The sequence below is a fragment of the Rhinichthys klamathensis genome, unplaced genomic scaffold (genome assembly GCF_029890125.1).
Source record: "Rhinichthys klamathensis goyatoka isolate OS25496 unplaced genomic scaffold, OSU_Roscu_1.1 h1tg000206l_1, whole genome shotgun sequence".
NCBI lineage: Eukaryota > Metazoa > Chordata > Actinopteri > Cypriniformes > Leuciscidae > Rhinichthys > Rhinichthys klamathensis.
This window is the reverse complement of record NW_026606731.1, coordinates 1482387-2053277: the sequence shown is the minus strand read 5'-3', so window position 1 is coordinate 2053277 and position 570891 is coordinate 1482387. Positions and strand designations below refer to the sequence as shown.

The 570891-nt window shown below is 38.7% G+C and overlaps 7 protein-coding genes across 8 annotated transcripts; 4 read left to right on the top strand and 3 right to left on the bottom strand.

Annotated features, from left to right (window-relative positions):
• Positions 1–683: 683 nt before the first annotated feature.
• On the top strand, positions 684–35258 carry kmt2a (lysine (K)-specific methyltransferase 2A). 2 transcript variants are annotated; one of them, XM_056263381.1, is made up of 35 exons: positions 684–978; positions 9719–9788; positions 10386–13741; positions 13843–14020; positions 14108–14333; positions 14428–14489; positions 14570–15037; positions 15309–15379; positions 16479–16715; positions 16805–16951; positions 19950–20045; positions 20134–20254; positions 20337–20450; positions 20837–21021; positions 21106–21279; positions 21453–21563; positions 21653–21726; positions 22461–22663; positions 22822–22922; positions 23032–23169; positions 23335–23493; positions 23586–23703; positions 23794–23872; positions 23973–24133; positions 24247–24366; positions 24473–28928; positions 29011–29079; positions 29162–29244; positions 29325–29492; positions 29621–29695; positions 29802–29976; positions 30135–30242; positions 30321–30404; positions 30500–30629; positions 30744–35258. In XM_056263381.1, exons 1-35 carry the CDS (start codon positions 733–735, stop codon positions 31017–31019), a joined length of 12639 nt encoding a protein of 4212 aa, XP_056119356.1. In that variant the 5' UTR covers positions 684–732; the 3' UTR covers positions 31020–35258. The 2 variants fall into 2 exon arrangements, with proteins under 2 accessions (XP_056119356.1, XP_056119355.1); XM_056263380.1 differs by having other exon boundaries at positions 24214–24366.
• Positions 35259–36510: 1252 nt separating this feature from the next.
• On the top strand, positions 36511–40499 carry c1qtnf5 (C1q and TNF related 5). The gene is made up of 3 exons (XM_056263379.1): positions 36511–36834; positions 38663–38896; positions 39583–40499. The coding sequence occupies exons 2-3, from the start codon at positions 38671–38673 to the stop codon at positions 40101–40103; spliced, it is 747 nt and encodes a 248-aa protein (XP_056119354.1). The 5' UTR covers positions 36511–36834; positions 38663–38670; the 3' UTR covers positions 40104–40499.
• A 5744-nt stretch (positions 40500–46243) lies between these two features.
• Positions 46244–48286, bottom strand: rnf26 (ring finger protein 26). Its single transcript, XM_056263378.1, has one exon. The coding sequence runs from the start codon at positions 47993–47995 to the stop codon at positions 46691–46693; it is 1305 nt and encodes a 434-aa protein (XP_056119353.1). The 5' UTR covers positions 47996–48286; the 3' UTR covers positions 46244–46690.
• Positions 48287–70688: 22402 nt separating this feature from the next.
• mcamb (melanoma cell adhesion molecule b) lies at positions 70689–102546 on the top strand. The gene is made up of 15 exons (XM_056263377.1): positions 70689–70877; positions 94166–94284; positions 94772–95021; positions 95140–95210; positions 95283–95370; positions 95500–95679; positions 95914–96047; positions 96606–96738; positions 96850–96962; positions 97788–97932; positions 98189–98304; positions 98504–98660; positions 99849–99890; positions 100932–101058; positions 101389–102546. Exons 1-15 carry the CDS (start codon positions 70820–70822, stop codon positions 101501–101503), a joined length of 1848 nt encoding a protein of 615 aa, XP_056119352.1. The 5' UTR covers positions 70689–70819; the 3' UTR covers positions 101504–102546.
• A 3881-nt stretch (positions 102547–106427) lies between these two features.
• Positions 106428–137210, bottom strand: cbl (Cbl proto-oncogene, E3 ubiquitin protein ligase). The gene is made up of 16 exons (XM_056263374.1): positions 136712–137210; positions 131267–131514; positions 118605–118751; positions 118321–118477; positions 113488–113609; positions 112355–112492; positions 112126–112213; positions 111906–112037; positions 111601–111825; positions 111135–111266; positions 110655–111023; positions 110470–110561; positions 109665–109817; positions 109437–109546; positions 109121–109345; positions 106428–107088 (listed from the first exon to the last, which is right to left on the bottom strand). Exons 1-16 carry the CDS (start codon positions 136856–136858, stop codon positions 106820–106822), a joined length of 2754 nt encoding a protein of 917 aa, XP_056119349.1. The 5' UTR covers positions 136859–137210; the 3' UTR covers positions 106428–106819.
• On the top strand, positions 135191–141601 carry ccdc153 (coiled-coil domain containing 153). Its single transcript, XM_056263375.1, has 7 exons — positions 135191–135309; positions 138797–138892; positions 138988–139053; positions 139175–139294; positions 140660–140752; positions 140842–140972; positions 141353–141601. The coding sequence occupies exons 2-7, from the start codon at positions 138823–138825 to the stop codon at positions 141479–141481; spliced, it is 609 nt and encodes a 202-aa protein (XP_056119350.1). The 5' UTR covers positions 135191–135309; positions 138797–138822; the 3' UTR covers positions 141482–141601.
• Positions 141602–144865: 3264 nt separating this feature from the next.
• On the bottom strand, positions 144866–569527 carry grik4 (glutamate receptor, ionotropic, kainate 4). Its single transcript, XM_056263373.1, has 21 exons — positions 568977–569527; positions 445061–445210; positions 345775–345909; positions 298821–298985; positions 292163–292260; positions 269007–269172; positions 260283–260461; positions 250085–250138; positions 223858–224019; positions 218036–218188; positions 217535–217639; positions 190131–190238; positions 180547–180750; positions 173429–173542; positions 162345–162454; positions 160327–160500; positions 152243–152408; positions 151300–151525; positions 149839–149967; positions 149641–149759; positions 144866–146588 (listed from the first exon to the last, which is right to left on the bottom strand). Exons 3-21 carry the CDS (start codon positions 345854–345856, stop codon positions 146205–146207), a joined length of 2898 nt encoding a protein of 965 aa, XP_056119348.1. The 5' UTR covers positions 345857–345909; positions 445061–445210; positions 568977–569527; the 3' UTR covers positions 144866–146204.
• Between the last annotated feature and the right edge of the window lie 1364 nt (positions 569528–570891).

Here is a 570891-nt window from a genome sequence, read left to right as displayed (position 1 = left end):
GTGATGTGTAAATTATTTTGAATCTTTTTAAAACGGTTTGTCAAAGGCTTTCAGAGATTTATTGTAATTTTGCGTTTGTGGTTTTTTAAAATTCACAATAATTACAAGACAATTTTTATCCAAAAGTGTAACATCTGTCTGTCTCATGGGTGCTATCAAAACATTGCTGTTTGAGCAGCCTGACACGGCTACATTACCTTAACAAATGTCGTGGGTTCAGGGCGGGGCTATTTGTTTCCCCGACCAATAGCAGATGGGGGCGTTCAGAGAAACCTGTAAGAAAACAGTTACTATTTTTGCAATTCCATTTGGTGACGGTAGGGGTGCCAAAATATATACCTAATAGAATATAATTTCTCCAAGCTAATAATATATTACAGTAAAAACAGCTAATGTTTAAAAGGTAACTATTTTCTGTAATATAATTAAGTTCTTAAGACTATATCTCAAACACAAAGGCCTATATAAAAAGTGTACGGTATTTTATTAAGCAGTGTTGCTGTGCCTGATGTAGAGTTTTTTCCTCCCTTGAGTATCGCCGGCGAACCTGCGTTAAAACATCACTGAGCGTAGTCTGCGCTGGGATCTTGTCGGGGTCCTCGGTACCACCACCCTGAAACATGGATAATCCATTCTGACCGCTAGACTAGTACGGCCGTGTGCTGAGATCGCTCGTTCGGGGCCACGCCCACACTGAGCTCCTGATCCTAGGGCAGGCAGGCAGAGTGTAAAATGGCGCACAGCTGTCGGTGGCGGTTCCCTGCTCGGCCCGGAGGGAGCAGCAGCTCGGGCACCGGGAAGAAAGCGGGCCGAATTCGAGTCAATGCTTCCCTCCTAAACAGCGCGGGGACTAATACGACCGCGAACGGGCTCGGGCCCGGTTTCGACGCTGCGTTGCAAGTGTCCGCTGCCATCAGCAGCAACCTGCAGAAATTTCGGGATGTTTTGGGGGAGTCGAGCGGCTCCAGCAGCGGGGAGGTAAGCAGGACCCAGGCTAAAGCGTTAGCCTCATTCACGATCAATGAGGAATTACAAATAACTCCGCGGCTGTGTAGCAGCTCTAAGTTGCTCAGAGAGGAGAGTGCGTGAGTGAGTGAGCTAGTTATTTTGCTGCGCAGCAGACACATGCCTCCATCCATGTGCTGTTTTTCTCACTATGGGACCACTGACAGGCTAAACTGCTAGCTAGCCCACATCAAAACACGCACCTATTCAAAACTAATGACGGATGTTGCTGTGCCTCTGTAGTCTATGTGTCTATGTTGAGGCGATCTGGCATCATATTTCGGGACCCTGAAGAGTTTACTGCCATTTTTGACAGGATGGAGATGCGAAGCCAGATAACTGCAGGCTGCTTTGGGTTTAACTTCAGTTTAACTCGGAGTCTCGTGTGTTTCATGTGACACCGCTTTTTGAATTTAAACCCTATGAAAGCACTTTTTAAGATATAAAGAACAGAAAACACCCAGATTAACGTCCAGCTTCTGCCATTAAATCAAGTCCAAGGCAGCTTAAAGACATATAAAGGATGAAGTTTACAGATATTTAGCACCTTTCAGTTACTCTGGTCATTTTAAACTCTTTTTTTTTTTCATCCCAAAAAGAGATTAAATGATACATTTGATGACTCTATATTGGACTTCCAAGTTAGCTCACTGTGTATCTCACCAAAAGACAGCTTAGATCAAAAGACTGGTGGATTATAACGGAATTTCCTCTTTTAAAGAAATAAACTGGTTTGGGTGTTTCAATAAGCATAAACGGGCAGATTTTTAGCAGAACTGAACACCTTGTGGCAGTTGGTTGTTGTTGTCTGAGCATTTAGCGATAGCACGCAGAGTGCATGTATCCCAGCTGTAACGTTAGTTAAACTTTATTTTAAAGTGTTGGCGTAGACGAAAGGGTAGATTGAGCACAGAATATGTTATGTTCTGTTGCTAAAACTACTGTGGCCGTGCATGTGTGCACTTCTGATATTATTTTGCCCAGCTATACATTGCCCTCTAGCTTGGGTTCAGAAATGGATGATGCTAGTAGCAGTAAACAGTGTTGCTATAAAAATATGCAGCCTCGTCTGTTTTTGTAGCGAAGGGTGGGCCATATATTCACACATCGTTTATTTAGTTGCAAAAGTTTGCAGGGTGTAATTTTAAACCTCTCCTGTTTGATCTCCTTCACCCTCGAGAGGAGGCTGGCTAACGCGTTAGCTTGTTAGCATCCACTGATGCACAGGAAAATGGGAGGTGGACATGTTTTTTTCCCTCTCAGATATTGCGTAGTAGCAGTACGCATTCGGAAAAAAATGTCATTTCTAACCGGAATCAAGCGATTCCTGTGCAAAACCTCGCCGAGGCTACAAGGACCATATGTTTAATCAAAGACACGGCAAGTGCAGTGTTTTGAGCGGTGCAAACGGCGGCTGCAATAAAATACAGTGTTTGACGGAGGTTGTTATGTGTGGGGGTGTGTACTGTGACAAACTACCATCTTCCTTTCTCAGTAGTAGAGCGCTGCGCATCGGAAACGCGGGGAGATCGAAACGAGAGCAAGCGCGAACCAGAAACATAGCGAGCTTGATTTTATGTTTCGCCTACTGGACATTTTGCGTTTGAAAACGTGGCGCAGATTTAAGAGCGTGGATTTATGGTTATTAGACATGATGTCTTAAGGCGTGTTTATAAATGCAGTCTACTCATCATATTTAATTAATTTAGTATAAAATTTAGATAAAATATTTAGGTCTTGTACTTATTGCTTTAGTCTGTTTTTTTTTGTACATAATGTTGTGGTTTGTTTGCCATGGTAAATCACTCGGATCCAATGTCAACCGTTATTTGTTTATAATTGTGTACATGTATGTAAATGTGCCTTAGTCACCATTAAATCAAAACAGACCTATTTTTCCATATAGCTATTCGGGTCTTATTGTTAAAATGTGTGTTATTGAAAACAATTGTTTTTATAGGCTTTACTAATGCTTTAAGGCTAATTATTGTAATAGCTTGCTCCACCTCTAAAACAACTTTTTTTGTCTCTTGATGTCACTTAGGCCATGCAGGCTATTGAATAATGTTAACCAGTAGCTAACATTGGCTATTTAAGTAACATTGTTCTGTTTTTTTTTTCCATTGAATATCCTGATTCATTCATAAATATGCCTCAGTTAGATGTAAACAAGTTTGTGAATGTCAATGTATGTTGACTTTAAGAAATGATCGTAAAAATAGCAACCAAACCATACATTTTCTTTCCTGTGCTTTTGTGTGCATTTGTTGCAGTTCAGTATGCTTTAATACACACCTGGAGCCTTTTTGAAGAGTGCTCAATTAAAACACGAATCCATTTGTGAAACGTATAAGTAGTGTATACAAGCCAGACAGACGGCTAAAATCCCAGCGGAGCTTGCAGCTCATGCGAGCTGCGGACACAGCATTGTAGTTTCATTCAGAGGGGATGTTGTGCCTGGGTAGGATTGTTCTGGTTCATCGCAGCCCGCTGAGCTCACAGAGCAGCCTTAGGCCAGTAGCGTGCTCAGTAAACAGAAGCACGCCGCCCCTCCTTCCCATCAGACCCAAATCCAACAGCACAGGCCCACAGGGCCCCCAATAGGATTTCACTTCTGATGGCTGCCTTTTAGACTACATCATTAACCCATTTGGACGGCTTAAAATGTTTACATAGAGGTAAATACGTCTGCATGATTTTCTTGCAGCTTCAGAAATCGCAGCTTGCTTTCCCTTTGATCTTCCAAACCATATTTTCGTCTAAATCTAAAGTGCAAATACAAGTCTGTGGCTGTTTGCTAGACAACTGTTACTTTCAGGAGGTGTCCTGTTTAAGTCTCCATTCATCGGTTTCTTTGTGAGGGACGCCATTTGGCTTGCCTTTTAATGTCCAGAGTAAAGCCCCGCTTACAGAAGCAGAATGAGGATCAATATCAAGGCCTCGTACAAAAGTGCATTTGAATGGATACAGCAAATGAATGCTTTGCTCCGCTGCTTTCTAATGAATGGCATGGCCTATACGGAGGGAAGAAGTCCAGCAGGTGTTTGGCCTATTTATCTGGAGAGGGCCCTGTCCCCTAGACAGCGTGTGGATCATAGCAGGAAGCTTTGTGTCTGCTTTTATTCCAGCCTTTATGGAGTGCAGGCAGCTGAAAGAGCACAGACGTGGATATCAAAGGGTGAAGAGCAAGCCCTCCTCCCCCTGGGACAGCGCTGGGAGGGAATTAGACACAGGCCGTCCCATCCATGGCTTTATTCTGCTTTTGTAGGCGGGCAGAGGGGGTTTCGTCCTCGCTTTTTGCTCTGGGGGAGCAGGAGCAGCCATTGAATGCATGGAGCAGTTCTCTCCAAATTTATGTCCCTCATTACACCTTGCAAGAGGCACATTTGTTTTTATCTTAAAGCCACGGCTCCTCATTAGCGTGGGTGTGAGGTGTTGGAACATGTTGTTTCAGAAACTCAGTTCTGGGTGCTTTGAATGTGGGTGCATGAGCAACATCAGAGCATTAAATCTGCATCTCATGAAGGGAAATTTCTCCTGATGTCTTTTGTGTTTTGAAAGTATTTCGAGAGGCTTGAATAATCGTCAGTGCGACTGCGAACTACCGGGGTTCCCCGTCAGTTTCGTTATGTTTTTGAAGGGGGTTTTGAAACAACCTAAACTATTTCTCATATGTGACCATGTAGAGGGCACTTTTTTTCTTTCTTTTTTTTCTCACATGTTTCTTTTGCTATGAGTTGTCCTGGGTTTGTCCATTTTGGCCGTAAGCTGGGAATGCCATCAGTCTGACCTCAATTTAATGTTTTGTGCATTGCATTTATCTTTTATACACGCATTTTTGAGGGAATCTGATGCCTCAGCAGTTCTCATAACTTCACATTGTTTAGAAAATGGTGATTCAGTGAATTTATGAAAGGCCTTACTATAACATATCCCCAGGCTTAGAGATGATAATCAGTTACATGTCTTGATGTGGATATGTTGGCTTACTGTGATTATAGGTGTGTGTGTGTGTGTGTGTTTGGTATCATTGGCCACACACACAGTAGTGCAATTATGTCCCGCTCTGGGGAGGGTGAGTTGCCAGGTTGCAGTGTGCTTGCCAGTTTATGCCCAGTTTCTTAAGCGAACTGTAGATGCCATGTTGAGCAACTTTCCTGGGTTTGTGACCATCTGCTCAGAACAGGATGTAATGAGTTTATGTAAACACATAGTCTTGTTTGCTTACCTTTTATTTACGGGAACTTCAAGTGGCACAAACAAGTGCTTTTATCTGCTCTTTTTAGAAGGGAGATTTGATCCTGTCCCTTTACTGTGCATATTCACATGTTTGGTGTTTTGATGATCACTCTTTTCACAACTAGACATCCTTAAAACCCAGTTGCTAAACCTAAAGCGTTTTTAAAATATAAAACCAAGCAGCATCAGCAAAAAAATGGTTGTAGGAACTTTTGAGACATTTTTGCAATTACTTTTAACCAGCTGGTTTCAAAGTGATTTAATCACTTGTTTAAAATTAAAATATAAATGTATTATTAAGTATTATTTTCTTTAGATAAATATAGCAGTTCTATATTATTATTATTATTGATAATTATTATATTTGTTGTATTTATTTTTTACTTAAAGCGCCTTTTCTTTAAAATAAAAAACAAATATGTTGTTCGAAATAAATATCTTTATTCTTTAAAGCTTATTTAATGTTTTTAAATATAGCACTTCTCTATTACTATTATTTGTATTTTTGCTTAGTAATATTTCTTTCAAATTTGTTCTTTATTCTATATTCTTAAGTCAGTTTATTTTATTGAAATGTAGCACTTTACTACTATTTATTATTATTGCTTGTTTTTCTTTAAAATAAATGCAACTTTGTGTGAATTTATGTAATGTAAATACATTAATTTTTTTTTAAACATGGCTTAAGTGTCTAAATTCTTATTGGTTTCCTCTTTTTTTATTTTTGGCCTATAGTTTTTTTTTTTTTTTTTTTACTGTTTGGGGAATAAAGAAGAGAATTTGTGTCACCCTCTCCGCCACCGCTATCTCTCCTCCCCCATCCTGCACTGGCAGCAGGTGCTCGGGCGCCTTGGCCGAGCCGAGTGTCACTTTCTCGAGCCCAGTATCACCGTTCCCCCCTCCGCCTCAGCCCTGGGTGTTAATTGAGCAGCTCCGTCAGAGCGGATAGTCAGAGAACTTGTAGTGTGTGGGTGGGTTGTTTAGATTAGCTTTTCATGTGCTTGTCGGCCACCGAACCTTTTCATCTTGCTGCATCTTCGCTCCATGCCTTTATGGTCAGAATGATGCTCTGTACCCTGTTTCTCCCACCCTCCGTCCCTCCTCCCTTTCCTCTTGTCTAGAGATGTTGTTTACATCTTGCAGTGTGCCTTGCGCACAAGGTGGAGGAGGGTGTGTGTGTGCGCGCCAGTGTGTGCGCGAGCATGCTTTTGAGTGCCCGAGGCAGAGTCGTGCTGTCATTGAGAGCTACTCATGGTGTCACACTGACTTTGAGCTCCATTGCTCGCAGCTCTCTAGTACTCTATCACCTTTGGCTCAACAGTAAAGCTGCAATGAAGTCATTGTAGCTCTGAGAGCCTGCATCCAAAAGATTGACTAATGAATTCACTATCAATAAATGTTCACTGTGAACATTATCTCTGGAGAGTTGTGCATTATTTCAGCCTTATCTGAATCAGGTTTTCATTTTGATTTTCACTGGTCTTTTTACCCATCGCTGATTGGATATAATAATAAAAAAAGCTCTAAGATGATCTGTTAACACTGATCATCTAATAACACACTCTCATTTAATTTCGGTCTGCTTCCCATAAGAAATTTGTCACCATATGTTGAAATTAAAGCTGAATGGGAATTTGTTAGTGAGATTAGACTTGTATGTGTGCAGTCTCCGGCGGCATCTGTTCTACAAACTGGACCGAAGGGAATTTAGCTGCAGCCCCACATGCTGCTATAAATAAAGAATATGAAATGAAATGCCCCCTAAGGCTTGAAAATCAACACAATAGGCTGTTTAAGAAACTTGCAGACATTAATCATCTTTTGAGAGGTTGGGCCTAGTACATAGTGAAATGATGTCAGTGCTTGTTCAATGGTATGAAGACCCATCATGTAATTGTAGTAGCAGTACTGTAACGTAGCAAACTATAAGCAAATGGTTGAACACAGGGCTGTTGCGGTAAAGGAATTTCCCTTGCGGTCATTTTGAGTGGCACAATATCTCGATATGCGATATCACAAATTCTTTTTTTCTGTATAAATAATTGTCACGATGTGGTCAGCAAGCACAAGGCGAATGAGTTTCAAAAACAAAACAGGCTTTATTAGCATAATCCAAAAACTCTGAATGAACACGCAGGAGAATAACACAAACCACAACAACATGCATAAAAGAGAACTGACCAAGAGACTGAGTCATTAAACCTTTCATTCATTATTTATTTTATTAATGCACTTTACAAGACTCAACCAACGACCAATACATCGCTGGGGTAATGCTTAAGCTGATGCTTCACTTCATAGAGATCAGTGGCATTGATGCATTGATTGTCCAGTGCTGAGCTGATGCCACCGCGGTTGTGCTTGTTGCCAGCTTGTCAGCATCGCCGTTTTACAATCACTTGCACACTCTACTCTGATGGTTGGTTGAAATCATATTTATTAAATAAATGTATTAATTTCCATATTAATTTAATTTTCTGTAGTTTTTTCTCTTTCTGTTGTGTGTAAATTCATCCCCTTCAGACCACCAGTGCTACAGCCATACACGCGCAGATAGGCGTGTTTTGGCCATTTCTATATGAGTGTTGAAACTAGCAGGTTTAAAATGTGTCTTGTAAACTGCTTTTTCCCATTTAATTCCTCTCCATCTAGCTGTTTTTTAATGCAAAAACTCATCTGATTTAAATTCCTTCCTTTCTCAAATACAGAGCTGCCTAAGTTAACGTCTTGATTACTTGATTTTCAAAACATATTTTTTCGTCTCTATTTTAGAAGTCATAGTAACGGGGAATTCCTTTTGATGTGCTCCCAGTTTCAGTTAGGCCCATAAAATCCTTTTAAATGGTCTGATCTGTAGAACTTTCCTCTACACATACAGACAATTAGAGTACATATGAGTTTTCTCTCAGTGTGTGTCCTTGTGAGTACAACTTAATTCACACCAAGGACACTTCAATGACTGAGACAGTTTTATCACAACGTAAAACACAGCGTGCCCAGCTGCAGAGCAGACAGTAATTACAGTAATCATCTGCACTGTAAGCCTGTTGAAAAATCTGATAAATGTTGGAAATGTAGCTGACTTAAAGGGATATATGGAGCGTTTAAGTTGACTCAAAAATGGAATTGGAATTATGGCTTACCTAAAATGTTGTGACAGAATTAGACCAGAAAGGCAAGAGCCCAAATGGACCATGTAATCAGCATTCCTCTCTGTATCCCTCATGTCAGGTGTGAGATAAGCACAGTGCTATCATAAAAGCCTGGAGCTTTATTAAATCCTATCATAGGACGTCTGCAAAGCTTAGCCTGTTTGATTGACAGAGGTGGAGCAGTTGTCAGGAGATACGGCCATTGCAACAGATGTCCTAACAGTGAGTGATGTCATGCAGCCCAGCGACAGTATCTCCTAAGGATACCTAAGTGGAATTGGCTGAACTAGTCATATCTCAGTAGGAGGTGCCATCACAGATGTGTTTGTTACTTTCTCAAGTTGTCGGAAAAACACAGAAGTTGGTTTGTCTACTTTTGATCGATTAATAGTCTGTTGTTTTGGGCAACCCGGCAAATGGATGCCAGGCTGAAAATTTGTTTAATTTAGGGTACAACCAAATCTCACAAAACAGTTAGCACCTGATTTCTGGATTCGGAGGAATTGTCTCTTAATTCATTAAGGTTATGGAGCTTGATCTATTGGTGATGATGACAGGTTAATTAAATGGATTATTGTATTTTTATTATAAGGTCATGTTAAAGGTTCTCTAAGCGATCCTGGGTGACATCACTTCTTGTTGACGTTCGAACTATTGTCAAACAAAACGGAGGCTAGCTAGACCCTCCCTCCTCCTCCTCTGCACACTAACCCCCCAAACCCTTCTTGTCGGTCATTGGCTGGAACAGTTTGTTATGTTTCGTGGAGCGGGTCGCTGCAGTTTGTTTTTGGTGCTGTTTGTGAAGCATGGGCTGTCTACAGAGATCGCGTTTCTTTACAGTGTGTTCAGGGGACAGGCAGCCAGCGGATAGTGAGGAGATGTTTGCTGTATGTGACAAAAAATGTTTTGGCCTAAAAAACGCGTGACATCGCTTAGAGCACCTTTAAGACTACACTAGATGTTGTTTTGAACGAATGGTGGTTAAACAAATGAATGAAATATGCACACCAAACTAGAGAGTTTACCAAATAATATAGATATTATATAATTTTTTATATATTTATAATTTAAAATTTCTATATTATTAGGCCCCAAGCCCTGAAAGCTCAAATTTTAATTGCAATGCTAACATAATGAGTGGTCTCTTGCCATTTTCTCAGTCATGAAAACTGAATGACTCTTCAGACAATAGCTACTTTGGTTTTGTGGACACAAATTTAGAAAAAACTAAATCTCTTCGGGTTAAATCTCATAAACTGACACCCTGAACCACGGAGGTCATTGAATATTTTTTGTTTTGTTTTCAATTTTCTTTTCTTTAGGAGGAATTTGGAGGCTTTACCACAGTCACTGACAACAGAAGAATACACAGCCCAGGAAGGACGTCAATAGGTAAACTATCTCTTACATCTCTTAATTGTGTGTATTTTTTAGGGGTGTAACGATACACCCCTATGTGCGCTGTAATCTTTTCATCATTTAAAGCCATTGTGCCTCTTTAGAAGACTTGGATTTGGATTAGACCACTCGATTGATTATTTTTACGATGGCTTTGACATTTTTTGGATCTTAAGTTTTAGAGGAATTGACTTTAAATGGAGGGATACAAATTTCTTGGGTTTCATAAAAAAAAGTTGAACGAAAATATTTCAGGTTTGAAACAGGGTGAGTATATGATGTCAGAATTAACATTTCTTTGGTGAATTATACCATAAAAAATAGTAAATAGAATAAACTGAGCCTTGGATAAAACTAGCGTTATATCGCAAATCATATTGTTTACATGAACAATACGTATTGTCGCATTTTTATATTGCAATATCTAAATATAACAAAATTTATCGTGTGCGTTGTAAAATAATTTTAATAAAAAAAAATTTATTGTAACCTCCTATGGTCTAACTTGCTATTTTGCTCAATTGTAGTTGAGATGCATTTAAGTGTAAAGAAATGTTGTGCTTGTTAATGGAGTGCTTTTCTTTCTGTCAGGTCCAGTTACACCGGAAAAGAAGCCCAGAGGACGTCCTCCTAGGTCTCTAGCTGCACAAAGGTTTGGCACTGGTATTGAGGCAGCTCCTTTGCCTGTCGCCACAGCTCCTACAGAGAAGGTAAAACGACCACCAGGGAGGCCTCCTGGCACTGGAGAGAAAAAAAGAGGCCGCCCTCCTGCTTCTGCCAGCCAGAGGAGCTGGCAACAGAGTGGCCATGCACTGCCTGAAGATGGTAATGACACCGCATTGGAGTGCAGCTCCAGTCCTGCACATCGCAAGGATGGTGTGGAGAACGAAGACAAGGAGAAAAGGCAAACTCCGCTTGGGTCTGGGCACCATCAGGGTTCTGAGGCTAAGCTTCTCAAAATAAGCCGAGAGTCCAAGATGTCCAAACCAAAAAGACTGCGGGATGTCAAACTGAGCCCTCTGAAGTCTAAGCTGAAGGCCATTGTGAAGAAGAGTGTCCCAGTTCCTGGTGTGCAAAGACGGAGACGGGGAAGGCCGCCTTCTGCTGAGCGCCTCAAAGCTGAGGCTGCTGCCGCTGCTGCTCAGGCTGCTAACGCCTCCTCGGTCCTAGAGATGTCTACCATAGCATCTGGGACTGCCAAACATAAGGCATTCAGGGTTCGTCGGGAACAAGATTTGGGTGCCTGCTCTCCACATGATCTTAAGCTAAGGGCTTCTCATCCTGCTGATGAACGCACTAGCCCAGATCCCCATGACTCCTCTACAACAGTCAACCCAATGACTCCAACTAAACTCGGGAGGCCGTTAGGGTTACGTCAAAGCCCTCGCCATATCAAACCTGTGCGGGTCGTCCCTCCCTCCAAACGCACTGATGCCACTATTGCAAAGCAGCTGCTGCAGCGGGCAAAGAAAGGGGCCCAGAAAAAGAAACTATTGGCAAAAGAAGCTATTGGCACCCAGGGAACTGCCAATCCTGAGGTTGGGAAGCACAGGAGGCGAACGCAGCTAACAAACATAAGGCAGTTTATCATGCCTGTTGTGAGCACAGTGTCCTTGCGCATCATCAAGACTCCAAAACGGTTTATCGAGGATGAAGGCAGTTTCAGTTCTCCACCAACACACATGAAAATTGCTCGATTGGACACAGCAGCATCTGCCCCAGCACCTCAACCCATAGCATCATCCTCCCCAGTTCTGGTTTCCACTGCTCCCGTCACAAGTGGAACCACTGCCACACCCGGGGCAGGCCCTGCTGTTGACTCTCTCCTTCCTCCACCACCTCCTGTCCCAACTGGCAGTGTCACTGCCATTGCAGCTAGTCTCCTTAGCAGCTGCAACAATAGCACTAGCAATGGGCGCTTCAGTAGCAGTGCTGCATCCTGTGGCTCCAGCGCTGTTTCGCAGCATTCCTCTCAGCTCTCTTCTGGTGAGTCGTCTCGCTCCAGCAGCCCTAGTCTTGATGACTCCTCCTGTGATTCCCAGGCCTCTGAGGGCACCCAGGCCCTTTCGGAAGAGGGCGATCATTCCCCTGCCTCTCAGGGAGAGACTGAGGCCAGCATGCACCACACCTCGCACCCACCCTCACCACCGTCAGAGCCGGAGCCAGACCATGTAGTGTTGATGGAGCACAGCAGACGGGGTCGTAAAGCTCAGAGTCATCGGAGGGGTGCTTTAGTGGCACGTGGTAGGGGCAGCCTGATTGGTGGAAGGAAACAGGTCATCATCAGCCCAGCCCCAGGGGTTTCACAAGCTGGATCTCAACAAGCCTCTTCCACTGCATCGTTGTCCTCTTCCCCACCACCGCCTCCTCTTCTCAGCCCTTCTCAGCCTCCCCAGGCAGCTTCATCCAATGCATCTGAGCATCACTCCCATTCTCCATGGATGATGTCACATTCCATTCCCCCTTTTCTGCCCACCCCTCCAATACTTTCCAGCTCTCATGACAAGCGTCGCTCCATACTACGAGAGCCCACTTTCCGCTGGACGTCTTTGTCATGTGCAGAAAATAAGTACTTCTCCTCTGCCAAGTATGCAAAGGAGGGCCTTATCCGCAAGCCCACTTTCGACAACTTTCGTCCTCCTCCACTGACTGCTGAAGATGTGGGACTCATGCCACCAGGGCCTGGTGGAGGTGGCGTTGCACCAGGAGGATTCCCAGCACCTGGTGGCGTTGCTGGGACAGGTACCAGACTTTTCTCCCCCCTGCATCATCATCCTCACCACAATCACCACCAGCATCCCTCATCACGGATTGAAACGCCACACCAAAAACGCAGCCCACTACTACGTCCCCCTTTCTTCACTCCGAGTCCGGCTCATTCCCGCATCTTTGAGTCTGTCACCCTCCCATCCTCCTCAGGGAGCAGCCCTGGCTCTCTGTCTCCCCTTCAGGTCTCACCAACGTCAAACAAAAAGAGAAAGGGGTCTAGATTCTCACGTGGACAACCCAGGTCACCTTCACACTCAATGACTACCAGGAGCAGTCAGTCAGGAGTTCAAACAGGGAAGGCCTCTGAACAATCCATGATTAGCAGTTCTGTTCCCATAAGCGTGACTGGAAATTCGAGCCCATTGCCTGGAGTCGCAGTTAGTGCACTTTCAGCCAGTGCCTTAACTCAAGCTTCTTTCAGCGGCTTCCCCTCAGGCTCTATTGGTCTTACGAGCCACGGAGTTTCCGATGGGCGGCGAGCAGCAGGAGGTCTCGGTGTGAGTGGGAGTTCTGCTTCATCTTCACAGCTCTTCCCTCTTTTTACCCCCAGTCCTCAAGGATCAGGTGGGGGTACTGGAAAAGCAGGAAGGGACCGGAGTGTTTCTGCTACTAGAGACACAGGTACAAAGGAGAAGGACAGGGAGATGGAGAAGAGTAGAGAGCGTGAAAAGGAAAACAAAAGAGATGTGAGGAAAGACTGGGATAAAAGAGGGAAAAGCCTTCCATCAGAGACTTCCCCCAATTCTACATCCAGCCTATTTGCGGTGGAGGCCAGGGACATTGAAGAATCTCTCACCCATAAAAGGACAGCGGGTCGAAAGAAGTCAGTCACAGTTGAGTCTGGTGCAGAGGCCTCCCCAAGCGACTCTGCAGCAGTTCAACCTGTTGGGGCCTTGTCATCCAAGGGTCGTCTGGCCAAAAAAGGCAGACCTTCAGAGAAGATTATTGAAGCGGAGGGAGTAGAGAGGGAGAAAGACAAGGAGAAATTGAGTGCTCTTACCCAAGCGGGACAGATGGGAAAACCCCCTGCAACCACATCTCTGGGCTCCGTGTTAGCTCGTGCTGAGAAACAGCCAGTCACAGACAGGCGCGTTGCAGGACTGCTGAAAAAAGCTAAAGCTCAGCTCAATAAGTTAGAGAAGAGAGATTTACAACCTGCAGATCAACCCAAATTACCGGTATGTCCTGTCTTTTGTTGTCCCCTTTTTTTTGGAAAATGTTCCTAGGTTGTTTTTCCTAAATGCACAAAAGGCCATTTCCATTTGTTTGTCCTGTTCAGGGTCAAGAGAGTGACTCCTCTGAGACGTCAGTCCGTGGTCCACGCATTAAGCATGTGTGTCGTCGTGCAGCTGTAGCTCTGGGTCGCAATCGTGCTGTGTTCCCAGATGATATGCCTACCCTTAGTGCCTTGCCATGGGAGGAGAGAGAAAAGATCTTGTCTTCCATGGGAAATGATGGTGAGAAAACATCTTAGAACTAGTTTGATTTTGTTGAAAAAAAGTGACAGTTTTTAAATCTTTAATGGTATACTTGAATATGAATAGACAAATCATCAGTGGCGGGATCAGAGGAGGCGGAGCCACCCACACCTCCTATTAAGCCAGTAACGAGGCAGAAAATGGTCCATGAGGCCCCACCCAGAAAGGGCCGGCGCTCTCGACGCTGCGGGCAGTGTCCAGGCTGCCAAGTCCCAAATGACTGTGGGGTCTGCACCAACTGCCTGGATAAGCCCAAATTTGGGGGGCGCAATATTAAAAAGCAGTGTTGCAAGTGAGTGTGAAATTTTGTTATAAATAGTCAATTGTGGGTTTCTGAACCTTTGCACCCTAAAATTGCCTGTAAACATTTGTGTTTGTCATCACAGAGTACGGAAGTGTCAGAACTTGCAGTGGATGCCGTCAAAGTTTCTTCAGAAGCAGGCAAAAGGTCCGTTTTCTCAGAATACCTTATTATAAGCCAGAGATGCTCTTATATTTCAATTAATTGTCTGTTTGCATTGACTTCAGGTAAAAAGGACAAGAGGAGGAATAAATTGACTGAAAAAAAGGAATCCCATCACAAATCCCAGTGTTCTGAATCAAGCCCCAAGCCAGGCCCCCCTCAAAAGGATGACCCTCCCCATAAGAAAAGTGAAACTCCACCACCTGCACAGGGAGAGGACAAACAAAAGCAGACGCAACCTTCATCACCATCTTCACCAGCTTCCTCCCCAAAGGACCTTCTGCTCTCTAGTGCTTCTGACGACCCCAAGCAATCTCAGACCCCTTTAAGCTCAGCCTTTAGAAAGGAACGGAAGCAGCAGCCCAGTTTTTCACCCACCTCCCTGCACGCTGCCCCATCTTCCCCACCAGCACAGTCCTTGCAGCAGCAAAGCCAAATGCCAGCAAAAAAGGAAGGTCTTGCAAAGTCCCAGCCCACTGAGCCCAAGAAGAAATCTCAGCAACAAAGTCAACCCAGCTCTGCAGCAGACACAGGTAAAGAGATGAGGATATTTACTGTTGCTAACTTAACACAGAGGGTGTCCATTCCTGCTCCTGGAGGGTCACCTTCCATCTGCGTTTAGCTCCAGAAATAATTAAACACACCTGCATCAGCTAATCAAGGTCTGGCTGGATCACCAGAAATTTCCAGGCTGGTCTGTTGTAGCTAAATTTTGCAGGAAGATGGCCTTCTATGAGCAGGATTGGACACCCCTGGCTTAACATGGCCTTAATGTTTTTGTTTTATGGTCATGTCATCTTTTAGCATCCGAAGCAAAGCTAAAGAAACAGATCTCTCGATGTGTTCAACCACTCAAGCCTAAACCAAAAGATAAGGTAAGCAGATCTTGCAGGCAGATTTGTATTCTTTTTTTATGTCATAAACTGTACATGTTAACTTTACGAAAACAGTTTTGTCTCTTACCTCTTCCCCCTATGAAGAGTGGTTAATTTTCTTTGTGATGTTGATAATCCTGAGATTCAGATTCATAGCACAAATGTGACCCGTGCTGGCAAAAGGAGTCAGAATGCGCACGGGATTATTTCGAGCTACAGGCAAAACTAGTGAAAAATGTTGATTTTGAGGTTTTCACAAATAGTAGTTCAATAATCCCTCGTGTAGCGATCCCAGTGCTCCAAATAGCATCTAAAAGTATCTTTATTTGTATGTTTTCTGAGAGGAGTACCTTTCCTTTGTCCATGAAAAACGATCTTACTCGCGCTGACTGACAGATCCGACGCGTGCGCACAAAGACGCCTCAGACAACGCGTGGTCCCGATATACACACATACACAATTACAGTATTTCAAAAAATCTGTCTTGATTCACACAAACATTATCTGTTATGTCTTATGTGAACGTTTGGTTAACTGTTGGGGAAAAACATCTGATGTGTAACATTATTTTAGATCCCTGCCATAAGAAGGTTTTAATATATAAGCTGTCTGTTTCTTTAATGTTAATAAAACAATTGTGGTTATCATGGGAAAAAATGTTGAATATATATATATATTTTTTCCTATAGATAAATATGTGGTTTTGACTTGGTGTGTGCCAAATTTGGTGTTATTACCAGGGATTTTAAGATATGGTTGCTAGGTGATTTTTGTCCTGGAACCTTCGGAAAACGTTGACTCGATTTTTCTCAAATGACTCTATCGACGTCAAACAGGTGAAGCTCAGTCATTTTTTGTCTGATTCCAACTAATCATACTTCATTTGAAGGTAGAGGGTGTGAAAATAACTTAACTCATTTTTAAAAATTTGCTTATTGTGACTCGTTTTGCCAGCACGGGTCACAAATGATGCCAAGGTCACAGGTTAAATTCCCAGGGGATGCACATACTGACAAAATGCACCTTGAATACACTAAGTCACTTTTGGTAAAAGCGTCTTGCATATGCCCCAATGTAATATAAATGGCATTGTTTACAGGAGAAACAGATACCCAAACTAGACAGCAGTACTTTAAACTCCCAGAGCACTCCTTCGCCTGGGGGCACCGCCAAGCAGAAAGCGCCCTGCGATGGAGTGCATCGAATCAGAGTTGATTTCAAGGAGGACTATGACATTGAGAATGTGTGGGAGATGGGTGGGCTCAGCATTCTCACCTCTGTGCCAATCACCCCGCCGGTGGTGTGCTTTCTTTGTGCCAGCAGCGGTAATGTAGAGGTGGGCTGTCTTTTGTTTGTAATTCCTGTCTTATGAATTGAAGGCAAAAAATAAATATGAGATGTGTTCTTATGGTTTGTTTTCTTCAGTTTGTTTTCTGCCAGGTGTGCTGTGAACCCTTCCACCTCTTTTGCTTGGGGGAGACAGAACGCCCCCATGAGGAACAGTGGGAGAACTGGTGTTGTCGTCGATGCCGCTTTTGCCATGTCTGTGGTCGGAAGTATCAGAAAACAAAAGTAAGACTTTCTATTCATTTACATTTGTCACGATATACAGTGAGGAAAATAAGTATTAGAACACCATGCTATTTTGCAAGTTCTCCCACTTAGAAATCATGGAGGGGTCTGAAATTGTCCTCGTAGGGTCTGAAATTGTCATCGTAGGTGCATGTCCACTGTGAGAGACATAATCTAAAAAAAAATCCAGAAATCACAATGTATGATTTTTTAACTATTTATTTGTATGATACAAATACTGCAAATAAGTATTTGAACACCTGAGAAAATTAATGATAATATTTGGTACAGTAGCCTTTGTTTGCAATTACAGAGGTCAAATGTTTCCTGTAGTTTTTCACCAGGTTTGCACACACTGCAGGAGGGATTTTGGCCCACTCCTCCACACAGATCTTCTCTAGATCAGTCAGGTTTCTGGGCTGTCAATGAGAAACACGGAGTTTGAGCTCCCCCCAAAGATTCTCTATTGGGTTTAGGTCTGGAGACTGGCTAGGCCACGCCAGAACCTTGATATGCTTCTTACAGAGCCACTCCTTGGTTATCCTGGCTGTGTGCTTCGGGTCATTGTCATGTTGGAAGACCCAGCCTCGACCCATCTTCAATGCTCTAACTGAGGGAAGGAGGTTGTTCCCCAAAATCTCGCAATACATGGCCCCAGTCATCCTCTCCTTAATACAGTGCAGTCGCCCTGTCCCATGTGCAGAAAAACACCCCCAAAGCATGATGCTACCACCCCCATGCTTCACAGTAGGGATGGTGTTTTTGGGATGGTACTCATCATTCTTCTTCCTCCAAACACGGCGAGTGGAATTATGACCAAAAAGTTATTTTTTGGTCTCATCTGACCACATGACTTTCTCCCATGACTCCTCTGGATCATCCAAATGGTCCTTGGCAAACTTAAGACGGGACTTGATATGTGCTGGTTTAAGCAGGGGAACCTTCCGTGCCATGCATGATTTCAAACCATAACGTCTTAGGCCCCGTCCACACTACTGCGTTTTCGTTTAAAAACGGAGACCTTTTGCTACGTTTGCACCTCCCGTCCACACTAAAACGGAAAAAACGGAGACCCAAAACGGAGAAGTTTAGAAACGCTGCCGACCCGTTTTTCGTTTTGATTCTCCGGAGGGCGTTTTAGTGTAGACGGGTCAAAACGGAGGACTTTAGAAACGATGACGTAGTAGAGGCTCACGCTCGGCTCTATGATTGGGTGTCATCAGTCATGGCGTAGCCTATATCTTTGCTAGCAGCTGTTGTACAAGTAAATTCTGCATTTTACAACGCTATAACTGCCTACATGCGCCGGAGTGAAGCTATTATTCGAGCGATCTGTGACAATTCCCCGTGTGCAGCGGCGGCGTTGACCGTACGGAGCGTCGGTTTGTGGTTAACCCAGAGCATGGTGGGATAATTTTATCAATGAAGTTGTGTTTACACCGGCACGCGCATGCCCAGTGTTGGTGAATGGTCACGTGATCCGCGTTTTCAGTCGTTTTAATGTGGACGGAGATCAATTCTAATACGCAGCTAAAACGCTGGTGTGGACGGAGATCGTATTCGTTTTAATTCTCCGTTTCTAAACTAAAACGCAGTAGTGTGGATGGGGCCTTAGTGTATTACCAACAGTAACCTTGGAAACGGTGGTCCCAGCTCTTTTCAGGTCATTGACCAGCTTCTGCCGTGTAGTTCTGGGCTGATTTCTCACCTTTCTTAGGATCATTGAGACCCCACGAGGTGAGATCTTGCATGGAGCCCCAGTCCGAGGGAGATTTGCAGTCATGTTTAGCTTCTTCCATTTTCTAATTATTGCTCCAACAGTGGACCTTTTTTCACCAAGCTGCTTGGCAATTTCCCCGTAGCCCTTTCCAGCCTTGTGGAGGTGTACAATTTTGTCTCTAGTGTCTTTAGACAGCTCTTTGGTCTTGGCCATGTTAGTAGTTGGATTCTTACTGATTGTATGGGGTGGACAGGTGTCTTTATGCAGCTAACGACCTCAAACAGGGCATCTAATTTAGGATAATAAATGGAGTGGAGGTGGACATTTTAAAGGCAGACTATCAATTCTTTGAGGGTCAGAATTCTAGCTGATAGACAGGTGTTCAAATACTTATTTGCAGCTGTATCATACAAATAAATACTTTAAAAAATCATATTGTGATTTCTGGATATTTTTTTTAGATTATGTCTCTCACAGTGGACATGCACCTACGATGACAATTTCAGACCCCTCCATGATTTCTAAGTGGGAGAACTTGCAAAATAGCAGGGTGTTCAAATACTTATTTTCCTCACTGTAGATCAGAGATGCTTTATAATCCAGAAATGTCTCCAGAAATGCATTACAAAAAAGGTCAAATTTAAATAAGGGAGACTAATAGAAGAATTACTTTGCAAGTAACTCAATGGCAGGTATTTGTGTTTCAAAGCTTTATCCTGAAGTACAAAATTTAGTATTTCAGTGTCTCTGATCATGGGAATAATAAAGTGCTTCCAATATCAATAGAAGGGATTTTTAAAAGAAGACACTTCTGGAACAGAGGGAGGAAAGTTTTAAAACCTCCAGATGTAATGGGAAAAAAAATAACACACTACTGTAACCAGTATGAGACCGATTGATATTATTCTTAGAGTTTATTTCACACAATGCTACGTTATGACCATCAGATCTAAAATGTTGTAACATTCTGATGTAATGGTTAAAGCTGAATAAAAAAAGTTGAATTCTCAAAGCATGAGTCTGCTCGTTTTAACGATGAATGTCCTCATTTGGTATTTTCTAATGGAAAAATACCTTCTTATGAAAAGTAAAAAATACATGTCATTTCACTGGAATTATCATTTCCTTTCGATAAATGTAATAACCGACTAAGCAACTTCCAAGTTTGAGTTATTTCTCTTTAAAAGCCCCTAGACACTCCCAAAACCTTTAGAAATGACTAACGCTTAATACCTAGATGGAATCAGAACTAAAAATTGTATCCTTTCCATCATCTAGCAGCTACTGGAGTGTGACAAGTGCCGAAACAGCTATCACCCTGAGTGCCTGGGACCCAACCACCCTACCAGACCCACCAAGAAGAAAAGAGTCTGGGTACTTACACACTCTCAATCCTAGATGTCTGTAACATCTGTTATATTTTTGCTACATTCTCCCATAATTATTTTTCCTTCTGCCACAGATTTGCACCAAGTGTGTGTGCTGCAAGAGTTGTGGAGCCACCAAACCAGGGAAGGCCTGGGATGCCCAGTGGTCACATGATTTCTCTTTGTGTCATGACTGTGCCAAACTCTTAGCTAAAGGTCAGTGCTATACATCCTGGATGTTTATTGTATGTTTCTAAACTATCACTTAACTATGTAATCAATGTTTTTCTTCTCCCAGGCAACTTCTGCCCACTCTGTAATAAGTGCTATGATGACGATGACTGTGATAGCAAAATGATGAAGTGCAGGAAGTGTGATTGCTGGGTCCATGCCAAATGTGAAAGTTTAACCGGTGAATTATCTGTTATTCTCAACATCTCTTATCTGTCTTGTGGCATTACACCATGACATTAAACTAATAAAAGTTGTTGATTCAGCTTTAACATCACAGGAATAAATTGCATGTTAAAATATAGGCCTGTTTAAATGGTTGAAAAGCTATTGAAAATTTCTCACAAGATTACTGTTTTTACTATAGTTTTGGTCAAATAAATGCAGCCTTAAGGAGACTTCTTTCAAAAACATTTAACAGTCTTAGTCTTATGGTAGTGTAAGTATTTAGTTAAGATCTGATCAGTTCTAACATGGCTATGGTTATTAAAGAAGGTAGCATTCTAGATTTTGTGGTATATCTGTAATACACCACTATATAGGTAATCTTTCCCTTTATATATTTAGATGATATGTATGAGCTCTTGTCTAACCTGCCTGAGAGTGTGGTCTACACCTGCACAAACTGCACTGAGCCCCATCCCGCTGAGTGGCGGGCCGTCTTAGAGAAAGAAATTCAGAAATCCATGCGGCAAGTTCTCACCTCCCTGCTCAACTCCCGTACATCCACACACTTGCTTCGCTACAGACAGGTGAATTGCCATCTCCAATCCTAGAAGTTCTCACCAGCTATATTTCACCACCAAACTTAGCACTATCTTCTTTCTTTGTCTCAGGCGGTTATGAAGCCACCTGAGTTGAACCCAGAGACAGAAGAGAGCCTTCCCTCACGCCGTTCCCCAGAGGGCCCTGACCCCCCTGTGCTGACGGAGGTCTCTCCACCAAATGATTCGCCTCTCGATTTGGAGTCTGTGGAGAAGAAAATGGATTCTGGATGCTATAAATCATTGGTAAGAGTTTAAAAAGATGTCCTTTTTGAAACACTTTAAAGCAAAAAGCTTTTATCTTTCTGTTCTTATTTGAAAGATTACCTGCTGCCTTTTGAGCCTCTAATGCAGCAGGGTTCATATACCGGTCAAATACATGTGAAGGCCAGGTGTCAATTTCTGCTCCTCTCTTTCAGCTGGAGTTCAGTGATGACATTGTGAAAATCATCCAGACAGCCTTCAATTCAGACGGAGGTCAGCTAGAGAGCAGGAAAGCCAACAGCATGCTCAAGTCTTTTTTTATCCTGGTGAGGAAAAGCTGGTGGACACAATTCTGACAATGGAACATCTTGCAGTCCTTCATTATTGTTTCTGATGTCACTGTTATTTGTTACAGCAAATGGACCGGATTTTTCCATGGTACAAGGTGAAGGAGTCCAAATTCTGGGAGACGTGCAAAGTCTCTTCTAAGTGAGTCTTTCCCATGCATCTAATGATTTGTTTCAATTTGTTTGATTCTACATTTTGACTTTGAATCATCATATTTAAATTCTTTGATCAGAAACAATTTTCAGAACTAAATTCAGGAAAACTATGTTTAGTTTGATGGTGAATAGTGGGACCAGTTAAGCAAGTATATGAGCATCGAAAACAACCTCACCTTCGAGTGTCTGTCTATTCTTTGCTCTCTTCTAGAGCAGAAATATCACCTTTCCATAGGGAATGCAGCCTGTATGGTCTAGTTCCATTGTTTGAGGTTGACAGGCAGTGTCACATTTCACATGGGTGCTTTGACAAGTCTTGTGGTTGGCATTTGGTTTGCATGTTTGTATAGTTCATTTGTGACCATTAATTATTAAGAGTGCAAAGTGTGTGTGTGTGTGTGCGCGCGCGTGCGCATGCCTGATTTTGAATAATGTCTTTAAAGAGAACAATGTTTATATTATTTCATTTCGCAATTATGCTATCCACCTTTAGTCTTTTTATTTATTTATTGTGATTTGGCCTTTGCCGCTTTTTTTTTTCTATTGCATACTTTCCTCCCCTCACTGCCGTTGAGCACCTAGGCAATTTAGCGTATAGTTATGACATTGAAACATTTTAAATGGTACTACTGTATAAACATATTTTGTTCATATGTTAGGTAATTAAACAATGTTGTGTAACAAAGACATGACTAACAAGACAGTGTTGTATCTTTGCAGTAGTGGACTGCTTCCCAATGCTGTTCTGCCCCCTTCTTTGGATCACAACTATGCCCAGTGGCAGGAGAGGGAGGAGATAGCTAGGGCTGAGCAGCCTGTGCTCATGAAAAAGATCATCCCAGCTCCCCATCCTAAAGCCCCAGGAGAACCCAACTCCCTGATGGCCCCCACACCACCTCCTCCTCCACCCATGCTTATCCATGGTGAGAAAGTTGCTTTAAAGCACAATAAAAACTAACATGTAAAGGAACTACTTGTACATACTATTAGGAGACAAATAACTTTATTCTGATTATTTTTCAGTTCAAACAAAGTTAAAGTGATTGTTGATAAGTAACATGAATATTTCTTTTGATTTCAGACCACAGCCCTGAAGACAGCCCTGTGATTCCCCCTCCTCCTGGTGTTGGTGACAATAGACAGTGTGCGCTTTGTCTGAATTATGGAGATGAGAACACAAACGTGAGTAATCACCAACCAAAAAGAATACATTAGCATGTATAGATATGGATTTTTAATTATACTGTATTTTAATTTTGATTTGTAAGACTTTGGGTAATCTGTTTTCTAGGACTGTGGGAGACTGCTTTATATTGGCCAGAATGAGTGGGCCCATGTGAACTGTGCACTGTGGTCAGCAGAGGTGTTTGAGGATGTTGACGGTGCTCTCAAAAATGTCCACATGGCAGTCAGCCGAGGCAAACAGCTGGTACACGATTAACAAACACGACACATGGCTTAGATTGAGTTACAGTGCCATAATACACATTTATGTAATTATTTTTGTTACCGAATAAGCCTACTAAAAAGGCTAAAGGCAAAAAATCTTTCCCCACCCAAAAACAGATTGCATTATGCTTCTTTTTTTTTTTAGCAATGTGAGAATTGTCACAAACCCGGAGCTACGGTGAGTTGTTGTCTGACCTCCTGTACCAACAACTACCATTTCATGTGTGCACGTCAGAAGCAGTGTGCCTTTTTAGAGGACAAGAAGGTTTACTGTCAGCATCACAGAGATCTTATAAAGGGCGAGGTAAGGAATCATGCATCAGTAAGCAAGTTATGTTTTTGTATATTTGTTGTGAATTTCTTGAATTTATTATAAATAATAAACCTTTTTTAAAGGCGGTGCCAGAGTCTGGCTTTGAAGTGACTCGGAGGGTCGTTGTGGACTTTGAGGGAATCAGTCTGAGAAAAAAATTTGTTAATGGGCTTGAACCAGATAATATCCACATGATGATAGGTATGTATGTCTTTGCACGGTGCTTGCTATTGATAACTAATAAACAAAGCACTCTACATCAAAATTAAATGTCACTTTTGTTTTGGTCAGGGTCTATGACCATTGACTGTCTGGGTATGCTAACTGAACTGTCAGATTGTGAGAGGAAGCTGTTTCCTGTGGGATACCAGTAAGTCTTTGAAATTACAGTGTTGTATTTCAGTAAACAGTGTTGTATTTCAGTAAACATAAGATATAAAATGAAATGACCATTTGATCTATTTACACAGATGCTCAAGGGTCTACTGGAGCACTCTAGATGCCCGTAAGCGATGCGTTTATAAATGTAGAATTTTAGTGTGCCGCCCCACTATGACCGAAACTATCAATAACAACACAGTAGCTCAAGAGGAGAACCACACAGTTGCTCATAGTCCTCCACCTGTTTCATGTAAGTAGATTTAGATTTATTATAGTCCTCTGAGTCATTTTGTTGGCGTTTTAAAAACTGATCATTATTAAACATTTCAGCTGAAGTAGATGCTGCTTTGCCTGGACCCACAGATTCCATAAAACCATCAAATGTGCCTTCCACACCAAAACAAAGGGTTTATCTTAGGAACAGACACCCCAGCTACCCACCATGTAATCGTTCTCCCTCAACCAGACCACTTCCCTCCCCAGGTACGAGTTACTATATACAGTATTTATATGGCTTTATCTCCTTTAAAAAAAAACAAAAAAAAAACTTTTTTAAATAATGTTGTTCAATGTATTTTCTCCCCTTTAGATGGTTTTAGTAGTTTAGCCCATGAGATTGTGACTGTGGGGGACCCTCTGCTGAACTCCAGTCTACAAAGGATCGGATCTCGTCGACACAGCACTTCCTCCATCTCCACTCAACAACCTAGGCAAAAGCTTTTCTCCCCGCCACAGGGAGGCACAGTATCCAGTCAGACAGGCAATTCATCTGCCCCTTCCCTGTCGTCAACCTCTAAGGTACCTTTACCCAGGGACACAGAGAAAGGAAGAGTACCATCTGGAGAGAAATCTCACAATCGAGAGGCAAATTCTGTAAACTGCGGAGCACAGCGTCGAATCGGTTTTGGTTTCATTGAAAGAATAGATGGTAGTAGAGAGGCATCCAAAAAGCAGTCTGATGTTGAGAGTTTGAAGTCATCGCAACCAGCTAGCGTAAATCAAGTGTCACCACCTCTCGGAACTGCAGTTTTGACAGGACATCAGAGAGGAAGTGGCAGTTTAAAAACCGAGAAAGGGAAACAAGCGGCAAAAGATACTGACCTACCAGCTGGAGCCACTTTTATGTCCAGTCATCCACTCGCCACTCTTCCAAAAGACAAAGCTAATCCAATCAAGGAAGGAAATGTGACATCAATGGCTGCATCAAAAGACTCAGGAAAGACTGGGTCTCTGCAATCGGTTTACAGCAAAAGTGGGAGTAGGAAGTCTCATGACTATGCGTCTGGCCCAGCTGCAGCAGCGGCAATGAAGCCTCTCTGGTCGTCTGGTACCAAGTTGGGAGAGGAAGAAATAAAGCGTGGCTTCCAGGCAAGAGCTGCCGTCACTGTTAGTCATGGAACCTCTAGCACCAAAGAAAAACACTCCAAAGTCAAAATGAATGTGAGCAGGGATGTTTCAAAAGAAAAAAAAGAGACTCCTCAGAACCGAAACCAAGTTCTCAACAGTAACTCTAAAAGCGGTAATGTCAAAACACAAGGTCAGTGTCCACCTCCTCACAACATTAGCAATAAAGACACCACACTGAGCAGCAACACGGGATCTGGTACAGTGGAAGTTAATAAATTGGATCAGAAGGAAGTGGAGAAACCATTAAAGTCCAAAGAGAGATTTAGCTTCGAGAAAAAGCATAGTTCAGCCGTGGATGCTATTCAGCCGAAAGCAGGAGGTGAGAAAGGTATTAGACCACAACAAGTACACCCTAAATCAAGCAAAGAGGTTACTCCAGTGGTGAAGAAACAAACTGAGAGGCTGCCTATATTGTCTCAGAAAATGGATCCTAATGGTACCAAAGCTGTCAGCATATCCCCTAACACAAACACTTACACTTCTGTTACCCCTACCAACCAGGGCCCCCAAAGAAGGTCCAGAGCAGTGGTTTTCTCCCCATCTGCAAGTTCTGAAAGCTCTGAATCAGACAGCCACATCCACCCGGATGATCCTGAGGAGCATCTGTTGGATCACCAGTGTGCTGATGATGGGGAGGACAATAATTTAGAGGACGAAGGCAGCATCGATAAGCACCACGAGGAGGATAGTGATGGTTCGGCAGGTTCAGCAAAACGCAGATACCCAAGGCGGAGTGCTCGTGCTCGATCGAACATGTTCTTTGGGCTAACCCCTTTCTACGGTGTCCGGTCGTATGGTGAAGAAGACATACCCTTCTACAGAAGTGGTGAAATCTCCATGAAGAAGCGGACTGGGAGCAGCAAGCGTTCAGCTGAAGGACAAGTCGATGGGGCAGATGATATGAGCACATCATCTTCAGCAGACAGTGGAGAAGACGAAGAAGGAGGAATTGGTTCAAATAAGGACACGTATTATTACAACTTCACACGCACCATAATAAACCCCAACTCTGGTCTTCCGTCTATTGCAGGTATTGATCAGTGTTTGGGAAGAGGGTCGCAGATCCACAGGTTCTTGAGGGACCAGGCAAAGGAGCATGAAGATGATAGTGATGAGGTATCAACAGCTACCAAGAATTTGGAGCTGCAACAAATTGGCCAGCTGGATGGTGTGGACGATGGTTCTGAGAGTGACGTTAGTATAAGCACTAGCAGCACAACCACAGCTACTACTTCGTCCACACACAAAAGCTCAACAAAAAGGAAGGGTAGAGAAAGCAGGACAGAAAAATCAAGCATTGACTCAGGGAAGGAGGCAGAAAATAACACAAGTGGTAACAGTCGTGAAGGTCGTAAAAATCAGAAGGATAACTGTCCTCCATTAGGGAGTGTGAAAACACAAGGACAAGACCCCCTTGAAACTCAGTTGTCACTCACCACGGATCTCCTCAAGTCTGACTCTGATAACAACAACAGTGATGACTGTGGTAACATCCTGCCTTCTGATATTATGGAGTTTGTGCTCAATACTCCTTCAATGCAGTCTTTGGGACAGCAGACAGAAGCTCCTTCTGCTGAACCATTCTCTTTAGATGAGAGTTATGGGGTGGATGTTAACCAAAGAAAGGACATGCTTTTTGAAGATTTCACTCAGCCACTGGCCAGTGCTGAACCTGGTGAGAGTGGGGTGAACACCTCCATTGCTGTAGAGGAGTCATATGCTCTTCCTCTTGAGCTGCCCTCAGACCTCTCTGTGTTAACAACCCGAAGTCCCACAGTAAATAATCAAAATCATGGCTCATTGATCTCAGAGACCTCCGACCGCACTATGTTGGCTCTGGCCACAGAGGAATCGGGAGTTGAGAAAAGTGGGAAGAAACAGAGAACAGGGTCCACTGTATCCAACAAAAGCCCACAGGACAGATGTACTGATTCCCAGGTTCCGGATGGTCACATGACCCCAGAACACTTCATTCCTGCTCGCATCGATGGTGACCATATCACAAGTCCTGGAGTAGAACCTGTGGGAGAGACTGGAAACCGAGATCTGACGAGAACTACTAGCACACCAGGTCTTTCCAGCTCACCCACCTTGCCTCTCCAAAGTCAGAAGTTCATCCCTGCTGCCACTGTTAGCTCAGGTCCCACTCCAATTGCAAGCTCTGCTGTTCAAGCTACCGCCTCTCAATTGAAGCCTGGCCCAGAGAAACTGATAGTGTTAAACCAGCATCTGCAGCCACTCTATGTATTGCAAACCCTTCCCAATGGTGTACCCCAAAAGATCCAGATTGCACCATCTGTTAGTGCAACAGGTGTCATGAACACTAGTGCCCCTGTGTTGACAGGCCTCAGTGGTAGCATCTCCACCTCTCAGTCCATTTTTCCTGCTGGCGGCAAAGGTTTAGTGCCTGTACCTCATCACCCACAAATCCATGCATTCACAGGCACCTCTCATACTGGTTTCCAGCCAGTCATTCCTAGCACCACATCAGGCCTCATCATAGGAGTCACCTCCCATGATCCCCATATTGGTGTGACAGAAGCAGGACATAGGCATGATCATGCCCCTAGTGTTGCTATGGTATCTAGTGCTTCCTCCATCACCCCAGCTCCGACTATGCTCCCCTCTGGACATGGCAAGAAACGCCTAATTTCTCGTCTTCAGAGTCATAAGAGCAAGAAACAGGCGCGTCCAAAGACTCAACCCACACTTGTTCCTTCTGATGTTGGGCCCAATATGATAATAAACTTGTCACCTTCACAAATTGCTGCAGGAATCCCTGCTCAGACAGGCCTGATGGAACTAGGGACTATAACTGCAACTGCCACACCTCATAGAAAAATTCCTAACATCATAAAACGCCCAAAGCAAGGGGTAATGTACTTGGAGCCTACTCTCCTTCCACAGCCCATGCCTATTTCAACCACAACTCAGCCTGGCATATTGGGACATGATTCCTCAACTCACCTGCTCCCATGTACTGTGTCAGGGCTCAACCCAAGTCAGTCCGTTTTAAATGTAGTGTCTGTGCCTTCCAGTGCACCTGGAAACTTTTTAGGAGCAAGCTCTGTATCGCTGAGCGCCCCAGGCCTCATTAGCTCAACTGAGATCACAGGACCTATAGGTAACCTCCTTATCAACCCTCACAACCTGAGCCTTCCAGAGCAACAGATGGTTCTTCATTCAGGAACCCCAATGATGTCTCATCTTACTAATCCTGCCCAGACGTCCATTGCAAGTAGCATCTGTGTTTTTCCCCCAAACCAAAGCATTAGTATGTCTGTCAACCAGCAGGTGGAGAAAGGAGTCTTGGCAGATCAAACCCTTGACCCAAATGTCAGTTCAGCTGGTCAAGTTGCTCTTGCCCCTAATCTAATCGCTCAAGAACTGAACAAAGGTCATGTCGTTGGCGTCCTCACTCAGAGCTCACGAACCTCTCCCATCTCTCGACCCCCACATCAGCAACAATCCTCAAAGTTATCTGCTGGAGCAGCCTCTACAACTGTTGGGAAAGGAAAGCAAAAGGCTAAAAGACCTCGACCAAGCCCAGAAAAGAGCAGTGGAAAGAAACGCAAAGGCCTTCAGTCAGATACACCAACTGTTGACGCATCTGCAATCCAATTATCGTGTTTTCCAGGGTAAGAGCCTGAAATTTTATAATGCATCTTGCTTATTGTTGGTAAAACAAAAAAAAGTTAAAAACTTTTTTTCTTTTTGTAGCGACCGGGAACTTTCATCTCCTGAGCCAATGGATACAGGGCAGTCAAATGAAACTGGTTCAAAAAAGAGGTAAACAATAATAAGGGTCAATCTTAAATTTTCAATTAAGTGTCTGACTTAATTAACCTCTTTTCCTTTTTTCCTTTCACAGTGACTCTGCCACTATGACAGCTGATTCCTCTGCTCTTAAACATAAAACCATGGACACACATAATGAGAAACCAAAGACTGCAGGTGTGTAAAAGGTCTTTCTGTCTATCTCTCTGTTAAATGTTGCAGTGGTTACAGATACATTTTTGTCACTTTTTTTGCAGGACTACCTAGTAAGGGTGATGGGAAAGGATCTAATGCGTTCTCTGTGGAAACACCTGATCAAAGGGACAGTGGGAGAGACTCCTCTCTGGACTACAAGCCCAAGAAAGGGCTCATATTTGAAATCTGCAGTGATGATGGATTTCAAATTCGCTGTGAAAGTATTGAGGGTAAGTAAGATCTAGATAATGTGTAATGCGAAGTTTAGACCTGATATGGATTTTAATGTTCATTTGTTTGATAATTACAATCAGTCTTCTGTGAAATTAATTTCCTGTTTCCAAATCCTTTGTTTCAGAGGCCTGGAAGTCCCTAACAGATAAAGTGCAAGAAGCCCGGTCCAATGCTAGACTCAAGGCACTTTCATTTGATGGTAAAAACATAATAGAGCATTTATTGTAAACATTATACATATTTTGTTTTTCTGATTGTTAATTTGGCAAGCGCATCTTGTATTTCAAATCACTTTTCTTTTTCAGGAGTGAATGGGTTAAAGATGCTGGGTGTTGTTCACGATGCTGTAGTGTTTTTACTGGAGCAGTTGTATGGAGCTAGGCATTGCCGAAACTACAGGTTCCGCTTCCATAAACCTGAGGAGCCAGAAGATCCTCCTGTCAACCCTCATGGATCTGCTCGTGCTGAGGTGTACCACAGGTATTTGTCACGGCCAGGGTGGTCTGTTTCCGATCCCCGAGAATTTTAAACCTTTACAGAATTACTTGTTACCCTTTTCTATTGTGCAAAGGACTGTTGTGAATGTTAAATCTTTTAAACACTAACTGACTTTCATCTGCTTGAATTCATAATTTTAGGCGATCAGTTCTGGACATGTTTAATTTCCTGGCTTCCAAACACCGTCAGCCTCCTGTGTACAACCCCCAGGAGGAAGATGAGGAGGAGATGCAGCAGAAGACTGCACGGTGAGTCACCTTACTGACCCTGTTCTAACCTTTTTTCAGTTATGGATTAAAGCATCAAAACACCTGGTGTTTTCACAGACGGGCCACCAGCATGAACTTGCCACTGCCTATGAGGTTCAGGCACTTGAAGAAAGCATCCAGGGAAGCTGTGGGTGTCTACAGGTATATACACTTTCTATTTAAACCAAAAATTGGTTGGATTGAAAACAAGCATGCATCTTTGTTGCATACTTATTCATCCTATGTATTATTTGCAGATCAGCCATACACGGCAGAGGTCTGTTCTGCAGGAAGAACATTGACACTGGAGAGATGGTCATTGAGTATTCTGGCAATGTCATTCGCTCTGTCCTCACTGACAACCGGGAGAAGTACTATGATGGCAAGGTAGAAGTCTAATACTTAGTCATCTATTAGTGCAATGTATTTAAAACAAACAACTGCACCCATGTTTCTCATTGATTTGTCTTTTTTTCTTCTGTTTTTCTTCATTTTTCACAGGGCATTGGCTGCTACATGTTTCGTATCGATGACTACGAGGTGGTGGATGCCACCATGCACGGCAGTGCAGCCCGTTTCATTAACCACTCCTGCGAGCCCAACTGCTACTCCCGCGTGGTCAATGTTGACGGTCAGAAGCACATTGTCATTTTTGCCATGCGCAAAATCTATAGAGGAGAGGAGCTCACATACGATTACAAGTTCCCCATTGAAGAACCAGGCAATAAGCTGCCTTGCAACTGCGGGGCAAAGACGTGTCGCAAATTCCTCAATTGAAAGCAGACTCACAAGCTAATACAGTCTGTGAAATGCTATCAAGGGTGTGTAATGCCAGGGAAGAGACATGTTTAAATGAATTTTTTTTTTTTTTTTATGAAGCTGGCTCAGGTTATCAGAAGGTTAATGGTATTGTGCCTCTTAAGTTGTTTAATTTTTAGAAAAGACAATTGAGCAGAGTCACAATGGTGAAGATTGCCCTTATGTCCCCTTTATTAATGCCCGATTTAAGAAATTAGTGCCCCCCTATTCTTAACTTTTGTATATGATCTTTTATTTTACCATTTTGTTTTTTTCTTCGAAGAAGGATATTGTAAACAGTTTTAAATTTGTAAGTCAAGTCTGGCCTGCCCTTACTTATTGAGTGCGACAAATTACTGAAAAAATGCCGCATCGGTCCATTCAACACCAAAGTGCAATTTTGGAAGGGAAAGATTTAATGTTTTTAGATTGACAATACATAATCCTTTTTTAGCCTGACCTGTTTAGACATCTCTCCCTTTTTGAATGTACATTGAAGCCTTCAGAGCATCCATGGTCATCCTTGCCCAACCTGGGCCTGATTCTCTGTATGAAAGACTGTAAATATTATCTCAGAGGAGAGATGGTGAGGGGAAACACTAGGGGGAGCAGTGGTCTCTGGAATAATGGTCCTTAGAAAGACAAGATTGTAAATGTTCTTTTAGTCAGTGGTTGAAAGAAACTTGTTTGATATATGAAGAGTAGGCCAGCAAGGAGCTTGGGATCTGTAGGGGCTTGTTGGGTTGAGATCCTGGTGGACTGACAGCCAATGGACCAGAGCTATTACTGAGGTCTGGGGGGAATGACATTCTTTTATTTACTATACATTTTTATAGTAATTCAGAGAGAAAGTAGCTTAATCATAATGTATTGCAAAAAAAAGTATAATTTGCATGATCAAAGGCTTCTTGTGAAACCTTGTAGATTTAATTGGTTTTAGCTCAGTCCAAATGCTATTACCATATCTATGTTTTATTTCTCTCCCTAGGCCCGTAGTTCTGTGTGAAATTGAGATTGTTTTTTTGTTGTTTTATGAGGCAATTTAAACTTGACTATTTTTGTTCTGTCCTGTCACTGACAGAAATATAATTCGTTGAATATGTGAATATGTATATTTTTCTATACAAATGACTAAAAAAAGCACTCATTGGTAAATGGCACTTAACAATGGTATTTATATTTTTAATAAAACATTATTTATTTTATCAACATTTTTGTAGGAAATAATAGATTTACAACACTAATGCTTTGTCCAGACATTTTTATAGTGCTGTCTTCTAAAATATTTTTTAGTTGGATTTTATTTTTTTGTAGCCCAATGTTTCTTTCTATTCCAAAGACTGAAGCAGTTACTTTTCCCACAGAGTGCGGTCCACCAGAGGCTCTCGTTGCGAACCCAAGTCAAGTACGGACATTCAAATATTATTTCAAATAAGAGTTTAGGTTTAGTGAGCTTTTCAAAGTGCAGATCGGTTTGATATGACTCTCCTTTCTTAATGCCAGCCTTAAAATTAAATGCAAGAACAGCCCTTCTTCCCCTAAAAGGCCCTCTTTGCATTTTCAAAACTTGGAAAAAATGTCAACAAAAAAAAAAAGCATGAAATCCTTCTCTAGCATTCTAGCTACTGACAAGTCCCAAAGTTTATTTCATATATTTTGTTATATCAAAATATTTTCTTAGAGATTGGTGTAAAGCAAGGAATTGCCACAGAGGCTATCCCATTTAAAACTACTTGTAAAGCACTATATGGAGGAGGAGAGGGCGGAGGGCTCTTGTTTCCTCACGGTCTTGTGCACTGAAGATCAGTCTTCTTCCCAGTCTTCTTCAACACATGTTGCCTTGGCACTGCATGGACGCTCCAGCCAGCCATTCAGTCAATGCACATTATTTGCTCGTATCATCTTTTTCTCTTTTAAATGTACACCACCAACACCTGTCCCAATATGTGCTCTTTTCAGGGCTCAAGTTTTGTTTGACCCCTATTTGAATAAGGCTGAGACAGATATGGCTTTATTATTTTTGTGGATGTTCTGTGGATTGTTCTTCCGTTTTTCAGATCAAGAGTTTGGTGCCTTCTCTGTAAATTTCTCTGGTGGTTTAATTTTTTCCATGTATTTTTGCGTTTGAACTTGATTGGACAGTCAGCTGAGGATCTCCAGACTATGGAGTAACGTTCAAAGCTATTTTAACTAGGGCACAAACAGATTCCACTTGACATTTGACTCTTATTATATATTTCATGTAAAGTTACGATGCTTTTCAAAGGGATGTTGTAGCACGAGTATGTGGGTATTGCAGAATGGCTTGGGATCTGTACATGCCTCTAGACGAAGCTGCTGTGTACAACCGTGGCTTCCTTAGAAAGCCACTTTCAAGGCCAGTTCTTTTGCCTCGTAAGTTTAACTCTAATAAAATTGTTGTTTTTTCCTCGGCCACTGCAGACCCCCCCTTACAGCCCTCACTGTACCTAGGCTGCAATAATTTTGACCTTTCCCAGAATTTCATTTTTGACTAAGGCACTGAAGATCAGAGTTCTGTACGTTGCCTCACATTGAGCATTTGTTGGCTGCTGCCTCATATTTGTATACGTGTTTGTATTGATCAGAATTTGTGTTTTAGCCATCTTTTTCAGGGATTCTTGGGGGTCTTGCCCAACTTTTCTTTTGCCCTGGCACCCCTGTGGAACAGGGACGTGCTGAACTCTGCAGTTAGGCCGTTTTTGAATGTATTCTAGAATTTTGTTTACTCTTTCTTTTTAATATTTTTATTTTCCAACATGAAAGACTGGGAAGATACGGGACAGCTTTTTATTTCATAAAATAGGTGGACTATACAGCAATGGCAATCTTTGCAGGGTTCTACAGAAACTATTGCTCAGTCTAACGAAATAAGATTTTTATTTTATTAATCTATTTTTTTTGTAATGCAGTTACTAATCCTAAGGGCTTTGTAATAGACTCCTGCACAGACATCAATACAACTTCAGATGCTCCATAAACCGGTGTAACAGTGATCGGTCAGTGTTTCAGAAGCAGACACGCTCTTGTCGTTTTCCTGGACTTTACTCTTCCACGCCACGCAAGTGGTACCACACCTTGTCCTGTAATTATAATCAACAGTACATATATATACACAATATACATGAATATATATATAAACTAAACGTGTATGAATAGTAACTTGTATTTCAATATCTACACAATATACGGAATGGACAGACAAACTTAGTTACAGTAGCAAACAGCAGCTTCATAATGGTTAATTGCAATGTTCAGTGTATAATCTGTAATGGTTTTGTGTTACAGATAAACTTTAGAGTAACTATTGTGCATCATTTTAATATCAAGATCAAGTACCAGTTTTCCTGTGCCTGTGTATGTTCCCTCAATGGAGCATTGCAGTTTTTTTTTTTTTACTTTTGTTTTTTTTGGAAAGGAGCGGTATTTATATTATGAAACAAGTTAATGTAAAATGTGGTTGTAAACTTTTTAAGCGTTGATATTTTGTTTGCTTTTGATGGTGTAGTTGGCTTTATTTTACTCTGTACATTTTCTAACAGTTTGTGGACATTAGGAAAAAAAATGTCCTTGCCTAAACCCAGCCATGTCACCTATACCTCTCTCCTATTGGATCTTAAGTTGTACTTTTTCTTATGTGATGTTCTGTAAATGAGTAATGGTGACCCATTCTATTTATTTATTTCTGCAAGCATCTCTAGATGTACACTGAGGTAAAGCTCCTTCTGAAAGCAGGTGACAGCGTGCCCTGTTTTTGGAATTTTAACTTGGTTCACTTTGTACAGAAATAAGTTGCAGACCATCTGAGGTACTTTAGAGAGTCAGAGAGGTCTTGAGAAGGAGAGATTTGAATTTGTTCCTCTTGGAAAACGCAAGTTTTCCATTGTCTTACCAATACTTCCTTTCCCCTGTAGCTTCGAGATATCATGTTGATGTTGATACTGACAGTTTTAAGGTTTTTATTTCTTATTTTTTTCTCTCCAAGTTGCCCCATCAGTGTTTTACCGTTTTTCAGAAAAATGAAGGAAAATTTGTTTATCTAAAATATTCAACCACAAACTACTTAAGGATGAATGTATAATGAGGAAAAAATTGTACATAACAACTGTAAAAAGGAAAGTTTCTAATCATGTTTATTTTCTATGCACTTTTTTTATTTAAGTGATAGTTTAAATAATAAACATGTCTTGTTTACTCAAACTGGATATCTTGTTGTTTAACCTTTGCATAATTGTTACTAGTTCCCTGGTCTTGCATCAAGACCCATATTTTATATTGGACATCAAGTGACGACAACATGGTACACTCTTAAAATAAAAGTTGCGGAGGGGGTTTTCGTAACAATGTCACAGAAGAACCTTTTTGGGTTCCCCTAAGAACCCATCAGAGAACCATTTTTCTTTCTTAGTGCAGAACAATTTAATAACCTGAAGAACCTTTTGTGCATTGGAAGGTTTCCATATATGTTAAAGTTTCTTCATGGAATTATAGATGCCAAGAAAGAACCTTTATTTTTAAAGGTGTGCCAAATGTCAGTAATGCATAATGCCAGAAGTAATGTGCTGTTGTAACTCCTGCAGCTCTACGTTTCCAGTTGAAGGATCCCATTGTTTGGGAAAGAGCTGCTGAAGTTTATTTTCAACACTTGATTCCTGATCATTTCAATCTGCTCTAAGCGGATTATTTAGCAAATTTTGTCAACCTTTCATAATATAATAAAAAGGGTTTTATTGAAGAAAGAAACTGTTAAAACACTTTTAGACGTTTGGAGAAAGTGTTTTTGAGAATGTGCTCTTTAGTTTTAAGGGTTAAAGAGACAATTATTATGATTTAAGACCAAAACTTTATTGAAACCATTCACACCAAGAGATCAAGAAAAAGGTGTGTAGTCCATCCAGCTGTTCATAATGTGAAGAACCTGGCCCTATGAAACCTTGCAGACAACAAGGAGCCACTAGCAGTCTCCCTGAAGTAGTTTGAGGCATTAGACCTATAATGAGAATTACAAGGCTGGATAAGTGTTCTAGACAGGCCTGGATACCCCTAATGGGGAAGCTTTGCCCTCTAAATAAAGCTACAAAAGTAACTAGAACCATGTGTCTGAACTGCCACCCACATCAGCATATCTCCCAGCCTTCATTCATGTCTGCAGATTTTCACTGCTCATTTAAACTGAGAAATAACCACACATTTTTTTCAAATGCAAAAGGTATGTTTTTTTTCCCCCCCTCTTGATGTGGCGACTATGAATCTAGAGCATTTGTTTACATAAAATGGTCGTCTCACATAATCATCTACATTGTCTTGAAAATATGCTTTGTGTTTTTAAAGCAAGAATAGTTAAATCTCCCACTTGACCACAGGGCTGTAATCCTTGAACGGTTTATTTCTCACAAATTCGCCACAATAAACTGGCATCCTTCCTTTGTAAACCACACACTAATTAAATACACAAGGGTCTCACCAGACTGTTCGCTGGCGCCCAAGACCCCATCTTTAAGGCTCTACTGTATCAGATAATGTTTATGCTTCTAAAGTTGGACAAGCTACAAACATTTAGTCTCCGTCCCTTGGATGATCCCTCTTTCTCCCTCCCCATCTCCCAGCCTCTCTCTTTCTAATTGGCTTCCAATAGCTTCCCATTTCCTCTAAAGGCTAGGAGTGCTCATTTTTTCCCAGATGCCTTGGACGGCAAAGAAAAGAGGAGTTCCACTGCTCGTTTCTCTTTTGCCTGCTCAAGACTGTCAATCCAGTGGAGCTTCAAAAAACATAAATGGTGAGTTTGATTCTTTTTTTTTTTTTTTACATAATTGTGAAATATGTTTAGTCATGATGGCTGAATAATGTGTTACGGCAAATGATTTTGGTTTTGATTTTATTGGCAAATAATTTTTTCCCTTGACGGTCTACACTTTAGACGCTTTGACGCAGATAAAACTATTATTATTTCACTTTGACTACCAATAATGTTCTTTACTATGAAATAACACTGCTGAGGCTTTAAATGGAAAAATGTTCCAGTCTCTTATGTAACTTTTGTTTTTGTCAAGATTATCTTTAAAACTCATTCCTGATCTCAGTTTGGTCATTTTTATCTAAGTAATGAGACTGACAAACATTAAAGTGCAATTCACATTTCTGTAGCCAAATATTTGAAAACGTCCTACTAATGATTTATGATTAATGCCAGTGTAGACCCATTTATAATGCACTGCAGTTTCAAGATAAGCACCTAAAGAGAGAACTGATTCATCCCATATTTCACCACAAAGTTTAATTTGTAATATAGTGTAATGTTGCACTGATGTTGTAGGAATGTACCTCAATGTTTGTGTCGATGCAAGGCTGCAATAATAAAAAATGTGATGCATATGAGAGCGAGTGATCCTTTGTTTGGAAATCAGACCATCCAGTTGACATTGGAATGATGGTATTTGTTCTGCGCTCTTTGGCAGTCATTTCTCTTATGTCCTAACATGGCTCACGGATTGAGCTGCGCAAAGCATTTAGAAGCAAAATACATAAACACGGTCCCGAGTGATAACTGTCCAGATGTCCTAGGACAGATGTTTCTCTTAAATTAAAGATCCCAGTGCTTTAACTGATTCTGCAGAATTTTTGAAGAATGCTTTGGTGGTCTGGTTGTGTTTCTCAGTGTGAATCATCAGCAGTTTCTCAAATTTCATAAGAAACAGCTGTTTGACAAGACAGTAGACTTGAATAGAAACCTGCTGATTTACGCAAAGACATAAAACCTTGGAAATGCTTCGTTCCAGACAGGATTACGAGAGCTGACAAGCCCATGAATACTTCCTGCTGTAGAGACTGAGTGTTGCAGCCTGATTATATTGACTGGCTTCAGCACCTCATCAATGAGAGACGGTAGACAGTAACATTTATTATAGTGATTAGCACATTCTGCATTTTTGTTATTCACCAGCTAACTACAAACACCAGGTTTAACCCCTCAGTACTGTAGATGGAAAAACAGCTGACAAAAGTGTAACTGGAGAGAGTTATTAAAGGGATAGCTCACCCAAAAATGAAAACTGTCATCATTTACTGACCTTCATGTTGTTCCAAACCCTTATGACTTCCTTTTTTCTGTAAGAAAATCCTGGCCACTCTTTTCAATATCAATGAAAGTGAAATCTGGACTGGGGCTGTCAGGCTACAAATGATTCAAAGAAAAAAACACTATGAAAGTATCATAATAGTGATCCAAATGACTTGTCAAAGTATAATGCACAGACCACATGATAACTTTTTTTTAATACTTTTTTATTATGCGTATGCACCGTCCATTTCCAGTCAATGTAGGCTATAAGATATGAATTCCTAGGCTATATTTCTAAGTCTTCTTTATCTCATTTTACACTTGTTGAGCTTGTGCTTTAGTAATTATTATGTTCTATAAACTTTCCCTTGGCATGCTCACCCTATTGACCAAGAGGTGAGATAATGCAACTCTCTGACTTGTGCTTCACTGCTTTTCACATTATGTGCAGACTTCATACCATTTTCAGTCTGAGTGATGCTGAAATCATCTTGAAACAAGATTATGAGACTAAGTTTTTTCTTCCATTTTGTTCTTTTCTCCACAGACTGAGCGATGACATCTCTGCAGACATGGCCTCTTTCATTGCTGCTTGTTATTGCAGTACATTGGTCTAACTCAGTTGAAGACAACAAGATCCCTAGTTTGTGCACAGGAAGCCCAGGTATCCCAGGATCCCCTGGGTTGCACGGCAGCCCCGGTCAGCCCGGCAGGGATGGACGAGACGGCCGTGACGCTCAACCAGGAGAGAAAGGAGAAAGAGGGGAGAGAGGAGAGCCAGGTACAAAAATACCAACCTCAATGGTGTTTTTCTCACCACCTCCACCCATGTGCTGCAGTTATGACATATTTTTGTAGGCCAAATTAAAGGGTAGCTTCGTCCTGGTTCCCTCTACAAAAACACACACGATTTTTGCAGAAGATTAGCTCTGTGACCTACAAATGTTTTGTCCACCATAATCTTCACAAATTAAAATTTTTATTTTATTTTTAATTACATTCGTCAGAAGTAAAACAATCTTGGTCGCATGAATTAAACTTAAAAAAAAAAAACATTTTATCTTTAAATTTTGATTTAGAATTGTTTGCAAGAGCATGATTATATACACAATGAGGCTGTTAAAGCGGACTAGTAAATAGATGAGTTTCCCGTGATGACGTCAATGTCCCCAGCAACCGCCTTTTTCAAGACACGTAAAAGCTATAAGAAAAACACAAGGGGGTATTACTGATGTATTTTATGTTGTAGAATAAAGCATGAAAATATCTTGAGCTTGTTTTAACTACAGACCTTATTTCAGGCATTTAACCAAAAGCCCATTTTAAAAAACCCCACAAACTTCAGGACGATAGATCCAGAAGTGCTTAAATGCAAACTCATTTCCTGGTTTTGGCCTACAAAAATACCTGCAGCACTCTATTGAATGTCAGTAGTAAAAGTTAAAAATCCCATGATGCTTATGGCAGGTCAGCCAGGCGCGAGGGGGCTCACGGGAGACCGAGGGGATCCAGGGGGAAAAGGCGAGCGAGGGACCCCGGGCGAGTGTGCGGTGGCCCCCAAATCAGCTTTTAGTGCCAAACTGTCTGAGGCCCGCACGACTCCATTGGTGGCAGGGGATGCGGTTCGCTTTGACAAAGTGATTCTGAACGAGCAGGGCGATTACAATCCCGAGACTGGAAGATTCACGTGCAGAGTGCCGGGCGTTTACTACTTCGCCGTTCACGCCACAGTCTACCGCTCCAGCTTGCAGTTTGACCTCATAAAGAACGGAAACACCGTGGCCTCCTACTTTCAGATCTTCGGGAACTGGTCCAAACCAGCCTCGCTGTCTGGAGGAACATTAGTGCACTTGATTCCAGGAGATCAGGTGTGGGTGCAGATGGCCCTGGGCGAGTACACTGGCTTTTACTCCAGCCCAAAGACAGACAGCACTTTCACTGGTTTCCTAGTGTACTCGGACTGGAAAAACTCTGCTGTTTTTGCATAGATTTAAAGCAAACTGCACCTAACTTTGTTTGTCACATGCCGGTTTCATAAAGTGGAAAAGCACTGTCACGGATAAGACAAAGGCCTTTGATTGGCCTTCATTTGTAATCATTTCAATATAATCAGATATGATCAGCACTGCACAGAATATTCAGTTATAAGCACATTTAGTCATACAGAATAAAACGACTGGTGGGTTGCCATGCAAAGTATGAAATTCATAAATGAACCATATTACTTCATTGGAAATATGGAATAAAAAAAATTAAAGAAGAAAACCTGCTGTTTTCTCACAAAATGTTTATTCTGGTGGCAGTCTATATTTTGTGAAAAAGCTCAATAAATACTTTCCAACACTTCTCTGGAATATGACTTCAATAAAATATGACACCCATAATTACCCAATTTGTCAGTAATGGTACAAGGAAAAGCAATTTCTACTGCCGGGAAACGGAGAGCTGTGGTTTCATGTTTCAGGTTGCATTTAAAGCAATAGAGCGCCTTTAATGGGAAATGCTGTAATTATTTATTCACTCATGTTGTTCTAAACCTGTATGACTGTTCCTTTCGTGAAACACAAATGGAGAATTTTTGAAGACTGTACAGGTCACTCTTTTTCATTATAATTACAATGAAATACTGGAGGGCTTAAAAAAAAAAAAAGGATGCAAAAGCATCATAAAATGTGCATCATATTCAAGAACAAATCATTTAAAATTTTTTTTTTTTTTTTTTACTAAATCACATGATTCATTGAAATTATCAGACACCAAGAATGATTTGTTGAAACTCCAGTCTCCATTCTTGTGAAATATCCTATTATCTTTTATGGAGTCATAAAATGTTATACCGTATCTCTAGTGTTTGAGTATATTACACTGTAGGTGAAGACACATTTACCTTTGTACCTTAACATTCCACAGGCGAAATGCAGTCATCACAATACGAATCTGTGCAATTTTCAAAACATTTTTTGATGAGGGGCCTCTGCCCCTGGATTTAAGTTTGTTAAACTTTGAACACTAATTCCCTGTTTTGACCACCTTAGGTTGGAATTGATTCTGAGTAAAGGTGCGATCACATTTACTGTTGTTTGGCAAATTTAGTAATTTCAATAGGAATCCACACGATTTGTAATTTTGTGCAAAAGAATTGCCCATGCAACAGGTTCAAGTTGATCATGCGGATTTGCCCAGTTGACCAAGAGAAAGCTGCTTGGTTTAAAAGTGACTTGTGTGAGGTGTAGGCCTACTCCATACATTTTGCTTGAAAAATTTCACCGAAATTTCCCTAATGTTACCGCACCGGTGCTTCATACATCACTACACTTATTGACATTTTTTGCCCACCCAAATTTTGCCTAATTAAGACCACCTGGAATTGATTGGATCGTAGGAAGTTTGTCCTAGGTAACCAAATGGAGGCAGATCTGAATGCCAGTTTGCTGTTAGTTGGAGGATATTTATTATATTTATATTATATATTTATAAGATGGGGATTTAGCCCCATCTTCCACCGAGATATGAGTCATAGAAAACGGATGCCGTTTCAAGAGAGAGGGGAGGTTAATGCTTTTGATTAAAGATTATGAGTCACCTGAATTTTAAAACAATGATGTGCATGGGTAAATATTTAACACTGCAACATTCTGTAAAAGAATAATAATAATAAAGAATTGCCCATTTTGATTTCATGGTGACTTTAAACAAACTGCAACAGCTGTATAATTGTAAAAGGCCAAAATCCATGATTTGTGTTTGGTTGCCTCTGTGCTGAGTCACAGACATTATGTAATCAAGCATCATCATTTAACAGACAAAGCTTTAACTTTGCATTTGCACAACACAGACAAGACCCTTGTCTAAACGTATAGCTTTCTCTCCTTTGTCTCTGTTTTTTCTTTCTCTGATTCTCTCTATCCCCTTCTCCTGGTTTTCTGAATGTTTTGTTCTAAGACAAGTACTAGTTCCAATTTTCCCCAGGCTGCTGGCAGAGTCTTACACAGAACGTTTGTGCAGTGGCATTGAGAAGAATGAGAGGTACATTTGTGTCCTCCCTTTGTGCAGTTCATTTCCATGAGGTCATGGCCTGCCCCTTCACTGCTGTTAGCAGAGCACTGCAACCAGACAGTAACAAGCTCAGAAGCCAGGGTGTCTGACTCAAACTCCCAAATACTTTTATCATTACCATTCACAACACTATATTATTTATGACTGGCATATCTTATATTTATATATATATATATATATATATATATATATATATATATATATATATATATATATATATATATATATATATATATATATATATATATATATATATATATATATATATATGCCATGTTATTTACTCAAACTACCATGGTACATGTCCAAAACACATAAAATAACAACTGTATTCAAGTTAAAGTTAACTTGCTGTAATTCTTTGTTTTTGGTTTTCAAACATCATAAAATCTCAATTTTTAAATAATCTGTACAGGTCTGTTGCTTTCATTACGTTTTTTTTTGTTGTTGTTGTTGTTGTTAATATCAGCAGGGGGCGTCGTTTCATTATACTTGCAGATACGCAGCATCGATCGCTCTAAAACTTTTTTTTTTTTTTTGCTGGTGTCGTCGCTGTTGGATAGTGATAGTCTTATTTTTCGTAATATTTGTTTTGTATTTTACTTAAGATGTCCCTTTTTGCTTCTCGGAGAACAGCGACACTGTCTGTTAAATTTCCATTCATTAATATTTTTGTTGTGTACTTTGCTCTAATAACAGCAGGGGGCGTCCATTCATCGTCATAGCCAGACTAATGTAGCTACTATTAGCATACAAAAACAAGAATTAGCAAAGAATGGTCTAGTACAAGTTTTCACAAGTTACTTTCCATTAATTCAATAGTTGCCCGTTTTAGACAAATCCTTGTGGAATTTCATGATGTATAATGAATGATAGACGTAATGGAAGTCCCCTGTGCAGTGGAAGTCTCTGTGTGGGTGTGAGGAACTGGTGTTTTTCCCAGTTTTAATCCTCAGAGACAGGAACGTTCCCATTGACCCAGAGGCAGGACTTCTTGCTTGTAAGATAAACTCAAGCATGTCCACATTTGTTCAGTGGACCCAGGGCCAGACACACTGAATTATACACTGTGAATTGGATGACCCACTGAACTGAGTCTATTCTAGCTGTCCTATACTTGGTTGATATACAAGAAGTGCTCTAATTAATTTGGCATTCAGGAAGTTGAGTCAGAGGGTAGACCTAACACATAACAGAGAGAAAATATAAACTTGTAGCTGGACTCAAATTGATAAATCAATCAACAAACTAGTAAATCCTCTTTTATCTCTGTTTAAAGAATAGGAAGTTTACACTGTGTTAAATTCATTATGGTGCCTCACTTCCTAAGCTTTTGGTTATTTTTAAAGCACTGTTCTCAAGTATGCAGTTACAGATAACAGACATGAAATGAGTATCCGAATGCAAGTACTCAGGGAATTGCTTGAATGCTGCTGTACAGTGAACAACAATGTGAGATTCACATTTCCTCTTGCTAAAAAAGCTGGAATGTGGAGCTGTCCAGTGCTGAATGTGTCTCCTTTTATACATATAGGCCGGTAATGCTTGCATTTCACACACCTTATATCAAATGAACCACTTAAAGCTGGAAAAAGTGGTTGACAAATGTAAAAAAAAAAAAAAAAAAAAAAAAGACATTCCAGAGCTGAGATGAGACTGATTGGGATTAGACATGTGCCGGTATTCGGTAATGCGATAAATCGCGGTAATGAATATGCACGATATTGTTATCGCGGGGACTTCGAAATACCGTGAAAAATAATAGATCCGAATTTAGATTTTTAGAACGCGCATCAGCTTATTTTCCATCAACCGCTTAAAAAACAATGCGTATGCTGCGCAAAACACGTGCGCACTTTTATGTAAACAATCCCCACATCACATGTATAAGCACTGTGTGCATGCAGTGCGCACTCTAGTCTAATGTAAACAATCCTCACATGGAGAAGAAGCACGGCGGAAGGAGGAACGCTGCCGACTATTTATCCCCCGCATGGCTGCCAACTCTCACGCATTCAGCTTGAGACTCACGCAATTTCACACGGTCTCGCGCCACACATCCATTTTCTCACGCAGAGAAAAATCGCGGAGCAAAGAGGACACTGACACCGACAGACTAGACAGAGCAGGTTACTTTTGATATGAAAAAAATATCAGCTCTCAGGTTTTATAACGAAATTCAGACAATAAATACTGTTTTGGTGCTTGTAAATGTGACGTGACAGATCGCGCGCCTCAGATCAAGTAAACCGATCATCTGTTACTTTTTATTAAAGATACAGTACAACCCACCGAAAGGTACGTACTTTCGCTTAATCAGTGTTTTTCAACCACGGAAAGAGGTCAATAACACTGCAGGAGAACAATTATGTCACAGAACGTTACATTTACCTCAGGAAAGCCATTTAATGTTAGTTGACTATAAGAAAATAGCTATAGAGAGGAGTATTTTGCTAAATATGTGCACTATATTACATATTTTAATATATGTACTTGTCATTATATAATTGTTATTATAATGAAAATTACAGCATATTACATTTTTATATTTATATTATAATTATATTTATATTGTATGCATTATATTTAATTTCTCTCTGTATGTTTACAGCATTATGTGACATATATTTTTTCTTGAGAAACATTTAAATGCAGGCTATCTACTGTAGCCTACCTAATATTTATCCAAATGAGTCAATATTGAATCAAGATTGAAATTAAATCCAAGAATTTAACTGAAATCATGAAAATTGTGTTAAGCAATAATACAAACAGTAGCCTCAGTAACCATGTAAACATTATAACATGTTGTCACTAAAAAATAAAATTAATGTTTTGACAATCACAATTACACATTGTGATGCAAGTTTTTTTTTAGATACCCCCAATCCGTCTGTTTCTCTTGTGCAATTAAAATATCGTGATAATACCGTATACCGTGATAAAAGCTCAATCAATTAATCGCAGCATGAAAATTTGATACCGGCACATGCCTAATTGGGATATAGATAACATTGGATCAGGTTTTGGAAAAGTCATGATTAACAACTGGAGGAAGTGGCCTCCACTTCATAAAGTCCCACAATGCTGATCTCAGTAAGCCATGTATCACAATCAAAGACATTGTTGTGAATTGCATTTTAGTCCAATGACGAAACTAAAACAAGTTGTGCTGAAGACAAAGACAATACGACCACAGTCAAATACTGTTTATTGTTCATCTGGATAGTTAATGATTGTGGTTTTGGTATTATCCAGGCCTCTGGAGAGACAGACATCTGCTTAACCCACAAGCTTCATCAATTGAGACCTTCATAGAAAACAAACGTCCGCGGTACAAGAATACAAAAGGCTTGGGGCTAAAAATGTGGAATGAATGGAATGTTTAAAAACCTTAAAATTACAATAAAAAAAACATGGGTTGGTGCTCATCACCTGCATTGAGCAGAATTGAGAGTGACAGAAATAATTTGGGACTATATGGAGTCATTATATTTTTCAAAAGGACAACACAGTTATGAATCTACTTGTATGGATCTTGCAAATGCTTTTTTTTTTTCTTTCAATGCACTTGATTGTCTTGCGCATTGTGCCATTCTGAATACAATTGTGGATTTCGGGGTTTGAAAAAAATCATATAAGACCAAAATAAACCAGTAAGGTCTGTACCTTGTGTCTCTAATGTACAAGATGTTATCCAAAATAGTGATTTCTAACAACACCCACTGGACAAAGCTGAGCTAAAAGCCTTTCTGCCACTTGGTTTTTACCGGTAACCGAATTAAATTACTATCTCTCAAAACAAAAAAACAAGCACACAATTTCGATTTGAAAATGCATTGATCAATACCATTTAAGCAGTGAGAGAGCCTTAATTCGGTTCAATAATAAATGACAAAAACAGCATGAACACATCATCCATAGAATGGCTGGTGAAAATATTGTAGTGACACTCGTTTACTCAAATAGTGCAAAATGGCTTTGGTGGAATGATTACAAAGTATGCAAAGCAAAACGAACATTTCTCCGACACTAAAAAACCCCCAAAAAATAATCAATACGGTGTTGAAGTTCACATGAAACCTTTGATCACCTTTACAGTCAGGCAAAAAATGTATTAGACAACAATTCATACAATAAGGCCCAACGTTAGTAGTATTGTAGCATAAATGTTCCCCTTAAACACTCCATTAAGCAAATCTTCCATCTTCACAATTAACACTGCTTTTAATGTTTGTTAATACAAAGCTTACATTCATTTGATATTGCTGTATGAGAAAAATAGTGTTGATTCCACAAGCTGATCAAAAAAACAGTGACAATGTATATAAAACCATTAGAAAACCCAGTCAGTCATCAGCTTTGCCATCGCAATTTATAAAAGTTTGTGATTCAAATCTATACAAGCAATAGTAGTGGAATGAACAGATGAAAAGGGAACATGTGGTTTCCCACAGTTCAAGAACAGTGCTGCTCAAATAACCTGAGGATGACAGAAACACATCCGTAAACGTTTCCCTCAGAGATACACGTCCATGGTCTGAAGGATCATGTGGCGGCACAGGGGGCAGTTGTGTTGGTAGATGGGCTGGCTCAGCAGAATGTTGGTGCAGTTTCTACACAAGCACAAGTGACGGCAAGGCAAAAGCACGACAGTCTTGGTGCTGTCCTGACAGATCACGCACTTCTTCCTCTCCTCTTGCTCCTGGAGAAGATTCAGCAGGTTGTCCGCCGGAGGGCCTTTACAACTGTCCTCAGACGGAAACTTCCGGAGCGGCCTGCGAGCGCTGGAGCTTGGAAGCGGCAGGTTTAGAGGATCGTCTGCTTGGTTGGTGTCCTCAGGAGCGTCTTCCACCACCGGATCTGCTGCGTTTAGGTCAATTTGAGGCTCAAGGTTGTGCTCAGGCTGTCTAACGTCCCTTTCCGCAGCTTCTCTCCTTGCAGGAATCACCAGGAGGCCTATCCGACTACGATGCCAGGCCAATCTCTGCCACACGTTCCTCTCGAGGACGTAGAGGCGGTGTAGAGCTCTTCTGAGTCGCTGCAGGACTGGCACAGTGTTGATGTAGTTGATTATGTGCAAAGATACCCGTCTTGGGAGCGCTGGATTCAGGTATATGGTGGTACTCGTGATGATGACAAACGTGAGCAGCAGCCCGTAAGAGTTTAGCAAGAACACGCTCATGAAGATCTGGCAGACAGATCCCAGGAACTCCATGGCTAGTCTGCATGGTGTCCACAGCAGGATGGAGGTGCCAACGAGACTGCTGTACAGGAAGGTCAGCACAGTCAGGGTCAGCTCAAGAGCTTTCTGCAAAGGGCAGGACACTGCCTCCACAGTGCTGGCCAACACAGAGTATAAATTTTGCGTACCAATGAGAAGTAAGTTAATGATCGTGTTGACGAAATAAAGCAACAGGCTGAACACGATGCCACAGCCTTCCCACGCCTGCCGTAGCAAACTGTGTCCCGACAGCAAACCGCGGTGAAGAAGCTCTTTGGTGCGCAGTAGCAGATGTGAAGACAGGTATCCGATCATCTTGAAGCTTTCCAGCATGCCTCCGAGCAGCTGCGTCCAGCCTCCGACCATGTTATGGGTCACGACGGTCACTCCGTCCCGCATGGTGATGATGCAAAGCAGAGTGAGATTCCAGCACTCAGACACTGAATTTGTGAGTAGCATGGGCAGACTACTGACAAAGGAGATCACTGCCACCAACAGCTGAATTAATGAGTTGACAATTACAAAATTTAAATCCAGAAGGAGGCAAATGACATCTATGCATTTTCCAACTGAACTAAAAATCAAGCTCAGTAGACCCATAATAAGGATATCTGCTTGTGAAATGTCACCTTAGTTCGCCGTAATGGACTATATATCATCTGTCATATTATTTGTGCTGTCAAACGACATAGTTCATTGTCTGTGCGTACACAAACAAACAGCTTTGGTAGCCAAGTTAGCTCGCGTGCTAACCCATTCGCGTCTTAACGTGTCGTCTTGGCAAACCGCTTAAGATTTAAATAAAAGCAATTCCAGTCGTATTAAAACTGAGCATTAGCTGGGAATGACGTGTCCTCTGGTTTGGAAAGATACACTCATCCTAAACATGGTTAGCATATCACCGTGAAGTAGCTGCTCACACATGGACGGAAACTGCTCGGCGGATGTTTACGTTTGAAAAATGAAACTGCTCATGTCGGCTGGTTGTACAGATCTGTATCCCAAGCTAATGTTGATTCTTAGAACATGTTGTAATCCAAGCGTCCGCACTATTTTATGAAGCTCCAAGACGACGACAAACCCAGACGCTTCTTTCTTTGGATTATTCTTGTGCTAGAATCGAAAGCGTTTCTCTCTGTTTTAGTCCGTTGTTTCCGCTTTACTACACGTAAAGTTATTTGAAGTGGATCAACTCTGCGCTCGGGCTGTGCAGAAACGCGGCTGCACTTATTATTAAATACCTACTTACCACCTTCATTTTCTTTACCTTTCTGGTTATTTCATGCATGATCTGATTATATTGCAGATAAAATAGTTTCTGGCGAAATTATAGACTTTAGAAAAGTACATAATTCGTGATGATAGATAGTTAAAACGAATAAATCATTATCTTTGCTCGTTACAAGCAGTTGTATTGTATTGACTGCTTGAGTAAATCACTGGTTTTATTACAGGCATTTGGCTTTTGTCCCTGGACATGTGCACTTTGCACTTTGTTGCCATTTTAAACGTTTTCATTGTTTTGATTTAAATTCTCAAGGTCTGTGTTTCCATATCAGTAATTTTGTGTGTTGTTTTAAACATCTAGATTAAAACTGTTCAAACTTGAATGTTTTTTCCAAATTCAAGTTTTACAGACTAAAATTTCACATTTCAAATTTCATCATATTGCCATAGAAAGTTGTCATGTGTGTTTTAAATGTTATAAATATTGATAAAACAGGCATATAGGTTAATATAGCCAAATAAATAAATGTTTGACTTTTTTTTTTGTGCTGATTCATGAATTGTTTTGTCTGTCAAGCTTGTTTTCCTGTTAGCTGATCCTAATCTGTTTGCTTACCGACCATACAGTGTGACAACGTGCCCCACTATCAGGATATTTTGTCACAAAATGAGTATTCAGTAAACTATCTTTATTCAAAAACATTCGATATACAGTATGTTTTGTTTATATATATATATATATATATATATACTGTAAATGTACAGTGTATATATATATATATATATATATACTGTTGTTAAATGTGTGACAACTAGTCCCAGTCTCCGCTGAGTTATTTTAAAGTGTTTCAAATAACACAAATTGTTACATATTTGGTTGTTAACACTCCAGCTCAATCATCACAATGTCTGTTCTGTCTTGAAGTGGACTTGATGAGAAAACGTTTATTTGAAATGTCCAGTGAAATAATGATGATCTCATCTGCTCATTTAAATTGGACAAATAAACAAAATTATGATTTCCATTTATGCTAATCAAGATTCAAACCAGAAGAAAATATATGACTGATAATGGCTTATAGAACAAAAGTTGTGGTTTTGCTTGTCAATAGAGAAAGAATAGCCAAATTAGCTAGTGAATTTATAAATGCATCCATTAATATTTAAAGGGGAAAAGACACACTCACACACACACAAATACACAAACACAAACAATTTGACATGTTGGACCCCACCCCATGCAGTTCTGCTGTTCTGCAGGTCAAACACTGTTTAACCTTTGTTAGACATTCTCTGCTGAGGGCCTCTTGGGAAAATAAACTAACGACACTGATATGAGGCCCCTTTTGGAAATAACAAAGCCCTGGAGAATAGATTTCCTTTGACAAATTTCCTTCTTCTAGTGCATAAAGCAAAACATAACTGCCGTATTTTCCATTCCTACAGGCAGGGCCGGTTCTAGACATTTGGAGGCCCTAGGCAATATTCATGTTGGAGGCCCCCCCATCCCCAATAAAAAACTCTTAAAACATATATGATTCCTAACCTTTTAATTTATACAACATTTAATTTTAAATGTTTTTACTTACACAGTACATACGTTTGGACACATTACTATTTTTAATGTTTTTGAAAGAAGTCTCTTGTGCTCATCAAGCCTGGATTTATTTGATCAAAAATACAGAAAAATAATATATAGTGAAATGTTATTAAAATTTAATATAATGGTTTTCCTATTTTACTATACTTTAAAATATATTTCTGTGATGCAAAGCTGAATTTAGTGTCATGTGATCCTTCAGAAAACTTTATAATATTCAGATTTATTATCAAATGTTAGAAATGGTGCTTAATATTTATTTTATAACCTGTGATTCTTTTTTTCAGGTTTTTTTTTTATTATTAAAAAGGTTTTTTTTTTTTTTTTTTTTTTTTTTTTTAGTCTTCACTATCACTTTTTATATATTTAACACATCCTTGCTGAATATTCCTGTTTTTTTTTTTTTTTTTTTTTTTTTTTGATCAAATAAATGCAGGCTTGTAGAGCATAATAAAAAACTTATTTCAAAAACATTAAAAATAGTAATGGGTCCAGACTTTTTACCAGTAGGCTACTGTATGTACATATTAATCAAACTTCATCTAAGGTAATCTCTTTTTTGTTTAATGAAGATTTTATTGTTATTGTTATTTTGCTGTTTTATTCAATTTATTCACAGTTCCAGAATACCACTTCAGTGATCAGGGCCGGTTCTAGACATTTGGAGGCCCTAGGCAATATTCATGTTGGAGGCCCCCCCATCCCCAATAAAAAACTCTTAAAACATATATGATTCCTAACCTTTTAATTTATACAACATTTAATTTTAAATGTTTTTACTTACACAGTACATACGTTTGGACACATTACTATTTTTAATGTTTTTGAAAGAAGTCTCTTGTGCTCATCAAGCCTGGATTTATTTGATCAAAAATACAGAAAAATAATATATAGTGAAATGTTATTAAAATTTAATATAATGGTTTTCCTATTTTACTATACTTTAAAATATATTTCTGTGATGCAAAGCTGAATTTAGTGTCATGTGATCCTTCAGAAAACTTTATAATATTCAGATTTATTATCAAATGTTAGAAATGGTGCTTAATATTTATTTTATAACCTGTGATTCTTTTTTTCAGGTTTTTTTTTTATTATTAAAAAGGTTTTTTTTTTTTTTTTTTTTTTTTTTTTTAGTCTTCACTATCACTTTTTATATATTTAACACATCCTTGCTGAATATTCCTGTTTTTTTTTTTTTTTTTTTTTTTTTTTGATCAAATAAATGCAGGCTTGTAGAGCATAATAAAAAACTTATTTCAAAAACATTAAAAATAGTAATGGGTCCAGACTTTTTACCAGTAGGCTACTGTATGTACATATTAATCAAACTTCATCTAAGGTAATCTCTTTTTTGTTTAATGAAGATTTTATTGTTATTGTTATTTTGCTGTTTTATTCAATTTATTCACAGTTCCAGAATACCACTTCAGTGATATATGCTTTTATAATTTTTTTCATAGCTGGTATGGCCAGGATTTTCCCCTCCCATTTAATCAATATTGACTGCAGATATTGTCATATTATTAATATAAGTAATATGATATTATGCATTGCATTGCTAGCTTAAATTGCTATACACAAATCAAGTGGAAGAGAAAGACACGGTCGCTACTGATTAGAAAAAGAAATTCTAAACTGATATTATTGGCGTAAGTAGGCTGATGTCAGACAGGGTAGCCCTATAATCTAATCATCAGCAGAATTTAGAAGATAGACCCGAGATCCTTTATTTGAAACATTTAAAAATGTTGTAGTGTGTTGGCTTTTTAACTTTGAATACAAACGTCTTGTCTTTTACTTTTGTAGCGTTTTTAGTCAGCTCCCGACGCGATGTTATTCATTGTACGCGCAAATTCAAAGCGTCGCGTCTGGGCACGTTAATGACGCTCGCGCTCTTTTAAACTCGTAATAAAGCGGTGAATGATTTTTCCAGAAATGACGCAGACAGTACAAGTTTATATTTAGAATACATTGCAATCACTCCAAAATAGATGACGACAACGCACACACCTGCATTACGAGCTGTGCTTCTTTGCGTGCTTATTTAGGCTTTTGCTTCGCAGCACGGGCTGGCGTTAATGTGACGTAATGTAACAGTCTATGGTTAAGATAAACATCGTCACTATTTTTAGTTAATTAATAAATATTGAAATAAATTGTAGATAGGACATTTGTAGGTACATTTTTTTTTTTTTTTTTTTTTTTTTTTTTTTGGTCCCTCTGTCTGGGCCCCATCCCGCCAATCGGGCCCTAGGCACGTGCCTAGTTTGCCTTTGCGTTAATCCGGCTCTGCCTACAGGTCACTTCCACACCATTAAACTCGATGACAGTCCTTAAGTGCTCCTGTCTGCTCCTTGCTACCTTGAGCATTAAAAGAAACCTTCTCTCATAAGGGAAACAAAATACTGGTGAATTGATTGCAACAATAGGTCATTTTGTTGATGGCTGTTCTATTGTTTCACTGACCCATGCCTTAAGAAAACATGTATTTCCTGTTATGTGACGACAGCTGTTGGATTCTGTTCAGACCAACAACATGGAAAAGTAGTTTTGAAAAGATGTGTGTTTCTTAGCACACATTTTGTTGTATTGAAGTTTTCCTTGTCCACAAAATATTCTTGAAAATTTGATGGGTAGGACAATTCATAAACACTTTGTCACAACTTAATTACATTACATGCAGTCGTTTTGGAAATGGAACTTAATTTAATCCCATTGTGTTAAGACTACTTTAATCATGTTTTTTGACAAGTGAAACTGAACAGTGGAATTAGCAGCATGATTTGCATGGGACTGGAGTGGGAGAGTAAATGTGTTATTTTGCATATGTTTTAGTAAAGGGAAATATTTGTTAGTGTTTTAGGTTCATTTATGTTGAAAATGAAGGAACATTTGTTATGTTGTAGTTTTTGTGGTTACCTTTGTGGAGAAGAGTGTAGCTTAGCTTGTGGGCTAATCAATATTGACTATAAAAAAAAAGCTTTAGCTGTACAGCTTTAGCAGTCCCTGTTAGCTTGCTACCATGTGCCATTGTTAGTTAGCAATTAACTGGAAGAGCTTCAACAGAGTTACTTTGGTTAAGTCTAATTTTAGAAATGTTTACTGAATTCAGTTAGCTTTTTGCTCTACAAAACTTTGTTTCGACAAGTTTGTTCAACAATAATTGTGTGTTTGAATGGACTTAAACAAGCTTTAATTAGCTAATTGTGTTTTCATAAATTCATTGAGCAAACTGCTTTTTGAGTACACATCATCAAGAAAGAGAGCTTGCTAATCTTTTGCTATTTACTTGCTTAATATAGGCCCTTTTTTGACCCATTGAGATTTTTAAGTTGACGGAAGAATACTAGTTAACTAGCTTAAAATGTTATGACTTTTTCTTATTTAGGGTCAAAAACATTCTTGCAAAGTGTTAACACTCTGATGTGTTGTAAAATGTGGGATTACATGAAGAAACAAAACAAAAACTAAGACAGACTAACTCCAGAAGAACTGCGGTAATGTCTCCAAGACACTTGAAGAAACCTACCTGCAAAGATGAAAAACTATAGGCATGTGTAGGACAAAAGCTGTTTTAATCACAAAGGGTTGTCACACCAAATATATATTCGATTTAGTTAAAAGAAGTTAATTGATTAATCAAATCTATCTATGACATTATTTTTGAAAGTATCCTCACTTTACAGCATTTTTTCACAAGTGCCTAAAAGTTTCCACAGGACTGAAGAATTGCAGGTAGGTTTTTTCAAGTATCTTGGAGACGTAGCTGCAGTTCCTCTGGATTTAGTCTGTATCAGTTTTTTCTGTTTCTTCATTAAATCCCAGATGGTGGGATTAAACTCGATGATGGTGATTTCAAGATCTCCGCGTTGTCGTCGCTGATCCCGTCTCTCCCACCTCTACTGCAGTATTCAGCAATTCCGTCAGTGTGGTTAAGCCTCAGTCTTCCGGTCACCAGCTTTGTCCAAGCAAGTGAAAAGTAGCGATTCTTTTTTTAAAAAGTAATGATTCTTTTTTTAAAAAGTATCGATTCACTTTTGAAAAAGTATCGATTCACTAGATAGTGCACTAGATAGGGAGTGCACTAGATAGGGAGTACACTAGATAGATAGTGCACTAGATAGGGAGTACACTAGATAGATATTGCACTAGATAGGGAGTACACTAGATAGATAGTGCACTAGATAGGGAGTACACTAGATAGATAGTGCACTAGATAGGGAGTGCACTCTAGATAGGAAGTGCACTAGATAGGAAGTGCACTAAATAGTAAGTGCACTAGATAGTAAGTACACTAGATAGGGAGTACACTAGATAGATAGTGCACTAGATAGGGAGTACACTAGATAGTAAGTACACTTTATAGTGTAAACTAGATAGTAAGTACACTAGATAGGGAGTACACTTTTTTCGCTACTTCACTACTTTTTTATACAAAAAAGTAGCGATTCTTTTTGAAAAAGTAGCGATTCTTTTTGAAAAAGTAGCGATTCTTTTCAAGGTTGTTATTATACATTTATTATAATGTAATTATACATTAATTACAGTGTTATTATACATTTTTTACAATGTAATTATACGTTTATTACAATGTAATTATATATTATAGTGTTATTATACGTTTATTACAATGTAGTTATACGTTTATTACAGTGTTATTATACATTTATCACAATGGAACTATATATTGATTACAATGTAATTATACATTTATTACAATGGAATTATATATAGTATTATTATACGTTTATTACAATGTAGTTATACGTTTATTACAATGTGATTATACATTAGTGTTATTATACGTTTATAACAATGTAATTATACATTTATTACAGTGTTATTATACATAATACATTTGTTTATTTATAATTTATTACAATGTAATTATACATTTATTACAATGTAATTATACATTTATTACAGTGTTATTATACATTTATTACAATGGAATTATAACAGTGTTATTATACATTTATTACAATGTAGTTATATGTTTAATATGAGGCGCCACGTAGGATTTAAATCAAACTTCGCTTATCAATACATGCATAACACACGTGCATATACTCCTATAAATTACTCGCATATACATGTATACTATTGGATGTTCAAAATACATATATGAAATACACGTGCACACTAATATGAAATTAATACCAATACATATTATGTTAGTAATGAATGCATATAAACTTGTGAATAACTTGCATATACATATAAACTTGACGCACGCATACACCTATAAATACTCGCATATACATATAAACTTTCATGCACATACACCTATAAACACTCGCACATACATATAAACTTCCATGCACATACACCTATAAACACTCGCACATACATATAAACTTCCATGCACATACACCTATAAACACTCGCACATACATATAAACCCGATGCGCGCATACACATCCATAAAACACTCGCGCATACATACAAAATAAAACGTGGATGCATGCTTTAGTTGTATATGAAGAGTTTGGTTCCAAAACGCGATAAACGCCATTTTTAAAAAAAATTAGTTACTGCAAAAATCAGTATTGTATCTGGTTGGTATTGAAAAGTCAATGTTTAATTTTAAGTAAAATGCGATATCCGCCGTGTTATTCTGTCATGTTTTCTCCCTTTCTTTCCAAACCGCGACAAACGCCAGTCTCCCTTCTCTGCAGAATGCGATATATCCGCTCTCAGCCAATCACAACGCACCATTCCACGCAATGTAAACAGTAACGGCAGCGCCTTAAATACACTCGGCTTCCTAGTTTTTCTTATCTATTTTGTACTTTTCGATCAACAAACAAACAAAAAAATGAATAATTTTGACGGCATTGATGAACCTGTGGTTGTTTCTGTGGTGGGTAAGAAACGTAAGGCATCGAAATCGAATCATTTACGTGAGGAGATTAAGAAGATGAGGCACTCGGGAGGAGGAAAAATGTTTTCAATCTTCTTTACAGTTCTTAATAAAAATATTATACTAATAAACTTACGTTGTTTTGTATTTTCAACAGTTTCAATATGAAAAAAAAAACTTTTATATTGATTCAATGGATTAATTGCATTTTGAATTTGAAAAAAAAAATGGATTTATTGCATTTTGGGGGAAAAAACGATCCGTTTTTATAATAAATCTTTGAAAATCAAAACCTGGATTTTAATTTTTTTTGTTATTGTGACCTACAAATGCTATGTGAAAGTTTGAAACAGAAAATAGTGCTTTTTATCTTTCCACTTTCTTGGTAAAGAAAACACATTTTTACTCAAATTAATCTAAATGGATTTATTGCGTTTTGGAACCAAACTCTTCATATATATATGTATATGCGAGTGATTTCATATGTGGATGTGCGTGAACTTTTCAGTGTAAAAGGAAGTCATTTCTTCTTCTTCTTTTGGAGTTTTATGGCGGTTGGCAAACCAGCTAAAAGGTGCATTTACCGCCACCAACTGGACAGGAGTGTGAAGCGTCAACACAGGGGGCGGAGAGATATCACGCAACACCTGAAATAAAGCTTGCCACAAAGAACCTTTCTTTTACTGTCTATGCAAAGAACCGGCGAAAGTAATGATTATGCATGAAACATTTGAATGGTTGATAAAGTTCATAAATCGACGCAGACTCGCCATCTTCGCTGTAGTGAACGCGCCTAGAGAGAGAAATGCACACTTCATATGAAGTGTGAACGCGTCGGCGCCTCTGTGTCCTGATTAGCCTATATTGTCCACTATATTTGCTTCTTATTTATTAATCCAGGCAAATTTGTTGATGAAACATTGATTAAAATGAAGATACAATTTATACAAAACGAAATTTTCAAGCACAGCTGATATTCGAAGATCGATGGGTATTATTTGATTATTATTTGAAAATCGCAGCCCTCCACCACACACACATGCATGTATAGGCTACTAACTAGGATACACAACAGAGCATGTGAGCAAAGCGGAGCGGTGTGACGCTTATAAGTTAAAAAACTTAAACATACGTTTCATATTTATGTTTAAATAATATGTTTTTTTTTATTTCATCTATGTTGATTATATGAAAAGGGAACTGCATGAGATGAGTAAGATAGGATCATACACTCTAACAACGCTTGGTTGTTTTAACCCAAATTTGGGTCAAATGTGGACAAAACCAAACGTTGGGTTAAAAATGTAATTTAAAATTTTAACCCAACTTCAACTTTCACTTTCAACTATAATTTCTTTTAATTACATTTTCAACCCACAATTTGGGTTTGTCCATATTTGACCCAAATTTGGGTTGAAACAACCCAGCATTTTTTAGAGTGTAAGATATAGGCTATCGGAAAACATTTGGAATGGGTCAGACATGATTTTGACCACTTACTTAAAGTTTTCTTTTGTAGACAGCCTTTCTTTAAAGTTTATTTCGTTTTATTATGTTCATTTTAATCAATGTTTCATCAACAAATTTGCCTGGATTAATAAATAAGAAGCAAATATAGTGGACAATATAGGCTAATCAGGACACAGAGGCGCCGACGCGTTCACACTTCATATGAAGTGTGTATTTCTCTCTAGGCGCGTTCACTACAGCGAAGATGACGAGTCTGCATCGTCAACTTTATCGATTTATGAACTTTATCAACCATTCAAATGTTTCATGCATAATCATTACTTTCGCCGGTTCTTTGCATAGACAGTAAAAGAAAGGTTCTTTGTGGCAAGCTTTATTTCAGGTGTTGCGTGATATCTCTCCGCCCCCTGTGTTGACGCTTCACACTCCTGTCCAGTTGGTGGCGGTAAATGCACCTTTTAGCTGGTTTGCCAACCGCCATAAAACTCCAAAAGAAGAAGAAGAAGAAATTACTTCATTTTACACTGAAAAGTTCACGCACATCCACATATGGAATCACTCGCATATACATATATACACAACTAAAGCATGCATCCACGTTTTATTTTGTATGTATGCGCGAGTGTTTTATGGATGTGTATGCGCGCATCGGGTTTATATGTATGTGCGAGTGTTTATAGGTGTGTCTGCATGGAAGTTTATATGTATATGCGAGTGTGTATAGGTGTATGCGTGCGTCAAGTTTATATGTATATGCTAGTTATTCAAAAGTTTATATGCATTCATTACTAACATAATATGTGTTGGTATGAATTTCATATTAGTGTGCACGTGAATTTCATATATGTATTTTGAACGTCCAATAGTATACATGTATATGCAAGTAATTTATAGGTGTATATGCACGTGTGTTATGCATGTATTGATAAGCGAAGTTTAATTTAAATCCTACGTGGCGCCTCATAGGTTAATACAATGTAATTATACATTTATTATATTGTTATTATACGTTTATTACAATGTAATTATACATTACAGTGTTATTATACGTTTATTACAATGTAATTATATGTTTATTACAGTGTTATTATACATTTATTACAATGTAAATATATATTATACAGCGTTTTCTCTGAGTTCACTGTGTACCCTGCTCCAGCCAAGGTCTGAACCTCCCCCGAATCGTTGCGCTTATTCATTTGTGGATGTTAACTGAATCTGTAAGTCAGCTACACTGTTTAATTCTGAATATTATATTTTATTCTGGTGCGTTTAACGTTATCGTTTTCTCACAGTTTAGGCTCCTGAGTGTAATAGTAGTCAGCTAAAAAGGAGAGGAAGGAGCTCCATGTGACATTCCTGGATTTGGCTAATGCATATGGTTCAGTGCCACATGAGCTTCTTTGGGCAGCATTTGATTTTTTCAGAGTACCAATGTCAATAACAAATTTAGTGAAAGCCTATTTTGGAGATTTGCAATTCAGTTTCTCAACTCCAAAATTCAGCACTGCATGGCAATGCCTAGAGGTTGGAATAATGGCAGGATGCACCATTTCTCCACTGGCTTTTACCATGGCGATGGAAGTAATCATGAGGGCATCAAGATGGGTAGTAGGAGGAGAGCGCTTGGCTTCTGGGATGCGACTACCACCAATCAGAGCATACATGGATGACATGACAACCATGACTACAACAGTAGCCTGCACTAATCGGTTATTGGGGAAGTTAACAGATAATATTGAATGGCCACGAATGAAATTTAAGCCCTCTAAATCAAGGAGCATCTCGATAGTTAAAGGAAAGGTAGTAGATAAAACATTCTTCATTAATGGTGAGGCAATACCAACAGTTTCTGAGAAGCCAGTGAAGAGTCTTGGGAGATGGTACGATGGGGATCTAAAGGACACAGTTCGGGTGGGAGAAGTTAGACGACAAGCAGTGGAAGGGTTGAAGAGCATAAACAGCTGTGCTCTACCTGGTAAACTTAAACTCTGGTGCTTTCAGTTTGGTCTACTGCCGAGGTTGCTGTGGCCACTTACCGTGTACGACGTTTCTTTGACAACAGTGGATAAGCTGGAAGCGTTGATAAGTTCATACATCAGGAAATGGTTGGGAGTTCCACGCTGCCTCAGCAGAGTAGGACTTTATAGTAAAGGAATATTGCAGCTGCCAGTCTCTGCTTTAACCGAGGAGTTCAAGTGTGCCAAGGTCAGACTGGAAATGACCTTAGTAGAGTCACGCGACAAATGTGTAAGGGAGGCAGCCCCTGTGTTAAAAACTGGTAGAAAGTGGTCAGCAAAGAAATCTGTAGTAGAGGCAAAGGCTGCCCTTCAAATTAGGGATATCGTGGGACAGGTACAGCATGGAAGAGGGGGTTTTGGGCTCAGTTTAGCTCCTCCTAAATGGCACAAGGCAGGCCCAGCTCAAAGGAGGAAGCTGGTAGTCAACGAGGTGCGACAGCAGGAGGAGAGGATGAGGTGTATAAAGGCCATTTCCCAGGCCAAGCAGGGAGAGTGGATGAGATGGGAGAGTGTGGAACAACGTAAGATGGGCTGGCAAGACCTTTGGTCAATGGAAGAGAGTAGGATCAGTTTCCTTATTAGGTCAACATATGATGTTCTCCCATCACCGCAGAACCTAAACCTCTGGGTAGGAGAGGATCCCTCTTGTCCTTTGTGTTCATCACCTGCCACATTAAGGCACATTTTGACAGGATGTAAGGTGGCTCTTAGCCAAGGTCGGTTTACTTGGCGCCATGACCAAGTACTGCGATGTTTGGCTTTAGCATTAGAAGGCAAGCGTAACATGACCAATAAGTTGCCACCTGTTCTAGCAAAACATTACACGCAGAAGACAATATTCCTCCGCCCAGGCGAGCAACCACCAAGAAAAGGTGTTAACACCAATTCTCGCCCAGGACAACTGGAAGCTGCTAGGGACTGGAAGATGCTGGCTGATCTTGACCAACGGCTTATTTTTCCACCTGAGATTGCCACCACTTACCTACGACCAGATATTGTTTTGTGGTCTGGATCAGCACGCATTGTTCAACTGATAGAGTTAACAGTGCCATGGGAGGATGCGGTAGATGAGGCATATGAGAGGAAGAAACTGCGGTATGCTCATCTGGCCACTGAAGCAGAACAGCGAGGATGGAGAGTCCAGGTTTATCCAGTGGAAGTGGGTTGTCGAGGTTTTGTGGCACACTCTACAACCCGGTTCCTCAGAGACATCGGATTCAGCGGCCAAGAGTTGAGTCGCACAGTAAAGAACTTATCTGAAGCAGCAGAAAGGAGCAGCAACTGGCTGTGGTTGAGACGGAAAGATTCTAGCTGGCTGTGTACAGGCCGCCACGCTACGGTTTCGTAGAATTCTTGAAAACTTGAAGAGTCTGTTGGTTTGTTTGTATACGTTCCTGTGGATATTGCGTGAATGACGGGTGGTTGGGCAGATATTGTGTTTTGCGGTAGGTGGTATGCCATACGGAACCGTTGTCCACTGAAACTGCATATTAACGCACCAGTGGGGCTCGACAGCCTTAGTCAAACGGGTTGGCGCGTATGGTCGGGTTGCGGAGAGATTGTGAGATTGTGGTTAGGTCTCAGCAGCAGGAGGGATGTAGAGGTCAGTAAGCTGGGCTGAGTTGAGTGGGGGACGGAGGGGGGTGACTCTGGGATGCCAGAGTCACTGTCGAGCCCTCTTGAGGTGTCGTGGGCTAGTCGACGAAACACTGAGGACGGAAGGTGTCCACTTGAAGACCCTAGAGATGTCCCCTACTCGGTTCAATCCAGACGGTTGTCGTGCTGGTCCTGTAGTTGCAGCCGTCGCGTGCGCTGACGCGCCGAGTACACTGCTGCCGTTAACGCCGGACAGAAGGGGAGTCACACCACCTTATGGAAAGAAGCGTAAATGGATGGAGAAGCATAGTTTACTGTAAAGCTACGTCTTAGTTTTGCTTATCTTGGCGAAAGCCGAGTACAAATCAGCATGAAGTTTTAACATCTACTCTCGTGTAATGGAAATCGTAGCATAGGCTATTCAGCAACTCACCAACTCAACATACCAAACCAACAATTACTAAAAACAGATTTTGCACGGGCATTGCACTAGTTGTTACAATTACACAGCAAAAGTTCAGTGACATAAAGCAAATACTGATACTGACATAATGACATACAATATGGAAAGTTGAACTACATATATTACTAACTAATGACAACTACTTCTGAATAACTACAATATTCAGAAGTAAACAGTGTAGCTGACTTAATGTTTAGCTGATGTTTAATGTTTAGGCCGTGTGTCCACCAAAGCGCCTGGCGTATGTTTTCGATTGTTTTCAATGGGAGCGCCCCGTTTTTTAAACGGCATGAGCCTAACGAGGTGCTGAGCGTTTTTTTCACGCTGAAGCGCTGAGCGCTCGGCGCTTTTTACTGGTCGCCGAGAGTTGAAAAATGTTCAACTTTGGGTAAAAAGCAGTGCTCATCACTGTCACTTTTTACCCAGCCGTCCAATCACAGTGGAGGAGGGGTGGGACAAATACCACATCGACCCACTGTCACAACATTCTTTCTGTACAACGACATCAACCAGCAGAGCTAACCGAACAAGATGGAGGAAAAATAATTTTTTAGTATGAAACAAATTATCTGCGAAATCAGTTACAAGTAAACTGTGCTGCGGATATTCTGTATATAGCAATGAAACGTCTCAAGGGAAAAAACGCTGCGCTGGCAAAACGCTCTCAAGCGCCCAAAGCTAGGCGTCTTCAGCAGAGTGTGTAGCGTTTTCAGCTGGCTAAAAACGCTTTGGTGGACACACGGCCTTAATGTTTATGTCAGAATGTTTATTTTAAACCACAATTTTTAAACCACAACCCTCTCTAATGTCAGAATGTTTATTTTTAAACCACAACTTCAATGTGTGCTTCTTTTACCGATATATTTACCGATATCTTTTGCATTTCTAATCCAAACAACGTCAAACTGCTCTTACTCGTGCCCGTAGCAAGACACCTGTCAAATTTAAAATCATTCGGACTAACGGTTCAAGAGATATGCGATTAACAGACAGACAGATAGACAGACAGACACACAGACAGACAGACGTAATTTACAGATAGACTAGTGCAATGCCTGTGCAAAATCTGTTTTTAGTAATTGTTGGTTTGGTATGTTTGAGTTGCTGAATAGCCCATGCTACTATTACACAGGAGCCTAAACTTTGAGAAAACGATAACGTTAAGTGCACCAGAATAAAATATAATATTCAGAATTAAACAGTGTAGCTGACTAACAGATTCAGTTAACATCCACAAATGAATAAGCGCGACGATTCAGGGAGCAGGCTACACAGTGAACTCAGAGAAAACGCTACGCTTGAGCAAACGATACCATACAAATGATGGCCGTGAATAAAACATAATATTCAGATATTTTTAAACCACAACCCTCTAATGTCAGAATGTTTATTTTAAGGAAGTGGCCACTCAGTGTGCAGTGTGAGCCAGAGTGCCCAGCGGCTAGAGCGGCAAAATCCAATGTGTGCTTCTTTTACCGATATATTTAACGATATCTTTTGCATTTCTAAGGAGCCCCTAAAGGGACGTGGTGGTGGAAATTTTTTTAGAATGGGGGATTTTTTTTTTTCCAATCTTTTGCGTTCCCCCGAGAAACTATTCGTTCCCTCGCAAAGATATTTGCGTTCCCACGCAAAATGTTTGCGTTCCCTCGCAAAGATATTTGCATTCCCACGCAAAACCTGTTGGCAGCTCGGACAGACACTTCCTGTTTAATGTCCCGCTGGCAGTGTTTCAGAGCTCCGTACGTTAATGGAGCGTTTCATAGTGTTTGAACTTGGACTCTAATATAAAGAAATGCGGTCAGTGCTTAACTCAATGTGTTCAGTGAAGTTGGCAATATATTCACATGCTATTCGAACTTCCCGGATCAATATTCTTGAGCTAAACGTTGTTAAAACACAAACGACACCTATTTACAATCACAGTAACCTAGACAACGAGCTACAACCCAATTCTCCTCAAAACGAGCTTTATAATATATAAATGGATCTCTATGAGCAGGCAGGTGGCTGAGTCCGAAGGGACCATCTGCAAAGTGCAATATAACCCCAAAAACGACTACAGCATCAACTTAGTCAAAAATATAAAAATAGTCATTAACTTCAATGTTACAAACCACCCAATTCAGTTTACACATCAATGGTAAACTCACTGGTCATACTGCACTGCTTCTGCACATTTTATATTATATAAAAAAAAATTAATAACTTCACTGTAACACACCAAATTTAGTTCACACATCACTGCTCTAATGTTGGTTATACAACACTTAGTTTGGGAAGTAATTGCACATAAAAAAATAAGTACGCCTATTCTTTACACAAATTATATTGGTACTGTACGCAGCTAACATAATAGTTACAACCACAGCTTTTGCATTATATTTGCTTACTGAATTTGATGGCATTACTGTTACGGGTGTGCACGGAGATGAACCCAAACGCAGACGTTGTACAATGAACTCAGGGTTTATTGGGACAAAGCAGGAAAACAAAATCCACGAGGGGGCAAAACTGACGAAACAAGGGATAAAAGACTGGCAAGACAAGACTAGATAATGACTGAACAAGAAACAAACAACACTTTGAATAATACTAACAATGACTACTAACTACGACTTTCAGAGACAAGACTTTCCACAGAATACTCACAGGTAACATTTGGCAATGAACCGACACAAGACAGCAAACACAAGGGGATGAAATAAGGAGACTAATCAAGACATAACAGGTGACACGGGAAAAGCAATAATGACTAAATCAGGATAACAAGGGGGCGGGTCTAAGAGACGAGACAACACAAGCACATGACCAAAACACAAGGCCATGTGCTTGCACACAGAACATGGGTCTGTCATGATCCTGCCGCAATACTAAGAGAATCACGGACATGATGGCAGAATCATGACAATTACACTGTAGCCTATAACAGTGTGAAGTTACTGAATATTTTTTCTAAAAAGGGTAAAGTTATTGGAACTGAATTTGGTGACAGTAGCCTACATTGTATCACAGTGAAGCTATTGAATATGTTAAATCATATAAAATGTGCAGAAGGGTTTTGGGATTTGCACTTTGCAGACGGTCCCTTAATCGGACTTGTCTCGCCGGTTAAAGACATTTATATTATAAAGCTCGTTTTGAGGAGAATTGGGTTGTAGCTCGTTGTCTAGGTTACTGTGATTGTAAATAGGTGTCGTCTGTGTTTTAACAACGTTTAGCTCAAGAATATTGATCCGGGAAGTTCGAATAGCATGTGCATATATTGCCAACTTCATTGAACACCTTGAGTTAAGCACTGACCGCATTTCTTTATATTTGAGTCCAAGTTCAAACACTATGAAACGCTCCATTAACGTACGGAGCTCTGAAACACTGCCAGCGGGACATTAAACAGGAAGTATCTGTCCGAGCTGCCAACAGGTTTTGCGTGGGAACGCAAATATCTTTGCGAGGGAACGCAAAACTTTTGCGTGGGAACGCAAATAACTTTGCGAGGGAACGCAAACATTTTGCGTGGGAACGCAAATATCTTTGCGAGGGAACGCAAAAGTTTTGCGAGGGAACGCAAAGTTTCTCGGGGAAACGCAAAAGTTTTGCGAGGGAACGCAAAGTTTCTCGGGGGAACACAAAAGTTTTGCGAGGGAACGCAAAAGATTGAAAAAAAATCTCCCATCCTAAAAAAAATTCCACCACCACGTCCCTTTAGGAGCTCCGTACATTTCTAATCAAACTCGGCACTGCACTTACTCGTGCCCGTAGCAATACACCCGCCAAGTTTGAAATCCATCGGACTAACGGTTCGAGAGATATTTGATTAAAGGCCAATTTATACTTCTGCGTCGAGTGTACGCCGTAGTGTACGGCGTACGCTACGCACGTAGGCGACGCCGTCATGAGCATTTATACTTCTGCGTTTAGGTCTGCGTTGCTCTGCAGTACAGCGCCGAAACGCTAGTTGGCGGCGGAGGGTTTTAATGTTCCACTGTGTTTAGATTCCTCGCGGCAAGAAGAAGAAGATTCCTCGCGGCTGTTTTGAGTTTAGGTTACTACAAGCAATGTCGACTGAAAGAGAGCAGATCATGTTGGAGTTGGAGCTTATCGAGGTGGAAAAGGTAATTTTTTTTAAATTTTTTTTAACAGTTTCGCTGTACTTAGAATTTAAAAATGGCGGGCGGTGCAGAAGAACACGCCGGAAATACATAGGAGGAAACGCGATGCTCCCAAGCCGACCAATCACAGATCTTGCGGTCCGCGTCGTCGCGACGTGTAGTTACATTTTTGAGGAGGTGCGCGTCAGGTTACGGCGAAGGGTACGGCGTATGGTACGCGTCTGTGCGTATGCTACGCCGTACCTACTGCGCGCACCCGACGCAGAAGTATAAATTGGCCTTAACAGACAGACGGACGCACAGACACACAGACAGACAGACAGACAGACCTTCCTGTAATTTATAGATAGATAGATAGATAGATAGATAGATAGATAGATAGATAGATAGATATTCACAGTTTATGAAAAAGATTCTCATGTTTATTTGTTTGTTATTTGTTAAAGGTTATTTATTTGTTATTTGTTAAAGGTTTGCTTTTAACTTTTTTTTGTGTGTGTTTTTTTTATGTATGTGATTTTTGGTGAATTTTACTGAATTCAATTAAGGTGAAATTTTAATGATTGTAACCAGATTTCGAACTTAATAAGACTGATAACTTGCATCTGGTGCTGTGTTGAGTCAGGAAGTTTATCAAAAGTAATATGAGGAGAACTATTAAAAGTCATTCAGTTAGAGACAGACTGTAATCCAGAAGCTTCTATGGGAAAACACAAACTCTCAACAGAAGAAACCACTGGTGTGCAGTCTGGTCACAACCTAGGCTATGACCTCACATACCACAGCAGCCCACAGGCTCCAGCCAAGTTCAACACTTGAGTGAGTTTAAAAAGAAGCATAGGAAGGGAGCATGAAAGGGGAAGAGAAAATATTTAAATGTTCAATTTTACAATCCCTTGGGTTTATATTCTTAGTCTGTGAAAATTTGCCTTCCCAGTAATGTAATTTTTACCAGTGCGTGATCCTTCACCATCAGATTCCTATCCCAAACAAAGGAAATGCTGCTTAGTGCTGCAAAAGTTTCTGAGATATGCATGCAAGCCCACAAAGACTAACATATTTATTTCAGGCCACCATGTTAGAGAGATAATATATATATATATATATATATATATATATATACTCATCTATATATATATATATATATATATATATATATATATATATATATATATATATATATATATACTCATCTATGTCTCTCTCTCTTTCTCTCTCTCTCTCTTTCTCTCTCTCTCTCTCTCTCTCTCTCTCTCTCTCTCTCTCTCTCTCTCTCTCTCTCTCTCTCTCTCTCTCTATATATATATATATATATATATATTTATACATACATATTACATTTATATTCTCTCTTTTAAACTAGCTTAAGTGTTGATTGGAAGATGTATATATATATTTATATATATATACACATACATATATATATATATATTATGGGGGGCCAAACTGGAAATAATTATATGTAAATTGTGAATACATAAATGTAAATCTGAATATAGACTCAAATTTGAATATATATTTATAAGCCTGAATATATAGTTATAACTCTGAAAATATAAATCTGAATATATAGTTACACATCTGAGTATATAAATGTAAATCTGAATATATATGTAAAGCCTGAATATATAGTTATAACTCTGAATAAGTAAATCTGAATATATTGTTGCAAATCTGAATATACATGTGTAAATCTGAATATATAGTTATAACTCTGAATATACATATGTAAATCTAAATATAGTTAAAAGTCAGAATATATAAATTCTTCCTATCACCACAGAAACAGCATTTTTGATGAAGACCACTGATGTCAGTTTTTTTTAAACAAACCCTGTTTTGTGAAGACTCTATTGCAGAGATAGGACCCTAAATGTCTTCTGATCCCTGCCCTTGAGCCCCTTCACTCTTCAGACGTTCACAGCCACCCCCCTTGTGTATAACAGACAATAGTCCCTCTCATGAAAGCAGATAACTCCAGAAAAACATCCCCCAGCATTCAGAATGGAAAGAATGACCTCTTTCCTTCTTCCTGTCGTTGAAGGAAAGGGTTCTTTCCACCACTTCAAGAAAGTAAGACAATGTATAGATGTTAATCATTGTGGTGCGTTGTCATCAGTCAAATCACAACCCATTTTCTATTGTAAGTTACAACAGGATTTGCACTCTTCATTCAGTCATGTGAATGGTTCTAATTGCAGAACACATTGTGTTAAGCAGAGCATGTCAAACATGATCCACCTTTAATGGACTGAGAAGAGAGACGTGCCCCATAAGCTTGTCTAAATTTTGTATTTATCTTGAGGCATGTTACAACATAATGATCATTCACACAACGATAGTCCTTAAAAAATGTATTTCATTTAGTGAATACCACAGTTATATATTTCTTGTTAAAACCAGTTGATATTACATTTGTAAAAGAAACCCAGAATGGTACTTTAGCCTCAAAATGCTTAAAATGCATGAATTTCTTTGCATGGATAATGCTTTTTTTTTTTTTTTTTTGGAACTATTGGTCTAGAAGGATGTACAAAAAAATAGGCAGCTGACTTGTTGCCTCGCAGCCTTTTCAGGCAATGACTTGGCAGCATTTGTGCACGAAGGTACCACAAAACTGATTTCGGACAGACTTCTGAGGCAGTGTAATGGTTTAAGGATTCACAGCAAATAGAGCAAGCTTTGGTGTTAACTAAGCAAATATTCAAATAGTAATTTCTCGCTAGAAGTGACATCAGAAGTGGAAAACGTTGGCCAAAAATGTACATTTACACACAAAAAAATCGATTGGATGAAGGTATCTCAGGAGACAGGAAGTGACGCTAACATTGGATTCAGACATGTCTTGATGCCTTCCTACCTTTGAATGCATCCTCTGAAGGCAGCATTTTTCAGCTTTCGGACGCAGCCATTGTTCTTTCTTGAAATAATGCAAGGTTTGATATTGTGTTATTTGGAGTTTCATTCATTTTAAGTGATTCTATTCTATTCTATTCTATTCTATTCTATTCTATTCTATTCTATTCTATTCTATTAGATTAGATTAGACTTAAAACAACCAAAGTAATTAGAATTTGACAACTTGTCACAGATCTTGTACAAAATTTTACTTTGATTTATGAAGTGATATAAAATGTGACCAACTGAAGATCTGCATCTCTTGTTTTTAGTCAACAGAGCACCGCCACACTCTCCTCCAGGTGTGCAAACAAACATTACCAGAGGTTGCCAGAACACAGCTGTCAACATCGTACTCACAAATTACAGCCAACAACTTGCCTATATTACTTTGACGAATGCTGCCTTCACTATATTCTTTCATACTGAGCTTTCAACCAACATTTTTTTTTTTATCTCAAAAGAGATTTGACTGGGTTGGTCATGTGAGGGGATAAACCATGTCAAATTGATTCTTGACTGTAGTCCCACAGGAAATCTTCAGCCTATTTTCAAATACATATTCCTTGGTTTGCCTTGTTAGTTATAGCAGTAGATCATTGGATGGATGATCAGATTACAGGCTCTCTGAATCTGTTTTTCATCCACTAATGGTAGACAGTTCAAATAAAGTCAATTTAGAAACTATTTAAAAAGCCAACTAAAAGGCTCATTATCAAGAAGAATAGCATTTATAATGACTGTTGATAAATATAGAAAGACTTCAGGCTCCATCGACTGAATAAATATCTGGTTTATTGCTAACGCATTTAGATTGCATGTCAACAAATATTGGGCAGAAACTTCAGGAGACATACAAAGCCCCACATCTCTCACCCAAACAGCAATGCATTATCTAAGAAAACCCATATTTTTGCATTAATATGACCTGCATTGTCATCAGATCTTTAACTAATTTAACTAAATAAAGAAAATCCAATTTCAAATTTTTTTTTTTTTTTTTTTTTTTTTTTTCACAAATTTATTGAACAAAATGATCCATGAGGGAATATCTTTGTTGGGATAAAAATCATGTGTGAGTTTAAGTCATGCCCTTCTGAATAAATATAAAACTTGCAAGAATGTAAAGGATGCAAAATGCAAGAATATTCCAGGAGATCTTTGCTTCTGCTTAGCCTTAGTGTTAAGCACTATAAGAGTCTTCAGACAGTTGATCAAAAATGGTATGCATGAATTAAAAAAAATACAATTACAGTTTTGGACTGATATAAACCATTGATCATTTCCATGTTATAGCCGATAAAAGTTAAATATTCATATAAAATTAATTATCATGAATATAATAAAATGGAATATATTCATATGAATATTAAATATATCAATATGAATATTCTATATTTAGTCTAAATAAATAAAAACTCTTTTTTATTATTTTATTTTTTATTGGTGTTTTTAAAGATCTAAATATAAGTGAAATAAGCCTGTACCTTAAATAAGCAAAATCCAAGTTCGGCCAATATGGATTAATAATAAAAAAAAACCTCTAATATTGCCATTTGGCATGTCAGTGACATACCAATATTGTTCAAGCTAAAGAGAAGCTGCATCACAAAGTCAAGGGTGTCAGTCTTGGAACTGTAGCACAACGAGTCAACATAAAACAACCCTGAAAACATAAATCTTGAATGGTAAAAGCAGAAGTTTTGGAATAGCAAAATTAAAGTCCCGACCTTAACCTAACAGAAATGTTGTGGAAGAACTTGAAGAAAGCAGTTTATGCAGGGAGACAGACAACATCACTGAATTGAAGCAGTGTTTGAAAATGAATGGGTCAAATTTCTTCAACCTGACGTGAAATGTATGCAGAAATATGGGAAATTCTGAAGGGTTCACAAAATGTATACATATAGTTTCCAGAACAATACATGTAAAAGCTGAAATGACAAGCATATATTAACGATTTAAATCGTGACTATTGCTAATGTCCGTGTTTCATGTGCGTTAGTGTTGCAGTGTGGCATGAAGGGCGCAGCCCACTAGGTTCCTCCCACTCATCTCTCCGCACTTCACGAGCTCTCTGTGCAAACATCTGCCCTCTCTGATGATCTACAGGACACTTCAGCTCTCCAGCGCGCACAATCTCCTTACATCAAACCTCGGATCAGCAAGACATGACCCTCCGTTATATCGCGCCCTTGGTCGTGGGACTGATCGTCCTCGCGTGCAAAAGTAAGTCAAAGTTTCAATTGTGCGGGAAAGTTTACAACATAAATGGTGAGATGCTTTCATCGTTCATGAGAATTGAATGAGAACATTGTAGTACATGTAATGCATTCACAATTCATGCTGCATCTGGGGTGATAAAATTATTAAACTATTAAAATTCTTATATGATTGTAATTTAAACTAATGGTTTTCAAAAGCAAATTAATTTATGCTTCAGATCATAAACAAGGTTACAGAATACTTCAGTGATTAATATTATTTTATATAAATGTAAAGTTTGCAAATACGTTGCAAGAAATGATTCAACAAAATGTTAACATCACCCCACATGCAGGTTTGAATGAAAAGAAAGTGAAATAATTTTGCTGATTGCAACTTAAGCAGTCTTTAGTGAGTATTGAGTATTTCACCTTGATGTTCTTTGGCCAAAAATGTGAAATGAACTTTAATGACCTTTAAAATCCTCTTTTATTTAATTTATTATATAATTTAATTTATAATAGAATGTATTATTTAATTGTTAAACTGTTTTTTGAAGGTTGCCATTTTTTTTTACATTGTAACACTCCTCATTTTTATGCATTTTAATTTAGTAGACAAAGACACAGTGTTGTGACTTATGGGTAAAACAATGTTATTGTAGCATTATGGATAAGCGAAGGAGCCTGATGTGAGGAGGAGATGTTCTTAAGTGGAGGAACTTCAGTCCGAGCAGTGAAAGGAGTTTTGTGGCAGACACAGTAGCAGGTCTATGTCATTGCCTTCACGCGGTCTGTTGTTAGATAACATTTCGTTATTTTAAGACTGTTTACCACGAGATTATCTCATTTGTATTAAGTGAATCACTGGATCATAGCTTGCAGATGTGTTTTGGAGCTGTGTTGAATATATGATGGAGTGGCCTACTACATTTTGTATAACTAGATGTGAGGATCGACAAGGAAAGGAAGGAACTGCATCCCCTGCACCAATGGCATTTTCTTTGTTCAGAAGCATCTGTTAACAGACGTTTAAGGTTTTAGTCATACATTGTTTCCCTCACCCTTTTATCTCCCCATCTGTGCTGAACTTCCTCAGTATTTCTTATTTTTTTCTTATTCTTTTGCGTAATTATCCTCTCTTCCGTTGACCACTATTCAAGCTTTTCCTTGTTGTGCTGACCTCCTGCTTTCCTCCTCCTCGACTTCCTTTCCTGCACACCTTTGGAGTTCTGACCTAATCTGTAGTGTAGCTCATCACATCCTTCAGCCTTTTAACTGCTGTTGCTGATTTAGAAACGGACACTGATAATAAAGTAAGTCACAAACTGATGTGGTCAAATCTGACTAGGTGCTTTAATGTACTAATTTCACTATTTCCCCCCAAAAGGTGTTTTTTCCTGTGATTTGTTTAAAAAAAAAAAAAATAATCCATCCATCCATCCAAAAATATTTATTTTTGACAGAGAAAAAATATTTTTTTAAGAAAATTGACTTAAAACACTCTTTCAGGACATTGCCTGCTTTACATTATCTGCTTTTTCAATTGAAACAAGGGCAAATATACAATAAGATCAGTAGTCTAAAATGAACGGATTAGGTCTGTTTTGGTGCATTTATTTGTGTAATATTATCCATAACTGTTCCCAGTGTTTGTAAATGTGCACCACTTATTGCTTCTGCAGAATTTTATCTCTTTAAATAATTAGATAATCAAAACTACTAACTATTGATTATCACTGTGTACAAGATCAGGTTCAGCATGCTTATTTTATTTACTCTATAAGCTATTCCACCCGAAAGCTTGTTACTATAAACTTGAACATGTTAGTTTATAAGACCGTGTGTAATATTATGTTTTTTTTAAAAGTATTTAATAAGCTACTCAATCAAAATAGTAAGCACAAGTACAAGCCAAGAATACTTAGAATACTTAATTATGCTTTTAAGTATATCTCGATCAACAAGTATAGGCCAAATACTTAGACTTTTCTGTCATAAGTCAAGTACACTTAAGTGCAATTTGAAGTATATTTCTGAGAAGTACATAAAAAGTAGACTGAAGGTATAAAATTTAAAAGAAGTATACTAATAGCACACTTGAATAAACTTCTTTTTCGTAAGGGTATACAGGATATCTAGTTTGGACCATTTTAGAGTTACTATTCCAAGTTGGTTGAATCCATCATTAGTACATTATTAAAGAGAATGCATGAGATAAAATAGGCTATATATTCAGAGATGTTTATTAGACAACAATAAATTAACCTGTTTTTTAGCAAGATCAAAAGAAATGATTGACTACTTTGTGTTAACATGTTCTCTTTTTTATGTGGTGCCGAAATTCCAATTGTGTTTGCTGGTGTTTTGCAGCTGTCTTGTTCTGTGTCAGATTCCGGGGGGGTTGAACATGGTTTTTATGAAGTGCATAGAGTGAACAAAGCTTTAGTGATGCTTTGAAGAGATGCCTCCCTCTCTGAGTCATTGAAAGACTAGAGCACTTGGATCTCAACATTTTAGCACATAAAGAAACAAATTGTCATTCTTGACACCATCCAATTAAGGGTTAAAGGCCATTTTCTATCTCAGGGCTATGTCAAAGATAATGTGCATTTACTCTTACAAAGACATGTAGTAAAACAGTCAAGGTCTTTGTATTTAATTGTATATATCGGATACAAGGAAGTAAGGATGTCTTAAGCATGAGCGGTGCTAAAATTGTCTTTAAAGTGTAAGCTCCAACACTCATTTATGTAAAACAGCCATGGCATTAGAGTCAGTTATATATAATATATTTATATTTAGTCAGAATATGTTTAAATTGTTGTCTTGAGATTAAAACTGATGCACTTATTCATGGGTGATGTTAGAAATAATACTAGTCAACATTAAATACTTGAAGAAACACAAGATTTTTCTTTCTAAAATGTCAAAAGGTAAAACATGATACTACTGTTCAAAAGTTTGGAGTCAGTGAGATTTTGTAAATGTTTTTGGAAGAAGTCTCTAATGCTCATTTACTTGATGAAAAATACAGTAAAAACAGTAATATTGTGAATAATATTACAATTTAAAATATATTTTAAAATGTAATTTATTCCTGTGATTTTTCAGCATCATTACGTCAGTGTCACATGATCCTTCAGAAAGCATTCTTTAAAATTCTAATATTAGAATTTAAAAGAGTGCTTTCTGAAGGATCATTCAGTTTGCTGATGAAGAAAGAAAACTTGTGCTGCTTAATATTTTTGTGGAAACCGTAACTAGGAAGTACGGTTATTGCTATTCGGTTCGGTTAATACATACGGTGGTTAATACATTATTCAATTCTTTAAAGAATAGAAATATCAAAAGAACAGTATTTATTTGAAATACAATTTTTGTATCAATGTAAATGTGTCATTTTGATAAATTTAAAGCATCCTTGCTAAAAGGTTTTTTTTTGTGGGTTTTTTTTACTACCGTAATCCTAAACCATTAAATAGCATGTATATTCTAAACAAAATGTAAAAAAGTAAAAGGCACATGTTTTTTCATTTTATGACATGGTGCTCCGAAATACTTGTTTGTTATTATCGAGTCCTCGTTGTCATGCATGGCAAAACTGAATATCATTCCACTCATCTGGATAAATGAAACTGCCGCTACTTTAATATCTCTCGTATCACTCTGCAGACTCACACTCCTTTGTTTTATACAAACTGGCGCCATCTTGCATCTCTGTTATTGGTGCAGAGATTTACAACTCCCAAGGACCTTTACATAGCTACGTCATAAAGCATAATATGTTTATTCCAAACAGAAGGTTGTTCAGGGAAGTTTTATTTCATTTATCTGTGAGTGAGGTTAAAAAAGTAAACTGTGCAATAGGAATGACCAGTTCAGATATGACCGTATCCTCTGTGTGAGCTTTTTGTGTTCATCACATGTCATTAGTGTAATTACTGCATGCCTTGCATTCAGTGTGTGCTACAGTATTTGTTGTTGATGAGAGGCATTCTGGGTCTGAGCCCTGGTTTATTTGAGTGATGGATAGCAGCTGACCATCCATTAGTGTTCAATCACTGTGCTCAACTGAGAGTCATTTCCCCTTTATACTGCTCTCTGTTTCTGCTCAGACCTATGGTCTCTGTGGCCTCTTGCCATTCGGTTTCCAGGAATAATCTGTATGCTTATTATGCATGAATATGCATTACTTTTCCGTTCTATCCATATGCTCTAAATATTGGTCCTTATAACAGAAGAAGAAACCTGCGTATGAAATTCTGTGTCTATCGGTGTTGTATAAATATGTGTCTGGGTAATGCAGTATTGTTGAGATTAAACTGACACAATCCAGATCGTTGCTAGCATAAAAATCCCTGCACTCTTGTTAAACTATTGCTATATAAACTGAAGTTTGAAGGCTTGGCTTGTTTTCAGGAAAAGTCATTATTGCATTTGACAAGCTTGTTTCCCATTTTTTGTAGTTTTATGAGGAGACGCATTTAATAAAATGAATGGGTTTTTTGTAATTTTTCAGTGTTTTTATGTTAGTTGAAATACTTAGAATTTTAACAAAACAAGCTCATTTTCTCCCAAAAATGTAAACACTGTGGCCTTATCCAAACATTATTCTGTTTGTTTGATCATCCCGACCAGCCCAACGTAGAAATGCTCAACCAATGACAGTATTTTTTGAGTGACATTATTGAAATAGAAATTAAAAAATATTTTTAATATTATATTTATTTGCTTTCATTTAAAAGCAATCAGCTATGTCTTTGGATTTTAAACATTTAAAAAAAAAAAGTTTCAAGCAAGGGTCCCTTGCTGCTGTTACCGTCAAGAGCATGTTTTATCATAACTGAGCAGACTTCATAAACTCTGCCACCTTTCCAATCGCAAAGTTTTTGTAAATTTATGGTGCTTATCAGCTTGCAAAAGTCTTGACCATTAACGTAACACTTCCATTTTCAGGAAGAGCATAAAACAGCTACAGAGCAAGTGAATGAGAGAGAGAGAGAGAGAGAGAGAGAGAGAGAGAGAGAGAGAGAGAGAGAGAGAGAGAGAGAGAGAGAGAGAGAGAGAGAGAGAGAGAGAGAGAGAGAGAGAGAGAGAGAGAGAGAGAGAGAGAGAGAGAGAGAGAAAACACATCGAGATAATTGTGACTTTAAACTCTTTCCTAAGGATGGTAGATGGTATTGAACTCTGTAAGTGAACAGTGAGATGAGAGGCTCCACAATTCCTTTGCAGCTAGATTTATTAATGTTTGATTCCTTGGAGCTTAGTCATTTCCAAAAAAGCGTATTTAATTTTTCTGCTCCATTAGATACTGCACAATTTATAATATTTCAAGCATTGCAAAAATAAATAAATTTTAAATTAGGGCTGTGTGTAAAATTGGTCTGTAAAAAATTATATCAAAACTGCAGTGCACTTTAACATTTTCAAGCAAATGTTAATGACATGGTGGTCAGGGGAATCATACAGTGTTGGAAAGTGTGGTATGTGTTGTTGGATATCATCATCATATAAGCTGTGTGTGGAGGGCTTTCCAGAATTAAATATTATCATTAGCAGTTATTCAGGATGTCAAATGAAAATCTCCTTTGGAATAAGAAGTCTTGTGCCGCAGATTTACCTACAGTTTTAAACACACAGATGGTCTGTTTGGAAAGAATTGTTAACTGTCTGGTTGAAATGTGCTCTTTTATTATGTTTAGTTCCCATTCACTGTTTAGGGTCAAATGTATAGTGGTATTTTTGTTTAACAAATCAGTATCATTTAAAATATAAACTTGACATTCACTCGAGAAGCACAGCATATAAACCTCTCGATGAATTATTAAAACAAGAAAAAAAAATCAAATAGGGTAAGAAAAAAATTACACTTTTACAATAAGGTTCCATTTGTTACCAGTTAACAACATAGTTAACATGACCTAACAATGAAAAATACTTGTAAAGCACTTATTAATCTTAGTTTATGTTAATTTCAACATTCACTAATACATTAAAAGTAGTATCTGTTAATATTATTTATTTAATAAACTTCAGCTAACATGAACTATATGAACAATTATATTGTTATTAACTAACGTTAACAAAGATTAATAAATATGTATTGCTCATGATCAATTTAGTTAATGCATTAACTAATGGCACCATATGTTGTTACCCAAAAAATAAACCTAAAAGAAGCCTTAATATCTATGCAGTTTTATCTTGCAAATTTGAACATAAGGATGTTTAGATATCTTGACTAAAAAACAAGACAAAAATACTGATTAAGAGATTTGTTTGCAGTGTAGCTAAAGCTGTTTAATGTCACCAGCACTGACTAGATCTGTGGACACATTCCCAAACTGCTCTCACTGTTCTGTATGTGGGTCCCAGCAAACAGCCGCTCACACCTGGCATTCAAACAATCACAGAACGTGCTCAAGTTCAGGTTTCAGAAAGCGAGTCCACCCCACCCCCACAACACCACCTCTCTCGCTGTGTTACAGCCATATGATTCACCCTGATTGCTCAAACACAGAGTCTGCATTACTTTCAGAATGATTTCCTTTTATGACCAGCACATACTCATGGCAAACTTATCTGATTGTTTGGGAATGTGGTTGATAATAACTATGAATGGTCAAGCTCATTATAGATTGTCATGCAGTGCATAAAGTCATATTCATATGGTCTGGTGGATCACCTAACTTCAGAGGTTAGTCCCATAATAGAGAATGTCAATCACTGTCTACTTAGATGAGACTCATAGACCATAGTTTTCATTTTGGATGATTAGAAAATAAAAAGCTCTCATTAGTGGACTATTATTTCTCACATCTTGAGAACAGCATTGTAATAAAACAAAGAAACCTAAGATTGTTGCGTTAGATGTAGAAATATAGCATTCATTTCTGACAAGTGGTAACTTTGTGGCAGCACTAAAATATTTCCTGATGGAACAGGCCACATGTGGGCTGGAAAAAGAGCCCTGCTGGCCAGTTTGTCTAAACCTCTGTTTGCATTTGAGATCTGTAGAACAATTTTTTCTATTTTAATATATTTCATTCAGTGATCCTTCATTAATCACTTATGCTGATTTGCTGAAGTAACATTTATTATGATTATCATTGTTGAAAAGAGTTGAAAGCGGTAGTGTATACAGTAGTTTATATAAATGCATTATTTTATGCTTTTCTTTTATAAATGATTTGTCAACCCTGTTCATAATTTGAATTCCAGTGCATGATGAACGAATAATGAATGTATAGACAATAAATTCTCTCAGTCTTTGTTCAACACACTCTAACTTTGCATTATTGATAACATGACTGAAGACAGATGGAAGAACTGTCACTTCCGTTTCTGAACCTGACCACGCTAACTGTCTACTTAAAAACAAAGAACAAATTTTGAGGGTTTTTTAAATCCTAGAAAAGTTTAAGTCAAGTTGAAAGATTCAAGGGTTTAAGAGACAACAGGTTCCATCTGCAAGTCTTTCTTAACGCGATAGTTCCTGCATATTTAAATTGAACTCATATGATTTACTTTCATCTGTGGAAAATGAGAAGTTTAGCAGAATGTCCGAGCTGCTCTCTTTCATTCGAGTGGATGGTGATTGCGGCCTGTTAAGCTCCAAAAAAAGTCAAAAAGCATCATACCATTATATATTGTACGATATTCCAAGTCTTCTGAAGCTATAAAATAGATTTGAGTGAGTAGTTATTCACTGAAAATAATCCTTGACATCCGTGATTACCATTCACTTTTTTTATTGTATGGAAAAGAGCAGACTGGACAATCGCAAGAAGACAGAAATTCATACGGGTTTTGAAAGACATGGGTCAGCAAATGATGAAAAAACTATTCCTGAGAGAATAACGTCACTTCCTGTCCGGATTTAGTCCAAAAATGATGCCCAGTTTAATTCATTCTCCAGAACATTTGCTGTACTTTGGGGACATGAGATGCATAATGGTTAGAGGAAACAGTATTGTGGTCTGAAGACAGAACTCTTCAATTTGCAAAAGTCGGTTGGGCCCACAGTCCTGCCCGCTGGGAACGCAGTAGGCCTGAATGCGGCTCTTGTTCTGGAGGTCTGGAGGCTGCGTCGAGGCCTCAGAGGAACTGCACTCTGCTCAGCTCTGGCCATGTGCCACAGTCTAACTGCTTCTAACATTCTGCATCTCCTGGCTACTTTAACTCAATAAGAACAAATCATGTTGGACTATATTTGTCTAGATTTATAAAAGAATCTGAATGCTTCTGTGATATGGGAAAAATGAGTTTACAGCTGTTCTGTTTGCTAGACTTGACAATGAATAGGTCACAGTTCATGTGTCTGCAGTGGTTTGTCATTTCAAATGGATCTAAGTTGTATAAATGGATCCCTTTACATTAATAATGTTTGCAGATGTGGGATGAAGTTAAAAATTTCATGCCATTTAGATCGGTGGTTTGACACTTTGGGTGGCGTAGAGGCTGCAGGGCATGATACGTCATTGTAGTTGTACATCAGTCTTGAGTTTGTTTGGAGTTCATTCAGAATATTTTGTTGGCAAGTAATATTTTAAAATGTATACTTAAGAAATCAAAATATTTTCATGGCACGGCCGAATGATTTTAAACAGAACCGCAGTGCAGTTTTGGAGAACATCAGTTTGTCAGCATGCAAATCCCGAGGCCAAACTATTTTTATGTTTGTAAATCATGTTCTGTTAAATTTGCTGTCTCATGTGCAACTGAGAATCACTGTGAGCTTAGAGACAGATTTTAACAGCCTTGGTTTAATGCTCAATATGAAGGCTGCATGGCGGCAGTTAAGTAAACTGGCATTGGGATTGGCCTCATTTTTGTGGTCTTCTGAAACTTTTGAGCAATTATGTGTTCTTAAAATAGAGCTCTGGATCATCTTGTGCTGGAGATCGGAATGGAAATTATGAGTTGTGGATGTGGATGGCCAGAGGGTGATTGTCCTCTGAATGGAGGTATTGTCTTTCAATAGCTCTTAAAATGTGAAACACACACAACTGTATATTTAATTACTAATAATCACATGGCAATGAATCTGTAATTAAAGCTCCCTTTCAACACCTAGAGAGCTGTCTTAAGAAACCTAATAAGTGAATAAACTGGAATGCTCTACTGTGCACCACACAACTAGCGCACCGCGTGACGTGAGAGACTATGCCTACTTGAAATGGATTTGCAATTGATTTATGAATGTTGCTAAGCTAACAGTAAAGCCCTATTCCTACAGGATTTGTTTTACAAGGGTACATGTAGTGATGTAATTTCAGCACAGGGCCTCTGTAATATTAAAGGCCAATTCGCACAGGATAAGAAATCTCAGTAAACCTAGCAGAAGTGGGAGGGGTAACTCGATTTACGCACCGCTGTCACCTCCCTGTCTCATGTGAGTATTACGTTGCTTCCTGATATCACGTGCGCAACAAACACAACAGTTCTGACTGTATTGACTTGAATAAAAAATAAATAAACAAATAAACAAACATATCTGTGTGTGCAGTTTGGTCCGATCGATCGATTTATTAATTAAATTCTGATTGGATTGTGTTGGTAATAGGCACTTAGCCTACCTAAAACCAAGTTTCGTGCCTCTGACAAGTGCTTTTTTTGCCACTGACTTGTCCCACCGTCTGAATGCTGTTTCAAGTGCCTCCATACTTGAAAAAAAAAAACGCAGAAAACTTCTTATAATCAGAAAATGACGGAATGTTTATGTACATATTTACAGCTCTGGTAATAATTAGCCCACCTCTCCATGTTAAACTAATCCAGTACAAATAGGGTTTAAGATTCTCTGTAACTAAGTAAAAATCTGTTACTAAGTAGGCCTTTAAGCAAATTTGGATTCATTGATACCTTAGCTTGTTGTTAGGCTATGAGGTTATATTTAGACAGACTAGTTTTGTTTCCTCTTTTAATTCTCAGACACACTAACTTTGGCCCAAGTGTCGGGGATTTTTAGTTTTCAAAGCATATAAATGTTAATCCTGCAAGGAAAATAAATGTTAGTTATGATTAATTAAAAAAAATCCTCCACACAATGTATTTTAGGATTGCCTTCTTCTCATCACAAAGGATATGGGCAACATGCTAAAATGTCATCTCTGAGGAGGCAGTATAAGAAACCTAGGTGGAACAGCCTTTGTGTCTGAAACTAATTCCTTCCTTCCTCCCCCCCCCCTTGTTATTTTTTCAGTTGAATTAACTTTTTGGGCTTTATTTTTATTCTTGCTGCCGATTCAATATGTGCATTTTTTTATGTATACATTTAGCATTTATTACATTTTGAATTTTTATATTTTATATTAGACAATATAACCCTACCCCTTTTTCCTGCCCATTTTAGGGCTGCAAATTAAGCAAGTAAAATGCAATAAATTCCATAACATGCAGTAAATAAAGAGTCTGATAATGCCATGCAACACATCTTTTTTCTGATCTATGTTAAAGGGGTCATATAATGCCATTTTTGTACAAGCTAATATGATTCTTTAGGGTCTAAATTAAAAGTTTGTAATATACTTTAATTAAAAATTCTCATTAGTATTGTAAGAAAACACTTATTTTACCTGGTCAAAAACAGCTCTGTTTTCAGCACGCCGTTTCAGTGCATATGCCTTTAAATGATCATGAGCTGCGCTCACTCCGCCCCTCTGTTCTGTGTACACCGTTTGTAACTCAATAACACAATAACCATAACGCGTTGTTCAGTATAAACGTGGAATTATGAATTATATTGAGAACGTCATACATAGAAAACATGCCGTAATGTACCCTGAGTGTAAACCTTACACGCATTCATTGTGAAGCGTGCAGCTAGCGATTTGCAAAGATTAATATATTAATATAAAGTTTAATAAAACGTTTCACTCACTTCCGTTCTTCTGGAGGTTCAGCAGGAACACGAATATCTGGTACCGATCCTTTTTAGCAAAGCTTCTTAGCAAATCCAGCTTTATACTGACCCTCGTTTATAAAGCAGTCTGGTGTGTGAAATGATTCGCGCAAAAGCATTGACGTTGCTCGTGTGGAATATTCCCTTCGAAAACAAAACTCAGCCACTGCGTCTTCAGCGGTTCGGATTCAGGAACATTAAAATGACTGTGTTCGTTATTACACCCAAGAACAGAACACCACAATCGCTTAGACGCCATTCTGCTCATAGACAGTGCTCCGGCACATCAACAATGACCGCGCCGGTCCGGTCCGCGCCGCGCAGACTATGATTGACAGCTACCTCATGTGCGAGGGCGGGTCTGTGTTGAAACGCTCCCGTCAATCAACAATCGTGGGAGGGGCGTCCGTTTTATTGACGTCACAAAAACGAACGGCTCGATTTGAGGCAGGGGAAAACATATAAGGAGATTAAAACAAAACCACTGGATGGATTTTTATCATTATATGATGTTTGTGTACAGGCACTGCCAACACACATTTCAGTACAATCAACTTGTAAAAGTGCATGTACCATTATATGACCCCTTTAAGGCCTGGAGAAAAGAGGTAAAGCATGCAGCAAGTTTTTCCTGTCACGTGATGTTTGACGTTTGGGGCCTTATATTAACGACCTAAGCGCATGGTCTAAAGCGCATGGCGCAAGTGCACTTAGGGCGTGTCCGAATCCACTTTTGCTAATTGAACGACTATAAAAATGGTCTAAAAGGGTTGTCCCTATTCTCTTAATGAGTAATGGGTGTGTTGTTGGCATAACGTGCAATAAACCAATCAGAGTCTCATCTCTCATTCCCTTTGAAAGCCAGTTGCACTCACACCATGGTGGATTGCTATTTACATGGCAGAATTTGCAAGCGGAAAGACCGAACGCTTCTCCAGAGAGCAAACGGATCTGCTCGTGCACAAGGTTAAAGCGTGCAAGCAGACCATCTACGGGACAAGCCAGATTCCAGTCATTCCACCATATCTTTATGTACACAATATTAATCTTTTACATTGTAATCTTTTTTATTTTCAAATATTTGGCATGTTTGTGTGCTGCTGCCTGCGCGTCCCTGTGTGTGTAATAAGCAAAGTGTACGCGCGTTGTGGACTAGCCTATATGCGCACATTACTAACGCGCTCTTTAAATAACCCAAAAAATATTGCACCATTGACTTTAGACCAGGTTTTTGTTGGTCAATGGCGCAGTCTTTTTCAGTTGCCTCAAAATCAGTTTCCTCAACGCGCCAACAAGGCTATTGCTATATAAACAACGTGGCGCAGGACGTGAAAATGAAAACTGCGTCGGGCTGAAACTAGCAAAAAACACGTGTCTCGACTGGTGCCGCATTGCGCCAAGTGTATGATAGGACCCTCTGTGTTTGAAACCCACATTTAAGTCATGATTATTATATTCACTGAAATAATACATGCCATGCCATGTCTGTGCCATTGTGTTCAAAGCAGTTTCTTAATCTAAGAACCAACACATATCATTGGTTGGGCCTTACGTTGACCGCTGTCAGATCGCTCAAACAAACAGAGCAATGGTTTAGAGCCACAGTGTATACACTTTTCTGGGAAATCAGACGATGAATGGCTTACTTATCTGTTTTTCACCTTAAACTGGGGTAGGAGAAAGTGTTTAACACATTTTAGCTTGAATGGCCAGAGCAGCTCTGAAATCACCTTAAGACAGAAATTCTTTTGAAATCAGTTTTTATTTGATTATACAGAAGTCTTTTAGATAAACACATTAGTGAGATGTGGAGTAGGACAGCTGAGGAGGATTTCAGGCTCAAACACCTTCATAATGCTGATATGAAAAGCTAAGTTAAAGAGCTCGGCCATGTGATCTGATTTTAGAAAACAGACCCCTGTCTTTCTTTGAAAGCAGGCAAAATATATGTCAAAAGTGTTGCTTGATATGCTGTGGTTTGCTGTTATGATGATCATATCAGTATATGGCGGAAAAACAGCAAGATTTTTCAGTCTGATATAGTCATCCAGAGTCACATCTGTCAATCTATAGCCATTAACCTACAAGTTGATTGAATTTAGTTTTTTTTTTGCTGATATGCATTTAAAATTGTGAGTCTTTCTCTTCCAGGAAAATGGACCAAAAATATGAATGACTCATCCTGTACTACATAGATTTTTGACAAAAGAAATGCTCTTTAGAATGATGTCCCTCCTCCCAATATCTGCCACTGACTAGCATTAACACATAGCAAATCATGTTAACCAAACAGCCTATTATCTTTTTCTAAGGGATGAACTCTTTTATATATCCTGAAATGTTCTGTTTCATTGTAAATACGTCAACACAGAGGATAGAAAACTGCATTCATCAAGTCATTTCATGGGCTTTTTACAGGCACAGTAGAGTAATTTATTAGGCTCCCAACCTTGTAACCTCTGTCATACAGACCCCTCCGTGTTCTCAGCTCAGGATTCATGACCTGAGAAATAGTTTTGTCATTGTGGATCCTGCATATATCCTGATTTGGTGCTGGCGTGCCTAATTTCTGTAGAATGGTGCCTCCTTTCCCACTTGCAAGTGAAACGGACACTTGTGGGGTTAGTGGCTGATGACAGAGCGTGAATTGTGGTGCGTCTGGCTTGCGGGACAGAGGGTGCTCCATAATAGTCATCTTATCCCAGCCATCATATGGCCAGAGATGCCAGACATTCCTCAGAAACTTCCCTCACCGTTTCACTGCTCCCCCTTATAAAGTCTTGTGTCCCTGGTCCTTCGTTCTGGACCTTTGCCATAAGTGAAAGTTTTCCCCAGCGATACATACCACCACAAATCCCTCTAGATGGTTCTTGACACAACATATAAAATCCTTATCCACTAGCACCTTCCCGCCTTTTTGCTGTAAACCAAAACCATTAACGTGTTTTCTGAAATTCACAGCTGGCTTAGGTCCTGCAACTTATTTCAATTCATTGTAACCTCTGCGAGTTTTATATACTGTTAAAAAGTTCTAAAATAAATTAATACTTTTATTCAGCAACGCAATATTACACGGCAGCCATCTTTCTGGCTGGGCAAATGCCACTCTGGCCATTGTGTGGTCTCACCCCTGCTCATGTTACCCCATTTGTTAGATCAAAGCAGATGAAATGTCTTAGTCTTTTTGTGGCAGTACTGTAAATTTGGTTTTATGGTGTCAGTAGCTTAAGGCCATTGTTTTAATTGATACTGTAGCTTTAAGAAAGATTTTCTTACCATCATAATATTAAATACGCTGCAAATGTTCTGTTCATACAATGTGCACTTTTTAAGATAAAAACGTCTTGATTTTCAGTTCAAAAACTACATATAAGTCTGTTTGTGATTGTGGACTTCCTTCCATCTTCTTGTAGCCCCTTTACAGTCTTGCAGGGGATCCATTTGCATCCATGAAGTGAAGCAGATTGTAAACAGCCACTGGCTGAGGCTTTGTAGGCCTTCAGCTATTAGCTAGTGAAAAGGGATAGATGTTCCTCAGGGAGCTGATGTTGACAAGGAAAAGCGGATTCTTCTCATCCTTCATTTATGCAACTTAATAATTTATGGTGTTTCCGGAAACACCAATCTCTGCTGATCACAAACATCTAAGAAGCCTTTTACCGCCTGCATGACTGTCTCCTCCTCAGGCAGACACAACAGCTCACAGTCTTGAGCCATCAGGAATGTGCTGTTTGAATCAATGAATCGCTTGGCATGAAGACTCAAATGTAAATGTGAAAAACTTGAAATGTAATCATTTCTGATGAGAGAATCTGATCCAGAGAATGATGTCATGATCACCTCCAATTTGAGAGCTTTGCAAAGGGACAAACTACCAATTTGGCATTATGCTTTTCTATTGAGAATGGCTTGGCAAGAGCTCATAGTTATTCTTATAATATTGCATTGCTGCATTACAGTAGGCCACCAATACTTGACTTTCCAGTCTCCAATAGTAAACTGAGGTTTCTGTGTTTAAACAAATGTGGGTCCAATAGATCACACTTGGGACATACAAAAATATTTTTGAAAGCATTTGGCCATTTCTTCAACTATGGGCACTTTTGGCCCTGTAAACTTTTAGAAAATAAACTTTCTTAAAACACTTTTCACACTCACTAGTTTATTTAATGTGTCCATTAGCAGGAAGTAATTTTTTTTCTAAAAGTAATAAAAAAGTCCCACCACATCTCAAATTATGTCAGCATTACGTGGTGGAAATGATGGCGACTGAAGCAATTTTTTGTACGATGTACGACATCATAGCATCTATTCTAAATACACCTAATTAATATTGTCACACATTTTTTTATTTTTTTTATAGTTTTGACAAAAAAATATGTAGAAGAGTACATTTGTTGTCTATTTCTGTTTCAAAGCACCAAACTAGGATCTAAGTTTTGTAAGTTTTCTCCCGGACAGTCCAGTCCTCTCTGAGCTCTACTGTTTAGATAATTCTGGCCTTCAAAATATGAGACTTCCACTTTTTCTGTCATCACAACATTCCATGGAGATTAAAAGATGTTTAATCTAACAAACATTTATTTTTTATCTATTTTATTTTCTATCCCGCATACTTGTGTTGTGTCACAAGGTAAATGCAGCTCTTTTGGCACGCTTGGAGGCTTGTGAAGCAGAACTCAACATCGTGCCAGTTTCCAATACACCAAAAAAGGAATGGGCCGCTCTCTAGTGCTCCATCACGTCGGGATACCGGCTATCTTTAGAGCTTAGATCTGCTCAACCAATGAGAGATCTCCATCGCATATCCCATTCTTCTCAGGGCAAGTCATCACAATCAATGCAGCATAAATAAAAAAGCATGTCCTGCTGCTTGTTCCCATACCCCAGAAATCAGCAGCTATTTTTGCTTTCCCCAAGCATGCAGTGAGCATGATTCGTCTGAGACGTGGGAAAAAAGGACGGAGGGGAAGTGGAGGTTCATGGGAGGATGCTTGGGGAAAAGTCCAGAGATCATTGCTAATACACTCCAGAGACGAAGTCCATTTGTTATGATTGTTGAGTTTTTGTGTGTTTGTGAGCTCAGACAGATGCTTTTTGTAAACCAATCAAGACTAACATTTTTAAGTGCACCCTTTATAATATCTTATATAAATCTTGAAGGTTGTTGCGGGGGACGACAGGCTGACGTTTCATGTTGTGGGTTGCTGGTGTGTGTGTGTGACACTCTGGGAGTGTGAGATGGAGTTTAACAGCTGCTTTTGTGTGTGTTATCTTCTCCACTTGAGAGTAATAATAAAACACTCAGACAACGGTTATAGTACGGTATGCTTTTCCAAGGTCACACCAGCTCAAGATTTTGGGCTTATAAATAGTGATTATGTTCTCATTACTTTAATCTCACCATAAAACTGCTTTAAAGATCTTGCGATAAGCTTTGTATCGCATTTGGCTCAGGCTGTTCTTCTTAAGGCTTTCCAACACTCTGTCCATGTCATTCAGCGGCCCAGGCTGAAGTAAAGGAACTTCACTCTAAACCCATTAAAGCCTTTTAAAAAGAAACTCTGAACCTCAGGTCAAGGCAATAATTAGCTGGGAAGCATAGAAGTGCCTGCCGTTTGTGCTTTAATAGGAAGTTCTCTTCTTCAGAGCACACCTGTCTCTTTACTCTGATGTTTGACTGACAGCATGCAGAGGTCTATATATACACCAACATTCATGCTCATTATAAAAGGTTGCTAGATTGCTTTTATGCCTTGTCCTAAAGAAAAGCTCACCTTTGCTAGGTTAGCCGAATGATGGAACCATATGAATTTACATTAACAATGACTGCGTCCCATTCAGAGAATTGGAATTTGTGCATCTCAAATGATTTAACATTGAAAATGGTATGCTAAAAGTGGGTGGGTTTTTTTTGGCTTATATTATCAGTTTTTTTTTAAAAACTTGCCACTGTGTTGTTGTTAATAGATCGAAAAGTTAAAGGAGCTGTATGTAAGACATTTATTTCAATTAATCATAAAATGGCCCTGATATATCACTAGACATTAAGAAATCATGTACATTTCAAATACTTATATCACTGACAACAGTAGTCTGGCCAGGATATTGTCATTTAAAAAGTGCAGTTGCAGCCCTCAACTGATGTTGATGTTGTCATGTTGTGTTTTGGTCTGATGCTCCACCCTCCACCCATCTACCAATCACAAAGTCAGTAGTGTTGCGGCATCCGGGTTGCCAGGTCTGCTGTAGTTACCACAGCTGCAGCTCGTCACGTTCCTGCTGGATCCTGCAGCCTATCTGGCAACCTTGAGTCAGGGGGGAGGGGGAGGGGATACACCTCTCTACAGTAATTTGACAGTGATTGCAGTACCAGTTTTGGCCACAATCTTACATACAGCTCCTTTAAGCAATAGTGCATTTAAGGTAATATATTTAACTAAATAATAATAATAACAACATTTTAATTAATAAAAAAATATGAAAGTAAAAATGTTGCACAGCTCTTCTTTGTTATTTTGTTATATTAAGCATTAATAATAATTTAAACAGAAAACAGAATTTGGCCCTACTTAAATGTGAAATGTTTATTAAATCATCAACATAAATACAGATTTTTTTAATTGTGGTTGCTAATCAGTGTAATATATCGCTATACTCAAAAAAAAAAAAATTGTAAGCCTTTTTTCAAGATTTACAAATTTCAATATATAGTAAAATTCCAACAAATTAAATTGAATAATCCTTACATATTTTGAATTAATTGTAAATGAGTAAAAGAAACTAGAGCTTAATAAAACATTTTGTACAAATCTTAATATATATATATATATATATTATTTTTATGAATACGTATCACATAAACTAAATGGTCCATTCCCTTGTTCCATTAAGATTTACACAAAATGTTTTTTAAGCTCTAGTTTTTTTTTACTCATTTAAAATTCTTAATTCATAATATGAATAATATGTAAGAATTATTCAATTTGATGAAATTTGACTATTATTTTAAATGCGTAAATATTGAAAAAAAAGGCTTTTTTTGTGTATAATCAGCCCGATCTCATGAAAGTGCGTACCTATACCACGAATGTTATTTCTCGTGCCATTTATACGCCAAAACTGTTTTTTGCGTGCATATGCTACGCAGTTTTCGCGTGCATATGATACGCACTTTATGGCCTGTAATACGCACGCATCTACCACCCCCCCACCCCCCTAATCCTACCCAAGGGTTTTCAGTGCATAGCATATGCACGCAAAAACCAGTTTCGGCGTATAAATGACACGAGAAATAACATTCGTGGTATAGATACGCACTTTCATGAGACTGTGTTGGTATAATTGCATCAGCCTACTTTAAAGTGTTGTAATTTTAGTAAAGAATGTCTGTCTTTGGTCCATTGCATGCGACCTCGCTGGCATGATAGGAGACCTTTTCATAGTGCCAAACACACCTGATATGGTACTGTTATAGTTAGATGTGATAGGACATGTCAACTAACCCTTGTATTTGCCTCATGAAGTGATGCACAAGGAAATATCCTCTATTAAGCAGGTTTGCTGTCGCCAAGCACAGTCATTCTCCTGTCTGTTGTCCCATAACACAAGTCATCTCCCTTGGCAGCAGGTTCTCAACTAGCACAAGATAATCTACAGGGCCAAATAAACAACCCTAATAAAACAACTTGTGTAGCATTAGGTATTAAACAAACATCTGCGTAATTTGTGAAGAAAACGAAATTCACCAGAGGAAGTGGTAGCTTATACTGCAGAGCTGCTGTAGGCCGTCGGTGTTTGTTTATGCTGTAAGTCTGTGGAACGTCCTATAAATAAAGCATGCGGTGATTGATATAGTGGCTCCAGCGCTTCGCTTCACCATGCAGCTGTAGGAGTTTTTGTATGCTCAAGAATAAAAGGAGCACAACATACATCTGAAATCCAGTTTAAAGACAATTTAAAAACAGGTGCTTTATCCATTAACAATGACTATTTATAGGATCCTACTGTATATGGCTGTACTGAAGCAGAGGGTTGCATTGATCATTCCTGAATCATGGAATCTGGAGAATGGAGTCAAACTCCCATCCATGGAGGATTTTCTGTGTTAATAATTAAATGTTTGGGATGAAATCACCCTGGCCTCAAAGGCTGTCTGGCGTTTCTTTAAGCTCATTATGAGCAGCTCAGAATAGAATATGGCATGATTCACTGTATATAGTGTGCTTCTCATACATGCTGGACTGTTGAATTGTCACAAAGGTTCAAAGATCCCAATTAGCACTGGAGTATCATGCACAAAGACATTCATATTGTATGGATTTTTTTCTGATATTCTTGTTACATGACCAGATACACAAATGAATTAAAGAAATCTTAAAGGTACACTATGTGAGTTTGGGCCCTATAGCGGTTAAAAAACAAAACTGCATGTATTTTGTGGTTTTGTTTGTGTTTTGGCTCTGCGACCGTGACTGTGCCGATGAATATGGTTATATCTACTGCTCATAAAACATTTACTACTAAGCTTTAGAATATCCGGTTTAGATGGAAAGGATATCAGGCTGACTAGCTGAAGAGGTTACTGTAGCTATACACTTTAATAGACATGGTACTTGAAAATAAATTTCAGCACAATACTACAACAAACATATGAAATGACCCTTCACAATAGATAATGCTTCACAATGAACTCTGTTAGAGAGCTACATATTGCGATGTATCTGTTAAAATAAAATACCTTGCTCACCTGATAAACAAAGTAATGAAGTCATCTCCATGTCGCTTTTACGACCATCAGTTTTCACCATTTCCAAAAAGCCAAGTCAGTGTTGATTCTTGTTTTATTACGAGCTCCTTTTGCCTTCTCTTTTTGAGGTATTTTGTTGAACAAATTGCCAACTGAGGGGGAACAAAGAGCTGAGAAAATCGTGTTTTTTTCCTACAACGTGCATAAGCAATGCTTTTATCGCCTCCTTTTTTGCCTTTTTCAGAAGATGCGTAATAGCGTAGTATGTACGATATTGAAATTTTACATTATTTCTGTGAACTTAGAAAGGGAATTTAGGCAAATTTGCTAAAGATTACTTTTATCGGTGTAATTAAATTATTAGGGTTTTTAATGATTTACCTTATGTGAGCATTAGATGATGGCAAAGGCTGAATGGACAATAAAAGAAATGTACACACAATTAAATATACAATATTGACTGATTTAAAAAAATAATAATATCAGTCAATAACTCGTATAGTACCAAGATATCCCTATTAAAAATAGAGACTTCCTTGTTGTGTATAGTGTATCTACATGTAAATGTACATGTATGTTATTATGCTGATTTTGTATCTGTGACTCCCTGTCGGTAGTTGTTCATTCAGGATTTCATGGGGTGATTTCCATTGTCTGAGGAAAAATTCATTCTTTACTCTGAGACTGCCTCTATTTCTCTTCCAACAGTCACAGGATGTGCTATTTTTGTTGTCAACTTGTGTAAAGGTAAAGAGGCAGAACAGCTGCTTAATATTGGGATCATCTGGGACTACATGTCTCACAGCTTTGCTGGGAAACCTTTAGTTGTGTCTTCCTGCTCAAAGTCTTTTGTTTGAAACTTCTGCTTCATTGTTCTTTTGTCATACTGTTTGCCCAGAACTGGTAGAGCACCAATACTGGGCAAACAGTATATGACAAAAGAACAAAGGAGAACTTATATTAATATTGACTCGACTGATGACACCAAACAACCCATCAGTAACGGTTATCTGCACTCCAGACTGTGGAGACACCAGGCTGTCAACAGTGGCTCACGGGCACATTATCATGTCTCTCTTCCTTTTTTGGTCATACTTTTTTGTCTGAGAGATTTTCTATGCCTAAAAAGAGTGGCATGTTTAATCAGTCAAACTGCTAAGTGTGTCTAAATCTCTTAACTATAATTGAAGCTTGTTATGTTCTGTTCTGCATGGTTGCTGCCGTGGCATCTTGGCAGACTCATTTGTCTGGAGATCGTTTTTAGCTGGGCAAGATATTGGAGTACACTATTATTCTTTCTTATGTTTCATTTTATATCTGTAATCTGTAAGGTTGTATCAAGGGAAATGCTAGTCATTATGACGCCCAATTCTGGGTGTTTATGCTTATAGATGATTATTACAGATTTACATTGTAATGATTCTTAGCAGATCTTGGATTTAAAAGAATTTGACTCTGAAAGAATGTTTTTGAAAGAAGTCTCTTATACTCACCAAGGCTACATTTTATTTGATGAAAAATACAGTTAAAACTAATATTGTGAAATATATATATACAAATTAGGTTCACAGTGTAACGTTCTCAAAATTCACGGTTCGGTTCAATATACAGTGGTGTCACGGTTCGGTACCTTTTCGATACAGCAAAAAGAAAGAAATGCCAGAGAAATTTCCTATTTATTAAAAGAAAAATTATTTTTAAATAAATGTGAGTTTTCCTACATCTTGAAACTTTTAGTTTTATAAATGGGGGTAATCTTTGAAGGATGAGCAATAATGTGTAATATTTGTAAAAACATAATATTTGACTTTTTAAGTGCTGGAAAAAGATGTGTGATATACTTGAAAGCATTTTTACTAATTTCTGCCAAACCTCCATGGTTACAGTTAGTGTTAATACATTAAATCCATGGTGAATGTTGCTGATCGGTGGACTTACGGCCTAGTTCATTCATGGAACAATGTTTCTCCTGGTTTCCACGTCAGCGCTGTTTGATCCGTTAATAACGGAGACATTTGAATGCTTCTCAGATCTCGCAGCTTTGTTATTACTTCAGTGGCGAATTCAAATGCTTTGTTTACTGGATCTCTCCGCGCTGTAGAAACAGTCAAGATCGGCTCGCGCTGCATCGGTCCAAACTGATAAACGGTCCGTGAAGCACAAAATAATGAGTTTCGTTCCGCTTTCATTACGTTTGCTATTTGATGTTGCGCAACGTTGTGGTGGTTTTTGGTCGGCAGGAAAAATTGTCCAACGAATCGTTCGGTTTGTAATGCGCATTGCGTACCGAACCGAAAGCCTTGTACAAACGAATACGTGTATTACACCCCTACAAATATACCTAAGACAGCAAAGCTGAATTTTCAACATTATTACTCCAGTCTTGTGTCACATGATCCTTCAGAAATAATTCTAATATGCTGATTTGCTGCTCAAGAAACATTTCATATTATTTATCAATGCTGAATACAATTTTGAAAACTGCTTCATATTTTTGTGAAATCTGTCTCTTTTCATGATGATGAATAGAACGTTCAAAAGAACAGCATTTATTTGAAATATATATTTTTTGTAACTTTATAAATGTCTACTGTCATACTTTATAAATCTTACTGACCTCAAACGTTTATGGTAATGCACATAATATTGCAATGTGCAAAACAGCATGCATGCTGGTGTGAGACACTCAAAAGACAGCACAACGTTAGCATGCTATCTAAACCACCAGCACCACCAATATAAATAGCAAAATATGAAGGATTTAATTCAGTTTGTTTGAAAAATGAGAGCATTTGTTTCATCATCACATTAGTCTTCAGAAACTTCAGAAACATGGCATTATAGATACCTTGGTCCTCCCTTTTGTACTCCATGAACAAGGTAAATGTTTGATATCCACAACAAAGATCGTTGGCCTTGTGCTAATGCACAGGAAATGCCTTTGTTGGGAGAAACTAATCAGATTTCTGTAATGTGAAAGCATCCGTCATACTCAATTATCCCCTTGTAGTGCCCACAGGTCCACATAGAGGCCAGAAAGGCCATTTACAATATATTTGAAAGGTTACCGAAGAACATTCGCAAAAATCAATTGGAAATGCAAGTCTAGATTATGCACCTTCACTGTGAAGTTAGTTTGCAAACCATTTTCCTCACAGAACAAACAAGCAGCAGGCCAGAATAGTAGATGTTTTTTTTTTTGTCTTGTAGTGATCATGTTTTTGAGGATGAATAGTTTCAGCCTCCTCATGATTCAGAAAGCTTTAAGATGCTTTAAGGGAGAGAACAGCTAATTTCTGGCAAACAGTAGGTCACTTATTCTCTAGATAAATCGAGTCTTTCTTCCTCCTGAGGCGTGACATGCGGGAATGCTACACATTAATCTGGACATGGGTGGGCTCAGTAAATTCCACTCATAATATCTTCTCCCTCAACTGCTTTGCTCCCACATTTGACATGGGAACATGGGTGGCGTGGTCCAATCAGAAGTGGTCTTCCCCATGCCCCATTTCCTGTTTAGGAGTCACATTCAAATGATATTCTGAAGGGGCTTAGGGAATAGGGATCACAAAATTATTTTGTGGATTCGACTTTTCTTTGACAGTACAAAGTTTAGGCCTATTGACAAATCTGTGTGTTTTGATGTTTTTTTTATTAGCATGGGGCGCAGTGGATGTGAGCACGGAAGACAGGGTGGATGTATATTTAAAAGACCAAGTCAAGATCCCCTGTGTGTACATTCTGAAGGAACCAGCAATGATGATAGTCTGGTTTACGGTGAGAAACAGGCATATTCACATTTTACAATAACTTTTGTTTTACAATTATCCCCCCAAAAATCTGAAAATAATACTGATCTTTGCTGAAGTATCTTATTCTTGTTACTGTAATGCAGTAACTCAGTACAATTACTCATGCAATGTACACTTATATTGTTGTTTACATTTTTTTTTATAAAAGTATGAAATATTTACAATAAAAAAATAAAAAATAATGAAGAATATTTCCAAAAATGTAAATTGAGAATGATCTTTTTCATTGAGAATGAGATATTATATTTCTGCGTATCTTTTGATTTTAGGGTGAAAATGTATATATTGTAAAAATTGCCTTTTTTTTTCTTTTCTTTTTTTTTTGCAATTTGTACAATATATAATTTTTCACCCAAGATTCACCCAAATAACCTCAATAGAATATACAAACAAATCCATAGACATACAATACATTTGGAAATCTGAACATCACTATTTTTGACTTTGTACAGAAATTGCCAGGCAAGGACCAAAGCAGGATAAGAATCTACTACTATGATAATCAGACTGAGATCATCGAAGAGGGCAGTGATTATGCCGGGAGGATCCAAGTCAGTCACTCTCATGACGCTCAGAATGCTGCCGGAAGCGCCGTTCTGACCATTGACACGGTGGAACTGAGTGACCAGAGGGAGTTCATCTGCATGGTGCACAATGTGTTGAAGGACAGTGGTGAAGGACACACTCGTCTCCAAGTATTCAGTAAGACAAAACAGGCTTGTCCCTTGTAGAAGAGCCTGGCCAGGCTGAGGGATCACCATCATAATGCTGCTTGACCTGTTTCACCTTTATCCTAACACTAAACCGCTCTCTCTTTTAGACTCGCCATCTCTGCCTGTGATTGAACTTACACACACAGGGATTTCTGTTACTGAAGAGGAGCCATCAAAGGTAGAGCTCAACACAACCACTTGCTTTTGAACATTTTCATTAACTTTACATAATTATGGTATTTTTACTCAGGTTGCAAAATGTAAAGTTGACAACGGGTATCCTAGACCCAACATCACATGGTACAAGGACAGATTCCCTCTCCAACCCTCAAATGGTGGTAAATACAGGGTCATTCAGTCAACATTCTACAATACAAAATGTGATTTTATATTGCAAATGACATGTTGACAAGCAAATGACAAGATGAATGTTTTGCAATGACAAAACCCATATGCATCCCCTTTAGAGATAGAGATCAAGGAGTCAGTGACAGTCAAAACCAGTGGCCTGGTCGCAGTTGAGAGTCAACTTTTCATGAAGGTGAAAAGGGAAGATGAAGATGCCATTTTTTACTGTGAGGTCCAATACTTTGTCCCTGGTGCATCAAAAATGGCAGAGTCCAAACCAATCGAAATCCAAGTTTTTTGTAAGTCAACATCTTTTCAGCCTATAATAACTTTAAAGAGCTAGTTCTCACAAAAAATGAAATAGTCATCATCATTTACTCATTCTCATGTCATTCCAAACCTGTATTACTTTCTTTCTCCTGTGGATTTACAGCAGAATTATCATTTATTTGTGGACAGTGCTCTGTGCTGCCATCTATTGAATCTACCAAGCACAATGCACAGTGTCTTACTATTTCACTTAATCATTTCAGACCCTACAACAGAGGTAACACTGTCCATAAATCCACCCGACAGGCTTATAAAAGAAGGCGACACCGTGGAGATCCATTGTGAGGGAAATGGAAAACCTCAGCCCATTTTAAGTTTCACTTTCAAACATGAAGAGGTAATATTTATTCAAGATGTAATCATACATGTTATGTCTGCCTAACATGACGTGTACGAACTTCAGCTAACATTCTAGCAAGGCTCTCTTAGGGTTATATTCTTCAAATGACTTTAATAGAATGATCGTTCAAAGTTATCTGGTCTTTAATAATGTTCTCAAAACGTTATTTATGCATTGTTTATTGGACTTGTTTCTAAAATGTTTTAGTTGGACGTTCGTCTAACGGTTTTAAATGTTACTACTTGTTCAAAAAAGGATTTTATAAGTGTTCAGACAGAGAACATTCAGAAATGTTTTCATAATTTAATGGGAACGTTAGCAAAACGTTCCCAGAACATATTTTTGTTAGCTGGACATATTTGATATGGACATAACTTTGACAATCTCGGGCTGATAACAGAATACCTGATTGAAATGTTGAAACATGCATTTTCTGTGAAAAGCGCCATACAAATGACCTTAAATGTCAACTGTTCTGAAATCTCTCAACCATGTGAAAATATACATTTCATCACCTGCAGTTCTGGAGTACATCGCTGTTTTAATTATTTTCAGATGTTGGGTGAAGAGAATGGAATACGGATTCTGGAAAACATCACGCGATCAGACAGCGGGACGTATGAGTGCTTGTCATTAGACCTTGACACAGGCAATGACGCTGAGGGCTCCATCAATATCACAGTACACTGTAAGAGCACGTTCCTCAGCAGTTCCTGGTATTGGCAGATTTTGGTGAGATTATGTCGGCTTTTCTCTCCATGGTGAGAACACACTTTTTTTTCTTCTTTTTTTTTTTTAGATCTGGATCATATTGTGGTGACACCAGAGGAGACAGTTCTGGACCAGATGCAAGATCTCACCTTAACCTGCAATGCCCTGTCTTCTTTACCCACATACACAACATGGATTAAGGTACAACAATAAGATGGACTAAAAAACAATCACATAAATGATCTCATTTATCTATTTTAGGATGCTGGAAATACACTACCGTTCAAACATTTGGAGTCAGTAAGATTTGTTTGATTTTGTTTTTGTTTAAATAACTCTCCAAGGCTACATTTATTTGATCAAAAATAGTAATATTGTGAAATACTATTACAATTTAAAAAAACGTTTTCTATTTTAATGTTTTTAAATGTCATTTACGGCAAAGACGTTTCTCCAGTCTTCGTATGTTAACATGATCCTTCAGAAATCATTCTAATATGCTGATTTCTTTGCTCAAGAAACATTCCTTTATCATTGTTAAAAACACATTTGTGCTGCTTAATGTTTTTGAAGAAACCGTGATACATTTTTTTTCATGTTTTTTTGATGAATAAATAAGAACAGCTCAAAAGAACAGCATTTATTTTAAATATAATTATTTTGTAACAATATAAAATAATTTACTGTCACTTTTAATTTAGACTGTCACTTTTAAACAAATTAATGCATCCTTGAATAAAAGTAATAATTTATTTTTTTGACAAATAATTACTGACCCCAAACTTTTAAAAGTGTAGACCACTAAGATCATTACACCTAGACCCAAATCAAGAGTTTTAAAACCCAGACTTTAATAATACGACTCAAATATAAACCAAGACCACGTTTATGTGTTTTCCAAAGATCTCAAGACCAAGACACAAGATCAAAACTACAACATAAATAATATCCAGCATGAATACAAACAGTGCTCTTGAAATGCTCAAGTTTGTAAACAGATCTATTTGACGGTGTATTTCAATGCAGGATGGCTGGTCAGAAGTGGTAGAGGGGCATGTTTTGGAGTTACACAATGCCTCCTATGACACCGCTGGGATGTATACGTGTGAAGTGATGGTCCCTTCCCTGCGTGAGCTACGAGAACAGAAGTCTGTGCAAATCAGTGTGCGAGGTGGGTTTGTGTGTGGCTCAGGTTCTGCTTACAAACCGTAACCATATGCACATACAAGGATAGTAATGGATTACTTTGGATTAATACACATACTATGTCTTAATGAAAGTCTACAAATTCAGGAACATTTCTTTCAGGGGTTGGGGTTAGAAAATTTCATTAGCTCAGTATAAAAACATCATCAATGTTACAGAAGAACAAACAAAAACCAAAAATGTTTGCTTTCATGACTAAAAATGTCTAAAACCTGCTTTAGGAAAGCCTAAGATAGCAGTGGGTTCGACCAATAATGCGGACCGTCCTGTTAACCTGACCTGCCATGCAGAAGGCTACCCAATCCCCAATATCACCTGGACACTCTCTGACCGATGGGTATCCTTACATCATCACTCTGTTTCTGACCAATCAGGGACAATTCCAAACATCTTTTGCTAGTAACTCATCTGAATTTAAGGGTAGTTTCCTTGAAAGCTTCATTGTAATTTTATTGTGCATTTGTGAGTGAAAACATGCTTAATCAGTTTCATAGATTCTTTAAAATGGATATTACCTTGACAATATATATATATAGACTGGCAAGCCTGTCCCTGTGCTGAATGTGGAGACCCAGAGTACAGACACTGGTGTTCTCAGCATGATCTCTGTGAAGGCCACGTCTGCACTCACAGCCAACTGCAGAGCCGACAATGAGATCGGGACAGACACCGGTTCTCTCAGCATTGATGCAAGTGAGTTTTTGTTTTCGGACTTTATGATTTCCTCTACTTAAAATGTATATTCTGTTTATGAATACTGTTACCACATTTGAAAAAACTAGATTCATCTTTGTCACATATTAACTCTAGTTCATGCAGTTGGTATCATGGACAAACAATATTCTTTTTACAGAATTGAAATGTTAAAAAAATATGTCTAATTATGGGTGTTTTCACACTTGATCCCTTTCAGGGGTCTGAGCGCAGTGATTTTTGGCCCATATGTGAACTCTCCAAACAATCTCAGACCCCTTTAAAGCGAACCGAACCGAGACCATCTCGGGAGGTGATCTGAGTACGGTTCTATTTCATCTTATGGTATGGTTCGCTAAAAACACGCAATCTGAACACAAACCGCTCTGGACTTGATTTTTTTTCGTTCACGAATCCCAATGTAGTTTGGTCATCAGATGCCTCCGTACAAATCGGCCGTTCATCATGACTGCTTCTTCTGGCAGATCTCTACAAATTATTCGTTCACAATCACACAACATACACTTGTTTAGTCATTTCAACTGTTTCCAAACTGGAAACACCCTTAAGTGTCGGTACATTTAAAATAAAATATTTCTATTTCTAATACTTCTAATGTGCATATTTTAAAATGTAATAAAAGCTGAATTTTCAGCATCATTACTCCAGTCTTCAGTGTCACTTTTTTTTTTTTTTGATGAAACCATGATAAATTCTCCCCCCCCCCTCTACTTTTATTTGAAGTAGAAAACTTTTGTAACATCGTCATGTCTTTAATGTGACTTTTGAACAATTGAATGTGTCCTCGCTGAATAAAATGATTAATTTCTTTAAAAAAAGAAAAGAATTTTGTTCATTGTTAGTTCATGTTAGCTATTGCATTAACTATACAACCTTAATTATGAAGTGTTTTGCACTCTTGATCATTACATAAATTATATTTTAATTTATGTGAATTTAACTTTAATTTGCTATTAAAATTGTTAGTTCATATTGGTTTTAACGTTCAGAATGTATTTGTAGCCTATATAAAATTGATTAGTTTATAAATGAACAAATCAAGACAAAAAAAAAAACATGTATTGCACAGAAAAAAAAGTATACAATTTATTTAAGTATTGTACATTTTAGGTTGAGTTAAATTATGCTAACAAATACAACCTTATTCATACCATCTTACTTTTGTAGTTGCACGTGTGACAACGACAACCCAAGCCATCAGCCCTAAAGGTATGTTTCTGAAGCTTTCACTCGAAAAAACTTTGAGATACTTGTAAATTCTACATCTACTTCCATGAATGCAGCGAGTCACCGTATTTAGACTGTAACAGAACACACATGAGCGTTTGGCATCAGGGCAAATGAGGCGAAGCAGCTACTCTCACTTTGGGATATCAGCTGACATTTGCGTTCCTTATGGCGGTCCTCAGAGCCCTTATCTCTGAGACTGTTTATGCCTGTAGTCAAGAAAATAAACAGCTATTAGAGCAAAATGAGCCTGTCTTAATGTCAGCGGTTGCTTCTAGCATCATGTTCTAACCAGATGCAACACAAGAGGTTAATAGCAATAATGTGTCTGTCAAAATATACAAGTAGCTGTATATTTTCATGTAGGCCAATGTGGACCAAAATTAAATGATTGACTATTAAAATATTATTCATTTTAAAATGTAATTAAGATATTATTTGGAAAATGTCCAATATATTACATTTTTACACATCATTTTTAAATAATATACTTTTATTTTTAATTGTAATAAATCCTAAAGAAATTAATTGAAATATTTGGAAAATTCTATTATATATATATATATATATATATATATATATATATATATATTATTGTTTTATTATTAATATGTTTATTTTATTAAAATGAAATAATATAATATTGCAAACAATATTAGGGAAATTGGGCTTTAGTAAGATAAATATATTATTTGTAATAAAAAGTATTGTAATATATATTATATATATATATATTTTTTTTAAATACAACTTTTTTCTACCCAAAAACTAAGACCATTGGCAACCCCTGAGCTCCCTAGACCACAGTTTAAACCCCACTGGTCTACCCTTAACAAGGAGAGCAGAGACAAGACACTAAAATGTACATGTTATACCAGTAACTTCATCTAAGGGTCCAGGACAGCACCCATGGTCTAATTATAATAAAACTGATGTATTAATATACTGCCTATGTGGTAACTCAATCCATTTGCGTCTTAGGTACTGACAAGGTACTGACTCTCATTCCCCTCTGACCCTCAGGTGGCAGTGGAGTAGCCATCGCAGTCATCATCATCTGCCTGCTCCTCATAGCCATACTGGGCAGTGTGCTCTACTTCCTCTACAAGAAAGGAAGGCTGCCCTGCGGACGCTCGGGAAAGCAGGATTTGTATGTGCTTTGATTAAAAGCAATTTATAAGAAATATGTTTGAATTTGTAGGTTCGTTTGATGCTGCAGAAATTACACACTGTACCTTTAAAATCAGTGTTGTTATTAACTTAAACTATTATTAAAATTGCTTTAAGCTGAAATCAAATATATGCAATAAAAAAATGTAACTTAAAAACCTTAAAGCTAAATAGTCTAAAAGTAGTCGCCTTAATGTCCTAGTATCCAATGTTTAGTCCACATTAAATGTGTCTGGAGAGATGTACATTTTTGCCAATACCATCATGACAGAAAACATGAATACCTCATCTGTTGCTTTTCTTTCCCCAGCACGAAGGAAAAGGCCAGCAAGGATGATATTGTGATGGAGATGAAGAGCGGTAAATCTGAAGAGGCGGTGCTTCTACAGGGAGTCAACGGAGACAAAAAGTCACCTACCGAATAGGTCATTGCTTCTGAGCAAAGATTCACATTACTAGCTCTTTTACAGCCCACTGAACTCAAATCCAATCTTAAACAAGACCCAAGATTTATAAGGCTGACACACAACGTGCCACGAAAACCTGATGATCTTTCCTTTTTTAATTAGAGTCAAAGACTGAAAACTACATGGACAAGTGGAGAGACGCTAGCGGCCTCTGTCCTACAGCGCTCCGTCTCAGGGTCAATCCCAACATGGAGGCGCAAAGACATCACAACATGTCCACATTTTCCCCTCTACTTGAATTCCTATTCAATTCTACTTTTTTCTGCCCATGTTTTGTATTTGACCTGCTAATCTGATTCAATATACAGCAAGCCGATCCAAAAGAGCACCAAGTTCATCATGAACGAGCACGCTCCCGTATTTCCAAATTGTACATATATATATATATATATATATGAAATACTGTATATATTTAGCTATTTAAAATGCCTGAAACAACATTTGAAAGATTGTGCCTGAATATCTTTTTGATAATGCAAGTCCCATTGTTTAGGGGCATTTGACAAGTGCCGAAGAATAGTTTTTTGCTATGTGCCGTCAATGTGTTTTGAACCTGCTCTCACCTCTGCCACATCATAGTCCATGCACTGAAACACTAAGATCCGTCTTCACTACTGTAAACATTCTTCTGGATCAGCGCTGAAAAAATGCCCAATGATGAAGCTTGAGGGCAATTTCTGGACAGATACATTTGTCAGGGAAAGTCTCTGACATGTTTGACCTTTTTCTAAATATGTAAGCAAAATGTTGGGTCCATGTCATGCCTATGTTTTTTTTTAATTATTATTATTAGCTATATCAAATTAAGTTCCTTATGTTCACTGTGAGAGCTGAGTGAGTTACATTCATGCCAAAGTTTGAGCTAAAAATGTCCCTATGTCCTGAGAGAAATGGAAGTTCCCTGTAGAGTTCAGCTGTATTTTGCCATTATTTTTTTACTGCAGTGACCTGCTGTCCTCATCTTGCACTGAATGTAAATATTAAAAGAAATACATAACCAACTTTCCCATTTTTATTTTATTTTAGAGGGAATATTAAAATGCATGTGGAAGTCTTCATTAATTTAACACATGGAGGGACAGTAGAAAAAAAAAATATTTTTATACTTTTTTTTTGGTCACAAATCAGTATTATATTATTAGATTTTTTTCTGATCCATATTTTGAAGTTGTACCAAAGCAGGTATCTTAAGCTATGCAGTATGTGCCCTGTACTGAAACCAAAGCAGACCCACAGGCTCTTATCATACGTTTCATTTCCTCTGGTATGCTACACCGTTTTTGTTTGTCAGTAGTATTTTTGTTAATGCTTGTTTTTGAATTGTCCTTAAATTTCTATTAAAATGGCTGGTTTACTCGAGCCTTAATTTTGTCAACGTTTGGCCTATTTATTTTTGTTAATCAAAAACAGCCCAGACAGCAACATAGTGTTGGCCCAGATCCGGTACGTGTGGATTTCACAACACTATGTTGCTGTCTGGGAGCTGTTCTAATATGCCTACAATAGTTGAAAATGTTCACTTTAAAAGTATGATGAAAACCATAATTTAAGCTTTTTATGTGAAATATTTACAGCTCAATGTATCCATAGTAAAACAATATACACAGGGAAGGGGCATGTCATTAATGAAAAATTGCCAATTTTTTAAAGTGATATAGACCCAACATATGAAAGTGAAATTGGTGACACAGGGGAAAATCAATAATATCAATTATTAAAACAATATTGAAACAAAATGAAATGTCTGGAATACTTAAACTGCCAGTTATTCACGTCAAAAGTAAGTAACAAACCTAAGTGCTGAAAATATTTTATACCTCCACCCCTCCCTATATTCACTTAACTGTGACAAAACTAATATAATTTTAAGTTTTTATTTGATCCAAAAAACAATTCTTATTAAATTGATAGTTCAGCCAAAACTGAAAATGTTGTCATCATTTACTCACCCTCATGTTGTTCCAAACCTGGATGAGTTTCTTTCTTCTGTTGAACACAAAAGAAGATATTTCAAAGAATGTTGGTAACCAGACAGCTGATGGACCCCTTTGACTTCCATAGTAGAAAAACAAAACAAAAAAGTCAATGGCTACCATCAGCTGTCTGGTTATCAACATTCTTCAAATTATTTTCTTTTGTGTTCAACAGAAGAAAGAAACTCATCCAGGTTTGTAACAACGTGAGGGTGAGTAAATCATGACACCATTTTCATTTTTGGGTTAACTATCCCTTTAATATTTGATCTTCAATCGTAATGGGGTTCACAAATTTTTGCAAGGCAAATTAGAAAGTGACAGATCTGTGCCATGTCTTACTAAAACAAACAAACAGGAGAACATGATATTTGTTCTATTGTTTTAATTAACAGTATAGCGCTGTGCATACTTCCAAAGTGATATGAGAATTAGCACAAAAGAAAGAAACCCTGAAATACTCAGGCAAGTTATGGCAAAATGAGGAGAGAGCTCCCTCTTGTGGTCTGATTAGAGACATTCTAGTAAACAGACAGATATTCACTATGATGTCACTGACCAAGCCAAAGAAGCGACAATGGAAATGTTTTCCAAAAATTCACCAGGGATATCATTCACTCTTTACACTTTAACAAGGCCTTTTTCTGGGTAGCAGAACAAAATTACAGACATATCTAAACATATGGCACTGCTCACAGTAATATTCACATCAGTAAACAAAAATAAAATTCTGACATGTACAGGAATGCAAAATGAAATAAAACATTGCCATTTCCACGTATTCTATGTATAAGTAACTTTACACGCTTGCTTTTAAAGTGACAGTATCATAGCACAAATTGGTACACTGTGCCAAATATTGTACACACAAACTCACACACGACCATCACACACCAATATCAAGAAATAGTAGTACAGTAAAATGAAATGATAAAAAAAAAAAAAGTATCTCATCTCTAGACTTCATATGTTGCAGTAAAAAAACAAAAAACCAGTATTAAACCATCATATGCTTCAAGGCAACAGAAACTACAAACCAAGAGTTATCATCCTACAACGTAAAATAAACAGCTCGCCTGACCATAAGCTCTCAAGGTTATGTGTGTACCTACAAGATGGAGACGTGGAAGTACCTGCAATCCCAGTGCAACACTTTCAAGAACACTAGGGGCTAGTAGGGAATAAACTGGGCCAGTTTTGATGTCGGTGACGGCAATCATGAATCCTCGAGTCCCACTTGAGAGACTCAGACTCACTTTAACGGATTACTAGTGCATTCAAATGTGCTGGTGCAATAACTTGAACAATTCAAGGGATGATTCACCCAAAAATTTTAATTGCATCATTTACTCAACCTCATGTCATTCCAAACCTGTATGACTTTCTTCTGTGGAACATAAGAAATTGTTAAGAATGTCTCAGTGTTTTTTCGCACATACAATGAAAGACAATGGGGACCAATTTTGTTTTAGACCCCACTGACTTTTGTATGGACAAAAACCAGCCACAGAGGAAAAAAACAAAAACAAAAAAACAACAGGTTTGGAAAACCATGAGGGTGAGAAAATGATGCTGATGTCACTGAGAGTGACTTTATAGTCTAAAATTGTTTTGACCCTGATTACGAGACAGACTTGCACTGGTTTAAAGTACGGAGTCACTAATGTAGATTTTGTTGAAATATACTATATTCCTGAGTACAAAGGGGAGATTGGGAAGAACCTTCTCCCGAACAGCAGGCGGACTATGGGCACTGCGATCATGGCTTGAACAGGGCTGCCACTGTAAGATCGCCGACAGGGTAAACACCACAGCCTCGTAGGACAAGGAAAGAACATAAATAAGGCCTTCTGCGATGAGCCCCGTGACACATTTCATCATTTCGATAAACGAAAACGCGTGTATTTCAAGCAAAACGCAACGTACCTGGATGAACACAAACACACACACATACACAGACTGAAAAAAAAAGAAAAAAAGAGCAGGGCTCACACCTGCGCAAGTTGCTTCTGATTTCAAGTATGCTACATTACCAAATTACACAGAACCGATACTGTCACTTTAAAATGGGTTAAACACAGTATTCACAAATGTACATTTAAGGCTTAATTGTTTAGCACTAACAATAATAGCAGCAGTAAAGCACTTCTGTATTAATAACAATAAATCAAATAATAATAATAACAACATTAATAATAACAATATATTAAGGTGATCAAATGAAATGGTTTCTAAGATGAACAGCTTCATACACAAGTCCGAACCTCCCCAAGAGTGATTTTAGTCCCCACCGAATACAGAAACTTGGCCAGGCCTTGGACCTTTATAAGCAAATACTTCTTTAAAAAAATTTTTTTATTACTAAGCGGTTTCACTTTGTGTCCAACCTGTCGCCCCTTAATCTGTTAGAGAACACTATCTTTAGTAAACACACTACTTCACAAAAGTCTGTCGGAGACCACCATATTAATGACACATTCAGATTAGAGCAATTTGGTTACATGTCACCTGACATCCGATGCATGTTACTTCCTACTGGGAATCTGAAGGACTGGCTGCCCTTAAACATTTGGGAAGTGTAATTCATGGTACAGTACAGTTACAGTAATGCTACACAGATGTATCAAGGCTGACGGAGAGCCCATTTCCGATGCCAGCCGCCACCACGCGCTTAAAAAAATGAAATGAAAAAATTGTTCACACAGTACCCTGGAGGTCAAGGTCAGGCGGAGAACGGGTTGCTTTGGGCTGACCGGTATCTCTGAAACGGGCGGCTGCGCTGTGGAGACCGACACGTACGGCATGCTACTAGACAGACGGAAAATGAAAATTACACACTCAAAAACAAAATGTACCGAAGCAACACAAGTAAAGGCCATTTTTTCCACACCGGTCCACTGTTTAACTGAACTCCCTTTAGCTATCCGAACTCCGAGGCCTAATACTTCACACGCCCTGATCTCTACAGCTAACCCTGACCCTCTCCAACATACATGTGTATATATTAACTATACTCAATATTCTGATTTATATATTAAATCATATATAAACACATACATGTTTTTGTCTTTTTTGTTTGTTTTTGTCCTCAGAGGACATGCGTTGCCGTCAGGCTGAAGAAGCGGTCGCAAAGAACCCCTCGCTCTTCCGCCCGCACAAAGAATCCGAGAAGTGTTACGGAGAAAGGGGCTCCCGTGGTCACAAGAGCTAGAGCGCCAGTACGCGCTCGTCTCTTCTGGAGTCCGAGATGAATGCGAGATGAGTGTGGCCAGGCCGAGACTGGGTGATCAGAGAAGTTTCGCTATGTTAAGATATGTGCAGTAGAAGGGATGGACACAAACTCCCTCAGGATGTTCTTGGCCATCTCGATATTGTTCTGTGCAATCATAAGGGCTTTTTGGATGTCCTGATGGGAGTAGCCCTGGCTCAAGAGGTGCTCGATCTCACTGCTGATCTGCTGGCTGGGCCCTGGACTCGCTCCGGGGGGAACCGGGCTGGGCCTGCGATCCGAGTTGATGCGACGGGGGAGAGGCTTGGGAGGCCGCTCGGGGGCTTCAGAGGGGTCCATGACTGCCAAAGACAATTTACAACAAACATTGTCTCTATATTTACACACTGAAGTCTGAGATAATGGTCACATTGCAGTTGTTGTTCTAAAATAAGCAAACCACGACACTCTCATGGGGCTGAAATCTAAAATAAATATAGGTGTAAAACGGAAATTATACAGTACTATACTTACTTTGTAAATATATTTAAACTTTACAATATAACACAATATAAACCAAAAGATTGGCCACAGATGACTTTTGCTTAAAAGCATGAAGCGGTTTTGTAGACGAAAAAAAAATTATGCCAACATATGAAAAGAAAATGGATGAGTTGGATAAAATAATAATAATAGAGGAATATATTACTTGAAAATCTAAAGACGAAAATTAAATAAGTACTACTAAAATAATTAATTGAAGAAAAAAAAACTGGAAAAAAAAGATAACCACTTAGAGAAATATTTAATATCAAATACTATTAAAAATTTAGTCGAAAAAAACAAAAATTAAACTGAAACCGGAAGATATTAAAATATTATTCAAAATATTTATAAATGTGGATGTGGTTTATGGGGACTCTCCATAGATGTAATAGATTTTATACTGTACAAACTGTATATTCTTCTGTCACCTAACCATCACAGAAAACTTTTGGCATTTTTTGAATTTCAAATAAATCACTTTAGTAATCACTGTTTGTTTTTTAAGCCATTTGGTTCACGAGGACATAGGACCAATGTTCCCTCTCTAAGCAGCGTGCGTGCGCACTCGCGCACTTCTGATGCCGCAGCCGCGCAGAAAAGAACAAAATGCCACGCAGAGGACTGACGCGAAATGTGTGGGGAAATCCATTTGATTGTAGTTTAAGTGAGAAATAATTTCAGTGCTCTGGTCAACCGCTATTGAGTGAAAACTGGTGAATGCAGTTTACAGGTTTCATAGAAAGAGAATGATGTGAGCGCGTGTGATTGGCAGTGAGTCGTGTGTGCGGACCAAATAGCTCAATACGAGAGGCAACGAGAAACGCAAAGACGTGAAATAAAATCACATCATAATGTTGGTATAACCAATAGTGGTTTGATTAAAGTGGTGGAAATAACGGATGATGGACAAAGAACGGTAACAATTACACACCCACCCGCGTGCAAATTCAAAATACATTAGTTTAAATAGATGTTTTTGTGTGTGGGGGAGTTTCAGGGATGGTTAGATTACTATAAAAGAGTTCACATATTCACTTTTCTTGAAAATATTTAGCTATTAGATCTATTTAAATGCTTCAGTTTGTTTTCATATTATAATAATATTTTATTATATTATAAGCCTAAATGAAGAATCTCACAAGGGTATTGTTTAGGGCTCATTGCCATTAAAAAATTTTAAACCCCCTAAAGAAAATATTGGAAATTCATAAGCAATAAACAATCATTTAACTTTGATGGTTTAATGCTTCCTGTACACAATTCATTGACTGTACAAAAACACTTTATGGTTTTCCCAAACCATCTCAGTGTAACAACGTACTTTTCTTTTATACTATATTCTATTATTAATTGAACTGTCCTGCAGAAGATTTAGTAAATTATTTTTCATAGGATTTCTTGGTAAAGACGGGTGCAGTTAACAGCACTGTAAAAAAAATATCAGGTAACCTAAAATGTGCTTTCAGTGACTTCTTAATTAACTGCTTGTTTTTCAAAAATATGATTTAATACCAATAAGTTACATCAAGGGTCAAATAAAATAGAAATGGCACATTCAAGTTAAAAGTTACAACTGAATGTTGAAACCATTGTGTTTCTGCGTATGCTGTACAGGTCAGGTATAAAGAATATTTTTGCTCAGGTGGCGAAAAATGTCCGCCCAATAGAAAAAAGTTTTGCTCAGCAAGAAAAAAAATTAGAGGGAACATTGCATAGGATGTGTCCTCATTAATCATGTTTATGTAGTAATACCCACGTCATTATACACATTTGTATCCCCATAAACCATATATACAAGAACACACACGCACACATAAATAAATAAAAATAACACTGGGCATGACTTACTTGCGGTTGCACCAAGCTCGCTGTCTATGGAAAGGCGGCTGAAGGCTGAGGATGTGGGGTTAACATCTGAAAGCGTGCGTCGGGCTAGGTTGGCAGGTAGATGGGGCTTGGGGTAGTCATAGCTGTTCTCCTCCTCCTCCTCCTCCTCCTCCTCCTCCTCACCACATGCACCAACATGATCCCTCAGGCCATTAGAGCAGGTCAAAGGAGGCAATTCAGAGTAATCTGAACAAGGACGGACACACAGTATTTCACATGGAAGAATATACTGGCAGACTGTCTGTATGAAGATGAAGATCTTCACACATCACAGTACCTGAGTCTCTGGCCTGTTGTGGTCCAGAGGTGGTGAGGGCCTGGGCTTGGATATTGTACATGGCTTCATACATCTGTGGGCTTTCTGACTCCAAATCATTGAGCAAACTTCTAGAGAAGTAAACGCTGAGTTTTAGTACACTGACAGAGATTGTAAATGTGCTTGTGAGTCTATTCAGAGTGTCTCTTTTGGTGCTCTGCACCTCAATGGGTGGTGAATAAACTTTACCTGGGACTGAGAGAAAGTGGAGGTGGTGGTCTGGGCACAGCCTCCCCTGCAGCAGAGGGCAGCACTGGTCGAGAAGATGGAGTCATGTACTCCGACTCCTCATCGTTCTCAGAGGCGTCCTCCCCTGTCTGCGATTTAACTGCTGGATGAGGCCTGTCAGCGCAGGACGAAGAGTCAACATATACTTGTGACTGTTCGCTTTTTCTAACAGGTTTATAGTGCGAGAAGTTCTTATTATTGCTAAAGGAACAAATGGACATGGCAAGATTTGGGTTTTGTCTGCGATATATACTGCAATATGAAAAAATACAGAAAATTTCACCAGGTGACTTGAATAGCTCGGTTTGGAAAGAATTTATAATTCTAGAATGATTAGTGATTTTGTTAGGGAGTGCATCTTTTTTATTTATGCTGAAAAATTACTTTTTACATTGAAGAGTTCCTTTTGGGGTTGAACAATTTGGAGAAAACAAATTCACTCTTTACAAGAACAAATTCAAACCCCTCAGTAACCATAATCAACAGATTAATAAAAAATAAAAATAAAACATAAGACATCCCCACAGCTTTTGACCCATTCAATACGACTATAAAATAATGTTTTTATTGTGATTAAAAAACATTAACAGAATAATAAATAGCAATTATACAATTGTAAAATAAAAATGAGCATTTAATACAAAAATAACATTACCAGCAGCGCATAAGAGATTGACTAATCGCATTAACCATATCATGATTTCGGTTTTATTTCGATATATATTTGATGCAGCCCTAGCTTTTATGTTGGGTTTGTGGCACCTACCTGATAGCCAAGGAATAGATGGCATTAGCTGAAGCAGACGGCTTTACTTTCGGGTTGTCGTACTCCGACCCAGAAATGGATGATACGAAACTCTGCACATTGAGCACATGAAGGTTAGATATGAATAAATAAAAAAATCGAATTGGGCTTATGTCATAGTGTAAATATGGGATGCGTGTCCTCACCAGCTGGTGGTCAAGACTGGGGGGACCATTGTTTCGTGGGCCTTCTGTTCTTGCGTCGAGCGTGGAAGGAAGTTGGAGAGGCAGAGAGTGTCTGTTAGAGAGTTCTCGAGATCCACGAGACTCTCCGCTTGCTGGTGGCTGTGATGGGGCTTTGGGTACGGGCCGGGAGTTCCAGTCCGGCATGTTGCGGTTAGGAGGGGCAGGAGGCAGTTTGTCGCGAGGAGGTTCTCCGGGTGTACTGGGGAGAGGGCGTCTTGGGAGCCGGTTGTCAGAGCCGGTAGGGTGAGGTCGGTCTGGGGGAGGAGGTGGCGGCAGGTCCCTTAGAGCCGGGGGCAGCGGTAATGGCTTGTCCTTGTGATGGGATGGGGCCTGGATTGTGAATGATAAATGAAGTGTTTAACAAGAATGCTTAATACAATCCAAACTGAGGTACTGAGCGTAAAAAAAAACTTGGCGAAACATTCCGTGCAGTGCATTTACCTTGGATGTGGCCCCTGGACTAGAGGCCCCGGGAGGGTTGGTGGGTCTGAGAGGAAACAGATCCAGCCGAGGAGGTACTGGGGGAACGACGGCCTGAGGGGCGACTGACAGCGGTGAGGGCGGCCTTTCCACCTGAAACAAGCCAAAGCATTCAGCATACATCTATACGGATTACTGATGCTAGATTCTCCAGCCATCATTTCAAAGCCGTTACAGCGATCTGTGGCTGAGGAATAGTGAAGTGTCTGCAGGAAAAGTTATTTGGTTTGGATTTGTGGGAATTCCTATATTCAACTTCAAAATAGGAGCATCAAACACATTAAAAAATATATATTTACTGAGGCAGGTGACAGCTAAATCAATTCTGTTCACTGAAAAACAGGTTAAGGTGTAGAAGGTGACATCTTTTTGCAGGTTTAGCAAAGCTGAATGGTCCATAATATCATTAAGAGAAAGTAATTCTCACTTTAGAACCGACCAGCTTGCTAATCATAAAAGGAGAATCCTCCAAACGATCGTCGTCGTCATCGTCGTAGCTGGGCGAAGGGGCTCCCTCGGCTCCAAACATGCCCCTGCAGCCTCCGTAGGAGCCTCCGCTATTGGGGTCCTTGGGATCAAAGGGGTCAACAACGATGGGCTCGGTGCCCTTAATTTCACAGCGACAGAACGGGCAACCCTGTCCTTCTGATTCCTATGAGAGAAAAGAACCGAGAATGAAGAAAACATGCACGGGTCTAAACAGATGGATGGCTGTAGGGTCTTCAGCTTTACCTGCCAGGCTGTGAGACAGGAAGTGCACATGAGGTGGCCACAGGGCTCGATCTTCACATCCTTGTCATTCTCAGCACAGATCTTACACAGCTGGAAGGTTGAGCCCATCTCACAGTAGAGTTCATATTGCTCCTGTAGGAGATGAATGATGGGTATTATTCAAATTAATCAAGATTCAAGATTTAGGTGGCTGACTGACAGAATGAAAACAAAAACAGACCTGTGTGACTTTGATATGGTCTTGAGGCGAGGGCTCACACAGCCCTGTGAGGTCAGGGTTCTGAGTGCGGCCATCTGGGAAAAGGTAGCTAAATAGGAATAAACAGTCTGTAAGGTACACTTAAGATCTGAGAGGTAAAGTGTCACATTTAATGCTTCATTACGCATCTAAATGTGTGAATGGATGATCGCCGTGCTGAGTTTTAGACTGAGCCGGTGTTTTGACTTACAATCCTTCCCTAAAGCCATCGATGAGGGCCTGGAAGAGGGGTTTGTTATGAGGAATGGTCTGCAAGATATTCCCATCAGCCGTGACATAACCGATAGCCCACTGGCCGAGCCGCGTACAGCTCAGCCTGAAGATATAGCTGAAACCAAGGGCAAAACGTGACCGTTACAACAGACAATTACGACATGAGTTAAAAGAAACAGGACAATCTAACAGTGTCAGATCAAGCCATCGTTGAGAAACTGGTCTCAGTGCATTAGTGTTGGTCATATGATTGCTTTTCTTTGCAATGAGAGTGCTTGTGACATCATGGTACTTTTACAATACATCTATTGATTGGAGGTACCACGCTGTCCTTCGGTCCACTGAGAGGGGGGTTTTAAGCGACTAACGGTGCATGTAACTCCCGTCACTGTTTGTGTAAGAGTCGCAGATAATGCTGCTGTGACTGCTGACGCCACGAGCACGTTTGAATGAAAAACACTTAATGGCTGGAGCCCAAAGACACCAAGATCATCGAGTACTGAGATTAAAGGGATAGTTCACCCAAAATGTTTTATTCTGCCATCCTTGCCATCTTGTTGTTCCAAACCCATGGTGTCCCATAATTTGTGTTCTGCATTTCACCCATCCAAGTGCACACACACACCCGGAGCAGTGAGCAGCCATTTTTGCAGCGGCACCCGGAGAGTGATTGGGGGTTAAGGTGCCTTAGCCAAAGGCATCTGAGTTGTGAGTAATGAGAGTGTAAGAGAGCTCTGTTCATTCAGGCCACAACTGCACCCATTTGACTTGATTAATAAAATAATCTTTTTTTTTTTTTTATAAAGTTTCTCAAAAATTAAAACTTAAATTAAAAACTTTGTTTTGCCATGTGATACTGCTGATGTTGACTGTGGGCAAATATATATATATAAAAATAAAAAGTTAAAATAAAATAAATAAGATAAAACAATGTGAAAAAAGATAATAAAATAATCATCTTTTTGTGTCGTTTTGAAGAAAAAAGTAATACTGGTTTGGAACGACAGGAGTCATTATCTAAATGACTAGATCGCTTTTTATTTTTGTGTGAACTACCCCTTTAACAGTGACGTGTGCATGGATGAGAGGTGCGGACGGTGTGTGCATTACCTGCCGGGCTTGTGGATGAATTTTTGCAGACGAGCTTTAACTTCATCATAGGTAAGAAAGGCCATGTACCCCGGATGAGTCACTGCCAGGCTGTTCCAGTTTCTTAGAAGTGACGACCATGGCTACATAAAAAAATAAAGATACACAGTTAGGGTTTTTTGTAAATAACTGACAGCAAATATACTCTTATATTGTATACTTATAGTCTAGTCTTTTTTGAGACGACCTCTAAATATCCATTTAAGAGATGACCAGAGGTCTGAGTCATAGAGAGACAGAGCATTTTGGGGAGGGTGTGGTGAGTCACTTTGTATGCCAGTGACACCAGAAAACTAAATGAACTCAGATCGCTGTATATAAACATCACTTAATGTCAGTCCAATTAGATGCCGATGTGAAGCCACACCTCACAACTGAGATAAAAATGTGCAGTGACACATACTGACAAATTTAAAACACATAAGTGTTCCTTCCTTTGCATAAGCTCATCCAAAACCACAGGACTTTTGCAATCAGTCACAGTTTATCAATTGAGACAAATGGTCAATATATATTCCATCAAGGGAGCAGGTGACACTATTTTAATTCAGTGAGACAGTATTATTTCTCAGAAGCCAATTTTAAAGGACTTCATTCACGTTCATGGCATCAAAACGGGTACTTCCTCTGACTGACAAACACTTCTGAGAATATAGACATGTTCCTTTTTTTTTTAAATTGAGTGCGCTGAAACCGATCGACAGCTTGCCCACGGCTCACGCATGCAAATTTCTCTGTCTAAAGATGTCAGAGCAAAAACTCACTTTCAGATCTATACAAATGGGACCCGTGTTCATTTTCTCTTTGAAAGTAATTTTATCAGCTCGACTAAGAATCACAGAGCTCTAATTGAAAGTTTGGGACACAGACGGACTGTCGTCTACACTTGAAATGTGTGATGCAGTATGCATTCAGTCGACGGACACCCCAGTTTGGTTTCTGTTGAGCTGCAGGGCTACTCTAGCCATTTTATTTTTACTGATTGTTTGGAATAAAATTATCAGCAAATATGGGTCAACCAATCCACATAGGGACCGACAACTTTCCCCCTCTCAGATGACATATTATCATTATTAAAGATCTTCAGTATTTACTACCATAACCCGAGATGCCTAATCATGCTTGTGTACGCTGAGCAAACACATTAAACAAAACCGGTTTTCATACGGAGGTATTCGTCTCACAAAGGTCCACTCAGGCCCCGTTTACACCTGGTATTAAGATTGGTTTTGGTCAATCGGATCACAAGTAGAAAAGGGAGACACATACCCGTTTACATCTGGGGCCTCATTTATAAAACTTTGCGTAGGATTTGCGTCAGAAGTGGCGTACGGATGAAACATAGGACGTGCGTACGCACAGAAATATTCGGATTTATAAAACCGTGCGCACGCACATCCTACGCATTTTTCCCTTAATAAATCACAATCAATTCTAAATGTAGCGCAGCTTTTGCGGCTTCATGTCACGCCCATAGTTGCCCATAAATAGTCCGTGAAACGCCCATAAGTTAATATTCATCGATTGCGAAATCATGGCAAACATAGAGAGGAAATAAAAAAAAACGTAACTTCACTCAATGTGAAGTAGAAGTTATCGTTGGCGAGGTGGAAAAGAGGAGAAAATGTTGTTTGGAGGGCACAGTGTGGCCATTACTAATGCCAAAAAGGCACTTGAGTGGCAAAAGGTTGCAGACGCCGTAGTGCTGTAGCCTCACAACCTCGGACTGTGGCCGAGATAAAAAAGAAATGACAAGCTACAGATGTCGGTTATAATCTACTTGGAAATGGGAAATAGTTCAGCGCAAATGTAAATACGTCATACGTTATTTTATCAAAAATAAAACAAACTAAAGGCATATGCATGAATACCATGATTCCGTAGCTGATAAAGACATTTTTACTATGAAAACAACTTTCCCCAGTGGACAAATAATACATCTATCTATCTATCTATCTATCTATCTATCTATCTATCTATCTATCTATCTATCTATCTATCTATCTATCTATCTATCTATCTATCTATCTATCTATCTATCTATCTAATTGCATCTATATCTGCTCCGCCTGACGGACACATTGGCGAGAATATCAGTTTTGTACATTATTTCGTTCTGTTTACCATCTTATTTATGAGGATGAATTGTATAACATGCCAATATTATTGCAGAACATATTTCACTTTTCTTTTTGCAAATATGTGTTAATTTGCATTTCTGTTGCAGATCGATCAAACGGGTGTTCGTGTAGGCTGTTAATTGTAAGACTTGCTTTGTGAAGTCTTCGTGTTATTTATGAGAGGCAGTATTGCCATTACACAACGGTCTACAGTTTCACACACTTTCACGTGTTTCTTCCATCTGCCGACGGTGTCGCCATTTCTCATTTCACCCGTTTTTGTGCGTACGCCTGGGTCAGAGCTTGCGTGAAGGACCGCACATTTTACCGTCAAGTTTGCTTTTTATAAATACCAATTATTGCTTAGAGAGCGGCGTACGCCTTCTTTTATGCGTACGCAACGTTTATAAATGAGGCCCCTGGTGTTTCAAAGCGTCTCTTTTGTCCACTTTCAACCACTTCTATCCTGATTTCTTTCAGGGGAGGGTCTATGGGCCAGTAAATGTATGTGTTTTTTCCAGATCTTTCGATCTAATGGACAAATTAAGCTCGCGCAATTTACATATGAATGCGCCCGGAGACGATGGAAAAACATACGGAGAGCATCAGCTTTCGTTTCTGCTCTGACAGCCGCAAGTCACGTGCTTGGTAGTTGGTACGATTTTCGTCTTCAAACCAAACTTGGGTCTCCAGCAGTTAAAATCTCATCTGGCAAGCGTGCTTAAGTTCCCATAATGTTTATGCGTTAGGTCAGTAGGCGGAGATTAGGGGGTCTTTTGCGGCTGTTTGAACACATACGACCACATTAGAAATTACACTACGAAAGCAATCCGGTCGAATGCGTTTTCAACTACCTCTGAAAGTAGTCGAAAGTGGACAAGCTCAAAATGTTTTAGACCCTGTACTTAGCATCATCCACTTGTGATCCAATTGACCAAAACGCATCTTAATACTAGGTGTAAACAGGGCCTCAGAGTCAAAAGGCTGTCGAATTGAAGAAATAAAAAAGCCTGTGACTGGCTGTCCAGCAGGGTGGGTTCATTCAGATGCTGATGAAAAGTGCGACCTTGCAACGTGGAGCTTCGTCAAAGAGCTTTGCGGGCTCTCTGTAAACAGCCAGTCTATTTCTGGCTGCTGGGCTGGTTGAATGAAGCAGAGGTACGGTGCAGCACAAGCGCTGTACGCTGCAACTGAAACGGGCAAAGGACCAGCCATGCCACAGCCGTTTTAAGCTCTCTAACAGACCAACATACCGACTTGAATTATGATGTGCTGTCAATGTTAGCTCGGTTATTGAATGTTTCAAAAAGGCCATATTCGATTATGGCTGCATCAGCCATAAAAATGATCTTGACCCCCCTTTTTCCTCAAATTAGCTCTGAAGTGAAGTAAGGGAGGCTAATTAAAGGATAGATGTGATTATGGCCTGTTGAGGAGAGAGAGGATGAGAAAGCCCTGGACCGCTGTGATGTCTGTGCTGGAGCACTCTGAATAATGAGCTCATTACACAGACATCACTGTGCTGCCAAGCAGCCGTCAGATGATGCATTCAACAGCTGCTATATTCTAGATTCCTATTATAATCACAATAGTCAACTGTTCCATGGAAAAATCAACATGACAAGATTTCAACATTTTCTGAAGACAATGTGAAGACAAAGGCAAAATTAGTTATCAGGATGCTGCGGATGGTGCCAGGGCATTGCAATGCATTTGTTTCGGTACACTAACATTCAAAGTTTGGGTCAGTAAGATTTTTTTTTTTTTAAAAGAAATTAATCCTTTTATTTAGCAAGGATGTATTTTTTTTTTTTTTTTTTACAAAAAAACCCCCGTTTTTAACATTGATAATAATAAGACACTTTTTTTTCTTCAAATCAGCATATTAGAATGATTTCTGAGGGTCATCATGTGACACTGAAGACTAATGGCTGCTGAAAATTCAGCTTTTCCATCGCAGGAATAAATCACATTTTAAATACATATTTAAATAGAAAAAAACAGCAATATTGCTGTTTTTACTGTATTTCACTCAAACAAATGTTAAATAGAACATTTTAAAAATCTTACAGACCCCAGACTTTTGAATGGTAGTTTATACATAGATGTCAATCTTGCGTATCATCTGTCAACCCTTATAGTTAAATATCTGAACAAACCCCAACCCCAAGTATGAGAAATAATAATTGTGATTTTGCCCAAGCAAGCACCACTAATTATGTGGTGCCAGTATAAAAAGTATCAAATCAAGTAAAAGAACAGAAAAACCTCAAACATCTCTGTTCTGCATTGTTGCTCTCATTGGGTATATAATTAGAGCAAAAAAACAACACCACAGAGGTTAGCAGAAGTTGTCATTAAAATAGGTCAAACAGATCTCTCTTCTAAAGCTGAGGCACTTTCAAATTGTCTTTCGCCCCTACTCTCAGGAAATTGTGTGCTCGGATGAGTGCAGACAAGCCTGTTTGAGCTACAAAAGGCGATAAGAGGCCTCCATTCAGGCTGGCTTTCAGCCATGAGAACTGAAGCTTCAGCACTGACACGCACACTCAAACAGCGCCTCCATACCCACAGCACACGGCCACAACAATAGTCATTGTCAGACCTTCCTCTACACAGAGCTCAGGGACAATGGAGCTAGTTTGTGCTTGGAGGAAGTGATTGAACGGCGCACCTGGAAAAGCCTGGTGAAGATGTCAAACTCAAAGACGGAGATGTAGTCGTTGCAGGTGAGGTCAATGGTAGATTTAAGCGCCATGGCCTCCAGGCCCGAGCTGATGGGGTGAAACTCATGCAGGGCCTGCCGGAACACTTTCCAAGGCACGATGGTCCTGAAATTCAAAGAAATTTAGGTTATGTTACCAGAATCAGACTGTCAAAGTCCATCTTCCTTTGTTTTTTCATGGAACATGGCGTGTTAATATGTTACGAGAACAAAGAGCACATTAAGCTTCTCACTTGTCCCCGAAGGATCTTCTCCAGAACTCTGCGGCGTCCGCTTTGGTGATTCTGAAGTTATCCCCTTGAAACAGGCCGTTGGGAAAGATGGCTTTGAGCTCCGCGAGCATGTGACTGAATATCAGCGACAACTTCGTCAGGTTCCGTCTGAAAAAGAGGAAAGAGAACAGTTACTTTCACTGAGAGGTTTGATAATTGATCATCTAAAAAAACAAACAAAACAAAAAACAGCCTTAGTAATTTAATAATGATTAAGGGGTCACGATAGTTGATCAAACTTGGCAAATCTTAACAGGAAATATCTGGATCTTATCAAGAGCAATAATAGAGGTAATTTTTTCCACAAATCAGCACAGAAACATGTAAACGTCAGCAGATTCTGGAGTCTGGCCTGGTGATTGGGTATTTCTGTGGCCAGAAGGCATAGTGAGGGAGTATCAGGGACTGAGGTGGACGCTCTGAATGCCTGCTGCATTTTTCTGATTCCACCGACTCTGGGCACATAAGCCCAAGGCAGGCAGGCAGGCAGGCGAGAGCAGGGAGGGTCGCGCTACACGGCAGGGGGAGGAAGTGGAAAGAAAGCCATGATTTACAGGGCAGCACAGTGGGGGATTGTACAAGCTCTCCAGCCTAGGGAATTGACATGCACAAGAGAGAGTCTGAGTGTGGCAGTGCCGCAGCTGCCTCCAAAAACTCAATCTTTACTTGGACTATGAGAAAAAAGAGAGCAAGACCGAGTGAGAAAAAAGGGGTGTTACAAAACTGCAAGAGTGTAAACACTACAAAAAATTACAGTAAGCAAAAGAGAAAAATAGGTGTGTGCAAGCAATGCTTTTTTGATAACCATTATTATTAATAAAAATAAAACCAATAAATAAATTATACATACAAATACTAGCCTGTGCATGCATTTTTGCTACAAGGTAAACTAAAAGTAGTGGTTACACTTTATTTTAAGGTGACGTACATTCACTTACTACTGAGAAGGGTTGCACGGTATACCGGTACTACGGGAGTATCACTATACTAAAACTTCAAAATACTGGCGATGCCATTGTATTTTTTTTTAAACGGTAGTATCATCAATAGAGTAGTATCGTAAGGAATGTTGTATGTGCAGCAGGTATTCTATTTAAAACGTCAATTTGAACTCGCATGCCTGCAAAAACATTACAAAAGAGGATTTTTTGCTGCTGTGCCCTGTGTAGTAGCCTAAATGTGGTGTATAATTAGTGCCTTATTGACTGTTTCCCGATGCTTGAATGAGATAAAGTTGCAATTGCACGTCGTTGTTCGCACTGCAGTTTATCGGGAGAAAGGATCTGAAATTATAAATAAATAAAAATAGCAGCTCAAGCATCACTTAATCAACATCATAATATCGTTATATAAGAATGTATTCTCACATTTTTTCCGTTGCTCATTTGACCACTTCTGGAACAGTTGTAATAGTTCGTTTCTAGAAACATCTTTGCGAAGACGATTTAGTCGAATGTAAATCCATTCATCAACATAGCGACTTTGTACTCGGTTCTTATTAATCATAATAATGTGATGAATTTTGTTTCATTTGATGGTAACAATAGCCAGTTTTTCATTCTAATTAATGAAGTATTCTGAGGAAAATCTGGTCTGTTTTTTACTGTTATTACTATAGTAAGTACATGTAACCATGTCACCTTAAAATAAAGTGTTACCAAAGTACAATCCATCCAACATTTTGAAATCCCACGGTCCTCACAGCCTGGGTTTACATACTCCTTTATGGCTTTGGGAACAGTTGTTGTTTGTGGCAAAAGGGTGCCAATGTTCCTTCTGGTTAAGCCGGCTGTGCCATGCTTACTCAGTCCACGAGGACATATAAGAGAAGTAAAGCAATGGCATTTGTGTGGTGAGGCTGCAGGCCTTTGGTGTTATAAAAACCGGCACTTTCAACCAAAATGTTTGCGAACGTGCATCTTTGAAACCATGAGGGAGAGGAGAGGCTTTCGTTAGGAGATTCAAACTAACTAGGGCACAGATGCACAGAAAGACAAAGCTCATGCAGCAGGACCCACTCAATCACTCACTAAAGCTGTCGTACTGAGGACTGTGTTTGTAAGCAGCACTCAGTCAGAGCGTCTCTCTTCAGAACAATAAATAAACTCCCCCCAAACAATCATAATGAATGACATTTCAAATGCCTAATGATGTCTTTGAACAGGCTAATTCATATTAGAAAGATGAGACCAATACATGTATTCAAATGTGTATGCATTTTAGAGCTGCACGATTAATTGTTAAAAGATAGCGATCTCGATTCAAACACCCCCACGATCTCGGCGATGTCTAGTAAACCTTTGACAAGTACGATCACAGCGAGCATTCAGATCTGTGTTCGTGCGGCCGCTGAGCCAGAGAGAGCAGTTGTCATGTTTAGGTGTGAATCAGCTTCACAAAAAGACTTTCAACCACGCAGTATCATTATTTTTGTGTTACAATTAATTCAAATTATCACAGAAGTACTGGTATAAAAATGTACAGTTCGGATATAAACAATGATGTCTACGGTAGCGATCTTTTGCACGCAACTTGACGCTTCAATTAACGACTGTATCAATTACATCATTACATTCAAGAGATTTGTTCAAAAACGCTGATTCATCCAGTAATGAAACGAGTGAAGTGTTTATGAGTGAGTCATCCAATCATTCATTCAAATAGATTAAAATGTTGTTGTTTTTTATTCATTAAATGTTTTAAATAGACTGGAACAATTAACATTGTCAGAATCTGTAATAAAATTACATGTTATTTTGTTTAGCTGTCTGTTCAGAATCATGATCTATTTAAAAAAACAACAACAAACAAACGTGATTTAGGCGCAGGCATAGTGCCGGACAGAGTGCTTCATTATTGCTGTTTCATGACTGCATGCTCCTCCTCCCCAATCTCTCGGTTGGCCGGCCTCTCCTTGCTGTTGCTGTAGGCCAAGCCCTGCCTAGATACTGTGCTTTTGTCAGCTTTCCTCCTCTTTTGGCCTGACCTTTGACCTGCAGCTGGCTGCTCCCTTCCTGTTTCCTGTTTTCCATGATAAAACAGGCAAGCCAACTGGAGAAAGCGAGAGCGGTCCGCTCATGCCCACGGCTGATTATCAAAGAGTCTACAGTTCAGAAGAGTCACACCTACAGTCTCTCTTTAGCACCTGCCTTCATTTGTCCACACACACAAAAACACCAGAGCAAGTTTGCACTAAATGACACGATTTCAATTGCTCAACTTATGCACATTTCAACAGCCAACTTCCCTAAAACATTTAATATTTCCCCAAAAATATGACTTGAGGGTGTCCAAAGAAGGGACTTTCTCTGCAACTGGACACTATTTATGTCGAAACACTGCGTTCATGAAACTACTCAAATGGATCATGGATTCTGTGTTTTCTTGTCAACGCAGCCACCCCAAGACGAATTTAACTGTCCAGAACTGGCTTCACACCGGATCTCTGTCAGGAAGTGGTGGTGACAGCAGTCATACACTCAAGCAAACACACACACACCCCTTTACATAAAATACACAAACATGGTGCCCTGAGATTCAACGCACTCACACAAACAAATTTTGTTTAATGATCTGACACCATCTATTCTTATCCACGGTGTCAGGTGATTTCTAGAAAAGTTGTCCTCTGACAAATGGTCTGTTCTGAAAATGCAAATAAACTAACTAAGCAGTAACCATGCATAGCTGAGATAGCAAAATAAATAGGCTAATCTGTCACTTGGTAGAAGCTAGTCAAATGAAGCAGAAGCCAATATGGACAGGTTGTGTGACATGTCATCATCCCCAAAAAGCAAAAACAGAGTAAATATGTGAAGTTTGGGATCTGTAAACAGTAATTTTGTGAAATATTATTATAATTGAAAGCTGTAGTCCATAACTTTTGGTGCTCTAGCGGTTAATAAACAGAACTGCATGCGACTTGCGGAAGAACATTGTAGCCAGAGCTACTTCTCTGTGTTTATGTCTACAACGACTGACGAGTCACGCAGGTACTGGGCTACTCCACAGCGGTGCCGACCTGAACCAGTCTGAAATAGTCCGAATATAAACATTTATTATAGGAGTACCATAGTGATTCAGGAAAAGACAAAAACACAGTTTGGTAAATGGATTCATGATGTACTCGCTCATTATATACATTTTGAACACACAAAAAGTTACGGACTGCTGCTTTAAAATAACTTTTCTACTTGAATATATTTAAACAGGTAATTTATTCCGGTCACAGCACAGCAGAATTTTCAGCAACATTACATTACTCAGAAATCATTATAATATGCTGATTTGATTCTCAAGAAACATTTCAGATTAATAGTTGTGCTGCTTAATATTATTGTAAAAACGTGTGCGATAAATTTTTTCATGATATATTTTGAAGATTGTCTTTCTTGGGGGTCCAACAGGTTTGGAATGATATGAAGGTGAGAAATAATAACAGCACTGTCATTTTCAGGTGAACTATCACTTTAAAGAGCAGTTTCAGGGGAAGAACTAAAGAACAGACTGAATGCCAGCTCAACATAACCCTTGACCAGGAAACAGGAGAACTGTGACTTTGAAAGCGAAAGAGATGGGAAAGCATATCTGTTGTGTGCTACATCTGGAGTGTATAATATAAGTGGAGAGTAATATAGCAAGAGTATGAGAGCTGCATTATCCGTTAGTATTCAGTAGGCCATAAATAAATACAACGTCCCACTGCTTGAGTGCGTCTCTCGACCGTGCTTAGCTGGGCTCGGCTTGGCTCTGTGTGGCGAGATGCAGGACGTAGTAACTCGAGCTGCAATACAATCCTCGGACGTGTTAACAGTGTTTCCATCCGAAGCGCTCCCTGTGTGAACAAACTCATGAAAAACTGACAAAACAATCCTTTTGACTTAAGTTCAGACGTGTTTACCGAATTATACACAAAACCGAATCATTGGCTGCTCAGCTCCATTAATTTCAGGGTTACTTGGTTCCTGCAATCTCTTGAGAACAATATAACTCGCTACACAATGAACAATAACAGTTTTTCTCGATTGCTAACACACTGTAACTGATTTATTTGGCCCAATTTCCCAAACCATTAATTCAGTTCTCAATACTATGACACACTTCTTATTTACACACATTCCAATTTTCTGAAAAAATGTACACAAAAAAATACCCTAATTTTTTACACTAAGTTTAACCATGTTCTCATTCATAGACACAAGTGTAGAATTGAATTAACTCAAACCACCATAATGTGAACTAAATTTTGTTTACATTTAGACATGTATGGCACATAGAAGGCCTTGGGACTAAAATAAAACATAATGGGGGTGCAGGGTTTACCTCTAAAGAAAAGAATGAACCATTTTTATATTTTACTCAAAGTAATAAACTACTAAAAACAAACAACGTACATAATCTATAATCAAATCTCTCATTGTGAGCACAAAACAAAGTTAACTAGCAATTTCAAAGTTTTTTTGTCTTCCTTCGCCATCTCCAAATAATTTTCCAAATTATAACATTGTTTATTATTAAATGCCTTAGTAATGTTTAATAATAATGCTAAATTGGGAGAAAAAAACCCATCTAATAATAATGCTAGATGGGGAGAAAAAACACACATCTAAAGGCACCAAGGGTTAACTTGCTACAAACCTGGTTTAGTCTAAATGTCAGAGATAAACAAAATTGTATTTGCTGTATTCTCGTTTTCTGCTGTGTTTTAGAAAAAAATAAACTATTTTTCCATCTCACAGTGTTTCTGCTATGTTGTTAAAACAACCGCGACATCTGCAGCCCTTAATGTTGCGCTTTACGTCTTGAGAGAGAAGCAACGAGCACGAAGCAGAAAGGGCTTGAAAGAAGTGCGTTTAGCTCCAGATAAAAATAGAGGATGTAGCACCGAAAGATCATTACCATAAATGACCCTGAGCACTTGTGGTGTGAACCACTCTGTTATTTTAACGAGCTGCTCACTTTAAACTGTAGAAACAGTAACTAAATGGCACATGAGGTCCAGATAAAACCAAGCCGGGGTCCAGAACCGGACCGCGGTCCATCATTTGAATGCCACTGATCTAAAAAGTTTTTTTTTTTTTTTACACTGCATACAACAGAGTATAATTACAGTACATAGTACACTACTTTAGATAAGATAACTTTCACTGTAGCACAAGTTCTCCTCAAACTCTTAACTGTCAAACTGATTTGTAGCCAAGTATGTACCGTGTTTTTGCAGAACCATGTGGCAACCTAAGGGGATTGCCTAAGGGGGTTGTCTTTTGTCAGGTAACCAAGGAACTGCTATAGTACTGTAAATATAGTCATTGTCAATAATGCAATGCATTTCGGCTAAGGGTACTGACTACTGAGTGAGGAGGATATATTTATTTATTTCTGTTGTAACTGACAGTATATTGTATTGCCTACCTAGTTCATAATCAGTATCATAATCTTTGGAATTTGAACTTTCTACTGTAAGATCACTTTACAGTAGTGTAACGAAACAAACTTTTCTTAAAGCTCATTGCTGTATTTTATCTACTACACCCTTCTTTTTTTGTTGTACACTGTAAAAGACAATGACCGACATGATTCCTGATTCCCAATTAGAGGTTTGTAATACAACCCTCTAAAATGAGAGTAAATCACTTGCATGTAAACTAAATTTTCATGCTCGACAACTAAATAATGTCTATCATTGCCATTGGCAAATAAATTGTTAATAAACTGGGGCCGCCAGGCAGCAAGTTGGAAGAAAAAAAATATTTATATTGTTATGAAATAGCATTATAATAATTTGTCGCATAGCCTATCTGAACGTTATACTTTTAATGCTAATCTTTTAGAGATGCACCGATTGATCAGCTGGTGACCGGAATTCGCAGATTTTCACGTGATCGGCCATGACAAATGTCAAATGCAGCCGGGCGCCACATCATTAACATCACGCAACATCAGCATCCCACGTGCACACGGAACGCACATGTAGGAAACCTCGTGAATTATGGCCGTTTCAGTAAGTTTCACTAGTTTCAATTATTCAGTTTGGGTAAAAGTATATGGGGTTTTATATATAAAAAAAAAAAAAAAAAAAAAAAATAATAATATATATATATATATATATATATATATATATATATATATATAAATAAATAAATATATAATATAATAAATAAATAAATATATATTTGTGTGTGCTGTAAAGTGGTTAGCAAAAATTAAATCGGAATCGGCTAAAATCTGTATCGGCAGGTCAAAATCAATGAAAAAAAAAAAATCGGAATCGGCCTAGAAAATTGTAATCGGTGCATCTCTATAATCTTTCTGATTGTCTGGTATCAAACACCATCACATAATCTGATGTTCACCTAAATGTTTTATTTATTTATTTCTACATTTGCTGTAAAAGTTGTGTTGTTTTTGTATTTTAGGCTTGTGAAAAAACACCCTCTAAAATGATTACAGTGGATGCAAGCGACAAAATAGGAGATAAGAGATGCCAGTTGAATCGCACATCTGAATGTACAGTTTATATATACATGTGACAACTGTCTATATTAAGACTGAATTGATAGCTATCAGCTGGGATTTTGCCAAATTTTTGTTAAAACATTATTTTGTGACATGCACAATATGAACAACTGAGAAAAGGATTGTTTACTAACTTATTTTACCTGTAATAAAATTTGCAATGTAAAGTCTGCTGTGTTTTTCGAGCGTTTACAATCTTGATGCTGAATTTCTTGAATACACTGAAGTCTACTTTTACCATTTATATACAGGCAAAAATGTTCACAAACAAAAACAACAAAACATGGCATAACAAACAAAACAAAAAACTAGGAAACTGTAGTTACTGCAGTAAACGTTAAAGGGGCACTTGGCAACTCTAGCCATTTCCACGCTGATTTTCACTTTTGTTGTCGCATGTTTTCTCATCGAGCTCCCCCTACAGCTGTGGGGCGTATATTTCATAACACTGTCATAAAAAAACTCACTTGCGGCACCCTCCTCCCCCTTTCTACCACTGCTCATGTGCATTTGTTATTATCGGAGCCGGCCAACTTTATCGTGTGGAGTAGGGCTGGGATAAACGATTATTTTTTAAACGATTAATCTAGCGATTATTTTTTCGATGCATCGATTAATCTAACGATTCATTTTTCCAGTCCGATTAGATTATCTCCCCATTAATTGACTAATAGCACTTTATACATGTTGATTTACATATCTGAATGAAAAAAAAACATGAATTCCTTAACATTGCAATATATGTTTATTGCTCTTAAAATTCCAAAATAAAAGACTATATAAGTGCAAAGTAATGCATTCTTATTTTCGTAACATTCTCATTTTCCACTAGATATGTTCCTCTATATCTCATTAGCAATTTCGGCACGCTCTGCAGCAGCTGAGCACTAAAGAGCGAATGCACAGTGACATGACATCACTGCCAGATTCAAACTGTGCTTTCGCTCTATGGCTGGCGCTGAGCCAAAGACGGACGCGCTCAGCGCTTGTCATCATAGGCTATATCACAACTGTTCAGTGTTTTTAACCACATAATGTTTATTTTAGGTTTCAGACATTTAAATACATTTAATTTATAGTAAAACAATACATTTATAGTTTCTCCCAGTTCACCGGCCACTTTCATGTATTTCGGGAGAAACTGATGAATTCACGTGCTGTAATAAATCCAACAGACAGGAATCTCGGACCATTTAACCATCCAAATGATTTCTAAACGGTTTTATTAAGTCGAAATGGTTGCCAAGTTCCCCTTTAATTTTCTTCCATGAATGGGCAGTCCTCTCCCTGCTGACTACATCTATGTAGTCTGAAATGTGGACCAGTACAGAGGAAACATCTAATTTATACCTTCCAAGTTCATAACAACTCACAGAAAGAATGAATGTATGTAAAAGGATGTTAAGACTTAACTCATCTTATGGAAATTGGACGCAGTAAGACTCCACCAAGCTGACAAATTTCTGTTACACCACAGAGACTGTATAACTGTATAATGCCTTACCGTAATAAACCTGCACCTGACTTCACTTATCTGCTGATCATTTCCGTTGCTAAAATTTGTCCTTTCATGTAGACCTACAACATTCATAAGGAAACCCTACTATGGAAGATAAATATGTGCTAGAAGATTCAACAGCATGCTGAAACAGTCAACAGTGTGAAAATACAGTAAGCCACAAATTATTCACTGTAAATATCTCACGGACAGCTCCAGTACACCATAGCATCCGCAAACAACATCAGTACAACAGTTAGACTGGGAACTCTGGAACCAAATGCTGCCAACGCTGGGACAGACATTCAGCACTGTGAGTGTCTAGCAGCACTGAGACGATAGTCAAATCTCTACCGGTTGACAAATTTCTACCGGTATAAATCGCCCACCCCTACTACCTCTTAAACCTAAAAAGAGGTATCAAGGTTGCTAACCTTTTTACTTTGCTCAGCGAAAATTAGCGTCCAAATTCAATAGGAATCTGCATGTTCAGGAGTTTTTCGTAAATTTAAAATACATTTATTTTTATTGAAGTTACAAAGGTTGCTCAGTCAAGAGCACCGAGTGATTTTCTCTTCATCTTTTGTTGTTTGATTAACTGTCACAGACGGCAACAGATATTTAAGGCTGCTGTCACTTTAAGACCTAATGCACGGATCCAATATACTATTACACTTACACATGCATTTTCTTTGTCATTCGTTTATATTTAGTTAAGACATAACTTTACATTTAGTTAAGACATAACTGATTGTTTGCGTAAATACTCGCCAAGACGGGCATTTTAATATGCGTTTATTGTGAGTATTTTTTTCCGTTCAAGCATAAGACGACGCAAAAAAGAACTCAATTCAGTAATCACGAGTTGTTTTCGCGCGCACACAGAGAGCTATCTGAAGGGTTGTGTTTTTGTCATTTCATTTCATTATACATATAGCAAAGATAATAAGAGTATATGCACATGTTGCCTGTACCACATATTAAAATGTTTCATACTTTTAAAATAGACAGTGTTGTGTTTTATATTTCATTTTGTTATAAATATACATAAAGAGAAGATAAAGTATGCATGGGTCGCCTGAAACACATGTTTGAGATATTTAAAATGAAAACAAAAAGAGGCTTAGATTATAAACATCATATTTTGTTTTATTGTTAATTTACAGTGAAGACGAGGTGAATGAAGTCAAGTACACTGCTGTTCTATTTGCAGAATTACTGGACTTTTGTCCTCTCGTCCTCCAGAGTTCTTACTCCTGAGTTGAACTTGCTAAGTCCGAACTACCAAGGATGCAAGTCCGATCTTTACGTACTTGGTATTGCGAAACACCTTCTGTTTGTGTGCGTGTACAGAAAACAGCATGCGAGCATCGAGTTCTCTTTCGCACCTTGTGCTTGAATCTGAAAGGTTGAAAATCGCTTGAATGTTTAAATTGGCAAAACTCTAAAACGTGCAAATGATCAACTTTTGTGATGACGCAGCACTGACCCAATCGGGCAAGTTACAATTCCATCAATCGTCCCGAGTGTCCTTCATGCTGGCACCGGGCCATCGGGGCAGTCCTTATTGTCGAGCCCTGAATAGACCTTTTTCTGCCAGTGGAATTTTGCTGAAATATTGCTAATGTGACCACACCTTAAGGCAGCACTAGGGTTGCAAGGAATACTGGAAAAGTGTGCAATATCAATTCCAGGATTGATCAAATTGTCCTGCTATTCGGTTTGGTAGGCAAGCGAGAGTAAAGTGACGCATGAAAACAAAATGAAATAATGAAGGGTTCAAAAATGCATCAATGCACAATTTAATGCATCAATAATTTATTTTAATAATTGATTATAGTAATTTGATTATAAAACATTTTCACCAGTCTGCCTACTGTCGATTTACTTCAAGGTATCAATTCAGGACCAATATCAAGGTTCCAGGGGCTGAAGCCAAAATTTTGCTCTACCTCTAGCTCTAGTGCAGCCAATGCTAGGCAGCAATAGAGGTGGAGATCGGTTCTTCTGATTTGGACATGGAGTGCATGAATTTGAATGTAGGAGATCTATGACAGTCTTCAGTACTACTAACTACCAATATGTGCTGAAAATGATCCTATAAAGCTTGAATTGTCACTGACAGTCAGTGTAAGAAGTATCAGGTTTTAGCTAGCCACAGCAGTGCATGCTGATGGGGGCTTAGGAGAAACAGGAAGGGGAAGTGAATGCGTTAACAGGAAGAGCAGTGTCTGCATGGTGCAGAGCATGACTTATGTGTTAATCATTAAACTCTTCTCCCTCAATACGAACACTTCGCCCCCTCAACCACACTAAATAAAGCTTCAGCGTGTAATGACACAAAAAAAAGCTTTAGCTAAGACTGGAGAATTTGCCACCAAAGTGGCTCAAAAAGAGGCCCTCGTCATGCAAAAATATTTCGTATGAAAGCTCTTAAGGTCCCAAACCTCTAAATGTTTAGATTGACAATTCTTTTCTAGTTTCAGGGAAGTAAAATAGTATGAAAAATATGAAATGACAGTTGGCTCGATGACTGGCCTTTGATGTGAGAAGCCGCTGTACAACAGGAAGTGTGATTATAAGAATGATGGAAATTAAGTATGGACATAAATAAGATGTTAACAATCAACTAAACAAGCTGCGGTTCCTGAGGGAAAATGTCTGGGGCTTACGAGAACGTATAGAACTTTTAAATCATATTGTAGGGTCATTTTAGATCAAACTATAAGCCAAATATATGACATCACATTGGGTTTAATGGCTTAGCTGGGGCGTTAAACATAATTTTCATGTATGAAAATCTTACTGCATTTTTTTTTTTGTATATGACATAAACTGGCATATATGGGCTGGAAGACTATGTGCTATGTAAATGAAATAACAGTCGTCAGTGCTTTTAGACAACTTACAAACAAGACAGAGGAATATGAGGATGAATTACAAATGATATGTGGGTTTAACAAAGGTTGCATCTGGAAACTAAAACTGAACTGTTAGTTGTAGGGTCTGGGCCTCAGTTAGGCTCTTCCTCTTGTGACTGGTCCTATTTGCATTACACATTCCTCATCTGTCCGTCCACACACACACGCGCGCGCGCACGCGAGTCAAGCGTTTCCAGGAGAAGCAGAAGAACCACAGGCCTGATACGATCTCAGTCCACTGGCTGATCCGTGAGCGCTTACATGCTCGACTTCATTTGCATCTTTGATATACGACTTGGGCTTCAGCTTAACTCAACGTAACCTCTACTCAAATTTTTCAAGAAACCGGTTTCACATGATTCAAGGACTGACAAACCATGTTTCACTGCTTACTGCTTCTGCTTTTGCCTCCCACACCAAACTAAGTTGCAGAGCATTCCAAAAAACATGAAGTCGCTCAGGAAACGTCTGCACAGAGTTGGCCTGAGATCTCTGATGTCTGCGTGCTTTCACACCTAACCCAACGCCTTCCTCAAATGGAAAAAGTTGAAACCTTTATTTGGTCACTACAGACCGTAACGAACATCTTTTTGAACATTTGCAGCCTCTGAAGCCACTAAGAGCAGAAATTTGGTGACCTGAAATGCTGTAATTAAAGATGGTGTCTACAGAAACTCATCTGTGCTCACCTGGGCTGAGAGTTCTCCTCAAACATTCGCTCTTTGCCGTCTTTGAACAGGCTTATGGTCTGTTTGGTCTTCTTAGTCAAGTTCTCCATGAAAACGCGAAAGTACTCGTTGTCTCCCAGCGTTTCCATCTTGCCTTCATAGCGGGACAGGATAGTGCGGAGATGCTGGTAGGTGTCTGGCAACAGGTCCAGGATGTACGGAGGACTGTTCTTCAAGGCCAGCTTGGGGTTCTGGCATAACCGTACCACCTGCAGAGCAGAGAAAAATAAGACGATGATAAATATGGCATCTTTTCAAAACACTGAGAAGCAACCTGAGAATCCAATGAATATGGCGCGGTGCTATGTGAATGGCTATGCCAGAAAGTCCACTATTACATCAGTCCACGGAAATTAATTTAAAATACATAACAGCTACTCTAAGTGGAAGGAAAGAGGCGTAAAACAAAGACAAACTATAGGCTACTGTTTAAAAGCTTGGGGTGGGTAATATTTTGCAGCATGCTTTTAAAAGAAGTCTCTTTCTTGCATGTTCACCAAGGTGGCATTTATTTGATAGTCAAAAATACAGTAAAAACTAAACAACATTGTGAAATATTATTACAATTTAAAATAACGTTTTTCTATTTTAGTATATTTTAAAATGCAATTTATTCCTGTAATTTATCCCAGTGTCACATGATCCTGTGACACTTAAAATCATTCTAATATGCTGATTTGGTGGCCAAGAAAGCTTTATTATTTTATCATTTTTAAAGTTGAAACGTTAATGCATTCTTGCTGAATTAAAGTATTGGTAAGACTTTATTTTAAGGTGACGTAGTTACATGTTACTATATGTGTACGTACTTACTACAGTAATAACAGTAAATTGTGCATAATTACAAGTCACTAACTAACTAACCCTAAAGTAACTCTATAGTAAGTACATGTAGCCTAGTAAATTAATATATTACTGTGTACTTATTTGAGGAAGTACAACGTAACTTCACCTTATTAAAATAAAGTGTGACCACCAAAGTATTAATTTCTTTCCAAACTGTTGAACAGTAGTGCACACAAAAAATTGAGACAGAATCAATATTTCCTCAAACTCAAAACATTTTTTATACAATAATATTACACACACACACACACACATATATAAACTCACATCCATGTTCAATTCAATTCACTTTTATATGTACAGCGCTTCTCACTTACAAATGGTTTCAAAGCAGCTTTACAGAAAAACATACATGGATGGATATGTTTGTGTATATTTGTCTGTTAATAAAGCAGCCAACAAGCTCTGTAAAAATATTTAAATACAAATATTCGGTACAATTCTCTACAGGCACATTAAGTTGACTATCGATCGAGAGAACATAACTGCAAACTAACCTCATATCCTCTGTGGGCCAAAGTTTTCTCTTGCAGTGTGATATGTGTAAGATAAAAATAAAAACTACACTGACAAGGGCTTTAAAACTTAACTGAACTGAAAATACACACACAAAACTAGTCAGGTCACACAACAACAACATTCCAGAGAGAAGAATTTTTGTGAACTACATACAAGGACAACCGTGTTTGCACAAGACTCGGTTCTGCAATCTACACAGCACTACGCTGCCATCTCAATTTCTACAACATTTATAGCTGGTGACTGGGAATGACACCGTGTTGTTCACTTTGCAGCTACAGAAGTCTAATGCTTGAGATTAGGGTTGGGCGGAATGACCAAAATCATCCATCACAGCTTTTTATCATGGTATTGTATATAATTATTGGAGTTTTTTGTTTGTCGTAAGTCAAAATGGGAAATGAGTATATTAATTAACTATGTTGTACAGCCTATTTTTTGCATAATTGAGTTAAATACTTTACAAATATAGCTAATGTTTCAATTTAATAATAAGTTTCATAACTTCTAAACCTATGAAGTTTTTATTATTTTCTATTTATATAAAAGATTCATGACAAATGAATATGCCTGACACCAGGGCAAGCTTTACATTATTTAACACTAAATTGTAAAAACTAACATTAAAAACATATACTAGTAATTCCAACTCCAAATTCTGATTGGATGAGACGTGTTCAAGGTCATAAAATAGAATGTATAAGCTCACCAGGATCATACTATTAATGCGACAAAGTTTTGATTGATTTAATGCATCCTTGCTGAATAAAACTATTAATTTTTTTTTTTTTTTAAAGCGTACTGACCCCAGAGTTAGTACAGCGGTGTATTTCACATGTTATATCCATCAACTGTATAGCAATATCTCAACTTGTCAAATATATATCGTAATAACATACAAATTGTCACATACATATACATATATATATATATATATATATATAGTAATTCCACCCAACCCTACTGGAGGCCACAAAGTTGTTGAAATCTCCCAAGAAAAACTAAAAACATCCATTCTAGACAATAAATCATCATGATTAAGCGCATGCCCTCAAACCACTTCATTAGCCAAACAACTTAATGGCTATACTGATAGTCCAGTAGCCTTTGCTTTAATCCAGACATAGTGGCTCTCCTCTGTCTGGACTAAAGCCACGCATCATCACCTTCTGAACTATTGATTAAGACGTGGGTGGGAAATTTGAGGAAACGGGAAACTGCTCAAATGTCACCACCCCAGCAGTTGGAGAAGCGCCGTGCTGCAAGCGCACGTTTCGGCAATAAGAGGCTGGCGCTGCGTGCAGCTGCTCCGAGGGCTTGCAGCCTCTCTTATCTATTTTGTCTCCAGCACAGGACCAGCTGTGATTGGGGGGTGGGGAGAGCTGATGACATCACAGGAGGAAGGGGAGGGGGGGCAGACTTCACCATCCAGTCTGTCTTGTGCTCCAAAACTTCTGGCTCTCATGCACCCCCAGTCCTGACAGCCAAGAGATAAGACTGTGGCGACAGGACGTCCTGAGAATTATCAGCAAACATGCATACGTCTATGTGTTCACGTGCAGACGTGGTTTCATTATGGCTTCCAGTGATAATCTGAATTAAGAAAAATAGTCCAAAAGGCAGGAGAAACATCTGCTTGGTCTCAAGCATGAAAAACGTCACCAGGAAGTCAATTAAAATAGAAATCATTAAATATGCACCAATATATTTATGCAATTAAAAATGCAAGTTCTATTTATGGTGTTAAATTTGTATTCATAGTATCATGATTAACCACATCCTACTATGCAAATCCTACCATCAACAACTACAAATAAAATGTTCTTAATTGGCCTGTGGTTTCATATTTACTAAACCCTATGAGGAAATCAAAGTGTAGATAATTTGTTTATTAACAAGGTGAACATGCAATGCATAGATGTAGGGGAAATACAGAACTTCATTTGATTTTATTCTTATTTGACTATGCAAAGTTTTTTCATATTAAAGGTCAAACTGGGAAGAACAACCATTGGGTTCTTGTGGAGTTTGTAAGAGGTTGAATATTTACAGGGGATTGGGAGAATATAACTTAACGTATAACATGATTTTTTTTTAAATTTGGATAATAAATAGCCAAGTCAGGATAGACTTAATAAATGTTTTATGAAATAAAAGTAATAGTAAAAGTCCTATGAAGAAACATTTCTTTCAGAAAGGTCTGTTTTGCAAGCTGAACTTCTCCTGACAAAGTATCCTGAATCACTGATCCTGACATACTAAACATTCATTAAGGGTTTCATAATATAAGACTCGGCACAAGTTAACAAAGCGGAAATTTACAATGTTAAAATTGCAAAAATGAGAAGATTTGCTTATGAAGAAAGTGTGATATGTCACATGTGCACTAACCAAACTACCCAGTGTGAAACTGAGCAAATAGGAAGTTGCAAAGTTCTCAGTCATAAAGCATTAACCATTTCTCTTCTCAGTGACAATTAAATTGTTTTCCTTTGTAACATCTCAAAACGTACTAAGTAAATGGCCTCTTTAGTATCTAAGTGGTTTCCCATTTTAACAGGATAAGTTAAAAACGAGTCCCCTGTGAAAGATGCACCGCTTCGCTCATGTATCAGTGTGAACATCACAGGAAGTGTGAGGTCAGTAACCACAACTTTTTTCCATGAACTGCAGCTTTAACTTTTCTATTGTGAGGAAGCAAATTCAACAAAAGAAACCACTCTGGTAGACAGATGTTCGTCTAACCGTTTTAAAAATGTGTGTGTTTTTAACTATTTCACTAGACATTTTTTTGTCAGATGCTTAAATTCTTAGTACATTACCCCTGTAAAGACTGACATATTAAATTGAACCTTTAAACAAAATACGTTTTGTTTTGCATCATATTTGATACATCAGGCTCTTTTAACATGATATTCCATACATCATTTAAAAAAAAAAAATCAAGTAAACCCAAGTTTCAGTCCAGTAAAGGTACATCTTAAAATATAACTAACAATATATTATGTTTACTTTATAAAAATTACAAAAACCGTGACCTGAAGGAGGACATTTTTAAAATTATACTAAAAGGTCTTGCAAAAACAAAACAAAAAAAAACGTGTGAACTATCAAGTGTACAAAGTTTTGATTATCTTGATAATTTAGAAGCCTTAGAAATTCATGTATCAGATATGATACAGTAGGTTTTATAGGGTTAATCAGGTGTTAGATAAGGCCGAGTGTGCCTAACATCTGATAATACCTGATCATAAGACAAACCATGCTTGGATAGATCTCCATTAAACAAAAACAACCAGCTTTAAATACAGTTGGATACTTAGACTTTATGAATTAAGGTAGAATGCTTCAGAATAGAAAATAATAGTCTACATTTCACTTAAAACCAATTGTAAGTACTTCATGAAATAAGAAAAAAGTTGATGTGACGTTTCCTGTTTATCCAAAACACTACATATAGAAACAGGAACAAGAGAAGCAAGTAGTGTTTGAGAGAACAGATCAACTGTCCATTATCCACGTCTACACTAAAAGTTAAGACAATTTAACCAACTAAATGACCAGCAACAGGACTAGGAACGTCAGATATTGGTTGCTAAAACCAACTTTGTGATTTTCACACCGTTCACATCCAGGAGTCGTCACGTTTGTCCAGATAGGTCAAAACAATTCATACTCTTCTCACAATATAAACAATATTGACCAATTAAGTAATACCACAAGCTATTAAGCTAGGACAACTAACTTAGCACAGGACCCTGTACCGTATTCAGAAGTCCTGCTAGGCAAGCTGGGATGGACGGCTGCCGAAAAATGACCTACTCTCTAAAGCTGGATATTCCCAAAGTATTTGACTGGCTGAATATAGTTTATTGGCCAGCAAACCATTCAGCTAATTGCCTTAGCAGAGCAGCCCTGCCATATTGCATTAGGACTCCTCGGTGCAGGCCATCCGGCTAAGCTAACAAGAGACCGAGGCGGCTAGCTACAACGTCTCTCTCTGGTATCTATCTTTTGTGTTTTTGCTTGATAGTCACCCACCTTATCCATGAATTTCCAGCATTTCTCCACCGTCTTTTTGTCAACGGCCCCGGGCTGGTGATGGGAGTGGTGGAGGTGATGGTGAGGCTGAAAAGCGTCCTTCATCATGCCAATAAGCCCCCCACCTTTCTTCAGATTTCCTGCCATATTCGGACTTCGGAGTGTTGGTTTCGCAGTCAAAATATAACGGATCGGATACCCCCCGGTGAGGACAGCGCCCGAGTCCGGTTCGGTTCGAGCGAAGGTCCGTCAAGGGGGGGGGGGAAGAAGCGCTTTATCGATGAAAGACTCCCATTAAATCCCCCTGGCAGGAAACCACCGTTTCACGCTGTATTTAACACGCTCGGGTAGTGCGGCGAATCCCGTCAAAAGTAACCCGTAAAAATAAGTTTTGATGGATGTCTGGACGTTGAGGAACAACTGCTTTCACAACGACACCCCGTGCGTGCGTGATGTTCCCCTTTCCTGCAGCTCTCTCTCTCTTTTTCTATCTGTGCGCTTCTGCAGAGCGATGTCCGATTCGTGAATGTGATCGAACTGTTCTTTTGAGTCGGATCTTTTCAATCAGTTAAATCGGTTCACAAAACTGGTCGGACTGAAACAGTCTAGATGTAAAGGAAATTGGTTTAATGGACATGCATTATTTTTAGGTTCTAAATGACTATGTTTTTATGAGCGGTATCATGTCCACGAAAAAACATGAACATGACACATGAATTTATAGGCGTAATAAACACCGTCAGAATGTAAACACGACTAATGGAATGCTTTTTTCTTGCCAGTCAAATTATAATCAATAAACTTAACAAGAATTACTTGCACAGTAAAACACGTTTTAACAGATTTAAAGGTTAACAGATTGTCTAATGGAATGCCTTTTTCTTTTTTATTGCCAGTCAAATTACAATCAATAAACTTAACAAGAATTACGTGCATATTAAAACACGTTTTAACAGATACACATCAAGCAGGGAAAGTTTTTTCTGAACTTTTTTCAAGCAAGTTATTTTCACCACGGGGTGTGAGGGACCATGTGATGACGTGACAGTCAGAGAAGTGACGTGCAAATAGTGGAATCGGTTCTTTGCAGGGACGTGTTCGAAAGAACCGATCGCTGGAATGAATCGTACTTCCTATCACTACTTTTGCAACGGGAAGTTCAGGCTAAGCAAGACAAGAGCCCTTGCGAGCAAAACCCATAAACGGGAGGCGCTCACGTTTATTATAAACTCAGCACATATCGTCTTTCTTCATATGAAAATGCAATACTGGATTGCGGAAAAATATCCTATTGAAATAAAACCATATTAGGGAAATAAAACACCGCCTTCTACCTCCCCCTCCCGTACTTGTATGATTGCTCTTCCTGTTCCGCCTTGTAAGACCTCGCCCTCTTTCATGTCTCAAATTTTCCCCGCCTCCCTTCTTGCTCTTCATGTGAATGTACGAATCCTACTATGGTGAAAAGCATGACTAATAAATATTAATTAAGGCACGTAACTGGAGCACTAGGAAGGTTACTAAGCAACGTAAATGTGACGTAGTTAATATTCATGAGCTAAGCATTGGTAGTAGAAATGCCTGTATTGTAGGCTACTTTCGCCGCTCTCCGGGTTAAAGATATTAATTATGCAGATAATTTTTGAGGTGAACTACTTTGTTTTTGTAAGTTCACCGCTGTATGATGTTCGTTGAACTTCTCTCATCATTTCAGTTCACATTGACTTTACAAATGTCATCCACTTTACTGAATTGAATGAAAAGTAAACACACTTGTGATAGAGCTCCGCATCCTTTAGGCTATTTCAAACGAATTAAGGAGATTCTCTTTAAATAATCTAAACAATTCAGAAATACCTCAAATTACTTTATTGTCCATAAAACAACACGACGCGCTTGGCAACTTTATACACAGCTCCAGGCAACCAGCCGGCGACGCGGTGCAATGCGGTTACGTAGAACAACTGTAATTGGCATTCTGGAGAGGTGATTGGCTTACGTCTCTCTCTGGCCACGCCCACGCTACCAGGCGGCTCCGTATACACAATAAAGACACAATGAAAAATTTCCTTCTGCGCTCGATAGATGCAGACCTAGAATCTCTGTACACTATGCCACCCAAGAAGAAAGGGAAAGGAAACAGCAAAAAGGAAAAGTCCAAAAAGAGCACGCCAGAAAAAGGTTTTTTTTTGTTGCTTTCATAAACACAAAATAATATAATTCTTACAATAAAGAACTATTTAATTATCATGAAATATTTCTTTTTTTTCTCTCAGATGATGGACTTTCAGAGAAGTACCAGAGAAGTGCCTTAGACGTAGCTGTTTTAAAAGAACATTTGGGTAAGGCAAATAGCTATAATTTTTTTAATGGACTGTTCTCAGATTTTTTCTCTGTTGGCTGATGTTCAATTAAAATAAAACATTAAGAAAGTAACCGTAACGTCTCTACAACCCTTGTCAGCACTGAGGAGCAGTGTAGCGCGTCAGGCTACAGTGGTGAGAGATGACTTGAAATGTCAAATCAGAGATCTGGAGCAGGTGCTCAGTCAGGAACGATCAGACATGAAGGACATCACTGCAGGTCTGTATACAATTATATTGCTTTATTGATATAGTACACCTTCATACTTTATAATATAGGGGCGGTTTCCCAGAAAATTTAAGACAGGTAAACCTTAATCTAGAATAGTTAATCGTGGTTTAAAAATGGCTTTCTAAAACACAGATTAAGTACAGATTACTAACACCTGGACTATGAATTCCTGAACTAAACTAAACAAGATTAATTTAAAACCAACTGAGCTAATCTGAATTGGCATGACAGAGGTTTCCTATTTGGAATGAACCAAGAAAATCTTAAAATTGTATGTTACTGAGAAGCAAATCCAAGGAAAACAATGGCAGCAGAAAAAAAAAATACTTGAACAAGAGAACTACACTGTAAAAAAAAAACTGTTAAATTTACAGGAAAACCCTGGCAGCTGTGGTTACCAGAGTTTTCCTGTTAAAAATACGGTAGCAACGTTTTAGGTTTTACAACTTTTAACCGTATATAATTTTAAACTATAGTTTAAAGCAAGTTTAAAGCAAATAGCAAAAAAAAAAAAAAAAAACGTAGCCTAAATCAACTGTGTAATCTAGGAAAAGGAAAGGAATGCCTGGAAATCTATTTGTAATTAATTAAATGTAAATGAACACACACCTACAAGAACAATACAACAACTTCAAGATTGAATCATCAGCTTTATTACATTACTGTTTTGTGAAATCTGTGGGTTGATATAATAAATCGAGAAGAAAAACCCCCCCGCTGCTGATGCCTGAAGAGAGAGGTTTAAGACTGGCGGAGGACCTGCGAATAAAGATATGGCCACTTGGATGAATTACTGACAGGAATAGCCTAATTGAGAGCCAGCAACCTTTGGATAACATAGATGATGACCGTGATTTCCTGGAGGAAGACTAGAGCTACTTTCAGGACTAAATTGAGGCTTAAATTAAACCTACAAGGAGGCAGGTTTAACTTCAGATTAATGTTAGCAGGGCTGAGGACTAGCTTAATCTCTGTCTGGGAAACCGCCCGATAATGTTTCATGTTATTCTGCTTTGGAAACACTTGAGTCATTAGTGTCACATGATACTTTAGAAATCATTGTAATATGCTGATTTGGTGCTCGATAAACCTTTCCTGAAAACAGTTGTGCTGCTTAATATTTTTGTGGAAACAGTGATAGATTTATTTTTCAAGAGTCTTCGATGAATATAAACTACAGCATTTATTTGTAATAGAAATATTTTGTGAAATTAAAAATGTCATTATAAAAATAAAAAAAACTTTCCGAATGGTAGTGTGAATAACTTGTGTGATTTACAGTATGTTTCTGTAAGAAGTTATATTGTCATTGATTTCTAACACAATATGTATTGTATTTACCTTTGAGAACAGATCTCAACCGTCAATATAGGTCTATGGAAACAGACCTGCAGACTAAAGTGAACAGGCTTGAAGTGAGTGTGGACTTGCTTCAGACTCAGTTCGGTGAGATCAGCATATTCAAATTCTTGTGCTTATCAAAGGCAGTGTGCTTTAACCAAACACATGCTGATGACAGGCCTCTGTTTGATTAGCCGAGTGTCAGGTTAAATTAAAATCGGAAAGAGAGCGGCGAGAGAAGACGGAAGCAGAAAAAGACGCCATCATTTCTGACCTCCAGAGCAAACTGGACCGCATGGAGAGTGAGTGTGAGAAGATACTGCACGTAAGTCAGAGGCACTGCTCTATAAAGTGATTAAGTGAAATATCAGCGCTTGAAAGGATGACATATTTTATTAGCACTACACAAAGCTTAAAATTGCTTGGTGGCATTTCAAAGTGTGACTGAATAATCTACTTGACTAAATGAGGTATAATTAATGCTATAGTAAAACAAATTGAACGGACGGTTAATTAAAGTGTTACCAAATCTGACTGCCATCCAAAAGGTTATCCATTTCAGCATTTAGTATTTTAGAATAGTAGAGACCATCTGCACCTCTAAATGCTTGTGCCAGATGGCAAGACATGCCCCATTTAATAAGCTACTTTTCATTTTAAATTGAGTTGGTTTTTATGAATTGGTGCACTATTGGCTTGGTACAGGGCTGTCTGGACAGTTTGCTCTCTCACCTGGCTGAGACGCGGCTGCAGTGGGAAGAACAGAGCACAGTCCTTCATCAGGAAGTCAAGGACATGCTCAGTGACTTTGGGATAAACCCGCTTCACATATGAGGACATCTTTAGTTGAGAACTGTGAACAGAACAAGACCAAGACCTCTGACATCTAAGAAATGACATGTATAATGCATAAGCCATGGCTTTTCATACTGGGCTCCAGGGATTGAGATGTGTGTGTATATATATATATATATATATTTTTTTTTTGGAAAGAAATTAATACTTTTATTTAGCAAAGATGCACTAAATTGATCAAAAGTGACAGTCAAGACATTTATAATGTTACAAAATATTTCTATTTAAAATAAATGCTGTTCTTTTGAACTTTCTATTTATAAAATATTCCTAAAAAATGTATTATGGTTTCAAAAAAAGCACCACAAGTTTTTCAATGTTTCTCGAGCAGGAAAATCAGCATACTATAATGATTTCTGAAGGATCATGTGACACTGAAGACCGGAGTAATGAATAAATTAATTAATTACGTTTTAATATATATATATTATATATATATATATATATTTATATATAATATTACTGTTAATAAATGCAGCATTGGTGAGCATAAGAGGCTTCTTTCAATAACATTATTATATAGTTTTCAATACTGTTCACGTAATTATCAATTTTAACATACCAGGTATTAGTGTAATTTGAGAAAGCAGTTTGTACATTGTGTTTAGACTTGTGTTTGGGCCTTCTTCATGAAACAAGCAGAATGAATTTCTATGCAAGCAATTCATCAATCTATTTGCATGTATATTGTCCCACTGAATTGAATGGGACAATTTATGCAGAAAAATGGTTTTATGTAAAATGTATGCATTTGATCCAAATCGTTTCAATAGTATCCAGCGGACAGTGCAGTTCATTCTGTCACCAGCTGGTGTCTCTGTTGGCCTAATTCTCTGTCGCTTTCGTATAAATTGATTAAAATAAAATAATGAAATAAACCTTTTCTGATTTAATTTTCTCCCTATAGAATGTATAAGATGTGTTTACCTGTTGTTTTCTTCTTAATATGATTCCAAGAGTAATGCTCTAATGCCCCTGACAGACGCCAGCTGTTGATTTACAGATGTGAGATTCCCCAGAAGAACTGGCTGGCTGGCTGGCTGGAATAAACTCTACAAACATCATCTCAATATCAACATCTTGAGTTAATGCAGTTACATATTAAATAACTGACCTTGTTATGTCATGAATTTAACATTCATGGAAAGACATGTGGCACTACAATGATCATTTTCTATGTGCCAGCATTATACGTCTGATCTGGCAGTCAGATGATCAATGTCTCCCAATCCGAGATCAATCCATCACAACGTGAATAAATGGAAAGGAAATGAAAGCAAAAGAAAATACTTTTATTTCATTATATCTGTAATGGTGAGATTGTTGTCCTGCTTATTCAAGCACTGCCAGGGAACAAAAGACGGCAAAATGAACATGACAATATACCTGCACTCACAGGGACGTTAACTACACTTTCATTGTGGAAAGAAGACGACAAAGAGCATTTTGACCTGTGCTGTTACTTACCTCTGATGTGTTTGAACATTAAACAGAGTCTATAGCTAGAAATTCAGCTGTAGGTGACAAACCAGTGACCCGAAAAAGATTAGTAGCAATGACTCTGCATTTTAAAACATTTTGAAGAATGGGCTATTTTATATATGCTTTTGATCATAAATCATTTGTGAAACTGTGAAAAACAGCAAGATAGCACTATGCTAAAACAGTTGCATTCAAATGCATCTGACATGAAATTGGATGAGCTATTATTAAGGTATGTTGCTATAAATATATTGACTTCAACTAACATAGGAGCCATTCAATGCTTTCAAAAATGTGATACGCAGGGTAAAAACAAAACAAAAAAGGCCTAGAGATTTTTTTTTTTTACCATGAACGCCACATTTTTTAATAATGCCCTTTTATGTGCAAGACGCTGTAAAAGAATCAGTGTCAAACACATCCATAGCGCATAGGAAAAACAATGGAAAAGCTCCATTGTCGCCCCTAAGGGCCCATTCACACAGAGAGCATTTTTCAATTAAAATGCAAAATGCAGGTCAGAGGAATATCATGCATTTAGAGAATCGTTAAAAAAAAAAAAAAATTTTTTATTTTTTTTATTAAATGTTGAACTACTTTTAGCTGGAGCACTGCATTTAAAAAAAAAAACTTGAACTACTTTTAACTATATGGCACAACACAACAACACGTGAAACCAAGTTTGCTGATGTCATTCAGTGTCAATCAGCAGAAAGTCATATTTCTTGCTGTCTGACCCAAACCAGTTACAACACCAGAAGGAATTAAAGCTAGAGATGCAATTTCATCCCGTGGAAACAGGTCAGAGCTGAATGAAGAAATAAATGGCTTGGAGAAGGGCAGTATGCTGACGGAGATTGGGGCCCGGCCCTCGGGAATGCATCTGGACTGATTGGGCTGTGAGCTTTGCAAATCTCACTAAGTCGTCCTGTCTTCTGCCATGACATTTTGGTCTCTGAACAATTCACACTCATTACTATCAAACCATCATAGCATTGGACAACTTAGTGTTTGAACCCTGGAATTTAAAAGGATTTCTATCTTTTAGACATCTGTAGATATTTCTTCAGTTTGAAAATACTCAGGATTGAGAGAAGTTCAGAAGCTCCGACACACTCGCATGGCAGTTTGTAACTATTTTATGTTTTGCTGAAATTGTGGCTAATTCGTATGAGGATAAATAACACTTTTTATACATGATAAAAGCAATGTACACTCACATGACATGAAGACCCCTGTCATATTAATAACCTAACAAAACCTGTTTTGCTTTACATGGAGCGGGTCACCTCATGTGGGCAGCCATTTTGAGGTCACATGACTAGCCGAATACCATTCAGTTTGTCTTGTTAACCCCCTATTATTGGTCACTTTTGCTCATGGAATACATTAGTTGTGTTTGAGTGTAAATAGAGCATTTCAGTGGCATTGAAAGCTCAGTTTTGCATGATGCTACATTAGTTGCGACAGATTTGATTAATTGCTGCATGTGCATTTTTTGCCAATATTTTTTTTGATTTTGTAAACTTAAACTGCTTGATTTAACCTTCCTATGAGAGCAGTCAGTCATTTTGCTTGTGTGTTCTACACTCTTTCAACCAGCTCAAATGTCTCTGAGTCTAAAGCAGGTGTGCTCATGCCCCACATAGTAAATATCTCTCACATCTTGAAGAGGTTGCCCCCATAGAGTTGTCTACAAGTCTGTGTATCCAGTGAAAACCCACCTGCACATACAGCTTTGCCATTGTTTATCAGATGCCTGAAACACACAATCACAGCCATTCAAACCTGTAAATGAATGGAGCTGTATTTGTGCACCTAGAAAAGCAAATGTTTACAGAGTGAGTCAAAAGATCCAAGAGACAAAAACTTTCACAGAACTGAACACAATGCCATTTATTTTCGTCAGGCACTAACACCGTATTGAAATATCATTTAGAAATGGATTCAGTTCAATAGAAATGCACAGAAAAATCAACATGGGTATAAGTAACCTCTAATGGCTCTCCAAAACGTGAAGGCAATTTATTACAATTTGGCTCTGCAAGTTGAGGATACCATCATGCCTAATAAAATCATTTCATTTTGGTATCTAAATTCTGCATCAGCTGTGGTGCGTTGATAAAAACTGATGGGTGGAATCCATTTTTAAAAGGTTGTTCACCAGATGTCTCTCTTTGAAAACAAGAAGGATGAACCCAAGACATCACATAAACAAATGGATGTTTCTGGTATCAAACTAGAAAAAAACCCCAATAACTTTATGAGCTGTTATGTGATATAAAGAAATACCTGATGTACATAGGCCCACAATCTCCAATGTCTCATCACACAGATATGTCTAGATGGAGTGACCCTGTTGATTTCATCATGTATTGAGTGGTGAGATGAATGTAAGACCTCGCCAGGAACAAAAATCAATCAACTCACTTCCCTGACATATTTTTTGAAAGCGAACACACTTGATACCTCCTAGAATCCTGCTAGAATGACAAAAATAAGGGTCAATGGAAATCTGTATCAATTCCTAATGCAAATTTCTTAAATGGGAGCATCCACTTTTCCATAACTATGTGCAATTTTCATATCCAAAGAGTGCAACAATATGAATTTAACTCAAAAGAATGAAAAGCAAAGTATAAAAAATCTTGTGTTTCTCCATTCAATAGCATCTAAAACCCTCGTACATGCACATCAAACATTCAGAAACATCCCAAAAACCTTTTTAATATAATATGACTAATAATAAAAACAGATCGCAGTTGTTTTTGTGTTCAGTTCTCTTAATTTTTACTCCGCCAGGGGCCGGCATGAGAAGGCGACAGCACAAAATTAATACAAAGTATTTTGGTACTCTAAAAAGGTTGAGCGATAGTGGATCGAGTCTGCAGTCGTCCGCTGTGTGAAAAACAAAACTAAACGGGCGTCGTCAGAAGGAGATAATAGCAATATAGTGGTTTCACAACAAAAGAGGAATAATTTAAAAATAAATCAACAGCACAGTAAGACAAATATACTGCATAGTACAAAGCCCCTCTGCTGTGTCCCCCAAAAGCAGAGGGCTGTAAGGACAGTGTACAGAAACCAGACGCAGCTCCTGGGCCGAATTGAGCAGCACGGACAGCATCTCCTTTAGCTCCTTCTACGGAGCCTATGTTCCCATAATCCCTGGGTCCAGCAAAGCCGTCGTTTAACGTCTATCCGACACAGGTAAGAGAGGTTATTCGTGTTCACTGTTGTTGGTGCCTTTCTCCCACTCTATACTCTCCTCGCTGTGGGTGGGTGAAGCTCCTAAGGGGCCAGCGGGGCGCACTCGAATGCCCTGGAAGCGCCGGCACTCCGGGCAGATGCGAATGTGACTGCACCCTCGCGCCACCAGGGCGGCCTCCTGCGCCAGTCTGTGGGAGAGTGGTTCGGGCAGGCCGGTGCCTGTGCACAGCTTGCCGTTGCTGAGGCTCGCTGCCGTGGCCCGCGCCCGCCGGTCGTCCAGGGGCAGAGGCTGCGGTCGCAGAACACTGGCTCCGCGCCTGCGCCGTACCTGCAGGCTGTCCTGACACAGCACGATGCCCTGCAGCTCTCGTAGCATCTCCTCGCACATGGACAGCTGTGAGGCACAAACACGGAGACAGAGGGAGAGGGAGAGAGAGAGAGAGAGAGAGGCCAGGGGGTCTCACTGACACGCTGCACACAGGGGGTGGAAGGCAGCACAGCCAGAGCATTGATCAAAATAACACTGGACTATACAGGGGGCGGTGGCTGTTTATCTGGACTGATGCACCGCAGAGAGATCAGAGAAAACATCCCGAAGCGCTTGGTGATCTCTGCGCGTGCTCATTACATTCTCAACAAGTTCACTTTTAAATGTACATTGTTAGATTTGCATTTCAAAAAAGACATAAGTGAGTGGAGCTGTTGTGTTTGGGTCATTCTTTGTATACGGTGCCTTTGATGCTTAAAAATTGGGCTGAAATTGCTCCCAAGAGGATTAGGATGCATGTTTCGATGGTTATTTACACAAAATGATCTGAACCTTTGAATGCATATATTTTAAAAGAATTTTCATCACTTTACAACACAGGTGTCGTTTTTTCCTATGTCATCTTAATGAAATTCTGTCATCAATGAAATATTATTGCACAATATTACAAAAAGAATGTCTTGATTAAAGACTGTTAAATGAATAAATATTTTCCTTGAATTGTTCATTTATCTTAATGGTTGTTTTACAGTAGTGTTTTCCTCTTGTCCTCAGTAGAGTTTTAAGTAGTTTCAGTAGACCTTAATTTCCTGGGGTGACATCAAATTTGAAGGGAAATACTATGCATGTCCACCTAAACTAAACCACTCATTCCTAGACAAAAATTGAATTTTTGTAATAGGAATCAGCCAATGCCTCCAGCACAATATCATTGATGATCTAAACCTTAATGTTTCCATCCTGTTCAGTTAAGGTGTTGTCACAATAGAAATCCATGATCTATTTTCAATAGTGTAGTGTTGTGTGAAGCATAGCTCATGCACAAGTCACTGTCAAACCAAGCAGATTTCTGTTGGTTAACACAGCGAATTTGAGCTATCAACTTGAACCTGTTGCAAAACTGCACAGGGAAATCTTTCGCCCTCAAGATAAATTACAGATTACATGGATTATTATTGAAATGGCTGAATTTTGCCCATGAAAATTCACAGAACAACAGTGCATTTGACCACACCTTTATACAACAGGGTAGAATATGTCTAACAGAGGAAAAAAACACTATTAGGGGCCGTTCATACAGAACATATTTTTGCCTTTAAAAACGGGAGCTACCGCACAACATTCCCCAACCGCAGAGCCTCATCGCTGATGAATGGAAAGGAAGGCAAAGTCTCGAGACACGTTTTTAAAGTGAAAGTTCACCCAAAAATGAAAGTTCTGTCATCATTTACTCACCCTCATATTGTTTTTTTCTGGAACATAGAATAAGATATTATGAGAAATGTCTCAATGTTTCTTGTAAATCAACGGGCAAAATGGACAAATGGTCAAAACTGTTTGGTTACCAACAATTTTCAAAATATCTTAATCTATGTTCCGCAAAGCAAAGAAAGTCAAACAGGTTTGGAATGACATGAGGGTGAGGAAATGATGACAGAACTTTCATTTTGATATGAACTATATATAAAAGTTGAACTTCTTTTAATTTGACACGAACAAAACAAAAAAGCTGCTTGGATTGAATTTATACGGAAATTTGATGTGACTTCCACCCAATTATGCCACATCCCATTAGCATTAATTTAATCTTAGCAGATAAAATCCAGAACTCAGCTGCTGAAGCTCAACAAGTTTTCTGAAAAATATCAACATACTCGATGCAAATTAAAAAAAGGATTCTCATGAGGTTGAAAAGGCACCGCACACAAACAATGATGTGATTCTGGGAGCTGTAATGTTAGTGGGCCTTTGGTTGGAGGGGTCATCTTGGTGTTGGATCAATGTGATGTGTTGTGGATGAAGAGATATACAGGACAGGACAGGTAGAACGTGTTACCCTTTGGACTATGAGGCATGTCAGTGCAGGGCCCTAATTATACACTTACATGCATAAATACACCTCACACACAAACACACATTACCTAATGCTAATACACAAAGATACCCAAAGGGTAATGCAAGTATTTAGCTTATTTATCAAAAATAGGGCTAAACTGCACTGGCTCAACTAGTCACTTGATGTTGACACATAAAACATAAGTGCACAAACAAACACACAGTTTTCAATTAGCTTTTAGTTTAGTCTCGCTTTACACTCACCCACATACTTCTAGACAAACACATTCTTTTTCTGTGAATATTTACCCACAATGCTCAGTCTATGAATATGGACAATCAATGGATCCTTTTCACAGACTGTGTTCACAGTTATCAAAATTGCAAATCTAGTGTAGTTTTTCATATTTTAATTAAAGAAAATGTTAATATGCATTTATAACGCTTTTATTACCCTGGCAGTAAACTACAAAAAACAAACTAACGCTGCTGCGAGGGCGTTTCTAATACAACGACGGCACATTTGACATCATTCTCTCTTCTAACCGCTGTAATCAATCTCTCAACATTTTTCCCTCTTTTGGAAAAGTCATAGAAATGCTATCATGTATTTTTTCTTTTGCTATTGGAGAAAATACAAAAATTATATTTGCTGTCATCTCCCGTTCAGCACTACAGAAGTTTATCCAACTATGACGACTTCTGCTTCTGAGAACCCCGAAAATGTGAAAAGGGTCCATAACACAGTAACTTATGAAGACATAAACACCCATGCATTTGTACCCTCCAAAAAAAAGTCACGTCTTGGGGTTCTACTGAAACATGCAGAAGTGTTTATTTAGTGAAAATCACAGTGTTTCATTTGAAACAATGCAGTCTGACACACACAGCCATCAATCTGCTTCAGGGAGGAAAATAAAAGACAAAACAGAAGGAACTTCATTTCATTCAAACGTTAAAAATCTTTAGCCTGTGTTGGTTGTGACAGTGAAGAGCCGTGTAGATGAGTTTGAGGTATACTCTTTGTGAGGTGCGGGATGGGGTGTGGGGGGGTTCAGGGAGGGAGGCGCGAGGGCGGGGAGAAGGACAGAAAGCAGAGGCAGGTAAAATAGCCCTCTCTCACCTCTGTTCCTGGCGTATGACGCAGCATCCACACAAACTCCAACACTGCCATGAAGATGGCCACCAGCAGACCACACACAAGCACCACGAAGATCCCACCAATGTTCTCCATGCCCAGACCTACACAGAAATACACAACATGAGAAACGTCTTTTAACAGACTCCGTTTGGACCAGCAGTTGAGTGACAGGTGGTTTACCTTTCGCTCGATGATCCTCCTCTTTCGGACACTTGCCACCATCCCACCATTTCCTCTTCAGGATCTCCAAGCGGTTTTCCTCCTGTAGTTTGAGTATGGCCAGGTCAAACTCATCTCTGTAGACAGAGCCTGAAACAAACAGTCATAAATATCCATCTTAGAGAAGTCAAAAGTCAGAGCTGGATGTATCATTTCTGCTCTGCTGACTCTGTTCTTTTAGCTTATCGTATCCTAAGCCCTTTCATTAATCATGTTGATTAAACATCTGTTGGACATAAATCCTTGGTTAACATTGGTTAAAATCAATTTAGTGCAATTTATATTCAGTCAATGGATTAGTTTAACTTCAGCGATCCGATTAAAGCCTGGTGTGCACTGTGCAATTTTGGCTAAATATAAAAAGATTTCTTTCATTATAGGGCAAATTTGGCAATCTTGCATCGCTTATTTTAACATGCTCACTTGCGACCAATTAGTCAATGGACAGTGTCCATTTATATTAGTGGTGATTTGCAAAAAATTTATAAATAATAATGATACTGATAATAATAAAAATGTATATATATATATATATATAATTAAAATGATTTAAACTTCCTTTCAAAAGTTTTTTTTAAAGAAATTAATACTTTATTCAGCAAGGATAAATACTAAGATTTCTATTACAAATAAATGCTGTTCTTTTGAACTTTCTATTCATCGAAGAATCCTGAAAAAAAAATTATCATAGTTTTCACAAAACTATTAAGCAGCACAACTGTTTTTAACATTGTTAATACAAATAAGAATTGTTTCTTGAGCAGCAAATCAGCTGATTAGAATGATTTCTTAAGTATCATGTGACACTGAAGACTGGAGTAATGATGCAATATATGAAGTAATATATTCAAATAGACAGTTTTAATTTGTAAGAATATTTGACGATATTAGTTTTTACTGTATTTTAATCGAATAAATGCAGCCTTGGTGAGCATAAGAGAATACTTTTTAAAACATTAACATTTAATCTTACCGACTCCAAACCTTTCATTAGCATTCCCTTCATGTTATGATCATACTACATTGAGTTTGCTCAGGAAAAATATGGTAAATTCACTTTTTTTTGTGAAGCCTTAACAGACTTTTTCTTTTCCTTTCAGGTAAATTTAAAACATAAACATAGTGTGTGTGGTACCATTTCAATTTCCTATGTTAATGAGAATGTCAGATTTTGACAAGATTGATCGGCCAGTCAACGCTGTCAATCGTACGGTGACAAAAATAAAGCTGAAGTTGCACAGTCTGCCTCGACAATCTGACTAGCCATAAAAAACTAAAAAACAAAACAATTTGCAGTGTGCAAGACTCACTGGTATATTTCTATGCAGATTTGAATTAGTTGCATTTCGATCAATACAAGTCCTGCTAACTCCACATAAACTCTAGTCATTGTTGTTTCCCCAACAGAAACTCATTTCTCACCCAGAGGCATGCCAATGCCATAGCCCTTGGTGTCCAGCAGGCCTCCGATCTGGGTGAGGTTGCAGTTACGCTGGCGGTAGTACTCGTTCATGGTGCTCTCCAGCAGGTAGGCGTAATTGGAGTTGAGCACTCGGGCGATGCCCTCCTCCGTGCTCTTCACGAACACACTGGGTTGCTTGGAGTACATGAAGTTCCACATGCGCTGGTACGTCTGGTAGCGGGAGTTCTAACCGAAGAAAAGGAAATATTAGTGTGGTGAGCAGGACGTGAGAGAGCGGCGCGAGGCCGGTGGCGTGATTGCTGATGAGTGACACCTGTGAGACGCACCGGTCTCGTATCTCTCACGGAGGAGCGACTACAGTGGAGATCGAGAGAGGCCAGGCCTGGATTTTATGTTGTGTTTTGTGTGGCCAGCAGTCGTCCGCGAGGGGCTGCTGGCTTATACTTTCATTTTGTATTTGTTTTATTTTATTTATTAAACTTGTTGAATGTTCGCCGGTTCCCGCCTCCTTCTTCCCATAACAACTGGACCTTGTTACAATTAGGATCATTATACGCATTCCTGCTTGCTCCTCAACTTTCATCTGGAGTCCTGACAGCCAGTCACTAGAGCTTTGAGAAGGCGAGACTGACTGTGTTAACCAAGGACTTGGTGGTTGATAAGCTGACAGTTTGACATGTTGATGTGACAGCTGAATATGTGAAACAGCCTGTGCTTGCTGAGAGACGGGTCAAGAAACGGCCCCTCGGAAGCATCAAAATGTGTGAATTAGTCTGGGCAGCCCTCTGGAGAGGGAAAGATATCGAGGGGGACTGATATTAAGACAGCAAACAGATAAATCCCAAAGTAGGGAAGAGTGCTAGCGACATGGTCAATAAACCTGCCGACAGGCCATTGATTTGTGGGTGGAGTTCTCTTCCATTCTGTCCTTGAAGATCTCACCTGGAAGAAGGTCATGGTGGACCCGCCGTGCATGGTGCCATATTCGATGGCCGTCTGGTCAGCCAGATCGTCCACCGACTCGATGGGCACCTCCATCCTCTGCACAGTGAGAAAGGCCGCCAGGTTGGCTGTGTAGGAAGAGATGATGATCAAGGTGAAAGCCCACCTGGAATGACAAACCAGTTTTAGGCACGAGGAACACAACGCAGAAGCAGTTCTGACCCAACATCAAAAGAGCTTGGAGCTACTGTGAGCTTGGCATCCGAATGAGAAGTTGAAAGGCTTCTCTGAATACTGTATGCCTGTTCTGAATACTCAAAAATAGCTTGCTTTTATTCTCCACTGACCTCAGTGTGCTGCAGTCGGCAAGGCCTCGAAAAATGACAGTATAATAACGCAGCAGAAAAACAGAGGCCAAGTGAGAGTATCACTTTTATCTGCTATAGGGTATAGAAGAATGCAAAGACTCCAAAAACCAACATAAATGCATAATGAGGGACAAAATGACCTGTACTGGATTCAATGTTTGTTTTTTCAATTAATTTTTTTTTTTAAGAATTTGATCATACACAAATGTATAAATGTCTCTATCATTTGTTATCTTTGGTCTAAATTGGTCTGCAGGTTAATCCAGTTATCCAATCACATCCACTGTTGAGGCAAAGCCACGTGAGTTTTTTGTTGCACATTGAATGATTTATTCGGTAAATGTGTTTCCATCATAGTTTATACATATGCTTATTGGATAAAAAAATGTATCCACTCCAACTGAATGCATACGTTTTTTTATGCGCATCTTTCATTTATGCGCATCTTGACGATTTCATCCAGCTGTTTTTTATGCAATACCCCAAAAAGCACATACAAACAAGTGGATGGAAACATATCTATTGAAATAAAACATATGACAAACAAAATAAATAAATATATGTACATTTTTGAGGCCCCCATAAATGATTAAGGAGGAAAATGTAAATATCAATAAACTTCCTGACACTCTGGAGACCAGCGGCCTGTTTCAATAAGGAGGTTCAACCAGCTCTGAGTTAAAACTTAAAACTCGGAGTTGATTTACCCTGAAATGGGAAACTCTTGAGTTTTCAGTTTCAGAACAGCTGAATTGAGTTAGTTCAATCAACTCTGAGTAGACTGACCATGATTATGAAAAGCCATGATCGAAATTACGATTCAGCATGACAACAGCAACCAAAACAAAAAGACATCCGCATACTTCTGAGTCAATACGCAAGTTTAATTCTTAATCACTGTTAAAATATCAGAGGTGAAAACTGGTAGAATGGTAAGTTATTGAACTAATATTCACTTTCATGGTATCCCACGGGCAAAAACAAAAATTAAAATAAAAAAGAACGTGGCAGTAGCTAGAATGAAGTATAAAACTATACTTTAATCAGATAGGCTAAAGCTTAAAGCATAAAAGGTTCTTGGATGTAGGCTACATGACTTTACAAAGATTTGACATATTAAATCATTCAGTGTCTATTTCAATATGCAGAAGCTTTTTCCACAGTGTGCTTTTCACATAATTAAATGTTCTCTAATCCAACCTGTTACATTTCTTAATTAGGGCAAGAATGCAGAGGCTCGCCAAACCTGGACCAAGACCACTGACAGATGAAGAGGAGATGGTAGAAGAATATTAAAATCCAACAGGAAAAAATGTGCAATGAATGAATCTACTTCCACTGCAAAAAAATGCTTTGTCTTGTTGTATCCAGTCAACATCACTAAAGATTCTTAAATCAAGACATTTTCTAAATAAGAAAAATGACATAAGGTATTTAGTCTTGTTTCCTGGAAGAAAAAAAAAGAATTAAAGTGCATTTTTCTTATTTTGCAAACTATCTGCCAATGGGGTAAGAAACATAATTATTTTATTATATAATTATATTATATTATAAATATTTGTACTTGAAATAAGCCAAATATACTCAGTAAGAAAAGCATTTTTGCAGGGTGAATGAATATATGAATGAAGTATTAAAACATCGATTACGCTTTAAAAAGGGAGAGGAGACAGAAAGAAACGATACTCGGTTACTAACGTAACCTCGGTTCTCTCTAGAGAGGGAACGAGTATTGCGTAAGTTTAGCTTACGCTACGGGAAAGATTCATCTTCTCGAGATATTGAAGCCAAAAAATTATCCTAATTTTGTATTCATTGTCAACGCAGTGCAGCAGCTAGCAGACCTAGAGCAGGCAGTCTAGCGTGCTCATTGGCTGCCCTGCAGGCAACTGCTGCAGCCTACCAGTGAGCCCGGCGTGACGTCACGCCCAATGAAGGGCGCTCGCGCCTTCATAGCGTCACAGCCCGCCAGAATGGGCGTGGCTTAGCGTATAAAAGAAGGGGCTCGTAGGCTGAATTCCCTGGTTTTTCGACAACTGAAGCGAAGTCGCTCGTGGCGCGAGCACGGCCGGTTACGCAATACTCGTTCCCTCTCTAGAGAGAACCGAGGTTACGTTAGTAACCGAGTATCGTTCTCTTACGAGAGGTTCTCTCGTATTGCGTAAGTTTAGCTTACGCTACGGGAACACTTTGTCAACGCCGTGCGCGCCAAGCATCCACCATGAGACCCCGAACTTCAGGGGAGCCCAATAAGTGGGAAAAATAAGGTGGCCAGCCATGCGGGCCATCACTTGTATATAAGCACACATAGGGAATACAGAGCAGCGCAGTGGTCTGTATAGGCACATGGCACATACCCTACTGGTGCAGCTCAACCAGGAGAGCTGAGTCACGTGAGAGTGATCTGAGCAGAATATCTGGGCAGAATACACATCCCTTTCAAACTGACAAAAGTTTAGCCTGCAAGGCGGGAACCTCTAGGTTATAAAACCTGACAAAGGTAGACGGGGAGCTCCAGCCCGCCGCTACACATATGTCATGGATAGAGATCCCACTGGACCACGCCCACGACGAGGCAACGCCTCTCGTGGAATGAGCCCTGATACCCAAAGGGCATTGCAGACCTTTTGACGCGTAAGCGGCTGCTACAGCGTCCACTATCCATCTGGACAGGCTCTGTTTCGAGGAGGCGAGACCCTTGGTGCGCCCTCCAAACGAAACAAACAGCTGTTCCGAACGCCTGAAGGAGGCGGAGCGCGTAATGTAAAACCTCAGCGCCCTAACAGGGCAGAGGAGATTCACATCACTTTCGCTGTCAGATGCTGGCAGAGCTGACAGTGAAATGACTTGCGCTCTGAATGGAGTGCCCATCACTTTAGGGACATAGCCATGTCTAGGTCTGAGGATGACTTTAGAGTCATTCGGCCCGAACTCCAGACACGATGCGCTGACAGACAGCGCGTGCAGGTCCCCCACACGTTTTACTGATGACAGTGCAATCAGAAAAACGGTTTTTAGTGATAGATATTTCAACCCCACGGAGTCCAGTGGTTCAAATGGAAAAGCTTTCAGGGCCTCGAGGACCAATGAAAGATCCCACACAGGAACCGACGGGGGGCGCGGCGGGTTCATCCTTCTAGCTCCTCTAAGGAAGCGGATGACCAGCTCATGTCTTCCCAATGACTGGCCGTGCGTCGGCTCTGCGAACGCTGCCACGGCCGCCACATACACTTTGAGCGTGGATGGGGACCTCCCCTTATCCAACATCTCTTGTAGGAAAGTGAGCAGATGCGCCACCAAAATCTGATTCTCCCATCGCGGGGCTATGAGGAGCACCGAGTGGCGTGCTTCCCTGATTCTCTTGAACACTTGAGGTAACAGAGAGACCGGAGGGAAAGCATAAAGCGGGAGGCTGGGCCAAACCTGGGCCAGCGCGTCCTCGTCTTTCGTAAAGAATATCGGACATTGAGCGTTGTCTTTTGACAGAAATAGGTCGACCTCCGCTCTGCCGAATAGGCGCCTGGACAGTTTGTCTGGGCCGTCGTTCAAATGGCCAGGCACGTGCGTCGCCCTCAGCGAACGCAGGTGCATCTGAGACCACATAAGGAGGCGTTCCGCCAGATTGCAGAGATTCCTGGATCTGACACCGCCCTGACGGTTGACATAGGATACCACAGACATGTTGTCCGAGCGGACAAGAACATGTTGGTCCTGTATGAACGGGAGGAAGCACTTCAGTGCGTTCTCGACCGCTAACATCTCCAGACAGTTTATGTGGAAACACTTCTCTTGATCTGACCACTGGCCGAAGGCCGGTCTGTGACTTTTCGGTAAGAGATGGTTCCCATCATCACTCCCTGCTGGTACAAGTCGGCTACTAACCAGGGCTGCAGAGCCGCTATGCAGGTCTGAGTCACTCTGATTTTCTGGCCGCCAGACACCCAAGCTCGGCAAGACGCGCGAGCATTCAACCAGCGCTGGAGCGGGCGCATGCGCAGTAGGCCCAGCTGAAGGACCGCTGCAGCTGACGCCATACAGCCCAACATCCTTTGAAATGTTTTCAGAGGGAGAAAGCTGCCCTTCTGGAAAGATGCGGCTAGGTGTCGAACACGGCGCGCGCGCTGCGTCGATAAACATGCCGTCATAGTCACCGAGTCCAGTTCTATTCCTAAAAAGGAAATTGACTGGCTGGGCGTTAATGAGCTCTTGGTCCAGTTGACCGTGAGACCCAAGCTTTCCAGGTGACTGAGAAGCACTGTTCTGTGAGACATCAGTTCTGTCTCTGACTGTGCCAATATCAGCCAATCGTCCAGGTAGTTCATTATTCGCAGCCCCTGACTTCTCAGGGGGGCGAGCGCCGCGTCCATGCACTTCGTAAATGTACGGGGTGCTAGAGACAGGCCGAACGGCAGGACGGTGTATTGATATACCTGACCGTCGAAGGCGAATCTCAAAAATCGCCTGTGACGGGGTATTATCTGAATCTGAAAATAGGCATCCTTCAGATCTAGAGAAATAAACCAGTCCCTCGGGCGAACGTGCGCGAGGATTTTTCTGGTCGTAAGCATTTTGAACGGTCTTTTCGCAAGCACCTTGTTCAAATGTCTCAGATCGAGGATGGGCCTGAAGGCTCCGTCCTTCTTGGGTACGAGAAAATATCGGCTGTAAAAGCCTGACTCGCTCAGAGAAGGCGGTACCCTTTCTATTGCCCCTTTGCACAGCAGCTTTGCTATTTCTGCGTGAAGTAGGTGTGCTACTTCCGCATTCACTATCGTCGCGGTCCGGGCTCGGAAGCGCGGGGGACGGCGAATGAATTGAAGTGTATAGCCATGCTTTATTGTGCTCAGCACCCGTTCTGAAACCCTTGGGATAGCTTCCCATGCAGCTACGTGAGCCGCTAGGGGGCGAATGGCCTCCAGGTTCAGATCGCCGCCATTCGCGGGCTTGTGAAAACTGAACCGGAGCCGAAAGCGTGGCGCGCGCGCTCTCGGTTCTGGGCAATGGCTGCTCGCTGAAAACCGAAACCGGCTGATTTATGTGGGATGTCCCAATCATAAGGGATGGGGAACATTCTCTTTCCACTTTTTGTCGCGCGAGCAGCGCTCTGGGCGGAGAAGCTTTCTGCAAGCGTGAACGCGTGTGCGCGGGCACGAGACTTACAAGTGTATTTGACGCCCCGATCGAATAGGATGGGGAGCGTCTTATTAACGCCCTGCGCCTTGTGATAACACTTAGACGCGCGGGCGGCGCCCGGGGAGAAGTGTGTGTTAGTAAGCGTGAACGCTCTCTGGCGGGCACGAGACTTACATTCATAACCTGCTTCATTGACCGTGTTACAGAGCGGGCAGACAGTGGGCACAAACCTGTGGACACATTTCTTACACTCAACACTCGAGCGGCTTTTCTGCGCTTTATGAGAGTGTGCTCTGTGAGTGACACGGAACGTGTTGTGCTTGTGTGTAGGGGTGAACACTGGGGCGTGGGCACTTTCACTACACTTAAGACACCAACGGCACTATACTCTTTTGAGATTTCTCTGGGTCGCCGTGAAGACGGCGTATGTGTGCAGGCGAGAGGGTAAATGAACCGGCTCGTTGGCTGCTAAATGGACCACTGCAGTAGCCTGTTTGAAGGGGACTGACAGGGAAATAAACTTTGACGGCGGTCCGGCCGCAGCGGGACACGCGCGTCTTTCTCTCTCATAGTTTGATATGAGTCTTTAGTGATAGAGCGGGCAGAAAAATAGGCATGGGCACGAACTCGTGGACACATATCCTACGTTCAACACTCGAGCGGTTTCCCGCTTTAAGGGAGTGGGCTCTGTTCTGTGAATAACACGGGAAGTGTTGTGCTTGTGTGTAGGGGTGAACACCGAGATGTGGGCACCTTTCTACACTAAAAAACACCATCGGCGTGAGCCGGATCCGAAAACGGCGGCTTGCTGAGGAGAGCCGCATAAATTTTATCTGCTGCGGGAGCCAGGATCGAACACGGGTCTCTGGCGCGAAAGCTTAAGGTTTAGCCACTGAGCCACATGGGGAAACAACGTAAGCTTTAGTTGGCGCGAGCAGATAAGAGAGAGAGCGTCATCACAGTTTTCGTGTGCGTGTCGGCATTGTCTGCAGGCGTGCGTGTTATAACAGGCTCTCTACTGCAGTATAGACATTACCAGCCGCTCGAACTAGGAGGAGCTGGAAAATGTTTGAGAAAAAGAGGGGGTTTGTCAAGCCTCGGCGGGACAAAAAACCACTCTTTCCTTCTTTCGCCGGTGACGCATGCGCTCGGGGCGCGCGCTCGCTTTCTGTACGTAAGAAAGCTGGTCGCGCGAGCTGCATAAATTTTATCTGCTGCGAGAGCCGGGATCGAACACGGGTCTCTGGCGCGAAAGCTTAGAGTTTAGCCACTGAGCCACGGGGGAAACAACGTAAGCTTTAGTTGGCGCGAGCAGATAAGAGAGAGAGCGTCATCACAGTTTTCGTGTGCGTGTCGCTCGGGGCGCGCGCTCGCTTTCTGTATGTAAGAAAGCTGGTCGCGAGCTCAGAGAGGAGAGCTGCATAAATTGTATCTGCTGCGAGAGCCGGGATCGAACACGGGTCTCTGGCGCGAAAGCTTAGAGTTTAGCCACTGAGCCACGGGGGAAACAACATAAGCTTAAGTAGCGCGAGCAGATAACAAAGAGCGCGCGCGGCAGCTTCCTTGTAAAGGAAGCTAGCCGCGGTTAGAACAGCAGTCCATTGTGGCGTGTCCCTCGACCTCATCCTCGGACGCGACGGCAGTGAGGCTCGTGAGCGGCAGCTGCGCGTCGGTGAAGAGAGGCGGGGAAGGCGAGAGCGAGGCTCGAGGGAGGTTCTCCGGCGAGCGCGTCGCTGTGGTCACAGGTTCCGGCTGTCCACAGGAAGTGCGAGGCATCTTGAAAAAGACGCTCGCTGCTCTTTTAGGAGTAAGAGAAAAGAGAATACAACAACAATGTAAAAAGGATACGTCGCCGGATAGCGTAGCTCGCACGGATGGCTGAAGGTGGCGAAGACGGCCGGCTTCCTCAGCGCTGTCCTGGCTGGCTGTTCGCTGTCTCGACGGCGACGGTGGCTTCCCTCAATCCAGCGATGCGAAGAGCTCGCTGAAGAGTCGAAAAATCAGGGAATTCAGCCTACGAGCCCCTTCTTTTATACGCTAAGCCACGCCCATTCTGGCGGGCTGTGACGCTATGAAGGCGCGAGGTCACGCCGGGCTCACTGGTAGGCTGCAGCAGTTGCCTGCAGGGCAGCCAATGAGCACGCTAGACTGCCTGCTCTAGGTCTGCTAGCTGCTGCACTGCGTTGACAATGAATACAAAATTAGGATAATTTTTTGGCTTCAATATCTCGAGAAGATGAATCTTTCCCGTAGCGTAAGCTAAACTTACGCAATACGAGAGAACCTCTCGTAAGAGAACTGGGTTTACTGAAGAAAACCTGCTTCCGACCTGGTTAGGTTCACAGAGTAAGTTACTGACTCTGAGTATAAGTTACCTCTCTTTTGGCTTGACTTACCCTGCTTTCTCGGGTTTGACATACCTCCCCATTCTGAAACGTTTCCCTCATTTCAGGGTTAACATAATCAGAGTTTTCACCTAACCTCCTTTCTGAAACGGGCCTCTGGATCCAAACACAACATATGCTGTTGACAGTCAACGCAGGTCTTTTCAGAAGAGAGAACTTGTTTATTGTGCACTCTTACCATACTCCACTGACGCAGCGAGTGGACAGGGCTCTGGGGGCGATGGTGGAGCCTTGCTGCATGAAACCCCCCACAGGAAACCAGAAACTGTTGCCCAGAGAATACTGGTTAATTAGCAGGTTACAGCGCCCCTTCAGGCAGGGGTGCGGGTTGTACCATTCGTAGGGTGTTAGCCTGTGTGCCACAAGGAGCGACAAAAAAGAAAGGATAAAAATTAGTAAACATAAATGAACAATTTTAACAGTTGGCAGAGCATGAAGTCACCAGAGCTCCCTGTTGGCCATGTAACCTGGTTTTTGTTCCCTGAAGGGGCTGTGCAAGCTTTAGCCGTGACTGACAGGACACTAATAAAAATGCACTGCACTGCAGGACTTTGTGCGACAACCTCACATTACAGCTCTGTTGAAATGCTGAACACAAGCAATGCAGAAAAGCTAACACAGGTCATACTTCAATAAAAATGTCTAAAAATATACACATTGTAGAGATGCAAACAAAGAAAAACACACATGCACAAAATCTCCAATGATCAATTTATATAAAATTTCCTGACAGGTAATGTTTAGTGAATAAAAACACAAAACACAGAATGCTGGGAAAATCAGCAGGCTACTGTGAAAGAGTATAAAACATGTCATTTCTTTTTTGATCCAATGCAAAGCTGGAATAAAAAGTGAGTTTAAAATGAAATATCTACAAAAACACCCTTGTTGGTCCTAGAACAGCATTCTGACCAAACCATCAGATTTCAGGGTTAAGTTTAGGACTGTTTCATTGGAGCAACAAAGGATATTGATCCTGGAACAACAACATTCCTATTAACCAACAATCCTAATCTCTTCCCAAAATCAGAGCGCAAAGATTAGTTCTTATAGTAGGAATATTCCAGAATTCCTAACAACTAATCTTTGCCCTCCGGTTTTAGTGTATGGGTAATGTATGGTTTGTTGTTAAAACTCGCTCGCTCGCTCACGCACACACACACACACACACACACACACACACACACACACACACACACACACACACACACACACACACACACACACACACACACACACACACACACACACACACACACACACACACACACACACACACACACACACACACACACACACACACACACACACACACACACACACACACACAATCCATAAAATGAAAGTGATTGGTGTATTCAAGGAAGACTTTTAGTGAATAGACTGTTTCTAACATAAAGGTACCATTTGACAACAGAATACTTGGAATATAGAGCATGACTCACAATTATATTGCCTTTACTGAGCTTTTTTGTCCATTTTGAGTGGTGACAGGCCCAGTCCCCATCGACTTTCATTGTATAGAAAACAGCTGGGAAAAATCTTTAAACTGTTTCCACTAAAGTCATACAGGTTTTGGATGACATGATGATGAGTAAAAAATTTGTTTTTGTTTCTTTTTCATTTTTAGGTGCACTAAATGTTGTTTGAAATCTGTATGACTTTCAAACGAAGAAGTTTAGCAGAATTTCCAAGCTACTTTCCATACAATGAAAGAGAATGACGAGAAAGGTTTATTCTAGAGCAGCTGTAAAGCCAAACAATCTCTGTTACTTTAATTTCCTATTATCACTGTAAAGCTGCTTTGAAATTCTATAATGATCTATATTGTTAAAAGCGCTAAATAAATGAAGGTGACGTGACCAGCGCAGTCAAGCTTTTAGTGAATGGTTAATTCAATTTCAGTCTGTTTCTGACATAAAGCTACCGTATGACTTAAGAAGACTTGTGCATGATTCATACGGACCACTTTTATGTTGCTTTTATGGGGCTTGACAGCCCAAGTCTCCATCCACATTCATTGTATGCAAGACAGCAGACTAAAGTTCTTGAAAATCTTGTCATACAGGTTAGGAGCGACATGAGGATAAGTAAATAATGACGGCCTCTTTTCCATTTTTAGCTGTGCTACCCCTTTAAGGACAGTGTCAGTGCTATTAAGATCCTGCAGGTGTCAGTGTGGAGCTGAGTATTTACCTCGCCACCAAAAAGAGCACGCAGCTGACTGCCAGGTACGCCAGCAACATGAAAAGCCAAACCCCAGGAGAGAACGGATCCAAAAAGGAGAAATACCCAGGTCTTCTTCCCTATAAAAACACACAGGCAACATCAAGACTTCTAAAACTAACATCACAAAGATCCTATAAGCCTATATCATTCAATTCCAGTATTTAAACATTCTGAAGATTTCAGGTTAAAGACATTTTAAGGCTTTTACAGTTGATTGGCTTGATCCAAACAAAGTGCTTGATTTTTGGTCTCCTAACCATTTTGGCACACTCGGAAGATCCAAAAACCGCTGGAACAGAACTCGGGAACCGATTCTGTACACAATAGTCAAATCCAATTATCTCTCCAAGAGGTACTTTGACAATCGGTGGTCAGCAATAACTTAACAGTCTCTTATCAGCAAGAAACTAAGTGTGAAAGCACCAAGGCTAATCTATCTACACGGCACAGGTGTTTTACAGATGGCAAATCTAAATAGTGCCAGCGATGGATACACTCGCAAACAAATCATTTGGGCTGTTTTTTTTTTTTTGCCTGAGACTACAAAAGCCAGGTTTACTATAGTGCTGAAATGAGTAATTATTCCACTATCTGTCCTGCACCAGGCTGAAAATTCATTAATGTGCCCACAATCATCTCCATATTAGTGTAATTGAATGGCATTGCTGTTGAGCTGGACACTAAAAGCTGTAATTATACAGCAATAAATAGAGCCAAGCCTGTCTATGGTAGATATACAAGAAAACTGATGGGCTCTCCATGAAAAAGCTGGTTCAGGTGTTTTATTCTTAGTCAGGTTGCTTTAAACTTCCTTACGGAAACTGGCAGAGGGATGGCAAAATTGGGCGTCTTTGTCTTTGAGAAGCGCTGCTGCTCCGGCTGTCAAAATAAAACCATGCAGAAGCAGCCACAGAAACCTGCAGTTATACCACCTCAACCAGCCTCTCTCACCAGGGCTCCCTTGTATCTAGTTTACCAGGTCCTCATTAACATTTTGCACTACACACAACATATTAAATTACAGAGGAGACTGCAGAGCTGTTATTACATGTGTGGTCTTCTTACCATTTTGCTCCTAAGATATTCAGCATTTGTACTTATCACGGCTTCTGGTAACAATGTTCAGCACAGAGAGTTGTTCATGGGAAGAGAGATTACTTCTCTCTCCTTTTTAAAGCTGTCAGTTTATTAAAACAATTAAACATGCCTTTTGGCGGTAACGTGATTGATCTTGAGTTTGAATTTTCTAATTATTATTATTTTTTTCATTTTACAAATGTAGGGCATTCACTTCCTGAATAATAAATAAAACCACTGCTGGCTTTCTCATTAGCGGCGTTTCATTCATCGGTGATGTTTCATACTTTAATGATAATTACATTTCACCATTCAATGACTGCAAATTGATTTTACTTTTGTTTAACACCTCATTTGATTTTGTAATTTTGCCATTTTAGGATTTTGAAAGGGTGTAAAACAAAAAAACACTATTTGAGATTCTGAACTTCAAGATCAAATACATTACCATTCAAAAGTTTGGGGTCAGACATTTTTATCTGAAAGAAATTTCTTTCAGCAAAGATGCTTTGAATTAATCAAACATGACTGTAAAGACTTGATGAGGACAAACATTTCTCTTTTAAATAAATGTTCTTTTGAACTTTGTATTCATTTAAGAATCCTGAAACAAATCATCATGGTATCCACAAAAATATTAAGCAGCACAACTGTTTAACATTGATAATAAGAAGAAATGATGGTAAGATGGTAAGAGCACAAAATGCTCTTTGGATCTTTTTCAAACCATGCTGGAGAACATGATCAGCTCAAGTATATGGTGTCAAAGTCAATATCAAATACTAAACGAAATAAATTTCCAAGAAACAATGACACAAAATAGTATGGAAGCTTGTTTCTGCCACAAAGTAAAATTAAAACAGGTCATTGTGAGATAAAGCTTAAAATAAGTCACATAAAGAAATAAAGTGGCAACTGTAAGATATAAAATCAAATTATGAATTATGAAAAACACAGTCACATTATGAAATATAAAGATACAATTACAATGAAATATACAGATACAAAGTCAGAAAATGTGAGTTTAATTGTAAGATGTTACAACTATAATAAGGTCACAAATTAGGACAAAGTCAAAGATATTCAGTCAAAAGTTACACTGTAAGAAATAAGAAAGTTACATTGTGAGATACAAGGATTTACTCTGAGACAGAAATGGACTTCCATAAAATGGTGATTAAACATGCATTTAATAAAAACATGTAAAAATGGTTATATACGGGTTCATCAGGTCTCTCTTTTCTGTCCCACACACCAGAGTGTGGTGTCCTGATCATTAACTCTTAAATAGTCTCTTCTGTGATTTGCTGTTTGCTTTAGTGAAGCGTCTGCTACAGGAAGAGAAACAGTGATATACTGTCAGTGCATGTTTACCAGCCACTGTCAGATCGACTTGGGCTGAAAAGATTTGAAAACTTAATGTTCCATTGAATTCCGCTGAAAGACGCTCTGTGCGGTAACATTCACAATATTTCATCATCTGTCACTGAAAATGTCCAGATTTAAAAATCGTCCTGCTGTAGACTCATTTTAAGCAGAACTATGCAACCGTGGCGGATTGTAAACACACATAGCTGGAAACAGCCAGATGCATTATTTTATATCTATAAAGTACGTCATGAAACCAAGCGAACTGCTGCAAGACAAACGCTCAGTCGTGAGCCAAGAGGGCTCAATGCCGTAGAGGCACAGAGGTTCTTCACAGCCGCTCACAACTTGAAAAACGTGGCCAGTGGGAACATGGTCTTGTCATAGCTGGAATGCTTCAGTGAAAAAAAGTGCATTGACTTCTTTATGTTATGACTCTTCTTAGTGGCGCTAAGAAGGCCCCCCCCCCCCCTCCCCTCCATATACACACATGGATATCCTTCATCTCATAATGCACACAATGGGAGTGCTGCTCCTTTGGGGCAGCGGATGATCTTGCCAGTGCTAACTGTACCATCTAATTAACTTGTTGCACGAATTAGTTATTTCATCCTCAACCACACCTAGTCTCTCTCCCTCCCTGCATGCATCACATTTAAATTTGAATGCATTTGTGTGTTTATTCAAACTCTTCGCTGCACTCATATTTTTATACACAAACAAAACGGCACGTTCCATACGTTCATGTCTACCACTGCGTCCAATTACACGCTGCGATGGAGAACCCACTGTACCTCCAAACATGTAATTAAAACAGGGCCGAAGGCCACATTTTATTCCATTTGCCATTGCTATTGATCAAGCTGAGGATTTCATTTAAAGTTTGAAATAAGCTATGGGGGTCCTTGTAGAAATCAAAGCCTGCTGGATCAATAGTAAGTGGATTAAACCTAAACAAGTGCACGCACAAGCATCCAAATATTGAGAGGGCCATGGCTGTGGGGTATGGATGAGTGAGAAGAGATTATTCTGGGCAGGAGCACCGGAACTTTAGTCAACTCGGGTTGGACAATGAAACTGAAACACTGGCCCATTATGATGTTGGATGTTTCACGCATATATTCGTGGTCTGCTTAAATTCCATCAGTAAGAGCAGAGTGTGAAGGTTGAATTAGCAGAGCAATAGCCCACCTGTGCATAAAATATTGCAATCCACACAACATAATGGGAGGACAAAAAGAGGACAAAATTTTAGTGCGCGTCTCGCTGGCTCATCTGTGACCAGGACAGCAAGTCTTTGTGCTGAGAGTCACGGTATCCAGGGTAATGTCGGCATACAACCAGGTAGGACAAACTATGTAACGGTGTTGGCCGCCCTAACATAAATCAATTATTTTAAAGAAAAACTTTGGCCGTCAGACAGGATTAAACCTGTCAAAATTTAAATTAACCCAGGATAGCAAAAAGTAACCACCTGTTACACAATAAATCACAGTAATAATCCCAGAAAAATTCAGTTCACAAGGGATATTTATTCTTCAATAATATAATGTTCATAATAATAACAACAACACAAAATCCTTTAAAAAAGGAGAAAAGAAATGGAAAGAAAAAAACAATAAAAATAAAGTTCAACACTAGCAGTAGTAGATCAACTCTGTCTTTTAAATCCGTGCAGAAAACGCGTCACGCTAATACAAGTTTGCAGATTCGTGTCCACATTCATTCACAAATTGTCCATAAAAAAGAAAAGAGAAAAAAGTAAACATTTGATAAACATTTCATTCATTTCGTTGTAAATCAACAACATCAAACAACAGTTTTAATGGGCAGCAACAATTACGAAAAAACACTAAGCACACAGAATGTGCGAATGTGAAAGGTATGCGAGTGGGTGCCCGTGTAGTAGTGTGTAATGGCGGCACAGAGGTACTGACCAAGTTTGCAGGTATGAAGGCAGCTAGAGAGTATCGCGGGTCATCGTCAGACACCAAGATAGGCGGATGAGCAGCTTTGACTTGTCTTCAGAACAGCTCAAAAACAGTCGGTCTAGAAGTGCAACACTTCAGTCGAACTTCGCGACACACCAGACATCAAACACAGGAAGCATCAGATTGACAAGCGGCCGTCTTTCCACAATAATCCATCACTCTCACAACTGGCAAACCTCGCATGCAAACAAACGGATGACACGTCTTTTCCAGGTACGACACACTTCCCTATATCGAACTTCCTTCCGTCGTTAATTGAAACACTCCACCCATTTACGCAAAGGGAAAGGGAAAGTGAGAGTAAAACAAACTATGTTGTGGCACATCCAACAGGAGTAACTGTAGACACAAGAGGAAGCTGTCTGAAAGTAATGTCCAGGTATTAATCTGGGTTGTATCCAAAAAACCCAAAACCACAGCTGCCCAACTCACTGCAGAATTAAATACACACCTCGACTCGCCTATTTCCACCAAAACTGTTTGTCGGGAGCTTCACAGTGTCAATATTCATGGTCGGGCTGCTATAGACAAACCTTTGGTCACTCATGCCAATACAAAATGTCAGTTTCGTTGGGTAACAATAGTGCAAATCTTGGGCTGTAGACCATGTGAAATGTGTATTGTTCTCGGAGTCCACCATCACTGCTGTGTCAGTTGTGGGCTGACACAGCAGTGTATAACAAATATAACTTACTAATCAACATATATTAGATATTGTCAAATATTGCCAATCAGATTAATCTGACATCGCTAGCTTTTATCTAAATTGTTATCGCTACCACAACACACTAGTATCTCGCTAGCCTGTTAACCTGCCATCCGTGCTTGCCGTCTCGTGCGCGCTCACGCCTTTTACAAGTCCATCAAACAACTGTGGTGAGAAGGATCAGTCAACAAACACAGTGAGTAATGTCTACTCCTGTTATTGTCACTTGCACTTCGTGTCACATGTCTAGTATAGCCTTCTCTGTCAGCAGTGAGGAAACTTTAATCGAGGAAATTATGAATGCAAGGGTTTTAGATACTGCTTTGGATGCGACAAGCTTAGTGAACTCTGTACATTGTTCGGTTCCGGCTGTAGAGCCAGTGCAACAGGGCAACTGGGTGACCATGAGACGCTGTAGTCGTGGGACAAAACACCGCTCTTCCGTTCCGATTACAACATTAAACAGGTTCTCCCCACTCAGTGAAACACCTACTGAGAATCCTGCTGAATGTGCCCTAGTTATTGGTGATTCTATTACACGGAATGTGAAAATAGAGCCACCAGCCACCATAGTCACATGTTTGCCGGGAGCCAGAGCGCCTGACATCAAAGCAAATTTAAAAGTGCTGGCTAATGCTAATCTTAAATTCTCTAAGATTATTATTCACGTCGGCACTAATGATGTTCGACTTCGCCAGTCGGAGATAACTAAAATTAACATTAAAGAGGTGTGTGAACTCGCAAGTACGATGTCAGTCACTGTAATTTGCTCTGGGCCCCTTCCTGTTAGCCGGAGTGATGATATACTTAGCAGACTGTCCTCACTCAATGGCTGGCTGTCTAAGTGGTGTTTGCTAAATAATATAGGGTTCATAGACAATTGGAAAAGTTTTTGGGGCAGACCGGACCTGTTGAAAAGAGATGGTATTCATCCCTCCTGGGATGGTGCCGCTCTTCTCTCTAGTGATATGGCACATAGTCTTAGAGCTCAAACATGTATTGGGGCTCAGGTCAGGAAGCAGACAGACTGGCTAAACCAACCGTCTGCTAGCTGTCTCACGTCACTGAGGTCAGATAAATCCCATCACACAGAGACTCTTTCACCTAGATATAATCATATAGAGACTGTGTCTGTTCCCCAAATTAGGAAATACAAAAAACTCCCAAACCCATTTAAGGGTAAAAATTGAATCGATGTTCAACAAATAAAAAATAGATATAATATAGATGAACAAATGATAAACCTCGGGTTGCTGAATATTCGATCCCTTACTTCAAAAGCACTTATTGTTAATGATATGATTACAGATTATAACCTAGACGTGTAGAAACCTGGGTAAAACCAGACAATTACATTACTTTAAATGAGTCCACCCCCCAAGATTACTGTTATAAAAATGAGCCACATCTGAAAGGAAAAGGGGGTGGTATTGCTGTAATCTATAGTATTATCTTCAGAATTACTGAGAAGTCTAGTTTCAAATATAATTATTTTTAAGTGTTGGTGCTTAATGTAACACTATGTAGTGTAAATGATAAATCGCGCTTGACATTTGTGCTAGCTACTGTATACAGGGCACCAGGGCACCATACAGACTTTATCAAAGAATTTGCTGATTTTTTATCGTAGTTAGTACTGGCTGCAGATAAAGTCCTAATTGTTGGTGATTTTAATATACATGTAGATAACGAATATACCGACTAAGCTACTGAAAGAAATGCTTCCAGAGGTCATAGATCCTCTTCTTAATATCATTAATTCATCTTTGTCACTAGGATATAGATATACTTTTAAGCTGGCTATTATTAAACCTCTTATAAAAAAAACACAACTTGATCCTAGAGAATTAGTCAATTACAGGCCGATCTCAAATCTACCCTTTTTGTCAAAGATACTAGAAAAAGCAGTATCCTCACAACTATGTTCCTTTTTAGAAAGAAATGGTATCTGCGAGGATTTCCAGTACCATAGTACTGAGACTGCTCTCATTAGAGTTACAAATGATTTGCTCTTATCATCCGATCATGGTTGTATCTCTCTATTAGTGTTACTTGATCTTAGTGCTGCATTTGATACCATTGACCACAACATTCTTTTAAATAGACTCAAAAATTATGTTGGCATTAGTGGAATTGCATTAGCATGGTTTAAAACATACTTATCTGACCGTTATCAGTTTGTAGCAGTAAATGAAGAAATGTCTTACCGATCACAAGTTCAGTATGGAGTACCACAAGGCTCAGTACTAGGACTGTTGCTGTTCACTCTGTATATGCTACCCTTGGAAGATATCATTAGGAAGCATGGGATTCGTTTTCACTGTTATGCCGATGATACTCAGCTCTATATCTCTTCACGCCCCGATGAAACTTGCTGCCAATTTAAGAAACTAACGGAATGCATAGCTGATCTAAAAATTTGGATGACTAGTAATTTCCTATCACTTAATTCTGAAAAAACAGAGTTTCTAATGATTGGACCAAAAACCTCCACACGTACTAACCTAGAATACTGTCCAACAATTGATGGCTGCTCTGTCAAGTCTTCGTCGTCGGTTAGGAACCTGGGTGTACTCTTTCATGCGTTCATGACCTCAAGGCTAGATTATTGTAATGCTGTTATGGGTGGTTGCCCTGCACGCATAATAAACAAACTACAGCTGGTCCAAAACGCAGCAGGTAGAGTTCTTACTAGAACCAGGAAGTATGACCATATTAGCCCGGTTCTGTCAAGACGGAGAGACGGAGACGGACTTTTGACTTGAGCTCGGTGACTTCTAAGGGCCCCCCCCAATGATTTAAAATGTGATGATTTAAGCAAAACTTTCTTCAAAGGTTAAACCAACCTTTTATTTTGACGGGTTGCTGTGTAGACCTTTGTCTCTGTGTGTTTTTATGATATGACGATAGTTTTTCTCAAATCAAGCTGAAATGCTGCTGAAGTGACTCTCGGAGCGGCTGTGTAAAGTTCATGGATTAATGTCCTCATATAGGCTGAAAACATCGCGAGCGTCATGCGTGCCTCAGTGTGTGTTTGAGTGTTGTGGTAAATGAAACATCATTAAATGGTTCATTCAGAGACACGCAGAACATGCATGATTCCTATTTAAATACATTTTATGCGAATATTCACATACACTAGTCTATATCGCGATTTTATCCAAGATATGACAATTCCGTGAATTTCCTGGTTATACAGTAAATTCCGTTTTTATGCCTGGATTCCGCGATTCTGTCCGTGTTTTCCGCATCGCAGGAATGAAATATAGTCCTATGGTTGCCAACAGCCGTAAAAAACATGAAGAAGTCATCGTCACTTTTTCAGGATCAGTGATACTTAGCAGTTGTATTTCCGATTTGAGCTTGAACTTTAGAAATGCTTGGGAAAATGTAGCTTGTGTGTAGTGTGTGGACGCTACCGCACTACTTGATCAAAAAAGAGCTTCGCTACTGAAAAGCTATTTGATTCAGAAAACAGCGAAACTACCACCACGCTACAGAGAAATGTAGTTAAACTAGTAGCGTCACTACTTGTAGCGACACTACTGCCCAACATTGCTAACAAGTCAGAAAATGTTTTCCTCCATCAGAATCACATAGTGACACTGCCACTGTTCTGGAAGAGGAATGGCTCAAAATACCTCTAGCCACTGTAAAGTACTTCCCAAGACGAATTGATGCTGTATTGGAGGCCCTACACAACATACTTATAAATAATCAATCTATCTAATCTATATAGTGTATAGACATAAATATCTATACACTAGATATACCCCCCCACCCCCCAACCTACCCCAAAAACAACAACAATTGCCTATTGATATCTGCCAGCCCAGCCTTCTATAGCTGCCAAGAACTGGGCCTGTTCATGAGCCCAGCATTCTTCCATGTAGTGAGATCACAATCCACCTTTTCAGCCACTCCCCCACAGTAAAACTTTTAGGGGGCCTTATTCTGAGTCAGACCAGAGCAGAAAGGGCCAGGGAGAGACAGACAGACAGAACAGAGAGCGCTGAAGGCTTTCCAGCCTGAGAACAGCTCTACACAGTACAACAGCCTTTTATCCTCTTTACCTGTGTGAACTCATTTAACACTCCTCTTATGTCTTCTGTCACTATTCTCTCTGCCTGACAGTCTTGGAGACTCTCAGTGCCTTTCTCAATCAACTCTCCCTTTTTTACTTTCTCAGCCATCTCGCTAGGTTAGTTGTAGCTTAGCATTTAAACGTGAAGTGCTTACAGTTTTCAGGGAATATCAACCTATGCATTAATAATTTATTGCTGGAAGTTAAAGAATTTTAACACTGAAAAACATACTTCACCTTTAAAGATCTGAGCTCAATGTAGAGCACAATGTAATTTTCTCAAATAGGAGATGTTCCTGGATCAACATCCTTTGTTGGTTCTGGAACAGCCTTCCTATCTAGAATTTACTGCCTACACCCAGTAGAATTGAAATAGTTCCTGGAAATAACATCGGAATCATATGGTTTGTCCTCTGAAGCTTGGTACTCAAGTTTGTACTGCAGTTCATCTTGTGTCTAAAAACCACCTTGTTACATCTGAAAATATAATTAAGTGCTAAAAAAGTACTTGTTACGGAGCCCCTGATAAGTGACTTTAAATTTTAGAGTAAAATGGATATTTATTTTGAGATTTGCTAAAGATCTCATTTAAAAGTGTAATTAAATTAGTCATATTTTCACAGATTAACTTTAAAGGCAGGGTAGGTAGGTTTGAGAAACTAGCAGAAAACTGCTGGATTTTGAAAGTATCCAACAGAGAAACTCCCACCCCCTCCCTTCTGGCCTCCTTCCAAAGACACGCCCCCAAAAACATGAACGTGTGATGCCGACCGCTCAGCTGGAGGACGCGTTTACCAGCGCCGAGCGGAGAGGAGCGCAGTGCATGGAGTGACATCACCGTTTTTTGCCTTGTTTGCCTGCGCTGACTGTATATGCAGGTACAGGTGGTACTGGGAATTTTGACTGCTCTTTCTCTGCCATAATTGTGAGAGTTCCTAGCTTCCGGCCGGTACGTGCCTCTCCTCTTTCGAAATGAGCGAGTCAACTGGGTGCGCGCATGTGGGCAGCTCCTGTAGCAGCAGGGGTGGTAGCCATGGTAGCGAGGGAGAGTGACAGTCCTGAGAGGACTGCAGACACTCGATTTTTATACTCTCCTTTTGAGAGTACTTACATTTTAGATATGTATTGGTATATAAAGACAGTTTAAACAAATTTGGGGAAAAGTGTTTTAGAAACAAACTGCATACCCTGCCTTTAACTGAGTTTTATAAATTGGCAAAGAATAAAATAATGCTACAGAGGTGCTCTTTCTAAGTTAACAGAACACCTGGTGTTATTGATTCCCAAAACTGTTCTCAACCATTAAGACACAGACAGGAGCAACTATTAGCAGCACGAGCAGAACCGGGGGGAGGGGTGTGATGGTGTGTGTGTGTGTGTGTATAAATGCCCTATTGGGAAACCACATTAATGTTTGCGCACGCTGCACAGAGCGGCTTCATCCGGCACTTAGCCAACAGAGAGATCAGCATGTCACCTTGGGTTTGGGGAGGGGCTTTGATTAATGGCGCACAGGCCTTTAAAAATAAAAGAGCTATTGGATTTTCAGTGTTGCTGTGTGCAAGAGCTCAGAGTGTTATTGGTGTGAATTAGATACAAGTCACAATAAGGAGAATCTGAAATTGGGAAGGAAAGCACTACATTTATCAGCTTTTCAGACCACAGCACACCATCTGCTACAGCAAGGCTAACGCTCAGAGCTCTCTGCCCCAAAGTATTTCTCTATTTATTTCCCACGCGCTCCCTCGCAGGCCATTAGAGGATGCCGATTGTTGATCTTTAATGCTGCGAGGTCAGGGAAGTAGTGGATGGAGGAGGAACTTACTATGTGTACTCGGTACATGATGCTGATTCCCAGAGTCATGAAGGGTTTGGAGAAATCAATGACCTTCTCCCTCTCAGCCGTGATGGTCAGGGCGGCCACAGCCAAGTCAGCCTTCTAAAAACACATGAAAAATAATTTGCAGCTGTCAGTGCATTTCTAGTACATAAAAATAAAATAAGAATACAATTCAGATTACATTGGTTTGGTTCAAGTAAGGGGGCATCTGGCCCCTCAGATACTTATACCAAGAGAATTTTAAACATATTTATCAACAGTGTTATTGTTAACAAAAAAAAAAAAAAAAAAAAAAAAAAAAAGTTAATTGAAATAAAGCTGAAAAAAAATATAGAAAATTAGGTAAAATTTTAAATTTAACTGAAATAAAATAATTTTTAGGTGAAGTGCTAAAATTACTAAAACTGAAATTAAAATAAAAAGTGACAAAAATCCCCCAACTAAAATTAATATGAAAACTGAAAATATTAAAACAAAGGCTAATTCAAAATATGAATATATTTAATTGTTAAATATAATTATTATAATGTTTAGAAATGTTATAATTCTAATTTAATTATATGATTAAATGTTTAATTATTAATTTAATTATTAATTAAATGTTATTTCTAAAATAAATAAAAAAGCATACTGTCACCGATTTCCCCTGTTGAACACGAAATAATTTATCAAAATATCAAAGCTTAATAATATATCCAGTATGAGGACCTGAATGACAACCCTGTAACTGTCATGAAACAGAAGGATTCACACAGGTAAAGTAATCAACAGGTTTATTTGCAGAAGTATGTGATCGCAACGATGGAAGGAGGTGAGTAACTGATGAATATAGTGTTCAGGATGGATATCTGGATGAGTAATGGTCTTATCTGTTGCAGGTTCTGAAATGGAGATTGAGGCAGATGACTGAAGGCAAATTGTACTGTTACTGGTAGGTTACTGGTAGGTAAGTGTTCTTTGAGGGAACAACAAGACCAGACAATGGTGAACTGCAGTGGGAAGAGTTATATAGTGCTGGATGATGATCAGTGAAGATTGGTGACAGGTGACAGCGATCTCTGTGATTGGGAAGTGCATGCAAGTGAGGGCCAGGGAGGATGATGGGAAATGTAGTGAGGAGGTGGTGACTAGCTGGTGACAGTGACAGTAGCCCATCTTAATTAAGTTGAATAGAGCAGGTCAAACCAGCAACAAACCAGCTTAACCACCTTAAGCTGCCATGACCTGTCTTTATACAGCTGGTAACAACTGTTTGCAGTCCAAATACCTGTATTTTGGGGAATACTGAAGGGCAAAGCTGAGTTGTGTGTGTGTGTGATGGAACATGAACACAGAAACCGGGTAGACTGTCGTGACAAATCACTTGACAGAGCATCCAGTGCTGCCGGGCATGATGCTGTGGCCGGATCCCACTAATCAAACAACACTGAAAACTGCATCTGCAAGAAATTTTTCGGTCCTGCGGGACACACTCTTACCCTCCACTGCTCTTTGTCCTCTCCAGGAGGAGGAATGATGGGATATTGGAGCTCTGCTTTAAATGAGAGAGAATCTCCGGAGAACAGATACCAGGTTATAATGTGATGTTTTAGCCTCAAGCCTGAAACCTTGAAAGTGGCAGGAGAGGCTTGTTAACCCAAAAGCCAAATTAGGAATGTTAGACACGTGATTCGAGATCTGAGAAGCGTGAGATTTATCAGCCATTAGCGCGATGGCGATCGCATCTGTTGCTTGCGCAGATCTTTCAGCACACAAGTAAAGCAGAGGAAAGAAAAAAAAACTGACAACAGTCCAGTGTTATTTTAGTATCATTGAGATCATCGAGCAATTTATTTCAAGTAACAAGTATTTTATGGTTTTAGCTTTAGTTCACTACAATAACACTGCAGCGGTCTACTTCCTCTCACCTGATTATAAAGCCAGTTATCTCATCATGTACTTCACGTTCACTGTAGCAAAAGTGATTATGGCGTGGGAAGACACACTCTTGCACGTTCCCTGAAGATTCTTTCTACAATAACAGCTTGCAGATGCACTAATCTTCAAGTGCTCTCCATAGTTCAGCTGTGGCCCACAGCTCTTCACAAACTCATGCACACTTCACTTCACACAACAAAACATCACGCTGACACACAAACAAGGAAATTACGCGGTCCCCGCTGAACAGAGATCCCTCAAACAGATGTCGTTCGTAACAGAAACAAGGACAATAACTGCCGCTCAAATATTTGACATCTCGTTACGTATTAATATTGATGACTGGACTGCACAGAGAGGAAAATTATGAGACAGAGACTCTAAATAATAAATAATGCAGTATGATATTACTCCTGCGCTCCATCCTCCCCTTCAGCTTTGACTCAATCAAAAAGTGATGCCCCCAAAAAATGAGAGAAGGCGGCAATGTCAACTCTATCACTACTGAATAAAACATTGACTTAAGTTCCCAGTGTGGCATTTCAAATTCCCTTTTCGTATTCTTCATCTGACGCGCTAGAAAAGCCTGACAGCTCGGCTCCTTTGCCACCTTTGTGTATTACTGCACTGCTTTTAGTTTTACAAGAGTTTCCAGAACATTATAAAGCAAGACCACCATGACCCCTTTGGGATTAAGAGTCCATATTTCAGGCAGAAAGTGAGCTGCTTTTGTGCAAAATCCCATCCTTCATTCAAATTTGAACCACATGGAAGGGAATATATATTAGCAGAGTTATTCAATTAGTTGTGCTGATTATAAATAAATAACCTGCAGAATACATAAATCAAACAAAATGTTAAATTATATAACACTATGTATATCTTAAGATGCACATAGTCAAGTCAAATTTTTTTTACTTACAGTTAGCATGTAAACAGACAAGCTGGCTAAATTAGCATACCAAATAAATGTTACTACATATAATTGAAGACTTTGAGTGTCAGATTTATATATTTTGTACCATATTCACATTATTATCATATTTACATAGGACTCTTTGAATTCTATAATAATGCTCAGATGTAAAAGGGAATATGGTAATAATTATCCTACATTAAATCCAACATAACTGTAGATGTCAAATATATTATACTTATTCACAGATGTACTTTGTGTAGGTTGGGTTTTCATACCATTTACATACATAACCATTTTAAAATAAAACTAAAGATTTACTATATTTTTGCTTACACCGTGAAATTACTGTATTTATATAGGTATGTGTTAGGCGAGTATTTATATTATACATAGAATTAAAATGTCCCAAAATACACTGGAGTTCGATTATTCTACTTAATTAATTAATTTAATTATATAACACTTGTTTTTTATACCTTTTAAAAATGAATTATTTTAAATTATCATGAATTATTTTAAATGTGAAAGTCACTTGTATACAGTTCATTTAATTTCACAAGGGAAATAAAATGTTCATATTACAAATGAAATGCATGACACATTCACTGTTTCTGTTACATTCAGACTTTGATGCATTTTCGTATGCAAATCTAACAGTGGATTTACACAAATCAAGTACTTGAGTAAAAGTACAGATACCTAATAAAATATTTCTCCAGTTAAAGTATAAGTACTCCAGTCCTTTTTCAATTTGACTTGAGTTCAAAAGTACTCGATTTTTAATGTTCTTAAGAATTGTAAATATATCGATGAACCATGTTTATTATTTATTACAGCCAGCACTAGTCAGACTAGTCATTACTCAGCACTAATAAGATAAGTGGAGACATTTAATAGTATTGATTTGCAAATAAGCCAACTTTATATATATTATTACTAAAACAGGGTATTATATCAAAACGTTAATCTTAAATATACTAAAATAAGTATATTATGAACGTGAAATAGTGAAATAATATACCATATAGTATTTTAAAAATGAGAAAATACATTTTCTAGCTAAATATGTGGCTACAAATACAATACAATGTACAGACTTCACATTGGGGCAAGAATGTGTTCACATTTTTAGATCAACGCTATGCAAACATATCGTTATATATCATTTGAAACTTCTACAGCAGCGGGTAAGATTGATGGATATTAATTCAGATTATTTTACCTAAAATCACCATACAGACGGTCACATACAAATGCGGACATGTCCACATTCAAGCATTACAATGGGCTTAAACAGGTCCCCCTTTTACCGCAGATTTACTTCACAAATAACTGACAGTCGTGACCTAAATATGATTTTCATTTACAATAATCAATACTAAAATTCCGCATTAGTGTCATGCACACATTCAAGCTCTGACGATATTTAGTTTCTTGGCTCATTTTGACCGGATCATTGAATCAGTGAGTTGTTGACTCGAGAACAGCAGCAATTGGATCAGTCCGATTCACAAATTAATCGTTCAGTGTGTTTTGTGAACCAAATTAATCAGGTTCAGGTTCACGAATCAGACATCGCTTGTGTCTCAGAGGGGGTGGAGATTTCTTCAGTTGTAAATAGCAAGGAGGAACAATATGTTTTTATGGAATGTAGTGGAGTAAAATGTACGATATTATGCTTTGGAATGTAGTGAAGAAAAAGTAAAAGTTTCCCAAAATAAGTACAGATACTTAAAAAAAAAAAAACTTTAGTACAGTAAACAAGTAAAAATACTTACTGAAACTTACACCCATGTTTTATGTAATAAATAACAAGATAAAGCATTACAAAAAGTCCCTCATGAGAACCAAAGAGGTAAAGAGCATCCTGTCAGAACGGGGTAACGCTTCATCTCCTTCGGTTGCCCCCCATCACCCTCTACTGTCTACAGACACTATAGCATACAATTATACTCATTGGACACTCTCAAGGTCAGCTGTATGGAGCATACTTTGAGAGAACAAATTGAGACAATAATAAGATTAGGCACTTCTTTCTTTATTTCCCTAATGGCTTTGCCCTCCATTAGCTTGTGGAATTAAGACAGATAACTTCTCAAAGCGTTCTCGTTTTTGTAGCGAGAACTTAGGCTGCAGACAAGTGCTCTGGTTTATGACCCTCTCCCCTGGAAATATATGAATATCACCGTGGCCTTTTTGTTCATTTCCAAAAATTTACATTGCTCCCTGCGGTGCCTGCCAAAAAACGGACAAATAAATCAGCAGCATGCCGTAAAGGCAGCTGCAACTGTTTTTAAACAAATAACATTTCCGCCGAAAAGGGCAAGCGTTCGTAGCTAAACAGAATTTGCAGCATGCACGATTTCCATCTCATCAACGGGATGTTAGTAGCTGTCAGAATAGGATTTATACTTTCCCGCTTCACCGAGTCTTTTTAAACACATCTATGTGTGTCTGTTATGGGATCAGATGGGCTAATTGAAATTCATTAGGACGAGGGAACTGTAACTGTTGGAGGCATAAACATGATTATTGTTGGTTAATCTGCATCACCTGTTTGGATGCAAGTAAAACAATTTTTAGTCTGGCTTTAAGGCTTCCTTGAATTATTGAAATGAGCATTTGAGAATGAATAATTCCAGGATAAAAACAAGAGGAAGCAGATTGTTTCATTCTATGTATCATAAACAGCAAAACTTTAAATGTAATTTTTGTAATTCAATGGAAATGCCTGTTTCAGGTGACAGTATATCCAAGGGTTAAACTGGGATTTTGGAGTAGGGGAACCTTTTAAAATCTTGTGGTGATTCTGGTTCCCGAGGTAAAATATGACAAGCCACTAGGACAAACAAAGTGGCAATAATGATTTATCCCGGTTTCTCAGCAAGCCATTCAACCGGCTGAAGCATCTTTTTATGTGTATTGTATACATTGCCAGATTAGAAATAACAGTAAATCACCTTAAGATGTATTTATTCTTAATCATTAAAATACGTTATAGGCGCAGTACTGTATGTAATTTTTACAGCTAGCTGTTGAAATGGTACTGCAGTCCAAATTCAAAATATTGGAGATAGTTGTTTCCTTTGCCACCTCCTCCTCAGACTTGGCGCTCACGTGGGTTGGGGTTGCCAGATTGAGGATAAGCATAAGGAATGAGTGCAATTGAAAGTGGAAAGCGACGAGCCTTACACTGTAAGTTGATCAGCTAATATATATGTTTTCAATGTTTTTGAAATGCTGAGGAATGAGAGGAAATGCTGAGGCTTTTTAGGTCAGGTAGAATCTGTGATCTCTGAACCAGTTCATTTGCTGGCTTCCAAGGCTGGAATATGCTGTGTTTTCTGCCAACTGGCAACCCAGGGTGTCAAAATACTTTTGGGTAAATAGGCAGTGGGCGGGATCAGGCAGATCAAAACAAAAACAGGCATTCCGACCTGGAACGCATGCACATTTCATGCACAGCCCCAAATTAATTTAAATGACAAATCTAAAAATGGTCAAAAGCTAAAAAATGGCCACCTTAGACTGCTATACCTTTCTTTTTAAATTATCCTACAATTAGCAAGCTAATAGTTTAGCCTAATTAAGCTTTTCAAATTACCCCCAAATTGTCACATTTTCCCATTCTTGATGTTTTCATACTTTGGTTACCAGCTTAGGTTATCTTATCCTTTTAAATTATATGTTACATAATATTTGATCATGCAGTTTAGAATCGTGAAATGTTAATTTGTGTATGTTAACATCACAAATCATATGACCAGTTAAAAATGGTAAAATTAAACATTTCCCTTACTTTAGTTATGTCCTAAATGACGCACTATGCATTATGCAGTTATACACTATGTACTATGTACACTATGCACTCAACCAATTAGTGTATGAATTTTATAAGGTGATTTTGTCATTCAACGTTGGAGTCTGATCGCCCCTCCCCCTCTGCTACGTAATTAAAGCTGCGACAGGTGAGTGCATGAAGTTTCCAACATTCCACACTTTGTTTTTTCGGGTAATTAAGCGCATCACAATTATGTTTGTAAAATTTACTTTTTTTTTTTGTGGAATTTTCAGTACTCGCACTATTTATACTACAAAACATCATAGAATGGTGCACAAGTAAGAAAAGATTTTTTGTTTAGCTACAACAATATTTAACAATAACACACTATGATTTTGATTAGGCAGCAAAGAAGGGGGATAATGCATGACACCAGAATCCAATTTAACCCCTCAGTATAACATATTTCCTTGTGATGTCACTCACCCTGCTGATGAGCTCTCCTACCATGCCCGTCCAGGTGCCATTGGCGCCCGGCACCCCGTAAACGCCATCCCCAACTAGCCGGATACGGTACTTGAACTTCAGGATATCTGCCAACTCCTTCAGCATGTCCACGCAGAAGCCCTCGTAGCGCTCGTTTCCTTCTAGTTCCTGGTGATTGGCTCTCAGCATTACATACGGATTCTCCTGTGAAGACATCATTGGCGTCACCGTCGGCACTTGCATCTAAAGAAGCTCTCAGAGCACTTCTGTAACAATCGACACACAATTTTGTGTGATAAAAGATTGTTTGAGTTGGCAAGTCACCCGAGCTATGTTTCCATCCAAAGTTGTGAAATTAACTTAATTGAGAAAAACTGGAATACTACATAAAACATTTGCGAACAAATAACCATTTCCATCCCATTGTGTTCAAGAGAACAAAATCGTCACGTCTTGGGAAACTGTTACTTATTAATAATAATTAAGAAAGTGTTAATAATTAAAATGGAAGTTGCTGCAACCTTTTTCCTACACAAAAAAATGTATTGCACCTGGATAGTCCAGTTATCCAATCATATGATTTTGTTATGGTTTTTTTGTTGCAACATGAGGAATTTATCAGGAAAACTGTAATAAATGTGCATTATTATTGGATAAAAAAAGATTATCCTCCTCACTTGAGCGAAAACAATTTTTATGCACGTTTTAAGATTTTATACGCATCTTGCCATTTTCATCCAGCGTCTTTTAATGCGATATCCCAAAATTGGAAGGAAACACAGTTTGGACACATGGGGCTCTGTGACTAATGTGAGGCCTCCAAAAGACCAAGTTCCAAATTTATCGGTTTGTTTTCTCGTGCTGCCCAAGGATTGAACAGATTTAAGAGGCAATCTGTGGTCAAAATAAAGGCTTCGTAAACATTTCATCCTACCATAATTCAATAAACATTCGCTGTTGCTCACTATTATCCACTGAGATACAGATGTCTTGCTAGTGGGGCATGTTGGTCGAGTATGTTACTGCCATTTTCAAACACTTTGCATAAATTTAACAGAACAGTGTCACCTCATACATAAACAGTCACTATAGAATGAAACCAGTCATAAAAAAGCTTTTCAAAACCACTTTTTGTTATAACTGCAAAAAAACAAAACAAAATGTGTTGCGGCAAGACAGACACTAAAGTGGGTCTGTTGTAGGCTACTTAGATTTGTTTAGCGCAGACTGGTCGACTGGAGAGGGTGTTTCATTTTCACCAGTAAATCTGACTCGCTCCACTCCGATGCTTTAAGTGGCAATCTGAAAAGCTGACGATACTTTTTAGTCTTTCGCATTGCCATGGCAACACTTTCTTCTCTTTTTTTTTACCTGCTTGTCTGGTCCTGCATCCCTGATTTTTGATGTGCCCAGTGGCCACGCTCCAGCTGGCCAGAGTACAGCAACAGCTGGGTCTTGCGGCCTGTCAGACGAGGGGGAACGTCAATGGCCATGTTCCGACACTTCAAATAAACCTGAACCCTATTAATGCGAACCGCTCATATGCATCCAAATAACACGATAAGCGTCCTTTCACCTCATTTGTATGTCCATAAAAGCCACACGCTGTATTTGCTGATGGATGTTCGCACCTTGGACCTGACGAAGCCATGGCACAAAGAGCAACCGCTTTGGCCCAGAGAGTCTGACACTCTATAAATGCAAATCCTTCCATTTTGTTCATTAACTGGTTGAATCATCCACGCATGTTACCGTCATGGCCCGCACTGACACCTCTGCGGTGGTTATTATGCAGAAAGGCACAATATAAATGCAAATTTCCATCGCTTACAGCCTGCTGGAGGCACTCAAGTATTGCAGCCGGACACTTTCTCTCAAACTAGGCTTATTAAAGAGCAGCATTTCATGGGCCAGTTGCATATTAGACGGACGGTTTCAAAGAACGGAAGCAAGCTAATAAACAGACCTTCTGGATTAAATTAATAGGTCTAAGCACTGGGCAAGAGAAGTCAATGGTTTCGGGTCATTACGTGTAGCACATAACTAGCCTCTGGTCTGATTGATGGTTGAGTTAAAGAAAAAGGAGTGATTACACATTGATGCTTCATAATCCATTATTAGCAGAATCTATGTAAAGATGGAGGAAAAGGAAGTTAACTGTGCACACACAGGACCGGGCATCGCCATCTATATGAGAAAAGGAGCTCTGGCATAAATCACGATATTATACTGAAGCTATAATGGTCAAGATAAACATTTCCCATTCTTATGTTTTCAGTTTCTGTTTAAATTACGTCACATTATTGTTAAACATGGACAGAATAAACATTTTGAGCTAGTCTTTGGTTAGCAAGCTAACAGCTTAGCCTTATAAATGACTTATCACATAATATTACAAAAATGACAAAATGGTCAAATTAAACATTTTTCTTTTGTGTTTTCAGTTAGCAATATATAGCTTAACCTTTTAAATTACATATGCCAGCTTACAATACCAAAGCTTAAAAGGGCCAAATAAAACATTTTCACTTTAATTTGTTTTCAGTTAACTTCATTAAGTAGCCTAAGCTAACATATTTTAAATTACATATCATGTAATATTACAGAAGCTACAAAATTGGCAAATTGAACCAGATTGTTTTCAGTTAACATCGCAAAGCCTTTTAATTTACATATAACTTAAAGGAGAACTCCGGTGCAAAATAACCTCGGGTGTAATAACACATTGGTAAAGACTAAATCGTTCCCTGAGATTTGTTTTCATGATAATCGAATGTAGAGTTTTATCTCTAAAAACAGTTTAGCTTATAACGCTAGTATATTGGGCATCGAGTAAGCAAAAAGAGATCGCTAGTTAATACCATTAACAAGGCTCAAAATAGCCCCACACTAACACGGCAGCATAATGAGTGTCCTTACATGCAAACCGAAGCATTGAGAACTTTGTAAGTGTATAGACAGTTTAATAAGAAGATACTTTACACAGACAGTACAGTTAGCGCATACAGACAGGAGCCATCTTGGAAAACAGTCTCGATCAGTCAAACCACGAACAAGGTGATACGTGAGCTGAACTGTGACTTGGAATCTCATATGGTCCGTTGTTTCCGGAAGAAAGCACTGAGCGCATAAGAGAAGCACTGAACGCAACAGAGAAAATAAAAAAATAAATATAATTTATCTTATCTTCAATATCTACACGTACTGTTCGCTCACCTTCGTGGTTCGATTGATTGAGACTGTTTTCCAAGATGGCTCCTGTCTGTATGCGCTAACTGTACTGTCTGTGTAAAGTATCTTCTTATTAAACTGTCTATACACTTACAAAGTTCTCAATGCTTCGGTTTGCATTTAAGGACACTCATTATGCTGCCGTGTTAGTGTGGGGCTAATTTGAGCCTTGTTAATGGTATTAACTAGCGATCTCTTTTTGCTTACTCGATACCCAATATACTAGCGTTATAAGCTAAACTGTTTTTAGAGATAAAACTCTTTATATTCGATTATCATGAAAACAAAAAAACGATTTAGTCTGTACCAATGTGTTATTACACCCGAGGTTCATTTTGCGCCGGAGTTCTCCTTTAACATTACCAAAGTTAAAATGGGCAAATAAAACATCTCTACTTTCTTTGTTTTCAGTTACCCTTCGGTTATCAAGGTACTGTAACATCTTAGTCTTTTTCACGAGTTCACACTTACATATAAGAGTAAAGGTTATGCGTATTTGGTGTGCTTGTCCGAGGACAGGGCCCCGAGCTCGGAATTTGGCCCGAACCCAGAGTATTCCCCCTCATCCCAGGTTGGGATAGGAATAGTTAGAAGTGAGGAGATGAGGTGGTGGAGGTAAGTCTGCTGTATATATATACCTCCTGATGCTAATTGAGTTGATTAAATGAATGTGTTCCTCCCGTGTTAATTATCTGAACATGCTCCTCCAGAACTTTGTTAATAAAAAAATCATTAGATCACATATCACACAATGTAGAAACTACAAATGAGCAATAAATAAAATTGTGATTTAAACAATTCCTTTTCAGCTAGCCTCTAGTCTGATAGATGATTGAGTGACAGAAAACGGAGCGACTACATATTTACATTTGATAATTGATTATTAGCAAAACTTCTGGAAAGAGGGAGGAAGTGATTGAGGAAGAGGAGCGAGGTTAATGTGAACACACAGGACCGGTCCTGGCGTATCGCCATCAATCTCAGAAATGGAGCACGGGCATCAATCAACTGAGTGAGTGCTGTTATCAGGCCAAGCAATCCTCTCTTCCGAGCTTGAATGATTCCATAAAATCTGCGGGTCACATCAGAGAAAGAAACTTTCCGTTTAATAGCGCAGACAGTGAGATTAAGGGCACTTTGAGTGTCAAGCCTGCCAAATGCAACATTCCTCACCAGTCTGGGATCTGCGGCAGATTTGATTCTATTTGTTTTCTTGGAAGGCTGTCAGCTGATGAAATCCATTTTACAAATATAGCATGGCGGCAGTCTGGTTTGGTGCGTTTGGAAAGCAAACACATTAAAGTCAATCTTACTTCAAATCAAATCTCAAAGCTTTTTGTTCAGAAAGTGAAGAAAAATTGGAATTGCGTGTTGGCATTTATCAGACAATCCCAAAAAGTGAGTTTGGTAACTGACTGGTCCACTACTACTACCTCTCATGTCTCTCTTGATTTTTTTATGGCTTACAGGGGGTGAATGAGACTGAAGATAGTCCAGACAGAACCAGCTCTGTCTGATAGCTGTCACAGAAACAGAAATTGTTCACAGAGGCTGCACATTACATGAGGATAGCGCCTCACATTTTATATTTATGAACATTTCCAATTGCTGTACGAATAAAGGCTATTTGCTTATTCTTGAACACAATAAAAGTGGTCTGTCCGCAGAAGATGGCGTGCCTGAGGTTTCATCATGAAACTGTTTCTGCAATCTCATTTCTCCATGTTTTCTGAAAGAGCACTTTATCGCCATCATCGATTACAGTGAGCATAAATTCAGCTGCTGAATGTGAGGACTCTCTTCTTTTCTTTAAGAAGATGCAGTGATACAGTATCCACTCCATATCATACTGATATTGCACCCATATAGATTAATAATACTTTGCTCTTCCTTTTTTCTAAGATGGGCTCTGAGACAATATGGGTCGGTAAAGGCTCACATGACTTTTCTCGAGGATTCAATTCAAGCATAATGTGGCTTTTGAAAAACACTGCAGATAGCATCACAGAAAGACGATTTTATAGAGTGAACGGCAAGTGAACCCAGTTTCAGAGGAAAAAGAATATGCATTTGAGCTTAGAAAAGAAAAAAGGTCCTAGCAACAGCTTTATCTGAGAAAGAAAAAGGGTTTCTGCAGGGAAAGCATTTCAAATCCACATCAAATGACAGCAAACAAAAGTTGAAAAAATATTAAACACAAATAAAACAATAACAGCCTCCTGTATTTGCACACACCGTCTGTGTTGTTTTAATATTTGAATCACTAAGGGAATTATGCAAATCGGGCATTAACTGTGTCAGGTACACAGAGTAAACCCTATACCAGCTAATATAGTAAATGGTTGAGAGACGCGCGGCGGGAGTTATGTGAAAAAAGCAGCTGAATTACCACATGCCAAAGTGGTGCAACTGTGAATTCACCTCTGGCCCCAGTACCCACTGGTTGGCAACACACCAACGTTTTTGAACCAATTACAACTACAGGGGAAACTGTGGCCAATTGTAATACACTAAATGTATTCGATCTCAAACAAGCTAGCGCTCAGCATGTGCTTAGTAGAGTTCTCTCTGTTAGAGAAAAGGAGTGTGATTGTTTCACTTTGTGAGAAAAATTATAAAATATATTTATAATTATTTTAAAATTATAATGATACTTTTAATATGATATATATATATATATATATATATATATATATATATATATATATATATATATATATATATATATATATATATATATATATATATATATATATATATATATTTCTGTCATGACAACTCTCGGAGTGATTGTTGCAATGTTGTATGTTTGGTATTGGTGGAATAGATCTGCTACACTGCTTTTATTGCTGCTGCGGCAGAGCAAATACGGGCCAATCTCCTTTTGCCAAGATAACAGCTCTGAGTTTTCTCCTATAATGCCTGATGAGTTTGGAGAACACCTGACAAGAGATCAGAGACCATTCCTCCATACAGAATCACTCCAGATCCTTCAGATTCACAGATCCATGTTGGCGCTTCTTCTCTTCAGTTCACTCCACTCATCAGGTCAGGGAACTGGGACGGTCATGGCAGAAGCTTCATTTTGTGCTCCGTTGATTTTGATGTTTGTTTTGGATTGTTGTCCTGATGGAAGATCCAACCACAGCCCATTATAAGATTTCTAGCAGAAGGCGTCAGGTTTTGATTTTTTATCTGTTGATATTTGATATAATTCACGATGCCATGTGTCTGAACAAGTCCAGGACCTCCAGCAGAAAAATATGCCCACAACAATAAAGATCCAATGGTTTATTAAATTGTACACATGGGGTACTTTTTATCCTTGTGTGCACCAAACCCATCTAGCCTGTTTGCTGCCAAAAAGCTATTTTTTTAGTTTCATCTGACCACAGAACCCTGTGCCGTTTGAAGTTCCAGTCGTGTCTGACAACTGAATATGCTGGAGTTTGTTCTTGGATGAGCGAGGAGAATTTTTCTTGAAACCCTCTCAAACAACATGTGGAGATGCAGGGGTTGTTTGATTTTTTTTTTTGTGGTAGGCTTCTGACCCCAAGACTCAACTAACTCTCCATCTGTGAACCTTGAATAGTCTTTGGCCACTCAATCTTTCCTCCTCACCGTGCATTAAGACAATATAGACACACGTCCTCTTTCGCAGATTCGTAACATCTTTAGTTGTTTGGAACTTCTTAATTATTGCCCTGATGGTCAAAATGGGGATTTTCAATTCTTTAGCTATTTTCTTACAGCCACTTTCTATTTTGTGAAGCTCAACAATCTTTTGATGCACATCAGAACTATATTCTTTGGTTTTACTCATTGTGACGGATGATTAAGGGAATTTGGCCTTTGTGTTTCCTCATATTTAAACTCCTGTGAAACAAGAAGTCAAAGCTAGACAATTTCATGTTCCTAGTTACCCTGGTGTGCTAAAAAAAAGGTCAATATTAATGGGAATACCGGTATACTTCAGAGATATTTTACTCGTAAAAAATCCTAGGGGTGCCAATAATTGTGGCCAACTGGTTTTGGAGAAAAACATTGATTTCATAATGTGATTTCCCCCCCACTTTCAATTCTTTTACTTCAATGAAAGGTTAGATTTTTGCAACTTTTTTGAATGAAAGATCAAAAGGATAAACAATGCAGAATTATTTTTTACAGCCATTTTTTATCATATTTACCAGGGGTACCATTCATTCTGACCACAACTGTATATACAGGTCGTGACTAATCGATTTGACAGCACACACACACACACACACACTCACACACACACACACACACACACACACACACACACACACACACACACACACACACACACACACACACACACACACACACACACACACACACACACACACACACACACACACACACACACACACACACACACACACACACACACACACACACACACACACACACACACACACACACAGGGCTAAAGTCAGCCTACAAAATGGCTTTTTATTTTTATAAATTAAGGCAGTTTTTAATGTAATAATCCTACTAACATTAAAAGTGGACTTCAACATTATAAAATAATTCATGACCCATTTAAACACACATTATTTCTCACAGCTAAAAGAATTATTGCTATATATAAAGGTCAGAAATTATTTAGCATTATTAATAGGTATTAAATGAGTAATATTATTCTGAGGAGTTCTCTAGTATATGCGAGGTAAAGTGAGTTCATTTTATATCATATTAAATTTAATTTAATATTATGTCTTTACCAAGTCTACCAATGGCCTTTGACCAATATATCAATGAAGAATAATTACTCAATCAAAAGACAGATTTGTGGTAGTCTGTGAGTTATGAAAGCAATGTAAAAATGTTACAAACAAACAAGAGTTTTTTGTGTTCTTAATCAAAGCACTGAAGCTCTGGCTCCCTCTGCACATGATATAATGCCAGAAACATCAAGAGCAACTACAAAAAGCCACAGAACTGTTTGTTCAGTTTAGACAGCTTTACCACTGCAAGCGAACCAGCTCTAATATACTGTCTATCCTTACAAAAATGTTAGATCTAGCCCATATCACAAGGGTAAAATTCAATCTGTGTGTTTGTGTGTGTGCTGTAACTGCAGCAATGACAGAAAGCTCAGAGCAGTAATGAAAACGCTGGTGGAATGGTCCACAGGTGCTGAGTTCTGGAGCATGTTTTCAACTGTGCAGCGTTTACTGAGATAAAACAGACTTTGCAATCAGCCGGTGATGAATGGGCCGTGATAGAGCTGAAATTGCTCTTCGGTGGCTCTTTAATGCGGCCAAAGTCTTTGTATATCTTTAAAGAGGAATACACAAATGGTGCAAACTACTCCCCAGTTCTCCTAGCTGCTACATCAAGCACATTAACAATAAAAGATCTGAGAGAAACTAATCGTTCCACCTGTATTCCACTCGTTCCTTTAGTGAGACACACACACACACGCACACCCTCCCCGACATAATCATCTCTATTTCACTTACTGCACGGCAGTTTGTTTTCAAAAACCTGCTGAAAACACCAGAATATGTTGTGTAGGATGCTGGTGTGCTGATGTTCCCACCAGACTTTTAAACAAACTGTAACTGAGGAATATTCGGAGTACTTCAAGTCGCCATGAAACGAAAATTGTGATCATCTTTTCTTCCCTATTGAGATGTATCTCCAAGTGAAACGGCTTCTCGAACAAGACGAAATGTGTCCATCGAGAGTTGATTGATATTGCTGGATCGTTGTTGTTTGCTAATTGATCTGAGACTGTGACCAATCCCACTAGCAAAGTTTTGCTGGTGGACAGCATGATTATGCTCGTCTTTTCAGCAGTTCTTATCATATCATTCATCAGTAATAAATTGTGACTTAAGAAGATTTCTCCATCTATCCTAAACAAGGCCACTTTTCACCACCTATTTGTTGGTTTTTCGAGCGCTTTATTCACCCCTCATTCTCAGTTGCTTCATTTCTCTCTCTTTTCTAGACCCAGCCAGATATGCGACATCCAGCCTAAGGCTGCGGAGAGCCTCTTTTTTTCTCATCACTATACAGTGTATGAGAAGATGAGAAAATTGCCCCCAGATAACAGCCTAGCGGATTACATCTTCAATTGGAGGTTGCTGCTCCAGGACATGCTCTCACACACATACTTGTTAGTTTCCACTCATCTCAGAGGAGAAGCATCTTTATTTAGATCAGTGCTGAACCCTGAGGTGATTAGAGAATAGACAGAAATTTTCTTGAAGCAAAAGAGTGTATGTCATTCCCAGAGGGTGTGTGTAAATCTCTTGGCTAAATCATTCGGGTGTGTCCTCTACTGAGGAACGTGAACCAGAGTGGAAAACAGGACTTACCAGGATGGTAGTTATGGTGAGAGTGGTGTTGAATAGCGTGTCTGTCACGTTAGGTGATGGAAGCTTCCTCTCCATAGACAGTCCCTGCTCTGAATGCCACTGACCGATCTGTAGGAGAAACACACTGAGAGTTATACAAAGCCTTCAAGCCAACTGTGTGTAGTAGAAGATCCAATAACATAAAGAGAGCAACCATTTAGCCTTAAAGGGATAGTTCACCCAAAGTGAGAGTTCTGTCATAATTGACTCATCGTCAAGAAATGTTAGACTGCCAAGCTCCCAAAATAACCAAAAAGCCCCATGAAAGTATCACAAAATAAGTCCATATGACCCATGCATTATATTTCATGTCTTCTGAAACCATAGATTCACACTTTGTGTGAGGCACAGACCAACTTTTAATTCATTATTCACTGAAACTTGTCCCCTACATCAATAACTCTCAAATTTTTATTGCGTTTGCACATATTCAAATATGCACTTCAAAGCGCATCATGCTAGTTTTGACAATGATGTCGAAAGGCACTGGTTCTTGCATATCACATTACTGCAACAGTTGGAATATGCAGATGTGCAAATAAATCCTGTCAATCCTGTTTTTCCTGTTAATATGTTAAATGTTGCTTTCTCCTTGCAAAATTGCCTTTATATGGCTACAAAAGACTTATATTAATATAATATTTAAGAAATAAAAGCAGGGTCAGTATCATTGTATCATTAAGGGGTAATATTTGATTTACACAGGCTTTTTTAAACTTTTGCCAGGGCAAATTTGATTATTGTTCTTGATATTGTAATAATGATTATTAATGTTGATTAATAGAATACATAAAAAAGTTTTTGTGTTTGGGGATATGGCACGTCATATTCTCGTAGGCTGCACAGACAAAACAAGCTAACAACCATTTATGAATTAGAAAATCAAGACTTAACATTGGTTATTTTAGTAGCATGAAAAACAAAAGTTATTAAAACTGGGAATAAATTATATACAGAAAGCAAACCAAGAACGTTCCTCATCATTAAAGCGATAAATGACTTCAGTCAAGCGAGAGTGCACAACTTGCACAAGACTGAAGTCATGGATCTCTTTAGTGATGGGTAACAATCTTTGCTAGCTTTGTGTATATAATTTATAAAATATACTCCCAGTGTATATAATCCCAGTTCGAAATTGTGTTTGAAAAACAAAACAAAACACCCTTTATAATCACTGAAGCTTTTACATTGTAAAATGAAAATCTTGCTTACACTGTATCTGTATTTGTTCTTTATGAGAATATGCAAGAGTGAGCGTGCACACTAAACAAATCTCCAGCGTTTTCAGAAGTGATTAATTTAAATGCCTCTGATTGGCCATTGCATTCATAAGCTCAACAGAAACATGTATGATTGATTATACTGTAATGCTTAATGCTGCAAAAAAAACAACTAAAAACTAAAAAAGAAATCGGATGGAACCTGAGCCTAAATGTAATCTAAATGTAATGCTGCAATCGCATTGTAATGACAATTATTATTTATGCTGTATTTGATTTTATATATTAATAATATTGTGCATATTTAAAGTGTATAATTTTTTTTTTAATTTTTAATCAATGTATCTTTTTTTTTCCTTTTTATTTCTTCTAATGTAAGCTTTTCATTGCATGGTGTAACCTTTACTCAGTGCGTATGACAAACTTCAATTTGATTTGGGGCATTTTGGTGGCAAAAGCCAAAAAAGCCACAAATGGTGGCTTCTTTTTTTTTTTTGTAATTCTGAAGCATAACATTCCCAGTTCCTATTTACTTTCATATTAAAAAGAGTGACCAGGATATGGTAAAATAATTCACTTGTTTGTGTTCCACAGAAGAAATAAAAAGTCATACAGCCAGGTAACAGTGAAATAAAGACAATGGAGGAAAAAATAATGACCATTTCAATTCCTGCAAGAACTATTCCTTTAAGGCTCAATGTCAGGTGGAGGAGAATGCGGAAGAGAGCTTTCGAGACACACACACACACACACACACACACACACACACACACACACACACACACACACACACACACACACACACACACACACACACACACACACACACACACACACACACACACACTTTAAAGGAAGTGGTGAAGGGACATGCGCTTAATCAGAGATGCAACAGAATGCATTCATTAACTCAATTACACCCCAATTCTCTGAAGCGAGCCAATGTCCTCATTATCATTCCGGTTTTGGCTGGCACCCCTCTGCTAGACCGCCTATATGGGGGCCACACTGCCTTTAATGGGAGGCTGAGTCTCCACCCAGCACACATGGCAGTTCTAAATCACCCATCATTTTTATTTTTTATTATAATTACGAAGCTGCATGGTTCATTGAGTCTCCTGCTTAAAGTGTTCTGCAGAGGTGCCGCTCTATTTATCTTCCCTTCGCTACCTGATCCCCAGCGTTTATGTAGACCCAAACGACACAGGGGAGGATGCTGCAGCACTGCACTGGATCTAAAATTACCTGCTCTCTGAGATACCAAGGTGTCAAGGGCCACAAACAGGGGAGAAAGTTTTTCTTCTTTTTTTTTAAGTGAATGTATAGAAGCAAAAAACAACCTAGTAGTGTTGATAAGGACTTTATGGATACTACAGCCAGAGAACCAGGAACATTTCCCTAGATCCTGCATGCATGGGTCACCTTGCATGAAATATTCCTAAAAACAAGGGCAAAATACATCTGGTCTAGCTTGACTTTTATGTTGCAAAGGAGAGCAGCTGCTCAAGATCCTCATGAGATCGCAAAATGCTGAGGATGATCCTTTTGTAAATAGCTCAACATTCTTTCAACTGTAAACCTGTTTCTCAAAGCACATTCCAAAAAAAATTCTTAATCATTACTTTTGTCTTGTTTTCCAGTTGAATTATCCTGAATACAAGATATATTTACTTGAGAAGCAAAACAGATGGAAGATATTAAGCTTTTATGCTTTCAGAGAATATATATATATATATATATATATACATATATATGATATATTCAAGTTTTGTTGCCTCATTGGCAATTTGACAATGGGATAACAAAAAGAAACTTAATTCAAGATATATTCTCTCAAAACAAGGCATTTCTTTTTTTAAAACCTTAAAAGCATACTTCTGGTCTTTAGTGACCCGGGATGTCATTCACTACTCTCCTCCTCATTAATTTTTTAAGTTAAACATAAAGCTTCTTAGTATTCCTCAATCAATTCATTATAAACAATATAACAATTCCATTCGTTTTTTTGTAAAAATTGTATAGATCTGGTGAAGAAGCTGTCAGAGATCAAAATAGTGATTTTGAAGATGTTGAAAATGATAGTTTTGAGAATATGTTTGAGATGGCGAATATGAGCCAGATGCTGAATGTAATGGGAAATGAGCTCTGACAAGGACAGTGATGAAGGTATAAAACATCTGCTCAAACTGATCCCTTCTAAGCTCCAAAAGGTACAGTAACAAAATATGCTTTATTTTATTCTTTTGTAATCGCTATTCTAATATCAGGAGAATTTTATATTATCACGACAGGTAGATATCCATCTGTGTTAGATATAGATCCGGGTCTCTAAAGACCCGAATATGTAATGATTGGCAAAACATTCAAGCATTTAAGGGTTAAGCATAAATCTAACACAATTCTGTAACATTAAAGGTGACATATTATGCCCCTTTTCACAAGATGTAATATAAATCTATGGAGTCCCCAGAATATGTCTGTGAAATTTCAGCTCAAAATACGCCCCAGATCATTTATTATAGCTTGTCAAAATGTCCCCTTTTTGGGTGTGAGCAAAAACGCTCAGTTTTTGTGTGTCTCTTTAAATGCTAATGAGCTGCTGCACCCCACCCCCCCGTTCCGAAGGCGGTCGATCCTTTACACAAGCTTTGTTCGGATACAATAACAAAACACGCAAATAATCTCACTCGTCCAAAATCTCAGAAATAAGCAGTAACGGAGTGCAGCCTTACAGAGAGACTCAGGAAGAGGTTGCAACTTTTAGACGCACCTGGACATTTCTGAATGGTTAGTGGATACATTTATGTTTGTTGTGGAGTTACATTGATTCATCTGTTTCTGGGGGATTTCCGTTGAAAATAAAATGAATCCACTGCTCTCTTGTCTCATCTGAGGCTGGGAGTCTAAATAGTGTTCTGTGCTCGTCTGTGCAGCAACGACAGAACAGTTTACATGCTTTGCTCAAACTTCTGCCATTGCGTTAGAACTGGATACACTGTTGTCGCTTGGGAAAACCAAATGGCGGCGCCGTGGGTGGAAACGTGCAGATTAAGGGGCGGTAATATTATAATAAGATCCCCTTCCTACGTCACAAAGGGAGCAAAATCTTATCGGCTTATTTTTTGACATGCTTGCAGAGAAAGGCTTACCAAAACAAAACTACTGGTTTGTTTATTTTTTAAATTTTCTGGGTTGGTAGATGTACCGGGGACCCAATTATTAAACACAGAAAAAGTATGATTTTCATGATATGCCACCTTTAAAATAAAACAAATAAATATATAAATTAGTAAAAAACAATTAATATATATATATATATATATATTTTTATTTAAATACCAATTTGCCAATGAGATAATAAAAATAAAATGAATACATTAAGTCTTAATGTATTCATAATTAAGTAAATTAATCTTGTGTATAGATTTAGGGAAAAAAAGTTTTGCAGTAAATATAGTAAGAGATGAAGAAAGGAGAAAGTAAGAATGCAAGAACACCTGGAATCAAAGATTTCCTCTGAGAATATGATCAAAAGACCCTGCTTTCTATTTCGTTCCTTCCTCGCCTCTGTGGTAGATACAACCTTACTCTCACAAATGAAATCCAGCGGCAGCCAAACAGCCTTGATGGCTCTGTGGAATGAGAAACACATGGCTGAGATGAGGAGCAGAGCTGAAAAGAAACCACAGCTCCAAACATTTCAACTGAGAGGTGGTGCGATTTCAACAACAATTAGGATTTATTAGGAGAGACATTAAGAAAAGCTAGGAGGAGGATGTGTAGGCAGTGAGTGCAGTCAGGGACAGTGAGGGACTGTGCAGCAAAGCTGTGGGCAGAAGAGAGTCTGGATATCGTCCAATAGGGAGGAACTGCTCTGAGAGTAGCCATCTACTCAACACAAACAGCTGTGACAAACACGAAGAAAAAACATGCCCAGAGTGGCAAACTAGAGCACGCACACACACACACACACACACACAAACACAAACACACACAATTACTTTAGCTATTTAAAGGTACAAACTAGAGCAGACACACTGTAAAGTATTTTTCACATTTTTTGTTCAAAATTAACTAAATTTAAATGAGTCAGTACATCAGGAAACATGTTTTTGTCCCTGATACTCTATGGTAAGCCTATTATAAGCATTTATATTATAGACTGGGCGAGATGGTTTTCAGAGGAATTTGTGTACATATGTCACTTGCCCATGTGTCTCGTCATATCTGTAAATAAAGAAAAGTTGCTCCGGCTACTTTGGTGAGTGTATGGCGTGAGAGTGGCATAGTTTTGTCACACTCACACATAGATGGCAGTTAGTACATTTTTTACAGTATATTGTCTAAAAAAATTTAAGGTACAATATGTAAGAATTTTGTAATAAAATATCCAAAAATCACTTGTACAGTGTGATATATTTCCTTCATTGTGTACTTACAATATCCCAAAAGTCTCCAAAGATTTTTTATATCAGAGAAATTCCAATTTTGGTATTTTGGTAAATTCCAATTTTCCAATTCCAAAAGTGGCCGTCCCGGAAAAAAATCTCGCCTGTCAATGACGCAATATCCGCGCTATCCTCGGTTTCCGTTCATACTGCCATAGCCATGGTTACCATAACCATGGCGACAGACGTGGACAACTGCGTAGTGCGTAACGTCTAGTCTAGCGGCACGCTGTTGTTTTTTCTTTCAAACATAGACCATGGCAAGCAGACTTTGGGACAAACAAGGAGAACTAAAATGAGGATCAATATCAGCGTGGCGTTTTTGAAAACGGCTGAGGGAACGGCTTGGGAAAAGCATGCATTTATTTTGTATTTTTCACAAGTACTATTGCTCATAAAGTATACTGTACTACTTTAAAGGCCCGTTTACACCAAGAACAACTATATTGATAATAACAATACTTTTTATTTATATAGCACCTTTCCATTGCTCAAGGACGCTTTACAATGTACTGTAGATACAATAAATAAAACAAAGTACCAGTAGAGTAGAGTAGACAATGATATCAGACAATAGTACAAGAAATAGTATAGAATATTACTGGTGGTAGATACGAACAAAGAAAATACAAAGAAATAAAAGAGGGCATCACACAGAAAGGGTATTATATGGCAAAATTGATAAAATCACATTACATAAATACAGAACATTACATACTGTATGTATATATATATATATATGCCCTCTTTTATTTCTTTGTATTTTCTTTGTTCGTATCTACCACCAGTAATATTCTATACTATTTCTTGTACTATTGTCTAATATCATTGTCTACTGGTACTTTGTTTTATTTATTGTATCTACAGCAGTGGCGGAACTAGAGTTTTATACATGGGGTGGCCAGGGGGTGGCCACTGCTACTTTCGGGGGTACACAGTACACACACACACACACACAGTGGAAAAGCTTGTGGAAGGAATTGGGTCACTCTGTTTGTGTCTATAAGTGTTGAACATCCAAAATATTTGCAGAAAACAAAGCTGAAGCACCAAGTAGATAAGATACCGTATGTGTCTGTTATGAACTGCTGCATTTATTTACAAAAAAACTCACATAAAAAAAAAAAAAAAGTTTTTATTTTATTTGATCTTTTATTAGATATAGCAGGCATCAAGCAGACATGTCCTTGAAAAAGTTAAACAATTTTATTGCCCATCAATATAAAATCTTATCCTGGGAAGATTAAATACAACATAATTCTTTCATTATAATAATTTATAATAATTCTAATTCTAATTCTTTAATTTATAATTAATTTTTTTGTGTTCATTTTTGGGTGAACTATCCTTTTAATCTGGCAAAATCATCTCAACTTAAATTCCTGAATTGGGTATGTGATTGACTGCCTGTGTCTGGTAGATGCTCTGACCTGTTGCTGGTTCTGAAGTGCTGGTTGCTGGTTCTGCCTGTTAGTCCAGTCATTTTAAGCCAAAATGGGGGTCAACCTTGAACAAATTGCAACAAGCAAACTCAACTGATTTTGTATCCTCAATATGTCCTGAGTAAGGAAAAAAAAGTCCCAAAGAATCACATTAGGGAAAGTTTAGAAAACAAAAACAAATAGCCTATTCATACGCCTATTCATTCTTTTTCTTACGAGAATAGGGTAAAAAGTTTAACCTTTAGATATCACCATGAAAATTACTGAGTTGATTACTTACGTCAAGACAAACAAAAAATGTATTCCAAGTTTTTTTTAATTGTTTGTTAAGATGGACAAACGGTGCATAATCTAATTACGTATGTGCTAATTGCATAAATACCACAACAGATCTAAACATTGGATATAGCCAGGTGAAAATGTCTTGTTGAATCTTGTTGACACATAACAGTAAAATACTTAATGTTAAGGTCTGAATGGAACCCATTTAGGCTACCCATGAGCATTAATGCATAGAGGCAGGAAGAAGTACTTTAGAAACCAGCCTTTTTAAATTATTAAGAGATGGGGTTCTGGGTCTGTGCGACTGTTTCTGTGGGACGAGTCTAAGGGAAGAGCAGGAGAATGCAGAAGACAAAAGGTAAGTAAAATAAAAAGTGAATCCCCAGAAACAGATTTCGAAACTTTCCCCTAATGGGATTCTTAGGGACTTTGTTTCCTTACTCAGGACATAATGAGGATACAAAATTATTTGAGGTTGCTTCTGTTGCAATTTGTTCAACCTTTTTTTCATAAAATGACTGGACTATGTTTGTGCTTATTTTAAAATAACTCTGATATCTCTCCCTTTCTTTTCATGTTTAATTGACCCTGTTCAAAAATATGACAAATTTAAAATATGATTCCAATCATATTCATATTCTAATCATCATCCAATTACCAACATTTAAATCTTTCTCGCCAGTATACAAAAAAAAGTGGTTTTGGTAATTTTCACAATTTCATGGCACCCCAGAATATTTTGTTGTATGAATATCTGAACATACCAAAAGAAAGAACAAACCCTGTGCTTTTAAAACAAAAACAAAAAAATAATGTTATTCTAGCTTCGTGCGTCTTTTTTTTCAATCAACACTTAAATGGTGGCAAGTTTCATAAAAAGCAACGAGCAAAAAGCTGAGAAAATCGCATTTTTATCAAAGACTACATCTAGATAAGATTCATAATGATGATCAAAACACAGTAGATCGAGTCCATCAACAACCTACACCCATAAAGCTTCATAGTCCTATAGTGATCGCATTATGATATCGCTTGTTTCTGCTCTTATTTGCCTGCGTTTTGATCTCCTATCCTCACATTAGCTAGAACATTTGTATACTGTAACGTACACACGGCAAGGTACTGTATGCGTGTATTAGGCCTAATGTAGGCTATGGAGCAAACCACCCTGATGCTAAACTTTAAAAGCTTACTTCAAATATGATGTTTTCTTATTCGGTGAAGTTCGGTATCTTGCAACCATCTCTCGTCCTCGCTCGTCCGTTTGAAAACTGCGCGCGCCGCGCTGCCGGCGAACGTAATTTTTTTAAAAATATATATCAGCATCAGCAACTGCCATTAGCAAATACAATTTTGGGGTGGCACCCAGGGTGGCCAATCGCATGTCAGGGGTGTCCAGTGCCACCCCGGACCCCCCTCTGGCTCCGCCACTGATCTAGGCTACAGTACATTGTAAAGCGTCCTTGAGCAATGGAAAGGTGCTGTATAAATAAAAATTATTATTGTTATTATCAACATAGTTGTTCTTGGTGTAAACAGGACTTTAAAGTAGTACAGTATACTTTATGAGCAAAAGTACTTGTGAAAAATACAAAAAATGCATGCTTTTCCCAAGAGAATCTAATGAAAACGGCCTAAGGTTCAGTGGCTCCATTTGAGTGTTTGACCATGATTCCCTCTGATTTAAAGGTGAATTGATTGCACGGTTTAATACTCTTAAAGTTCTTTAGTCTGCTTTATGCCTTTGGTATAAATAATCACAACAAAGGCCCAGCAAGTGACTCATTTTCTACACTGGGCCCCTAAGAGGCTATAAGGGAGCAGTTGTGGTAATTAAGTGTGTAAAATGAGAGCAACAAGCCAAGGTAAATGGGAGTAACTGGCTGAGCAGGACCCATATCCTGTTCATTTAAACGAGTCCCGATTAATCAAGAGCTTTGAGTGCTTGTCATTAATTACCGCTGACAGGTACACAATATCAAAGTCAAATTTGAGCTCCACTGCTTGTACAAACGGTACTTACAGCATCTTGTATGCCTGATCAAAGCCCGTAATGTACTCAGGGACAGACTTCTCAAGTTCAACATCAGTCAGTCTGCAGAGGTGTTGTTGTAGGGTTTTTTCACTGTAATGCTAAAAAGAAAGTTCTGTGGAAGGTTGCAGAGGATAAAATTAAAGAAGAGGGACAAATGTACAACCCTGCATGCGTTTTAGCTATCTGATAATGTCAGGTTAGTGATTGTCAGCAATAATCATAGAGCTCTATACCTCGCTTCTACATATGCAATTATCCCCTCAGCTGTGCCGACACACTCCTTCACGCTTTATCTGTCTCTCATCTCATCTCTCTCTCTCTCTTTTTTTACTTTTCCCATTCTGCTTCACTATAAATCTGCCCAATAATGGAAACCAGTGGGGTGGCTGAAACAGGCAGGCAGAGTCTAGTACTGTATATTCTGTGAATGGAGGCATGAAGAAGTCGACACAGATCAATACAGTAGTGTGGGAAAGATGGAGGAGAGGAAGAAGGGGCGACGGATAAACCTTAGAAAGCACTGCAGTTCCAAAGATAACATGAATGCCTATTGTGAGCTGCCAAAACCATTCAGTCAGTTCTCGAATGGAGAACAAGGACAAAAAGGCAACTGTATCTGTGTGTGACTTGTCAACACGCTATCAAACTCAGTGTATGAGTCCAGGGTCTCAGGAGTGTGTTTGAACATAAAGTGGGTGTATACAGTGGTTGAATGACACTATCTTTGTGTGGAGCTCTGCCAAGCTGCCACACTACAAAGTGTCATCGCACCAATCTGTGAGTGTTCTTCACAAACCGGGTGACCCTGTGACCCGCAGCTCAAAAACAAGTCCACATCGCCTCGTTTGATGGCTGCCCATTGCCGTTTATTCAGAGGCCAGAATTCCCTTCTCTCAAGTGGAACGAGGAGAATGTCACACCTGCAGTCATTAGCGGGAAACATACGCCGACGGATAAAGAGTTAAAAGCTGGTTGGAAAGATCAGGTGGGTATACTCCCCTTCAAAATCTGACCTTTTACTACAATCAAAATTTCAATTTGCAGCACATAACCGCCAAAAGAAAAACATTTCTTGTTATTCCCAAATAGCTGAGCCAATTTCAACATTCATTATTTGACATTATCCGCTTGCTGCAGGGCCATTGACATAATGAGGAGACACTGGAGATCAGAGCCTGTCAAGCTCCACCCAAAGCACATCTCACATCAAAGCTTTCTACAGACGACCCCCCCCACACATACTTAACAATGCTCAGCCGAAGCTCTCACTGTCCGGATGCTCACACTGAAAGGAGAGGAGGGAAGATATGCTGAGACCAAATCCTGCATACTGCCTAGTCCCCTTTTTATCATTCCTCATTCATCCTCTATCTCTGCTTTAGCTCTTTCCAGCTCTATGAAGGTCCTGACTGGCTGTGCATGGGTAATGGCGAATGGAGAAATCAATTTCAAAGCACTTTATCAGCATGATTGTTATTTGTACAATATTGGCAAGGCATCAATAAACACAACAAAAGCAGTGACAAGTGAAGAAAAGAAAAAAGTATTAATTATAACAAAAAATGTAAAAAGGCATACAAATATAATAATAACAACAATATTATACAAAGAATATATATATATATATAAATGTCAATTTGTGTTACAAGAACCAGTTACAAGTAAAGAAAGAAACAGAAAAAAAGTATTATTTCGTGATAATTTTATTTGAATTAAAAGTATATAAAAAAAATGTCAGTAATGGTAATGAATAATAATAATAATTTACTAAATAAAATATATAAATCAATTCATAAAATTAACGTAAAAAGGGAAAATTAATAAAACAAACAATATTTATATATATATATATATATATATATATATATATATACAGAAAAAAAAAAGAAATGTACCCAGCACATTTGATACTTAGCTGCTCTACCAGGAGGATCCAGAAAATACAAAAACAGACTAGACTTATGTCTCAATATATCCTTGAAGGGCGTAGGGGAAAACAGGATTTTGCTTGCTCTTTTCACTGCACTATATAGAGATACTCTAACATTCATAATGCAAAGCTCCCTGTTCACACCACGTTGCCCATTTATGGAAACGTAAGCCCTTCTCAGAGGTGGGGGTGATGTAATAATTACTAGCGCTTTTTGTCATTTTTAATCCCGTCTGAATTGGCCATGTCAGTAATTTTCTTCGATTTTTTACAGACTATCCATTTCAGATTACAATGTATTTTACCCTAAGATTGCTTTGAAAAATAACTACAAAACAGTCCTTGAAAAAAGCTTTGAATTTATGCTCATGTCTAGTGTGGCGAGCAGGACGAGATCGAGGGCCGTGGGAGGACGGCGCGAGGCCGGTGGCGTGATTACTAATGGCGCAACGCACCGGCCTTGTATCTCTCACGGAGGAGAGAAAGCATAAAAGGAGGAGCGACGACAGTGGAGATCAAGAGAAGAACAGGCCTGATTTTATGTTGTGTTTTGTTTTATTATATGTGACAGCAGTCGTCCGTGAGGGGCAGCTGTCTATTACTTTCGTTTTGTATTTGTTTTATTTTATGTTATTAAATCAGCCCGTTCTCATCCCAAGGCGTCATACATGTGACGCTTTTGACATTTCGTCGAAATCTTACGCACATGGCATCCTTTAGCGTCAATATTAGACGCAGACCCCAAGGCGTCATACAGGTGACGCTTTTGACATTTCGTCTAAATCCGACGCACATGGCATCCTTTAGCGTTAATATAAGACGGAGATCCCAAGGCGTCATAACCGTAACCCGACCCCAGACCTAAACCTACCCATGACAGTGCGTGTTATATTGACGCTAAAGGATGCCATGTGCGTAAGATTTCGACGAAATGTCATATGGCATCACCTATATGACGCCAAAGGATGAGAATGTGTTGTATTAAATATTGTTGAACGTCCGCCGGTTCCCGCCTCCTTCTTCACATCTGAACTGCGTTACATCTAGCCTTTAACTTGTACATCAGGTTCTCCAAGTGGCTCAAGTTGACGTTAGTCAATGAGAAGAAAAAAGATTTGCTTTACAACTTCTCGGAGCGACAACGGATTAATGCGTTTTTGTCACTAAGAGCACTCTTTAAAGACGCTGCATGTAGGTGTCATGGCCTCGATTATAATACAGTTAATTTAAGAGTTATTGAACTAGAATTTCATAGAGTTCTTTAATGCATATTAGATTTTTACCCATGAAAAGAGAGGGAGAGGAGTATGTAATGCCTTTGGGATAATTTATATGTAATAGTAAATTGGATTATATAGGTTTTGGATGATTTGTATGGGGTAGTAAAAACAGAAAAGTACATTTACAGTCATTTTAAGACTAAAGCTGAGAAAAGAGATGACGTTAAAAGAAGGAAGTTGGTAAGGAAGAAAGAAAGAGTGAAAATTAAAATATGTCCTGAAAACCAATCCTGCATCTATACAGACACACAAATGTGTCATGGTATCAATTTCACAACTATCAGCACTTAATAATGGATGGCAATATCACAACTTACTACAGCATTTTACATACAAAATGATTAGCCAATCATAACATGCATCATTTTTCAAGACATATTAAAGGTGCAGAAGCAAAAACAACCTGTTTAAATCTAACATTGTGTCATAACCAGACTTGATGTGACAAGATTCCAGTGACAAGCAAATTGTCTGTCCACACCAGACATGACAGGGCTACAAGATGTGACAAAATCAATGACAAATCACAGCCAATCAGAAGAGTATGTGGGCAGACTCCCTCTCTCACGCACAATGGAATAAGATAAGTTTAAGATAAGAATAGAATCCCCTGTCGTTCATTGCCTTTGCAGCTGGTTAGGACAAAAAAAAAGTTAGAGAGAAAGTAGAAAATGGTCTACAGGCTGACCACGGGCTCCGCACCCCCCTACCTACCCTCTCTCTTACAAGTTTATGTGCCCTCAAGGAGCCTCCGAAAGGCATAAAATCATTCTCAAGAACATTTTCGTTCACTGTTCCTTGCTGGTGGAATGTCCTCCCAACCCTCTCCGGACAGCCAAATCCCTGACAATTTTCAAGAAACAGCTGAAAATCCTCTCTTCATGAGCACTTAACTGCAGTCTGCTGAATTAAAAAATATACATTTTACTATTCCTTCACCAATGCTCTCACTATTCCTTCCTCCCTATTCTACCTTTTACAATCCCGAAGGATGGTATTCTGAAACTTTGTATTAATAGCATTTCTCGTATTTATTGACTCTTTAGATGAATCGCTTATTTCCATTCCTCAAAAGTTTCTTAGGATAAAAGCGACTACTAAATAAATAAATGTAAATCAATGTAAAATTTCCCAACTTTTTTTGTTTCTGGAAACTTTAACATTATAAGAGAACTGTACTTAATTGGACAAAGTAGCTTCTCGTACTTCTTTTGATTTATCCCTCCAATCTATACAGCCAAGACTAAGTCCACACAGAGAAGCAAAGACACCTAAGAGGACTCCCCTGTGGTCTACAATCAAACAGTCTTTATCTGTCCTCTGAAAGACCACGTTCACACATCCTCCCTCACTTTAATTACCCAAAACACTCACTGAATACAAACATATTGGCTTTAATGTCCGTTGCTAAAAGCAGACAAGTATTGCGTGCCTCTCCGGCTTCTTTTCAAGTCAGCGTAGTTACTGGCTCTCATGACCTCTGGACTTTTTCCAGACTCTCATCTCTCTTTATCTGTTTTTCTCTCATTTTTTTTCATTTTCTCATCACATCATTTTCTCAGGAGCAGAACACAGCATGCAGTGTTAAAAATTGAGCTTGTGTTGAGCAATTAGCCATAAAAACAAGGTCAGAGGATGATTCGTAGGCCAGATGATGGACCAGGTAAAAGCTCAAAGGGAAAGAACACTCTTAAGGCCCTTATATACTCTTATATACTCAAGGTGAAGTTCTTTTATATTCTTTGCTTAGGGGTAAAAAGAAGTTTGAAATACCCTTGCAGTGATATACTGTTAGTGAACATCCCGACGCCACCCATACTGCTGGGTGTAGAGTTTAGAGGAATATGTAAATATGTGCACAACAATAGTGAGAAAACAGCAGTTAAGAAAGCATCTGATCATAACGATGTGCATTTATTTGCACGAGTTCTGCAATTCGGCACTACAGTCAGGTCACATCACGTTTATTTATATACCACTTTGTACAATAGACTGCTTTAAAGCAAGCCACTTCACAATATTAACTTCTTGAACATGCAATTATATCAAAAGAAAGAACAGACCCTCTGATTTTAAGCAAAAAAAAAAAAACAGTTTTATTCTAGCTTTATGCATTGTTTTTTATCAACACTTGAATGTGGGCAAGCTTCATAAAAAAAAAAAAAAAAAAAAAAAAAACTGAGCAAAAAGCTGAGAAAATCACATTTTTTGTCAAAGACTACATCCAGATCAGATTCAGAACGATGATTAAAACATAGATGGAGTAGATCGAGTCCATCAACAACCCCAAAGCTTGCACAGTCCTATAGCTATGATATGACATTTGATATTGCTTGTTTTTGCATCTTCTTCGCATGTGTTTTAATCAGGAGATTCGGTACTCTTTCAGAAGATGTGTCATAGCGCCCCCTACCGTACAACAGTGAAAACACCGAAAGCCGGAAAATTCCGTCAATGGCGGGGAGGTGTTTTCTCACAAATGACAAAAATTTACGTCAATGGCAGGGAAAGAATTAAATATGAAAAACAGTGTCAATGTAGGTTTTAATTAGAAGTACAACTTCAATTTCTACTATAAACACACAGCGTGTTCATGTTTTTACTTGGGTCTGACCTCAACGGAAGATATTAACTGGAAAAGATTTCCACGTCAAAGATTGTGTAGTCTCAGAGCACACCTACCTATTACATAATCACTGGACATGTAGTTCACCATCTAGTTTTGCGGAAATTTCGCTTTGGCAAGCTGTTTTAAACTCCAGAAACCAATTCCAAACTTCTTTATTTTGTTTGAAATGACGTCACACTGGTTTGTTCTTAAATTTCGCATGAAGTATATCGGGGCCTTTAAGAGACCTGACATCACAAGCGTTTTTTTACTCACAAATACCTCTCATTCGTTTACCTCCTACAGTACTAGAGTTTTGATCATTCAGCCTTCGCAAGCCCACTCCTTCATATTTCATCACATCCATGTTATTGCTCTCCCCAGGCAGGCTCACGCACTGACACAAATTGCGTACATTACAAAGGAATGTTATGGCTGCTGTGACAGTTTTATTGCCGCTCGGATGAAGACATAAACGGGTAATTCATGATTTCTATCTGAGATAATGCTGAAGTCCTCAAAATGCTCCTCAACATCCATTTCTCCAAATTCTGTCAGAAACATGTTTTTATATTGGCACCAAACTGTATAGTATGTGAGAAATGGGTACTTTGGAAATAAAAATATCACCCTGAGAAGCTCTTTAAATGCTTTAAAATGTGAGGAACTTGTGCCTTATGGTCTAAATTGACGGGTCTTAAGCTGATTTGCAAGGCTCTTGCCAAACCAGCTGGTGTGGCATGATATCTTTCAAGACAAGGAGTGAACTCATAGTTTAACTCCCAGCGTGTGTCTGGAAGTGTTGACTCCTCTCCAATGTTCTACGTGGGGAGCAAACTTGACAGAGCTTAGCGACTACTGTTGTCTTCAGCCACTCTGATAAAAACACACATAAGACACAGACGGGCCTAATAAATGCGGTCTCGTGCTGGGAGGAAAAATAAAAAAAAATCAGTTAAAAGGAAGAACATGCTAACAGAGCCAGGCGAACATAATCGAATTTAAATAGCTGTGTATGTATTAAAACAACCTGCTGTGAGTGTGTATCAGCGTTGGGGAGAAACTAAACTAAGATTAGCAATGCTACCAGTTACATTCATCAAGAGCATGACAGTGCTTGGTTTCTTAAAAATGTAAACTCCAGCAAGTTAACCTTTCCAGCAAAAAGCAGGAAAGCACTGCAAAGTGCTATATTAATGTTTTTCACTGTATGACGAATACAGTTTTACAATAATCAGACACAATCAGTTCATGCAGATGGCCTGTGCATATAAGTCTTGTCCATTATCTTTATTAAGTGCAATATTTCATTAAAATATGCGACAAAATTGCCAAAATGTTCTTTACACACAGCTTTACAGCCAAACAAATTGAAGTAATAATCAAAGTGAATCAGTTCTTTCACACAAATTCGATTTGTTGATTTAAATCAGTGTTTCTCAACTGCTGGGTCGCAAGACCGTTTTGAGTGGGTCACGGAGTGTGTACTCAGTGTGTAGTCCAAGGAACAACAACAACCATAACAAAAAACGTTTCTAACTGTTTTTCTGATGCAAGTCTTTGACTCTAGTTGTTGACGTCTGTCAGATGCAGTTAGGGTAAAACTGCTGTTAAGGAACAACTTTTAATTTAAAGGAGAACTCCGGCGCAAAATGAACCTTTGGTCTAATAAAACATTGGTACCTAGTCAACCGTTCTCTGAGATTTGTTTTCATGATAATCGAATGTAAAGAGTTTTATCTCTAAAAACTGTTTAGCGTATAACGCTAGTAATGGGGGCATTTAATAAGTAAAAAGAAATCGCTAGTTAATACCACTTACAAGGCTCAAAATAGCCCCACAATAACACAGTAACATAATGAGGGTCCCTACATGCAAAACGAAGCATTGAGAACTTTGTAAGTGTACAGACCGTTTAATAAGAAGATATTTTATAAAGACAGTCCACTTCGTGTTTACAGACAGGAGCCATCTTTGGAAAACAGTCTCGACTAGTCAAACCACGAACGACGTGCTAAGTGAGCTGAACTGTATGAATGGCGTTCGTGGTTTGACTAGTCGAGACTTTTTTCCAAAGATGGCTCCTGTCTGTATACACGAAGTGGACTGTCTTTATAAAATATCTTCTTATTAAACGGTCTGTACACTTACAAAGTTCTCAATGCTTCGTTTTGCATGCAGGGACCCTCATTAAGTTACTGTGTTAGTGTGGGGCTATTTTGAGCCTTGTTAGTGGTATTAACTAGCGATTTTTTTTTTTACTTATTAAATGCCCCCATTACTAGAGTTATACGCTAAACAGTTTTAGAGATAAAACTCTTTACATTCGATTATCATGAAAACAAATCTCAGAGAACGGTTGACTAGGTACCAATGTTTTATTAGACCAAAGGTTCATTTTGCGCCGGAGTTCTCCTTTAAGTCAGCAACATAAATTATATAAAAAATACATAAGAAAAAGTATACTACACAAAAAATACACAATAAAAAGTGACCAATTGTTCATATGTGCCAACATCAAATAATATTACCTAATTAAGTCAAAAAAAAGAAAAAGAAAAGCAAAGCTACATTTTCAAATTAGCTTCCCTAAAGCTGATGTGTACAATGTGAAGGGAGTGTGAGATAAGTCCAGGGCCTGATGCTGTCTAATCAGAAGATGAGCTCTGCCGCTGAGGGGAGAATCAAAGTGGGACAAATGCGAGGTGGGAGATGCGGCCTGCACACGGCAGGAGAAAAATCCAACAGTTGAAGCCTCTCCTTCAGGGAAGAGGAGCTTATCCTCCCTGCTGGCAGGCCTCCGCTGCAGGTGGTATAATCTCAGGCCTTGATTAACTACTTCTATTACCAAACTTAATTACTAAATCGTCAAGAGTGGCCTGCGCTGGTGTGAGCAGACCAACCCCCCGCAGCAAGAGAGACAAACAAATAAACAGCAGCGCGGCTCTGACAGCCAGCTTCTGACTGCTATTAGGCTCCACAGAGCTCAAGCTAATTAATAGCCTGCGATGCTATCGATGGGGGAAATAAAGACAATTGACAATCGCCTCTTGCAAACCCAGGGAGAAAGATGCAAGGCTGAGACCTGCTGGGCAAATGGGCTAGAAGTGAGTGTGTGTTTTTGCATAAAATTATGTGGGTGGTTTTAAAAAAGCTGCATCAACTGTGCAAACATGCTTTCGCTGCATCGCTGCTCTAAGGGCACACAGGCTGGCGCGGTACCCAAACAAACCAGCCGCCTTTCTCATGGATCCTGAAGGGCATTTTCGCCCGGCTTGCGCCCTGGGACACAGCAGCTACACTATCTAGTGCACGGAGCACGGCAAAGTCAATGAGATCCCGCCACATCATCTCTGAAGCGCACAATAGACAAATACTCTCTATACCGTGTCCTTGGCCAGAGCCCATTTTAGACTGAAAAGGTATCCCATCATAATTCTGTCCGTTCCATTCTGTACAACATCTTCATCCCAGAACTGGCTGAATTTAATCGTCCATTTAGTGAAAACATCACAGGCCATTGGAGGACACCATCTGCCCACGATTGCAAAGCACTGACTCCTTATTAGCTTGGTTGATATTGCTCATTACCCGGTCTCATGAAAAGCGTACGGTGTCCTGAATTAAAGCGCATTCTCTTGAAAATATTCACTAGTCTTTTCATCACTCGTTTAGCGGAGAGAGAGGAAACGCGTGGGTGAGAATGCCAGTCGAAGGCTGCTAAGCTGAGCGCTGTGTGGTGTGGACATGTTTAATGGGGTCTTTTTATGGAGATGACTGGTGGAGCTTATGGCAGTGGGAGAGAACATGCCAGATCAGACAGGAGAAGCCACAGGGAACGTGCTGCTGAAACTGAGGAATACAGCGAGACTGAGGTGACCTTCTTAATGGCGCATATCTTCTGGCTTTCAATGATATGCTGAGTGGGCTAACTACTTTAGACAGCACTAAGACAAATGTTCAAGTCACTGCTCCCATGAGCACTACTAATAAACCATATGCATCATATGGGGAGTGGGGACAGGTGGAAGATAGGCCCACCATTTCATTCAATAGCTCACATGGGGATGTGTCAATTACTGTCTAAAACAGAAGAAAACACGTCTAGTTGTTGAGCAGGCGTTTATTTCTTTGTGTGTGCAAATAATGAGAATTTGTTATATTGTTTTGCTCAGCAGTTGTTGCGGTTGGTATTAGTGGCAGAAAACAACAAGCAATGTTCTCTCCAGCACATGCTCCAATCTATTCCTTTTCCAAACGGCCAGAAACTTTGCTATCCATTCTAATAAAACCTAAAAGGAAAATGCAAATAGATGAATTCCCACTGTTGTACATTTACAGATATACAGCTGCAATTTTGATGAAATAAATTTTTTTTTTTTTTAAATAAATAGATTAGAACCCATATCCTCTAAGACCAACAAGTCATGCTTGGTTTCATTCACTGTCCTCCAAAATTCTTATCAAATTAAGTTCACTTGAGCACTTGAGTTAGCTATCAAGTATGATCGCTCCCTTAATTCGCTGTGTAATGAGTTCATTAGAACTTGTTTCGTAGTAAAACAGGCCGTCATTGAGCTATTGAAAGATGCAGATGAAATGATTTTGGACATTTTTAATATCCAATGTTTGTGTTTAAATTTCACTTTTGACAAAAGCAAAACTGAAATAAACTGCTGACTATCACATACATTAAATATCACATATAGAATATGTATGAAATAAACTATTATAAATAAACTATTATTTTTGCATAACTAAATATGAGCTCAATCTTCACCATTTTTGTGACATCACAACCTCCCTTTACTACTTTTTAAGATAAGTAACAACCATGCACTAAATAGTAAAATTCCTTAAATAATTGGCCAAGCTCTGAAGTGCAATGTTTAAAAAAGCTAACAGGCAAAAACAGCTTTATGAAAGCTAAAATAAATCTGTTATGACAGATTTCAGTAACTGTGTGAACAGAGCACTGCATGAACGCTTTGATTTCGACAGCAGTGGTTTTACATGTGAAATTCTGCCAGTCACATACACCGCCATTTCATTATTGACTATTTGTTGCAAAGTCCCGTCCATTTGAGAGTTTTCCTGATCATTATACAGAGAAGCCAAGCTTCCAGGTGGGACAAAAATACATTGATTGAAAGCCCACTGTCCAATAATGTTTACCGCCTTTTGTCAAATGATTATTGATCTTTGCTCCATTAAAATCAAGTGTTCAGATATAACCCATAGATTTTCTCAGATGCACGGTTTCTAAAAGGCTCTATGGGCCATGCATCCACTGATATCTATAAACATATTCATGCAGAAACACTGAAAAAAAAAAAACTCTACTTGAACTCCACTTTTATTCACTAAAATATTTAAATACACCAAGAGAGAGAGAGAGAGAGAGAGAACCAGAGCATGATAGACAGAACAATTTAACAACAGATAGATACTAACAAAAGCAAAAGCAAGATAGAAAGAAGGATAGACATAAAGAAAGGATAGAATAAAGAAGCATATACAGAAAGAAAGAACGAATACAGAATAAAAAGAAGGATATACAGAAAGAAAGAACAAAAGACAGAATAAAATGAGAATGAGAGATAGACAGACAGAAAGATAGAATAATAGATGGATGGATGAACAGATAGATATATTTAGATAGATAGATAGATAGATAGATAGATAGATAGATAGATAGATAGATAGAACGGCAAATAAAAAGATAGATAGAACAACAGATCGAACAATAGACCAAACAATACATAGAACGAGTGAATGATGGCTGATGGCTGGATGTACATATACTAAACATGCCTGCCATTTTAGGGGCTCTCTCAATTCAATTAATTTTGTGATGTTATTACCCAAATCACTGAATAATTAGTTTAGAGTATTTTTTAAAACCTAGAGGCATATCACCTTCCACCGGTGTGCCTAAAACTTCCTCAAAAACGTCTCGGAGAGTGTTGGCAGTGTGTAAAATCATCAGCGAAGTGTGGAAATGTTACATAAGCTCTCATTAACCACTAGTGTACCTTAAACACTGGCACACAGATAGCATCGGCATGCTCGGTTTAATGACACCTGCATGAAAAGCAGTGCAGCCATCTTGTCATCCTGGCTGGGTTTGATATGCATCTTTCGAGCGGAAACTGATGTGAAATTGCAGTGCAGGTTGAGTGCGGCATAGTTCACATATGTGAGTTGCTTGCCAGAGAAATTCAATTTAGATGTGCCAATAGTGTGTGGTGGTCCGCCTCATATGTCCACCTCCCTCTCCTCCCTCCATACCACCATCCAGAAGAAAAACGTATGTACACAATCTGTCCAATGCCCACTGGTTAGGATCGGCTCTGCCAACTGCTCCAGGACATGACGGATAAATCTAGACTTAACACGTCTCTCAGTGCTGTACTACTTTCTGCCCCACTCTCCTTTTAGCCACAATGTCCCATCATTTTTCTGTTTATCCTGCGATTCTGTGAAGATTCATGGATTCTCAGTAGAGAGGGTGTTGATGTAGCCTCCGAAACTGATATGAGCCCCAAGCATCTGTCAATATGTGGAAAAGGGAAAGCATGTGCATTCGTGGATGTGTGCACATGTCTTTGTATAAATCCTGGCAGCTTCACTCAAGACTTGTTGCCAAGGCATCCGTATACCTCTACTAGCTGCTAATCTGAGACAGAGCGTTGAGGGAGCATTCTGCTTTAAATATCTCAGTATATTCAAGGCATAAATCACACACAAAAAGAAACATAATACTGTCTCACGGACATTAGCATTCTCATTTAATTTATGTACATTGCTGTGGTGTTTACCAAGCTTTAGGTTTTATTTTATTTATCTTTATTTACGGTTATCACAGTACAGTTCAAAAACCCCTGACACCAAACCAGAAATGTTACTTTTAATTCATATTATACTGTATTTAATTTAGCATTATCATTATGATTAAAATGGAACCTGTTTAAGAAAAAGAAGCATATGGAAGTGTATTTTAAATACTACAGTTTCAAAGATTGGGGAAAGAAGTTTCTTATGCTCACCAAGAATGCATTTATGTGATCAAAAATAAAGAAAAAAAGAGTTATATTTGATACATATTCAATATTTGAACATATTTTTAAAATGTAATTTATTCCTGAATTTTCAGCATCGTTACTCTAGTATTCCGTGTCACGTGATCAGGGCCTGAAATGAACACCCGACCACACGCCAAATGCGGGTGGATTTTGCAATTGGCGGGTAACACTGTCAATCTACCTGCCACATTGGCAGGTAGCCAATGAGAATTGAGTGATTCATTCAGGTTTTTTTTGCAACTGTTGTTCTTTTACATTTCAACGAATTCCGCCATTTCGTTGGACTTTAGCTAAAATGTGGGGTAAAGAGGCCAGCTGAAACAAACAACCAACAAAAAGATGAGGATGAGTCAAAGAAAAGTAAAAGAAGACGTTTTAATACAAAGTGGACAATTGGTGACAATGGCAAGGAGTTGAGATGTGGCATACGGTCAAGGAGACCAGACCTCATGGAAGATGCAGCTGCAGCAGAGGTGGAGGAAGAGGAGTGCATCTGCTCCTTTTTTGTGGACTCAGATTAGCAGAAGTCAGTATATGACTGTCTGTGACACGGGAAATCAATGAATAAAAAGATTTTAAAAAAATGTATATTCTAAGAGTTATTATTACTTAAATTGATTTCGTTAATAACTTGACAGCACTTAAATGTGTTTCTTACAAGTTAAAGAACAATATTGTGAAATTCCTGTTTTTGACCTTTATGACCTTTGCAGGTTACATTTTTCACGAAGATAATGCAATGTGCTTACTGAACATAAGGATAAGAACCGCCCACAATTGTTTTTTATGTGTTTTTTTATACCAAAATGCTGCATATAATATGAAAAGTTGGTATGTTTTACAGTGGTTTTAAGCACGCCCCCTCCCTTCCACCAGGCTGGGCGTGAGCGTGACGTCATAAAAGGGACTCCAAGCTTTTACTGTCTATGCCTGGTCTATGCTCTAAGCCTAGAGTTACCGTTAGTCTAAACGGAAATAGGCTAGCAGTTACATTGGAGACCTAGCTAGCAAAAATGGTTAACTATTGTGTTTTGCAGGGGTGTACGAATACATCAAAAATGGGGGAGAGGCTCCACAAGTTCCCCAAGGACAAACGACTGATTCGTGCCTGTTAGTGTTAGCATACTAACAGGGTCGGGTATGCAAGCCCGACGGGTATGCAAGTCGGGTATGCAAGGGTCGGGTGCAGGGTCGGGTATGCAAGCCCGACCCTATCCGAGCACATTGTGTACGAGCCCAGCCCGGCCCGACACATTAACTGTAATTATGAGCCCAAACCCGATTTAAACCCGACCATTTTTTAATACGTGGGTCATTATTATAACTGACGTTCTCAACTACTTTCTATGTTACTTTCTCCCGCCCGCAACATTTAAGTTTTGTCCTGCTCCCGCCCGCAAAAAAACTTTTTTTTTCGGTACCAAATACTTTCAAGTTAGCCTACGTGTCGCCACCATACACATCAGCATAAATGCTCCTGATAAATTATTTGTTATTAAAGCATTAACACACAAACCACACTGTTATAACATAAAAACAAGCAGGCTAACTTACAGTCATGCATGGTTTGGCATGACTGCGCGCAAAGTGCGCTCCCATAATAATTCCTAAAAAGCTGACATCAGTTCATCGCGATCTCACACATCTCTGTTATTATCAATGAATCTTTCATAATACACTTTTTTTGTTATAATTCGAGGATTTGCCAGCATACAGAATTCATCACTGAACAAAAAGTCCGTTTTGAGCGGTGAGGGGAGTCTATCGTAAATGCTTCTAATTGGCCATTGCGTTCAAGAAATCAACACATATGTCTGTGATTGGCTACATCGCTCAACGCTGCAAACATGTTAGAAATAGAAACTCTGGCCTGTAAATCGTTTCTGTTTTGTTTTAGTTGTTCTTGTTGCTTTTCTGCAACAGATGAATAAAAATGTATTAGTTTTTATGTTTTATTCATAGATATTTCTAGTTTGCGGGAGTACCGCAAATCGTTTTATTCTCCCTCAACCCGAACACACAAAGTAATTGCATTACCGCCCGCGCTACCTCTTATGACGTCATCACCCAGTTACTGTAAAAAACATGCTACCTTTGAAGAAACCCCAATAAATGTTATTTTAACGCATTTTAAGACAGAAATTTTTAAATATATACATATTGAGCACTTTAATTTACACATTAATTGGTTGTGGTGGTTAACCTGCAATTTACACTTAAAAACAAAAAACATAAATATATATATATATATATATACACACATCAGACTTTCTAATCATTTAAATTTTTGGACAGTCCTAATATTTTTATTTTAAAGTTTTTAATTTCTAATTAATTGGCTTAACAAAGCAAAATGATTCCAAGTACCTGGCTACTGTTTCTGGTTTGGCTTGGAATAGCATACTACTCTTACTATTCTTGCAGTGTGTAGTATGTGTAATGTGTGTAGCATTATACAATAGAAAGCATTAGCATTACACTAGTATTCCATTCAAACACAGCTGCTGTATTTTGCACTGACACTCATTTAGTGAAAACGGCCTCTGTTTAGATTTGTGGGTGAATGTCTATCATTAAAGGGTTAGTTCACCCAAAAATGTAATTACTCATTAATTACTCACCCTCATGTCGTTCCAAACCTGTAAGACTTTCGTTCATCTTCAGAACACAAATGAAGAACTTTTGAATGAAATCTGAGACCTTTCTGTCCCTCCACAGACAGCTACACAACTACCACTTTGACGCTTCAAAAACTTAATAAAGAGATCGTAAAACCTTTGCGGTTTAAAAAATTGAGGGGTTTAGTACAAACTTTCTGAAGAGACTCGATCGCTTTATATGATGAACAGATTTCATTTAGGCTTTTATTCACACATAAACATTGATCAGCGAACATAAACAGAAGCTCAGCCGAACCTGCTTGATGCGCGAGAACGTGTGCGTTAAGATAAACAGATATTGTGAGCTCTGCCTTAATGTTTTTAAGTCTTTTACAACCACAAGTGCACAAAAAATTCAAAAGAATGATGGACAGAGGGGAGCTAGCTCAGGACAGAGAGGTGACATCCGCATGAACTTTGCTGTCCAGCTGGACCGCACTGCCACGCTGAAAGAGCCAGGCCGAGGAAGTGACAGATGCATTACATCAAATCGAGACAGCGGATATTATTCTCTAGAAAAACAGTGATGTCTTTGTGAAACTAATAAGGTTGGGTGTAAGCACCAGCTGCCAGTCCAATCTCTGCAGTTATGCCTGGAATAGTGAACAAAGTGGCCTTCGAATGTCCATCTGTCCATCACAAATCACAGAGCACTCCATACAAGAGCAGTCCACAGAGAAAGTTGGCAGTGTTTCGAAAGGTTAAAAGAGCAATACAAAAAGTGTGTGTGAGTGACACAGGTGATGGTCACAAAGGCTCAAGAAATGTGGTGTCACTCAGAAACCAGTCTGCAGTTTGACAGCGCTACCCTTCTGCTCTCTCTCTCTCTCTCTGTCATACTGTATATAGAAACAGGCAAAGCTAACAAGAGTCAGCCGTCAACTCGGTTTATCCTAAATGGCTGTTTTAAGTTGGAAAGCGATCTAACCGTGTTGTTGGACGTAGCTCGGGGCAAAACAAGAAAACTCCCTTAACTTGGTTGCTGTGTGTGAAAATGAATGGAAATTTTTATTCTATAACAACACTGAGTAATTTATATTCTATAAATAATTCTATTACTCAAAAAAGAACAAAATACAGCACGTCACAATGCTCTCAAACACGACTCTTTCGGTCTTCGTCAGGTCCTTTATGGGATCTCCTTTTTCTGAGCAAAGAGGGGGTACATGTTCAAAAAGAGAATCTTTTAAGACAAATCTTTCATAATCATCCTAATAAAAAAATGTGTTGCTTCTTTGATTAAAAAAATGAATACTCAAATCTCATCGGTTGAGTGCAACACAAAAACAGCATTACTCAAACAAAGTGAAATGGTATATGCACATCCAAAAAATCTTTAGAGTAGGTGCATAACCAAGGCCTTCAAAAAGCACACTGCCACTATGCTGTCCAAACTCTATTTTAATAATGGACTAACAACGTTTCAACCTTTTTGGTCTTTGTCATGTAGTCTACCTGTATAATTCTATTACTCAGCCACATGTCGTTCCAAACCATAAGACTGTTGTTCATCTTTGAAACAGAAATGTAGATATTTTTGATGAAACTTGAGACATTTCTGTACCTCCACTGAAAGTCCTCCAACCTTTTATGCTTACTTAGTTTGAAATTTGCCTGTTTGACGAAGGAGAACCAATGAGGTTTGTTCTCAAGTTTCACGCAAACACGTTAGAGCTTCTGTTTATATGTGCTTTGATAAATATTTATGTGAATAAAAAGCCTAAATTAAATCTGTTCATCATATAAAACAATAATGTCTCTTCAGAAGACTTGGATAGTCTTTTTTTAAATGTCAATGTTTCGATGGATTGGACTTTCAGTGAAGGGTCAGAAATGTCTCAGGTTTCATTAAAAATATTTTCATTTGTGTTTCAAAGATGAACGAAAGTCTTATGGGTTTTGAATGACATGAGGGTGAGTAAATGACAGAATTGTACTTTTTGTGGGAACTATTTCTTTAAATTTCACATTGAATTTTTCCTCTGATTGTCAGTGTCCTAACAGCAGATGGCACACCTGCGAGAGCCCCCGCTTCATGCTACAATAACAATTCAATCTATATCCAAACCCACCAATAAAAATCACAGGAGCACGAAAGTGCTAATTAACAATAATCTCATCACCATTGGTCTGGCCGACCCTGCTGGGCGCAATGAAATACAGAGTTTCCTTCCTATACATTTCCGCTCAAGTCTTCTGATTGAGGATTGGGGAAAAAACAATGTGCATTTAGAGGATTTCTTCACCTTTACATCACATCTGTGTGACCATGGACAGGAAATCTCATTGTGTTCCTGGCAGACAAAAGCGTAAACACAGATAATGGCAAGTTTTACCTCTGGCTAATGGCCTGGTGTGGCTGAGAGTTACTTTACCTGCCTTAGGCCATCCCTGCTGTTCTGCATGATCCGGAGGGCATAGTTCGAGCGCTGGCCTTTACTGTTGAACTCGATGTGGCCTGTTAGACCTTCCAACTCTACCTATCCAGAGAGAGAGAGAGAGAGACATGTTAACGCCTGGGGGTATCATGTGATCACAGATCACAGCCACACAAATCTTCAGTGCTATATCGATTTATAGAGATACATGGACGCCTGAGCTCCTCACTGAAAGCGTTTGCACAATGCAGGAAGCATATATAGATCGCTGTACGTCACGCATAGGATGATACAGTAATGACAAGCTGATGGTCGTTAATCTTTAATGACTGAGTAAGACACAGTGTCTCATTTTCACACATTCTGCTGAAGGCTGCAGTTCTGATGAGGGTTTGTGGGCCGCAGTGGTACAGAGAGCAAAAACTAAATGATGAATGAGCCTGCAACAGCAGCAGGTGAGATGATTGGCACGTCGTGGGCTCTCCCTGCGGCTCTTACCATCCTCAGGTAGTTCATCAGACTTGTGCCATGCTCCCAGATCTTTGAGGACTTGCAGGAGAGCTGAGTGGCTCCTACGTTCTGGCTACGGTTGAGCTCCTGCACGGCTGCCACCACTGTGTGTACCGCATCAAACAGCAGCGCTGACGAAAGCTGGAACACACACACATAAGCGTAAACACATAGACAGAGCAAACAGAAAGCAATACAGCCCAACTGTAGGATGCTAGACAGATATAGCCTACACTTCATGATCAAAGTATTCAGCCATAGAAATAAATACTTCAAGTAGAATATACATTTATGCATTTGACTGATACTTTTATTTAAATGACTTATTGGCAAAAGATATATGTATGTGAATGAAACCCATGATATTGGGATCGCTAGTTGACTTTCAAGAAAATATACCACAAACCCCACAGACCATAAACTAGTACTTAATTAAATAAAGTATATAATATATAATACATTACCATTCAAAAGTTTGGGGTCAGCAAGATTTCTAACATTTCTAACTCTAATGCGTATCAAGGCTGCAGTTATTTGATAAAAAATACAGTAAAACACTGTACAGTAATACCTTGAAAAATTATTACAATTTAAAAATGTAATTTTATTCATGTGATGGAAGAGCTGAATTTTTAGCATCATTACTCGAGTCTTTAGTGTCACATGATCCTTCAGAAAAGATTGGCCTAGATCCTTCAGAATACATATATTATGTATTTACTTATATACTTAATTGTATTACTATATTATACATATTATGTACTCAAAATGTTAAATAATAAATAATTCAATAAATTAAAATAAAATAAATTATATATAATAATATAGTTTGCTAGCTGTTAATATATGCCAAATATCCACTGTATTGTACAATACAGTCGATATTTGGCATATATTAAAGCTCCAGTCCGTAACTTTTTTAAGTTAAAAAACTTATTCTGCCAGTGGTCAAAACTATCTGCTTGCCATAGCTAGTTTCAAAACGGTTAGCTTGTAATAATGATTTTAATTCCAGTGGTACTGGTGGGTTTCCGCGGGAAATTCGAGCATGTCTTTGCGTCATGACGTCACACCCGTACACATAAAGAAGGAGTTTCGGCTAGCCGGCTATACTGCGCGTGACGAGATGTTTAGATGTAGCGGCTTTTCTCGCAGCACTTTACATAATTAAACTTATGGCATCTAGAAAGATCCAAACAACAATCATCAGTGTCAACTGGAGATTCAGCAGTTATAAAACCCAAAAGACTTCGTACTTCGGATTTAAGGTGGCTAGAGAAAGAGAAAGAAACCGTCTCATGCGAACACAAGGATTTAAACATCGGCGGGGCTTTTGAAAAGTGCGTGAACTCCGTGTTTTGAAGGGGTTCAAAACGGAAGAAGAGACGGCTTTTTTCTGCTGAACAAGTAAGACATTTCAATAGTTCAATCGTGTAACAGTACGTTTTCTTAATTCACACAGTTATGGAGTTTCCTTTGTTGTGCCTTTCTCGTTTTGCTATTATGGAGAATATGAATTCTGAACTACACAGGTAACCATAAAACACATTAAATTTAACATTAGTCACGCAATGCTGATGTTGTTAACATGAACAATTTGAGAACAAAGTAGGCTATAATTTGCACGGTTGCTGTAAATCGCGTTGATTAAATCTAACGAAGCTTATCATGTCGAATGCTTTTTCCCCCTTAGTTGGTCAGAACAAAAATGGATTTTACTTACTTGTTCAGAAGACATTTTCTTATGAAAATTCTTATGTTGGTCAAACTTTCAAAAAGTGAATCTGTGATTCTGTATGACAGTATCCACACAGCGCGGTGACTGACAGCAGCACTCGCCTCAAAGCACTGTGTTCATCCGCGCTGTTTCATGCCGATTTACAACCCACGTAAAGATGATAATTCCGCGAATCACTGCAGTTACAGATTTCGAACAGAGAGATGGCGACAAAGAGGAAAAGATACGGACTGCAGCTTTAACAGCTGGCAAACTATATTATTATATATAATTATTTATTTTATTTTAATTTATTGAATTATTTATTATTTAACATTTTGAGTACATGATATGTATAATATAGTAATACAATTAAGTATTTAAGTAAATACATAATATATATATATATATATATATATATACAAAAACATAATACATTTTAAATAATACATATTATAATAATATATTAAATAATATTAAATTATTTGTAATGTATTGTGTATACAGTGGATATTTTACTTAAACACAAACTGTATTATATAAACTATAAACTTTAAATATTAATTGTTCCAAGATGGTGGATATATTTGAGCTATTCAAAGCAGCCAGCAATTTTTAAATTTGAACAGATTTGGAATGAATTGGAGTGAATCCATTATCACACAGAAGCTCTTCAACCAATTATTCATTCTCACTCTTCATTCCTGCAACCATGTTTAAATATCTACTGCAAAGATTTCCATGAAGAGTGGAAGACGAAACAAATGGAAAACCTACTTCCTATCAATGCATTTAATTTCACATCAGCATTTAAAGCACAATATGACGGCAATTAAAAGCACACATGAATAGGGGTCTGTGGGTGTCTGCGTGTTTGGCCATTTAGAATATCCTTAAATCATTTGGATGCTTCATCGTTGATCTATGTGATACAGCCACCACTTTGCCCCCTCAGCCCCCTGCAACTGAATTACTGACCACTTCAATTACATCAGATGGTGTGTTAATGTACTGCAGCAAAGGCTGTGGAATTTCCTTTTCCTCTGACATCTCTATGGTGCTAAAGCTTTCTGAAATGAAGATATGTTGTGCTGCATTATGGAACAGCACAGCAGCTTAGAGGAGGTGGGGATATGTGTGTGTGGTGAGGGAAGGTTGAATGAGTTTGTGACTAAAATAGCAGTCAGTGTAAATGTTGTTGCTTACAATTCTCTCCTTTCTGTAGAAAAAAACCCACAGTAACTATTCTGGTCACATACAGGGAAATGTCCTGGCTGCTCTTATTAGGCGAATGCCGAATGACACTATGTGTGCGTTGGCGACTGAAGCAGATCTGCAGGTTCGCTGGTTAATCTCCGCACAGACCAGCCAGTCTAGTCTTTAGCTAATGAAGTCCAGGGCTTAAATATCTGTTTGGTTATTGCCTTCCATATCAAGCACATTAGAATAAGCTAGTTGAGGCTTTGCATTTCTAGGCCATTGTGTAACACAGAGCTGAGTCTCACTGTGGGGTTTAGACCTGTCTCTCATCTGTCTGCCAAACTACAAACCATCTTCTGATTAATTAAAGATTAGACCTAATTAAATGAGAAATGCAACCCGAACTAGTTTCTAAAAGCACTAGGCATTTATTTTTCAAAAGACATCCCCCCTGAAGCTGTAATTAGAACACAAAAATGTAAAATGAATTATTACAACGTGTATATCGGATAAAGAAAAGTGTTACAGACCGATCTTTGATAGCTTTTTTTAAGCTTCCCTAGACGTTTGATGGAGACTGAGATGAGGAATAATACATTATACAGATGTTTTCATTTCCAAAGTGACGGAAATAACTGGGCTGACATGAACATACAGGGTGTGTGTACTCCTCAGGGGGAGTGTGTGACTGTGTGTGATGAATTATAGAGCTATAGCCTCGGTTTCAAGGTAAGCGAGAGGACATGGGTAGAAGGCTGTACCAAATTAATTAACACAGCATCTTTGATTTACAAATAAATGACTTTTTTTCAGAACATGGGGGTTCCCAAACTTTTCCATTCCAGGAATATAATCTAGAAAACAATTGACATTACTGTAAATTTAATCTTGATCATAAGTTTGATATGACAGAAATCGAGCATTTAATAAAAAAAAAATATTTTATAGTACAACTGTAAAATTTCAATACTAATATTTACGTTTTAATTTCTTCGTTAAAGAGTATATGAAATATGTGCATAAAAACTTGAAACAGTGTTGTTAAACACAGTGGTGCTCTCATGGTGCTGTGGTCCTCTCCTGCTCGTTCCCGTGTGTGTACTGTACATGTGAAATGCTTTTTACAGAAAGTTTTCGTATGTGTTGGTTGGTAACCAAATGCACACAAAGGAACGAAAACAATGTACTCTTTATATGTCTCTGAAAGACAACAGAGCTGCGTTGAACAGACCAGAAATAGCCTTTCGTAATATTTGAATTCTCATGCAGAATACAGCGCAGCAATTGGAGTGAACAAGCTTCTTCTCATTAACAATGCGTCCCGAGTCGCTTAATAATGAACCGCGGCGCTCTGAGACCCTCACTGTTATTACAAGTCGAACGAGCGTATCAAAATACCCAGGAGATACAGGTATAAAATATAAATCGACTATTCAAATAGAAAATCGCACTAAGCAATATTGTGAATTCTATTTAATGTTGTTATATCGTCTAGTCAAAAGCAAAACTGTGTGTGTGTCATTCAGTGAAACGCAAATTTGACTTTGTGCGACCCACCTTTTCCCACACTGCAACCCACAGTTGGAAAACCCCTGGAATAGATATAGGCATGGAAAGGGACTATTTTTAAAAGATAGTTCACCCAAAATTGAAAACTCACCCTGTTGTTCCACCTCTCATTTTTCCATAAAACCACAAATGAGAGGATTGAGGTCCAAGCTGCTCTTTTCCATAAAACGAAAGTGGAATTATAATGCCAAGCTCCAAAATGAACAAAAAAAGTATCATAAATGTAGCCCAAAGTGAACATATGGCTACTTTTATAAGTGTTATGATGATTTTTGGAGTTAATAATGACAGACCATCTCCTTTTATAGTGGTGCAACGGATCACAAAATTTACGGTTCGGATCATTTATGGTTTTTGAGCCACGGATCGGATCAGAAATAAACATTTGTAACGTTGCTTTTCATTTATTACTTATAGCTCAGTTTAAGTTCTTCGATACCACAGCAAAAATTAATAGCCTAACCGTTAAAACATTATTAAAAACAAGTGAACAGTCAGTAATAAAATAAGAACAAATACACAAATTAAAAGCAGAGATGAATACTCAATACGAAAAAAAAATACGAAAATTTCGGACTCAGTGTGCAAGGACCTTAACAGTAGTATTCAGGTACAGAAATGAATAATTAAGCCTAAATGTAAAATAACACTATTTATTCACTGTAGAAATTAAATATTGTTTCATCTTTGTTGTTTTATTAACATTAAAGACACAGACAACAGTAGTCACTTTAAGACCGAATGCACGGACCTAAAAAACTATTCACTTATGACATAACCGAGAGAATACTTGCCGAGATGGGTATTTTGACATCATTTTGTGTGTATTTGTCCATTCAAGCGCAAGGAAACGCGAAAGAGGAATCAATTCGGTGTTCGAGCGTTGTCTGAAACTCGCCTCTCTCTCTCTCTCTCTGCGTGCGCTTCGGTGTGTGATGTGATGAACAGATAACAAGCGAGTCCCGATTTCCTCTTCCGTGTTAAAAATTGTTTTAATCTGTAAATTGGCAAATCACGTCCAAATTATAAACTTTCACTCTATGATGGTTAAATTTAGCAGTTAATCCGCGAATCACATGCGTGCCGAACCGTGGGGCCTGGTCCGTACGGATCACAGAACAACTGCGATCTGTTGCTCTCCTATACTTTTATCATATGGAAATAGGCTGCTTGGACATCTGCCTAACATCTCCTTTTGTGTTTCACGAAAGAAAGCAATTAAGAAAATGACAACAAGATTGAATTTTTAGGTGAACTATCCCTTTAAATTGATTTAGCCATGCATATTCAAAAGCATCTTTAACTGAGAGTTCCTCTGCCTTACTGGTGTTCCAGCAAAAGGAGCATGATCACAGTTCTCCTGCCAAGATCGATTGAGGCTGAGGACGAAGTCCTGAAAGAAGGGATGTGTCCTGTTGAAGACTGAAAACCCGACGATGTTGACTCGCTGATCAGCTAAATCGTCCAATCGTAGCAGAGAGAATTCCTGCAAGGGTAGAGAAAATGTTCAAGTTAATTCACCAACATGAGTGCTTCTTATCAAATTGCCAAGCTCAGGTCCCCTGTCGAATCTAAACAACCTAATGATGCCCATAGGAAGTAAAACAATATCGTCAGGCTCATTAACAAGCACTGAGGTAAATCTGCCAATTCCTGGGACAAGTAATTCAATTCAGCAAAAGTTAATGCTTAGGAGAGCAAATCCCAACAGCTATTGTGCTTCAGATCCCATGAGGGCAACTTTGGAGATCGTGCGAAAGAGGGTGAAAAAAGGTCCGCAGTGTTGTCAGTCTGCGTCCTGGCGCATGTAGTACATCAGATGAAGGTTAATAGAGATGTCCCTGCAGTTCCTGCTGACAGTATTACAGTCTATGACTCTGCCACCGTCATTGGCTCGAGGGACACTGATGATGTGAAGAAAAAGAGGAGTTATAGTGCTGGACCCATGACACAGATAAAATAAGAAGAGAAGAGATGAGACAAGAAAAGACAGGATGAACTGAGACTGGATGACAGAGAAGAGAAGATTAGAGTAAAATTAATGAAATAAATTAGATGGCACTAAGTAAGAAGAGACAGGATGAACTGAAACTAGATGACAAAGAAGAGGAGACTAGATGAGAAGAGATGAGATTAGATGAAATGAGACAAAACCAGATGAGACTCAGTGACCAGATGAAACTTCTCTATGAGAAGAGAAAGGATGAACTGAGACTAGACAACAAAGAAGAGAAGGAAATACCTTGGGACTAGATGGGACCATACATAATGAAGTGAGGCTAGATAACAAAGGAGGGAAATAAATGAGAAAATATCAGATTAGATGAGATGTGACTAGATGAGAGGAGAAAGGATGAACTGAGAGTAGAAAACAAAAAGCAAAAGAGGACTACATGAAGACAAGATGAGATGAAACGAGATCTGTCAAAACAGAACGAACAGATTAGATGCTGAGAAAAGACGACTAAATGAGAAAAGATGAGCTGAAATGATATTCGATGAGAAGTGAAAGGATGAACTTAGACAACAAATAAAGAAGAGAGGAGACGACATGAGAAGAGATGAGATGTAATTAGATGAAATGAGACTGAGACGAGACAGCATGAACTACACAACACGACAGATGAAAAGACTTAATGTGAAAAGATGAGACTAGATGAGAGAGAACTGAGAGTAGACAACAAAGAAGAGAGAACACCATGTGGGAAGAGATATGGACTGAAAGATGACAGATGACTAAATGAGAAAAGATGAGATGAAATGAGATCAGATCAGATGAGAAGAGAAAGGATGAACTGAGACTAGACAACAAAGAAAAGAAGAATAGATGAGAATTGAGTAGATAAAATGAGATGAGACTACATAAATAAAAAGACTATATGACAAACAGGTGAGACTACATGGAAAGAGGTGAGACTAGATAAGACGAGACAAGATCAACTGAAACTAGATGACAGAATATATTAAATATTAAATGAGAATGAGTTGAAACGGAATAAATAGAATAGACAACAGAGAAGAGGAGACTAGATGAGAAAAGATAGGACAAAGTGAAACTAGAAGACAGAGAAGAAGAAAAGACATAACAGGAGAACACAGCTCCACATGAGAAGACAAGAGCAGAGACTAGAAGAGAAAACAGGCGGCAGAGCGTGATGAGAAGATACTAGATAACAAGATACGTCAGATGAGATGAAACGAGACTCGATGAGCTAAAACGTAAAGAAAATAGAAGTGAAAAAGACAGTCACACAATAAGACTCGATGAGAAGACACAGGATTAGTTGAGACTCGAAGACAGAGAAGAGAATGAGATGAGGTGAGACTTAGTGAGAATTTAAAAAAAAAACATGAAACGAGGCTGTGAAAGAATGATTAAAAAAAGAATGATTAAAGAAAGAACGATAAAAAAAAGAATGATTAAAAAAAGAACAGGAAGCTGTGTGTGCAGGAGAGGTCAGGGAAGGTGAGTGAATAATTCCGACACACAATAGTAAATCCCCAGCCTTACATGGGGTAGCATGCAGCAAGACCGGAGCACCTCGGATCAAAGACAACACAATCTTGCCCTCTCATTACAAACACAAAGCCAGAGGAGGACAGACACCCAGGCCATGGGTAGCAAACACTGCATGGGATTAAAGCCTTTGCCGAGAGGACAGGAAGAAAAGGAGGGAGCACAGTGTCATGGGAGTGCAGAGACAATAAATGCACTGCAGTGCTTCAGGAGACATTTGTTTCAGAGGAAACTCGCGGGAGAAAGACTGCTGAATCTTCCTGTAGATAACAGAAGCTCCTTTTTTCTTATTTTGCAGGTGGGACGGCCTCTCTGATCCATTAAAGGATGACCATGTCTGCTTTTGATTGAAATAAAAGCCCATCTTCTACTTTGATGGCAACCACAATGCTGCAAAACCCTGTCCGAACATGCTCACAGACGCAAGGCTGATTCAATACAAATGAAAAATATCAAAACGACATATCAAAATATGTAAATCTAGCCCCTCCAGCACTAAAACTTTTATTTAAAACTCTCACACTCACTGCAAAGCTTCAAACTTTAAACTTAATTAAAAAAAGTGATTAATAAAATACATTTCATTAGCAAGCAATTTTTGAGAAATATTAAATATGTCATATGCCGCAAGCTACAATCTGTTGCTGGTGTACATCAAAAAATAAATATATCTAAAAAAAAAGCACACATCAGACTAATGCTGCTGTCAAATCATAATGCCGCTTTGCAAATGAACCTTTATTGTAAATGGTCTCATATTGATTAACATATAAGAGTGTGTGAACAGTTGACCCTTCCTCCATCTGCACTCCCTGGAGCAGTCTGACAAGCCCGACGGGAACGGACCTGTAATTACTCTCCGAGCGCATGTTAATACTTCATTAAAACAGAGACAGTGTAAATGAGCCAGTCATTAACTGTGGCGCACTTTGGGCCACTCATACACGACACGGAAGGTCATCGAATATCCCGCTGCATGTGTGGAGTGTGTGCATGAGCAGATACTTCAGCATTTACTAAAAAATGAACTGTGTCCACTAATAGCACCGTTCATTTGCTCGCGCAGTCTGTTTTAGCGCCTAATTTACTAGAGAAATTATGCAAATCAGATAACAGCAAAAACGAGTTATGAACACAATTTGTGCGTTGCATTGTTGTTATACTTAAAACTATTAACAAATATTTTTTCGCTAATTTAAATAAAGCTGAAATAAAATAAAATGATTTAAGATGAAAAAACTAACTGAAATAAAATAGGTTTAAGTAGAATGCACTAATATTACTAAATATAAATGACAGATAAATAGACAAATAAATAAATAAAAAAACTAATAAAAAATGACAATCACATAATAGCCTACAAATAAAAGTAATTCAAATTATTGATAAATATTATAATAGTACTGTAAATAATACTAAAATAACACTGGCCATGTAATGAATGTCAGTTTGTAATCTGAACTGAATGTTATGAGACAAAAAGACAGTTGAGGTCTTTTTATTGACTTTACGATTCACGAACAATAGAGTAACTTGAGCCAGTTCTTTTAATAAATCCTTCAAAAGACTCACGATCTGATGAATCTAATATCATTCGTATAATGAACTCACTGAATCACCACAACACACCACATTATAAAAATCACCACATTATACGAATGAATCTAATATCATTCGTATAATGAACTCACTGAATCACCACAACAGTGGTGTGTTTCCCGTACAACGACATAACTCGCTTCTTAACTACCATAGTACGATGCATCGTTGAAGAAATCAACTAGCCAGTCACGACTGTTTCTCGAAACCATATGGTCGCAAAGTGGTCGTTCAAACCCTTTTACTGTCTATGGTTCAAACACGTTGGTTAAGGATGTCATGCACGTGGAGGAGTAATAACTTATTTTAATTAAACTGTTCGAGATCGAATTAATGCTAGATGTTTTGATATAAATTACGGACATGGGATCTGAGGAATATTTCTCATTTTTCTCAGTTATTTCGCTTTATTTCCAGATTCATTCGTAGGCTCCTTCTTACGTACCAGAGCACGTTCACACACTTCAAAAACGGTGCTTTAAATCTCTTGACAAACTAAAAGACGTAAATGCATTTGAATGTATGCTAAATAAAAGACACAGGTTGTACTGAATGTCAGCTTGCTTATTTTGCTCAAGACAAGGATTTCCACATGTCATAAAAACAAGAAACTATGCTTCTAACCACAGGTCGAGAGCTGTCGTTCCAACCACAGAACTTTGCGATGCTCTTTGCAAATGTTCGTTGGAACAATGGTTTCGGGAAACATCGACTCGTTGAACTATGCTGATAATGACGGAACTTGCGACCATAGTTGGCTAACGATGCTTTTGGGAAACGCACCCCATAGTTGCTGAATATTTGATTCACTTACTGAAAGTTTTAATCGATAGTGATGATATATTCATATTATATTACATTTCACAATACAAAAATGTTTATGAAAAAAAAAAAAAACTAGTGTAGGGTTACAAATTTATTAAATGTTTAATTTAGATTCCAATACAATAGTATTTTATATTGAGAAAGTTCATAAATGATGAGATCAGGAAATCTCTGCAAACAGTCAGGGTTCCCAGCGGGATATTCCTGACTGTCTCTATTGTAAGTCAGATATTAATCAGATTAATGAGACTATCACCTTTTGTCTTTGAGTTCCTGTCTCAGTACGAGAAGTCCTGCCCGTCCTGTTCTCTTGGCTCAGTTTGAATTGTTATGCTGATTGGATTAGGATTGGTAACACTCTCAGTCTAAGGGCAGGTTACTAAACCTGTATACCTCATTTACATGCTTTGTTTCAGAGTGTCTCCACCTCTATGTAACCCCTCCCCCTTGAAAGGTATATCAACTACAATGTATATTTCTTAGTCAGACTTGGGTGAGATTTCGATGACTACAGCGCTGTAAGACTTGACAAATGATTGCTGCTACCCACAGCTTGTGTTCTCAATAAAGAATCCTGCTGAAGATATACCACCAAGTCTCCTGGTCTTCGCTTCTGAGTTTCCTACTCTTTAGAAGGAAAAAGTTCACAACAAAATTATTTAATATTTATTTATTTGTAAAGCAGTTTAATTTAATTCAATGTCATTAACAATATTTAAATAAAATAACAAAAAAATCTACTAATTTGCATAGAAAGGAGGCTGATAATGACTTAATTTAAATATTCACAGTGCAGTGCTATTTCTGCACACTTATGCAGTAAATGATTTTTGAAAAGCGCTGGTAAAAAGTGGATCACACCGAGCACCAAAACACACTTGTAGCCAATCAGCAGTAAGGGGCGTGTCCACTCATCATGGGGGAGGAGAAAGAGCTCAGTGCACAAGACAGACATTGGCAGAACAACTATAGAAAGAGAGAGATGGCAGAGAAAATTCAAAAGAGGAAAATGCCAGGGGATTTTACTTAGAAAGGTTACGATCAGACAAGAAGTAGGACCCGGTTTATATTGAAGAAGCTTTCCAGCGTTGGAGAGACCTAAGCGAAGGCCTGTAAACAGACACTGAGGTCGCTTTATTTCGCTTTATATATGCTGTCTTTTGCATAAATATACTCGTGTGTCATCTTCGCTTGTTTGTTAATTTGCATTATTATTATTTTCATAAGCCCGGAACGTCTAAACTTCCTCCACCGCCCGTTTCAAGCATTAGCTCCCAAAGTGTTTTCAAAAAGTGTGATAACATACTCCTATATGGTTTTTCTTTTGGTTCCCCTCTTAGTGATCATTTGCTTTGGTGATTTCAAATATCGACAGTGTTTACCAGAAATCGCTTACGATTTACCTTACGAGGAGTAGCCTAAGTGAACGGGACACAGGTTTTTGTACCAAAATGCCACATATTACATAATCACATGCACACAAACAGTTTTTAATTGTTTGGCCAGTGTAAGAGAAGAAGCATCTAGGAGACAGTTGGGCCCCCTGGGACAGCAGCTGCTCCTGATCTCTGGCAGGATGACAGAAGAGAGAGGAAAAGTGAGGACAAGAAAGAGAGAGAGAGGGAGGACAAGAAGGAAAGAGACTGGATAGAGGAGTGAGAAGAGAGGTGAGGTGCTGACAGGCTGGCGATGAGCCCCATGACACAGCCTGTCACCTGAAGATCAATCAGAAAAGCAGAACCTGGGCCAGCTTGCCGCTTCACCGCTGGCACACACACACACACACACACACACACACACATACACGCATGCATATTGTTTGTTGTGGAATAATTAGCTCTCGGGAGAAATACTAAACCCTGATAGGTGGTAAAACAGTAGAGGGTCTGAACCACAGGTCTTGCCTCCAAACCAAACCAATTCAAACTCTAAAAACATTGTTTTTTTTATTTGACAGTCTATAGAGGACAAATGAGAATCACAACAAAAAAAGAAGCTAAAACTAACATGACATACCGGTAAATGCAAGACAACACAACAAAAACTAATAAATCAAAAGTAACTCCATGGCTCTGTCCAAACATCCATACTTCCTTAGATATAGTATGTGAAAAGAGTATTATGTCCAGACTCCAGTATCACACAAATTCACTATGCATTATAATACCTTGGCATTAAACCACAGAAAAAGTAAATGCTGATGCGTGAGTAATACAACGGTGTCTGCAAATTTGACATCTTTCTTTTCTGACCAATGTTATGGTTCAGGAACTTAAGCCGAGTGCTATCTCAACTATTAAGTGACTCATCTGATGTGCTTTACTCAAATTTCCTGTGTAGAAAATCAAGCGTAGCGTCAGTTCTGGCAGGTCACGTTAGTCAAGCTCGCATCAGCTGACTCTCAGCTGATCCACGTCTACCTATAGGAATACGACGCCTATCACTGTATACATATATAAGCTCCTTCAGTATTATCAACAGCTATCGCGTTTCTCAGGAGCCAATTCCCTCCTCCATCCCCAGCTCCTCCTCTCGTCAGTCAGGATTTGGCATTCTGATTCCCCTTGAATCAGAATAAATTCTTGAATTATGTTGTATTTTAAAATCTTGAATTCATGATATCTGCAATACATTCATGTTGGTTCTGTTCTGTTTACCCTAAGGGGGGTTATTGCTGCTCTTATCCATGCTAGGCTGTATGGATGCGCAGGGAGTTCTTGCCCAGAACAGAACTATACCGCCAATCCTAACTGTATGCTAATTGTCAATCGTATTTGACGATAGTGGTCCTGACAGAACTGTGATGTGTTTGGTTATGGGTGTTAATTGATTCTTAGTGCTGTGTGTTGTGATTATGTAGAAGAGGCTGGTGTTATGATGTTCAGAGTTGCTTGCTGTGAACATCCTTCATGGTGTCGGTGGAAAAATGCCAAGAGTGAATAAAACATACTTTTTTTTCACAGACAAGAGGAGACAGTATCTTTCACTCAATGAATCATTCATTCATTCATTCATTCAGTGATTTACTCAGTGATGCACAGAATTACTGACATTAGTTTGTTCGCTCACTAATGCACCTGCTCAATTGAACTGAGCATTCAGGCATAATATAAACTACAATTTTTAATCATCCTTTTTCTACACAAACTTTAGACAAATTCTTCAGATTTTTGGCGAATACACTCCATTTACAGCACAAACTGGCTTAGTAATGACTACGTGTCAAAGAAAACCTAAGAAAAGACACTTACAAAATGTCTTCTGTGAGAAGACAATTTCACATGCAAAATTTAACTATCATATTCAGAAAATTGTATTAAAGGAATAATTCACTTAAAAATGAAAATTCTGTCATCATTTACTCACCCTCAAGTTGTTTCAAACCTGTATGAATTTCTTCTGCTGAACACAAAGCAAGATCTTTTGAAGAATGTCGGTAACCAAACAGTTGCACTGACTTCCATAGTAGCAGAAAAAATACTATGGAAGTCAATGGGGTACATCTGGTACAACTGTCACCGACATTTTTCAAAATATCTTCCTTTGTGTTCAGCAGAAGAAAGAAATTCATACAGGTTTGAAACAGCTTGAGGGTGAGTAAATGATGACAGAATTTACCTTTATTGGGGTTTTTGTTCTTTTTTAATGCTTTAAAGCTCCAGTACACATTCTTTGTAATTGCATGAAAAAGAGCGATCAACACTTTGTATATACTTTTGTACTGCACAGAGGAAAGAAAGTCATACAAGTTTGAATTGATAAAAGTTGAATTATCATTTTGGGGTGAACTATCTCATATAAAAACTATCAACATATAAAGAGCAAAAAAGCAGCATTTCAGGCTCTATGGAGAACTGTATTCTAAGCTTGAGCTACAAACTAATGAATAGGATATCGATTTTCTCAATGATAACATCAGTTAAGCAGCATCTTTTTACTCCATGAAATAAAGAGGTAATGAACGCCAATTTAAAATCTCTGAGAGTGATTATCTGAACAGCTGAATCATTCATAGTGTTTTTAGCAGATATAAGACATTTTACACTTGTGTTAACTGGCATGTAAATTCATGGCATGAATCAGAGAAAGGGATCCCTGCTGACTACTAATGACTATAGCTGTTGACAGTGTTTTTTGGAAAGTTTTCCCTCTCTTCCTCCATCTCTCTCGCTCTCACACACTAGCTGAACATGTGATAGGACTATATGTGAGCCTTTATTTTGCAGTCATCTCATTGCTTAGACTGTGAGATTGGATTCACACACTGACATTCACAACAAATAACATATACACATACACACACATACATATATATCCCATGGAATATTGCACTGTCACTTACATCTAGACAAAAATGACATTGTTCTGCAATGCAGCGCCACATTAACACTCCCACTGTTAAGATTGTCTTAAAGCCGCAATGAAACAAAAGTAGCAATAGATTCTTGTAACATATATCTGAGCGAAACAAAGCACAGATTAATTGTTCATAATGAGATCAATAACAGTTAGCTGTTAGCCAAGGGGTGAACAGTCTTTTCAGATTCATTAGACCAATCTACATTTTGATGTAACTGAAAAAAAATATGACCAGTCTCAAAGAAAAAAATTAGATGACTAGCTTGACTAGTCTAAGCTGTTTATGCAACTAGCAGCGGCAGTTTGTGTATTCATAAAGTTAAGAATAAACGTAAGTTAGCTTCTCCTTTGTTTTGAAGCTCTCTGCATATACCTATTATGTTTATACTCCATAATCATTGAGAGGAAGTCATTTAAATGGAGGCTGTCATAAAAATCTTGCTTTTGAGAAAATGGCCTCTAAATATTCTAAACAATTTTCAAACATTTTTGACAGAATTAGCAGATCTATTCAAATATAAAATATTTGCATATATTTATCGATATGCTATCTTTTCAGTTCATAAGCTTTTACTTTTATTTCTCACATTATAGACCTACCTGTCACAACAGTAGCAGCCAAACAATATGTTGCCGACAGACTAATCTAGTGCGCTTGATTAATCCAGTGTCCACAAAAGTCTTCCTAAATACTGCTAACTCTGTCTGCACTAAAACCCAACCGGAACATGAAACAAAATTGCATTTGCGCCTTAAATTATTCACAAATTACAAATTAATGAGCTCCGGTGGCATGGAAAAGCTCTGAGGTATGATATCAGAATGCATAACCACTTATAATATGTCAGCACTGTGTATGTGTATGTGTACGAAGAAATGAGACAAGGCCGCAGGTTTGTGAGGGAAGGTGATCTGTCTGAGTTGACAGAAATGAACCTGGTATTATCACTTTGGTTAGCCCTTGGCATTTTCTTATCAATCTCTAGAGGCCAAGCCACTCTCTGTCACTCATCAGCCCACCCCACAATTTTGAACTTTCCAAAGTCAGATGATGTAATCTCTCTCTCATGTCTGCAACAACTAATCAATCGGTAATAAAAAATAATCCTCAACTAATTCATCATTGATTATTCGAGTCTGCACCAGTTACAAGAGAGTGAGCTGCTACAGTGAGAAAGTGCATGATCCAAAACATGACAATGCTTTATGTTAAGCACTTCAAACTAACTCAAGCAGTGACTTGACAGTGCTGTGGAAAGTGTTTGATGGTTTCTCCAGCGTAAAACTTGCTTAAATGTTAGAAATTCAAAAAAGTATTTCCTTTTTTGTCCTGTTGGTTATCGTTAAGTCATTTTTACTCAAAAATTTGAATTCTCTCATCAATTACTCTCATATCATTCCAAACCCATAAGTTTTTTGTTCATCTTCAAAACACAAATGAAGCCATTTTTGAAAGTAGTAAAGCATAAAAATTCCATAATATGTTTGTACCCATTTTAACCACTAGCTGTCAACATTACATACCACTTTTAATGCAGACATTATTTAACGAGCTTGAGTGCGTGCGTACATACGTCAAACAAATGATATTCAATTTAAAGAGATCATTTTTTATAAAACTTAAGTTTTGTAGCCCTATAGGTAATTTGCTAAAAAAAATACAACACAAGAATACAACACAGAAGGAGAAAAGTGGCAGAAATCCAACTCTGTCCTCAGATGTTGACTTCTTTGTCCTCAGATTATTATCTCTTTTGTTTTGTGTGTGTGTGTGTGTGTGTTTGTGTGTGTGTGTGTGTGCGAAACAAATCAAGTTTCCAAGTGCAAACTGCAAACCTATATCTCGGGCAAACCACTGGCTTTATGTCATTCCATCCTGATAGATTGTGTCTTGAAGCAATAAAGTCTGGGTCTGGCATATGTCTCTTTATCAAACAAGCCTATAATCGACAACAGAGCTGTCATTCAGCATCACGGACAGCTCAAGTAGCACAAGCTGGTTATTTTACACGTTCCCTGCATTTATAAAGCGAAAATGAATCTGTTGACAGATGTTCCATGAGAACAGTGGAGTGAAACTGACAGTGATATTTAGGTGTTACAAAATGAGATGGATCCCATGAAATTATGCAAATATAACTGGTGGAATTTGGAAACGACAACAGGAAAACAAATTACTCTACAATTGGGTTTGTGTAGAAACAACAGCAGGTAATTGTTAGTTTTGTCTCTCTCCCACAGTGTGGTGAATATCGCTATACCAGTCGTATTATACTGTATGAAAACAGTAGTCAACCTGTTATGGGGTCCCCCAGGGATCGGTGATTGATCCCACACTGTTATCTCCAAATCTCTTCTCAATGCAGCTGGACCAGATTCACCTCACCTTTCATCAGAAATAATGGTCTGTCTTGCATGCTGTCCAACACCTGAGATTAAATCACAACTGGACAGAACAGCTCTTTCTCTCACCATCACTATGACAAAGACATGAAGCTCTCACCACTGAAGTGCAGACCGACTCTATCTCTGCAGAGCTCACTTTTTATTTTACAACACTAGTCTCTGACACACTCACACTGTGTTAACTGTGCAATTTATATTTGATATTAGATATTATATATTTTTATTTGGTCATGTATGCAAAGTAGGCCGTTTGCTTACATGAAAATAATGTGCATCTTTTTTTCTCTCGATCCTGGCATAAAAAAAATCTTGATGTGATAATGTAGAGCAAATCTTACAAAATTAAATTATATAATACAATGATTGTGCAATAATAACAATAATGTCTGTACATTATGCCACTTACTACACTGCTACTTGCCATAAATAAATACAGCAGTACAATAAATGGATATGAAAGCTTTTTTGCTTTATGTTTATATTTTTAAGCTTTTTCACTTAGTATAAGTTCATTATAACATGGAATGTGTATACACATTCCATGTTATAATGAACTTATACTAAGTGAAAAAGCTTAAAAATATAACTGTATACTGTAGATAACAATCAGCCAAGCAACAACCTGAACACTGCAACTAAATTAATTTATACATATTCCCATTGCCTGCAATCTAACATATGTAGCCATACTGTAACATGTAGTTCTCTATTTCAAGTTCTCTCTCAAACAGCTGTTTTTATCCCTTAATGATTTCTTGCAAGTAATGTTTTCATTTTCTTTCATAACTGAGCTGCTAGCTTCTATCAAAGATTTATATTTTAGTCTCACCATATATAACGATTAAAAAGTGATGTTTTTTTCACAAAATTTTAACTCCAATGAATCTAAAGGCGGCAGAGTTACGAAATAAAGCAATCATTACACAAAAATATTTGACTGCATAATGGAACGCCTGTGTAATAATCAAAGAACACTAGCTAAGATGGCAGCCTGAGCACAGCTAATTGATAATTTCAGAGTAATAGAATATAATTCCAGATCCATTTATCCTTATTACAGATCGTCTGAGGAAAGACTGGACATGCAGAGTGAATCGAGCAAACCCTCAATCACTGATGGTGGGGAGCGGGCACTGGCATTGCTTGCATCTAATGAACTCAATATAGCCGGTGCCAAAGATCAGTCACTGCTTCATTTTTTTCACAGCTGAAAAATAAAAGATGGATCTTTTGGTACTTTCACTGAGATAAATCCCCCAATTGTGTAATTAGTGCAGGCATGGATAAGGAGGTCTCAAACACTTTACATAATTATAAAACAGGGGAGTTGTAAATCATTTTCTAATTGCCTGAGGGACACATACAAACATGTTTCTGGGAAGAATGAATGTAGACCACGCTTATCTGTGCATCAGGGGCGACGGCTATCAGCTCAATACATTTGTCAACAGGGAGTAATCAAGGCCGCAGAGGAAGTACGACTGCAATCAAGCTGACAGAAACTAATCAATATGCAACAAGGCTTTAGACGTAACGTAAAGTTAAGCAGAGCCGAGAAAGTTTGCCACTAAACCAAATTACTATTTTTAGCAAAAAATTTGATTTGGCCATTGGATCTGTGCTTAACGCAATTGATTGCAATAGGAAATGCTGAAACATCACCTAATCATATAGCATTGCTCACAAGCATTCATTTCTGCTAAAAAGGCAAGACAATAAATGTACAAGCTGCAAATGTACAGTCTTTCTGATCACGTACTATTACAGTGTTTCTTTCATTACACACTCTATTGACTGCTAAGCTTCACATCTAAACAGAGAGGCAGAAACCATGAGAGGTCCTCATGCCTGAATAATGATTTTTGTGTATTGACAAGCATGATACAGACATTGGCTTCCAAAAGTCAGTGCAATTAGCTTTGCTCAGATCTCATGTATTCATTCGTCGAGAACCTGATCACTCTGGAAACTGGATTTGAGTTATAGATGAGATGACAGATATAATGATAGAGCGATAAAAAGGTATGTAGAACGATAGACAGAATGACCAATAGAACTATAGATAGATAATAAAAGATAGAACCATAGATCGATAGAAAACTATAGACATTAAATAAAGTAACTTTTGTAGACCAGGGTGGAGAACACAATTTCCCAGGATGCATTGCCGGTGTTGAACTAGAATTCAGTAAATTACTCTTTTTGTCATTCCAATCCACTTCGTGTTGGGTTTCATCACTTCATTTCAAATTCACACTCAAGAAATGTAAGGGAGCCAATTATTCAATTCTGAATTTTGTAATCCAGTTTCAACAAGTTACTGAGAATATAGAGATTTTAAATCGAATCAATGTGAGGTTGAATTATAATGCTGCCGTATAAGGAAGCTGTCTGTGTAGATAGAGGACAGCAATGATTATGGGCCAGATGATGCAGAGCAATGTGATCTGAGCAAAAACAGATAATATGGTAATACTACATGAATGAATACGTGAACGATCAGCCCAATATCCTCAGCAGTCAGCGCTGGACCGCCCTGCTTGTGCCTGTATGTATGACTCTGCTCTGATCCCTGCTCGAAGCGCTGTGGTGATGACATGTCTGACAGGGCGCATCAGGACCATGTGGCAGAGAAATTAAACACGAAGAACAAAATAAACAGAGGACAGCCAGAGATAGAGAAAGAGAGACAGAGTGGCAGCTGACGACGGCCATAATATGTCGTGAGGCAGTGTATACGGAACCCTGATGAGAATCAGCGGCGATCTCCCATTCACACAACCTTCAAATGACATCAGATCCCCCCAGCAGCTAAACTGATGTGATTTATTCAATCCAGCTGAGTAGTTTGGAACTAAGGAGAACAAATCACTTTGATGGAATTCATGACGGAGGAGTAGAGGTGGAGAGAGAGAGAGAGAGAGAGAGAGAGAGAGAGAGAGAGAGAGAATCAGGCCTGTTTCACATAGCTGCTGAATGCTGTGTTTCTGCTGTGTAACTGTGGCTCTAAATAGAACAAAAATACATTATTTCTGACTTACTACAACAGCCATAAATTATACAGAGTGTTACCAGGAGTTGGCTATTAAGAATTATTACAAACTTCATCATAATGAAATCTAATAATACATGAGGAAGGGGTCATATTTACATTCAAATGGTAATTAATCTACACAGAACGGAACCCAAATCCCAGTGCAATTATAAACTGTTTAAATCGTCTGGATTGAGTCAGATTTACTGAATAGTTTTTGTGTGCCTCTGACAGCATGTGTAATCACAAAAGATGTCTTTTTCTCAAACAATGGTTGAGTAGTTTAGCCTATTTATTATGTTGCTCCATAAAAACAGATAAAATGTATACCTTTGATGCAATGAAATAAATTACTTTGTATTAAAACTGTCTGCCAAACACAGAAATGTATTACAAAAGCCTGAATTGTAAAATATTGTGTTAGTTATTTGTGTAAGTAAATGTACTCAGTATTTTCAATTCAGCACTCCTACAGATGGCAAAAATAGGCACTGTTAATGCGGGCAGTGTGAATGCTGTGACCTGCTAACATGTCAAAATAAATATGTGCCACTTACACATACTGTACAATGTGAAACTCTCTGCCATGTTTCAAAGCGAAATGGCTACCACAAAACATAAATCCTCTTCTTAAAGGAACAATTCACCCTTAAATTTTTTTTTTTACTCTGCATATGCAAAGGAAGATATTTTGAAAAACGTTCCAGCTCAATACATTGAAAGACGACAGGGGCAACATTAGGTTTTATGTTTAGTTGATGTTTAAAGTTCATGCCAATGTTTTGATTTGATTTGAGAGTTTTGGGTTCCATTGACTTGCAAAATATGAACAAAAACAGTTGAAACATTCTCCAAATATCTTCTTTTGTGTTCTGCACTTTATGACAAAAAGGTTCTACTGTATATATGAGGAGAAATGTCTTAAATGATTGCATAACACTTTCATGTTTAATGTTTTTTTTTTTTCATTAGTATGTTTAGATTAACTTAATTCATTAAAACTAGGGATGGACCGATACCAGTATTGGGCCCGATACCGCACTTGTGTACTCATAAAAATGTTACGATACCAACAACCGATGCACACAGTGAATACCAAACAGAGAGTGAAATGAGAAAAAAAAAGAAGAATATTAAACAAAATATAGTAATGCCTATATAGCTGTGGTGCGCGAGCTGATAAGCGAAAACGAGAAGTGGATTGAGCACGCAGCGGCACAGACGCACAAGCTTGTCGAGCGCATCCCTTTTTCACAGATATCAGTGGAAAGTGTGTAGTTCAGTCGGATGTCAATAGCAAAGGAAGTAAAACGAGGCATGTATTATTAACGTTAACTGATGGTAAAGAGAGTGAGAGTGAGAGAGAGAGAGAGAGAGAGAGAGAGAGCGCACTTCTGTTGCATGCTCTTGTTTGCTGATCGTTCACTCAGCACACGTGTCATTTGGACTAAAACTAAATTGTATATGTAAGTAAAACATGAACTGTTATGTGATTTATGTATAACGCGTGATTCCCTTACATTATTACAGGACGTTTGCAGGCCAAGATGTTTCATTAACGCAAACATCCAAAGCGTGCGCCCCGAAAACCACGTCTTAGTGTTTGCTGCAGTCTCAAGACAGTGTGCAAATACTGAATGCAATTCTCTTTCACGTCTTGCACTTGAACGGACGAATCCACACAAAATTATGTAAACACCCGTCTTGGTGAGTATCCAAGTAAACATAGTCGGTAAGATCTCAAGTGAACGGAGACAGTATTTATCCATGTGCATTCGGGCTTAAAGTGACAGCAGCCTAATAAACCTGGTGCTGTGTTTTAATGTTAATCAAACAAAGGGCAGATAAATCACTCACTGCTCTTGACTGAATAACTTCTGTGACTTTATAAAGATCCATCTAGATTTAATTTATACAATGATGAATATGCAGTGTTTTTTCACATTTGATTACTTTATTCAAATGATGTACCTGAAAACTACTGTTAGACCGACTCGAAAACCCCAAAAACTGTTTATTTCCACAGTAAACAGTATTTTAACAGATTGCTTACTTGTCTTTAATAATGTTTTAAATTTACATTAATTAGGCTAGTATTTTTGCTGTAGTATCAAAATTGGAATAGAGAATTGTGATATTTCACTAATATAAACATTTGAACCGCTGACCCAATCCTCACATCTGATGAAACAGCTCTAAATATGTGCTGTGCTATTAAATGAAAGATAAAATATGATAAAGTAATATGATGAACACTGAAAGTAACAGAAACTCATACAATAGATTTTAGCAGGCTTAATTAAGCATGAAAATAACTGAAGGAAATATATATTTGCTAAACAAATTAAGCCAACTAATTTGATTCATATTCTTTTGGTTTCTCTATCCAATATATTTAAAAATTGCAAATGCAGTGAAAATACAGGTATCAGTATCGGGAAGTATCGGTATCGGACTTGTTCTGGAAAAAGTGGTATCGGTGCATCCCTAATTAAAACTAAATCCATAAAATGATCGATCCCACAATAGGAACCCCTAAGGTTCTATATATGAAGCGCCTTGCAGAACCTTTTAAGTTTTATATATATATGAAAGCTTTTCTTCTAAGAGTGTTAAGAAGAAAAAAAGTCATACAGGTTTAGAACGACTTGAGTAAATTAATTGTCATTTTTGGTTGAACTATTCGTTTAAAGAGCAATTTTCCAAAAATGAAATCACATTCGCTTTAGGAAATCAATCCAGCCCTATGACATCTCTTTCTCCATAAATATCAACTGATGTAGCTGTATTTACATCCACTCTCGCTAATAGGACAGATTGGTAGGGTGCTTGACACAGAGCATCATAACTGAGGTGCTGCTTGCGGTGCTTCACGGTAAACGGAAAGTCTTTCCGGTGATTGCGCGATCACGGCTAATTCAGACGGTGCCATTATCCGAATTGAGCGATTGTTTCTTGATTATTCATGACCTTCTCCTCGACGAGGCCCTTCCCTGCAGCTGGTTTGCTGAATTAATGTTTCGAGGAGCACATGGTCTATCTCATAAGCCCTTATCAGCCAAATCTGGTAAAGATAGATTTGTAAGGAAGGAATTCATTTGTCCCTTGAGGCCTGTGCACATCTCCCTGCAATCCATTTAATGATGGCCAAATGACGAGCATAATTGCTCATTAGTGTCTGCGGGCCCTCATGCAAACGCCCTTACATGTGCATCAAAAGTGAGTAGGGCACATACAAGCACACATTGAGGAAAGAACAAGCAAGCAAGCTGGCAAGAGAAAGAGGCTGTTTCCCGATGGGAAGAGTGGAGGGAGCTAATGCTGCAGAACAGCTGATTAGGTATCTTTACCAGGTCAGCTGTACATCTCTCCCCTCGGCCCAGGGCTGGGAGCAGAGCTGAATTATAGGGGGTAAACAGCGTAGACGGCTCGGGCTGATGGGAGTAGATGGCCTTGGTCAGCTGCCCTGGTCCGGCCTGTCTTTCTTCATTTCCTCTCTATCAGCTACTGTGAGGAGATCTGACTATGAGGAGACCCCGGCAGGTTTACCACTGACCCTGCATAATTCTCTCTCACACACACACACACAAACAAAAATGTACACAGCACATAAAAGGCCAGTCAGCAGTCTCAGTGGAAAGGACACTCCAAAATGAGGCTGTTTTATGCAGAGGGAGATCACAGCACATGAATAAATGAAGAATGGCAGATGGCCACACATACAAACACACACACATATCCATACACCAACAAACGTTTGTTTTATATTATGCTATGTACTTTCCATTAACTTCTATTGTTTTTCAATTGAGCTAATTGCATTTTATCGCCTAACCTTTTCACAAATCCTTTTTTAGATTCCAATGAACACATTATTTAGTCATTTTATTATGCCATTTTTATCATAGGCTGTTGGCAAGTCATTTAAAGTTTTACTATTCTTGTCAAGTCATTTGGCCCTTGCAAAGATATAAAAACCTGAAAGTGCGGTCACTACGATAAAAAGCCATTTCAATAAGAATCCATGCAATCTGGAATTTCCTTACGCAGACTTCACAAAGGATTTCAAGCTGGTCAGGAGAATTCACCGCATTTACCTTGGTTTAACCTACACTTATATACAATGGAACCTTTTTGTCTGCAACATTTAACTAATGTGACCGTACCTTTTCTCTAAGGCTGGGGGGAATATATATATGTATACATATATACACACACACTCACCTAAAGGATTATTAGGAACACCTGTTCAATTTCTCATTAATGCAATTATCTAATCAACCAATCACATGGCAGTTGCTTCAATGCATTTAGGGGTGTGGTCCTGGTCAAGACAATCTCCTGAACTCCAAACTGAATCTCAGAATGGGAAAGAAAGGGTGATTTAAGCAATTTTGAGAGTGGCATGGTTGTTGGTGCCAGACGGGCCGGTCTGAGTATTTCAAAATCTGCTCAGTTACTGGGATTTTCACGCACAACCATTTCTAGGGTTTACAAAGAATGGTGTGAAAAGGGAAAAACTTCCAGTATGCGGCAGTCCTGTGGGCGAAAATGCCTTGTTGATGCTAGAGGTCAGAGGAGAATGGGCCGACTGATTCAAGCTGATAGAAGAGCAACTTTGACCGAGGTTACAACCGAGGTATGCAGCAAAGCATTTGTGAAATACAAATGCTTTGCTGCATACAAATAGGAAAAACTACAAATTAGTTTTTTTAGAAAAACTACCACTACAAATAGGAAAAAGAGGCTACAATTTGCAAGAGCTCACCAAAATTGGACAGTTGAAGACTGGAAAAATGTTGCCTGGTCTGATGAGTCTCGATTTCTGTTGAGACATTCAGATGGTAGAGTCAGAATTTGGCGTAAACAGAATGACAACATGGATCCATCATGCCTTGTTACCACTGTGCAGGCTGGTGGTGGTGGTGTAATGGTGTAAAGATGTTTTCTTGGCACACTTTAGGCCCCCTAGTGACAATTGGGCATTGTTTAAATGCCACGGCCTACCTGAGCATTGTTTCTGACCATGTCCTTCCCTTTATGGCCACCATGCACCCATCCTCTGATGGCTACTTCCAGCAGGATAATGCACCATGTCACAAAGCTCGAATCATTTCAAATTGGTTTCTTGACAATGAGTTCACTGTATTAAAATGGCCCCCACAGTCACCAGATCTCAACCCAATAGAGCATCTTTGGGATGTGGTGGAACGGGAGCTTCGTGCCCTGGATGTGCATCCCACAAATCTCCATCAACTGCAAGATGCTATCCTATCAATATGGGCCAACATTTCTAAAGAATGCTTTCAGCACCTTGTTGAATCAATGCCACGTAGAATTAAGGCAATTCTGAATTCACAGTATTAGTATGGTGTTCCTAATAATCATTTGGGTGAGTGTATATATGTATATTAAATACATTTTGTGAATCCTGAAACTAACAACTGAAATTGAACTTTTTAGCAAATCAAAAATAAAAAACTGTAGCACAAATCACACAATGATAGACTCATTTGAGTGAGTAGTTCAAAAAGACGAGTTACCAGTTAAATTCCATCTAAAACACTGCCCTGTATAATTTACAGCATTAGCAGAGTGACTTTCTATCAAATGCAAGGAAATTGAACATTTTACCTAAAATATACTGAAATGAATCACAATCGAGAGCTTGCCAATCAGAATTAAACTGATTTGGGAATTCTGTAGCGACCTCATCCACATGTTATACATGTACATAATTTACATATGATTTATATTGGGCATCCCTGTATTAGCTCACTCTAAGATAACAAATACCTTGGTAAATACTACAAAAACAAGGTTTAATGTCAGTGGTAACCGACATATCAGTTTGGTGACAAGATGCATGCGAATTTTCTTTCTGTCCCCTACCAGCAACTTGAAATGATTAAAAAACAAATTACACAGGCGAGTGGCATGGCAGCCCATTCATCAGTGTCATGTGAGGCTGGGCCTCGTGGGGCTGCTGAGAAGTCTTCGAGAGCGGTCGGTAATGACAAAAGCATGCTCCATAGAAATACAGCTGCTAGGTGATGCTGACCAACTCTTTATATGATCTACTTATGCAAAAGCAACCAAAGATGGTCTTGTTCATTTCCCTACTTTTTTCTCCTTCCTGTCACTCTCTTCGTCTTGTCTCGGGTCCCACCTGAGCTCCACTCACAGCCTGTTACCTTGTGTCCTCTGCTTTACCTCTGAACACCAATGTTTGCTCTACGTGCGTATGACTTCAATAGCCTCTTTAACAATGGCTCCTGCTGTTTACAAACCGTGAAGAAACCTTCCCTTTCTGCACTTATCTTTAACAAAAAAAAGCCTTGTCTGTAATTCCTTCCTGCAGATTAATGCTCCAGAATGTAAACGGCAGACCAAATAATTGAAAAGGAAACTGGTCTCGCTAATTACAGTTGGACTAGCAAAGACTTCAGTGTTTGAAAGTGCTATAAACAGTATCATGTGTCATTCAGCAGTATGGCCTGTTTTCAAAAATCTGGTCCAAAAAGATAGTGTTTGCGTTTTATACGCTTAATTAAGCTACATCTCTTTTGTTGTTATATTGTGGCTGTAACTTTTTTTTTCTTTCTTCAAAGTTAAAGCTGCAGTAAGAGGCATCTTTTTTGGAATGGCACATACATATCCCTACTGCCTGTCAAATACCCCTGAAATAGGTGATCTCTGCCAATGGTGTACGCTTGTGAGTGAGGTTATTTGGGTGAATAATGAAAGGCGAGAGGAATGTTTAGGAAACCAATAATTATCACTTACAGCAGGTTTAACATGACAGGTAGTAGCATACTTTGTAGGGGAGGTACACACATCATACACTCTTGAGTTTAATAAAAGCTAGCTGGATCGAAACGTAAACGAAACAGTCTTCGGACGCGTTTATAACTCTTTTTAATGGGATAGTTCTCCCATACTGTCATTATTTACTCACCTTCATGTTGTTACAAAACTGTATAACTCTCTTTCTCCTGCAGAATGCACACAAAAAAAGATATTTTGAAGATTGTTTCAACTATTTTTGTCCATACAATAAAAAGTCAATGGGGTCCAAAACAACACTGGTCCCCTCATTGTATAGACAAAAAACAATCTGTGAAAGAAAGTCATGCAGGTTTGAAACAAAATGAGGGTTAGTAAATGAACAATCTCTTTAACTTGACAGGTTGTCTCAAAAACACGGCACTCGTGGTACAAACAGCGAGATTCATCACAACTGTCAAAAACATATTTACCTCGCAAAATGTAAAATTGAAACGCAACACAAAAACGTATCCTGTGCTATTGACCCCTGCCTTCTCATTTCAGTACAATCTGTAAAATATTTACTGTATATTTTAAGTAAAGGCTTGTAAATCCAGAGCAGACAAAATACTGTATTAGTCTACTGTATATAATCATATTCTTCTTAATCCCTGTTAAGGCCGAAAAAAAGCCAGAACAAAAATGATTTCTTTGTAATTCTTGTGGTTTATATGCAATTAATCTAAACCCCAGGTTTCTAACGTCTTCTCCATAAGGAAGTCTATAATTACTCCTGTGAGCCGAGTCTGAGGGACCCTCATCAAATTTTCATTTTCTGATCACATGGTCTACTCTAGTTCTGCAACACATGTGATGAGGGAACATAATCAGTTCCATGTTTCAACAGATGTGTCAAGAATGCATCAATGCATTCGTGAAAAACAATGTTTACTGAGAACTTACACAGGAAAATCAGATACGCCAACGTGAACTTTCTGATCTCCAGAGATTGTTCAATAAAACCAGATCTCTCTGGCACACTGGTCTCGTTGGCATACCTCTTTCATTTAAACGCAGCACAAAGGCCGAATCCCTGGGTGACAGTCAAACACAGATGAAAACGTTCTTCACTCGGCAAAGCGGAGTTATTGCCTGCACAAATCACAAAGCAACAATCCCTTTACTGCTCACCTGTACAGCAGTCACCAATAGAGAGAATACATCTAGTAATTAGAGCAAAATGGCTTTGCTCTTTTCCTTTCATTATTGCAATTAACCTACTGAACCCGATCTCTAACGGAGGTGGGAAAGGATGTTGTATCAAATTACAGGGATGTTTCATATCAGCGGTAGCTCTTGCTCTTCCTGCGTGATAATGAGGACAAGATTGAAATTGACATGTTATGTCTGAAAAGTGAAGTTTCTGAAAAGAGCAAGCCAAAAACTGCACTGGATAAAACTGGAGATGGAGGTAACGGACCACTTGAAAGAAAGTGGTAGACATCTCTAGAACACATGGTGGATTTAGCGGGTGGGGGGTTAAATTAAGATTGTTAATGTAATTGTACAGAATTAAATGAGAATCACTGCTCTACAATATGCATTAGAATTTTTTTTTTTTTGCATGAATGTAGCTAAAATGCACGGAAAAATAAATGTCACGTCCAGTCTAGACACAGGCTTTAACTGTGTCGCGTCCATTGTAGACACGGTGTTAGTTTATTCTAGAACATGCATTAGCAATTTTTTTTCCTTTATTGAAGCTTAAGATGCTAAATGATGCGGCATTGCTGTCAAATTTTATTGCTTATTTACTAAATATATTACTGAAACACTCATCACAGTTTTTGGAGTTTTTCTCAAGCTGAGTCTGTCTGACACACACTAGAAGCTTTATTCAGTTTTATTGTAGCTTAAGATGCTAAACGATGTTGTCAGATTTTATCGCTGATTTGAAATATATTATTGAAGCATACTCTTAACCAACAGTTTTGAAGGTTTTGTCCTTTTACCATCATATGGGATCTGTACTTGCCTAATACCTAAAGAAAATAGCTGCCTGGAGTTGCCAAGATCTCCAATTGGCCTCACCCTCATGTCCTTTCAAACCCATATGACTTTAGTTTTTTCTAAGGAACTACAAATATTTAAGCCCATGAATTTTAATTGTATTAAAAGAACACTTTGTATTAAAACAATTTAAGAAGAATCTAAGTCATACGAGTTTGGATGGAACAAGAGCAAGTAAATTACAGAATTTTCCTATTTATATGATCTTCATTATAACTGCACTAAAGAAGTGCACTTTAGGAAAATGTTTGTATGTATGCTGTCACAACTAATGATTCATTCCTCAAATTGATTCACAAGCAGCAGGTGAGCGTGATTCACAGCTTGTTTGACACTGTGAAGTCCTAATTTACATTCACTACGAGAGAAACACTGCAGTTGCTGTAATGTACAGAAACAATATATCTGAGCCAAGATCCCATGGGGACTTGAATTATTCCCATGACAGATGGATTCAGGTGAGATGTCAGAGATGTAAAGCCATGTGTGGGTGTGATGTTTTGGCCTCAGCTCACGGCTCGATCAGAAATTGCCTTTGAAAAATGCCCCGCCCCCAGCACAGTCATAAATTGCACTCGCTTATCAGCAAACCGATTCCATCTCTTAAAGTGCCCAAGGACTCCTCTACATCTAAAAAGGCCATCTATCCATCCATCTAGCTGGTTCTTTCCCGGGCATGTTTAAAAATGGAGGAAAGTCAATTTGGCAGCCATCTTGGTAAGGGCTCCAGGGAGCTACTTTTTAGATAATGGACAAGAAAGTACATCTATGTTAAATCAGCAGTAAAATTTGACAACAATATCACATATTTCACTTCTTTCAAATCAAAATTGACAATTCTTATATTATTATAAAATATTGCAGTGTTTATTATAAATGATTTATCTGTGTGCATCTTTCTTTTTTTTTACTGTAATGTGCCATCGAATGAATGGGCCATCGTAATCTTTAATCAAAATAGCTTCTCCCTCTTGCAGTGACTTCTCTTCTCTTCTCTGATGACATGATGACACTGGTGTGAGGGCAGGACAACCTGTCACTCACATGAGATCACAGCATTAGCAAACCACAACCATCCAATCAACCCCCAATGGACAAAATCAAGTACCGCTCTATTTTTTCTTGTTTGAGAATCCGTTGCACTTGGATATACAGTACGTCACAATAGGGAAGAAAAGACTATCGCAACTTCAGTTTAATGCAGACTTTAACTCAAATCATGCTGGGGTTTTTTTTCAGCCTGGTCTAGTTAATGTGCTTGCTCTGGTTAACAAAATATATTGATTCTTTTAACTGAAAGGCGAGACTTCCATTCTTGTTGCTGCCATATTGAGTGATATGATTGAGTGACCCATTTTTCTATGAGCACTCCATCTCTGGTTTGGTACCTGTTGAACATGCACCTTGCTGGTGTAAAAGACACTTTTCATCAAGGCAGCTATAACCAAAGTAGCCCATCTCACCATACAAAGGGTTACAACAATTCCTTCATGTACCTGCATCAGTAAGTGCTTCATTACTCCCCAGAGCGTGGCCAGAGCAGAAGCTAAAAAGCTCTCTCTGAGTCATTTGCTGATTACTGCGTTTGTGATGGATGTAGTGTGATTTTGACAGGCCTTTTTCACACTGTGATAATGGCGTAATGAAACACTAGCACACGGATAGGAGGACGGTGCGGAGTTGGTGTGTTGGACGCATGAACGATGGCGGCAGGAGAGACTAAATAAGTGAAGAAAAGCAGTGTGGGGAAATGAAGTGGCTTCTTTAAATTAGGTTGAAGTGTGTTGAAGTGTGTCGGTTTGTTCCACACTGAGTGGCTGCTCTTAAAGCGCTCTGAACTTAAAGCCATTTTGGATGAAAAAGTTTTGAAAAATCCATCCTGGTTTGTTATTTCTAGCACACATCAGCGTGAAGCAGAAAGATTGAAACGGAAACCTCAAAGATACTGTTTATAGGATACTTGAATCAACTGGAGGAAAAACAAATCATTGCAAATGCAGCACCACCTTACGTTCAATTTCAGTGTGGTTTTAACATGGTGGCTTTGTCATTAGCCATTTCCTCTCAGATTTAAATAATCCTGAAGTTTGGGGTACACTAATTATTGTTTGTGCAATTTTTTGCAATAAAAAAGCAACAGTGTTGAACAAAAATACAATATTGTAAACACTTCCAAAGGATGAGGACTGCTCAAGTCGTTCTTGCGATGGAGGTTCGGGTTGAATAACTAGTTCTTCCAATGTTTCATCATCAACTCCCGCTCTGCTTGATATGGTAAAATCGACGCCATTATTACTGTCTTTACAGTGTGTACAATCTCTGAGCTTTAGGAAGCCTCCGGTCCTAAAATTCAGTTTTGTTTCCGACATGCGCTGTAAGTGGTAGACCAATCACAACAGACTGGGCCATCTGGCCAATCAGAGCAGAGTAGCTCTCGGAGAGGAGCGATTTAGAGAGACGGATTCATCCAACGAGTCGTTTGAGAATCATTGTAAAATGTGGTGATGTGAAATGGATATTATGAGAAAAGTTTTTACAAACCTTTTAAGCAGCACATCTCTGTTTTCAACATTGATAATTCACTGTGGTAGAGATGCATTTATTATTATAATTCTTAGGAGATTTTTGAAGACAGCGCTTTGGAGCATCATTATGAAACTCGAGTTTAATCGACACACAACTTTCCATATTCTGCCAAAAACATAATTCTGTCTTTGATGGTTTTTCTGAGACAGCAATGGCTTTTTAAGTAGTGTATTTGCTTACAATTTGCTAACTTCCTGACCAATAATTTGCAGTTAAGACACTTACTTTTTTTATTTGGAAAAAACTTTTTTTTTGCCCATGAGTATAATATAAATATTTTATGATAGTATTTTAATGTGGGAGGAAAAATTAAACAGCTGCTTTACTTTACAGGCATTTGCTTGAAGAACTTCTGCATTAGAGTGTATAACCCATAAATTCTCTCACCAAGGATGTCAGGATGTAGGTGTAGTAAACTGACAGCATCCCCAACTCTGAGGCCTGGAGAAGAGAGAAGAGAGAGGTACATTAAACACTTTTGACAATGCTAGGCTAATTTAAACAGTTACTGTACATAGTCTGAATCTGTGCACGTCATCGCCGCCATTGAGAAGAAAAAGGCAAGGTTCTCTGCTTTGTAAAACCTGTTCAGAGTTGGATGAAAGCTAACAAAAGATAGACAACATTCCCGCTCTGACTGTCATTGCCATTCTATTTATCAATTCTCCACTGTCTCCAAGGAAACCAAGCAGCAAATACAATATGTCAATCAAATGTCAGGGGTGAAAACACTTTCAACAATTATTTCTATGGAAGCGGAGAGAAAACTGAGTAAAAGGGACAGTTGAGAGTACAAGAAATGCATACGAGGGAAAGAGATTGAACAGCATTGTTGTATTTCAACATGGGGGGTGTTTGTCTTCTTGTTAAATAATGAATTAAAAACATATTGATCAAAAATAACCTGCAGTGAAAAATATCACATTTCCTAGAACAAAAAGCACATTAAAGTAACTTGGCAATTATTATAGGTTTCACAAATAATTTCTCCAAAACTGCTCTTGCAGATCTTTTCATTAACCTTGCAGCCATAATCGATAAGATCAACCCGAGTTCACACTGCACGATTTTCAAAGTAGTCGGGTTACTGTTCTTTTCACACTACACGACTATCTGGGGTAACATTTAGTTGCTGTTGTGTTCACACTGCACGATGGATCGGCGACAGGGGGTTTCACACTGCATGACTTTACAAAAGAAAGAATCTGCGACAACTTCTGTCTGTCTGGTCTGATTATGCAGGAGGAAATGATTGGGGAGACGAGGAGAGCAAGGAGAGTTGGGGGTAAATTAAATGATTTTGCAATGTGCTGCTGTTGCTGCTGGTCAAGCAAATGTTTGTTTCTGTTTGATATAATTGTAAATATATATATTAAAATACTGATATTCTGGTCTATAACTCCTCCCAGAACACCCCGTCCTGTTTCTTGCCCTCTCTCATTGGCTGTAGGTCATCGCCGATGTAGTTTTCAGTCAGAACACATTCACAGTTCACACAGCAGGATTTTGAATCGCCGACAGGTCCAGATATTTAGCATGCCAAATATCTCACAGGCGTCTGCGACTCGTTGGCGATTCTTCCCAGACCGCGTCTTCGATAATTCACACTGTGTGATTGTCACTCACGTGAACGAGCACCGATTTGCCTATGATTTCGGGCGATCTCAAAACCTGTCGGCGAGCGAAAATCGGGCCTAAAATCGTTCAGTGTGAACTCGGCATTACAGAACATACAGAGATTTCTTTTTAGTTTTTGGGCACTTCAGAATAGGAATGAGTCACAATGGTTGAGTAGTCCACTAGTCACTCAAAAACAGTCAATAAGTCAGATCCATACTGTATATTATTATTATTACTACACTGGATGGATGACTTTGACTAGTGAGATACATCTTGCAGTTTTTTTTTGACATTGTAGTTAAAGTTAATTATAAAATAAAATTATACACTACTGCACAAAAGTTTGGTATTAGCATTTTTTTTGAAAGAAAGAAAGAAAAAGAATACATTTATTTGGCAAGAATCAATTAAATTGATCTAAAGTCAAGTCAAGTCATCTTCATTTATATAGCGCTTTTAAAAATGGAGATTGTTTCAAAGCAGCTTTACAGAGATAAACATACAATTTACGGTAACAGAGATTGTTTTGGCTTTATAGCGATTTTTGAGTAATGTTATTTCCAGCTAAAGTTAGTTGTGATTGATTCACTTCCAGCAAAATTATAATTTGTTATTACATTAGGGGCCACTAAGACGACGGCGTTCTCTCTAAACAGACTTTAAACGCGAACCTGTGACCTGATGGCGTTCACATGCGTTCACATGCGCATTAAAAATTGATTCTATAGTTATATTCGTTTGAATATATGTGCGCAGGTTTGTAATTTCCCTACAAACCATGCCTAAACAAACTACTTGTCTTGCCTATACATTTGATAAAGAATTTTGTTTTATTTTATCACTTCGGGTTACGCGAACCGGATTTTCAACAACGTTTTATCTGTAAAAAGTGACAGTTAAGACATTTATAATGTTACAAAAGACAACTGTCCATTCACAACTGTTCCCTTTCGAGGGAACTCGCGATGCGTCATCGACGCTTTGGGAACGCCCCCAGCGTGAATGCGTCTGAGCATCAATGTCAACTAGTCCAATGGAAAGAATGAGCGTCACGGGCGGGTGACGTCATGACCAGGAAGGCATAAGAGCACATCCGGTGAAACGCGGCATTAGCTTCTGTGTCTCAGCAAGCGATCTGTGTCATTTTGTCTCTGTCTATTTACTGTTGTCTGTTGCGGAAAAGGATGGAAACTAAACAAGTGTACAAACAGTGTGCTTCTCCCTGCCCGCGTTATTTAACGGGTGGGGACACACACGAGCTTTGTGTCATTTGTTTGGGAGTGGAGCATGCGGTCTCAGCCTTCGAGGGGGCTGAGTGCCAGCATTGTGAGATGCTACCGCTTCGCGTGCTCCGCTCTCGCCTGTCACTCTTTGATAAAGAGAGTGGGCAGGCTCGCGATCCGCAGGGATCAGGACCCGCGTCTGCCGAGGCAGCGCGGAGAATGCATTCCTGGGGATCGCAAAAGGATCTTTCGGAGGGGTTGGAGACGGGTCCGAGGGCTCTTTCTCCTTCCTTACCCGAAAGATCCAGCGCTCCCCCCCCCCCCGGTGTCGGAAGCACGCTCTGCGGTTTCTTCCGCCCGGGGAGAGAGCCCTCCATTACTTCATTGCTCTTCCTCCGAGAAGGTCGATGCTATGAGTTTGGAGAGTGAAAGCACACACATGGGGGAAAGAGATTCACAATTTATTTCCCCAGCATATGATGAGCTGGTGGATGTTATGTCGCGGGCTGTAGAGAAATTAAAGATTGAATGGCCATCTGATAATAGGGGCGCTCGTCCTAAGAGTAAATTAGATGAGCGCTTTTTATCTTCTACTGCTTCATCTCCACCACGAGGGCTTCCATTTTTTCCTGATCTTCACAATGAGATTTCTAAATCATGGAATAAGCCATACTCATCACGACTTTTCAGCCCTCAAGTTAATATTTATTCGAGAATTAGAGGGCTGAAAGAGTATGGTTATGAGGCGATGCCCCAGGCGGAACAGAATTTAGCCAGCTATCTTTCCCCTGGTCCCGCATCGTCTCTGAAAGCCTCGGCTTTGCCCACTAGACCGCTCAAAGCCACGTCGGTGTTAGTGGGCAAAGCTTATACGGCAGCAGGTCAAGCTGGAGCATGTCTGCATACTATGGCAGTGCTTCAGGCTTATCAAGCTGACCTGCTGGGGGATCTGGATAATAGTGAGGGAGTTAGTCATGACGATATTCGAGAACTTCGTCGGGCTACCGATCTTTCTCTCAGGGCTACTAAAGAGACCGCCAGAGCAATTGGGCGGTCTTTGGCAGCTTTGGTAGCTACTGAGAGACATTTATGGTTGAATCTTTCGGAGATTAAAGAAAAAGATTGTGCTTTTTTGTTAGATGCTCCGCTTGAACCTTCTGGTCTCTTTGGTGACGCAGTCCACACGGTCGTCGAGAGATTTCAGGAATCAAAAAAGCAAGCGGACGCTTTCAAAAAGTTTATCCCTCGCCATGTCCAGCCCCCTGGGGCTGCTGGGCGTGAGCAGCCCCAGCCATCAAGCTCATCATATCGTGTGCATCAGAAAGAGAGTGTTGCGTCTCGTGCACCTCCACGTGGAAACTGGAGACAGACGCAACCCTCTCAGCCGAAGTCTTCTAAGTCGAAGCCGGATCTGAGGACCGCTCTTCAGGGGAAGAAGACTTCGGCTCAAAAAAAAAAAGAAAAAAAAAAAAGGTCCTGACGTTCATGCATCAGGCCTGTGAGGACAGCCCCGACCGAAATAGAGCGGTGTACACCTCATTATACGGTGCCCGTTCCATTTCGGGGTCCTCACGAGACCGTTCTGCCAACCCTGCCACCCTCGGTGCTTCAGGGCGCAGCGGTCTCCAGCGAGTCGCTGATGCTATGCTGCGGCACAGCATCGGTTTCGCGCCCTCTGAGGGGGGCTTTAGAGCGGCCAGTTCAGGTAGTTCCTGCCATTATGTTTCAGGCTCCGGAATTGGCTGTCTCGATAACACCAGAGACCAGCCTCGAGAGCCTGGTTCCCTTAGTAAATTTTCTGGCAGCGTGGAAGCTTCTGCCGAATATTTCTCATTGGGTCCTGCAGATTGTAGAGAAAGGATACAGAATCCAGTTTGGTTCTCGTCCTCCTCGTTACAACGGGGTGCTGCCCACAGTGGTGCATCCCGAGCAGGCTCTGGTAATGGAGCAAGAGGTAAAGGCCCTGTTAGCAAAGGAAGCTATAGAACAGGTGTACTCACCCGACGGAGAGTCAGGTTTTTACAGCCGTTATTTCATTGTTCCAAAAAAGGATGGGGGGTTGCGTCCCATTTTAGATCTTCGTCTGTTGAATCGTTCAGTACAGAAACTCAAGTTCAAGATGCTGACACTCAAACAGATCGTGACTCAAATCAGATCCGAGGACTGGTTTGTCACGATAGATCTGAAGGACGCTTACTTCCATATCTCCATCCTCCCTCAGCAGAGGAAGTTCCTAAGGTTTTCTTTCGGGGGCAAATAATACCAATATCGGGTTCTTCCTTTCGGTCTAGCTTTATCACCCCTTACGTTCACGAAATGCGTGGATGCAGCTCTAGCCCCTCTCAGGCTTCAGGGTATACGTATTCTGAACTACATTGACGACTGGCTGATTCTGGCGGAATCAGAGCAGTTGGCGGTTCGGCACCGAGGTGTCATTCTCGCTCATATGCAGATGCTGGGGTTGAGGCTCAATGCCAAGAAGAGTGTTCTTTCTCCAGTACAGAGAACCACTTTCCTTGGTGTGGTATGGGATTCAGTGACGATGCGGGCCACTCTATCGCCCGTTCGTGTAGCTGCTATCCTGACAGCCACCTAAGAGCTAAAGCTAGGCCAGTCACGCACTGTGAAACAGTTCGAGAGACTGTTGGGTCTCTTGGCGGCAGCGTCCAACGTGATACCTTTTGGCCTGCTGTACATGAGACCTTTACAGTGGTGGCTAAGGACCAGAGGGTTCTCCCCGAGGGGAAACCCACTTCGTATGATCAAGGTCACGCGGCGGTGCCTTCGTGCCTTAATTATATGGAGGAAACATTGGTTCTTAACCCAGGGTCCGGTATTGGGAGCTCTTTGCCATCGTGTTACGATCTCGACAGATGCTTCCCTCACCGGCTGGGGAGCGGTAATGGAAGGCCGCTCGGTTCAGGGTCTGTGGAAAAGTCATCATCTTTCGTGGCACATCAATTGCCTGGAGATGATAGCTGTCTTCAATGCGTTGAGACAGTTTCTCCCAGACCTGAGGGGCCATCATGTGCTTGTACGAACAGACAACACATCAGTGGTCTCTTATCTGAACCGTCAGGGGGGTCTGCGGTCGCGTCCGCTTTGCAAACTGGCGCACCAGATCCTCCTGTGGTCTCTGGGGAAGGTACTCTCCCTGAGGGCAGTGTATATTCCTGGGGACCAGAATATGGGGGCAGACATCCTGTCGAGGCAGGAGCTGAGGCCAGGGAACTGGAGACTCCACCCCGAGGCGGTGGAGAAAATTTGGGAGTTTTTTACGGCCAAGCAGAGGTGGATCTGTTTGCGTCTCAGCATACGACGCACTGTCCACTTTGGTTCTCCCTTACTCACCCAGCCCCCCTGGGGCTGGATGCTATGGTGCAGACGTGGCCGAGGCTACGTCTGTACGCATTTCCCCCTGTTGCTCTGCTCCCAGGAGTTCTGGAACGAGTCCGCCAGTACGGAATAAGCCTACTGCTTGTAGCACCACGCTGGCCGAGTCGGATCTGGTTTGCGGACCTGATCCATCTCTTAGACGGTCCTCCCTTGGAGATCCCGATCAGGAGAGACCTTCTGTCTCAGGCCGGGGGCACAATATTTCACCCTCGACCAGAGATTTGGAACCTGTGGGTTTGGCCTCTGAGGGGGCCCAACTCATAGAGAGTGGTCTCTCAGCTGAGGCTGCTGAGACCATCCTAAGCTCCAGAGCTCCAGCTACTAGGAAACTTTATGCGCTTAAATGGAGAGTTTTTTCTGTATGGTGTCACCGACATCAGTGGGATCCAGTTAACTGTTCTGTGAACACAGTGCTCGAGTTCCTGCAGGAGCGCTTTACGTCAGGTCTATGTCCTTCCACGCTCAAGGTCTACGTGGCGGCCATTGCGGCTTACCACGCCCTGGTGGGGGGTACATCGTTGGGTCGAGACCCCCTGATTACACGTTTCCTTCGTGGCACATTGAGGCTGAGGCCTGCAACTCGCACTAAGGTGCCAGCTTGGGATCTTGCTATAGTACTAGAAGGCCTGTCTAGGGCTCCGTTCGAGCCCTTAGATTCGGTTTCAGAGAAATTTCTTACCCTCAAGACTATCTTTCTGCTAGCTATTTCTTCCCTTAAGAGAGTTGGAGACCTTCAGGCCCTTTCGGTTTCCCCCACCTGCCTTGAGTTTGCACCGGGGATGGTCAAGGCATTCTTATATCCGAAACAGGGATACGTCCCTAAGGTGCCGACCTTGATTCCGAGGCCTATTGTGCTGCAGGCTTTCTGTCCTCCTCCTTTTACATCTGCGGACCAGGAAAGGCTGAACCTCTTGTGTCCAGTGCGAGCACTGGATACTTATGTTCATCGGACATCTTCAATGAGGAAGTCCGACCAGTTATTTATTTGCTTTGGATCACCTAAGAAGGGTCTTCCTGCTTCTAAACAGACGGTTAGTAAGTGGATAGTCGAGGCTATTTCACTTGCATACGAGTACTCTGACCATCCGTGTCCCTTGGTGGTCAGAGCTCACTCTACGAGGGGTATGGCGGCCTCTAAAGCCTTCTTATTTGGGGTTTCTCTCCAAGACGTTTGTAATGCGGCAGGCTGGTCCTCACCGCTCACATTCGTCAGGTTTTACAGTTTGGACCTGGATGCTGCCCCAGGTTCTCAGGTGCTTAGTTCCAACAGACTGACACTCAGGTACTTGGAATTCTGGCGTTTTGGGTATTCTCGTTCCCAAAGCGTCGATGACGCATCGCGAGTTCCCTCGAAAGGGAACGTCTCAGGTTACTACTGTAACCATAGTTCCCTGAGAAAGGGAACGAGACGATGCGTCACCCTGCCACACTTCCTGCATCCCTGTGATCGGCTTGCTTCGACTTTTTGAAGCTAATGCAGCGTTTCACCGGATGTGCTCTTATGCCTTCCTGGTCATGACGTCACCCGCCCGTGACGCTCATTCTTTCCATTGGACTAGTTGACATTGATGCTCAGACGCATTCACGCTGGGGGCGTTCCCAAAGCGTCGATGACGCATCGTCTCGTTCCCTTTCTCAGGGAACTATGGTTACAGTAGTAACCTGAGACGTTTTCAACATTGGAAATAATAAGAAATACTTGAGCAGGAAATCAGCATATTATGGTTAATTTGTTAGGGATCATGTGACACTGAAGACTGGAGGAAGGATGCTAAAAATTCAGGAATAATTTACATTAAAAAATATATTCAAATAGAAAACAGTTATTTTAAATGGTAATAATATTTCACAATATAAATGTTTTTACTATATGATTGATCACATAAATGCAGCCTAAGAGACTTTCAAAAACATTTAAAAAGTATTGCTGACCCCAAACTTTTGAACAGTAGTGTAACATGGCGTCCTTAAAGCTGATTAATTGACTAGTCATTCAGGCAACCCAATGAACAGTTTTTCTAGCCTTTGAAAATAAGCAGTTTTTCTCATCCCTACTTTGAAATGTGCCCTCTACACCTTTTTGTTTGAACATTATTAATTGTACAGCCCCAAAGTTGTGTTCTTTCCGACCTGTGTGACATGTACAACTTATGTGGCAGAGCATAATTTGTAGGCACCTCAGATCTGCTGATGGTGGCGGAAGCCAGGTCTTAACTTCCCAAACTCCCAGCTTTGTTCCAACATTTTAGAGCATAAGTCATGCTAACACAGCACTCCTGGGCACCTGTTCTCTTGTGATTGTAATATGGTTCAAAACAACATCTGTATTAAGCCACTTGCACTCTGTCTGGTAGATATACACCCAGACTCCCTGTCTAGCTTCCCATAATGCCCATCCGCATTTCATTTGACCAGTGTTGTGTTGAAAAGAGAGAGTGGGAGAAAATGGACCATGGGAACTGAGAGTTTTTCCAGGTTATGATAATTTTGTCCTTGCGTAAAATATTTATAATGAAAGTTTTTTCCCTGCAATTGCCCATGTAATTGAATCCTGTAACTCAAGCTGGTGTGTGAGCCATACTGTGAACATTGGCAAACAGCTCTAGCATGCTTGCCCTACACTCACTCCTCACAAGCTGAACGAGTGCCAACTTTTCACTGCTCTGCCGCATGCTTGCTCCAAATAGATCCAAAGAGAGAGAGGAACAGAGAGACATGAAGAGGAAATATGAGTGGATGAAACAGAGACAGTGAGATATACAGAAAGGAAGAGGGAGAAATAGGTTGAAAGAGGCACTGTATGGGAATCACAGTAAGGGTGACAAACAGACAAAGAAACCACTGTGAACCGCACAACCCACCGGTGTAACAGTGGTGGTGTTTGTCCCTGTGTCTCCATAGCAACAGGAAATGCCAAGGAAAGACCTGTGATGGTCATGCGACACTTTGATTAAAGAGCAATGGAGTGAATAGGGAGGAATAACGGTGGATAATCATTGGCTATAATGTCTAAAATGTGAGAGCACAGAAGAGTCAAGATAACATGAGATCACATGAGATGAGACAAGATGAGAATAAGTGAGTCAAGTAGGATGGGAAGGGAAGGGAAGAGGAAGCAGAAGGGGAAGGAAAGGAACGGGAAGGAAAGGAAATGAAAGGAAAGGAAATGGAAGGAAAAGGAAAGAAAGGGAAGGGATGGGAAAGGAAGTTATGATGACATTCACAACACAAGCAATTTTCCATGAAAACTATTAACTAAAAAAACTATTCTGCAAAATCGTAGGAAATTCCTTTGTCTATAATCAATAGTGTAGCGATGTATGAAGCACAACACACACAGAAGACACTTTCAAACCAAGCAGCTTTCTTTTAGTCAAAGCGGCAAGCTCACGTGTCCAGCTTGAACCCGTTGCAAAATCTGAATGTCTTCAGATTTTGAAAATCCTTCGCCCTCATGCAAAATTTCCAATCACGCGGATCCCTGAAATTACTACATTTTGCCGGAAAAAATTCGCTGAACAACTGTAATTGTGACTACATTAGGAGCACTGTTTTTGCGTGTAAAAAAGTTTAACTTCTTTTAACTGGAGAGCTGCATTTTTAGAACATTGTTTCATGCGCAAAACACTGCAAAAAACATGTTTGTCTATATGTTTACATTTAAAAATGCTAAGTCTCTCTTTCTGTCCATTTTCTCTCCATTGATCACCTTCACTCTCTTTTCCTTGGTTCCTGCAATTTAGCCTATCCTGCTGAGCCATTAATTTCTCTTTCCTGAAAATAATGATTCATGTCTCACACATATGCTGCAGAGGTTTGTGAGTATGTTCAATCAGTCATGTATATTTAATTATTTAGTCATGAGGCGGCATCCAAATATGTGTATGTTCATCCGCTTTGAACGTTAAAATGTATTTACAGTACTACAGCTCATACGCGTCAATCTTACAAACGAGGAGCAACATTTACACTTACTCTTACACTTAAAAGACAAAAGGGTCATGAGAATAATCCTACACTGTGTAACTAGAGGAACACTTATATAGTTTAATGGCATCATTAAATTCTTCCATCTTTATAAGCAATTGTTAATTTTATTCTGAGACTCAAGGTCATGGTCATTGACATTTAGATCTATCTCATGCAAATAGTCTTACTATTTTCAGCTTATAATTACATAATGATGGCCTTTTTACCCTTATATTTCTGCAAACTTTTCAAACCCTGTATGTATGCGGATACAGCAATGGATTGAGAGAGATACAGTGCAAAAATCTTTTTCTTAATCAGTATTTTTGTCTGGTTTTCTAGGAAAATAATATAGCCTATAAACAAGATAAATGTACCCTTTCCAAAATAACGTGAGACATGGTGGCGTTGGCATCCACTATGATGGTGGCAGTCTTGTCATCGCGGATCTCCTTGAGAAGGGGGGTGGGATCCTGGCTCTCATCCAGCATGCGAACAGACAGGGTTTCCTTGGAGATGAGAAACTGTCGCAGTAACACCTCCAGGTTTAATAGGCCTGTTGAAAAGGGGCACACACAAAACACATCAGCGTCCTGACTTATGTCACTTTCTCTCAAAACAAGAAATATGTCCTCCCTCTCTTTTCACAGCAATTATGATACCATGGGATCAAGCCTTTTAAGGGTCGATTTTCTGTGCATGAATATAATGCTATTATATTTGTCTGACAAAATCTGCTAAATTATCTGCCAATATTTTTTAATTGAATTCAACAATAACAAAGCTTTTTTTGTTGCTGTACTGTATGTCCGCAACTCATTTAATTAGCAAAATCATAATCATTCAAGTGTTTAATCTCGGTTCCTTAGGCAATTATGAGGCCCAGGGGAAAACAGGACTTGCGAATTGCACAACACTGTATCACAACAGAACGTGACATCGGTTTATTATGATCTGACTCGTTAAATTTGAAAGGCTTCAGCTGCTGACTTCACACATAACTTGGCCGATGCCATTGCTCAAAGCTGTCATCTCCATTTCCTGCCGAGTTACTCAGCGTATATTTGATTATCCATAAGCATTCGGTTTCTGTCTTTCGCTCGCTGCACATCACATGCAATTTCACATTTAGTGCACTACATTAAACACTGCACTACACCATTGCTAGCTAACACATGCACTGGCTTCGCCGATCAAGCTGGACAGGAACTTGTGAGAACAGCAAAACACACACTATTTAAGTTTTTAATATAACTCTGCTAACTTTCTGTTCGGCTTTATGTACTTTGATTTAGGGAGGGTTGGCTAACTGGGCAAAATGTGAGGATACATGGAAGGTAATGGGAATATGTTGGGTTAAGTTCACACAGTGGGAAAGGTGTTAAAGAGAAGGTTCTAGCATTGGCAAGAGAAAAGCACAAAGACAGTGATAAAGACTTAGCCTCAATTCATTCTGAGCAGCCAGTCATTTCCTCAGCTATCACTTTCCACTGGGCTTTTGCAAAGCGAAGTTCCTTTATCCTTAAAACACACACAACATTGACATATGCTACAGCTGATACACACATGCGTAAAAGCTCTAGGGAGCCCAAATCAAACATAGCAGAAGACTATTTGCACAGGTAAATAACAGATGCACACACACATGCACAAGAGGCAAGATTTGACTATGCTACAATTTTTCCTGGCCTTGCACTGAAAAACATGATTTTGAGGGCACATGAATTTGAAAAAACAAAACAAAAACATGATGTGCACAGATGAATCGTTTATAATTAATACTGTGATATTCCATAAAAAATAAGAATAGACCATTTTGATTTCATGGTGGCATTAACTGCCACCATCCCTGCAGAAAAAAATAAATAAATTAACGAACATCCAAAACCATCCTAAACTGGTTTGCTGATCTAATGTAGTCTCCCACCCTTGTTCGGCTGGTCTTTGGGAACTCGTCAGCAAGCTAAACCAGCTAAACACCAGCTTGACCAGTCTGGAAGACCGTCAAGACCAGCAAACCAGCTTAGGATGTTTTTTTGTTCCTTTAACCACACACCTGCTCTCTTGTAGGTACTGTATATTTATTGTTTGTATTAAAGTTGCGATGAAATGGAAGTAGCGACATCTTTTCTTCCGTATTGCAACATTCGTTACATCTGAGTGGGGTGTCAGTACAGACTAGCATTACAATATTTAGAGTCAAGCTTAATTATGTTGCTGTCTGGTCATCTGGTTGTTGTTTTTTTCAAAATAAGCAAGTTGAAGAGTTCAGTAAACCTTTTATATCAGTTCATGCAAAAAAAGAGTTTCAGTCAGACCTCATCCTGCCTGAGGCCAGAAAACCATTCGTGCCCTCTTTTCTTCTCATTAGACAGAAAAAAGGGAAAGCTGAAGGGGTGTGAGCAGAAAAAAAAGCTTTTGTCTTCCTCCTTTAACAATGCATGTCAGAATCCCATTACGCTCCTTATCACATTAAATGAATGTCTTCCAGCACAAAGGAGAGAACTTCAGAAATAAACACAGCCAGACAAAAGAGAGTTTCCAACGTCCTGCTTCATATCAAGTGTCCTATCTAGAAAGGCAATCCTTTCTCTACGACTTCCATCACTCTGACTTTTCATTTCAGGGGCTAAAAGAAGTGTTTCTGTTTGATTTTGGAGTACCATCCTTATTTTATCTACACATTTATCATAATATTCTTGAAGAGGCAGGAGGATTAAATCATCCCACTTCAACCACGTTTCGGTTCTCGTCTCTCTGTGGGACGTAGTTTCTTATTTAATCATCTTTAATTACATATCACTTCAAAGCAGTGAGAAGAATGTCGGGCAAACAAGTAGTACAATATTTCTGTTCAAAGAGGAGAGGCGCAGCAAATCTGACAGGTGGGAAACCTCTTTGAAGTGTGTATATTTGATTCACTGTGTTCAATCTGGGCACCAAAGCTCTGTTCCTTTCAATTAAATCCGAGAGCTCCTTTAGTTCAAGGGGACAAACTTGAAAGAGATTGTAGCGCTCACCTGGCTGAACCCATTCAGAATAATTTGGGTAATACCTGACGAAGACAGAGTCTGGTTGATCTTCTGGGGCTCCTGACTGGATAGTACAGGTCGGTAGTACAGGTAATTTTGTTCACTAATGAGACCTTAATGCACCTCACTACACGGTGCGGCCCTGTGCAGCCAGATGAAACCTTGTGTCTCATCCAAACGAGGTTTATACTGTAGCATAGGGAATGAGCTATCATAAGATATCAGTTAGCATTTCCGTTCATCTCAAGGGCAAACAATATCGGTTAGCATTTCAGCAGTAAAAATAAATTGGTCAGATTTTCCATTCATCTCAAAAAAAAAAAAAAAAAACACTATTAATTAACATTTACATTCATTTAAATGATAAAAGATTGCTTTTCATTCATGTCACTGGCAAAAGTTATCTCTTTGTATTTCTATTAATTTCAGTGGTAAAAGCTATTGGTTAGCGTTTCCATTCATGTCAATAGCAAAAGTTATCGTATAAGTAATTATGGATCCAGTCACCTGAGCCATAAGCAAATGACACCATGATAACTCTGATTGGCTGATGATGCCACTAGAACCATAAAAACAGTTAGCTGTGACATGTTACTTTTACATGGCTACTCTTGAATGTCCACTAATGAAGAATGCTGATTTTGTCTTCAAAATGGTGCAAGCATTGCAGTTAAGGCTCGTTCACACCAAGAGTGATAGCTATAAAGATAACTATATAAGAGTCCACACCAGCGGACGATATCGTTGTTTATTCTAAGCGTGTGCTTGTCAGTCACTTTAAATGCTCAAGCTCACTACAGCAGGATGGATTCTGATTGGCTGTAAATGTTTTTACCATTCATCAGCTGGATACAATCGTTCTGAAAGTGATTCCAAAGATATTGTTTCTCTGTGCCGCTATTGTTATAGTTGTGGTGTGAACTCTTTCTTTAATATTGAGAACGATTTTTAGAAATATATATATGCAATTCCCGCCTGGATTTGTTGTACCCCCTTTCTTTTCTGTTGCTTCTCCAGTATCCTGTCAAATTAAGGCGAAATGCCCCCAATATTAGCCAATTACATTTCCATTTATGCATTTGGCAGACTGACATTAAGCTACACATTTGATCAGTTCAGTCAAAAAGTTGGACCATTTTATAGGAAATTTAAAGGTTATACCATTAAACTAATAGCTAAAGCACAACATAAAATATACACACAGTATATAAAAAAAATCTAGACGATAACAATTGGTTGTTTATAGATAAAACCATATGCAATGGCCTCCTGGCTATCAGTGCTGTATAGGTTAGTCAAACGAATACCGTGTCATCTCAGCAGGCCAGGTCTGTGAAGTATTCATGAGTGGGCCATGCTCTATTAAGCTGTCAGTGTGCTAAGTGATTAATGAGAGCTGTACATCCTGTGAGACTGAACGTGAGAGAAAAAGAAACAGTTACGGAAAACGACAAGCAAACAGAGATGCAGGTGAACAGGGTTATTACGCTGGCAGCACAAGGAGTCATCATCCGCTTCTTATAGAAATGTTTTGAAGGGCAGTCGCTACGGCCTGTGGCATTTCCTCTCAACCCTTCGGCTCACACACCCACTTCGCAACCCTGTAATGTTTGTCAGCTAAAGCAGAAGTGACTATTACCCACAATGGGCCCTAGACCTGCCACTGTGTGGAGCAGCTATTCAATGGTGCATGCATATTTGTTCCAGACAATAGCACGAATGTGCTCCTCAAGTGTTTTATTGACACATACATTTTCATGTTACAAGCATTGCGGATATCAGCTACTCTACCGTGACATTTTTCTCAAATGGTAATTAGCTGTATATGATTTCATGAGAACGATTTACTTTATGTGGGAGGCTTTAAGAATGTAAACTGCATTTATACGTTCTCTTGAGTATTATACGAATGAAACTGAATTGGGGAAGTGATATTGTAATAAAGGAAATGATGTGCAAGAGTCAATTAAATGTTCCATAAAATAACCATAAAATTATAAAAAAAAAATTCTAAAGGCTCGTTCACACCAAGAGAAGTAACTATAGCCAGTGTTAGGGAAAGTTACTTTTAAAAGTAGTCCATTACAATATTGCATTACTCCATAAAAAAGTAACTAATTGCGTTACTTTGTTACTTTTTATGTAAAGTTACTTTTGCGTTTACTTTTGAAATTACTTTTGCTTTTTCTCATCTTGGCTGGGCTGTTTGTTTGTTTGTTTGTTTTTATAACAACAAAAAAAGTTCTATTTTTGGCAAATGTAAAGGCTCTTTTACACCAAAAGTGAAATGAATAAGCCTCAGGGTGAAGGAAATGCAAATTCACGGCTGTACAATAGAGGGCGCAGCTCAAACAAACAGGCCTTTCAGCTGTGCTGCCATTCGTGAATACAGAAGAATAGAACGCAGGGCCGGGGAAGAAGTAAATGAGTAAATGTATGCTCACATTTAGTCTAGAATTACAATACCCATCATGTTCACACATAGTGCACACAACACCTCTGCACTTACTCATGATTTCTCTCAACACGGGGACAGGAGAGCTGTCAGTCAATACATGGGAAAACAAATTAACTTGCGTTACTTGGAAAACGTAACAGATATTTTGTTGTAAATTAAAAAGTAATGTGTTACTTTACTAGTTACTTAAAAAAAGTAATCTGATTACATAACTCAAGTTACTTGTAATGCGTTACCCCTAACACTGACTATAGCGATAATGATACACTTTAATGATAATTAGGCCTACTACCACCGATAACGTTATTATTAGTGTGCGCTGCAGTTATGTCTTCTGCCGCTTTAAAGTCGTGTGAATTCTGATTGTTTGTCACTGTTTTTATTGTTCATCAGCAGGAAAAAAAATGTTTTGAAAGTGATTCCAACAATATTGTTATTGTTAAAGTTGTGGTATGGACTTCGCTATTCTCATAGAGTTAAAATGATTATTAAAACTTTATAGTTATCGTCCTTGATGTGCACTGCCCGTAACTCTAAGAATCCATACCACAAGTATAGCGATTACGGCACAGCAATTTCACAGCCATTTTTCCAGCTGATGAATAATGAAATAATTGAAAGCCAATCAAATTCCATTCAACTTTAAAGCATGTGCTGCAATTATGTTAACAGAGTGCTTAGAATAAACAACGCTATCGGTGTAGGTGTTAATATGGTTATCATTATAGTTATCATTACAGTTATCGTTCTTTGTGTAAACGGGCCTTAATGCTAGGGAAGGAAATGTTTTTCATAAACACTTTTTGTTAAACTGGTTGAAATTGATAGCAAACAATAATAGGTTTGGTAATTAGTGGTCTAAATATTTAAAAATGTATATATATATATATCGTCCATGGACCTCTCAGGACCAAAAAATATTTCGGCCAATCATTGCATTCTGTGTATGGGAAAAGGGTGTATGTCAAGAATGTAAATGCAAGTACAACTTATTCATAAAATGTTTTACTCCCAATACACATGCACTGACTGAGAGAGATGAAATATTATTTAATTTAGGCTATTCTGGAAGCTTGCTAAGTTTAGAATTGCTCTAAGGGATTTCTTATGGGAGACAAAAGCACCTTAGTACAGTTTTATAAAAGTTTTCTGTCACAAAGTATTTTAAGTTTGGCCTGTCGCTGCTGTGAATCTCCTTTATTTTCCAACAGAAATCTTCAGGGAGCGCATGCACTCATTATTAGCTGAAAAACAATGTTATTTTGTTTTTCCCATTTCCAACTCATCTCTGTGTAGAAAGCTGCGCTTGTGCTCCAAAGGTACAAAGGGAAAAACATTTGAGGAATAGTGTTGGCGTGAGCATGAAATGGTTAACTTTAGAGTCTACCACAAGCCAAACTTTCCAAGTTACCTGCAACGCTGTCTGCTTTTAGTGGTAGAATAAAGAAAACATTGAGGTCTTTTTAGGACTCAGAACTGAGATAAACATCAGATTTAGCAATGGATCACAATGGCATGCAAATCATTCACACTCAAGTATCGAGAGAGTCTTTCGGAGTTCCAGGGTTGTGCATTATTCAGAACTGAATTAGAATTCCTAAACAGGATTCTGAATTGCAATTGTATTAATTGAATGATTTCGGAAGGATCATGTGACACCGAAGAGTGGAGTAATGATGCTGAAAATTCAGCTTTGCCATCACAGGAATAAATTACATTTTAAAATATATTCAAATAGAAAACAGTTATTTTTTAGCTGTTATAATTAAACATTTACATATTAAAAATGCAGCCTTGGTGAGTATAAGAAAATTTTCAAGAACATAAAAAAAATTATTGACCCCAAACTTTTGAAAGGTAATGTATACAATATGTAATATATAAACATTTTTGGTACTGTATGGAAAAATTTAAATCTTTTTTTTTTGACAGTACCGAACTTAATTTAGACATTTTTAAATATCTGTAATCATACAAAAATGTTGTCTCAACATTCAACTGTAAAAATTTCATTATTTACGATTTGTCACAACATTTTTGTGTGATTGTGTATCATTTCTGAATTGCAGGTCCAATTTCAATTCAGCATCCTTTAGGGTGTTGCCAATTGAATTCAAAAACCAACTCATAAACTGAAAGGGATCTTAAATCCTGAATTTTGCCCATGTCATTTTTTTCAATGTGATTTTAAAACCGCACGAAAGCTATTTTAATTATTGGTTTGGTACAGTTTTGACCCTGTTCTCAAGTCCATATTGGTAGTTTGCCGTCTCTCTACACCCCTCTCTGACGTCTTAGTGGGAATTATAGCTGTTCCACTTGAAGGCCTTAAGCTGATTAGGGAGAAAGGTAGCCACTGTCTGAGGGGGCAATGTGACTTTCTCTGGGTAATTTGTGGCATCCTTGCTCTGAGAAGGAAAGGCAGAATACTAAACTTTAATCCTCTGCCAAGCTGAACTCAATGTGTGTCTAATAAGGAGACGTGCGAAGGGTCATCCGTCAGTCACCATTTCTTTGACTACAGTGGGTTTGATTTAAACCTTCAGGCATTCATTTCCATGGACATCTCTGTTTCTGCAGAGTGCGCTGATATGAGCGGCAGGGTGGATATTTGATGGTGAATGAATGGGACATGACAAATGATGAATACCTGAAGGACACAGATGGACAAGAGAAAGAATGAACAACACATTTGTATTTATCTAACAGTGCAGTACAGTCAAACAGCATGAAATTAATTCAATGTCATCATCAAAAACAGTGTGGACACATGTTAGGTTTAATAAGCAGTTGTTATTGCCAAATAATCAGCAGAGTGTAATGGAGTATTTGAGTTGCCTATTTGAGTCTGTGAACGTGTACAAAGGCATACAGTACAGTGGTAAAGAGAGTGCAGACACAACATGTACCGCTATGAAACGCTATGTTTTCTTTGTAGAGAATGCATATGTCAGAATGCACCTGTAACGATCTATACGAGACGACATCTACTGCTTGACAGATGCAGGCAATTCTATATGTGCCATTCAGGAAAGAGTAGAGCAGAACATATAATTATGGTACATGCTATTTTGGCTCTAATGCAGGGCTCCCCAACCGAGGTGAGCGAGAGAAATTAATATAAAATGTATTAATTTTGTTGTTTATTTCGGAATTGTTGAAGTCTCTCACATCTTAAATATAGTTAAGAGCTGTATATATATTTTACATTACAAACATAAACGTATACTAAACAATTTATATGAATAAACTTATATAAAGAATATATATATATATATATTTTGTTTGTTTCTCTAACTCTGTTCATCAATGAATCCTGCAAAAAAGCTCCCCCACACCTCATTAAGTAGCACAACCATTTTCTACTACTAATAATAAGAAGAAAGGATTCTTGAGCACAAAATCAGCACATTAAAATTATTTCTTAAGGATCATGTAACACTGAAGACTAGAGTCAATGAAGCTTTGCCACCACATATTTTAAATTGTAATAATATTTCAGAGTTTCACTGTTTTTTACTGAATTTTTGATCCAAAACCCCCCCAAAAAAACACACAATACAAGAAGTTAAATAAAAGCCTCATTACAATAGAAACCATATGATACTCACAATCGGCCTGAGAACATATGAGACACGACGTGCTGCTGTTAAAGAACGTTAGCAGTCCGGCTACAGCCATGCTGATGTCTGTGTTAGTGGGCCTGAGGTCCAGCGTGGTAAAGCGAGGAAACTGCACCTTCAGTATGTCTTCCGGAGCCACTTTCACGTACGGCACCTGAATAGGGACGCAGAACAGGACAGAAAAAAATCAGCCCTGCAGGACCCCTCTTGTTAGGCGGATACCGCAGGTAAATTGAATGAAAGAAAATTGCAGGAGGGCGTTTTGTTTACTGCACTGTGATGCGGGTCTCAAGAGTGGCTGTGCAACAGAATCACCACATTCTCATCAGACTAATTAGATCCACTTTACGCCTAAAACTAATACAAACTCATTTGAATAATTTCAAAAGAATAATTTCTTCTCTCTGAAGGCATGTAAATTAACAATAAAAATCAACTGAAATAAAAACAGATTTTTATGAACCCCAGCGATAATTGAGGAAAAGTTTCTCTGCATATAAATGCCAAGTGAGATGTTTGTTCAAGTTTATTCACGCATAGGGCATGTGTGCATTGACCTTTGACATCTCGAACAGTCTTTGAACAAAAATAGCACACAATGCAAAACGCCTCAATATCCATGGAGACCTCAGCGTTGGCTGCTCTCTAATTTGATGTGTTCCGATGTGTGGACGCGTCGGGCTCGGGAAAAGTGGGTTTTGGGCTCGGTGGGGCTTGAAGGGGATCCAAGAGGACGCAGGCGGGCTGTGTAAAGGGCCTCTTCATCACAGCAGATTGCCTGTCTGCGGCGGGTCGTGTGACCATGCATCGTACTTGCACGGCCCTGTATCCCCAATTGGTTTTCCATCGCTTTCCATCAGGGCGTAATGGAGTCCCCGCCAGTGTGGATGGATGGGGCGCACAGGCTCTCCGACACTCGGGGGACAACTGGGATTCTTGGAGATGGAGGGTTCGGAGAGAGGCCGGTAATGGGCTGGCTGCAGTGGGGAGACATGTACAAGTCTCCGACCTTCTCTCTCTTTCTCGGAGAAGATTCTTTCCTTTATTCCCCATGCCGGCTTCCAGACAACATCCAATCTGTCCAAAGCCCCTGTGTTAACTTGTAAATAGCGGCTACAATCTGACTTCCTCCTCTGTGCATAAGCTCATATTCCGAGTGAATTCAACAGAGTGACATCCGGCTCAGCGAGGAAAGACAAACAACATTTATAGATAGTACAAAAAGACACCTTTGGAGTTTTCTAAATTATCTAGAGTGAGATTTGATTCCTTCAAGTAATTAATGGTTCAAATGGAGCTTCAAGTGGAGCTTCTGGGTAACAATGCTGGGCAGCAAAATGTTAAAATGTTTTCACAAAGGTTAAATGAGCTTCCCTTTCATACAGAACACATGCAGACTCCAGCAAACCTTAAGATTTTATACCAAGGCTCTTCATAGTTAGAGTGGGAGGTAGGTAAAAAAAAAGAAGAAGAAGAAGTTAGATACATTGAGGAAGCAGTCATCATTACCTTGAATACCTGTAGAAAAGCACTGTAAAAAGTATTTAATATTAGAGTGGTTATGTGAAAAGGAGAAATCCTGAATCAGTGAGTTGAACTTGAGAACATGAACAAATCATTCAGTCTGGTGTTTTGAATTAGATCAATAGATTAACTGAAAAACATTTTTTTTTTTAGTTTGTTCGTTTACAAACTGCATAACACCACATTTTCATAATATCTTGTAAAAGTGCCATGGAGAGCAATGCTGGATGCCAGGATTTTTAGAGACTAACAACTTAAAATTGCAGTCTGTTCAGCATGCAAAGCTACTTCATGACTTGGAATAAAAGTAAATGTCGTATGGACCACTTTTATGGTGCTTTTGCATCCTTTATTGTTGGAAAACCTCAGTTCCTGTTCGTTGTAACGGCATTGGTTGATCAAGGTTGATCAGAGTATTCTTTAAAATCCTCCTTTTTGTTTTTGACTTAATAAATAAAGTCCTACAGGTCTGGAACAACACTAGGGTGAGTAAATAATGGCAGTATTTTATTTTTTGTGTGAACTATCCTTTTAAGACTCACATTTGGACAGATGTCAGAATCTATTGTCTCATTGCATGCTCAAATATACATAGTGAATACCCATGATGTATGGACAGGAAATGGAGGATAACGCTGAAAGGGGTTTAAAAGCCATTTTTCTTGTGGTTACAGCACACTGCATATGGATCATTTCCAGGGCGTAAACAGAAACTCTTGCCCTGGTGGAGCCAATCTGGGCTTCAGCATTGGAATTGTGGGCCAGAGGGAGAGTTGTGCATGAGGGTAATATCTGTCTGTTCATGCGCTGTCTGCTCCTGCAGGTTGACAGAGTGGCTGTCAGGCCTACAGATGCACTGCTGACAGGCTTTTAATGAGGGGGCTGGTGCAGGCCAAAAGCAGCTCACTGAAGTCAGCCAAACAGCCATGCAACACTGCAGTATACGTACAGTACATGTGCCCAACATTTCATTTAAACCAGAGAGAACATGCTGACCTGGTGCAAATGAATATTGAGGCACTTAACAGATGCTACATTTTGGACATTTGTAATGCAGTATAATGGTTTTGTAATAAATATCTTGTGAATTATAATGTAACTGTTTTGTCTGACAATTCAGTTTATTGAATTAGTATGCTAGTAAACAGTCTTTGAGCAAACTGAGCTCTTTGTCAGTATTTATCTAAATGGACATTCCCAAAATGTTTTAGTTTTAGTTAAAGTAACCAATCATTTTTGTGAAGTAATCTTAATCGGGATAACAAAATAACAAAAGCTGAACAACAAAAGCTGTTGCGACATCATGAACGTTACTTAAAATGTTCCTTGCTTATTTAAATAATCAATTTAAACCTCATAGGGAAATGTGTTGCTTTCACAAAGTGCCATTTGCGAAGTCGTTTGGCACAAATACGGTTTTCTCACTTAACCATGAAATTGTGCAGATTGTTGTGATGCTGTGCTGAAAAAAAAAAATGAGCGGGGAACGCCATTTAAAACTCCCACCTTGGCTTTTTTTTTACCATCCTGTATGAAAGATAGACCTGGTTTTAATGTCTACGGCCGTCCAACTGCTTTCTAGCTGTAGCTCTGAATGAAAAAACATCCATAAGGGTGGACGGTCTCAGGGGAGAACTCAGGGGATTTAATGCCATATGGCAAGGTAAAGTATAATGAGATCTTACATCTGTTCCCTTACGTGCCAGAGGAACAAAATCATGTTTAATAAAAGATCACAGAACTTTTACTAGGGCCACAGTGTCAAATGATACAGCTGGACACACTGCTGTACAGTAAAGTCGGCCATATTTGTCTGTTGTCACACTCAAGATTGGCAACGAGTGACAAAACCATGCTAGGTTGCCTCACAGGCTGGTGGGGGCGGACGCAAGCAGAAAGCAGTGCCATTACTCAAAGACATGGAGATCAGCCATATGGGGATGGCAGAGTGGCTTGAGGGGTACTGTGAATGATCGTGACATTGCACACCTCTCTAATGTGGTGCAATGGACCATGGGAAGTCAGTTGCTTGGGGAAAAACACACACACTCAAGCACTAAGTGGAGTAATCATGTTTTGGAGGCTATGTGAGCGTCAAAAGTCTCTGGTGGGGAGAGCAAAGGAAAGAAAAGGCCACTGAGGCCTTTAGAAAAAGCTCAGCATTGACCACAATCTCATTGATCACCATGCTTAAAAACAAAAAACAAAAAAACACTTCCCTCAATCTCTGTTTCACAAGCATTGCTGCTGGTTCCACAGAGCAGAAATCCTCTAAAAGTTCCTAACTTTTTAAAGCTGTGGGTGCCCTTTTAGACTGCACTGTGGCTACCAGCGGTGGTGCAGGTGGAAAGGTGAAGCCGTGGTGAATGAAGATGAATTGAACAAGTCATCTTTGGTGAATTTCAAATATCACCTAACAGATGGAGCTTGTAATTGTGGGATAAAGTTAAATAAGAAACATAATAAGTAAGCCATAATTATGAGTCACAATTGTGAGATAAAGTCACAGTAATGAGAAAAGTTTGCATTTGCAACAGATATAAAGTCATGATAGTTATCCACCTTTTTCCTGGTTAGCGAATTTACCCATGATTCATAGCGGGTTTGAACCGGAAGCCGGTTGTCCTTTTCCGGTTCGAAGCTTTATGAAGATTAGGCGCCGCTCGCTCAGAACGCCGCAGTGATGTGCTGGTTAGAAAATATGTTAAATAAGTAGGGCTGCCCCTGCCCGTGCACGACTGAAGTTGGTTGGAAGTTATATACTATATGGGAGAGAATGCTAAACCATAATGGGCGTTTTCGTAATATATTGACTATTCTGTATCACAACGCACGCATAAAGCTTGCCACAAAAAAACGGCAAAAGTAATGATTATGCATGAAACATTTGAATTGTTTATTAATAAACTAGTGTTTTCTGTAAGTGTCGACTGCAAAGATAAATTTGATGATGCTGACTCGCCATGTTCGAAGTAGAGAACGCGCCTATAGAGAGAAATGCACACTTCATACGAATTACCCTATACATAAGCAGAGAGCAGCCCATTTTTGCTCGTTTTTAATTATTTTTTTTAAAAGTACATATTTCAAGCTTTCTGTAGATATACTTCTCATGTATGTGAGGCAAGTAACTTATAGCCTGCGCTGAGTTTCGTTGATTAATAAGACGCGCTCCAGTTCACGCGGCCGCGGCTCCGTGTCCTGTATATATTTGCTGCTTATTTATTAGTATTCCAGGCAATTTTTTGATAAAACATTGATTAAAATGAAGATACAATTTATACTAAACAAAATTCACTTTATTGAAAGGCTTTCTACAAAACAAAACTTAATAAGTGGTCAAAATCATGTCTGTCTGAGCCATTCCAAATGTTTTCCGATATATTGGGCATTATGATCATATCTGACTCATCCCATGCGGTTCCCTTTTCATATAATCAACATAGATGAAATAAAAAATAAAAAACATTATTTTGTGAAACTTACATATAAAACGTATGTTTAGTTTTTAAAAAACGTATATTTAAGCATCACTGCTCCGCTTTGCTCATGTGCTCGTGTGTAGCTTATAGCCTATACATGCATGTGTGCGTGATGTGATGGAGGGGTGCGATTTTCAAATAATAATTGAATAATACCCAGCGATCTTCGAATTATTATTTTTGCTTGAAATGCCCATCCCTACTGTTAACGTATTAGGCGTTTGTTAACAAAATGGTGCGGAGAGACATACACCTTTTTCGTATGCTTCAGTTTTAGCGTAGCTAACCAAAAACGTCTACTCTCTAGCATTGAATACGAACCGGACATGGGCATTCTCTCCTTTTTATCTTATCCTCAAAGCACCCAGTTTCTAAAAAGTTTTTTTTAATCTTCTTTTTATTGTTAAAAAAACCAACAACAGCACGTAGAGCCTGAACTCATTCTCTCACTGCTAATACAGTAACTTACGAACCGGAAGTAGGCAACCGGAGTCGTCGTCATGGCGGCGCGCATTGTTTAGAGCAGAATAAGGTGGATAAGTTAAAAAAGTGATATTTAAAGAAGCAATTATAGGAAAGCCACAAATGTGAGAAATAAAGTTTCAAGTGACAGATAAAAAGTCAACTAAAGGGATCATGAACAGCATTTTCTTTTTTAAATCATTAACAGCATTTTCTTTTTTAAATGGTATAATGTTCTTTTAGTCCCGCTTTTAATGTTAGCAAGATTTTTATATCAAAAAACATTTTTAATTAGAAGTAATATCAGGGTTTTTGCAGGTTTTATGAAGGTAAATTAACACTTTTTAAAGACCCTTTTAAGACCATAATAAAGGAAAATTAAGAAATAAATTGTAGGGAACACAATATCAATATGTTTTCTAAATGTCAATGTTTAGGGAGAAACACAATGAATTGTATTAGCAACACTTCAGATTTCGAAAATACAACTTTCAACAGCTATCCATTACTTTTTAATTCATTTTGCAAAAAAGTATGGAATATGGAATAAATATGGAAACAACTTTTACTGTACCGTCTGATCGCACTACAAAAAAGAAAAGTGATGTTCTTCTTCAGTATTTTAGTCTCGTTGTCCAGTGCAAATGTCAAAAGATTTTTAAATCAAGATGCATTTACTGGAGATACAAAATGATGTTTTATTAACAAAGTTCGGGAGGAGCACTTTCAGATAATTAACACGAGTGGAGAGCACTCAACAATCAACGATAAAAGGTGTATATATATATATTCAGCAGTCTCACCTCAGTTCATTGACAGTTTAGCAGCATCCCTTCACCATCCCTGCTCCACACTTCTAGTCCTAACCATTTACATACAATTTACATCCGAACTCCGAGCTCGGAGCCTTCCCCCTGGACACAGCACGGCAAATACGCATTGAACTTTACTCCCTCTAATTGTATGTAAGTGTGAACTCATGAAATGGCATATATATGAATTCTGTCAGGACCACTATTGTCAAATACGATTGACAATTAGCATACAGTTTGGTGTACAGGATTGGTGGTATAGTTCTGTTCTGGGCGAGAACTCCCTGTGCATCCATACAGCCTAGCATGGATAAGAGCAGCAATAACCCCCCTTAGGGTAAACACAACAGAACCAACATGAATGTATGCAGATATCATTAATTCAAGATTTTAAAGTACAACATAATTCAAGAATTTATTCGGATTCAAGGGGAATCAGAATGCCAAATCCTGACTGATGAGAGGAGGAGCTGGGGATGGAGGAGGGAATTGGCTCCTGAGAAACGCGATAGCTGTTGATAATACTGAAGGAGCTTACATATGTATACAGTGATAGGCGTCGTATTCCTATAGGTAGACGTGGATCAGCTAAGAGTCAGCTGATGCGAGCTTGACTAATGTGACCTGCCAGAACTGACGCTACGCTTGATGTCTTGTTTTCTGTGAAATGTATCAAAATTAAAGGTAGGGTAGGGAATTTTTTTCATAAGCATTTTTTTGTTGTTATGGTTGACAGTCATCAAACGCCGCAAACGAACAGCAGCCACCCTTTACAGTTCCTCCTGAACCAAAACAACAAGCTTGTGGTGAGTTCACATGATTTCGTAATTGTAATTTATAGACCGCAACCCGTGACGTTCTACCCAGAGCCGTTCCAATAAAAGCTGTTTTCGGACTAATGAGTGAGTACAGTATAGTACAGTGACAACTTTTATGCCAAAAGATCAAGGAAAATTTGGTTTCTCGATTCATGACCCTTTTAAGAGTTAAATATACTGCAATTCAGAGATATAGTCACAATTGTAAAATATAAAGTCACAAGTAAGATAAATCACAAGTAAAAATCACAATCATGAGAGAAACAAATTTGCAATTGAGAGAAAGAAAATCACAAATACAAGAAAAATTCACAATTGCAAACAGTAAGAAATACAATTACCTTTTTACTTCTTTAATCTGAGTCAGAAACAGGCTTCCACAAATTAGAGCACATTGTGTACACTTAAATATTTAGCAGGGATATGTGCTGTAATAACACAACAAAATGCATGACTCGTTAAGAGAGCGCTCATGGCTGCCCAGGGATTTGTTTGCAGACTTGATGAAGCCCATGAATAATTCCACTCTGCGGTGCCGATGGGCTCAGCTGGGGCGGAAAAGACTGATCCATTCACACCTCCACAAAAAGACAGCACTGCACCATGGATGACCACAGAACAAAGAGACAATGGAATACTGGTCGAGTGTCTTTTGCACATTAATCATATTAGAAACAAAAGGATGAATTGAATTTGAAAAGGCTTTGAAAGAAGCCAGGAGGGGTCTTGAGTGGCATAGTGCCACTGCGCACATCCATTTAGCAAGGAATAAAGAGAACTCAGGTCGGTTGGTGTAATTTCAGTTGCGCCGGTGTCCCTCGGTGTGACAGATCAATTGCACAGCAAAAGAGAGGTGAGCAGAGGTGCCGCCGACAGCTGTGTTACCCTAATTATCATCAGAAGAATGAGGACGCAGCACCTGTGTTTTGTTTGCATGACGAAAGAAGAGCGATACAGGCATACTGTGACACAATCATCCACTTTCACAAGGCCCTTACTTCTGGAAATGTCACCTCCTCCCCCTTCATGACAGTACCAGAGGGACTTTTTAGCCTTTTTCCAACGACTCGCTGCTGGTGCCAATCTGGAACCTTTTCGTGCGTTTCCACAATCGGTTGGGTCCGTTATAATGCCCAGACCGATGAAAGAAGAGCAACTCAAAAGTAGACTGCACAAAAGTATACATAATCAACACAGTTACACAGTTAAAATATCCATTTTTTGCCAGTTAGTTCTTTACAGTACATATACATTACAATGTCTAAATGACATTGCATTACATACAAATATCCAACCAAGTGGCAAACAAATTAGGTTAGATTTTCTACACTGTCAGAAAAGTGTGCAAAACAAAACAAAACAAACCTTTAGGGGTACAACAGCTTATCACTGGGAGGCAACTTTGTACATTTTTTTAGACCTAAAAGGTACATGGTAGTAGCTTAAGGGTACATATTAGGGTACATATTACTACCCGAAGGTACTATTATGCACTGTCTAGGGGTGGATAAGTTACAAAGTTTACCCTTTAAAGGTACTACCCCAATTACATGCTGCCTTTTTCCTGACTAGTGTGACTAATGCTGCATTCATGTGCTTTTGGAAATTTCATACTTCCTACTTCTGAAGTGCTTGGTTGTAGGAAAGAATAAGAATCATGGAGGACACCAGGTTTATTATTGGCTTTTTCTTGGGGAAATCTTATTAAAGCCTAAATGTATTGAAGATATTTCATTTTGAACATTTTAGATAGTCAGCTTGCTGACTATTCTGGAATTTACGTCAAATGCATTCTATTTCCACTGTGTATAAAACTACTCGATTACTATCGTAACCTCAGTTCCCTGAGAGAGGGAACGAGTATTGCGTAGCTATACGCAGTGGGGAAACTCCTTTTCCTCGATTTACTGAAGCCTATATGTAAAACGCATTTGCAGCTGCACAGCTAGCACACTGAGCATCTGACACGCTCATAGGCTGTGCTGCAGCAACTGCACATCCAATGGCGCGGGCGAATCTGACGCACGACCAATGAGCTAGCCCAACGTCAGAGCCCGTCGAGGGGGCGTGGCCCAGCCTATATAGACCCCCGAATTCGCCATTATAGCAGGTTTATACGACTGAAGCGACCACTTCACCAGTTACCATAGTGCGGCCGGCTACGCAATACTCGTTCCCTCTCTCAGGGAACTGAGGTTACGATAGTAACCGAGTAGTTCCCTTTCGAACGGTCACTTCGTATTGCGTAGCTATACGCAGTGGGGACGCCATGCAAAACGCCGCACCCTGAGTAACTGGTTGCACTGCAACTCAGGACCCCTGAGCTAACAGAACAAGCCAGAACCCAATAACATATGCATATACATGTATATATAACAGACCAGACACAGTCGGGTCTGAATAATATATATATAAAGTCAGTAACAACTAACAGAATATACTGACAAAACCAGACACCGTCGGGATCATTAGTATAACTTTATTACCGGCCGAAGCGGGTTTATATAAATATGTATGTGATTATGCACAGTAATTTTTGTAGACAAGACCAGCCACTGTCAGGTCTCAATCATACCGAAAGCACCTTCGCCTGCAGGGAAGGTACCTCCATATTATAGAACTTCATAAATGAGGAAGGCGAGGACCAGCCGGCCGCATCACAAATATCTTGAATGGGAAAACCAGATGACCAAGCCCACGACGAGGCCATACCTCTGGTCGAATGGGCCTTGACACCTATGGGGCAAACCTGACCCACTGCAGTGTAGGCCAAAGAGATGGCATCCACTATCCATCTAGACAGTCTTTGCTTAGTGACTGGATCACCCTTAGATCGGCCCCCAAAGCAGACAAACAGCTGTTCTGATTGTCTAAAAGACGCAGAACGCTCCAGATAGATTCTCAACGCCCTGACAGGGCAGAGAAGATTAACCTCCCCATCCTCGGCAGAAGGGGGAAGGGCTAATAGCGTAATAACTTGTGCTCTAAACGGCGTTGAGAGCACCTTGGGTACGTAACCATGCCTGGGTTTGAGAATGACTCTGGAGTCATCCGATCCAAACTCCAAACATGCAGGACTCACAGAGAGGGCCTGCAGATCTCCCACTCGCTTGATAGATGCCAATGCCAACAGGAGAGCAGTCTTTAGCGAAAGTGGTTTTAGATCAACCGACTGGAGCGGCTCAAAAGGTGGTCCCCTCAGGGCCCTAAGGACCGTGGAGAGGTCCCAAGGCGGCACCGAAGGGGGCCTGGAGGGGTTAATCCTCCTAGTACCCTTCAGAAACTTTACCACCAGGTCATTCCTTCCTAGTGATTGGCCAGCCACCAGAGCATGATGCGCTGCGATGGCTGCCACATACACTTTGAGCGTGGACGGGGTGCGGCCCGCGTCCAGTAGCTCCTGCAGGAAGGAGAGCACCACCGAAACCTCACATGACTCTGGGTCAATACAATTTCTCGAGCACCAGCTGGAAAAACCCGACCACTTTAAAGCATAAAGGCGCCGAGTAGACGGGGCCCTTGCTTCAGAGATAGTGCTTAAGACCCTGTCCAGAAGGTTCCCGGATACCCGTTTAGGGGCCACACATGGAGGGCCCATAAATCGGGTCGGGGATGCCATATCGTTCCGTTGGCCTGTGTGAGGAGATCCTTCCTCATCGGAACAGGCCAGGGGGTCGTGTCTGACAACTGAACCAGTTCCGGAAACCATGGTCTGGATTTCCAGAGAGGAGCCACCAGAAGGACTGGGCATCCGCTCTCCCTGACCCGCTCGATAACTTGTGGGATCATCGAGACGGGGGGAAACGCGTAAAGGGGGCGGCTGGGCCAGAGATGAGCCAGCGCATCCCTGTTTTTCGAGAAGAACACCCTGCAGTGGGTGTTGGCTCTGGAGGCGAAAAGGTCGACTTCGGCCTCGCCGAACCTCTCCCATATTAGTCTGACCGTCTGAGGGTTCAGGGACCACTCGCCTAGGGGAGTGTTGCCCCTTGAGAGCATATCCGCGCCCACATTCTGGACTCCCGGGACATGCGCTGCTCTCAGAGAGCTCAGATTGGCCTGTGCCCACATGAGGAGGTCGATCGCCATAGCATACAGGTTGCCTGACCTGATGCCGCCCTGGCGATTTATGTAGGCCACCACAGACACATTGTCTGTACGGACCAAGAAGTGGTGACCCCTGAGGTTTGACAGAAAAGCTTCCAGGGCCAAACCAACTGCTTTCATTTCCAGACAGTTGATATGTAAGCTCTGCTCCGTGCTCGACCAGAGGCCGGAGGCAGGCTTGCCCTCGTGCAGCGCTCCCCAACCCATGTTGGATGCGTCTGTAAAAACCACCTTCCTCCTGGAAACTATCCCCATGGTCACCCCCTTGCGGTACCAGTCCTGAGCCCGCCAGGGAATCAGTGTTCTCAAACACCCCTGATTCACCATAATGCACAGGCTGCCTGACTGCCATGCATGGGTTGGCACACGGCGTTTCAGCCAGTGCTGCAGCGGGCGCATGTGCAGTAATCCCATGTGGAGTACTGATGATGCGGCTGCCATTAGACCAAGCAGTTTCTGAAACCTCTTTTGGCAACATTGATTGTGAGACCCAGGCATTTTAAATGGCTGAGAATCAAATCCCTGTGAACTATTAGTTCGTCTCTCGACTGCGCTAGCACCAGCCAGTCGTCGAGATAATTCAGCACACCACTCCCTGGCTTTTCAGCGGGGAGAGCGCTGCATCCATACATTTCGTGAATGTACGGGGTGCCAGAGCCAGACCGAACGGCAGAACGGTGTATTGATATGCCCTCCCCTCGAAGGCGAATCTCAAAAATGGCCTGTGACGAGGGTCGATCTGAATATGAAAGTATGCATCTTTCAGATCCATTGAAACAAACCAGTCCCCCGGGCGAACTTGCGCGAGAATTTGTTTGAGTGTTAACATTCTGAAAGGCCGTCTCATGAGAGCCCTGTTCAAACGCCTCAGATCTAGTATGGGTCTGAGCCCGCCGTCTTTTTTTGGAATTAGAAAATAGCGGCTGTAAAACCCCGAATACATTAGCGCGGGAGGGACTGACTCTATCGCTCCTTTTGCTAATAATTCCTGAACTTCGGTGCGAAGCACGTGATCCACGCCGCTTCTCACCGATGTCTGATAACCGCCTGGAATTTCGGGGGTCTGCGAGCGAATTGGAGCGAGTAGCCTCACTTTATAGTGTTTATGACCCAACTCGACACACCAGGGATGGCTTGCCAGGCCATCACTCGTGTGGCTAGGGCGTGACACACTGAATGGGGGGGACCGCCTAACATAGGGGGACCTGATACCCTTATAATGTGATTTGTGCACATACTGAGTGTTTGACTGACTATATAGGCTTTTGCCCAGGGGGAAGTCAGTGTTACAACAGGGCGGCGGCCGCCTAGTGAAGGGGGACCGTGAACCCGTGTGTTGTGATTGTGAAACATGCTCTTTTTGTGCTTTATTTGGGTCGCCGTGAAAACGGCGTTTGTTTGCAGAGACGCGCTCACTGCTGCGGGACCTGCGAACAGGACCGGTGATGGCGTTTGAGTCGGAGAAAGTGAAGCACGCGGGGACGCGGCCGGCGTGCGTTCACAAATCTCCATACCCTCCGGTTGCCGTTGGCTGCGACGCTTCTTCTTCCTCGGAATGGAAAGCGTGGTTGAAGCGGCCTCACCGTCCCGGGAGAGAGCTAGCCGATTGCGCAGCACGGAGATAGGCATGCAGTCGCAGGCCTCACATCCGCCGGCAGAGAGAGCATTCTCTGCGTGGTCGACACCCAGGCAGGAAATGCAGCTCGTGTGCTGGTCTGCCTCGTGCAGACGGCCTCCGCACGTGGCGCAGGATGAACGAGGCATACCTGAAAAGAATTACAAAATAATAATGCAAAGGATATAGGATGTCGCCGGATAGCCACAGGTGAGACGGCGTCAGGAGACAATCGACGTGCAGGCGAAGTCTGCTGAAGAGAAGCTCGCTCAGGCTCGCTCAGGCTCGCTCAGGCTGAAGAAGCTCGCTCAGGCTTTTACTGTGTGTTCGACGGCGAACACACAGTAAAAAGCTCAGGGACATGTGTACTGTCGCTGAAGGAGTAAAATCTGCTATAATGGCGAATTCGGGGGTCTATATAGGCTGGGCCACGCCCCCTCGACGGGCTCTGACGTTGGGCTAGCTCATTGGTCGTGCGTCAGATTCGCCCGCGCCATTGGATGTGCAGTTGCTGCAGCACAGCCTATGAGCGTGTCAGACGCTCAGTGTGCTAGCTGTGCAGCTGCAAATGCGTTTTACATATAGGCTTCAGTAAATCGAGGAAAAGGAGTTTCCCCACTGCGTATAGCTACGCAATACGAAGTGACCGTTCGAAAGGGAACTGAAATTTCTTCAAATGGTTATTCATATACAGTATGTTAATATTCAGTACTTTAACAACAAGACATGACGATGTACTGTTGTGGAAAAACTAATGAAGAATACCAAACACAACAGCAATCGTTCTCCCCTTCACCATGTTTAAAGTTTATGGACCGCCCAACTAAGAGACTCAGAGTTATCTCAGAGTTTCCCAGTAGTAAATAAGACTTAAGAGGGCATTTTACGACTAGGAAACTCGTATTTAAGATATTTTCAATAGCACGTAAAGGCAGCATGAGCATAACATCACATTTCGGAGACATTTTCAGTTACTTTTAACTATCTTGTTCCAAGGTCATTTTTAGGGGATATAAGAAGTCAGTTTCTTTCAAGTTCACTCAAGCTGCGTTCTGATTCACAGGGTCCCTGTGCAGTGCGCACTGCTCCCTACACACTGAGCAGGTCTACAGAAAAAAGATTGATTAGGGATTTTGAGAAGGATGACATACATACAGTAATGTGTGGAATATGTGTAAATACACAGGGAATGTATAAATATAATTTAAATTACCATATTGCATATTTAAATAATATAACTTGCCATTCTCAAAACACCTAAACTAAGTCATACATTTCTGAAGTAAACATGATTTGGTTATACTGAAAGTCCAATTAACTTATGTGACCCATGGTAATAATAATAACTATTCTGTAACAATCTCATCTCATGCATTTTATGTCCGCAAACAAGGAACCACACTTGACATGAATTAAACTAAATAAAAAATTTATTTATATACTAAATAACAAATCCTTTCCACCACATTAGTCATAATTCAAGTACTCAAGTAAATTTCCCTCTCTACTTCATGTGAAGTGATATATCGATGTACACTTGTCCCTTACGCTGTTTATGGTGCCACTTCGTTTGGTATTTTGTTATCTAACACACAAATACTTTTGAGGTCACTGTTTATGAATTGATTGCTATGAATTTTATTCATTTTAATTTGACTACTGCATCAAGAGCAGCTCACAATTCTTTAAAGAAGCCGCATAAAATTACTTTGGATGTTAAAGTAGTCATAAAACCCATGAGACTCATAGATTTAAGGTTCATAGATCCCTGAGCACAGCCACAAGAATCAGCAGCATTTTGATGGAAAGAAGGGTATTTGACAGCAAATCTGGAGTGCTTTGTCAAACATATCGCCTGTTCTCCTGTAAGTGCTCATCTGTCCATAGAGTACAACATTAGCGCTTATAGCACTTAACGCTGAGGGATCAGCAGTGCTGTAGTTATACATCATTTAAGCCAATGAGGTCTGCCATTAAGAGTCTCGCCGCCTTATACGGTCCAGTAATGTTTTCATTGCTTAATCACCAGGACTGACCTCTCACCCCTCTTCTGTCGGATTCATCAGCCAGGAATCACAGCCAACCAGAAGCGAGGACTGATTCGGGTGTTTTACATTTACATACATTTACGTTCTCGACAGATGCTTACTTACTCAAGCTAACAATACGGTACACAAATCCCGGTAATGGCAAGTTACTGGCACAAATCACAACACTGGCGATTCTCCAACACGCTGCAAAGGAAATATGGGAAGATGCAGTATGTGCATGGGAGAAGGGAGAAGAGAAGGAGAGAGAGGTAAGGGATGGACGGTGAAAAACAGCTTTTGCAGAGTGACTGCTGTAAATGTAGACTCCTGGTGGGCTGAAGCTTTGATAGCTAGCAAAATTACAGCATTCAGGATCAAACACAGCATGCTAGGTCCACTTTAATACGCTGGCAAGCCTGGAACAAAGTCTAGCCCAAAATAGCCTGCCAAAAAAAGACACTTAGCTACAAATAAACAGAGCTTCCAGGTAGAGTCTCCTGGCTTAATCTCACACCAGTGCTCCTGTGTGGCTCCCTGTTGTGGACCGCTGCTTATACTTCATTATTCATGCTTGACCAAGTGGAGTAATCTTAATTTAATATGTAATCAATCAGTGATAACCTGAGAGACTGCAGCAAACCGAGATGACCACTTACCATAATTTGATTATACAGTGGGGTCCAAAAATCTGAAACCACTAGTGAAAACGCTTCTATTTTCACTATTGGCCAACAGCTGATGATCAGGGGCAAATGATTTTATCCTGTGTAAAAATGTGTCAGACTGCAACTCATACTGCGTGCGAAGAAAATCTCTCTTGTGTTGAATTCAGGGCTGTCGAAGTTAACGCAACAATAACACATTAAGAGTTAAAAAATAGTGAAGTTAAAGCAGGCTCTATTTGAGCCTATAAATCACCCCTGAATCAATTATTCAGTCAAAACTGTTTGAAGGTTAATTGATCTAATTTTGTGTCTCTGGAAAATAGTGGGGGGTTTTTTTGTGTCTATTATTTAATGAGGGATTTGTTTTTGGATTTGTGGAGTAAAAGTTATAGTTATTATTTTAAGTAAAAATATAAAATTAACGTTGCTTTTACCTCTGGAAAGTTATACAATGTTCGCATTTCGTTATTTAGCTATGAAAAAACACTAGGGAGAAGCTTATTTACGATTTATTTAATTTTATATGTATGTTTGAATAAACTTGCCATGAATATACACTCACCTAAAGGATTATTAGGAACACCATACTAATACTGTGTTTGACCCCCTTTCGCCTTCAGAACTGCCTTAATTCTACGTGGCTTTGATTCAACAAGGTGCTGAAAGCATTCTTTAGAAATGTTGGCCCATATTGATAGGATAGCATCTTGCAGTTGATGGAGATTTGTGGGATGCACATCCAGGGCACGAAGCTCCCGTTCCACCACATCCCAAAGATGCTCTATTGGGTTGAGATCTGGTGACTGTGGGGGCCATTTTAGTAGAGTGAACTCATTGTCATGTTCAAGAAACCAATTTAAAATGATTCGAGCTTTGTGACATGGTGCATTATCCTGCTGGAAGTAGCCATCAGAGGATGGGTACATGGTGGCCATAAAGGGATGGACATGGTCAGAAACAATGCTCAGGTAGGCAGTGGCATTTAAATGATGCCCAGTTGGCACTAAGGGGCCTAAAGTGTGCCAAGAAAACATCCCCCACACCATTACACCACCACCACCAGCCTGCACAGTGGTAACAAGGCATGATGGATCCATGTTCTCATTCTGTTTACGCCAAATTCTGACTCTACCATCTGAATGTCTCAACAGAAATCGAGACTCATCAGACCAGGCAACATTTTTCCAGTCTTTAACTGTCCAATTTTGGTGAGCTCTTAAGAGGTGTAGCCTCTTTTTCCCATTTGTAGTGGAGATGAGTGGTACCCGGTGGGGTCTTCTGCTGGTGTAGCCCATCCGCCTCAAGGTTGTGCGTGTTGTGGCTTCACAAATGCTTTGCTGCATACCTCGGTTGTAACGAGTGGTTATTTCAGTCAAAGTTGCTCTTTTATCAGCTTGAATCAGTCGGCCCATTCTCCTCTGACCTCTAGCATCAACAAGACATTTTCGCCCACAGGACTGCCGCATACTGGATGTTTTTCCCTTTTCACACCATTCTTTGTAAACCCTAGAAATGGTTGTGCGTGAAAATCCCAGTAACTGAGCAGAATTGCTTAAATCATCTTTCTTTCCCATTCTGACATTCAGTTTGGAGTTCAGGAGATTGTCTTGACCAGGACCACACCCCTAAATGCATTGAAGCAACTGCCATGTGATTGGTTGATTAGATAATTGCATTAATGAGAAATTGAACAGGTGTTCCTAATAATCCTTTAGGTGAGTGTAGATGTTTATGAAAATAAATTTTGCTGAAAACATAATGTAACGTTTTAAATTTGTAAAATACAAAAAATATTCTGTTATGTAAAGTAACATGACAATTGTTTTAAGTTTGTACAAATACAAAAGCATTGTGTAACAACTTTTGTTATAATACAAAAACTGTTAAATAATTCTTTTAAAGCTGCAGTCCGGCATTTTTCCTCTTTGTCGCCATCTCTGTTCGAAATCTGCAATTGCAGTCATTCGCGGAATTATCAACTTTACGTGGGTTGTAGTTCAACACCCTCGACACGGCACAGCGCGGATGAACACAATGTTTGAGGAGAGTGTGCAGCTGTCAGTCACCGCGCCGATGTGGATATTGTCATTCAGAATCACAGATTATTCTTTTTGGAAGTATGACCAACATAACAATTTTCACCGGGAAATGTCATCTGAACTAGTAAGAAACATTCACTTTTGTTCTGGTTCTGACATTGCAGTAAATCGCGCTGATTAAATCTAACAATTGCTTATAAATGATCATTTCACGCAAAACCGTGCAAAGTAGCTATACTATGTTCTCAAATTGTTAATGTTAACAACGTCAGCATTGCGTGACTACATCATGTAATGTCCTTCCGATATTATCCTTGTTTTTCGCATGGGTCCGGTTGCAGTCTCTTTTTTTCTGTAGCCACTCCGAAGTCCGAACGAAGTCTTCTGCATTTTACAGCGGGTGAGTCTCTAGTTGTCACTGATGATGATCGTCGTTTGAACCTTTCTGGATCCGCCATCAAATTGATAAGTTTAATTATATCAAGTGCTGTGAGAAAAGGCTATAAATCTCTACCTCCAACATCCTCACACGCAATATAGCTTATACTAGCCGAGACTCCTTCTTTATGTGTATAGATGTGACGTAATGACGCAAAGACATGCTCGAATCTCCCGCGGAAATCCACCAGTACCACTAAAATTAAAAACATTATTACAAGCTTACCGTTTTGCATCGAGCTAAGGCAAGCAGATAGTTTTGAACCCTGGCTGGTTATGTATTTTATCAAATATGTATTTTGGATAATCTTTAACCCAAAAAAAGCTACGGACAGCAGCTTTAAGTAACATCACGTAACAACATTCCTTGTTTTAAATTTGTCCAAATACAAACCTTTGTTTATAAAACCTAGATTTCCACACATCCAGCTGCTGCTGTATTTCACATTCAACAGCTGCAAAAGCAAATGGGGGAAAAAACTATTTCTGAAAAACTACAGAAATACTACAGATTAAATAATGATGAATAAAAATCAGCATCACTATGGCACAGAGTGCCCATAAGGTGCAACAATTTGACTTGAATTTCAACACGTGAATAGAAATTTTTCATATTAATGTATTCAGCAGGCTCCACAGGAAGTTCTGCCTGTTGTGCTCTGAGGTTTAGGTCGGGCCTTTCTCCCTCACCTAGTTCCCATACGCGTGTCATTCAGGTTCAAAAGCCTCAGCCTTAAGCACAGCTGTGCTGCTACTGTAGTGACTCCTGAAGCTCTCATCTGCCACACTCTCTGTACAACAAACACATCATTCATATTTATGAGAAATTAGAGGAAAACCTCTTCTCCGCTCACTTTTTTTTGGTCCTACAAGTACATATTTTTCTCTAGTGACTGACTTGAATAACTATGTCATTTTATACCAGAACCTCAAGATCCCTGGAGAAACATATGGACTACAGTCAACAACTCTTGTTTGCCAAAAGATTCCTGTACTTGACTTACAAGAAGCAAAATCACTTAGACTGTTCTCATTATCTGTTTTTACAACCATCACTTGATGTCGGATAAAATAAGTTCTGTGAGAAGGGAAAGTGACAGCATGCTGTGAACAAACATTTATCAGTAATATTGAGAGAAGTCAAAAGCCACACTCCAGACCCTCACAGCAGATTTGTCTTTTCTTTCTAAGCCAGATGGGAAACTCCATCATTGCATTATATGAGTGAAAGAGCATCTTGAGCAGTCGTGATAATGAAACGAGTACAGGTTCATCTTGTACTTTCCTTCTATCTTCAGGCCGAACTGTCAGTCTCAGAGCAGCTGTGTGTACAGAAATACAGATAATACAAACTGAACGATATATACCTATTACCCTCACATATTACAAACATGCAAGCTTGCAATCTAGCGCAAACACACTGGGGGAAATTAATATGTTCTGCATGTGTCTGCATACAGAAAAAGTAAATTAAATTGTACAAGGGTGAATCTCATGAAAGCTGTGAAGAACGTCATATGCCACCCCAAAATAAAAAAAGAAGAAATAGGTTATATTTTGCTTAAAGTCCCCGTGAACCGGAAGTTGCAAACGACTTTTCTCCAGTGTTGTGACGTATTTCCGAGAGAAACGGAATACTAAATGAGGCAAAATAGTGGGCGTGGCTTTTTTTCCCAACTAGCACCTGATTGGATCTAGAAAAGTATTTTCATTTAGCCTGTCTACTGTCAGTTGGAGGGGCGTGGTTACGGATGTTAAGCAGACACCCAAACCGTCAAACCTACGTCATCAGGGAAGGTCCTCCAATGCAGAGGGGAGGGGAAATTTCTGATTTTGATTAAAGATTACGAAGCCAAAAAATTTTTTTGTGTGGATTGACTTACATGGATGAATTGTTCACCAAAAAACGATCAATTTAGGCAAACAAAGTAAGTATGGTCAATTTTGAATTCATGGGGGCTTTAAAGAAAGCCATTAAGTTTGCATTGTGACATGTTCATGACAATTCAGAACACCCCCATTCTCCATTAATAATAATAATAATAATTTATTTATATATACTTTTTTAATGCTAACATATAAAACTGTATTACTGTATTTACTTATTCATGCATAGAGGTCACTACAGTGGACAGCTATTAAACAAGCATTTTCTTGAATTTGCACTTGTTTTGATGGCATAGTTGGACATCAATCTCTACAGTGGACCCTGGTGCATCATCCTATACATTGCAACCAAGTGGCAAGGCGTTGTGTGTCGATTTTCCCCCCCCTCCAAACCAAGATGGCCAATGGTCAGTCAGAAATGCCAAGTTGCTCTGGAATATCCACCCATTCCTTCTATACTAGGAGACTCTTGTAGGTAAAAAAAATATTGCAGCATCAAGCAATATCTAATGAGTCATATCACAGTTACATTTTCCAAGTTTGGATTTTAGATTGGGAGAAAAATCTGATTAATCACCTGTCCACTATAGTGGACCTCATGCATCAATGGCTATATTTCAGCTACAATTCATACTTATACTGTGAATATTGCTTTTGAAAATACTTAATCTGCAATAACTTTTTTTGACTGTAAATAAATGTATTTGTATTATTAGAATGTAATTTTCATTGACATCAAAAAAAGTAATGTGATTACATAATGTATGTGACTTGTAATGCATTACTTGTTAGATTTAAAAATTTATCTGATTTCGTAATGCACGTTACTTGTAATTAATTACTTTACTTGTTAGATCAAAAAGTAATCTGTTTACGTAATGCATGTTGCTTGTAATGCATTACTTTACTTGTTAGATCAAAAAGTAATCTGTTTACATAATGCATGTTACTTGTAATACATTACTTTACACGTAACATTAAAAAAATCTGATTACGTAATGCACGTTACTTGTAACATCAAAAAAGTAATCTGATTGCGTTATGCATATTACTTGTAATGCGTTACCCCCAACAGATGAGATTGAAAACAGATGCTCATTTCAGATGAGATTGAAAAATACGTATCGCTAGGTTTTCTCCGAGGAGGGCTATGTTAGAAATGTGTCCATCTCTAACATAATCAGAATTATCAGCTAATAAGGGTAAACTAACATACTCTGGTACACTGGAGGGAGCATCTGAGTGGTTTCCACAGTTGTACCTTGACAGGCTGTAGAAATTTCTGATGGAATCACGTCCTCATGTTCTGATATCAAAGATACGCAAAGTTCAACTTGTATGAAGTTCAATTGCCTTTGCAATATTTCACATTTATACTTTTTGTATATATTTTATAGTTTTCACATGATTTGATATAATTCTATTAATTAGTTTGTTAAATACACACACTATATCTGTTTGATTATTGTATTATGTTTAATACAGTATCTCTTCAGTTTAAACCATAAACGCATGCTGTCGTGTCCACTCAAGTGGACATCTGAAAATCTCTTTGAAAAATGTGTAAAAAAAAAAATGATAATAATAATTTTTCCAAATCTTGTTTTTCATGCCCTAAGAGCAATAAAAAAAAAACACATAGGAAAAAAATCCTGATGGAGGTTATCATAATTCATGCATGAAAGGGTTAACTGTAATTGTATTAATATAAATGTAATTGTCATTTTTACCCAAATGAAGTAAAATAAAAAAGTAATCATAGTAGGTCTCAAACGTTTGTGTGAAACATTTAAATATATACATTATACAATATATACATTAAACCAGAATACTCCAAAGCATCTGATGTATTATGATAACCTCCATGAAAATAGTGATATAATGCAAAAAAAATCTTAATGGTCTTAAAGATCTTAAAAGACACCTGGTAACCATGGTTTCACCTACATTTGAAATCATCCCTACAAACATCCTGAAGAAGCATGGATCTTTATGCCAAAATACAAACTCCTTCCTGTTTTGCACTTACTCACTGACTAACACACACACACACACACACACACACACACACACACACACACACACACACACACACACACACACACACACACACACACAGTAACCCCTCCTCCCTTAGACCATTAGAGATAGACATACCATTTTTTAAAAAAAATAGAATAACAGGAATGACCTTTCCCCATACACAGAGGACAGAGAGTATCTGACCCCCCATTTCATCATCCCAAATCAGCTAAACAACCTCCGCAGCGCTAACCAAACCATGACCTGCATCACACAGAGACAAGACAAATAACAGCTCCTGAAAACAAATAAAATGTCAGCATTATAAATATTCATCGAGGTGTATTATAGCTGATGTGAAAGTTTAAACTTTCATTACACAAGCCCTCATCTATGACCTAAGCAGTCATTTATAAGATGTGACTATGAATATTTATGCTCGTTGCTCACTTTGGAAGGCGAGTTGCCACTGATTATGAATTATGAAGACATTAAGGAGTGATGCTTAGTCAGTTGAGTACGCACAGTAAACTTGTTTCAAGCTGCATTATTCATTACCTGTGTGATAGTAATATATTCCTCTGACTGCTACTTTAGAAGAAAATCCAAATATAATATCACATCAGCCCCAGCACTAGACTGTTTAGAATCAGGGGTTTGTGACAACATTATCCATTAATATATACATTAAAGTACATATGACAACTGGAATTAAGATTTGCAGTTTGCAGTTTCAAGTAACTGAAGATAAATATTCCACTTCATCCAGCTTTCTTTTTGTTCTCTGTGTTCAAAAGTTTCCCTTTACTGTCTGACGGAGTGAGAAATTGCTCCAAACAATTCAGTCTGCGTCATGGCGACAATTAATCAATATAAGTTCTCTGTTAATCCACGTTATTTAATTCTTCCCTTAGTAATTTACTTTGTCTGTTCGCATCCCCCTTCATGTTTGCCGACGGCAGAACAAATGCTTGTAGGAAAGTTTGACTTCAGAACAGTGGGATTGTTGAGCACAATGTGTCAATAATCATTTATGTATTTATTAATTAGATCAGCACATTGTAGTCACAGCATAACACTCGCTGTTTGGTCGTTGTGTTCATCCGCTGTGGTTGGGGATCATTTTTAGAGCGTGTTGCTGAACACTCTGGTCATTACAGTAATGATATGAATGATTACTTGAAAATATGATCTGGGCTTTGGCATGTTGCACTGATGACAAAAGAGAGCCAATGCCAGCACTCACCTCTTTCTCACCGCAGATATTACTGATGATGGAGTTGGATGCCGGGCTGGCAGAGGGGCCCAGGACCGCCACAACCCCCTTGGACATGATCTGGCACACTGTCAATAGGCAAGAGAAAGACCAACTGTCATTTATTACAGACAGAGAGCAGAAGGAAAGCCAGATGCAAGATGTTCTGCAGCCCCATTTTCTTTCAAGGATGGAAGTCTATAATACCCAGATAAAGCAAAGAGTACAAAGAGTCATACCCATTCGTCTCAATGCCAGTTGTCTGGCTGGCGCAGGTGATGTTTAATAGGCACTCGTCTACTATAGTATAATGATATAATTGCAGTTAATATGTGGCTTGCAAACAGATGTATTCCATTAGAATATATGGCTACTTCAGAACGACCTTCAATAGAGAAATATGTGTTTTTGGGTCCAGATGGTGCAGTTACTGCATCTACCAGCAGGGGCTAATGGGCCATGCTAATCAGCCAAAACCTGACCCTTTGGTATCCATTCAATCTGTTCTAAAATTACTAGCAAAACTCAAATAATTCCCTTTTAAGGGAGCTTCTTAAAGAGCTCACTATAATCAAAATCTAGCCTATCTGGAGCTTAGCACTCTTATTAATCTGCTCTTTTTCAGTCTCTCACGCAAAATTACATTTTATTATTAACTGACCTTTGAGTGAAGTGTGTCCTGAAATTATATTTGCGATTAGGTGCAGGAGGAGGAGTGAGAGATAGATTTGTTTCTGACTCTCCAGCACACGCACAGGGCATCGGTCTGAACTCTAACAGAGTGTCATTTCACATGGGTTTATAATCTCTTTCTGTTTTAATTATGATGGTGTGGGTAGTGTATAAGCTAGATATTGGTGCTCTGACCACTTAAGCAGGGCATGCTGGGGAAAAAGGAAAGAGGAGGCGTCTATACGGAAAACAATGTTATTGCAAAGCACCAGCAGACGCAGAGATTTCTTGAACTCAATCCCATTGTAACCAATGCAAATGAAGACATCTGTGGAAACCTCTGCTACTCGTCCCCCCATAATAAATTGCAAGCACATCTCCGCACTGCCCTGAATGGTGATGAGCTGCATTTTTAGGCTCACTACACACTGCTACAGTGAGTACATTAGTGTTAATTCTGCAGGTCAACTGTTCTCAGCTTGGAAATCAAATGTAGCTGGACAGATGCCCTCATGAATTCATGTCAACCTTGCTGTGTAGTCAGATGCATTGTTATCCCTCTAAATAGGGGTTTCAATTGTTTGTAATAATGAATTACAATTAATCTCACGATTTATTGTCATTGATATGATTACTATATGGCTGTAGACATACACATAATATAAAATAAAGGTTCCAAAAGGGCATTTTGCAATGATGCCATAGAAGAACCTTTAAGTGAACATTTTTATTTTCATCTTAGTGTGAATAGCATTTTAATAATATACCATAGGAACAATAGGTGCTAAGAAAATGTTTTTTTTTAAGAATGTACTGTATATCTTATCAAAATGTACTGCATCCAGCTTTAATTTGTTAACAAACATGTATTCATTACTTTAATGAGCTCATTGTTTCTGCCTTAAATTAATACATTGTTTAAATGAATACCTTATTAGCTAACTGTGTGATTCGTATATCTACATTTCTGAAATACATAACATGGACACAGTGATGATCATGTTCAAGTTAAGAATGATCCAAAGAGCAGCTTGAGCTACAATGGAAGCAAGAACATCTGACCGTCTGTACAAAAAGTCACATGATCAATGTCACAAAGTATCTTATTTGATTAGACCTATTTGATTGACCTAGAAAGAATGCAGAATATGAAATATTGGTTATTTTGGTAACATTCTCATTTTCCACTAGATAGTTTCCTCTACATCTCATCAGCAATTTCGATTTTGGCACGCTCTGCAGCAGCTGACCACTAAGGAGCGGATATACAGTGACGTGACATTCAAACTGTGCTTTTGTGCTATGGCTGGCGCTGAGCCAAAGACGGACGCACTCAGCGCTAGTTATATATCACAACTATTCAACCACGTGTTTTTAACCACGTAATGTTTATTTTAGGTTTCAGACATTTAAATAGATATAATTTATAGCAAAACAATACATTTATAGTTTGTAAAATACACAATGGTGTCTATGGAAGCAGCAATAACAATCCATTCAAATATATTTGCCGACGGGTTTTATTCATATCAGATACACAGTGTAAGTAACCATAAAGTTTACTCTATTCTTCTCCCAGTTCATCGGCCACTTACTTTCACGTATTTCGGGAGAAACTGATGAATTCACGTGCTGTAATAAATCAAACAGACAGGAATCTCTGAACTGCGGCCCAAACAAACATGGCGGCGCCCATCTCACGTTACAGATCAAGATCATTTATAAAGGTTTTTAAACGACAAAACAAACTCACTTACACGTATTTGAGAATCGGAATAGAAGATAGTTGATGACATGGTAAGCAAATTTGGTAATATTTCGAAATAAAAGCACTACATCTGTCATACAGCGCTATTTTGGCTGGGGAATCGCGATGCCGGCTCAACATCGTGATGTCTGTCAGCCATCGCGATGGACGATGGCATCGTCTATAGGCCCCAACCCTAAAATGAACTAAAAGCCCCATCTAGATTTGATTGCATAAATTATGCATTTAAGAAGCACTTTCTCCATCATTTACTGATAATCTAGAGACATCGAGTAAAGCGCCATGGATTGTTGTGTCTGACTATAGAACACAGACACCTGTGCAAAAGTCCTGGTTGTTCTGAAAAGTCTTTGGAAACAAAATGAGGCATTATGTAACTTAGTTTGTTAACATTGCCATCGTAATCTAATTTACAGCCATCTGAGCAACGCATATCTGTTCTATTGTCTTGCATGAACAGATCCTAAGGCAAGTGTTTATTAACCCTAAAGTGTACTATGAGTCAGGGGGGTCAGGTGATTCACAGTTATGACTGACTGGAGTTGAATCTTTTGGCATGACTCTCCTGCACGGCTGGTCTGGAAAAGGACAATGAATCCATGTGGATTGAGTAAGCACCATATATTGTGGTTGGTTTTAGTACGTCTCTGTTCACTTCAGATCACACATATTAGTATGCAGACCACACACAATGTGGGATGTGGGAAGATGCAGGCTTCAGCGATTTCAGACGCGAGTATAGTAGGGCAGGTAGCGGCGGTGTGACATTTCTCCCTTCCTGGGAGTGTCACTGATCCGTTTCTAGTTCAATCCTGCATTCTGCAAGCTATTACAATGCTGAATTACCAGGTTTGTGCAACCTCAGAGAGAGAGAGACAGCTGTTTATATCTATCAGGAGGGGTGTTTTACTGGTGCGGCCTCATACGTCCATGCAGGGAAACCAGAAGTGGCTCTTCATCCTGTCTCAACAGCTCTGATTGCTTAATTTACAGCTTGTCTTCTCCTGACTTTAGTGCCGTATACTTTCATTGACAACAATGAACCTCATTCATGTTTAATATCCCTCTGTGAGTGAGCAACTCTATTTTGTTCTCCCCCAACCATATTTAATTCAGGATTCAGAAGGGAAGTATTATTAAATTTAGGGCCTCAGTGTAAGAAAAGCACACAGAGATTGACTGGCAGCTGTTAAAGTAAAAGGACTACTCGTTTGAAACCCGCTGACTGACGGTTTCAATTTTAAAGGCAGAGTGAAGTTCAAAAGTCTGAGCCGAGATTCAAAATGGAATTTAAACCAGAAAATAAAACAGACAGACAGAGTTATGAATGATTTAGTAAAATTTAAAACAAAATGTTGTGTTTTATAATGAATAAAGTATGTTTGAGATTCGGCACAATTTCTAGGTCACTAATCAAATAAGATACTTTTTGACTTTGATCATGTGACTCATTGATCATCTCCAAGTCCATTTTAAAGTCCTCCCATATGTTTTCTTCTATGTTATTTTGTGGTTGCAATTGCTGATTTAGTTTGCTCATACCTCAAGATGTTTTACTACTCTTTTGCGAAGTCTTTTAAGTCAAACATTTTACTGATGTACAAGTTTTTTCATAATCATCAGCTTTTACAAAAACGTGAGGAGTTCATGCAGCTTGCTTGCTTGCTTGCTTGCTTGCAAATTGGTCATTAAAGCAAAAGGAAATTCAGGCAAAATTTTCCCCTAAATTGTTATGCTGATAATTTAAATAAATAAATGATTTTGCAAAAATGTAAAACCAAAATAAATGTTGTTATGATAAGAAATATTATGACATAAAAATTAAGTATATTTTAGATTCTGCTTTCAAATTTCTAGGTCACTAATCAAGAAAGTACATTTGTCAAATAAGCAAACAATTCAGATTGATAAAGATTAAAATGAACATCAATTCTTGTTGGAGTTTAATAGTGTAAATAAAATATGTCTTCTAATGTGTTCATTTGTTTATGGAGTATTTGCTGGCCTTTGAGAGTGACCTCCCGTAACCAAGGGGGGAAAAATTGCTCTAATAAATGCCTGCATACCTATTGACTCAGAAAGCATCATGAGTATGACAGGTTCATTTAATTGCCATCACATAATGGTCCCTTTAAAAAAAAAAAAAAAAAAATACATCATCTGCTACCAACCAGGAACATTATGGAGAGATGAAACTGATAGACACACTAATTAATTACGTATGTATCATAGGCACTTACAAGGCATTATAGAAGTTACAAAAAAATGGATTTTTCTTTATAAGATATAAAAGAAAACAATACATCAGAGATGTGCTCACAAGTAAATACAAAACAAAGTTTTGCTCCTTTAGTAAGTATTCAGTGCATGATTTTTGTTGGAGGAATGCCCTCCAGTCGTGAGGACACAATTATTTCACAATTTGGCTCTACCTGTGAATCATTATAATACCTGCAACCTCTGAATAAAACCCCCACAGTTAAGGGATCATTATTCACGTTGTGAAGCTGAAGGACAGCTGTGAAAGTTAAAGCCAAAGAGCATCGAAAAAACGTTCAAACTAAAGTAAAACAAATGCATGGAATAAGAAAAGGCTGCATCACAGTTCCTAGTATATTTATATTATGCACCTGAATTCAATTGGTTAAAGGGATAGTTCACCCAAAATTGAAATTTCTGTCATAATTTGCTCGCCCTCATGAGGATTCAAACCTGAGGGACTTTCTTTCTTCAATGGAACAAAAAAGAAGATATTTTGAAGAATGTTGGGGTCCAGACAACATTGGATTCCACTGACTTTACACAGAAGAAATAAAGTCATACAGGTTTGAAATGATATGAGGGCGAGTAAGTGATGACAGAATTTTCATTTTTGGGTGAACTATCCCTTTAAACTAGATCATGAATGATTAAATTGTCTCCACAATATGCTTTGGAAGAGAATTTGTAGTATTGTGCTATAACATACGTTTTGTCCAACATATGCTACAACGTGACACATATTCATATCAGATGTTTAGCAACGCAGGAGTAGGTAGGGTAGGTTTAAAGTTTTTATTCACATGCTTTTCTGAGCATGTACACCTGAAGCGCACACACACTAAAAGCCTGTCACACAGCATGCAAGTACTGAAGATCTCTGTTGCGTCTTATTGCGCTTGCGCTGCCAGATACACACAAGGTTTACACAAACAGTCATTTATATCTTAAGTGAATGTAAATGGTTCAGATGCGTGTCAGTATATTATCACAATTCTTTTTAATGTTGGATTATACAGACTATTTTGCAAGTCACTGAGCAATACAGCCAGACTATTTTTTTTTTTTTTTTACAATTCTAAGGTTATAAAATAAAAAATAAAAACAATGACAGACAATTTAGGCCAAAGTTAGGCCAATCTTATTTCACTTATTTAATTTATTATTCTATTTTTTGTTATTAAAAATAAGAAAAAAAATGCAAATGACAAATAATAGGACAAATACAATATAAGGTACAATTAAAATAAACAGTGCTTTAATTTTTCAGCTACAGTAGGTGTATATAATAGTAGCATTCAAGAAATTGAACAGATGTAAAAATAAAACACATAGACCTCACTTGTATGAATTATACACTGATTCTTATTATAGCTACTGAAGTTATTCAGTCAATTCAGTCATTAATGACACAGACGGCAGCAGATTTATTAGGCAGCTGTCACTTTAAGACTGCATATGCAGATTTAATGTACTGACACACATGCATATCATATGATATTTTTGCCATATCCCCCACCCCTATTTCCCACTATTCATACTTTATTCTGGGTTAGTAATTAATTCCGGGCTGCAAGGTTGTGCGATTTGACACTGTACACTTATCTTGAAACCTGGGTTAATGTTCTTATTTGCATATTTATGAGGTTAACAGCATTGATCGGACAAATACAGCATGCAACTTGTTTTATAACTGCCTGTTCATCTGTAGAAATGCAAGGGTGCAAACTTTTGTCTCAAAAAAGCACCATTTAATATATTATTTAATTGAATATATACTGTAATATAAATATATATATTATATATTAAAATATATATATAAAACAAATTAAATAAAACTATTCAATAAAATATATTAAAATACTATACATTTCTTTAGATGTAATGTATGAAAATTACACAATGTACTGAGCGCAACTCTGAAATGTTATAATATATATGAATACTCACTAGTTTCTCCTGTCTCGTATTCACTGTCTCGGAGCAGCTCAAAGATGTCCACCTCCAGTTTGCCTGTGGTGGAGCGGTTGCTGGAACGGTTGATGCTTTCTTTCGCCAGAGTGATGGCCAATCGCTCCCCGCGGCTACACTCCATTGGGTCATCAAGAATGGCAGCTGGGAAATAGTTCAAGGAGACAGAGAAAGACCCAGAAAGTGAGAAAACCAGATAGTCTGACAATCAGAACTGTGACTAAAGAGATTAAGAAATCCTCAAGAAGCAACAAAATCATTCAACACAATGAGGAATCATGGGAATGTAGAAACAAGAGTGTCTGGGTTGTCTTGTGCACATATTAAAAGTGCATTCTTCGCTTCGCTTACAGTAGACGAGGTTAATGCTGTTCTTTGACAGGTTTGTTACGAGACCGACACAAGTGCTCCATATACAGTAGCTGTTTTGCTTGCGTAGCATATAGAATGACTCTTTCAGAATGTTGCAAAGTAAAGAGACAATATCCTTGCACTATGTTTATAGTCACTAGGGCTATTATTGTAAGTACGCCCACTTTCGTGAAGACATATCATTTTCAATCTGCTTTGAATTTGACTATGTCATGGTGAGTTGACTTAAAGCTTAGCAACAAATGCCACAGCCAGAATCTGACGCTCAGATATTAAAATCTACAGTATGTAAAGCAAATACCATTTACATTTTTATCACCGTAATTTTTGACGCGAGTAAAGCCTAATGATGTCTGACACCGGTTCAAATACAGAAGTCCTGCTTTTTATACAAAACTGCAGAAAGAAAGCTTTATGCAAGCACCTAACATCACATCAACACAACTATAGGTGAGCGTCTGTCCCTTTTGATGAATGTCAACCTATTTTGAAACTATCCTTGTGATATTTCTGTTACCTGTCAGGCTGGCATATTGAAATGGTTTATTTTGCCACCATTCTGTAAGCCAACACATAATTAGCTCTTCAGTGACTCTGATTTTGACATGACTGAACATGAGAGATTTTTTTAATGCCAGTTGTCAAACCCTGACAAGAACAGTATGCTAGAAGAGATCATGCTAAATATTCCAGTGTAAGTAAGCACAAACCTCTTATTCTTTGACTGTACAATCATAAAGAAAACAAAAACAAATTTCATAATGCATAAATGAAACTTCTGTGATTCAGAATGCTTTAATGATTGAATTCAAACAAGACCGAATCAGCCGTGAGAGTCTTCCTATTAAAAAAGGGCATTATAAATAACAATCCACTTAAGACTGCCATAAATATCGAGATGTTTGTTTAGAGATGGTAAATGGAGATCCGCGGTATGTTGTAAATGAGATTAAACGTATTCGCTTGCGGCAAAGCAGTGATGGCAGTTAAGACACACACTGCAATTTTAATGTGCTTTTGGGTAAAAAGCAATTAAATGACTATATACAGGGGTCCAATTTAAGCTAATGCATTCTGCGCGGAGAAAACATAGATTTTTGTCTTTCCCACAAACTCACAGGAGCTATTTAAAAAAAAAAAGAGAAGTATTTATCAATTAATGCACTGTTACCTTAGGGGCAAAGCCACAATCATTACAGACGTTTTCCCATCCGTAATACCTGTCATGGTGAATGTCCACGGGAAATGCATTACTACAGCATACATTCATTTGCATTAAAATAGTCATCCTCTACAAAAATGATTGCAAGAAAAGATGGTAATTTCAGTACTGGCTGCCCATACAGACTGTCCATCTCCAACACTAAGCTAAATCATCTTCCCACACCCCCTCTTCTCTGTTGCAGCCAATAGCAAAAGGCTGTTTCCCACAGCACAAGTGGAGAAAGCTCAAACTGGGCAATTCTCCCAGCATTTAGCCCTAAATCTCACAACAAAGAGCGCCAAATGGAAACACTGGCCCCGCACTGAGCCCTGGGGTTCTGTTCTTGTCCCCAATCCGCGGTCACAAATGTAGATGTCAAACCAAGAAACTGGAATTGCCAGAGCTAAATGGAATCCTAGCACAGGGTAAAAATATCAGAGAGGGAGATCTGTTGCAGGGCAATGACATTTTAAAGGCACTGCGGTATGAGACTCAGAGAAGTGTGGAGGTCCGCTGCAGCCGAGGTTCTATTCAATCTTCCAGTCTTGGCTCAGCTGCTGACCCTTTTAGAGGAATCGATGGTGAGCATCAGCGCGTGCCGGGGCATGAAACACATTGTGTAATGTACATGGATACCAGGGCTGATGGTTATGGCATGACCAGCACTGTCCTTGCCTTAGTGCATCTTGATACTATACAGAAATACATGTGAGGCAATGTGTGTTTAAATTCAATTGTATGTGCAAATGTATTTTTTTTTATATTATCTTTTTGGAGGTAAGTAAAGACAGAAAGAAAATTAAACCAAAAATTGGGGAATCTGACGTTGCAGGTCAGACTCGAACCTGTTTTTCCAATATGAGCACCACAACTCTGAAATAGCAGAAGCTTTTGGGCTTTTTGGCCTTTGGCATAGGTAAGTGAAGATAGACAGTAAACTGCAGTGTAAAAGATTATGAAATTAATTATGGCACAGACCACACTGAAATCTGTAACTCAAAACATGAGCACCTCAGCTAAATGACATGCTTCTGGACTTTTATTTGAAAGTAAATGAAATGAGACAAGAAATTGCAACGTTAAAGATTGGAAAACTAGATATGACTGGATATGGTCAATTCAAACCTGTAGCCCCAGTTCCTAAAAGACAGAAACCTTTGTGTGTTTTGACCTTTATTTGATAGGTAAATGAAGCAAGACAGAAAAGAGATTGGACAATTGCATATAGCGCAGATTGGATTCAAACCTCACATACAGTAAACACCACAGCTCTTAAATACCATTAGCTTTAGGAGTTTTCAGGCCTTTATTTCGTAGGTAAATGACGCAAGACCATTTGATTTGACGCAGGTCAGATTAATGTGTACTCTGTCTCTTACAGTTAGATTCTCTTACACTATATTTCTTCTACCTACCTATTAACCTGTCTAGCTCACAAACCACTATGTATCCTGCAGGCTATAGAAACACTAAAACAAACCATTAGATGTTACAATACATGGGGGTTTATAGTATGTCCCAAAGGCCCGTTCAGCACTACATTGCCACCATAATAAAACTACTAAACTCTCAAAATCACCTTGTGCTGCTGCTCTCACGGGACCGTTGGCTAACAGTAGGCTAAACAGACCAGCCATGGAGGATGGAGGTACTGTGAGGAGAGAGGAACTCATCACTCAAATGGGTCGTCCACTGTTCAAGTACCTATTAAATAAGCACCATCACACACTTAATCAACCAGAGTGACTGAATGCAGATAAAATGGACTATTGCGTCACCTTTAAGCGCACTAACTGCCATTTAATATGCTTTTCCCTTTAAAACACTAGATCCAAATGAGGCTTGAAGAGCATCAAAGCAGCAGTCTTGATTGTAACATTTATACAGCTATTATACGAGACTGATTATCATTAAATGAACTGTCAACATTAATTCAATTAAAGCACACTCATTAACTTTTACCAAACATAAAAACGCTTGATGTTGTACACAATGTGGCTATAGGATGTATTGCTAGTATATGCTGGATTTTAAGTGCATGGTTTTGTGCAGAAGACTTCCAATCACACAACTGTGTAATGCTGTTTGCAAAATTTAGGGTTTGGGGAAACAACAACTCATTGAACTATGTTGATAACGATGGAACTTACAGAAGTATTGAAGTGGTACCCTAAATAAGAAACTAAAACCAGTAGGTGGTGGTAAATGTGTAAATGATTCGTTCAAATTGCTGATTCATTCAGGAATAGCTCTCTTTATGAATGGGCTAAATCATTGGTTCACCCCATTCTGTGTAACTCAGAGATGCACAATAGTTCTGCTCTGGCTTTACATGTAATATCTTCGTTGGCAAAATTGAGCGCAAACAGAAAATATTGTGTCTAAATCATAACACAATTTGAACTTCTTATATAAAACAATATCACATTTGCACTCGTGCTAGTCAGGACAAAAACAGCGCTCGTGAGATACTGTGCTAGTTACTTGTGTGATATTGCTTAAATATAGACCTATCATTTGCTATAAATAAGAGACAATAATGCAGTCAATTGTTGCTCTACTTGATGTTCGTTACCAATCAACTGTATGAAATGACATAACTAATGAATTAAATTAACACTGACAGCCCTATAAATCCACGCATCAGATTTGAACTACTCAGATCTGCTCTTCACTTCATCCCACAGAGACTGAAAAAGGATCTAACTACAGCAAAAGTAAAGACCAGGGAGATAAAGCACTTCAGAGGCCAACATCACAGTTGTACAGAGGGATCTGCACTGTCAAATGATGAATAGTGAGTCTTAAAATGCTTTCGAAGGTTGTTTGACTTTATTATTGACTGGCCTTTTACCCTTGTCACTGATGAGAATAAACTAGATATTAGTATTCCACCTCTCCGTTCCTTTACATGAAAGATCAGCAGGATATTTTTAAATCTGATTTAAATTCAGTTTGCTATCAAGCTGGGACAAAAGTGATTTCAAGGTTATCAATAATATAGTCTTATAGTTTAATAGTCCGCATTCCTCTCCATCTGGAAAAGCCTGATTGTTTGTATAAAAATAGGCTGATGAAGGCTTCGTTTACATGTTATTCTGTATGGATCTTCTCTGCACTCTGACGCTTTTTAAGCGGATATATCATCCATCTTTGAATGGGAATTATCTGTCACGTAAATCAACTTTTAATTATGGGTTCTAATTAAATTTTTATTTTCGCCAAAGCAAGTCTCGTCTAATTTCAGCAATGACGCTAATTAGCGAAGCTCCTGGGCAAGTCGTTGACGACAGAATCCATCGCTGAAGGGCGTAAGGTCCCAGTAAATCAAAACGCTGATTGCTTTATGGACCTCACAGTCACTTGTCTTTTTGTGTCTGTGGAAAAAAGTCATTTTTACACTTTTTAATAGGACTTTGTGTTGTCAAATTGGCAAGCGAATTAGAGAAATGACATGTGGCAAATGAGTAATTGAAATGAATTGTTTTCAAACACTACATGATTTAGAGCGATGAGTGGCCAATAAACTACTGACACTGCAAACCATAGACATCATATAGGTAGACGCCCTATCGACCGCTACTGCCTATTGGCACGGACGAGAATTGGAGCCGCCATCTTAAACCGGTCATCCGCTCCGCTCAGTGTAATCTGAATGGCAGGTGAAATGAGCTGTCAGCGCATAAATTAATCATATCTCACTGAATACTGAACTGATTTTCACGTGTTTTTTTTTGCTGCAAAGGTCATTCATGTAGCTATGATACAGGACACATGGTTCGGCGTATTTTAATATCCATAGTAGGCTTAACAGTAATATAATATTCTGATATAAGATATAAAGTGACCAGACACAATATGTGTGATGAAGGATATAATGTATTTTATAAATCACACACTATAAATATAATAAAGAAGCAGAAACAGATAGTTGCAGTAAAGTAAGATATTTTAATAAGTTGAAGAAACAATTTATGATTTGTGACACGCACATACACACGAACTGACACAAACAAACACGAAGAGAAACACACACACACACACACACACACTTTCACACACATAACGCAGCCACCGAATCCACCGAACGCAGCCACCTGTAATAAAAATTGAGAAGAAGCTTTTCAACGTGTTTGCATCAGTAATTTCTAAAAAATTAAATTCGGACAACATTAAGCCTATACCTTTTTTATTGTATGTGGATGTGGGAGGGGAAAATGTCGAGACTAAAGCCCTATTCGGATTAACTTTACAAGGGTAGATGGAGTAAGTTAATAATGTAATTTTACCACAGGACTTCTGTAATATCAATAGCCAAATCGCATGTGATAAGATATAGGTTATCAATAAAACTAGAAGTTGGAGGGGTAACTCAATTTGCGCATCGCTAATGCTTGTATTTACATTGCTTCCTGATATCATGTGCGTGTAACTGGTCTCCTGTTACATGCGCAAACACAAATAACATACAACAGGGCAGTTGAATGCTAATCTGATAACCTAGAAGCTCTTGTAATTACTACTTTAACAGTTACCCCACCTCTCCATGCCGGGTGAACACCGGCTGATGCAGTAAACAGCATTTCACAACGATTTCAGTACAGTAATAGCAAATATCCTTGCTCCTTCTTGATTATCTGGTAATAGTCTATTCACAAAATACAACCAATAGTACGGTAATGTTAAGACTTGTGAAAAGCCCTATTTTCGATGGTCCGACGATTAGAACAGGAAAATGCTCCACAATGCTCTGGCACCTTATCTGCTGCCACGCAACGAAACTAGGAATACGACCGGTTCAAGATGGCGGCCGGATTTCTCGGTTTCCAGCGGCCAATAGGGCATCTAGTCTCTATATGATATCTATGCTGCAAACAGCACGACCTCAAAAAAGAGCAAGTGTAGGAGTACCTTTCATAAAACATGAGTTAAAACGGTTCCGACATTTTCATTACATTTCCAATCTTAAATTTTTTTTTGAAATTATATGCATGTATGTGATTAAATCAAATGCATATGTTCATATTTTCTATTAAAACAGGCATTAAAAATGTAATGTAAATGTCATGAATAGTAATCATTGAACGCTAATGCATCCTAAAAACACACTTATATATTTTCACACTTTTTGCATAAGTTGACACTTACAGTTTAAAAGGGAATAATGCAGTGTGTGTCTAAACAGCTTAATACAGAATACAATATTCTGTGATATTCATTTAGACTTTTTTCTAATATTTTCTTCACACTCATATTTCATCTCAAGTATGCACTTTACTGACATTCCTGTTTCTTTGGTAACCAAGTACACTAATAATGGATATAAATCCTAAGTTGTAAAAATGTATATAAATCACTTTCTCATAATACTGAAATGTTTAGATTATCATATTAAATATAAGAGTTTTTCATGATAAAACAAGAATAAGTTCAAATCTGTTGTAGAGACTTTAGGGATTAACCAAACACAAATTAATCTTTCTAATCTCTCATGGGATTCATTCAAATGTGATTCAGCATTCCGGATCTGAACACCAAATTCCAAAGTCACAAGACTGGCTCCAAATTGTCTAGAAAACCCCCCAGAGAAGACTTTTATGGCCCCAGAGATAAGCCTAAACAGGAAGAACGTGTCACTGTTTTCATCCTTAAGCCAGATAAAGCTGCTCAAAAATGGTGAAACGAGGCCTGACCACCAAGGGGCCTGACAACCTTTGACCTCCCTCAGCATCACCACTGCTGAGCAGGACAGCGATGTAAAACAGACCACGCTTTCATGGAACGTGAGAGACTTACACAGACTTTACATATCAAACCCATTAAAACTCACGCAGAACAATGCTCAGTGGACTTATAATCAAACTTCATAATTCTTGTTGTTCCTACAATTCATGTTTGTATTATGCTTAGATCACATATAAATCATGTAATTGTGATATAACTGTGTGTATGGATGAAAGAGTATCGTGCTTCCAATCAAAAGAATCGTATGCCCTTAATTCAAAAGGTGGCTTGTTTGAAATCTGTGTAAAATGTTTTGTATGATTATAATAATCTATAATGTTTAAACTGGGGTCTCTTGTTCTCTGCTAAGTGCTGGAACCCAAGCAGATCCCAGATAACGATAAGTAGGAACTCGATCCACCTCCTAAAATGATGCCATTGTCTCATTGGTCAGAATTCTCCAAAAGAGGTTGGACTAACTTTTAAGTTAAAGACCCGAACAAAGGAGTTAGTTGAAAGAAATTCGGAAAGAAGTTCGGTTCAGAGAGCAGTTCGGGGTTGCCGTTCGGTTTTGAGTTCGGTTCGGTGTTGAATTAAGTTTGCGCCTCTCTCTAGCAACAGCAAGAGAGTGTTCCTGTTCGTGCTTCTCTCTGAAAACAACAAAGAGCGTGTTCGCACGCTTCTACATCGACCAGACCAAATTAGACCAGCAGACAAATAACCCATCGAGATCGGGGTTAAAACAGCTCATTCAAGCCATCTAACTCGTCTTACTTTCATTTCTTCCTTTATTTTCTTTTTTCGTAAAAGTCTCGGTTCAAAGTTAAGTTGCTGCGAAGTTCGTTTAAATGTCTCTCCTGCAACGCGCTTCGAACTGTAAAGACTCTTATTCGCCTGCCAATCACACGTGACCGGCAGTTCAGAAACTTCCATCCAGGCACTTCAAAGACAACCAGCCACACGGACCCGGCCGGGAAACCCCTTCGACGAAGCACCGCAAAAAGGGAATTCCCTAAGCAACGCAAAGACAAGCAAGTAGCTACTCCAGACTCTAACTGAACTGGTGCGTTAATGTAAATTGAATAACCTGTCGAAGAAACGAAGGTTTAAATTAATGTTTGGTGGTTCGTTCAGGTCATGTCTTACAAAGTGCATCTCACTCTGAAAACTCACTCTTTCTCTCTCTTCCTCTGCGCCTTGTATGAATGTGTGTGTGTGTGATTGTGTTTAGACCTTAGTTTTATGTGTTTAGAATAGTTAATAAAGTCGTCAATATATTTGAAAAGATATTTGCCTTGTGTTGTGCTTGCACATTTAATGTCTTGTACTGTCGATCTAAAGTTACCTTGCTAATACATAGTGTTTCACTATAGATTGGATATTTATATCTGTTGCCAAGGTTATAATTACGGCCCGTTCAAATGAACTCTAAACGAGTCATTTGCTCGGTTCCATAGTGATTCGGTCAAGATTCATTGCAAATCGATGAATCATTCCTTTTGAGCTAAATTGGCCTTCCGGCCCCCCCTTAAATACATTTTATGTATATTATTATTGTGTGATTCGTTACACTGTTTTAATAAAATCAACCCCTGGCACGTAAAAGTGCTTGTAGTAAAATAAAATCCCAATTGTTAAATATTTAGGTCTTGATTTAAATGTTTTTTCTTTAAATACTTATTTCACCCAAATGTATAAAAGTGTAGCATCTATTTCAATGTTCACTTAAGCTAAATGTGGAAAAAATAGGCTGTCGTGTGGAGTCTGCATTATTTAACATTTTCTGGGCCACAGACTCGCAGTTACAGGCATAATACTTTATACTGACACCCTGGCTCTAACATTTCAGCTGTGAAAGAATCTGCAATTCATGGTTTTAAGTTTTATGTGGCTATTACTGTAGTAGAGCATGGCATACACAAGAGCTTTTTCAGATAAATGATAAATGAGGAGGAAAAGGGTAAGAAAGTTTCTCTCTCATTGATCATGACCGGGTGATCTATGTGTCTGAGTGTGTTTGTGCTTTCATTGGAATCTGCGTTTAGCTGTAATAGTCGTGTGTGTGTGTGTATTCACTAAGGGAGGCCATTAGAGACAGGGGAATAATGATGGTATTAATGGCACCAATTGCTCATCCAGCCTGCCATTGGAGTGCAGCCCTTGGGATGCGTGTGCAGGGATAATTGTTTACATCTTCAGTTGCCTGTTTTTATCCCTTTATCACTATAGACTAGAGGATAAGGAGAGACACACAATGCCCAGGATCTGCCTCTGCTCCATCCCATGACACTTTGTCCCACCTTTCTACCTGCTACAGGAAAAAGTGAATTCTGTATTTAAAAAGTCACATATAAGTATGATCAAATTGAATGTAAACAATGGCATGTAGACTTTTCTTTTTAAAGTAAAACCAATTAAGTTTACATTGCTTTAAAGTCGCCATGAAATCAAAATGTAAATTTCTTATTTTTTTAATGAAATATTGCAGTATTTATTATAAATGATTTATCTGTGCACGTCATTATTTTTTTTTACAATTCATGTGCCTTTGTAATCTTTAATCAAAATAACTTCCCCTCCCTCTTGCAGCGACATCTTTTCTCTTCTTTGATGACGTGTTTACTGGCGCGAGGGCGGGACAACCTGTCAACCGGTCCAATAGCAAACCACAACCATCCAATGATCCAATCAATTCCCGATGGACAAAAATAAGTCCTGCCTTACTTTTTTTTGTGTTCAAGAAGATAAACAAATACATAACAAATACATTGATGGATCAGTGTTTTAACCATGTCTGTGTCTGTTGGCTTCTGTCGGAGCAACAGACAGAACACGTTGAATCTGCGTTTGTCGGGTCGTTGAATGTCTGAGAAGTGACGTACTGTAATCTGGTAACTGTCTGCGTAGGTCGGCGGTCTTTCGGTGCAGTGTGAATCAGCCTTTAGAAAAAAAAAAGGTTTAATGGGGTTCTATATAGAACCATGTTTTCTTGCGGAAAAGAAAAGATTCTATTGTATAAGGAAACATTTCTTAATTATCATGTTTAACAGGTTATTTAATTTGTTTTTGTGATAAAGGATATTTACGAGCTGTTTAATTCATACAATTGAATTAGAATAAAAAAATTAACAAAATTAATAAAAAAAAAAACAATAAAATGATCCTATGATGGAACCCCTAAAAGGTTCTATATATGAAGCGCCTGTCAGAACCCATTAAGGTTCTATATAGAACAGAGAGTGCATGATTATTAGAAATAATACATTAGATTAAGTGCTCTTTGAGTTTGACTTAGAATTAAAATTTTCTTTTTTCTTTTCTTAAGGTCTAGCTTGAATTCCCATTTAGAGGGCTTATTAAAGCTACTAACATTATCCAGCAAAAAAAAAAAAAAAAAAAAAAAATAGATTATTCAGAATAGTGGTCAATCAATAAGGGTTTTTGGCAAGAAGTGGATTTGAGTCTTTTTTAAAGTTACAAATATTTGCAGATTTTTTTTTTGTAGAAAAGATACATCGCCATCTTGCTCCAACCAAAGTGACGCACCTGACGCTGTATTTATGACTTCCCAACTCCCCAGGAGGACTTGATAATGTAAAAAGAGATAGTGACCATATGATAGTGTAGAAAGTATTGTTTTTGTTTTGTTTTTGCTTTTGTTGTTGATGTACAGTACCTGTACATATCCTTTACTAACACAATCACTTCTCCAACCTCTTTCTATTAATGCTTTTCCTCATTCTCACCTGTGTTTTTCTGAATAACACGAATCACAATAATTAAAGATTGTTCCCTTACTTGGTCATGACATTCCCTCCTGCGATGAAGTCTACAAAACATGTCAGGCGATAGCAGCATGCCCAGACTAACGATGAAGACTTACGCTCTCTCTCATTTTCTGCTCTCTGTCCTTATCTTGCCTACAGTAAACCGAAGGCTAAGCATACAAATCCTTGTTACATTGCACGGAAAGTGCACTCCATATAGAGCATTATCAAAGCTAAGCACCAAATCGTCCCCCCTCATCTTTTTTTTCACATGGAGAGTGTGATGGAGAATTGCAGTGGACTACATTTGATTGGTTGCACATCCACTAAAGATCAGGTTTCAGTAATAGCCTCTCTGGAGTTTACGTCTGACCTATGGATTTGTTATTTTGGCAAGGCAAGGCAAGTTTATTTATATAACACATTTCATACACTATGGCAATTCAGAGTGCTTTACAGAAAGGAATTAAAATAATCACAAAATAAAAGTGTGGCGAGCAGGACGAGGTCGAGGGCCGTGAGAGAACGCCGTGAGGCCGGTGGCGTGATTGATAATGAACGACACCGACGCGACGCACCGGTCTCATATCTCTCACGGAGGAGCGGAAACATAAAGGAGGAGCGACGACAGTGGAGATCGAGAGAGGAACAGGCCTGATTTTATGTTGTGTTTTATTTTGTTATATGTGACAGCAGTTGTCCGTGAGGGGCTGCTGTCTTTTACTTTCGTTTTGTATTTGTTTTATTGTATGTAATTAAAGTTTGTTTAAATGTTCGCCGGTTCCCGCCTCCTTCTTCCCATAACATCTGAACCTCGTTACACAAAACAAGGAAAATTAAAACAGTTAGCCTATAAAAGAAATTAAAAGAGATATATGATAGTTATAAAATGAATTAAAAGAGTAAAAAGATGATAAATAGATGACTTCTCATCTGGCAAAACACCGGTGTTTCATATTTTTCACAACTCTCCGTTTTACTCTGAGTTTTACCATTTCCCATGGCGATTACACTGTGTCTGTGGTGTTGTTTCGGTGCCTAAAAAAATCTATTGGACGTCTCAGATGGACCCGATTTTTCCCTAAAATCGGACAGGAGGAGCTCTAGGACTGACTCACGGGGTAACCTCGGGTTAACTGCCCTATCAGTCCGCACCCCAAAGATTTGTTCGGAAGCTAGGAATCTAATCAATCCAGTCCGCAGCCCACAGAACCTCGAGTTTAACTACACATCAAACTCATAACTCCACCACAGACCACCATAACTCCACCACCAATTGACCGTTCGCAAAAGCCACGCCCCCTAGATATTGTCACTACGCCCGTCAAACAAATGGTCAAACACGACCAGCGCGACAGATTCCCATGACGGGAAGAGGTATAAGTTAACGTTACCCGTGCGTGTCAGTGACCTTTTTTGGAGCAATACCTCAGCGATATCCTCCAGATCGAGGCAAAAGGGGTTACAGTATGCAGTGGAGGGATACATTCAAAATATAAAATACGCAATGAAGGAGACACGACTACTATGGAGGCGAATGCTTATACCGGTCTCAAGCGAAATCTGAGAAACCCCATGACCTGTACCTCAAATGCAACCAGCACAGCCTTGAAGAAGATTTTATAAGCTGGTTTAGTGGCTAATGTTTGGAGTTAGAAATATATAACTCGCGCTGCATATTTAGTCATTTTGCCTCACATACTGGATTAACACGTTCGCTTTAACAAGCAGGTTGTTCATTACCACGGCAACCGCTTGCGTGTCATGCTGAATGCGATTTTCGTGTTTAAAAAGTAACTATACATAAGAGACGGAAAGATGCAGTTAACCATTATTTAAGGTTATTTCTATTCGTTACGATATTGATATATGAACTGATGTTGTCAAGTAAGCTTCATGCTTTCCCCGTTGCGAACGTGCACTCCTCTAAACTGTAGCCTACTGGTGCTGCACTGTTGACTGCTGCTCATTTTCCCCGAGAATATCATGTTAACAACAACCCTTTAGAAAACGTAATTCCTTTGTGGATCCTCTTGATCTGCTTTCTCCATGTTTCTTTGACTAATCTCAGTGTCTTGGTCTTAACCATGTTCGACACATGTAACTGGGAGCGGGGCCGTCCACACTGTTTTATCCATTGTAGGCACCGCTCACGTTGTGTTTTCGACTTTGGAAACGGAAAGAACACAATTCCTCCAGACAATGTCTCGGGGTACCTAGTGTCCGATTTACAAACGCCGCGGGCGCACCGCTTCACCATCTTGCTTGGAGTCAATGTTTGACGGACCTGCTCACATAGTAACGATTGCTATGATGTGTGCTTGGACAATGGCCGTTTTGTGGGAGGGGCCTGCGAACGGTCAATTAAGTAATTTATGTTTGTCTCTTACCCAATTCTCAGTGCCATTTGAGTTCAGTTTAGAATCAAAAGGAGGAATACAGTGCAATCAGTCGGACATACAGTGGATACAGTTATACAAAGAATTAAAAGAGTAATAAGATTATACATAAATAAACTTCTCATCTGGCAAAACACCGGTGTATCATATTTTGCACAGCTGCTTGTTTTTTACTGTGAGATGTTCCCATGTGGATTGTACCCATGTGGATTTTGCCTGCAGACAGCGGCATCTTAACATCACCAAAAACAAGCACACACATACTACATCATTACCATGAAGACCTTACTCTAGCGTTTAATGCAGAATCACACCTACCCCCACACTCTCACGGCTCCAGAGATTCCAGCTGATGATTCCAGACCAGCGTAAAACAACAGACAAAATCTGATGCCAACAGAGCAAACAATACCTGACGAGAAGCTGTGAGAGAAGGGTTTTTATAGTGGAAATGCAGGCGCTTACGTTTCATTTCACACATAGATGGGAGAAGGCAAGAGCCACAAAAAAGCAAGGCAATGTGATGCAGAGATGACAGGAAAACTGCATGAGGACTCAAAAGTGATGTTGGTCTATTAACGTAAAAGCGCACAGGCCATTGAGCTCAGACAGAGACTGTAGAGTGTTGACTGATGAGCCTGTAGACTAGACGGCAATTTTGTGTAGGGTTAAAATGGCATTTTAGAGACCTGGTGGTGATACTGATGCCCTAGGTGAGAAAACAGCCTCATTGAATCCTAATGACATGTTGTGGCATGAAGTTGGCATGTTCTGTGGTATATGCAGTACTCCTTAACAAATATTTTTTAAAAGGTCATCACAGGAATTAATTACACAATAAAATATATTAACATTGAAAACAGTTTAAACATTTAAATTCAGAACTGCCTTAATTCTTCGTGGCATAGATTCAACAAAGTGCTGGAAACATTCCTCAGAGATTTTGGTCCATCTTAACATGATAGCATCACACAGCTGCTGCAAATTTTTTGACTACACATCCATGATGTGAATCTTCCGTTCCACCATATCCCAAAAGTTCTCTATTAGACTGAGATCTGGTGACTGTGGAAGCCATTTGAGTATAGTGAACTCATTATCAGGAAACCAATTTGAGATGATTTAAGCTTTGTGACATGGCATGATATCTTGCTAGAAGTAGCCATCAGGAGATGGATACAATGTGGTCATAAAAGGATGGACATGGTCAGTAACAATACTCAGGTAGGCTTTGGTGTTTAAACGATGCTCAATTGGTACTAAGAGGCCCAAAGTGTGCCAAGATTATCTCACACACCATTAAACCACCACCACCAGCCTGAACCATTGATACAAGGCATGATGGATCCATGCTTTTATGCTGTTTACGCTAAATTATGAACCTACCATCTGAATGTCACAGCAGAAATCGAGACTCATCAGACCAGGCAACGTTTTTCCAATCTTATATTGTCCAATTTTGGTGAGCCTGTGTGAATTGTAGCCTCAGTTTGACAGGAGTGGCACCAATGTGGTATTCTGCTGCTGTAGCCCATCTGCTTCAAGGTGAAAACACTAATGTATCTATATGTATCTATGTATCTATATATCTATATATATTATTTATAACCAGATTGTTTTTTAAATTTTGAATCTTTGCTCTACCAGTTGAGCAACAAAAACATAATTTGAAACAACATCTGTTAATGAAGGAAAATTACTTGAGCTTTATGCACAATGGTATTGGTATTGTTAATGGTATTTTTTAAGCCGTGTTTATGCAGTCCAAGTGTTCATATTGATTATGTGGGCTGGGCTTGAGGTTTGGGAGTTGCATTGCATTGATTTGTTCACATGGTCCAGTGATTAATAGAGGAAGTATAACCATTCATCCCCACGGTAAGCCACAGACCCATCAGGTGGGTCTTAATGAGAATCTCACTGTCAAGGTCCCTGTTATCACCTCAAAGGCAGCGGAGCACATCTGAGCTGACCTTCTGCATTCCTATCTCACCGCATTAGAATTCACAGTGCATTATGGGTAGATCTGGTGCCAAAAATAATACATAGGCAGATACAGTCATAGTGTGTTATTCCACAGGCAAATAAATAAAATGTGCTCTGATTTGAACTTGAACAGACATACAAAACAAACATCCCGATGATTGTGATTCCTAAATAATTAACGGCACAGCGTTTCTTCATGCTTGAGCGCCAGGGACCATGTTTATAGACTCAATGCCTTGCACCCACATTCTTGAATTTTGCAAATCAGGTCTGCCACTTCAGTTCAGCCCAAATCACAGAAGAGCAAAGATGCCACAGACTAAGTGCATTTTAAAAAGCTGCTTTCGAGGATACATCTCCGTTCCAGGCCACCTGCGAACGACCATTCATCTTGACAGGGTGGAAAATAGCTTTGCTGCTCTGTGTTTCTTGCCCCTCTTTTTTCAAAAGACACTGAACTGAGGTGCGAACAGGTAGGATGCTGCTAGGTGGGAGATATTTTTTAACAGAACTGCCAGGCCTTTTTTTTTTTTAATTCATGTCCTTTACACAGAACAACTCAGCCGACAGTAAACGGACGTGTTTTAAGGTGGTTTTGACAGTGGTGAGATCAGTGCAGCTTTTCTAATAAACTCCACCAGACGCATAAAAGAAAGAATTGTTGAAATGCTGCCCAGTGCTTGCCATGCAAGAGGATTGAAATGCTTCCTGGCATTGTGTTTGTCTTGTCTCTCTCCCCCCAGGCTCTCCTACACTAAAATCCTTCATTTAGGATCCACCAGAGGCTATATAGTTCTCTTGAATGATGCAATGCATTGTGTCCCATAATAATGTTTAAGGCAAATGCGTTCTCTCCAAAATGTCTGAAATCTGATACATGAATAAAATATGGAGGACTCCTAGTCTACAGATTTTTAAAAAAAGGTAGAGCTGATGAAAGAGCTCCTTTCATATTAGAATAACACTTATCTCATTCTAGTTTATTTTTAATCTTCAGACTCCATTAAAGGGGTCATCGGATGCAAAATTCACTTTTATATGGTGGTTGCATATAAATGTGTCTTTGCAGTGTGTGGACACAACCACCATACAATGAAAAAAATCCATTCACTCCTTTTTTTAATCCTCAAAAAGCCTAAACACTCTCAATAATCAAGCCGTTTGGATTTTCTGAGCACTATGATGTCATAATGCTCATGCTCCGCTCACGACTTCTGACGGATCGTCCCGTATTAGCATATTTCTGCCCTCAGCCATTCGACACCCCCCATGGAAGAGAGGGGTGGGGTGAGCAGTTGCTCATTATCATTTAAAGAGTCATGCACTGAAACAGGTAACTGAACAAACCTGTTTTTGAGGAGGTAAAAAGGGTGTTTTACACAACCATTGAGGAATTTTAGCCAAAGTATATTACAAACTTTACATGAACACCCTAAAGAATCATACCAACGTGTGGAAAATGGGCATCTGATGACCCCTTTAAAAGAAACGTGTTGCGGTACTGACATTTCTTTACGTCGCATTTCTCAAAAGCCATAATTGCCTCAAAATGCACAATGTGCATCTGCAATACAAGTGGAAGAACCCAGCCTGATGTAGATTATTCATATATGTTTTAAGTTTGTATGTCTAAATAAATTATTTGGCATTCAAACAATATAAAAAAATAAAAAAATACATTCTAACCTTTCAATTTATACTGTATATATGTATATATATATATATATATATATATATATTAGGGCTGTCAGTTAAACGCGTTATACGCTGATTTCACGCAGCCGACATTTTGAAATGGCTCCGGTGGGAAGAAAACCGGATGTGTCGCCTTTAATCATAGGAGAGTCGCGAATGCGATGGCGTATTGTTGTGTTTAATGTAGAAATTAGTTATTCTAAAAATTTACATACATTTTCTTTCATTCTTTAGACTATATACAGTGAAATTCATTTATAAATAAAATTATTTTTTTATATATAATTCAGAACGTAAAAAAAGAAGCAGGAACGAACTATATACATATGCTATATTGGATATTAACATCCAATAGTACAGATCGCGGCAGCAGCTTCAGGTTGGTAGTCCAAGGCATCTATCTGTACTTCCGGGATTCTTCCCACCGGAGCCTCGCTTTCGATTTCAAAATGGCGGCTGCGTGAAATCAGCGTATTAAAGCCGTTAACGCAAACCCATTTTAACGGCGTCAATTTTTTTATCGCGCGATTAACGGACTTTTTGGCCTAGCAAACTTTCTAGTTTTTCTAGCTTTTGCAACAGGACGCGGCGCTGCGCTATGAAACCCATTAATTTCAATGGCTTGCGCCGCGTGAGGACGTTTTGTTGCTTCGTCGACCAAAGCGCAAGCGGATCTAGCTAGACCGGAAACAAAACAACAGGCACGCCGCACACACTTGTTTGGGCTTGCGAGCCGGCCAAATAGTAGGTTAACGTTACGTTTTGAGTGGATGACGAGCGCGAGACGCCGAAATGGATGCCAACAAGATTCTGAATGGAAAGTTTACTTTTAAAAAGTTGCCAAATGGTTCCATTGACAAGACCAAAGTGATCTGTGTGTTTTGTCATTGTGAACTGAGCTATCATCATCGCAGCACGTCCAGTCTGAAATACCACTTGAACACACACAGACGATGCGAATTCTCCGCCCCCTCGTCAATATCAGTACCTCGTCAGTATTTCTTTCACCCTTTTATTGATGGACGTTACATTGTGTGAGAGATTATTTGCTCCAAGTGAGAATGTTACTGTGAAATTGAACACAGTATTGTCAATGTTGTTTTCAATAAAAAAACATTTGCATAAAGCAAGCCGATCCACTTTTCCCTGTTGATAAGAGCATTAAAATGAGAAAAAAATAATGGGACAAAAAGAAATCAAGAGACATTTAGAAGAGATAAAAATGTGCGATTAATTGCGATTAAACACGAGTTTACTATGACATTAATGCGATTAATCGCGATTAAATATTTTAATCGTTTGACAGCACTAATATATATATATATATATATATATATATATATATATATATATGGGTTACACTTTTTATCCTGCAGATGCTTTTAACCAAGCATGACTTACATTGTGTATACATGTATGTTGACTGTATGTGTGTTCCCAGGGAAATGAACAAATAACCTTGACATTACGCTTGCCAACCAGCTGAGCTTCAGGAACACGGCATGATAAATCAGTGTGACGTGGTATACTCTATTTAAGATTATTCCAAAAAACTCTTTTCTTTTTTAATAATTATTATGCATGGTCATATCAATTGAGAAACTACACAGAATATTTGTATTTTTAAAAATGCATTTGTCACAGCAGGACCATTCAAAATGATCTACTGTACACAAGAGACAGTGAAAATTATGAAAAACTTGGTGTCCATGTAATGAGACATAAAATATAGTTAGTTGGTATATATATATATATATATATATATATATATATATATATATATATACACTCACCGGCCACTTTATTAGGTACACCTGTCCAACTGCTCGTTAACACTTAATTTCTAAGCAGCCAATCACATGGCGGCAACTCAGTGCATTTAGGCATGCAGACATGGTCAAGACAATCTCCTGCAGTTCAAACCGAGCATCAGTATGGGGAAGAAAGTTGATTTGAGTGACTTTGAACGTGGCATGATTGTTGGTGCCAGAAGGGCTGGTCTGAGTATTTCAGAAACTGCTAATCTACTGGGATTTTCACGCACAACCATCTCTAGGGTTTACAGAGAATGGTCCGAAAAAGAAAAAACATCCAGTGAGCGGCAGTTCTATAGGCGGAAATGCCTTGTTGATGCCAGAGGTCAGAGGAGAATGGCCAGACTGGTTCGAGCTGATAGAAGGGCAACAGTGACTGAAATAACCACTCGTTACAACCGAGGTATGCAGCAAAGCATTTGTGAAGCCACAACACGCACAACCTTGAGGCGGATGGGCTACAACAGCAGAAGACTCCACCGGGTACCACTCATCTCCACTACAAATAGGAAAAAGATGCTACAATTTGCAAGAGCTCACCAAAATTGAACAGTTGAAGACTGGAAAAATGTTGCCTGGTCTGATGAGTCTCGATTTCTGTTGAGACATTCAGATGGTTGAGTCAGAATTTAGCGTAAACAGAATGAGAACATGGAACCATCATGCCTTGTTACCACTGTGCAGGCTGGTGGTGGTGGTGTAATGGTGTGGGGGATGTTTTTCTGGCACACTTTAGGCCCCTTAGTGCCAATAGGGCATCGTTTAAATGCCACGGCCTACCTGAGCATTGTTTCTGACCATGTCCATCCCTTTATGGCCACCATGTACCCATCCTCTGATGGCTAGTTCCACCATGTCACAAAGCTCTAATCATTTCAAATTGGTTTCTTGAACATGACAATGAGTTCACTGTACTAAAATGGCCTCCACAGTCACCAGATCTCAACCCAATAGAGCATCTTTGGGATGTGGTGGAACGGGAGATTCGCATCATGGATGTGCAGCCGACAAATCTGCGGCAACTGTGTGATGCCATCATGTCAATATGGACCAAACTCCCTGAGGAATGCTTCCAGCACCTTGTTGAATCTATGCCACGAAGAATTGAGGCAGTTCTGAAGGCAAAAGGGGGTCCAACCCGTTACTAGCATGGGGTACCTAATAAAGTGGCCGGTGAGTGTATATATATATATATATATATATATATATATATATATATATATCCAGTGCATGTTCAAAGTTTGGAAACATTAAATTGTTTTAATGTTTTTGAAAGAAGTCTCTTCTCACCAAACTTCCATTTTTCTTATTTTTTTTAACATTTCACAATATTACTGTTTCACTGTATAACTGATAAAATAACTTATACTTATAAAAGAAATGTGTTACAATATTGTGTTACTCTTTAAAAAGTTTTACTTTGTTACTTTTTATGGAGAGTAATGTGTTACTTTAAAAAAAAAGTAATTTTTTTGCCAACTTTAAAGGGCCTTTCACACCAAAAGTTAAATGAATAAGCCTGAGGCTGAAGGAAATGCAAATTCACACCTGTACAGTAGAGGGCGCAGCTCAAACCTTTCAGCTGTGCTGCTATCCTGGATAATTATAGGACACAAAAGTTCAACACTCTTAAGAAATAAAAACTGAAAAAGAAGAAGAAATACAAATGTGATGTTTAACTTAAGTTTAAGTTATTTCGGCTTATTTCTATGGTTGAATTGGATCATCGAAGGTAAGCAACAACGATTTTGGATAATAAAGTGAGATCAAATACATAATGTATATTTGTATAATTTAACATATTTAATTATTGCAGGTTTGAATAATATTTTGAGTTTGCATTTCACTATTTTAATTCATTTTTAGGAATACTGAATCTGTTTTGTGCAAGTAAGTAAATGCATGCTCACGTTTAGTCTAGAACTACAATAAGCATCATGTTCACACAGCACACACAACACTTCTGATCCTCACTCTCGATTTCTTCTCAACATGGAGACCGGAGAGGTGCCAGTCAATAAAAAGGAAAGCAAAGAAACTTACATTACTTACTGTATGTAAAAAGTAACTCAGATATTTTGCTGTAAAATGTAATGTTACTTGAACAGTTACTAGAAAAAAAGTAATCTGATTACATAACTTGTGTTACTTGTAATATGTTACCTCTGTTCGGGAGCATAAGAGACATCTTTACAAAACATGAAAAAAAGTTGTATCAACCCCCAACTTTTGAGCGGTAGTGTAGAGCTACAGCAAAGTATATCCAACATTTCAGACTCTGTTTGAAGGAGTTCATAAAGATTTTTTTTCTTTTTTCTATCAAATCATGCATGTTTTTTGTGCTGAAGAATTAGTGTGAAAAAGCCTGTAGGCCAATAGTCAGTCCTCTCATCCCAAAAGTGCTGCACTCTGTGTTAAAGACTGATGTTGAGAATAAGTCATGGATAACTCGTTTCTCGTCTAGCTTAATGGGAAAAGAAAATGGAACGTGGAAATGAACCTTTTTCAATTTTCTCAAAGATCCCAAAGAGAGACTAGGATCCATTTCTGCTCACTTTTATTCCTGGTGTGTTTAGTGGAGACTGAAGCAGAGCCCAGATCTATCTAATGTGAATTCAGTTCTCAGCACAAGCTCTGCTGATTTATCTTTTTTTTAATATACAGTATATGATTAATGAGGTAATTTACTCACACAATCAAACAAAACTGGTGTATAAAACCTCAAGAGATAACTCTTGTTTTGTCCAGTGTTGCAGCTAATTTGCTTTATGGAACGGATGCCATCTTGAGAGACATGAAAAGAACTATAACAATAATCGATTCGCTTATTTCAATCTCAACATATATTTCCAGGAATTGTGGAGCAGTAATAACTTGGCAGATAAAGATGGAGCAGGGACTCCCTGTAAAATATAATAAAAACTGAGTGTTGCATTTTAATCCTGGCCAAGTATCATATTGATGCATTTATGTACCTTGTTTTGATGATTGCATTGCAAAGCTATTAAAATAATTATTGATGTACAGAGTCATTTAGTAAAATTCAAATGTAACGTACAATAATGAACAATAAATCATTTAGCTTAATGTTTAGCTAATGCAACTTTAGCTTTGGGTAAAGTTAATGCAATATTTTCACTTTTTCCACATTAAATAGACTCAGGTCAAATAGTAATTGACAGACGTCCCTAGTAATCCCTGCTGAAGACCCCAGATGTAGAGTGTGTTTAATCTAGGGGTGGTTGACATACCGGTAGGCACGAATAACCAGAATAAAAAAAAAAAGTATTTAATAAAAGGGTGGCAATAATTGTGGCCAACGTGTTTAGGAGAAAAACATTTATTTCATAATGTGATTTCCCCCCCATTTTAAATTGTTTTACTTCAATGAAAGGTTAGATTTTAGGCAATTTTTTGAATGAAAGATCAAAAGGATAAACGATGCAGATTTATTTTTTACAGCCAGTTTTGATCATATTTACCAGGGGTACCATTCATTCTGAGCACGACTGTAACTGTATATTTGACCATTCAAGCCCAATAAGGTGGCAAAAAGAAATTTGTTCAGTACTCACTGACTCTCAGACAGGGCTCAGAAACAATCTATCAGACGGCGTGCACGTATACAGAAATGAGCTCTCTTTCACTGCTTATTGTGCTTTCAACAGTTTAACTTTACTTTCAGATGACTTTGATAAAACCAAATCTAAAGGCTCTTTGGATCCCATAGCGTGAGTGCAAAAATGTTTTTCTCTCATCCAAATCGTTTTTGCCCAGTCAAGTCTTAGAGTTCATGATCTCTCTGATCAGTGGCGTGCGACTGGCATCAGACTGAAGTTTAAGTGAGTTTCCTCAATGACTCTGTGGTCTGGGTGGCAAGAGGTGCTGGCATTACAGTCAGGTCAACTGAGCTGATGTTGACTGTGCCACTTTCAGCACAGCGTCTGCTAAAGATACTGCTGAATAACAGCTTATTGTTACTGAACTTTTTGGCTTACTACATGACCGGTAAACATTTACTTAATAATAATTAGCCATAAACAGGAAAAATCTGCATTGAAATTGAATTTACAGTATACTGTAACGTGTCTTGATTGGACCCCACTCAATAATTTTATATTATAAATTAAATATTTGTATACTATGGGGCTGATGAATGCTTGAATATGATTGGTTGACGAATGTTCTAAGGTGTGCAACTATTTTCAGGAAAAAGCACAGTTAAAGTTGTTCCAGGCAGGTCTGGACCGCATTACATGTCCATATCACTCCACCAAATGATTTCAGTTATTTCAAAGGTCCTTACAGCCTACAACAGCAAAAGAACCAAAACCCACAACAACACTGACCAAGCAAATAAATATAGTAAACAGTAGGATAAAAACAACTAATTATTTCCATGTTTTTTGCCACAAAATTACATTTAATTATATACGGAAAGTACATACTTTCTTTCTCCCGCTCTCTCTTCCACTCAAACGCACACACATACCATACGGATACTAACCTGGCCCTAGCCAGATGAATTTCGCTCCGCCTAGCTTCACTCATCCATCTGGAACCGATCCATTGAAATGGCGTTTCAGAAGGCTGGGCCTTATCAAAAATCCTTGCATATGATTGGATAAGCCACTTGTCTGTCATCTTTATCGACGTGCTATTTCAACCACTCACACCGAAGCCAACCCGTGACGCTATATAACATCGTTTCCACCAACAAAAGCCTTAAGAGCCGTTCTCTGATGTTCTTTTAATGAAACAATATTAGGTAGATTGGACAACACGGATGAAATAGCAGCATCAATGTTAAAGCTTGTTTCCTCGATGCGAGCCGCCATTGTTGTCTGAATCAAAACAGTCTCACGGTCGCTTCTCCACTACGTCACATCTATGAAACTCCCGCCCTGGGTCCTGATTGGCTAAACCATAAAGTTGGTTGGAGAAATCACTCTCAATGGAAGAGGTTCCAGATGGATGTGAGTGAAGCTAGGCGGAGCGAAATTCATCTGGCTAGGGCCAGGTTATACGGATACACACTTGCAGAGAAACATGTTGTCAGTGCTGCTCTGGCGATTTTATCAGTAAAATAGTTTAGCAAATTTGAAGCTACATGATATGTCTCACTAGCGAGGTAATAACAGCACTGTTCTTGAAGCAGATAGACAGTTTCACTATTGAAATGAAATATCACACCTTTATTACAAGTTTGGAGATTTTCCTGTTTGTGAGTCACTTCAGATAAAAGCGATTGCTAAATGTAAATGTAAAAATGCATGTAAAATATACATTCTTAATAAATAATGGGAGTAGCAATGAGCCATTAGACCCCAAAACACTGCAAATAATCTAAATGCCACTATATCTCCACAGGAAACATATTCCCAACATGAAATGAGAATAATGAGATAAAGTAGAAGAACAGAAATACTTGTAAATGTGAAAAGTCAACTTTCAAAGCTTCTCCGCAAAGCAGCAGAATTTGAGGAAATGCATTAAGGGTGTTCTCTTCTCTGTGATGCCACGTATACTACAAGTAGCAATCTTCTTTTTCTTTAGCAAGGTCGTAACTATATACCAAGGACTACACATGATGTCATAAATTGGTGCATTTTAGAAGAACCCTGCAGAGCTGCTCAAACCAGTGAAAAGGAAAAGAATGAACAGAATGAAAATACATTATTAACTTCAAAATGTCATATAATTTCTCACAGCCTGAAAATCTAAATCTCATGAATCTCTAAGTACATCTACATGTACTATATATATATATATATATATATATATATATATATAAATAGCTAAAATATATATGGATTAAAGTAACTATATATATATATATATATATATATATATATATATATATATATATATATTATTAAAAGCTGCATGATATATTCCTCGCATATATATATATATATATAATATATATATATATATATATATATATATATATATATATATATAGTTACTTTAATCCATATATATTTTAGCTATTTATATATATATAAATAGCTAAAATAATGAATACCTTCTTAATATTCTAATTAGGGTTGGGTACCGAAACTCAGTGCCAATAGGGAACCGGTTCCGACGTAAACGGTAGTAACCAGACCGAATAAGAACATAGATTACACCAGTAACCAGAGATGTTCTCTTTCATAGGTTCACTCAACGCTGCGTAGCTAAGAAGCAGTGGATTTGTAGGCTGCTGTATCACGTGCCGTTTGAACTGACGCGGTACAGCGATCTGTCACATTTCAAAGAGCCAAAACGGTATTTATTATGTGAATCTCGTAAAAATATTGACAGAATCTGACAGCTGTGGATTTGTTCCATATCAAAAGTAACCTTCTCTGTCTTGTCTGTCGGTGTCCTCTTTGTCCGCGATTTTTCTTTGCGTGAGAAAATGGATGTGTGGCGTGAGAGCGTGTTAAAAGGGTCAATTCCGTGAGTCTCACGGTCAATGCGTGAGAGTTGGCAGCTCTGCAATCTCTATTAATCTCCAGTATTATTACATTGTTTGATACAATATTGTTTTATTTGATATTATGTAAATGTGTAAAATGTAATGTAATTTTTTTTTATTTTATATTGGTTTTATTATTACCATATGTTACTTGTATTTATATTGTTTAAAGATTTAAGTTAATATTGTGTCCAGTTTGGCCCTGTAAATAAAAGGGTATTCTTTTTTTATTAAGTGTGTGCGGTTTCGTTTTCTTAAGTACCGTTTCAAGAACCGTTTAAGCACCGGAACCGTTTAAAAAATACCGAGTAGGTACTGGTATCGGATAAAACCCAACCGATACCCAACCCTAATTCTAATATACATATATATATAAATATAAATATATATATATATATATATATATATATATATATATATATATATATATATATGTATATTAGAAAATTAAGAAGGTACGTCTTAATTGTATATTTAGATTAAAATTTCAGACAGTATTAAAGAAAGCAAACTTCTCAAATGGTATCTAGGAAATGGGATTTAGTGGTAAATAATGTGCTACTTGAACTAAAAAATTATGATTTTCATTCATTTTTGGCAAAACGAGCTATTGAAAGCTGATCGGTTAGACATAAACCTCCAGGAAGCAAGGACACTAAATTACTTCAAGTCTACAAACATGGCCATGCTGAGAAAAGTGCTACCTGGAAAGTCTCCAACTTAATGAAAGATTGTAATCAGAATATCTCAGCATGCTCAGTCACTTGTTCACAAAAACAATCTATCTACTACAACTATATGTCGCCAACTATACAAATTTGGTACAAAGTCAGTCTCATGTCAAGGTAAACTTAATAATAAGGCTTGGTAACTAACAGTAAAACCCACAGATGTATTTTGCTTTGTTCTACTCAGGAGAAAACATTTTAGCAAAAATTCACAAATAAGGGACAATGACAAAGGATGCAATATTGCATTCTGTTTTTGTTTTTGTTTTGTTTTTTACCATATTAGTCATTGAGTGATCTACAGTATGTCACAGTAAAAAAGTTTCAAGCATCTCAAGAATGCAAGTCTTATAAGCTGCCATTTCACTGCTTCCAACAAACACTAGACAGGAAATCATTCATTTCCAATGAAGAGTCGCACAAGGGCTGCGTGGAGTTCCGACCATGAGTGGAGACAGGATTTTTAAATACAACATGAGCTTTAGATAGATATGCTGAAATACTGAAATATGAAATACAATATGAAACCTAACCATATGAAATATTGAAATATGAAATGTAACATGTGACAACGCAGTATGCAACAGTTAAACTGGGGTGCGTTTCCCGAAAGCATCGTTAGCCAACTATGGTCGCAAGTTCCGTCATTATCAGCATAGTTCAACGAGTCGATGTTTCCCGAAACTAGCGTTCCAACGAACATTTGCAAAGAGCATCGCAAAGTTCTGTGGTTGGAACGACAGCTCTCGACCTGTGGTTAGAAGCTTAGTTTCTTGTTTTTATGAAATGTGGAAATCCTTGTCTTGAGCAAAATAAGCAAGCTGACATTCAGTACAACCTGTGTCTTTTATTTAGAATACATACAAATGTCATTTACGTCTTTTAGTTTGTCAAGAGATTTAAAGCACCGTTTTTGAAGAGTGCGCATCTGCGAACGTGCTCTGGTACGTAAGAACGAGCCTATGATTGAATCTGGAAATAAAGCGAAATAACTGGGAAAAATGATAAACATTCCTCAGATCCCATGTCCGTAATTTATATCAAAACATCCAGCATGAATTATATCTCAAACAGATTCATTAAAAAAAAGTTATTACTCCACCACGTGCATGACATCCTTAAAGGGATAATTCACCCAAAAATGAAAATTCTAATTACTCACTGACATTTATTAATTTATTAATTACTAAAGTATTTATTTTTAAAAAGTATTCTAGTCGCTTGATAAACTTAAGATTGAGCCACTGTAGTCACTTGGACTATTTTAACAATGTCTTTAATAACTTTTCTGGGCTGGCAAGTTTCAATCCCATAGAAACCTATGGAGGAGTGATCCAGCTCTCAGATTTAATAAAAAATATCTTAATTTGAGTTCCGAAGATGAACGAAAGTCTTACGGGGTTGGAACAACATGTGGGTGAGTAATTACTGACAGAATTTTGGGTGAACTATCCCTTTAACCAACGGGTTTGAACGACCACTTTGCAACAATATGGTTTCGAGAAACAGATGTGACTAGCTAGTTGATTTCTTCAACGATGCATCGTACTATGGTAGTTAAGCACCCCTGGATGTGATGTATTCCAATCAAAACTATGAGTGTATAAGAAATATCAACAACTATGATTTTTTTTCAAGAAACAGACACTTTTATTCTGAAAAGACACATTAAATTGATAAAGATATAAATCATGGTTTCCACAAAAATATTAAGCAGCACAACTGTTTTCAACATTGATAATAATAAGAAATGTTTCTTGAGCAGCAAATCAGCATATTAGAATAATTTCTGAAGGATCATGTTACACTGAAGCCTTGGTAAGCATAAGAGACAAATAATTAAGAAAAATAATCTTACAGGCCCCAAACTTTTGAACAGAAGCATATATATATATATATATATATATATATATATATATATATATATATATATATATATATAACTAAAAAACTAAATATTATATTTATCAATGCTCCTTTACTGAAGACACAAACAGTGAAACCAAAATAAGGAAAAGTGACTTTAAAAATAAATTGAAAGATCATTAGGAATTACCACATATCCTATGGTTGCAAACAGTGAAAAGGCGGTTTTACTTTGCTTAAACCACTGTGTACTTGTCTTTGTTATGTACAAACAGAAGCTACACGAGGGAAAACTTGTTGCCATGTATTTTGTGGCGAGCAGGACGAGGCCAAGGGCCGTGAGAGAACGGCGTGAGGCTGGTGGCGTGATTGATAATGAGTGACACCGGCGCGACGCACCGGTCTCGTATCTCTCACGGAGGAGCGGAAGCATAAAAGGAGGAGCGACGACAGTGGAGATCGAGAGAGGACAGGCCTGGACTTGTGTTGTTTGTTTTATTATATGTGACAGCAGTCGTCCGTGAGGGGCTGCTATCTTTTACTTTCGTTTTGTATTTGTTTATTTTATTATTAAATTGTGTTGAGCGTTCGCCGGTTCCCGCCTCCTCCTTCCCATAACATCTAACTGCGTTACACATTTCAACTTGCCGGTTGTTCTTCATGCTGCTAAGCTCAAATATTTGAAATGACATATTGTTCATAACAGCAACAGTTCTCCGTTTGTTCTGACCAATTAACTTACATGGCTGGAGGAATCTGATTACCTAGTGTGGCTCAATAGATGGGCCAGATAACAAACAATGCGACGTTTACCGTGGCTGTGTTAATCACACAGCCCACTGCACTGTGATAACTTGCACAGGCTATGTGGACACTGTTAATATAACGCTTGAGTGATTGGGGTCATTGACAGGCCCTTGCCGGCTTTATCATGCTGAAGGTCAACACGGTACTGTCGGACCGATGCTCATCGTACAATGGTCTAGATTGTAGGGAGCAGCTCTGGATTGCGGCAGACTCTCACCTTAAATATCACTCCTGGCGTCCACAGGGAATACAAGCACCTTATTAAATCTTCAGGGTCAACTGCTTCTTGCATATATGAGCACTAACCAGCAGCAGAAGGCGGGCGTCAGTGACCTGTAAAAGCCTTCGGTATATGGTGGGAAGGCTGAATCCAAAGGTGTGCGGCCGGTAGGACAGGCTGAGCGCATGCAGCGTGCCATACTTACAAGCGTTCTGTCTGTTTGAGCGCCACTGAACCGTTGTATGGGGTGCAGCCCACCTGAATTCTTTAAAATAAACATTCTTTATCTGCATTTGTGGTTCTATGAAGAAACTTTAACATCCATGGATCCTTTCCATTGCACAAAGTATTTTTATACTAAAAAAAGGTTATTTACATTATTAAAATATTCTTTACAAAAAAAAAACTGTTCACTAAATTATGTTTTATTAACAAAGTTCGGGAGGAGCACGCTCAGATAATTAACACGAGTGGAGAGCATTCAGTCAATCAACGATAAGGTATATACAGTGTATATACAGCAGTCTTACCTCTGTTCGTTGACAGTTTATCAGCATCCCTCCACCACCCCTTCTCCATACTTCTAGTTCTAACCACTTCTATTCTCGGGGGGAGTACTCTGGGTTCGGGCCAAATTTCGAGCTCGGAGCCCGGACAGCACGCCATATATGCATAAAGCTTTACTCCCTCTAAGTATATGTAAGTGTGAACTCGTGAAATGGCTCTTTGGGGAACCCAAAATCATTCCTCAATGGCATTGCAGCAAAAACTCTTTTTTTTTTTTTTTTAAGAGTGTGTGAAAAAAAGGCAGCTGTGAGGGGTAGGACATTACATATAAAAATATGGCAGCCGCATTTTACAGATTAAACTTACAGTAAAAATATATAAATCATTAACTGAATGCTACATCCAAAGCAGCATCACCTCTTTTCTCACAGTGTCTGAATCTGAAACGCTTCGATAAATGATTCAACCTCTCTAAATCCCTCCATTTCAAGAGCCTGCTCTGCTCTGATTGGTCAGATGGCCCAATCTGCTGTGATTGGTCTACTGCTTACAGCACAGACAATTGTGTAAATGTCAATTTACATTTTTTAACTGACAATTATAAGATGACGTTCTTTGTACAAACAAAAACTGTTAACAGTATTTTACTGTAAAATTACATGAAATGTCTCATTAGATCTATTACAGTTTTTTTAAGTTTACATGCACACCAGTACGCTGATAATTCACAAAAATCAGCTTATAGAAATAACCTTTTGGGCGGGTTTACATGCAAACCAATAACCGACAAAGCAAGTAAACCATGTTTACAAGACTTTATTAATAAATCAGGTTATTTCCCAGTAGTGAAGTCAAAAAGTAATAATTGGAATAACTGACTCAGAGTATTTCAATTCTTGTCGGTTGTGTTGTTAAATAAAGCATTACAAATTAAAGAAGAGTATTGCAACATGTCATCTGGAAACTTATGGCTAATATGATCCTCTCATGCAGTTACAGAGGCAGTATTCTGACTGTACCACTTCTTCTGCTACTGCTGCACGAGATTTCAAGAAAAGTGTGTGATGAAGAAAGAGTGAGTTTATGCATATAAACCAACTCATTCTTATCCAGTTAACAGGGTTTTGGCGTAAAATTATTTATCTTTTATCAGTAAAATTATGATAGTTTTTTATAGTGTGAGGTTTTTGGTTCTCTTGTCTCTTAGTAATGAGAGTACAGTCAAAGGCCTTACTCTTGAAAACTTCTTTAGGCCCCACAGGAGAGGTTCCACAGTGCGATGGGCTATTAGTGCTTTGTTGATCGCACACACCCTCTCGTGGCAAGCTTCCAGGCACTTGTGCTAAGCACCTCTCTGTGCCACTCTAACCGTTGTGGCAAGATGTACTTGGTAGGAAATGTTGTTTCAGCCGTGTATGTAAGATCACTAACTGTAAGGTGCCATTTGTCAAAAGAAACCACGGGATGTGCCAAGTTTTTTGTTAAATTAAATTTCTTGTTAATGTTGTTCTGAGTTGTGTTCAGGAACCAACCTGCCTAGTACAACACATGCTGCAATTATGACACTATCAGTGAGAAAAGAGTTGAAACTCAAAATAGAATAGCAATTATCTTGAGAAATCACTTGGCTATGAGAATTAATAAGGAGAGTCAGGTTAGGTGGATATTCTAAGGTATAAAAAGAAAACTGTTTCAAGATGAATTCTTGTCATCTATTTTGACATGGGAAGTTACTACTGAAAAGTTAAGAAAACAATATCTATTTGGTATCCAAGAGTGGAAATGATGAGTGTCTGGTAAAATGGCTCAGCAGAAAATATTTTTTCCATTACTACAAATTATAAGCGGTGTGAATGAGACTCATAATTTGATTTTACAATAACACATTTTCTTTGTAGGAAGACTGATAACAGAAGGCTATTACACTCCACATGTGGCAAATTCAGCCTGGATGGTGACTGTTCCAGACCGTCTGTCCTTTGTGACAGAAACTCAGAATCTCACAAGCCGAGATCATTTATTCTATTAGTTAGAGAGTCGGTTATTGTGTATCGCCGCATACGTGCCGTAGAGCTAACCTCCGCAAAATGAATCCAATCCCACAGCACAAACAGTCCAGACGATGAGACACAGCGGTGACTGACACACAATTTCCAACGTGTCATCTCAACGCGACTGCAGGGGTGGATTCAGTTGGAGAGAAGGTTAATACTGACATTCCAGAGGCCACATCTCCATCAATTTAACTTTTGAATTCTTGGCATCAGCTTTTCAACAGACCAGACTAGTGTTACTAGGATGCCATCTTAGGATGGGCATTTGAATATGAGGGTTAATAGTCAATATGAAAAGAACTTTAAAGGTACAATATGTAAGAATTTTATATTTAATAAAATATCCAAAAATCACTTGCACAGTGTGATATATTTCCAGCAGTTGTGTACTTACAATATCCCAAAAGTCTCCAAAGATTTTTTATTTCAGTGAAATTCCAAATTTAAATAAGTGGCCGTCCCGGAAAAAAATCTCGCCTGTCAAAGACACAATATCCGCGCTATCCTCGGTTTCCGTTCATACTGCCATAGCCATGACGTAACCATGGCGACAGACGTGGACAACTGCGTAGTGCGTAACTTTTAGCGGCACGCAGTTCTTGTTTCTTTCAAACATAGACCATGGCAAGCAGACTTTGGAACAAACAAGGAGAACTAAAATGAGGATCAACATCAGCGTGGCGTTTTTGAGATGCCGAGTGCTCCACGTCCGCGACTAACTTGGACTTGACAGAGCTTCACGAGTCACGACTTGACAGCTTTATTAGACAGGTGAGCAAATGTACATAAAACAAATCAATGTTATATAACGTTAGCTCAACATGATGAAATGTTAGAATATGGTCAGTATGTTATTCTAATGTTGATCTAGCTCACTGCTAGTTTCGTATAGCAAACTAACTAACTTTCAACACACATTTAAATGCCGTTTAGTGTGATAGTGTAACGTTAGACCAAGTGAAGCAGCGCTGCGTTACCTCACAAGTTTAATTCGTCTAATAAACTAACCTGTGTGAGTAATCCAGCACTTGCGGGTAGTTCGGTAGAATTAAATGTCCTTATTCCTTTATATCCACGGGACTCGCGTGTGATATCTGTCTCTTTAATTACATACTGCTACATGATAGAATGTGTGTGTTGTGTGTGTGTAAACTCCAAAAAAAAAAAGAGAATAGAATACAATTAAATTTACAAATTTATAGAAAAAAACTCCTAAGAAAACTTGCAATTTTATTTTTCAAACACAGCTGTCAACAGAGATGCTAAAGTGTCATAGTTAACCTTCAAAACGCCAATGATCAATTAGAGAAAAATGCAGAATCCGAGATTTGTTGCCTACATTGTAATAGATTTGTCCGTTGAATCGTAAGCGGAATAAACACACACAGAAAGCTAGGAAGAAACACCTGTCGCCTTAAGACACCACACTAAGTCCCCATGCACACGTCCTGGGACCTCACTGACTAAATCAACATCAGACTAATGAAGTGGTTGAGAGGAGCCCGACCTTTGTGACATTATCTTTCTTCACACATTTGTTTAAATACCCACTCACAAGTTGTCGTATTAAAGCTTCATGAGGCCTGCTGCGCGCTGGACTTCGCTTTTAGGTGTTCTAATGAATAATTGAGGTAAATTTACCACAGGTTGAGATTCGTGTCTAAATGTGGGAGATCAATGAGATCGAAGCGGCGAAGAGCGAAGAGACCAGCCGGAGGGTAAGACTTTCACCCCTGCCCTTACTGACGAATGCATAGAAAAACAAGATCTACTCATTACAGGGATGCTGATAAAGCAGGTCATATAAAAGCTGCCTGTGTCATACAAAGTTCAATGTCAGAGAGCACAGAAGAATGAAGTAAATTAACAACATCTAGCATGATGTAAATTATGAAGACGGATTTAACAAGCAAAACACATTTCTGATTATCATTGTAACAAATCATCGAAAACAGGATTGTTTTGTTGTTGCTGTTTTGAAATTACACAATTTGATACACAATACGAAGTTACTATAGACCTTATGTAGCCCCGCCCCTTTTCAGCGCTGCACTCTGTGTTTTGTCTTCCGGTTTGTATTTTCACAGTGATCTTAGGTATTTATGAATGAATGGCTCGTTTTAAAATCTTCCCGGTCTACTGACATTTGTTAAGACATCTGCTTTAAACATTACAATCCTCATGATAACTTTTGTTAACTTTGCAATAAGTAAATCCACTTCACCAGCTAATTACTTCTCGACAGCGATGCCATTGAAATACACAGAGTGACCGCAAAAACGGAAGTTCAAAGACAATATTCTAAAATGGCTGCACGCTTGTTTGTCTGGCGCATAAGCAAAGGCGAAACATTGCTCTGTTTGAAAATTCCAACCAACAGTGGCTAAACCAATGGTCTGAGTTTGGGGCGGGGCTATTTGTTTGTTCAGCCAATGGCAGATGAGAGGAGTGTTTAGGGAAACCTGTTTGAAAAAAAATATGTTTGCAATCCCGCAAAAATTCCTTCATATATTAACACAGTACATTACGCTGTATTTTTAAGGATTTCTCTTTGAGTGTGGTTTAGAAGAGTCTGTACTAACCTGAGATCTATAAAAATGTTTTCTGAGACCTGTTATAGATCAAATCCAATGATTAATGATTTTTCTTGCTAACTCTGTTCGTGTGTTTTTGTATTCAGCACCCTTACTTTGATGATGGCCATACATACAGCAGAAAAGCAGAAAAGTCACTTGACTGAAACAGATGAATGCACATTCTACTTATAAAGGTACAGCATTTTAATTTTGAGGGTCATAGAGAGGCTGGAAAATGGTGTTTAAAAATAAATAACAATGTTTTTGGTGCAAGAACCTGTGACTAACATAAATACCAGAGGTATAGTACAAGATGAATAGGAATTCCGAACGTGAGCTATATAACGTTGATACCAACCAAACATCATAAATCAAGGTTATGGTAATCTTACCTGAATAAAAAGACAACTGAGAAATATTGAAACCATATAAATGAGATTTTACTTTCTCTTACTTGTGTTCAAATCAAAAAATATCCTTCAAATAACCAGTGGTCCGTTTCTGTGCATCTGTTCTGTTCTGCTACATCCGTCAAGGTGATTCTTTTGTTCTAAGATGTATTCTATCCAGCTAATGATTGAAACACATTCAGGACCATCAACCAGCTCTAATATTCTGCCTTTCAGTTACTGCCAGCATCTAGACGCAGCATTTGTTCCAGCTGCCTTTGAATCTGAGAGGTTGTTTGTCAGCTCTATAGCCCACGTCGGCCTGCTTTCTCCCGATACCCATCAAGCCATCTCGCTGCCTCTCTCTTGCACACTTGCATTCTTGTGCTTGCTCTCTCTCTCTCTCTCTCTCTCTCTCTCTCTCTCTCTCTCTCTCTCTCTCTCTCTCTCTCTCTCTCTCTCTCTCTCTCTCTCTCTCTCTCTCTCTCTCTCTCTCTCTCTCTCTCTCTCTCTCTCTCTCTCTCTCTCTCTCTCTCTCTCTCTCTCTCTCTCTCTCTCTCATACAATTACGGCAGGCCTGTCTGAGGGCACCCACCGGACACAGTTAGCCTGAATGACAGGTAATGACACCCACTGAGAGATTGCCTTTTCCCAAGGCACAACATCGTCCACAGTAGGATGGCTGCATCATTGCACTGCCAGGACAGGATGTCTCTCTCTCACTCCCTTTCTATCTCGGCCGCCCATTTCTTTATTGCAAGGAGTATCCGTTGCCTGGCTTATAAAGAATGACAGACTGTGGATTGATTAAAATAAATTTAAAAAAGACACAGCGTTAGGATCTGTCCAGTGATGTGATGAAAAGTTAGACCACAGGAACACAGCAACTGCTCCTGCAGTCACACAGGGATTCAGGGTCAATTCAGTGACTGATTTTAACACCAACTTAAAACAGCCACTGTTGTTTATCTTTGGCAATATGAGTTGTACAGCGGAAGTATTGGACTACACGCTGCTTGGGTGTTAATTCAATGTACGGGCCAAGCCTGTTTAGTGAATAAAAGCTGAGACTACATGACATATTTTCTGTTGCCAGACAAGTAAAGGTCGAAATAGTGATGTGAAATGTGAATGTTCCAGAAAAGCTCACACTAAACAAAAAAGTACAACATTATGTACTATGGTAATATCATGGTATTCCTTGCAGTACCATGTAAATGAATATGATAATCACTCAATATCATAACAACTACTGTTCAAAGTTTGGGGTTGGTTAGATTTTTTTAATGATGACTTGGAAAGAAGTCCCTTATGCTCACTAAGGCTGAATTTAGTTATATCTAGAATGCTGTAAAAACATACATTGACATCCGTTCCCTAATCAAGGCTGAACTCAGATGGAAAGGCAACTAGAATTGACACCATCCATGCTAAGATGCTTAAAGCAGACCTCACCACATTTACCAGATTGCTCACTGGCCTATTCAAGAACATCTGGATGACAGGTATCATCCCCGAAGACTGGTCCAAAAGCCTCATTATCAAGCTTCCAAAGAACAACTAGTGTTGTATCACACTACCTTCAATGCCATCTAAAGTATGTAGCAGAATCCACCTGACAAGACTTGAAGTAGTCATCGACATCAGGCTGAGACAAGAGCAAGCTGGTTTCACGAAGGGGAGAGGTTGTGAAGACCAGATTTTTTTAAGCATACACCTTGATACCTTATTGAAGATCTTGTGTACAGAATCATTCAGAAGATGGTTACACCGATTGAACTATTCTATCTGCAGTTAGAGTGTACAGTGTTTTCTAAGGAAGTCAGGGGTACGACAAGGATGAATCATCTCACCAATCCTGTTCCTGGTAGGCATTGATTGGATCATGAGAGAGACAACATGGACAAGCCTAAAGGCAGACAATTGACTCTCTTTCAACAGCTTGAAGACTTTGGTTTTGCAGACGACGTAGCTCTTTTGTCATCTATGCATGTGTACCTACAAGAGAAAACCAATAGACTGGACAACTTTACCAAGAAAATAGGCCTTAACATAAGCACTACCAGAAGATCTGATGAATCCATTATTCTGAATGGAAGACCAGGAGATCAAGCGCCATAGAATGAAATGGCGTGTGCATGTCCTTCAGATGGACCAGAACGCATCCCAAAAGTAGCTCAGGTTGGAGACCACCTGGAAAAGGAAGCAAGGAAGGATGAAAACAACATGGAGGAGGACTGTTGAAGCAAAACTGAAAGAACTACACCTCTCATTGGGGCAAAGCACAACATGCTGCTAATGATACTGTAGAACAAAACAGAAGCAGAATGTCACAGTCTTATATTCCGCAGACTATGAGGCATAAGGAGGAAAAACAGTAATATTGTGAAAAAATATTAAAAATTAAAATAACTGTTTTCTATTTCTATTCTGAAGCATTATAAATGCCTTTACCGTAACTTATTATCAATGTAATGTGCTTGTGCTGAATACAAGTATTACATTACTGACCCCAAACTTTTGAATGGTAGTGTACTGTGTGTCAAAATACCAAGGTATCACCATCTGATACCATCATTGCACCATGGGACCACCACAGTATCAAAGCCAACCAGTCACAATCCAGGAAAATGAAATGTTAAACATTAGAAACTGATGTGTTGAAGTGTAGTTGTCATATCCAGCCCAGATTTTCTCCTTTTATATTGTATTCCTTGAGCTTGCAGCAGATGAAAACATATCATAAGAGCGGATCTGCAGTCTGACCTGAAGCTAAAGCACTGAACTGTTGTCAGGTTAGCACTGTATCCTCATATCCCACAGCTTTTTTCCCCAGTAAAGACACTACAGAGACAGGGTTTACATGCCAAAGAAAGTGAGACACATGTTAGCAAGTTTTACCTGTGCCAAGTGATTCACAGCCCCGCAGTCATGTTTTAATTGAAATTTTATAGCTATTTCTATAATTCTTGTCTAAATAGCTGAGAATAACCATATGAACATTTTAAGGTTTCACGGCACATAGCTATTACGTTTTTTTAAATATATTACATAGCATATTTAAATGCAGTCATTAAGACTTTAATATAATTTACATTAAAAATGAATAACACCGCACAAAACAACATCATCCATATCCTCAGTAAAATTAGAATCACCCCACATAATTAGGTTTTAAGAAATCAAACTATAATTAAAAAAAACATTTCTAAATCTTTTAATAATTCATAATTATTGATTGTCAAAATCAGATTTTAATCATTACTTTAACAGTTTAACCCCAAACTATTTTGTGTTGCAAAACAATAAAATGCAATAATAATAATTGGATGAGACGAGACAATCCAATCCAGTAAGCTTATTTCAAAGAGCATTGCAACCATTAGAACTGCAGTACACTATGTCTGAACAAACAGTGCTCATTTTGTGTGTCCAGACTCCAGATCTCCAAAAATACATGAATCTTTCATATAAAGAAAATCAATTCAGTATATTTATTATACAATTTTTTTATATAAATTCCATTTAAATTATTTTGAGATTTTTGTGGGATGTAAAGGGGAATGTGTCTTGGTGATGTAACTGGAAAAGAAACAGACTGATATTCTTGAAATGTTGGCGTAAAAAACAATAATAATAATTGTATTATTTTAATAATTTTTATATTATGCCAAAATATTTGCTTATTATTTCAGAAAAACAAACAGTGAGGTCATTTTGTTTAAAAATATATTTTTGTATAACTTTTGTACACCAAACTGTAACCAACATCCAAGAAGTCATTTTAAAGCACTGACCCCCAATTGTCACATATTTTAAGCCTTTTTATAAAACCACAAATATTTATTTATTTATTGAAATGTCGTGCCCCTGACAGAAAAATCAATGACTTAAAATGTTTTAAAACTACTTGACATTGCATGACTTGACATTTTTAGCATGATTAAATATATAATTTATTTAAAGCTGCAGTCCGTAGCTTTTTTTTTGGGTTAAAAATGATCCAAAATACATATTTGATAAAATACATAACCAGCCAGTGTTCAAAACTGTCTGCTTGCCTTAGCTCGATTCAAAGTGGTAAGCTTGTAATAATGTTTTTAATTCCAGTGGTACTGTTGGATTTCCGCGGGAGATTCGAGCATGTCTTTGCGTCATTACGTCACATCTGTACACATAAAGAGGGAGTCTCGGCTTGTGAGGATGCTGGAGGTGGAGATTTATAGCCTTTTCTCACAGCACTTGATATAATTAAACGTATCAATTTGATGGCGGATCCAGAAAGGTTCAAACAACAATCACCAGTGACAACTAGAGATTCACCAGCTGTAAAATGTAAAACACTTTGTTCGGACTTCGGAGTGGCTAACTTACAGAAAAAAAGAGACTGCAACCGGCTCATGCGAAAGCAAGGATAATATCGGAAGGACATTACATAGTCACACAATGCTGACGTTGTTATCATTAACAATTTGAGAACAAAGTATAATTTGCACAGTTTTGCGTGATATGATAAGCGATTTTTAGATTTAATCAGCGTGATTTACTGCAATGTCAGAACCAGAACAAAAGTGGATGTTTCTAACTTGTTCAGATGACATTTTCCGGTGAAAATTATTATGTTGGTCATACTTCCAAAAAGAATAATCTGTGATTCTGAATGCCAGTATCGACACCAGCACGGTGATTGACAGCCGCACACTCTCCTCAAACATTGTGTTCATCCGTGTCGAAGTACAACTCACGTAAAGTTGATAATTCCGCGAATAACTGCAATTGCAGATTTCGAACAGAGATGGCAACAAAGAGGAAAAACTGCGGACTGCAGCTTTAATATAATTACATTTCTAAGAACTTGGCAATTCTCCTTTTTATTATTTCAGACATGCTCATTTGCTATTGGCACTTATACATTTAGTAATAAATAACATTCTTTAATAAAAAATGTATTAATTATAAAAAATTATATCACCCTGGACAGGTAAAATATACATGTCATGTTAATCACCCACACACTGATGTGTGGAGTGCCACAGACAAAGACACAAGGTCACTTCACACTCGCACCCTCTGGTGAGAAATTTATTTCTAGACTACTTGGGGAGTTAAATAGCTGCACCTGCCGTGTTAAATGAATAGAGATGGAAGGAGCCATATTGGTTCTGTTGGATGGCAGAAGTTGGCATGGGGGGTTGTCAGGTGCTTACATGTCCCTGTTACTTACTGGCCCCATCTAGGGCACTGGTATCCTTATATAGGTTTATGTGATATTCAGATATAGCTATAAAGTATGAATCACTCTCTTTCAAAACAAAACCCCCTGCAGACCTAAAAAATTACCTAGCAGCTTACCTTACCAGCTGTGATTCCGTTGAGTTATATCCCGCCTCTCACAGGAGACACACACATATATTGCACCTGCATACATACTCTCACACTTTCTTGTGAGAACAGCTACTGGTCACCATTTGAAGGTATATTAAAGCTGAGAGGGTCATCTACTTCTTAAACAAGAGTCAATCAGCTCTCTCCGGCTGCTATCTCTATTGCACATTAGGTCATGTCTGAATGGAATTTTAGAAGCGGAAAGTGACAGTGATGGCGGTCCGAGATATTATCGGGTACCAAATGAGCGGGGCAAAATGTACTATCCAAAGGTAAATCTATAAATTTCCTTTTTCTTGTTGTGTTATGAACGATCGCTTGTACTTAGAGATTGAGAGGGAAGGGAAGGTGGCAGCATTGATTTTTCTTTACATCCTCATAGTTTATTATATCGGAGGCCGACAAACACGTACACCGTCAATTATTCAATACACATGAGAAAAAAGTCATGGAAGCAATTCAAACTCTGTAACTTACAGCTTATCTTTTTATAGCCAGACAGAAAAAAATCGTTCACAAACGCTTCTGGATATATAAAAGCATTTCTTGTTTTTGATTGAGAGAGAAATATCACAAGCCAGAATCTAACTCACTGCTACAAGCCACAGCTCCAACACCAACACTTTGTTTATTTGTCTGATAGCTCCAGTTAGTTCTCCAGGAATTTCCTGGATAACGTCTTAAAGTATTGGAACTAGACAAAAATCTTTTCTTTCATATTGTGGCGTACATCTGGGTGAAACGGATCATCAGAAAAGAAAAAAAATGTAAAGTGGGGACTATGTTTTTCATTGGATGTAATGCTGAGTTCACACTGCAAGATTTTCAAAGTAGTCAGGTCACTGTTCTTTTCACACTGCACAACTATCTGGGGTAACATTTAGTTGCTGTTGCGTTCACACCGCACGATGGATCGGAGACAGGGGGTTTCACACTGCATGACTTTACAAAAGAAAGAATCGGCGATAACTTCTGTCTGGTCCGCAAACAACGTTTCACAACCAAACACACGCGAGAAGTGAAAAGGAAATAGCGCAAGATCACCCGTGCGTGAGACTGAAATTGTTATGAAAAATGATAGCCTGCAAAAAGATTGCGATCCAAATTGTCTATGCGCTGATTTGCAGCGAAAAGGAGAAAAAGAAAAACAGATTATGCAGGAGGAAATGGTTGGGGAGACGAGGAGAGCAAGGGTTGTGTGTTCTGCAAAGAGAGTTGGGGGTAAATAAATGATTTTGCAATGTGCTGCTGGTCAAGCAAATGTTTGTTTCTGTTTGATATAATTGTAAATATATCTATTAAAATACTGATATTCTGGTCTATAACTCCTCCCAGAACACATTTCACACAGCAGGATTTTGAAGGATTCTCTCAGATTGCATCTTTGATAATTCACACTGCATGATTGTCACTCACATAAGCAAGCACCGATTTGCCTATGATTTCTGGCATTTGACGGCGATCTCCCAAAACCTGTCGGCGAGCAAAAATCGGGGCTAAAATCATGCAAGTGTGACCTCTGCATTAGCAGATCTGAATGCGAGTGAGTGGTCGATTGTAAGGAAGGGTCGGGATTAAAGCAGACTAAATGATTGGAGAAGTCCAGCATACGTCACTTCAGTAAATTGTAGTTTCACAGGAAGATTGAGTTATGACATTTTGATTATAAATTATGAGCTAAAAATAAAAATAAATAAAAATGTTACGCACGCACGGATGAAACATTAACAATAAGATGTAGCTTTTTAGAAAATAGACGGGGTAAATTTCCATTTCATGACTAATGTAAAACTTAGCTAGTATGTCTGGTTATAGCCAAGAGATTAAGCTAGTGGTTACGGATAGACATTCAATTGTTATGGATACACTCAAAAAAATGATATGTTGGCTTTACTTAACTTTTTTATGTAAACAGGTTCCACCGGTTCCACATAACTATGTTTCGTTAAACAAACATAATATGTTCATGTAACTTCAACATCATGGAATTTGGTCATTTTAAGCGACCCAATTAAACTCTGAGCTAAAGAGTAAATTAAGTGAATAACTGAGTGATGATTGAGCATTATTGAAGACACCTGATGTTGACAAGCAGAATCTCTGAAGGAGAAAACCGGAATGTTTAAGGCCATGTTTACACGGAAACGATCTGAAGAGAAAACGCAAAAGTGGCGTTTCGTTTTCACTTTTTATTCTGCGTTTAGACGAGTGTTATGGGGGGGAAATCTGCGTGCATATGGAGACGCAAAAGTGTTAGAAATGCGATGTAGTATGCACTCCAGGCGGCTAGGTGGCAATGTGAAGCACTCCCACACAACAACAACAAGTCCGTGCGCCTGCGTACAACCTTCCTTCTACTTCTCTCCCTAGTAGCGCGAAATTGAAAAGACTCTTGGACGTTTATCAGAGCTGCTAGGGCAACTTGAAGGTCCGACGTATGGAAATAATCCGACATGTTGGTTGCATAGACAGTAAAAGAAATGGACACAGCGACCCCATAGACTTCAACGGAGAAAAGTGAAGTCAAATAGAATCACTCACTTCCTGATTGCCAAGCGCACTGCGCATGCTCAAACTGAGCTTGAAGACGTAGTTGTGACGTGAGCAACCTGACTGACAGTTGTACGTCTTCTAGTAGTGGTGCCAAGAGGAATCTGAATCATTCCCTTCTGAATCTTGCAGAGCCGGAGATCGTGAGTATTAGCTGTTTATGAGCTCGCAGCAGGAGCAACTTTATGACTCTCTATGGGCTTCTCCCTTGACTTTATGCCTCCACGTCCCCCCGATTGCCTGTGAGCTTCTACATCTATCTTTTCGGTCATTTCTCTTCTATGCGACAGAGAGTCGCGTGTTATGACGCAATCGTTAGCCTATTTTTACTAAAACTGCTTCTACGTGGCCACAACGTAAGATACAAGGTAATTGAGCATTTTATACATTGTCGTGTTTCTTTAGAAATAAATAATGGACAAATGGAGTCTTTAAACGTCTCAGATGTAAAGTTATTCGCTGTCAAAGTGACGCAAAAATGAATGGGAGTCAATGGGATGCTAACAGCAGGTGAAGGCTTGTTAGCCAATGGCGGCGCCCGGGAAGACTTCAGTTTCCGGCTGGTGGATTACCCCCTTGGTTGGTTGTTATTTTCCTGTACTGGCGCATGCCTGTGACGTAAATGCGTACGCGACGAGAGCCGCCATGAGCAGATTTGCGTTTTTACCCGTTTAGACGGAAACGCGACGGTGGAGCGTTTTTAAGATTTCCACTTTGGAGGGTGGTTTCACTTTTTTGCGTTTTTAAGCCCCAAAAACGCCGTTGCCGTGTAAACGAAAGGCACATCCGATAAAATATTATTACGTTTTCACCCGGAATCGTTTTCGTGTAAACAGGGCCTAAGTCACCATTATGGAGATAAGTATTTGTTTTAGTTGGGCTCTTGACCATTAACTTATTAACTTTAGATTTTGTTTGGTTGCTGTACATGAGTTATAACAGCCAGGTGAACAGTGAACTAAGGAGATCTGATGGTGTTGGTTATGAATTAACATAATCATTATTTCACAATCATTTGACCTCAATCACTGAACTTATATTGAACCCAATTTCTGAATTAAGTTTACCTTACTGTCATTGTAGAGCATACTATTTTTAGGCTTTTCAATGAAATTCAAATGATCAAATCAAGAAATAAAAAATAAACTTCTTAAAACATATGTTGAGTAGGCACACACAGACATCAAGAATCAGCATATGAATCTCAGCAATGGTGACAAACAGATCATAAGCTTATTATTTATTCATGCAGCAATGCATGATGGGAGCCATGAATGAGTTTTGATTGGTGGCACCCAGAATGCACTGCAACATGCTTTATAATTGTCACCATTGTTGAGATTCACGGGCTGATTCTTGATGTCTGTGTGTGCCTACTCAAAATATTTTTTAGGAAGTTTATTTTTTATTTATTGATTTGAATTTCATTGAAAAGTCTAAAAATAGTATGCTCTACAATGACAATGCTGCTATTATTCGAAAGGTTAACTTAACTCAGAAATTCCGTTTAATATAAGTTTAGTGACTCAGGTCAAATGATTGTGAAATAATGATTATGTTAAAACACAACCAACACCCTCAGATGACCTTTGTTTATTGTTCATCCGGCTGTTATAACTCATGTACAGCAACCAAACAAAATCTAAAGTTAATAAGTTAATGGTCAAGAGCCCAACTAAAACACACACTTATCTCCATAATGGTGACTTAAACATTCCGGTTTTCTCCTTCAGAGATTCTGCTTGTTAACATCAGGTGTCTTCAATAATGCTCAATCATCACTCAGTTATTCACTTAATTTACTCTTTAGCTCAGAGTTTAATTGGGTCGCTTAAAATGACCAAATTCCATCATGTTGTTTGACTATCCGTTTTCTCCCTGAACTTAAATGGTTATAATTTAGAAATGCTTTGAATTCAGACCTAAGGTTGGTCTATTTTTAAATAAGACACAGCAGACTATTGCAGAAGTAAAAGCAGACAAATAAAGCATAAAAAAGTTATAGAAACAGTTACATTCGAACTCTAATTGCTAAAAATCAAAAATCAAAGCCAGATGTCTAACCAAGTTGTCCTCCCAATTTTAAGTTGATATCACAAAAATTGAGCATGCTAAAAGGTTTAAAATTACCATTTCATGGTAACGCAATGTCGAATTATATACCTAATTTATGATGATTACTAAAATATGAGATGTGGAAAAAAAGGCAATACAAAACAGCGCTCCAAGTGTCCCACTACCAATACACTGACAGTTAACAGGCTATGAAGCCTGGTGTAAAGACCAGTACACATCCCAATTTGGGGACAAGTATCCAAACACCACATATCTGTTTGCCTGGCAATGTGATGCTATTTTGGCCTGACGCTTTCATTGTGCAAGCCATCCAGTGACATTCTGGGCATGGAAGAGCAGCAGTGTTAAATATCATCTCCTGCAGGGAAGTCAGCATCCCGTCAACGTGCTGGGAAAGAAAAGACATTAATGCCGCCTTCGCTATTTACACAAGCATCGACAGAGCCGCTTTGCATCAGAGTGGTAAAAACAGAAACCACACGTTTTAATTAATCGTCAAATAAACGAGACAGCAATAAACAGGGTTTGATCTGGAGGTGCTTTCGTAGGTGTAGGAGGTAAGGAGACATGGGAGAAGGAGGAGAGCAGCGGCGGTTAATTATCCAACTATAACCGTGTAAGTTGGGAGCGGTTAGTTCAGTGTTTGAATGACAAAGGAGATGACAGAGGCAAGCTCAGGAGAGGCGGCGATTGCATTGGCTGCTTAATAATTGATCTATGAAAGCAGGAGCTTGTTTCGTGTAGATGAGAGCACGCCGCCTCATCTGATCCCTGAGCCGCTGGAATCAGAGGGATTGTTTTTGTAATATGCCACGAATAAGCAGATCAATGCTCTTTTTACCGAGCGCAAACATCTCACAACCAAGCCTTACCACAGTGAATTAACATGCTTCACACTTGTACACACAACACATTCAAAAACCACACGCGTTCCCTTTGCTAAATCAGCTGGAACTAAATTTACATTTTGCACTGCTCAATATGGCACCAGATAGATTAGACGGCATTCTCATCACCATTGAAAGCCCAGACCTACATTAGATGGGCTCTTTTTTTGCTATCTCTCCCTCCGTCTCGCTCTTTCTCTTTCGGTTCGCCTAGCCGGTGCAGTTCCAAACTATAATGAAGTCAGTTTAAACAGCTTTTGAACATTCATTTCCTTAATGAGGGGAAGGTCCTTTAATGCTTTTCTACAGTGAGATAGAGGCTGTGTGGGTGCTAATAAACACGACTCACAAAAACAACATCTCTTAACTGAGTATCTGAGACCTTCACTAATTTTTTGTTAGCATTTAATTATACTTCAGCATTATGACTGACATTATTAGCGCTCTTTTTGTGAGGATGTATTTGAAAATAATTTTACATTAATGTCTGAAGTCTAAAGTGCGATACAACAAGAGTTTTGAAATCTCTTGTGATCGACATAACTGCTTTAAATAAGTAATAATTTACTTGAAATGCTGCAAAACCTTTGCTAAACTGCATCATCTACTGCTCTCTGAACTGGATATTGAGTATTTATATGAGGGTGATAAAGCTAAAGCTGATGTAACTTCTTAATTTCTAAAGGGATAGTTCACCCAAAAATGTTTTTTTTTGTTCATTACAAATTCTATTATTAGCATACCAATTCAGCTTGAAAAATTAACATGAATTTCAGAATGCCTTGCTATTTGATTTGTTCCTCTTTTGAGCTAATGACAGTAGCACTCAAGCTTAATGAACTCCACAAGTTTGTGTAAAACCTGATGAATAAGTGATCCAGCATGATTTGAAAATGATCATGTGACTCTTTGTTACAGATGGTCAGATGCTCTGGTTTCCATTAAAAGATGGTATTTCGATCAACCTCATTCATTTGCACATTCAATTCATCTAATGTCATATGAAATCTGAAAAATCCCTTAAAAACACCCTAAAACCTTTGGGATTTATTTCTAGGTTTAATATATATTTTTTTGAATCCTAGATTTTCAATGTGGCTTCAGACAGTTTAAGTAAGCCAGTTTCCCTGAAAAGTGAACTGAATATGAATCTTTATAGAGTGAGTGACCTGAGTCATGAGTCAGACAGCTTCCTCCTCAGTGTTGCAAACCATTAATTGTTCTACTAGTCTTTGTTTACGACATCAACATAAAAAGCAGCGTTCACATGCTCATTCTCTTTTTCCAGTATGTTAATTCTGGGAGTTACAGTCTGCCTTAAGGCAGCAAATCTGGTTTAAAACCCCATCACTTTAATTAACAGTGATTACAAATTACACCGTTCAGCGTGAGGACTAACGAGAGATACAGGCCATAGATAGTGATGTGCTTTACAGCTTAAAAGCGGAAGACAATACTCACCTATTCTGAACGAGAGCGGGCCACTAGTGGCATTTCTCACCCACATGGCTAAGAAGAGCAGAGACGCCCAGGCTGCGAGCATCTTCTTTGACTCCTCATGGGTCCAGCCCTGGGGGTCTCCCTTCACACAGCCACCTGCCACACAAAACACAACAGAAGTATTTAGCACACACTTCTCAGTCAAAGGAGTTGCAATCGTTTGTTGGTGCAAAAAAAAAAAAAACTAGTTTATTTCACTATAGTAAAGCTTGCTAAACTTTTTTAGTTCCTAAGAACATTAAAATTAGGTGTTTCTTCAACTAAAGGGCATTTTTCTGGGCCTTTTTTAGAAAATAAACTTTCTTAAAACACATATTTGACACTTTTACGAGTTAGTCAACTAACAACTAATGTCCAAAAGTGTATAGAAGAACTTTGTTGGAAGTGTTATGCTTTCTAAAAGTCATGAACCATTTGCCCAACTATAGTGTCATTTTCACCACATCTCAAATATCAAAAGATATTGAGCTTAAAGGTAGGGTAGGCAATTTCGGAGAGGCTATCAATAGCAAGCTAGCTTCGAAAGCATAAGATCCCACCCTCCCTTCAGAGTGCTCTCCCAAAGCACTCACATACAGTAAAAGTGCTTGAAGTTGAAGAAAAACCTAATCATATAACCACTAAACTGTTTTGGAAACTACATACGGTAGGTTTTCTTCTCCTAAAAAGAATGTTCCTAGAAAATTACCCCAAAAATGACTAAATGGGAACCATACAATGATGTTCTGGTTTGCTGGCCATTTCAAATTGGCTGAATTTCAGGAAATAAATAAACTACTATTAAGTGATATTTGTTAAACGCACCAGCTAAATTATCCAATTATAATTAAAAATAACAATCAGATTAGCCACTTGAATAAAACATGACTGATGCTTATCACATTTACAAAAGCGCAGTATAGGTTCATTAGTTTAAAGGTGCAGTATGTAATATTGACAGCTAGCAGTTAAAATGGGAACTGAAGTCCAAATTCAAAATATTGGAGTTGATTCCTCCGCAGGTTGCCAGATTGAGGACACGCAACAGGAACGAGCGCAATTGACCATGGAAGGCGACGAGCCTGACAATGTATGTTGATCAGTTGAAATTTACTCATTTTAATATGCCTCTGGTCATAGAGCTTTATAGATGGATGCCGAGGCTTTTAAGGTCGGGTAGAATCTGCAATCTCTGATCCAGTTTATTTGCTGGCAGTATTACAGCACAACGTCACACAAACCATGATATAAAGTTAAGGAAACTAAGCAACCGAGAGCAATATATGTTTTCATCAGATGTAATGTTTGTACCATCAGATCTGGATGTGGAGTGTTGAATATTCTGTCGAATTTGAACCACTGAATTTGCGGAAACGAATTTGTAAAGTTAAATAAAATGGATCGAAAATTGCCTGTCGAATATTATAGGTTGTATTTTTTTAACAGACTTTTGGAAGTGAAGTCTGGAAGGCGAATATGGATTAAAATGCATTAAAATGCAATACGCCTACTGTTAATGCAATGGATTTTTTTCTTTTTTTTTCCAATTAATTCTAGCATGCTTTTATCCAAAGCGACTTACAATAAACGTATTACAGAGAGCATTCACCTAGAGTCAAATTCAACGTGCTTTTTTGTTTCGAATGCATTTGTCATTATTTTTCTTACATACAAGTCGCAATACTTTTAGGTAAATTGGCAGTGGGTGGGACCACACAGACCAAGACAAAAACAAGACAATCCGACAGGGAACGCAGAAACATGTTTGTGAACTAGCATGTTTCCTAAATATCTGCAAACATATTATGGTATTTTGACACTTTAGTTCAGACAAAAAATTTTTTTTTTTAAATTAATACAGCACCTTTACCATCTATTCAAATAAAGTTATGAGAAAATACAGTAAGCTGTAAAATGCTTAGCTTACTTAAGAAGAAAAACATAAATCACATAAATTGCTTTTACTTATTATGACACATCTAACACTGGCGATTATGTGACACAGCAGATGCTGTTTTTCTTCTTGAAGATGTAAATTCTTTCTAAGTACAAACGATGAATGTGAAATCCTTACAAACCATAACTGTTGCATTTGCTTTGAAGATGCTGTTGCAAAAGCAGAAGATAAAAAGTTGGTCACGATACACATTTATTTTACTGAAATATTCCTGCTTTCTCAATAAAATCTTACTCATTACAACTTATCTTCTCTTGCTTATGCAGAGCATTTAACACACACACACACACACACACACACACACACACACACACACACACACACACACACACACACACACACACACACACACACACACACACACACACACATGCACTCATCAAGGATCAAGCAGCTAGACAGAGACTTCAAGAAAGGGTGTGCATCAGGAAACACATGCCTAATTCATTTATTGAAGCAGGATGCAATGACAATTAGAAATTGCATGCATATCCAAATCATTTTGCTCAAATGCAATTACAGCAAATCAACTTCAATGGTTTCGCATGGCCTGAGCACAGCACTTTCAGCAGCAGAATACAGAACAGAAACAACATTTGTACTGACTCTTGTCATTTTATTTTACTGCTGTACAGTTATTAAATGTCTATTAACCCTCATGTGGTGTTCAAAACCCTATAACACCTGTGGTGTTCCCGGTCAAAAATGACCGGGCCATAAAAAAAACCTTATAAATCACTCATTATACCATATTTTCACCCAATCTTGGATTCAATCTTTTTGTCAACATGTTCTCTTTCAATTAGGACTGGTTTTATATTTTGATTTGCATCTGAATAACCATAGGCCTCATTTATTTGAGAGTAGGCATTTCATTTTTTGAGTAATTTTTGTACAATTTTTGAATAATTTTGGAAATATTAAATAAAATCTGAAGAAAATTGGTATTGTTGATCACACTAGTCAACTTAACATTTTCACCAGGAATTTTGTTTTGATACTTTTGTTTTGTAAAAAATATGGCACATAGTCACACTTGTGGTGTTCCCGGTCAAAAATGACCGGCCTATAAAAAATAGCTTATAAATCACTCATTATACCATATTTTCACCCAATCTTGGATTCAATCTTTTTGTCAACTTGTTCTCTTTCAATTAGGACTGGTTTTATATTTCTGTTTGCATCTGATTAATCGGGGGCCTCATTTGTCTGAGAGTAGGCATCTCATTTTTTTAGTAAAAAACAAATCATTTATGAGTAAATTTGGAAATATGAAAAAAAAAAAGAAAAAAAATGGCTACTGTTGATCACACTAGTCTACTCTAATGTTTCACCAGGAATTTTGTTTTGAAACTTTTGTTTTGTAAAAAATATGGCACATAGTCACACTTGTGGTGTTCCCGGTCAAAAATGACCGGCCTATAAAAAATAGCTTATAAATCACTCATTATACCATATTTTCACCCAATCTTGGATTCAATCTTTTTGTCAACTTGTTCTCTTTCAATTAGGACTGGTTTTATATTTCTGTTTGCATCTGATTAATCGTGGGCCTCATTTGTCTGAGAGTAGGCATCTCATTTTTTGAGTAAAAAACAAATAATTTATGAGTAAATTTGGAAATATGAAAAGTAAATATGAAAAAAATGGCTACTGTTAATCACACTAGTCTACTCTAATGTTTCACAAGGAATTTTGTTTTGAAACTTTTGTTTTGTAAAAAATATGGCACATAGTCACACTTGTGGTGTTCCCGGTCAAAAATGACCGGCCTATAAAAAATAGTTTATAAATCACTCATAATACCATATTTTCACCCAATCTTGGATTCAATCTTTTTGTCAACTTGTTCTCTTTCAATTAGGACTGGTTTTATATTTCTGTTTGCATCTGATTAGTCGTGGGCCTCATTTATCTGAGAGTAGGCATGGTCAAAAATGGTCACAATGGCCGACCATTGAAAGTGAATGGGAGAGACTGAAAATAACAGAACAATTTAGTTTTCAGGAGCATGTTCATTATTTTCATGTACACATATGAGCATGTGTGCTTGCAAACATCGAGCCCTTGGACCTGTGCATGTATCGATACATTTATACACACGCTACCCAGACAAACACGTTAAAACACACAAACTTTTTTAAATATTACACACATTCTTTTCCACAGAGAGAAATTTGATCCTACCCTAACCTGCATCTAATATACATTTATCCATCTGACATTACCACACACACACACACACACACACACACACACAGGCCGTGATCAGATTTTTGACTCAGAAACTAGTGAGGAGGAGGAAATTCAGGATGCATCTTGCAGTGAAGATGTTTCTGAAGAGGAAGGCACCACTGAATCGGCTACGGAGCTTGAAACAACTGATGAGGAGCAGTCTTCCAGTGATGAGGGCCCAGCTGAGGTTACCGTTTCATTCTGGTCAAAAGATGGAACTTTGTCCTGGCGTTCATCCCCACCTATGAGGCAAGGCAGGTTTTCTTCTGAAGGCCTTCCTCTTCAGAAACATCTTCACTGCAAGATGCATCCTGCATGTCCTCCTCCTCACTAGTTTCTGAGTCAAAAATCTGATGAATAACATCATGTGCAGAGAGCTGTTTTGCATTGTGCTGCCACAAATGAATGACAAGCAAGGTGCTGTGAGGCATTTTATATATGCCTGTGCTATCACATGATGTATATTTGTAAATATTGTCTAGTTCTGTTTGAGAACCTCACAGTTCCAAAACAAAATGTCATAATATTTTGTCTGAAAGCTGTGATGAAACAAGACGATGAAAGAAAGATTCTTTTGAAGCCGGGTCACTGCAGTCATGGCCAGTTTGTGTGTGTGTGTGTGTGTGTGTGGTAATGTCAGATGGATAAATGTATACTAGATGCAGGTTAGGGTAGGATCAAATTTCTCTCTGTGGAAAATAATGTGTGTAATACTCAAAAAAGTTTGTGTGTTTTAACGTGTGTGTGTGTCTGGGTAGCGTGTGTATAAATGTATCGATACATGCACAGGTCCAAGGGCTCGATGTTTGCAAGCACACATGCTCATATGTGTACATGAAAATAATGAACATGCTCCTGAAAACTAAATTGTTCTGTTATTTTCAGTCTCTCCCATTCACTTTCAATGGTCGGCTATTGTGACCATTTTTGACCATGCCTACTCTCAGATAAATGAGGCCCACGATTAATCAGATGCAAACAGAAATATAAAACCAGTCCTAATTGAAAGAGAACAAGTTGACAAAAAGATTGAATCCAAGATTGGGTGAAAATATGGTATTATGAGTGATTTATAAACTATTTTTTGTAGGCCGGTCATTTTTGACCGGGAACACCACAAGTGTGACTATGTGCCATATTTTTTACAAAACAAAAGTTTCAAAACAAAATTCCTTGTGAAACATTAGAGTAGACTAGTGTGATTAACAGTAGCCATTTTTTTCATATTTTCTTTTCATATTTCCAAATTTACTCATAAATTATTTGTTTTTTACTCAAAAAATGAGATGCCTACTCTCAGACAAATGAGGCCCACGATTAATCAGATGCAAACAGAAATATAAAACCAGTCCTAATTGAAAGAGAACAAGTTGACAAAAAGATTGAATCCAAGATTGGGTGAAAATATGGTATAATGAGTGATTTATAAGCTATTTTTTATAGGCCGGTCATTTTTGACCGGGAACACCACAAGTGTGACTATGTGCCATATTTTTTACAAAACAAAAGTTTCAAAACAAAATTCCTGGTGAAACATTAGAGTAGACTAGTGTGATTAACAGTAGCCATTTTTTTCATATTTACTTTTCATATTTCCAAATTTACTCATAAATTATTTGTTTTTTACTCAAAAAATGAGATGCCTACTCTCAGACAAATGAGGCCCACGATTAATCAGATGCAAACAGAAATATAAAACCAGTCCTAATTGAAAGAGAAGAAGTTGACAAAAAGATTGAATCCAAGATTGGGTGAAAATATGGTATAATGAGTGACTTATAAGCTATTTTTTATAGGCCGGTCATTTTTGACCGGGAACACCACAAGTGTAACAAGGTAACAAAACTCCCACAAAAAAATAAGAAAATTTTCAAAAAAACCCTGAGATTTAGTTAAACCGTTTGGGAACAAAGTCACTAAGTTTCAGTCCAAAGCGATAACATTAACTAGTATTTTCGGGAAAAAGAAAATCTTCTCCGGGTCAAATTGACCCGAACACCACATGAGGGTTAAATCTCATGCTGTTAAAATGACTAGGCCTAATAATAAGCCTAAAGTGTAGAAAAAAATATCTCATGGATGTATTTATTTAAATTGATAATTCACCTAAAAATAAAAATTCTGTCATCATACTCACTCTCTTTTCATTTCGAAACCTATATGGGCCCTATCATACACCCAGCGCAATGGGACGCAAGTGTTTTTTGCTAGTTAGTTAGTTAGTTCGTCAGGGTGAAATTAGCATAGAATATTCCACCACTACACTCACATTCGCCTCAACTGTCGTTTTGCTGTTTTTATAAAAAACTAAAAAACATTATAAACTAATGTAAAAGTCTGCTCTGCTCATCCAACACGAGTTGCCGTCACAATCAGTGAAGCAGGAATCACAGTTCTACCAGAAAGACTCGGGAGAATAAATACTGTAACAATAAATACATTTATTGATAGCCCAGCAAGCAATAAAGTTCTTTGGCGTAGGCCCCGTCCATAGCTCGCAATCCGAGGGTCCGGACTCTGCATTTCCTGCCTGAAGACGAAGGCAGGGGCGCAGCCGACCCCCTGTGAGGTATAGGAAGGGACCATCCTGGTGATGGTGGGAAGGATGGAGGGGAAGGGACCATCCTGGTGATGGTGGGAAGGATGGAGGGGAAGGGACCATCCTGGTGGTGGTGGGGAGGATGGAGGTGAATGAAAGCGTCAGCATCTGCGAACTCAAACATGTGTAAGTACTGGTCTTTTATACCGCAAGTATTAGACACGATTGGATAGATGAGAAGGTAATAAGTGACGTAGCAATTGAGTCTTCCTGGTAGAACTTAACGCTAAAGCTTCCATTTCACTGATCGTGTGACGATGGCGGATGATTCGTTGCGCAACAGAGCCTAAACGTCTGAAAAATGTCCTATCTTGTAGAATGCGCGCTTCCCAATGCGCAATGTGACGTCGGAGTGACGTCTTTTCTACTGTATGTAATTTTTGGACGTCCAATTTCGGTCCACTAAAGGGGTTGTTTTGTAACGCCAGGCGACGTCTTTGTCCGACGTCTATCTTCTAATATTGACGTCCATGGGACCTCCGTGTAAGGGCTATTTATTGTCCAAATGTGGTCGTTTGTGGACGTCTTTTCAACATCAGATTTAGACTAATTGTAGATGTCGTTTTTATTTGGTAGTCCCATGTTTCAAAAGTTACCATGTATTTACATTTATGCATTTGGCAGACGCTTTTATCCAAAGTGACTTACATTGCATTACATTCCTATCAGTTCTTGCTTTCCCTGGGAATCGAACCCATGATATTGGCGTTGCAAGCGCCAACGCTCTACTGTTTGAGCTACAGCATTACACCATTGAAGCGCTCAGTCTTTCCGTTTGCAAATTCCGCCATGTGAATAGCGAATCCGCCATGGCACGAGCGCAACTGGCTTTTAAAGGGTATGGGAGATGAGACTCTGATTGGTTTATTGCACGTTACGCCAACAACACACCCATTACTCATTAAGAGAATAGGGACAACCCTTTTAGACCATGTGCCAGGCGCGTCAACCATTTTTCCCGTCGTTAAACTAGAAAAAAAGTGGATTCGGACACGCCCTAAGTGCACTTGCGCTTTAGACCATGAGCTTAGATCGTTAAAATAGGGCCTTTCTTCTGTAGAACACAAGTAGATATTTTGAAATATGTTGGATTTTTGGACCCCAGTGACTTTCATTGTATGGACAAAAACAGTTGAAACATTCTTCAAAAGATCTTCTTTTGTGTTCCAAAGAAAGACAATTTTAATTTTGGGGTGAATTATCCATTTAACACTTTTGCATGTGGTATTTCAGTGCAAAAACTTGAATTTTATCCATTACAAAACCCACAATCCAGTTAAACAAATCCCTTAGTTTGTTCTTGGGTTTTTTTCCCATCACAACCTTTTCTTCACCTCATTCACAAAAGTTAACACTTTTTAATCGATAAGAAATCACATTAACACCAATTACAAACTCATCCAGGAAATACAGGAAGCATTTTAATATGAACTGAGGCTGGAAATGTATCTGGCAAAAGGCTCCATTTAAACTGACAGGCAATTAAAAACAGTAGAGACCCTGCAAATGCCACACAGCATACAATGTAGTCTTTTGACTATATACAGAAGGATGAAAATAGAAAGTGTTCTGTTTCTTACTCGTTTATAAAACTGTCATTGCTCTCAAAGGGAAACATGCGAATCAGACCCGCTGTGTCTTTAATTCAAACCGCTACCCATCTCTGCCCAGACAAGCCATGTAGTGGATTTTCCCCCTCTTTTTTTCTCCCTTTAAACAAACACTGTTTAGAGAAAACCTGTTAAAGGTGGAATAGCTAGCCATGGTGACATGGAAGATTTTCTTTTTTTTAACACAAATTAAAACTGTGGCTGTCTTTATGTCTTCTTAGGTCACATCTAATGTTTTGGTCCACTGGATTCTCACTGGATTTTTTTTTTTTAAATGATTATTTGTGTAATTTTTTTAAACATGTTTTGTGAGCTGATCAATCAAAATAACTCAATAACTGATTCACTTAAAGGGATCGTTGATCCTGATCCTGTTTCTTTCTTCTATGGGGGGGAATAAAGTCCATAAATTTAATGTCAATAATGTCCAAAATAAAACATTGGGCCCATTGACTTTCCATTGTATTGAAAATAATAATAATAATGATAATAATAATGTTTCTTCTACAAAAGAAAGAAGGTCATACAGGTTTGGAATCATGTTTATTTTGGGGGGTTAAATATCAACAAATATTCATTTGAGTCATTTGAGGGGAGGGTTGAATCAGTAATGGGATACCACAGAAATAGCATGTAGGTTGTGTTTGTAAGACAAGTGCTCACTGTGGGGAGTAAAACAGGCGAAACAGAGCGTGATTTTGACCAGCCAACGCAAAAATATCTAACAACTAAAGCCAAGTGACTGATTCTATACAATATGGAGTAATTCAATTCAAACATTAATTAGTCCTGTCTCAGTCCCCAGGATGCATCCCTTTGTAAAAGGCATTAAATTAAGGTCTAGCAATTGAGAAGCTGTTTTCAATTAAAGCTAGATAAAGGCTGCTGGACCACGAGCACCCCAAACAAGTCAAACCTGTCACTCATAACCGTAGTTTCATCACATATTCTCTCCAAATACCTCTAAGTGTCCATCAAAGCTCTCGTCTCAAAAACAACGGCCAGACTGAATTGTTACAGCATTTTTATGCTGCACTCACGGCTGACATCCGCTGCCAATCAAAAAGCAAGTAAGGGAGGAGGATTGCTCTTCTAGATGTCAATGAGAAGACTGAACCGCAGGGTAAATACTTTGTGAATACAAGTAGAATTCATAACGGATAATAAAGTTTCTGGTTGATGCTTTCCTTGAAGTCTCCAAGTTGTAAACGACTGGAAGCGGATAAAAGTAAACATATGCAGCAAGAATTAAATTAATCGTCTGTCAGAAATCAACACATGACATTTCATCATTGAATCTAATTTATTTTTTATTCAGAGGAAGCGAATGTAAACAACGCAAGCAGGGAATCTTTAACAGGATTGCCGTGAGACACACTCTGGGCCGCCGTTTCATCGTGTCACGCTCTGCCAAAACAAACATCGTTCCACATTATGAGTAGCTCTTTACAATTTCGAGATGCAGCCTCAGTTGTTTATTTCAAGAATTTGTAAAATAATTGATTCAAAAGACAGATTAGGCACTCACTACTCAGCTACCCGGCTGCAAATGGTGCATTTTGGAGCTCTTTTGGGGTTGAACATGCTCTGTGGAATAACAACAGTGCATGAGAGCCAGATTTCGGTAAGTGCCTCCTTTGAATTGTCTATACTCAAAAAATCATTTTGATTTTCAATTGCTGAGTGCCAGAAATTTTTTTTTTAAGGATTAAATGTGTTCTTTTTGTAACATTGAGAGGAAGGTGAACTTATAAAATCTTTTACTTTATTTTAGATGTTTTGGATTACTAAGTAAATCATTAATGAATAATTGTTTCTAATTTTATTTGTTTTACCTTTATCTGCTTTATACCAAAAAGTGTTATTTTTGGAATGTGTATATCAATATTGTGTAATTTAATACAGTAAAAAATAAAGTAGCCTTTTAGCATGCTTTTATCCTAAGCGACTTACAATAAACGTATAACAAAAAGTGTTCACCTAGACCTAGAGTAACCAGAGGTTAAGTGTGTTACTTAAAGGCACAATGCCAGAGGCTTATGAATCGCCCCTTATTGGGTTCAAACCTAAAAGTTTTGGCTGCCAGCCCAAGTCTTTAACCTCTACATCACATAACCCCCTTAATACATTAAATATTGCTATTTTAATTGACATATTTAACTGCATCATGTAATGTCCACCTTCTCTGTTCCTCTCCAGCCACTGAGATTCAGGATATGAAGAGAATGATGTATTTTACTATTTTTAAGGGGATAAATCACCCAAACATGAAAATTCTGCCACCATTTATTCACCCTCATGTCGTTCCAAACCTGTACGACAGACTTGCTTTTATGGAAGACAAACAATTTATCAGTCCATTCATTGAGTCCGAGTTCAATTTATCAGTCCAAGTCAATGAGGTCCAATGTTAAACACTTCTTTGAAATAAGTTGTGTTGTGTTCCACAGAAGAAGGAAAGTAATTTGGGGTGGTTTTGGGAATCTCTATAAGTACCAGAGTTTGTAATTATATATTTTTAAGAAGTGACTTCAATTGTACATACAACCATTAGCATATAGCACATTAGCTAATTAAAAGTTGGTACTATGGAGGCATGTGTTGCACACACAAACATTGGTAAATAACTAGCATTATGAGGACATTCCACAGGCGTAATAGTTTTTATACTGAGCTAAAGACATATTCTAGCCCCTAACCCTAAACCTACCTATCACAGAAAACTTTCTGCAGTTTTACATTTTTACGTTTAGTATGTTTTTTTTAGCGATTTGAACATCAGCATGTTCTCAAAATGTAGGGGGCGTGGCCTAACACCTGAATACTTTCGCACCGGAGGAACCTTTTCATAGTTCCTAAAACTATTGGCGGAAGTACCCGGATTTTGACGTGTTCGCACCACAGGAACAAGGAGTTCCTTTTGGAGGAACTAATTTAGCTCCTACTTCAGAACTATGCTTCAGAATCGGGTCTAAACCAGCACTATAGGAAGTGGAACTATCTATGAAGTTAGTGTGCGCTGATTAGCAGAACGCACGCAAAACACCAGATAAGCTGTGTAAACACACAGATTATAGCCTCTATATTTACTCCACAAACTAACTCTACGAACATGGAAAACAGTGATAGATGGGCCTCTTAACCTTTACGCGGAGGAGAAAATCCAACACAACTTTGAGGGGACCAAGCGAAACATGATTATGCATTTCTGCTCAGCTAACAACACTGGACATCAACCACACGACATACGCTTATAACTTTTCATTACTGTCTACTTTCTATGTATAACAGTTCTATCTAATAACGTATTAGACAAGACTGTTAGACAGATCGTGAACACAGAGAATGTTAGCGCAGGCTCTGGTGTTCTCAGCGCTGTCAAAACAAAAGTCACAACAACAAGCACACACACGCGCGTCGCGCGCGCACACGTTGGGTTTATTGGGACATTCCACAGACAATTATTTTTTTTATCTATCCCCTAACCCTAAACCTACCCATGACACAAAACTTTCTGCATGTTTACATTTTCAAAAAACATAATTCTGTATAAAAAACATAAGCAGCTGTTTTCCTTATGGGGACCAAAAAAAAGTCCATTACAAGGTCAAAAATTACTGGTATTACTATTGTGGTAGTGGTACACATAGTAATTTTATAAATCCATTTCTGAGGGGAACAATATTGCACTTGCAGACTGTCTTGCTATAGTGATGAGTAATGCTTTTGTTTGTTGTAACAGTATGTTATTTACTTTACTAAGAGCCAAAAAGCTGCATAATAACAACTGCTACATTTAGTCTCAATCACGGCATGAATTGCAAGAGACAGCCTGTGACAGACACAAAAGCACAATGTGATTGTATTAGGTGAAGCAGGGGGAATTCAAGTCAACCGGAACATTTTTTGTTAGTGGCATAAAGTGGCCCAATTTACCTGAATTTATCCTATTTCCATAAAACTTTAAAACGTAAGTTTGTCCGAGCAGTTCTGGGATATCTGCCAGTGTTAGGCTACATCAAAATTATTATGGATCTTCACTAATATTGAACATCACAAAGCAAATACAGATTGAAACATTATAAAACAGGGCCATACTGAGGGTAAAGCTTTAAAATTCAGACCTAAACAGCACCCTGTGTGACTCAATATCATATATTTGCAAATCAAATTGTAGGCAATCCAGTATGACATCCAACATATAAATGAATTAATGATTTCAATCAACAAACCACATATGGCAAAAAAGAAGAAGGTGTGTGTATGTAATGTGCAATAGAATGATATATCTTAAAATAAAAATATAAACTGTATAATCTTTATTAGCAATATATGTTTGGCACATTTTTTGCATACATTTGAAAATATATTTATTCTGTAAGAGAATGGAAAGTTAAAATATAAAACCGATAAACAACAACAACTTTTACGCTCCTATTCCGGCTTTAGCAGGGCATAAACAACAAGCTTGTTAAAGTCAGTAGGTTCACAACAAAACCATAAAAGACAATGATTGGTATTTCACGAGGCATACTGAATCACCATGATACCAGAAGTTCACTCGCAGGTTAAAACTTTACTATCAGAGAAATCTGCGATATCCTTGCAAGATATATCTGCCTGGTGTTAACATGTCCGACATTAAGAACTATAAAACCCATCTATGGGGTTATTTAGCCTCCATGATAAATCAGCGGTTTAGGAACTTCTCAGTTTTCAGTTCAATTTCAAGAACTGGGTCAAAAAGAGAGGAAACAGAACAAAGGAATGCATACAAATGTGTTGAACTATTTTGATATAGAGAGTCTGCAGAGTAAACGTTGTCACTTTATAATATAATCACTTTTTAATAAAACACAGCACTGTCTTATTCCATAGTGAAAGTGCAACCACCCTATATAGGCATGTAGGTAACATTTAACTAGGGAAGTGCCAGAAGCCTAAATCTGAATTTGGAAAGGCATGGAAAATGAGTAATGGTGCAGAAAGACTGAAATGTTGTCTGAAAATCTAATAACAAAATATAAAATCTGACAGCAAAGATATATTAAAAAAAAATGTTTTATTTTAGCTCAAATTATGTTCAAAATAGTTTTTCATGCTGGTCCAGTTTTTACTATTTCAGCTTTACTATTTATCCCACTTTTTACAAGTGGTCTTACATAATGTCTCTGTCTATACACACTAAGACATGCATTCATGTTCCTCATATATCTTAACATTTATGTAAATTCAGAAAATCAAGTGCTGCTGTGATGCATTGTAAGCACTGTTTGTAAGCAGTCCATTTTCTTGTATAATCATTCACATCAATCTTAGAAAACGAGTTCTTCAAGTTCAAGTCAATTTGAACTGAATCAAATGAATCTTCGGTCTAGAACAGATCCTTACCAGTACTTTGCAGAGGCTTCTAGCCAGACTGAGGGTGCTTAGCTTGTGCTGACATGGCAAAAACAAAAGCATCCTATTTAAATGACTAGGGAGGAATCGACAACTGCATTAACACTAGTGACAAAAGAACTCTGAACACGATTTAAAAAATACCTGTCAACCCTTCTGCAGGCTCCTGACCAAAGAATGGGGTGTTTCTGTGAAGAACATTAGGTGCCTAACTCAACTCTGATAGAAGGCCAATGACAGCGAGGCAGAGCAAAGAATCCTTTATCTGAAGTCACTAAGGACATGTATTCATATTCGTATCCCCAATAAACCACACTGTAGCTTCGCAATGTCATATTAGGACACCAGGACAAGACTTTAGAAATGTCTTCTCCAGTTATTGGAGATTTGATCATTTGGATAAGCAAATGAAATGCACTCTCAAATATGCTTTTCATTACTGGTGGGATCTGATACTCCAGAGTCTCAAGTCCCTTTAAAAAGTCACACCGCAGAGGTATTACAATAAAGGACAAGGCTGTCTTTGCCGATATCTGACTTTAATGGAAAAGAAAACAGTTAAAATATGAAAGGTGCAGTCCATTAAAGCTGTGTCTCAAAATAAGTGTGTAGAACTGAACTTTCCAAGAAACAAGATTGCCATTGCAAAAATATGGAATATCACAACTCACAAAGTTGCACAACTCTTTAACTTATTTAAAACAAACTAGTCTTATGAAATATGTCTGATAAGTGAGGTCAACTAGCTTATAGTTTCTCATTTCTAGCATGTATATAGCTTAAATAGTAAAAAAAAAAAAAAAAAAAAAAAAACACACGGATGGATGGATGTAACAATACAAAATATAACAACATATTTTCTTAGCAATAGATGCTATTTACACTAAGTGAAAATAGCGATAGATTCTATTTACACTATATAAAAATAGCAGTGTTATATTTGCAATAAGTCTAAATAGCATTTAGATGCTATTTATACTTATAAATAGTGCCAGAAACTATTTGCACCTCACTGTTGTTGTACATTAAACAGTATGTATTCATAACATAAGTGTAAATTATTATATTTATTAAAATTATAAAATGGATGCCGCCTTATTGGGACAATAAAGCCCTCCCAACACCTACACCTACCCCTAACCGATAAACACTTTATTATTAAACACGTTAGACACTTGTGAATATTTTAGAATAGAGCTTTATTGTCATTGTAAACCACGAGATTACAAAAAGTCATCATGCTCAGTCAGCATACAACAAATATTACAGACCAATAACTACACATGGGATTAACATAAAATTAAAATAAATAATAAAAATATAGGATGAAATAGAGTAGTATATTTTCTAAAAGTAAATGCCTTTCCAATCTGATATGTGATGGGAAAACGGAGTAGAGCGAAATCGGCAAAAGGTGGATTCAAACTCGGGACGATTTGCGTCAAAACTTTCTGCTATGAGCCTTACTCCTACACTATTGCTACTGTTGACAATCAAGTGTCTTCCAAAATTTTGTCTGGTCCAACCAGACGTCAGTGGGCGGAGTTCATGTAACATGTTCATGTATTTACATGTCTACCAACAAGTAAATAGAAATAAATAGACACTCCGTAATAATGATGTAAGGTACTATTTAATGTTGAGATTAAAATCTAAAATACTTACTTTTAAAAGAAAGTTACTTTTAAAATAACTGTAACTACTATAGTTAATATAATAAGAATTTGTAATTTATTATTGTGGCGAGCAGGACGAGGCCAAGGGCCGTGAGAGAACGCCGTGAGGCCGGTGGCGTGATTACTAATGAGCGACACCTGCGCGACGCACCGGTCTCGTATCTCTCACGGAGGAGCGGAAGCATAAAAGGAGGAGCGACGACAGTGGAGATCAAGAGAGGAACAGGCCTGATTTTATGTTGTGTTTTGTTTTATTATATGTGACAGCAGTCGTCCGTGAGGGGCTGCTGTCTTTTACTTTTACTTTGTATTTTTTGTTTTATGTTATTAAATATTGTTGAACGTTTGCCGGTTCCCGCCTCCTTCTTCCCATAACAACGAACTGCGTTACAATTATATTAATAATATCATCATTACCATCATCATAATTTGGAGGTTTACACTGGATATTTCAAAAGCATTATGGAAAGATGTATGCTGACTGACAGTGCATTAAAATTCTCGCCAAAGATGTCACAATAAACCAGTTGAATTTCAAAAGACCTTCATTCGATGCGACATTTGCAAGATCACAAAGACTGTCTCTAAAATAAATGTACAATTCTTTAAAGCACAACCACAGCAACACTTTACTTCAACAATACATTTCAAGACAATTACTGTCAGACCTCAGATCACCTGATGTAAGCAATGTTCCCATTATTGCGTATAATATGTTTCTAGAAGGAATGATAATTTTGTGCAGGGAAAAATGTGTCGTTATTTAATCTGTTCTTTTTTTAATATTCCTATTCCTTGATTAATAAGCAGCTAGTCAACAAACTTCATCATCTCTGAATAAACAAAAGCTTGAGTGACTTGGCTAAAAGGAGGAGCCATGTGGCAGACAGAAGCAGCACTATTCAGTGCAGAATCTGCTCATCTTCTCCATTGCGTTGCAGTTACCTACATGTAAGAGACTAACCACAAATGACATGGGGACCACTGGAGGAAAATCAATAGCCATCTCCACAGTGAGAGATGCACGGGTTCAGTGCCCCTGCTCCCTCGTCCCTCTCTCCACTGCCTCCCATCACGGGGCAGGACCCTGATTTAAGCCTGACAGGGCTCTGATGCAGCGCCTGTAATAACAGGGTTTTTAACTGCATTTAAGTGTAGCACTCCATCTTGAAGAGTCCCCCGACAAGTCCAACAATCACTCCTACGATAAAGGCATCTCTCTCTGCTGGATGTTATCACAAGCTTAAATCTCGCACCTTACGATAGATTACAATGGGTATCACGGTAGCAGGGTTTCCGTTGTCCAGTAATTACTGGACATTGGCCGGGAAAAAAATTAAATGTCCGACAAAATTAAATCTCTCCGGTCAAATTAAAATTGCGTAATAATCCCGCCCCCCTAACACAATATGAATTTAGGAATAAGCCTAAAATGTATAAAGCAAAAATACACCGACCTTTGGCTATGTTATAAAGGAACAGGCTCTACCGTTTGAAAGTTATTAAACAACATTGCATGCTGCATTTCAAATAAATTGCACACCTAAAAGGGCTGTAATATAGACCTAAACAACGAATGATTGAGTGAGACGTTTCAAATATGGCCAGGCCCAGACAGGCTAGCCTTAAAAGCTTTTTCAGAGGCCAGACGCGACGGACGATGTTGAATCAGGAACATCTCATTATATAGATCAGTGGTTCTAATCCACGCACTCGTAGGCTACAGTTTTTTTTCTCTCATCAAAACTGAATAGCCTATGTTCATCAGTGGTTACAGCCTATATCAAGCAGGGACACGTTTGTGTGCATTTTATTTTGTGATTTCACCGGAATGAATAGAGTCTCCGCAACGGCGATAGATTGAAACGCGCATCCGAGTGAAGATTGCGCAACTCGCGCAGCGCGTCGTCCATGCAACTGATAGCAGCGGACACGAGCGCTCAGCTTGATTTAAAAAACAACAGATTTTAGCGCTAGATCTCTTCTTTAATAGCGAACTAAATGAATGATCTGCTAGTTAAGATGTTTTATTTGTTCTAGGTACATCCGTGCCTCAATGTTTCAAAAAGTGAATGTGTGTGAAACCATAGTAAAAAACAATTGATGTTGATTGACGCCAATCGGACGTTCATGTTTTTTCCGTCTATTTGAAAGTTAGGCTAATAATAACATGTTGCATTCTATACGGCCTGATTATGTCATTTTTTTAAGTTGCATAGCCTGCCTCCAGTTTTCCTCAACTTGACTAATTAAGAGGCGATATTTGACCGGCATTTCATCAAACTTTCGGATTATTGGGGGGAATCGGATTATTGAATAGAGGAGAGGTGTCGGTGTTTGTGTGGGTAGGGGGGTGGGGATGTCTGTTGGTTGTGCTCACTGGCAGCTGTGGATCAGCCCCCTGACCTAGAGTTTAGAGCAGGTACGGTGACATCTTTTTGACTGACCTAAATGTATTGTTATTAGTACTATTGTTACTATTATTATAGATTTCTAGAGCTAATGCTCCTATTATTGTCATGAATTATCATTATAAATATTATCATTGATACTATCACCACTAATATTAATATATTGCTGTTGTTGTTGTGATTGTTGGGATAATTAATACTTCACTAAAACTATACTGATACTACCGGACTGTCCCTATCCATACTTGCATCACAGAAAGGATCTCATGTCCCTACATACACCACTTTATCGATGACTGTACTGGGCTGTTTTGTATTTTGTTGTTTTTGTTTTGTTTTTGTGCTTTTTCTCTCTTATGTATTGTATATGTGTCTCACTACCTTGTATGTATTATTCCTTTGTTAATTTGCAATAAAAAAAATAAAAAAATAAATAAAAAAAATGTCTGTAAAACAAAACCTCTGCCGGTCACTTTGACCGGCACCATTTTTTTCTAGCGGAAACTCTGCACGGTAGCTGTTTATATCACCATATTTATAGGTATCTTTGCTGGAAAATCAACCCCCGAAATATTGTATACATTGCACAACCCTCTGTGTGAATATGGAAGCTTGTTTCCGCCACAGAATAAAAAAAATGTAAAAGATAATTGCGACTTATCTTAATTCTGACATTATAACTCACAATTGTGAGTTTACATCTTGCAATTCTGACTTTTCCTCGCAATTACTAGTTATAAAGTCCAGTTCTGATTTTTTTCGCAATTACCTTTATTATTTTTTATTCAGTGGTGGAAATAAGCTTTCATGGTGTGAAAGTACTTTAATAATTGTAAAAATCGTTGGGTTCAAGTCATATTTACCAGTTGAACGCACAAGAACGTCACCAAAAAGTTGTAGTTTCAAGTGGGAAACTTGGCATCAGTGAAAAAAACATGTCGGACACAATGATGCAGCGTCTGTATTAATGGTTAATTTCAACTTTCTTAAGTGTGTAATGTTGCTGTTTGAGCATGAAAAAGGTCTGCAAAGTTACAAAGCACAAAGTCAACTCCAAAGGGTGTTTTTCTCCATATCAGTAAGCACTGTTTCTAAACTCCCTGAAACACCTTTATTGTAGTCTTGAATTGTCTTCTGGGGAACGTACAAAGCCACAATATTCCTCATTCAAATAATTCCCTCCCAAGGCATATGCAAAAAGGGGGCAAGGTTAATAAGTTGCGTTAGTAGTGTGTTGTCGCCATATCCAAGAGATGCTGTTTTTTTCCACCCTGAATCAAAACTGCCTTTTTTAGCCTTCCAAAGGTGGACACATTTAGGAAACACTGTTTGAAATGTAGTTTTAACCCTATTCCTTTTGTTGTGTTCTCACCATTTTTCTACCGACTGCTTTCTGAACCATGGACCTTCAATGCAGCTCAGATGTTCTAACTGACATTGTTTTAACACCACATCTGAAAGAATTGGCACTGTGAAAAGTCCACAAGTCTTCTTGACTGTCATTATAGAACTCAGGCTCAAACTGATACAGCAAAACTGATGGCATAGACCTTATTCAGAGCAGCACCACGGCAGGTATGAAACCGAGGCTATGAGGGATAGACTTACCGTGTTTTCAATGGCATTCACTGTAAAAAGCTGTACAAAGCTCTTATATCACTTATAATTTTCCACAGTTCATATTGTTATGAGTTTTTTGTCTGGAAGCCTCCGGAGCTGAAACACGTCGGTTATGGTAAGGCACGTTACATTTCCGACAGAAACCTGCTCTTTTCAAAAGGAAGGTTTTGAAGAATCTAAAAAAAGGAACTTTATGCAGTGATTATAAAAAAAGACTGTCAAATTGCTAACGCCTTTGAAGAAGTTTACAGTAAATTTATTCTGAGCTCTTCATAGCAAAGCACAAGACAGTTGTGATTCAAAGCCAATGGTTTGCATAAGCCCATACAATTTATATATATAATATATATATATATATATATAAATAAATCACTAATGAGGAAGAAATAGAAAAAAGGGAAAAACAAACACTTGTGATACATATGATCCTAATTATTCCAATTACTTTTATAGAGCACAAACTACCTGTATAATGGCCTTTAAGTAAAAAAAAGTTTTAAAGCTTCATTTGAAGTTTGTGCCATTGTAAGTTTCAGCGTAATAAGATTCAGAAGAAACAACAGGTCAGTTTTATAATGAGCAGAGATAATACTTTTTAAAATCTCCATAATGAATTCCAGCATCCACACCTACATTTGTCCACTGATTGGTGGGGCGTTTTGATCTGTGGGCCAAATGAAGAGAAAAACACCAGTGGGATCCTCAGCAAGCTACCACATATATGAGGATAGATGAGAATGACAGAGAGCACCAGACTGAAGAAAAAGAAATGAAGGTATACCAAAGCGAAAACATCTTTCTAGTTTTCTTTTGGAAGCTGAGACTGATATTAACAAGCTAAAAACACAAAACCGATACATAACACTGTCTAGCAAAAGGTCTTGAAAAAAAAGACAAGAAAAGGCTTTTTGTCTTTATAAACACACATTAGTGTTACTACACAGATAGGCTCATTAAAAGGGTGAGTGCACCATATAGCTGTTGCCTTTATTTACTTCCACATGAACAGGCCTGGTGAAATATGTTTATGTGATGTTCGCAAGTTCACAAACAGCACTGTGATCAGGTGCAGGGGCGGCAGGGGTGCTTAATCCTGTTCCTGGAGGTCCACCCTCCTGCTTACTTTAGTACCAGCTCTATGCTCATTTATTTAATCAAAAATACAGCAAAGGCAGTATATTGTGAAGGATTATTACAATTTAAAATAATTGTTTTCTGTTTGAATATATTTTAAAATATCATTTATTTATGTGTTGGCAAAGCTGAATTTTCAGCAGTTACTCCAGTCTTCAGCGTCACATGATCCTTCAGAAATTATTGTAATATGCTGATTTGTTGTTCAAGAAAGATTTATTCTTATAATCTATGTTGAAAACTGCTGTGTAAAAGAAATTCAGGATTTTTTAATGAATAGAAACAGCTTTTATCTAAAATAGAAAGCTTTTGTAACATTATACACAACCGTTCAAAGGTTTTACCGTAATAGTGTGTGTGTGTGTGTGTGTATATATATATATATATATATATATATATATATATATATATATATATATAAATGTTCGAATATATATTTTTAAAAAACTACATAATCCCACCCACACACTAATACAAATTCCAGTGCTCCAAAGTTTCCACAAAATGGCTGTGGCATGTTTCACAGCACGATATCCCACAATCCTCAGGGTGAATGTTTTTTTCAGCAGCTCTCGCCCCACTGTGCATATATGAATGCGGTCGATCCTTCAGCAAAGGATCTGTGGCAGCGGTGAGTTGGCGGATGACATTGGGCTGAGTTAGCATTGCCTTCATAGCTAACTAATGAGAAACTGCAGAGATGAGCTACCCACTCCTCCGGCAGGGTTCAGCAGAATGAAAGCGGCCTCTTTGCGTTGCACCATCCACCTGTTCCAGCTGCCATGCTGATGCTACGTGCCGTCCTGCCTCCTGAAGGCCCCTACGGCTGTCTCTACAGTAGGCCTAATGAGCCACCGGACCTCACCGGCTCCTAATGCTGCAATTATGTGCCATGCCCAGAAATCCTAGGGGTATTTGCTTGTGCTGAGCAAAGCCTGGGCCATAAAAGCAACTTTTCTCTGCCTGCAGCTCTCCCGTGATGCACACATCCAAATTGCACACATTAATATCTGCTAGCAGACAGACACATCCTCACCAAGCCCCTCGACCCTCTCTAGCGAGTGTCCTGCCCTGGAAGGGTGAAACTCCAGGGTGAGTGAAATTAAATAAACAACTAAGCTAATGGGGAATGTGTCAATTAAGGCAATTATACCATATATTTAAATTTTTTCCTTTTTAAAACAATACACTAAAAAAATGTGGTGTGGAAACACATTTCACTCAGAAATCGCTAGTAAATTTCACAAATAGTTACAAAGAAATGGCAAGTATTAAACACTGAATTAAATATCAAATACTGTAGAAAGACTGAAATAGTATTTCCATGTAAAACATACTCTAATAATTTGTTTTATTTACAGCTTAGACAATTTTATTTTTACAGTGTATTTCAGACACTAAAGAATAAACTTAACACTGTATGAACGCACTAGAGACAGAGATAAGTATTACACAAATTACTACAGTAAATACGAGGCCTGTGTGCTGAAAGGGTTTAATTTGTTGTTTCTCTTAACTATGCTGTATGAAAAACAGCTTTATACCTTGAACAAATATATCTCTTTAATGCCCTTTAATATGTCAATTAAGTGATTTCCTAGTAGGTGGCGTACTGCTATATTTAGGGATTCATTTTTCAGGAAACAGTGTTTAGACCCTCTATGTGTGTTTTCTCCATCGCTTTAATTCCTCTAAAGTGCACTAACATATGCTGATTGTGAATTAATGCCCCATGCTGCTGATTTATGGCAGCGGGGTAAATGCAGTTTCCCAGCAGCCCCTGAATTATCATGAATGTGATGAATTGAGGTCTGGAAAGTAGGAGGTTGTTTAGACTGGCGAGAAAGGAAGAAACAGAGAGGGAGGAATAGGCTACATCTTTACTAATGCAATTCAATGAAAAAGAGAGACAGATATCAGGCATCCTATTTTGATCCCAGCCTGCAAAAAAATTTAAAACGTCTCAGATTGCAAAAAAAAAAAGGTGTGTATGTGTGTATATCAGTGTTTCCCAGCATTTCCCAGCGTCACAAATAGACTGCAGTGCTTCCCATTCATTAACTAGACTGTGGTGGGAAAACATATTTAAACTTCTCAAGCATAAAGTTTTGACTGGTACTGTGTATATATATAAAAAAATTATAGGGTACAACAGGGATAAAGGGTCCATGGGGTAAAAGGCTCCTTTGATTTGTTTTTCCTCTAAACCACTAGATGCACAAAAAGTTGCCGCAGCACTTTCTGAAACATCTCCTTTTCAAGATGCACATAACAGATAATGCAGATAACGCTTTCGCAGGCAGCAGTGCAAAGTTGATTCTGCGCTACTTTTAAAATGTAGATATAAGTAGCAAATGAGAATCGCTGAAATTATTGATTATATTTTGAGACAAAGGTCTTGTTAATGATTTTAGGTAAAATGATGGTATTTGGGGTTAAAGGCACAATAATAAACTAAATAATAAATATCTGGCTGACTTTTCCATTTGTTGACATGACATGGTTAGATTCAGATGGTAAATATAAAATATTAAGAAATATTTAAAGATAAATAACCATATTTATAATGAAACCATCATATTAAAAAATATTATATTAATCATATTATATAAAAAATATGATTTAATGTTACTATTGTAAATCTAAATGAAATTATTATGGGATCTCATTCAATGCTTTCAGAATCTTTACTTTTAAAAATAATTTTATGTATGTATTTTTAATATATATTTTTATATTAACATATTTTAATGACAGTATATTTATTGAACAAATTTTTTTTCTTTTTTATTAAAATAAATAGAAAAGAGTGCAAACTTTGCAAAAGTGATTGTTTTGTTTTTCGCACAAAATCTGTTGCTCCATAAATGTTCAATACAAACATATATATTTTTGTATATATAATATTATATATTTTTTGTTTTTCAGTTTAACGCATTAAAAATATATAACGCAATTAACGCAGCATTCCTTTTTCTCATCATACTTTGGCTAGCGTTACAATATATGACACCGCTCTTATTCATGCAAATCCTTTAAAACCATTCAAGCACGATAAAACATAAAACAGAACGCAGTGCGGTACTGGCAAGCGTCTGTGAAATCTCCTGTCTGTGTGGCCCACACACAACTCGTGCGCACAGAACGCCGCTTCAGACAGCGCTTGAATGGATAAAAACACAAAATTATGTCAAAATGCCCGTTTTGTCAACTATCCTTCGGATATCCTTAGGATAATCAAAGAACAAAAGAAAAAGAGAAAATCATTCACTGCTCTTGACTGAATAACTTTTGTAGCATTATTAAGGATTAATCTATATTTAATTTATCATTTATGAATATATTTAATTTATGTAGTGAAGACTGTGAAGTGTTTGACATGACTTTATTCAATTTGTTATACCTACCTGAAAATCTTAAATTACTGTTTACAAGGTTACATGGGTCAAAAACAACTAAATCAATAACTTTTTGTGCATTTTGACAGGGTATGTAAAAATCTGAACTGGTCTGACAGGGCCATTAGAAAAAATTGAGCCGTGATATATTGAAGGGGTACAGGTAAATGTGACGTTTATTACAATGGGTTTATGTGAAGATTGTTTTAATTCACTTAAATTAAAAGCGGTTATATTTTTTAAAGCCTAATAAATGTTACAATTTATAGCTTTCAATTGTTCTGTAATGCTGAATGGCTATAATTAATGGTTAAAATTGATTTAAAAAAAATCTGTTTCATGAAGACATAAGTAGCGGTTTTGGTATTGTTAATGCTGGCCTTCATTCAAAATAAAAGATGTCATTTTACAAATTTAAAAATATAGGCTACTGTCTTTATGTTGTTTCTGTGTGTGTGTGTGTGTGTGTATATATACACACGCACGCACACACACACACACACACACATACATATACTGTACATAGACACACATACATTTGTTTGCAGTCTGAGAAGTTTTACTTTTTTTTTTTTTTTTTTTTGCAGGCTAATTTATATTAGTATGACAATTTTGGTAATTTTGACTTGTCCTGTAGAAATATCTAAACATCCTTTAACACAAAATAATTTTTCTTGAGAAGCTAAATTGTGTATGAGAGAATATATATTGAGTTAGGTTTGTTTTTCTTTCTCCATTAGCACATGGTTTTGCCCCTCTCTCTCTCTCTCTCTCTCTCTCTCTCTCTCTCTCTCTCTCTCTCTCTCTCTCTCTCTCTCTCTCTCTCTCTCTCTCTCTCTCTCTCTCTCTCTCTCTCTCTCTCTCTCTCTCTCTCTCTCTCTCTCTCTCTGCTTTAAGCACAATATAGATAGGTTTATGTTTAAATGAAAAAAAATGCAAATAGGGTAAGAAAAATAAACAATTCAAGGTTTTTGTATTCTCCGAAAACAAATCAATTGTGTGCAATTTTGTTTCTCAAGCAGATGTATCTCGTTTTAAGGGTGTTTAGATATTTGTACTGTAAAACAAGACATAAATAATGAGTACGATTTTTTTTGTACTGCACTGTACAAATAAATGTGCAGCTCATCAGAAAGTCCTGAAAATAAAGAGGTAAATGTTGCAGAATGGCCATAAATTGGTCAATTTAAAGGTGCTCTAAGCGATGTCATGTGTTTTTTAGGCCAAAACATTTTTTGTCACATACAGCAAACATCTCCTCACTATCCGCTGGCTGCCTGTCCCCTGAACACACTGTAAAGAAACGCGATCTCTGTAGACAGCCCATGCTTCACAAACAGCACCAAAAACAAACTGCAGCGACCCGCTCCCCAAAACATAACAAACTGTTCCAGCCAATGACCGACAAGAAGGGTTTGGGGGTGTGGTTTGGGGGGTTAGTGTGCGGATGAGGAGGAGGGAGGGTCTAGCTAGCCTCCGTTTTGTTTGACAATAGTTCGAACGTCAACAAGAAGTGACGTCACCCAGGATCGCTTAGAGAACCTTTAACAGTGATGCATTTTTAGTGTTAAAAGGCTCGTTACACTTAGAAAAATTGCAAAACAGTACAGTAGCGCATTGGCTGATTGTTTGTGATTTAAGGTGGCACTCGCTACTTGAAGCAGTAAACAAAACTAGTGCCATCAAACTCCAAGCTGCACAAACAAGCAAAACAAAACCGCTCATTCATCATGGAGACCTGTTCGAAAGCAATCATTGTGGCTGTAGTGATTACGGCAGGTGGAAGGGGTAAAAGTGTGTTTCCTGCAAAGTACTGTGCCAAGTGTAGCCATCATCACTGCGGTATGAAACTCACTCACTGTGTGGTTATTCAGATCAAACTCTCTGGATTATACCAGACATAGAAATGACTCAGCATTGAAATATCTCAAACCCATTAAAGGCCTTCCAGAGCAAAATCTGAACCGTTGGTTCTGGACGGACGGACGAATGGATGGATGATGCCTTCGGAGAAACCAGGCTTAGTCGGGGGACCAGTCATCCTCTGGCCAAATGAGTAAACATGCTAGTGGAAAGTGTAGTTACAGCAATCTACCAAGCAGGGGCTAACAAGGTCATGCTAACTGTAGAGGAGAAGCACATCTCAAAAGTACTTGCATTCACCCAGAAGATGATGGCTGTCTGTACAAATGAACATTGGAGAAAACTGTGTTAACTTCAATATGATATGGTAATTACAATAAATTCCCTGAACAAAGGCATCACAGTGGAAAGTGCGCTAGCCAGAATGACAAGATGCTAAAATGAGCCAGAGACCCAGCTTCAGGGAAATTGAATTTCACAGGTATTGTTGCTGGAGTTTTGTAAGCCAACGATGTGGCATACTAATTAAGCAGCAATACTATACAGGAAATGAGCATGGAGATTAAACATGCTGAGTTTTGTGTTCTTGGTTGTTTCTTTCCTGGTAATCCAAAAATGAGTCCCAATCCTCACATATACCAGCATTTGATAGGGGTGAAACGTTCAAGGGTTCAAGCCAGTGCAGAGCTCTGAAACCAAAACAGTGAAGATGAATATTATACTAGTGAAGTACTATATATTTAATTAGTAACAGTAATTATGATATTTTGAACTTCATTTTGAGAAGAAGTTATTACAGGCCTTGCCGCCTTGGTCTTATACAGTTGTTACATACTGTACAATCCAGGAAAGAATTACAATTAAACCTGTTATCAGGCAGTAATGAGGTCAGGTATACAGGGTCAACCACAGCTTGTATATTAAAGGCACTTACAAGTGCAATTTTTCACTGTGTAAGAAAATAAATCAAATATACACAATCCCAGATAAAAACTTTAAACTGTCTTCAGTGACACAAATTGAATACCACTGCACCCATATTCGCCTATTTAATTACAAACCAACTCAGCTGATGTTAGTTACCTGCTGTTCTTGTAAAATACAGTTTGAAAAAATATTGGCCGAACTCTCTCTGTCTACATTAATTTCTATACAGTAATTGAATGGGTAAACAGTACTTCAGAGCAGCACTTGATAAAATGCTTATTCCATGAACGAGTACAAGCTGATGTTTTTTAAAGGGGTCGTGACATGGATTTTTTTATTATTATTATTTTAATATGTTAAAGGTGCTGTAGGTGATTCTCTGTAGATTTTTTGTTTTTGTTATGCTGGTTGAAAGCCTCCTCATATCCTGATACCAATCACTCTCGTTAAGGGGTCTAAATGTATTTTTATAAATATATGTCGTCTGTGGAAGGCGTAGGACCAAAAAATTTTCATTCAATCGTATCGTTCGGTCCGAAAGGTCCAATAGCATGTTACTGTACCTGTCAGTCAATGTGTGTTTTAGTGCTGCCACTAACGACTAATTTTCTAACGACTAATCTTTCGACTAATTTTTCGATTAGTCGACTAATCTAAACGACTAATTAAAAAAAAAACATTGTTTGTCATTTCGTTGTGTCCATTTTATTTTGAACTCAACTGAAGCGCCAAAATATAAAATGTCACCTGTTGAAAAACATTATGTATTAACAATCTAAGCATACTGTAAGTATCTGCATTTCCATTAGGCTATACCATATTAGTCAGAGTCCTAATCTAATCCTCTATTAACAAACATGCATGTATTCATTACTTAAATTAGCTCTTTGTTCTTCCTTAAATTAATACATTAGCTTACTGTACATTTTTATATGTACATTTCTGAAATGCATAACTGATAACATCACTCTGAATTGTAGGCTAAAGTAAAGGCAATGCATGCATTTTAGGTAAAGCTGCTTTGAAACAATATGTATTGTGAAAAGCACTATACAAATAAATTAGAATTGAATTGAAAGAGTCTGGACTAGCCTATACGCTTAGCTCTGCCTTATAATGAATCGCGCTGAAAGCAGGCAGGCACGCAGCTATGCAGCTCGCGTTTACACTTGTGTGCATGCCGGGCCCGTGCCGCGGTTCGCGTGAATGTGACCATATTACATATTCATTATAATTTTTTATGTTCAATATTTAATGCCTGTTTGAATAAATCTGGCAAGTTTTTATGACAGCCACCATTTAAATGTTTATATTTCATATAACTTTATTATTATAAAAATAAATAAGTGTAATTTAAGTGTTTGTATACAAATCAGTTAATTTTTAACTTCAATATTATAGTAGGCTAATGAAGCCTATAGGCTACAACTGACTCCCATAGTTTACAGCATTAGTTAAGAGATTTGTTTTCCTTGAGAAAATTTGCCATGTATTGTACCTGATATCCAAAATAATCAATATTGAATCGAAATCGAATCGAATAGCAAGCTTGTGAATCGAAATTGATTCGAATTGTGAACTTTGTGTCAATACCCAGCCCTACTTGTCAGTAAACAGCCACTGTTATGATTGGCTAACGTCACAGCATTGGAAACGGTATCAACGCCCACTCGTTATTGCTTGCGAGTAAGATTTATATTATCCATATAAAACAGCTATTTACAGAAAAACAAGTGTTTCTTTGCAAACTCTTCATTACACTGTGCTCAAAACAAAAATTTTATCCGGGAAGCTATTAAAACAAACCATCCACGCTGGGATCCTTCTGAGGTCTATACAGAGACACAACCGAGCTGTTTAAACTGGACACATCAAAGCGAATGTCTTTCACTCTTTTTTTTTTGAGATTGTTTTAAATATACAAATAAGAAACGTTGGAAAGTAGGTGGCGGCAGGCGACCGTATTAATGAGCGAGTTATTGATTCATTCATTCAAACGATTCGTTCAAATGACTGATTCATTCAAGAATGAGACAGATGTTTATGAATGGGTCATTGAATCTTTGACTCAACCGATTTGTTCAAACGCTGAATCATTCAGTAATGAAAACACGTTTTGTGAGATGCGCGTTCTGCTGTGATCTTTGTTTGGAAATATTTTCACTGCTGAAACAGAACGAAAACCGTCAATATTGCATCTAAAATGTAAGTGACTTCATTTTAACTGTTTATTCAACTGTTGTATGAAATCAATGTCACATTTTAAATCGTGATGGTATTCAGAAAAACAGCACTCGTTGTGTGAGGTCAACTGTATCATACAGCTCTATCGGGCAAGTCCGGTCGGGCAAGTAAAATTCTCTTTTACTTTGCCCTTAAAAAAATCCACTTGTCCCGGACAAGCGTTAATATCGAGCCCTGTATTTGACTGTGTGACATCATAGATCCTGCAATATCAAAACGAGCCTTTGATTGAACCGCTTGATTAAATACATGCTTTGTTGATAATGAGGACATTGTAATATTATTTTATTGTATATTATTAATATGTGAAATATTACTATTTAAAATGTTTTCTATTTGAATGAAAATATTTTCAAATGTAATTTATTCCAGTGGTGGCAAAGCTGAATTTTCAGCATCATTACTCTAGTCTTCAGTGACACATGATCCTTCAGAAATCATTCTAATATGCTTATTTGATGCTCAAGAAACATTTATTATTAATATCATTTGAACACAGTTGTGCTGCTTAATATTGTTGTGATGTTTAACACCATTCATATAAATTGGGGAAAGAGGTTGGAACTTAAATCAAAATAAAATTCAAAACAGAAACTAAAACAGGCAGCAGCACTTTTCAGCCGACTGCCGCACACCAACATAAAGGAAACAGCAACATAAACTCCCCACATCTGTGGTTCCCCCTCGAGGCCGGTGTGCTGCACAAGTGTCAATCGTCACGTTTATTTGAAATATAAATCTTTTATAACATTATAAATGCTTTACTGTCACTTTTGATTAATTTAACATGTATAAAAGTATTAATTTCTTTCCCCCAAAAAATCTTACAGAGCAGAAACATTGAATGGCGGTGTATGTACAATATATATATATATATATATATATATATATATATATATATATATATATATATATATATATATATATATATATATATATATATATATATATATATATAATATATTATACACTCACCGGCCACTTTATTAGGTACCCCATGCTAGTAACGGGTTGGACCCCCTTTTGCCTTCAGAACTGCCTCAATTCTTCGTGGCATAGATTCAACAAGGTGCTGGAAGCATTCCTCAGGGAGTTTGGTCCATATTGACATGATGGCATCACACAGTTGCCGCAGATTTGTCGGCTGCACATCCATGATGCGAATCTCCCGTTCCACCACATCCCAAAGATGCTCTATTGGGTTGAGATCTGGTGACTGTGGAGGCCATTTTAGTACAGTGAACTCATTGTCATGTTCAAGAAACCAATTTGAAATGATTAGAGCTTTGTGACATGGTGGAAGTAGCCATCAGAGGATGGGTACATGGTGGCCATAAAGGGATGGACATGGTCGGAAACAAGCTCAGGTAGGCCGTGGCATTTAAACGATGCCCAATTGGCACTAAGGGGCCTAAAGTGTGCCAGGAAAACATCCCCCACACCATTACACCACCACCACCAGCCTGCACAGTGGTAACAAGGCATGATGGTTCCATGTTCTCATTCTGTTTACGCCAAATTCTGACTCTAACATCTGAATGTCTCAACAGAAATCGAGATTCATCAGACCAGGCAACATTTTTCCAGTCTTCAACTGTTCAATTTTGGTGAGCTCTTGCAAATTGTAGCCTCTTTTTCCTATTTGTAGTGGAGATGAGTGGTACCCGGTGGGGTCTTCTGCTGTTGTAGCCCATCCGCCTCAAGGTTGTGCGTGTTGTGGCTTCACAAATGCTTTGCTGCATACCTCGGTTGTAACGAGTGGTTATTTCAGTCACTGTTGCCCTTCTATCAGCTCGAACCAGTCTAGCCATTCTCCTCTGACCTCTGGCATCAACAAGGCATTTCCGCCCACAGAACTGCCGCTCACTGGATGTTTTTTCTTTTTCGGACCATTCTCTGTAAACCCTAGAGATGGTTGTGCGTGAAAATCCCAGTAGATTAGCAGTTTCTGAAATACTCAGACCAGCCCTTCTGGCACCAACAATCATGCCACGTTCAAAGTCACTCAAATCACCTTTCTTCCCCATACTGATGCTCGGTTTGAACTGCAGGAGATTGTCTTGACCATGTCTACATGCCTAAATGCACTGAGTTGCCGCCATGTGATTGGCTGCTTAGAAATTAAGTGTTAACGAGCAGTTGGACAGGTGTACCTAATAAAGTGGCCGGTGAGTGTATATACAGCTAATATTTAACTGTGTATCACATTTTTGCATCTTCCTCATGGAGGAAAGTGCCAAAACAAACTTGTAGCTTTTTCCCCAACCTCTGTCAGTTTCTAGGACAAGACTGCATTACAGGTTTCACAAACAGGAACAGCACCATCCACCATCAAAACTGGGTTTTATTTTTTTTTATGGCACAAACTGTGCACAGTGGTACAGAGCCCCTAAAGGGACATGGTGAAGGAAAAAAATATGAGACGGAGGAAAAAATATTTGTCAATGCTTTTGCGTTTTTCTCGCAAATGTTTTTGGTTCCCTCGAGAAACTTTGCATTCACTCACAAAAGTTTTGCGAGGGAACGCAAATTTTATCAGGGGAACGCAAAGCATGTGCGAGAGAATGCAAAAGCATTGACAAATATTTTTTTCTTTATTGTAAATAAAAAAGTTATTTACAGGAGCAGCAAAACACAATGCCATTAATACAGTTGAATGGCTATGAATACAAACAATGGACCTGAACTGTTTGGGTCGACTGCCAATTTACACTTGTGAAAATCTAATCTCAGCTCTACATAACCATGCTGTCATAACATTATTGCTCGCTTTCCTCATAACAGTGTAGCTAAAAGGTAGCTGAAGAACAAGAATGGGTTAAACCTCCTGCTCCTCTGAGACCCTGCTGCCACTTCAGAGATCTACCAGTGCCACCCACTTCAGGGAATGTAGAGGAGTTGGAAGAATGCAATCCCTCTTCACCACAACTCCTCCAGTGCTGTTTTACTTTAAATTTAAGGAGATTTTCTACAGCACTCTCCTTCTCTTTATGTTGTTTTTACTGCTGTGCAAATATCTTAGCAGCACAGGCAGAGACTATCATGAAACTCAAGCAGGTGATGTTGAACTTTTAATGATTACTCATCAAAGGTTAAGAGTAGACCAGCGCAACATTTCTAAAAATGAATATATAGAGATCAATAACCAAGTGTGTCAGGTATCTGCAATGCATCACAGCAAGAAATCAAACACTGGATTTTATATTACTGCATTTACTAGGGATACACCAGTGCTCAAATACTGTTTGATATAGATAAGCCAACATTTATTTTCATATCATGGCCAATAACTGCTCAATTCTGTACTAATTTGTCTAAATATATAAAAAAAATGAATAATTTTAAATGCTACATGAATTTGGGCATCACAATGAATGAAATAAGATATTCATTATGAGGTTTGCTAAAGATTACATTTAACAGTGTTATAAAATTATAAAGATTAAGTGAGTGTTTTAACAGATTATCTAAATGTACAAATATGGTAAATGAGCATATATATATTATATATATATATATATATATGTGTGTGTGTGTGTGTATATACACTTCTAACTGATACATATATCCAATATGCATGCTCATGTTACAAGCAAACATCAACATTACAACAATTAACTTTTGAGTTGTCAAGAAAATAATTCCACAACACTAAAATATTCTAGCAACAGTGAATAGCACATCGCCTACGTGAACGATTTCAGAAAAAAACTTGGCATTCAAGGCTGACTGAAACACATCAATATTGCATTTGTTACCTCATTTTTTTCTTCTTCTCTTTTTTGGTGAAAGGATGGTTGAAATGAAACCCTTTGCTTGAACACATCCACTTTTATGCTACATGAAAGCACAACCCTGTTTTAAATCTATATAATTTAGACACTTCTTATTTAAGTGTCAAGACAAGAGTTGTTAAGCATCTTTACTGTGGTGTGTTTTTAAAATTGGTAAGTTGTCAAAATGTAGCCGTGGGTTTAACACTGCTGAAGCTCATGAAAACTGATTGTACTGAATTTAAATGAGGGTGTTCAGCTCCAACTGCAGCACGAACGCACATGTGAAACAGCCAAGGCAGATGTCAGTCATTCCACAACAGATTCAAACAGGTGCGGCTTGGACGAACACTTCCTTCATTAAAAAAAACAAAAGAAAATTTATTCTGAGGGCACAAAGGTGAAAACGTGTGATTAGGAAGGACTTTGTGGCTTGGTACCAGAGGAAAAAGAGCAAAGGAACATAATTGGAATGTAAATTGGGTGTTTAAACTGTCTGAAAATGTGAATAAAACAAAGAAGGTCTGTCATGGAAAATGTAAAGCATTCAAATGGGCTTAAAAAACATCCTAAACTGCATTGAGTAAAACTCTACTAGGCTCATACCATAGATCTTCAATAGTGCAGGCTATTGATTAATATTTTCTGTGCTGAAATACCTCACGCAATATGGTGCGATTGTGAATTCGCCCCTAAGACTTAAAATGTAAATTCAAGTGATACTATTTTTGTGTGTTTGGCCAAAAATACAGAGCAGATTTCTACACGGCTTGTCCGGCTGAATGCATGAAAGAGGCAGAAAGCCGAGCAGAACTGATCCCGGCTAACTGCGCTGTTGTGTCTCCGCTTTGTTGAATGCTGGCTTACGTTTGGAGCTCAGCTAGAGTTCATGGCTAGTGCATGCCGATTATGCAGGGTTGTAGTTCTCCTCTTGCTGCAGGATAGAATGAAGGACTAGCATGCTGCTGAACTTTGCCAATCTTTAGAGGTTTGTTTCTCTTGTAGCTAGATGGCTCAGACTGAAGATGCCAAAGCATGTTGTGCAGACACAGTAGCCAGAGGGCTGGTGTCAAGGTTAGGGTTCAGATGCCTTCAGGCTGTAACGTGGTTTCACAAGTAAGGTGAGACGTGAGGTTTGAGGACATCAGATGGAAACAGAGACAATAACTGTAGGTCTCCTGGGGGAATGATGCTGAATTTTTTAAACAAGACTAGACGGTGTGTTTCCCGAAATAGGAGTGGGTAAGCTGCGAGGACACATCTTAGCTTAGAGACACAACTATAGCATTATAGAGTTTATCAAACCATATAAGTTTATCAAATGTACTGCACTTTGATGTGAATCAAAGATAACATTCAATATCGTGTCTGTAATAATAACATTAATTTATAATACAATTCTTTAAAAAATTATAATATAAAAATACTTATAATAAGAAAAATTATAAGAAAAATGACCAAAAAAAATCACAATTTAATTATTTATCTATTATAAAGATAAAATATATTTTATGTTCAAAAGTTTGGGGTTGTGAGATTTAAAAAAGAAAATTTAGAAATCTCTTATTCTCACCTAGGCCTCATTTATTTGATCAAAAATTCTGTAAAACAGTAATATTGTGAAATATTATTACAATGTAAAATAATTTTTCTATTTGAATATGTTTTAAAATTGTCAGCATCATCACTCCAGTCTTTAGTGACACATGATCCTTCAGAATTTATTCTAATATGCTGAGTGATTTGGTGCTGAAGAAACATTATTGATTCTTAATACCAGTTGAACACAACTTTGTGCTGTGATGTATTTTTTTTTTTTCAAGATTCTTTGACTTCAAAATAACAGCTTTTATTTGAAATGGAAATCTTTGGTAACAATATCAATGTCTCTTTAGATCTAAGCAATGGGTCCTTGATTAACAAAAGTATTAATTTCTTTTAAAATTAAAGTCTTACTGGCCCAAACTATTGAAAAGATTTTTTTTAAATATATTAGCATATTTTAATATACAAGTATAATACTTCTAAACTAGACTTATTAATGACTTATTAATCAACCATGGTGACCCACCCCTGGGAGAAACAGTGGGTTCTTATGTCACAGCCCATTGATCTTACACCAGGACATCATCCTCAGCCTTCAGGCCTGTCACTTTAAACCACAGTTCCTCAGCATGCACAGACAGAGGTTGGGAAGAACAGCTGGCCCCATCAACTTCCCACCGACAGAACTCCATCAACTCCAGTCTTTTGTGCCTTAGCAAATAACCGGCAAATTGCCCCATAAATTTCCATCCAAGCTTTCTAGAAGATTCCCCATTCTGCTGGACATATTGTTGGCTTGTGGTAGAAACAGATGTGTGCTGAGGGCCTAAAGAGGATGTTTATGGGTGTAAGAACAACAATGGTTGCAGCATAAGCACACTAGCCAGAGGGAAATCAAATGCTGACAGGGTTTAAGTGCTGCCGGTGCACACAGGAACAACCTCGTTTGTAAGCAAGAAAGTGATGATCACGCACTCATTCCTCACTGTAAATTGCACCTCATATTCTTCCTCCAGTATCCAAATGATCCTAAAACACGATAAGTCTCGTCCCACAGTGTCTATCTCGTCCACGAGCCATAAACTGGTGAAAGTGAGAATGAATTGACCTCTTGTCTTCACTAAGAACCGCCTCATATGCTTTACTTGCCATGTAAATCAATCCATCATTTTCTTGGTAATTGTCAACTCACCAGAGAGCCACAGGAGAACATCTGTCTCACTATATTAATGCTTAAGATCCACATATGAAAGAAACTGAACATGCCTAGCATTAAAAACCCTGCTGAAAAGGCCATCTTAAACCAGCCTTAGCTCGTTTGTGCTGGTCTCCCAGTCGACCAACATCATGTTTATTCTGGTCTGTAGGGCTGTACTGTCCTAGTCGATTAGTCGATTAGTTGGTCGATACGTTCTGGTTCGACCAAAATTCTGATTGGTCGATTTTTTTCCGCGTTCATTTTATCAGTTTTGCCGCGCTAACGCGCGCTCATTTCATCAGTTTTGCCGGGCTGAGGCGCGCTCATTTCATCAGGTGGGAAGCAAGCACTAACTGCTAATGGGGGTGTTTTCAGAGTACCCTTGTTTCACAGGTAACAGTCTGTCTTCAGAATACCCCCCTTGTTTTCACCTTTTTTGGATTAGCTCAACCCAAGAGAGAACGATACGTATATAGGCTATGGAAGGTTTGATGCTGAATATTATTTATTTAATTGTGAGAGCGTTTAATAGTCAGTCCTCTTATAACATGTCAACAACAAAGAAATCGACAGTGTGGCAGCATTTTGTTAAAATTGATAACGGGAAAAAGGTCGAATGCAAAGTTTGCAAGCAACAGTTTTCCACAGCTCGACGACAAACATGACATATCATCTAAAAGTGCGTGGTAAGCTCACTTGTCTGCGTTAGCTTGCCCTGTCTGTTTTGAGTAGGCTATATGAACATATCAGAATTCGCATATTTCAATGTTTTAGTGTGATAACCTAACTTTGTTATTTTTTGTTTGGAGCCTAATGCGCAATTTGCGCTGTGCCGACTGTTTGTGTTAGTTTTGAGCTTTATTTTTCAGTTATGCACTTTATTTCGTTTCTGCTCTTGATCTGGTTTGTTTAATAAATATTTTTTTATTTTTTTAAAGTGTGTTTATTAAGAGTAAAAGCTTTAAGTTAATAGTCTATTCGTGTCTCGGCCGCGAAGCTGATCTCTCCTATGTTCAGCCTGTGCGAGGACATGCACAGAGCGGCTGAAATTATAGTGTCGGACAGTTATAACTTATTATTATAATAACATATGACAAAAAATAATTGTCTAAATTATGTTGCATATTCCTCAACAGTTCTTGTGATGATATCACTAGTTGACAACATAGTACTATTTTCGGAAATCATGATATTGCGCAGGTGCCCGTGATGCAAACGCTGTCAGAGCCGACAGACTCGTGTGTCAGACACATTTCAGTGCAAAATAATTAGGTCAAAAACGATTTAATATACTGCAAATAGCCTACTAGTTTTTTTATGTTTATTTATAATTCATTTAAGCGGCCAACAAGGCTACCAAGTACTGCGCACTGTGCGCAGCTAATTAATTTAACGTTTTTTTTTCTAACGTCATTTTCAGTCGATTTTTAGCCGAAAATGTCAGAACTTCAGTCGACCAAGATTTTCTTTGGTTGAATACAGCCCTACTGGTCTGCCTGCCTGAAAAACTGACAAAAACCTAAAACCTCTTTCAAACTAACCAACTTCACCAGTAAATTAGCTAAGGCTGGTTTAAGCAGTAGCATGCAAGTTGGAGTGGCATGAAAACATCAATGGAAAAATACAGCCTAAAGAGGTTTGCTGGTCCTAGCTGGTTTAAACTGGTTTATCATATCTCTTAGCCTGGCCAAACTGTTCTGACCATCAAATGCCAAGAAATCCTGATCAGACTAACCAGTAAGAGACTAGTTGACCACCTAGCTCATTTAAACTTTTTTTTCAGGAAGGACATTGTTAGACGTGTCGTTCTCACAGGCAATTGTACAAAATGCACAATTTTTAGAAAATAAAAAAAGTAAATATGAAGGTCCACCCCTAGACATACAGTTACTGTAAGAGGATAATACAAAAATGTCAGATTGAGATTGTATTAATTCATATGAATTAGCCACCAAATGTAAAATTATTATTTGCCATGAGTTTAATTATTGTTATTAACTTGCAAAAGCACATGGTTTTTAGTGTGTTTTTGCATTCCTCTTGTCTTTGATTATCACATCACATTACCGCTACACAAGTCAAATCCACTCCATAATTTTGCATCAATCAGGTAAAATGGCTGTGGCTTTTTTTCCACGTTAGCAGCAACCTGGAGAGCCACAAGCCCTTAATAACAAAACACATGGTCATAATGGCAGAGATCACATTGGGCTCCGATATCAAGGCCCATTCAGCGGACGTCTCTGCACAGTGAGGGTCTAAGGACAGCATGAGACTGACTCCTCCAGAGCGCTTCGTTCATATTAAACAGGATTTTACATAAATCATACCTGACAGCGGAAGGCACTTGACCCACCTCCTCCTCTTTAGATGAATTGCTCTGCAGTACTGCAATGTGCCTAGAATAAGTATGATAACCAAGGACAGGCTGTATTAAAAAGCAATAAGAGATGTGTATAATTTAAATGCCATCAACAGCTGCTGATGCTGGGGTTGAAGAAGACACAGGGAGTACATCACAATGAGATACTCAACAGTATCACTGGAAGTGTGTCACTTCTTTGTCATTTTCCAGTGGCACATATTGAAACAGGAAATGATGGGCATTCTACATCTGTGAAATGGTTTTCAAACAGGTTTCCTAAACACTCACCCTGCCTGCCACAAAACCCGCCCCACAGGTTTTTCTTCGAAAAACAATGTTACAGCCAGTTATTCTACTTTGAAATGTGTGTTCCGTGTCTGAATGTCTGTTTTTGTTTTGGTCTGTGTGATCCCGCCCACTGCCAATTTATCCAATAGTATTTTGACAGGCCGGCTTGCCAGTTGGTGGAAAACAGCATATTGCAGCCATGGAAGCCAGCAAACAAACTGGGTCAAAGATTGCAGATTCTACCCGGCCTAAAAAGCCTCTGTACACATCTAAAAAGCTCTATGACCAGAGCCAAATTAAAAAAACTTCCCCATTACATGGCTTGGGACTCACACACACACATACATTTAAACCTACACACACTGCATGTTTTGGGATTGTGGGGCAAACCCACGCAGACACAGGAAGAACATGAAGAAAGAACCCCTGGCTCAGTCGGGACTCGTACCAGGGACCTTCTTGCTGTGAGGCAACAGTGATACCCACTGAGCCACAGAAAACATACACAGTTTAAAAAGTCAATCACCTGACAGTATTGTTAAATCATTAAAAACAGAACAGTTATAATGATTACATAGCTCAGCCATCTTATCACTAGCTGCCCTAGCGAGGATATTATAACCGTTACCCCTTTTGGGCTTAAGTTATATATCAGAGTAGGAATGGTAGGACTTAATATTGGCTTAGGTATAGATGAAAAAACTAGATTACTTTGGTTTACACAGCTATATTTCGGAAGAAGCAGACACAAGCTTTACGCTTATAATGTATTCACCAACCCAAAATCTCAAAGGTTTACATCATACAAAAACAAAACAAAAACCAATAATAAACAAGGTAGAAAACAGTAAAACACCAGGTACACCAATCATCACACAAGAAAAGTTAAGCGTTAAGGGAATCTGCACTGGAAAAGTGCTTGGTAATGGAGGAAATGTCCTTGCAAAAGTCAGTACTGTTAATTTGATAATCCCAAGGTTGTAGATAGAAAAGGTGTCTTCCTGTCTTCCACAAGTGCAATCCAAACCCTCTAGTGCACACAACGTCCAAGCGTCATAATCCAGGCACCAAACCACCAAGCAGAAAGTTAGGTGAAGCAAATACTTTCACCCATACAAGAAAGCACCGGAATAAAAAGGTCCATCTAAATAGACAACACGGTCACAATTAGCATAAATAGGCCAATGCATTCAATACCTTCAATATCATCTTTATACATTAAATACATGTACACTCTGGTTTTGGTAAGGTTTGTAAAAAAAAAACATACTACTTACTGATTGACCAAAAAGGAAACACATTCCTCAATCACAGGACCTTATAAAGTCAAACAGAATAGCCCAAGAAAGCCATTGCTTCCTCTATCCACATGCTTGCCTACTTTTTCAGGTATAGTACCTGGTTAAATACTCATCTATGAAGATGATTAATGCCCCCTAATGGAGTGGAGAAATATAACCGCTAAGGTAACAGAGTTAAAACTGTTACAATATAAACATGGCGGACTGTATGCGGCTCACTCAGGGCGGATTCTAAGCTAATAGGGTAGAGATTGTCACCAGTCATGGGTGGGGCTTGCCCTCTGTGACATCACTATAGGGCAGTTGTGTACACATACTGCGGATAAATATTTATGTTCAAACACCATGTGAAAGTGAATTTTACATTATAGGTCCCCTTCAAACAACGATTTTTTTTCCCCTATGGGAAACAATTAATAAGAAAAGTACTTGCAAATCAAGGCCGCTAAAAAAGTGGGTGGACACTGCTGCATTCTATTGGTTGAGCCAGTGTTGCTGTCGCCGGGCAGAAGAGGCAAACAAACAAACAAAGCAATGAACTGAAAGCACCAGAGAGAGACACTGTTTAAACTTTTGGGGGAAATCAGCCTATGCATGGTTTATTTTTAGTTGTCTCACATTTTAAGCTGGAACAATGAGCTTTAACATTGACCAAAAAACAAACAAACACTTCAAAACTAGTAGAAAAAAAAACAGAAAAGCACTCTGAAGCAACTGCTACAGGCTCTGCTAGTACATTTGGATGGAGGAAGATGTCAGTGTTATCTTTTACAAGTTCATTAAATTATTCTTTATATACTTCCATAAATCTGTATTTAAACAGGCACCACACCTCCTAGCAAATGCATACATATGAGGAATGGAACACACTTTCGCACACATTACACAAACATCCCTAATGAATGCAATGAAAACTTTCACAGCTCAGCTGCATGGAAATTCTCCTGATTAAATTCCATTAACTGCAACTTGTGTTTTATCAAATCATAAATCGAAGGCTGACTGGAGTGGCGCCGGAAACCAAGGAGAGACTAAAGCTTGCACCCCGTTCCCCTGCTTTTACACACTGCCGCTGTCAGTCCAGACGCACTGCAAAGCAAACAACAAGCTCACTGATGTACCAACATTCACAAAACAGCTCTGCAGCACACCAGGCAGAGGCAGGCCCGCCTGGCTCGCACTGATACAAATCCCAGCATTAATAGATTCCGTGTTTTTTTCTCTCCAAAACACACAAAGCATTTATAAGATTTCTGTTACACTGACAAGGCGCATTACAGCAAATGCATCAGGAATGAAACGAGAATGTCTCAAATCTCATTGAGTAAATGTAATTCCTAAAAAGAGCATTACAGACATCACTCTGATCATGCTGCGTTTTACTTGACCTTCTGTTATGCTTCGCCTTAAGGCGTTCAAATCAATGCCATTCACGCCAATTTATTGTGCCGTGGTTTTATTTTTGCCAAGATGGACAGAATCAGATTTGTAAGATTGCCTTCCAAAAGATACCAACACACAAACATGTATTATCACAGATTCAAATATTAAAATGTCACATCACTGCCATTTCAACAGTGCTGCAGGCCACAAAACATGATTCTGTGATATACAATGTGATCCAAAAGTCTGAGACCTCTAATGAAAATACTTCTATTTTTCAATACAAATAATATGATCATAAAAACATTGTGAAACAAAATTAAATTGAATAGAGCTGGAATGACGCATCAATATAATTGATTACGTATATTAATCTCCTGAATGAACAAAACATTTCAGGATTCACACTTGCAATTGGTGCTATAAAGCAATTGGTGCTATAAATCTCCCCAAAAATGACTGTGAACGCAGCCATAGTAAACACCTTTCCTAATTAGGCCTACTCTGAATAAACCTTATCTTTTGTGATAAATAATATCATTAGGTAAAAGTTCATACATAGATTAGCAATGGTTATTGGTAAATTTTTGTTTATTATTTATTGGTAAATAAATAAAAGGATTAATCAACCATTCAGATAATAATAGATAGATAACCATGGGGGAAATTAATCATTAGATTTTTCTATTAATTAAAGATATAATCGATAGGAGAAATAGTTGTTAATTCCAACCCTAGAATTGAAATATAGAACAGTGTGTCGCTAAAATATGTATTTAAAGTTGATTATTTGCCATGTTTATGAAAATATTTTAAAATATAGCAAAAACAAAAATCATTAAAAATCTTTTAGAAAATTACATTAGAAAATTAAACAGAATAAATAGAATATTACTTTAAATTTATTATTATGAAAAATAACTGTTTATTTTTCGCTCATTGCGTCCATCTCATTTCAGATTTATTTCCAGGTTTAAAACAGACTATAAATTTCATATTTTCCATGTGGTTTTAGGCTTTTGGACCTCACTGTATCTCTACCAATGTAGCACAGCACAATAATAGCTCAGTAATGAACATTATTGCCCCTGCAAGACGAATATCTCCATTACCAGAGATCATCAGAGCGAACAAGGAAAGAGAGGTAAAGAGAGTAAAATACAGCAAGAGGGAGTGAGAGAATGAAACACTGTGTGGATGAGTGATGGCATTTACACACTGACTGTCACATGATCTCTACTCATCACATTTATTATATGAGCTTTTTCAAATTCTGTTAATGACAGTCTTCGTTGGAAAGTATCAAAACCTGATGAAATCTCTCTGTCTATCGTGGGTGAATGAGTTCTCATAGGCATTAACTCATGTTCTCAGGCTCTGTGCTGTCACACAGGTGTGCCTCTGCTAATGGAATATGCCTCGCTCTTCCTTGAGCATTTTGAAAAGCACCATTTACAATTTTCCCTGCCGGAGATGAATTTGTAAGGCATCAGTGAAAGCAGAAGACAGCGCAAAGTCCGGTCATTACTGTAATTGGAGGGTAGATGTTATATGACAGAGAATAAACACCTAATGTAATGGCTGTTGCTTGGCAACTCTTAAAGCCAACTTTAACATTGTCTCCTCTTTAAAAAAAGAGCCATTTGCTGTGAATGCAATGATCGCTGGATTTCAGTGATTTGTAATGCTTCACAATGTCAGTGGATTCACAGTTAAACCTTCAAACTGAAATCTGCCTTTGATATACTTTTCACTGTAATAAATATGCAGCCCATCTGTTAATTGTGTGGGTGTTTCTTGTCATGAACAAACTCGTAATACAATTTAATTGTCCCACCAAAATCACCCAGATAGCACAGCGCAAGATGCTTCAGGAAGTCTCAAAGAACCCCAGGGTGTCATCAAGGGATCTTCAGGCAGCTCTGGAAACAGTCAATATGAATGTGTACACCAGTCAAACGTTAGAAAGAGAGTGCACAAATCTGGAAGGTCAGTAAAAAATAAGCCTCAGTATTAAAAAAAGAAACGCAATCCAACACCTACATGAGGAATCAGACCTCTGAAACAATTTGCCCTGGACAGATGAGTCAAAGGTGGAGATGCTTGGTGAAAAACTAAGGACTAAAAAGCATGGTGGTGGGAGTGTTGTGGTTTGGGGCTGTTTTGCTGCTTCGAGGCCCCGCAAACTTGCCATCATAACATCAACTATACTGTCTGAATTGCACATTAAACCAGAGAGTGCTGGAAGAGAATGCGAGGCCAACTACACTATAAAAAGGTTGAAGTCGAACCAGAAGTGGACCTTTCAATGTGATAATGGCCCAAAATATAAAAGCAAATTCACAAAAGAGTGACTCAGAAGAAAGAAATAGAGGATTTCCAAATGGCCAAAGTCAAAGTTCAAATCTCAATCCAATAGAAAAGCTGTGGGGGGATTTGAAGTATACATGTAAGAAAGTCGTCCAAATGTCAAATATAGAATGGACAAAATATCATATATGAAATGGGCAAAATTATTTCTAATAAAGATGTTTTTTTTTTTTTTGCATTTACATTAATTTCAGGAGAATTATGCACATTTCAATTCTCAAAAATTCTTATAATGTAATGTCTCATATTGACATTCTCATTGTTTTAATTATGATTCTCTTCATAATATATATATATATATATATATATAATTTTGTGTCTGTGTGCATATTTATATATTCCCCTTGTAATCAAACAAGGCAACATTACAACAATGATATTTGGCAGTACACTGAGCTTAATCATCCTCTAAATAATGTAACAAAGTAAAATATCTTAAGTGTAAAACAAATCTGGTTACATTATATGTTAAATCTTTCTGGTATAACAATGTAATTTGCCTGTCACTCGTTGTGGTAGTTCTCCAGGTCACCTCGCGCTCCGGCCCTGATGCTGAGGAGACCGATCAGATGGAGGGGCATGCAGAGATAAAAAGATAGAGGATATATCACTTTCATCTTACAGATATTTCACCATCTGTCTCACTAATGTGCTGAGTAAATCATAGGGGAATGCCTCCATACAGTAGATACCGGAGATGCACAGGTCGACTGGCCATCAATCGGAACCGGCCCATTTGAGTTCCAAACAAGCAATTTTTTTGCTTTATTTTGGCCAATCTCTTTTCCAGACTTGTAAACAAACGGTATAACAATATTTTCCTAAAATGCCATTTGTGTGGAAATATTATTAAGTCTGCAAACAGGATGTTAACAGGCCAGAGACGGGACACGCTAAAGACGGAAGCAAAGAAGAGAACACAGACGCGACAGCAAAGAAAATACTGTACCAGGTACAACAAGCTCACTGTGATGCTTGAAATATAGGAAAAACAATATAAATATTGAATTGAGGGTGGGGATTTATATGATTGTATCCCTGAAGGGAACTGACTGTCTTCAGAAAAGTGTCGATGGAATTTTATTTTCCTCTACCTCAGTATAATGCCTATTAAAGTAGTGCTTATATTGTATTGTTTACAGCAGTAACTAAGGACACACTAAATCGCTGCTGTTCCATAAGCGCCACCTACTGTCAATGAGTGAATTTGCATTTTCGTTCAGTCAGCCAGCTGTTTTTGTTTTGTGCAGGTATGTTTAATGTAGCCTAATTTAACAAAGCTAAAGTCAGACCATTCTGTTTTTGCTTTAAATCTTCAAATTTATCTAATTTAGCCTAATTTAATATCGAATCTAATAAAAATAAATAAACAACTGCTTATGCTACATGTGTGTAACATCTTTGTTTGGATAGTGATTAAAATGCAGTGGTTGTCTCTAATTTCAAATGCCTACCGATGTTTTTGTTTTGTTTAAGGCAAGTTTGGCCTGTAATCGACCCATTTGCTTGTAAAGAAGAAAAAGGCCTTTTGCAGAAAATCTGACAACATCTTCTTATTTCCATCATGGCCGTACTTCTGTTCAAATTCAAGCTGATATAAAGACACTGTGTAAAGCACTAGAGATCTTACACGCCTATTAAGTCAATTAGCACTTTAAAGCCATGAATGGGAGCTTAATTTGTTTGGGCATTCTGAATTTGTCATACATCTTTATCTACTGGCAAATCAAATATAATGACAGCAGACAGTGAACACATAACTAGATATGATACTAACACTTTTCATAAATACATTATAAGATATAACACACTCTAGCTGCTGAGACCAAGATCTTCAATTACTGCATTGAAGAAGGCAATCTGTATTTCTTTTGGGTGATGGTCGTTATCACAAATAAATCAATAATAGCACAGAATAAGAGTAGACATAGCCAGATAAACTGGAGCTAACACATACAGCCCTGCCTTTGATCTCCTCCATCCACAGAGAGGACAGAAGAATATAGCTGCAAACACACATATTTCTACATTACCCACTTTCACACACAGACTCCAAGCCATGCACAGGCTCAAAAGGCACTGTCAGGTTCAGCCTCTCAATGTGGTTGTATGGTACACAAATAGACTATAATGGAAATCATAACACTTCATGATATAAGGCATCGTTTAAACCACTGCGCACCCTCACATTTTAAATTCACTCAGAGACTTTTGCAGCCCTTGTTCTCTGGTCAAAGGAAAACATCATTCACCTAATTTCTTAAAAACTGTTTGGACCTCACCCCAGCACTATTTAGGCTACAAGGGGAAAACATGTGTTCATCAATCTCTCCTTCTCTCTCACAGCCTTCCCCTCAGACAGCACACCAAATACGCATACTCTGATTATTTGTGTGAACTCGTGAAAAATTAATGGATATGAACTTTGAGAGAACTTAAAATGCATTAACTTGATTACACAACAACACACTCTAAATATTTGGAAAAGTGAAGCACAAATGAAAGATTCCATTTGTGAAATGGAAATGAAAGATTTCACAGGAATCTAATCCAGTCAAGGCATTTATGTTGGGTGCGTGTAATTAAACTGAGGAGCTGTTTTGTGAGGGTTCTCCCACAGCTCGCAGTCATTCATAACACCCCTCATTAGAGTCCCAATCTTAGGACCCTCAAACAAGTGATTAATTAGAGTGGAATCTGAGAATATTTAAAGTTTAATGCAATTTGATTGCAGCAGATTTAAGCAGCTGCTGCGGGGCACCTTGGTGTACATGTCAGTGAGCATGGTGATGAATCTGAATATTCAGAATCAGTGAGGGAAGTGCATCCTGCAGGAAAAAAAGCCTCCAAAGGATGATGGGATGAATTACAATTGGCTGCTTATCAAGCCCAATAATAACAAACAGTCAAAGTTTAAACTACCGCCCACCTTTTAAAAAGATCTATGATGACAATTAAGAGACTGATTCTCTGGTAATGAAAGGCTTTTACATATTAAATCAGAAAGCAAGTATAAAGGTGTGGTCATTTACCGTTGTTCTACAAATGTTGGCGGGATTTCAACATGAATCCAGGCGATCAAGAATAAGGGGAAGATTGCTCCATGCAGATTTTTACAACTGATTTTCCCGTTAGTCACAAAGAAAGCTGCTTGGATTGAAAGTGACTTCTGTGTGAGCTGTGCTTCATACAAAGCTACATTATAGACGATAGACAATGGACTGTTTTGCAAGCAAAATTCCACAGAACCACACCGCAGCTTGAATCACACCTTCAAGCTGCATATTAATGCAGGACAACCAGGAACCTCCAGACCTGTGTATACATATTGGATTACCAGGATAAGAAGTTTCATTTGGTATTCACGCGCCCACATAGTAAACTTCCTATACTTCTTTTTCCCAGGATAAGCCTGGAGAGAAACTGGAGGGTTTTCAAAAGGCAAATCTGTGGTCCTATACTGCCTCCACGGGACTTTCACATGCCAGAACGCTTCATAAAGAGGTCTACTTCATTAGCAACTAAAATAAACACCCACTGCCGAGATCTCCATCGCTTTGGAGATTCAGCGAGAAGAAAAGAAGAACAGAGCAGCTTTGCTAGGAATGCAGCAGTCCATAACACAGGGTTACACGAAAGTCCCGACTCCACTGCCGGTGAGGGGATTGGCTCGTGCACCCCACTAAAAGAGGGCACGGATTCAATCCTCCGCTCTGAAGACTTGGAAAGAACATTTGGCACCATTTTCCTCTGACTGAGAACCTGCAACATGATTTAACTCCTCCTGTGTGTGTTTTCTCACTGGAAGATTTTAAAATATCAGCCTATCAAGCGTTAAGTTCTCGAGTCACATGGGTAGCACCGAATGTGCTACAGATTTGCAGACAGGCTCAATATTCAGGGTCCTTTCAGGTCACGCCGTAGGCGGCAGCCAGCAGCCTCCACTATTCGAAATGATCTTTTCAGGATTTGCTATTAGGGTCTGAGAGAAAGCGATGAGAAAAAAACGCATATCTCTGCTCACTTCCCAAATTGAGTCAATATGAAAATCAGAGAAGTGTTTGAGAGCGGCTGGCCTCTGAATACATCTCTCTCTCATATACACATACGGTCCAAATCGAAAATTGCAGCAGTAGCATTTCTCCTCATATCATGCCTTTTCTCATGATATCAGCACATTCAAAAGAAGCTTCAAAGTGTTCTGCTCTGCCTTCGCCGCTTTTTATACAATTCTGAGATAATATTACACATAAACCTGAATAATTAATGAACGTCAAATACAAAGACAGCATTTGTGTTTAACTTTAAGCCTTTAACCCTCTGGGTTCTAAGGTGTTTCTGGGGTCCTTGAAATGTTTTGATATGCCATGACATGCCATGCCCAATTTGTGCTTTTTTCAGTTGGCAAATGGCAAAGTGTCATTACACTCTATTTAGCACAAACAGGGCTACCATAATAGGTGAGTAACATGTATGTACATCAGGTCCTGAATTTCGTTTTGGAAAATGGGGGGGAAATCCCCCCTTAGATGATTCTCATGGGGGGGCATTTTTTCCAAACAAAATTATTACATTTATCTTGCCTAAATGTTTGCGCTCATTGCATTTTTACAATGGGGTAATATTGTTGTTAAGAATTTACACATCACAAGGAAGCTTGATTTACATTGTTTAATTAAATTGAAAAAAGTAGCACAAATAAATACAATAGAATAAAGATACAAATAAAGACGAATAAAGAGAAAAGTTTTTGAATAGGTCTAACACTAGTACTCATATACAGAAACTGAATAAAGTAATCAAATGGAAAATAACACTGGGTAGTATTTTAGTCCTGAATAAATTAAATACATAGGCTATTAATCCTGATTCCTTTAACTTAAAGCTATCTTTTATTGTTTTGACAACAAAATTAATGACAGACACATATGGCTTCCGTCACTATAAGAGCTAGTGCACGGATCCTGTGTTCATTATACTGGCATGCGTTTTACGTTTTATGATAAAACCGACTATGTTTAGAGTAAACTCACGAAGACTGAAATTGACACAATTTTGCGTGTTAAAGCAATATAATCCGCGAAAAATAACTTTTGTTACTGGCCAGCTGTTTTTGAGGCGGATTTTCTATGAATGTGCGCATAGAAAATCATCTCAGAGAGCGTGCGAGCACTGATTAGTTTAAAATCGCTTGAATGTTTAAACTGGTAAGACTTAAAAAGACGTGCAAATGGTAAACTTCAGTCACGATGCACTGCTGGCCCGATTGTGCAAGTGAATATTCCGTCATGTCCTGACTCCTAAACGCGAGTGTCTATTATCGCCGCAGTGCTTGATGCTTGCCTTGCACAACACATTTTGAGAGAAGAGATTGAAGACGCAGCACCGCTGAAGCTCACGCTGTTTGTGAAATTGTGTCTGGCAGAGAGTTGTTAAAAGAATGATTTGATTTTATAATCTGTGTGGATTACGATTGCGGGACTTTCCCGCATTATAAATGGGAGACCTGCGGGAATGATAAGAATTATGCGCAATACCCGCGCCGAAATTCGAGCCCTGTATACAGGCCAGCTGACAGTCTTGCCTGGGCCCGGGACAAGATAATCTTAGATGGGGCCCCCCCACGATTTTTTTTATTTTTATAAAACACCATATACTTTTACCCAAACTGAATAATAAAAACACGTTGAAATGGGTACATTTTCTATAAATGTCTTCATTTTCTTTTCTGACATAGCCTACTGCAGTTCTTGTTAAAACACACTAGACATGCAAAATCTGTGCATTTTGGGCACTTTTTGTGTGAAATCATATTTATTTTTTGTCCATCAAAAGTGTGCTTTCACTTTTAATTAAGCATGAGCAGCGCAGCAAAAATAGACTCGGATCTGACCCATTATCTGTTCACCGATGCCGACAGTGACGCATTTCAGCCGGCTTTTTATTTCTCATCTCCATAAATATATCTAAAGCTAATGCAAGGGCTAGAAATCAATGGATTCTTTGCTAATACTTCCTCGTCATCATGGAGAGTGCAGTTCGCACCGCTTTCTCCTTTCCACAAGCGCGTGCTCTCCCGTGGCTTCTGTCGTTGCTATGCAACAATGAACTTAGGCGCGCCTGTAAAAACGAGCGCGCCGCGTCGCTATTATGAGCTAATATCCAAAATATTTCCATATGTGACTCTTTCCTCCTTTCTTATCAACAAGTGGATTTACAGCCACCACAGCAGCAGCACCGCCGGTCGCAATGTCTCAGCGCTTTTATGAAGAGGACGCAACTGCACGCGCTTCGGGCAAGCACGCGCATCAAAAAAAACAAAAAAAAATTGTGCCGACTTGGTACCGAAGTGCCGGGTCTTTGACAACACTCATAGACGTTGGCTGCGCTGTTTCTTACCTTGCTCTACATTGACTTTACTAACGTTAGTTCCAGCTTCACCGTCACCACCTTTTAAAAAATATTTGTTTAGGACATCTCGAAGGCCTCTATTTTCTTCTTCTCTTTTCTTTTCTTTTCTTTTCTTTTCTTTTCTGAGCACCGGACTTCTGCTGACCGGACATTTTGAGCGTAACGTTAGCTTACTGAACTTCAAATCAAATGACAACATCATATTTTGATCAGTGGCCAAACCATTTTTGTTTTGGGGGTGGGGGGGTTCTTGACCACTATTTCAAGGACAATTAGGAAGAAAACAAATAAAAAGCTTTTATGTAACTCAAATATTAGATATTTTTTCCACAAATATGCCTATTTTTTTATATATTTTTTTATATATTTTTTTACAATTATTCCATAATTTAATGAGGGCCCAGTTCTGGGCCCCCCTCCCTACCCTGGGCCCGGGACAACAGACCCGTTTGTCCCCCCCTGTCGGCGGGCCTGCCTGTATATGTTTGTATTTTGGAGAGAATAATGTTTATGCATGGTTATTGACAAAACTACAAATTAAAATTTCTGAAATAAGGCCACAAAACATATACTAAATATGTGTCCACGAGACTTTTGACTAATGGATGTTGTCGCCTAGAGTGTTTGCTTTGATGATTTGATCTGAAAATCCTGCCTAATCATTCACATAAAACAATACATTGATTTAAATTTTGTAAGACATTAATGGGGGCATGAATGATCATGAATAATGCTGTGGTTCACACCTGATAAGACAATGACCCGCATAATGAGCCTTTCAGTCAGGTCTGTCACTGAGAGGGAACCACAAGAAAGAATGCGACGACAAAAAATATAATAATATAATATTATAATAATATATATATTAGGGCTGTCAGTTAAACGTGTTATTAACGGTGTTAACGCAAACCCATTTTAACGGCGTCAATTTTTTTATTGCGCGATTAACGGTCTTTTTGGCCTAGCAAACTTTGTAGTATTTTTTACATGCTTTTGCAACAGGACGCGGCATGCCGCGCGAGGACGTTTTGTTGCTTCGTTGACCAAAGCGCAAGCGGATCTAGCTAGACCGGAAACAAAACAACAGGCACGCCGCACACACTTGTTTGGGCTTGCGAGCCGGCCAAATAGTAGGTTAACGTTACGTTTTGAGTGGATGACGAGCGCGAGACGCCGAAATGGATGCCAATAAGATTCTGAATGGAAAGTTTACTTTTAAAAAGTTGCCAAATGGTTCCATTGGCAAGACCAAAGTGATCTGTGTGTTTTGTCGTTGTGAACTGAGCTATCATCATCGCAGGACGTCCAGTCTGAAATACCACTTGATGATGGCCAAGCACACACACAGCTGATGCGAATTCTCCGCCCCCTCGTCAATATCAGGACCTCGTCAGTATTTCTTTCACCCTTTTATTGATGGACAGTGTTACATTGTGTGAGAGATTATTTGCTCCAAGTGAGAATGTTAGTGTGAAATTTAACACAGTATATGCCAATATTGTTTTCAATAAAAAACATTTGCACAAAGCAAGCCGGTCCACTTTTCCATGTTGATAAGAGCATTAAAATGAGAAAAAATAATGGAACAAAAAGAAATCAAGAGACATTTAGAATAGATAAAAATGTCCGATTAATCACGATTACGACATTAATGTGATTAATCGTGATTAAATATTTTAATTGTTTGGCAGCACTAATATATATATATATATATATATATATATATATATACACTCACCTAAAGGATTATTAGGAACACCTGTTCAATTTCTCATTAATGCAATTATCTAATAAACCAATCACATGGCAGTTGCTTCAATGCATTTAGGGGTGTGGTCCTGGTCAAGACAATCTCCTGAACTCCAAACTGAATGTCAGAATGGGAAAGAAAGGTGATTTAAGCATGGTTGTTGGTGCCAGACAGGCCGGTCTGAGTATTTCAAAATCTGCTCAGTTACTGGGATTTTCACGCACAACCATTTCTAGGGTTTACAAAGAATGGTGTGAAAAGGGAAAAACATCCAGTATGTGGCAGTCCTGTGGGCGAAAATGCCTTGTTGATGCTAGAGGTCAGAGGAGAAAGGGCCGACTGATTCAAGCTGATAGAAGAGCAGCTTTGACTGAAATAACCACTCGTTACAACCGAGGTATGCAGCAAAGCATTTGTGAAGCCACAACACGCACAACCTTGAGGCGGATGGGCTACAACAGCAGAAGACCCCACCGGGTACCACTTATCTCCACTACAAATAGGAAAAAGCAAAATTCGACAGTTGAAGACTGGAAAAATGTTGCCTGGTCTGATGAGTCTCGATTTCTGTTGAGACATTCAGATGGTAGAGTCAGAATTTGGCGTAAACAGAATGAGAACATGGATCCATCATGCCTTGTTACCACTGTGCAGGCTGGTGGTGGTGGTGTAATGGTGTGGGGGATGTTTTCTTGGCAAACTTTAGGCCCCTTGGTGCCAATTGGGCATCGTTTAAAAGCCACGGCTTACCTGAGCATTGTTTCTGACCATGTCCATCCCTTTATGGCCACCATGTACCCATCCTCTGATGGCTACTTCCAGCAGGATAATGCACCATGGCACAAAGCTGAATCATTTCAAATTGGTTTCTTGAACATGACAATGAGTTCACTCTACTAAAATGGCCCCCACAGTCACCAGATCTCAACCCAATAGAGCATCTTTGGGATGTGGTGGAATGGGAGCTTCGTGCCCTGGATGTGCATCCCACAAATCTCCATCAACTGCAAGATGCTATCCTATCAATATGGGCCAACATTTCTAAAGAATGCTTTCAGCACCTTGTTGAATCAATGCCACGTAGAATTAAGGCAGTTCTGAAGGCGAAAGGGGGTCAAACACAGTATTAGTATGGTGTTCCTAATAATCCTTTAGGTGAGTGTATTTTACAGAATTGGTTCAAAGTTAGAGTTGGAAACATCTTGAAAAAAAAATGTGTCTTTGTATTCATGCAAATTGTATAATATTCAATTCAAATTTCAATTAAAATGTATTTGTATAGCGCTTTTCACAATACATATTGTTTCAAAGCAGCTTTAAAAATATTCAAGGTAAACATTTCTAGTAATTGTGCAGTTAATTCTAGTACTATATTTTCAGAAAGTTTTGGAATATGTATCCTCTCCCCGAATTTATCACTAGTAAAACACAATAAAAATAATTTAATGAGAAGGCTTATATTGACCGATTTAGATTTTGTTTTGTTTAGATTTACCTTGTAAATATATTTTTTGCTATTTTATTAAAAAAGTTACAATTACAACAACAATTACAATTTTAACAATATTTGAAGTGTAATCTTTCTTTGTAAAAACTTTATAATCTACCCAAAACTAATAAACGAAATCTTGTCTAAACATTCATATTTCGCCTGTAACATCGTTTTTATGATATGTTAGTCTTAGTCTTAGTCTTTTGGACGAAAATGCTTTTAAGTTTTAGTCACATTTTAGTCACTTATAAACTTAATAGTTTTAGTCAGGTTTTAGTCGACGAAAACAAAAAAGGTTTTAGTCAAGTTTTAGTCGACGAAAACACAAAAAGGTTTTAGTAAAGTTTTAGTCAATTTAAGTAAAAAAAAAAGAAAAAGATTTGTCTTTAACAAATTCATTTAGGTCAAAAAGTATTGGAAATCGGCTTAGGTTTGACAGGTTGTAGCAAGTGTTGCAATTCATAAAACAACAGCTAACCTTAAAACCTTTGCATAATAAACTAGACTTTCTCATTGATGGAGATGCAGTGCTGCCATTGCCAAGCTGTACTTCATTGTCACATTGGGCAGAAACCTTTTATCCCCATATTTCAAGTTATAGTTTTTCAATGAATATTAAATGCTATATTTTCACCAGTAATCACAGTAATAAAGGAATGGTTTAAAGTTTAAACAGCAAAAAAAATTGAGCTACTACAAAATTACACACAGATAAAGTGGTAACAGTGGAATCACTGTTTTACTCCAAAAAAGCCGGGAATAAAAACACTCTTACTTTGGCAATTGTGGCTTTATTTGAGAAATTGCTAAAGTGCAATGAACAACGTGCCCAAAATATAAGCTATTGAGGAACACATACTTATGATCTACAACTTGCACTTCAACTTGTCTGCCAGTGCAACAACAAGATGCATATTATTTGTAAACACAAACATCATACAACCCTGTCTATCTTTAACTTGTGCAAACTGCAAAGTTGCAAACATTCTGAAACAAAATAATAAAATGTATAAATAATACGGTGCATTGAACATAGGTTGTTAGGAATGCATACTTGAATATAAAGTATGAAACAAACATGACACTTGAAGTGTGTTGAACATAAAAATGAATAAGACAATTCCTGAATACTGTAAACAATTTGGTCTTTAAATGGTTAGTTCGGTATTTTACACTGATAAAATAGAACGGTTAAGATTGAATTTTGGACAAATGCTGTTGTCCCGAGAATTTTAGGTTTACCCCCCACCTACACAATGGTTGTCTATGTGCACTGGAACAATCATTCATAAAATGCATTAAACTTTAGTTTACAAAGACGTGAAACTCACCGAGTAGTCAGGGATGTTCACTGATATGCTCACACAAAAATCGCTGCAAAAGATGCTTTCCAACAGGTTTTATCGTAGTTTTTGTCCGACTCCATTGACTTGACTAAACTACGATAAAACCTGTGTTGTTGTTGTGTTGAATCTGGTGCGCGCGCGCGCGGCGGCCGGGTTCTGCGCGTAACGTTACCCAAAACAAGGATAGGAAATGGCAGCATTGCTGATACTTTTTTTTTAGCTCAATAGACAGATTGCACGCAAAACAGGCAGAAATGACATGCATTGTGAACGTCAGACTTATTATAATTTTCGTTCTGTCTCGTCTCGTCAACGAAAACTCGAAAACGTCTCGTCATGTTTTAGTCACCTTAGAGACATTTTTAGCTTAGTCATCGTCGCGTTATCGTCATAAAAAAAAGTGCGTAAACGAAATCATTTCATTATCGTCATCACTGACGAAAACATCATTGCTTCTAAAGTAGAATTTCCTGGTTTCAAATTAAACCATTTTCTTCTACTGTTACTGTGTTTTCTTCATGGTTGTGTACATCCAATCCTGTGTCCGTAAACGGGTAAAAACGGGTAAAACAGTGGATTGGCCGATGCCAGGCGTTTACTTTTATTTGATTGGAAGCAGAAATACAAAGCGCCTATATCGCCTAGCAACTGCCTCTGCTGTCGGTCGGTCACATCCAGGAATAAACAGTGCGAGTTCAGTTGCTAGCTAGCTTTTTTAAAACTTTCTATTTACCTACTCAGTTTTGTGAAATGGGGGAGAGACGGACGAGGAGGATAACACAACAAAATCTGATGAGCCACCAGTGTCAAAGAAAAAAACGATTTACAACCTACAACTCAGACTGGGCGAAAAGAGAAAGTTACTAACTAAGTAAAAAGTTAGATTAAACTTTAAATTATCATGCTTGGAGTTTAAAGCATTCATTGAGGGACAGCCGGGACTTCTGCAGGCAGCAAAAAGGGTTGAGAAATACACATGGAAAAAGAGGTGAGAAATGTCAGTCTTGGGTTGCCCAAATTTACTAAGTTAGCAAACAAATCAAAGTTGTTTATAATCTATTATAATACATGTAATCATGTTTTAATTGCTAAAGAGTATAGCCTATCTTTCTACAAATGATTCAAATGAAATTAAACCGGCACTTCTGAGGTAAATTTCCCAGAATTATTATTACGATAGATTTATTCCTCACTGCGTGGCAAGACGACGTAGAGTACATTAAGCTGATTAAACTTGATGTGTTTTATCAAGTTGATGTGGGCGTTCACAGGTTTGCATGGATTGCCTCAGATTATTTGCGTTTGAATAGTGCACGCTCTCCGTGGACGTGTTCACATTAGCAGTTAATGAGCTGAACTGAGAACGACTGACATCTCTCTCTTTTGATACAGATTACATAAACAGAGAATATTTGTTTTTTATATAAATTACTTCATTTAAAAGAAGAGGATTCAAGCTTTATAAAGACATAACTCTCGTGCCTGTGACTGAGTATTCGCTGAGTTACAGTTCATTTTCGGACACGTTTCAGAATAGACTTCACTGACAGAGAGAAGGAAGAACTTGCATCATGTTTATTTTTCTTTATTTGGCGAAAAGCACAACACTTTGTTTTTTTGTGAGTATACACAAAAAAATAGACACTTAACAGGATCGAATGATGTACAACAGTGGTTTTCAAACCCTGGGTCGCGACCCTCGGGTGGGTCGCGAGAATTAAAAAATGGGTCGCCAGTGATTTAAAAAAATAAAATAAAATTCCGTTTTCTAATTAAATTAATATTAATAATAATAGCTTTGAAACAACGAAACAAACTGAATGCTTCTCCTGCGTGTTGCCCTCTCGTCCTGCGAACCGGCTTGGGACCAGATTATGCAGAATAAGCAGGCCCTTCTCATTAATATACACAAAACACACACTCGTTCGCTCCACCCACAACACACACACGTTCGCTCTATCGGCAACAACACACTAACACTCGTCGTTCCTTCCTAGGGCTGTCAAAATTAGGCTACTCAAAAATTACGTTCTAAAAAATCCCTCTAAAAAAACACATATGCTATATTCGAACTATTCGAACATCTGGTTGTGCATTTTGTCAATGACGCGCATTACGTCAATAACAGGTCAAATTAATACAAAGAGACATAACTACTTGTTTAGGTCGTTTATTTAAGTTTAAACATATTTGACAACGTATTACCTACACAAAAACAAGTAGCCTAAATCAACTAATGGCCAAGACCGCAGACCTCACTCTTGCTAGGCACTCTTTCTCTCTCTCTCTCCCTCACCTCACGCTCTCTGCGCATAACGGTTTAAATGAACAACAACAACAATAAACAAATGTTGAGTGCTGATCAAGAGTTTTGTGCAAGCAATTTAAGGTCGCGACTCTTGTCCCAAATATAGCAGGCTTCATTCAGTGATTGAAACAAATATTATTAACATTAAAGGTTCTCTAAGCGATCCTGGGTGACGTCACTTCTTGTTGACGTTCGAACTATTGTCAAACAAAACGGAGGCTAGCTAGACCCTCCCTCCTCCTCATCCGCACACTAACCCCCCAAACCACACCCCCAAACCCTTCTTGTCGGTCATTGGCTGGAACAGTTTGTTATGTTTTGGGGAGCGGGTCGCTGCAGTTTGTTTTTGGTGCTGTTTGTGAAGCATGGGCTGTCTACAGAGATCGCGTTTCTTTACAGTGTGTTCAGGGGACAGGCAGCCAGCGGATAGTGAGGAGATGTTTGCTGTATGTGACAAAAAATGTTTTGGCCTAAAAAACACATGACATCGCTTAGAGCACCTTTAATTGAAGTTTTAAAGAACCGACATTGAACGCCCCGAGCGAGCTGTGCTGTGGTAAACATGGAACTTGTCCTTGACATGAAACGGTAAATAATCAAACCAGTGAAGCCTGCGATGCATGGAACTGCTGTATCTAACCTACCTTATTCATGCAATAAATAAGAATAAGAAATAAAAAAACTTTCAGCTGTGCCAGTGCGACTCTTGTGACCTGTCCCTGATCCCTCAGGCAGCGCCCACTCGCAAAGCAGACAGCCGCGTCTCTGATACCGCGGGCGTGTTTTTCCACATTCAAATATAAATTTTCACATTCGAAATTCTGTGTTTTTAAAACTATTCGAATATATAGGCCTATTCGAATTTAGAATATTCGTTGACAGCCCTATTCTCATTTAAATTATAAATAAGTTTGCTTTTAAACTGTGTGTGATTTTGGTTGGGTGACAGTTAAGTTTGACAAGAGCTTACAGTTTGACAAAACCACAATGTTGTGTTTTAACAATGTTGTGTCGAGTGTAGGCCTACACAAGTATAAATAAACACTTTGCAGTTTGAATGATGTCCTGTATGAACGACGGAGTATATTTTTTGTTTCCAGTGCCGCGCCTCTCTCTCTCTCACACACACACACACACACAAATACACCATTCCAGGCTTGACATCGCAGCCTGTCCATTATAGCCGAAATAAAAATATGATAATAAAATAGTCAACCAAATATAAAAATCACACTGCTCTGTTTAAATAGTCAATTCGTACCATTCAGCGTAAGCACCGCTCAACTGTGATGTTTCCAAGCACATTTTTGCGCATGTGAAAAGGATGATTTTTTTTCCTGTCGATATTGCAACGTGAGTGAAGTTGCTACAACGCCTATAATAAAGAATAGTTTACCATCAAATACATCGCGAACGTTAAAATATTTTGATTCTAATGAGAGAGTTAGGCTACGTGAGATAATGCCCCTTTTACTTTCCTTTTAAATTATTTCGTTTTGGCTTGTTTAGTTATTTTTTTTATTCTTGTTCTGTTCTGTATATAATGAATATTACATTTAAAGAGTTTGTTGTGGAATATGTTTTGTGTATTTGTATTTTTTAAGCATTCAGCAAACGATAAGCTATTTATTGGTTAAAAGTCCTGTATGTAGGCCTATAGCTTGATCAAATTATTTCAGAATCGACTTTGCGTTGCAATCGCGTCAATGATCAGCAAGTGCACGTGCATCCTCAAAAGTAAAGTGGTTAAAAAAAGTGCTTAAAGAAAGGTTAAAGAAAAAAAATTCTGCGCACAAGCCTATGGGTCGCGTAAAAAAAAAAGAAGAAAAAAAAGGGTCCCTCTTGAAAAAGTTTGAAAACCACTGATGTACAACACTTATGTGTAAGATCGAAATCAACAGAGTATTTTGAGTCTCTTTTGCACTGATAAGAAAAAAAGCGAGCTGGTATCGCCCGGCGCGACCACAGACCCCAGGGGGTTACCACTTAATGACACTACAGTACTAATAACAGCAAAGTAGTCTGTATTCTTTGTATGCTACAAACCAGCTTTACATTTCAGCAATTCTTTTAAACATTTTTGCCTTCTCTGGCAAGGGGGGCGTGGTTAAGCTAAGTCTGTAATGGGAGAGAGGATCGGGAGACAGGTGCGGCGTGAGTGGGTTAAGTGTGAATGACAAACACCTGTGTCTTATTTCAGTAATTGGCGTGGGGAGACGGATAAAAGTCACAAGGAAACGAGAGAATGGTTGAGAGAGACCGGAGGAGACTTGTGGGTGAACTGGACTGAGACGGGAGAAAAAGAGTGGAGATCGACGACAGCGAGTGACGTCGAATGACAGCTGATTGCAGCGAACTGAGTCTGTTTTTGTTCAGCGCACGTTGCGCGACTTTTGTTTATGTGGAAAGAGTTTTGAGTTTGAATAAATACCCACAGTCTCCTCAAGCCGACCCTGTCCTCTTCCTTCCCTTGATCTGAACGTTTACATCTGCTACACTGGTGCCGAAACCCGGGAAGGAAGACGGAAGCCGCCGCCAGCATGCAGTCACCGGCAACCACGCCACTTGCGGACGTGGTTGCTTCCCTCGCGGTCCTCCACCAAGATCAACATCGAGCCATGTTGGAGATGAGGACCGATCTGGAAGGTCAGTTCCAGTTCCTGGTTCAAAGCCAACAAGAGGATCGCGAGAGGTTCCGGAGCTGGATGGACCGGGAAGTTCGGACGGAACCAACGCCGCCACCGGTCGAGCGCCCCCACCTGCCCCTGAATAAAATGGGTCCGCAGGATGACCCAGAGGCGTTCCTGGACCTCTTCGAGAGATCAGCGGAGGCAGGTGGGTGGCCAAGAGAGCAATGGCCGGTGCGCCTCATCCCTTTGCTGACCGGGGAGGCGCAAGCGGCAGCACAACAGCTACCCGTCCAGAACCTCCTGGTCTTCGACAACCTGAAAAGAGCCATTATACAGCGGGTCGGCCGGAGCCCAGAGCAACACCGCCAGCGGTTCCGTTCACTGGATCTGGGCGAGAGCGGCCGACCCTTCGTGTTGGCTCAGCAGCTCCGGGACTCCTGCCGCAGGTGGCTGCTGGCTGAGGGAAGCGACGTCGGGGAGATCATCGACCGTGTGGTGCTGGAACAGTTCATCAGCCGTTTACCACGGAAGACAGCGGAGTGGGTCCAGTGCCACCGACCGGCGTCGCTGGACTTGGCCATTCAGTTGGCGGAGGACCAGCTGGTGGCGTGCTCCAGGGTCGGCGAAAGCCTTCCAACAGTCTCTCTCTCTTCTTCTTTTTCTTCTCCTTCCCCCTCTTCCACTTCTTCCCCTCGACCTGTTCCCCTTCCTAGGTCCCGTCCTCCCGGACCGTTCCGTGGCCCTCCCCGGGGACGGGGAGGGACTTCGCTGGTTCCGGCAGTGGGCCTGAGACCTCAGCCCAGGGGCACGGGGTTAACCTCCGCTGGAGCAGACCCGGTTTCCCTTCCTCCCCTCTCCCCACGCCAGTCACTTACCCCACTTCCTGCCCATAGAGCGGTGGGGAGGCCTGGGCCGGCCTGCTGGCGCTGCGGGGACCCGGACCATTTCATAGACAGGTGTCCGGTGATGGATGTGGGGACAATGATCCGGGTCCCGGATGCCCCGCAGGCTGCCCACGATCAGGCTGGCCGGTACCAAATACCTGTGAGTATAAAGGGGGGTACCTATCAGGCTCTGGTGGACTCAGGATGTAACCAAACCTCGATCCACCAAAGCCTGATTCAACCTGAGGCATTGGATATGAGCCGCATGGTTCGCGTAAGATGTGTGCACGGGGATGTGGTGAAGTATCCGCTCATGTCTGCTATGATTAAATTTAGGGGTCAAAACCATAGTGTGGAGGTGGCAGTTAACCCGCACCTCAGGCATCCGCTGATTCTGGGGACTAATTGGCCTGCTTTTACTGAATTATTGGGGTTATTGTGTGCGGATGTCTCTTGTGGAAAAGGGAAGCAGGAGGGGGAAGCGGTCGTGCGGTTGGGAGAGGCTGAACCGGGACCTCCGGGACTGGAACCAGGGGATCCGAACGCAATTGGGAGACAGATTCTCCCAGAGCGTGATGATTTTCCCCTGGAACAGTCTCAGGATGAGTCTTTAAAACATGCTTTTGAACAGGTCCGTACCATCGACGGTCAACCTCTCCAGCCCGCTCGACCGCTCTCGTATCCATATTTTGCGATCCTGAAAGACCGGTTGTATAGAGTGATACAAGACACTCAAACAAAAGAAATTACAACCCAGTTGTTAGTACCAAAGAGCCGTCGGGAAATGCTTTTCCAGGCGGCTCATTCAAATCCCATGGCGGGACACTTAGGGCAAATAACGACACTTAACCGTCTCATGGCCCGATTCTTTTGGCCGGGCATTCACGAGAACGTGCGCAGGTGGTGCGCGGCTTGTCGTGAATGTCAGCTGGTAAATCCGCCGGCCGCCCCAAAAGCGCCATTGCGCCCACTTCCGTTGATAGAGGTCCCCTTCCAACGAATTGCGATGGACCTCATCGGGCCATTAGAACGGTCAGCACGGGGACATCGCTTTGCATTAGTCATAGTGGACTATGCAACGCGATATCCTGAGGCAGTGGCACTCCGCAGCATCTCCGCTAAAAGTGTAGCGGATGCCCTGTTTCGTCTAATCTCCCAAGTAGGGATCCCGAAAGAGATCCTCACTGATCAAGGCACGGCGTTCATGTCAAGTACTTTACGCGAACTTTACGAGTTATTGGGCATTAAATCGATTCGCACCAGCGTCTTTCACCCACAAACGGACGGCTTGGTGGAACGATTTAATCGCACGTTAAAGACGATGATTCGTAAATTCGTTCACGAAGACGCCAGAAATTGGGATAAATGGTTAGAACCCCTATTGTTTGCTGTGCGCGAGGTCCCGCAAGCCTCCACGGGGTTTTCCCCCTTCGAGCTCCTTTATGGTCGTCAGCCCCGCGGGGTGCTAGACGTGCTGAAGGAGACTTGGGAGGAGGGGCCTTCGGAGAGTCGAAATGAAATTCAGTATGTCCTGGACCTGAGAACAAAACTCCACACTTTGGGGCGGCTCTCAATGGAGAATTTGTTACAGGCTCAGGGCAGACAGACCCAGTTAAGAATAGGGGAACAAAACTAAGATAATTTTCACCGGGAGATAAAGTCCTTCTATTGCTTCCCACGTCGAGTTCTAAATTACTCGCGAAGTGGCAAGGACCCTTTGAGGTCACACAGCGAGTCGGGGATCTCAATTATGAGGTACTTCGATCGGATAGGAACGGGGCACGTCAAATTTACCACCTCAACCTCCTAAAAAAATGGAGTGAGGCGGAGTCAGGAATGCTGGCGACGGTGATTAGTGCGGAAGAGGATCTCGGACCAGAAGCGAATATCAAACCCCCATCTCTCGCACTGGCTCCAGGCGGAGATCATCTTTCGCCGTCTCAGCTTTCTGACGTTGCCAGGTTGCAAGCAGGATTTGCAGACGTGTTATCGCCCCTACCCGGTCGAACCAACCTCATTCAGCACCATATTGAGACCGAGCCGGGCGTGGTGGTGCGCAGCCGGCCGTATCGTTTGCCCGAACACAAGAAAAATGTGGTTCGGTCGGAATTAGAGGCGATGCTCGAGATGGGCGTAATAGAAGAATCCCACAGTAATTGGGCGAGCCCGATAGTCTTAGTACCTAAAACCGACGGCTCAGTTCGGTTTTGTGTGGATTACCGCAGGGTTAATGCTGTATCGAAATTCGATGCCTATCCAATGCCCCGGATTGACGAACTGCTTGATCGGCTCGGCACTGCTCGGTTTTATTCGACGCTGGATTTAACTAAAGGATATTGGCAGATCCCCTTATCGCCTCTATCTAAAGAAAAAACAGCCTTTACGACGCCGTTCGGATTACACCAATTCATTACACTTCCGTTTGGGTTGTTCGGGGCTCCAGCCACCTTCCAGCGTCTCATGGACAGAATACTCCGGCCACATGCTGCATATGCCGCTGCCTATCTGGATGATATAATCATTTATAGTAACGACTGGCAGCGCCATATGGAGCATGTGCGCGCGGTCCTCGGAGCGCTGAGGCTGGCTGGGCTGACGGCCAACCCAAAGAAGTGTGCGGTTGGGCGCGTAGAGGTCAGGTATCTGGGATTCCACTTGGGTCACGGGCAAGTGCGTCCCCAAATTGATAAGACAGCAGCAGTTGCAACATGCCCGAGACCTAAGACCAAAAAGGAGGTGAGACAGTTCCTGGGGCTGGCGGGATATTATAGAAGATTTGTGCCTAATTATTCGGACCTTGCCAGCCCGCTGACTGATCTCACTAAAAAGGAGTCACCAGATCCGGTTCAGTGGACGGAGCAGTGTCAGCAGGCTTTCACCCAGGTAAAGGCTGCTCTATGTGGTGGGCCGCTACTACAGGCTCCTGATTTTTCTCTCCCCTTTTTGTTACAGACCGACGCGTCGGAGAGAGGGGGGGGAGGGAGGCTGCAGGCCGGCTCCCCGGCCTGAGTCGGGCGGTGGGGGTATGTGGCAAGGGGGGCGTGGTTAAGCTAAGTCTGTAATGGGAGAGAGGATCGGGAGACAGGTGCGGCGTGTGTGGGTTAAGTGTGAATGACAAACACCTGTGTCTTATTTCAGTAATTGGCGTGGGGAGACGGATAAAAGTCACAAGGAAACGAGAGAATGGTTGAGAGAGACCGGAGGAGACTTGTGGGTGAACTGGACTGAGACGGGAGAGAAAGAGTGGAGATGGACGACAGCGAGTGACGTCGAATGACAGCTGATTGCAGCGAACTGAGTCTGTTTTTGTTCAGCGCACGTTACGCGACTTTTGTTTATGTGGAAAGAGTTTTGAGTTTGAATAAATACCCACAGTCTCCTCAAGCCGACCCTGTCCTCTTCCTTCCCTTGATCTGAACGTTTACATCTGCTACACCTTCTCTGGCTAAATACAACACCTCTGCTGACTTATTGCATGTCTTGCACAAGGTGAGTGTTATTTTAGACCGCATCACCTTAAATGTAGCGACGCGAAACCCCTTGTGGAAGAAGAACACCGTCATGTTTACAACTGTGGCAATGAGCACTCAGGATCAACTGAAGGCTGGTTGTTCAAAAGTTCGCAGCTCTATTGTTGCAGTAAATTTGCATAACGTTCTTGAATTAATAATTTTAACCAGAAAAATCTCAAATGTATTCCCAAAATCGTGCAGCCCTATAGTTTCTCTTGATATCAGTATGGTCACAAGTGTTTTTTTTTTTTTACAGGGACCAGATGCCCCACTGATGAGTACTGCTGACTTCAACATTCAGAGGAGAGACTGTACATGAACATGGTAAAATGAAAAATCAAACACCTTGGAAATGACAGGTATGTACTATGTTTCAGGATTGGCACAAAGTTGTGTGACTGTTGAAGCCTCTGTCTTTAGATTTGTCCTTTGTTGTGTATCTTTGGATTATGTTGTGTTGTAAATAAATCCAAACAATCTAAAAGCCATTCTTTGTTAAATCTCCTCATTCTTTGTGCAAGGCTCCTCATAATGATAGGGCCTGATAGCACCTAATAGGGCCATTATGGGAGGGTCTTTGTCTTTCTCAGGTGTAAAAAGCTGTAATATTAATGAGAGCACGTCCCTTCGCATAAAGCTATCTTACATAAAACACGTCATACACATTTTAAAAGACTTTATTGTCTTATCTGAATGAGTAGCCAGGATGATTTTTACATAGTTTTGGAGCAAATACTCTAGGCTATGTGATACAATTTTCAAAAGTCTTGTGAAGAAATAATCAGTATGGGTTTTTATGACCTTATTTCAGAGACAATTTTCTTTTTTTTTCACAAACCACACAAACGTCATTATCTCTAAACTACAAACTTTTACATACATGCTGCTGACATATTACTGTAGCAGAGTTTGTGCTGAATACAGTGTAATAAGACTTTAGCTAGGGCTGGGCGATAAAACGATAACGATAATTATCGCGATATATTTTTTCTCGATAAAACAATATCAAGAGGTCGATAAATGTTCGATAATGTGTATGCGCGAAAAACGGAACGGAACGAAACTCATTTGAACCGCGCGCCACACGGACCGATTATCCGCTCGGCTCAAAGTCCAAATGGCAGCGCGAGCTCACTAGAGCCCTCTATGACTAGAGCAGACGCGTTTGCTCTGATCGTCTCGCTCACGAGATCCAGTGAGAAGCGCTTAAGTTCAGCGAAGAACACAAATGTCCAGTTTAAATCAGTTTAAAGGCAGATGAAACACCGCTGACAAACAGGAGAAACACTGCGCAGCGAATTCAGAATCTGAATTGATACTGAATCCATTTAGCCTACCATGGATTTACTGTAACGTTAGCCTAGTAATATTAACTGCACCATGAAATGTGGGATATACATATTGAATTGTATAATATTATTAATGTAGACAATGTATTAAATGACTAATGGAATATAATTACAGTATTTAATAATGTATTTAACTGTTAGGCTACTGTTTTTCATACAAATACCATAGAAACCATAAAGTTACATTTTGCCATGATAGTGAGGTGCTATAGGCTGTACCTGGCTTTATCTGTGGTTATCATGATCTAAATGCATGATACTGGATGACCAATGGTTAATTTTAATAAAACTCAAACAGTCAGAATATTACATTTTACCAAATAAAAATGTGGTCCTTAAAATAAAATAAAAACAGATGTTACTGTTTTTGTTAATGAACATAAATTTAACATAGCAGCATTAGCTTGAGTTAGGATGTAGATTTACTGTCAACTCACTGTCAAATATGCATTTCGAGACAAAACATGTAATTTGAATATTTGCAGCCTGCACTGCAAACTGTGCTGAAGAAATATTTTGTTATTTTGTTAAGGAAAAATGACAAATGTTTGAATGTTCTACCTCAGATTTTTAAAACCACAACGCTCTGGTTTATACAACTTTCATCAAAAATCTGCAAAGCAAAAATCTGCCTTTAAACTTGAAAGAAATAAAGATTTGACATTTATCGTGATAATTATCGATATCGACTGATATAAAACAAAATATCGTGATAAATTTTTTGGGCCATATCGCCCAGCCCTAACTTTAGCCATGAAAATGTCACAAGTAACAGAAAAAAGCACAAATGTCAGAGCATGTCAGAACACCTCCAGGACCCAGAAAACACCTCAGACCCCAGAGGGTTAAAATAGCGCATGCTTTTTAGATACTGTAGTGTAGACAAACCTTATGCTTTTCAGATGTTTATGGAGAGATCACAGTTTTTCAAAGCACATCATTTCACCAAATAAGAAGGCTCAGCATCAATATACATGCACTTCAATGAGAAAAATTAGTGTCATTACTACTAATCTGGCATTATAACTTGATGACTCAGATATTTTGACACTTTCAGAGAGAGAAAGAGGGAAAAAGGAGGTATTAGTCATCTTCATCATGCTTTCATTAGTGGCTGTAATCCCACTGGAGGAAGACGGGGCAGGGAAGGAGCCAAACCCACCATGTTGCCAAGAGGGATTTATCCACTGACTTCATTTTCTCCATTAAAAGGCATTTTAATGCTGATTGCTGGTAAATTAATTACAAACTCTTAGTTCTTGAAAAGAGTCACAATACTTTTGAGACTCGCACTCTTGACAACTTTCAGTCTCGAGATGCCAAACTTCTCAATATCTCCGCTCAGGTCTGATAACACAGATAAGATGAGCTAATTTTGCCCTTCACGTCTGCTTGACAGGTTTCATTTGAGATTATCCTGTTCGTAGATATATCTATGAATATGCATTCATGTGGTGTTTATTTTGAAACCCTTTCATTATTAGTGAAATTCTGAAAAATACAACATGTACAGATTTGCTTATATGCTAGTATTATGATATAAAATCTGACAGCTCATTAAGGCAGTCTAACCTATCTTTCATCTCGCTACTTTTAAATATTTGTTTCCAAAAATATAAACCGTGGGAGATGATTTCTCCTGTCATTGTCATAATTTGCTGTGGCTGTACATTGTGTTTACTTACATTATTGTATTTGGGTTAGGTGGCTTAGGTTTTATTGTGAATTTGTTATGTAAATTTGTTGTGTTTTGTATTTAGACTACTTATATTTATATATTTACTTTAAAATTTGAATATATTCAATTTTAAGTATTTCTTATTTAAATTTTTTTTTTTTTTTTAAAGCAGTTCTTCAATGTCCTTCACCATCGTTTTGAGGTTGTTGTTTTTTTAAAGTATCGGTTCAGGCACCGTTTGGGCACCGGTACCGTTTTAAAAGTATCGACATGGCACTGGTATCGAAAAAAAAAAAAACGATACCCAACCCTAATTATAAGGACAGCAGGCCAGCATGATCGCATTACAAGGACAGATGTGGTCAGAGGAGCCCAATTAGATAACTATTTCAGGCTCTTTGAACGATATGATGTAATCAACCTCAGTATGTTGAGCCTGTGAGTAATTCATGATGCATAATTTGAGTCTGCCATACTATTTGAATGTTTTAAGTCTGCTTCAGTTCAAAAAGTCATCACCCATCGGGACGCATTTATAATTGCGTATGTTTCAGACTTTCTCCGGCCAGCTTTTTGACTCGAGCCTTTTGATCAGAATCAAAGACAATCTGAATGACTAAACCAGTGGGCAATGCACATTCGGACATAAATCTCAGAAATGTAAATTATGTTTCATTGGAATATAGAGACTCATGTAACTCATGCAAAATGTAACTTTGTTAGTTTGTTTTGGGATATCTTTTATATAAAAGAGCAGACTGAACATTCTACTCAACTTCTCATTTCTGTTCCACAGAAGAAAGTAAGTCATACAAGTTTGAAACGATATAAGGGTGAGTAAATAATGATATAATTTTGGGTGAGCTATCCTTTTTAACATACTTGTGTGGTCTAGTACATTTTTTTTAAATAAAAAATTTAAATACAAAAAAAGTGTCCTATTAAAAGGTGATAACGTATGTGTTCCTTAAATACACAAATGTGTTGCTCTAGCACTACATAATCACCACTATTTGGAATTACTTCAGTAAAAAGCTCAATTTTGGTTGAGGCTTGAGGGGACCTAATTTATTAGTGCCGGTATATAACATAATCCCTAGTTGGCAGCGCATTGTGGCGTGTATAAGCCTGTGTGAGAACAACCGTCACTGCTGAGGTAGAGATGGGATTGATCCAGCAGTGGGAAACACAATCGGGGCTAGGAAGAGGTATTTTCAGTGTTATTTTCAATTTATTTTAATATAGTATTACAGAATTTATTCATTATATTTTACTTTAACCCTCTGAGGTCTGAGGTGTTTTCTGGGCCCTGGAGGTGTTCTGACATTTGTGCTTATTTCTGTTACTTGTGACATTTTCATGGCTAAAGTCGCATTACACTGTATTCAGCACAAACTCTGCTACAATAATATGTCAACAGCATGTATGTAAAAATTTTTAGTTTTGAGATAATGACGTTTATGCATGGTTTGTGAAAAAAAATAATAATAATAATAAAACATTGTTACTGAAATACGGTCATGAACCCCATACTGATTATTTCTTCACAAGACTTTTGAAAATTGTATCACGTAGCCTAGAATATTTGCTTCAAAACTATGTGAAAACCACCCTGCATACTCATTCAAATAAAACAATATATTGATTTAAAACTTGTAAGACATGATTTGTGTAAGAAAGCTCTATGCAAGGAGGCGTGAATCATCATGAATATTGATGTGTTTCACACCTGAGAAAGACAAAGACTCTCCAATAATGGCCCTATCGGGTGCTATTAGGCCCTATCATTATGAGGAGCCTTGCACAAAGAATGAGGAGAGATTTTAAAAAGAATGGCTATTTGATTGTTTGGATTTATTTACAACACAACATAATCCAAAGATACACAACAAAAAAACAAAAAAACACATTATTGAACACACTTAATCTAAAGACAGAGACTTGAACAGTCACACACCTTTGTGCCATTGAAACATAGTACATACCTGTCATTTCCAAAGGTGTTTGATTTTCCATTTTACCATGTTCATGTACAAAGACTCATGTGAATGTTTAAGTCAGCAGGACTCGGGCATCTGGTCCTTGTAAAAAAAAAAAAACCCTGTAACAACTGTGAACATGCTGATATCAAGAGAAACTATAGGGCTGCATGATTTTTGGAAATACATTTTAGATTTTTCTGTTTAAAATTGCGATTTTAAAATTGACACAAAAAAAAAATATATATATATATATATATATATATATATATAATGAACATCAGGTTTGCTCTGCCTTATAGGCAGATACTTGTAGGGCTGCATAAAATAATAGCAGACGGCCTATAAATAGTTAAAAATGAACACTTCAGTAACACAACACTAGAGAAAAATATATGGATTATCATATGTTACTTAAAATGTTTGAAACATTATTGTTACCACATTATACATATCTATGTTTGAGCAGATATCCACAAACACAGTATTTAACAGTAAACACTGGTCTAAACATTATAATATTCACTATATTAGAGTAAACACTCATACTAGACTACTTTTATATCATGCTGTGTTTTATTATTGAACATAAAAACATCCTCGTGTCAAACATGTATATAAATTTAGTTTTGAAAGGTTGCCTACCTGTCTATAGTTCATATTTCAACATGTTTCCATCGATTTCATAAATTTTAGTCTGGCACCAGTTCAACTACAATGTGAAGTTTATGCTCCAATAACACGCTAACTAATATAAATGGGAATACATTTCTTACCTTAAAAATCTAATCTTCAAATTGCGTTCTTTTTCTTCTGAGGTAAATCCAGTGTAAACTCACAGCGTGTCTTCCAAACTCAATGAAAAGCAGAACAATTATGAAGTTTCTCTTCTCTCTTCATGCTTTGTTTTGAGGTGATGGGGCGTTTACAGGTCTACTCCTTCACATGGACGATTTGCATCTGAATTGCTTGTGCGCGCGTGGGTGTGGTCACATTAGAGATAATGAGCACTCGTTTGAGAAACTGTACCTCTCGTTGCTTTCATACAGATTACATAAACAGAGAATATTTGTTTTCATTTTGAATTAGATAATTTAATAGTAGACACTTAAATGATTATAAAGATATATTGCTCATGCCTGGGTGAATAGTATTTGCTGAGTTTTGTTTAAGTTTAGAGACGTGCTCCAGAAAAAAAGTTCACGGAGACGGAGAGGCTGAAAGCACACCCTGTTTATTTCCTTTATTTTACAAAAGCACAATGTTTTGTTTCGATTGTAAGTGGACACATACAAAAGTAGACATTTTACAATTTATTTTTTCATATTTCTCAAGTCTGTATGACCATAAATGACAGAGTATTTTAAGTCTATTTTGCTGCTATGTGAAAAAAATCGAGCAAAACGCGCCGGCGCGTTTGCCGACCCCAGAGGGTTAAGGCAGGGTTCCTCAAATCTGGTCCTCTGCAGGGCATTGGCTCTCCAGGGCAAGATTTGAGGAACCCTGCAACGTTCTTATCTGTACTTGTGTTTGAACTTTGCGTACTTGGTATTGAGAAACGCCTTGTGATTTTCTAGTGATCCTGAAGACCTTGATTAGTCGACTCAGGTGTGTTTGATCAGGGTTGGAGCTAAACTCTGCAGGGTATTTCCCCTCCAGGGCAAGATATGAGGAACCCTGGTTTAAGGTTTATACATTTTTGTTAAGCGCTTTTGCCATTTTCATTCTTATATATATATATATATATATATATATATATATATATATATATATATTTCTATTGTTTTATTTTTACTTCAGTTTTAGTTTTTTTAATACTTCAACTTATTATTTTATTTCAGTTAGTTGCCAAGGCAACAATTCTAGTTTTCATTTTTTTTAGTGCAGTTTTAGTATTAGTTCAAAATAACAATGCTGAGAGGTAGCTGACATAAAAGTAGAGGGGTGACCCTTTCTGCTCCCCAAATACTTAAAGGGATATGTTTGACTATTCCTTTTAATTCTTTAATGAAAATAATGTCAGAATCCGTTAGAATAAAATCAAATGTTTACAATTTATTATGTCGGGTAATTTCATAATCAGTTCAAAGATAATCAATACAAAACATCAAATGCTCTGTAATAAAGAGAAGAGATGCAAACCCGACATTAGGAAATACATGATGCTGAGAGTCCCGGTGGCTCTCAGCATTCACGGGCTGATCTTAGGTACAGAAAGGCCTCGAACCCGTTGCTGCATTTCTTTATACAGAAACTTCTTTCACATGGAAACATGTGCTAACAATGGTAATTTGCATTCAGAGGTTACACTTTTTGAGAACAGGAGGGTTTAACCATCCCACCCTCTTTTGTGTGTATGTTATCTCTAAACTCTTAAAAACCTTAATACCTTTTGTTTTACTTATTTGGAAATGAGACATTTGTTCCTGTCGCACTGAGACATTTCAAATGATACCAAACATGTATAAAACTCGATGATAATCATTGACATTAAACCATTTAGATTCTTGGGGGAGTTTTTGGTGATCTTCGCATGAGGGAGAAGGAGTGGGGGATGAGGGAAAGAAATGTAGGTTAGGTGAGACTTTTGTCTCAAATGGTGAGTTCAAATGGTAATTTCCAGAGTGGTCGTTCCTCAACCAGTTCTTCCAGTTTTTCCAGTCTTACAACCAATAATGAAAATTCCGCCATCATTTACTCACCCTCATGTTGATCAAACCTGCATGACATTCTTTTGTAGAACACAAGATATTGTGATAATGTTGGGACCCAAACAACACTGGATAATAGGCTTGCTGCGGTAGTTGATGTTACTGGTGTTACAAGGTGTTTACATTACTTGTTACACCAATTAAATTACTTGGCCACCGCGGAACTGGCCCCACATCAATTGAATAATGGACGCTACTATTATAAACTGAAAGCGACTGCTCTGCTCTGTACAACATGAGCTGCAGAGTCACAGGGCAGCAGGAGTCAGATTTCACTTATCACATGATGAGTGTAAGGATAGATGTCGGTGAGCAACATTGGCAAATATCTTATCTTGTAAAATGTGCGGACAGTACCGGCGCTTCCTATACACAGAGTATGCGTCATCGCGAATTCAAAAGCGAAAGTGAAAAGCGTGCGTGTGTATACCAATGTCGCAAGTTTATATACCAATGTGAACATTTCCTCACTGACATCCCTACTGGATAACGTTGACATTCATTTGTTTAGCCATTTTTCTGTGTTCCTCTAACGGAAGTAAATTATATGGGTTTGGAACAGCATGAGGGTGAGTAAATGGTGACAGAATTTTCATTTTTAGGTGAACAATTTTTTTGTTTTGACATTTTCGTTTAATTTGTGGGGTGATTCACTTGCACTATTTCAACCATGCTGTGTGCAATGGCACCATCAATCATATGCTAACAGATATCTCACATAGATTACAGCTTACTACTTAGAGCTAAGCTCGTGTAAACCAATTTCATCAGCTCAATCATGCTCCGCCAGTTGATGTAAGGGCTGATTGCAGAGTTCCCTAAAAAGCGTGTAATCGCATGCAGAATGTCAGAAAATTCAGAGGCTGAAATATTGTTGCACATGTTATGGTTTATGATCTGCTGTGAACAACCCAATCATCAAAAGATAAAATATGATGGCAATAATAATTGTGTGATTGAATTAAAATAGAGCCTTCGGTATGAAATGCATGTTAGCCAGCCTTACATCTATCTGACCTCTCAAACTTGTAGCTACTGTATGTTCAGTCAGGTCTGCTGGATTCTGTATTATATGAATGAATATCCCTTCCACCAACATTAGCGCATTTGTTTTCACTTGCACCTTTTCTTTGTGAGTGATCTCTACTGCCAACAATAGCCAATACCAGACAGACAGCGAATGATGCTTCATTGACCACTGCTTGCTCCTCTACCAGTCATATTTTACATAACTAGTAATTATACATACTATGTAACTAGATATTTGGCATACATACTTGCATTTTTTTTGTAATGCGTGCCTTGTCAGAGGAGAATGGGCACCCTCAGTTCAGTATGGTTCCTTTTTAAGATGCTTAATATTTTTTGTATTGTTCACTACCATAGTATTTATTATATATACATATTGTAAAAAGAGGTAAAAAAAAAAAAAAACTGTGATTTGAAATATAATTATATTCTGGGTGTTAAATTGACATTTCGTGGCAGTATTTCCTCAATATTAAAACATTTAAATTAAGATGCAGAGTGAAGTTGTCTATTTTGAAACATTCAAACTGATGCAGAAATTGTATCTATTCTGAAACAATTAAATTAAGATGCAGCGATTTCATCTATTCCTGATCTTTCATGTTGTGAATGTCCGAGATAACCACGACAATGCTATTTTCAGCACAGAAATCTGCAGTCGTGGATGATATAGCAATGTGCTGATCATATTAGAGTCTGCTTGACATACAGCAGGTCAATATGTTTCACAAAATGCCTGGTTCACAGCTTTTACTGCTGAACGGTATAATATCTTTGCATCATGCAGGATTCGGTGTCATTACCATTTAAATATAGCTGAAAAGACATGAGTCATGGACTAATAATGTTGTCAAAACAATGTACTAATCACTGCTGATAAAACAGGCATTATGCAACAATTGAAGAGGTGAATTCAGAGTCAGCTGTAAGTGTTTTATTCAGCAGACCATTTCTAAAGATCTGATTATACACTGACGAATCAACACATGATGTCGACCTAATATGTTGTTGGTCCTCCGCGTGCTGCCAAAACAGCATTGACCCACCAAGGCATGGACTCTACAAGACCCCTGAAGGTGCCCTGTGGTGGAGCCGCCATGAATTGAACTTGTTGGTCCAGCACATCCCACAGATGCTCAATTGGATCAAGATCTGGGGAATCTGGAGGCCAGGGCAACACCTTGAACTCTTTACCATGTTTCTCAAACCATCCCTGAACAATGCGTGTAATGGCAAGGTGTATTATTCTGCTGAATGAAGCCTCTGCCATCAGGAAACATCATTGTCATGAAGGGGTGTACTTGGTCTGCAACAAAGTTGTCCCACAGTGCATCCTGGTGCCATCACTTCCCCCAGGATAACAAAGCACACGTACACGACTGTCCATGTGATATAAAAGAAAACAGGCCAGGCGACCTTTTTCCACTAGTCAAAAGTTCCAGTTCTGACACTTGCGTGGTGCCCATGATTGTATGCGCATTCGACAGTGGAGTCATTATAGGCACTCTGATTGGTATGCGGTTGTGACGCATTCCTCCCATAACCATAATTCATATTTTGTGTGACTTGTGCCACAGTAAACCGTCTGTTGGCTCGGACCAGACGGGTCAGCCCGTTGCCCTCCTGCATCCATGAGCCTTAGGCATCCAACAACCTGTGGCCGGTTTGTGGTTTGTCCCTCCTCGGACCACTGTTGGTAAATTCTCACCACTTCTGACTGTGAGAAACCCACAAGCCTTGGCATTTCAGAGATACTCTGATCCAGTCGCCTTCCCATTACAATTTGGCCCTTGTCAAATTCGCTCAGATCATTATTCCTGCCCATTTTTTCCTGCATCCAACACATTTATTATGAGAACTGATTATTTGCTAATCTACCCAGACCTTAATATGTGGCCTTGTCAGGAGATGGTCAATAATATTCGCTTCACCTGTGTGACGGTTAATATACTGTAGGTAAGACCTGGGGCTAGTAGTTCGTTTGTGTGTGTGTGTGTGGATTGTCACACATCTAGATCCAATACATATTGGATCTAGATGTGACAATCCGGGCTTGACTCTTGCACATCCATTGATTTCTTTAGGGACATTTTGCATGGCTGTATTGTCTGATATCATTTCAATCATCGATTTGCACAGATCATGAGCTCTTTCTCCAAGTGGGAGGGATATAAAGAATATTACATTATTTTTTTACACGCAGTGTGATATCAATTCCAGAAGATATCAACATTTACATCTGCTCAGGCACTTTACAGGCCAATGCATATAAAAGTCAAGTTCATAAATGCTTATTTCATGTATATTTCAATAAAAAATAAACGCATTACAGCAGACAGTGCTGTAGGTGCTGTATAGGCGATCTATGTATTTCATTCTAAGAAACACTTTAGATGTAAATTAATTTATTCAAACGCTAATGTGAAAATGAGCAAAGTCCTATGAGAAAGAAGCCGAATCTTAAAGAAGTCTGAGCTAAATAAAATAATTTGCTTCTTATCAGAACCTCACTCAAAAACCACCAAACAAAACCATTCCACAGAGAGACCTCAACAAAAGCATCACCATGGTTAATTAAAACCCTCATCCTTTCAATAAGCTTAGAAACAGACTCAAATGAACTGGAGCTTCACTGACTCACAGAAAAAAGATTCATGATCCCACTTAGTTTGCAATGAAAAAGATATGGGGTTTGCTGCAGCTGATTTATTTTCAATGCTGAAGGGTAAACCGTTTGATTATGTAAACATCTTCACCTCAGTTTGCTCACGAATGCTGCCGACATTCCTCAAAAATGCAGTGAAGAGCACTGCAGCAAACGGCAGCCTTGCCCCTTTGCACTGTTCTCCAGGCATTTGCATTTTCCCTTCCTTTCGTTCCTTTGCAGCCACCCCACCCGGGAATGCAACTGTATCCTGATCTGAAGAGAAGCCAAACTGTTTGTGTGGGAAACCATGTTGCAAGCGGTGCAAGGCGTCTATTTGAAGTCCGACTTCAAATACGTGAGCTTTACACATTATGTGGGAGTGCTTCTGCAAATCCTTTTTTTGCATGTAAACAGTTTGTTTGGCCACATTCACATATTTTACATTTTAAAAACACACATTTCACAGTTAGAAAATCTCTAACTCTAAAAGAGACAAAACTGCATTGTGGACTGCAACACAAGAAAAGATGTGTTTAAACTTGGAAGAATTACAAGCTTTGTGCAATCTAAATACAACCTGACACTTCCCTTTTCTATTCCTTTTCATATTTTGGCCATTGATGTCTCAGTTTTCTGTTGCTTGAGTGGTGATGCTTGAGATTAAATGTGCAGTTGAATCATGAATCATGAGGTTAAAATACCTAATTTATTTATTTATTTTAATCTTTTTAAGAAGCAAACTGCATTCAGCCCAGCCTTGTTGGACAGAAAAATACTGGTATGATTTAAAAGCAAAAATATGTAAAGGAATAATTCTCTCGCACATGAAAATTCTGTCATTATTTACTCACCCTCAGGTTGCTCCAAACCCATACGCTGTTAGTTTTTCTGTGGAACACAAAAGGAGGTTTCTGAAGAAGCTCTTTGAACATCCATAAAAAAGGGATCCAAAAAAGACTATAAAAGCACCATAAAAGTGGTCCATGACTCATGCACTACATTTAAAGCTAAACGAGGGACAGTGAAATTTAAGACATTACTAAACTATTAAATATTCATTTTATTTATTTTTTCATTTTATTTTTTCAACAGTGATAAAACGAATGATTCTTGAGCACCAAATCAGCATATTAGACTTATTTTCTGAAGGATTATTTTACACAAACGTTTAGAAAACAGTTATTTAAATTTTCACAATATTAATACACAATATTACTAATTTGGATTAAATAAATGCCGTCCTGGTAAGCATAAGAGAAAAATACCCTAATACATAGATATATAAATATTTGTTTAGATTAGATTTGTTTATTAATATGAAACTCACAATCCTTCACAGCATGAGGGTGAGTAAATGATGACAGAATATTTATTTTGGAATTAACTTTTCCTTTTAATCTTATTAAATCTCAATCAAATCTCTCTTGCTACATCAAGCCTTTCATCACTAAATTGTTAATGAACTAGGTTTAATTTACTGTTTGTCTTATTAAAACACCCCTTTCAATAGACTTCAGAGGGTTGAGTTGACTCACATTTCAAGAATTACATTTTAAAGATCATGAAAAGAAATGATTTATTGCCCTGGAAGCTCATTCTGGAATTTAATATCGCACCTGATACAACATTATGCTGATCTATTATTTTCCTTCTGCCAGAACGGGGCAGAGCGCCATGTGATGCTCTTTCAGATTTATCAGTTAAATGTGCTTGAACTGATAAAGCAGCCAGATTTATCTACTCGAGAAATCACTGTTCGCTGTAGTAAATGCTCATTTTAGCAAAAGGGTGTCTGTACAGTTAACCCAGTTTAACAGAGACACTTCTCCAGCGATAAGCTTCAAAGTAAGTTCTGAAATTAAAAATACTACTTTAAATCAGCATTAAAAAGAACAGAACTGAACTTGAAAGGAAAGGCATGTAACCTACCATACCAGCTTCCGGTTCAAGGCATAAAGTTCAGGCCGTTTTATGTCTAAGAGAACACAGAAGTGCTGACACGGCCAGATGCTGCTAGTTCCTGGCAGGAGGAAGCAACCCATAAAATAATTGCACATCTTTGCAATGTGATATCCTTGTAGCTTCTCAGCACCTATAAAAGAAGAGTATACATTGCCATAGGGAGGCTTCTGCTTCAACATATCTATTATAGGGCTCCATATGACAGTCAGGAATTAAGGAAGACAAAAGATGACTGTGCGACCGTGTTACTGTATCATAAATTCAGTGCCGTAGCATATAAATAATGCAGCATTCATTTCCTCGGACATCCCTTATGTGGCAGATTTTTTAAACGAATGTTCCAGGGACAAAAGAGAGATCTCATTATGTGCACTTGTAAGGGTTACAAAAAAGAGAGAAAATATGCTATAAAACTAAAAAATTGTCAGGCTTGTGTAGGTTTGCTGAAGACGAGGACAAGGGAACTTCAAAGTAAGTAATTTATTTACAAACTAAACTTTAAAAAAACATATGAACACGGGAAAACACTCCAGGACTTCAGGACACACAACCATACATAGACGACGACCAACAAACACTGAGGGAAAAGACAGGGCTTAAATGAACTGGGGCTAATGGGAAAATTAACAAGACACAGGTGTCAGGAATTTCTAATTAAACAGACAGGGAAAAACTAACAGGACTAAACCAAAAATCACAAAGACAGGGGAAACTAGCCTGGATGCCAGCCCGAACCCCGCCCACAACATTTTTTGGTCGGGAAGTTCGGTCTGGACTCGCTCCATTGAGGAGTAATTATGATCAGTCAAAAAATGTTCGGGCCAATCAAATTGCCAGGGCGGGCTTTATACGATGATGGACAGATGATCTCCAGTTGCGTAATCATCACGTTATCAAAGAGCGCTTCGGGTTGAACTGGTTTACCTCAGAGATGACTGCCGCTGGAGAACTGAGATGTATAGATTCCGCTATCGCGTCTGTTGTAAAAGAAATCGACAGCGCATTCATTTTAATAGACGAACAGAGAACTGCAATCAAGGCATTTGTCGATCGGAAAGATGTGTTTGCCGTCCTTCCTATGGGATTCGGCAAAAGTTTAATTTATCAGCTGGCTCCGATGGTCACTAAGAAGATGGGACGCAATGAAAACCCTGTGGTCGTTGTGGTTTCTCCTTTGGTCGCACTCATAGAGGACCAAGTAAGCAACACTCGTTATTTTACTTCTTCCAGCGTGCGTGCATTTGAGTTCTGTAGTTGACAACTGTGCTATGCAAAGTAGTTGACTTACTGCGTTGCTCTCATTGGTTGTAGGTCTATCCAATTGAGTGCAGAGTTTTTTTTTTCCTGGTTCGGTTAAGACACGCCTCATAATCAAAGCCCTATGAAGCAGTATCAGACTCACATTCTGACTAGAATATGAGTATGACGAAGTCAGGCTAGGGGGAAACAAGATCACAACACAGAACAGAACACATCAACAATGTGACAGAACCCACCACCCCCCCCCCCCCCCTCCCCCCTCCCCCCCCTCCCCCCTCCCCCCCCTCCCCTCCCCCCCCCTCCCCTCCCCTCCCCTCCCCTCCCCTCCCCGCAGGCGCGTCCTCGCGCCATAACACATCCAAAGGGGTGGGAGGGTGGGCGCCGCTGGAGGCCTATGAGGACGTGGCTATACCGGACGGGAAGCCTCCAGGGCGGAGCTGGCTGCGGGTGTGGCCACGGCGGAGCTGTCGGACCCTCGGGCGTCCAGGGCGGAGCTGTCGGACCCTCGGGCGTCCAGGGCGGAGCTGTTGGACCCTCGGGCGTCCAGGGCGGAGCTGTCGGACCCTCGGTATATGTATAGTAGTATACACATATACAGTAGTATATGTATCTACTGTGCTTTGGAATTCATCCCATATTGTGACTGCATTTATACATCATTACTTTTATGCATTGTCCATTATTCATTTAAATAAGAACTATTACAGTATATTCAGATTCAACAACTATAATTTAGAAAAAGTTGTAACCGGGCATGTATTCAAGAATGGGCCATTGTTCTTGCAGTGCCTGGTGAAAGATGCGAGCTCTGAGCACATTCTATAGAATATGAATTAATACCAAGGATGTTTCCTGCGAACCTTGCAATCACTTCACTGTTACACATTCCAAAAAGAAAGATGCTTTGCCAAGAAGCATTCATCACTTGAATGAGAGGGCATAATCTTCTCCACACTTCCCTCGAACAAACACTGTTCATTCTTTTAAGATTAATCACTTTCAGAACAAAAAAACAAACAAAAAAAACAGACACAACAGCAAACGGAAGTAATTATAAAAGGTACAGGATTTTCAAATTCAATATAAAAATAATAACATTACCAAGCATAGCAATACATTTCAAAGAAACTAATATTCTTCTATTCTTTTATCGTTTAGAAAAGCATATTAAGGTAAACTGACAATTTGTGCTAGGAAATATCATTTGGAAAAAGGAGCAGTAGGCTATAAAGGATCAAAGCTATTCATTCTCCTTCATATGGAATGGATTGAAGAAGTAACTACGCAGTGATCAACCAATAAGTCTCACATATCCCGATTTTGAGGTATGATCCTCGTTGCAACTTATTCTGGCTACTTAGACAGGAAAAGACCACCTGACCAAGAAATTTACCACAATAATAAACCAGCTAAATGTGTAATGACAACCAGTCAGTAATGATACTGATTCAAGTTTCACAAACCTTACACGCAAAACTTGCTTCATTTCAAGATGGACAAAAAAGTTACTTAACCGTTTCATAAGTAGAGAAACAATCAGCAACTCACAGATTCTGCAATTCAGTAGGCTATTGGACTGAATCAAACTGGTAAATGTTTGTGAATCTTTTTGAATGATTCATTAAAAGAACTGTCCAATAAGAGTAATTAGCTTGTGAATCGGACATCGCTGAATGTTTCTTATTCACAAAAAAAGGCTTTTTTATGATGAATTGGACTACACTGAGAATTTTTACTCAGAAATTGCTAGCAAATCTCACAATTATTTATACAGAAATGCCAAGTAACACAATGAATTAAACATGAAGTTTAGTAGAAAGACTGAAATAGTATTTTCATGTACAACATATTCCAATAATCTTTATTTACAACATTGAAAAATCTTTTTGCAGTGTACAATTTTACAGTGTACATAATATGTATCAGATGTCAGTAAACAGAATGCTGAGACAACCAATCAATGAGTAGCTAAAATGAATCTGTTTCCTCAGACATACAGTACACCAAATAAGTGTACTGTTACAATGCTTTTATGTGCTTTTAAAATGTAGACAGGGCTAAATTTCGCTCTATCCATCACAACAGAGATGTTCACTGTGGGGTCACTGAATTGCTACTAACAGCAGGGCCATTTCCTGCAGCACACCAGGAGCTCCAGCATTTCAGAGCATTCAACTCTGTCCAAGTGATCTGCCTCTAAACTAATCTAGAGCAGCGGAGTACACAGATGCACTGCGGGTCTGAGCTCGCCCCTCACTGTCCCACATTCCCACCGGAGCTCCAGCTCTCCTCCTGTTTGCTCTGGCTGCTGTCGTCTGTTGGTTTCTCAATCTGTTCGGCTGGACGGTTGGATGGCCAGCTATCTCTCTCACTGTCTCCTGGCCCTAAAATACTATGGCATGTGAACTGAGTCTCAGACCCCTGCTGTGATTAATGCAAGTGCCACTGTGTAGATAAAGAGGAGTTAAGCCAAATATGATGGCAGTCCTCATGCCACCTCAGCCAAACTCAACACAGGTCTTTCCACACTGACATTTCGCTCCGTTTCTCTCTCACACACTCAATGAGGAGAGATGGTGCACTACATGGGCTAAAAGATTAATAAATTTGGATTAATCCAAAGGCAAGATCCTTCAAATATTTCTGATTATACCACAGCTCTCTGGAATACTTGATTATGACTGGTCAATCGCAGAATTCTGCAGTTAAATATTTGGCAGTATGATGACCACTAAACTATATTTTACCGTTTATCTAAAAAAAAAACACCGAATCATGAGGGTATGGTAAAATATCCCTATGGCAGTACATTTTAGTAAATCCCAGCAAAACCAGGGCCTCTAACCATATGGGTACATGCCTAGGGGTGTAGAGGAGGAACCATGACGGGCTGTAAAATGTTTTCAAATAGCAGGAGACAAAGCAATAACCAAAGATGGTCTTCCAACAAACACAGAAAAAGAGATAAAAGCCACATCATTATTTTCAATAAAGCAACAGATGTCTTTATGTAGCTTCATTGCAGTACTGTCGAACAAAATACCACATACAATTATATTTCTGCATTATGAAGATGTCTAATTTTATGCCTCCAATAATAAAGGGGAAAAAGCTCAGTCCTATATGGCCTCCTACATGCAACATGTTAATAACATAATAAATCTGAATCTGCCGTTATGAACTGTCTTTCCCAACAGACCAATGCCTAAAACATACTGGCATGGCATATATGCAGGATACGTCTTACATTCTGTGTTAAGCAGAACATTTCTCCTCCAAGGAGCTCTGCAGGCTGGCACGTCTCTCATTTGGGCCACGGGTCTCTGAGAGATGCATTACCCGGGCCTCGAACGCTCCACACAAAGCAATATTAGATTCTCCGGTTCCACTCCCTGCTGCGCCTCTAATCTGATTGCAGTGTCACCACACTTCCCCATGTGCCTATTAGATTGACTTACTCAATTTGATAATGTGAACGAAAGAATATGGAAGACATAAAGGTATTTGATCATCGCAGCCGAGATAGGGAGGGACGTTTCGGTTGAAAATGGGAAAAATGCATTTTGGCTTCACAGAAGTCATGCATGTTATGAGCTTTCGCCGAGTGCCGGGGTGAAAGGGTGGGTGAAGAACACGAGCGCGTGGGGTTTCATTTTGCACGTCGAGATTTCTCATGCGAGTCATTAACAGCAGATGATAAGGAAGGAGTTGTGGGCTCAGCTTAAGAAAATGAGAATCTAATATTGTGTTTAAACAAAAAACAGACGCAGTCTGAGGAGGGGGAGCAATACATCGGAACTTGATCATCTTTCGCCCTGGCTAATGTACTATTAAGAAGTGTAAAAAGAGAAGCTGGAGGTCCATGTAAAGTAGAGGGAAGGGCTGGAGCATCAGGATGCAGTAAACTCATTGACGACTGATCATCTGCTGTGGGATATGGCGCTTTCATTTCTTTACTTCATGGCCTGTCTTCCGTGAGCTATTGCACCTGTCGCCTCTGGCTTTGTGATCCACCCCTCTTCGGACACCGTCCAAGTCATAATGCAATGGAACAAATCCAGATTTATGGATTTCTGAAGCAAGTGGCAGGTAATCATACTTTAAGAGGGGATGTAAAATGATCTATTTGAGGCCTGAGATAGTTTGTTCACAGTAAAATTAGAGCTATCCATTTGTGCCCTTGGAGTGCCAGACGGTCACTCGGTTCCCTGAAAAACCCGATGCCATGATGTGAGGGGGTTGTGGGAGGTTGCCATGGCAGTTTGGAGTGTTTTTCAGGGGCAATTACATGACACAGTTTTCAACTAAAAACATTTGATGTGTTTTGGCCGTTCATTTACATGACAACGACGGTTTGGGGGCCTAAAAACGCGAGTTTTTGAAAACGATGTCTGTGTGTAAACTACAAAAACGCGCATTTGTGAAAATGGTGATGTCATGCGCAATACGTGTTTAGTCTATAGGCGCTTCGTTTTTCTTTACAAAGTGACCTCGCCAACTACTGGCCTGGCATGAATAATACAGTATTTTTTAATCGTTTTAAAATCTGTGTGAAAGATAAAAACAAAATGAAAGTTAAAAGAAATTAGAAAAAAAAAAACGTCAAGGAAAGAGAGGGACATACTTGTACTGGATGTGTTAAAATGAACGGTTGCTCACTGATGCCTCTACTGGCCAAATTCTTTATCAATTAGATTCCTCTGCTTGGCTGAGTTTCATTACTCTTACTAGCAGTCCTCACATCACAATGGACCACCCATTCCAGACTGACTCATTCCTCCCTCCTCACTACCAACAACTGCCTCCTAGAGACTTGTAATGACAGCCTGATATGAGACAAAACTCTCATAGAACCAAGATTTTTACAAGAAACAACCATTAGCTCACTTGCGGTGTATGTAAAGACCCAAAATCAATGATAAATGTCAAAAAGCAATCTGCAGAAAGTGCCCCAAACAACTACTGTTTCTATAAACAGCTAGCATGTTAATTTAGCCAAGTCAACTGGGAGCAAATTCTTACATTCCTTGTAAAATAAAAGAGTATTTAAATTATTTACAGTATTCCAACTGTAAAATTACAACATCAATGTTTCGTTATATCTTCATTTCCAAACGATAAAATATCAAGCTTTTTCATTTTGGCAGAAATGCTTCTTTTCATTGCCAAAAGCCGGTTTATATCTGCTTCTCAGTACAAGTATGGAAAAACTGAGCTTTTTGAAAACGCTTTCCCAAGGGGATACATTTGAAAAGTCATGTGATGCATATTGAACACAGCTTTTGTGCCTGTTATGTGCTATTCACTGTCACACTGTTGCTAAAGATATAATTTGTACACTCTTCGTATTACAGTCCTGCTGTAACGGTCACCAGCTGGAGTGCCCTTGAGAGCCACCAGAGGGCACTCCACATCAGACTATTGTCATTCCCTCACAAACTACATCTCTCATAACTCACTGCCCGGACTCTTCATCCATTATCACATTCACCTGTGTCTCATTATCTTGTTTAGCTCACCCCATACACCTGGTTTTCTCATTCATTATCTGCGAAGTTTTTTAGTGTTTATACTGCATTTCTGAGCATTCTCCCTGGTTTCATTGTCTCTTGGTTCTTGGATTTTTGCCTGTTCCGTGGATTACTCTTTTGCCCGTGTTCCCTGCCTTGTTGTGTTTGTTATTGTTTGGACTGATTACCCGGGGTTTATGACCTTTGCCTGTTTTCGACTACGATTGTGGATTACCCTTTCAATAAAAATGCATTTGGATCCTCAACCTTCGGAGTAGTTTGTAACACCTGCAAAGATGACCAAAAATTTACTCGCAATTGCTGTCCTGTGGCAAAACACGAGAGGAGTTGCGTTTTAGACCAAACATATAATGGTGGTTGAATGCGACCTGAGCGCATCGGTGAATGGTAAGATATTTGCTAAATAAAACAATCCTGGCAGAAGAATAGCATGAGAACTTTAATTTTCTCTGTTCAATCTCGAATTTAGCATTCTCCGACGTTTTAGTGCGGATGAGAAACTTTTGGAAAACGCTAGTGTGGACGGAGAGCGTTTTGAAACGAAAATGCCATTTTCAAAAGTATCCGGATTAATGTAGCAATGAAACTGAAGAAAAATAATGATTCCTCATGCTGGATATCTGTCATGGATGGGAAGAAAAAACTAAAGTTTGTTAACTGGACCTCAAAAAACCTCTGAGAAGCAGAAGGCTAATTATTTCTAAGACTCTAAGGGATACAACACTCGAAAACAGAGCTCTCACCCATCCTGTGAATAAGACGGAGGGGGGAAAGGTCATAGCAGTGGACAATGAGACTCCAGCATTATTCAAGTCAGAAACACACAAACGGTGGAGGGAGTTCAATGCATCGGCTATCAGATGCTGTTGAACTTGGAATTTATACTGCGGCCCTCCTTTATTTGTAGCACATATCTCCGTCAGCGGCTGCGTGAGGAGATAAACGAAGCAGCGGCGGGCTTGTACTCGGGACATTTTAATTAGGTGCTCTTTAATTCACGCTGACCCTCACTGAACTCTCATCGGCCAGCTTGCCCGCTGATAAGAGTCTGTCACTCACGTGGTCTCGGTTCACGGCGGACTTTCTTAACACAGCTCAGCTCTGGATCGCAGCAGAGAACAGGTAAAACACAAAGGCAGGAGACGAGTTCAAATTCCGTTGTCTAGCTAACCGAGAGCTGATTTGAGCGGCGGTGAAATAGCTGCAGTGAAGCAGGGACATCCATTATTCAATTAAGAGTTCTGAGCTTAATGTGTTTCTGTGCATAAAACAATTAGATGCACAATTGATTAACCAACTCTTTCTCCAGCCTGCTGCCTCTCACCACCCATATGCTACACCATTCAGGACTTCTATCTAGAGAGAAAGGCTTCAACCAATTGGAAATGAATGACAAAGGCAGCACCGAACCACCAGTGCCAACCTTCACGGTACACTGGCACTGCCAACTAAGACCCTCTGGATCGGCACTATAGCACCAGGCCATAACAACACAGCTGGCCTCATCGCCAACTCATCTTCTAAATCTGCTGTAATATGCATACAAGAACTCTGTTTCCAGTCCAAACCAAAAAATACCTCATATTACACTTTTTAATCAATTCAAGTCCGTTTCACGTTCATAAATAGAGTTTAGTGCTATAGATATTTTTCAGGTGATTTTACTGTCACAGTTTATTGAAGTGCCAATCTTACAAGTAACTATGCCTGTAGAGCTTTGACAGCCATATACAGGAAACAAGATAAGCTACATGACAAAAAAAAGGAAACCGATTCTAATTAACAGGTTTAGCCCCTTAATAGCAATAAAGAAAAATCTTAATGCTACCCCATTTAATGACATGCCAAAGACACCTAAATACTGTATGATGATCCCCTTGTGAGAAACCCCTTTATCAAAATATAAAAGAAGTACTTTTTTTAAAGGGGTCATCGGATGCCCATTTTCCACAAGTTGGTATGATTCTTTAGGGTGTTCATGTAAAGTTTGTAACATACTTTGGTTAAAATTCCTCAATGGTTGTGTAAAACACCCTTTTTACCTCCTCAAAAACAGAGCGACCCGTTTCGGTCCATGTCTTTTTAAATGATAATGAGCAACTGCTCACCCCACCCCTCTCTTCCATGGGGGGTGTCGAATGGCTGAGGGCAGAAATATGCTAATACGGGACGATCCGTCAGTGGTCGTGAGCGGAGCATGAGCATTATGACATCATAGTGCTCAGAAAATCCAAACGGCTTGATTATTGAGAGTGTTTAGGCTTTATAGTGGTTGTGTCCACACACTGCAAAGACACATTTATATGCAAACATCATATAAAAGTGAATTTTGCATCTGATGACCCCTTTAAGAAATGCATACAGATCTAGATCATACTGTGTGAAAAATACATGTACATGTGTGTACTGTGTATATATATATATATATATATATATAGTACATACATACACTGATGACTGTATGATCACACAGTATGATACATTTTCATATTAAAAATATGTTTCATATTTGCACAGAAGTTTAATCTCTGAGGAAGAAAGTAACCTTTTCCTTTTGTTGCTTTACTTTACTACACTTTCAAAAATCCACATTCTCTCTCTCGTTCAAAGGCGGCAGAAGAGGCAGCTAAGGTCTTGAATTCAAACATTTCTGGATACTGAATTCTTAAACAGCACCTGAATTTCACTAAAGTGCTGTACATGTATCAATTTGTCCTTTGAGCGGCTAGAGGTGAAGGTTCTGTTCAGGATCTGTGCTTATTGCATAGGGGTCTTTCTGCATTCAAAACGCATACACAATGTGTTAGAGAGCGCTGTCTGCACGGACAGCTGTAAGTGAATCTACCTTATCCTCACATAACCACGCTGATACGCACGGCTGACTAGGCCTATATATTTCCTCTGCAAAAGACACAAACAGCATATCCAATAATTTAATTTCTCCATCGATGTGTGATGTGTGAAAAACATGAATGGGTCGGCCCTCAGACCTGTACGGTTTTGTATTCCTCTGGTACCGCAAAACAGCTGGACATTCTCAAAGCAAGAAAGACAAATATTGGAACAACTTAGCACACATTGCTGTTCAAACAAGAGCAAATCGTGCTGAATACCAATGCGGCCCAACTGATGCGGTGCCAGTCACGATGAAAGCCGGAGTGCGGCCCAAGAGAAACTTCAGCAGAACCTCAAAGTATAAATTTGTGTCACATGCACACAATGCACACTGGCGTTAAAAAAGGCAACATAGACGAAAATGTAGACAGATTTTTTTCTGCACAATATTATAGTAATGTTTCATGTGTATAAATGTCACGGTTCTGTCACAACTATTCTGGTTATTCTTGGTTTAGTGACAGAGCCGTGACATTCCTGGTCCTGTGTTTATGTATGATCTTGTTTACTGTGAGTGCATGGCTGTCATGGGTTCTCTGTGTGCCATGTGCTCTTGTAGATATTCTAGCCCCTCCCACCTTGTTACTGGGTTATTTGTTCCACCTGCTTTCCCTCGTTACCCTCTTTGTTTGCCTTCCTATTTAGTCTCCCTGTGTTAGCTGTCCTGTGCTCGTTTGTTGTCAATGTTATGGGTGTTGAGTTGTGTGTAGGTCTGTGCCTGCCATATCATGTTCTTGGATTTAGTAATTAGTTCATGAGACCTGGATATCCTTTGTTTGTTTGTTTGATTTATGTTTTACTTAATCAAACACTACTTCACCTCAGCACTTGAGTCCTCGCTCCATTCTCCGCAACCCACCCGTGACAATAAACCTCAAAAAAGCAACATTTTCAGGTCAATTCAAATGTATTAGCGCAGCACTTTTTACAATATTTGTTTCCAATAAATTGCTTGTTTAATAATTACTATTATAAAATATTATTGCAATTTTACAACAGTTTTCTATTTTAGTATATTTTAAAATGTAGTTTATTCCTGTAATGGCAAAGAAAGAACAGCATTCATTTGAAACAGATATATTTTGTAACGTTATAAATGTCTTTACAATCACTTTTGATCAATTTAATGCATCCTGGCTGAATAAAAGTATTTTTCTTTTTTTATTATTACTGAACAGTAGATACTTACAAAACTATACGCAGATGGTTCGCAATTAAATAAAATAAATATATATTTTTAAATCCAGATTACTGTCTGACATTAAACATGGCAGAACAAAACAGCAATAAATATAAATTCAGTAAATGTTACCTTTTTTAATTATGATGCCTAAGACCCGTCATTTTAGCCCAATGGGCTCTATGCACGGCGGTATTTCCGGTGAAGGTCAAGGATGCTCGATAACTTCCGCCGATCATAGAGTCCAATGCAATACCGAGAATTTATATTGAATTGTATACTCCATGGTTATACTAAAGAAGCGTTAGTCACAAAAACTGACAAAACAGACACACCTCGTTGTGTTTATTCCTCTTTTTAAAATTATATTAAATAAACATAACTATATATAAAATTACATCTAAACGTATGAAAGTTTCGTTTCAAAGACGGGAGGACAGTAAATTTTGAAGACTCTGCCATAATCCCGTTTTCCTCGGTTTTCCTCCGCTTTAATCTCCCCAACCGGAAACTGACGAGCATCCTTGCGTCAAATGCGGAACTTATGCGTGCATATAGCCCATTGTAAGACAGCATTGTGTATTCTATCACAGAACAGTGAGTGGTGGACTCTCTGAATAGAGAGTCCTGGTGAGGGAAAAAATATATTTGGTACATATTTAGGATGCATTGTGCTGTTAGCTTAGAAACCAAGTTTATTTAAACTCTAAGTTTAGTTAAGTTTAGGTGCAATATTTTGGCGGTATGCGGCAAGGCAGCTCACTAGATTTTGGAACTTTTTTTCCCTCTCTTTTTCTCTCACCTTTAATGATCTAACAACAAAGCTCACCCCTTTGGGGCATAAAGGCCAATTTATACTTCTGCGTCGAGTGTACGCCGTAGTGTACGGCGTACGCTACGCACGTAGGCGACGCCGTCATGAGCATTTATACTTCTGCGTTTAGGTCTGCGTTGCTCTGCAGTACAGCGCCGAAACGCTAGTTGGCGGCGGAGGGTTTTAATGTTCCACTGTGTTTAGATTCCTCGCGGCAAGAAGAAGAAGATTCCTCGCGGCTGTTTTGAGTTTAGGTTACTACAAGCAATGTCGACTGAAAGAGAGCAGATCATGTTGGAGTTGGAGCTTATCGAGGTGGAAAAGGTAATTTTTTTTATTTTTTTTTTAACAGTTTCGCTGTACTTAGAATTTAAAAATGGCGGGCGGTGCAGAAGAACACGCCGGAAATACACAGGAGGAAACGCGATGCTCCCAAGCCGACCAATCACAGATCTTGCGGTCCGCGTCGTCGCGACGTGTAGTTACATTTTTGAGGAGGTGCGCATCAGGTTACGGCGAAGGGTACGGCGTATGGTACGCGTCTGTGCGTATGCTACGCCGTACCTACTGCGCGCACCCGACGCAGAAGTATAAATTGGCCTTAAGGAGCCAACAGCTGTGGAAAGGTGTGATGGCAGCAGTAAAAGAGCTGAATTTACAGCATTCAAGAAGAGTCAGTGAGGCCATGCTTAAAAATATTCTTGTTTGCCGTAACCCGACCGACCCTGTCAAATTAGGACCGACCCAATTATTTATTTTTTTCCCCTTTTAGTCCGACCGACTTGCCGGTTGTAAACTTGCATTAAGACCGACCGATTTTTTTTTTACTCTTCAAACAACTAATACAAATGCAATAAAATAATATACATTTATTATAGTAAGTATTGTGAATATAAATTGCGTAGGCTACGTTCTTTCTTTTAAATAAAAACCCGTGGCGTCATCCATTATGATTATGTTTACACCATTGGTTTACGCATGTCACACTATGGCCTGTGCGTTCGCTTCGTTTCATTCACTGTCAATGGTTCGCGCTCGGTGATGATGGCTGCGGCGCGGCTGCTTGTGAAATACGTCTGTATGAGCCTACATTTAGTCGCTCATTATTCGAAATTCTTAATGGTCAAATAGGGAATCGATGTTAACGGCCTTTTCTCGGAGCCCGTCCAGCTCGTCATGACATGCCCACCGCGAACGCGCGTCACACAGCAACTGCAGGCTCTGACAAACAAACACACATAAGTGTGGGAAGCCAAACACACCGAAAGGGGGACGAAACGGCGCGGTGTGTTACAGAGTTCGCGCTGTGCTGACTTGTAATCTGCGTGGCTCAATGGACCGAGACGCGCGAGCGCGACAGACTCGACAGCGCAGGAGAAGTGTTTGCTTGCGCCAGCCAATGGTCAGAGCGGCGCGAATTAATCTCACCAGCGCCGCGTTGACCAATAAAACAGCACATCCCATACCGAAATGTACTAAATTGCACAAAAGAAAATCGACCATTCCATAATATGTCAGGACTACTTAATCGGCCTATAGTTTCCTACAATGCGCCTAGCTATTTGACCACACTGATTTCCGTTAATAATAGCAGATGTTTATGGGTCAAATCTCTCACTCTCTCCCTGCAACTTTTTGTTACCCTCCTTTCCTGCCCCTAGACCAGAAAGGGGGCTTGTAACAGGGTCAAATGTAAACGAATGGTGCCAAACGCGCTGTTTTATTGGTCGGCGCGGCGCTGGTGAGATTAGTCATTTTAATTTATTTGTTTCCCTCTGAAAATCCACTTTCATTGAAATCTAGTGGCTCCTTTTTTTCTTTTGATTCTGCCTATTTTTTTTCCAAATGAATGCAGCTGGAATTAATGCAATAAATATGTTTTTTTTTTTACAAAGATTTCAAATTGTTTGTGGTCTATAACCTGTATCAGAATGAGGTTCGCAATGGTGCGCCCGAAGGCATGGGGGTTGAAGACCCAGTCAGTGACGTCACGATATGCAAATTTGTTTAAATTCATACCGACCTAATCACCATGACCAAAATTATCCTTTTTTTTTACATTGAATCTTGAAAAAAAAATATATAGACCTACCTACCGACCCTTTTTTTTTTTTTTTTTGCTGTTACTGCAAACCAAAATATTTTTAAGGATGGCCTGAACTCAGTCAATGTCGGGCCACATAGGGCATCGCAAACATACCCAGCGCTCACAGACACCACAACCCTTTACCAGAGTCCAGCAGTCGTTTACCCTGCTTAGGTCAGCCGAGTCCTCCCTCCCTTCCCTTGTTTCCTCTCCACTGTGCCAGCAGTTTACAAAGTAATCTGCTCCTGAGCAGACAAGCATCAGTGAGGCTTATCTGAAGCTTTCAGGTGTGCAGACTGGAAGTGAAGACGAAGGGAAACTGTGGCTGCGAGGGAGACAACGGTCATGAATACTGACGCACAAACATGTTTATTGCATCAGCGCAGGAGCCGCATGAAAACAGAGCCAAACAGAATCAGCCCAGTGTGGACAAGCTAGAGAGAAGAGGAGATCAGCACAAAGACACGACTACTCAAAAAAAAAAATGCATTAATGGCTAATAAAGATGTAAAAGGGTCAAAAACAGTTTGTGATCATAATAGGGCTGAGTGATATAGAAACAATATTTAATGTTTTACAACAATATTTCTTTGACAGTATTCAAAAGTTTGTGGTAAGTAAATTGAAACTTTTATTCAGCAAAGATGCATGAAATTGATGGCAGTAAAGTCTTTTATAATGTTACAAAAGATTTAAATTTCAAATAAATGCTGGTCTTTTGAAAAATCTATTCATTAAAGAATCCTAATATGTATCTTGAACAAAAAAACATCATATTGGAAAGATTGCTGAAGGATCATGTAACAGTGAAGACTGGAGTAATGATGCTGTTGATTCAGAACAGCATTGCCAGCTTTGCTATCACAGAAAATAATAACATTTTACAATAACTTAAAATAGAAAGCACTTATTTTAAATTATAATAATATTTCACAATATTACTATTTTACAGTATTCTGATCATAGAAATGCCATAGTGAACATAAGAGACTTCTTCTTTCTTTTTTCTTTTTCTTTTAATATCTTGATATTTAATCGCTCTACGGTATTTTATTAAATCAAAATCATTAGTAATCAAGACAGCTTTCACTAAATGAACCCAAAGAGGAATTATATTTAACATTAATAGTGATTATTTTCATTTACAGACACCAACTGAAAAAAGCACATTACATCACAGTCATCATGATACTCAGAATATTGCTTCATTTTAAATCAACAGCAAACTCATTGTGAATGTACTGTGAATATTCACGTGAATATATCACCCAGCCCTAGATCGACTCACTCACTAAAAAAACATTCATTTCAGAGTTAGTCAAAAACACATATTACCACATTCCATACAGGATGTATTGTAAATGCTGATCAGTCCTGTTTTGGCCGGAAAATTTAGACAGATACTTGCAGCTTTATAAAAATAAAAATAAATCAGAGACCTTCCCCTCAAAATCCCTTCACAACCAGTCACAGCTAGGAGATACATTTGAGACGCCGATATTACCGGGTGTAAACAGGCCCGTAAAACCCATATGCTTCAACAGCTGAGAACAATTGTTTTGTAGTTGTAACTATGAATATAATATATAGTTTATTACGTGACAAAAAATTAACAAATTGAAGTAACCATTTAAGCAGACAAAGAAACAGTTAGTTGCATTGGAAGCCGCAAGCCAGCAATTATTTTCCAGTCTTGCAGGGGTTGACCAGCTTTCTCAAGTGAGAAGCCAATTATGTTTTGCCTTGGCACTACTTTATGAGGTGCTGCCATTACTAGCTAACGATGCATTTTCGAAAGTTATATCCAATAATGACATTTACACAAAAAGCAGACCGCAATAGCTACAGTATAGCAGTCCATTCCAGGCAGTAGTAAAACTATGCATCACATTGGAGATCTAAGTATGTCAGCAAATCATTAAGGGCCCTTTCACACCTACCTTGTTTGGTCCGGACTTTCGGACTTTTCAGTTTGGTCCGAATCAAAATTACAGGTGTAAAACCCTATACCGGACCACGGTCCGGACCAAACAAAAGAAATTTGGTCAGACGAAAAGAGGTAGTCTCGGTCCGGATCAAACTGAACAAAGGTTTGGTTCGTTTCTAGTGTGAAAGAATTTCTGTATGGTTCGGACTTTCAGACCTTTTACAGGAAGTTCCGGTGGTTCCCGCATAGCCGGAAAAGTTCACCTGGGTCTCTCCCCAAATGGAGGTGCCAGAGCTCGCAGGATTGCTTGCAGTCTTCTCCTCCTTTCCTGCCGGCGACGATAAAATGTTCGCACGACGAGGATGTTCATTTGGCGAATTTGAACTAGCCTTGTGTATAGTTGGTGCTGCAGGTAATTATGCCATAAAAATAACAATATAGTTGCAACGATATGCATCTGTTCATTCATGTTGTCAAAGTTACCCACCGAATTGACAACACGCTGACGTCAGACGCACGTCCATTTACAAACCAATCAATGTCAAGATGCAGCCCACATAGATGATGATGACAGGACGCAAGCAATGTTCCCTCTAAGCTGCGCACGTGCGCGGCCGCGCACTTCTGAAGCGGCGGCCGCGCAGAAAAGAATAAAATGCCACGCAGAGGACTGACGCAAAATGTGTGGGGAAATCCATTTGATTGTAGTTTAAGTGAGAAATAATTTCAGTGCTCTGGTCAACCGCTATTGAGTGAAAAACTGGTGAATGCAGTTTACAGGTTTCATAGAAAGAGAATGATGTGAGCGCGTGTGATTGGCAGTGAGTCGTGTGTGCGGACCAAATAGCTCAATATGAGAGGCAACGAGAAACGCAAAGACATGTGAAATAAAATCACATCATAATGTTGGTATAACCAATAGTGGTTTGATTAAAGTGGTGGAAATAACGGTTGATGGACACAGAACGGTAACAATTACACACCCACCCGCGTGCAAATTCAAAATACATCATTAAATAGATGTTTTTGTGTGGGGGGGAGTTTCAGGGATGGTTAGATTATAAAAGAGTTCACATTCACTTTTCTTGAAAATATTTAGCTATAAGATCTATTTAAATGCTTCAGTTTGTTTTCATATTATAATAATATGATATGTAAACAAATTGAAGCATTTAAACTGATATATTATATCACTTCAAATACTTAAATTCGTTTTTTAATATTATATTATATTAGGCCTATATTTTATTATATTATAAGCCTAAATAAAGTATCTCACAAGGGTATTGTTTAGGGCTCCTTGCCATTAAAAAGTTTGAAACCCCCTGCTAAAGAAAATATTGGAAATTCATAAGCAATAAACAATCATTTAACTTTGATGGTTTAATGCTTCCTGTACACAATGAATTGACTGTACAAAAACACTTTATGGTTTTCCCAAACCATCTCAGTGTAACAGCTTAATTTTCTTTCATACTATACAGTATTCTATTATTGTAAAGAATTGAATTGTCCTGCAGAAGATGTTGTAAATTATTTTTCATAGGATTTCTTGGTAAAGACTGTACAGTTAACAGCACTGTAAAAAAATATCAGGTAACCTAAAATGTGCTTTCAGTGACTTCTTAATTAACTGCTTGTTTTTCGAAAATATGATTTAATACGAATAAGTTACATCAAGGGTCAAATAAAATAGAAATGGCACATTCAAGTTAAAAGTTACAACTGAATGTCGAAACCATTGTGTTTCTACGTATGCTGTACAGGTCAGGTATAAAGAATATTTTTGCTCAGGTGGCAAAAAATGTCCGCCCAATTGGAAAAAGTTTTGCTCAGCAAGAAAAAAAAATAGAGGGAACATTGGACGCAAGTATGTTACGTAAAGTTATTTAGTGCGCTCGCATAATTGCAGTGTGAAACCAAAGCAAAACTTTCTGAAAGTATAAAATGTATCAAAACGTGAACTTTGGTTCGGACCTTGGTGCGGACTTTCAGGTGTGAAAACGCCCTAAGTTTCAATAAGTATTGCCAATTTTAAGCACCATGAGTGACGTGATGGTGATGTGGGCATGTCCAGCACTGTATCAAAGATAAGAAAAGTATAACTTTATGCAAATGAGCAGTTATGCGATGACTACAGATTGGAGTAAAACATGAAAATGCATGTTGTCCAATGTTACCTGTAACATTCTTAAAGGGATAGTTCAGCCCAAAATTATAAATCTGTCATTATTTACTCACCCTCGTGTCCAAACGTAACGTACCTGTAGGACTTTTTGTCTTCTGTGGAACATAAAAGATAGTAATACTTTACAAGGTCTCATTTGTTAATGTTAGTTAATGCTTTAGCTAAATACCCATATATTTTATAGCATTTTATCATTTTTGTTAATGTTAGGTAATTTTCATTGTTAGTTCATGTTAACCCTCTGGGGTCAGCCGTCGCGCCGGCGCGACGAGCTCGATTTTTTTCTTATCAGTGCAAAAGAGAATCAAATTACTCTGTTGATTTTGATCTTACATATAAGTGTTGTACATGCAGTGTTTCCCCTACCATTGTTTTGGGGAGCCTCTCCAGGCTCTAGATCCACTCCGAAAGTCACTTCGTGATCATTTAACCGCTTCATTTGAGAAAATCTATCATTATGACAAACACACAAACTCAAAAGGTCTTCACGGCAACCCGTCAAAATAAAAGTTCGGTTTAACTTGACAGAAATATATTACCGTTGTACAGTAGAATTTAGATATGTCCCAATGTAATAATACTAACACTAATCCAAATAAATTATCATCAAAACTGAAAAAAGTTGAAAAAAAACTTTTTTCAACCCCCCCCCCTGAAAAAAAATCCTAGGGGAAACACTGACATCATTAGATCCTGTTAAGTGTCTATTTTTTTGTGGGTACTCACAATAAAAACAAAGTGTTGTGCTTTTCGTCAAATATAGAAAAATAAACATGATGCGCGTTTTCCCTTCTCTCTGTCAGTGAGGTCCATTCTGAAACGCGTCCGAAAAATTAACTGTAACTCAGTCAATACTTGTCACAGAGATACGAGAGATTTCTCTTTATGAAGCTGAAATTCTCTTCTTTTAAATGAAGTAATTTATTTTAAAAAAAAATATTTCCAGTTTATGTAATCCGTTTGAAACCAAGGAGAGGTACAGTTTTTTCGTTCTCCCTTCATTATCTTTAATTAGCTGAGGCCGCCATGCCCCCAGAGCTTTTCACATGGTAAATAGGCGATCTATGCATCGCACGCGTGGCACGCCCCCCGATCAATGCCATAACAACACGAAGTTTCTTCATCAGATTCACTGATAGTTCATCGCGTTTTGAGGATGGCAGCACGCTACCCCTTCAGATGATTCTGGACAACGGGGAAGAATTCACCTCGGACGACGAACGGCTGCCTTTTGAAGAACAAATTGACCCCGCCGAGGATACTAGCTCGGAGTAAGTTGTTTAGTGTTATATAATTCCTTTTCTGATCATATAGAGCTCAAATGAATTTTCAGACTATATTTTGCCTAGTTTTGGCTAGCTTTTGACATAGGAAAGATTACCTCACAATATCCCTAACATTCGTGTAGGCCTATACGCTCGTGTAAACTTTTTAAATGTGATATTAGCCTACTACATATAGGTTATATAATGTGATTGAGAGAAATATGTTTCACCCTCCGGTAAAATATGTGATACTGTCTAAATACAATATATTTTTTTATATATAAATGTTCAGTTTTGGTTAGTCTATGACACTACTTATCATGCGTAAATACTGCCTTATGCACAGATGTTTGTGAATAGATGTGTAAATGTTTGAAATGTAGTGATGTGTCGTTCGCGAACGATCCGTTCATTGAGTGTATCAGTAAATGCGTGCGTCTATATGGGCCATAAACAGATACTCGCGGTGACGCGGTCTATACGGCCCATCAATAGATGTTTCTCCATCCATCAACAGATATATACATACATTGTGCATCCATACCCATTAATTGTCCATCAGTTTACTTTGGATAATGTGCTAACAGTTTTTTTGTTTTGTTTTTTTAGGAATATGGCTGCATTCATGCTCTCCTTCTGTCCTCAGCTAAGGGCACTGAGAGTTCAGTTCTCAGTGCGATCGAGAATCATACTGAGTAAGTGCATAGATGTAATATTTTACATATGTAATGTAGCCTAATTGTGGTTACATCGTCATAATGTAAAAGTTCCTATTCTTGTGTGAAATTACAAAAAAAAATTTTTTATCCATGGCAATTAGTGATTGATAATGATAATAATACAGTTTCTTTGATTGTGTTATCACCATGCTCACACTTTTTCTTTCTTCTTATTTATAACAGATGTGACAATGAACATGTCCAAGCAGTTCCGAAGAGAGCCAAGGCAAACAAGCAGACGAGCAACAGGCAGTCACTCTGTCATGGAAAACAGAGGCCGATGTTGACATGGTTCCACAGACACTGCGATTCCTTCCTGCACGGGAAACTGGACCGCAACTGAGCTCTGTAGACTTTCACCCATGGGTCTATTCAAACTATTTTTTTCAGAAAGTGCTGTGTCAACTCTGTGCCACAACACCAATGCCCAGGCTGCCAAGGCAACTGCAAAAGGCTGCAAATATAAATGGACAGATGTCAGCATCAGTGAGATGTACCGCTACCTAACTAACCATCAGCCTTCAGAAATCATTCTGATATGATTTTTTTTAAATCAATGTTGGAAACAGTTGTGCTGCTTAATTTTTTTTAACCTGTGATAGTTTTTTTTTACCTTTTTGAACCAAGTTTGGTCTTTTTATGTTTGTTTTTTTGAAAGGATGTGTTAAGTGATGATTTTAAGTCTTTTTTCACCAAAACGTACTAACCACGCATAATATTTTTTTACATAAAATGCAAACATGTACATCCATTTTGCTCACATATTATTGTAGCAGAGTTTGTGCTGAATACAGCAAATTTATATGTTGGCAAATGGTATGTTTTAAGTAGCTGAAATAAGCACAAATGTCAGGGCATGTCAAAACATCTCAAGGACCCCAAAAACACCTCAGACCCCAGAGGGTTAACTAATGTAGTTAGCTAATGTTGACAAATGAAGCCTTATTGTAAAGTGTTACCAAGAAGGTATTATAAGCAATGAGTCAATGTTAACCAAAACTGTTTGGTTACCAACTGTCACAGTTATGTTCAGTTTGTTTAGTTTTCATGGACTTTTAGTTTGTATTCTCTAGTCACATGTGTTACTTTTTTTTTATTTTCCCGCCACTCATTTGTTACTATGGACACTAACTCTATCATCACAGCTGTTCGGATTTTATTTAGTCACCATGTGTATTTAAGTTCATCTGGTTCACTCAGTGTTTGTCCGGTCACCGTTGCATTTAGTGTGTGTTGCCCTGCCTGTCTGGCTGCTATTTGTGTTATTCTCATTAAACTTCGTATTGGAACTTTATTCTTCATCTTTTTTGTGTTCCACAGAAGACAGAAAGCCATACAGCTTTAGAACAACCTGAGGGTGAGTAATTGATGACAGAATTTAAATTATTGGTGGAGCTATCCCTTTAAAAAAAAACTTTAAGTGAGCCCAAGATGGCGCAAGGTAATCTAAATGTAAATTAAATTAAATATTCAATATCAACCCATACAGAATAATAAAAAATAAAATAAGAAATCAAACAATAACCAATATGGTACCAATATACTCTACTGTATACAGTCCAAACACTTTTTTTACCAGAAAGAAAGATCAGTTGTGCGACCAAAAACACAGCCACTCAGATACAATCACTGTAAGTGTGAACATGGCACATACAAGCTCTCTGAAGTTCTCTCTCTTTACTGAGCACAGCGGGACGTACGCGAGGCCACGGAATGATCCCGGCCCTTCTCTCATATTCCCTCTGTGAGCTTCCTTTTTCCAGTAAATCGCTGACTTGTCCAATAACCCCCTTTTGTACAACACCAACAATCTCCTAAACCGCATTTTCAAGCCGCTGAAATGAATTTAAAAAGAAAATTTGTAAAGAGAAGTTTTGATTTATCTTGTAAGGGTTCTGCATTTTAATGGTGAATTAAGTATGTATTAGGTACACATATGAAAACATAATTGAAAATAAGAGACACAAATAAACGATCTGACAGCTATATGCATGTCAAAAAAACTAGCTGCCATGGTTACTGGAGAACTTTGTGACTCAAGGCAGCTTTGTTCTCCTCTCTCTTTTTCTTTCACCTCAAGCAATAAATCTGTGCTACATTTATAATCACAATAATTCTGGCCAGCTCATATGGCTCTGTGTGCACAACATGGCAGGTTTCCAAACAAAAAGCTAAGTGCTGAAGCAGACAAGCGTTGTTTGCAGTCCATCATTGTTTCCGAGCCTAGAAAAATGTAATGTCTGTAGTACAATTAAGCACATTAAACACTCCTTCACCTCTCCGGCACATTCATAAATATTCAACGGACAGTAATAGCCATCCACGGTGCATTCAAGACAAACACGAACAGGGCATCCACACTACAGCAAGTCTGATTGGAGGGAGAGGAGATGAATCTCATTACTATACATCTCATACCTTTGATCTCCGGAGGCGTGAAGCTCTAATCCATCTTGAGGCGCAGGAAGTTGATGGTCTAGTAGTGGGCACTCAGATCCAGAGCAGCACTCCACATCACAGAGTCCAGTCCACTTGCCACCTTAACCCACCAAACTCTGGGGGACGAACCTGTTGGAAGAGACAGGGAATCAGGTATATATGCCAATGCATATAAAGTATCTCCACCTCTTGGTGTGCATCACAAGGGAAAGTTCAACAAAAAAGGAAAATGTCAATATGAATCTTACAAAGCTCTCGTCATATAACAGCAAATAAGCAGGGACTGTTAAGCCCAAAGTATACTTCTGCCATTTGCATTCTGCGACGATCCGTGCACTGTCATTGTGACTACATTTTCGTCATCAGGATGGTCAGTGGATGTCCGCAAACACTGTTTGAGTCAATTTTGCGAATTGGTCCGTGTGAATTGTGTGCGTACAACAGCGCATGTGTGAGTAACTTGAGTGCTTGAAAACAAAGTCCACTACATAGTGCACAGGCGCCGAACGCATCTTTCTGCGCTCACGACCAAAGGAGTATACTTTGAAAGGCTTGAGCGCTCAACTGCGAAAATTAATTATACCTGGTCTTTTAGGCTCCAAAAAGGACAACAAAAAGCACCATAAATATACCATACAACCCATATAAAAAAAATATATATAATACATGAGTTATATAAATATATATTATTTGTAAATAAAAAATAATAATAATAATTTATAAAAATTCTGATATATTGTATAATAAATAAATGATCATAAAGTATCATAAAAATAGTGCAACTCTCCAAGGTTTTTTGTTGTTGTTGTTCTATTTGGAATTTGAAAAGAAAGATTCCACAATTTATCCTTTTTTGTTGCAAAGAAAAAAATACAGCATACTGGTTTGGAACAACATGAGTAAATGCTGACACGACTATCTCTTGAAATACTTGGCACAACCAAATTGGATTCCCGCCCTGAAAAGGATCTGGCATGTTTTGCAATCAAGCAATGCAAATACTTCACACGTCTGTTAAATCTTCACTTACATGGAGTTATTACATAACCACAAATACATGTATTTTGTTTCTTGAAATGACCTTCCACAATCAATGTTGGAGAAAAAGCACTTTAAATTTAGCATCCGGAGAGACTCTGGCATATAAGCAAGGCTGAGTAATAGTACAATTTATTATTTCATTTCCTTACTATTTATATGTAGCTTTTGCTTTAAAATTGTCCTTGCTTAATCTTTTTCCCTCTCCACTGCCTCAGCATGAAATTTCCTAGCTCTGATGTTTTTGTGCATATTTTATCTGTCTGCCATTCAACTTTGTGTCGTGAGGGGCAACATGCGACCTTAAATCTCACTGCCTTAAAAGAAGTACACGTCAAAGTCTCATCTTATTTGTGAATCATGTGTGGATCTAAATGGATTTGTTACTTGTCCTCAACAGAGAAATCTGATGCTCCTTAGCATTCTAAACATGCCTCTGCACAATATTGCCAGATCATTTTAAGCTAAATGAGAAAGTAAATGTAATTTACAAGATGAACATTAATGTAACCTCACTGCATGCTAATGTTGCCCTTTCTCAGATGAGGATTAAAACTCTTTCTTATGTTGACCCAATCATTTAACACTAGCATCACAACCACCTGAGGATTCCCGACAGCTCCCACCTGTGAGATGTTATAAGTAAGACTTACTAAAGAGCCAAGCTTACGCAAGTGCCCTCTTACATTTAACATTCCCATTTAATCAGAGTATCTAAGTTTATACAGTAGTATACAGTAACAGCTCTTAAAACCCACATGCTAACTGTGGACAGCTAATGGCCTGTATAGTATCAAAACAGTCATGTAATCCAGTCTAACTCACTGCTCTAAAAAATGCAGAACCAGTGACTAGCCAATTATGTCAAACTTTTTTTGTATATTCAATGTTTATTTTATTTTATCAGATAGCTGCCATAACTGTTCAAGTTCAGAATTTATTTGTGTACTGGCTCTCTTTCGTTTTCTGGAATATCTGCATTGGTTTTTATGGCAATGACATTGCGTTGGAAGTCATACACCAAAAACTACAACAACAACAATAGCAACAGCAACAAGGAGGAGTTTGCAATAAATATTTGACTAATATACAACATGACAATATGTAGGCTTTATTCCATGCTGTCATCTCCACTGGTCTCAAAACATGTCTCCATTTATAGGCTATTGTAAATTTCTGTTCGTTTTGCACTTGCAACAACACAACCTTGTTTCTGCAGCGACTTTTAGCATGTTTCCTATTACAACGTTTGACATATTTACGTCTTACGTGAGAAAGTCAAATAAATTGTTTTGTAGAAATGTGATTTGAATAGGATTTCAACCCACATATGAATGTAGCTCAAATCGCGTTTCATGTGATTTTTTTTTTGCCATTTATACTTGGCTTCTTGATATATTAATATAAATTAATATTTAAATATTATATTTTATATAACTTTAATAAGAAAATGTATATATAATATAAGATAAACATGCAGACAGATATTACTACTACTATTTCTATTATTACCAGGCTTGTTAACCAGTATGGCACACAATATTAACACAAAGAGTGTGAGTTATGCTAACTTTTGAAGTAAAAACAAGTTTGACAAATGTTAGGCTTCAACAATCCATCAAAAACTAGCTTGTCTTACCAGATTATTTAACCATGCTTTGATATACCATGCTTTATGTTACTAATTACCATATTTATGTACTATGATATTTGGTATATGGCCCTTCAAGATAATGCTATGGCACTTTTTTTGTTAGCATTACTCCACACTGAACCACAAAATCTTATTCAAATTTTAAAAAGCTCTAATTTTATTTACAAACCACCATATCCTGAGGTACTCTCTTTAATCTTTGACATTTTGTCAGGTCTCCAAGGAGAATCCTAATTGTCCTCCCAAAAAACAATTTTCAAAGTTCTTTCCCTGCCAAAAAAAGTATTAATTTGTCTATGCGTAACTGCAAAAAGATCAGAGGTGCAGATCCATTTAGAAGTTTCGGGGAGACCACGCACACAATCTGATAGATCAAATGAAAATTCTCTCACATGAAAACAGTTTAAGGAGATTGAAGGCATAAAGCATGTCCTTTATCCACAGGCAGGAGTGAGACAGTGACACCGTTTGACTGCTCCCGCAGTGCCACCTTCCCACTCAGCAATGTAGACAAGTGCACTGGGGACTGACTCTCTATCTCTCTCTCTTTGTCACCATTTCACTTCCTCTATACCTCGAACCACCAGCGGAAACACATCAGAGTCAATGAAGTATCCCGATTGTCCCTGCACTCACAAAAGATAAAAAGTTATGCCAATGGCTGAGGGGCTGGAGAGGAGACAGCAGTGTGGGATGACGGGGAAAGCAGACCATATAATACAACACTATAGAAGTAATGAAGCTGTGATATTCAAGGAGGAGGAAAATTCATGTCCACGCCGCCGTGGGGAGAATCTTCTGGCTGCGTGGGACCATCAAGAATTTATTCAGTGGCTCCACAGTGAATAAGTTGGGATGTTTATTTTGCTGGTCCATTTAGTCAGATTAGTAGAAGGAGAGACTTCATTCCATAAATCAAATGGCTTCCGTTCGATTGGCTTTTTTGATGCCAAGCAGTTCTGTTAAATGAAGGAAAGCTATATATGCTTTGACAGGCATAAACAGGGCTTTGAAAGGAAAGTGTCTGAGGTTTGGAGATGAAATCAGCTCAAATTCTCCGTGGCAGGTTCTGGAGATGTGCGGTCTGATTGAAGGGCTTCAGAAACACTCCTGAAATTTCTTGGGGGCGGGACCGGGGAGCCATATCATCTACTGAAGAACATGTCATTCACTGTCTGACTAGTAAACATTTTGTTTCCCCCAATCAAACATTTTTAATTTACAGATATGTTCATTAGGCTTCAGAAGCAAACTCTTATGAAGGCAATTAGGTTAATAGCTGTAATGGGGAAAAATCCTGGCTGTTGTCGTGTTGAATAATACATTGGTATTCATGCTGTTGTTCCACTTGAAGGGATTTAGAGCAGATTAATTTTAATCTAACGGATCACATTTGCCTGTTCCTTATTAAACATGTAGAATGCATCAGCATTGTCTCAATGAAATCAGCTATTTCTGATTAGACAAAATTCAATGCAGCTTTATTTGACATATACGTTCTGCTGGGGTAATTTAGGGAACGTACTGTAATACTACTCAAGTGACTGTAAAACACGTTTTAACAGCGGTTCACTACTGGTTCTGCTTTGGGAAAGTCTTACATTGAACATCAAGAGGCAACTAAACACTACTAAAATTGTGTATCATACAAAAGAAACCAAACAAATTATTATGTTAATTTTAACATTGACTGCATAAGATTATTATTAATTAGAATATTAAATTGATCAAAAGTGACAGTAAAGACACTTAAATTGTGACCATTTCTATTTCAAATAAATGCTGTTCTTTTGATCCATCACAGAATTCTATTCATAAGGTTTTCATTAAATATTAAGCAGCACAACTGTTTTCAATATTGAAAATTATAAGAAATGTTTCTTGAGCTCCAAATCAGCATATTATAATGATTTCTGAAGGATCATGTGACACTGAGGACTGGAGTAGAAATAGAAATAAGTCACATTTTAAGAAATATTAAAGTAGAAAACAGTTATTTTAAATAATAATAATAATAATATCAAATAAATGCAGCCTTGATAAGCATAATATACTTTTTTACACAAACACACACACACACACACACACACACGGTTGTGTATGAATATGAATGATAACTCAGTTTCTAGATTTTACTTCTTTATCACTTTCGAAAGTCTTCTGAAAACCACCAAGAAACACTTCAAAAGTTACTAAATATCACAATAAAAAATAACAAATAAGAAAAAGAGCCTTTGCAGACAGAGTAGTAACATAAAAATGCAAACATTATAATGCTGTCTTTGTTTAATGTGCCTAGCAGTAATACTAATGAATGCAGTCAAAAATAATTGCTACATCTGTAATCCCAGGACACTCCACCTTCTAATGAGTTTCCCAGCAGACACAGGTGTTCATTCGCACATTTATAGCGGGACTGAATGTGAAGAGGGCCAGACAGACACCTCTGCTCTGCTGCTTCATTTAGGTTTTTGCCTCACGGCTGGCATGTTTTGATTTTGCCTCATTCACAGTTGTCAGACACATTATAGATATCTCACTTTAACCAGGCAATTAAGGATTTTCTTCAAACACATACACACACTTCCACAGACATGGAAGGATAAAATAAAATTACTTTGCAACATGTTCTACAGTTGTAAAATTGATTAAAAATGACCGAAGAGGTGCATACATTTTTGGTCAAGATCTTGTATTGACAGTGCAAGTGTAAAGTCTACTTCAGCACATCCCAAAGACTTTCAATCAATTTAAGGTCTGGACTCAGAGGTGCATTAATTAGTGTGTGAAAATGATTCACAATTTGAGCCCGATAAACCTTGACATTGTCATCCTGCAATATGGCCATGATGTGTCTTCCTACATGGTTGCTTAAGAAATAAAAAAGCTACACACTCCATCCATTGTTGCCAAACATATAACATGCTAGAAACATCATAATCACTGCAATCCAATGCATTTGCCTATTTAAAGAGTGACTTTTTTTTTTTTTTTGCCACACCTGCCAACAGCCAGTGACTTCAGAAAATGTATCGGCCATAAATATTTTTTTACCGTTTTTTGCAAAAACAGGCAGTAATTACAACAAAATTTTAGACACCAGTGAAAATTCACAATTCTCTATTCCAATTCCGATACCACAGCTAAAACTACTAACCTAATATCAATTTAAAACATTATTAAAGACAAGTAAATAGTCAGTAATAAAATAAGAACACAATCAAATTACAAGAAAAAGCACAAATAAATACAATAAGATACAAATGAAATAATCCAGTGCTGGCCCGTCAACTGTCCCAAACGTCGTTTACGTTTGTTTATGTTTATGAATTGTTGGAACTCATAAAAATGTTACCGGCCACCTGTCGAGTGCCACCGTTTCATATACTCCCCAACGCCGATTTTAACTCGCATTTTTACCAGCATTTAGCACTTGGCAAAGAGTTAATTTTAGGCCCTGTATATATGTGTACACAGACATACAGATATATATATACACCTAATCTCATTCCTCCCATCCCCCCCCCCCCAAAATTCAGCTCTCCTTGCACACTCCACAGAAAAGTCCAAAATGAAACATACAAAAAAACTACTGAATAGAGCATCACTCTTAGAGAAGATAAAACTGAATTGGTAAAAGCATTTTGCTTCCAACTTCAATTCTACAGTATTTAGGCCTATCCTACACATGATTACCTCACACGCACACGCTCCACATATGATGTTTCCTAACAAAGTTCGGGAGGAGCATGTTCAGATAATTAAACACATGTGGAGCACATTCAGGTAATCAAGCCTAATTAGACACGAGTGGAGCACACTCCCAATCAATGAGGTAAGAGGTATATATTCAGCAAACTTAACTCAGTTCTTTGACAGTCTAACAGCATCCCTCCACCACCCCATCTCCTCACTTCTTCTCCTAAATACTCTTACAACAAGGGGGAGCACTCTGGGTTCGGGCAAAAATTTCCGAGCTCGGAGCCCTCCCCCTGGACAGCACGCCAAATACGCATAATCTTTACTCTGTTTAATTGATGTAAATGTGAACTCGTGAAATGCACAATATATGAAATCCAAGTCACATTCAAAGCCTGGACTGATTGTCAGTCACTGTTGTGTGGCGGTGTCATCAATCTTCATTGTTAAATCACAGAATGACACAATATAAGCCAGTGGAATGAATCCTGAGCCCCAGTGAGACCACCAGCCAATCTGCTGCGCACTGCCAGATTGACGGCGGGTGCAGGCAGGAGCCCTCCAGTTAGGAAGGAATACAGTTCACTATCAGGCTGAGCCATGACCCCAATTGAAGAGGCATATGCAATGTGCTGTGGGAGGAGACCATACGGTGGAAAAAGCCAAAGCCAGCTGCAGGGGACCGATAAAGCCATTGGAATTCACGGGCAGTCTTAAAGCCTGTCGTCCTCCCCAGGTGGATGTGACTGAATGTGTTACCTGACACATAGAGAAACGAATGCAACAAGACACAAACACAGTCATCAACTCAAACATCCCACAAGGATCAGAAACAGTGATGTCATGCTGGTAATGCACGGACACAGCGCCGGGACCGTCTGATGAACTACTGGATTGAATGGAACAGAGAAGAGAGTAACAGAGACAGGCAGAGATGGAGAGGCTGCCCAGTTAGCACAGATCAATTTCGAAAAGCAATAGCTCAGCACTTCGTGGCGTACACACCTAATTTTGCTGCATGCAGGGAGTATTTGGAACACCACTTCACCTGACATGTGCAACTTGTCATGCCATATTGAATTGTGAAGTAAAATGTCTCAGTCAGTGGAAAACAATAGAATTATATTCCTATTGTCTATAGACCCATTTGGATGGGACTACTGCTATCTTATAGGTAAGACTGCATTGAATTCACAAAAAAAGTATTCTAAAAAAGAATTATGGGAGAACTTATGTTCAGCTAACTCAGGGGACTGCTCTGTTAAATCTCATCCTGTAGGAATGTCTGTGATTACGATATAGTATCTTTTCACAATGTTTCTCATTTATTTTGACCTTTGTCGACCGCAGCTGAATTTCTTGAAGTGCTGCCTAGTGCTTCATTATGGATAGAGATCTTAAGTTTCTACGTAAAATAACAGTTGGTTCAAGTACTTCTGACATCTCTAATATATGTAGGGGATAATGTACAGTCAAGTTGGTCATTATTGCAAAATAAACCCATACAAGATGATTATCCCACTTTTTACACGGCCACTTAACCCAAAAATATGTATTTGGACAAGAAACACTGTATTTAGTTCAAATTATTTTATAATTTTACCTGTTGTCTTAATGATCCTGCTAAAAAAAAGAAAAGAAAATTTCAATGCAATATATATGAATCAGTAGCTATGTTTCCATCCAAAGTTACAAATTTAACTTATGCACAAAATTTGAATACCGCTAAAACATTTGCGAATAAAGCAGTTTCCATTCAGTGAGTCGAGGAGAACAAAATCGTCACTTCCTGATAAACTGGAGCTAATTATCATTAAGAAAACTATGAGAAGCCCTTGTATATAATAAACTACGTGCGTCTAAGAGCGCGCAGACGAAACGCAATAAACACGTTCATGTCATCTTGCTTTCAGACAGACAGACAGACAGAGGATAAATTATACAGATCTTGGACCAATTTGTGCATTAATTGTGTAACGAGAGCACATTTTAATTAAAACGCACAAGAAATTTACTAACAAGACAAGACAACAAAATTAAGGGCCAAAATGTATGGAGCCAGAGAGGAAGAATTAGTTTGCTGGGCCTCTAACCAGAAAAAAAAAACAGTGATTCATCACAGAGCTGGAGCAGGAAATGATAAGAATGAAGTGTCTCAGAAAAGGAAGTGCTGTTATCTGACATTGTGAAAGAGAGAGACTGAGGTGTGTGTGTGCCAGAGCCATCGCAGGACAGAAGAGTCTCATTTAGGCATCAGTGGTGAATAGCAGTGAACTTCCTCTGGTCTGGAGACTGTGACGTGCCTGGACTCATGAGCAGCCACTTCCTGAAGCCGGGGCCTTAAATCAGACACAGGCAGCAGCTGGGCCATCAGCATCAGCCACCTCCAACCACAGGCGCACAACCCTGAGAAAGGCCACATGGGAAAACAGCAGTGCCGTAGCACCCAAAGTAACACTCACTAATTCAATGGTTCAACTGGTAAATCTATTCCGACATGATCGTGGGTAGCAGGGAAAACAAAACAATGCTAAATGTAAATAGTAAAGTCCAATTAACTATCTTGTTATACTAAGTTAGGACTGCAAAATAAAAATAGGCTTAGAGAAAATGTTGACTTCAAGGGCTATACATCCAATGAAACTACAGTATTCTGGCATGGCAAATTCATCTTGGAAGAATCTAGTCATATTAGCAAAAAGTCAACATGAACAGGTTGTGACATTTGTTACAATTCAATGATTTGCACAATGATAATTTACTTAATTTAATATATTTATACAACCTTGTTGATATAAATTGTCATTTAAATGGTTGTAAAAAGCAATTTATGAAAACGTTGTTGGATATTCAAGAACTAGAAAAAACCTATATATCTCTTTTGATGGTCGATTGTAGTCCTGAAGCAAAAACCAATTGAGCACCACCGCCATAGGTGTCACCAATCAGATGTCAGGTATCAACAAAATCAATTAGGATAACCATGTCACAAGATATCCGCATTATGAGACTATGAGAGTTCCTGTGTGCAGTCTGCCGTGTCAAAACAGTCTTCTTTCAGATAGGCTGACGGTTTTAACTAAAGTCTGTATCACTTTGACATTCCAGCCTGGGGAACTTTGAGATATGCTCCAGGAAGACAAAGCTCACCAGATGGGTAATTTCAGAAACGTAGGTGTCACAATGCGAAGTAAAATGCAACATAAGGGCACCAGTGTAGGTGGTGTAGAAATGTGGACATTTACATCTTCAACCTCCAGCAGAAGGATTACATGTGGTGATTAGAAGCCTTATGACTGTAGCAAACATCCCATTATGGTTTTACATCGATCCTTGTTAATTAAGCAGATTGTCAATGTTGTGACACGGTTTCTGCTCACCACATCAACCACGTCTTCATATAAATAGATTTGGTCTTAGTCTCTCATAATTTAGCTTGTTTATGCTTCAACAGCAAGCAACAGCATTGGCTCCATGGATCTCATTCAGGACTTGAGGAGAGCTGATCGTGGTTATCACGGCACTCCTGAGGATTACATTTACAGCTCATTTTCACAAGTGCTGCTCACAAATGCACACGCATACTCTAGGTCTCTTTCCAAATATAGCTCCATCGGCGAGGGTTGTGTATAGTCACCAAGGCACTGTCAAGCGTGGATGCTTCAATAATTGAGGAAATTTAAATGACTCACTAAACCTCCACAGAAAAATCACAGCTTCTATACAAATGCAGATGTTGAAATTCGCATATCAACAATGTGCTAAACGTATTAACCATTCACAGTATAAGTTGAAGCATTTCCATTCCATATAATCAAGTGGAATTTTTTGGACTGAAAAATCTGAAAAGACATTTTATTTCCATTAAGTAGGGAAACAATATGAAATCCATCATTTTATTAGAACATACAAAAAAAGGATTACAACATAAAAGTTTCATTTTGGAAATTAAAATTAAATCATGTACCACTTGTCCCACTAGCTTTCCTTCTACTCAAAAATAGTATTTTACTCATCTGAAGTGGTATATGTAATGGTGCTTTTTTAATGAATCATCCAAACTGATGAAAAGCAATCATGATGACTCACATGATTCATTTGGTGTCTGTTCAAACTGAAGATTAACAAATGCAAATATGTGAAGACAAACTTTCAGATGGCGCAGCAAAGTAAATCAAAAACAAAAAAATCTGGTGAAAATCACAAGATAAAACTGTACCATAACAGCAAATGTCATGATGAAAGTTGTTGTTGCACCCTGCTAAGATTAAACAAAGACTGTCTTCAAGTGCAAAAAAAACCTCTTTCATTTGCATCTTTCTGATTGCACACCGGCTGCAACCTTGAAACTGCGTCAACAACCGAATGAGACCTGAAAACACATGCCTGACATTAATGCTGAAGTTCACTTTGATTATTATTGGACAATATGTCATCTTTATCTTTCCCTGCTCGAGCTGATGTCATTAGACTGTTTCATTAAAGTCGCTCTGTGCAGTGAACTCATTCAAACTCATACTGCTCATTACGGGCCCAGGGCTGCATTTGCTCATAAAGCACCCACATATCTATCATTTACTCTCTGTGCCTCTGTGTGTGAAAGAGTGTGTGTGTGATGCTTGTAACGGTACATTACATAAGTAAACTTGTGCTCCATCTAGCCAGGGAAGCAAATGTAGCAGAATCTGAAACTGGACAGGACCGATATCTCATTGGACAGACTGGATATGCCAACTCGGCCTCTCCACTGTAACATCACACAAAATATATTCTAACCTTATTAACGAATGCATAATAGTATCCAGAGGACTGTAACTGATTATAATGCAGCCAGAAGCCTCAAGAGCAAGTGTGGGACAAGGTCAAAAACAAATTGACGCGCGGTGGGTGAAAGGGTCATGCATTAGCTTGCAAGGACAGTCGTCACCAACGCTATTTCAACTTAGAACAGTGTGCAACGCACATTGCTAACTCAAGACTACAACAGATAACAATGAAATTACAGTCAATTGAAGCAGAACAAACCGGTGTAACATTTTCATTTAGTGCTGTTTTTGACAGCAGAGATGGAAGCAGGAGATATTGCCAGTTATGGGATAAATATAATATACTGTGGCTGGCAGTGTAGGACCATTCCTTTTAAAGTAATGTGTTACAATATTGTTTAAAAATGAGTATTAAAAAATATATAAATGATATTATAATATAAATAATATACACTGAAAAAGTTTAAGATTATTGAAATATATTTTACAATAAAATATCAATTTCAATGTGTTACTTGCCATTTCTTTGTAATTGTGAAATTTACTAGCAATCTCTGAGTGAAAATTGTTTCTGCACCATTTTTTATTATTTATTAAAAGTACAGCAACTTATGTTACATGTTTACTTTTTATGAAAAGTAATGTTATAGTATTGTTTTATTGTTGCATTACAAGTTAGTTATGTTAAAGCTGCTGCTAAATATTTATTTTTATGGAAGGTATCTGAGTAACAATATTGTAACTACTTTTTTCATAAAATGTAAAGATTTAGCATAATATTGTTAAGTCATTATGAAAAAAAGTTGTTTTCAATTGTATTTGCTGATAAATAAACAATTGCTTTACTATTTTAAAAATGAAAAATTGTATCACTATTTTGAAAAATAAGAAAGATAAATAAAAAGTAACTGATATTATGGTCTAAATTAAACAAATATAATTTTAAAGTAAACCCATTCGATTGCATAAGACATGTTATCCCCACAGTGGCGACTGAATGCTGCTTCATTTCAAAGGCTGCATTTCTTTTCGGCTCTCTAACTCCTCTTCACTCATCCTCAGGTTTTTTGTCATCTTTCTGTGATGTATGTGTGAAACTATATCATCCGAGAGCACCTTGACCTTGGACTCTCTCACTCTGTGAGAATAAAAGCATTCTTTCCTTTCTCGAGATCCCAGCCTCCATGTTCTGACACCCACAGTCATGATGCTCCTAGATTACCATGTATCTGCGTAATGTAGAACCAAAGCAAGGTGATCCAGGACATATGCGTCTCTCAGATAAGCATCTTGTCTGCAAGCAATAGATTGTGCTGCTGACTGTCTTCAATATCCAAGAGCCTGGGACTAATTTGACAGTCTCAATTGAGGACCGTTGGAAAGAAATCGATTTTTCTCCTACTCAATTGACTGTTTGAATTAGACAATGGCCTGAAAAACAAATATTAGTTCAAAACATCCCCTTGGAGATTCACTAGAAAGGGTCTGACCGCCCTGCCACAAAAAATCCTTAAGTCAACCGGCCGCAACTCTGCAACTTACACAGGCCGCAACTCTGCTCGCCATATAGATTATGCTCCATGCTTGACCAGCAACTAATTTCACACTTACTTGCTGGAAAAAAAATCTTAAACCAGCCCAAGCTGGTTTGCACTTCTTAGTTGGTCTTTCAAACTAGTCAGGCTGGTCTGGGTTTAGGGTTTCAGTAGTCAGCCTGCGAGCCAAGCTGGTCGGCCAACCACACCGTGAGGGGGAAAAAACCCGTAGAAAAGCAAAAAAGGTACGGGTAATTTTCTGCCATTATCCGTTAACTTTATGGAGATTTTATTTAACCCTAAAACAGAATAAATGTAATGCGTAGCCTAATTCAAAATGTGGATTAAAGAATACAAAAATTCCTTCATAATAACACAATAAAATGGGTCCTATTTTTACAGACTTTTCTATATTTTGTTTGGTCAGGATATCATCATTAAAGTTTTAAAATTATTATTACATCTGAATGAATGTGGGCCCCCCTATCATGGATTAGAGTGGACCAGTCCATTAGTACTACATAGTTCAGTTGAACAATAAAGTTTGCCCTCTTTAACTTAATCCTGTTAAACTCTATGTACATAGTCAATTGTTTGCTGAAATAACAACAACATTAAGAACACTGAAATAAGAGTGTGCGGTTTATCTGTCAATCAACTGAGTGTGAAAGTTGTAGGGAGTACAATGACCGTGTTTCAGAGGTATTATAAAACGGATGGTGTATAAATATAAATTAAGAATAATGCAATGAGATTTCAATCACCAGTGAAGACACCATAATCCAGAAAAAGAGAAGAAAGAGGGCAGTTTTTTTACTATTAAGTGAATAAAAGTTGTTAGGATTAGTTGGGATATATACCGTCTAAGTGCATGATATTCTAGGGTAGTCTATGAAAGCTCTGTATGATCTGTAGTCTTCTTTATATAGCCTATTAACAACATGATGGATATATTACCATTGCATTGTGATTTAGAGAGAGAGAGAGAGAGAGAGAGAGAGAGAGAGAGAGAGAGAGAGAGAGAGAGAGAGAGAGAGAGAGAGAGAGAGAGAGAGAGAGAGAGAGAGAGAGAGAGAGAGAGAGAGAGAGAGAGAGAGAGAGAGAGAGAGAGAGAGAGAGAGAGAGAGAGAGAGAGAGAGAGAGAGAGAGAGAGAGAGACATACAAAAATAAGGTTACAAGAGTAAAAGAGTGAATAGTTTGTGTTGTGGCCCCATACCTGGAATTGCTTAGGGCCCCCAAATCACTAAGTCACCCCTGCTCATTACAACAATGAATACATGCAATTCTGCCTCAGAATTTGAGCATGTATATCAGTGTTTCCGCTACATTCATTCTGCCGTGGTGGGCCGCCACACCTAAAATCATCCCGCCACGGCTGCAGCTTCTCGGTCCGATATTGTTTGTGTTATTGTTAAGCCCCACTAAAGGCATACAAAACATTGTAAAGCACCATAAAGTTTTCACACTATATTCCAAGACTTCTAAAGTCATTCAATAGCATAATGTGAGGTAAAAATGTATATTTAAGTCGTTAAGTTAAAGTTAATGGAAACTCATCTCTCCTCAGTCATTCTCCATTCAGCATTAAAACAGCACGTCGCGTTCGGTTACGACAGTAACACATAGTAACACGACGACACTCTCTTCAAGATCAATGTTCCCTTTATACTATATTTGTAGATGAAGGTCTATAGTTTGCATAAAATTACTTTATCTTGCTGGAGTTTATAGCGCTTTCTAAATCATATTCCTTTCTCCCAGGTGTCTGTTACTACAGCACTAGAGTAGAGAGCACTATGAATTGTTCTTCATGCACAATGTAAGTTAACTGAAATTTAAAACTGTTAAAAGAAAATGCTCAATAAACTGTTGCATAGATATAATACATTAAGCAGATATAATCTCTTCGCTTTGTGCTTTGAACCTTTCAATGCGAAGCGCTGCACGCTGTGACTTCGCGTTGCTTCAAGTGCATCATTCAATCGCTTTGCCGCTCTTATTGGCGCCTTTCATGTTATAATACTTAGGGGAGGTTTAAACACCTGGGATAAGGGGGCGTGGCCAATGGGAATATCACTCATGGGCCACGCCCCCCTCCCCCTGGCGAAATGGGCCTGCCACCACGGCTGGAAAAAATCCTAGAGGAAACACTGTATATGATGCCTTAAAATATCGCTTCAGTAGGCGGCTTGCTAGGTTTTGGAACACCGCGATAAGACACATACATTTAAAAATAGTAGGCATGTTTTTGACAAATACATCAGAATTCACACAATATACCAAACTTTCTCCATGTACTCTTCCCAGAAGCTACTCATTTTATCTGATCTGTATGAGACGTTGACCTTTGCATTAGTAGTGTAAGTCGGTCAAGAAGCGGCGCTCCGTATGAGTCCACACATGAATATGGTGATTCTCAAACTCTTTATCTGGAAGGCTCACCCAGCCATCAGACTGATGAATGCAGTATTTGGCAGGTCGGCATCACATGGGTGATTTATGGCAGCATGATCCTGAACAGTTTTGATTTGCCTGATTGTTTCATTCAGTCCCACGAGCTACCTGAGTAGCATACAGTCAGTCAAGGGAAATCAGAAGATTTCCTTCCATGGCCAGGTAAAGATTGAAGAATGACTGCAAGATCAGATTCAAATAAAGCTGCTTTTGGACTAGTTTCTATTTGCAAACTTTCTGGGATCTCCATGCAAAAAACAAACAAAAATTTTGCCATACTGTGCAGAGGGTTCCAGTAGCATTCGGTCTGTGAAATGAGTCAGCACTGTGGGGAGCTGCAATCCCATAATTCTTTCCATCTACGTCTTCTTTACCTTCATCCGAGATGCTACCTAAAATAGGGAAAAGTTTTGCAGATGTGCACACACCAATTCTCTCTGTGGAATTTGCATCCGAGGTGAACGCTCACCATCTTAGAGAGTCTGTGTGTGATGTGTTAGCAAAGCCTGGGTTCATTCTAGGAAAAGACTCATTATCAACAGGCTAAACATTAAAAGCCCATTCAGTTACACAGCAGCATCAAATTACATTATGATAATCTCCATTGTCAGTGACATATTCTGAGAAAGGCCTTTGGGGACACATGCAAGCACGCTGGCAAAACAACCTTGAGACATCTGGTACATTAGAGAGGTGAAAGAACTTTGCATATGCTGTTAAAGGGTGCGAAATGGTTCAAAACATTAGTAGAAATGGCGAATGAATTCAATTAAACCGGAAAAACATGGTTATGTATGGGTCTGTTTGTGTGCGGACTAATTATGTGTCAATAATTCATGGAAACTGTAGAGATGATCTACCATATCAAGCCTTCCTTATGTCACAGTAATGAAGTGCACAGCTTCTGCCTGTTCCTGCAGCTGCCTCCACATTGCCCAACTAATACAGTTCAAATGCATAGGCCTAGTGCAGTAGTGGTGGAATGATATATCGCCAAGGTCTATTTTTCTCTTATTTTCAAATGATTATTTTTTACAAATATATTAATTAATAAAGGTGTTTATTTTTTTTCTATTTCAGTAAATCTTATATAAAACAAATGTAATAAACTACTTTTCAAAAGTTTGGGGTTGGTAAGATTTCTTTAAATGTTTATTAAAGAAGTCTCTTATGTTCATTGTTCACCTAGTCTGTATTTATTTGATTACAGTAAAAACAGTAATATTTTGAAATATCTATCGATCTATAAATTACAGGAACGTCTGTCTATCTGTCTGTGTGTCTATTATTCGCATATCTCTTGAACCATTAGTCCGATGGATTTCAAAATTGACAGGTGTCTTGCTACGGGCACGAGTTTGACGTAGTTTGGATTAGCAATGCAAAAGATATCGGTAAATATATCGGTAAAAGAAGCACTTAGAAGGTTGTGGTTTAAAAATAAACATTCTGTCAGCTAAACATTACTGTTTACTTCTGCATATTATATTTTATTCACGGCCATCATTTGTAGTACCGCGTAGCATTTTTAATTTTTTCAGAGTTCACTGTGTACCCTGCTCCCTGAATCGTGTAGTTCAATTTTCCACATTTATTGTATGTCATTATGTCAGTATCAGTATTTGCTTTCTACCATACACAAATAAAAATGTCACTGAACTCTTGCTGTGTAATAATAACAATGAGCACTCAAACACACCAAACCAACAATTACTAAAAACACACACAAAAACTGATTTTGCACGGGCACTTTGCACTAGTTATTACAATTTCAGATAACTGTTTTTATTTGAATACATTTTAACATGTCATTTATTCCTGTGATCAAAGTTGAATTTTCAGGAGTTACTTTAGTCTTTAGTATAACCTGATTCTTCAGAAATCATTCTAATATGCTGATTTGGTGCTCAAGAAACATTTCTTAGTAATCTTCTTTACTGTCACTTTTGCTCAATCCAATGTGTTCTTGCTAAATAAAAGTATTAAAATCTATAATTTTATAATAATCTTCCTGATTTGCGTAATTCTAGAACCAGGCTCCAAAACATTGCATGCAAATAAAAGCTACTGGCAGGTGCGATACATTTTTATTGTGAATTCCCCCGAGTAGTGCGTAGCAGCAGCACATCTGATGGAACATCAGTCAGGACTCGCTGGACTTGTCTGGACAGACGTTATGAAAGTCTAATGGGCCCTCTGCAACTGAAGTGGAGTGATAAGAAAAAACACTTTTTATCCAGCTACACAATATCTCTGCCATCACAGATTGATCCAACAAATACAACAGCTTGTGTTTGTTGGGTAAACAGACTTAAGTGTGAAAATGTAGCTTTGGATTTGCGTTTTATACAGTGTCACACAAGATTGTGATGGCTGGAAGACAATTTGTAATTCTTTGCTACTTTAATTTTCACAATGAGTCATTGAACAGAAAAATAAGGGAACCAGTGTTTTGCGAGATAAATAGTTGTGTACTACAAAGTTTATTTTGTATATTCTCTTAAATTTTTTTATATATATATATATATATATATATATATATATATATATATATATATATATATATATAAAGCTTCACTTACAAAGTATTACATTTAATTTTCAGACTTTTATAGCTTTTTTGCTGTTTTTGCTGTTTTTTTTTGCTGTCAAAGTATTCAACTAAAATGAAAGTCAAATTTGAATCAAACCCCCAAAGCATTTAATATATATATATATATATATATATATACATATATATATATATATTAGGGGTGTAACGATACACGTATTCGTATTGAACCGTTCGGTACGAGGCTTCGGTTTTCAGTACGCATTTTTAAACCGAACGGTTCGTTGGACCAATTTTCCTGCCGACCAAAATTTAGTTATTTCACATGTAAGCGCGTTCATAATGTAAGAAACGCTGGCGTGACCACAACATTGCCCAACATCAAATGGCAAATGTAATGTAAGCGCAACGAAACTGAGCCACTCGTTATTGTGTGGTTGACGGACCGTTTATCAGTTTGGACCAATGCAGCGCGAGCCGATCTTAATCATCAGCACTGTTACTACAGCAAAATCCAGTAAAGAAAAAAATTGAATTCGCCACTGAAGTAATAACATCGCTGCGAGATCTAGTGAGAAACATTCGCATTTCTCCGTTATTAACGGATCAAACAGCGCTGACGTGGAAACCAGGAAGAAACATTGTGCCATGAATGAACTATCCAGTGTCCACAGATCAGCAACATTCACCATGGATGTACTGTAGTAACACTACTAACTGTAACCATGGAAGTTTGGCAGGAATAGTAGGCTATAATGCTTTCAAGTAATATTACGTCGGTTTTATTTTGACATTATGAATACAATTACTGCCCTCAAATGTTAATCTGAACTAAAATAAACCTTTGTTTATAATATTACTACAATATTACATTTCATTTTGTCCAAGGAGCTGTTTTGTTTTATATGCTCCTAAGAAAAGTCAAGTATAGCTCCATCATTGCTCAAAGTAAAAAAATATCATACTTTATGATAGGGATGTCCCGATCCGATCACGTGATCGGAAATCGGGGCCGATCACGTGGTTTCAGACTCGATCGGAATCGGACGTTACCTCCCGATCAGGACTCGGATGTATATTATGGGGTGTAACGGTAACTTACATGTATTCGTATTGAACCGTTTCGGTACGAGGCTTCCGGTTCGGTACGCATACAAACCGGAATTGAACCGTTTCGGTACGAGGCTTCTAGTTCAGTACGCATACAAACCGAACGATTCCTAGGACCATTTTTCCTACGACCACCCCAGCGTTGCGCAAAATCAAATGGCAAGCGTAATGAAAGCGGAACGAAACTGCGCTACTCATTATATTGTGCTTCACGGACCGTTGATCAGTTCGGACCAGCAACATCTGTGCAGCGTGAGCCGATCTCGATCAAGCGACACTTGTTATACACAGCGCTAAAAGATCAGTGAAGAAAACATTTGAATTTGCCACTGAAGTAATAACCTCGCTGCGAGATCTAGTGAGAAGCATTCAAATTTCTCCGCTATTAACCGTAGACCTCTATTAGATCAAACAGCGCTGACGTGGAAACCAGGAGTTACATTGTGCCGTGAATGATCTAGTTATAGACTTTAACCCTCTAGGCGCCACGGTCGAGTTTACTCGACAAGATGCGGCACTGAATAAAACGGCCGATTTTGTCAAATTGGGTGTCAAATTTCGTTCGACCTCGCCTCCACTGGATGGCAGACATGTCATACTTCATCCCTGAATCAAAAAAACATCATGTTTCTATACAAAATGTTCGAGCGCATTGAATCAGTGCGATCAAAAGCGGAGCTAGTGTGCGAGTGAGGCATGTTATCAGATCCTCTCCGCAATCGCGGCGACAGTATTGTGGTGGAGACTTTGCCTAATACCTCTGGGTATGTTAGACGAGGTCGAAGTATTCATAGGACAGTTAGGAGGCAACGTGGAGGCAGGGTGAGGAGTCACAATGACAATGACAGTAGTCCGAGCTGTGCACACTCGATCTGGCCGCGCTGCTCGTATCATCTCACTCATGATCTGTGCCTTGCCGTGGCGAGTGAGCTTTTGAACTAAACAGGTCTTGTCTACTTGTGTTTGTATGTCATATGAATAAAATATATTTGCCCCATACATGGAATCAGAGTGCCTACTGTATTTAGTAAATGGAAAATCTCTACAGCAAAAGGCCAACCACTACATACATTCGGTTTGTTTCTACCATTTATTAGTAATGATTTACACAGTTTGTTTACTACTAACCTGAGCATTCAGTATTGTGCAATATAGCATACAGAAGGTGATGGACATTTTGAGGGAAAGAAGTGCTGCATTTTATCATTTAAACATGTGACTTTTCATGAAAATTCTATAATCCAAGATTGCCGCCACCATATGACGTCATAATATGCAAATTAGATGGGAAAATGTAATCCCTACATACACTTTGGGTCATCCTTAATATTTCTCTAATTTACAGAAAGTCTCTATCTTTTATCACTTTTAAGATTTGGCCTTTTGAAATTAAGATGTCAAAATCGAACGTTTTAGGAAAAAACCTCTGGCGCCTAAAGGGTTAAGTCCACAGATCAGTAACATTCACCCTGGATTTAAAATAGTAACACTTACTGTAACCATGGAAGTTTGGCTGGAATAGTGAAATTTTTTCCAGCACTTCAAAACTCAAATATTATATAAATATATATTTAAATGTTATTTTTAATGTGATGACCATTTAAAAACCTGAAAGTTTCAAGATGTAGGAAAACTCAAACTTATTTAAAAATATTTTTTCTTTTAATAAATAGGAAATTTCTCTGGCATTTCTTTCTTTTTGCTGTATCGAAAACGTACCGAACCGTGACACCACTGTATCGCATCGAACCGAACCATTAATTTTGTGAACCGTTACACCCCTAATGTATATAATATATTCCAACAGTGGACCTTTTTTCACAAAGCTGCTTGGCAATTTCCCCGTAGCCCTTTCCAGCCTTGTGGAGGTGTATAATTTTGTCTCTAGTGTCTTTGGACAGCTCTTTGGTCTTGGCCATGTTAGTAGTTGGATTCTTACTGATTGTATGGGGTGGACAGGTGTCTTTATGCAGCTAACGACCTCAAACAGGTGCATCTAATTTAGGATAATAAATGGAGTGGAGGTGGACATTTTAAAGGCAGACTAACAGGTCTTTGAGGGTCAGAATTCTAGCTGATAGACAGGTGTTCAAATACTTATTTGCACCTGTATCATACAAATAAATAGTTAAAAAATCATATATAGAGGTTATGCGCATGACGTCACCGTCGGCCGGAGTGAATGCGGTCACGCCCACAAGTGGCAAAAAGACTGAGCGGCAGCATTTGTTTTCAGCGTGAATGCCGTGAAAAACACACAAAACACATCCAAAACGGGAAAGAGCTTTGCGATTGACTGTACAACTAGATTTGACCAGAAATCTGAGGTACTGTATATTTTTACAGACTGCAAAAAGCTACAGAACAGACTATATTCTGCATAATTGGATGTTTTTAAATAAACACTGACAAAAAACTATACAAGTTTTAGGGCTGGACGATATGATGATATACAGTATAACATTAATGTAAGTGATCACTCGGATTTAGACCTATCTATATTGTATTTATATAAAACGTTTACAGGCAAATTTTCTTAATTTATTTCCCCGCGTCGAAATCAGGCACATATAAATGTCAGGAAACACGATTCCTGGCTGCATGTCAATATCCATGGATCACTGGATCTTTGATAAGATGTAAGGAACACTATATCGAGTCCAACTTTTAGTTTAAACTGATAATAGTTTGTTTTACTCGCGTTTTCGCAGTTTCCCCTATTAACTCCAGCCACGCAGCAGCTCTTTTGCCACTCAGTCCGGCTGAGGGGGGCGTGTTCCGGCGGGAAAGTGACGTTAATGCATTCCCTCTATTGTGATTTCTGGATTTTCTTTTTTAGATTATGTCTCTCACAGTGGACATGCACCTACGATGACAATTTCAGACCCCTCCATGATTTCTAAGTGGGATAACTTGTAAAATAGCAGGGTGTTCAAATACTTATTTTCCTCACTGTACATATATATTAAAGCTGCAGTCCGCAGTTTTTCCTCTTTGTCGCCATCTCTGTTCGAAATTCGAGGAATTATCAACTTTACGTGAGTTGTGCCTCGACATGGCACAGCACGGATGAATCCAATGTTTGAGGAGAGTGTGCGGCTGTCAATCACCGTGTCGGTGTCGATACTGTCATTCAGAATCAGATTATTCTTTTTGGAATATGACCAACATAATAATTTTCACCGGAAAATGTCATCTGAACAAGTAAGTAACATCCACTTTTGTTCTGACCAACTAAGGGGAAAAAAATTATTTCAGTAAATCGCGCTGATTAAATCTAACAATCGCTTATCATATCACGTAAAACCATGCAAATTATACTTTGTTCTCAAAATGTTAATGTTCAACATCAGCATTGCATGACTACATTTAATGCCCTTCCAATATTATCCTTGTTTTCCCATGGGTCCGGTTGCAATCTCTTTTTTTCTGTAGCCACTCTGAAATCTTTTGCATTTTACAGCGGGTGTATCTCTAGTTGTCACTGGTGATTGTCGTTTGAACCTTTCTGGATCCGCCATCAAATTGATAAGTTTAATTATACCAAGTGCTGTGAGAAAAGGCTATAAATCTCCACCTCCACCATCCTCACACGCAATATAGCTTATACTAGCCGAGACTCCTTCTTTATGTGTACAGATGTGATGTAATGACGCAAAGACATGCTCGAAAAAAAGCATGCTAAAACTCTGGTGCTTTCAGTTTGGTCTACTGCCGAGGTTGCTGTGGCCACTGACCGTGTACGACGTTTCTTTGACAACAGTGGATAAGCTGGAAGCGTTGATAAGTTCATACATCAGGAAATGGTTGGGAGTTCAACGCTGCCTCAGCAGAGTAGGACTTTATAGTAAAGGAATATTGCAGCTGCCAGTCTCTGCTTTAACCGAGGAGTTCAAGTGTGCCAAGGTCAGACTGGAAATGACCTTAGTAGAGTCACGCGACAAATGTGTAAGGGAGGCAGCCCCTGTGTTAAAAACTGGTAGAAAGTGGTCAGCAAAGAAATCTGTAGTAGAGGCAAAGGCTGCCCTTCAAATTAGGGATATCGTGGGACAGGTACAGCATGGAAGAGGGGGTTTTGGGCTCAGTTTAGCTCCTCCTAAATGGCACAAGGCAGGCCCAGCTCAAAGGAGGAAGCTGGTAGTCAACGAGGTGCGACAGCAGGAGGAGAGGATGAGGTGTATAAAGGCCATTTTTCCAGGCCAAGCAGGGAGAGTGGATGAGATGGGAGAGTGTGGAACAACGTAAGATGGGCTGGCAAGACCTTTGTTCAATGGAAGAGAGTAGGATCAGTTTCCTTATTAGGTCAACATATGATGTTCTCCCATCACCGCAGAACCTAAACCTCTGGGTAGGAGAGGATCCCTCTTGTCCTTTGTGTTCATCACCTGCCACATTAAGGCACATTTTGACAGGATGTAAGGTGGCTCTTAGCCAAGGTCGGTTTACTTGGCGCCATGACCAAGTACTGCGATGTTTGGCTTTAGCATTAGAAGGCAAGCGTAACATGACCAATAAGTTGCCACCTGTTCTAGCAAAACATTACACACAGAAGACAATATTCCTCCGCCCAGGCGAGCAACCACCAAGAAAAGGTGTTAACACCAATTCTCGCCCAGGACAACTGGAAGCTGCTAGGGACTGGAAGATGCTGGCTGATCTTGACCAACGGCTTATTTTTCCACCTGAGATTGCCACCACTAACCTACGACCAGATATTGTTTTGTGGTCTGGATCAGCACGCATTGTTCAACTGATAGAGTTAACAGTGCCATGGGAGGATGCGGTAGATGAGGCATATGAGAGGAAGAAACTGCGGTATGCTCATCTGGCCACTGAAGCAGAACAGCGAGGATGGAGAGTCCAGGTTTATCCAGTGGAAGTGGGTTGTCGAGGTTTTGTGGCACACTCTACAACCCGGTTCCTCAGAGACATCGGATTCAGCGGCCAAGAGTTGCGTCGCACAGTAAAGAACTTATCTGAAGCAGCAGAGAGAAGCAGCAACTGGCTGTGGTTGAGACGGAAAGATTCTAGCTGGCTGTGTACAGGCCGCCACGCTACGGTTTCGTAGAATTCTTAAAACTTGAAGAGTCTGTTGGTTTGTTTGTATACGTTCCTGTGGATATTGCGTGAATGACGGGTGGTTGGGCAGATATTGTGTTTTGCGGTAGGTGGTATGCCATACGGAACCGTTGTCCACTGAAACTGCATATTAACGCACCTGTGGGGCTCGACAGCCTTAGTCAAACGGGTTGGCGCGTATGGTCGGATTGCGGAGAGATTGTGAGATTGTGGTTAGGTCTCAGCAGCAGGAGGGATGTAGAGGTCAGTAAGCTGGGCTGAGTTGAGTGGGGGACGGAGGGGGTTGACTCTGGGACGCCAGAGTCACTGTCGAGCCCTCTTGAGGTGTCGTGGGCTAGTCGACGAAACACTGAGGACGGAAGGTGCCCACTTGAAGACCCTAGAGATGTCCCCTACTCGGTTCAATCCAGACGGTTGTCGTGCTGGTCCACTGTAGCTGCAGCCGTTGTGTGTGCTGACGCGCCATGTACACTGCTGCCGTTAACGCCGGACAGAAGGGGAGTCACACCACCTTATGGAAAGAAGCGTAAATGGATGGAGAAGCATAGTTTACTGTAAAGCTACGTCTTAGTTTTGCTTATCTTGGCGAAAGCCGAGTACAAATCAGCATGAAGTTTTAACATCTACTCTCGTGTAATGGAAATCTCGAATCTCCCGCAGAAATCCACCAGTATCACTGGAATTAAAAACATTATTACAAGCTTACCGTTTTGAATTGAGCTAAGGCAAGCAGATTTGAACACTGGCTGATTATGTATTTGCTCAAAAAATTAATTTGGATAATTTTTAACCCAAAAAAGCTACGGACTGCAGCTGTAAAAAAAAAACTCTCTATGAAAGAAAGATGAATTACCATGGTTTCAAGTTGGATCAATAAGTAAGAGTTATTGAGATCCAGGTTGTTATTGTACACTTTAGTATGGTACTTAACATCAGTTTACTCTGGGGAGATGGTTGCTGCAGTGAGGCTGTAGATAAAATGTGGGTGGAAAAGAATGACAAGAACATTTGCTTAATCAAGACAGATGCATTCATTGGTGGTTGTCTGAGCTGTTGCATCCAGAATGTATAATGTCTAGCTCAGCCATAATCTTGTAAGCCTCTGTAAAAGAAGTTACAGATCTTCTATCCTGCAGTATACCAGCAAACGCATCCAAATAACTCCACAATGAAGCTCAAATTCAATCACAACACAATATGGAGGAGACCAGGCAAGTTGTTGCACTATATCCTCCAGTTAATATTTCAGAGGGTATGCTTAATATTTAAGTCAATTTCTGTAAATAGTGTTGACTAAAAGAAAAAGAAAACATTTTTTACTCTAAGGCCTAGTTTCAAAGACAGGGCTTAGATTAAGCCAGGATTAGGCCTTAGTTCAATTAGGACATTTAGTAGCTTTTATAAACTTGTCTTAAAAAAACATTACTGGTGTGCATCTTGAGATAAAACAATGGTACTGACATATTTTAAGATATTGTTAAGCCTTGTTAAGCCTTGCCTGTGAAACCTAGGGTAAATCGTATAGATACAACACTTGTGACAACAAGCCCCGGTCTCAACTACATGATGGTGTTTTTGCAACACAACAAATGCAATGTGTATCTGCCTCATGGGAAGGATAAAGGAACCTGCGTCATCTACTACAGACAAACAAAACAGCAAGAGGCAGCCCCAACACCCAGCTCTTCTTTAACCACCAGCTACATGTGACTGGAATCTAATCAGTTTTCCAGCACTGACTGATGCCCAAGAGTGCAGCAGTTGAAAACGAATCTGTAAGGCTTAAACATGGTCAGATTTCTAATTATGGAGGACTCATTTTGCTGACATAGTGAACATTATCCTAATAATCCCCATGCAAGGCTCTTCGGCTTCAAATGTGCTGATGGAGGAGGATGGCCATACGGTTTGAGACAGAGATCCGTCTTTAAGACCCCAGGGCTTGTAACTTCAGGCCGTGACATGAGAAATATGTCAGAATGAATCCTGAGCACATTCCTAAGGTCCTATAAGAATCATCTAAGACATCTCTGTCTTAATCTTTCAGGGTCTGCTTCAAACGTACTTGAGAAGCCTAGAAACTGAAATGAATCGCCGGGGTCTGTTATAATAATCACAAAAGCTGAGGCAAGGGAACTGCAGCAGATTCAAGCTTCAAAAGCACGTTAGCACCTGCTGCCAGACCTTAACCCCATTCAAACTGAGCGCCTACCTGCTCTGCACAGAAACTCTACTCAAAATGCTTTGGACTGAACTTGACTGCATGTCCTGCAGCCATAAAGCTAGGCGGTGATTTTAACGTGAAGCTGTCAGTTGTGCATTGACAGACCACTTTCATAATCCAATAACTCCGCAAGCATAGAATGTCAATCCAGAGCTGCTATGCAGCCGCAACCCTCTGCATTTCACCTAATGTCAAAATGTTAATCTGTACCATACCCCTGCCTTAAAAAGTTCTGACATCAATTACAAACCCTCATGTTGTTTCAAATCTGTATGACTGACTTGAGTGAGACAAAAAAGGAAGAAATTTTTAATTGTAATGAAAACCAATGAAGGTTAAAAATGCATCATCAGTCCACATATGTTGAAAGAACACAAAAAACACACAAAAAAAGCATTCTATCAAAGCGGATCCTTCCAATAAATCAGTTGATCCAGTTCACATAACAGATCTGAATAATTCATTCACAATTTGGAAGGCTTATGTCATGAACAGCCCTGCGGTTTCCTAAAAGCATCATTAGACATCTACGTTCGCAAGTTCTGTTGAATTGTTTTGAACTTGTGACCATAGTTGGCTTTGGGAAATGCATCCCAGATCTGCTCAAGTTCAAATCACTGATTTTATGATTCAATCATAAACAGCTCAGATCTATTCTCAAATTCAAATCACAGATTTAATGATTCAGTCATTACCAGCTCAGATTAATTTTCAAATTCGATTCACTGATTCAATTATTTAGTGATCTGAGGCCCATACCATGATGGTAGTTGAACAAACTCATGAACTCCATGATGCTGATCATCAACTTTCTCTGTCAACTCAGGCTTTGATCCTGAGTTCATGGAGCGAATGCACATGAAAGTGTGACATCAGTAGCGAACAGCCAATCACATGCCTTGAAACATAGAGAAACTGTGATTCAATTCTAAATACTAAATGTTTAATAATAATTGTTAAACTAAAATTGCTCATGTGTAATGGATTAGGGGGTAAAATAATTACATAAATAAATCATATACAATTATTATAATAAACAATCATCACTAAAAGCCAGACAATTTTATATTAAAATTATTTTACTATGTAGTGACCTTTAATTTGAAGCAAGAGAAACTGGGGGGAGTGACTTTATTTTGTCAGAGACGTGTCACTTTGCTCACAGCTGATCGGTCCAATTTTTGTTTGAGATCTCTTTCCCAGAACATAACCTGTCCTGGAGCAGGTTAGCCATGGAGCGTAAGTTACTATGTCGATGAACACAGCTAATAGCCGAGCCACTTTCATGGCGCCTCAAACCCAGGGTCAGCACAAACTAAACTGAAACATACCTGGCTATCCACCTAAACCGGCTTCATGGTAAAGGCCCCAGATCAGCTCAGGTCATTATTAGCTCAGATCTAGCCTGTGTCCGCAATCGCACACTCTCTTGAGAGGGTAATTATTTGGAATAAGTAATAGGGCTGCACGATTAATCGCAATTAACATGAAATAACGCTTAAACCGTTTTGGCTTATAGCGATTCTGAAATCACAAAGGCTGCGATTATTCTTTTCATGCGCAGCTTGTCAGTGACGCACGGCTCTATGATCAGTAGTAAATGCTGCTCCATCTGAAAGCACTACGAGTTTGATTCTACGACGTGCATTTGAAAAAGCAACACGCGTGAAAGATCTTTCCAAACATGACTTTGCAAACCTCTTGTCCAACAAAAGACAACATTAATAACATGTTTTTACTCCAAACTCAGTTCATAACAACAGTTGAGCATCCTTTTGTGAGATGATGTGGCTTCTTGCACAGAATAAGGCACACAACATATTTCATATTATCAAGTTAAATTTACTGATTCAGTTATTTAGTCATTAACAACCCAGTGGAAAAGAAGATTACCAGTGAATGACGACTGAAACTGATTTCAGTCTGTTTCTTGAATGAAGCCATCAAATGTCTTCAGAAGACTTGGTATATAACACACCAATCATACATACTATGGTACTACTTTTATGGTACTTTTGTGTCGTTTATAAAGCTTGAAAGCTCCAGTCTCAATTTTTTGTAATTGCACAGAAAGTCATATGACATGGTTTAGTAAAAAAAAAAAAAAAAAAAACAGTGAGCTAATGTGTACTAATCCTTTAACAATATTACCTTAGCTTGTTTAATTATTAAATTGATAGTTTTCAAAAAGGACCCGGTGGTCCAATCCAAACAGCATCTATAGCTACCTCCAGCTCTGAAGAAACACAACATGGTGCTAGTGCTGCAGTTTCAGTATCAGTGTTCAATTAAAGTTGTTATGACAGTGCGAGCGAGCAGAAGACACGGCCGTGGAGGAGTGAGATGGACTCCTCAGGCGTTGTAGAGATCCAGCTAGTCGTGAGGGTGTGATATGGCACCGAAAGATAAGACTGCAACTCTACAGTCGGCTGATATATGTTCAGCACTGTTAGCAAGGCCAGATACACAGCGTGAAAGATATAAAAACATGAGAAAAGAGAAAGATACAGCAAGCGGGTTTCTCTGCGCACAGAAAATCAAACTACAAACACTATTAGGGACCTATCGTCAATCTAGTGTGTTGTGTTGGTGAGATGCCCATTCAATGAAAATAGAATTATGGCACTCAGTATTTCTCTGAAGTAGCCATTTAAAGTGTAAATTATTAATTTAAAAGCATTACGGGTAATCCAAATCATCCAATATCACACGGTGACGGCTCCTTGTTGGCACACTGTAAAACAAACGACCGCTGTCAAGTGCAGAATATATCTGACGTCAATATGACCTTTTGTCAATATGCCCATTACATTCATGACATTTACATGCCATAACGACTGAAATAGTAATCAATGTCAAAAATAAATGCGATTGGCTTGACATTAAACAGTAATTTTAGATGTCAATCATTTTTCTCTATGGAATTTGCCATTATATATCATACTTCATTATATATCAGCTGAACTTTGTAAAGTTTTTCATTCTAACTTTTTAACTTTAATCATCAGTTTATTATTACAATGAAACTCAACTCAGACGTTCCGTAAATGCTATGAATACCAATAACCTGAAATCAGTCGATTCAAGGTCCTCTTGCACCCTGCACTCTCCATAAAACACAAATGCTATTGTTTGCATCAGCATATTATTCATTTTGCAGAGGTGTATCTGTCATCATGTCTCAAATGAGATGGTCATGCGGACATGGTTGACATTGACTCACCCAGAAGTGGTGCGGTAAAACTCGTCATGGGTGGTGATGAGCCAACGGGCGTTCTGCTGAGAGTGCATAGTCACTGGTGAGAGCTTCATATGTCATTGTGACAACACAAGGTGAAGTGATATGGAAAATATGAGGACATTAGTGTCTGGTCAGGCAGGTGATTGCAAGTGCCACTGGGAAGGTCGTGAGCTATTCCGAGCAAAACCGAGCAAAAATATTTCCTGGTCACAGACTTTACAATCATAATGTATCACATGATATACAGTATAATGGTATTTATGTCTGCAAACATCGAATTTGACTTAATTTGTTTGGCACTGAATAAAAAAAAAAAATACAAAAAGTAGATTACATAATGGTAAAACAATTATTAATGCAATTCTACTAACAATTAATATCGATATAATTGTTATTTTGTTATTAAGTAGTGAGAAATAAAAAGCTTTTGATGTAAATGCATGATGCTGAGTAACTTTTGCTAAATTTATAAATAAATTTTAATTGTGAGAAATAACAACTAGCTGAAATTGAAAAGGAATATTATATTAACCCTCTGGGATCGGCGGTCGCGCTGGCGATACCAGCTCAGAGAGAGAGACTCAAAATACTCTGTTGATTTTGATCTTACATATAAGCAGGGTGCGATTTGTGAAAAAAACAGAGGGGGGGATGTTTTGAAAAAGTTTTATTCATAAAAATAAATCATGAGAACATGAACTTCATCAATGCATTTGCAGGAATTGTAAAATATTTTCTCTTATTAACTCATTAAGTAGCCTAACGCAATATTTTTACTCTAATAGCTTTTATGAACTGTGATCACGCACAACGGAAAAATACGCAAAAATGAAATCCCCCTCCCAGTGCCATGGATAGTGCCACTCGGCTTGACATGTCAAAACACTTATTTATGAATGGCAAAATTAAATGGCACAACGTAGTGTCAACTTAAACATAAATAGGCTATAGTGTAGGCCTTTGCATCATACTAGGAAAACAGTCTTTTCTGCTTTCCTGTGGGAAAATCCGCAGCTTTCAGTGGGTGGTCCATTTCGGATTTTATTGTTCTATCGCACTGCACTGCATGAAAAGTGGGATTTTCATCAGTAAGCGTCACTGTAGATTGTCGTGGAAGTTCAGGTTTACGACAGTACACGGCAATTTACAGGCAACACTGAAAACTGCCGTGAATTGTCGGAAATTGACGTGGGCCTTGCTTGGCAGTTGTCCCCCCATGACCCCCCTCCTCCTAATTCTAGGGGAGGCTTTAACATGTAAATGAAAAAGCTGTGAGCTATACAAATGCAAATGAGGGTAGCAAGGGGAGTTTTACACCAGGTGACATTTTTCTAAAATGCATTAACTTCATTCTAAGAAAATCTCTGGTGTAAATAGATCAGGCTCAGTATAGCCTAATTATAGACACTTAAATTTTAGCTTGAAATTGATATATTTAATGAAAGTATTAGGGCTGTAATCGACCAAATAATATCTTGGTCGACTGGTAGACTAAAAATGAATTTAGGAAAAAACAAAACGTTAAGTGAATTAGCTGCGCACCTTGCATGTCCGCCTAAATGAATTATAAATAAACACACGAGTCTGACGGCTCGGACAGCGTTGCATCACGTGCACCTGCGCAATATCATAGCCTATGATTTCCGAAAATAGTACTGTTGTCAACTAGTGATATCATCACAAGAACTGTTGAGGAATATGGAACATAATAGAGAATTTTTTTGTCATATGTGTATTATAATAACTGACAGATATTATCAGTGCAAGCCGCTCTGTGCAGCTGAACACAGGAGCTCAGCTTCGCGGCAGAGACACAAATAGACTATTAACTTTTTTTAAATGCTGCCACACTGCCGATTTCTTTGTTGACATGGTAGAAGAGGACTGGCTATGAATTAAACGCTCTACAATTAAATAAATAATAATCAGCAAACCTTCTAGTAGCCTACTTTCTTCAGTTTGTCTCGGGCTAATCCAAAAGAAGGGAAAACAAGGGGGTGTTCTGAAGAGAGACTGTTACCTGTGAAACAGGGGTGCTCTGAAAACACCCCCATTTCAATTAGTGCTTTCCACCTGATGACATGGACGCAGCTGAAACTGTTTAATGCTATCAGTGGACTGTCTCGTCAGCTTAACATACTCAGTTTGCTGACGATGTAAATGAGCAGTTTACTTTAGTAAATTGTAGGTTGCTTTGGAATTGAAAAACTCAGTGGAAGAAAGACTCTAGGAAGAGAAGACGGGTGCACAATCCTAAGATTGCGGTAAGACTGCTATCTAAACTAAGATTTTTTAAGTAGCACAAGCTAAAAGTAGGCTTGCAAAAGAACAAGTGTAAGTTGCTTTATAAAAATGTATTTTTTGGTCTTGTAAATTACAGGAAACAGTAACGTTACGCCGTCTTCACAATTCTGAGAAAAATTGTAGGCGCTACGAACCGGAGCAATGGTAAGATTAAAAATACTTTAATTCTCCTGTATAAGGAAATAGATCCTTTAATAGATATGTTACCGATCTTAACCGTACATTTTGTTTTCTCAGACTAACCTCACCTCATAACGAGGCTGTGACCTCATTTGCTCGGAGCTATGTCTGCAAGTCCAGATACATGCTGATAATGACAACATTGTGTGTAAGTAACTTTTACTATTTTCTCCTTTATTGTGTAATTTTACAGTGACTTATGTTGTTTATTCATATCACTCTTATTTAATTGTTTTCCAGCTGCCTGTAAAACATATTACGAGACAGTGCGCAGGAGCTTCAGGTACAAGCAGCCAGATCTTGCATCGCAGGCGGAAGCTGTGAAGAGTTCAGCTCGGAGTCGAGCGAGAATTAAGAGGGAAGAGGGTAAGATTTATTTGATACGATCTGTTTTTGGACAATGTGACTATTTTTCAGGTGAATTAATAGATGTGTTGTGGTCATACGCAGTGCTGTACTGATTGTCTTTGGTTGTGTTTACAGCTGTTAGAAGCGAGACAGTGTGCTAGCTGAGGATGAGGTGAGCCTTTGGAAGCGCGCTACCACATGATGTCTGATGAGGAAGATGGCATCGTTGGCGGGGTGTGGATTGTGTGACCTCCGTCCTTTCGCAGCCAGGAGCTCACAGAGCTCTGTGCCACGCTGAAGTCGAGATTAGAGGCGATTCCAAAGTACAGGGATACGCACCACAGACGTCTGCTAAATGGACCAGATTTTGCAGCCGCGAAGCATCCAATTTGTTGTGTGGGTGGATCTCCTACGCTTTGTACATATAGTTGTTTGTTTGTGTTAATAAAGCTCTTTCTTTGAATGAACAGCATGTCTCTGGCAAAATTATTTTTTCTTGATGGTAATAATAGATGGTAATTGTATATGAATATAATACAACATAATAGATATGAATATATATATATATATATGAATACATAATTTAATAGCATATCATATGAATATATATATATATATATATATGAATATATACATCATTTAGTATGTAAATGTATTATTATTACAATTTTGGGGTTTACATTTATAATGAGGCAGGGTGACCAATAGCAACAGATCTGCCAACCAATCACGAGTGATTTTAATTATTCTAAACAAATATTCTCAGTTTATGTAATTCAAGCCATTCTCTGGCAAGGCGCGCGGGCGCTGCTATTCATATGCTAATTAGAACCATTAGCACCTCCGCTAGCTCTCCACATACGTCATATGGTACGTTTCCGTCAGTATGTGGCACAGGCGAATGCGACGTTCGCAGGCTGTAAATTGTCATTAACTGACGAAAATTAGGGAGATTTCCGACCGTTTACGGGGACGAAAATCCCACTTTTCATGCAGTGCTGACAGTTCACATTACAGCGCTTTACTTAGTTTAGGCTAGGCTACTTCTATCAGTCTGCTGAACCATGGATTGATTGCAAAGATTGATTTCCATCACAAAGATCACAAAGATTACAAAGATTTCCATCGCAAAGATTGATTTCCATCACAGTAGAAACAGTTGTACTGCTGTGCTGTTAAAGTAACAACCTTAACGTTACATCGCGATGCTGAGCTACAGTGAAATGATAGAAAAGACAGATGCATTCGCCGCGCTAAACGCCTCCGACACACAGCTCCACTGTCTCGCAAGTGTTGATAGGCTATTACTCGTGAGGAGTAACCAATCAGATAGCGCCGTGGGCGGGACATTGAGCAAGTCTGCAGAGTGGTGATTACAGAGAGCCAGCCAAAGTAGCGCATTTTAAAATAAAATTGACTTTAATCAAACCACCGGGGATAAAAATAATTAAGCAGAGGCAGGGATACTTTGACCAGAAAGGGGGAAATCCCACGCATCCCCCCCGGCAAATCGCACCCTGCATATAAGTGTTGTACATCATTAGATCCTGTTAAGTGTCTATTTTTTTGTGGATACTCACAATAAAAACAAAGTGTTGTACTTTTTGCCAAATAAAGAAAAAAAAAACATGATGCGATTTCTGCGTTCTCTCTGTCAGTGAAGTCCATTCTGAAACGCGTCCGAAAATGAACTGTAACTCAGCGAATACTCAGTCAAGCAGGAATACAGGTACACAGGCATGAAGCTTGAATTCTCTTCTTTTAAATTAAGTAATTTATATAAAAAACAAATATTCTCAGTTTATGTAATCTGTATGAAAAGAGAGATGCCATCCCCTTTTCAGCTCATTATAGCTCATTAAGTTTTAATTTGACCACGCCCACTGAGAGCACGCGCTATTCAAACGTAAATAATCTGAGGCAAGCCATGCAGACGTGTCAACGCCCACAACAGCTGGATAAAACACATCAAGTTTAATAAGAATCATTTACTTTACATTGTCTTGCTACGCTGTGAGGAATAATACTAATAATCCTGGAAAAACTTACCTCAGAAGTGCTGGTAGTTTCATTTCGAGAAGCAACGGATCAAGCTCACTTTTAAGTAAGTTATTTATTCTTAAGTGCTTTGTTCTAATCGCGATATGGAATAGTGTCTGTAAACCGCAAAAGACTGTTTAAATATGAATCGCATGTCTGTGTGTGAATGAATGAATGGCACAGACGCGCGTGCTGTTGTCGGGGCCGGGAGAGGACAGCTCGTGATGCCGAAGCCGCCGCCCACTCATCCCTCGACCCAAGGAGACAGGGAAGACATGTGTGACTGTCGGACACCGCCCCCTTACCTGGACCTATCCCACCTCTTCAATAACCTTCCTTCACGATTCCCTGGCACAACGAGGACACCAGATCCCCTTTTATTTTAACACTTTATTTCCCCCTTTTTGGACATTTTATGTTTAATTAATTTAATAAATGCCTCTCCGAGGCTTGACACCACTCCCACTGTGTCTGTCGTTTGCTCTTCCCGCCACAGTATATATTCATTCACAGAATTGGTTAAAAGTTAGATTTTGAAACATCTTGAAAAAATGTGCCTTTTTCCACTGGGTACCACAAGAATATATATAAATATTAAGGGTGTCACCGAAATCGATCGAAATTAAGTCACAATCTCAAACTTCTAATTAAAAAATGGAATCGTCGATGCTGCCACGCCCTCATGTCACGTCCGGTCGGCGTGCCAAGCGGAAAAAAACACGCGTGACTGCTGCGAGTCTATGGTCAACCACCTTTAACTTAGCTACAGCCATTCAAAAGATAGCATGGCAACTGCAGATGCAGGAGACCCATCGACAAAACTTGAACCCCTCCTCTTTCATTGAAGTCGCAGGTGTGGAAGTTTTTTGGATTTCCAGTGAGTTATGTTTACAACGTTCGCGCTTCAAAAAAGCCGCAGATTCTAGAGTGAGCGAGCAAGAGCGCGCATGCGAGACAGAAAAAACTGTGCTCCAAACCGTATAGCGCGCGCGCGCACGGCAGAGAGGGAGAGAGCGAGAGACGTGTGTGCCTCATGAAGCGCATGTAAAACAGAGAGCTTCCTGATTGGCCGGTTTCGGCTTTAAAAAAAATAAATGTAAAAATCGAGAATCGAATCGAACTGTGACCTTAAAATCGAAAATTTAATCGAATCGAGGATTTGGAGAATCGTGACACCCCTAATAAATATATTTATTTTGCCCTCGCATTCTTTGGTACCCAGTGACACACCTGTGTGAAAGGCTCATTATGCAGCTCATTATGCGGCTCATTATGCAGGTCATTGTCTTCTCAGGTGTGAATCAGAGCATTATTCATGATCCTTACAATCATTCACATCTCAAGGACCCCAAAAACACCTTAGACCCCAGAGGGTTAAACAGTACTAACAGTAAAAAAACAAAACAAATCATCCGCATTTTAACTTATACCGAACATGTTCTTATTTGTTGTGGTTTTTATATTGTGTATATTTTAGAATGCTATAAATAGTGTTATTGGTTATTATCAAGCATGACAACTTGGCAAAACAAAAACAGTGACAACAAATTAAATCAGCTATCTATTTTTAGAAATGCCTCAAAAGAAAAATATAAATGATGAATTTAGTTTCAAACAAAAGTTTAACCATCTACAGTCATGTAATCTTTTACTGTATGTACATGTGTTTGTGTATATGTTTTTGGCATTGCAAGGAGAAGACCAAAGATAAGTCGTTAAACAAATTAAGCGCAAACAGGAAATGATGAGTCATGCATGCGTCAACTTCACGCTACAGCTTCATTCCAAAATCCTTCCTGTCACTTCTGACAAATGACAAACTTCCTTATGTGCCTGCAAGAATTTAAATGAACAGATGATCATGTCGGCTAACATATAAGTGATGTAATTGATGATGATGATTCTAAACAAATGGAGGTTAATGAAAACGAGGAGGTGACAAGTTGATTAAAGAGAGAGTGGGAGAGCGCTCAATGAGCAATCAGTCTCAGAAAGCTGACAGTGCAGCCAGGACAAACGACCTCTCTTCACCTTTCTGTCTGCGGCAGTCTGACTCTGACCATCAATGCTATTTCTTTTTATACGGCTGTACTGTACGTGAACAAACAACACACACATGGCATCCCATTTCATTCGAGCATTTACATAAGAAGTTATTGGGTCTTGGTGGCAGCTTCAGACAGGCCCTTACAGCTGAACCCAGAACAGAGTGAGACACTGATGAAACAGGTGCGGAGATGGCAGTCTGTGGGGAAGACATCAAAGGCGCAAGACGGGAAAAAAAAGAGCACTACTCACAGAGCCTGAGAAAATGACAGATTTTAAGCCCCACACAGAGAAACGGCAAATAGGCCCATATCAACAGAAACAATATGCCAAATGCCACCAGCCACTAAGATCCAAAATAAACCACAGTCAGAAAAGGGCACATGGAGAACGCGTTATACAGAAACAACTAACTGTCTTGGAGCCAAATCTAATGCAACTGCCACTGATAAAAATCGATTTATTTCCATCGCAGCAGAAAATGAGGAGATTGGAAATAAACATCTGGATTATGTCATCAATGAACAGTGAAAATGTTTTCATCTGCACATTAAGACTGATTTAATTTCAGATAAAGAATGAGTTTCATTTCAAGTGTCAGAGAACGAATTGTGTGCGCTGAAACATTTAAATGAAATTACATCCTGCAAAAATGATATGGAAATTGTTAAAAAGCATCAAAACTAGCAGGAAAAATTCTCTTTACTTCATTTTTTCTTTTTTTTTCTGAAAAAAAAAAGGTCAAGCTTCTCAGTCTCAGGGACAAAAAGCAAGGGAAAAAAGATGGGAGAAGACATTCACCTTTCATAATATACCATAATGTGGCAACATTAAGGTCAATGTGGCTTTGGGAGACGGTTTATGGGGGTGTTTATCCAACATAAATCCCTGTTCAAGTCAAATTTATAGGGCTAGTGTGACTGATGATGAAATGTACGAACTGCATCATTCTTGTTTGTCACCATTCTCTGCTACTAAAAGGTGAAGTACGTAAATCTTTTCAGTGTTTAAATACTTTCACAAAATGTTTGTCAGCCATCTGACCTCAACCTCCAGCACAACCAATGGTGTGTAAATTATGTTTCATTTTGACCATTTAATGAAAGTCAATTGTGTCCAAACCACTTGTATGGACAAAAAAAAATTCTAAAGAACAAGAAGAAAGTCATAGGTTTAAAACAAAATGTCCATCTCTTTAAGGATAATGAGAGAAATAATGATAAACATAAAAGTAAAGCTGTTGATTAAATATGTGTACATTTTCAGTTGACACCAATTTAGACTAGTTTAAATACCTTTTTGTCTGTGCATACAGTACGTGAATGAGATATAAATTAGAACACAATTTAATGAGGCTATTGGCAACCAATAAGCATGGAGAATACTACAGGAATTACAAAGTAAGAGATATAGAGATAGTAAGATAGTGTAGCTTTAAAAGAGCCACTAATAATAGGGAGCCCATGGCCCAGAAAAGAGGAAGAGAGATGGCAGAGCAACCCAGGAGCCGAGCTCAGCTGCCAAACACTTTACCCCCAGTTGCCCAAGAGGGCAGAGTTCAAAGACTGATGACAATAACTGCATCCAAAAGAGAAGAAAAAACGAGAAAAACCCTAGCATAGGTTACTGTTATCCATTATCCTGTCTTTGACTATGGGCCTTAGCAAAACCTGAGAAAGTCCACAACTACTGAAAACTGAAGGTTATACACAGAATAAAAAAGTAGAAATGGAAAACATTTGTTGCATATACAAGGTCAAGAAGTTTGCGGTTCTCAATGTATTCAAATTTATAAATGTTTTGGATATCCTAGGGCTGCAACTAACGATTATTTTGATAATCGATTAATCGGACGTTCATTTTTTCTATTAATCGGATAAAATTCAATTAGATTTTTTGTTTATTATAACTAAATAAAACCCTAAATCAGGGTTGTGGCGAGCAGGACGAGGCCGAGGGACGTAAGAGATGCGAGACCAGTGCGTCTCACAGTTTTTAATGATAATTGCTGATGGCAAGTTCACAACCATGATTAATGTAAAAAAAAATGATATCCAACATATTACGTTTTAACACAATTTTTATTAAAACAAATTTACACAGACATGTTGTTCAGATGTGAAGATATAAACTAAAAACATGTCAAATATATAATTAATTTGATTTTAATTTAAAATTAATTGAATTATAAGGATAAATTGATCAAATAAATATAGAAAGACTGAAAACAAGCGTGTGAACGTAGAGCCGCAGTAGATCGCGTTTGAAAAACAATTAAAACTTAATAGTAGACAAATGCTATAAACGGAAAGGAGGTACGCAGCAAGCTAACAGGCTTGATTAAAAGGACAGGAAAAATGATGCATTAGTGCACAAGCATTCGCTGAAAACCACTGAGTACAGTGACTAAAAAACAATATTTTACTGCTGCTGTTATTAACAGCCTTTATATTTAGTGCTTCACTTTATTAATTTAACCTATTTCTGCGATAGCACTATTTTAATCCATCACTTATGTTGCGAGCGAACTGATTGCGCAACCTGATGCTTGAGACAAAATACAGACATCCCAAGTCTCCCGGAAGTTCAGGGAGTTCTCCCGCATATTGATAGTGGCTACCTGATGCCCGCAAATTAGTTCAAACTCCCGGAATCTAGAGCGCGCAAGCAAGAGCGCGTATGCGAGACAGAAGAGACTGTGCTCCAAACCGTGTAGCGCGCGCACGGCAGAGAGGGAGAGAGACCTTGCGTGTGTGCCTCATGAAGCGCATGTAAGACAGAGAGCATCATGATTGGCCTGTCTCAACCAATCACCAGTAAACGCTCCCCGTGACATAAGCAGACCAACTAATCGATAATGACATTCGTTGACAACGATTTTCAATATCGATTATTATCGATTTTATCGATTAGTTGTTGCAGCCCTAGAATATCTAGGGCTAGAATATCCAGCCCTAGAATAATATGGCTGAGCAGTGAGCACATGATAAATTGCAGTTTTTTATTTTATTTTTGACAATAAAGAAATTTATACATTTCATTCTGATTAAGGATTTTAGATATGAATTGGGATCATTTCCAATTTGGGATTTATTTACCAATTGACAGACCTAATGTAGTATATACAGTACGTGCTTTCTGAGGGAAACAATGAACTGTTTACAAAGGTCGGGGCTGCTTCATTGAGCGATTATGACAAAGAACTTGCTAGATAATTGCTAGTAAACAAGACATCGGTCAATGTTTGACAAACAGCCCCTTCTGATGCACAGCGGTCTATTAGCCACCTCTAAATGTCAAGTAAAAAGTCAGTGAAATGTGATTGGTGGTGTTCAGGCTGCACCTTCACTTCTGAATAGATGGTTCAAGGCCTCAATAAACTACAATATGCAGCAGGCGTAAAGTCGACAGTCAAAACTTTGGCTTGTCAGACCACCAGCCTTAAAAATGAAGGCAAAGGAAATGAAATGTGAATGCTGATAAATAGACTTAAATAATAAGGACATTTGCTCTGGTCAGGACGGGACCGTCTAGAATAACTCCAAGGTTCATGACCACGTGTCCACAGAATTAACCTCAGGCGCTTTACTTTAAGGTCGGGCCAGGCTTCCAGACATATTTGATAATGGCAGGGGTTCAGCAGACAGTGACCGACAAATTAGAGGTTTTTCCTTGTTCCCATACTGCCATATTTGTCTTGATCATACCTGCTGGGGAATTGAATAGATTCACTTTGCATTAACGTTAGTAGGGAGCATTTCAAAATGGCAACCAACAAATAAATCCAAATTAGTCTCAGCAGACCGCATGTCCATGTCAGAAAGCGTCCAATTGAAACAAATTGGATATTCCAACCCTTTTAGGCAAAATTCTCCATCCGCAAGGAAGTATTTACAAGACACTGCATAAATTTAACTAGAGTCCATAGATTCTTTCATCAAGATAACAAATTGTTCCTCATCAAAAGCAAACGGATGCAGCCAAAATGCATTGGGACGACGTTTGTGGCAAAACATCTAAAATAATAAAAGAAAAATCTATTAGAAAACTATTTAGATAAAATCTAGAAAGTTATTAAGTCTTCTTTTTAAGTTTAAGCAATAGTGCTTAACCACCTACATTTGGATGTGATTATGATGAAGTCTAGGTGGAAAGCTAGTTATATTCATCTAGGCACCAAAAAAAGCCCCACTCAATTAAAAAAATATTTTCCATGGCAACTGAAAGTCTTCCAAATGAGGTGAAATGCCAAATCCTGAATAAATGGAAATAAGTGGACTCTATAAAAAGATTGAGTGACTATGGCACAGACTCTTAACATCACAACATTCATCATACCATCTAATTTCTCTACGTATTTGCAAATGAGTTACTTTGCCTACTACCTTCATAAAGTTTTCAAAGACTAGTTAAATCACAAATGATGTATTGGTTACAACTAGTGAGTCAATATCAAATGTCCTGTCACTGATGAAGGCACACTGTGAGTGCGATTTTGAGTCAGACTGAGACACGCTCCGGTTTCATCAACAATCGCAAGCTGTTCTTGTTCACTCCTGTAAGATTTTCTTTGTCATCAAGCCTTCCAGATGGAGCCCTTGCCTGGCCGTAGCATCCTCTGTTACACTTTACAGGAACTGTTTGAATGAAACTGGGATAGAGAAGCGCTAATTCACAGAATACTGTAACAGTAAAGAATCAACATAGACCGAAAATGTCTTTTAACTATTCTGTCTTAAATAGGTATGCTGTACTCTGTCAACTCCTCTGTCCTATGAACACTGACTTAAGTCTGACTTCATCTCTGCCCTGTGGGTCTTGCTTTCTTAATATTGGAGAATTTCAATAGCATGTAAAGTGTGTGGTGTGTAGATGTCTTGGGAAAAGAAAAGGTGTTGATAAGCATTTGCAAGGGGGCTCCAGAGGAAAGAGAAGGTCACATGTTGCTTGTGTTGTGCTGTGTGGGAAGTCTGCTCATGTCAAACAGGCCTGTCCAGAAACGCATCACAGCAAACCTTTATGATGTTATGAATGACCTCCCCCAATGCCAGTTCTATATTTATGCAAGTCTATTCGGGGGCCATTTGGTGAAGTTCTGCCTTTCAATAACCTTGCTAACCTGAGTCTCCTGTCAAGAAAAAAATGTGGAAAAATTAATGTGTGACATTGAAAATAGGCAAGCGATGGGTCAAAATCATAATTATTAACAAATATACAATATAATAAGCACACGCTGCTATCAACCAAAATTTGCTTTTTTAAAGAAAGAAATACTTTTAATCAGCAAAGACATTAAACTGATCAAAAGTGACAGTAAATACATTTATAATGTTTAAAAACATTCCTATTAGAAATAAATGCTGTTTTTGTAAACGTTGTATTAATCAAAGAATCTTGAAAAAATGTATCATGGTTTCCATAAATTAAGCAGCATAAATGTTTTTATACTAATAAGAAATGTTTCTTAAAGGGATACTCCACCCAAAAATGAAAATTCTGTCATCATTTACTCACCCTCAAGTTGTTGCAAACGTGTATGAGTTTCTTTCTTCTGCTGAACACAAAGGAAGATATTTTGAGGAACGATTGGAACCAAACGGTTGTTTGGCACCATTGACTTCCATAGTAGAAAAAAAAATACTGACAGAATTTAAGTTTTTGGGTGGAGTATCCCTTCAGGGCCTGAATTTCATTTTGGAAAATGGGGGGGAAATCCCCCCTTAGATGATTCTCATGGGGGGGATTTTTTTTGTTTGAGGGGGAGAAAGGGGAGGGCATTTTTTCCAAACAAAATTATTACATTTATCTTGCCTAAATGTTTGCGCTCATTGCATTTTTACAATGGGGTAATATTGTTGTTAAGAATTTACACATCACAAGGAAGCTTGATTTACATTGTTTAATTAAATTGAAAAAAGTAGCACAAATAAATACAATAGAATAAAGATACAAATAAAGACAATTAAAGAGAAAAGTTTTTGAATAGGTCTAACACTAGTATTCATATATACAGAAACTGAATAAAGTAATCAAATGGAAAATAACACTGGGTAGTATTTTAGTCCTGAATAAATTAAATAGATAGGCTATTAATCCTGATTCCTTTAACTTAAAGCTATCTTTTGTTGTTTGGACAACAAAATTAATGACAGACACATATGGCTGCCGTCACTTTAAGAGCTAGTGCACGGATCCTGTGTTCATTATACTGGCATGCGTTTTATGCTTATTAAAGACAAAACCGACTATGTTTAGAGTATAGCCTACTCACAAAGACCGATATTGACAATTTTGCGTGTTAAAGCAATATAATCTGCGAAAAATAGTTACTGGCCAGCTGTTTTTGAGGCGGATTTTCTATGAATGTGCGCATAGACAATAATCTCAGAGAGAGCGCGAGCACTGATTAGTTTAAAATCGCTTGAATGTTTAAACTGGTAAGACTTAAAAAGACTTCAGTCACGATGCACTGCTGGCCCGATTGTGCAAGTGAATATTCCGTCATGTCCCGACCTTACAGTCTATGGTCCCGACTCCAAAACGCGAGTGTGTATTATCGCCGCAGCGCTTGATGCCTGCCTTGCACAACACATTATGAGAAGAGATAGAAGACGCGCGGCACCGCTGAACACTCACGCTGTTTGTGAAATTGCGTCTGGAAGATAGTGTTAAAAGAATGATTTGATTTTATTATCTGTGTGGATTACGATTGCGGGAATTTCCCGTATTATAAATGGGAGACCTGCGGGAATGATTAGAATTATGCGCTATACCCGCAATCCCGCGCCGAAATTCGAGCCCTGCCCTTTAAGCATCAAATCAGCATATTAGAATGATTTCTGAAGGAACACTGGAGACAATGATGCTGAAATTTCTGCTTTACCATCACAGGAATAAATACAATTTTAGTAATTTCACAATATTACTATATTGATGTTCATCAAATAATATCTTGTTGAACATAAGAGACTTCTTTCAAAAACATTTTAAAGATGTTTGATTGGTTGTGTGTGTGTGTGTGTGTGTGTTAGGGGTGTGAATTATCACTGGTCTCACAATTCAATTCGATTACGATTATCATGTCAACGATTCGATTCGGTTCAAATATCATGATGCATCATCATGATGCGTTGCATCCTCACTTTTCAATATTACTGCACATGCCAGCATTTGTCGTCAATCAATACAAGCAGTCAGATATAGATATTTGAACTCCCATTTTATGTTAGCTGCTCCAAGAAAGTACACTTTCTAAATGTAGCAAAAATCAAACACAACTTAAGTCTGAACACAGCAGACGACAGGACCATTTAGATCAGACAATAGTAAATACAAAAAGCACATGAAACTGTCAAGTGTACTTAAGTTACAATAACACCCACACACACTCGCTCACAGCCTCGCACGCACACACGCGCAAGCAAACACTCAAACTCACACACAGTAAATTTTAAAATATTGGGTGCATTTATTACTCGCTTTTGTGTTTCGCCTCCCTCGCCTTTGGCTAAGCCACACCCTATAATGTAGATGGACCAATCACAGCGCAGCCAAGAACGAGCTGCCACAGAGGTCCGACACTTTTTCACAGCGCTCCATTGACTTTAACACAGGCGTCTCATATTTTTGGTCTCGGCAGGCTATTACCGTCGTAGTTTTATCTAAAATATGGTTAAACGTTGTGCCTGTGGCATTTGTAACACAGATACGCGTTTTCCAGAGAGGTTGGAGGGGGTTGTCCGGTTTTTTCCCTTTCCAAAACAGTGTCGTCTAGCACACGCTGCTAATAAATACAACGTTATACTCGCGTAGTCCGTTTGCTTTGTAATAACGATTATAGAAGTGAATAGAGACCTACCCAGCTTTGTATGAACAACAGTTGCTCCTTGATATTGTTAGTCCCAGCCTCCGTCTCGATTAGTAGGATATGCGGTGGTTAATTTTTTGACTGTGTGACCGGTATGCTTTCACCTGTATGTAGTGTATATAACGTTCGAACGTATATTGCAGCCCCTTTTGCCTACTTCTATCGGACACTTTATTTGCTGCTTTATAAAAGTTTGATAAAATTTCAGCAGGAAGAGCCGTCACAGCATAAGCCATGCCATGTTGATACCAGAGCCCAGATGAAGTTTGTTTGTCGGACGTAGCAACAGTAACTAAGGGGGGCGGGGCTTAGCCAAAGGCGAATTCCGTTCCGACATTACATTACATTACATGTGTGTACTCATTAATGCTCAAAAAAAAACTATTTTGGGTAAAAATAGGAAAAATAATACTTGATAAAAACACATGCGAATCGATACGTTTTCTCCAATGTAGAAAAGTGTACAGGAGTTTTTTTCTCAATTTTTCCTTACAAAAATGAAGAAATTGTCGTTACAGATTTTTATTATAATAATTTAATATTTTATAATAAAGCTTTAGACCTTTCTAATGATTTGTAGGAAAATGAAGGGGTATTTTGAAGTGCTCAACCAAAACGGATTAGTGATCTTGGGCTATACTATAACCAAAATTGAGAAAAGGTGTTATGCTCCTACAGTCTGCCATTTTTGGCAAATTAAGAAAATGTTTGTCTGAAAATATTTCTTGTTAAGGTTTGTATTTTGTGTGCCCTGTATGGAACATTAATGTCCTTTGTCAGTCACATCATGCCTGCTTAAGTGATGAACTGAACAGCTTGTGGTCGTTTTAGCATTACGTTTTAAGACCAAGGAAGACTAAATATAATATATGACGATCCCCTTGTGAGCAGCTTGTGACCTTTGTGACCCCCTTCCCAAAATATAAAGGCAGCTAAATATTTTCATGCATAAAGACCCATTTACACTGTGTGAGAAAAATATAACGAATCATATTATAGACATGTTGTTTCCAAAGTTATATAAATGGCTTTTTACTGTACCAAGAAACATAGGATATTATTAAAATATTATATAGGGAAAATATTTACTTTTGTATTAAGTTGACACCATATTATTTTTCTATTAGAGTAATATTAGATTTATAAACCTGTACAATAAAAACATTTTATGAGTGTTTAAAACTAATTACGTTTTATTCATTTCTTTTATTCAGTAATCTCACGATTTTCAACCTGTCTTTAGAAAGCAAAATGAACCTTAAATATTATATAAAGTACATAACATTATTGCATAAAATATTAAATGTATTCATTTAATAACATGCCATCTTTCAACTCTAAAAATATAATTAGGAAAAAGTACCTTTTTCTCTCACATTTTCCACAGACCACCAAGCACCCCTTTACTGCCCCATGACCCCAGTTTAACAACAACTGTCCTAGTCAATTTTGAAAATATGTAGTTTGTGTACATGCCAAAAATAGACCATGATGACAACTCAACAACATGCATGTGGAAGGAGACGCAGAGGACAGGAGGGCATGACAGCTGGCTAAATTGATACTGAAAAATTTCTCCCTGTTCAAAAAGTCAACACAAACTGAGTTGACCTTTAAAGATCTGTATTCCGCTAATAGGGATGCACCGATACCATTTTTTCAGAACCGATCCGATACCAAAAATTCTGAGTATCGGCCGATACCGATCCGATTTCAGCACCGTTTTTTTTTACATCAATGTAGAATTTCTGTTTGTTGAACTGATAATTAGGCCTACTCTTTTGTGTGTTAAACATCATTATAAAGAAAAACAACAAATGAAAAAATGATATGATCATAATTTATGACAAAATAATATTATAAACTAGATTAGTTGAAAATTCAGCAGCAAAATTTACTCTAGAAAAATCATGAAAGCACAATAATTGAATAAAATCGAAACATGAAAAAAGATTATTTAGTGGAGATGAACAAATAAAAGTGAATAAGTGTAGCACTAAATCTGTTAAAATGTTACCCATTGCTCTTTGTATTGTTGTAAAATACATTAATGAAAAACAAGTATTATGTATAATATATACTGTAAAATTAAAAGACATTTCTTTTAAATGTATAGCGCAGCTGTTTAATGAGGCAGCAACATATTATAGATAGGACAGAACAAGAAAGGCTATTAATAATCTTTCATTGCCCAAAAGTATAACATGAAAGGCTCCAATACAGCGCGGCACAAAGCGCTTATGCGTATCCCGTGTGCAGAATGATGAGCTTGAAGCAACATGGAGTCACAGCACTTCACATTCAAAAGTTCAAAGCAAAAAGGGAAGAGATATTGATGCCTAGTTCCGGTGTTATATTAATGCAATAGTTTATTGAGCCTTTTCTTTTTAACAGTTTAAAAATTTCAGTTACTGTGCGCGTGAAGAACAATTATAGCGCTCTCTACTCCAGTGTTTTGATCTAAAAGACACCTGGGGGAAAAAAACATGAACAGCAATAAACTCCAGAAAGATAAAGTCATTTTATGCGAAAGCATAGACCTTTATCTACAGATCAAGTATAACAATAGTAACATTGAATCATCTTGGAGAGAGTTTCATCATGTTGACTGCCGTAACTGAACACGACGCGCTGTTTGAATGCCACAGCGGAGGGAAGCACTTACTTGCTTTAGAATAACAGAATAGTTTACGCACAATATCGGACTTGGATCGGCGTCGTCTAAAGGCCCTTGCACACCGAGTCCGAAATTTTCGTATGCGTTTTTTCTTATTCGTGATTCGGTGGCTCTGAATTGTCAAAACACCATTCAAACACCATTCAAAATTCTTGCTAGTCCGAAATTCGCGTCCAAAATTTTCTATGAACAAATTTTCTATGAAAAACAAAAAATTGTCAAAATACCCATCTCGGCAAGTATTCTCTCGTTTATGTCATAAGTGAACAAAAGAGAAACAAAATTGAGAAAGAAACCGGATGTTTGTCAGTTTTTTTCGGTCCGTGCAGTCAGTCTTAAACTGACAGCACACAACTAATATTCCCACTGTTGTCTGCACTGTAAAAAAAAAAGAGTAAATTTACAGGTAGGGCTAATGGTCTGTATTTTTTTTACAGAATTTTGCCGTTTTGTCATTATACAGTGAATGCCTGTTATTTTACAGATATTTGCTGTAATTTAAAGGTCCACTATTGAATTTACAGGTAATTGCTTGTATTTTGGTTTTACATCAATTTTACGTTTTTTTAAAGGAAATTGTCTGTATTTTTACAGGGTTATGTGTAATTTTACATAAAATATTCCGGAATATTTTAGATTTTTTCTGTTAAATTAGAAAACAAAGAAAAGAAGGTATAACTGCAGAAATCAGTCATTTAACATGTTTTCCTTGAAGATGTGGGTGTTAAAGTGAGTTTTAAGGTTAAATAATAGTATTTCCGTACTATATAATAACTGTGATAGATCTAATGGTACATTTAATGTAATTTTACTGTATAATACCATTCAATTTACAGTTTTTGAAAGTGAAAAAGAACAACTCATTGTATAATTTACAGTGAAAAAACGTAAATTGACATTCCCACAATTCCCTGCGTGACACTTCACATTTGATGTGTTTTTGTTGAAATAACTATGTTTCTTCATAGTTTTCTTAGTTTTTTCCAAATGAGTTATGTATATTAGGGTTTTATGTTACATTTAATGTTGTTAAACTAATGTTTATTGCATTTTTAAAATTGCATGTGTTACCATGATGGTGTTTAATGTTTGTGCGAATGATACTGTGCAGTTTCTATATATATATTAGTATTGCTACTCTTCTGTGGAAGAGCTGCTTACGATGAGCCAGCCTGCTCTCATGGCAATTCGTGCATATTTTACAAGTTACCAAATTCGTATGGAATCGTACGAATGACCTATCCCTGACCCCACCCCTAAACCTACCCATCACGTTGGTTTAGACAAATCGTACGAACTCGTACGAGTGAGGTCGTACGAATTAGCCACCTTTTGATCTCTTGTACGAATTGGTTGTGAGATAGCGCTGAATGAGCTTTGAATGATCATATGACTCTCGTCATCACTGTGGTTGTTGGTTGACAGTGTATTACAATGGTACAAAACAGATATTAATACTTCAATAGGTCAGTAAATTAACATTATATCAGATAATGAAAGATATTTTTGTGTAGAATAACAGTAATAAACCATAATTATAGGATAAGATATTACCATTTTTTTTACAGTTTTTTTCCTGACAGTATTTTTCCGTTTTTTAACAGACATTTTCTGGCGCCCCAGCTGCCAGAATATTTCCGTTTTTTTACGAGTTGGTTTTTAACTGGTATTTCACGGTATTTTTCTGGCGCCCCAGCTGCCAAAATATTTCCGGTTTTTTTTCACCTTTTTTTTCTAACAGTGTGTGTCATTAATATTAATAAAACAACAAAATATAGCTTTAACAAAGATGAAACTATATTTAATTTCTACAGTGAACAAAGTGTTATTTTATAGGCTTAATTATTAATTTCTGTAACTGAATAGGCTATTACTGTTAGACATTGTAACTTTGTTATTTAGTAGCCTATTCATCTCTGCTTGTAATTTGTGTATTTGTTCTTATTTTATTACTGACTGTTCACTTGTTTTAAATTATATATTAATAACTTTACCGGTTTAGTAATATTACTTTAGTTTTTACTTTCAGTTTAGTAATATTACTGATTAATAACTTTATCAGTTAGGCTAGTAGTTTTTAATGTAGTATCGAAGAACTTCAAGTGAGCTTTAAGTAATAAATGAAAAGCAAAGTTACACCCCCCCATTTATGTATATATGGGGGGGGGGGGTGTATTTTGTGATCCGTTCCACCACTAGTCTCGTTTGACCGATACCCGGCAAAGATTGGCAGTATCGGAGCCGATACCAATACTGAGTACGAATCGGCGCATCTCTAATTCCTAAGCGTTTAAAGTTTTCACATGAACCCGTTGACACATGGTATACTGTATATAGCCCACTTGTGATGGGCAGTTACATGGAAATAAAAATAATAAAAAAACACAAACCAAGGTGAATCTTTTAATAAGCGTGATGCCTGCTATTAAAGTAACCAGTGAGCATTGCGGTACGGAGCCTTAATACCTTCACAGAGTCACAGAGCCATGCCAAATGCTAAATTACTGGCTTCATGCTGTACAGTGATCCCATCAAAGCGCATATGATTCTGTACCTGTACTTTTTTTTCCCAGAATCCTCTCTGGATGATGCGATAATGAGCCATCTGTCATTGTCATTGTAATTAATCTGCTGGTATTTAGTGGATAATGAGATGCTGTCATGTCATCTTTCTTCTACACTCCAGACCCTGTAAGGGGAAATGAATGGAGGGTTTTGACCACGTATCCAAGCCGCCAGATGGGATCTGTTGTTTACTTCAAAGTTTTTTTTTTTTTTTCTGAAATGCCCATTATATCGGGAATTGTTGTGTGACAACCTTGTTTTAGTGCCACTAAGATGGCACAAACAAATGTCATGCCAAAGACAAGACACAGACAGACCACCGCAGAGAGGCTTCGCTGGCATGTCGTTTCTGCCACACTTTGCCGAATGATGACAAGATCCTATGGGCCACGGAATCCAGGTAAAATGGCTTCTGTACAGACTGGAAAATCTTTTTCAATCATAAGTGAAAATTAAGTGGTGGGCTAGATGGGCACACCACTTGAGATGGAAATTGCACTGCCACATGCAATTTCACACGAAGGTACAGCTCTCACATCTATACCACTTCCTGTTCAGTCCTGTTGTAGATCCAGATGAGGAATTTCCCCCGAGGAGGGCATGAAACTTTATTATGCTTCATAGGTGGACCGACACGGACTTGTCACCTCGTAACAGGAAACACAGGGGACTGGATTGAGTATCAACACCCCTGTTTATCTTACCGCTCATTTAAACATCCAACGGAAGGCCTAGCAAAAAAAAAAAAAAAGAAGAAAACTCCAGCCTTTGCTATCTGACATCTAGAGCCAACAGCAAAACCAATTTACAGGCAAATTGGTTGAGGACATGACAAAACAAAATGTCAGTAAGCTTGAGATTAATGCTCAAAAGTCTAAATCATACACATTCATTTCCAAAGTATTTACTGTGCACGGTTTTAATTATTCATGTTTGCCATAAAGTGTTCGTAGACGATGAATTCCGCTACGTTTATCAATAGGGCAAATAGCCAAAAGGTTTTCAGAGTGCCTCACGGGTGCCTAAACGGTGCCTGAACCGATACTTTAAAAAAAAGAGAGAGCCTCAAAACGATGGTGAATGACTAGTGTTGCTTTCGTCAACGAAAATTATGACTAAATATCATCGTGAACGAACCTTTATCACGTGACGAAAACGAGACGAGACGCAACGTAAATGCTGGTCATGTGACGATGACTATAATGAAATGTATAATACAATATTGTTGACAAATAAAAATGAGACTAAATGTGGTTTACAAAATAAAAACTATGCTAAAATGTCTCTTCATTTTCGTTGACCAAAACGAGAGGAGACGAAATGTTAACGTTATTTCGTCTCGTTTACTTGCATTATTATTATTATGCAGCATTTCTGTTTCCTGTGTCACTTCAGGGGCTGCATCAGATCGCACTGCGCAGACGCAGACGACTAAACATTTAAGCCCCACTCGCGGCATTATTTAGAAGATGCAGCTGCGTGAGTTACGCCTGTTTCACACATACTCCGTGTGTAGTGCGTATGCCGTGCGTGTTGCGGTGTGTATGCAGGAGCAGCGCGCGCTATTGTGCTTTCACATGTGCTCCGTTTGCAGTGCGCAACTGATCTACGGCAGTACCACAATCACAACATTTATTCTCTATTTTTTACTTCAAATCAATATTTTTAGCCTACATCCATTATGTCGCGTTGTTGAGGTACTGTGTAGATCTCTGCTCTGCTGTTATGCACGCACCGCTCCTGGAGCGCATTGCCGGACCGCATCCGCGTGCGGTGTGAGCGCTCTCACCATAGGCTCTACATGGCCATGGGTGCGGGAAAAAATACGCACCACACACCGCAAACGGAGTATGTCTGAAACAGGCGTTAGCATAAATGACAACAAACAAAGTTAAGTCTGACACGGGAGAAAAAGAAGAAATGATATTTGGAAAAACTTTAATTTCGTCTATACTACTAGGTACTTATACTATATTGACTGGGTGAAATAGAATTGCATTACTAAAAAGAGACTAAAATACAATTTTCATTGACTAAAACTAGACTATTTACAATAGTCTAGTATTGATATTTACAAAACCCGGGTAACTAAGAGGGCACATAACATTATCAGAGACACTACACACCCTCAGCATATACTGTTCACATTGTTACCTTCTGGCAGACGCTATAGGAGCATGAAAGCCAGAACATCCAGACTTAAAAACAGTTTTTATCCACAGGCCATCAGGATGTTGAATGACTCAGTCCATTGACAACTCCATACTAGCACTTTATTCACTGTTTGCACTACACGGTGAATGTTTGCATTGTTCAATGTACATGCTTTTTATGATGCTTTTAATTTCTCTCTGCTGAATGCAATTCTACACTTGCATCTTTTAAATATATTGTGTGTATATTGTGTACATTTTATACTGTGGGAAACTTTTTGCAACTTAAGAATTTCATTGCATGGTGTAAATCTGTGCATATGACAAATAAACATCTTGAATCTTGAATCTTGAATCTATGTCTTTCGTCGACTAAAATGTCATCAGTTTTCGTCGACTAAAACTAGACTAGACTAAAAAGAGAATGAACGTGACTAAAACTAATAAAACCTAAAATGACAGCTTGACACAAAGACTAGACTAAAACTAAAATTAAAACAGGCCGCCAAAAACAACACTATGAATGACATTAAATAACAGCTTTTTTTATTGGAAAAAATTAAATAAAAAATTATAATTGAATATATTAAAATTGTAGAGTAAATATATAAATATAAGTAGTCTAAATGCAAAACACAACAAATTTACATAACAAATTCACAATAAAACCCAAGCCACCTAACCCAAATACAATAATTTAACACTAAATAACACTACAGTAATAACAGCAAAGTAGTCTGTATTCGGTATGCTACAAACCAGCTTTAAATTTCAGCAATTCTTTTCACTTTTTTGCCTTCTCTGGCAAAATACGACACCTCTGCTGACTTATTGCATGTCCTGCAATCAAGTGAGCGTTATTTTAGAACGCATCACCTTAAATGCCAAGACGCGAAACCCCTTGTGGAAGAAGAACGGCGTCATTTACAACTGTGACAATGAGCGCTCAGGATCAACTGAAGGCTGGATTTTCAAAAGTACGTGAGGTTCGCGGCTCTATTCTTGCAGTAAACTTGCAAATCGTCCTTGAATTAATCATTTATTAGATGTACACCGGTCTGTTATTGTATGGACATCGACTTTACATTTTCACACTAAACATGACGCGGAACAAAACGAACAGTGATTGGTTGCGTTACACGTCAGTCAGTCCTTGGCTGATATTTTTATTCTTAAATACATGTAAGTGAATGTGTTTTGTCATTTAAGAAACCTTTATAATGATCATGATTCATGTTTAATGCATCTATAATGCACAATGGGCGCCATCACGCCATGTTAGTACGCACTGCAGTTCAGAGAATTGTATCTGTCAGATTTAGGCCTACAACAAGTCAATTCATCCACTTCTCCCGAAATACATTAAAGTGGCTGGTGAAGTGTGAGAAGAACAGAGTAAATTTTATAGTTACCTACACAATGTGTATCTAAACACGTCATCAATTTATAATTGAAAGGATTGTTATTGCCGCTTCCATAGACATCAGTGTGTATTTTACAAACTATAAATGTTGTTTTGCTAGTACTACTTATGTGTATTTAAATGTCTGAAACCTAAAATAAACCTTATGTGGTTGAAAACACTGAATAGTTGTGATATGTGCCAGCTAACGCGCAAACGCAAATTTGAATTTAGAAGTTGATGATCACGCGATCTGAACGTTCTAATCACACCTGTGTGAACGATCGTACGCGTCAAAGGGTTAACTAGCGATCACATGCGGTGATGATGCTTCTTATGTCCGTTTCGGAGAACCAGAGGACAAAAATTTCAACAGACAGCTGCGGCATTTAAGTGGCACCGAAATCTGCGTTTTGATTCGGTCCGGTTACATACCGGTTACTTAGGTACCGATTCCATATCGGTGCCTGGCTTCGGTACCCAACCCTAGTGCCTGTCTTTCAAGATGAATAAAATACCAGAAAAACAGAGTAGTAAGTATTAAAGAGGAAAAAACCTTGTAGGAAGCTCTTCATGACAAAATGACTGATGGTTTGGAATGAGTGGTGTTGGACTTTTTAAGAGTGAAAGCTTCAAGTAGTGGAACATGCCTCTTGTAATGACATGTACTCTCTAATGCTCACAACACCCTATTTTGGGTAAAAATAGGAAAAATAATACTTGAAGTAAACGCATGCGAATCTATACGTTTTCTCCAATGTAGAAAAGGGTACAGGAGTTTTTTTCTCAAGATTTCCTAACAAAAATTAAGAAATTGTCGTTACAGATTTTTATCGTAATAATTTAATATTTTACAATAAAACTTTAGATTTTTCTAATGATTTTTAGGAAAATTAAGGGGTATTTTGAAGTGCTCAACCAAATCAGATGGATGCTACTTGGATTTAGCCTGGGTTTCCCCATGCTGCCTTTGCTAGGCAGTCTGGATACCATGGACCAGATTGTCGCCTCAGCGAGGGGACCAATCACAGAACGGGGAGGGAGCAGCAAGACGATGACGACGTCTATGCGACACACCGAAGCAGTTTGTTTATACCTTTGGATCAAACATGGCAGCAGACGCAAAGTTACCTTTCGATGCAGCCTTAGATACATACGCCATCGTGTACACATAAATCTCTGACCCATCGTCTTCTTCCTCGTCTAATTTCTGTCGCTCTACATACGTCATCTGGTATAATTGAAACGATTGGGTATGAGCTACGTACAGGCGCATTTGATAGACATTCTCGTAGCACCCAATAAACGGCTCTGGGCATTCGTAAACCACGCCTCAAATACAAGAAAATGAACATGTGGTTCCCAGACCACGTCTCAATCTCAATCTGAGACGTGGTCTGACGTTAGCCAGGCTAACTTGGATTATGATTAGTGATATTGGGCTATATAAACAATTGAGAATGTTCCTGCAGTCTGCCATTTTTGGCAAATTAAGAAAATATTTGTCTGAAAATAAGATTTGTATTTTGTGTGCCCTGTATGGAATATTAATGTCCTTTGTCAGTCACATGCCTGCTTAAGTGATGAACTGAACAGCTTGTGGTTGTTTTCAGAGATGGTAACAGACATTTTATTTTTTTGCTACAATTGTTTGACCTATGCTACAAAATTTTTAACCTCTGTAGCACCCGTGCTAACAAAAAGTTAACGTACAGTAACGTACGTTCCATGGAACCTTTTTTATTGCACAAAAGGTTCTTTTTTATGTCCTTCAAGATTATTAAAATGTTCTTTACACTAAGAAAATAATGGTTCATTCATATATAACTACATCAATAAACTACTATTATTATAAGTAGATTAAACATATTAGCAATTAAGTGATTACAAGTGATCACATTATTAACAGATTAGACAATATTAGCCAATTTTATTTGCAATTTAGCCTAAATAAGCAAATTATCCTTAATATTTAATAAAGAGACACAAGTGGCAAGTAGAATTCCTTGTGGGCTCGGTTATGCAAAAAACTTCTTAATGTTTTTTTTTCTTTCAATATTTCACATTACAACTTTCAACATGACAGTAAATTCTTGCTGACATGCTGCTGCATTATGGGCCTTAAACATTTGCAGCGTTTGTGATGAAGAGGTATCGGAACAATCTAGGGTGTTTTGACTTTGATAAAATCAGTCCTCACACCAGCCCAAAAAAAAATCATAAAACTCAGTTTGCACCATTCATGTACTGTACGCTTGCAGTTGTGTGCGACACTGAGATGTCTGTATTTCTAAATCAATATGCAGTGCCATTAAAGAAGAAATTGATCGCATCGATGGCAGAGGTTCACACCAGGCCACTTCTTTGTTAATATAGATTGTGGGCATCATCTAAGAGTGTTCATGACAGCCAGCTCATGCTCCCGCAGATTGATCTGAATGTCAATGAGACTGAGGAAGGTTGAGGACTGTAGGGTAGGGGACACTGAGGAGCATGTATCCAAAAACACGCACTTATTATCTGCAGATTACAGCTGAGGGACTATGAAATGTTGACAATCCACAGCAGCGTGTGGCAGGAACAGATATCAGTTTCCACACCAATTACGACAGCGGGCACTGTGTCCCCTGAAGATAGACACGAAAAGCAAAGAGCAAGCCTTGCAACTCAGCACCGCTAATGAGAAATATCAACAGTACAACTTCAGAATGCACACATACACAAAGCTGACACAGTTCAGAGAGTAACTAGTCCAGAAAACACAAATCAGCGAGCCTCCAAGACATAAAAGGGAATGCTAGGCTATTGTTTGCCAAAGTAGGGTATTCGAGAGAACAGGCTACCACTCCTGAGATTTACGTCCGGGACCGATGTGTATTTAGTGTTGACCCTCTAAATCTCAGCTCAGGGTGGTTGCGCATCGATTTCTCTGACAAAATACGAAATGAAAAATGCACTGAGCTTTTCCAGGGGTTCATAAAAGCATCCCCTCTATTTTCCAGCCGTGTGCGGCACACACAGAAACCATTGAGCCCACACAGAGCCGCTCTGATGCAGAGGTTCCAGCATCACGCACCTACTTGCTGTAAACATGATGAGATCACCATCCACCTCTCACCAAACATCACCTGCTCCTGATTTAGACCTGTCTCCACTTAGCCACCATCTGTGAAAGAAAAATTCAGCCTCAAAGGAAAGGGCAGCTACTTTTGTCTTTCCGGCAATGGATCACTCACCATCACGATTCCTGCATAAGGAAGACTAAGAGCAGATATCTTGTGTTTTGAGGTGCTGTTAACAGCATGGCTGAATTACACTTAATCGATCCATTTGAACTTCCCTTTGCGCCGAGGTCCCTTCAACGTAACGTTTTACGCAAAAAAAAACAAATTACACAGCTCGGAAAATTAGGGTATTACTGGCAGCTAATGGAGACTAATGATACCCTTGTGCATATGCTGACTGGCAGCCTGCTTTCAAACAATTTCATGAATATCTTCAGACATCAACCATTCCATATGCATTGGCCTTTATCTGACATGGCTTTACTGTTCAACATCATCAAATATATTACAATGTTGCACTTTTCCCTTTCCCAGAGATATATTCACAATTCATTTTGTCAAGAGTTAAACATAGACTCAGATTGGATTTGTGCACATTTTGAGCACTAATTTTGGGGTCAGAACTCTGAAATTAATTTTGTTTAAATATGATAATCAGACCTAAGAGTACAACACTTATTAGCAGCCGAAAGTCATCATTAGCAAATTAGCATTTACAAATTAATTTTTGAAAAGGAGGTTTTTGTTCATTAACTCCCAGTCAGGCCGGTTGCAGTGTAAAAAACATCATCCACTGTTGGCTGATCTCCCTGACAGGACAGCACTTCTTATATGGCATATCTATATTATTGCAAGAGGTATGATTTAACATTGAGAACCCTACTGTTCAACACCCACCACTATAATAGGCCTTTGGCTGAATTCCATGATGTCTCCAAAGGCAGATTAAAGAAAGGCTTTCTGATTACTATTACCATACAAACTGATTACTCATTGGCTTCATCACTCTGTCTCCTCTCCACCAGTAAGCTGGTGTGTGGTGGGCGTTCTTGCGCAATATGGCTGCCGTCGCATCATCCAGGTGGATGCTGCACATTGGTGGTGGTTGAGGAGATTCCCCCCTTCTATGTAAAGCGCTTTGAGTGCCGAGAAAAGCGCTACATAAATGTAATCAATTATTATTATTATTATACTGATGCATATGGGTAGCATTACATTGAATATGACAATGTAATGGTGCAGCTATTTGATTATTTGTTGCCATGGCAATAAGCTACAATCAACAAAAACGGAGCAGGATATAACCAGCTTTTATATGCCCAAATTTAATTCATAGATTGAGTCAATTTATGAGTGCATTACAATAGCAATCTGAGGGAGTTCTCTAAATGACTTCAGGGATTGGTGTCTAACAAAAGGAAATTAACAGAATACTAGACAAAGAACACTTAGCTTCACAATCAAAAAGTGAGCAGGCTTTGAGGAAAACACTTTGTACATTTCATCATTTCCTATTTCTATGACAAACTTGTTAGTAATAAACCGAAAACACAGACATAATATCTCTGTAGAAGTATTCTCTGAAACATCAAATCAATCTGCATAAATAAAAATAAAAAAATATATAAAAAAAAAATCACAAAGCACTAAGGCAAAGCAGACTATTTCAAAGACCTTGAGTAAAGAGGTGCATCCTGAACCCCCAATAAGAGTTAGGTAACCAGTGTAAGAACCGAAAATCTTTTGAAAGGGGCCTTTGTGATGTCACAGAATTTCTATGCAATTTTTGCCCTGACACAACATGGTTAACTTTACACAGCGGATCCACGTCTGCACCAGAATGTAGATACAATTGTTCTTTTATAACAACTTTGAGTTTAATCAGTCCCTCCATGATTTCGCGATATTTTGTTGTGATTTTCACAATGTTTTTTATATATATAATTAGATTACCACATTTACCATATTATGTATTGTTATATGCATAGTAGTCATACATGACAATAGAACAAACAAAATACACAAATTTTGTTTATTTTGGTATCTTCCTAAAAAAGGCTAGTCCAGTGGTGTGCTATCTAACTTTAATAACATTAAATAACTTTAATAAATATGGCCAAAATCTTACAAGTAAACGACAGCAATAAACAAAAAGTTCTTAAGTAATTAACTAATCAAGTAGGCTAAACAGTCAGTAATAAAATAAGAACTAATAAACAAATGACAATCTGACAAAAAAAAATACAACATAAAGATACATATATAAACAGTGCTTTAAGTTTAAGTAGACTACTGTTTGTTTTTCCCCTGTTGTCGTTTGATTAACATTAACGACAGACAGGAGCGTGTATATATTAGGTTGCTTTCACTTTAAGACCTAGTAATGTGCGGATCCAATACCGACTCGCGTCCCAAACTTGCTCACTCAAGACTAGGACTGGACGATATGGCCAAAATTTATATCACGATATATTTCTTAATTTCGGTCGATACAATATAATTCCGATATCGATATGACCAGTATAAAAGCCTCAGGAAAAACTGCCAAGAACGCCCACAATGATCTGGTCTGAAAGGTCTGTACCTACAAACTTCTGAAAGATTAATTTGCCAAGTCTCTGAAACCTCCTCCTATACAGACATGAGAAATAGGCCTATAAACGGTCAAAATAAACGAAATAATTAGAAATAAGTAGTTTGATTATGTAATCCATATAGGCGCGCGTGCATGTTCACTACTGCAGTGACGAGTCTAATGACGAGTCAACATCACCATATTCATCTTTGCAGCCAACACACTCAGTAAACACTTGTTTTATTAATAAAAAATTAAAATATCTCCTTGCTATTTTTCCCGACACATCCATCTTTTGCCAGTGCTTTGCGGCAAGCTATATGTGTGCTGAGTGTGAGGCATCCCGCACCCCAGTAGCCTATATTTAATTCAATTTACATTTATTTGTATAGCATTTTTCACAAAACATATAGTTTCAAAGCAGCTTTACAGAAAATGCATGTGTCTAAATTACAATTTAGAGTGATCTGTTATCAGAGATGACTGTGTGTAATGCATTTCAATTAATTTTCATTCAGTTTCATTGTTAAACAATGCATTAAGTTAAGGCAAAAACAATGAGCTCATTGAAGTAAAGAATTCATGTTGTTAAATGATTAGGAAACATAGAAAACTTTAGCATTGGTGCTTTTTCAGACTCAAAATATGAGTGTAAAAAAGTCAACAAACTGAAAAAAAAAGAAGAATTAGGTAATGTACTATTGTTAAAACGGACTTCCTAAAATTGGTATAGAAAAAAGTATCGTTCAGGAACCGGTATCAAAGTCAAGGTATCGGTTTAGGTATCGGTATCGTATCGAAAATCTTGTTACGATGCCCAGCCCTAGCACAGTATATGATCTGTGTGAAACATAGCGAAAGTGAATCTTTCTCACTTGCTGTCTTGCATAAGTGCCAAGGACCGGGCAAAGCGATTTCTCAAGATGGATGAATGACCAAATAAAAAGTATGATATGCCTGATAGCACTGAAAAAAAAAAAGAGTTAATAAAAGTGGCGTCCTGTATACCACAAACTCAATTCAGTACTGACACACGGATTCTGTGCACGCGTTTGCCGCCAGTCAGTGCTCGCGTGAGTATACCGAAATGTGTTCTATTTCTAGTCTTATTGCCTTAATTATACACGTAATAATACACATTATTATGCCTAAATGTCCGTCTTGGCGCTTATGTCTTGAGTAGGGCTGGACAATAATTCAATATCAATATATATCGCAATATATTGTTTTTCAATAACGGTGATATGATTTTTAAACACATTTTCGATATTTCAATATACATTACAGGCATAGGCTACGTTTACATGCAACCAGATAATCCATTAGTAATCGACGGATCGATCGGACTGAAAAGCCTTAATTTAAACACCTTAATCGATCCGATTGAGCTCGATCCGAATGAATTTTCAATCGAATTGAGAGCGGTGGTTTATTCCTTTTCTAATACGATCGAGAAGACATGTAAACACTTGATCGGATTGAAAACCGAAACTGAAAGGACTGCGCATGTGCAATGACGTTGAAATAGCGTATGTATGACGCTATTTGAAATAGCGTATGTATGACAAGCTGTTTTTCCTGTTTAAATTTAAATTCCTGTTTAAGTGCCATAAATGAGCGTCCCATCATTCTATAATACTCATTTCACTCAGCATCTGTGAAGTGGAGCAGGACAACGGCCCACCAGTCCTTGTTTCAGACTCATCCACAGACTATTTTAGCACAATTCACACCCAGCGGTAATTCAGGAAAAAAAAAAATCTGAATGCTCCACATGAAACTATGGTCTTCCGATCTTTTACCATCGTGTCGATTTATTTTGATTAATATGTGCCAGTGAGAGAGAGCAAGACAGCGCTTAGAAGACGGTGAAGCCTTGTTTATACTTTCGCCTGCCTCCGAAGAGAAAGAGTGCGCGCGCGTGACCGGGGCGCTCTCTCTGCTCATTCTTCAGTTGCGCGGCAAGTATCCTATACGCTGAGTTTCGGTTCATTTGTGACGCAATCCAGTTCTTGCTATGCAGTCGAAGACGGAAAAACTTTCTACTCTTAAAGTCCCCGTGAACCGGAAGTTGCAAACGACTTTTCTCCAGTGTTGTGACGTATTTCCGAGAGAAACGGACTAAATGAGGCAAAATAGTGGGCGTGGCTTTTTTCCAACTAGCACCTGATTGGATCTAGAAAAGTAGGTGTTTTCATTTAGCCTGTCTACTGTCAGTTGGAGGGGCGTGGTTACGGATGTTAAGCAGACACCCAAACCGTCAAACCTACGTCATCAGGGAAGGTCCTCCAATGCAGAGGGGAGGGGAAATTTCAGATATTGACTAAAGATTACGAAGCCAAAAAAATTTTTGTGTGGATCGACTTGCATGGATGAATTGTTCACCACAAAACGATCAATTTAGGCAAACAAAGTAAGTATGGTCAATTTTGAATTCATGGGGACTTTTAAGTGTATTCTGAGCGCTTTTAAGTGCCTTATCAGATTTATCGTGTTGCCGGTCTTGGCAGCAATTATCTTGTCGAAAATATTGCATCGCGTGCTTCTGGCATCGAGTGTGGTTCATAGGTAGGTACACTTTTGATCTTCTCCACATATTTTCTATCTATCTGGGTTGAGACGCTCACACACACACACACTTACAGCCTCACATGCAAGGAGCCACGTCTCTCTGGACAACCGCATAAACTAACGTTAGTGTTTTTCCACCACAGCCAATCATGCTGCATGCTTATTGTTTCACTGACGTTGACTAGATTAGCCCCTTGGGTATCGAAATTTGGTACCGAAAAACAAGACATGTTTCGATACTCGGTAGTATCGAGGCAATTCGGTCGGTACTTAAAAAGTATCGAACTCGATACCCAGCCCTATACTGTGCATGCATAACGTCTGTATTCTCGTGTAAATAATGCATTACAGCTTTAAAGGTGCCCTAGAATGGTATTTTTTATTATTTTATAATGTTTCCTGGGTTACCCTTATAATGTTAGTATGTTTTTTAGATAAAAAATAATCATAATTTAGAAATAAATGGCATTTTTCCTTGTAGTCAGGTTCGTTATATTCTGATTTTAACCTTTGTGGGAATTTTTTGGGGATTTGCTAAACTATACATTTTTGGAAAGGTTATTGTATAAGGAGTCAGAAAATCAATGTTTGCATTTGCTCAGATGTCATATTGAAGTTTAAAAATGGCCGCCGTAAAATTTAAAATTGTAATATCTCGACTTCTGAATAAACTGGAATGTTGATTTTTACTGATAAACCCACACTGTAAGGGTCAAGGAATCCAATGGTGCTAGTTAAAAAGCTACAAGATGTTACCACATTAAGCCATGGATGCATAAGTAAGTAAACAATTACCCTGTGTGGTTGTTTTCTTGCAATATCTTTGTAATCATTCCCACAATAAATATTACATGTTTTAATGAGTGATATAAAAAATCTTTATTTTTTGAAGAACAGCTGGAATATGAAATAACTTTTCATTACAAAGACATGTACATTGCTAACCTACTAGAATGCGTGCTGAGTGTGATCCACAAACAAAGTAGCAAAGTTCCTGTTGAAAGATTTTATTTGCAGTGATTTTTCGAGCCAATGGCTCTTCCTCAGACTTGCTATATCAGAAGTGTCATCCCTTAAGAACATTGTTTTACAGACATGCATGAATTGAGGACCAATCACCTTGAGCAGGCAATATATCAGTCACCAAGAGTGTCCTTCCCTTTGTGTCTGTTGAGGCAGACCATGCATGCGAACACCTGAACAAGCTAATGAAGATTAGCTCTGGGATCATTGGCATCTCCAACAATGCCAATGCCAGACAGAGATTTTTCATGGTCACACCAGAACTTTCTCGTATGTCAAAAGAGTTCAAGAGTCAGTTTGACATGGAAGCTGACAGAATCACAGAGCATAATGAGCTTGGGCCAAATGCAGTCAAGAGGGCACATGATACAATCGACAAGATCAAGACAGCCATACTCAGCCATGGAAACCCCTTTACCAATGAAGGTGACAACCTGCACAATGTGATCACGCAAGCCTACATCCCAGATGAGTATGTACAACAGATCTTGAATGCTGATGTCACTGGCCATAAGTTGTATGAAGACTATGTGTCAGAGCGTATCAATGGAGATGTCAGCCTCTGGGCCCCTGTGAAGAAAGAGAACAACAAGATGTTCCTGTCTGGGAACAAGAAGATTACAGTGAAACTCAGAGACAATACTGTGGATCTGAAGGAGACCAAGGACCTGTTTGCAAGGCTGATGGTACTTGCTAGGTCAAATCGAGACATCAACCAGAAAGAGGCCATAGGAAACTATGAATTCACTCTGACACCAAGAGCACTGTTCGCTCCTGATGGAACAATTCTGCCATGCAATGACAAGTCCAAGTTAATCCATCTACTTGAGAAGCTGACAAAAGAAGACATGCCCCATGAAGACCATCAGCTGCCTCAAGTTGGAAGTTCTACTCACCAAGATGTAATGCATACAGGACTCACAGACCTCACATCTACTGATCAGCCAAGTCGGAAGATAGCACTGGTGGACGGTATGGTGCTTGTGCAGAAGCTGAGCAAAAAAACAGCGACTGTATTGACAGTCAAGGATCTGAGTGGCTGCTTAAATGACAGACTGATGCAACTAACACGAGATTATGATGAAATCATGCTCGTGTTTGACACATATAGGGCAGATTATCTGAAGAGTGCAACTAGAGATAAACAAAGACAAGGAAAAGCTTCTATTCAGTATCAAGTCAGAGATGACACCAGCAACAAACACATCCCAATGAGCAGGTTCCTCTCCCATGACAAAACTAAGAGTGATCTGACTGAATATCTTGCTGCCAAAACTCTGGAGTACAACAAGGGATCCTCCAAGCTGATCATCACATCTGCTTTAGGGCTCACTAGGAGCAACAAAGACCTTGTCTTTGAAGAAAACAACCCCGAAGAAGCAGACACACTGCTGATCCACCAGGCTGTGCTGGCTTCACAGAGAAACCCACATGAAGCACAGTTGGTGTTTTTCTCACCAGATACAGATGTTTTAGTGCTCATTACAGCAAATTATGATCTCATGTTGAAGAACACGTCCATTTGTATGGCCTCTAGTGTTGTGCAGATTGAACCACTGTGGCGAGCTCTAGGTAAAGAAAGAGCAAAGGCTTTGCCAGCCTTCCATGCATTCACTGGGGCTGACAACACAGGAAGGTTCTCCCGCATAGGCAAGGCAACCTGGCTGCAGGTCTACCTCAAAGCAGATGAAGATATTGTCAAAGCTCTGCAGATGCTTTTGGATGAAGCAGATGTGACAGAAGGAATGCTGTCAGCCCTGGAATCCTTGTGCAGCTTACTCACCCAAGGGGATCAACATCAAGGCAATCCCTCAACTGCGATGGCATCTCTTCTGCAAACATAGGGCAGAAAGTGACAAGCTCCCTCCAACACTTGGAACTCTGAAGCAGCACATCTTGAGAGTCCATGTCCAAACAAGAGTATGGGCACAGGCAGCCATTGCTCTGCAGGATCCACCGCTGGATCCTCTGCAAAACGGATACTTCAAACACTCAGATGGGATGCTCAAACCAGTGACCACGGAGGTCCTCCCAGCCCCAAAGGCCATCCTTGAGTTGGTTCAATGCAAGTGTAAATCTGACTGCTCTTCTGGGAGGTGCTCCTGCAGAGCTAAGGACTTAGCCTGTACTGACATGTGTCAGTGCAGCAGCCAGTGCCAGAACGATGACGATTCCCAAGCCGTGATGTATGAAAGCGATGATGATTATGATGATGTATAGAAACTGTATAATTAAAAAGGTTGCTTAATCATACTGTGGTCTAAATGTGCATGTCGATAGTTCCAGAACATCCACGTTTTACATTAGCTCATTTTAAACTCTTCAATAAAAGGAACTCTGAGTTATCTGACCAACTGCTTGTGATGTGTAGTTTTTTTTACCCATATTGTGGATGTATTTCAATGGGATGATAAAAACAACAACATTGTTTTTAAGGAACATGGAATATTAAATGCGAACAACTTTTCATTACAATGATGTTGCAAGAAAACAACCACACCGGGTCATTTTTGACCCATTTATGCATCTTTGGGTTAATGTGGTAACGTCTTGTAGCTTTTTAACTAGCACCATTGGATTCCCTGACCCTGAAAATGTGGGGTTATCAGTTAAAATCAACATTCCAGCTTATTCAGAAGCCGAGATATTACAAATTAAAGTTTTACGGCGGCCATTTAAAAAAAATCCAATATGGCCGCCACATAGACATCTGGGCAAATGCAAACATTGATTTTCTGACTCCTTATACAATAACCTTTCCAAAAATGTATAGTTTAGCAAATCCCCCCAAAATTCCTACAAAAATATATAGTGAACCTGACTATTGCCTGCTTTTAGCCTCTGATTTGAACACTCTGTTTGAAGGGGCGTGTCTGCTGTGGGATTCAGTGTAACCGCGGCCACTGCTGTGATTGGCTGACATGCTTGCATATGAAATAGCAACGCATTACATGTGAAACTCTCTCGAATACTTTTACAACAGCTATTATTAGGCTTGGGTATCGAGTATCGAGTATCGATTGGAACCGGGACTTGCTATGCGATTTTCCCGGAATCGTTCAAAAGTTTAAATTTCGATTCCTAGTTTCGATTCACAGTCCGCCGACCGGAAAGAAGAAACCTCTGAACACCAATGAAGAAGCGTCCACCAGAAGTGTTGGCATAACCGAGCGAAGCAACTCGAGAGTCGTCTTGTGCTGCATTCACTTCAGACGCGAATAGCGCGTCAAATTTGCGCCTACCGCGTCTATCCGCTTGAACACTTTGAATCCATTCGCGCGTCAAGAGTGAAATGACGTGCGTAAAAAAGGAGTATTCGCGTCTATATAAACAGACAAACTGAAAAGCGGGCCTGTCCCCATTCGCGCCGCAGGAATTGTTTACGCGCGTAACGCGTCTTTGCATTGACTTAATATTGAAATCACTCGCGCCAGACGCGACAGCAGCATCAAACCAAGGCATGGATATGTTGCAAAAGTGCTCTCGATGGCGTTCAGAGCACAGGTTATTTCGCTGGTTGCTCTCTCCTCGCCAGATGACAAAGCTTTTACAAGTTGTTTCTTATTGTTTATTTGCTATTCTGCACCAGGTTAGACCATCAGTGGAAGCACAGTAACATGTTTAAGTAGGCCTACCTGCAGCATCATTCATCATGTGTAAATGTGCTTTCATGAGGTTTTCAAAAATAAAGCTCTCTTGAGGAAAGTGTACCCCTGTGAAAATATATTCATAATTTATAATATTTATTTTCAAGTTCATAGATTTGATATTTATATTGTAGTTGAAAACAGCCCTGTGAGAAATTCATAGTAAAGTTCATAAAAAGTAAAAGGTTAAAAGTTAAATTAAAATTGATGGAGAAGGTCAGACTATTTCCTTCAGAAAGACCGTTGGTTAGCTAGCTCATTTAAAATATCTTAAACTTTTTTGACCCTGCCTCTTAAAAGAATCGGAATCGAGAATCGTTAGGAACCGGAATCGAAACAAGGAATCGGAATTGGAATCGGAATCGTTAAAATTCAAACGATACCCAACCCTAGCTATTATACGTTTTTACTATAACAGCTATCGAGATTAACGAATCGTGAAATGTTTTTAAAGTATTTAGATCTATTCCCATCACATAAAATGTTGCCGTGATGAGCATTGAGCAGATGACAGTCTGTTGATCGCGAGAATGAAGATATTATCATTGCAAAGCAGTTTCTGCACTCTCTCTGCTTTCACCAATGCAAACACGATGATGTAAATACAGTAAGAGCTTCGTTGTGCAGTAACGTGCGTCATTGATTTCATAACGAGTTTGGCAAGTGTCCAGATAAACTCGCGCTGTGTGGAAAGATTGTTCTTTGATCGCTTTCTGTATATAATTTGTTCACAATTTAAATACGATTATTTTCATCCTACTAAAAGAAACGATGTGAAGCTGATATTTTAGTCACTGGCTTGACTTACTGATGCATAAACAGTATTGAACGATTTTGAGAGAAAGATTACCTGTCTGAACTTGAGCAATTACACATCAGAAAGTGTTGCTTGGTAGCTCGATCCGAGGCCAGCTCTGTATTGGCCCAAGTTGAGGAAACACTCGGTGAAATGTTTGGAAATTTCCAGAGAAAATAAAATTAACCCATTGTTTCTTCAGAGGCTCAGATGAAGGAACTAAAAAATACTTTTGTGTTCATGTGTACATCCACACTGAGGAACTGCCATGCTTCGGCTGCGCAGTTCCGCCTGGCATTGAGGGCTGGCAGCATTATGCAAATATTTGGAGGCGTACATATTAATGATCCCGACTATTGCGTCACAGTCGGTATTGTGTGGAGAACCGACCGTTTTTCAGGGGTGTTTTTCATAAACGTGAATTAAATGAGAACGCGAAAACAGTCCAGTTTGAGATTCACTCTATGTCATGTCCATGCACTGAACTCTTGTTATTTGACTATACCAAGGTAAATTCAATTTTGAATTATAGGTCACCTTTAAATAAATCAGGGATTATTCAATTAGACAATATTTATTTTTGTGATTAAAATTACTTTTTGCGATTATTTTGCGGTGAATTGTGCAGGAACGAAAAAAATTGGACATTTTGTTGATTTTGCGATCACGGAATCGCGAAAAACTGGAGGGACTGTTTAATATATTAACTAGGGCTGTCAATCAATGTTTAATTCAGTTAATTTCTTGATGATTAATCGAATTACATCACAGTTCATTTGCATAGGCCTATATCAATATTTGAGACGAAAACCCCCAAGTGACTTTAGTAGCCAATAAATTGCATTTCACAAAACACAAGTCTACCACTGAATTACAGCAACTCATAATGCAATATGGGGCAAGTTGCATTACCATGCCCACTATGTTAAGATTGTCTTAAGAAGTAGTCTGACCAACTAGCAGTTAGCCAAGGGTAATCAGTCTTACTTTTCATATTCAAATCAGACCAATCTACTTTATGTAACTAACTTTTAAGACTAGTCTAAGCAGTCTTATACAACCGGTCAATGATTTCATTGTTGGTCTGCAAACATGCAGACTGACATCTGGCTGTTGGAGCATCTCGCATCATAATTGTTGCGCCGGGCATCAAGTTAAACAGTTAAACTTTGAAAAATGTATCTCAAGACCCCTGCCTATGCATTAGAAAGTTGTTCACCACTCTTTCAGGGTGAATAGAGTGCATTTAATATGTACAGTTTACTGTAATGTTTTCACATGAACTGGCAACTCTGAGGCCAGATCTTAAATTCATTGAAAGTCTTTGGGATGTGCTGGAGGAGTCTTTGCTAAATTAGGAGGAGACTTTGATGTGCTGGAGTGCTCGACTCTTGCATCATCAATACAAGATCTTGACCAAAAATGTATGCATCTCTGAAGGTGCATCAATTTTTGGTCAAGATCTTGAATTCATGTGTGAAAATGATTCTTCATGCTCCCTCCCAACCATTCTTTAACAATTTGAGCCTGATGAATCTTGACATTGTCATCCTGGATGTATCTTACATGGTTGTTTAAGAAATGAAAATCTACAAACTCCATCAATTAGGGTTAGAAGAACTGTTGCCAAACAGACAACATTCTAGAAACATAATAAACACTGCAATAATGATCCAATCATAGACTACTAAGCATTTGCCAATTTAAATCCAAATTGTTATGAACACTCTGAATAAAAAACAAGGCCTTCAAATTGTATAGGTTAATTATGCTTACATGGTATAACCATGGTTGACAACAGGTCCTGCCAGGTCATCTCTGTAAATACTCAAAGTTTAAATGGTAATCCTATATACAGTATACACCTTTGAAGAACTACATAAATGGTTGCTTGATTGTACTTGGAAATACTCCAGTCATTCTCCTGATGCCAGTCTATTTGTCCTTATGTTGCACAGAAAAACAGAATAATTAGAAAATGTTTGTTGTGCAGGAATCTTGATGTTCAATGATTTTCACACAAGTTCTCTCACGTCTTCAGGAGATTTAGAACATGTCATTTGTACCACTTTGGTGTTTTGTAATTTTTTGCAGATTGACAGTCTGGTGCGTTCACACCAGACGCGAATAGAGCGTCTGGCGTGAGTGATTTCAATGTTAAGTCAATGCAAAGGCGCGTTACGCGCGTAAAAATTCCTGCGGCACGAATGAGGCGTAGAGCGCGGCGCGGTAGACGCGAATACGCCTCATTCTGGCGTCTGGCACGTTATGCGCGAATGATTTTTTGTGCTTTTTGTGCATTCACGCGTTTGACGCGAATTCGCGTCTGCCGCCCAAATTGAAAAATCAGAACAAATTAAATAATTTACACTGAAAATTTACAATTGCATAAAATAATGTTATGAAATCGATGTACAAATAAGAAACATTGGAAAGAAGTATACTAGGCTACTTATAAACATAACACTAAACTGCCAATAGGTGGCGGCAGGCGGCCGTATTAATGAGTGAGTCATTGATTCATTAATTCAAACGATTCGTTTAAACGGTTGATTCATTCAAGAATGAGACAGATGTTAATGAATGGGTCATTGAATCTTTGACTCAACCGATTCGGTCAAAATGCTGAATCATTCAGTAATGAAAACAGGTTGAGTGTTCCTGTGAGATGCGCCGTGGTTCTGCTGTGATTTTTGTTTGGAACTATTTTCGCTGCAGAAACAGAACAAAAACAGCCAATATTGCATCTAAAATGTAAGTGACTTAATTTTAACTGTTTATTGAACTGTTGTAGGAAATCAATGTCACATTTTCAATCGTGATATAGTATTCAGGAAAAATAATTGAGGCTGCTTAACACATATGTTAAAATATAGAAACTCCACATTTAGATTTTTTATAGGCAGTATGTTGTTAACTGTGTGTGTGTGTGTGTGTGCTGCGCTCATGTGTGTAGATTTCTCCTCGAGAGGCTGCGCGAGCGTCAACAGCGCAACCTCACCGTCAGCAGGCTACTATACATTTATTATCCACAATCGAACGCAACTTACAATAAAAGTAATAAAATCAGAATCATTCTCTCGGTTTAGTGATTCCCTAGTTATTTTTTTGTTTGTTATTGATGTTCTAATCAGGCTACTTGTCCGTTCGGGCAAGTAAAATTCTCTAACTTGTCCTTCAGAAATCCATTTGTCCCGGACAAGTTAGACGGGCTCTGGAGATACGAAGCGCGGCAGGTTAGAGTGTTTTGGATTGCATAAAATAATAAAAGAAACGAACAAATACATGGCGAAAGAAGTGGTAGACAGCAGAAGATGTAGCTGCCTCGTTTGTTTTGCTGGAGGACAACAGGCATCTTGCATCGCGTGCTATAAAAATACGGTGCTGTACAAAAACGTAAATTATAGTTCGCCTCAAAGTTTTTTATTTGTGTATTTATTAAATTTTTATTATTTCTTCCCCAAGCTCATAAAATAAATTTGGGTCGCACATAAATTGACAGGGTCGGTCGGAAACCGGAACCAAACAAAAAATTTTTTTATGCCAAATCACTAAAACAAAGAGGAAGCAAATATGGATGAGAGGGAGATCCAACCAGCCCCGTCTTCACTTAAAGCTAAAGTTTGGCGTCATTTCGGTTTTTACCGAATGCCTGGAAGCACTGCGCTGGACATGACACACACAGTGTGCAAGCTTTGCAAAACGAAGACCAAGTACTTCGCCAGCACAACAAATGCGCGGGCTCATATTACTAGGCATCACCCGGAGCTCAGCGACACGGAGCAGAGTCAGCCGCCAGCTGCAGACCAACGCGCAGTGCTTCACGAAACTCCCTGCCAACTCCGAGAGGGCAAAAAAAATAACTCCGTCTATCGCCTGCTTTTGTCTTCACCGGTTGTGTTTTACATGATATTTGTGGTAAACTGCAACTTTCCTGGGAAATGCATCTATTTTCAACCATTTTGTATTATGAAGAAGCACTATATTTTTGTTCCAACTTATTTTATAGCTAGCTACTAATGAGTAGCAATTGAGAACCAGAAAATGTTTTTGATAAAAGGCACTTCCCTGAGAATTGAACGTAATAAATGTGAAAAAGACACTTTAATGTCTCCGTTTGTCATTCTGTATAGCAAAGCAGATGAGAGTAGATCATGATCAGAAACCCCATTAGAAATCATTATGGATAAAATCGAATCGCTTTGAATCGAAAATCTTTTTGAATCGAAAATCGATTTTGAATCGAATCGTGGCCTCAAGAATCGGAATCGAATTGAATCGTGAGATGGTAAAAGATTCCCACCCCTAATCGACGTCCCTGACGCGTCTACAGTCAACGTTAGTTTATCTGGGTCTCGTCTACAATCGACGTCCCCGTTCAATAATATTTATACTCTAGCGCGTCTCCTCATCGACATCGGCCGAGTCCCCTAACCCTAACTTGCTGCACAGCAATAACAGACAGACTTCAGACAATGCCTTCGAATCTGCTTTAATCACGGCCGGAGGATCTCAGACAAATATCAGAGAGAATCCCACCCGCAAAAGGAATACAACAGTTTTTATAGAATAGGAGAATGGCGAAAATGACATGATACATTACATAATTCCCCTACAATTTGATTGGTTCTTCATAGGAAAACCCTTCTGTTACTAGGTAGAAGCAAACTCTGTTTTCTTGATTACTTCATAATCACATGTTTTCAAACCTAGACATCTGTCTAGTTTCATTTCCCCTATTTGTTATTTATACACTCACACACTCAAAGTCACGAGTTTTCGACTAAAGGGTTAGGACAGATTTAAGATTCAAAAGCATGAATGTTGTTTCTGCAAGAAAAATAAATTTAGTTATGATTAATTAAAAAAATCCATCACAGGGTTCATGCTTGATATTTCCAAGACAAATAAAACAGACTTACTAAAATCATCACTACAATAAATGTTAATTTTGTATGCACCGTTACAGCACTTTTATCACCTGCAACAATAAGTTTAATGTTTGAAAATATAAAATGGTCTCTGTGTATATATATGATGCCTTTCTAGGTAATGTTAATGTCTGAGGCCAATACTATTGTAGGGTCATTAACACCCTGCTAGCTACAGAAATTCAATATTGCTTTTATGCCTCTACAAATTAAAAGAGCAGTGAATCGCTGTATCTCATTCTTTGTTTCTGAGCTAATTGACATCAGCATTATGGAGATTTGTGAGCAATGACTCATCCCTGTGGAACACAGACTGTTGGACATTTCAGTCTTCAAAAGCCAAAAGTGTCTGATACAATGACATCTCACTTCTATTATCTAGTCCTCAGGGGGATAAAATTTATATTTTACCTACAAGCCTACAAGACGACAGTCAGATCTTGTAAAGAAGTCACTCCTTACTGCCTAACAGCCACTGCGTAACTCAAGCATCTGCTGCTGGTCCTCAAAGCTGCAAAGATGATCCAACAGTCCTGATCAGACTTGGCAACACATTACACTTTCAGATGAAGTGTGCAATTTTTCATGTTAAAGGAACAGTTCACTCAAAAAAAGAAGAAAAAAAAGAAAATTGTCCAATTTTATCTTATCCTCGTGTTCTTCCAACCCCTTGTGAATGAGCACAGGAGAGCAATGATAACCACGATTTTACAGTGAAACTGTTTAAATGCATTGTTTATCACTAAAACTTATCAAAACACTTGAAAATCGTTAGTAAGTAACATGGACTTTTTTGCCTATACTCTCTTGGGTGCCTTATTAAGCATGAAAGTGAGTCACAGCGTACCGCAATAGTATTGAATTCACACAAACGGATATTAAATTATCTCCTTTTGTGTTCCAAGAAAAAAAAGAAAGTCATACAGGTTTAGAACTACATGAGGGTGAGAAAATGAAGCTATACTTGGATTTAAGAGAACTATCTCTTTATAACACACCATCTTTTATCCAAATTTAAAGGTGTTGTAAGATTTTTTTTTTCTTGTTCTGCATGACAGATATCTCATAGGTGTTCTGAGAAACCGCATATGTCTCTGAGAAAAAAAATTAAATAAACAGGTGGGCCACAGTTTTTAAGAAACCCTAACGGCCGTTTCACACCGCAAGCGTCAGCGGCGCGTGAGCAGCGCGTATTTTTTTCGCCGTGCATGTTAATCAATGAGTGCGTTCACACCGCGAGCAGGAGCAGCGCGTGAGCGTCAAGCAGGAGCGTCGCGTGAGCAGCAGTGAAACGGGGGTTTCGGCGGAGAGTCTATTTTTGCTGCGCTGCTCACGCTCAATTAAAGTGAAAGCACACTTTTGATGGACAAAATTAATGATTTCACACAAAAAGTGCCCAAAACGCACATAATTTGCATGTTTAGTGTGTTTTAACAAGAACTGCAGTATGTCAGAAAAGAAAATTAAGACTCAAAAATTTTATAGAAAATATACCCATTAAACTTGTTTTTAATTATTCAGTTTGAACAAACTTCAAGTCTATCAAGTTTATGACCAACTTCTAAAAACAAATTTAACAAAAGTCTTTTTAAAGAAATGCTTGCTTATATGCAGCCTGGGAGCCGCTGTTGTGACGCTGTACAAACGCTTCCAGTGTGAATACTCGCGCGCAGCTGCAGCTGCAGTGACAATGTAGTTGCGCTGACGCGCCGCTCACGAGCCGCTCATGCTTGCGGTGTGAAATAGCCGTAAGAAATGCTCTCTGCCTGTGAATCATTTAGCATGTTTGGTTTGCTGAGATGTTACTTTCTTTCCATTTGAAGTCCATTACACCAAAACTTTGATGCTTCAAAAAGTACAGAGATCATAAAAGAAATCCATATGAATCGAGCAGTTTAATCCAAGTCGTCTGAAGAGACAGTTGCTTGATATGATAAAAGGATTTAATTCCGACTTTTATTCACATGTAAACACTGATAAACGCACATACTGCACACAGAGGGAGCACCACTTTGTTTCCTGTGGAAAAAACTAACCACCAAAATTTCACTTTTAAAAACCTGAAGATTGAGTGAGTTTAATTATGATTTATATCTGCAAAGATTATTAAAAGGTTACGATTGCAAAGATTTGAAGAAAAGATTTCAGGAGAGGGGTGGGCGAGGGGATTTCAGGAGAGGGGAGGGCGCTCAGAGCTTCAGAGAACATCCATGTTTAACGTTGGTAATCTGAGGAGGATCTCGAGGAAAGATCACTCTCAAAGAACATCAAGGCAATTAACACTGTAAATTCCAGAAGGAAGATAACTGCCTTTGATTAAATTAAAGAGTGAATGTCGGTGAGCTTTCTTTAAAAGATAACCCCTGTATATTAAGGTAATACTGCATTATTTATTCTCATCCCGCTGTATTGGGCTGTACTTTTAACTAATCAGCCTGACCAAGGATTCCTCCCTAGTCTCTTCCAGTCCTAGAGTAATTACGGCTGTGGAGACTCCCGCTCTGCGTTCCAACAGCACCATTAATAACTGTTGTGTAATCAAATTATCCGTCCTCTCCCTCTCTCAGTCGCTGCTGATTAGTCCGCTATAATGAGAAGCGCTGATGGCCTGCATGCAGCTTTGATCTCTAAACTCCCATCAGAGGCCTGTGGAGACAGAGGCCATGAGACCCACTCTGGCGGTGTGGTACGCCAGGGTTCTCGGTTGCAACAGGAAACTAATGGCCTTCGAGACCAAAACCGAGCCCACCTTATTTAAGAAACAACACCGTTGCACTGACAGCCCCGGGGCTGAGAGATAAATGATGTCAACCTTTGGTAGAATAAAAAAGAAGAGAGCAAAGTAATTATTTCTCGACAAGGATCACTGAGCCATCAGTCCTCGCACAGGTGATAAGTTTAGAGGAAATATCTACCCAACTCGTGGTCTCCATGAGAGAGACCCTTTATGGCACGACCTTCCTATTTCTTAGCTTAATATACTGCTTGCTTGGAGCGTAGTTTATGAGCAGGACGCAGAGTTGTGTCTGGTCCTCGGATGAATGGCCGTACAATCCACAGGTGTCAGAGTGAGTAAGATGGCCTTGCGTTTGTGTCACTCGACCTTACGGCCTCGCGGTGGGATGACGGCCGCCATATGTTGGTCTCATCATTAGCTTTGATATCCCTATTGCTCACCTGCAGTGCTCACAGGACTCATAGGCAGATCGCGAAGCCTTTACGAGCAAGGTGGACAGTTGGTGGATTGTACCAACGTTGTGACTGATTTTCTCACTATCGTACCATGCAGCTGTCCCCTCCGTGTCATCCAACATCTGCTAAATCGACAACAACAAAAAAGCTCTCTGAACATCTTGCACCCATTCAAAGCTTGAAAACACACAAAGGTCCTCAAAGTCACTTTGCTGTAGTTTATCATTTACGCACATTTATTTGAGCTTCATATGTTCCCTTTTTCTTTGCCTGACAGATGCCTCCACCAAATCTTGTTCCACTGAGGGAATGAATGCAGCTATTTAATGAGCACCGAAGTAATTATCATAACAGAGAAACTATTAAAGAAAACTAATGAGTAGAATGGAAGGCTCAATTACATTCACCCAAAAAAATGTACCTCTTTTTTCCCCATTCTTAAAGTACTCTAATTCAAGACCAGAGGAAATGAATCAAATGGAGTGGCGCAGCACTGGCTCTGCATGGCTAAGCATTGCAAAGGCATTTCATCTTTTCAATACTCGTCTACCAAATAAATGCACATACTTTACAAAATTCACTGAAAGAAAAAACTACAACTAGTTGACAAACACTTGATTGTTTTAGCTAAATTGTAGAATTGACCATTGCCTGGCAAAAGATTTTCTACATAGCAGTGCTAGCAGTGCTTTTTCATATTACTCTTTCTTCTCACATAATACTCAAATCAATATTTCATATCCATTTATTTATTTGTTAAGTAGCCGTGAAATAAGCAGGGTAATGTACAGTTAACCGCTTATTATCGTAAAAAATAAGCCACTTCAGGGTAGTGATGTATGTCTCGAGACCACTTTTACGTGGTCTCGGTCTTGTCACAGCCTTGACGGTCTTTGGTCTTGTCTTGGTCTCGGACCTCTCGGTCTTGTCTAGGTCTCGCTGTCTCAGACCGACATAGTGGTCGGGGGATTTAGCAATACAATACTACAATATCCACGACGACACAACGTTTGATAATGCAACCGAAGATTATGTTCATCAGTGGTTGTATATCAAGCAGGGACACGTTTGTGTGCATTATGTTTTGTGATTTCACCAGAACGAATAGAGAGTATCCGCAACGGATTGAAGCGTGCGTCCGAGTGATGACAGTGCGGTATGCGCGAGCCACACGAGAAAACACCGTATCCGCGCCACTGATCGCAGCGGCAACGAGCACTTTGATCACTTGATTTAAAAAACACATATCATGTACAGTTTTTGATATTAATATTTAGTAAAACACATCAGTGACATGATGGGTTTTAACTTCATTCAGGAGATTTTGGGTAACTGCACAACTGACAGATGACTTTGAGCACACCGCCAACGGTGTGTGTGTGTGTATGTGTGTGTGTGTGTGTGTGTAACCATAGCGACAAAACGACCAACTTTCGGATACTGCACTTAAGCCTATAATTTCGTTTTTAAAAATATAATTATGTATTTAAAAGGATTCATTTGGAGACTTCGAAATCGGCAGAGATAGGCAGGCAATGCAAAACAAAATCTTACATTGGGAAATAGTGGGGGAGACAAAACTTATTATATAATTGTTATTATAATGAAAACCGCATTATATTTAATTTCTCTTCCGGTCTCGGTCTTAGTCTCGACTTGGTCTGTCTTGGTCTTGGTCTCGATACCCTCTGGTCTTGGTAGTGTCTTGGTCTCGGTTTAGGCAGTCTTGACACTTGACTACAAGTCTACTTCAGGGTGATATGACACCTTTGTCAAGAGAGAAGTCTCCTGTGGTTTTATTTTGTGGTAATGAACAGCTCACTGTACATCATCTTTTACTTATGTGTAACAATATGCAAATGCAACTTCATAAGGCTCAAAATTTATAATTTCATACATGTGCACAAACAAATAAATAAAAAAATCCATAAATTAATGCATTAAAAAAACAATCATGTTAATGGTTTATTCAGACCAGATTCAAAGCAAGGCTCTTGCATGTGTATATTTTATAGAAGAGAAATTTAATAACACAGGCTCTGCTGAATGAGATGTCTGATCAAAGCTATTCTATATACAAAGCTTAAACTCAATTGATTAAAGTCGTGCTCAAGATAAAATAAATAACAAAAAAAAAATTTTTATCAGGGCCAAGGGGAGCTGAGGAAGTTGTGGTGGCTTTAAGTTAGACCACAGCACTAAGACTAGATGTGGCACTGATCTAAACTCCCTTTGTGTCACTGTAGCCTTGCTGCCACATCCAATTAACAGCCTGTCATATTTCCCAGCATGCAGCCAGAGCCATTCGCCCCTGGGGAGACAGTACGGCCCGCATAACGATGGTCTATCTCATCTGTCTCAACATGCACCTTTCTGCAAGCAGACCCGTTCCACTCTTTTCTGGAAATCTGCAAAACCAGACTAAATGTTCTAGCATCAGTCACATAAGTAATTGCAGTAGTGTGAACTGGTCCACGGGACTGTATCCATGGATACGGTCCACCTGGTCCGCGTGAGTTCACCCAGTGGGTGAGCAGGCCAGGACATGAATGGTGTCACGAGCAACTCCGATCAGGCCTAATGAAGCCCAACTGATTCATGAGCGAGACATTTGGAATGACTCATCTGCTGTGAGGCGAGAGGCGACCGAATCTCTGCCAGCCTGCTTCAGGCACTGACGTGCCATGCTGGCTTTACACGGCACCTTTGAAAATACAGCATTATGGGATTTGCCTTTGTTGATTGCTAGCAGATGAAAGATGTGAGGAATAAACAGTGATGCCACTGTCATTAGCGGTGTTTGTACAACAAGTGGTTTTAGACCATAGTTTGGTAACACAGTATAGGTGTAAAAACACTGAATCAGTCCCAGCTCAGAACTGCTCATTTTCTGATCTGTGATAATCAAATCCCACTCTCAGTGGCAGCCAGAAGGAAGTGCTCTTGATGTTTAGGTCTTTAGCAGATTGAAAGGAGAGCAGAAGCTCAAACGCATCATCATCCAGCCCGATCTCATGAAAGTGCGTATTTATACAACGAATGTTATTTCTCGTTTCATTTATACGCCAAAAATTGTTTTTGCGTCTATATGATACGCATTTTTCGCATGCATATGATACACACTTTATGGCGTGTAATACACACGCACTCCCCTCTCCCCCTCCCCCCTAAACCTACCCAAGGGGTTTTCAGTGCGTAGCATATGCACGCAAAAAAACATTTTTGGCGTATACATGGCACGAGAAATGACATTCGTGGTATAGATACGCACTTTCCCCTACCATTGTTTTGGGCCGCCCCCCCAAAACAATGGTAGGGGAAACACTGAACTGATTATGTTGTAATTATGCTTTTTCCAACAAGCCTTTTTTTTTGCATAGTAAAATAAAACCTGTAGCTGTAATTTACCCCTTTTTTGCCAAATAATTTTGTCAGATAAAAATATAAAATATTTTCCTCATATTTTGATAGTTTAATTAATTGAACTTACAGGGTCATTAAAAACAAATCCTCAAACCAATCCCCCCCCAGACATCACTTTTGGCCACTACTGAACATTATAAGAGAGAACACTAAAAACATCATTGAATAAATGAGAAGGCGATTGCACTAAATTAGGAGTATTACATAAATAATTGAATTAAACCCTTTGATGTGTTTTTTAGTCATTATTTTCATTGTTAATATCCACCCGTCTCTTTAGAAAACTCACTTGAATATTTATTGTACTGACGATTAAAGGGTTAACAAAGACTCATCAAAAACATCTTAACCATGGCTGACCTCAGGAAGCCAGATTTTCCATTTCAAAAAGGTTTCGCTAGCAAAACAGTATAATTAATAACGTTCTCAAAGCAAAAACACTTTTAGAACAGAATCTCAAGCCATCAAGCGATCAGACATCAATATCAGCACGGCAAGAAACACATTTAGCATTGCTGCTTTAGCCTGGAGCTAAACAAATGTCTGTACGGCTGTGTAGAGAGGACAGACGTTTATTTTCAGACACTAATACATCAGACACATGGTCTCTCTCTCTCTCTCTCTCTCTCTCTCTCTCTCTCTCTCTCTCTCTCTCTCTCTCTCTCTCTCTCTCTCTCTCTCTCTCTCTCATCTCTCTCTCTCTCTCTCTCTCTCTCTCTCTCTCTCTCTCTCTCTCTCTCTCTCTCTCTCTCTCTCTCTCTCTCTCTCTCTCTCTCTCTCTCTCTCTCTCATCTCTCTCTCTCTCTCTCTCTCTCTCTCTCCTTCCCAGGAGCTAGGCTAATAGCTGACCATGAGCACAGCAGGGCACGCAGTCAGAAAAGGGAGGGCTAAATGATAGCAGATCTGCAATCTCTCCAAGAGAGAACAGTATTGTGAGTGGGAAATGGACGACCTATCTGCTGTCTTCACCATGGGAACTATTATCAGACCTGGTCATGCTGTGCCATTTCCAAATAAATAAATCATCTTCAAGGCTCAGCAGAAGAATTAATCACCTGTACCATTGTCTCTCACACACACGCTCATCATCAAACCCCATTAACTATTATGCCAAATACAAAACAGGATTAAAAGTAGCATATTCAAACTCGATTACTACATTTTCTGAAGAAAAAGTTGGCGTGCAAGACTTGCCACTGTGATGCTAGGGTATTGTGGGCTAAGGTGTTCTAAGTGGTTTTTATAAGCATGTTGCTATGTGATTTACTGGCCCAAGTAAAAAAAGGCCATCAGCTTAGAGAATTAACAGCACACATCTCAACAAACTACATGATACCTATCAAAAAAAAAATAGACAGGCCCCGTTAAATTGTAAATAACCAATAGATTTTACATCACAGCCATGAATTTGATATGAACTAGCTGGTTGCAGGGTGTTTTAGAGAAAGGAACATTTTAATTCTGAAGAGAATCTGATTGGATAAAAATCGGTGTGGTGCAGAGTAAGACTGGAAAAACTGGAAGAACTGGAAGAGAGGGCTACTCTCTGAGAGAACAAAGGAAATTAACATTTGAACTCACTCTTGTGAAGGTAGCATCACCATTCGAGACGCTCACCAAGTCTCACCTCAGGAATCATCCTAATCTACAAGTCTTTCCCTCTTCCCCCATTCCTTCTCTCTCATGCTGAGATCACCAAAATTCACCCAAAGATCTATATGGTTTAATGTGAATATTTATCATACAGTATTATACATGTTTGGTATCATTTGAAATGTCTCATTCCCAAAGAGGTAAACCAAAAGGTAAAAAGTTATTAAGAGTTTTAGGGATAATTTGTACACAAAGGAGGGTGTGTCTTCCAGTCAAATGGCATTCTGCTCCCAAAAGGTGTAAAGTCTGAATGCAAATCCCCATTGCTAGCAAATGTTTCCATGTGAAAGAAGTTTCTGTCTATATAATGAAATGCAACAAGAGGCTCAGCGCGATTCTGTAACCCAGACCAGCCCGTGATGAGAAGTGCATGCAAAACACTTCGCATCATGTATTTTATAATGTCAAGGTTTGTATCTTCTCTCTTTATTCCAGAGCATATTGATGTTCTGTATCTATTATCTTTGAACTGAAATTGGGATGATACATTTACCTGACATAATAAATTGTAAACATTTAATTTTATTCTAACTGACTCTGACATTATATTCAGTATAAAGAGTTAAAAAGAATAGTCAAACATTCACTCACATTTAATGATGCACAGATATCATTAAAACCTTTTCATTTATGGAGTCAGATGAAATAACGAGGTAATACATATGAAAAAATGTATTTCATTTAATCAAATTACTTTGCCACGAGGAAAGACAGTAACACGCAGAGACCTTCACCCGCTGATCGGATGCCTCCATTGGGCCGATTGAGTCGGTCTTACAAGTCATCAATATTTTTGGCTTGTTTTCAGAAGAGAAAAACTACATTTTAAAAGTGTATAACTGCAAAGTGTGAATTTTGTTTATAAGTAGGCTACATTAGCATATAAACTATACCATTCAAAAGTTAGGCCTTTTAATGTTTTTGAAAGTCTATTATGCTCATCGGGGCTGTATTTGATTAAAAAAACAGTAAAACAGTAATATTGTGTTTCATATTAATATATTTTTTAATGTAATTTTTTCCTACATTTACATTTATGCATTTAGCAGACACTTATCTAAAGCGACTTACAAGAGAGGAACAAAAGCAACTTGTTAATTAGCTATGAAATTTCTGAATTTTTAGCATCATTACTCCAGTCTTCAGTCTCACATGATCCTCCAGAAATCATTATGCTGATTTGGTCTTCAAGAAACATGTTGAAAACAGTTGTGCTGCTTAATATTGTTTTTTCAGGATTCTTTGATGAATAAAGTTCAAAAGAACTGAATAAAAGTATGAATTTCTTTTTTTTTTTTTTTTGTTCTATATTACTGACCCCAAGCTTTTGAAAGCTAGATGGACTCAAAGCTAACACATTAAATAAAAGATAAGAATCTCTCCTTTTTATTTCATGGCATCGTTAATCCGCAATGTAATGCGTTTGTTCAACCCCTAACCTAAAGTATGTACAATATTAATAATAATTCTTGCAAGCAGCAGTACTAATTGCACTCAGTATCCAAGACACATCGTCTTTTCTCTCAGTCTGACTGCTAAATCAATATATTCCATCATGGCACCGTACCATACATCCACATAGACTGCAATCTGTAATGAAAATCAATGTGATTTAACTTGAACATGCACAGAGGGAGCTTGGTTGTGGGTACCATGGAGATGAAGAGAGGAAGCCACACCCCCACAAGCGCTAGTCTGTAGTTTACGCATCACTTGGCTGCGCGCACATGAACGCCAAGCCATGAGCAAATCAAATGGACCATTTATTTGGAGGGAAAATAACATGGATTTTGATGTGACAGATATTTATGGCCAGCTGTCGGAAGGAACAGTAAAAAATTGCAATGTCGGCAGTCACTCTGCCTGATGGGCTCCTTTGCAAAGCGTGTGCTTGTATTTTTAGTAAAACAGAACGCTGGATGATCCACAAAGTCCACTGGCTCAGCTAAAAGACTGACATATTTTCCATAATCTCTGTCCTTCTTACCAAAAGTAGCATTTGCATGCCTATGCCTGGTTTCACAGACAAGGCTTAAAGGGATAGTTCGGCCAAAAATGATATTTAACACATGCATTACTCACCCTCAAGCCGTTCGAGATGCATATGTCAATCTTGTTTCAGACGAACACATTTTCAGTTATTTTAGAAAATGTCTTAGACCCTTCAGTGGATATAATGTGAAGCAATGGGGTCCACCTCCTTCAAGTCCCAAAATGTGCATACATCCTTCACAAAAGTAATCCATCCGGCTCCAGGGGGATAAACGAAGGCCTTCTGAGGGTAATCCGTGCGGTTTTGTCGTAAAAATATACATATTTAAAACTTTATAAATGAAAATATCTGACTTCCGGCAACGATCGACGCACGTTCACGGGTGAACTGAGTGTAGTTTTGTTTTGCTCTGCACTCTGGCTGCGCAGGCGCGTTCGTTCTACGTCACGACGGTTCCTACGCTACGTCATACCTCGTACGCCGACTTCCATCACCCGTGAACACGCGTCGATCGTTGCCGGAAGTCAGATATTTTCATTTATAACGTTTTAAATATGTATATTTTTACGACAAAACCGCACGGATTACCCTCAGAAGGCCTTCGTTTATCCCCCTGGAGCCGGATGGATTACTTTTGTGAAGGATGTATGCACATTTTGGGACTTGAAGGAGGTGGACCCCATTGCTTCACATTATATCCACTGAAGGGTCTAAGGCCCCATCCACACTGCGTTTTAGTTTAGAAACGGATAATTCAAACGAATACGATCTCCGTCCACACCAGCGTTTTAGCTGCGTATTAGAATTGATCTCCGTCCACATTAAAACGACTGAAAACGCGGATCACGTGACCATTCACCAACACTGGGCATGCGCGTGCCGGTGTAAACACAACTTCATTGATAAAATTATCCCACCATGCTCTGGGTTAACCCCAAACCGACGCTCCATGTACGGTCAACGCCGCCGCTGCACACGGGAATTGTCACAGATCGCTCGAATAATAGCTTGACTCCGGCGCATGTAGGCAGTTATAGCGTTGTAAAATGCAGAATTTACTTGTACAACAGCTGCTAGCAAAGATATATACGCCATGACTGATGACACCCAATCATAGAGCCGAGCGAGCCTCTACTACGTCATCGTTTCTAAAGTCCTCCGTCTTGACCCGTCTACACTAAAACGCCCTTCGGAGTTTCAAAACGAAAAACGGATCGGCAGCGTTTCTAAACTTCTCCGTTTTGGGTCTCCGTTTTTGCTGTTTTAGTGTGGACGGGAGGTGCAAACGTAGCAAAAGGTCTCCGTTTTTAAACGAAAACGCAGTAGTGTGGACGGGGCCTAAGACATTTTCTAAAATAACTGAAAATGTGTTCGTCTGAAACAAGATTGACATATGCATCTCGAACGGCTTGAGGGTGAGTAATGCATGTGTTAAATATCATTTTTGGCCGAACTATCACTTTAAGCTAGTCCCAGAATAAAATGCATGTTTGACATGTTTTAACTGAAAGTAACTTGCACTGGCACATCTTAAAATATGCCAGTGCCATTGTTTTGTGTCAAGATGCACACCAGTAATGTTTTTTTCTAAACCACGTTTAAAAAAAAAGCTAATTGAAAGTTCTAATTGAACTAAGGTCTAATCCTGGCTTAATCTAAGCCCTGTCTGTGAAACCGGGCCATAATGTTATTAACTTAAAAAAATGTATTTTTGTGTATTGTCAAGTTTACTAAGAAGTACTCATCATAAATCAGCATGGTATTCAGTCCATTAAGATAGAGATAACGTATGTAAACAACATACACTGCGCTGAAGTGCGTCTCTCGCAATGGCACTTTTTGCTAGTAACCAGATTAAACCCTGCCAGTCACTATAAGAATAAGATCTATACACTGATGTGACGTCATGTTTTATTTGTTCTGCTCAGTTTTGATAAAACAAAAGTTGATGCGATTAACCTAAATTAAATCTGAGTCGGCAGTTGATTCACACCCAACAATGAAAGCAACAGAAGAAAATCATGCGTAGAATATGACCGTTTTAATCCACACCGAGAAATCTCGCTGCCAGCTTCACCAAGCTGCAGAAATGATTCTCGTTAGTCTTTTGGCATCTACTTCTATGACTCTTTAATAAAAAGAAACAAACATAGCTCAAATCAAATCACCCAATTCTGTTGGCAGACGCTTTCTATTGCTGTGCTTTGATTCAGCCCAACTACATCCAGAGAGAGCTTTACATGGATCTCCACACTCAAAAGTACTTATGAAAGTGTTTCCATTCACTGAGCCCATGATCTAGCTAAACAATCTGATGGATAAAAGACAGATGGAGCCAGGGACCAGTAGTTTGCGCATTTTAGATTATGTGGGTGATGCCAGTCCAGCTAATGTTTTCACATCATTTCCTGTCCTTTCTCTACTATTCACAATCAATAGAGTGTGTGGAACTGATTTCGATTGTTGTGTAAATGTGTGAAGAAACACACAATAGTACGTATTAAAAAACATATACAGTGCTGCTTGAAAGTTTGTAAACCCCTAGCAGAATCTGTGAAAATGTGAATCATTTTAACAGAATAAGAGGGATCATACAAAATGCATGTTATTTTTTATTTAGTACTGTCCTGAATAAGATATTTTACATAAAGGATGTTTACATATAGTCCACAAGATAAAAAAATTGCTGAATTTATAAAAATGACTAATAAAAATGACTGTATGATTTTGAGATCCATCTTTTCACACTGAGGACAATTGAGGTATTCAAACACAACTATTAAAAAAGGTTCAAACATTCACTGATGCTCCAGAAGGAAACATGATGCATTAAGAGCCGGGGGTGAACATTTTTGAACAGGATGAAGATGTCCAAATTTTTCTTATTTTGTTTAAATATCTTTCTTTTTCATTTAGTACTGCCCTTCGGAAGCAACAGAAGATACTTACATGTTTCCCGAAAAGATAAATTAAGCTATTAATTTAAAAGATTAATTTACCTATTAAACAATTTACCAATCTAACTATTAAAAAGTTTTCAAATATAGATTTAGTTTTATAAATTCTGGGGTTTTTTTCTTGTGGACTATATGTAAACATATTTTCTGTCAAATATCTTATTCAGGACAGTACTAAATAAAAAATAACATGCATTTTTTATGATCCTTCTTATTTTGTTAAAATTATTCACATTTTCACAGATTCTGCAAGGGTGAGGGTTATGAGAAAATACATTGGATGCATTTCTTAAAAAAAAAAAAATAAAAATAAAAATTTATAGATCAGGAAGACAAATGAGGACAAATAGGAGGAAGAGGAGGATAATAGAGATCTGAAGGAGACAGAGACCTTTTTAAGTTTATATGTATGTAGTGTATAGGGATGGGACGGTATGAAAATTTCATATCACGATTATAGTGTCCAAACTTATCGTGATTATCAATATTATCACGGTTTTGTTCAAATGAGATGAAAGTGTTCAAAAAGATCTGATGCTCACACTGAAAACATTTCAACAAGTTTTATATTTGAAAATCAACAAACAACAAATAAATAAGCAGCTCTATGCAGTTTTTTAAGCAATATTCTATTCTGTGGCATTTCCTTCTTTATAATGCCCGTCATCAATAGCAACGCATTCTTACACAGCGCACATCCATGTATCACAACGGGCGCGCTCTCTTGTTTCATTCAAATACAACTTGCCGTCTTGCGTCTCCCGTTTTTGATTGTATTAAAAATGAAATCAGAGTTGATTTATTGTTTACAGAGTTTGATAATATTGTTGTGATCACCTTGTCTGGACGATTGTTTTGCACGCTGTACAAGATGGATTTATAAACAGGTAAGATTTAACACATTAATCTCAATTCAATATGTCCCTGTAATTATGTGGTATAAAAAAAATATATATAAAAAGAAATCGGTGTAATAAGTGTACAATGAATCTATACATTACTATCCCTTAAAATGTCACTCTTAATAATAGTCTTGTTTGAAGTTGTTCGTTCGTCTTTGGCTCAAACCCACTTGCCGCGAACTTTTCTTCGTGGAAGCTTCACGTCCATTTCAAGTGAGTGAGAGAAAATATTTCAATTCAAAACAACATTGTGCCCAATTATTTCTCAGAGGTAGTTTTGGTATTGAGGTCAAAGTTAACTTGCATTGCGTTCGCTATACAACACTGGGTGATGACAAGACGACTCGGCAGATTTGAAGTGTTTCTATTGCAGCGACTTTTTGTTCTGCAGACAGGGTGACCATCCTCGATCAAGTTTCCCTCAGGACTTTTGAAAAAGCCAAAATATGACCACACCTCAGATTTGGTCCTCTTAAAAGGCTGGAAAATCTCCCGAGCACGGTCACTGCCTTCCACCATTCCGTCTCAAATAATAAAAAAAAAACATTGCGCGCTGCGTCAGACTGTTGCTGGCTGGACAGGATTTACAGTGAGTTATTAAAATCGCGATAATCAAACACGGTTTTAATGATAATTACATTTTAAACGATAACCGTCAGTACATTTTATCATGGTTTATCGTGAAACCGGTAATCCACCCATCCCTAGTAGTGTATAATGAGTTGCATTTGTAGGTGTTATTATAGCACAATTCTTAACACCCCACCCCAAACCTCACTAATTTTCAATCCCTGGCTACGGTCATGGTTACAAGTAAAGCTCTCAAATCTAATTCATGTTCAGATTGCATCTTGCCAAGTTGATGTCATTGATGCCAAAATACCATTGGCTCAAGTCTGTTTCTCTTTTACTCTGAAGCTTGACAGTAATGATGACCGTGACTAACAAACAGTATTAAATTGGATCTGTCACATTCGGCCAATACTCAATCCATTTTAAAAGGTCAGTATGGGTGCCAACTCCAATCCAGGAATTGGGACGGTGAATCCCTACAATAAAAAAATAGTTTTTAAAAAAGCCCAAAAATGTTGAACATCCGTTTTGAGGAAGGCAGCCGGGAAAAGTCACAGTATTTGATAAATCTAAGAGGTGAGATGGAAAATACGTGCAGAGAGGCTGAGAAATGCAGAGTAAGGTCACGGTCGAGCTCACAACCGTCAGGCCTGTTCTCGGACAATCAGTCGACACGCTGCCTGTGGATGATTGACAGCAAGGGAGACAGGTTGGCACAGAGGGGAGGCAGAGTCAAGCTCCCGCAAACCACCCCAGGGCAGACCAGCTCTTACTCAAACACACACACTTTTCTTGGAAATAGACTGAAAATCCACAGCCTTCTGAGACTCCGAGGCCCCTCGCTTGTGTAGCGGTTCACATCTGTCTCCCAGCATACATTACCCCTTCTGCTCTCCTTCTATCTCACTGCCTGACAGTCCGCGTCATTCACACTCAGCCTAATGTCGCTGTTTGATACAAGCATAAAGGCAGCCTGTTCAGGAACTATAATCCAACTCAGATCCAGCACTGTGAAAAAAAAGCAAAAGAATGGGAAGGAAATAAAAAAAAAGACTATTTTTCTGTTTGGCTGCTTACAATAGCAGCAGGCTCTGACAGAGGGATTTCCATAGGATTAATGGGGAACAGGAGAAGGTTAAATGGGCCGGACTTTGAGAAATCCTTCAAACGTGAAAAAAAAAAAACTTAATATTTATCCAATTTTTCAGCACTTTTATTTGGATTGTTGGAGCAGTCTACAATCAAATATATTTAACAGTTTGAAATTATAGGATCTTTGGAACAGCTGAAGAAAAGCTGTAGCTTTAGCAAACAGAGCTATGGTGAGTTACATTTGTAAAGGCTTTACATAGTAAACATTCTGCTTATGGATATCTAGTTAACTTGCTACCATGTAACTAAAAAGAAGCAGTTGAAGTCACTATTTAGATAGATTTGGTCAAATCCAGTGATTATTTCACCCTCAAGAGGACTCATTGTGTCAACCAAATATTTTGTAAACACAATTTTGATTCCTACCGGAAGTCAACCAATGAGATTAGAGCTTGCCAGATCAAGTTTTGTGTGTAACATGCTGTAGGCGGCCCATTGGCGATGGCTGTGCCGTCAGAGGCTGAGGTTATTAAATGGTTGAAAATATCACAATTTGCTAGAATCCATACATCCTATCACAGTTATACTGGCATGACATCAAACATCATGTTGATAACTTCATGTGAAATTATTGTAATATGATTTTTTAAAAAAGTTCAAAAGTTTAGGGACAGAAAGATTATTTGTTTTGATACATTGATAATAATAACAAAACGTTTTTGAGCATCAAATCATCATATTAGAATGATTCTGAAGGATTATGTGACACTGAAGACTGGAGTAATGATGCTGAAAATTCAACTTTCCCATCACATAAATAATTAACTTTTAAAATATATGAAAGTAAAAGTTATTTTAAATTGTAATAATATTTCACAATATTACTATATTTACTATATTTTTGTATTTCAAATAAATGCAGCTTAGCAGAGCGGAGGCAGCGCAGAAGCATGGTGAGCGGGAACAACACACGCCCGTTTTGCTTTCACACTGGCAGCGTTTGTCGCGTGCAGCTGAACCGTGGTTTGAGTACAGGCTTTTGAGGTTGTGGTCAAATACTTGGACAGATTTTGCATATTTTTTTGAATAAATAAATATTGATAGGTAATTGATACCTGAATTATATTTATTATATACTATCCGCATATTTATTAGCACTCATCTCCATGAAAAGCGTTCTGCAAAAGAGAAAAACTTTACGAAATCATTTAGATTGTTGAAATATCTGATACCAAACATTACCCATCATAAACATCTTAAAGATAATTCATAAATGTCTGTAAATAGCAAAGTTCTTAATAGAGATGGATTGTAAATGAGTAAATTCTCGAGAAAAAAAGTAAAAAAAATTCAACCGAATCATGCACATCATGTCTATACTGTATGTGTGTGCTATATTAATCTGTCTATTCTATGTCATGACCTGGCTCTAAAGCCATGACAAAAATAGAAGGACGCAGTTTTAAACTACAAAAAATTTGATTTATTAACTAAACAGAAACACCAATACACAAACTAACGTAATATAATATACAACTATGAGGTGTGGAGATCAGTAAGGTCAGAAGAATGAAGTGCATGTTTGGATGAATGGAAGGTATGCTGTGGCGTGTTGCATGAACAAAAACAATTAATGCACGGAGAGTAGGCTCTACTGGAACAAGTAGAGTGGTAGATTTATGAAGGCGTGAAACACCTGGGCCCAGGTGTCCCCAATCTCCCTGGTAAGCTATAGCCACGCCCCCTGCAACACAGAACAAACCAGACACAAGGAAGACAGACCACCCAACAGGCCATCACATCTATTTACCTTCTATATTGAGTTGAGTTGTTCGCTCGTGGGCCAGGGAAAGGTTGTCAAAAACACTTTTAAACGACTTACCATCGGTACCAAGAGCCACTGCACCTTCATCCCATGCTTTTCCCTTTGCCTGCAAGTCTTTATAAAGCACATTATGTGGATCATGAATAACTTTATGCTTCTCAACCTCCACGATGAGACGAGTGTCGTCCATTTTTGTCGTCTTTTCAGGTGCACGCTGAAGACCACAAGCCTGTGACACTACATGCTTTTGTTTATGATTGTCAGCATGATGTCAGCATGACATCTGTTCTTATGCCAATTTATATATTTGTAAATTTTGTATGTATTAAATTAATCTGTAACTTAAGTTAAACTGGCAGTATAGATTGTTTAAACTTGTTTAAGGCAAAAAGTTTTTGGACATATGTTTTCTTTTTAAATTGCTGAAGGTCATTTGATTGACTGTTTAAAACACACTATATATCATCAATACGCTTTTTGGGTAAAACTGCTGTGTATTTTGGCCATGATCAATGCATTGTCACTTTAAGGCGCCATTCACATATAGCGCATAAAAACGCGTATAGAAAACGCTAGGCGCGCCGCGTTCTCCTTTTTCCAAAGCACTAGGGCGGTTGCACTCCGGAGGCGTCTGTCGTTGCTGTGGTTGGTTCTTGTCATGTGACCTACGCAAACAATATTTTTTTATTCTGTGGCCCTGGGGAACACTTACCATTATTCACACCCAAAACTGTGTTCGTAGAGTACGGCTTAGAAAAGAAGTATCATTCAGCGGCATTCTGAAAAGTTGAGATGTTTTTATCTCGATGCGGCGACCGTGACCGCGTCGCTTCCATTGTGAGCGCGCATAACGCGCACCTACATTTGAAATAACGAACTTGAGCGCGCAAAAGGCGCGATATGTGAACAGGCCCTAATTCAGCGTGAGCGGCGCAGCAAAAATAGACTCGGCGCCGAAACGATCGCGGCACTGCTGCTTCTGCTCTGCTCCTGCTACGCGCCGACTCTGCGGTGCGGTGTGAATGCTCTAATCCAGGGGTCTCAAACTCAAATTAACTGGGGGCCGCTAGAGGTAGAGTCTGGGTCAGGCTGGGCCGCATCAAGTATTCCACAAAAAAATAGTATTCAAGTATTCCAAAAAAGGAGCACAACTGATCCAATCTTCTCAATATTTATTAACGTTTCTTCTGAACTGTTCCTCTGAATTTGAACATTCCTTTCTGTACATGAATGGTTCTTCATGAGCTTCAAGTTCATTTTACAAACTTTCTTTGTCTATAACACATATTTGTGATATTTATATTTGCTTATGTCCTTTTTATTTTCTTTATACAACACATTAATGATATTGAATGTTTTTTTTGGAAGGCACATTTCCTTTTATTATACTTAGAAAAACAATTATTGCTTTTGAAATACAAATATTTGCAGTCATGTCTGCCCGTCTTATTGAATTCTTTGTATAGTGTCTCAAATTACTGACTGCACAAATCAAAGCAAACCTTCTTATCAACCTGTTGGACACATATTACAAGCTCAAAGTGATTATTCTCACATTGTTTTAGAGCAGTGTCTCTCTCCAACACGTCGCTCGCGAGCTACCAGTAGCTCGTGGCCTGATTGGTGGTAGCTCGCCAAGGGGCCGTTCACATATCGCGCTCACATATTTTGCGCGCTCAAGTTCGTAATTTCAAATGTAGGCGCGCGGCAAGCGCGCTCATAATTGAAGCAACGCGCTCGATTTTTCCAGGCGCAGTATGTTTGTACTTCGCGGTTGTCTATGACAACTATTGACAACAAACCCTCCGTAAGCTGTCACGAGACTATCTATGGTAGCTCATAAGGGATACTTTTTTTTTTTTTTTTTTTTACGCGGCACACGCAACGACGGTTTATAGTTATAAACGCAAATAATAATAGCCTAATAATAATTATTATAGCCTATTACATTTATTAGGCTACATTTATTAGGCTACATATTTAGAAGGCGCTTTTATCCAAAAAAGGAACAAAGCAATTCGTCAAATGTCATTCATAATACAGGTTAGACAATAATAATACAGGGCTAAGATTATCACAAATAAACACAAGATTTTGACGCATATTTAAGGGTTTGTGCGGAGTGTGGAGCGCGCACCAGGCGCGTCGTTAGACATGGGCATTCGGGGCTTCAGCCCCGGATGTTTTTTTTTTAGCCCCGGATCTCAAAAAAATTAATTTATTGATAATTATTATTATTTTTTAATAATTTTGTATTTATATAAAAAAAAAATGACCGGGTCTTTTAATCTATCCTTCGGAATCATGTATTAAAGACGATTAAAATGTGTTCAAGCAGATCAAAGTTACTGGTTACTAGTTACAGCACGCTTGCATTTAGAGTGCGCACCAGAGGAGAGAGAGAGCGTGAAAGAATGTTTGTGGCTTCTGGTGGTAGCTATTATGGACATTAGAGGGGGAAGGTATACTATATACTATATGAAAACTATAGTATAATGTGAGATAGAAATACAAATTTAAGTCGTTAAATTCAAGATCACGTAAACGTTTCCCTGTATTGGACTGTATTGCTTAATATTCGTTTCTACCGTGATCACACTGGAGAGCACTATAATTGTTCTTCACGCGCACATTAACTGAAATTTAAAACTGTTAAAAGAAAAGGCTCAATAAACTATTGCATAGATAGATACTGTTACTGTATAATACACTATGCATCGATATGCCTTTGTGCTTTGAACTTTTCTGCGCGCTGTGACTCTGTGTTGCTTCAAGCGCGTCATTCTGCGCTCGAGATGCGCATAAGCGCTTTTGACTCCACATGAGTCTTTCATAATTATATCATAATACTTTTGCGCAATGAAAGATTATTAATAGCTTTTTTTGTTCTGTTCTGTCCTATCTATCATATGTTGCTGCCTCATTAAACAGCTGTGCTATACATTTAAAAATGTCTTAATTTTATAGTAGACTATATATATATAGCCTATAATTGATCTTTCTGATTTTTATCTTGTTTTTCATGAATGTATTTTACAACAATACAAAGAGCAATGTGTAACGTTTTACCTGATTTAGTGCTACACTTATTGTCTCTTTGTTCCCCACTAAATAATGTTTTTTTCACTAAATGTTCAGATTTAATACTGTTTTTCTAGACAAAATTTTACTGAGTTATCCACTAATCTAGTTTATAATATAATTTTTGTCATAGGTTATGATCATATTTTTTTTTTTGATTTGTTGTTTTTATTTATAATGAAGTTGTCTGTATTAAGTAGATTGTGTTTAACACACAAAAGAGTGATTATCAGTTCAACACACAGAGTTATAGAAATTCTACTTGATTTAAAAAAAAAACTGCGCTGGTATTGGACCGGTATCGGTTGATTCTCCAAATTTTTGGTATCGGATTGGATCGGTTCAGAAAAAATGATATCGGGACATCCCTAATATTTTCTGGTAGGCTATATCTAAGTTACCCAGGAGCTCTGTTGTTGACATAGGCTTAGCTTGCATGAATTGAGTCGTTGAACACAGCAGGAGAGAACGCAACGTTAGCCAGCTAGGCTAGCTAAAGCTCCGGTGGAAAATTATTAGCTAACGCTACGGAGGCCATAATATTTTTGACTCATGGCTGAAGTTAAGTTTCTCCAGCTCTCCAGGTTGGCAAAAAATGCATCTCAAAATGCATCAGATTGATGCTTTAAAATATGGAATATTTAAAATTTTCTTACGGGGGAGCATGCCCCCGGACCACCCTAGAGGGGTAATATCCTTCTCAACTTTTTCACCCCTGACCCCTTTTCATGCCTGCTATAGTTCCTTTTCCAGACTTATACAAGCACACTGTTGGAGTGATTTATGTGTGTGTGTGTGTGTGTGTGTGTGTGTGTGTGTGTGTGTGTGTGTGTGTGTGTGTGTGTGTGTATAGTTAAATAGATATAGATAAATATCTACACAGAACAGCCTATATATATATATATATATATATATATATATATATATATATATATATATATATATATATATATATATACACTCACCGGCCACTTTATTAGGTACCCCATGCTAGTAACGGGTTGGACCCCCTTTTGCCTTCAGAACTGCCTCAATTCTTCGTGGCATAGATTCAACAAGGTGCTGGAAGCATTCCTCAGGGAGTTTGGTCCATATTGACATGATGGCATCACACAGTTGCCGCAGATTTGTCGGCTGCACATCCATGATGCGAATCTCCCGTTCCACCACATCCCAAAGATGCTCTATTGGGTTGAGATCTGGTAACTGTGGAGGCCATTTTAGTACAGTGAACTCATTGTCATGTTCAAGAAACCAATTTGAAATGATTAGAGCTTTGTGACATGGTGGAAGTAGCCATCAGAGGATGGGTACATGGTGGCCATAAAGGGATGGACATGGTCAGAAACAATGCTCAGGTAGGCCGTGGCATTTAAACGATGCCCAATTGGCACTAAGGGGCCTAAAGTGTGCCAGGAAAACATCCCCCACACCATTACACCACCACCACCAGCCTGCACAGTGGTAACAAGGCATGATGGTTCCATGTTCTCATTCTGTTTACGCCAAATTCTGACTCTAACATCTGAATGTCTCAACAGAAATCGAGACTCATCAGACCAGGCAACATTTTTCCAGTCTTCAACTGTTCAATTTTGGTGAGCTCTTGCAAATTGTAGCCTCTTTTTCCTATTTGTAGTGGAGATGAGTGGTACCCGGTGGAGTCTTCTGCTGTTGTAGCCCATCCGCCTCAAGGTTGTACGTGTTGTGGCTTCACAAATGCTTTGCTGCATAGCTCGGTTGTAACGAGTGGTTATTTCAGTCACTGTTGCCCTTCTATCAGCTCGAACCAGTCTGGCCATTCTCCTCTGACCTCTGGCATCAACAAGGCATTTCCGCCCACAGAACTGCCGCTCACTGGATGTTTTTTCTTTTTCGGACCATTCTCTGTAAACCCTAGAGATGGTTGTGCGTGAAAATCCCAGTAGATTAGCAGTTTCTGAAATACTCAGACCAGCCCTTCTGGCACCAACAATCATGCCACGTTCAAAGTCACTCAAATCACCTTTCTTCCCCATACTGATGCTCGGTTTGAACTGCAGGAGATTGTCTTGACCATGTCTACATGCCTAAATGCACTGAGTTGCCGCCATGTGATTGGCTGCTTAGAAATTAAGTGTTAACGAGCAGTTGGACAGGCGTACCTAATAAAGTGGCCGGTGAGTGTATATATATATATAGTTTTATATTCATTTTTTTTATATATTTAATATTCATGTATTATTTATTTGTGTTTCTGTGAATAGCTGTTGCAGTTCTACAAATAAAGCATTCTATCTTTTTACCTATCAGTTAAATTAGCTACAAAAAATGCACCTGAATGCAGGAAATTAAGTGTTTAATGCCCAATGTTTCCTGGGGGAGGTCCCCCAGACCCCCCATTTATATTATTATTGCTTATTATTATGTGCCTCTGAGTAGAAGTAGTAGTTACCAAAAGCGGGGGTGGGTGGGTGGTGGGGTCTGGGCTAAGCCCCCAATGTATCAAGACCCTAGCAACGCCCCTGGCGCGCACTGCATGACGGAGGCGCGGGCGCGAACACTTGCATTTTCCTGTCAACAGTGGAAACAACTTAAAATACTCTATCATTTATGGTCATACAGAAAATAATAATACATAATCCGCAACTACTTTTATTTGTGTAAACTCACAATAACAAGAAAACGTTCTTCTTTTGCAAAATAAAAGAAAACAATCAGGCGTGCTTTCATGATCTCCGTGAACTGGAACATGTCTCGGAAATGAACTGAAACAAAATATAGCCTATGTAGGCTAAAGCTTGAAATGTCCACTTTTAAACGAACAAATTCAAATCGAAAGCAAATACCTTCTGATTATGTAATCCATATGAAAGGTGCATTTCTCTCTAAAGGCGCATCCGCTTTACAGTGGAGATGAAAATATGTTTGCAGTCGGCACTAACACTAGTTTATTAATAAACAATTAAAATGCCTCGTTATTTTTTCAGACACATTTATTATCATTAGCCTATAATCACCTATAAATCACCTCTCTGTAGGCTATGGTTCCAGAGACATGGCTCTTCTTATTCAGCACTGCGGGAAAAATATCATCGGGTTCTAATTTGGCCTTAGAAAACCAGTAAAATCAAAAAAAATTTCATATTGATTTGTGAATATTTTAAATGTTTAATAAAGGGGCAAAAAGTCATAAACAAAAATCTGAAAATTCGTCTATATTTATTTTTTGCGCAGCATTTGGTGTGTAGTAGGCTACAGTACAAATTGAAAATTTGTTGTTCAACTTTGGGCTTTAAAAATACAACAACCGTTCATTTTTATCGTTTTTCAATTAGGCTACGTGTTAAAAAAGGAAAAATAAATGGACGCAAAAGTACACGGACCGTTTGGACAGAATACGAGACAAAGTTCTTTATTAAATTCATAAAAGAAAAAAGAATTGCAGGAATACTGGATTCTAAACCTCAAAGAAATGCCAGAATCAAGACCTTGGAGCAGAAATGAATGAGGGAGAAACACACAGAAACACCTCATATGCCGTTCACAGTATTAGGGTCTTTCCTTACCATTAATGCTTGGATAACACACCACGTCTCCTTCCATTAATAATAATAATGTCTTGTGCGGTGGCTGCACGTCTATTCACATGTGCTATAAACCTACAAACCTCCAAAGTCGCATAAAACTGATTGTTTTTTATCGATATTTAGAAAAAATTGCAAAAGTTTTGCACAAATCTGTAATGGAAACGCAGCTCGTGTCAGTCTGTTTTGATTCCTGTCTTTGTCTGAGTTCTGTCTATTAGTTTGGTTCAGTCTTCCTCCGCCCCTGACTGCTTGTTTCCATAGTTACTTATTGATTAGTTAGTTCAGTTCAGGTGTGTCTTGTTACCGTAATTTGCCTCTTTAGTTCTGTCTATTAATAACCTGTCTTCTGTCTTGTTCTTTGTCAGTTATTTTACGTTGCATGTGTAGGTTGTTCTGGTTTTTGTTCTGGGTTTATTTTGTTTAGTTTGAGGCCTTGTCCACATGGAGTTTTTCCTCCTGCGTTTAAAAAAAAATCCCATCGACACATGCTCGGTTTAAAGAAATCTCTGTCTACATGAAAATGCAAAAACACGCTATCAAGCGCTGTCAAGAGCATGCCACACCAGCAGGCGGCGATATAACCCTAACCGTAAAGCCACGTTGGCCAATCAGAAGCCTAACAAAAAGTTATTACCGGTTCCGGTAGGCGGATAACAGCGCACAATCTGACGTCAAACACAGCAGATAACAGCGCACACTCTGACGTCGCAAGGCAAAACCCCCGGTTTTACTGTCTACACGACAACACTGTAACCGGCGTTTCTGAAAATCCTCACCCTGGCAGGCCGAACCGCGTAAAAAAAGTCACGGTTATAAAAATACCCGTGGCCGTGTGGACAAGGCCTGAGACTGTTTATTAAATATTACTGCTGCACTTAGATCCTGCTTCTGCCTCTGCTTCAACCGAAATTGTAACAATAAGAGATTTCTTTCAAAAACATTAAAGAAATCTCTCTGCAAAAAATATAAGTTATGTTTATGCATGTTCGCCAAATAACGGAGACAAAAAGGACCTTATTGGATTTTTTTTTTTCACACCAATATCAAATATGTGTATTTGTATAAAAGTGAAAAGTAAAATCAGCCCAAGAATCTGAAGCTGATCTCTAAACATCAGCTCATACCTTACTTTCAGTAGTTAATAATAACAAAATAGCCACAAAATGGCCAAACAGGAACCAAAAAGATGAACCACAAAAAGCCAAAATCTCAGCATTAACCAATTAACCTTCAATCTGTAGATGGTCATCTTAATGCTTTTGTTTACCTGGTCCTTCCCTTGCTGCCATTGACCTTTCTTTTCTTTATTAACCATCTGTCTGCACATCACATCTAATCAAATCAGCTGCACACTTGCAGTCTTCAGACCCAAAGTTTTTAACCCGAAGACAGCATGATACTCGAACAACACAAGTGAAGGAGAGCGCAATGATAGCTTCCATTAGAGGATGGCACAACGCGGAGAAAAGACTGTCTAATTACTGTTATGCACTTATGCAAGAGCCGCCTTCTGAATTCTTAATGCATCCTGCATGTCCATTGATATTCAGCACTCAGGCGACCCAAGTCCAATAGGAAGTTCAGAGCGTGTAAGCACTGAAGGATAGGAATAACCACCACAGATGTGCTGACATCAACCTCGTTTTCAGCTTGAAAAACATCCCAGCAAATGTTTGCATTTACTCATTCAAGCTACGTCCTTGATTGCACATAAGAATACGGACACATCTCTCGGGTGAGTTCTCAGCTTTGACGCTCACTGCATAAGCCACAAGGTGCTCCTGTCTGATCGATATGAGCACAAGGCCGTCGTGAATCATACAGGGAACATTTACGGAGAGCAAAACCCGTCTCTAAGCAAACAAACAAGATTTGTACCATGTGAGCATAACATCAGTGATCTGTTTACAGAAATTTCTTTTTACAGCTCTTTTTGCAAGCATATTAATGTAGTGAAATCATTTGTGGCATCAACAAAAGGTCAAGATGGTGAGGGACTGGTGTCGTATATCTCCATTAGAGTTAAGGAAGAGCATGTAGCTAATTACTCCATTTGATTTCTTCCTTGAGTCGACACAAAGGCCGATGCCAACAGGGGTGAGACTGCTACATCATTTAATGAATTAAAGGTTGCTAATTATTAACGTTTAAATCACCATATGTCGCCATATACGTGCATGGCTTGGCTCTGATCCTGCTTTCCTGCGTGCAGGTGCATTTCATGTGCTTTCTAGCAAACCTTTGGCAATTTGTATGCACATGCGTCCTTGTGGGATCTGATAAGCCTGCATTTGAAAGGGTAAAATAAAAGGGATTAAAAGAACACATACTGGCCTAGGCTGTGAGAAAGCTGTGAATACTCCACTGGCCCAGAACCAAACACATGAGTCAGAGTCATTAGAGCTTATCCCTGGAAATCACAAGACCCTTTCCTGTATCAATATTAGCACAGATAGGGACAGCGCGGTGCCCAGAGGAATGGGCCGGAATGGGTATCATTAGGAAGTTTGAGAATGGATTAATTTTACTGTGTATAATTAGAGCACATGCAAGGCACTTCCTCTTGATTACCATTGAATCGCACTAACAGAATCATTGGATGTCGGAGCCATACCCTTGAAGGCAGCGCGGTTCCTTTACATATAAAGAATCATTGTATCCAACAGGCACTGATAATATATAAAATAGTAATTTTTGCATAATGGATTGTGATTGTGAAAATCAGAAATGATTAGTTCACCTCCAAAGTCTTCGGGTCTGAGTCGTTTATCACGAGTTATGTAAAAGAACCATCATGACAGAAATTCACAAATGTATAAATTGTAAAAAGTTTGAGACTAGAAACGCATCACGCACCATACTTTTTTAGTAAAACTAACTACTTCTTTGTAAGCAAGGTTGGGAATTATTAAATAATTTCTGTATCCAATATGGCTGTCATGTCACGTGACAAAAGAACGAACGACTCAGACCCAAAGTCTTGGGAGGTGAACTAATCATTTCTGTTTCCGGCAATAGTTTTAGCCTATGGGGCTATCACGGGATGAACGAACGACTTTGACCCAAAGACTTCTGTTCATTTCTGTTTCCTGTACAGAACCTATAGGATGTTGCACATGCGTGGTCAACACAAAACGAACAAATCATTCTCTGAGACAACTCATTGTTCCCGAATCATATTAAAGATCTGTTCAAAATGAACAAATCATTCATGATCGACCCATCACTAATGCAAAAATTAAACCTGTTACGTTTACTCCTGCCAAGCTCCAAATAGGAAAAAAAGAGCTCATAAGACTTGTGTGTCTTCTGAAGTTGCTGTTCTCAAATCTCATTCACAATAAAAAAAAAGACATCTCTAAACATTTGGCACCTGGCCTGATGTCAGTGATGCCAAATGTCATTGCAATAAGGATGGCCCGCTGGCCTGATGCAAGTTTATGTAAATGTACTTGTGATAGTTGTCAGCACATACTTACTGATACTTTTAAGACTACAAACTAATTCTTAAAGTTTTGCATCAAATTCAACCATTTTTCAGTGCAAAGAAACTGCAACATTCAATCAAAAATAAACACTTATAGTAACTATAAAAGCACATTAATTGCTAAAAAATCATTATTTTGTGGCAGGGCCATTAAAAATGTTGGCAGGGCAAGTAGTAAAACAAATCCTTGTTGAGCCCTGCATTGATTTTCACACATTACTGCACTGATCACAACTTTAGTTTTAAAAAATGAGATTCAACTACTCTACCAAAATGATAGGAGGAGATTGTCAGAGGAAAAATGGCAAAAAAAGTTTGGTTTGTTACTTACAAAACATTTTTATGCTATTACCGTACGGTCTGTTGCCTTGCGAGCACAAGGCATTTCCTTGAGTAAATGAAAAGTAAATCCTGAAATAACATTTCTGGTTTGTGCAAAAACATCATAGTTTTGACCTCACTAAATAGCATGCTCAATTGCATCTACTTTATGCAACCGTGAAAACGAAAGGTTATTGCAGACCAGGCACTAGCGGAATGAAGACATGAGGAAACGAGATGACTTAAATTTTCAATTTATCTACCATTTTTATTGCTCTTTATGTGGACTTAATGTTCTGCTGCCTGAATGGACCGCCATGACTCACCAAGTCTTCGCTAATTGTGGCCATTCATTAGCGTAGTGCTTGGACAGCCAGACATAATGGCCTGGTTTTATCATTTTTGCCATGATGGCACACTTAAGCTCTTATTTGACATTAAACATGAAAGGCAGTAAGGGACAGACTGGCCACAGACATGCTCGCACAGAGGAAATGTCAGTGTGTCTGGGAAGGGGACCTACTCGCTGAGGAACAGAGGTTTGGACAACACAACTGAGAGAAAGCTGGTATTCCGCCAGCCCGCTGCCATGGACATCGAAACTCAGCAGGGAAATGCTCCTCCGTCCCCGCATTAGCGCTGACATTCTGCATTCAAACGATGCCACGGCCCAGCATGGGCAGCAGTGGTGGGCGGGCGGGCCATAAAGCTGCTGTGACAGCCCACCTGGAGCTGGGGATGGGGTGGATAATCCTGCCGTAGTTTGATTATGGGAGGCCGGGCCCCAAGGAGGATGCAGGTGACAAATCAGATCCGACAACAGACACAACAGCATCTGACACTTGGGAGGGGGCACCGCCTGTAATAGCCAGCATGGAGTAGCAAGCACACCTGACCCCAAAGTGAGAATAATGAGCTTCTGGCTGGAACACACCAGCGTGGGGCCCTTCAAATCGTAGTGCGAATAGTACGCCAGAACATCATTTCACAGCAGCGGTTAGCCAGACAAATGGAGAAAAATGGCACTCTGGTTTGGCCAGTGTTGGGTCAGGGGGTCAACAACAGCAGGACACCTTGCATTTCACTTCACGATCACCAAAGCAACTCCTTGGAGAAGTGTATTTCAAGGGCAAAAATAAAACTGAACCGTTAAAAACAAGAGCCCTTGGTCCCACCTCTCACCCCACATGATTTTCTATTTCTCAAACTAGAACACAAAGGTATTCAAATACATAAAAAGGAAATATGAGCGGTTTTCTTGGTAACAAAAATGGGATATCTAATATAAGAAGTCAATTTACTTCTATTATAATCCATTAAAATCTTTGCCATTTTATTGCATGGGTTGTTTCACTTTATTTCAACACTGAGGAATAAAAAATAATCACTAGTAGAGAAGTTCAGCGAGGCTGCGCTCATCACCCCACAAAATCTAACAAAAAATTAGGCAGGGATCCGTGGGTATTCAAGTCAATCAGTATGTAATGAGAAACCAAGAAAAGAAATGATACTGACCAGAAAAAGAGCCAAAAAGCCAGAGCACCGCTGTGTTTTTTATTAGTTCTGCCTCAGTAGATTTCACTCTAAAACAAATATCCACTTGAACTCCAAGAACAGAGTAAGACTCCATAATTTATATCACTATGAGTAACTAACTATTCATTAGCAAATCGACTGCAATTATTTTCCCTGTTTGAGTCCTGACTCCTGTCCTCCTGACCAGCTTCAGGCGACCAGTTTGGTCACTTTGGTGGCAATTTTAAGACATATTTTCCATTATAGCTCAGCTCCATTATATATTTTATCGAACAAACAGAACAATGTAATAAATGCGGTCAGATTCATGTGTATGAAGTCGTTTGAACAAACACTATATTCAGGTACTTAAAGGTACATAAAGGACTTTATGTACTCAGGTACATAAAATATCAATCTGTTCAGTGGACCCCTTTGAATGGAAAAAAAACCCATAAATGGCATCTTTAACAGGTCCACTGCTACACCTAGATGCAATAAGATTAAATGGAGAGCAAATGGCGACTTTTGATTAAGCCTTCAGCTTCTAAGACTTTTTCTACAAAGAAAAAAGACCCCAATAATATCTCACACATACCATTTTTTTCCGAATATAAGAATATTTTTCCGAATATTTTTTTTCTTGGAAATACATCTGAAAAAATGCCCAAAAAGACATTCTTAAAAATGCTAAGTCAAAGTAAAGCTTACTGCGGTCCTAAAAGAGTCCGCTTTGAAGAAATTGACAGGCAAGTGTCCAAGTACATTAGCCTGGCTCCGCCCTCCTACGACCTTCCGCTCAATTTTCATTTTCAATCAGCGAACAGAGGGAGTGGCTGAGAACGATGAGGTTGAGGTTGTGGCTAGTTTGAGTTGTAGTTCAGTAATGGTGGTGGAGAAAGATGCGAGCGAAGCCATTCAATGGGGAGTGGCCAGACTCTCTGTACAAATGAAATGGTCGAGAGACTGGTAGGACCAGGCTACAAGTACATACCCTAAAAAAGAAATGAGGGGCTGCCCATAACCAGAGCAGTTGTCCAGAAGGCACTGGATATCGCCAAAGAGCTGAACATACGCATCAGCGCTTGCCCTCTGATTTCAGGAAGAAACTGCTGTCTTTGTGATCGGCCTTAGGAAAAAAACATTCATATCCCCTGGATCAGAAGGTAATGGGGATCAAACACCTGCTTTTTGACATGTCAACATCTGTCACTGTATATAAAAAAGGTAAGGAATCAGTCATTGTGAAATCTATGGTATGCCATAAACTGTTTGTTTTTTCATATCATTGTACATTTTACCAGCATTTACCATACTTTCAATATAAAAATTTAAATATGAAATATATGCTGTATAATACTGTATATTTTATATATAACCCCAGTAAAAAATCACATCACGTATTAAAAAAATTACATAATATTTCCTGTGGTCTTTTTACAGGAACAAAGTCTTAGAGACCTAATAAAAAAGTCAAAAGTGCTGTCTATCTGTCTAGGAAATGCACTGATTTGCCAAGGTACAAAAGTCTGCAATTAAAAGGCATATCTCAAAATCAACTCTCTACCAAGACCAAATTATTTGGCATATGCCATGATGTATGAAATTTAAGAAACAACTTAGAAAAAGTAGATCCAAAAAAGAGACAAGACTGTTAACTTCAACTAAAAAAGTAACCTATGAGCAGTAAAAAGAAAAATCCCACTAAATGTTTACCAAGATTGGTGGGTTTTTTGTCAATGCCTTGATCAAAGAGGGAAGGTTTTATCTCTGAGGATCTCGCAATAATCCACATTTTCCACAAAAGCCTTTTTGGTACACAACACATGGTTGTTTTACATGTCAACAATGGAGAGCTTGAGAAACCATCCTATTTCAAACAAGATATTAAAGCATAAGCCAGAGACAAATACCAGTGGCTTATTGTGACCTAGTGATAGCTAATACTTAAATTGTCTTGACATCCCACACAAACTGTAGTAGGAGAAACTGAAGGATTCATGTGTGACAGAGAATGAGAGAGAGAGAGAGAGAGAGAGAGAGAGAGAGAGAGAGAGAGAGAGAGAGAGAGAGAGAGAGAGAGAGAGAGAGAGAGAGAGAGAGAGAGAGAGAGAGAGAGAGAGAGAGAGAGAGAGAGAGAGAGACATCCATTCTTCTCAGAGCACTCTGTCTTCATTACTCTGTGTTTTAATGTCCATTGCTATAGCCATCTCTAAGGCTCAGCATGTATCTCAAAAGAGCATTCCAGAAAATGAACCTCAGATGTGATTCATTCCACAGTGCTAAATTATCCCAGCTTTGCTTTAGCAAATTAAATTCCTTTCTTAACCCCACAGGACTCACAAGGCACTGGGCTTTTAAGAGAAATAACAGAAAACTCCTCATAGCACTGAGAGTGACAAAAACCTGAACATGCAGACACCCAATGGTTCTAAATTTAACAATGCAAGTCATCTGAGAAAACACAAAAATGGAACAAAAATGGAACAAAATAGAACGAATGCCAAACAAAACCCTAATTCTGGACCAAATTTAAACCACACCAGACAGACAGTTTTTGTTTCTTGTTAGCCCACTAGTCCTGGCTTAACCCCCATTCTGGTGCGCCGGTTCAGAAAACAACAGATGTTGATGCTCAACCTTGATGAAACCCAACAATCATGATACTGTAAGAGCCAGACAACATTTTCAATTCATTTTAAAACCAACTTTGTTCACATGCCTGAACATGAACATATGGAGCTCATTTGTCCTGAAACAAATATGTATCCTATCCTTAGTATGTGAAAAACTGAAAACAACTACAAATTTGCATTTGATGAAAGAAAACATAAGCGGTGCTTCCCTTGGCAAAACTTGCTAGGGTGTTCAATGTGATTGCTAAGGTGTTCTGAGTGGCTGTTTGCAGCATTATCAATAATGAAAACTGTGTCATCTGAAATAGAAATTCTTAATTAAAAAAATAAGCTAAAATACATTTTCATGGCTTCAAAATAAAAATAAATATATTTGTTTGTTTTTTAAAGCAATACCAGCTTTTTTGGCTTTGGCATTCAGATTATAATTAAGACAAATTTAAGATTTGTCATTTTTCGTAAAAACAACTATATTAACTGAACCCAGGGTTTTTACTGATAGAGAATTACGAGGCGGCCGCCTCCATCAAATTTCCCGACAAAACTGCTCAGATACTCTTTTTCCACCGTAACCGTTCTGTTGCGGGTTTCTGTGTCCATTCTCAAACCGTATAGTTTGCCGATAGTGATGCGTGGATCAAAATCCGCGGGTCGGGTGGGCCAAGTAATAAAACATTCCAATTAATCAAGGGTGGATGACAGATGAATCATTATAATGTGTTGAGTTTAATAAAGACACATACCGTAAACTCTCATCACGGTAAAACGCAATGAATGTGCGTCACTCTTTCACTTTCGTTTTCAACAACGTAGTCTAATTCTCTTCAGGGAAAACCAATCAAGGAAAACATATCAGGGTTCGACATTAACGCTTGTCCGGGACACGTGTGTGTGTGTGTGTGTGTGTGTGTGTGTCTGTGTTTTAAGGGACAAGTGAAAAAGAATTTTACTTGCCCAACCGGACAAATGCCCAGATTAAAACAATTCTCAATATCAAAAAAATCAAATAAAAAAACAACTAGAGGATGATTCTGATTTTATTTAATTTATTGTAAACTGGCGATTGATAGCCTATAGTTGATAATAATATATAGGCCTACCTAACGTACTGACGGTAACAAAGTTGCGCTGTTGAGGCTTGCGCATTTATTTATAACATATTATCCAGTTAAGAAACATCACACCAGTGTGCTGTTTTCCTGAATACCATCAGATTGAAACCGATACACTGATTTCATAACAGTTAAATAAACAAATAGTTCAAAATAAGTCACTTACATTTTAGACACAATGACATTTTGTTCTGTTTCAGCAGCGAAAATAGTTCCAAACAAATATCACATCAGAACCATAGCGCATCTCACAACACTCAGCCGTGTTTCATTACTGAATGATTCAGCGTTTTGAACGAATCGTTTGAATGAATGACTCAATGACTCATTCATTAAGACGGTCACCTGCCGTCTCCTTTAGTTTCAAAGTATCATTATTTTCAACATTCCTTATTTGTATATTTAAAAAATATTTAAAACAATCTTATAATCTCGTTTAATACAGTTGTAATTTTCAATGTAAATTATTTAATTTGATTGGTAACAGCCCTATAGTGTCTTATTATTCTAATTGAATGTATTGATCAAAATTAAGAATTTGAAATGAAAGATGGAGCATACATTTAATAAAATTAGGGGAAAGGGAGGTCTAGGGTCTAGGTGTTGTAATGTTTGTCTGTGTTCCCCCTGTCTTTGTGCTTTTGGTTCAGTCCTTTTCAGTTTTCCCGCTCCTCGTTTGTTTTCATGTATACCACGCCCCCTTGTTATCTTGTTTAGCTTGTTTGGCCTTGTATTTAAGCCCTGTGTTTCAGTCCAGTCTTTGTGAGTTCTTGTTGTTGTAACATTGATGTTGGTTGTTCTGTTCCTGAGTCTTGTGCCCTAGCCTGAGTCTTTATGTAGTTTGAGTTTATTGAATAAAGTGTGCTGCAATTGGATCCTGCTTCCTCCTTGCTTCCACCTCATCATAACACTAGGGAGGTCCATGCCCCCGGACCTCCCTAGATGTACCGACTACCGAGCTCCACCCACAAATATACTGTGGGAAACACAGTATATGATGGTCTACAAAAAATACACATTTAATTATCTTATTATTAAAATACATGATCAGGATTTTACCACCTCCACCTCGTTCTTGAGCCAGGAAAAACCCTGTGAACCTGATTAACCCTCTGGGCTTCTTTGTTTAGGGGTTACACTTGGCTTCCTTTCGGTCAAAAAAGACCGAATCCTTAAAATGTAACTTTTTTTTCCCCCAGGAAAACCATTCAAATATATTTTTGTTCAATAATATTTTCTTATTATTATTTAGAATTTTTAAAGATTTTTATGATACTTTGCATTATTTATATAATTTTTACGAGCTATTTTTTCCATTAAAATTTTTATTTTATTTTTTATTATTATTATAAAAAAAAAAAAATTCAAAAAACTCAACGTGGCACATTAAAATATAATGCTGGCAGCAGGCAAAAAACATTTAAGTGAGAATACCGCCATCCAGTGGCTTTAAAAATGTTTTAAAGTGTGTAATGTCCGTAACCGCCTGTAGGCTGCCCATAGCTTCCTATGTAAATACATAGAAATGCTTTTTGATTCCTATTGCTGTTTTAGACATGATTTCTCTCTCTTATTCGTTTTTTTTAATTTAGATATATATTTAGATATGCTAAAAGACTACTTTTTTATTTTTTTTAGATAAGTAAAAATGTATAAATGTGTGTAATGTCCGTAACCGCCTGTAGGCTTCCTATATAAATACATAGAAAGGCTTTTTGATTCATATTGTTGTTTTAGACATGATGAGGTGTGTGTGTGTGTGTATTTGAGCGAGAAAGAGTAGCCTATCTTTTGTACTTTATTTTAATTTTTGATTTTATTTAGCATTTTCTCAACATTTGCTGTTGCAGTCTTTCCTATTCATTTCTCTGTGTGTGTGTGTGTTTGTGTGCGTGGGTGTGTGTGTGTGTGGGGGGGGGGTGTCTTATTTGCACTCTTGATGTTTTAGAGTGTCACCCCTTCATTGCTGTACACTTTTTTTCTGCACAGTGGCTGATCTGTAGTTTGTACCACCAAAAGTTTCTCTGAGTTTTCCTATTTTTTCGTATTTCCCATTCATTTCCTATGTCGGTCATTTTTGACCGAAAGGAAGCTAAGTGTGACTATTTTTTTTAAGACCCTTTAACATATCCGAATCATCTCCTTGATTTTTTTGTGTGTTCACATAGGTAATACAACAAAAGTCACCAAGTTTCATCCCCCTCCGATGAAGCAAAAAAATTAAACATTTCAAAACGTATACTGTTTCGGTCATTTCTGACCGAAGAAGCCCAGAGGGTTAAAAAGCTTTTCAATGGATCAAAATAAAACAATTTTCTCAGTGTACAAATTGTGCAATTCAATAAAATATGAAAATAAGCTCTAAAAATAAATCGCAAATTAATTTCAGTTTTTGATTTCACAAATTATAAAAACGGAAACCTTTACAACCTGCCTTCATTAAACATGATAAAACCACTAGACAGTGTTAACGGTAGACTTGCTGTTAAACCTGTTTAAATGATACAAGTCAGCACATTAACTTAAATAGTTAAAATTTAAATACTTACTTAATTTTAGCAATAAATACTTACAAATAAAAAAATAAAACTACAGACAGACACTGAAAAAAAACTAACTAAACTTGAACTAACAGCAATTGTGTAACAACTAAAAAAAAAAAATTTGAAAGGGCAAAATCAGAATCAAAAATAAAATATTAAAAAGTATTATAAATCTAGTTGTTAGTGCATTGATATGCAGTTACTAGGGTGTTCTCAAAACAGTCTGCCCTTAAGTTTTAAGATCCTCTGGCTGGGGTGTTTTCCTTTAATGTAAATCTAAGTCTATTCGTCTACCAAAAAAGAAATTCCGAATCGTTTTCCAATTTTCCAACTAGCCCAATCCATTGCAACAAAATTACCAAAATTATAAAACAAATTATGAGATAATAAATTATCTGTTGGGTGGTATATATGGCAGTTTTCCCCGTGGTATCGAAACCGGTATCGAATATTGATTTTTTTTTAAGGTATCGTATCGAAGTTGGAAATTCCAGTATCGTGACAACACTAATATATAATTGTCTGACTGCTTAGAAAAGTAGACGCACACCACACAACAAGCAGCAAGATTTGAGGTATCATTCACATCCATGGCAAGATTGAGTACTGGTGCCTCAGCAAACATCAGTAATTAGAAATGTGGGTACATCAGAGGACAGAAGAGTAAAGAAAGGTCCAGAAAATGTCATTTGGAGGAGTGGCTGTGACTGACTATTGGATGTGTCAGCCTGCAGATGGAGGTTAGTGCTGGAGAACGATGGCTTTAGAACAGACTGAGGCTGAGTAATCACTGTGCTGACATCACAAGTCCTAAATCAATACTGGACAGAAGATCACACCCAGTGCCTCCCTTCCTGCAGATTAAGCCGTTTAAAGGTACAAGCATAATTGCTTACAAAAAGCGCCATATCCACTTCCTGGCCTTACATTCTCTTTGTGGGTTTAATTAGCAGACCAATGACACGCTAATAGGAGCAAGACAGCCTTCCAGGAGAAGGGGTGGGCAGAAGATTGCTAGCTTTCTTTATCCTGCGTTGACTTTCCCAGGATGATGAAAGCGAGATCTGAGAGTGTGTCCTCCTGACCTCATAAGATGAGCAGAGTGTGATGTGTGCAGCCCTAGCAATTTTTGCTTCGTGCCTGCAGGGCTGATTATGATGGAGATGAGGCTGGCACATGGAGTCGCCATACAGTAGCGCAGACCACCCACACCCACCTTCCACCACACAGTCAGCTGCGCCGCTCTGACTCACGGCTCGCTGGCTAAATTTCAACAGTAAATCTGACATCACGAGAATGATAACGACTCAGGTTCAGCCAAGGATCCAAAAAAAGACTGGTGATCTTCGCCTCTTGATTCTTGAGTGCTCCTCCCAAATGAAAGAATCAATCTTGATTTAACACAGTGCCCTTCAGTAAGACTTGCCTTCCAGTGCAACAGATAGTAAAATGCTGGGGTATGAGTAATTTTATATCATCATAACTGTAGCTTTTATATCAAGTCGTAGTTACTTTAGTTGGAAAAGGTTTATATTACACAACAAATAATGACACATCCAATATCAGTCCCCCAATATCAGCAGTTTCACAGCTACATAGTATAAAGACACAATAAAACACAATAAAAGTAATATTATAAAACGGATAGTTGACTTTTAGCCACGCTTTACGTTCTTAACTTTCTATAACTTTTATGTAAAGGTGTAATAAATTTCATTATAATATTACTTGTGTTTATACACAGTACATAAACATACAATACATAACACTTTAAAAGTATACCTTTTATTATAATATTTCAAAGATAGATAGATGGATAAATGGTCTGAAAACAGACACGATTTGGTATGGTGGGGGGTTAGTGAGGCATGTGCAAAAGAAACTGGGGGAACAGAAACAGAACAACAGTTGGACTGTAAAGACACAGTGTACCGAGTAAAACAGAGAGAGAGAATCGCCTGAAGCATCCCACTTATTTCACCCCTCACTGATTGTCGATGATAACAGCCTATGCTCTCTTACACACACTACCGTCTGCAGTCCAAAAAAGCACAGAAATAACCCACTACGCACACATCAGATAACAGCTCTCGTGACAAATAACGGGGCAGCGAATGGTATATTCGGACTAGTGTTTATAAAATGAGGAAATTCCATTCAAGCATAGAAGATCAATCAAGCCTGTATGCCAGCATGCTCCAGTACAGCTATCTGACAGACTGGTAAAGTAGAGAAGAGTAGATGAAAAGATGTAGAAGACACATCAGGGTAGGTGCTACCTGCATTCCACCACCGTTATTTAACATAAATCCCTACGCGTCTAGACAATTCATTAATTTGACAGATATACCAGTGGAGTGCATATGCTATGGGACACTGAAACACCATTAGGAGCTGCCGTATTCTGCCATCTTAAAACTAAAGGCAATTACAGAGTGCCAGTTCTCATACAGAGGCTGCCACTTATGTGTATTCTCACCTGTTAATAACTTATTCATTCCAGAGCAAATAAATTCATGCAGCATAAATCACACACAGAAAATGAATGCATGTGATATAAAAAAGTCTCACATTACATTACAAATCTCACTCACATTACATTGCTGCAGAAGCTTTTGAGATCCAAGAAAACTGTTGATGTTCAAGGTAAAGATTTACTGAATTAGCCTAATATTTTTAAGTCCACATGAAATTAAAACTCACTTATTGATCTTATTTTAAACGATTCTTTTTTTTCCTCCCTTAAATTTATTATCAAAATTTGCATCTTCTGCCTCATCTAAATATCCAATCAACAACAGATGAACAGAAGTCTCAAGTCCCACCCAACATTTTACTTTATTTTCCAATATTTATTCCATATTTTATTTATTCAATATTTATTCCATATTTTGGATCATAATGCTGAAAAACGATTACGCTGTTTATGTTTCATTGCAACTTTAACCAAATGTAGTTACATGTATGTACAACATATCGGAACCTTATAGTTTGTCTACCAATATTTTGCCATTTTTAATATAAATTAAATTTATAACATCAAAGGTAATCTAAACGTAAAAAGGAAAAAACTAAAAAGGGAAGTATACACAAATATCCAATATCAGTCAGTTGATTTTGGATTTTTAATACTTAAAGCTCATTTCCTGTTACCTTTGCTGCCATCTTACACTCACTTAATCTTTAAGAACACTTATAATTTAATAACACTGTTAAATGCAATTTTTTAGCAAGTCTTAAAAGGAACATCCATTTTTCACACTGTTCATTATAAAGTTGCAAAGCCTAAATTCACTTGTAGCATTAAAAACAACAGATTTTAGCTTTTACCGATTAAACTTAAATATTGCAAAACAACCTTTTTTTTATTATCGGAATAAAATGCATTAGGTGCTTGCCAATACAAAGGTGAGGTGACCTTTGTATTGGCAAGCACCTATTGCATTTTATTCCGATAATGTTAGGATGTTGTGGATGGTTGCCAGGAGAAGTAATCGTACATCTGATCACAAAACCTATCAACAAGAAGTCACATGTTTTGAGGCATTATTCAGGTCCATATAGCACAACTGCATGGGACACAGCAACAACTGAACAATAGTATCAGGGAAGCTCACCACTCAGTACAGAAAATACTGCTAATAGTGCTTTAAAGATGCTCATGTGAGTCAATATCTCAAAGCTGTTTTTAGCCAGTCACATTGCATCATGTGTGAATGTGTGTTCAATTCACAAACACATTTGATTAAATGGCTGAATGAGATTCCTGATTAGGCACATTCCTCTGTGATCTTGGAAGATATTATAGTTGAAACAATTAGGTGTCTTATTTGTGCCTTTAAACCTTTGCAAGGTCCAGGGTGACACATTAAGCAACATAGTAAGCCAACAATATTCCACATTAATCCAAACACATTATAAGGCATCACATAAAAGGGTTCTTTGTTGGCATCGATGGTTCCATGAAAAACCTTTAACATTCGGAACGTTTTCATTGCACAAAAGATTCTTTATAGTGGTAAACGGTTTTTCAGATTATTAAAGAGGACCTATTATGCTTTTTAACATTTTCAACTTTCTTCCGTGTGTAATGTTGCTGTTTGAGAATGAAAAGGGTCTACAAAGTTACAAAGCACAAAGTCCACTCTGAAGGGAGTTATGATCTATATATCAGTAAGCACTGTTTCTAAACTCCCTGAAACGCCTCGATTTTAGATAGATTTTTTTCCACAATATCCCTCATTTAAATAATTCCTACCCAAGACATATGAAAAAAAAAATAATGACATTTCCAAAACGTGCTCGAAGCAGTTGACCAATCACAACACACTGGTCCTGGCAACCAATCAGAGTATCAATCAATTCTGTACCTGAATACTTGTTAGAAAAAAACTTCTCTTTATTTCATTTGTATCTTCATTCTATTGTATTTATTTGTGCTACTTTTTCAATTTAATTCAAAGATTGGAATCAAGCTTCCTTGTGTTGTCTAAACTCTTAAGCAACTACCTCATTTACGCACATGTAAAAACACAAATACAATGAGTGAGCAAACATTTAGGTGAGATAAATGTAATTTGAGAAAATGTCCATTTTCCAAAACGGAATTCAGGCCCTAGTATAATAATGAAGTCAATTTGACAATTTTTGGGAATTTTACCCACTTTAAGTCAATTTTGGTGGATTCACAAACTGAGGAACACAATCCATGTGCAACCATATAGAGTAATGCTTAGGGTCAGGTCGGAAGACAGTGTTTAGACCAACAATTCCTGCGGTGATTCCACAGGGCTATGATTGAAGGCCATAATGTTTATACAACACACACAGGGCTATCTATCAGAGTGGAGAGCTGTTCACCAGGAAAGGGTAATTACACCAGGCTGTGCATCGTTCCTCTGCTCTTACAGCCAGACTTCTTTCACTGCTCTGACCTGAAATCAACATTGATACATAGCGGGAAACAAACAGAGATTAAGCTTTTCTCTCCATTTTGTGAAGTACCCAACTTGCCTCGATCCACTTGAGTGGTAAATGTATCATTATCCCAAGAGGTGACACCCATCTAAGCTATCATCGTGCAGCTGGGGTTAAGTGGATAAAGCCAAATGTTGTCGACCCAGTGTCGCGTTCGCTTCAGGAATAAAGGGCTGAACTGATAAGAACGCCAGAGTATTGTAGTCCGGGCTGAACGAGTGAACGAGCAAGCAAGCGATGACAGGGTGAGTGGCATTAAATGCAACTCTTCTCTAAACAGAGGCTTAAAAGAGAGGCTCTGTTCTGGCGCTCCAGTTGATTAAAGATGAGATCTGCGATGAGGCCCAGCATCTGGTAACACAATTGAACATTCGGGGTGACTAATGAGCTGCCTTATCCCTCTGTACCTGACTTTCATATTGCACTATCCCATGCCAGTATGTATGCATGACAAAGAAGGAATCAAAGTTGGGTTTTAATACAAGTCTAAGATTTGAAAAATAACAAGTTGTTTTGGTAAGCTAAACTGTAGCTCTAAGTTTGAACAAACTAATGCACAGATGAAGAAGAATATTATTAGCAATTTACACTAAAAGTTTCTTCAAAGTGTTAAAGAATTTAAGATTATATAGTAAGTCTTATTTTAGAATTACTTATATAATATTATAGTATTTGTTAATTTGTATATTATTTGAATTTTATTTTATATTTTTATTTTTAAACTAAGTTTTTCATCTAATGTTTACATTTTATTTTCTTTCAGCTTCATTTCAAAAAATGAAAACTATTTTTAATAGTTTTAGTTTTGTTAACAGTAACAACGTTTTAAAGTCAAGATGAAATCAAAAGTTATTTACATGTTTAATACACATTCCAGGGCTTAATGCACTTATATTGTGCAAATAAAATGTCACATTTCAGAAATAAACATTTCCAATGCCATTTTAAGTCTATCTGCAGAAAGTGTTTTTGAAGGACAACTTTTCCTAGCCAGTGTCTGTGGTTTGATGTCACTTCCACTTCCTGCTAATTGAATCAACTGTGCCCACTGCAGCATCCGAATCCCTCAATATTGTTTTGTATCTTTTTTCCATAATTGATGTCTTTGTTGCACTTTAATCTTAACTTCTCTGCAAAAATCTTTAATCTTTGTTTTTGCAGATGTCCTTGAGATTCACAATAATCTCTTAACTGTGGTAGCTACTAGAATGAATCACAGATAGAAGCAAATTGTTGGCTAATTGTTTTCTTTATTTCAATTGTAGTTCATTCTTTTATATGTACAGTTTACCAAGCAAGCACATTGTGACAAGCCAGAACGGTATCTCAATGGCACTAATTTGATGTTACCATCACCATGTGCTGTCCAAAGATCCACCAGAACAGTTTACATTTTTCACTATTCCAGCAAAGTCCTTGAAGATAATGACCCTGTCACAAGCCAGACATGAACTGGCACTGGTGTTTATCCAAAACAAAAACATGGGAACTTGGGGAAAATCCAATGAAATGGACAGAGCAGAGTTTTGGGGGTAATACAGGGACACTACATTCTTAAGACTCTACGGTTTTTAAATGGGAGTCAGCAAAGCCATATTTAGAATTTAACCACATTTAGGAAATAAAATATTAATAATGTAAATATAATATACATACTACCCACGCACAGTTTGGGGTCAGTACGACTTTTTTATTCCGCAAGGACACATTAAATGAATCAAAAGTGACAGTAAAGACATTTGTAGTATTACAAAATATTCTTATTTCAAATAAATGCTTTATTTTTAACCCCTTACCCTTTTGAGTGTTACAGAAGACACTCAGCAGATTTTTGCAAAAGTAAAAGCACTTCAAAAAATGAAAGTTTGAAAAAGTTATGGAAGTTTAAAATCAAATGTACTGTACTAAAAAATTTTATTTTATATACAATTTATATATTACAAAATAATTTTATTATAAAATTACTATAAAATCAAAGCCATATATCTAACCACGTTGTGTTCCAAATTTGAAGTTAATATCACAAAAATGTAAATTACTATTAGATTGTGTTTAGGCGCTATACCAAAAATATCCACCGGGTGTCACCCACATTCCATTGAATTTTTTTTTTTTTATGCATTCTCCTGTAACAAAGTAAAACATTTCTGTCCAAATATCACTTCTATCAAAAATTGTACAAATATGGAATCTTGAGATTTGAATCTTGTTTTGTCAAGATTAGAAAAGGTAGGAGTAAAGTAGAAAGTAGAAGTAGTTTTTTGTAATACGAAACCTGACACTGCCCACTAGGGGAGGAGCCTGCTAAAATAATTTAAAGTACCGTTTACATGGTAACGCAACGTCCAAATTCAAAAAGGTTTTCACATGATGCATTTTGAGTTCGTAAGCTTTTGAATGATACCTAATTTATGATGATTATTAAAATATGTGACAAAAGAAAGGCAATAAAAAAAGAGCGCCAAGCGTCCTGCTGCAGGACAGTGACAGTTAACTTTCTATTTATCAAAGAATCCTAAAAAAAAAAAAGATCACGGTTTTCACAAAAATTAAGCATGCAACTGTTTTGAACATGGATAATAAGAAACGTATTTGAGCCCAAAATCATCATATTAGAATGATTTCTGAAGGATCATGTGACACTGAAGACTGGAGTAATGATGCTGAAAATTCAACTTTGCCATCACAGGAATAAATTACATTTTAGAATATATTCAAATAGAAAACAACTATTTTGTAATAATATTTCACAATATTTTTTACTGTACTTTATATACAGTAGCCTGGAGCAAAAGAGGCTTCTTTCAAAAACATTAAAAATCTTACTCACCCCAAACTTTTGAATGGTAGTGCATTAAATTACATCAGACTGGTAAACACTGTGGCAAATCCACAAGTCCGGCTGCACATCATTACTCTACAAAAATAATGTGATCTGCATACTAAATAATGTTATCTTCATACTAAATATGGAGAAGATGATAGGCTCAAGCCTTGTGCTGTAACCTTCTGCTCTTCCTTACTGAATACTGATTCAGTCATCCCTTCCACATGTTGAGTAAATCCCACAGTCGCGGCACAAGGCCGTCCTCCTTGAACTCTAATCTCAGAACATCTCTTATCGACAATGCTGAACGACATGATTAAAAAGGAGCCAGGACAATCCAGCCTTCTGCTTGAAATCTCCTTTTCTCCATGGCCTCTGTCAATCACCCAGGTAGCTTCCATATGGCTTTGCCTGGGCGGCCAATTAGACAGCTTCAGCAGTCACCTCTGTGGTGTGTTAAGTACCCTGTGGGCATTAGAGATTCTATCTGTAGAGCCTGTGTATGGTAATGAGGAGAGGTAAAGAGAAAGTCTTCTGGAAGCCCAGTCTGTGAGGAACTCACTTGGTGCTGAGGGCTTTTTTTTCTTCTTCTTTTTTTAAGCTGTTAAGAGATGCTGGCTGCTCTCGCTCAGACTGCCACTCCAAAAAGCAAATGGCCTGGGGCCCCGGTACTTCAGCCCCCATTAGCAATGAAACAAACCATAGCCGTTGCAAAGGCCTACCTGTGAAATGTGCACCATTTGTCTCCAATGAACTTCTCTCTGAGCCTGGAAGCTTATTTGCGGAGGTGGAATCCTTCAAAGGTGTACAGACATCTCCACGTATATCGACTTAAGAAAAGAGGAAGAGAACCGCTGTTGAACTGATGAAGTGAGTGATCATTGGGACTACCTGCTTGACAGCCTGGTATCAAAATATAAATAATTCAAACTATATAGATGTGCCAAAAAAAAATGCAATGTAATCTTCAAGGCTTTGAGGGCTCATGGACGAACAGGCGGTGAAATCTGAGGGTAGTGCAAGGGAACTGATGTCGACAATGCTCATTTTCAGGTCTGGCAAACTGAAGGAGTCAGTGAAACAGAAAATGGGAAAATGAAAGCCAAGCTCCTGCTCCTCTATCATGCAGCCATATCTAAAAACAACAGCAAGCAATTTCACACCATAATTGGCAAACATTTTGCCAGAATTAGAAACAAGGAAACAATCTTTTGTACAGCTGTTTTTTTCCTGGCTGACCCTGTTAGGAAAATATGACTAAAAAAAATTCACGACAGGATGATAAGACAACATTTAAAAGAAAGCAGTTGAAAAGCAAGGGCAGGCCCTTTAAATTAAATGTTACTGTACCAAAATTGTTTTGCCTCTAGGTTGTTTCATGTAAAACCTCAGAAGGTCGTTCTAAAAACACATTTCTTTAATTTATCAGTCAATTAGAAGATGTCACATCCTTTAAGTCACAACAATCCTTTATGTTCACCCTGAGTCTTGGGTAAGTGAGCGCAGAACTGTTTTGTTCAAGCAAAAAGCATTAGATGATCATGTACGATACTTCAGTCACTCACCAATTATGAATCTCCTGCTGCTGCAGGGAATCTGCTGATCTTGAAAAGGTCCTTGGACCATTTTCTCACTGTCGACATATGCATATTTGATCATTCTGAGATATTAGACTACTTAAAACTCAACTGTCTTATATGCACGTCACTCGCTCTCATCACAAGAGTGACATGAAGTGGTGCTGCTGTCATGGCAACGACAACTTGGCACGAACTTGATGAGATGCGCTACAAAGGTGGTGCACAAAGTTGATAAAAAAAGTGACTTGAATATCCTGCAGGAAAAGCAGCTCATGTGACCTCGAATAGCCTTGAAAGGAAACTCAGCTGGAGACACATCTGACAGCTGACACTTCCAGGGCAACATGAAAGAGGCATTTTTGGAGGGGGGGTGACATTCAGAATGTGCTCGACAGCCAAAACACTGAAATCAAATGTCTGTAAATAACATCTTGCTAAATTCAAACTCTCAAGTCTACTGTTATGATACTTCATGAGCCAAGGAGTGGCAACTCTGTGCTATATGAAGTGCAAAGGCCTTGCTGCACAATAATAATAAAGCTAAATAAACCGCAAAGGATTATATTTTGTGCAAGCCTCAAGGAAAATAACATAGTAGCTGTAATTTTCAGCCATTCACCTGGGCTAAACTGATTTGTGCCAGTAATTATTAACTATGAAATACTGACTGCGCTGGGCTGGGCTGCTCTGAAGGAGAGACCTGGAAAATTCACTTAAACTACTGACCACAGAATCAATACTAGACACAGGGGATGGATATGGATATGCCATGCTCTGTGACATTATATTCTGCTCATTGACTGACATATGGATTCTGAAACAGCCTCTAAGAGTACAGCCAATTCTGTATGATTTTATCATTTCATGATTTTAAATGCTTGCTTTTGTTTTTACAATTATTAATTGATAGTCCTTAGTCCACCATTATACAAGTGTTAGTGAAAGAATTATAATTAGGGCTGTCACAATTCCTAGATTAAATTTGAGTTCTCAATTTTTTTTAAATCCTTGATTTACCGCATTGAGTAACCGACAAAATACCGGAAGTGGTGTATTCCAACAAGGACGAGAATCCATCAACCGCATAATTAGTCTGTTTTCTAAGAGTGCACGATGTAAAAACCATACTTTAGCATAGCGCTATTGTGAATTCACAAAGGCTGCGATTAAACTAAATAAATATATGCCCTGCGGGTTTAATATAATCGCTTTAATTACTTTCATGCGTGTAGATTATGTGCGTCTTAGAGCGGCTCCGTTCACAGTAAATGCTGCTCCACATAAACTGTTATCATTTATATGCGTGGAGAGCGTCTCAAACTCCATCTCCTTTTGCTGTGAGTTTGGGTTGCTTATAATATTCATCTGAGAATGCAATGGGCGCCATTTCATCAGACTTGTAAGGTAAATCATTTACCTACACCAACACAGGAGAATACATCAATATGTATGTTTCTAAATATGCAAACTGTTCATCGCTATTTCAAAATTAATGTTTAAACCCTCACTCTGAGTTTGCACTTTTTGATGTCCACATATTCTTGTTCAAGAAATTTTACTGGCTCCAGCATTTCTTTGGTAAAGAAGTGGACAAATATAAAGATTAAGTAGGCCTAAACATTTTAATTAAATGTTGTTTAAAATATTAAAACAACAATATTAAACAAGGATTTGACCTGCTGTAAAGTGTAACAACCCCAGGCCATTGGCACCCTCTGCAGGCATCTGTTATAATACATAGATGATTGTTTATGTTTATTGATTATATTATGTGTTGTTCTATAAAACCATATGATTACTTGCTTTTGATACTTTATTTGAACCAAATATTATTGCCTCATTTTAGTATGTTAAGTAATTTTAAAGTCTTGGGTCTATTAGGTCTACTATTTCCAAAACAATTGTTAGTGACAGCCCTAAATATAATTCTTCAGGACTGCACCATTTCAAAAATCACTCTGTTTCAACTAAATCAAAGGTCCAACTGAGAGCGATAAATTAAAATTCTGTCAGATACCTGTCAGTTGATCAGCATATTTATTAGGCAATGTTATGGTCAATTAATATATACGGTAATATATATTGTGCATCCCTATTGAAATACTCCAGAAATCACAGAAGCATGTTTGTTAGCATCACTACTGTTCTTCAATCAATTATTGTACAAAAAGGTTGTTCATTAGTAAGAAAAATGGAGTGTTGAGTTTGTGAAGGGCTGGTCTCATGGGTGTTGCACAGATTGGCAAATGTCCTGTGAATGGCCCTCAACACAGAAAGTGCTGAATGATGCCCTTGTCTCAATTCTGTGGAGACCGCTCTCACGGATACAGACAAATCGTCACACCATGTTGGTTAACCTTCACTACAACAGAGAGTTGTGCTTCTCCATGACCTATCCATCAACTGATCAGGCATCCAATGAGATCATGCATCTTACTCCGTTTTCTGTCAGGTGCATATACATATGTGCTACCAGCACCCAGGCACTCAGGCTCCAAACTTGTGCGGGCATTTGTGTGCCCTTTTAATCGTGTTTGTTCAGTTGCTGTGCACATTCTGTCTATAGGGACGGGCTTTTCATGAAAACAAATGCAAATCAGCAGTACCAGTCCAAAAAGCATTCGCTTCAACCACCTTTAGCAATAATTACATGCTTGTGATATCACTGAACTACAGCAGACCCACTGCCAATGCCAAAACATTAATGTACATTAGCAGCACCAAAAAGGATTGCAAAAATAATTTGGTTTTGAATATTTTAAAATTAAGTTTTAAATTTAGTTTGCTAAACCTGGCCTTCCACTGTTCAGACAAACATGTAGTCCTGACCTAAACGTATGCCACAAATACAGACGGACAGAAAAACAAGTTGGAAAAAGTATTTTATGCTGATTATCCAGTGCTGGTTTTTTTATTTATTATATCAGTCTGTTGGGGAAAAAACACATATACAAGCAATTCTGCAACAAGACGATAAAAGAAGCCTTCTGGAAAGCCATCCAAGCATGCTCATGCCTGCAGCAGACTTTACTTTGCAGACTTTATTACATGCAACATAAATATTCCAGTAAATAATAAATGAGATAAAGTGAATGTCTTTGTTCCTCTGATATACAGCAGAACACTTCTACAAACTAAACATCAGATTTTGCCAGATATCAAGTATTATGTATTTTCTAGTGTTATATTACCATAATACAATTTTGGTTGTTTGAGCATGTTAATATAAAATTCATAGCCATTACACTTCCAGCTCATATACTTAGGGCTTGGTTTGTAAAGGGAGAAATCAAAAGTATCACTATTGCATGCACTCCATCAAAATAATGTAAATAATTATTATGCATCTAACATGCATAATCATTTTTAAAGAATTATCAAAATAATGTTTCAAATAGTTTTAGACAAATAACCTTTCCACATTTTTTTCTAAGCAATCAAATTTGTCTAATTTTCACACATTTTTTAATTGTGTTCAACAGCAGAATTTCTGGTGAAAAACTACATTACCCATGATTCCGAAAAAAATTTGGCCAATCAGGGAATCAAAACAAGCTAAGTTTGCCGAAATAATAGTTAGCCATAGTTTTATATTTAACCATCACTTTTATTTTGATTATGTCATTCACAATGCTTCATGAGATTGAAGTTCTTTCCCTCGTTAAAGCAATTGCGGACACAGTCTTGTCTTTATCTTTTTATCCAATTTCTAAATACTTTTTCGCATCAAATCAAAGTTTGTACTGCTGCGATTCACCTCGTAGTTGTTTTTATTAGTTCATGGCTTATAACTATTTAACAAAAAAACAAAAAAATTCTTTAAAACCCAGGGTGTTTCTTAATCGGAAGGCTGCATCCCAGTAAGGTTGCATATCTCGGCTGCCACGTCATCAAGCTCTGTTAAACTAAGGATGTCTCAATTTAAAGGATCATTTAAGGGCTGCCTTCGTTTCGTGTACTTCATTTGGTCTGTTTTTAAAGATGCATCAAGTCCTCCAATCACTCACAATCCCTTACACACATTTGACATTTCAATTCACAATAAAGAATTAGCAGAACACTGAGCTTGTCCAATTCCTACATTGTCTCCAAAATAATTTATTTTTGTCTTGCACTAAGGCATTACGTTTTCTTTTGTTTTGCTCTAAATTAATTACATAATGCTAAACTGTGCCCAATGTAAACCAATGGGAGACCACAGATGAGTGTCATTACCTGTAATGAATTAATAGAAATGCTTGTAATATGAAGATCTTTAATATAAAGTTTTTTTCAAATTATAATGTAGTGTTTTGCGTCGTGAATTTACTAGAACCAACGTTAGACCTTCTCATTCTAGTGTTGAATGCTGAGGAGGACTCTACCCTACAAGCCTCTGAAGAACTGTACAAGGAAGGACACATCAGCATCGTAAATCTTGCAGCGTTTTATGTATATATATATATATATATAATTTTTTTTATGTATATGTACATTTATAACACTACATTTTTATTATATTACCTTTCCATCAAATTACAAAAAAAAAAAAACTAGTTAAAGCTGGACTAAAACTAGTCTTCTGACTGCCCTTATCAATCTCAATCTAATTTTTCCCTCTTTTTGAAAGTTGTGAAAACTATTGTAGAGGGTTTTTTTTGTTTTTGTTTTTTACTATTTGCGCAAATGGGAACACAAAACATATATGTATTCTCTCATTCACCGCTATAAAGATTTACCCAACTATGAAGACTTCTGAGAAACTTGTAAATGTGAAAAGAGTGAATTGTTGTTATGTCTATAGCTTTTATCAACGGCTTGATAATTGTTGTACTAAACAGTGGAGACCACCAGAGATTATAATGAAATTTCATATATCTTGTTGCTGGTATTTGTACATATAAAAAAACTCTAAAACTCTCTTTCTGGGGTAGGCCTATTGTTAGATTTGTAGACTCGCAAATTCTAACAAACCATTAAAAGACTCGGGAGTCTGTGAAACGGTTGAGTGAACGACTCCATGATTCGTTCAAAACACAAAAGACCATAGAGCAAAAAACACTCACTTATCGCCACCTAATGGCCTAACAATGTAACCGCCAGAAAGGCCACCGGAACTTATGAGTGAAAGAATCTTTTAGGGCCACGAATTCAAAAGTTTCCAGTCACTGATATTAATCAAAATTCCCATCAATAGCGTGCAGTTCAGTTTAAAGTTGTATTGCATTACGTAAAGGAGGAAATATCCATATAGTTATAAAAGAAGCGTTGTGTTGACATACAGTACAATATTCACCCATTATGGCACTATATTATCATTAAGCAGTCGCTAACATTAGGGCTTTAAATAAGAATTTGATCACTTTTGTAAAACGTTGCTGTTTTGTAAGCTCACACACATTGAGAGCAAATAATAACTGACACAGACTTTTTTTACTACACTGTAAAAAATGATCGGGATTTTAACGGTAAAAGACTGTAAAAATGCTACAGTGCAAAACTGTTAATTGGTTAACAGAAAGTTTCCTTACTATATACGGTAAATAACTGTGATAGATCTAACGGTACATTTAATGTAATTTTACTGTAAAATACTAATAAATTTACAGTTTTTGAAAGTGAAAAACAACAACTCATTGTATATTTACAGTGAAAAACCGTAAATTGACATTCCCACAATTCCCTGCGTGACACTTCACATTTGATTTATTTTTGTTGAAATAACTATGTTTCTTCTTAGTTTTCTTAGTTCTTTTCTAATCAGTTATGTACATTAGGGTTTTGTGTTACATTTAATGTTGTTAAATTAATGTTTATTGCATTTTTAAAATTTCATGTGTGTTACCATGATGGTGTTTAATGTTTGTGCGAATAACACTGTGCAGCTTCAATATAATAGTATTAACTTTCTTGTGGAAGATTGCTTGTGATGAGCTTTGATTTATCATGTGACTCATCACTGCTGTGATGGTTGTTGGTTGTCAGTGTATTACAATGGTACAAAACAGATTATAATACTTCAATAGGTTGGTAAATTATCATTATATCAGATAATGAATTACGGTTTAACACTGTACATTTTACGTTAAGTCTGTAAAACCAAAAACGTTGATACCGTATTTTTGACTGTAAAGTTCTGGTAACCACAGCTGCCAGTTTTTTTCCGTAAAAACAACGGGATTTTTTTTTACAGTGTACAGACTCGCTTGCCATTATCCACCAGGGGGTGCAAAAATGACACCCATTCCATCCTCTCATCTTCAACCAAATGCCCTCAAACACAACCTGACGAAGCTTTCAAACACATTAGGTTATTTCAGTAGCCTACTATCAAGGAGGATTTCAAGTCGTTCAGAAAATCAATGTCATTCTGTGTAAGAGCTGAACCAGATGCTGCAAAGTTTAGGGCACACATGTTGCACACACTATGCATTAACGTGTGACTTGAGCACACATATCACCTAACAAACAGAACCACCTTAACCGTTGTAGTCCATATAAAACTAAGGGTTAATGACACTTTTATAGATTAAGATTCAATATTTGACTTTGAATGTCCTGTTTGGAACCACTACAGTCATACAGCACAATAACTAGGCTAAGTTTCTTACGTCACAGGCGTATTCTTCATGCCATTCTCTTCTATGGTGATTTTTTTCATAAATCTGGATGCATTTGGAACATTTGTCATTGTAACTCACCCGTGCTCAATCAGATTAAACAAGCACCACTTATGTAATAAATTATTTCAAAGAATGGTCTAATTGTCATGTAAATCATGCCGTGTTCATTGACTATCAATTGTTGCTGTTACTAATACAGAACATTGGGGGGGGGGGGGGGGGGGGGGACATAAGGCTCCTAAATGTTTCACATTGTAGGCTACATGATATTCAAGTTGAGCGGATTTATAGCCGATTTGGCATGCTGCTTCAGGAGGCAATCTATGATTCTGCCGTGTGTCCACATAATTAAAATGATGAACCAAAAATAGCATTAAAGTCTCACGATCTACAGCAATTTCCCATGCAATCCAAATCCAATCCATCACATGTTGAATAAACTAAATGCAGAATAGACCGTAACTGCATGAAGCAATGGTGCGAATCGTCTTACCTGTTTTAAAGATCGCCGTTTTTATGCCTCCTATAACAACATCAATGGTGTTTATTCTTCTGTTGGTGTTTTATTTGGCTTGATGTGAGCTTCACTGATCAGCTGTTGTTTTATAAGCACTGCGCGCGTGCCCTATCAATTCCCGCCGTTCCCTAGTGCCCGGCGCAACGCTGTTGAACACGATTAAAGAAAAAATAAAACCTTAGCGAGCGGTACGCCGTCAAAAACTACTTTCGAAGGCCACTTCATCTGAATTCTTTCTCCGTATATCCGTATGATGTGAGCGATGCGGGGCAAACGCACGCTGTCAAAAGAAGGGGAAAATCCGCATCCCAGTGAGAAATAAATGAATCCTCTCTCTTAAGTCAAACATCGGTTGGCGGTCTTCTTTTGCTCTGTTTCTTTTACTTTCCTTCTTCCTCTTTCCAGGGATGAGTACCTTTAAATAGCGGTTTTAAACGCGTGATAAGAGCCCGATAGCTCTGTTCTCTTCTCTCTTCTGCTTCAGGACCTGCACTGATACAGCGAGCACTCCTTCACGCTGCTCTCTTCTCCACACACACGATCTCCCACACTGCTCAAAGCATCTCTGACTTTGTAGGATTTCTTTACCAATGATATAAATGCAAGTTAGACGGGCAAATATACGGATGGGAATAGAAAATAATTTAATGATTCTGCTTATGATTCCATTTTTTTTTCCTTAATGATTAAAAGTAGCCTATTTGTCGGACGAAATATTTGCAAAGATTCTTTGGAAATATCAGGACAATTCTTACTGTTGTTTACTGCCCTCAGAAGTCCGTTAGAAAAAGTGATAAATTATATTTCAACAAATTGGCTAAACCTCTTTCAAAACGTGTTACAGACTTTGGAAACTTTTTAGACGCGACATAATCCAATAATTTGTTCTGACTAAATTGACTAAAACATAAATAGTCAGTCAACTATTTATAGTTAGTCAACTAACTATTTAATTAAATCATTCATTAATTTAGCTATTATAAAATAGTCTACGACTGATTACAACAATGGACTATAATTAAAGGGATAGTTCACCCCAAAATGAAAATGTTCAAAAATGAAAACTTGTTCAAGTCTCGCGAACCCATAACAATAAGAAAAGAAAAGTGGAGTGGACCATTTCAAGTCAAACATGGCGAAATTAACAAGGCTTCATTAGGTAAATTCAGTTACCGCTCCGATAGATTCAAACACCTTTTGATTCGATAAAAGGATCTGACTCACTTCACTGCGTTCGGTAGATTCAGAGTCACTAAAAATAACTGGCTCCAAAGAGTGTGGGAATGGACAACACTGGTAGTGATGTAGATTTTTTATTCACTTAGAGAAGAACCGGATAATAAGATTTATTATATCGCGCTGTGCTTTTGATTCTCTAAAAAGAACCGACTCGTATGAGTCGTTCGTTCGGGAATCGAACTTCACTGGTTGCGCTGTGAATCCTTTGTAGCGCTGTTGCGGCGTCGCTAAATAATGCAGGGAAAACTGTACACTCTTCCACCAGCACGTTCGACAATGGAACCGAACGTCATGTACATCATTAGTTTCGTGTATTTTTTAAATGAATTCCCAGCGATGAACCCAGCAACAAAGCAGCCTCCTCACATGATAGCATTTCTTGCTTCATCATGAGCAAAGCATCCCTCGTACTTCTCATCAAGTGTAGCCTATAATATAACGTGCTCTGATCAACTGCATTAGACATAAGTGCTCTCTGTTTGGTGCCAATGAGTAATTAAATGAATCAGCCTACGTCTTCCCTTACTCCACATGGACTTTCCAAACTGAACATTCTGCAAATTTTACTCAGCCCGAGCAGAATCATCACGGATGAATAGCAATTTACCAAAATGAAATAGGCTACATGAGTGTCAGTAGAAATTCATATTTC

Excerpts from the sequence above, each read along its gene's own strand:
- rnf26 (XM_056263378.1), bottom strand. The coding sequence starts at position 47,995 with ATGGGTCTACTGAGCTTGATTTTTAGTTCAGTTGGAAAATGCATAGAT.
- c1qtnf5 (XM_056263379.1), top strand. The coding sequence starts at position 38,671 with ATGACATCTCTGCAGACATGGCCTCTTTCATTGCTGCTTGTTATTGCA. Across the intron at positions 38,897-39,582 it reads AGGGGAGAGAGGAGAGCCAG|GTCAGCCAGGCGCGAGGGGG; the intron begins GTACAAAAATAC and ends TGCTTATGGCAG.
- kmt2a (XM_056263380.1), top strand. The coding sequence starts at position 733 with ATGGCGCACAGCTGTCGGTGGCGGTTCCCTGCTCGGCCCGGAGGGAGC. Across the intron at positions 16,952-19,949 it reads GGAAGTATCAGAAAACAAAA|CAGCTACTGGAGTGTGACAA; the intron begins GTAAGACTTTCT and ends TCCATCATCTAG. Across the intron at positions 21,727-22,460 it reads ACGTGCAAAGTCTCTTCTAA|TAGTGGACTGCTTCCCAATG; the intron begins GTGAGTCTTTCC and ends GTATCTTTGCAG.
- ccdc153 (XM_056263375.1), top strand. The coding sequence starts at position 138,823 with ATGCCACCCAAGAAGAAAGGGAAAGGAAACAGCAAAAAGGAAAAGTCC. Across the intron at positions 138,893-138,987 it reads AAAGAGCACGCCAGAAAAAG|ATGATGGACTTTCAGAGAAG; the intron begins GTTTTTTTTTGT and ends TTTTTCTCTCAG. Across the intron at positions 140,753-140,841 it reads CTTGCTTCAGACTCAGTTCG|CCGAGTGTCAGGTTAAATTA; the intron begins GTGAGATCAGCA and ends CTGTTTGATTAG.
- mcamb (XM_056263377.1), top strand. The coding sequence starts at position 70,820 with ATGACCCTCCGTTATATCGCGCCCTTGGTCGTGGGACTGATCGTCCTC. Across the intron at positions 98,305-98,503 it reads GGACACTCTCTGACCGATGG|ACTGGCAAGCCTGTCCCTGT; the intron begins GTATCCTTACAT and ends ATATATATATAG. Across the intron at positions 101,059-101,388 it reads CGCTCGGGAAAGCAGGATTT|CACGAAGGAAAAGGCCAGCA; the intron begins GTATGTGCTTTG and ends TTCTTTCCCCAG.
- grik4 (XM_056263373.1), bottom strand. The coding sequence starts at position 345,856 with ATGCTCGCAGCCTGGGCGTCTCTGCTCTTCTTAGCCATGTGGGTGAGA. Across the intron at positions 190,239-217,534 it reads GCAGGGATGGCCTAAGGCAG|ATCGGTCAGTGGCATTCAGA; the intron begins GTAAAGTAACTC and ends TTTCTCCTACAG. Across the intron at positions 162,455-173,428 it reads TCATGTACCGAGTACACATA|GGAAGAAGACCTGGGTATTT; the intron begins GTAAGTTCCTCC and ends GTGTTTTTATAG.
- cbl (XM_056263374.1), bottom strand. The coding sequence starts at position 136,858 with ATGGCAGGAAATCTGAAGAAAGGTGGGGGGCTTATTGGCATGATGAAG. Across the intron at positions 109,346-109,436 it reads ACAACAGGCCAGAGACTCAG|ATTACTCTGAATTGCCTCCT; the intron begins GTACTGTGATGT and ends GTCCTTGTTCAG. Across the intron at positions 107,089-109,120 it reads CGAGCTTGGTGCAACCGCAA|TCATGGACCCCTCTGAAGCC; the intron begins GTAAGTCATGCC and ends TGTCTTTGGCAG.